Source organism: Gallinula chloropus, assembly GCF_964237585.1.
Source record: "Gallinula chloropus genome assembly, chromosome: 2".
In the NCBI taxonomy this organism is placed as follows: Eukaryota; Metazoa; Chordata; class Aves; order Gruiformes; family Rallidae; genus Gallinula; species Gallinula chloropus.
The window spans coordinates 39,119,149-39,596,867 of NC_140086.1; the positions used below are offsets into that span (position 1 = coordinate 39,119,149).

General features: G+C 39.7%; 3 protein-coding genes across 3 annotated transcripts; 2 read left to right on the forward strand and 1 right to left on the reverse strand.

The window, feature by feature from the left end:
- The first annotated feature begins 1,123 nt into the window (after positions 1–1,123).
- TTPA (alpha tocopherol transfer protein) lies at positions 1,124–17,921 on the forward strand. The gene is made up of 5 exons (XM_084280173.1): positions 1,124–1,391; positions 9,375–9,528; positions 10,786–10,979; positions 13,044–13,154; positions 15,137–17,921. The coding sequence occupies exons 1-5, from the start codon at positions 1,197–1,199 to the stop codon at positions 15,314–15,316; spliced, it is 834 nt and encodes a 277-aa protein (XP_084136299.1). The 5' UTR covers positions 1,124–1,196; the 3' UTR covers positions 15,317–17,921.
- Positions 17,922–18,147: 226 nt separating this feature from the next.
- On the forward strand, positions 18,148–32,408 carry GGH (gamma-glutamyl hydrolase; the record flags this gene model as incomplete). Its single annotated transcript, XM_084280217.1, has 9 exons — positions 18,148–18,277; positions 18,739–18,853; positions 20,164–20,214; positions 23,313–23,397; positions 26,633–26,771; positions 27,633–27,739; positions 27,844–27,934; positions 29,149–29,286; positions 32,287–32,408. The coding sequence occupies 9 exons, from the start codon at positions 18,148–18,150 to the stop codon at positions 32,406–32,408; spliced, it is 978 nt and encodes a 325-aa protein (XP_084136343.1).
- Positions 32,409–58,058: 25,650 nt separating this feature from the next.
- On the reverse strand, positions 58,059–428,081 carry NKAIN3 (sodium/potassium transporting ATPase interacting 3; the record flags this gene model as incomplete). Its single annotated transcript, XM_084279754.1, has 6 exons — positions 58,059–58,198; positions 80,460–80,520; positions 144,343–144,540; positions 236,254–236,334; positions 244,894–245,031; positions 428,028–428,081. 6 exons carry the CDS (start codon positions 428,079–428,081, stop codon positions 58,059–58,061), a joined length of 672 nt encoding a protein of 223 aa, XP_084135880.1.
- Between the last annotated feature and the right edge of the window lie 49,638 nt (positions 428,082–477,719).

Consider the following 477,719-nt stretch of genomic DNA (forward strand, 5'->3'; position numbering starts at 1 on the left):
GCAGTTCCCAGCCGTGACAAGACTACATCAGCCTGGTGATGGCTTATTTTTCCCGCAAATGCAGGCCACCACCCTCTGCGGTTCGCAGAGGGCCAGGCCGGTGGGCAGCAGGTGTGATCACAGAATCACAGAATTGTAGGGTTTGGAAGGGACCTCCAGAGATCATTGAGTCCAACCCTCCTGCCAAAGCAGGTTCCTTAGGACATATTGCACAGGTAGGTGTTCAGACAGGTCTTGAATATCTCCAGAGAAGGAGACTCCACAACCCCCCTGGGCAGCCTGTCCCAGGGCTCTGTCACCCTCACTGTGGAAAAGTTCTTCCACATGTTGGTGCGGAACTTCCTGTGCTCCAACTTGCAGCCATTGCCCCTTGTCCTGTGTCCACAGACCACTGAAAAGAGGCTGGCTATTTCCCCCTGTGTCCCGTACATGAGATATTTATAAACATTAATAAGATCCCCTCTTAGCCTTCTTTTCTCTAGGCTGAACAGCCCCAGCTCACTCAGCCTTTCCTCATAGGGGAGATGCTCCAGGCCCTTAATCATCTTTGTAGCCCTCCACTGGACTCTTTCCAGGACATCCCTGTCTTTTTTATACCAGGATTTCAGAACTGGACCCAATACTCCAGGTGGGGCCTGACCAGGGCAGAGTAGAGGGGGAGGATCACCTCCTTTGACCTGCTGGCCACACTCCTCCTGATGCACCCCAGGATCCCATTGGCTCTCTTAGCCACCAGAGCACACTGCTGGCTCATGGCCAACCTGTCGTCAGCCGGGATCCCCAGATCCTTCTCAGCAGAGCTCACCCCCACCCAGGCACCAGCGTGGGTGGGGTCCCCGTGGTGGGACCTCCCTTCTCCCCGCATGGGGTACCAGGCACGGCACCTTTTCGGAATTTCAAGCAGAAAACGAGATGGGTCTGAAACGAGATGGGTCTCCTTCCAAACGGAGGCTAAGCCCAGGGAAGTGGGAAAAACAACCCCACAGGAGTAACCGTCGCAGCCGGGGCGGCTGGAGACGCGGTACACCTGCCTCTTCCCCTTTACCTCTCCGGCCCGGGAGGGTGCTCAGGGGTTAAGCCCCGTAGGGGGCGGAGGCAGCTCGGCAAACCTCCGCAGCGGCTTGGTTTCCAATGGGACAAGCAAGGCGGCGGGGCTGAGCGCGGTTGTCGCCTCCGAGCCGGCCGTCGGCTGCGGGATGTCGCAGGGGCCTCCGGCCGCGGCGCCCCTCAATGACCTGCCCGACCACGCGCCGCGGGTGCGCAGTGCCATCACCGAGCTGCGGCGGCGGGCGGAGGCTGAGCCCGGGCAACGCTGGCCGCAGCCCCTCTCTGACACCTTCCTGGTGAGGTTCCTGCGCGCCCGAGACTTCCACCTGGACCTGGCCTGGAGGGTAAGGAGGGCCGGGAGAGCAAGTGCTGCCGGCGGCCCGCCGCGGGGCAGGGGGGCTTCCGCCGTCCGCTGAGGGTGAAGAGGGGTCGGCAGCCTCTCCCTTTGCGCTGGGGAGTCCCCGCGGCGGCTGTCATCCAGCCGGACTCGGCCCGAGGGCGTCCCAGCTGCCTGCTGGCTGGGCAGGGTCCCGCAGGCCCACCGGGCCTCGTACCCCGCGGCCGCCGGGGGCCCCGCCTGAGGGCTGGGGGGTGCCGCGGCATGAGAGCGGTGGTCAGGTTGGGGGGGCCGAGAAGCAGGTCAGGGGCTATTGCTGGGGGAGGCAGAGACAGAAGGTGTGGGTGTCAGGTGGGTGCTGTGATGCTTGGGTCGGCCAAGCCCAGGCAGGGAGTTTCAGGGTGTAACTAATTGCCTGTCAGTGTGGTGCGGTATAAACGTGTGGTATCTGGCTTTGTGCAGTCTTGGTGAGGTAACGTAAAATTACAGTATGTGTGGTACAGTTGTGTAGCATGAGGTTACAGGAAGCACGTAGGGTCACGACTCTGATCAGGAAACAGTATCTTTTAAAGGACATCCTTGTGCTCATCAGGCCCAGGCTATGTGTTACTAGCAGTGATGCTCACTTTGCATCGGGTTTATAATTACGCCAATGTAAAGCTGTGAGTAAAGACTTGTTTTCATTTGGAGTTTAGTGATTTACAACACTCCTTCAAGGCTTTGGTTAGTTTTAGTACTTCTGGCTGTTTGTCATGTAGACACTGTGCATATTTTTAAAATCCAAAGGTACAAATTGTTATTAATCATTTCTTTTTTTACAGAAAGATGACAAGTACTAACTGAACACAAAGTATTTCCAAGTCTTCCCAGGGCAAAAATATTTACTCCCTTGTGCCAACTGGAAGCTGTGTTTCAGTGGAGTTTGATGTTGATGACATAGCATTGCCCAACAGACCTCACCTTTTAGTTTCTGACTTCTTTCTACTGTACTGTCCAAGTTTAGTCACCACAAGAGAAGATTGTTTGCATATGGATATACTGCAGGATTGGGGTAGCTAAAAAGAATGTGAGAAATTAAGTCCTTAGTCATAGAATCAGGGTTGGAAGTGACTCCAAGGATCATAGAGTTCCAACCCCGCTGCCACAAGCAGGGCCAACAACCTCCAGGCCTGAATCTACACAAGGTTGCCCAGGGCCCCATCCAACCTGGCCTTGAACACCTCCAAGGACGGGGCATCCACCACCTCTCTGGGCAGCCTGTTCCAGCACCTTACCACTCTCTCTGTAAAAAACTTCCCCCTAATATCTAATCTAAACCTTCCTTCCTTTAGCTTTAATCCATTCCCCCTTTTCCTGCCATTGTCTACCCTTTTAAAAAGTTGATTCCCCTCCTGCTTATAAGCTCCCTTCAGGTACTGGAAAGCTGCAATGAGGTCCTTCTGCAGCCTTCTCTTCTCTAGGCTGAAAGGCTTTAAAAATAATATTTTACCTTCTTTTCTTTTGGCTCATGAGACTTATGTCACAGCTTTAAACCTTTCCTCCTCAGCAGAAGAACTAGTAAGTCAAGTCAGATTCCTCTGGACATTGATGGATCTTACTTTTGCTTGAAATTCCTGAGATTGTTAACGTAAAGCTCTGATATAAGCAATTGTAGGACTGCGTCTCTTTTTCTTTCACAACAAAAGCCACTTTGTTTTCCTGTGTTCTTCTGTTCCAAAAAGTAGGGCTTAACGAAGGCAATATGCACCCCTAAATATCCACTCTTAATTGCATGCATCCTGCATGATAGTGGTACGTCAAATTTGGACCACACATTTCTGCATTTTTCTATTATTCATTATGAGCTGTATTATAGGAAGGACTAATCTTTGAGAGTGTGGCATCCAGGGTAGGTTTAGAAATGGAGTCTATGAAGTAGCAAATTTTCTATATTCTTCTTGAGAGTCAACCCTCTAGCACTGGGGACCTGCTTTGGAAAAAATAAGTCCTTTCAGAATGTCTTTAGAACTTTTGTGTCTCCACAAGCTGCTAAGTTTTGAAATTTCTTGTTCGGACCCTTCTTTGAATGAATAGATTCTGATATTCAAAGCCCATCTGTGTTTAATCTTTGCATCTAGAATTTCAGGTCCCCAAATGCTGTAGCTACTTGTACTTAATGTTTCATATACCAGCTGACACTGATTTCTAGGTTACTTCTCTCACAGCATTGGAAGAAGAAAACCAGCAAAACTTCTTTCTTTTTCCTTTTTTTTCCCAAGGAATGTGTTTTTCTGCAATTGGTGTATTGAGGCCCAAGAGAATTATTGTGCAAAAGCCAGTGGTGGTCATGTGTATTTATCTAACCCAAGTCTGACCTCATGCAGAGGTTATGTTAGTACTTCATCCTAGACAGACCCCTCCTGCCATCAGTCCAGACAGCATCTGCTCCCTCCCATCCTGGTCTGTTGTTACCTCTCAGTTTGGAGTGCAGGCTGGTGCAGTCCCTCTTTGCCCACTGGGCTCCTGTGTACTACTGTGTACAGTAAAGGCATGATCAAAGTTTGTGGCTCTTGTCAGTACTGATAAACAAAGGTCATCAAGCATCTTAGTATGGGCTTATATTTAGCCTTAAATATGAATCAAGAGTCTGTTTACTGATGCATCCCCGGTTAATATTTGACCCAGTTTTATTTGATTTCAATATTTGGAAATGCTTCAGAAAAGAGCAGTCAGGTAGATTGTGGCAAGACATTCCATTTCTGAATCTTTTCTGATGACTCATTCCAACCTCAATCTTTTACATTTTTCCAATGGCAATTCCAGACTTGCTTTTAAAAGCTGGTGTATTGATACATGTCTTGCTAGAACAAGATCCACCACTGGAACAAGTAGCTGGATTTTAAGAACTTGAAGATGAGCTAGAACTGTTTGTATTTTTTAAAGCTAAGGATTATTTCATTAAGTTCAGCAATAGACTGTTCTCAAGTTAGAAGGGAAATCTGCTCCTGCATTTTTGCATCACAAGATGGATTAAACTTGGCCCAGTACCTTTTCATAGAAAATGGCTGGAGATGCATGCGTGAACCCAAAATTACTTAAGTACTGGTTCCAGAAGGAGATGGGAAGATAAGCAGCTACCTTCCACAAAAGGATTTCAAATGTATTAATGTAAGAAAGTGTTAAGGTAGTCTGCATGAAAAACTGGCAGAGATTTGTCTGTAGGAGTGAAGAGAAGGTGATCTGACACATGCTAGCAATAACTGTCAAACACAACAAACTTCAATAGGCAAATAAGAAATGTTCTTGTCCTGTGACACCTCTAGGCAGTACTTAACTACATACCAAAAATTAACACTCAGAAGCAACAGTGTTATATCATTACAGCATGTTCCATGCCTTTGTAATCCCTATTAGAGATACAGGTATGGATGAGATGCTAATGCTGAAATGCATTTCAGTCTGGATATAAACTCATACCTGAGCTGAGCATGTTGTTTGCTCATTAATTCGTGCAGATATGCCTACCTGCTATATATGCTGTAAACTGAGAGGCAAAAACAATGTATGTATCCCTTTTTTTAATGTACTAGCTATTTGTGTACCTTTGACTTCATCGTTGTGATCAAAACCACTGTCACTTGGCTTGAGTAGTGATATGTGGAACCTGGAGAACTAGCATCTCCCTTCCTCTGTATGTCTTGTCACCCGCTGCATTTTATTATGCCCTCACATTGCATCCCACAGCCCTTGTATGAGACTAATTATCAGTGACTTTGGGATACTGCCTTTTTGTACTAGTACAAAAAATAGAGTATAATCTGGGGAAAAGATGGAAAATCTTTAAATTCAGTAAAAATGCAACACTGGAACTCTATGCCAAGAGATGTTTTCATAACATACTAAGACTTTTGGAGGCATCATTTTTACAGCAGTCAAAACTGTCTTAAATATCCTGGATGTCTTCAGGAGTTCTGGTTGGTGCAAAGGTATGCAGCCAGACTTTGTGATGCTCTCTGACTTACGGGGGAATCAAGACTCCCTGATGTGCTGTACTGTGAGTAGGTTGCCCTGTTAGGGCCTCTGGGCTGACTGCTGAGGAAACACAAACCAGTCAGCCCTTCTTCCCATTGTGACAAGCCAAATGTCTCGACGCATGTGCCAGTCTTCTCCCAGCTGGCAAAGAGGTAATTCACGTGGAATTGGGGAAGTTCCATGCCTCTAAAAAAGTATTTTAAAATTCTTTGTGCATACTGTATGTTTAAATTCTGTATGCACACCCCCATATAAATATATATATACACGCAAAGATGTGTGCTTATGTGTATAATATATATATGCTTATATTCCACAGTTCGAGCTGTTGGCTTATTCAAAGATTGGCAATAGAAGACATTTTTTTTCCTTAAATATTCTATGTGTTGGTACAGCTGCTGGTACAGTAGAGACCTAATTCTGTCTAGCATCCTTGTTAATGTGAATAAAAAGTTACTAATCAAGAAAAAAATTCATGAATTTACATATACCAATACATTGTTTTTTGTAACAAGCATACCGGTTTCTGTAAAAAGCATGTTGTTTTCTAGTTCTTTTAATTCAAAGTAAAGTACTAAGTTCACCTTATTTTGTAGCACATGAATCTTGGATTAATCAGTAACTTTATAATCTCTGATCTTCAGAAATGTGGAACTATCCTCAACAGAAAAAACCCTCTTAATTAATGCTTAACTTCAGACACTGGAGTTTTTCATCCAGCTTTCCCCATTTATCAAGGTACCTTGCATCTATTTTCAGATTCTGAGAAGATGCTAAGTAGGTTATTCAGTTTGTAAACACAGATAATTATATATTGAGATGTTTTCCTTGTGTTATAAGTACATGAGCCATTTTTTATGCTCGGTAATGAATACTCCTGTTTCTCCTCATATGTGTTGCTTCATTTTCTATATCCAGACTGAGTCTTATAGGTAGTATATATGGTTTTCTTTGCTGTCTTAAATATATATATAATTAAATATTTCACATGAATTTCTTTGTTTTAACAATGTTCAACTAGAAATTTTCATAATATATTAAAACTGTAAGTACCCACTGCTAGCTTTAAGGATTACTTATGTAAGTAGCTGTGTGTGACTTCAGTATGTTCAGCTGCTGAGAAAGGAATTGTTTACATGAAAGGAATTGTTTACATAAGTAGAAATTTACAGAATATGTCCCAAAACCAGCTGTAGATGCTGTGGAAGATGATCTAATGCTAACCTTCAGCTCTAAATCACTTCAGGTAATTAGATTAGTATTTCAAAATCTGAGAACTCTTCAGCACTTTATGGCTTTCTGGCCAAGGGAAGTAGGTTAGGAGCTTACCCGTGTTACGTATCTAAAAGATGTACTGCTTGTCTGTGTCATGGAACATGGCAGAAGTATTCCAGCCATATATTTACTCCCGAATGGACTTACCAGTAAGGAAATTATGTCTTCTGTAAGGATGTTGAGCGTGTCACAAGCTGCAAAGACCATTGTCTTTCTTCCAAGGCCCAGAACTTAAATCCTTGTTGTTTACAACTTGGAAAATGTAAATATTCATGAAAACAAGAAACTGTACTGTCAAGATAGGATTTTTTAGGGTGTAGAACAAATGTATCATTTTTATTCTCATCTTGGTTATGTTTAAAATCTTTATGTACTTGTTAGTTAGGTTCATTAAGTTGTGGTACAACAGATTTTAGAAAAGAGAGAAGTGACAAAGCTACAGATGTTTTGCATAGTTGTTTTGAGGGTGTTTTTGTATTTTGCTGCTGTTTACACGTCTGGATGGGAAAGTCCAAGGAAGAGAACGTACTGTGTTGACAGGGCTGTCTGCTTGGCACAGGGCAGTTGGGATTGCTCAAACAGTGCCCTTTGTGGAGAGTCAGGCAGTAACAGTGAGATAATCAGAGTGCCTCATCAGGCCTATCCACAATCATAGTGAATTGCTGTTCCACAAGTTAACTTACTTTCTCTATTTTCTCCCCCTTCTCAACCTTTTTTCTTTCTCTGTTTTTAAGTTAGCCTAGAACTGATTTAATGGAGTCAGAGGCAAGTATAGTTCTCCTAATGTTTAAATGCTTATTTCTATAGCATATGGTTTAGGATGAGGCTTTTATCAATTTTCTCACTGCCAGATCTTTAGTGTGGCAGATTAACTTTCTCATTTTTGTTCCTAAATACATATTTATAGGTGCCGGTTCCATGAAGGAGATATATATAATTTCTGATCAGTATATCATCTATTGATAAGTAAATTCTGCTGACAAACAGTTATGCCTTATAGTTTCCTCATGACAATTTGTTTGAGACACCTTCAAAGTAATTCAAGATCTTCATCTCAGCAGAAAAGCCTTAAGCTGAAGAAAAAAAAAATCTTCTGTAAAATGATACAAGAAACCTCTAATTAGAGGGAAGGGTAAGAAACAAGACTAATTATGTAATAAAAGCACTCTATGAGCTGCAGGATGGTGAGTCTCAGGTCCCTTGCTGTATCAGTATCCACTGAGGTTCCTTCTGACCACACTTCCTGTGAAAAAGGTGAAGTAAAGGATACAAGAGATTTGTAATTTATTTAGCCTTATGTTGCATTAGTTGGAGCTGAGGGTTGTTCTAAGTTTATTGTTGTTGTGAAATACGGAGTAAATGAGAAATGAAAGCAAATTAATTTCTGGCAATACATATTAACAAATAAAAGATGGTTGATGCTTTCATTATGTTGAATACATTTAATTTGTAAAACTGTTGAGGACCAGATTAGATCGGCAATTTGAAAGGCCTGTGCATTCTACCTTTAAGATTTAAATTTCAATTGGTTATGAAACAAGGTACTGAAAAATACTGATTCTCTTAGGTCCTTTGAAGGACTTGGGTTAGAAGTCTAAACTCTAGCTGTTTTTTTAATTTTAATACAGAATCTTAATTACATGCCATAGCTCTCCCTCTACACTCCAAACTCAGCACTAGAGAACTTGGCATGGGCGACACAACAGATGCAGAATTTAGTTGATGAATTGAGAAGCAGGGTTTTAGAAGATAGTCTTGCATAGTTCCCCCTTACCTATGCAAAGTGTCTTAAATTAGTTGCTGTGCATGGCAGTTCCACCACCACCTTTTAATTAATATTAAAGAAGAAACAGTAATTAGACTTAGAAATGAGAACTATTGTATCACCAACTTCATTTTTCACGATGCATCCCTGAGATAATTGATTCCACAGTATTACCTGCAATTAATCTACATAGACGTTACCTCAGAAAGGAACACCTCTGATCAACTCTTCCTTAGAGTTAGGGCATCGCCTTTCAACACGTGGCCCTTCCTCTGCCTTAGACATAACAAGTTTACAATGCTGCCTTCCAGCCTTAGGGACCTGGGTGATCGTGTCCCAGATGAAGGACAGGAGCTATGGTTTAGAAATTGTCCAGTGCAGAATGGACCCACTGCGTTGTCACGTTCTGACATTTCGGAAGGGTAAGGGGGGGACTTTGAAAATGTTCTTTGGACGTGCTGGTGATCATACCTGTTTCAAACAGTAAACTAAAATTATTAATGACTGCGTGTACACAATCCCCTCATGCTGTGGAGGGGTGTAAAGGTGTGGGGGGGCAGAGAGGAGAATGTGTGTAAAATGTTGTATGTCTGAATTATAAAATCCCAAGTGAATCTGATGCAGTATCAAATTGAATAATCTTAAGGGTATCCTGTGGGTTTAGATCTATTTTACATATTTTTCTACGTATTGAAAGTTTATTTTTTGGCTCAAAATGACAACTGCAGTCCATTAACAATTTCACAGGGTTCTAAATTCATCAGAACTCATTCACTCACTTGATCCAGTATAGCAGCCTTCTGCTTCCAGGAGTGATTTGCTTAAAATATGTAATGAAATTATAGCTAATTTAATGAGTAAAACCCGACTGTGACCATTTCACTTTGCTCTTCATAGAATACCCGATGCTTATCTGACATCCACGTTTATTTTTTTCAGTTGTTGAAGAATTACCAAAAGTGGAGAATTGAATGCCCAGAAATAAGTGCAGATTTACAGCCCTCTTCTGTCCTTGGTCTTTTGCATGCCGGTTATCATGGAGTCCTGCGATCACGGGACCCACGTGGAAGCAAAGTTCTAATATACAGAATTGGTGAGTGGCAAAACTGCTTGAACCTCTTTCAAGCCTGGCTCTGGCACTGATGTTTTGGTGGTGTTCTGTGAGTTTTTTGGTTGCTTTGTTTTATGGGGCTTTTTGTTAATTATCACAATTGTGGTGGTAAAATAAAGGTATTTTATGGGTACAACACCAAGTGTTGATAGATAATATCAGGATGTCTTAACCAGAAGGGACACATTTATGTTCCCTTCTAGAAATACCTATACATTATTATAAAGGTGAGTTTATTGAGCTCTAACGTTTACATCATTTGACTGACTTACTAGTATGGCTAAAGCTACACCATCATTTATGAAGACCTTATTTTCTTTTTAGTAGAATTCCTGTCTGCATCAAAGTAAGTTTTAAAAGCCTAAAACTTGTGAGAATATGTGGTTCTTTGGGTCTAAGTGTCCCAATAATTATTTATTTCCATGCAGATGTTCAGAGCCTTGTGCTAGGTCTGTGGTACTGGTGCAGATGCAGCACAGATTGGGGAGAACAGAAAAAAACAAAAAGTGTCCACCTAGTTATGTACCAACATTCAGGTTAGATGTGGATGAGAAGTTCATTGGGTTTTCACCATGCACATGTAGCCAGAGAGTCCTGTCTAACAACGCTGGTTTGATACACTCCTAATAATCTTTTTAAAAAGATATGGTTAAATGATCACATGTTGCTGTATAGATTTGTACTTGTTTTAGACAGAGACGTTATTTTTGCCAACTGTCAAAGAATGTTTTATAATCAGCTAATCTACTAGAAAATTGTGCACTCTGAAGCTTTCAGCTAGGGTTAAGGCTCATCCCATGCAATTCTTTGCTCAGGCCTCAGGAAGACAAGCAGGTTTCACTGACTCCTGTCAGAGTTACTGGACTGAATAAAAATTAAGTGTATCGATTGGATTGTTGATCTGTAGTTTCTGTTGGCATGACTGTTAATGAATTAAGCCATTCCTGTCACAGTCGTGTGCTGGATGGATGCTACGGCCGTCAGTGGAACATACTCCACTAGGTGGCATCTGCAACCACCTGCCGTTAGGTGGTACCATCTACAAAACGGCTTTAACAGATGGGTGATGGAGCAGGCACACAAAATAACTTCTGCACTGCCAAATGTGTTTATTTTGGGACCTTTGATAATGCTCAATACATCTTGTTCCTGAGAAGCACGTTAGAAGCAGTAGCAAGCAAACCTACAGGTGTAGGTGGTGTCCTCATGGTAATGCAGTGCAATCTGTTTACTCCTCAGGACAATGGGATCCCAAGTTATTTACAGCATACGATGTGTTTCGTGTAAGTCTCATCACATCCGAACTCATTGTAAAGGAGATTGAGACTCAGCGGAATGGAGTCAAGGCTATCTTTGATCTTCAGGGGTGGCGATTTGCTCATGCATTTCAAATCAGTCCAGCAGTGGCCAAGAAAATTGCTGCTGTGCTCACAGTAAGTATGACATACTGCTTTATACTGCTTCATTGATATAGATCCCGTTTTCTCATCTGTTGGTAAATTTTTCAGCTATGGGAAACTTTCCTTCCTTAGACCTTAAGATTCTATGCAGCTTGCAAGAACAAAATCTTAAATCTATTAGAAGTCACGCAGCAGGCATATCTTGTACTTAATTTGATTTGAATGTGTGTTCTTGTATAGCAGTAAATGTTCAGATGTTTTATAAGAACTTCACCGGTCTGTGACACCACAAGAATTTTGTAAGGGCCCAATTTTTTTAAGGCTCTGTGTTCTTTATCCCATTTCATCTCTCTTCCATTATTTTATGTGTTAACTTTCAAAGCTTTTTATTTTTTTTTTTTTGCCTCTGAGACTCAGAGAAGATGAGAAATGGAAATGCCAGAAGTGAAAAGCAAGACAGTACTAACTTATTACCAATATGGATGATGCTACATGAGCATTCATCTGCTACTAACAGGATGTATAATCTTTATGTTCTGCTTGCATTTGTCCCTCAAGTAATATTTTGTAGAGCTCACTGCTACCTCACCTTCTATTTTTCAGAAAACTTTCAGGAACTTTATTGTCTTTAAGACTTATTCCTTTCTGTCACGTTTGGTTGGAATTTGCGAATGAATTTGAGAGGGAAAAAATAAAAGAAAAATGAAGGGTACAGAGAATTGACGGGAAAGCTACAGTGTAGTCCCAGTTTCCTTCAGAAGTTAGGTTACAAATAAGTAATAATAAAACTGTTAGCCTGTGATGTGGAAATGAGAGAGGGACATCCTCTGGTGCTCCCATTTGGTAAGGCTCATATCTGAGGTTCAAAGATTAGTCGTTGGATTAATATAATCAGAACTTTAGCTGTTCTTCCTTCTTTGTCTACTGTAAAACTGAGTGAAACCAGCAGCTATTCCCAACTTTTCACATATAGAATGAGAACTCTTGATCTTCATATGGTCCTAGACCAGATCTCATGAGAGCAGAAGATGTGAGAGTGTTTCAGTTGATTTCTGAGGTAGTAAACAAGTTGCCAGCATTTTTTTTAACCTTGAAATAGAGCAGAAAGGAGGTAGAGTAGGAGTGCTCTTACAAGTAAAGTTTTCAATCAGTTATCTTGAACTATGAAACTCTTTGGATGTGATGTTACCATCTTGACCTACTTCAAGTTTGTTGCATGGTTTTCAACCTTCTAAATGTTTATTATAGCTATTGAGAAAAGAAAAATTATTTGTGTGCTTCTAGTGTTCTTTTCTAAGAACTCATTAACTCATTTTTTTCGGATTCCTTTTATGACTTAAACTGGGTCCATATATTTCACCCTGAGATTGTCTTAGTTTTGTTCAGTATGGCTATAAGGAAAAATCAAGGAGTTTTGATATCAGCTCTGTTTTCCTTAGGAAATATGTCTTGCAAATTACTGTGCTGTATGAAGAAACAGAAGTTGAAAGTACAAATGTACTTGAATGCAAGTAGAAGTGTTTCATGTTATAAAGGCTGTATAGCAGACATAATTTTTATTTTCATTATGACAGTAATCTTGTTGGAACACTGAACTTCTGGCTCGGGCAAATTCCCTGTAATTGCAAGGCTTGTCTCTAAATTAAAAGTACAATTTAAAGTGCATGGCTAGATATCTTTTTGGTAAATTAGCAGCACAATTTGTGTTGTGAAGAATTGTACCTCTGAGGAAAGGCTGAGCTCTGTGTATGTTCAAACTTACGTTCAATTTAGTGAGGTTTTTATCGGGGGGTTTTTTGGTTTTGTTTGTTTGGTTAGGTTCTTTATTAGTCAGCCTCTCCTCATACTATTTTTTTTTTTCTTCTAGTGGAAGAAGCAAGATGTGGGGCTGTTTGGTTTTTGTTTCGTTTTGTTTTTTCTGTCAATGTTGTTAGGGCAGTGTAAATTAAGAACATTCCAAAGTGCAGGATTGGGCATGGCCGTGAGGAATAGTGTGTAGCCTGTGGAGTAGATAGTTTTCACAAGCTTGTCCCTAACAATAGAATCTTTTTAATAATAATTTATTTTTCTTATGCTGTTTTTCATGTATTTTGACAGGATTCCTTTCCACTAAAAGTTCGAGGTATCCACTTGATTAATGAGCCTTTATTCTTCCACCCAGTCTTCGCTCTAATTAAGCCTTTTCTCACTGAAAAAATAAAGCAACGGGTGAGTGCACTCAAATATTTCTTTCCACCACAAAACCCTTACATGACAATTTGTAGCACTTCCCTTAGGATCTGGTACTCCTGAGCACCAAAGAGCATAAATAATTTGTATGTAGTGCTGTACGGGCTTCCAGAATCTAATTGTAAAGCACAAGCAGTTATCAGTAACGTGAGTTGTAAGTGGTGGCTGTTATCGCAACTCCAAAGATAAAAACCACTGTGACACAGAGAGGTTAAATAATTTCCTTGAGGTCACAGAGGAGTTCTTCTGCAAAACCATGAAGAAATAGGCCTTGGATCTCCCAGCATTGCCTTTAACTGAGAGTGAAAAATTGACACTGAACAGCGATGTTATGCTCCAAGCTGTGCAGAGTTAGTAGAAGAGAACGTCTTAGTCTGAAAGACCTGCAGAGGCATTTATGCATCAAAAGTAGGTCAGGCTTATGTTGTTTCTTTCCCAAAGAGCTTCTTGAGGGTTTTAAATTGTTCTGCAGTTTTAAATCTGAAAACCCTGTTTGTATTTGGATGCAAAAGCATGCCAAGAATCCTGGTTTGTTGTGCCATAAGAGAATATTGGAGGTTTCAGCTGGCACAGAAGGAACTACTGTGAACTGTTAACAGCAGGACTGAAATACAAAATAAGCAGCCCTGCCTGTTGTATTCCCACTCTGAACCCTTTTTGTCTTAGCACATAGTTCTTGTGTATTTTCAGTAGCCCCTGCACTCCAAGACAGTAGATCAGATTTTTTTCATCACTGTTAGCTGTTATTTGCAAGTCCCCTTTTCCTGGCATGTGTGTTTTGTTACAGGATAGAGACAAGATTGTTTCTGCCAGCTTTGTGCAGTCACAAAAGATGTTAAAAAAAGGGAGTGTGTTCCAGGAGCCTGATGCTGTGACCCTTCTTCTCATACATTAATACCTGTGGGAAAAAAATGCCAAGGTCACCTGATCCATATCAGAGTATCTCAGGCTAGAATGCAAAAAGCAGAAAAGAAGGCAGGTGTAGACAGTGAAGGAAGGCCTAAAAGAAAGCAAACCAGATATCCTGGTTTATGGAATAAACTGAAGCAGTTTGGCTTGTTTCCTGACTTAAGATTACAAGTATGAACTTAAAAAAAACCCTCTCAGGGTAGTTCCCTATACCTTCATAGGAATAATTACTATTCATTCATTGTCTTCCTGATGAGAAAGTGCTAGATAAAAGGCAGCCAACTACTTTTTGAGTGCATATTCTTGTAGTCCTTGTAATAATAATTGCAGAAAATTCTTGTCGAGTGTTAGCAAGAGGCCTCTAAAAGTGTCTGACTGGAAGTAAGGAGCAAGGCTTCAAAATAGCTGCAATGAAGCAAGAAGCAAAGAACCAAACCTGTGCTATTACAAGAGTTAAAGTGGAGTAGTCCATGATCTAATTTCTGTTGGAACTGAAACATAAGGAATGACATACAGATTCTTCTGAATATCCTTCTGAACGTCCTTACATACTACATAATGTTTTTGAATGCGTGTGGCAGGGCGAGATAGTAATGGGCAGGAGCCAAACACTGTTCTTTTCTTGGAAATGACTGAAAAGCAAGTACATGTTCTCTATCATGATGAGACCAAACCCCAGTTCTTCCCATGGTTTAACTCACTTGAGCTGTTTGGATGTAGCATGTACCTTCATCAGTGTCATTAAACCAGCCTGGATCAAGCATGTATAGTTAGTTTTGGCTCTGCAGCTGTATATAGTTCTTGGGTTGTAATCCATGCTTCTTCAAGCTGCAGATACTGAGCAGGGCAGAGTTTGAGCACCCGTGGAGAATTCACTCACATGGTACTTTGTTCTTCATTTAATGAGCTCGTTATGAACAAATACGCTTGTTTAGTCAAACCGAGCTGGTGGCCTCAGGTCTTGCACTGAGTTTCTTCACTGCCTGTTTTCACTCACTGAGTGAATGTGTTGCATTCATACCCAAGTAAATGCTTTTCCTATTTCATTTTAGGTGTACTTGCATGGAAATAACTACATGCAGAGTCTCACTGAACACTTCCCGGTCAGCATTCTCCCACAGGAATATGGTGGGGAGGAAGTCTCCATTGAAGAGCTGGCCAAGGAATGGACTGACTTTATAATGTCATCTGCAGATTATCTTCAGAGCATTTCTCTGGCTGCACAGGAATAACCTTATCACAGTATCATGTCAATTCTTCAACACTGGCAGTGGAACTAAGTTTAGTACAAAATCTTTCATGTAAACTTGAAATTACTGTAAATGAAACCTGCAAGGCACTGAGTATTATATTGACTGCACTTTAGTACTAACTGGAGTCTATCAGTATGTATGTCTGAAGAAATTAATTAATTTACGTAATTACAGTACAGTCTTTAATTGATTGACTTGTATGCCAAAAAGGCAAATAGTTCATTGGATATCAGAGATTGATACTGCTCCTGGTACGTCTTTAGAGACAACTCATCTGTAATACTGCAGATCAGAATGTTACACTTAGCTCTTGTATCTTGGCTTGTCAAGACAATAGGATGCAAAAAAGAACAGACCGTGGATGGGGTAGACTAGTTTCTTGTGGAAGTATGACTACAAGCCTAAATTGCAAGGGGTGAAAAGAGACTGCTTTTTGGATTGATTCTCAGGGAAAATAGCTGTTCTGTTAGTTTGTGTCACGTTGAAAATTAGTCATCAATAGCGAGACATTTGTGTTAATCTTTGTGCTGCTTGGGCAGCTTCCCCTTTTGTGCTAATTAACACAGTATTCATCCAATTTTATAGAGGAAGACAGGGAAAACACCATGTACCTATACTTGAAAGAACAGTATGAATCAGTAGGAAGAATTGGTATGAGAGAGTCAAAACAACCTTAAAATTTTGATTTTCTTTCTTTGAAGCGATTCTGTGGGCGAGCTATAAGTAACATGATCACCTTATGAGCATTACAGAGGTCAACAGCTCTTAGATGTTTGCAGTATCTACCTGTTTTAGAGGGTGAAGTAGATGATACTTTGTGGATCTGAACTTTAGAAAAATATCTGTTTTGAGGTTTAAGGGTGCTTGTAGGTCACTTCAGACATCAGTGTAGGAGGTGCTTGGTATCTTCCATTTTCAGAAAAAAGTAAGTGGCACCTCACTAGTCTTTGTCTTCTGTTGGGCACTGTAAGAAAAGATTTTTAATTTCTGTGGAGGCCTTCTCTTTATTTTTGTAGGGGTAATGAGAAAAAAGGTATTTTTTTAAGGGACATGATTCAGATATGAACACTGCATGTATAAAAGCTATCACTCACATTACATAGCAGTATCATCCAGCAATCTCAAGTGTTTAATAATCTAAACCATCATTTTAGGTTTTATTCAGGTTTTTGTTAAAATCTGTGTGAGTACACCAACTGTTAGAGTTCAATTGCCAGGTTTTAACTCTGTTGTGTAATAAGCTGGGAGTCTTAGCTTAAGCATTATATATTGAAGCTTCCCATATGAATCTTTGTATGAATGAATTCCTAACAGATACTTTTGTTTCTCAGGTAGCTAGAAAAGCTACCTTCAGTTACTTTTGAATTTTTAGGATATTGGGATGTTATGTTAATGTATGCTTAGGGGAGAGAAACCAGACTATGCTATTAAATGAGAAATATCTTAGTTTAGGCTATCGTTAGTGCTGCACCATTGCAAAAGCCATTGGAAAGTGTTATTAGCAAGAGGACCATCTATGAAAGGGCCATAGAGTACTTGTTGGTTGTAGTTTCTTCTGCTGTCAACGCCAGCCACAAAGTGCTTTCAAAACTGACAAGGACTCCTCCTCCCTCCTCCAATTCCCTCATTTCTTCAAGTGCATTTTCATTCTTCTCTCTCAGGATCTCTTTGATACGGAACCGAAATGTGAAGAAACATTTTACAGATACATTTTCTTAGATATCTTTCTCTTTTTCTCACATTGAACTATTTTGTGATATGATCAAAGCTCCTTAAATAGAGGAGTTCAGTGAAGTGCTAATTCTTCTTTATAAGAAAATTAACTAAGTAGTCAGGCATCTGGCAATTCTTCAAGTGTGTAACTCAACTTCCAAATCATATATGAACTGGAGAGCTGAAGTCTTTGTCTTAATTTTACGCTCCTTCAATTTTAATCTTTGGATGTACCCTGCATGAAGCAATGAATTGTGTTTGAATGAATAGGAAAATTCTTAACTTCTCCTATGAAACCAGTCTTTAATTGTCGCTGGTTTATGTTTCAGAGACTTTGATTGTGTATGTATATGCACATGGACAAAATGTAGCTGATTTTTAAAAAAATCTTCATTTGGACTATACCAGCTGTATATAAAGTCCTGAATGTCCTCAGAATTAACCTGAATCTGTTATTAAATGACAGTCTGTATGCATAAGAAGTTGGAGAACTGAGTGCAGTTAATGGACTGTTAATTTTATTTAAAGTTTACAAGTTACTCAGGCAGTAGGGAGTTGCTGCTAATAATAATAATAATGACACATCGTAATTGGGAGATTTGCATAATGAATGGTATGATGGGCATGGCACCCTTGAGCTGCGGTCAACAACAGCAAAATAGAAAGATCTCCCAGGTGCGTTGTGCTTCTCTAAGCTGGCCCGGCGTGCCTCTGGAAAAAGGAGAAGGAAGCTGCTCTGAAGCGACGCAAATGCAATTTACCGCTGACCGTAAGCGCGATGTAATGCACAGTGTTTCGGGGGGTTGTTGGGGTTTTTTTTAATTTTTTACTTATTAACATCGTTATATCAATAAACCTTTTTCTAGCCGAAGCGGCCTCGCCTCTCGCTCTTGCGATCGCAGCGTCACCCACTCCCAGCACCGGGCAGCGCCCCCGCCCCCGCCGGGCAGAGGCCGCAGGCGCGGCCCAGCCGCGCCCCGCCCACGGCACTACATTTCCCGGCACGGCCCGCGGCGGGGCCGTCGGCGGGTCGGGTGTTGAGTGGGGCCGCCGGTGAACGGAGCGGTCGGTTCTGACAAGCAGTTGGAGTCGCGGCCATGGGGCGTTTCGCGGGGCTTCTTTCTCTCCTGGCCGTCGCCATCCTCGTCCTCCTGCTCCGTTGTGCTGCCGCCGCCTCTCTGGTGCCGCGGGGCCGCCAGGCTGGCAGTAACGAGAGACCCATCATCGGTAAGCGGAGTGAAGTGTGTGTGTGTGGGGGGCTGGTCCTTCATCTGCCGGAGGCCGTTCCGCGGGGGCCGCCTCGCACCCTGCCTTCCTTGCGGGGGTTGGGGGGGGGGGGGGTGCGTTACTGCCCGCGGTTTGTGTGCGGGGCGAAAGGTCTCCTCAGGCGGCGGTTTGGTTTGGGCTTTGACAAGCTGCGTTACGCTCTACGCGATTTGTTTGAATATCGTCAAATAACAGCGCACGTAAGGAGAAGCTGTAGTACGGAATAGGGAAGCCCAGCCTGCGCTAGGTGCTGCGTGTTGTTCCGTCGCCAGGCGGCGTAGCGGCTGCCCCCCAGGATGTGTTTGGGGCCGCCAGCCTCAGGCGGTAACCGGGCGCGCAGGGCGCCGGCGCTCAGTGTGTTTCTGTCAGTGTGCCGCGTTCCGGGGCTGTGCGGGGCTGACTGTCTCTCTTGGACCCTCCAGGGGTGTTGTCCCAGGAATGCCACTTCAGGAAGTTCCGCAAATTTGGGAGCTCTTACATCGCTGCTTCGTATGTGAAGTTTTTGGAATCTGCCGGTGCCCGAGTTGTGCCCATAAGGTAGATTTTAATATCCTTACAGGCGGGTAATGACCTAGGGGTGTCCTCTCAGCGGGACGGAAAGAGGTTCTGCTGCCCTCCTGCGTGTTTAGGGCTCCTCAAAGACTGTTTGGAGCTGTTGCAACGTGCAGAGTGTTCTAGAAATCAGAATAACTGCACATTGCAATGTGTCATTTTTAATGTTTATTCCTATGGTAATAACCTTTCTTTGAAAATCATAATTTCTGTTACCTTCACCTGTAAAATTGCCTCCTGTAGTTTACATCCATGGTTTTTGAAGTTAGCTGTATTCAGTCTAATGTGTAGTGCCACGTAGATGTATCTAGATACACCTATAAATGCTACTGTTTGTCATGTTCCATAGTCTTAGAACATAGTGATGGAGAAAGGCTGTTGGACTCCTTGAAGAAACCAAAGTTCAGCTCTGCTCAAACTCTGGATCACCAGTTCTGTGTGCTGTACTTTGGTTGTTGGGTAAAAAGTAGCAGAGTAATTAACAGAACTGACAGTAATACTCGGTAGCCAAGAATATGTTATAAAATAGCGAATGCACTGAAACTTGATAAAAAATCTGAAATTTGTTAAAAAGATAATGGTCAGAAGCTAAAACCAGCATCAGAGCAAGTGCAGAATGTCATAATAAGCTGTGTTGACACAGTCCCATCAGAGCACCAGTAGAGTGCCTGAATTAGGAGCTGGTGTTCCTCACGTAGCTGGTGGAGCTTTCTGAATGGTTGCTCACCAGGAGCTTCATTGATGAATGGAGCCTTCTAGTTCTGGCAGCTAAATTAGAGGCATCGGAGCTGGATGCTTTGAATATACCCAGCGTAGCAGTTCTGTCTGAGCGTAGCCATCACAGTGGCTTGCTGATGTTTTGCTGATGCTGAGGTCTTTCTCATCTTTCCACCTCACAGCTAAGTCTTTTCTGAAGAATGGGTGTGACCCACTGTTTGCAGCTCTGCCCTTCTTGGAATCAGTGGGAAACCGCAGTTGCCAGTCTGCAGGAAATAATAACTGTGCCATTTGTGTAAATGTCAGATTTGTTGGCCCCCCACAAAGGGGGCTCAGAGGACCTAGTCCTGACCTGTACCTGCTATGGTTCTGTTTTCAGTCTTGTGGAAACTCGGTCTCTACTGAGCTGTTCTGGGTCAAATGTTTCCTTCAATTTGGGACTATTTTATTCTGCTTAACTTATGCTTTATATATATTTTCTGTGTCCTGGGTTTCTGTTCAAGAACAATAATAGATATTTCTGTGGTTAAATGTGTATATTTAAAATGTGTTCTCTAACTGTTTTCTTGGTGTTTCAGATTAAATCTTTCAGATGAAGAATATGATAAACTATTCAACTCTATCAACGGGTAAGTTTTGAGCACTGACTGTCTGACTCTCTGCTGAAAGAGGTGATATTCCTCGTTTTGAGGTCTGCCATGTTCTCAAGACCGCTCCATTTCTGATCTCTTGAGAGGTTGTGCTCAGCACTGAGGACATGTAACTATGTTCTAAGACAGAGCACCCACTATTACATTGTTTCTGCCTTTCCTTCCTTGAAGAGTACATGGCAGATAATCTGTAACAATGCCAACGCTCATTTTAGCATTCCTCCTGTGCTTGTGCACTGGCAGGCAGGGGTGGCATTATAGTGGTTAAAAATTTTATAAGTGAAATAGTTCACTTCCTCTTCGTTGCTTTTTCCTTTTCCTCATTTGCACAATCACCTTAATTTTGCAATTTAATAGTACTTGCTGGGTGTCTCTTCCTCATTCCTATGCTTTCTTGTTTCTTCCAGTTCTCCCCATACCTCCTCTATCATAAAAGTTTATGATTTCCCATCTCTTTTATCCTTTTCTCCTTGTGTTTTTCCTTTCTTGCTACGTGAACGGCCCTGTCTTGCCTCTTGTGATTCTGTGGCTGAGGTCTTTGTTAGACAAACTTCCTTTGTTAGGTCAACTTTTCAGCTGACCTATGACAACTGTCTTCCCATGTGTTCTTCCTACATTTGAAGTGTTGGGTAGTGGGATCTAGGTTAATGCATATAAATGGTGGTCAAAGCAAAGCCACAACCTTTTATGTTTGCCCTGTGCTAGAAGTGCACTTTAGAAGAGTTAAATCAGCTGATGCTATGCTTCATAGGCTTGACTGTCTGTGAGCCCACAGCATGTGATTGGAATTCTTGTCATGAGATGAGCCTCTTAAACCATTAGTGTCTTTGTTATGCTTCTGCATATACTAGAATGTTATTCAACACGCATAGAGCCTGCAGATGTAGACCTGTGGCTGTCTGGGTAGAGCACTGTCCTCTTCAGCTCTGCAGCAGGCCCTGTACACTAAGGCATGCATTTATACAGTCTTGCAGTATAAGACAGTGATGCTTTCTTCCCTGTGGCTCCTAATGTTGGAGACAAAATGAATTGTTTCATCCCATTCCCATGACTGCCAGCCTCTCTGGCTGGCAGAGGGACTGTCACTGATGGAGTCTCCTGTTATTTCTATCCTACCACCTACCTCAAGGCTAAAGAGGGAGTTAGGCAAGCAGATCCATTTTCCTTAACCTTCTGTCTTTGTAGTGTCTGGCAGTTGGGTTTGGGCTATGTAGGTGGGTAAGGCTAGCTTGTTGCCCTCCACTGTTGGCTAAAGGCTTCCACGGTATAGATGTGTGTAAGTAACAAATAAGATTTCTGGAGGGAAGGACTTTCCATTCTGTGGAAATTAGAATATGAAAGATGTATATTGATCTTTCAGGTTGTAAGAGCTTACCTCCAGGTTCTTTGCAGTTGGACATTATGAATGTGGCATTTAATAATAAATAAAAACATGGAACTTAATATAGTAGTGATAGAATTTTATGAAAGTGGCAATGTAGTCTTAGGATAGCCTTTGAAATTCACAGTGAACATCATCATTTCTAACCAGTTAGAGATACTGGAATACATGTAGCTGCATTTCAGTCTCCTTATGACAATGTCAAGCCATTATCATTGCTACTTAATGGGTTACTTCATTTTTGCGTTAGCAGAAATGGCAATTGTTTTTCCTAATTAGTATTGGCCAGTTTTTGGTTTGAACAAATGGAACAAGTGAGGTGAATTTCCCACCATTTCCAGGTAAGGATCGCCTTATTTCTCTAACTAGATCTCTAGAAATCTATAATCTGGCCTCTTCTGAAAATACCTTCAGCCACATTAATTTTTTATTTTGGCACTGGAGAGTAATATGTTTTCTATTTTTGTGACTACTGCTCTACTTTTCTACCAAATATTTGGTGGCTTTTGCGTGATTCTGTGTGTCATTCACATTAAAATAGACCTGGCCATAAGGATTGAGATGCACACACGCTCTGTAAATGCTTGGCATCATTTGAGAAGTTAGTTATTTCTAGCTGCTTGTTAGTACTTCAGTGATGCAGGTTGAAGTCATCAGAGCCCAGAAACGTAGATTAAATCCTTCAGCCACTTTGGTAAAAGATCAGCACCTGATGGATGTAAATCTTGTTGGGGTTCTACTGCGGTGGGTTAGGGAGAGCTCACACATTCAGTTCTCTTGATTCTGGGGGTACTGTTACAGCCAGAAGCAGCTTCCTTTAATAATATTACTGTCTCTGATGCCACTTGGTTACTTTCCATATCATCACTTGTATGTGTGAAACTTCTGCTAGACTATACTGAGTCCTTTTCTTTTGTGGTGTTTGGGGAACCACATGGAGCCATTGCTTATTACTTCTTTTTTTGTGGTGGGAAAAGATCGTGCACTATTTCTTTGAAATTGTTTCTGAGATGGCTTTGTCTCCTTCATCTATATTAGATCCAGTGTGACCAAAGGTTACAGGCTAAAGTACTTTTATTTTCCCTTTTAATGGAAACTTTCTGATCTGTGTTGTCTGCCTGAAGAAGGTCATTCTGCTGGGGCCACAACTCTGTACTGAAATTGAATGGGATAAATTGAGGTTGCAGCCAGGATTTTTAAAGTGATAGAAAGAGCCAGCTAAGAGTCATGACAGGATTTGAAGGAGTCATGGCAGACAACCCTCTGGCATACCAGCTGAAATTCTTGTTTTGTGTGGTTTTTACTTACTCTGTTCTTCTTTACGTTACACTAGGCTACTTCAGTAGAAGAAGACTAAGATCTATGACGTGATTCAGGCTTAGACACCTAAACTTAGCTGTCTGCACGTGCACTAGCTATCTAAACTATCACAAGTGAGTGGTGGTTAGTATGGACAGTGGAGTCTACAGGGATGCTCAGCCTATTGACCTACTTTTGATCTACTTTAGAAAACATATTTGAGTCTTTGTTGACTTTTCTGACTAGTTCCCTGCTGTCCATAAGGGAAGCTTAGATGCCTGTCTAGAGATTTCTGAATCCTATCCTTAAAACCGCTACCAGACTTTTCTCTGTCTATTTTGTCCACAGTTTAGTTTGATTAACATTGCTAATCCGATTCTTGGATGTTGTCTTTCAGGGTACTTTTTCCAGGAGGTGGTGTGGATCTTAAGACATCAGGATATTCCAGGGTTGCTAAGATATTTTACCACAAGGCATTAGAGGTAATTACTAAGGAACAATCTGTTCTTGTTATTGTTGCTGTTCAGAGATCAAAATGATAGGGAAGCTTGTATTTTCATAGAATTCCATCGATATCAGTGTGTTCACTGAAAGCCTGATAATAAGTAGCTTATTGCTGGTTTCTGCATTAAAAAAATAATTTACTAGTTTAAGATTCAAACTTCTGATACTCTTTCCTGTTATAGGTTATCATGATCTTCAACTCCCAAGTTCTTTGGGTGAGAACAGTTGTTATCCATTTTAATGTGGGGCTTTGTGGTGATGTGGAACTTGCACCAAAGTAACAACACCTTCCAAAAGTGCAAGTATCTATTGGCATTAAATGTTCAAGAAAGATATGCATTAAAAGTAATCATTTCTAGAAGTCTCATGTCTAAAGTTTAGACTTGGAAGGAATTTTAGAGACTCTCAAACCAACTTAATATAACATTAAGGCCTCCCTTCACATAGATGTTACACTTAGTGAAACAGCTTTATTCTTACTTATGTATAAGTAGATTTCAACATATATGTGCAGGTCAGACGAGGTATCTACATTAGCACGTGATATTTTATCTATTTCTTTGCAGTGGTAACTGTAAATACAGCAGAATTTTAAAGTAAGCACCAGCTTAATTTATAACATGGAAAAAAGGTGGGAAGAAAACTCAAAAGCTTCTATTAGTTATTTTTAAAATATTTATATCATCACTGGCTGATGGAATTTCAAAAGATTGACTTTCTGCGTAAGCTGTTTCTTTCAAAGACCATCAGGAAGACTCTGAATCCTTAGTGAAGATTTAATTCTCTTTGAGCATAAGAGGTGGATTTTATTCAGATAGTAATCGACACCTTTTGAAGTAAAATTTGCATTATGGAAAGCAGTGGAGATTCACTGAGCTTTAAATACAATCCCTATGGTTTGTATTCAAATTGATCTTTTCTACAATTGATCTTCCGTATTCAAGTTGATAAAAATATAAATTTTCTTCCCTTTTTTTCCTCCTCACTAGCTTGAATTTTATTTTCAGCTAGCATTGATCAAAATATTCAGAGAAGTCATACTTTGGAAAGCTTTTCCCAGTTCTAGAGCCAATAGTGCTTAAACTGTTACTGTAGTAGAAGAGTTCCATGGCAGTGAGGACATCCCATTTACCCTTGCTACCAGCTTTCCAAGAGCAGGCAGGGAGAGCACAAGTCCTGGCACTCACAGGACCAGTCAGCTGCTGCAACTCAGCCATGAAGTTTCCTGCTCTCCAATCCCCTGTGTCACTGTCTTCATTCACCTTAAGTCTGTCGCCTTAAACCTGAATCTCACAAAGACCATCTCGCTTTGATATGAGACAGTTTAATCCCATCTGTCTACTTGAAACCGCTTGGTGTGTGCAGCGCAGCCTGGGTCTTGGTTTTCAGCACTGGGGCACGTGTTCCTTGTGGTTTGCAGGACTGTTATGAAATGCCACTGACGTTTCACAACTGTGTGTAATTTCACGATTGGAGAGGCAGGTCTATTAGATGGTACGTGTGCTTCAGGTGAACAAAGGGTAGAAAACAATTCTCATTTCATCGTAGTTACCCCTTATGAATAAGTTGGGGCTTTTTTCTGTGCTGTTTGTGATGATGCCATGTCTCGATTTTTATATTTTGAGACTTAAATTAGAGCTGTTAAATATTGGTAGTTTTACTAATGTAAGATAAGCTATGATAGTTAAGAGGGTATTAGTAGGTAGAGCATTGCCTCAATTTTATTATTTTTTTAAAATGTATGAGGACTCACTTTTCTCTTCGTTTTCACATGCTCACAATGAGAAGAAAGGACTTGGTCTGTCTCTACTTTCATATGAATATAGGATGTGAAATGCTTATCCCCATCCAAATCAATAGAAATTTTTCTTGCTAAGCAAAAACCTCAATTAAATACTCTTCCAGCTTCTACATTGTTTTTTAAAATGTGGTATCTTGGGTGTTTAATATATGCTTAGTCTCTGGACTAATAATTATAAAAAAAGGGTTGGGGAGGAGGAAGGGCACAAAAAGTTTATGGTTCAATTGTAATTGTCCTTAAACTGTAGTCTGTGGTTTTCTGGGGTTTGTTTGGCTTTTTTTGATTGTTCTTCTTTAGTGCCTTTATTCCTTACTTACATTGAAGACAGACAGTGGAGTTGCAAGTCCTGTGTCTCTAGCTATATGTGACAGGTGGTCATGAAAACTCTGCAGTACTGTTAGCCTTCTTTCTGTAGATCTTCCATGTTTAGCTCTGAGAAGTAGTTCTGTGGGTTTTATTAGCATACTATCAGTACTGCAGTGGGGTAACACTTGTATTCTAGGCCTGTAATTTTAGCTTCCTCAAAGATGACTTTTGAGGAGCAGCTCTTTGGGTGATGGTTGTGGCAGTGCGATATGCATAACTTAACAGGAGTTCTGGAACATTCCAGTCTACCATTTGCTTACTATCAGGAATAAACCATATAAAAATACCACATCACTGTGGTGTATGTACTGTGCTTAGTTAAGTGGTGGGAAGCGAGTAGTGTTCTCTTTACTTTCTTTTTCTCCTTTTTGCTTTCTTCTCTTGTTCTTACACCTACCTGCCAGTCTTTATTCTTTTGAAAATGACTGTCACCTTTTTCTGTTGCATAACATGTTGTTATCTTTCTGGAACACAGGTCCAAACCTGCTAGTTAAACAAGCATGTAAGGCAGTCACTTAAGACATTAGCCATGCCTGCAGTAGGGTTTACATTTTCTTGATACAGATGGTGGGCACAGGCATGTGGACATTGCAAAGGGCCCTTGTTACATATATCATCACACACTTCATACAAAACTGTGAATGGTAATGAACGGGCTTTCCCTCAAATGGGTGACAGATTGTTTTTTGTCCCTTCTTGTGATTGCCTTTTTAATAGAAATGTTGCCATTCTGGTTTCTGTGCAAGTTGCTCTCAACTTATTCGTCAAACAGAAAAATTTAGTATCAACATTAGGCTCAGTGTGCTTCTTCAATGGACACGTGTATATTCCCTAGCCTTTGTGCTTTAGGAGAAAAATGAAGTGAGCCTGTGTTCATTCCAGTTGTAATTGAACTGTTACAATTCCTCTGGTAGCAATTTGTACTACTGTAGTAGTTCTACTTCTCGCCTACACAGGAGAAAGCGAAAAGAGTAGGAAGTTCTCTTCAGTCTTCTTTCTGTAAGTCTTCAGTACTCTTCCCTTATGTTCTTGTTTTTCTTTTGAAGGCTAACGATAAAGGAGATTATTTCCCAGTATGGGGAACGTGTCTGGGACATGAAGCGCTTACCTATCTCACGAGTGGTAAAGTTTTGCTTGTTAACACCAAGACAGATGGTTTTGCACTTCCTCTGAACTTTACTTCAGGTGAAAAATCCATTATATATTGTGTCTGAGTTCTGCTGAGAGATGTCGGGGGGTGTTCACGATTAAATGCACAGGGGTATGTGTTTGGGAGGTTTCTGATTACAATCTTGTTAAATTCTCTTATTAAGTTGCCATGACTATTCTAAAAAGTCAGTGCAGCGCAATCTTTTCTAAAACAGAGATATGTGCACAAGCTGTTTGAGATCAACACTGGTCAGCAAAAAACAATTATGATTGAGTCATTTGGTGATTTGGACCTACAAAAGTAACGTGGGTTTAGGTCCCTTTTTGTTACCGAGCTGAACAAAGTTCACAGGTCCAAAACCTATCAAACTGGGACAGCAGGTGATGTAAAACTTTTTCAAATTGCATCTTTTCTAACAATGACTATTAGCATTGCTGGCCCACTCATATGCTACCGACATCAGAGGCATCCCTTAAGATAGAGGTGTGCTGCTCAGAAACCCTGGTAACATGTGGCCTCTGCTAATACTTAATCCTTTAGTTTGTGAATAATCCATATGCAGACAATGCATCATTATAAAGTTTTGTCATTGTGCTTGTTGTGAATGGAAAGCTCATTGAAATGAGTGGCAAAGAATGACCCTTATTTCAGCGAGACTTTAGGTAGCAAAGTTGGGTCCTCTGCCCTCCAGTCTTCATCCAGTGGTTACAGGATACTGAAAACATCTTGTAGTTTTTTTACTGATTTTCCTTGCAGCATGTTCTGAAATCATAAAGCTGCATTACAGAAAAAGTTTAATGTAGTATTGTTAAATTTGTTGTCTGTTCAGTATTAGTATTACCAGCTTGGGTAATGGACAATATCTTTTTTTTTTTCCACATTTTCCTTTGCAATAGCTGCAAAAAACAGTAGATTATTCAAGAATTTCCCTGATGATGTATTACATGCATTTGCTACTGAGCCGCTGACAGCAAACTTTCATATGTGGAGCCTCTCCATGGAGGTATTTAGTAATTTTATTTCCTGAACACAAAATGCATTTGTATGTTTAAAACTAGAAATAATTGAGAAAATAACACATATTCTTTTTTTCCCTCCTTATCACAGAATTTCACAAAAAATGAAAAACTTCGTAATTTCTATAACGTTCTGACCACTAACACTGCAGATGAAGTGGAGTTTATATCTACCATGGAAGGTAAGGAAATTACTTTCCTTTGTAGGCTGTGGCTGACATACTTCTTTAGAAGTGTTGTGACACTGATGTTAGTTTGCACTGCAGGCTTGCTGTTAGGATAGTGGGGTGAGCATCAGCCCTGTCTGTGCCTTGGCTTCGGGGAACATGTTCTGTTTGTAGTGGTATTTTAGCTTTTGAGTATCTGTGAGCCTAATTGCTCACTCAGACCTGCCATTCACCTTCCAGGTATGCTGTTACACTTTAGCACTGGAATGTTGAAGTGCTGTGATGTGTACAGCAATCATCCTGTAGTAGTTTGATCCCTCCACAGTGCAATGTGCCTCTGTTGCTCCTTGCTTTCTGCTTATGCTAGCATTCCTGTGGTGTTCTGTGTCCATTTGCTGCACAGAAGGAACAGCTCAGGGTACTGAGGTAACAGCAATATGCCTCATGACCTTAGCAGCAATACTGGCAGTGCCTTTCCCCCAGAAGCCTTTTTCATTATATTTCTAATGCCGTGTATGTTTTGCACCAGACTTTCTCACCTCAAGAAACAAGTTATCTCTTCAAGGAGTGGTTTATCTTGATCAGTGCACTACCAGCAGCTCAGCTGTCAGCCCGTGGGATTCCTCTGCATGGCATCCTGGCTGTCCTCCAGAAGAGAAGAATAGCAGTTTGATCAGAAAACCTGATTAGGCTAATGACAGATACCTCCTGTGCCTGCAAGCAGTTTATCACAGGGCAGCTTCAGCTGCTGTGCTGCTTTTCTGTGTAAGAGGGTTAAGGACTGACAAGAGAGCAGATGGGAGCAGCGCCTGGATTGACTGGACCTTTAGGGAAGTCTGAGGACTTGGATCTATCTCATCAAAATGCCAGGGATATCCTGTGTGGCTGTAAATATTACATACTGTATGATGCTGGCAGTGGATAGGAAGTTTTGAGACTGATACACTTGTAATGTTTTTTACTGTGTGTATATATAAATTCTGAAATGAAGAATCAGAGTGATGTACAAAAGTCTTCTTGCATGGAATAAGACCATTTACAACATCCATTTTTTACCTGCAGTCCTACTGTGACTTTAAACAGCAAGTTAAGACTCTGTTAAACTTTTGTGAAACTGTTGATAAATAAGGTATTTTTATAGCATATCCCTTGAGCTTCTTTTGCAGTAAGACTAAGCACATAATTCTTAAGGCATAGACCTTGATTACATGCTTTGTGTTTGCTTGCAGCGTACAAATACCCAATTTATGGTGTCCAGTGGCATCCAGAGAAAAATACTTTTGAGTGGAAGAATTCAACAGCCATTCCTCATTCCCCATCTGCTGTAAAAGCAACGTATTATATAGCTGACTTCTTCATCAATGAAGGTAAAAAGTTTATTTTCTATAAATATAATTTTTTTTTTTAGGCTGTAGCATTAGTGAAAAACTTTGAAGGTGACAGACCTCTTTTTCAGCTGTCAAAGTTCAGTACCTTTTCTCAAAGTTTTGAGAAGATTATTCTGCAAGCTTTATAGGCTTATAAAAAAGCAAGGGGTACTAGAAATAGAATGGCTTAGGAAAAGTGACATCAAAAGGCAAGGCATTCTACACGGTCTTTTCAACAGACTGACTCAAAAAGTGGTTTTTTGAAAGATCACCATAACACTTTTAGCCTCCCTTGCACAAAGATGATGAAAGAAAAAATAAAATCCTCCATTCATAATTCCAGAGGTTCCTTCAGTTCCAGTTCCATTGAATGACTGAGTTATAGTCATTTGATGTATTCTCATTTTTGTTTGGAAAATGTATGCACCATATAAATATTGGTTGGGCAGTACACAGATATGAGTGCCAAAGTTTTGTACTATAGGCAGCCCAAGAAGTTTTTTAATTTTACAGAGCTTTTAATTTGCTTGTTTATATCCTAACAAGCTGAAAATAAAGAAGTTTTAAAATTTTGGTAGTTTGACACTTATTTGCTGTGAAAAGGCAGGATATAAACACAGGAGTATTTGAAGGCATCAAACTTACTTTATTCCTTTATTCATGCTTGTTGTTCTGCTGCAACACCATTTTCATATTATAAATTAGCTATTTATGAAATTGTCTTACCTTTTCGACTGGAACTAGGAAGAACATAATCAATAGCCTAATTGAATTTGGTCTCTAGGTTCGTTGTCTAATTGAAAGAGTCACCTAATTAGGGAAGGCCAGACAGTGATATGAAGAAATGCAACTTGTGCTGACCTGGTCAGTGAAAAATTGTAGCAATAAAAGTTGTGCCTTGTTTTGCACAATGTAGTCCTACTCCCCTTTGTGAAAAGGCAGTAAAATCCTGTGAAATTCCTTGTCAGTATCCATAAGCTTCCTGTATTTCAAGGATTTAGATGGGGTACTTATGGGAGACTATGACAAAAACAAAGGGGAAGATAGGAGAAAGCATAGCATAAGTCTTTTTTTTGTTTTGTAGCCTAATATTAGAATGCAGCATGTATTCTGGATTTGTTTACTACCTTCTATAGTACCTGTCCACACACTGCATTACAGATCGAAGTAAGCTTGCTCAGGCAATTATCCTATTGAAGTCCTGTTGAGACACAGTGTGTGTGAGTTCATATATATACACATACATATATATATGTGTGTATATATATATGTATCCACATGTAATGAATGTGTGCATGGTACCACAAAGGTGTGTCACTAGCTTTTTTTTTTTGTTGTTGACCTTCAACTCTAGTAGAACAAACTTGTTCCAGCCAGCTGTGTCTACCTCTCCGTGTCATACCAAATCTCAAGTTCCTCTTTTACCTCCCCGGTCTGTGTACAGCTGCTTCTGCAGAGTACTTCAGAGTACGTTGCAATGAGTAATTGATGGGTTTTAGATAAAATGAGGCAGAATGTCTTCCTTGTCTTTGAAAATCAGCCATGGAGTGAAAAATGTAAACTGTTTTTGGCTGGCAAAATTCCATTCCTGTATTTAATAACTAAACCATTCTATTAGGATATGCAAATGGCATATATTATCGGCTCAGTACTGGGGCCAGTTCTGTTTAATGTCTTTTTCAGTGACGTGGATGAGGGAGCCAAGTGTGTCCTTAGTAAGTTTTCAGGTGATACCAAGACTGGTGGGCATGTTGATCTGCCAGAGGGTAGGCAGGCTCTACAGAGGGACCTGGACAGGCTGGATTGATGGGCTGCGGCCAAGTGCATGAGGTTCGACAAGGCCAAGTTCTGTGTCCTGCACTTGGGTCACAACAACCCCAAGCAAAGCTACAGGTTTTGAGAGGAGTGACTTGAGAGCTGTCTGGAGGACAGAGACCTTGGGGTGTTGATCAACAGCCAGCTGAGTATGAGCCAGCAGTGTGCCCAGGTAGCTAAGAAGGCAAATGGCATCCTGGTCTGCATCAGGAACAGTGTGGCCAGCAGTATGGAAGTGATCCTTCCCTGTACTCAGAGCTGGTGAGGCCTCACCTGGAATACTGTGTTCGGTTTTGGGTCCCTCACTACAAGAAGGATACTTGAGATGCTTGAGCGTGTCCAGAGAAGGACAACAAAGCTGGTGAAGGGTTTAGAAGACAAATCTTATGAGGAGCGGCAGAGGGTGCTGGGGTTGTTTAGCCTAGAGAAAAGGAGACTGAGGGGTGACCTCATTGCTTTCTACAACTACCTAAAAGGTGACTCTAGTGAGGTGTGGGTTGGTCTCTTCTCCCTGGTGGCTAGTGACAGGACAACGGGAAATGGTCTGAAGTTGCATCAAGGGAAGTTTAGGTTGGATATTAGGAAATACTTATTTACTGAAAGTGTTGTCAGATACTGGAACAGGCTGCCCAGGGAGGTGGTTGAGTCACCATCCCCGGAGGTGTTTAAAAGAAGAGTAGATGTTGTACTTGGTGACATGGTCTAGTATTGGACCTAGTAGGACTGGATTGATGGTTGGACTTGATGATCTTGAAGGTCTTTTCCAACCGAAACCATTCTATGATCCATTGTTAATTTTAACCTGTGTGGAGCTGCCAACCTGAGAAACCAGATGAGGATTCAGTTTTTATTGTCCTCACCAGCACAGTCCACTGTAGCACTGCGACTTTTGGTAGGCTGAACCTCTTTCAGCATAACAAGTACTTGTGTCTCTGGTAGATACTGCCTGTGACTCAGTCTCATGAGTAAATGTTTTTTGTACAGTCCTGGCTTTAATTAATAATTAAATTTATCCCTCCCTTGTAATAAAATATGCTGTAGCTGCTTGCTGAAGATGTTTCTTCACATACAAGTTGCTGTAATTCCATTTGCTGTTATGCTACCCGGAATAACTTACTTTGCCAAGAAAGATCCTGTCAGGGAGGATAACAGTAAAATGATCTGTACTTTTACAATGTTTTACAGCCCGGAAGAGCCTGCACCATTTCCCCAGTGAAGATGAGGAAAGAAAAGAATTGATTTATAATTATACTCCAGTTTATACAGGAACATTTTCTTCGTTTCAGCAAGTCTATTTTTTTGATTGAGTATCGTGTCAAAGGTGCCGTGTTGCTCTTTATAAATGGAATTATTTGCCAGCATTGTGTAATTAAGCTGAGAGAGTACACTGCACATGAGAGCAAGCAGGTACAGTCCTTTTCCTTTACAATGATTTATCTTGTGTTTCTCTGGCACTGTTGGACCATTAATGTAAAGATTTACATTTGATGACATCATAATTGTCTTGGATCACACTTTAAGGCAAGCAACAGAAAAATGCATTTTTCTTCCAGGGAAGAGTTCTTGATTATGCTTTTAAACTTGGAAATAATCACGTTTAGTACAAGGAAAAGCACTGCGGTCATACATTTTGAAATTAGGATGTTATTTGTAAAATATTTTGTATTGTGATAGCTCTAGAGGCTGATATACATGGCTTGGTAAAATCCTCTCCTTTTCAAATAATTTAACAATTGAGACTCTTGGGGTTGTCATAAATATGTGTATGTGACCAGGTTCTCAACAAGGACTGTCTTGTCATTTCAAAAATTGACCAAAATAGTAAGGAGGTGTGATAGCAAAGAGATAGTCTTGCCTAAAAAGCATATGTGTTATCCTGTGTATGAAACTGTTTCTCTTGTACATTGAGCATTGTTTGGAGTGCTTATACCTTGTGAGGTGTATATAACTGTGAGGATGCAGTGTAAGCTAGAGGTTGCAAATACCAGGTAAAAATAAGTAATTTCAGAGGCCACAGTTAAGTGTTGATTCCACTTTCAGTTCTTTTCAAATTCAGGGGTTTTATGTCCTCCGAGAATTTGTGTGAGAGTAACTGGAGTCAGCAGAAACATATGAGATGCAGACATTTGTTTCTTTATATCGAAAAGAATGTAAACATAATTTTTTCTTTAGAGTCTGAGTTTTCCTGTAGCTACTGGATAAAGAGGTAGTTTGCCATTAACTTGGAAAGACAGTAGTTTGTCTGCCATCATGAATAGTTTAATCCAGCTAGAATTTGAACAGCAAATGAATGTATATGAAAAAACAATCAGTGCTGAAATATGTGATAATAGCAGTTGCATTCAGTCATTCAACACACTGTGATACTTCCCCCCTTTGCTTTGCTGCACACTTGCTGAAAAATTTGTTCAGTGGTTTTGTGTGGTGTCCAAAAAGGAACTAAGACAATCAAATACAACTCTCCTCTATTGCACAGCTTCCAAACTCTGTTAACATCAATAGGGATTTGGAGTTTAAGAAGAATTCAGGTTTATACTTTGGCACTGTTTTGTAGTACCTTGTACTCTCAAGTACCACGTTCTGAATAAAGCTGGTACGTTTCTCAGGTTTTTCAAGTAAAAACTCTCTAACTTGTTCTTGATCATGAACCAGCTGCGTAAGAATGTGAAATGCATTAGTTAAAAAAACTGCATTAACTGTGACTACCAGAAAGACATTACCAGGTAATTATGATCTTAAACATGCAATATCAAAGATTATTTCTACATTTGTCAGTTCAACCAAATTCAGTAAATGGAACTTGAATAACCAAGTGTTTTAAAAAAAATTAAAAAATATTATGCTCTACAGTTGTATGTACATGTAGCAGCTAAGATATTTACAAACAGAGTCCAGTCTCCTACAGAGTGGTGTATTTATTATGAATTTGTATGTCTTTTCTTGAAATCTTTTATCTTGTAAAGCCTTATTTAATGGTGTCCATGGTTTTTCTATGATCCGTGAAATAAACTTTTATTCAAGCAATGAGTATTTTTGTTCTCTTTTACATACCATGCATTAACAGTCGTTGTCTTTGTATTTCCATTCGTGACAGTCACAGGTCAGGAGGCTTCTGTGACCTGTGTCCACGTGGCATGGCCATGTCAGCAAGCCAGGGTATGTGAGATCCAGGGCCTGGCATGGGCAGCACAGCTCAGGCAGGGCCCTACACCCGGGACTGGAGTCTCGGTGCTCTTAAATGCCCTGCTGAGCCAAGGGGCAGAGAGCAACTTTCAGCAAGGGGTGGAAGAACCCCTGAGGAGGTGGGAAGGGGTGGCAGGGCCGGTGGGGTGCTCTAAGCAGAGCAACTGCTGTCTGCAGGGTAGTGAAATGAGAACTCTGTTCTTTACAATACCTGACATCTTCCATCAAGTTCTACAGTCAGAAGCAAACTAGAGGAACACAGAGTTGGGTAACGCTCACCCAGTAGAGGGCTTAAAAAATTGTTTTAACAAGAGTTTCATTAGACCTCTCTGAGTGATTTACAATACAGAACTTTTAACATAGTTTTCAGGATTAATGTTGGAGAGAGAAGAAAAGGAGGCTTTGGCCATAGTCTCAGCTTCCTCAGTGGGGCTTATGTGAGCCTAATCATCTTGCTTACTGCTGATTCAACGATCAGCAAGGTGACCCTGTGTGTCTTGAAGATTATATTAAGCAGTCTTTCAGAAGAAAAACGAATAGTTTTCTTTTTGCACTGTTCCGCTTTTACCAGTAGATGGCCTACACGAACCGGTATTTGGTGCATGGGCTGGTGTCTCAAGTTTTAAGTGACATGTTGAATACTATATTTACTGTAATGTGGATTTACCTACATACTAGGGGATGTGGGAGAAGAAGGAGGGAGGAGGCAGACTGGAATTCTACTGCCGTAACTGTCAGATTAGTTCCTGCAGGAAAGAAACAGATACATGAGTATAGAATTAATTGAGCTGAGATTAAATCTTGATTCTGGTAAATAAAACATTTAAGCATTAGCTGAAGGTAACTGGAATGATGTTCCTATTTTCAGGTTGTTTGTTCTTCCCCTATAGCTACAGAATCTGTCTTGGTTCCTTTTCTGTACATCTGAAATTAGCTCATGGAAAACAGAACAGCTTGGATGAGAAAAGCCGAGAACCTGAGCTTAGAAAACCTTTGCCTGGTAGTTAAGAAAGACCATTCTGAATTCCTTCAGGCAAGGAAGAAACATCCTGAGTACAGAGTTAAAGAGTAAGAGCCTAACTCCCAGTCTTTACTTGGGGGGGTGGCGGAAATCAAACCACCACCCATGCCAGCCTGTTGACTTCAGTGCCGACAAACTTTACTTCTAGACTAACTTTCCATCTTTTTCACTTCACCATCAGTGCCACCTTGTTCAGTGCTGTGGATGTCACTCACCCAAAGGATATTGAAAACTGGACTGCACTGCACTGCTGCGCAGCTTTCCATGGACATTAGCTACCTCTCAGGGGCCGGTGGTTCTTTTCTTGGAACACTGTGGAAAGCACAGGGAGGGTTTGAACAACCAGGAAGAACAGTAACAAGTAGTTCCCCAGCTGTGTGCTAGGCTTTCATTGCCCTAATGACACAGGCATCCCAAGAGGGAAGAAATAGCTGTGTGCATGATCAGGCAGCTGAACGCTGCATGCCAATGCATACTCAAGAATGTTTGGGTTTGAGGTGGGAGGGTGTACACAAGGTTTCACAGCCATTAACTGCATTTCTTTGTTTCATTTTCTCTCTTGGGTTTTTCTCCTTACCTGGAGTTCGCTGGTATGTATCTGGTGGTGGGATCAGAAGAGCTATGGAAGTTGGCTAGCGTTCAAGTCCCATTAAGGTGTCCAAATGCCTGTTCAAATTATTTTGGTTTGAGCGATTATGTGGAAGACAGATTGACAGATACTGTGAGGTGATTGATTGCCTTCCCTTGTTAGCCTTGCGTCTTTCTCCAGGGCAGGCTTTTTTCCTAATCCAGTGCTTATTTATGGGGCAAGCAGTGAGGAACATCCTGCCTAGAGCCACCTGTTGATTAGGATACTATTCCAGCTTTCATCGCTTCCTTATATTTGTTTCATTATATAAGCAGTGTGCTTCAAGAGCCAGCTTTCTCTGTGAGTTCTTACATAATGAAAAATTTCAAAGACCCTTCCATCCAAAAAGACTGAACCATCTAAAATTAGCCGTCACTCTTTGATAGAGCTCTCAAGGCATTTTTTTTTTAACTTAAGCAAAAAAACTTCAAGTTCCCTTCTTTGTGATTCTCAAATGTAGCGAACAAACATTCCTCACAAACCAAGTTTCTGTAAATGAAAAGGGAGTAAATGCTACCAGTTGCTTCCAATCAGCAGAACAATTCGGGGTGAGTATTCTATGTACTTCCCAAGTTTCCTTTGAAGATCTAGACTGGCAGGTATTTTACTGTGTTTTTGAAATTATAGAAGTCTGAGGACTGATTTTATATGTGGAAAATCATTAAAATCACTACATGTAAAATCACTAAAATCGCTAAAAACACTTTTCCTGAAGTGTAGATTGACAGCAACAGAAAGCTTAAAATGGCAATTTTCTATCTTGGAGCTCATTAGGAAATAAGTTTCTCCCTGTGACCTTTTTGGGGCACCAGTATAATCACCTTCTTCAGACCCAGAATTCAGCTTCAGACGGGGAAGTTTAAACTTCTAGTACCTGAATCTCACTGGGATTTACTCAGCAGCTCTCACATTAGGCTAATTGCTAAGGGCCTGCTTTTTCAGAAGACAATGAGACTTATATTAATGTGATTGCATCCTTTTATTGATAATTTTTACTGCTATTACATTCTATTAATGATAATGTTAATATTGGTGTTGCAGAGGAGCTGAAAAGTACAATTAATATTTTACAGGCAATTTCTGAGGCTTTTCTGAAGAGTCTGTGACTGAATTGAAGCACTTCAAGACTCTGGCTAGACCCATTCTGACCTTAGATGGAGTTAGTCCTTGCAATCCTTCCAAGCTTCCAAATTAATCACTAACATTTATACCGTTGTATCACCGAGGGAGTTTGGAGCCAAAGCAGATCTAACTATATTGTCTTGAACTTCCTGAGGAAAAGAGAGAAACCTGAAGACCCTTATTACCTGCTTTGCTTTAATCTGAGGAGTTTTTGCTGATTATTTCTCACTAGTATTTGCAAGAATCATCGTAGTCCAACCACTCAGGAGTACCAGTATCCCTTGTTTCTATGAAATCACACCCACAACAGTTTTGCTTCTTCATGCCACTAAACTGAGTAGGGCAAAGTTATGGTACAGATGAAAATGTATCTTTATACATAAATTTTATTTTAAGATAAGCTGAATCAGGTCACATCAGTGTGAAGAATGCCAACTCAGACGTAACACCAGTTTCAATAGCAGGGCTCACTGGCTTTCTTTTGTTTCCCCAAATTTGTCACGCGTGTTTTGATAGTAGAGCTCAGGCTGTCTTATAATAAACCACCCTTCTGGCAACTGTTCCTGCAAAGGCTCAGTGTAGATGGTGAAGTTCACACTGGAGGTTTTGCGCTAAACCTAGTGATGACTCCTCCTGGGGCCTGGCCTTCCGACCGCAGAGCTGTTTGTGGGAACAATGTGAGTTACGTGGCAGATGAGGTTTGGCAAGTCAGAGTTTCACAAATCACACTAACCTGTCATGTCTTATGCTTAAACAATGTAAGAGAGTTTCACTTTCCTAAAAGCAGAACAAGTGTGAGGCTTGTGCCACGGCCTGGCCGGTGAGCAGAGATGTGTGCACCAAGTGCAACGCGTATTTGTGCTGTTTGCAAACAACATGAAGTGACACTCAGGAAAGCCATAAGGTGCCAAATATGTTCTGTCTTCTTTCATTCCTCATAAGAGATAAAATTAATGCATATGTGGCACAATGACAGGATTTATATTTAGAACTTTTATCTTCTTATCTGAATAAATGGGATTCTTTTTTTTCTCTTCTGATGCTTGGGCTGTTGATGGGCTGGCAGTGCTTCATCTCCTGCTCACCTTTGCAGTTTGCTGTCCATATCCCCGTGATCTGTAAAGGAGCCAAGAGCCAGGCTTGCAGATGTGCTATCAGCCCCTCCCAGCAGCGAATGTTCGTCCTCACTGCTGCCCTATAGCTGTGTGGTGGAGCAGGATGCTGGTGACCACAACAAACCACTCACCGGAGCTGAACGCTCACCCGTGCTGTGTCATTCTTTACAAAGCCAGTGTACATTTTGAATTCCCAGATATTAGTCTATTTGATGTGGTGACACAAAGCAGATCTCTTCTGGGATGAGTTATCCCCAGGTTGAGGAGCGGAAAAATATTTATAAGGTTCCATTAGGGGTAGGATTTACTGTGGGAAGAAAAAAATCCTGGGGGGGGGGGGGGGGGGGGAGGGGAAAGCAGCTGTTATTAGATTAGAACTTGATTGTCCTGCTCAGTGCTTTGATGGTGCTTTGATGACCTCGTATGGTAAATGAAGGGGTAACTGAACATTTTTCTTATGACTGCTGCAGCCTCTAAATCACTACAACACATCGTTTTTATTCACAGCTTATCTCCTGCTAAGCTTGCCATGAATTCGTTGCATGTTTTTTAACTCATGACTGTAATATTGAAGAATAGAATCCAGGCAGATGGATGATTAATTATATGAGAAGTAATTAAAGAGAAATATGATCTCATACTTTAATGAGTAACAGGATTTCTGGTAGTTGTCTTATTTTCTATGTCCTGTAGAACTTATTGATAAATTATAAACTAAATACCAAAACTTCAAACCAGTCAAGAAAAATTAAAGACCTTCATTTACACAATTTGAAATTAAACTGGAGCACTAAAAAATAGAGGCAATTAAAATTTGGGATGTCTCAACTGCCTGATTAAACATCCAAGAAGATGCATGACTGACACTCCTCTCCAATCTTCATTTATTTGTTCAATATTAAAAACTCCTCAGATGTATATATGCCATCTGCTGTTCTCAGATTCACTGAGCCTTGTTATATTATGCGTCTGCAAAGAATCTTCATTTGATTTCATTAACTATAGAAATTTGCTTATGAAAATTTCCAGTAGAAAAAGCTGATACGTTCTAGATATTTCTGATAATGGCCTGATCTTGTTGCCTCTTTTGTCCTCAACTGCTCTATTTGATTGTTACAGCTAGGCTGCAGACTGCTTTGGTGTGATAAATAACACCAGCTGAGTGACAGCAGCCAAACTGGGTCCTTCTCAACACATTCAGGCCACTTAACATCGTTATTTCCTCAGTGCACTGCAGAAATCTCCACCTGGAGATGGGGCCCTTGCTCAGCTGATGGACTGTGGAGCAGCCTGGAGCCTAAACTGCTGTGCGGTGAACATCGTGCTGTACCAGTGCCAGGGTGAGCAGAGATCATAACAGTGTGTGGGGACTTTCAGATGAAGGAGGAAGCTGTGTTGGCCGATACAGACATCAGGCAGCCCAGGGAGGGACTCACATGGGCAAGCATCCCAGTTGGTCCCCATGATGCCCTGCTTCACACCCTCCATCACAAGCTAAACCGTGCCTTTGCCTCCTGCCAAGGTGAGGAGAGCCTGCCGCCCTTCCTGGGTAGAAGCAGAGTTGCAAGATGACACGGGAGGAAGCCTAGCCTGGGTCAGCTTCATCAAGACCCTCCATGCAGCTTGCAGTGAGCTGTTCTCCCCTCTCTGCCTCCATTTGCCTTCCTACCTACTGTGCCTTCCGTCTGCTGAAAGCCGTTACACGTTTGTACAGTAGTAAGCGTGCTGGGATTTGCTGGGACAGCTGCTGTAATACAGCAAACATATGGGAATGAGGAGGAACACATCAGTGCCATAAAAGAAACTAGCCCTCAGGTCCTGGAGGCAAGCTGAAGCAAGACATGGCAGTTGCTGTCGGTTAACATTGTGAGTTACTTCAGGCATCGGACTTCCCGGCTGACTCTTATTTCTGTTGATTCAAACAAGTACCTGTGGCTTTCAATCATCTGCCTGCCTGCCAGCTGCAGTGTCTGAAAGATGGAAATCTTTGCAGATTATTTCTTGTCAGCCTTACGGATCGGGACAGGGGTGAAATGGCAGTGCTCAGCGCATAGCTACCATCTCACTGTCAGTGCTGATAAACTGCTTCCATCAGCGCAATGCCAGGAAAAGGCCACGCATGAAGGAATGGTCCCTAACCCTCTGCTCCTGGGAGCAAATTCTCTGGGCCTCCACAAGGCCCCTGAGGGAAAAAGTGGTGGTGGGGAGGTAATGCTCTGATGTGTGAGTCACTATTCCACTGTAGCAGGCCACGTCCCACCACAGAAATGTCTCTCTGAGAACAGGTGGTAGCTGACTCCTCTGCCTGTGGGCACTGCACAGCTTTCCCCTGCTGTGTCAGTCAACCTAGCTGGAGGGGAAGTCACTGAGGACACACAGCAAAGATTTAATTTCTCCCGGGAAAAAGGTGAGATTGAAGCAGGCAACTTCTCAGTCTGAAGCATAAAACCAATTTTCAGGTCAATCCCTGTATGACTTGGGCTGCTTTTTACTTACAGCTGCACCAATTCTTCCCATTCCTGTAGCAGGAATAGTGGGAACTTGATGTAGCAGTGTGGAATGGAGTGAGCTACACGTATCTGAAGAGGTGTGTGAGCAGTTCCAGAAGCTGGTGGATGAAAAAGAATGTCTGTGGAGACTATCAAAATGTCTTACTGGGTCCAGGTATATTTTATGAACTCGTATTTCTGTTGTGCTTTTCCCTTTTGCCATCTGTGTCTTTTACAATCCTTCCTCCTCGTTCCGTGCAGAGATGCATCAGAAGAGCACAGTGAAGTCAGCAAGCTGCCTATGTTAATGGTCACACAGCAGCCTCTCCACTTTGAATTCCCATGTTTTGCTGCACACTGAAGCATAAGCACTGCACACAGTATCACAGCCCCACTGCTGATGAAGACATCAGGAGAAAGTACGATCGGATTTGATTGGATTTGCCTCTGCTTCTAAGGACTCCTCTGTGCAGCAGCGTGAAAAAAGGAAGTGGATAAAATAGTAAATCATTATGGTCATACCTTATCCATTTAATATAGAGAATGCAGGTATTAAACAAAGGGGACTGCAAATACACAGTGCCTGGTGTATGTGCAAAGAGGCACTCCAGTTTGTGATGGTCTCTTCCTGTGCTGGACAGAGATTTAATCCACTGGAAGCAGTGGCTCGAGCTCACTGAAGGGATAGGTATGCTGAAAGGACAGGCTGCCTGTCAGTCCAGCAGGCACTAACTCAGCTCCTGCTATGACTGCTATCACTGGTAATGATCTTTATTGCTCTCACTGGGGCCAGTTTCAAAGACAGAGAACTTCCAATAGCCATCTGCAGGGTCACCCAATAAGCACATGTTGTATCGCATTAAACATGCCATGTCCAAGGTGCACATGCCCTGGGGGCACTGGGTTTAAGATTTACTGTACTAACAGTCTGTATATTCATACTGAATACAGCCAAATCAAAGATAACACTCACTAGAAGCCCCCACCCCCAAAAAATTATGAGATTACTACACATCTGAGATATACCCCAAGTCCTCAAGTGCCAATGTCAAGCATGTGTAATTTCTGGACAGGGAGAAAGGACACATCCAGGAACAATGACCACACAGTAACTGTACACAAAGAATCCTCATCATTTAAATTCTGTTATACTATACCAACCTTTGTATTCTATTTTTCTAGTACCCCTCTTCAGTGCAATTTTCAGTGATGTTTTTTGTCTGCTTTAATAAACCATTTAATAAACTTTTCTGGGTTCAGTTTGATTTTGCAAAAATAACATCAGCAAACCAATGTAGCACTGCATTTTGGTGAGGGCAATAGGCTCTTGCATGGTGTTAACCAAAGCAGGTACCAGGATTGCTGTTGCTCAGCTCCTTTTTGACTGAGTGCTAAAGTGGAAACCAAGTCTGGAAACGGTCAGACTTCTTGGCTATGTTTTTAAACTGCTTTAAGTAGCCCTTTTGACAGCATTTCTACTTGAGTCTCTTAACCTACCACATGGAGGGTTCTGTGATTTGTGGGGGTCTTTTGGGGTTTTTTTAAAACATCTCTCACTTCTCCCCCGAGGGAAAGAGAAATAGATAAAACTCAATCCTGTAAATGACGTGTTATTTTTAGTTTCTGAATTTAGTTATCTTTAATTAGTTTATCCAGCTGAAAAGAAAAAGAAAACCTCATGCCCTACAGCAGTATGCATTCATGTATAGCTCCTAATAATTTAATTTGCCTGTAAAGAACATGCATTAAAGTTGTGTGTGAAGAAAGTGGCACAATTCTTTATATTTAATCCTCATACTTAAGAAAGGACAAATACTTTCCTCTTTTTCACAGAAAGGGGCAACTTAACCTCCAAACCGCATACCCCCATGGCGTGCCTCAGAAAAAGCTACCAGAAACCTAAATGCAGTACAAAACCCTCACCCTCTCTGTTGGTTTCTTGCATAGCTGTTTATCTTCTCTTGCTTTTGCTCCTCACACAACCCATGGAGTTAATCTGACTGGCATGTTTTTCTAAATGACTTCTTTTCTCTGAATGTGGACTATTCTTTTTCTTATGTTTCCTTTGCTGATGCACCTTTCCAAATCCTTGTCTTTGGCACTGTTTTCTATGATTTGTACCATGTGCCATATCACTCCCTCCTTTGTGTCCTAACCTTGGCTTTCCTTAGCAGAGGTAGAGCTTTTATAATTCTTCAGTTACATGGCATGATTTAGAGGACAGCTTTTGCATTGTCTTCCCTATTTCTTTTCTTTGCAAATGTACCCATGCTCCGAACAGTCTTCATGACTCACCTCACATTTTTTATCCCTGCAATGTCTGTATCCATAGAAAACCCAGTGCTTAAGAGAAGGCAAGGGAGCTTTCTACCCACTCCAAGCTCAAAACTGAAGTCCTACCCTGTACAGAGATATTCTCCCTGTGTCATGTCCATCCAGACCAAAGGAAGAGGAGCCCTGAGGATGTTGTGAGCCTCTTGCCCCTGGTGTGGGATCTGCTTTTGCTCCAGGCACTGAAGCTTTGCAAAGTGATTGGTGGTTCCGCAGCCTGCTCCTATGTGTATATACATGACATAGAGCATATTTAATAAGTTGTGGAGAGCCAGTGCTGCAGTTGTGTCAGTACATAAAATAAAGTGGGTGGGCCTGTTCTCTAAATTTTTGCTGGAGGGACCCTGCACAGCTCATTCATATGCTGCTAAAACCCGAATCAGGTTGTACCCATTGATACTACTGGGAACAGTCCCTGGCCCATGCTTTCTCCCAGTCTGGGCCAGCCTTGTCAGGACTTAATCAAAGCCATGCCAAGGGGTTAGTGACAATATGACAGCAATGGTGGCTAAGGGTTGGTGCTTGCGGTCCCATCTTCTGTTTCCTTAAAATTTCTGTGGAAAAATACAGCTGGCAGAATACCTTACAGTTTCCAAGTATGATGGGAAAAGGCCTGTAGTTTCTTCTCTGTTTTCCAGTAAGGCTTGGACCTCAGAGTACCAGCTGTGTTCAAGTACCGTAAGGAAGCACATCTACAGAGGCAGCCACATTTTCATTCTTCTCTGGGAGGACAAAGACATATCTATACACCATTATTACTAATGCATTGGGCCAATCAGGTTTTCATCAGTTGTTTTAAATGTCATTACAGAGGATGTGAGTGTTTTCAGAGTTTTTGGAGTGGATATTCCAGGCAGATCCAGGAAGTCATCTGTATGTAATTTGGAAGCAGAAACTCTATTTATTAAGGAACACCCCTTTCCAACATACTGAGTAATGTTATGCAGAATTGTATGTTGCACAGAGCAGACTGAGAGTCTTAATAGTTATACTGGATGAGCAGAATGAATCTCAAAAGATAGGAAGCCAGTCTTGTAATGCATTATCATGGCTGGCCAAATTAACCCTAGAAACTGGAGATAGGGGAAGAATGCTCAATCTGTAGCTTTTTTTCACTCCCTGAAGACTCTGACTCCAATGTTGCATTTGCTCCACACATGATCTTGTTTAAGCAGTCTCCAGAAAAAGGTATTTGGATTAGTTAGATATTCCTGCATTGTAAGTTTTAAAAATGGCATAGCTACCAATAATTGTATTTTGGTTTGCTATAATAAACTATTTCTTCTCAACAGGAAATAACTTTTTTTTTCTTTTCTTTTTTTTTTGATGAGACTGGCATTTTAATTTATTTGCATTGTAAGTCATCCTTTGGGAATATGAATGTTCTGACAAGTCAGAGAAATGAGAACAATCCCTAAATGTATCAGTAATTTTGTACTTCAGATTACTGCTCCAACAAATGCATTCCCTGGATAAAAGGGAAGGAACCCACCCATAGCCCTTCTAGACATACAAACCAAAAGTATTTTACTATCATTGAACTAGACTGCATTGAAAACAGGGTGCAGCCCTTTCTTTCAAACAGCTATGGTAATAAGAGAGTCTGAATATTCAAAATACAACTCTTGCCCAACTTTCACATTCACATTTACAAAGTTAACCTACAAGTCTCCCGCTGAGAGATAAACAAAGTAATGTTACTCTATCTTCTGACATCACAGAACATTAGGAGTTGGAAGGGACCTTGAAAGATCATCTAGTCCAACCCCCCTGACAGAGCAGGATCACCTAGACTAAATCACACAGGAACGCGTCCAGGTGGGTTTTGAATGTCTCCAGAGAAGGAGACTCCACAACCTCTCTGGGCAGTCTGTTCCAGTGCTCCATCACCCTCACAGTGAAAAAGTTCCTCCTTGTATTCACATGGAACTTTCTATGCTCCAGCTTGCACCCATTGCCCCTTGTCCTATTGCTGGCCATCACCGAGAAGAGCCGGGCTCCGTCCTCCTGACTCTCACCCTTTACATGTTTATAAACATTAATAAGGTCACCCCTCAATCTCCTCTTGTCCAAGCTAAAAAGGCCCAGCTCCCTCAGCCTCTCCTCATAAGGAAGGTTTTCCACTCCCTTCATCATCTTGGTGGCCCTGCACTGGACTCTTTCAAGGAGTTCTATGTCCTTCTTGAACCAAGGGGCCAAGAACTGGACACAATATTCCAGGTGCTGTCTCACCTGTCATGGTAGACACGTAGTATTCTTTAGAACAGGAATTTTAAACTATGTGTAGTCACTTCTCATGTGTCATGGCTGGTTTATCTGGTTTATGAATCATAGAAAAATCCTCAAAGACCTAACATTCTAATCTAACCACTTCTCAACAAGGCACAAGTGTGCCCCTAATTAGTACCTGCTTTTACTTTAAATACATCCTTGCTTTATCTAGATTTCCTCAGGTACTCAGGACCTGACCACAGTCTGACCTGTCTGACGCTGAGTGTGCTTCATTGAAAGATCAGTTCTCTTCCTCACACTCCTTTGATAATGTCAGGTGACAACTCCTAAATCTAGATATTTCATGTTAAAATGCCTAAACTTAAGTGAGATTCATCTATTTCTACTCATACATGAACCATCTGAGTCTAACCCATCGGTTTTAACAAACATTTCCTCCAAAGTGATGGTAGTGGATCTGAGACTCGAGGCATCACTTAACTGGCTGTAAACTCAAGGTCTCATCGATTCGCCCAGCTTCCACTTCTATTTCCTTGTATCATTTATTCAAGTGTACAAATATAATCCAATTTTTGCTAGTATATCTTATGAACTCCTGACTCAAGTGAAAATCATAGTCTCCTGAGGTTTTGGATTTTCAAATATTTTTTTACCTTAAGACTTTTAGGTCATGGTAATATCCAGGTCTGATAGGTGTATATTATATACATCTGGGACTGAAATCACATGCTAGGTATCCAACTGTAGGTAAATAGTATTTCTTGCTACCGAAGTGAGAGAAGCAAAGAATCACAGAATCATCACAGACTCGTAGGGGTTGGCAGGGACCTCAAGAGAGATCATCAGGTTCAACCCCCCTGACAAAGCAGGGTCCCTAGGACAGGTCACACAGGTAGGTGTCCAGACAGGTCTTGAATATCTCCAGAGATGAAGACTCCACAACTCTGCTGTGCAGCCTGTCCCAGGGCTCTGTCACCCTCACTGTGAAGAAGTTCTTCTGCATCTTGGTGCGGAACTTCCTGTGCTCCAACTTGTGGCCATTGTCCCTTGTCCTGTCCCCAGAGACTATTTAAAAGGGGCTGGCCATTTCCCCCTGTGTCTCCCACATTTCAGATATTTATAAACATTAATAAGATCCCCTCTTAGTCTTCTTTTCTCAAGGCTGAGATGATACTTCCTCGAGCAGATAACACCATGTGTTTCCAGCTAACTGAAAAAATTCCAGCTACTGAAAAAATTAAACATGGGAATGTAGTGTCACAGGAGGAGTTGTTTATGGAACACTCAGATCTGGCTTACATGTCATGTTAGCAATATATTTGCAGAAAAACAGCAAAGTCATCTATTAAAAGGAAAGCTGTTTTGCAGTGCTTTGTACTTATATGTCATCCACAGATTTGATCTTATCACTCTGAAATGACTGATCCCAGTGGGACTTGTGACTTTTCAGCAGTATGTACCAATACATTTACATGTGTTACTCTTTTTCCTCCACTGTGTTTTTGAAGCAGCATATAAGTACTTCTGCTGCTAACCATGAGGTGGCAAAATATGCACAGCAGATGGGCACTCAAACCCTCCTTTTAATATTCCTTTGTACGTCATATTCCTTGGTGTATTATATGTTAATGGTGAAGGACAGACTGTAAAACTAGTCGAGCTTTTAGAAACCTTAAACTATTACAAAAGCAATGCCAATGACGTATTTGTGTGCATGTATGTTGCATTACTATCCATTCTAGCAAGTAATACTTTTGAGCACACTGCTACATGATGATGTTAAAAACAAAATCCCAATTATTTTCTTTTTGTTCATTTTTCAGTTCGCTTTCCACTGTTCATCTTGTTTTGCTTTTACTGTTCCACCTTTAGGAAATTTGATTTATTCTTTTTCTCAAGCCTCTTTTCCTTCACAGGGCTCACCTCTCCAGGCTTGATTTTCCTTTCAGATGATGGTAATGTGAAATAGATTTGATGGATGAAGAAGTTTAATTTCTTACTAACTGGGCAGATTAGAAGGAGCGTCTTTCAAATCAGATACATATTACACACCCATTAGCTATATATTTGAGTACAATACTTCCCCAAACACAGAGTTTACCTTACAAGGTGGACCCTTAATATGTATAATAGTATCATTATCAGAGTGCATGAATTTAACATTTCATCATAAAAAATGCATCAGAAACTTGTTTCTTGAGCACAGCTTTTGGTATTGGCTTGCTTGAGGAAAAAAAGGCCAAAGATTCTATAATACTAAATAAAAACCAACACAAAAAGACTTCTTGCGGATTTTAAAAACTTCTTGGCAACCCACAAATCATTAATCGGACTATATACCCTGGGTCTTGCTTCCATGGTAAACACAGTCCCTATTACAGTTGGCTCATTTTGATCCCTGCAGCAGATTATAATAAAGGGATGCAAAAGTAAATAATTTTAAACTGTCAGTGGAAGATACTTTATAGAGGAAAAATCCCAGTCTTCCCAGTCCCAGAGAGAGGAGTGTCAAGGATGGAAGAGATGTGGCCAGGACAAAGGTGTTATGTGAGCTTTTGTTAGGGGCAGTGGGAGGGGAATGCCTGGCCAGGGAAGGAGACCTCAGAGCTGCAGATGATGGCCAGACTGCCAGGACCCTGCCTGTAGTGAGGGCACCTTATTGCCCCATGCCCAAAGAGAAGAGCAGCCACCATCCGGAGATCATCAGCAAAGGTGGCTGTTACAAGGCAGGTACAAAGTGGATCTGGGAAGTGACATCAGTGTGTTGGGGCCTGGGAGGTCCCTGACCAGGCACTGACTACAGCACAGCTCAGGTTAGGACCATGGCCCAGGGCCTGTTTAAATGAACTTGAATTCTTCTCCTGAGCAAATTAGGGAGGTCCCCAGTAAGGACTCCCAGGGCTGTTTCCCTGCAGGTTGCAATGCCATTGGGTGGGAATTGGCTGTGGCAGACACTCGCTTGCTCGGCTCTGAGCTCCTATGGGTTCCTCTAGAGATGCTAGCCAGCGCTGGCACCAGAATGGTTCCTGGGGTGCTCTCATGAGCAGGCAGTGGTCTCCATGGATGTCCTAAGGAACCTGCTTTGGCAGGGGGGTTGGACCCTATGATGTCTTGAGATCCCTTCCAACCTCTACAATTCTGTGATTCTGTGATGATATTCTGGCCTCCAAACACTCCAGGGTACACTCGCTACCACAGTCTGGATAGAGCCCCTCAGCTAAAATTCAGGGCAAACAGATAAGGCCTTTAGAGACCGAAACATGAGTGTGAATATATATATATGTAAAAGTGATATAGAAGGTAACTGGTTATTACACACCTGCGGATCTGGCTGTACTCTGCAACTTGGGCAGCTTTGCTTCCAAAGGAAAACAGCATGTTGCACAGGGGATTACTAATGTCAGGCCAACGTTGTTTAAACAAGTTGTTGGCTTTCATTTGCCCTAGAACTTGTGACTACCAACTTGCCACTCTGGTTCTGGCTACACTGATAAGGCAGTAAGTACTCCCTAGTGATGTTTTATTTAATAGCTGGGCCAATATTTATTGAATAATATGGGCCAATGTCAGCAAACTGACTTACTTGCTCATGTGTGCTCAGTTCTCATTCCAAAAAAAGGTCACATGCCAGGAAGTGCTGCAACCTGGAAATGCGGTAACCCTTCCTTGTATATGATGCTCTCCTAATTGGTCAGGTCTGCAATGTTGTGGAAAAAGGGAAATTATATTACTCTTGGAATCCCATTCAGCCAATTTATAATTCAGCTTCAGCGACTCTGCTTGGCACTGACTTCCAGGAGTATTTGGAAAGCATGGTTGCATATGGCTGGTGTGAAATAAATAGGAAACTGGGACAGAAAGCTCAAAGAAGTGATATTTGGTCCTAGAGGGATAAGTAAAACATCGAGAATCTTTTTTGCCTTCCCAGTATTATTTATGCATGGCTGCTGTTGAGTGAGACTGTCTTCAGAGTCTGTTGCTGGTTTTGAGAGGCAATAGACCATGCAAGGGCAGCTATTCCACAAAGCTATCATGCCTGGGACTGTGTTGTGTGACTGACCAGCAGGTATGCATGTGGAGGCAGGAATTAAATCCAGATGTTTAATTTGTTTAAAATCAATTAAAAACATTCAAACTATCACTTGTATGAAGGAAATGGAAAGTATGGCAAGAAACCATCATTTGTCAGCAGGTGCCTATCAACCTGGGGTAAACAGGGCATCTTAATACCTAAGAAATACATACAGGCTAGATCTGTGTCCATAGCTGCTAAACAATTATTTAGGGTCCTGAAGAACCTGGTATCCCCTTACAGTGAAGCAGAGTACTGCCGGTACTCCAGGGTGATCAGGGCTTCTCTGACTTTCCATGAGCACACCGCCAGCATGCAGGTATAGCTCTAAGGGACAAACCCTGCTACAGTGATCTTGATATGAAATATCTTCTTTATGGGCCCATTTTCACAGATCTGAATTCCTCGATTGTCCATAATGCATATATTAGTTTGCTTATGGAGACTTTGCAAATTAATGAATCTTTCAGGCTGACCCCTGGTTACAGTTGCAGGGATAGTCAGCTCTCTGAAGAGACAGACCACTTCTTTGAGGCTATATTGATGAGGGCATCCTCCACCTTATGCAGCCCTAACCCACCAAACCTCTGGCCTCTGGGTCCAACTCAGCCACCCTGCTGTAAAAATGCTCTTTTGGCAGGCAACAATATGGCCCCATCACTACTACTATAGGTCTATGTCAAAGCGCTCGGCCTAGTGGGTAAGAGCTGAATTCATTTGCAAAAAATGTCCTGCTGATGTGGGAGGTATACATGGAAAGAACACTTTACCAATCCAAAAAGAAGCTTCTTCAGTGTATAAAAGAGCTCCCAGGTTGTAATTTGTTATAATTAAAGTAGATGAGGCTGATACCTGAAGGAGGCAAGCTAATTAGTTTGGGATGTCAATTTTTGTTTGCCACTGTCAAAGTCTGTTAAAGGAACTTGATAGATTGCTGGACTGGCTTTTCCAACCAGATAATCCCCCAGTGAAAGACAGGCAAGCAGCTGGGTGCAGAGAAGCACAGTGAAACTGAAGTTGAAAAAAGGCTGCACCTGCCAATGTGGCACTCGGAGGTGACAACCGTGTTGCAACCCCTGAGCTGTGGACAACTGGATGGAGATGTGAAACTCTGGATCCAAACATGAGCAGATGCCTGCCCAGCAGCTGCAAAATAAGAACGACTACACTGAAAGGTGTTGGAAAGAGACAAGTTGCCAGTTGTTTGGGCTCAAATCTACTGTTGTTTAGGCAGGACTACAGGCTTGAGTGGCCTGGCCCAATTATGTCTTCTCAGATTTTGAACAAGAAAAGTTATTCTTATTGCATGTAAACCATACCCCTAGCCTCATAGTCTATCATAATCAATTACAGTAAATACCATATTCTTAATACTGTCTTCCGCTCTACTGAAGGAAAGCAGGTGTTAAATAAACCTAGGCATAATTCCCATGGTTTTAACTGGTTGAGGTTTATTGAAAATTATATATATTTGTTAATGTCATGGCCTAGCACTAAAAAAACCCTTCATCAAATCCAGGCCAGGAATTGTTTCATTTTAGAGAGTTCCTTCAGACCATAATTAAAGTTCAAAAATTTGTTTCAAATTATTGTTTAAAAAATCTGTATGGATAAGAAAAAGCTGGGGACATCAGGCCAACCAATTAAACCTCCAGCAACACCAGAAATTGTAATATATAAGCACTTTGTGTCACTGCACCAGGCAAAAATCTGTCCATTTCTCAATATAGTTCCTGTTTTCAGGTCCTGAAGACATCATCTGCTCTTTTACAAAACCGGAGGTACCCAGTTCAGTCTGTAGTGAATGAGTAGTGACTTATTTCTGCAGTCACGTCTCCAGTTTTGCTATCAGTTAGAGTACCGTTGCAAATCTCATTCTCTGTAAAACTTGAATTAATCAGAAACTTGAGGAGAGGAAAAAAATCTAAAAGTTTGAAGGACAGATCTTCAGCTGTTCTAAGTTGTAATGGTGTGAGTTCTTAATGCTACCAGAACAGTTTATACCAACTGATAATCTACTCTGAGGTTGTAAGATTGTCATCAAATTCTGTTTTGCAGTACAAACCTAGTCATTTCCTGAAATTGCATGTTACAGTTAAGTTTAAGAAAACTGTACAAATTTATTTAGAAAGCCAACACTTACTTATTTCTTAGGTAGCTGGCTGATCTGGAACTCTCCTAACACCTTGCTGAAACTGTGTTCTGCAAAAATAGAGGAAATATTGCTCAAGGCTTCCTACAACAAGGTTAGTCAATGTGTTCTACTGTATTTGGGGACATGGCAATTAACATGCAAATCCATTTATTATTCTCAAGATTTCTTTTTCCTTCCACTGTGTACAGATTGATTTGTGCTATTTTTTGTGTCTCAATTCAGAAAAGAACGACAGTTCCCCTCAGTATTGCGGTGTGCATTTTGGCTTGATCTAATGAAGACAAATTCCTTTCAATCAAGATCGTTCTGTTCATTAAGTGAGACAGATGGCAGACTCGCTGTATTGGTAACGGTTCCGAGATTTTAAGAATATTTGGGGTATGTTAGTTTGTGTTCCCCAGTTAAAATGTGATCGATACCTCAGACGGAAGAGAAGTCAGGTTCGTTCTTTGCAGAATTTTTGTGGTGTGTACACAATTCTTCATTAGCCTGAAGGACCCACAGAAAGGCAGGGTTTAGACATGTCCAGACAGATGTGTAAAACATGGTCCGACAGATGAGTCTGCCTTGGTAGAAAGTTAGACACTTCCAAAGCTCTGCCAGAATAAAGTATGAATCTGCAACCAATGGGGATGTCCCTGTCCTCCTACTTGGTCCTGAGGGCAGCACTGGGTTGAGTTGGAGGCCTTTAATCTGCCAGCACATAATAATGAATTTCAGGAAATTAATGCTGAAATGTAAAACCAAAATGAGAACTTTGTCATAGGAATCATTGTGCTAAATGTCTGTGTCCCGGTCTCTCTCTCTACTTGAGAAAGTCAAAGCAAGGCCATTTTGGGAAACTGTTAGACAGTGAACAATGCTCAGACATTCCCACCTTCAAAGTTCTGGAGCCATCATGAACACAGAAGGCAACAGGCACTGGCTTTGGTAGACACCATCACTTTTTAAGGCATCATGTAAAGAAATAATCTGTCATAGTAAGCAGAAGTAAAATATTACAGAAGTAGATAAAAATGGTTTGACATTATTAAAATATTACAGCTATAAAACAATCCATATTGTATGTTCTTCATGATGCCTCAAAAATGATACTATTGATCTTAGTTTTGTGAAAAACTACTGCTTTTTAGTGTCAAGATGATGTCTTCAGGATGGGACAAACCTGTTACCTTGCAGTATTCTAGAATATAGGGGAAAAAACTGTGTCAAGTAACACACAAATACATGAGGACAGGTGGCATTATCTTCATACAAAGCACTCCTCTTTTTGGGCCAGTTGGCCTTCATGTACAAAGACATACCATTTGAGGTATATCCCCTAAAATACTAAGGAAAGGTTGTCATTTCTGTTGTCTTTGTCTTAAGACTTACTCCATACTCAGTTTCAATGAAGGTAAACCTATGTTCAGTTTCTGTTTTCTCTAAAGATGGTGAGGTCTTTGATTTAACTAGCTGTAAAATTGGTCAATGAACCACAGGACCCTTGTCCCCTAAAACCGATAGATTTACCTGTCTTGTATTTATTAGCATCCCCATTAGGTTTGTGTCACTAAATAACAAAAAGAGCCTATAGAAGGGAAAGAAGCAAGACAAACCTTCTAGGTCTCATCTGGTCAGATTTGAAAATACATGATTCAAGAGAAGGCTCAAATTTATGATCTAAAAGTTGTTGAACCAGAAATTACCAACAGAAACTTTTGAGGATATTTATGAAAGACCTCTAGTAGACCTCTGCTCAGCTTTTGGTGGAGAGATAGAGATACACATATTAGAAGGAACATCCTTCCTGACAGTCCCACCAAAGAAACCAGAAAAAGCATCAAAACCCTGATAATGTTTCCACCGAATGCAGAGGCTTGTAGGCCCTTTGGAGAGCTGTAACTCTCTGAGACATACAACTGTGCACAGCACTTGGTACAGGAAATTGAGAAGAAAGAAAGATAGAAAATGTTCTGTTAAAAAGACTGCCAGTTCCCCAGAGAAAATAACTTTGTGTATCACTTTATGCTAGTGGAGACAGAATAGAAAACAAAATACCACAGTTACATACATGTTCTTTGTCTAGAAGTATTTACAAATAACTTTACAAATTTTTACACACATTTTCAGGTTTGCTTGTTTACTTTTAAATTAAGAGTGAAATTAGTCCTCAGCGGCTACTAAGGCTGCGTTTGGTGCCTTGTACTGTACATTCATGCTTGGCTTCTTCCTGGGAGAAGGGAGGGAAAGAGTTTAAAGATGTGCAAATCACAGACATCTAGAGAGCCCTGGATGTAAGGGTTCCTGGAGACTGACATCCACAGAGATGTCGTCCTACCTCTCTACAAATCAGAGACAGCTACGGGCGATGGGCTCAGGGTAAAAGAGGTTAGTGAGGGAGAAGGAGCCACATATGAATTGTAATAATTAGATGAGTACATTAGTGCTGGACCATCTGGGTAAGAAGAGTCATAGGTCAATTCCTACTGCATACAGCAGTTCAAACAATGCGAGGAGTGGACATCATGAATTCTAAGTACAGCATTGAAATCGTCTCTTGTACACTGTCAGGGTTTGACTCCTGCGGAATATTTTGGAGTCAGAATTACTGCTTACTGACACAATCTTGACCAGGCACAGTATGATTCTATCAGTCAAAAAAATACTGACTTTTTTGAGAAAGATGAACCCTTCTCCTAGTTTTCACAGGTTGTTTTGTTTCCATGCGTTAACACTAAGTGTTGTAAAAATATTGAAATTAAAAAAGAAAAAATTTACAATTTACAAGTGTCCATATAAGTAAATTATTCAAAAATTCAAGATAATCTACAAGGATCTACGAAATAACAACGCTGATAATAACACTGAGCCTGTGGGAAGAACAATCCACATGCCGTGAGAAACGGATGGTGGGTCTCTTCCAGAATGATGAGTCACAAGGTTGGTCTTTTCTTCTAAAATCTGTTTCTTCATCTACAGTAGCAGAAGTCTTGGGTCCAAGTTAATTACTTACTTCGACCTAAAAAGCAGAATATATGAATTACTTATAAATTAAAGCCTATTCAGTTTGTTTATCTTCTAATTTGTGAGATGTAAATTCACACCATCTCACAGACTAGTAACTAATGAACAAGTGGTTAAAATACCTCTGGTCACTAATTTCCTCAGCTGTTAGAACTGCATATGATGAATGAGTGGCTGAGAACAAAGCTATGGCTTTGTATCATGCATACCACAAAGGCAAAAACATTTGGGAAAGAATCCCGCAGGTGGAGGAACATACCTGAAGCTCAAATAATAGATGCCTTTTCACATAATGTAGTTTAACCATGTAAAATATATTTTCACCAGGTTATAATATTCGTGCATGACCTAATTACAAACCCGTGTTTGAGCTGGACTCAACACTATTTATAGTCCCCGCCAGAACCATATGCCTGCTGAATCTGTGTGACTCCCTTTAAGTCATGTTCACTTCTGTAGCCTTGGAAAATCTATGATGGTCTTTCCTAGCATTTTTACAGTGTGTAGAGTCTCAGGAGAAGACACAACCAGGACAGGACCACACAGACCCAGCACAGAACAGTGATGTCTCTGTTGGGAGAGTTTCTCAGACACTGAATCAGTCCCACAAGCAGAAGTTAGCAATTTACCTGGAACTGCTGTGGACATCTCTGATTGAAATTAGGGATTCAGTGTCTGTCCAGACAGAGTTTCTAAAAGCTAGAGTATCACTGGATCAGATGTATTCATGCAAGCAGGAACAAAGCACATGTAAATTTTAACATCTGCAAACTATTTTAGATAATAATGAATACAATTATTTGTTTATTATTAATAATTGTTATTATATAAATAATAATAATATATCCTAATGCAAGCCAAACCCCCCTCCCCTTTCCCCCCAAATTCCCATCTTTCTCTTTTTTCTGTGTAGCGGTACTTGAAACAATTCACACTACCTAAGTGACCTGGTTGTGGGTATTGTGGATATTTGAAGAAAACACAGCATTCTTCTTTATAGTCCACATGCTTTAGTCCCATTGAGAACATGATGACTTTTTCTGCACTCCCTCTGTTGTCTCCTGCCTTACATACATCTTAACTGAAACTGTCTGTGTTCAGGGCAAAGATCCTGCTTCTCCTTGTCTGGTAGACTAATGGAGTTCGTTATAGACAGAACGAAGAGCAAACAGTCAAGCTATGATCATTCAGAGTTGCCTTAAAAATGTTCCCCAATAGAGTAAGTTCATGTTTAATCTCTTCTTAGGGGTGAAAAGGAAAACTAATCTTAGACTTGCTAATCATTAGTAATTATGGTAGCACTAAGCAGACATTATACTGAGTGTGAGTACTCAACAAAACTAGACTGTCTTCTACACAGTTCTGATGAGGTCACATAACCTTGTATTTTCAATGGGAGATGTTTAGTTAATTTATGAATGAAATAAGGAAAATAGAAGTGGTGAGAAAAAGAGAAATATAGCTAAACTTTCATCTCTAAAAAGCATCACACTAATTTTTCCCATGATTAAAGTCCTAAGGATGGCAAAAGATCTGTAATCTTTGTTAAGGCTTTGAATGTATTTAACAAGCTTTATGTGTGTTCAATTCTAAGTGAAGAGAACCAGAGTTTTTCACAGCCTGGATACCAGAAGCATTATTTCTTAGTGGTACTACAGATTCTCAGACTATATATAACTGATGCAGATAGCCATTCACTTATCAAAAGAAGTCAAGTTGACTGATGTGATGCAAACAGATAAGTGTCTGCAAATTTCTGGCACAATCCACTGACTATTCAAATTGTTTCCAGCAATTTGGCTTTTAATTCAGACCGATCAGTGATAATTTTTTCCTGCTTTGCTAAAGATACCGTTTGTATCTTTCAGTGCATAAAACCAAAACATCAATAAAGAATAGAACGTAATATAATTTGTTGTCCTGATTTTTACTTCTAGCAGCCATAAAGAGGCCAGAGAGGTTCCTTACAGCTGTCGAGAATAACCATACATGGGAAACAGGAAGATGCCATTTATTCTCCTGTACTGTAAGCTTACCAGCCACCTCAAAATCCTTTGAGCTACTTAACCAAAATCTGCCATCAAAGAAAAAAATTATCAGATTCTGTGACTTTTCTACTGCAAAACAAATGAACGTATTTATAAATCTTTGGTGAAAATGTTTTCTTTTCCTCTCTTTTTGTTATAATAAGTTTCATAACAAGGAATTCACCTAGTACTTCCAAATTAACCCAAATGCAGATTATAGAGATTAAAGTCTATTGTGGAGAGGTGTAAATGTTGTAGCAGTGGCTTTCTTCCTCTTGGATAGCAATTTCACTTCTTCAGTCTAGCAGCTTTTTCAGAATGGTCAAAACCCTATTTTGCTGTCATCTTTCCCACAGAAAATGCAGTAAAATTGGTATTTAATGAAATATTACTATAAATGCAGGTTCCAATTTAGAGGATGTACTTAATGCCATGTCAAACTGTTCATTGTTTCACTTTGTTATCTTAATGTGATATTTCTTCCTGTTCTAGCATACACTGTCACACTGAGACAGGGTTTCTCCTTTTCAAGCCTTTGTAATCCTACAATATTTAGTCACTAAATTTGAGGAAAATTTTGTCTGTGTTTTTTTCTACAAACTGAAATCTGCAGCATGAGTAATCATATATTTCAAAAACATGCAAAAAGTAATAAAGTCACAAGAAAAAAATTCAGGTGTCAGGTGTTCACTCAAAATTTTGGCTAGCAAGTTTCCACTTTAAAGTAAAACTCCCAGCACACATACACATGCATGCACCAGTAAAAAACCCTTCAAACACAGTTTAATTCTGTTAACTGATAAATAAAAGACAACAAATCATTGAATCAGTTTCAGTCAGTTAGCTGCATGTGGGCTTCGTATTACATTTAAGGTACATGGAGGGCCTGAAGGTAAATCTAACGACAGAAAGCACTGGGACAGCAACTTGAAAGCATCCAAGAAGAATTTCTGAATGAACGTCTTCTGTTTTACCACTAAGACTTCGAAATATCATCTGTTTGACGTTACTGGGCTTTTGCCAAAATGTGTGTACTAGCAATGTCTTAAATTATTCCAAATAAAATGAACAGCTTTGCACCCAAAATATTCATTAGGTAGCAGGGTAGGAAGAGTCTATGGTAAGATGTTTTCATGGAGGGAGCAAAAAAATGATGACAAAGAGATACTGAACTTCCAGTGCAAACCTACAGATAGATTTTTTTAAGCTGACTAGAAGTTTTTCTGCAATCATTTTTCTTCCAGTAGCTAGGCAAATGTTCAAGCTTCTGCTTTTCCATAAATGGGTTAATCTCATTAAGTTTTATGCAGGAGCAGCCACCATAAACCAGCTCTTTTCTTGCTAATAAGTCAGCAGGGAAGTGATTCCATCCTTCACTGAGAGCCTCTCCTTGCGTTAAGCTGAGGCATGACATGGCAGACATAGTGATTCCTACTAATCCTTGCTTTAGCAGCTATGTCATCAACGACAAAGTGTCCTTACTCCCATGTTTTATGTGGATTAATTTTTAATTAAATTCTAATTAAAGTATAATTAAATTATTAGTCACTGATGCCAAAATTATATCAGGAGAAGGTTAGCTTTCAGCCCAGATAGAAGGATTAATTGTGGTCCTTAGGACCAGAACCTTACCTACAGGCTTTACAGGCTTTAACTCAACATGTTCCTGGGGGGGCTGTCGGTAGGAGTATGTGTCAAGTCCGCCTATGAAATCAACTGAAAATACAACAGTTCCAGAAATGAACAAATGGAAATGAAAATATGTCAACTGAAAAAGAAATATGGACAAATTATGTTAAAAAAAATAGTAAGCGCGTGCACAGGTTCGCATACGAGAAATAAACGGGAAGGTAAAAATGCTGCGGAAGCTGCTTACATAAGTCTCTGGGCTCTGTCTTCCCTGGGGCCATTTAGCCCTGAGCCTGCCAAGACAGGCTAGCACTGGGCTGACCAGACATGCACACGCCAGCCAGCGTGAGTGCGGAAGGAGCGTTTGTCTATCTGCAGAGTATGTGAACAGAAAGCTCTGTGGGGTGATGTAGTTGCTGCTCTTTAGGACAATCTCGGGATGTATCTCACAATCCACCTTCAACTCCTTTGGACTTCTTTAGAAATGTAGGCAGTGGGAACAGTTCGGCTCGTGAACCTCTTTTCACCTAGGCTTTTACAAATCGATGGACTGGCAGGAACCACAGAATCACATGTAACATGACGAAGACCAAAGATATGTCCACTGAGAATACACAGGTGAGAACTGAATATGAAAAAGCAGCAGCATCCTCTCTGAATGAAACTGTGGGGACAGGAAGCCTTTACAGGATAGTTCGACTTTCAAGATTTTCATGTCAGAAGTGATACGGGGATACCTCCTCTTGAGAACTTTTTAGTTCCTTCTGCGGTCATAATGATTTAAAAATAAGCCTGAGTCATGTGTCTTGTTATTTTTGGTCTGAGTTTCAGCAGCTTCAAGAAGACACATATCCAAGCTATCCTAGAAATCTAAAAGGTTCACAGGGAAGGTATTTTTCTGTTGATTTAGATGGGATTTTCACAGACTTGTGCAGAGCTGACAGATTCACAGCACATCAGGATTCTTTGGACACATGGAAACCAAATGCTTTCACTTGTTTATATACAGGCATATATTAAAAGTCCTAAACAGAGTTTAGATCTGATGTCTAATGTAAGAAATAGTTACTGATTAATTTTTTGGAATTAATTGTGTCCATAGTGGTAGAATTTTGTGGTTATATATTTTAGTTGTCCATTCCCTGTGAAGTTTATTACTTTTTTACTTTTTTTTTTTTTTTTTACTGTGGACATGTGATAGGAGGAATTAGAAAGCAAGTTTCACCACTTCATAACATCACATGATTCCTCTTAGCAATCACAAGCATATTATATAAGTGTAAGCAGGGAGAGAATTAAAAGTAACCAGTCCTTCTACCAACAAATCTTCTGAAGAAAAAATGAAGTCAATATGCATTAATGATTGACAACATAGACATTTCTTTATCTGAGAAAAAAAAATAGATAAAATAGCACTATCCAGCAAGTTTAAAAGCACCATCCAGGAAGTTTTGATATGATCCAAGGCTTGCTCTTTTGCAATCCAAGATGTGTTAAACAGTATTAGAGTTGAAGCTTGACGTAAAATTCATGTGAAGCTAATTCCCAAGGCAAGAAGGTGCTCTCTCACACAAGACAATAGCATCTGCCATTTTTCATTATGCACTCCATTTTATGGCTGACAGCTCTTTAATGTGAAGATTCATCATCAGTTATTTGAATTATAAGTTACTTTTCATTTTAAAAATTCAGTCTGATTTTACCTGTTATTTTCACCACTTATGTCTAGTAGAGTCCAAAGAGTAAGACATCAAATGGCTATTAAGTATAGAGATTTGAATTTTTATTTTCAGTCAGTATGAAGATATTACTATGCATGTTTCACTTCAAACAGACATCATGGACATTGAGCTTTGATCAAATACTTTAAAACTCTACATTGACTAAACCTTTAAGATAGATACATCCCTCGGTTTAGTTGGTCAAAAATAAACAGCAGAAACATCTATACAGGTTTCCCAAGAGGAAAATCTTACTTAAGGATAACATCAAATACTTGATTTTGTTTATTTCTAGCCTGGTTCATGGATTATGGATAATTTCTGCCATAGATGAAAAAAAATTCTATACAGTTCTATAATTCTATGCATTAAATAATAATAAAAACCCCAATACAACAACCCAAACAACTAAAACCACAAGCAACCAACCACAACTTGTTAGCAGTAGGGATATTCAGTCACTGAACATGGAACACCCCATGGAGTCGAGTCATTAACTACAGTCACGCAGAGAGAAACTTAAAATCCTAGGGAGAGGATTTTTTAGTACCCCACAGATAATAGCAGGTTACAGCAGAAGCTAGTTATTTTATCTGCAGCTGGCTGCAAAACATGATCCATATTCCCAGGGAATTGCTCTTTCCTTGTGTCACCTCAGTTTTGTGGTCATGCTGAATGCTTAATGGCCAGTGTGAAATGTTCCTTTGGAGTTCACTACCTGCTGGGCTTGGAAGTGCAAATCTGTGCTGGCTGTCCACCGCAGGTAGTCCGTTAAAATGATGTTCATTCACTCACGGGCCATATCAGAGGAACAGTTGTCATAATCTGTCTGAGTGAGAAAACTGCAATACGCTGCTGGCTGGAGAAAGTGTATCCACTGTCATCAGTAATTTTGAGGGTTATTCTTTTCTAGACAAGATGACATTTAGGTTTGCCTTACTACTATTAATCCAGCGCATTCGCCCATGTGCCAGTTAAACTTTACTTTTCTTTGAAGTTAGTGCAGAGGAATCAGAGCCCTGAAGAGAATCTTTTCTCCTTTCCCACCCTCTCATCTGGAATTCAGCTTCTCTGGCAATATCCCACTGACCTGCTGGCAGACCCTGTGCAGACAGCTGCCAGAGCTTGTCAGCCCATGGGTATATTACTAATTTCTCCTTTCAAAGTTGGCAAATTCTCAGCCTGTCCGGAGGTGCAGGGTGTAAACAGAGCAGCAATATACAGATAGTGCAATTCCTAGTAAATTCTGCAGTCTCTTGCCCTGGAATACCTTAGATTCTATCGATGGTTTCCTCACCCTTTTTATAAATGAGAGCAAGCCCCAAACCTGATGGCTGGAAGGGCTGGCACCTCCAATTGTCCTCTTTAGAAGAGACAGGCAATGTGCCTTTTTATGTGCAGAAGTTTTTCTTAACCTATGGGGTTTCAAATACTATTTTCCATCTAATTAATTTCCTTGTGCTGAAGTTTTTTTTGAATAGCAATATATTAAAGCAATTGCATTCATTAAGAAAAGGTATGTAACTGGGGACAGTGGAACTGGGTCACCTAAGTGACAGGTAGTAAGAAAAGCAGCCAAAGTCAACAAGAAAGAGGGAGCAAAGTGAGGGATTGATGATAAGACAGTGCTAGATGCATAAAGTACAACCTTTGCACTTTCCAGTGTTTGGTCTTGTAGCTTATATATACTTCCCAGACAAACATGGGCTTTTTTCTAGGGTTGCTGCTTACTAACTTGCCTTCCATTCTCAAGAGACACACTGTTCCTAGACCCTTCACCAAACCAGCCAGACTGACCCAGCTACCTGTCTGGAGCCAATACCACCCATTTTCCCCTCTTCATAACAAGTCCGATCACCTAAGCCTCAATTCATGTAGCACAAGAATCACAAATTCCTTTGCAGGATCCCAGGAGTAGCTTCTCATTTATGTAGAGGACTAAGAAGGTGGGGGTGGGGAGTGAGGGAAAAGAATGTGTGCAAGACAATTAAGAAAGGGAGAAGAAGAGACATCATTAATCATATGTGGCACTGTGATTGATGCTCTGTCTCTATGAAGTACTAGCAGGTGGTAATCAGGTTAAAAGAGGATAAAGGGGTAGAAAATGACTAAGACACAACCTTTAACATAAACTTTTATTACTAGAAGCTAGAAAGAGGAATATGTCAGGGTTCCACAGCAATTACTAAGATTTTACACCAGATTTTCTTCTTAGTCTTCATTCAGTGAGACAGATTGCCATTGTATAAACTGCTCTGCATCACGTACACGTGAGCACCACACTTCTCTGCAGGACTGCACTGAAAGAAGCACCCTCTCACAAGTTGCCTTAAAAAGGGCATTGGTACAGAAAATTTAGGCTTCAGCAAACACCCATTTTCCATGCCATTGTGCTATCTGCAAACCCACATGCAGAATGTGGAACAGTTTTACGTTTTGGTTTAAAATATTATATCATAGTCTCTCTGAATACTTATCAGAGCTTATCTTTTTGGCAAAGCAAATCAGCCTGAGCATCAAACATCCCATACATTTCAGCAGAGTTCACATTTACATTATTCATCAGCAATTCTGTGTGAACAAGGTATTTCTGATGAAATGTTTTCTTCCTATATAGGTCACTATTTTTCTGTTCATCATTTTAATGAAAATGCTAACATTTTAATGAGAATGCTAAAATTCATTCTTAATTTTTGTCTTGATGACTGAAATACTTGTCTAATGACTAATGAATTGTTGTTTATTTATAGAAAAAAAGCATATGGAAGTAGTATTTAAAACCACTTCAGACAAAGAAAACTTGTTTCTGAGGCTTGTATTTCAAGGCGCTAGAAAAAGATTTCAAATACGGTGCAGGGGAGCCTTATTTCTGCATATGACCAAAGTAAATTACAAATTATTCCAGTTATAACCTCCACCATCAATTTTACATAGAAAGAAAGTTAGAATGTGAGAAATCCTGTCACTTGTTTTCACCGATGACTGGTTTTCACCTCTCTGGCATGCTTTCTGAGCTAATCTGTTCTGGTGCAGAATGCTCTGGGATTCCCTCTTTTTTTACATACTTCTTACCTACAAATTAAACCAGGAAAGTAAAAATAATCCATGCATAAATGATATTAAAAGCCCAGAAACTGCATCCAGTGTATGCATTCCCACCGTAACAAGAGAGAAGCAATGCCATTGAGTTTTCACAACACATACCCAGGCAACCCACTAAAATGGCAGCTCAAGTGGTAAAGAGTGGAGACTGCTGTGCAGAAGGCTGCTACAGCTTCAGTCACACATCTAAGCACAATATCTTCACAATACATGTGTCCGAGCTGGCTTCAGAAGAGACAGAACTCCGAGTCTGCTTTTTGAAGTTATGCTTTGATCTCTGATTCAGAGATACGTGTTATCTATTACTGTGCCATTATATTTCTGCTCAGTTTGATGCCATAAACTACAGAGTTCTTTTACAAGTGTTTAGTGCAGATGCTCAGACCAACGGGAATTTATTTCCTCCACTTACAGTTCATTGCTGAGTTGCAAGTTAGGTGTTTTGTTCCTTCAAGTTCTTTTTCCTACCAGTTGTGTCCCAGGGGCTCTGTTTCTGGGCTGTTCTTTGTATCCATACCGATTTCTTTTTTGCTTCAGTTTTCCATCAGTGTGATCCAATTGTGGTTTGTTTTTTAGGTTTTTTTTTTTTTTTAGGCAACATTTAAGTATCTATATCTGCCTGGTTATTATACAAAAATCTCACAACTGACGTTTCTAACCTTAACTACACCTCACAGGTGCTTTAGTATATGAAACTACTGTCCCCTTATATAACGTATGCCATGTTTAACACTATTGAATAATTAAAAGATAAACTTCCTAGAGCAGAGAATTTAAAAGATCAAATGCATGACATAAAGCTGTGCCTTTCAGAACGCTTGTGGCATTTACAGGAAACAATTTCTATGCATACAAGAAAGTTCACATCATCTATTCACAACAGAAGAATATGAATACTATGGTTTATAAAGTAAGTTATAGGACTGCAGAGACTCTTTTTATCACTGAATGGCTCTGGATTTTTGATCCCACCTTCCTAGGGATGCAAGACGGTTCCTGAACTTTGCTGCTATCATCCTCTGTGATATATTTACTACACGTGTTTGTATCTTTACTTGTTCTATAAAGAGTGAAGAGAATTGAGCTGAGTATGTTCAGGAGAGCATGTCTGTGTGCGTGGCACTGCAGAAGACACAAGCCAGGAAGGTGAGGAGCTGCTGGCCTGCTCCTCAGAGCTAAGGCTGCAGAGGGAGCAGCAAACCAGGCCTTAGTGGTGATGGAGAGAGGCACTGCTAAGGACTTGGGAGGCCAAGCAGACTGCTGCAATTCAAGAAGCCAGAGAGTTCACTGAGACTCAAATGAGAAGCATGCTTCTCCAACTGCATGGGCACGGACAATAAGGAAGGAAATGTTATATACCTCTCATTTCTAGTCTGTATGTTCTTATTACTTTGAGTCTTCCATTTAAGAAGTGTGCTAGTTTATAATCAAATTAATTCTGCCTTTTTTGAGTCTATTGTTGCAGTTTCCCTTGGGAATTCTCTATGAAAGTGAGTGTGCATATCTGCTTCAAAGCTCTGGCTGACTAAAGCTCTGTCACATTCAACCCATGCTGCAAATTTTCTGGTCTTTCCTTTCGAGCCCTATTTTCAAATATTTGCTTTAAAATCTGTTTAACATCTCTGCCCATTAGTGTCTTTTGCTGTCAGTCAGGAGAGTCACCTTCTTCCCTGCCCTTACTTCTTCATTAATAGATGACTTTACTGGGATCTGGGTGCAGAACTACCATCTTTACTTTGACAGACTTGACACCTTGAACTTGACACACATGCTAAAACATGTGCTTCCAGGTCAGGTATCAGCTTTTCCAGAAGAATATCGTTCTGGTGATATTTTCCATTTTATGGCATAAAAACACATTAACAATGTATAACATTGTTTTTAATTTCAGATGAGGAAATTTCAAATTCCACATCCTCCTCCTCATTTAATATCCTCCCTTTCCCCCCATGACCATCAGCGACATCCTGTGTACAAGTTCTGCTTCATTAGATGACATTTGCTCCTTAGTGTAGAATCATAGAATCACAGAATGGTCTGGGTTGGAAGGGACCCCAAGGATCACAGAGCTCCAACCCCCCTGCCACAGGCAGGGACACCAACCTCCAGGCCTGGATCTACACAAGGTTGCCCAGGGCCCCATCCAACCTGGCCTTGAACACCTCCAGGGACGGGGAATCCACTACCTCTCTGGGCAGCCTGTTCCAGCCCCTCACCACTCTCTCTGTAAAAAACTTCCCCCTAATATCTAATCTAAACCTTCCCTCCTTTAGCTTTAGTAGGCTTTTGTATGCATTCCCTCTTCTGCAATTCCTGCTCATAGCTGCACCATACTTTGCAGTGGTTTGCTTCAATCCTTGAGGAGACAGATTCCCATGACTCTCTGCCACAGCTTTTGAGATTTTCCAAGGTTTCAGTCTCTTTAAACTCCAAACTACCTTCTCTCCTCTGCTAAGCAGAATATGCTGCAGGCAGCACTGTTGGAGCCTTCATCTCCTTGTCCCAGCAGAAATTCCCACATTCCCCCTCTTTGAATAACCAGCAGGTAAGCCTGTGGTCCTACTGTGCCTTCTCTGAATTCAAGTCCACAGAGCAGAAACAGAAGTGGATAAACTCCTTCTGTGGTCTCTGGATTCTCAATCTTGCCCTTTTAATCTTTTATCTTTCTGGAAAAGCCCAACTCAGCAAACCCTAATGCTTTGTCCCTTCTTGCCTTTAGTTTTTCAGTATGGGGAAGCCAGAAAAAAGCCCCCTCTGTTGATCAGTGCCATTCCAGCCTTCTCTAGCCCCAGTACATGTATTATCAAGTCCTTCTATGGCACATTCATTCTGCCCCAGGATATCTGATTATCCACTATTTCAGAGCCACTGTGAATGTATCTGTGAAGTCTACTACTACCAATCGCAACAATGAGTATCCACTCATGAGTGTTTCTCTGCAAATGGGGAACCCTATTGCACCTCATTTTGTTATTTCTTTTCTCCTGTTTTATCTTCACTTTCAAATTGTCTTGGTTATTGCTCACCATTCCCAATGCCCCATCACCGGGATGGGGAGAACAATTGGAAGAAAAAGGTAAAACTCCTGGCTTGGGAGAAGGACAGTGTAATAGGTAAGCAAAGGGAGAGGAAAACAACACCACTTAGAATATATAAAGCAGGTGCAATTTGTTCACCTGACCTGATGTTCATCCTGGTCCCAAGCAGCGGACCCTCCTCTCCCACCTCAACAAACTCCTTATATGCTGAGCATGATGTCCTATGTTATGGAATATCCCTTTGGCTAGTTTGGGTCAACTGCCTTGGCTGTGTCCCTTCCCAACTTCTTGTGAAAATTAACTCCACCCTAGCTAAAACCCAGGACATACAGCTACATTCTTGGCTTTGAAAATAGAGCTTGGAATGTAGACCATTATAAAGTTGGGCTTAGAATGGCCTGTGGTCTTCTCAGATGTGATGGAGTGAAAAATTGCCACGCATGTCAGCAAATGTGATGGCCAGGAAACTGGTTGAAACTGTAAGAAAGTTGGTGTCCTTTCATATTAGGAAAAAAGATTAATGTGCAAAAGTGGAATAGGATCTGTAGCAGGATTAATACTTGCTTTGAAGCCACCAGTGAATCAGTCTGCTCATGATAAAGAAAGATAATGCAATACTGACCTCATCCATAAAAAATCCTCTCACTGAAGAAAGATGAAGAAAAAAAAAAACAGTTTTGTTGAAACCTTGTAACTCCTGAATTTCAGCTCTCCAAAATACACATTGTCAAAGTTAAGGAGAAACAGAAAACAAGTAGGAATCAATGTCCATGAATAAGAGTCATCATATAAATGGTAAGAGTCACATAGTATTACTTGGTTCTGCCGCACCTAACCTGTAATATTAAGAAAAACACAGAGTTACTGAGGCTAAATTTCTGCTAAAAACCCACAACTGTATATTTATGGATTCGAGGCAAAAGAATGTCAAACTCAGTTTAAACTGAGTCCAGCTGTGACCCAGATTGCAGAGCACTGGTGGGAGAAAGACTTGTTATGATATAGAGCTAATAAAGCACATCAGCTACACAGAGTAAGTACAATAAATATAATGTAGACTTTTTAAAAAATATTTTAGAAAGAGGTAATATATTTTATTTGCCCAGCTGGAAAATCATATCAGCTACATCACCTGATTTAGTGTAACATCTTTTGATATAAATCTAGCTTCTTTATATCCCAAAGTTGTTAGGGCTATTGAAATAGCATAACTAAAAAACTTAAAAGTACAACATACAGACCACAAATCCAGGTTTACAAATAGGAGAATTTTAGAAAGGTTATTTTATGAAGGGTTGAGGTGTGATGACATCAGAGAGACAGTTAAAAAAGTAAATAAAAGAATAAGCTATAGTAAAAGTTCAACAGGATAAAAAAGGGCTTTAGTAAAAAAAACCCTTAAATTAGTTTTAATATTTGAATATCTTCTTCTTTCACCTCTTTTGTGTGTCTGTGGTTCTTCTAAGAAATCCTTGTGGTACCTTACTTGCCTGGGTCTTTCTCTTGCTATCAATAATCAACATTGTTATCTCTTTCATTTCCAAACAAAACTGACAGCTATCCTTGGTGGAACATGCTGATTGCCTTTAGGTTTATGAGATTTAGAGCTGAAATTTTAAAAGATAGGTAAAACTAAGAGATAGTTAATTCTTATTGGAGTTGTTTCATTTTTCCACATTTCAAAAAAATATAATGATAATGATACAATGATCTCCCAAAATTACCTGACTGACCTGAAATTTATGCCATGGGTCACTGACATGTGCTGTCAGGTCTCTCTTTTTGAATTTATACAGTATTTGCTTTGCACAACAGTTGTTTGAGTAGTCTCTAAGGCTATAATCTATGATTACACATATTGGGATCTATTACATTCAATGGCACCCATATTGTATGATTTTTATCAAGAATACACACTTAGAAAAAGAAATGAGCAGCTTTAGCTTTTTCAGTGCTGTATTTCATAGTTTAGTATTGATAGACAGGAACTGTGAATAAATCTCATCTTCAGGAAAATTCGGTGGCAGTCTCTCAGCTCAACTGCTCTGCATGGATGTTCTCATTTTTTAGGCCACTGGAAAAAAGAATCATCATCATAGAATGTGTAAGGTTAGAAGAGACCTGTAGAGGTCATCTAGTCCAACTTCCCCTGCAGTAAGTGGGGACATCTTTACTAGATCAGGTCATTCAGAGCCCCATCAGTTCTGATCTTGAATATCTCCAGGGATGAGTCCTCCACTACCTTGCTGGGCAACCTGTTCCAGTGATCTACCACCCTCATATTGAAGAACTTTTTCCTAATATCCAACCTAAATCTACCCTTTTCTAGTTTAAAACCATTATTGCTTGTCCTAGTGCTATGTGCCCTTGTGAACAGTTCCTCCTCAGCTTTCTTATAGGCACCTTTCAGGTATTGGAAAGATGCTATAAGATTCCCCTGGAACCTTCTCTTCTCCAGGCTGAACAAGCCCAGCTCTCCCAGCCTGTCTTCATAGGAGAGGTGCTTGAGCCCTTTGATGATTTTTGTGGCCCTCCTCTGGACACACTCCAACTGGTCCATGTCCTTCTTGTGTTGAGGACTGCACAGCTGAACACAGTATTCCAGATGGGGTCTCACCAGAGCAGAGTAGAGGGGCAGAATCACATATCTCAACCTGCTGGACATACTTCTTCTGATGCAGCCCAGGATGTGGTTGGCACACTAATGGCTCATGTCTAGCTTTTCATCCATGAGTACCCCACAGTCCTTTTCATTTGGTCTGCTTTCTAGCACATTATCTAGCAAAAAGGTAGGACATTTCTTTTTTCTAAAATGAAACCCCACCATCAGTTTCTCAGACCAGAAACTGGCATAATTTTGTGAGGATATAATCAGGTGGATAGATGATGGTAGGGCAGTAGATGTTGTCTACCTTGACCTCAGTAGACCATTTGACACCGTCTCCCACAACATCCTCGTGGCTAAACTGAGAAAGTGTGGTCTGGGAGGTCGAGTAGTGAGGTGGATTGAGAGCTGGTTGAAGGGAAGAAGCCAGCGAGTTTTGATCAGTGGGACAGAGTCTAGCTGAAGGCCTGTATCTAGTGGAGTCCCTCAAGGGTCAGTACTGAGACTGGCTGACACACCAGAGGACTGTGCTGCCATTCAGAAAGACTCAGACAGGCTGGAGAGTTGAATGAGGAGAAGTTTAATCAGATTTGTATAGGGTCTTGCATTTGGGGAAGAACAACTCCAGGTACCAGTATAGGCTGGGGACAGCGTAGGTGAGAGAGACCTGGAGGTCCTGGTGGACAGCAGGATGACCATGAGCCAGCAATGTGTCTTTGTGGCCAAGAAGGCCAATGGCATCCTGGGGTGTATTGGGGTGTGGTTAGTAGGTCAAGAGAGGTCCTTCTCCCCCTCTGCTCTGCCCTGGTGAGACTGCACCTGGAATATTGTGTCCAGTTCTGGACCCTCAGTTCAAGAAGGACATAGAACTCCTTGAAAGAGTCCAGCGCGGGGCCACCAAGATAATTAAGGGAGTGGAATATAAGGAGGAACTTTTTCACTGTGAGGGTGATGGAGCACTGGAACAGGCTGCCCAGAGAGGCTGTGGAGTCTCCTTCTCTGGAGACATTCAAAACCCACCTGGACGTGTTCCTGTGTGATGTAGTCTAGTTGATCCTGCTCTGTCAGGGGGGTTGGACTACATGATCTTTTGAGATCCCTTCCAACTCCTAATGTTCTGTGATTCTGTGATAAAGGAAAAGGCATTGAGAGCTTTGGACAGGAAAACTACAAATTCATGAATGAGACTGTGGAATGTGTCAAACATGTTGAAGTACATATAACGGGAAGCCAGTGTAATATTTGTCTGAATTCTAAGTATTCAGCTCACTGAATCCACAGATTCCTTAGGGCCATATACATGAGACTATGGCCCACTCACTGCTGGTGCAGAGCCTGTTTGATCCTGTACCCTCCTTGGCTCAACGCACTGCCTTATCACACAGGCACACCGCTTGCTCCAGGCTTACACTTCCCACACCAAAGGCAGCAGTTATTACACGACAGAGCCCTTAGGCATGATGAGGTAACTGGGAAATTACCATTCAAGCAACAATAACAATGAAATGGATATACCTAAGCTGAGGTCAAAAAATCAGCATAACTTGTCTGCCTGAAAGTTACAATTTGGGGCATTTAAATAGAACAGTGGGAGTCTGAAAAGTTTCTTTTCAAGCTCCACAAATTAAAACAGACACAAAGCTATTGTCATTTAGAAATGAAGAAGAAGGTTGGTAGTGGAAGTGGAAAATGGATTTATAAAGAGATTTCATTCTAATGGAGAAGCTAGGTGAAAGGTAGGAACGGGAATGGGCAGCACTTAGGCCTGTATGTGATGTCAAGTGGAAAGCTCAAGAGAGGGATGCTGGATACTGGAGCAAGATTGATTTAACAATAGATGCAATTTAAGTGAAAAGCCAAAGGTGCTGGCAACTGGGGGTTGGGATAGGATCCTTTTAAAATCAGATCTAATTTAAACAGAAAGGCCATGGAGGTGGAAGGTGGAGACTAAAACAAAATCAATATTAAATTAAGTAAGTAGAAGCTTGAATCAAATCAGCTACTTAAAAGGAGGACATACTGAGTATTTGGGAGTGGGGAAGCAATGTGTGGACCAAAAAAATGTCAAGGAACTCTTAGTAAACAAGCTATCCCCTCTAATCAGAGTAATTTTCAATTTTAATAAGAATATTACTTATTACAGTTGTAAACAAAAAAATCTTAACAAAAGATTAAGATTTAAACTAAATTATAGTACTATAATTACATTTCTATTTGAGGTTGTCTTTTATGTATTTATATGTGTGAATATATATATATGGGATATGACATATAATATTCCAAATCAATGGCAGAAATGCTAAACATGAATTGTATTTGCAAACCAGAAATGTATAAGGTAGTAGCAAGATAGACTTAAAAAACTCTCCTTTTTAGTTATCAGTCTGAAAATCAATTCAAAGCTAAGGGGAGTCTGTACATTCTAGCTTTTAAATCAAAAATTTCTATATACCCACCTATATGCATATACATACACATATATGCATGTGTTTATGCAAACCAGTTAAAATTGTCAAATAGATGACATAATAGTGTTCTAACACATGGTTTTGTTCAGAGAACTTGTTAGTACTTTCTGCAAATAATGCAGTAAAAATGTTTTGCTTTCCATACACATATTTCTAAATGCTTCACCTGTAATGCTGAAGTCTCATTTAAACCAACACATATATATTTATCTGTGCATTCTACAGTCAGAATCCTTACATCTTCTGTATGAAGAGAGGCTGAGGGAGCTGGAGAAGAGGAGACTGGGGGGTGACCTCGTCAATGTCTATAAATATGTAAAGGGTGAGTGTCAGAAGGATGGAGCCAGGGTCTTCTCAATGATGTCCAATGATAGGACAGGGGCAATGGATGTAAGCTGGAAAACTTTTTCACTGTGAGGGTGACAGAGCACTGGAACAGACTGCCCAGAGAGGTTGTAGAATCTCCTTCTCTGGAAATATTCAAAACCCATCTGGACGCCTAGCTGTGTGACCTACTGTAGGTCATCCTGCTCTGTCAGGGGGGATAGACTAGATGAACTTTTGAGGTCCTTTCCACCCCCTGCCATTCTGCAATTCTGTGAATCCAAAATTGTTGATGGAAGCTAGTGATTGCAGCTCTGATACCTCTTGGTATCTAAAAGCTCACACAATTCATTGGTGTAAAAGAGACCTTAAAAACAATTATAAAATCTTACACTCCTAAAGTCTCCCTCAACTTTGTACAAAAAGAAAGGAGTGGGTGACTCCAACTTTTTCGAAATGATCAAGTATCATTTCTATGTAGAGGAGGGTATGTATCATCTGCTGAGCTATCTGCAGCACCAGGCAGCTGGCTCTGGGTACTCAGCTTTTTCTCACCCACGCATGAACATTTCAAAGCTGTACTTTGTGTTCACTGCTACTACTAATATTCTGGGGAATATCCAATAATAATTCTTCATGCTAAAGTGATTGAGGTGATTCTATCCTACTGAATTTCAGGAAAAAATTGCTGTCTTGTGCCTACAGGAGGAACTGTGGGAAGTCACTGAAGGACGCATAATTTGAGTGATTTAGCCTTTTCCTTAATGAAAAATAAATGAGTTGCTGGCTTGCATGGAAATGGCATCTTGACTATTATCTTCATATCAACTGCCAGACAAGTTAGTCTGAGTTTAAAGTCATAATTAAACTTGGTGCAGGAAGAGGAAATTAAAGGCAATGCTACAGTATGAAATGAATTGGGAGATGAAGGTAGGCTGAAATGTTTTACTCCAGTGGTATAGAAACGCAAGGAGCATATTTTCAAGTTACTAGAGTTAGTCACACCTTGTAGTAAACTATGCTCTATCAATACAAAACTGGGATTAGTTTACACATCATTTAGATGATGTGCTTGCTCATACATCCCATCTGTATAAACTTTACCTGTAGCATTGCATATTAAATGTGTGGTACTTTCCAGCAGATACCTTCTGCTACTGCTAGAAATATTATGGAGACATGACTTCCCTTTTTGTATACTGTGCACTATCTATTATTTAAAGGCAATCCCTCAGCTAGAAGATGTTCTGCAACACTCCATGCAGATCACAACTGGAAATGAAGACAATTTTGTACATTTTGCTATGGGAATGTAAAAGCAGAGGGTGTATATATGTATTTTTAGATGTATTCTTGTGATGGATTATTCATCTATGTATTTTAAGGAGAAAAAAAAAGGCAAATCATGCATCTGCTGCATTTTTTTATCACTGAATTACCTAGGGTCAAGATTATTTTTCTTAGTATTTAGTATTTATATTTATTGCTTAATTGGCTTTATTTTATACAATCTCAGAGGTTTTACCCTTGGTTATGTGCATTATATGACATGCATATATAGTAGTTTTGCCCAGCTGAGAGCCACGCACCATGCAGCCGCTCTCTCTAAGAGGGCGTGTTTGGGGAATTCTGGGGGAGAGAGGGGAGGGTAGGAAAAAGAAACTGAAAAAACCCCACAACCAGACCTTGAGGGTTGGGATAAAGAGAGTTTACCGGGACAGCAGATATATATATAACACAATAACAGGACTTTATAGCAAAATACACAGAAATGGTGATACACAATGCAGTTTCTCACTGAACCGCACAACTCAGGCCATACAGATCAGAGCTGTCCCAAAACCAGACCATCGCCAAAACTATGTGTCCTAGATCTGTGTGCTCCTCCCCCCACCAGGCTCCCTCTATGCTGAGCATGACATAATTGGCATGGAATACCCTCTTTGGCCAGTTTGGGTCACCTGCTCTCATCCTGACTCCCAAACAGGGCATTCCACTAGCTGCTGGAAACAAAATTAACTCTATCCTAGCTGAAACCAGGACAGCATGTTTCTACAAGAACAAGAACAAATGTACTGTGAAGTGGTAATTTAAATAGCTAACATCTCCGCTGTATTTCTTCCTTCATTATAAACTTCAGAATTCATTGAGTTAGTTTAGTGTAGGAGTAAGCACTCATTTTCAGTTAATTCACACAACTAAGGCTAATGATAAATAGATGGATGCCAATGGGACTGTAAGGCCATATAGTGTTGATAGAATAACAGTTTTTTCTTTTATATTTCCAGTATGGGAAAAAATGAAGTCGGGTATAAGTAGGACAGCAAACAGTTGAGTCTACATCTAATCAACAAACTCCATCTGGACAGACCATTGAAGCCTACAGAATCTGTAACTTGACTTTTGCCTCCATCAAGTGTTTGGTAGCATTGTCCTGGGCCACAGCTGAACTGAGGGAAGCCTCTAGATGCTCCTGGTGCTATTTCTGATTGTATTTTCACTTCTTCTGTAGTTCATGGTGGGCATCTGCAAGGCAATGAGAACAGCTTCTAGAAGAGAATGAGTCATTCCCTGGCACCAGCCTCCATGAAACGTGGGCAGCACCACAGTGCAAGCAGCAGGAGGAACTAGCTGTCATCAGCCAGATGTTTTATGGCATTAGCTGGGCTCCTTGGCTTTTCAGATGTCACAGACCATGTTTGAGGACAGCTATGATAGACTCTTCGTCTCTGCAAAAGTACATTTGTCTATTTTTTGAAAACTGTTCAGTTGAATGAACACTTACAGAATAGGATTTGGTTATGGGTTCATTACAGTTCTATGCCTAGTGATACCTGTAGTCTATGCCTGGCAAAAATAACAGATTCTGTTGTTTTACCAAAAACGGGATATCAAAATTCTGGGGTTCTGGGCTGCTTGTCCAGATGAACAGAAAGATGCAAATTGCTTTTCAAGCCTTCCAAAAATACTGATAGTCACTGCCATTTTACAGGAATGCCAATGCCAGAAGAATGCTGTCACCTTGGCAGCCATAGCACTGTTTCAGTGCCAGGCAGTAAAACTTAATATTTTAAAAGTCTGTGTCAAGCATATTCATTCATTGATTGGCAACAACACATTTTTTTTTCAGTATCTCAAGTCATTATCACCTAAATGTGAAGCAATGAGTGCTAAAGCCCAATGATGATATGTTGGTGCTGATGACTGTTTGGAGTTTCTTAAGTCCTCATTTTAGTGAGATTTTTGAAGACAGTCATTGTCACCTGGGGATGTTTGATTCTCGTAATGCCCAACAGAAGCGTAGTAGATCCTCTTTTTTGGTAAGCTTTTATATTAACAATTCTATGATAAAAGTTTCATTTTCTAGAAGGTTATGGTGGGTTGACCCTGGTTGGAGGCCAAGTGACCACCAAAGCTGCTTTTTTGCTTCCCCTCCCCAGCTGGCCAGGGGATAATGAAAGGCTCACAGGTTGACATAAGGACAGGGAGAGATCATTTAGCAATTAATGTCATGGGCAAAACAGACTCAACATGGAATAAAATGCATCTAATTTATTACCCAATTAAAAAAAGAGTAGGATAATGAGAAATAAAACCAAATCTTAAAATACCTTCCCCCCTTAAAACACCACCCCTCCCTTCTTCCTGGGCTCAACTTTACTCCTGAATTCTCTCCCTCCTCTCCCCAAGCTACACAAGGGGACGGGGAATTGGTCAGGTCATCCACATTGTCTCTGCTGCTCCTTCCTCCTCAGGGGGAGGACTCCTCATGCTCTTCCTCTGCTCCAGCACGGGGTCCCTGTCACGGGAGAGAGTCCTCCATGAACTTCCTCTATATGAGTTCTTCCCATGGGGGCTGCAGTTCTCCACTGTGTGGCTTCCATGGGGTACATACCTTCAAGACCAGACTTCTCCAGCACAGTTCCCCATGGGGCCACAAGTCCCGAAAGCAAACTTGATCTGGCATGGGTTCCTCCCTCCCCAGGCTGAAGACCCTGCCAGGAGCTTGTTCCAAGGTGGGCTTCCCACCAAGTCACAATGCCCTTCAGGTGTCTCCACCTACTGTAGCATGGGGTCCTCTGTAGGTTTCAGGTGGGATCTCTACTCCCCATTATCTTCTATGGGCTGCAGGGGGACAGCCTATTTCACCATTGTCTTTTCCATGGGCTGTAGGGGAATCTCTCCTCTGGTACCTTGAGCACTTCTGCCTCCTTTCTTCATGGTGTCTGCAAAGTTTCTTTCATCATTTCAGTCCTTTCTCTGATGGCAAAAAGCTGCCCCTTACATTTGTTTTTTTCCTGTTAAATATGTTACCACAGGGGCGCTACCACCATTGATGATTGTGGGGGTGTTTGTCAGTGGTAGGTCTGTCTTTGAGCTGGCTGATACTGGCTCTATCAGACCTGGGGGAAGCTTCTAGCATCTTCTTACAGAAGCCAGTCCTGCAGCCCTCCCCCAACTATCAAAACCTTGCCATGCAAACCCAAAGCAAAGGTACAAGGACTCAGTCATGTGGGAAACTGCAGTTGATGTAAAGGTATCAGTAGTGGGTTACCCAGAATGGCTTACCTAAGGAAACTTGTATATTCATGTATAAAGGTAATCACACATACAAACACATATGGATCTGTTGCTGGTTCTTCATTCCTTTTGCAAAAATATTAGCATATTTGTATGAAATTTATCTCTACTGAACCTACTGTGTAACTACAAATAGTAAATTAAATGTGAAGAAAATTCTTTTTTGACTGTTGCCAACAGATGCTCAGTGGTGTATGTAAATGTAATGCCATATGTAAAAAAAGGCAATGCAGTAGTTTTTCAATGATGGCAATAATGTATCTTGCTTTACTAAATATTTGTCTAATGATGGCATATGGAGGTTTCTATTGATATCACAGTATAGGGAAACGCTTTCTTTTTAAAAACTGATTCATCTTCTCTGTTCTGAAAGTGCAAATGAGCTCTGAATGCAACTGGCATAGGGAAGAGGCAACAAAAAAAAAACCTTTTTTGTTTATTAATTTTATTCATGTGGTTTCAGATAAGTGGTAAAGCTTCCCTTCACGGCAGATGGAAGCCCTTTCCTTTGTTTTAGCTCATGCACAAAAGAGGCTTGAGCTTCCGGATTGACCTTTTGGTGTTCCAGTCTCGTTTTGATAGCAAATGCTGACATTTGTGGCAAACCTTCCCCTCTGATTTTACTGTTTTTCCCTTATGCAATGTCCACAAAACTCAGCTTCCACTCCACAAATTCACATACGGTACAGCACTATGACTTCTGACATGTGTCAATGTCGTATTTATGAACTAGCATTTAGCAGCAATATTGCTATCAACTGTTTCTCAAAGGAAGTCCAGAAACTATTTAGAAATTTAATAATAATTTTAACAACTTATTTTGCCTAGTCTCCAGACTCTGCTTTATTAAAACCATTCACTACCTCTGACAAGGTAGCAACAAGCTTTGCAGTTCATTTTTAAGAGAAAATGATTCACAAACAGGATAGTGACAGGCTTTTATGATTACAGATTTCACATATTCTGTTCCTTCAAAAGGGCTTATATAGATTGATAGATCTACAAAGAAAGAAATGAAAAAATGAAGGGAAGAGATATAAATAGACTTTTTCATTAGGATAAATGATGGAAGGTATTAACCCCACTACAGCGGTGAGCCTTTTACATGTCTTCTTTTTCATTCCTTTTGACCCACTATCATCTTCCTCCTAAGTAAAAGTTAACTACAGTCTGAAACGTAGGTAAGGTGAGCAATAGCTGGAAATAAATGTTTCCTCAAGCATTATTACTGTTCAGAAAGTGTCCATCAGCCAAAATGTCAGGCTCAAAATCCATTTAAGCACTGCGCAGAGGCTAAACAGGCAGCTATTATTAATTTTTAAGTCTGCCTGATGGGTTTCAGACCAAGAACTGGGGTCAACTTGATGCACTGAATATTGCAGAGTATATTTAATTAAGGAGGCTTTGACCTCAGATGGCTGAGGATTTATTCTGGGCAAACTACTGCAAAAATATGATTGAATAGCTGCATCTACCTAAGAAAAGAATCTGCTGCATCATAATAAAGTGCATAAAATTGCCCTCTCATTGCGGTTTCTTGGATTTTTTATCATAATGTGATCACTGCCTACTTTTAACCTGATTGTTTTGAAGCACCACTCTATTTCTCTCTTGAATATTTTTTTCATTATGCCACAAGTTAGCAATGTGAATTTTTCCAGAGTAAGTCCTATTCTTCTTAGCTAATTACCTAACCAAACCATTTTCCCACTGTGCCTTACACAGATGTTTCTTCCTTTAAAACATATCTGTGGGATTGCTATAAACAAGTTAACATTTGTCTTCAATGTACATATCTGTGAGTGTAGAGGACTCTAAAACACAAATGGGCATTACAACACAAATTAGCACAAAGTGAGATACTAATACCCTATTTAGTTGCTTGTGATCAGATTCAGTATCATAAAAGGGGGAAAAAAAACCCAGTAACAAACCAGAAATTATTTCCCTCCACTGGTTGTAAAATCTTTGAGCTGTATCTACTCTGTTTCTTTGCTCCACTTCCAGCACATCTTTCTTGCTCTTTGACTGAGATCATCTGCTGCTAACTAAAAAAAAACATATACAAAAATCTAGAAGATTATATGTAGAGGTGCAATTAAAGATACGAAACTTGCCTGTTCCTAATGAAGGACATAATGCTAAATTATACTGTACTTTCCAAGACAAATGAGATGATTTTCACTTCTATGTAACAAAACACCAAGTTCTGGAAGACAAGCAGCAATGTAGCACAGATAAACAACTCCTTTGTGGAGAATGAGTACTGAGTGGGTTCTGCGTACTGGATCACCTTGGCACTTGGTGTGTTTTACTGGTTAGTATATATTTCATCTGTTCTCCATTCTTACTGATTTAAATTTCCATTGGTATCATACGGCACAAAACTCTCCAATGACAGTAAGGTGGTCTCACAGTCAGAGGAGGGAGGACTGGTACTTGGGTGCCAAGACAGACCTTGCCCTGACTCTTCCAACCATTTCAAAGTGAACCAGGCTGTTAACTTGACAATAACCCTCTTGTAAGGCCCTGAATATAAACTGCATAGACTCTTGAGCAGGTGACTGCACTTCCCAAGAGCATGTTGGAAAATGCTCTTTGGAGGGAGTTTTATCTTTCTTTCACACATGCTTCACACATGGATTGTGAAGCATGCTATAAAACACTAAGCAAAACCGACAACATTGTAACATACTTCTGTAAAAAGTGAAGAGACTCTCCCCAGGTACAAATATACCTGTGTTTGCCTGTGAGTGTGCATGTATACCCATCACTCCTTCAAAGGCACTCCAGTTTATGCCGTCCTTGCCAGTCCACCGGCCTCTCTAATCATTTAATGAAGCCTCCCTGTTCCAGCAATTGCATTAGCATTTGTCTCATAAACAAACTTCCCAGATATCTGTATGAAGCCCTAGCTACCATCATGACTCACCACAGCCAGATGGAAAGGACGGCTGCCTCTGGATTTCATTGACCAAAGACTCTGTTTATACATCCCGAATTATACATCTGTCTTGCTGACGAGCTATCTGCTGCTGTTAATTGGTGTTACTGGTTCCTGACTAAAGGGCAATTCCTAGCGTTGTCTGGGCTTTTCCTCCTTCTCAAGACCTACGCTTCCTGTTGCTTCTCCAAGTGCCGGTATTTCTCCTTTACATCACCAGTTTTTGTCCAGGTTCCCTGTGCCTTTTTGTAGTATATTGTGTGCACAACATGCTTATGACTCCTTCCCACTCAGCTTTATCTGAGAATCTCTTTGATTTATTTCCTTTCTATTAGAGATCTAAATGAAACTGTTAAAAAAGATTTGACACTAATGTCTTTTGCATTATGATGGAGAACTGAACATTGTACAGTTTGTAGCAAACAAAATTTGTATTTTGTTTATGGTCCTTCACACTGTTTTCAATCAAAGAGTCTGCTTTTCCATCACAGCCATGAATTACTTGAATTATGTTTTCAATCAGATTTTCCAGATATTATCAAATGCTTTCCTACAAACGGAATTAATTTTTTCTACTATATTCATTTCACTCACTAGTGCCATTCGGTGAAGAAAGAAAATAACTGTGTTAAGATTTATGAATAAAAGTTTATAAATAAATGTTTGGATGTGTATTATTTATCCTGTAGCTGTAAAATGCCATTGGCATTTGTTCCCTTTTTTTTTTTCCCTAGAGGTATCTATCTACCTAGAGGCAGATATTTTACTGCTTAACTTCCCATACATGAGAGGAAGGAACTGACACAATCACACGTTGTCTCTTTTTTAAATAGACTTCTTGTCTTTACTCCTCTTTGATCCTCCAATATTATTCCACACTCAATGCTGCTTTTAACATTCACTATGCTAGTCACATGGGTATGGTGACCTCTCAGTCTGTTTTCACAGTGTCCTACCAAAATATTCAGTACATTCAGATTATTTTTCAATGCCCACGTAATTATTTTTTTGTGAAATACTTTTTTAAAGATTTTCACATTTTCAAACTTTTTGAGAAGTATGAGTATGTACATAAGGGTCTAACTTGTAGAGACAAGTTAAGAACATAGGGTTGGCATTTAAGATGCGCAGTCTAGTTATTTGTAAGTGAGCGTCAAACAGGTCTCCATAATTATTCATCAGAGTGATACTGCATATTGCTTGATCTGATATCTCCATTAACTTTACTATTGATCTGGAAAACCAGACCAAATGTCTTCAGGAGCTTTGATTCAAATGTAAATGTACATACATGAAGACTTACATAAATATATATATATGCAGTGTGGGTTACATGATTTTCAGCAGCTCACAGATTCCTAAGAAGAAGTTGAATAAGTACACCCCTGACACCTAAATGAGATGATAGTACCTAAACAAGTCTTTGAGCAAAATGGGTTGTGTACAAGGATGCCAGAATCTGCCATTTTTCAAACTTGGTTCTTCGCCTTAGTGGTAAATCCAAGACTAAGTCTCACCCCAGGTACTGTGGCCTCAGAAGTGGAGAAGTGTGTATCAGTACTTACAGCTGTCCTCCTCCTCCATGAAAATACTGATCACGTAGCAGGCATACACAAATCCGATCAGCTGCGTGAAAGAAGAGGAAAAGCAATTGTTAGAATGCATTGAGTGCTTGCTAAGCTTTTAGTAAAATAGTCTATAAATACAGGTATCTCAGCTATATTTAGAAAAAAATTGCTTCCTTTTCCCGTATTTATATGTAAATTCCAGTGCTAGTGATCACAAACTGCTAAATTAGAGACTTTCACTCTTTTGTTCATAGCGTATTGTATTTCAAAATCTTTTCATAGCTCCTGTGAGATCAGAATTGATGAACACTACTATTGAGCTGGTGGAGAACACTTGGACCTTGATGTTCAGATGTTACTTACATTCTTTTGTTTGTTCAGTACCCCTGTCCATATGAATATGTGTCCCCTAACTACGTATTCAAAAATATTTATTGACTGCTACAGAATTAAGTCATAGTTAAGTTTGTATGGAATCCACAAGAGATATATTTTTGTGTTGCGTGAAATGTTGCAGTGAAGAAATGCTTGGCAAAAGTTTAATTTGATATGTGAAATGTCATGTAGCTAAACAGTAAAGCTGCGTTATGATCCATCAGTGTCAGGGAACACCTTATCAGATGGGCCTACCAGTAAATCGCATGGTGGATGGATCCAGGCTCTTCTCAGAGATGGACAGCAATAGGACAAGGGGCCACAGGTGCAAGCTGGGGCATAGGACGTTCCATGTGAACATGAAGAAAAACTTTTTCACTGTAAGGGTGCCAGAGCACTGGAACAGGCTGCCCAGAGAGGTTGTGGAGTCTCATTCTCTGAAGACATTCAAAACCCACCTGGATGCATTCCTGTGTGACCTAATCTAGGTGATCCTGCTCTGGCAAGGGTGTTGGACTAGATGAGCTTTTGGGGTCCCTTCCAATCCCTAACATGTTGTGATTCTGTGATTAACTATGCAAGGAATGAACAGACTCATCTCCCTGAAGGACACCACCAGCAAAATCATGTCATTATTTTAACAGTAGCTCCCACAAAAACATCCTTCTCAACCCAGCTCTGTGGCACTCATGCTACGAAGAGGAAGGGATTTAGATCTTTAGGATCAGAGAATAGAAATGCCTCTCATTTGCTTTTCATATAGACGAAATGTTTTCTTATAACCAATACTAAAGAAGAAAGATCCCACTGCGTAAGGAAACCTACTAAACTGCACTGCCCAGACATGTCCATGCTTGAGAAAATATTGTTTGTGCAGCTGTACAAAATTTGTGCTATCTGAAAGCCTTGAAAAGACTGCTCATGAGAGATTTCTAAAATAACCCGGAGATTAGTTTTAAGAAAACTCCTTTTTCTCCGGTCCATTCAAAAAAAATCTAATTAAAATAGTTCTTCTAAGGGCGTCACGGATCAACCATCTCAGAAAGAGGAAATTTAATAGTTTCTAGACAGGTATAAGCTCCTTCAGAGGCACAGAAATTATTCCAACCTGCTTTTTGGTTGGGCTGCACAAGGAGCTTTATAAGCAGCTCCAAGAGCCTCTCTGCAGACAAAAAGCTTGTCCACACAAGGGAATTCAGTGAAGTTAAGATGAATTAACTAAAGCTGTGAAATCAATGCACATAAGATAAAGTACATTAAATCCCTGTGTGGCCTTTCCCATTCAGAAATAAAGTGGCCTTGGTTCACTGTAGCTTAATCCTCCTCCAAGGGATTAATCTTCCCCATGGAGAATTAAGCTACAGTACACTAAAGCTGAGTTATTTGTGAATGAGAACTGTCTCAGCACTGCGGCACAGTCCTGTCAGAGCCTCCAACTCCTGGGCATTAGCTTATCTGGTTTTGGGAAAGTGAGTTTAGCCCAAGTTTCCTCTTGCTCTGAGCAGGCTGCAGCATCATCAGCTTCCTTGGATTTTTGGGGGGGTTCAATTTACTGGGGCAGTGTTGCCATAATCTCTACCAAGTGGACACCACATAGTTGTACTGATACTCTGGGCCAGCTAAATGCAAATCAGCTCTGGGGGATACAGTTGCTGGAGACACTTAAGACAAAGTCATGCCTGAGTTAGTTACTAAGCCCCACTGTCGCTGGTGTCATGGTGTTTGCATCTGGATGGAACCCTGAGCCTCAGTGGTACTGGCTGCCTCAGTGTGAGCCCACATTTACCAGCTGAAGGCTGTGGAGGTAGGTGAGAGTAGTTGAGCCTCCTGCTATTAATGAAAATGTGATTTTGGGGTTCTGATGCCCCACACCTCCAGGATCAGCATGGGCTTACAGACTCCTTGACGGATTAAGCACATTTTATTTCCCCATGCTTCTCAGTTTAGAGCACCTTTCAGGCATGACAACTGAAGTAGTAGGATATAAAGGTTTCCAAGGGCTCACATCTCACTCTTTCAGTAGATCCTCTCCTTGAAGCATATCTTTTCACTCCTCAGTGTTTGAAACACACTGTCTAATCTATGTCCTTCTTGCAAAATCAGTAGCCTCTCTCTACTTCTCATACTTTATATGTCTAAGCATTAGCAGATGAATATTCTTCAGTTGGATAGAAATCATTGCCACCTGCTGTGTTTATAGCATATACTTGTTTGAAATATACCATTTCTCCCCATCTGTTTAGTTATTAAGACCCACAGAAATAAATAAATCTATTCACCCTCTCTCAATTTCCTGGTCTTTTTTGGGGAAAAAGAAAGAGCAGGTCTCTAATCATGCCAGGAGGTATCATAACCCACCATATTCCAAGAATATCTTTCTGCAATTAAATAGCAGAATGCACATTTCTCAAGGAAAAAATAAAGCTACAAAGAAGAAAAAAAGCCCTTTAGCATCAATTGTCAGGTATTGCTGTTCAGAGGCTGACAGCACTGTTTGACTTGTAAGTAACATGCTAGTAATTATAGTTGGATAACTATAGTACAATTAACATAAAGTGATAAAATGGGAATATACCCTTCGACAGATGAGTCCTGTTTCCAGATCCTTAAACAGAATTACAGCCACCACAGTGTGAATATTTTTATACATGAATTAATTAAAACCTTGTATTTTGTTTTATTGATGGACACACTAATAAAATATTTATTCCAACAAATTACTTTTGCTATCTTGATTAACCCAGCTGCTGTTTAATTAATAAAGTTATGCTCACGTGAACCTATCTAACCATCATGTTAATTGCCAATTTGCAGTGAGCTGAATGATTTGTATTGCCCAGTTTCTTGATACTGGAAATGTTGGCTATTGGCCTGGCACTGAGAGACTTAAATGTGTGTTCCGTAATAACTAAAGAAGATGGGTTGCAAGTGAGCTGGAAGATACTTAAATTACTCATCTTGGATTTCAGTAATCATTGAAAAAGAGACTATTGAAGTGGTCAGAACAGGATGTCCAAAGCATCAAAGTCCACTAACACCTGAAAGCCCAATTGTAAACACCTGGCTTGATCCAGAGAGCAATTTAGATGACAAGGTGGGCTTGTCTTGATAATGTAGAGTTTCAAGGCATGGAAAACTTCTGGAATCCCTGCACTGCATGGTAAACTGCCTCTCTTGCCTTGTTTGGTCTAGTAAACTGTCTCACAAGACACTTGACAGCAGTATTCTGCGGAAAATCAAGTGCTAAACTATAGGAAGGCACTGCTGTCCCCTCCTTTTATCCAGCTACACCATGGCTGGAGTACACATCCTACTCTGGAGAGAATAAGCATACTCCTATATTTCCTGGAATCAGAGACTCAAAGACTGATTTGGGGCTGAATGGGCCTTAAAGATCATCTAGTCCAACTCCCCCTTCCATGGGAAGGGACATCTTTCAATAGATCAGATTGCTCAAAGCCCCATTCAACCTGACATTGAACACTTCAGGGGAGAGGGCATCCACAACCTCTCTGGGTAACCTGTTCCAGTGTCTCACCACCCTAACCGAAAAAATTTCTTCCTTATGTCTAATCTAAACTTACCCTATTTCAACTTAAAACCATTGCTCCTTGTGCTGTCACTGCAGACCATGGTAAGAACACTCTCCATCTTTCTTGTAAGCCCTGTTTATATTTTGAAAGGCCACAGTCTCTCTGGAGGTGAATAATCCCAACTATGTCAGCCTTTCTGGATGCAGTAATCCATGTGGGGTCTCATGAGAGCAGAGTGGAGGAGGTGAATCATCTTCCTCGACCTGTTGGCCCTTCTTGTAATGTAGCTCAGGATCACAAAATCACAAGGTTGGAAAAGACATTTAAGATCATCAAGTCCAACTGTTCCTGTCTTATGCTAAATCATATCCCTAAGTACCTCATCTACCCTTTTTTTAAACACATCCAGGGAAGGTGACTCAACCACCTCCCTGGGCAGCCTGTTCCAGGCCCTGACAACTCTTTCAGTGAAATTTTTTTTCCTAACATCTAATCTGAACTTGCCCTGGCACAGCTTCATGCCATTTCCCCTTGTCACAGTTGGCTTTCTGGGCTGCAAGAGCACATTGTTGAGTCACATCCAGTTTTTTATCTACAAGGATCCCCAAGTCCTTCTCTTCAGGGCTGCTCTCAATCCATTCATCCCCTAGTCTGTATTAATAACAATTGCCCTGACTTACGTGTAGGCCCTTGTACTTGGTCTTGTTGAACTTCATGAGGTCTGCACAGGCTCACTCCTCAGTCCTGTCAAGGTCCCTCTAGAGTGGTATCCCTTCCCTCTAGTTTATCAAGTGCACCACACAGCTTGGTGTCACTGGCAAACTTCTGAGGGTGCTCAATCCCACTCTAACATCAACAAAGGCATGAAATAACATTGGTCCCAGTGTAGACCCCTGAGGTACACTGCTTATGATTGGTTTCCATTTGGACATTCAACCATTGACTTTAACTCTTCAGACACAGACATCTAGTATTTTGGATCCACCAGTGTTGTCATATCGAAAACCTTATTTCTTCGATGACTTGCTGATATACGTTGTTCATGTTTTTCAAATCATAATGATGAGCAGACTCAGTGTGGGAAACAATTTTCACCTAGGTTAAGTTGGCAGACAATTCAGTGTAGAGTGCACAAAGGGATTTCTTATTAGTGGAATGTGGGTACCTTTATATGATCTTATTTTCAAGGCTTTTGATGCATAATTTATTTTCTGCTGATAGCCTTAGGTAGAAATGAAGTTGTAGTCTCTGTTATTTTTTCCCTGTGTCAGTAGTATATTCTCTAGAGGACTTAAATGCTTTAGTCTGACTAAAATCTCTAGGCTTAAGATATGGACATCTGCATGAAATATAAATGCCTAGTTTAATAGAAGTGAAATTAGATTATATAATTGTCCGTCATTAAACTGTAAGAAACTATGAAAAAATGTAAGAAATTAAAAAACTAATAATCTGAGCAAATATATGCTGTGCCATATTATTGCTTTAATAAATGAATATAGCTACAATATATCCTATTAAAAAGAAGAACCAAACTGAGTGTAAAATGTATATTTGCTTGCAAATTAATGTATTTTAATAGCTACTAGTTAATGTGGATTAACCTTTCCTTAGAAAAACAAGGACAAATGCAAAATAAAATTTGAAGTGATTATTCCAATCAAGGCTATTGTCTGAAAACTGAAATATTTTTGATTAAAGTGATGATTTAAATAACTTTGGTTTAAATTTTTCTGCTTGGCTTTTTCATCTTCAGCTGTCGCCTTTAAATCCCCTCTTGCAGTACGTGATTGCTTTCCTATCTGTCTGCTTCACGTAGTGCAGTTCTGCTGGTTCAAAGGAGATATGTGTACACCTGGTATTTAAGATTACGTGAAGCAGTGCCCTAAGCTATTGGGTTAATCTTCAGGATCGGGTGTACAATAGGACACTTACCACTGTTAAGTCACTATGCAGAGTGCTGTAGAGATCTCATTGCAACATAGGACTGTCCAAATAAACTAAAATAAACGCTCAGTAGTTCTGGCTACCACAGGATGAATGCAACATTATAGATAAACTAGATTTGCAACATTCCTCCAGTCAAAAAGATAAGGGAACTGTGTTTCACATCCTTCCTTATGCACGCCCAATCCACTCAGATTGTGATCTCACTGACTATGTGTTTTTTTTCTTAGCTTCTATTTTGATGATGACAGCTGAAGAACATTATTCCCCATCTATCTCTGTGGTACTTCAGAAGTGTAGCTTGGAGAACACAACTCCTGTTTTCTGCAAGGTATTTCACAATTACCCAATTTCCCACAAAGACTGAGTGAGTATGAAAGGAGAATAAACTTTTAAAATTGAACGTTTATATATAAAAAGGGTATAGGATATAAAGCTTGACAAGATGTCTTTAAATTAACCATATAAAGTGGAAACTGTGTACCAAGAGTGAATTTACTGAGTAAAAAGGTAAAAATGCATTCAATTACAAAGCATCCTGACAATTGCTATCTCCATTTCAGGAGAGCTAACAAATTCTAAGGAAAAGGTGCAATACAAGTAGTTCATCTTCTTAACAACATACTTGCAACTAACAAAAAGTAAAGGTCTTCCATCAAAGACTGGAAGAGAGTTAAATCAGAATGGAAGATGCACAAAAAACCTAGGATTTTATCCCAGAATCTGTGTGTATACATGAGTCAGGAAGACAGAAACATGACTAAGATTATCAGGTACAAAGAAATTGTAATTCAACATATTTCAAGAAAATGACAAAGGAACAGGATCAGGAGTAACAGTATTATATAGTTATAGTACAATCATAACCAATCACCATAAGTGCATGACTATATACTGTTGTATATATTTATCCAATTACATGACTGTATACAACCATGCACTATAACTTTTCATTAGAAATAAATTGTAAAACTATAAAATTATAGAGAATTTAAAAACTAAATGATTATTTTTTGAAAGTACTTAGAAACGTAAAAGCCATAAAAGCAGACAAGCAATTGGAAAAACGTCCAGAAAACATAGCAGGAGGTGGCAGCAGCAATGTCTGAAGTACACTATATTGTCTAAGCATTTTTTTTCTTTCCTTTATCTTCCTAAAAATATATTGGATTTTGACTTGAATAAAATTCAGGATTTAGGGATATTGTCTACTAATTTCATTAGCACAATGCAGAGCCAGTCTGGCCCTACTGTGCTGTTTACAGCTCTAGTGAAGAGCTCCAGAGACTACAATTCTAATAGGCCTTAAAATGTGTTAAGGACCCTAAAAGTGGGTGTCAGGAGTTTACAGGTACTTTTACTTTATACTGATCAGGGAGAAACAAGTGAGTAGAGATGTTAAAATAAATGTCTATTTTTAAAATACATAGAGGTTATTGTTTGATAACACTGCAGGAGGTAATTCCAGTTGAATGACATCTACTTGCACTGAAAGAGGAGGGCGGTGTGCTGGAAAAGGCTTTATGTGTTAGCTCCTGTGCTTTTTGAAGTCCTACCCTGTATCCAATCTTCCCAAAGCCTGGTCTCCACAGTGTCCCTTTGCCTTTAAATTAAAAATTGAATTTGATAATCCAATTTTTCCAGGCCAAGATCAGAACAGTTGCTATCTGCGGTTTGTCTGGGAATTTATTTCTCTAACAGCATAATCATATAATTACCTGTATTGCCCACTTGCCCAAAAGGACTTCACCAGTTAAGAGGGAGGAATGCCATGTTAATGTTGCCAAGGTGTGTCCCAGTTCAGTTACGGTTGAGAAAAACAGGTGATGACATTGCATGTCCTCTCCCTCTTTCTCGCTCTGTCTCTTCCACAAGTGTTTACCTTAGCTATGGATTATTCTCCCTGCTTTGTTTTTGTTGCAATACCTTTAGGAAAGATATCATATGTTCCAAGAACAGAAAGTTGAAGGATTTTTAACAAACTTTTTAATCCAGACTCCCGTATAATTCTGTAAGTCACAAAATTTCAGCTAAAATACTCCAGTAGTTCAAGGATAACATTGTCAGAGCATCCCTCACAGACTAGATTGGGGTACTCCTGTTCCACATGAGTTATGTCCACATAGGGGACATTTGTCCTTCATTCACACAAGAGAAATAAATAAGGCCCAAGCATTAACCCTATTTATTTGATTGTCTGGCATATAGGGAGGTTGTAGAGAGGTGGGTGATGATCTCTTCAGCCAGGTGACATAAGATAGAACAAGGGGAAATGGCATGAAGCTGTGCCAGGGCAGGTTTAGATTGGATATTAGAAAAAGTTTAGTATAGGATGGGAACGGTTGGACTTGATGATCTTCGAAGGTCTCTTCCAACCTTGTGATTCTGTGATTCTGTGATATGATAGACATCTAAGGTTTATATTTTGAATAAAATGAGATTCTCAATATGCAAAACCACTGTACACCAGATTTAAAAGTGTTTGGCTAAAATGCAGTGTTTTAATCTTGCAACATATTAATTGCTTGTGCATGATTTAACTGAATAGAGTGAAAGTCATTAGTGTAAAATAGAGCCAACCTCAAAACTTGAAAGTTAAAGAAGAAAATAATGGAAATGGAAAGGGATGAGGTTGATAAAACAGAAGGGGGAGAGAAGGGAGATCTATGTCTGAAGAGACTAACAAAATCACTGGATAAGAGCCAGATAAACAGGCAAGATATTCTCTACATCTGTTTTCCTCCAGTGTGCAAAGAAACTAAGAGTTTTCCTAAGCATGGGGTCAAAGTTCTTATATTTAGGTTAATGACTAATTAGCTTGTCTGCTGAACAACAGGGAGTGAGAAAACCCTTAACATATACATTTACAATAAGCAAACAAAAGATGGCCTCCCTTTATTTCTGTAAACATGACTTTGTGCTATTTGTTCTTTTATTTTCTAAAGAAGCACTTTTAAATGCTTTTACGTTAACTTGTCATTGTTAAGGATAATTTCAGAGCTACTCACAGATGATACAATATTTCACATCTTTTGTTAAAGCAAAAAAATTCAGCCTTGATTGTGTCTTGCAACCTAAAGTGTTATAAGTTATCCATCAGGTAATGGCTTCACCTCCACCAAGTTGCACTTACCACTTCGGAATCTGGTAATAAAATCAGAGGAAAGAATGAAAGAAATTTCTGCCAGTGACTAGAGCCAAAATAAATCTCTTTGTCATCTGACAAGGTATCTGGGAAAGTTACCAAATCCCAGCGAAAAAAATTACTGCTGTAGGAGTGTGCTCGTTTAGGCTGGGATAGAGTTAGTTCTCCATAGCAACTAGTATGGGGCTAAGTTTTGGAGTTGTGCTGAAACAGTGTTGATAACACAGGGATGTTTTTTGTTACTGCTGAGCAGTGCTTACACAAAGCCAAGGCCTTCTCTGCTTCTCATCCCACCCCACCAGTGAGTAGGCTGGGGGTGTACAAAGAGATGAGAGGGGACACAGCCAGGACAGCTGACTGCAACTGGCTATCCAAGAGGATCACAGAATCATAGAATCATAGAATCTTAGGGGTTGGAAGGGACCTCAAGAGATCATTAGGCCCAACCCCCCTGCCAGAGCAGCTCCCTGGCTCATATTGCACAAATAGACATCCAGACGGGTCTTGAATATCTCCAGAGAAGGAGACTCCACCATCTCCCTGGGCAGCCTGTGCCAGGGCTCTGTCACCCTCACTGTGAAAAAGTTCTTCTGCATGTTGGTGTGGAACTTCCTGTGCTCCAACTTGCAGATATCCCATACTATATAGCATCGTGCTCAGCAGATAAAGCTGGGGGAAGAAGAAAAGAGGGGATGTTGGAAGTGATGGTGTTTTTCTTCCCAAGTAAGTGCTATGTGTAATGAACCCTGGGGATGGCTGAACACCTGCCTGCCCATGGGAAGTGGGGAGTGAATTCCTTGTCCTGCTTTGCTTGAGTGTGTTGCTTTTGCTTTACCCATAAAACTGTCTTTATCTCAACCCATGAGTTTTCTCACTTTTATCCTTCTGATTCTCTCCCCCATCCCACCAGTGGGAAGTGAGCAAGTGGCAGTGTAATGCTTAGTTGCTGGCTGAGGTTAAACCACAACAAGGAGGTACCAAAGTAAACTCCTTTCAGAACAGCAGCATATTGCAAATCTTGACCATTTTTTATGCTAATACTCCTTTTAAAATTCTTCCACTGCTTATACTGCAATTATGAAAGATGTCCTTTGTTGATAGAATGCCAAAAGATATTTTTTCCTCCTTATTAGATCAGAAGGCACATAATGAGAGTATTATTTCCACTTACTTGTGGCGATAGACACAGAGAATGCATTTTAATTCAAACAATGCATTGCAATCTGTAAGAGTGACTTATTTTCTACCAAATTGTTACTTTCTCTTCATGTACCATGTAAATAACACATGCACAAAAATATTGATGCAGTACCCACTTAAAGACAGACCAACTGTGGCACAGAAATAAAAAGAAATAGTTTAAGATTTCAGGGGGGTGACAGTGAATGCAAGAATAGGATAGATACAGCCTGATCCCCATTATTCTTTAACCTCCTTTATAGATACCTCTTAAGTACCTAGGTAATAATAGCTAAGACTGAACACATTATTATTCTAACTCCTGTTAATCCGTAGATAGAGCTTGAAAATTGTATTTAAAAAAAAAAAAAAGCAAAGCTTTCACTGACAACAATTATGCCAGAACATACCTCAGGGAAAAATAGAACAACAGAAAGGAACCCACAGATAAAACCTAAGCCATCATATTAACTCATGTTAGGAAATGTTATATGATCTAATGAACTGCAAAGTAAGATTTAATCTCTACCCATACCAGGCTGCTCGTATTAGCCCTCTCTCATGGAACCCTCAGAGAGGATTTTCAGGAGTAGTAGACACAGAAATGCGCCTCAGAAGTAAGCTCCAAAGACGTAAAGACATGCACCAGCTCACACCCGGCGCTAATTAAATCACAGGGAAAAAAAAAAAAGGGCTTGAATAATAGCCAAGAGCTGGTTAAAATTCACAGTAGTGTAGAAATTCATATAAGGCAGCATGGATGAGTACAGAGTGGCTGAAAACTTTTCTTATAATCCAGTCTGCAGAGGGAGCTGGCAAAGCAGCATTCAGTATTTCTTCATAAGGATCTCAATTCTAAACTATTTTTGGACATAGAATAGTTAAATTTTCTTTTGCTATGACTATTTTGTTCATTACAGACAAGGAAAATTAAACCAAATAATTTTCATATTTTTTATTGAATGTGCAAATATATACTTGAAATTCTTAAAATTTTACTTTCCTTCAAGGACTGCAAATGGTAAGTCTGTCTATTCTTGGCAAAAAAAAAGTGTACATATGTCAATAAGAAGGTAAGAAAGGATGGAACATGGAAACATATGATGAATTTTGATTCTCAAAAATGAAAAAAATCTCTTCTACATCCACCAGAGACTTTGATATTGCTTTGCCTTTTTTTGTGTGTGTTCATTGAAATACTACAGTGATGAACAATAGTATTCAAGATAGAAGAGGTAAGGATAAGAAACTCCTTGATCATAATTCTGCTTTTCCTAATCAATTTATATCTAGCAAGATACTTAACAGATGTTCTACCACACGTGTGTTTTCACTCAGGTATGAACCTGCTGTATTCAAACTGCAGAACAAATGACTTGATTTTGAGCCACAGTTGAGCTGGTTTTACTCTTTGGAAGAAACAATACTATAATCAGAAAGACGTCTGGATTTATGTGTTTGGCAGGTAACATAGCAGCCTCTTCACTCAGCTGTAACATCTAAAATTGCACAACACAAAGAAATCTACAATAGCAATGCAAGTCATTTTACAAACCCCTTGTATGATAGTTGTTTTTCTTTTATGACTATCCTTCCCACAGTAGTTCTTACTGTGGATAATATTGTTTCATTCCTTCAAGCTGCTACCTGTGTGTGCAGATGGAGGTACATAAATGCACACACACACATAGACAAGCACGCGCATCCCTGTAATGTTCTGTGGAGCGGCCTGCTGCGATATGTGAGAAACAAGGCCACCATAAAAGCAGCAATGTTATCAGTTTGCTCAGGTATTCCCAGTTAAACTGCATGCTAAAAGGCTTTTGTGCTGGATTCCCACTGGGCAGAAAAGCTATCAAGAACTGCAATGAAGCTTTGCCTTCTATCAGTGCCTAATGAATTTCAGAAGCTGCTCCCCCAGTAATATTCCACCCAGTGTCATCTCTTATATCACCTCTCCCAGGCACAGTTTATTTGTTTGCAGTTTGTAGTCCCCGTATTTACATTGTGGCTTTGTGTCCTATTTACTCCTGTTTCTTACAGCCAGCTTTCACTTGACAGTGCATCTCACTGATCCCTTTACCTTCATCTGCGCCTGATTCTGCAGCCTGAAGCCCAGGGAGCACCCAAAAATCAGTACTTATTTTCCAAGGAGCCCAAGTTCAGCCTGTAATCAGGCAGTTTGCAAATACAGAAGCAACGCTGGAGATATTCTAGAAAGAATCCTGTCTTCCACTGTCAGCTGAAAACCAGCAGAAGCATCTATAAATGGCTGCTGAGCACGTCCCCATGTGCTGGTCATATGGGTGGCAGCAAATGTACATCCCCGGAGTCAACTGTCACGATGTCAGCAAATGGGAGGCAGATTTGGCCATAGCTTCTACCGTGAGGCTACTGCTACAAAGAACTGCAAATACAGCAAAAGTCTGCACCTGGTAAAAGCAATAGTAGAAGAAGCCAAAGCAAAATTCCTGATAATATGTTTTGACCAGAGACTGGAAGCATATCTTTGGAGCCCTTGACTCTGGCTCACCTAGACTGAGCTTTTGGCTATGGCACATAGTCTCTTTCCAGTACACAAGCTCAGATTTAAATAAATCTAGGACGTTGGTGATATTGCGTATGCTGGTATTGTCCTGACATGGAGACAGTCTATGAATTACACATTCTGAAGAAGAGGAAGTCAGTCAGAGAAAATGATAGCTCATTTCTCCTCTTCCTTCTCCTTGCATCCAGAGCTGGGACAGATCTTTGCCAAGAAATGCCCCTCCCTGTACACAGGAGAAACCAGGACCTCAGGAGTATGTCCTTAGTCCTTGGAAGAAACCTTAATATACATGGGAGAGGCTGAAGGCATCAATAAAACAGGCAGCTTTGGACATCTGGAGTATGTTTCTAGGGTTCCTCTGCTTCTGTTGGCAGCTGAAACCCAGTTCCTTTGCTTCATTTTGGGTACAAATAAATTTAAGCCTACTAAATCATACAGTGCTGCACAAATTAACTGAATATATAACTGGGAAGTTAGACTTCATGGCACTCTATCCCTTTGGGGGATAAGTGATCCAATTGATACAGAGCACTTGCACCTCCAAAATTTTGTTGACCAGATCCCTAATCACAGCTTCTCAAGAATTATATGCTGTCACGGAATAAAAGATAAAATTAGAGCTGAAATTCAATGTCAATACCTGGAAAGTAATCCACATATGGAAAAACAACCATAACTACACATAAGCAATAATAGGCTCTAAATTTGTTATTACCTTTTGGAAAACCTGTGCATAGTTCACTATAAACATCAGCTCAATGGCAGTCAGAAAGAAGAATCAAATAGTAGAATGAAAGAAAAGAAAGTAGACTACATCATTATGCCACTGCACAAATCCCCTGTGTCTCTCTCACTGCATCCTCAGTGTCACATACAGTTCTTTCTCATCTCAGAAAGGAAGTAGTTGAGTCAGAACAAGTACAGAGAAAGGTGTTAAAGATAATCAATGGTATGGGTGGCTTTAGAATAAGGAGACATTAAACAAATTCACCCTTGGAAAGCAGACAATTGATGGTAGAATTATAAAAAAAATAAAATCCAGAATGGCTTGGAAAAGATACTTGCAAAATAATTAATCCCACTTTTCACTGTATAAAACCAATGGAAAATCAAATCAAATTATCAGATCACGGAATAAGGGGTTGCCTGTCATAATAAACCAAACAAAGGACATGTTCCACACAAATAAGGACTAAATAATGCCGAAAAGGTGGGACCTATAGATGGGTCAGAAGCTGATTACGCACATTCGGGGAAAGTGTTCGTTAACAACTATGGAAGAGATTTCAGAGACAATAGATTTGTCCCTGGAAGTCCCAGGCAATATTGCAAGGAGATTGTAAGCACTCACATTTGTTGCATGAAACACGCCAACCTATTACAATTCACATTTGCTAAATTCAGCTGTAAATCACATAGCTAATTTACACAATGGGAAAGAGATTAAAATGTTAACTCTAGGTTTAATGTATGTATTATAATTTAAATCCACTATTTGTTGAATTGAAATGCATTCATTCAAGTTTGTTTGCATTCAGGTTTTGTATTTCATATGAAATGATTCAGTTATGTATGCTACCTCTTCCAGATGGAAGGGAAGTCATAACATTAGACACTTGCACAGCTGTCATGCTAGATTTCTAGGATTACTCTCAGCAGTTCATAATCCAAGACTTCCTTGCAACTTCAGTCATTGTGAGAAATACTGACTATGACCGTAGTCTGGCCAGGAAAACTTTTAACGTTTAATTCTGAGTAAATTTGCTATAACAAAGTGTCAAAATACCTTATGGATTTGGTTCTGAAGTCTTTAAAAAGTCAAAAAGTCACACTAGTCAGCCAATCTTTACTGGTAAAAAGTCATTAATACTTAAGAACTGAAACAACTGCAGTGAAAAATAAAAGCCCTCTTAGATGAACAGAAGGCTGTGTTACATTAATCGTCGCATTTCTAAAATACTATTTATCTGACTGGGGGACTCATATTCACAACCTCATTTCAAAAGTTGACATTAGTTTTCCAAGCACCAACTGCACCTATAAACCCTTTGCATTTTTTTGATTTTTGGAAAATTAGTTCATCCGTGGTGAACTTGGAAGATACGTTGAAATGAAAAGCTGCGCACAGAAGAAACTTTCCTCTGTGACTAAAGCCTGAAAGTCTGGTCAGTGTGAGAGGACTGAACTATACTAATTGGACCTGAATATTGGCCTGAGAAAACCATCCCCAAGTGAGGGGCATTTAGAAAAAAAGTTCTTTTGTTATATATCTTATTATCTTACAGACTGGCCTACAAAATTCAATGCCTCTCATTATCCATTTAGGTTCTCCAGGAAAAAAAGGTGACCTGAGGATTTAGATAAGGGAGTTCCATAAATTTACTGAAATCAAAAGATTGTATACTCTAGAGATAATCACAATTGTGTGTCTTGAACTTCCCTAGAACTCATTCTTCCTGAATGTTTCTCTGTATTTCCTTAGGGGTGTGGCTTGTTCTTTACATGTGTACAATGGGAAAACGTGTGTGTTTGCAAAAAGACAATTCTAAAAATTGCCAGAATTAAACAAAGAATATTTTTAATCTCTAAATTATATGTACATTAAATACTTAAAAATAATTATCAGCCAAAACCTTGCTGAACTTGACATTTATTTATTTTAAGGGAAAGCTTCAATGTTACTACACAAAAAGAGGAATAGAGAAATAAACCAATAGTATTTGTTAAAAATAAGGTTTAAGAGAGAAATAGCGAAAGAGCTTTAATGTGATAGAGCCAAGGGAGATCTCTGTTTGTTCTGGGAAATACCCAATACCCGAAGTACAATAGTCAAGGCAGAAATACATAAGTTGTACCTAAACTGTGACCTGTAGCTCCTTATATCTTTTGCATGCCAAAAGATAACATTGTATTGATCACTATTAGGATCTTAATCAGGAGGTATAATGGACTCTAAAGAAATAACAAATAATTTCCAGTAACATTCAATGTGATTATCTGGTAGCATATTAGCTGAATGTTGCAAGAAACTGAACTTACTGGTTCATTGACTCAATCTTAATTTAAGTCTTGTTTTAATCACATATTCCATCCTTTCTATTAGCTGATTTGTAGTAAATTATCTTAATAATAAGCTTGTTTAGGTCTCTATTTGTTTGCTAAATATTTTAATAAACTCTGTAAGAAATCTATAGAATAAATTGTCCTCTCATATTGAAACACAAGCACAGTTAATGAGGATATTTACAAGGCACACAACTCTGTGTCCAAAGTGACAGGGATATTTTAGAATGGATAAACAGTGAATTAAAGAAAATATATAACACAACCCCCAAACTAAACAAATAAATAATTTTCAGATAGTTCCTTTAAGAAAAAAAAAGAAAGCAAAAGCTTATGCATCTCTACTGATGAAGAAATTAAAACAAAGATGTTCAATGACTTGAAAATTATTTAATGTATTGGTTTAAGGTAAGAAGAAACTTCTCATAACAGCTTTTGTTAACTATAAATAATTGTGTAATAAAATGCTAAAATGTCAGTAATTTCTTTTACTGTAGGAAATATTTCTGTCAGGAAGCAGAAAATGTAAAAATCTGTACTCATTTTAATGTGAAAGTCCTGTATGTTATAACGAATAACACTTATAAGGAATAACATTGAACAGGAAAACAGTCTGTGCTACAGAACCCATGAACTATTAGAGATAATGGTTCAGGAAGAGAGCAGCAGAATGAGGACAGTAAACACCCAGGAGCCAGATTGCAGTGACCCGAGATGGAAAGCAGTTTTTAGGATCAAACACGTCTATCAGAAAAGAGGAGTTCAAGAAAGCGGTCAGACTAACTGGAAGAACACACACTGAAAGAGTACAAAGTTTTAAAAGTGGGAGCATAGCAAGTGATGGACTTGGCCCAATAATGGTGTCCTGAATGACCTATGTATAGGTGCCAGAAGTCAGAGACAAACAAAAACCAGAAGTGTATAGAGGCAAACTCAGAAGGGTCAAGGCTCAAGGTACAACTAAAAAGATAATAAAGCAGAGTAAAAATTATTCAAATGCATATTATTAATAGTCAGCTCAAGCAATGAGCTGGCACAGTCCTCAGTGATGTGACCCTGAGGGTGTAGGTGGACATGGCCGCAGTAATTATTTTCCAGCATGGGGAGGTCACTGTAGCTGTGCAGACTTTTCCAACTGACTGGAGGTGTGGGTTTGAGTAGCCAGGGATAAAGTCTGGCTGTGATAAGTAGCATTGCCTCCAAGGGAATGAATCCAGAACCATGGCCCTGAGATGGCTGAAAAATTCAATGTCTTTTCTCTTTATTCCTTTCTTCAGTAGAAAGATTAAGTGTGGTCAGTGAAGTAATGCCACTAATGAAGGATTCAGGGGAGATTAAGGAAAGATGTGTTATTGATCATTTGTATAAATTTGAAATCTAAAGATGTTCAGATATACTAGCTCTAATAAATTCCCCTTTAAGCCTGTAAAAGTCTGGCTAAAGCAACCTCAAACATGTTAGAACATACTTGTGAGAATTTGATTAAAACAGGAGAGGCTGAAGAACAGGAGGTCAGTCTGTCCCTATCTCTTTACATAAAAACAGGAAAAAAGAAGGCAAAGAGGACCCATGGAATTATATCCCTAATTTAATTTACTATAAAGTTATTGTAACAAGGAATAAAAATAAGAAGACAATGTGGTAAGTAATAGCCAATATGAATTTTTTAGAAACTGAATTGTGTAAAACAAGTCTGTTCCTTTCTAGGTGAGATAATGGGCTTTGTGGTTAGGGAAGGAGCAACAGGTGGGATATATCTTGATTTCAGTAAGCATTTTGACACCGCTTGACATTCTTATAAGCAAACAATGAAAACATTGCTTAGACTGTTGTATAGATTGAACAACTAACGTGAAAATAGCACAGAAATAGCTACTCATTGCTCACCATAAAGTTAAGAGACAGTAGTCGATGGGGCTCCATAGAATTCTACCTGGGTCTAGTACTATCCAGTAGTTTCATTAGTCACTTGGTTATCTGAAAAGATATTATGCCTTTTACACTTCCAGATAGAAGCAAGCTGGTGGTGGTTGCAAGCCCCACATTGGGCAAGACTAGAATAAAATCTGAAAGACTGTCTGGAAAAAAATACGGTATTCAGTAAGACCAAGTGCAAGTCACTATACTTAAATAGGAATAATGAAGTCCTCAAAGGCAGAATAGGGTGAACAACTGGCTATGTAGCAGTTCCACAGAATAATGAATCACACCCTGTGATATCATAGTGTTGGGAAAAAAAATCAGACAGTATACTAGGATGCAAAACTGAATTTCAGGGTCAATCAGGAGTGCCCTGTTAAGCAGCACCAGTAAGGCATTTGTTGGCAGATTGCATGTACTTTAGAGACTTCTCTTCAGTCAAGATGAGACACAATTAAAGGAGTCCAAATGAGAATTATAAGCATGATCAAAAATATAGAAAACATGACCTCTGTTGAAAGCTTATGATACTAAATTGCACACTCCTTAAAACTTCTGGATCTGGGAAACAGCATTTACACTGTATTGTTAGCACACATTGTTCATAAAAAGATTAAGTGCAAAGGGCTTCTTCACACTGGTGCCATCTTATCAAACAATTTTATTCTAGAAATAATAAGTTCCTGTCAGAGGATAAAAATCTTAACAGAGCTTTTCAAATTCAATTACAACATGAAACAACTACTACTATCAAAAGACTCAAGGGTTTTCTCATTAGTATTTTAAAGCAGCATGACAGATTATTCGGAGTGTGTCAATAATGATTCATACTTCTTGTTGAGTCCCCATTGTAAGGGGAAAATCTTAAGACTGTCTTTTTTCAGGCCAATATATGAAAAACATCGTTAATGTTGTTATGAATCTAGGCAGGGAACAACTTTGTCTGACAGCTATAATAAGTGGATGAGATGCAAAGCAGAATCTGATAACTTCAGGTTTTGTGATGGCTACTGTGTGGGCAACATTCAATTATTATGGAAGAAATATGACACACAGGAAAACTACACAAAGCTGAAAACAGAACAAGGCATTTGTGGGCATTATTCTTTGATGGTGAAGAGTTGCTGTTCAAGATGGGGTATTACCTTTCTAGTAGGCTAAAGCAATCACCACCAGGAAATAGTAAACTTCAACATTAAACAAAACGTAAGTTACTTCTGGTCCCTGGGATGTATTGAGAATAACTCTGTTATTCTTTCTAGGAAGTACCTTTGAGACATTGCCAGCCAGATATCTGAATGCCCACATCTGTCCAGAAGGTGGACAGATGCATCAAATATAATTTCTGGAATCATATAATACTCTGTCAAGTTTCCAGCTGCCCCTTCCGGAGGTCAAACCTTGCAGGTTCCACTTCACATTCACTGACCATATGCAGATGTCTTTATGCATTTAAAATAATCAGCTGGAAAAATGGGGGTTAGGTACCTACAATGACAGCAAATACTTTCACTTAGAAGGTACAAGATATCTTCTAAACTGGGGAGAATGAAAAAAAAGGGTGTTCTAGAAAATCTTTCTTCATTGTTTAAACTTTACCTCACACCGAGCCCAATGTGATCAGGTTTTGTACAGTTGAACTCCACAAAATGCTTGATGTTCCTCCCATCTACGTAATGCCACTTGATGCATAATCGTGTTCTGTGGTCAGAAAGGCACCATGTTTCTGATGAAAACTAAATGCAATGGTTGAAATCTATGTGTTGTACTAAAAGTATTGTGCAAGCCATGGAGATCAACTTCCAAGCTCTGGGAAAATACCAAATTCAGCTCAAGTGTGAAATGACAGTTTCCCCTGTCCTGCACATACCTTCAGAGACATTTAACGAATCAAGAAGGTGGAAAATCTTAATCCAGTCTAAGCATCATGAATAACTCGATTACAATATGGAATTGATAAGGTATATGATAGTAGTTATATTTTGGTTGATATTTTAAGTTTTGGAAAATGACAACAGAGTTGAGGCATATTTCTTTTTGGTCTGGACTCTCAAAGGAGTAATGGAAGACTGATTTTGCATCATTTCCTGTATCAGTTTTCTTGGGGTAATCTGCAAAAGAGAGGAAGAGGGCAGAGTGGGGGCCATCAGCTTTCCAAAGAAGGAGGTGAAGGAAGCTGAAAGGAAAGCAGAAGTGCCAGGCTGTGTGTATATCTGGTAACTTTGTTTCCAAGAACAATTTGATCTTCAGTGCTTATTGATTAGGGAATTTGGGAAGAGGAGCTGCACAGCTAAGGATCATGATTAAACTACTTGTCCCACTCTTGCATCTGAGCATACCTGGATGCCTTTTTGAAAGCATATGCAAAATTAGAAGGCTGTGCTGTCCAAGCTTAGCTGCAGAGTATAAAAGAGATAAAATCTTAAATAAGAATATGGTAGGATACAGTTCAGCTGCCTTTTAGAGAGCAGGGAAAGATGCTGAATAATAGCAATGAGGAGTACAGCAAGTGGGTAGGGACATTTAACATGTAGGTTGGACAGTTTCTTGCTCAAACTTCCTTTTTTCATCTGCGAAGCTCTGCCAAACACTACTGAATTGCAGGTCTTACTGTGAAAACGTTTATCAATAAAGTTCATATAGCTTTATTACGATTTAGTTGACTAAAATGTAGTGTGTAAACATGAGTGATTATTATGCTGAAAAAGTGGTAGCATTGTACAGAAGGAAAATATTTTATAATTGCAACATTTCAACACAGAAATTCCCAAAAGCTGTACCCATCTCAGATTTCTAAGCAGGTCAAGAGGTTACACTGGCAAAATAACTATCTTTTTTATCTTTTTTTTTTCCAGCAAAGGAAGCCCCATTTTTTGCAGTAAACAGTAGGAAATGTAATTTCCTTACTATGTTTTGATTATGTTTGTATTTTCTCTTTTCAATATATGCCTATCCTAATCATTTTGTACCTACACTATCTACACTACAGAAGGTGAATAATTCAGACTGGCAGAATTTTCTCTGCTTATTTGTCTGTACAGAACCTGGGGAAATGAGATATTTTGACTGGCATTTCTAGTCTCTTTTACTGTTAGTTGTAGTTTTATATGTCTCCCAAATACTTTCTAAAAATGTTTACTTCTTCTGAAACTTCCTTAGATGGGTTTTTCAATTATTATATCATAGTATATAAAAATGAGTCCCTACTATTGCAGAATTCATACTTTTGGAAGGCAATTAATTGAAATAAAGATTTAAAGTGTGTGAACATCATTTAAGGAACTGAGTTACTGTCAAAAACAGAAAAAAGCTGTAGATATATAAACAGGTAAACAGCTCTCCTACCATGCATTTTCTGTACTTTCAATAAAATCTTCCTAGGAAAATGTATCATTTGTCCAGATACTGATGTCATCTACCTGGACTTGTGGAAAGCTTTTGATGCTTCTGCATCCTTGTCTCCAAATTGGAGAGGTATGGATTTGATGGATGGACCATTCAGTCGATAAGGAATTGGTTGGGCAGCCACATTCAAAGACTGTCTGAATGTCCAAATGCAGACCAGTGAGAAGTGGCATTCATCAGGGGTCAATATTGGGACTGGCGCTGTTTAACATCTTTGTTGGCAACATAGACAGTGGGATCAAGTGTACAGACAACACCCAGCTGTGTGGTCCAGTTGACATGCTGAAGAGTCTGAATGCTGTCCAGAGGGACCTTGACAGGCTTGAGAGATGGGCAAACTGCCTGAAGTTCAACAAGGCCAAATGCATTGTCTTGCACATGGGTTGGGGCAATCCCAAACACAACTACAGGCTGGATGGAGAATGGGTTGAGACCAAGTCTCAGAAGAAGGACTTGGGGGTGTTGGTTGATGAAAATCTCAATGTGAAGTGACAATGTCCAAGATGAAACCTTACAGAAATAAGAGGTAAGGGGAAAGAGGAGATATTAAAAATGAATTAGAGAAAAATAACTAGGTGAACAAGAGCAAAATCCTTCATTATATTTTCTCATTGGTTGCTTGCAGGAGACCAACTAACACTACAAAGGGCTATGGAAATAGCTGTGTATAATCTACAGTTTAGCAAGGATTTCAGACTAACTGTGCTTTCTAATGGTATCACCTTGCTTATTTCCCCCTTCAAAAGAGAATCTACTGGAAAGCTTTTTATTTATATTGCAGTGGGATTATATATGTTGGATGCTGTGGTTTGTATCTCCAGCTGCAGAGCTCAAGGACACCCTCTGTCATGGTCATTAGCTGTTTTCTGTCCTCAGTTCTCATGAAGCTAACTTGTAGTAAGAGCTGCAAGTCATGATCAGAAAAAGAGGGAACCTGGGTTTTAGGATTTATATATCTAAAACATCCTGTAGTCAAAGATCAGCTAAATTCAGAGGAAAGCAAACAGAAGGCAATTTCTCTGCTTTAAAAATGTATCTCACTTTAGCATTAAATCAGGTTGGCAGGCTGTAGGAAAGGTACAACTGAGGCCACTTGGTTCCTTAGGGAACAACTGATCTCAGCTGAATCTAGCTGAACTGCCTTAGTAATTAAAGCATTAACAGAAGAATGGATGACCATAGAAACTGTTTTGAAGTGGTACAGAAAAAACTTTTCTGTATTGTTACTTTTATGTTTTAAGCAAACACTTAATAAAAATATGGCACTCTACTGTATAGAGTGGATATTTAAACCTCTGTATTGGTTCTGGCTGAAATGGAGTTAATTTTCCCCATGGCAGCCCTCATAGTGCTGTGCTGTGCATAGGTAGACAGAAGAATGTTGATAACACACTGTTGTGGCTACTACCAAGCAGTGTTGGCACAGCACCAAGGCTGTCTCTCCAACCTTCCTCCCTTGGTGAGCAAGATCTTGGGAGGGGACACAGCCAGGACAGCTGACCCTGTCTGACCAAAGGGACATCCTATACCAGGGTATCTGCTTGGCAATAAAAGCTAAGAGAAAGGAGGAGGAAGGGGGAGATTGCTTATTTAGGATGTTTGTCTTCCAGAGCAACCACTAAGTATACTGTAGTCCTGCTTCCTGGGCAGTGGCTGGACATCAGCTGATGATGGAAAATGGAGAATAAACATTTTGTTTTTCTTTGCTTCCATGAGTAGACTTTTGCTTTTTCTCTATTAAATGGCCTTTATCTTGACCCATTAATTTTTTTCATTTTATTTTCTCACCTCCATCCTGCTGAGGAGTCAAGTGACAGAGTGGCTTGGTGGGCACCTTGTGTCCAGCCAAGGTCAATCCATGACAACATGCTAAGATAAATTTTCAAAATCTCTAAAAACCTCTGGCTAGGAATTGCAGCTGAAGCAACTGAGAGAGAAATAATTTCTCCAGTGAATAAAAATTGATACTGAGCATTTACTGGATTATAAACATGGCAGCATTCAAACATGGCTTTATTGAAACATTATTTTAATTCTGTTTAAGATCAAATGATTCCAGATGGTTAATCTGGAATCCCCACAGCTAGGCCTGTCAGATATACTAAAAATTTAATCAGACTTTTAACACACCAATGGGCTTTGAACAGCCTGGATCCTCATGAAAAAAGAAATCCTTAGGAACAATCATGAAGAGATTGATGAAGATATCTGAGAAGTAGGCAGTAGCAGTTACGAACATCAAGAGAATGCTTGAGTGCACTGAATTCAGGCAGAAGGTAACAGCATATTAAGAAACTGTAGCCAAGAATAATGCACTTCTAACATAGGAAACTGCTTTTGATTTTCCCTACCTTGCTGAAGGGAACTGGCTGAAGACTTAAAATCTTGAAAATAACTGCATATATATAAAGGAAGAGCAAATATTTATTTAAATATTTTATGTAAGACTTATAGACAATGATCATACTAATAATTATGTTTATCATCTTTGTCAACCATGGCAGGGGGCTGGAACTAGATGATCTTTAAGACCCCTTCCAAACCAAACCAGTCAAAAAAAAGAGGAAAATTTAGATACTGAAGTTTAACTACTGACTGGCAGAGTAAGAGAAGCCTAAATCCTGATCCCATGTCATATGCTACCCAACAACCCAACCCTTGTGTTAACATAATCAGGACAGGCAAAATCCCCAGGGGCAAATCAGGCCTCTAACGCATCTTTATATCTGTTTTTTGTCTACAAAATACTTCTGATAGTATTTCATAGAGAATTTTTGCAAGGCTACACAGAAGACAATCTAATGTCATGACCAAAAAACACACCAGAAGTGGTGTTTCAAATTACTCTGATAAAGTGAGTAAGAAGCTGATCTGATATGAAGGAAAATTAGCTCCTTCTCCCAGATCTGCTGAATCATTCCACTGACTCCGCCGTGGCCTCTGTGTTTCATCTTCTCATTTGGGGGTTGGACCCAATGATCTCTCGAGGTCCCTTCCAACCCCCATGATTCTGTGATTCTGTGATCTATCACATGAGTAAAACCAAGTGAAAGGGTCCCGTCTTTCTTGGGGGTGTGGCATCCCAGCACTCAGGCTTTAACATCTCTCTCAGCTAGAAGTGCAGTTCTGCTAGAGGATCATTCTGGTAGAGGATGCACCACACAGGTAGCACTGGCCAGATGGACTGGATGATTGTATCCAAGGTCCTAATAACAGCATGCAGGTTCCTCATCCCCATAGAACCTCTCTTGTCCGCAGCTAATTATTTCTGCTGTGGGGCTCCCTGACCTTACAGTGTGATTAATAGCACTTTCTCTCATTACTGGAGTTTACACCTCCCATGTCAGGTCATAGCCTATTTCTCCCATCAGTTAAAACAGAGAAAAATGAGGGATCCTGTGTCATGACAATTATTGTCTCAATTAGTGACATTATTAATATGCTTTAGGAAAAGAACAACCGTGCTTTACTGCATTAACAGGTGGAAATGTTCAACTCTTAATTAACTTTATAGGACAGAAAATTATTAGACTACATCTAGAAAGGTCAAATTAAAGGGTAAGAGAAGAGCAGAACTATACTGTAATAAATTCTGTATCCAGGGAGCCCATTTCAAGTTGTAGAACTCTCTGCAAAAAGCCAAAGACCTCTTCTCACAGGGACAATTTCTGAAGGTATATGCAATGTTCTGCTAAGAAATCAATACTGCATTTGTAGAACAAATTACTGCACAAATGCTAACGTGCATATGCACTGTTGACTGCCTTTGCATTTGGAAACTCCCAAGCACAGTTCAGAATAACAGAAAAAGCCTCCCCAGTCTACTTTTTCATTGACTGCTTAGCCAGCTACGCATCAGGAATTCTCTCACCTTTCATGCCCTACGTCCTTCTATTATTTCCCTGGTTTCCAACCTCCTTACTCAATGGAAGATGATCCGAGGAATATTCACAATGCAGGTAAAAATAGCAGGTTTTATGCAGCACTTGCAAATGGTTGATTGTTGGTGAAGCTTCAAAATCAATACCAGGCAAATCCAGACTCTCCTTCAAAATTCCCAGGGTTCCAATGGCCCTAGGCACTCTGTTTTTTAACACTCTTCCCTTCCTCTTCATGAGGATTTTTTCCTAAGGATTATCTCATAGAGCATTTACAGAATTGCTGATTGGGTTTTAGGAATACTACTAAATACCGTGTTTGTGTGAAGGGATTAGTCTCGGTCTTTAAAGACTGGAGCTATTTTCCCTTATTAAACTTTGGTTTTGTATTTTCAGTTCTCACAACTTCACTGCAACAGAACTAAACAATGTGGTATTTCACATGCAAACTTGCCCATGGAAACCCAGAACAAAATCTTCAAGCTTCGTGTTTGGGGATATGGCAAGTCAAATAGTCTGAGGGGTCTCGGGGCACTTGACCAAATTATTTTGCATTGTTGTATTTCAAGATTGATTGAGTCTGGAAAATCATCTTTGTCCAGAGTTTTTGGCAGATGTCTTCAAATACTAGGAGAGCAAATAACTATTTATACATTTGAGAAGATTTATGTGTACTTTATAGAGTCTAAAGTCCTTGCAATAAACATCTCCTGTTCTGCTGAGAAGCTTCTATAGTCAATATGTTGCCAGAGCTTGCTTTCAGACTTTATGTGGCCTCGGTGAAGTTGGCCATGGTAGGAGGACTGACAGCCAAGGAACATGCACAAAAGGGAAAGAGAACACTTTGGAGTATGAGAATAACACAAGAAACTCTGTGAGATGGTGGAATTAACTTGAAAGCAAATATTCTGTAATGATTGCCAAGTTCTTGACAACAGACAGACTATTCTTGGCAACAGACAGACTAACTGAGTGAAGAGCTTCTCTCCCTTTCATTAATATTACGGTTGTTATTGCTGTTCAAATGAAATGATACCTGAAAATGGATAGGAGACTGATGTACTATTTCCTTTTCATTAGTTGCTGTTATAACTTAACCTAAACTACAGTTATCATTAAAAATCTCAGCATTTTTAATTTCTTCAATGGCATTGGAGAATACATTGTGTTTATGTGGTAAAGTCTGTACAGGGAAAAAACCTTCCTTTCTTATTTAAGCCAGTGGGAGTTTTGTGATTCATTGCACCAGGGCCAGGATTTAATCTGCACTCTTAAAATCTTTTAGATTCCTGCATCTCTATTTGCTAACAAGTGTTGTCTAGAAAAATTTCCCATTTTAGGAACTAGCTTCCTCCCCTTTCCTTGTTAACTACTTCTGTATCTCTTATCTGACAAGAGAGCAAGTGAAGTGGTTTAAAGACTTTGGCTGTTTTCATCTATATGGGTAAAAGAACAGTTTGATTTCCAGCACCCAGAATCTTTGGCAACGGAGGCTGAAGTTACCCATGCATGTCTAGCACAAGTGAGGTGGATTCCTCACGATGAGTCCCCACTTGGTGCTTCCTCTTTGTCTGTGGCATGACCTGCTGCTCCTCTCTTATCTGTGCTGCTGTAAGACTGGGGGTAGTAGTGTCCGTGGGTTTAAAAAAAAGTGAATTAAAAAAACCCAAAGCCTTAAAATAATAAACAGTGAAGAAAAAGACTTAAAGTGTGCTGGTGCAAGAATTTACAACAGTAAAGAAACAGGCAGCTGCAGCATGCTGGATCAGATCATCATTCCCAAAATTGTGTTACCTGCTCTGAAAGCAGCTTGGTGTCACTGTGCCCAGAATGGTTTATCGCCCAGGAAAGTCTTGCCCTGTGAAGGGTGAGACTCCCACTCTGCACTGCGCAGGCAGTGATTAGCCATGCAGAACACTCATCTTGAACTTTTACTTCATGCTTGTTTTCTGATTTCATGACCCTATCACTATTTCTGCAAGGGAAACATTCGCTGAACTGAAGCTTTGGGTGGGTTTCAATGTCTGACTCTTTTTCTCATTTTTCTGTGTCAAATCTGTAAGATATTTACCTATGGATTAGAACTATTTTCTCTCCCACTTCTTTTGATATTCATTATTACTCTGTTGACAAGGTAACCCATAGGATATGGAAACCCAAGTACCCTTACTTCGAATCGATAACTTGCAGAATGGACACTGAACCTCTGGAAATTCTTACGAAAAGGGTACTCTATCTCTTTAACATAAAAGAGCTTGCCCTTCAAATAAATGCCCTCGAAGAGTCTTTACCATCAGGCTTTGCCCTTTCCCTCTTTCCCTCTTCCTTTTTATTTATTAAAATTTGGATCAAAGTCACATTTTCCTGCAATGGTCTTTCATCATGATATTGAATGGGTGGGAAATTTCTCCTGGAAATATATGATTGTGTTCATTTTCCAACAGATATTCAGATAATGAACATGCTTTCATAACTCATATATTTATAGATTTGATTGAGTCTATTTTCAAGAAGAAGGAAAGACTCATATTTATTTCAGACTTCCCAAAATCGGGTATTATTTTTCCTCCATCTTCTTAAACTGTCTAATTATATGTTTTATAATGTACTTATGTCATGATACCTATTGTGACTACTTTTAATCCAGTAGATTTATGTTTTTATCTTTATTTTAATATCCCAGGTGGTGTAAGCATAGAATGAATATTGTAACTCTCTGCAAGGCTCTAGTTTTATCTACCAGATAAAAGCAGTTCAGATTTTTTTGCCAATAAAAAAAGAAAAAAAGAAAAAAAGCAGGAGACAGCTGCTTAGTTTTACTGCTCTTGTCTCTGCTAACATCCACATTTGTTCTTATGAGATGAATCATTTTCCTCCTTCCAGTCAGAATCAGTGGTCAAATAGAAAATGTGAATGGCACATAACGAAGTAAATAAGGCACAATGCAAGGGGAAATTTGGTTGGTTAGAGCAGAGGTCTAGGATATAAGGACAATAATAGAGCTCTAAAAGTGCCATATGGTGACTAAAAGACTCAATTTGTTTCACAAGCGCTGCATTACACTAGATAAAAGACCTTTTATATCAGCTTCTTTATATCTCATCTTCACAAATCGACCCTACTTTATTCCTTCATTCATTTACATATTTTTCTGTTGTTAATAGCAAATGTAAGACAGCTCAAAATTGCCCAAGTTCCATAAAAAATCAGACTTATTCTTCACAAGGTTGCAAATTTATGAACAGTTTCGGAGTTAGAAAATATAACTATCACACTTCTGCTCAAGATAAATATAGTAAAAACACTTTAGGTATAGAAATAGGAGTTATCTATAGAATTAGAATTCACTAACATATACCAGGTGATTGTGTTAATCAGCCATATCACGAAAAACTAATTTGCATATTTCACTTTTTTATTGATACAATTATCAGTTTAAGGTATACATACTAACATATATGTTATCTATATTTCAATTTTAGAGAAAATAAGGCAAATGGTTTTAAGAAAGGAAATTAGGGGTGCTAATTATATGGACCTCTGATTTGGCCAAAACAATGAGCTTTATATCTAAGCAATTCAATTGTATAGCTTTTCATTTCCGTACAAGTAATGAATAGATACATAAAGCCAACGTTTGACGTAGAGGACTTGGTTTTAATCTTGCTTAAACTGGCATAAATCAAACACTGCTCAGCTAACGGCAGTAGAAACACAGCAATGTAAAATAAGAATTAAGCCCATACTCTCCTTTTGGCATAGCTTTTTTCTTCTGAGATGCAGTATTATGTGCTCTTCGCTCAGCACCAAAGACACGATCTTTGCCAAGGGCATAAAATGTATTGCCTGGCAGACAATAAGAGAACTCATATTAATGCAGAATGACACTTTAGAATAGGGATTGCTTTGCCATATACTCCTGAAAGGCATAGTAAAGCATAATTGCTATTTTCATTAACTATCTCACTTACAGAGTTACTTGCAGTGGTTTAGAAAGCCAGTAACTTGGACTGATCCCAGAAAAGCACAGATAGCTGTCTCTTTGATACCTTGATAGCCAAAGGCAATATTCAGTCACTTCTGATAGACATGCAGTATCTTTTAATTGAATGCTAGCAATTCAGCCAAGCAAAAATCTTGGAAGTATGCAGAACAGAAATGAAAAACTGGCCAGGAAAATATTTTGAGATTGAAAAACTCCACTGCAGTCAGTGGGACAAGATATTTACAGCTGTGAAAATGCCACATAAATCTGCACTTCTGATTTCAAATTCTCCCTTTAAAAAGACCAACAAAATATAACAGACTATTATAATTCATACTCCAATAATTTCTTATTCAGTTTTATTTTCTATAATCGGTATGAGAAATGCAAGACAGTCACCATTAGCAGCTATGTATCTCAAGAACAGTTAGAGATATGTGTCAGAAGCCTGAGTGCAACAAAAGACAAAGCAGAGTGTAAGAGTACGGTGTACTCTATTTTTGAGTGTCCGATGGTTTTGGAGTAAAAGTGAGGAGTCGCTGGATAGACATTTAGCAGTGAAAGTTGGACAAAGGAAAATGGAAAGAGAAAATGAAAGAGAAGGCAAGCAGCCTGTCTCTTTGATTCCCTTTAACCTCTCTCCTTGAGGTTCATTGCTTTAACAAAGCAAAACAAAACAAAACAAAACACCAGCACCAGGAAAACTTGAATCTGGTGCTCCAGAAACATGCCCAGTGGAGAATTAGAGTGAGCTGTTATGGCTTGGGGAGTATGAGCTTCCCTACACCATAAATAAATGAGTGCATAAAGAGTGATAGAGCTATGTATTTTTCATGAGAGAGAAGATGGACACTAGAATTTAATGAGAGGCTGACATTTTATAACAAGGAGATCATATTTTCCTCATAGTTACCTAAAAAAAGGAGACAGTGAGGGCACTATATGAGAAAAAAAATAGAGCAAAAAATGTGTATAAAGAGTTTGTTGTAAGAATGCCATTCTTAATGCTTAAAAATAGATTGATTTGGACTCTTGTGTATCATAGGCATTTGTTTCTGGAAAGATCTAAATTTGACCACTAACTATTTTTTCAGAATATCATATAGAAAGACTAATTTCTGCATTGTAATTAAAAAAAAAAAAAAAAGAAACCTTGCACAAAACTCGTTCTCCTTTTGATACATCCAGCTCAGTATTTTTGATCATTGATTTTACAAAACATATTTTTGCCTAGGATTCATCGAAGTCTTGCTGCTCACATTCAAATATGGTTGCAGCTGATTTGCACCTGTTTTTTATGAGTTAACTATGCTGTACAAAACCGACATTTCCAACTTTTAATCCTTATTAATGATTAAATTATAGCTTACTTTGAAAAGACACCATTATAACAGAGTGAGTAGGCAAATACTGCAACTCATCCTTTTTGTTCTGGGGGACTTACACATAGCAATGATGTGATCGAGTGTACAAGAGCATTAGAAGAGCTGTATTTGCACTCTGTTTTCAGTGTGCATTACTCAAGTGTAAAAAGTCATCACCAGCTTACCCTGTAATTTCCTGTGATTGCTTTGTAGCTGTCTAACATCTACAACGGAGAGGCTGTAGTACCCTCTTACACTGGAAAGCTGATACAAACTTTCCTGAAATCAGTAAGTCATAGCATCTTATGCCTACTATTATGGTAAGCAGAAAGCATGGGCTGCTAGAGAGCCCATTGAGTGTTTTCAAGTGTCCATTCAAACTCTGAACTTTAGCCATTCTCTCTTCCTTCTAATCAGACAACTTAGAGTGTAATTATTTTGATATATGAAAGGAGGAGGGCTGTGCAGAAACAATTAATACTTGCAACACTTGTTTCATCTGCTAGCAGTGGACTTCACCATCCTTTACTCTCTCACAGTGTCATTTAATTCTTGTTTAAATAGCTCCTGTCTTCTTATTTCTTCAGCTGTGACCATTGGACCATTTCTCATAGTCATGGCTCTCAATATGGTAATGGCTTTGTGATTTTCAGGCACCTGTTCCAGATTTGTTTTCCTTAGGGTTTCCTCTACGAATGTTTTTCTTCTAGAGTTACTGCCTGGCATGAACAGAACAACTTGCCTAGAGTGAAAATAAAACTCATACACATCTAAGGTTAGAGAATTTTTCTGTCAATTCCTAACCCCCCTAATGTGTGATTCTACATGCTTTTTGATTTTGTTGTGCTAAAATACATTTATATTTATAGACCACATTTGAAATAAATAAGCAAAACCTTTCTGGAAAAGAAAATCAATCCTATTTCACTACTGAACATACCACTTTGTATGTAGGAGGAAAAACATATCCACAATTAAACATCTGCAAGATGATGACCACAGAAACTGAAATACCGGTACAGACAGATTTTTAACAATCATCTCCTTTAAATATGTATGTAATAAAAATGGACCACATTTTCCACAGCCACTATCAAGTCCACTATCTAGTCAACCGTATCCCAGACTGCATCAAAAATTGTGACCATCAGGTTGAGAGAGATGATTCTGCCCCTCTGCTCTGCCCTCGTGAAACCCCACCTGGAATACTCTATCCAGTTCTGGGGTCCCCAGTACAAGAAAGATATTGAGATGTTGTCTTGAGTTCAGAAAAGGGCCACAAAGATGATCTGAGAGCTGGAGCACTTTTCCTACTCCTATGAAAACAGGCTGCAAGAGTTGAGCTTGTTCATCCTGGAGAAGAGAAGGCTCTGGGGTGACTTTATCACAGCCTTCCAGTAGCTGAAGAGGCCTACAGGAAAGCTGGGGAGAGACTGTTTATAAGGGCAGGGTTAAGACCTTGAGCTGAAGAAGGTCAGGTTTAGATTAGATATTAGGAAGAAAGTCTTCCCTGGGAGGATGGTGAGGCCCTGGCATAGGCTGCCTAGAGAAAGCCAAGCTTTGGGCAACCACGGCAGGGGAGGTGTAGTTAGATGGTCTTTGAGATCCCTTCAAACCCAAATCATCTTATGATTCTGTGATTTTAATGAAAGGAAAGGGATTCAAAAGTGTCTACTAAAAAAACCCCAAATTATTTACATTTTTCTGTATCCTTATTCTATATTTGTGCTTTAACCCATTTCGCAGCTGTCCTATGCTTACCTCTGCCATCAATGTCTTATTCATATAGCAATGGTTTGCCTTGTCAAATTTATCAGGAGCGTTTAGAAGACAACAATAATTTACATTAATGGCTAAAGATTGGCATTACCATTGAGCCTGGTTAAAATATTTCTGAAGTGTAACTGGCCACTCAGAACATTATAACACTGCATTCAGTAATTTTGCATTCAGCATGTCTTCTGGTAGTCCTGAGGAACTTGGTCGTTGTGGGCTTTTCATTTAAAATCCGCAAGAAAAATGAAAGCATGATAAAAAGAATTAAAAATAACAGCACTCACATTGAATCAATTTCTGGAGTACATGATGGTCTGATCTCTCTAGACATACCGGTTAGTTTAGCTGACCAGATACAATTTTAAGCTTCATGTCTGTAACCATTATTTTGTATTTTTCCTCCCATGAACATTTCACCGGTAACTAGAGCCACATCATTCAAGCTGCTAGACCTATGAACTTATTTAAGGGCTATTTACATAAGCCAAGATTTGATTTCTAAGACTGGGTCTTCAGATGCTCAACCCCATCTCGTACGTCCCATTCTTTTTAGAGTCATCAGACTTATTTCAATAAAGCCTGAGTGTGCATTCCTAGCATGCATGCAAAGTCATGCCAAAAAGCATTTTCTTCTTTGTTTCTTTCTTTGCAGCCCTGGATTACTTGCATCCTGAAGGAGCTTTGGGATACACTTTCTGCCTAAGTATCTAAAGGCAGTTGCCACAGTGCTCTATTGCTAAAGCAAGAGAAGCTAAAATGTTATTTGTCAGAGCCAAGAAACATCCTTTCTCTGAAAATAGCCTTTAAGTCCAAACACATTCCTGAATCCAGAATTTTCAGGGCAAAGAAGATAAAAGCAGTGGTGACTCTTCCCACATACATTGTGGGGAACCAAAAAAACATCTCGCTTGTTACTTAATGACAATTCAAAACAAATAAAGAGAAGCTGTCAGGAGAAAGCGCATAGACACTTCTGGCTACAATAAAATTAATATTGTATTTCCTCTCCTTAGTGGGCACAACAAACGTCAGAGGCTGCTGCTTCATGTTTTTGTCCTATCCTTGTCAAACAGACCTTGCATACCCTGGTGCTGCAAACCTACAACTTTTCTCTATAGTTTGGTGATATGATGAATCCTTCTGGCAAAGTTCAACTATAGATAGGACATCCATTCTTTTATTTGCACCCCATTAGTCCCTTTCTCTCTTATAAGGCCATTTATTTTATTTCCTCTTAAAAATGGGTTGTCTCCATGTTCTCTGGTCCACCTTTCATCATTCCATGTGTCTCAGATCCTGCGACCTGTGACATCTGCTTCTTCCTGTTGTTTCAGTGTCTTGTTTTGCTGCCTCCTTGTTCCCCCTTTTGGTTTTCTTACAGTCTCTCCTCATTCCCAGTCCTTTCCATTTCATTTCTCAATTAGTTCCTGTAGTCTCTTGTACGCTCTGCATAGCCATGGCTCTTAAACACGTCTCTCCATCGATAGTGTGATGCCTTGCTTTGCTATTTTATGTGTGTCTGTTTTCAGGAATGTTGGTACTTCCAAAAACAAAGCCACCACCCCTCTTCTGCAGAAGCTTATTTCATATTCCTTTTTTTTCCAACCACCGTATTATTTCAGCTACTTTGATATAAAATAGTAAAGTTGGTTTTGATTAGTTTCCCTTTCCTTCTTTTTATGTTTGTGTCAGTATTCTCGTGCACAAACTAATCTTCTTACTTCTCCCCTTCTAACTGTTCTAAATTCCTCTGTTCTCCTCCACTGTTATCTGAAACTGTGATAAGGCTATGGTTTTATTTCTTCTTTGTGTTTTATCAGAACAACAAATCGTCTTCTTTAGCTTTCTTGGACTTCTTTGCTTTCAAAAATGAACATATAGATATTTATAGCAACAAAACTGGAAGGCTGTATCTGGAAGGGCAAAGCATGCTCCAATAAGATGGAAATGAGTAATCTGTCACAGGATGGACAAGAGAATAAAGCAAGGCCATGCTCATTAAAAATGCATGTTAATTCCTAAAGTAGTGTTTCTCAGAGCCTTTCTAACATAGCCTTTTACCATCAGCTGAGACTTCTCAGAAAACAGATATTAACAAAGTCTTGCAGCAGTGATGAGTAGAGACTAGTGGGTTCTTCAGCTCTCTGTGAAGAGAAAATGTCTTTTAGTGGCAGAAAATTTAACCTCTATTCTCTGTGGTCCAGAGGGAGTTTACAGTTATACAGTTAAACAAATGGCATGTGCTTCTCTTTTCTTCATTTACTCTGTTGCCAGTATCTGTGCAGGCCTTATCCTTGTGAGACTGTTAGCATTATGCCATTTAAGATTAATTGAGCAAGGTTAGGAATTAAATTAATGTGATTTCATTAATATTTGAACAGCATGTTACAACTGCCTATAAGATTATTTATAACTCTTTGTGCATCACAGTATCATTAGTATATATTGTTTAAAACAATGCATTCTATTCAAGATATGTTTTATCTTATAAATTAAAATTACATACTACAGGGCAAATGGCTGTAATAAACACATTTGTTATTAAAATAAATGCGTATGTGCATTAGCTAATTATTTTATTCATATTTCCCAACTAGCAGCAGAATGAATCCATATATCTGACACAGTTCCATAAATTAGTCACACCATAAGTAAATTGACCTTGCTTCACCTTTCTGAACAGCCAGAGAAGGTTGGAAAAGAAAAAAGGTTATTTTTGCATGGTCAGAAATTCAATTACTTAAACCACAAACCCTAGAACCTATTTATAAGAAAAATAATGTCCTAATCTTAAGTGAAGTCATAATTTTCGTTTGTCTTTTTTGGTCCAAAGAGAGGCAGTGAGTTAGAGGAAGGCTTGGAGAAGTCCCCAGCATAGCAAATACACCCTGTCCTGTCAGTGCAATGGTTAATGTTTTATTCAGAGGAAAGATCAGATGAATTTGTTCTTGGTGTAGCAAACTAGATATGTAGTTGCCCAAACACACACATAATGCTAAACTAGGAAAAGTTACAAACAGAGAAAAGCAAAGAGGAAGGAACAAGATGGCAATACAGGCAGGAACAGGAGCCTGAGGTTCAAAGTGGTGAAAAGCCGGTCAGCACGTTCTGAAAATAATAATCTAAAACATAACTTCTCTGATGGAAATATTTGGAAAGCAATAATGCTGCAAACGTCCAAGGGGAGATACAGGGTAGTAAAGTGGATATGAATCTGTGCTAGCAAACAAAGAGAGCCAGTCTAATTTTGGGCTGGATACACATAAACAGTGTGTGCTAGGACAATGGTAGCATCTTTCTGCACAGCACTGATAAAGCCACATCTAGAATCTTCCACCTCAGTATGAGAAGATGCCAATGAGGAGGAATTTTGAGGCAAAAAAAGAAATAAATGCAAATGAGAAATGGAGTTTTCACATGTGGAGACATGGAAATAATGAAAAAAATCACCCAAGACTCTAGAAATGGAATATAGCATGATTCTGTAATTCTGTAACTACATACAATTTACTCAAAATGAACTTGTTTTCAGAACAACAAGAATTTCTGCTCAGCACTTTTCAAAAGCTACTTAGAAAAGAAAGCCAAACATACTAACACAGGTTTAAATTCAGCAGATTAATCCACATTAAGTTCTTTTAGTTTTCATTTGCAGTTGTTGGTGTTTACAAATTGTTTAGGTGAAGTGCTGAAATAACACATATATATTTCAGGAGGTGCAAAACCAAGGAGAAAAAATAAGATTTTGCTGAAAGATTTAACATAAGTGAGTAAATAGTATTTAATAGAAACATAACTTTCTGCACCTCAGTGCATTTGGAGCAAATGATCGTGCTGTTCTCATCTCACAGCTGTATCAACAAGTCCTCACTTTGGAGCTTTACATCATTCTTGAGAGTTATATCAGAATCCATTACATATATACATGCTATATATGTAAGTAAATAAGCTTTAAAAATTAAAAAGATGAAAGTGTCAGAAAACAGTTGTGATAATGAGATAGATAGAATGATAATCAGATTTTTTTCCTTGTTAAGCAACAGGAAATATAACAACTCTCATTCAGAATTGGATTATGTGTTTTGAAGCAGACTTCTCTGACCCTGTCTGGATGTTGAACAGAAGAACTATTATATTTGTGTCTGTGATTTAAATGGATTGCTAATTTTTACCTTTGCTTGTAAGAAAACAGAACAATGACAGAAAATGGGCAGGAGAGCAGAGCCAACCCAGGCTCTACATCACCACTCGGGGCAAGATGCAAGGTGACAAATCACTCAAATTCACAATTTTCCATCTGAAAATCAGTGAGGTCATGCAGAGAAATTAGAGTAGCCCAGTAGTTCCTGATAGTTCCAATTTTCTCTGATCACTCATTCTCAAGGACAGTGAGCCATAGAGTTCTCTGCTTTCCCCAAGCATCTTTGCTAAAGATGAGAGATTTGCTGCAATTTATCGCCGTGCCTGGAACAAAATGTCAGATGGTTTTAACCAGCTGTTTGACTGAAGGGCATTGCCTTGGGTTCATTAGGGCAACGCAGGAGGCATTTGCAGACAGTGTTCTAGTTCTTTATTGTTGTTTCATCTTCACATTAAAGGAAATGTCAGCTAGGCAAAGTTGGCTAGTTAGAAATGGTGGCGAAAAAACCCACAACAAAACACCACCAAAGAAAACCCCCTCACTTATACAGAATTCGATCATAATGGCAAAAATTGTGCATAGTCTCAAATGCAGGTACCATATATAAATATCTCTGTGTCTCGGATAATTGCAATTAAAAAAACACTGTTCAATATCTTGAAGAAGTAAGAGGGGATTAGTGATAAAAAGAATAGGTATTTAATTTAATCCTAGACCACTTCTGGAGCTGTTGTTAGTGATAATGACTTTGAAGGCAAACTGATTGCCTGATCAGAGACCTGTCCTTAAAAAAAGCCTGAAGCAAGGGTCACTTCAAAGGTTGTGTTAAATCCAATTCTGGTAGATTTTCAAGGCCATCACATTTTGAATTTGATACTTTTGGTTGTTCTGATTCTGACAAAGATGTTCAACTGGGAAAAAGAAGTCTTGTGAGAAATACATGACTGATCTCAGAGGAAAAAACAGTTTTATGAAAATGAGAGCAGTGTTTTTGAGATCGCAGAGCTGCTCAGCACTTAGGGGTATCTTTCTGCCTGTGTTTCAGTGGTGTTTTAGTGGGTCTCTTCACAAAAAGTTCCCACAGGCCATTCCTTTGGCAGTGATTTTTAAGCAGTAGCCTTTTAAATTTCTCCACAAGGCATTGCCAAGACTCACCTACACACCCACTGAGTTGCTTTTAGAGATTTTTGTAATGAGAAACCTTTGACACTTGCCATTCTTTCCCTTTACAACCTCATGCTTAGAGTCCTTTAACTTTTGAAGGGAGCTGAACCAAGCAGGGAACAGCAGTTGCCCTTTAGAAAGGATGGCTAAAATGGAAAGTGAGCAGAGTAATATATGAGATAGCAAGACAAAGGATGAGGAAGACTGGGAGGAGATGCCAAGCAGGCAGGCAAAGCCTTGTGCAAGGAGTGGGGTGGTGAGGAGTGCTGGGGATATGCACAGCTGAACTAGGATACAGTTCCAGCCCATTTTGAATGCACTGTCAAACATCTCTCAAGATTAAGGTCAGCCTCTGGGCATCAGAATTTCCCTTGCTTTTTTTTTTGTTAGGTGAAATTAATGGGTCTTTTCAGCAAACTGACCAAAACAAGTAGCACTTTTACTTTTTCAGCACAAAAAAATGAAGCCAGAGTTTGCCAACAAAGCCAGATTATATACATAAGCAGAGCAAATATTTAAAGTGTGATTATCTGTTATTGTAGCAAAGCACAATTTGAACTGATTTTAGGATAATTCTTTTTCCCCCATTTAAATATCTTTGCACAACCCTAGAATTCCTAGGCAATTATATAAATCTGTATTTATAAGTATACATTTACAATATATACAATATGATTTTAGTATTTTATATTTTTAAATTATAATAATATGTTCACCTCTATCACCCCTCTAAGGGCTCATATCTATATAATATAACCACAAAACAAAAGCACAAACAGAAGGAAATAGAATTGTTGAGACTGTATTAACTATTCAGGTTAATATGAATTTTTTCCTTTGAACATTTTGGGAGTGGACAGTAGTGACTCGAAGGAAAAAACTGGACTAAGCAGTGAAACAAAGCCTGAATAGGGCTGGCAGTTTATAAAAGCTGCAAAAACATTCCTGCAAAAGTTTGCTTTTCTGTGGACGACATTATTAATGAACATAAAGTTCCAATGCAAGTAGATCTTATGGAAATCTTAATTTATTTACGCAGCTTCTTCTCCTCTGAAGACAAATACCAATTTGCAATTCAGATGCAGTTCTACAGTCCTATGAATATTTTGAACATAACAAAGCTAAGAGGGAGGTCAGCAAGGTGCAATATCCTTCTCGTTTTTTTTCCCCTGCTTGTAAAAGCATGTGAATCACACTTTCAGACAGAACCAGTATAATGAGATTAGTTCAAACTGGGATAATTTCCCACCCTCGTTTCAACCTGCAGGTCTTCCTCAGACACTGGTCCCACAGGTTCATTTGAAGCTCATGGGTGCTCAATTAGACTTTTTTATGATGCCTGTTAAATTATACAAGGTGGTCTATGCGCAAACCTGTGAAGCGCTCATTAGCGCGGTGTTATAATGGTGAGCAAGCTTGCTTGCAAAAGCAGAGACTGAGTAGCTTGTTCGTGTTTTCTGAATGAAACTGATTTTAATTGCCTGCCACCTTATACTCTGTGCCATTGCAGCTCCTCATCCTAACAAACAGTATCAAAGGCTCTACCAGCTGTGCCCACGCTTTCATCTTCCTTTCAGTTACCGCTTCATCAAGGGGACTTGGGACTTAGGACTGTGGTTAACCAAGGAACGATGAGCACTCCTTGGCTCAAAAAGCTCCTGCTGGAAGACAGCCAGACCCCCAGACAGTAAGATCAGTACAGCTTTGTGCTCAACTGATCATTGGCGCTGCATCCCCAACAGTATGCTTGACTCTCGTATCGGAAGTAGCCAGCTTGACTTGCTTTCCTTAATGTGCTCACAACTCCGTTGCTCTTTCAGCGGGGGCTGCTGGGGGCTGCTGGAAGTTTTCAGACAGCCTGAGAGCTGCTCTGAGCTTTTCCTTTCACTCAAAGCTTCTCTCAAGCACTTGTGTTCAGAGGGAACATCAATTACAACAAATCAGAGACTGATAGCTTGTATCAAACAAATCTGAGTCTGACGCCTCTGACTCGCATCCCACCTCTGTTCTCTATTAACATTACTGTTACTTGGCTTTTCTTTTAATTTCTACCTGTCCTGCAACTACCCATAACTCAGCAGCAAGCTGGAGAAGAGACTGATCCATGTCTGATAGTGTGAACATGGTGACAGGCTGTGTGACAAGTGTATATCTACACCAAATAGAGCGAGGTCATAGGTCTAAACCAGTTAATAACACAATAATGGCTGCACAACCCGGTGCTGGGGAAGTGATGACACCAGTAGTGCCTTGCTGGGGAAGAAAATTCCCCAAGAGACGCCTGTGGGTGAGGCCACGTCACCTCTCCACATATTTGGTGGTGTGTTCGTTGTACAAATTACTTTGTTGATGCTGATGAGCTCCCTTCCACAGCCATGTGCTGCTCAGTTGGCAAAAACAAGCCTCCCTCACAGAGACATCTCGTGAGGTAGACAAACCATGGCCAACATGCAGGGGGAACAATCTTGCTTCTAATCCGCAGTACAATTTCAGGCTACGTTAGACCCTGTGCATAACACATTTCACACAAATATTGACTAAGTTAACAGCGCTGACAGAGCTCTTACTGGCTTGCAATGGTATCTATTTCCACACTGACCTCCTTGAGAGAGAATCTATACCTTCTGCATATTTCATTTACAACAAAAGTAATTGAAAAATCGTTTTACCTCTGGCTGCTACATAGAACATGGGAAAATGCCATTTTCTAGGATTGCTACACGATGCTCCCTTCATATTAAGGAGTCTCTATATGGAGAAAGTGACTTTCAGTAGCAAAGTAATATACGAGGCAAGAGAATAGCTGTTTTCAGATCAGCTTCCAGACATAAAGAGGAATCATGTACCTGGGACGTCATTTGGTTTTACCACCTACAAACATTGGTCTGATTCCTGTATCCTGAGTTTTGTACAACCTCTGTAGAGGCCTGGGGAAGAGAGCTGCAATTGAAGTTTAGATCAGAAAGACAGAAGAGGGCCAGACTTAGGGAGGCCATGCACCGTGAGGGCACAAGCAACCCATGAAGAAAGAAGGTAATTTTATCTAGGATAAATAAATGAGGGTCATTGCTCAAATCTCTTTTATCATATAGTGAGTGGAACTTTTAAATGATGTGTGTTGGGAATTTAGCGCAAGCCTAAGGTGGGAGACATCAGCAGTTAAAGTATACCTTAGGTATCATGTTCTCTGCTGGACACCACACTGCAAGAAATGTTGGAGAGAATTCAGAGCACAATAACAATGATCACAGGCTTGGGAAGAGTGACCTAAAGTCACAACTGGACCAATTAGTACAACTAATCTGTAGAAGAAAAGCAACTGGTTGTGTGATAATAGCTTTCAAATATGTGAAAAAAAATATAGAGAGAAATGTAATCTTTTCTCTTTTTTTTCTCTTCTTCACTAAATGAAAAACATGAAGGAAAAATGCTCTTCATTTTTAGCCAAGAAAATTCAGGTTGGAAAAAATTCCTAGTTATGAGAATTGTTAATGAGAAAGACTGGAAATGCCAGCATGGTCAGACATTGCAGAACAGATTGTACAAACATCTGTAAAAGCTGGTATAGGTTTCATGATCTTGCCTCAGTGCAGAAGGTGAGACCTGATGTTCTCTTGAAATACCAGGGAACTTTTTTCAGATATTCAGTGATGCCTTAATATGCAAATATTTTGTGCATTAAAGCATTCCAAGAAGTAGTTTTTGGTGCGGTTTTGTGGGGGATTTTTTTAGCAAAGCTGTATTGCTGAACCATATTGATAAGCATTTCAGAGTAGAAAAAGGACAAACTAAAAGCAAGATTTTGTTTCCAGGACCATATGTCCAGGTGTGTTGTTTGCTTACCTCTTATCCCCAGTAAACTAACCATATTGCTACTTTCTCATAGGAAAAAGATACAAGAAGTTAATAAGTCAATGTCTATCTAATCATTGCTTTTTTCTTATATATCGCATAAATACATACTCCAAAGGTTTTCCAGAGTCCTAGGAGCTTGAGCAATGGTTTCATACATATATGAAATGCATAAAGTGTGTTAGCAAGCTAAAAGTAAAAGTGTGTGTGGTATATGGTAGCAGGCATTCCTTAGAGGCTGTAGGTTAGACAAGGCAGGTGCTAGTAACTGCTTACAGGTGCCCATGAACTACCAATGGGTTGATAGCAGTTGTGTAAAGGTTCAAAGCAAAGCAAATAATTCCCTCTGTAAGTCTGAAAGTTATATCTTAGCTGCTTTCCAAAAAAGGCAATGAAGAGCTCTGTGCAGGAAGGCAAAAGAAAACCAGGCGATGGTGGCTGGTGCTATTTACTCCAGAGCTAGTGAGGAAGAGGAAGGCAGAAAAAAATGCTGGCAGCGATATGAGGAGAATTGCATAGCAATGCTTGGCAGTGTGCTGGATGCAGGGACCACACAGGGCACTAGCAGTGTTCATTTTCATACCTGAAAACCAACATGCAGTGGATAACTTGTCTCTTAATATTTCACGCCAGCTCAGAGTCGAGTCCCTAAATACAACCACAAGACAAACCCCGCCTTTGCTACTTTGTCTTTTCTGTTGCTGTAAATGCTCTTTTTTTCCTTGAATGGTATTCTTGTCAGCACATAAAGTGCCCTCACCCTTGGCATGAAGAACAAAAAAGAACAAAAAATATATAATCCTATGTAGGGGTTGAGAAGAAAAGCACTAAAGCCATCTTGCATGCTTAGGGAGAGAGGACATCTAGGTATTAGTATATTTTTCATTACTCGTCCCGTTTTGAGCAGTAGGTAGTAGGAAGGTGAGAGAACAGAGTCTGAATGCCGAGAAGGACAGAAAGATGATTAGGATGGTGGTAATGTCAGCGTGCTCACAAATCAACACTTTAAGCCTTTCTTATAACCATATTAATATCACACTGTGCTGACTGAATACAGCCTCCTCTCATCTTTGGATCTCCAACAGATGTGTCATAGCTCCTCAAACAAGTCTTAGGTTGTACAAAGTCTCCCAGAGGCCCTATCATTTTGGTAGCACTCCTCCAACCTGCCACAAGCTAATCTGCTTTACTATGTTGCTGCTTTCCATCCCAGCTTTTCTATTCTCCCTGCAAACCTGCTAGTTGATCCTGTTGTGATCCTAAGTGACTATTTATCACTCAGAGAGACCTGCACTTCCCTTCTCTCCCAGAGAGGACTGGTATACGCAACCTCAAGGTGAGACTACCCAGAAATTTCCTCACACCCAGCAAGCTGGAGTAGCAACGGGCAACATCCAGCTGTATACCCATCTTTCATCAGGGAGGTGACATGGTGCCAGAGTGGTCTCAGAGAAAGCATGGTCAATTCATGTTATTTATTCTGTGGGAGGAAGCATCTTGGCTTGTTAACAAGACAGGAAAACCAGTAGTTTCCAAAGGACACTTGATAATGTTCATGAAGATGACATACTGAACCCAGGAACCACAATGATTTATGAAAGAAAAAGATGTTAATGAAAACCAATCCTAGTTCACACACAAGAAAATCTGAAGTTCAGACATGTTCTCATCCCCACAAGGAATTTTCCTTTATATTCCCAGAGAGAATTAAGCTTTCCAGTGCTTGATCTTAATAGTTCTCTGTTACAGTCATGTTCTATAGCTAGAAAATATGGCTTAAAACACATGGCTGAATGACCTATTTCGAGCTGATAATTATTTATAATTAGTACAGTCAAAAAACTGCAGGCAACTGACTGCCTAAAATCCATTTGTGTGGAAGATTTGTGAATAACTTTCTGTCATAGGGTCCCAAAAATCAGTCTATTCACACAAAATTCATGAATGACTGTGGGAAAAAAAAATATTTGTAATTATTTGCTGCTCGTAGTTGGCCTCACTAAATATTCTCTTCAATTTATCAGACCCAGGCAGTAACTGCACAACCACTGATATTACTGGTGGGAAGGAACCAGATAATTTTCTTGTCTAGCTGAGCAGTGTTGTCCTCTCTTTTTATGAGGGACTTCCTAAAAATAGTTGTGAGGAATTTCTACAATGTCAATGAATTCCTTTGATGCTTCGTACTTGTCCAGTCTCAAAATCTTCAGCTTTGTTTTGAGCATGTCTGCTCAGTTGAAATGTGTTAATGACAGTAGGTTTTTTACTGTTTACTGAGATTGATGCTTTCTTTGAAGGCCACTTGCGCATTTAAATCTTTGCCTGGGAGTTAAAAAGCAGTAGTACATGTCTGTGTGACAGACTTTGGTGTTCTGTCTCCTTCATCCCACATGTCTTGCTTTGGCTCATTGTAAATCAGAATTCATAGACAAGACACTACTAAGACTTGTGTGAATAAATGTTTTGAGAAACTCAAAATGTCAATTAGTAAATGAGTCAGATGAAATGTGTTCCTGCTTGTTCAGAATTGTAACTTCTAAAATAAATTTATCTCAGCATATAAACCAGCCTTTCTTTGCCACTAAATTAATCTGAAGAAGCTCTAGAAAGTCTCCAATTATCACTGACCATGTCTTGTGCCTGTAGGACAGTAGTCCAATATCAGACACACAAAGTGGTGAAAGTCGTGACCCACTCTCTCTTAAACAGATGTCTCCTTCTCAGATACATACCACTTCATAGAACCTGAGCACAGCAGCAAAGCAATTGCTCACCACAGAAAAGGACAGAGGAAAGAGTGAGGAAAACTACCCTATGACATCACATGGTGTGGTGCTTACTAGGAGTCTGACCACTGCTATACCGACCACCCTTTCTCCAGGGCTCCTTTACTTTACTCATGGGCAGATGATGGTGTTTCTGCTTATTAAGCACTGGCACTGCACTTACCTCTGTGGGCAACTACAGGCAGAATCCCTCAGCCAACAAATTTACATCAAAGAGTTTGATCTGGAAGGTGCTCAGCACCTTCTGAAACATATACAGCACTTTTTCAGAATCACACAGATGACAGAAGAGTTACCAAAGACACTACAAAGGAAAAAAAAGAATGATAAAGCTAGTGCAATTTGCCCTAGATTTAACAGTTATACGTCACCTGAGCAGCAACTAGCAGGTCTTCTGAGCCTTTGCATCTTTGTTTTCTTGAAAAGGAGTAAACAGCAATTAGTCCTAATATGAGGAAATATGAAATAGCCTGGTGTCGATTGCTGTCTACATAAACGCGTAGAAGAATTGGGATATTTCAAGATTGGTACTTAATTAGTAATGCTCTTTCACTTGAGCTCAGACATGCAAACTGTAGCTAACACTTAACCCAGAAACGTCAGGCTAGATTAGGCATGCACGGTAGTTCAGGTACTGATATGGAAAGGTGCTTAACAATAACTGTGAAGGATGGATCAAGAAACAGAGCATCTGTGCTTTCATATAGGATGTGAATGCACTGCTTAGAGTCAGCTTACATATCTTCTCTGAAGAACACACCTAACATTAGAAGCAGAGAATTTTCCCTCTCCTTCTATTGCTTAGCTATCTTCATACATTTTTTGCTTTTCTTCCTTCTCCATCGGTTCTTGCTTCCTCAGCTCCTCACATCTCATGAGCAAAGGCATGAGATCAAAAGGCTACTCTTTTCAGTCATGCCTGGAGGAGATGCTCTAAGTGAAAGGTTCACTGGACCTTTGCAGCTCCCCTATGGGGACAATGCAAGACAACTCTGAGGGCTGGAGCCCGCTCTGAATTAAGAACATCATTAGTATGACATATTTAAGAGAAGCTACTGAAACAAGACTGTACCAGATTTATGTGTGGTCTGCAAGCAATAATATTGAATGTTAGAGGACACCCCTTCATGCCATTTTCCATGCCGACTTCAAACTCCTGTCCTACAACAAGGATCTCCTCATCTTTTCTAATTGGCAGGGTGGAACACTTTCTTTTGGTCTCATTCTCAGAAAAGGCTGGGGAGCTGAGTGAGTTATATTCAGACATTACAATACAAGGGAAAACTTTACGCAGGATGTTTCAAATTTGGTAGAATTATATGCCAGTGGAAAATATTCTATAATGCTAGGTGACCTTAATGATGACGACCACCAGGGCTGTGTCTAGACTAGTGGTACAGACTGACAGGAGTTGGAATTGATGATCCTTATGAGTCTCTTCCAATGCAGTATTTTCTATGATTCTATGACAGGCACAGAACTGTACTGTCAAAGACCTGGACATGATAACCTCATATCCACACTGTGTATGTGTTGATTCTTCTGTTTTGGTTTGGTTTTAGGTTTTGGCTTGGCTATAGTCTGATCCCATCAGCTGAATGCCTGTTTGTGGCTCTCATGACTAAAATGTCCAGGGGGCTCTCCAGTTCAGTTTCACATGGAGTGAATCCAGATCCTGTGCTGAGATCCACAGCACAGGAAGATGGCGTGGCTGAGAGATGTGCTGTAAAAGTCAACTCTCATTAGAAATGGCACACTAATATAAATGCATGCTATCAGTACTAAAGATAGTATTGCAAGAACTGTAACAAGGTTATCCATCAAATATTAGCCTGTTCCCATGGATTCTGGACACTTTTATCTTCCATCTTCTTGCACAAGGGCTCACCTGGCATCTTTCCTGCTCAGAATCAGAGGTACTGACTTCAACAGAACCCGATTCAGTGTTCAGCAGATACCTGAGTTAATGACATTTGCCTATGTCTGCTCTTTGGAGTGGAACATCCATGAGTATGATTGATTATCAGCAGAGAGAAATGTTAAAACAGGAACATAAATGACTTAGCCCTCAGTTTAGAACAACTGACAAATGTAAAAAAAATATCCTAAAGTTGATAGATGAGAGAAAAGTGGGAAGGGAACAAATTTCTTGCTCTACAAAAAGAGTAGATTGCAGTCTATTTTATGACTAAAGATGAATCATGGAAGAGGTAGATGAGGGAAAGATGGAAATTGCTCTCAGCTGAAAGATATTAATATTAAATTTGAACCGAGTGTAGACTTGTTTATGTGATAATATCAGACATTGAATGAGTTACCCGCTACAGAAAAAGGGCAGCTTTGCAGATTATAAGGCTCACTGAGTTGGCAGCTGGCATTCTTAAAGCCATTACACCTGTAAAAATCCAACCAATAAAGTCTAATTTAATTCTCCTGTGATTTTTTTTTTGAGGGGGGGAGAAAGGGAGGTGTGGGTTTTTTATATTTTGTCTCCATTTCTTTTCACTAGTCTGAACTACTAATTTAAAAACTACTAATCCAGAGCCCAGCTGATGCTGCCTCAGGTCAAAGGGCAAACCTGCTCCTACCTTACATCCTCTCCAACTCCAACATCTGCTGTACGTATTGGATTTGAGAATTAAGTGGTCATAGACTAGTTCCTCCTGAATTATGCCTCCAAATAGTGTCTGTGAGCAACTGTCTAGAGAGTATGCATATGTGGTGCACAGCCATGCTGTTAGAAGTATTAAGTAGTAACGAAAACATTAAGTTTTACTTTGAACTAACATGGTGCACATTATAAAATCTCCACATGCTGGAAGAAAGAGTAAATCCTCTGTGGTTTACTCATAAATATTTATAGGATTATTCAGTCCATTGTGTAGTGAATAGCCAAATGCATTCTGATGTAAACCAGCCCAGGTCCTGTGTTTGTATAGTTTATCTGACAGAACACAATTAAAAAACACGTTTTCCTTTTTCAAATTTCTATTTGAGCTCCTTGAAGCACCTAGATTTTGAGCTTGGCAATACAGAACTGTAATTGTCAGGGGACCTGGCATCTGACAGATTAGAAGTGCATGTATTCTTCAAGGACAAAACTGTGTACTGTATAGTTTATAGTCACATAAACATATGTTGTAAGGACAAATCAATACATTACATACGTACATCTTGTGTTTTTGCTCCTGCTCAGGATTCTATCACCAAGTACAGCAAACCCACAAAAACAATTCAACTCTACAAATTCAAGAAAGGAATGCTGTATTTCCTTTTTTTTTACTCTATTTCATGTTCAAAATTAACATGGCTCAGGTGTAGCATGTGAATTTCAATTTAACATATTCATGACTGGGGCAATTGCCAAGGTCTGCTGTTTCTGACAGGTGTAAACAGTCCGACTCAGCCCTAAATTTGTCTTGTCTTTTTGTATTTATTCTGGTTATTCCCCACCATTCAGTTTATTTGCTGTTGAAAGTTCTCTTTTATCAGAAAATCGTAATCTGAGCCAGAGACTGGAGTGCTGATTTCAGCGACAAATTAGAAACTGAAAAATAAGAGATGAAAGGAATGGAAAAGTGAGTCTGTACTCTGCAGATGTACTTTCATTCTCAAGAGCCTCTGTTTCTTCAAATAAAAGGAATTCCAACAAAAAAATAAAGGGGGTTTAATTCACCATGGAAATGTGCAAAACTTTTCAAGGCAAAGTCTTTGCATATGCTAAAGGCACAGACGATGTTGCATGTAAGGCATTACTTTTATCTTTATTGTTTTGAATATGTTGGATCATAAGACTGGATGCACTCCAACTGCCACTACAAAGTTGCACAGATAATCCCACATCCCACTTGCTTTGTTTGCATTTTTAATTTTGTTCAAGTAAAAGCAGAATCAAAGCTCCTACTTTATTCTCTGCAAAACTGTACAAACTTCCTCAAAAATTCAGCTGTTCTGTGCCTAAGTTACAAAGTTCTTAACCCATTTGAGGATATTTCTATTTACTGTGTGTGTTTGCCTTATTTTACATGATAAAGTGCTTCAATTTCTCACTGGATGGAAGTCATCAATCTCTACCATGCTCAAAAATTCTTTCTCTGCAGACCAGGGGGCCCCTAATCTGTGGAGCAGGTGTTGGTCTTGAAGCAGGGAGCAGCAAGAAGAATGTAATTGTTTCTGATGCACGTGGCAGTCATTGTCACTCTGCCTGCAATGCAGGTGTTGACAAAAGCAAGGTCAGACTCCCAGCCACAGGACATTTTTGCCTGTTCTGGTCCCTGATCCTGAAAAATGGGTCTGAGAGCAAGCAGTCTGCCCCAGTTTCCTTATCGCCCAGCTGCAGGCTCTGTAGGTTGCTGTGGTGCCCGGGGTGGCTTGCCCAAAGGAGGAGAGAATTGTAATGGCACCAGCTGTAAAATTCCTTCATTCGTCGATAAAATGTTCCCAGGTGACAGGGAGCAGACATGTTTGGTGCCTCTTTATCTGCCAACTCTCTCCATTCCTTATTTGAATTTATCTCTGTTCAAGCTCTAAAGGAGACCTCAAAAGATGCAGTCCCCACCTTGACACGTACCACTGAAAGGTTGGTACCACCCCCTACTTCCCCCAACCCCGGAAAGAGGTCAAGAATATTGATTCAAGAATATTTGGAAGCAAAACAGCTGTTTTGGAGGGGTTTACAGATCATGTGCTTTTCATTGTAGTTTCTGTTCAAAATATTTCATGAAAATGAAAGTTAGAGGTGGCTTAAGTGAGTAAAGCCTTCTTCTAGATGATGTGGCTCAGACTCAGAGGGCTTGATATGTTAGAAACAAATATAAATATTTCCTGGGGACAGTCCTTTGGTCTTTCATTAAATTAGGCACCTCATACAGCAAAGGTGTGGATGCACACCTCCTAACCGATGGGAATATGACTTCCATCCCTTCTGTAAACCCCTACAAAGAAATGAGTATCTAGAAACATACTACTTATTGTAATGAGTGTCATAGGTTCAATAATGTTGCTAGGAAATATGTGAAAGTCCTGGAAACAGTAAGGTCTAGGCAATCGTCTCCTTATTCATTGTTTCCTATATAAATTCTTTATCAATGAGCACCTGGAGGCTTATTTTTCACTTGCATCAGCTTTACAACCGTATATTTCCATTTATTCACTGGAATTATTTCTGGTGAAAATAGTGGTGTGTTTTAGTGGTGTTAGTTTACAATATTTAAATAAAAATGAATGACTCCCCTATGAAAAAGAAAAATCCCTCATCAGCTATTTCCAAGCTGCACCTCTAGACAGCAACTAACAGACCAGAGGAGAAAACACCAGTGGCTATAAAATATTCTTAGCCTGGAGGTATGAGAATCTGCCAATAACATGACAAGCAAGCATCTGAGAGATTTCAGTGTTATTTATTCTTTTGTTTACAGACCCTCATGGAGTCCCATCTCCATCGTGTGGGGACAAAACCCACAAATCAGTAAAGAAAGAAAAAATTCTGAAAGGCTAAAACACAAAAGTGAACCCCTGACACTTTCACCCACTCAGTTACAAGAGTAAATTGGACACCCCTCCTGCCCCGTGTTTCGTATAGGAGCTGGAGAGTGCATTCATATGAAATAATAAACTGACATGGTACCAAGCAGTCACATTCTTGTGAAATTGAGTATATTTCCTCAGGAATTTCTGGAGGTGAAGTATGAATTCTTATTAATGTGAGGGCTGTGTCTCATAACTGACCAGTGTAGCTTCCTTGAACCAATAAAAAACAGATATACAATGTGCAAAATAGCAGAACAGGGGAAAAAAGAAAAAGAAAAAAGGAGGAAAAAAAATAATACCAAATCCTGAATTGATTTTTGTAACTGTCTGAGGCAGAAACACAAATGTCCCATTTGTAATGGTGGATCATTACAAAGCAAAGAATCTCCACAGCACTCCTACTTCCATGGGCTACACGGCAGGAGTAAATAAAACAGGCCAAGGCACAATGCTGGCCATCACAGGGTAAGTGATGTGGCTGGCACGGCTCACACCTTGGTGCTTATGTCCTTCCCATCTCTCTCTCTGCATGATCCAAACAGGATGAGTTTGCTTACCTGAGCTCCTATGCTTAGTCCCCAACCTAGGCTGTGCTCAGCAATGGTGACAAACGTGGCCACCAAAACTGTGATGCTAATGTTCACACACAATGGGAAACAGAGGGCGATGTTCAAAGTCATTTTCTTTCCCTATTGGGTTATTGGAATTCTGCAATGCACGCCAAGCGTGTGGGAAACATGAGGACATCCTGCTCATAAGTATGACCAATACAGAAAGCAAATGGTGAACTGCTTTTTATGACTTTCATACTCAACTTTAACTGTGGAAAAAATGAGCAGATTAAAAAGATACTAAAGTCTTTTGTGCTCTTTGCTTGGAATCTAATAAATCGTATCTTATTGCATTTAGATAAGACTTCTAGTAATGGTTATATTATTACTATTATTAATTATATATCATATGATAATATCAAGATAATTACACATTATACTGCATCAATATATTTTTGTATTAGTATTCCAGCTTGTATTAGAAAAGTTTTCATGGTTAGAAAAAGTATACAACCTCTGGTACAGCAAACTCTCTTTAAGGTCACCTCTTTACATCATTTATGTTGGATTTGCACAAGAAAATTAAAAAGGTAAGGCCTAAAAGAGACTTGTAATAGTAAAATTTCTCAAGACAGTCACTAAATTTGATAATAATGTTACATCTATTAAGCTTTCCAGTTGGAAGGGACTTTCCCAAGTTGTATGTTGGTAAATGATTACGCAGGGTCACTTGTTAAAGCTTGGTAGAACAAGGCAGATATGGTCCATGTTACCAGTGAACAACATGATGACACAGATAATGATACTTTTATTACTGAAGACTGAAATGTCTTTAAATTAGCCTAGGGTTTGGTTCTGCAAGTGAATTAAACATGGTTTCTAGGTTTCTCTAATAATAACAGGTGGAGCATAGAGATTTTTCTTTTTCTATTATAGTTTGATTTTGGTCAAGAAGCAGTTTAATGGTTCATTTTCTGCTCACACGGACACTAAACTCACCACCTTCTGTAATATAGTGGAACCTTCAAATATCTGCTGAATTTGGCAGCTACTCATGACTATATAGTTTATGCAGATAAATTAATTGTAGGAACTTCATTTGGTTTAGTTTTAGATAAAAGCAATAGAACAATTTAATCTATTCCAGATTGTTGTTCTTACAAGCTTTTAAGTAATAAAGTGATAAAGAAAAAGTTCTGTGCTAGTTCTAGGAAAAAGTAAAATAATTAACCCCACAAAAATATGGAGAAAACCAAAAACTTCAGTTAAAATCTTCTCTCATCACAAAAAAAAAAGGTGACAATACTGTCATCAGACATTCATAATGTTGTCCGTAGACTGTTAATATTGATGCTGGGTTGTTATTCTCCTACACAGAGGCTGTTCCTGTGTCTTGGGCTAACATAACAAAGTTAGGGGGCTGAATTAAAGATCTCTCTTGGGTCTTGTGGCTGTAAGGGACTGAGCATTAAACAGTGCCTGTACATACTGACATGTGGTTAGAAAAAGTATTTTGAACAGAAGAAGGGGGGAAGATGTTAGTAAAATCTTTGCTGATTACTGTAATATTTAAGCATGAACTGGGATTATGCATCGTATTAAAACTGGGTTATTTATCACTGTTAAATCCATCTCATTGTATATCTGTTTTAGAACTGAGTTAGCAATATAAACTGTCAAAGCATTGGTATGTAACGTATCAAGGACATAACTAGAATAAGGAGAATCCTGTATTTCCTTCCCTCTGTTTTGACAGGGAAAGAGTGAAGAGCTGAGCCTTAATGCAGTGGGTAAAGCTGCCTTCCTTGCAAGCTGCCTTCATTGAATGCATGTCATGTGATGTGCCCATGGCAAGCCCCATGACAGTGCTCCCCCCTGCCTCACCGGGCGTTGAGGGTCCAGAGGCTCTAGGGAGAGATGGGCAAGTCATTAGGGGAGATGAAACATCAACAGTCGCAGACGATGTTCTGCTTTTTGGTGGGAAAGGGATCTTTAGAGGACCTTTAAAGGGAACTGAAGTAAATTACTTCAGTAAACTTGTGTGTTACCTTCCTTTTTTTTTTTTTTTAATTGTAATCCTTTTCTGTACTAAAAAGTTTTAGTAATATCATTGAAATTGCTTTCTAAACCAAGTTAGGTGAAATGGTCTGGGGTATCTGTTATTAGTATTAAACTCTAAGTGGCACTCTTTTCAGACAAAGTGAGATAAACGGAAGCAAAAGAAGTTAGAAATGAACAGAAAAGCCAGAAAACAATGCTTCACTTTCTAGCTTGGGCACCTACATGTGAGGCAGTGACAGGAAACCTCAGTACAGCACGGCGCCCAGTAACCCACTCCGATTCCTGGTCATCTGTATCCATTACAAAATGTTAAGAAAATTGATTTTAGTTGCCTAATGGAATGACAGAGTCAGGACAGTGAGGCAAGATGCCCTTGTATATATTTAAGCCAGATCTCTTGCATACGTAGTAGAGAAAATAGGAAAACAGGAAAATAAAGCAGAGAATGAAAAGAAATTAAAAGCTTCCTGGACTTAGACAAAACTATCTCACTGGAGGCTGGTCTGGGGACAGTACCTTCAGGAAGTAAAATCTTGGTGAAATCTTGTTCCCAGGAAGAGGAAAGGTAGAAGCAGCAATAATGAAAAACTTAGTCTACATAGTAGGAATTCACCTAGGAGGTAATGGAAAGCCAAGCTAGAAAAATTCTACATCACTAGGAAAGATTTCTTGAAAAATCTTCACCTATATTATAGATTCAGACAGAGATCTAGCAGATGCCTTTCACAACACCTGATTTATCTGATTATCATTTTGATTCAGATGAACATCCAAATTATAGAGCAATGTCACTATTTATCATTTTTGTCATTCCATGTCGGCAGTTGTTTCAACTGAAGCCTTCTACATAATATACAAGGGTGAGAAGAAATTAAATTTTCTTTTCAGACTTCTACTTCAAGGTGATTTTGTGCTCTTAGAATAGCTACTGAGACCAGAAAAAACTTACAAGCTTGAAAGTAATTCACATCAGTCTCCCTTTCAAGACCACTAGCAATCTTACTTGTTCAAATCATAATCAAACCACAGCAAAGAAACGCCTCAAGCATCCATTTCACTCAATCTCTACCTATTCTGAACCTTCAGAGAACACAAAAATCATTACAATACTTATTCCTAGCCATAACCTCAACTACCGTTCTTCTCACCTGCATCCGTCAGTTTTCTTTCCATGACATGAGACACATTTCTTTTATTCTATAAAAGTGTATTAAAGGTGCTCACACCCTTAGGCAAGCCTGATAAGCACTGAAAAACAAATCCAAGCTAAAAAAACACCCCCAAAATGAAGGCAAATTCTATCACAATTATTGTTGTAATATTGTAAAGCATCAGTTCTCTTTGTCACCTAAACTTTGCTGCCTGCTAACTGTTTATTGTGGATTATACTTTACATATAGCCTCAATGCTTTTCCCTACATGCTATGTCACAGGCTTTATCCATGCCCAGCACCTTCCACAGGAGACCCAATAGCAGGTATTTGTAGATGAGGATGGAACAGCCCAGTAATGAATTTCCATACCCTATTTCCAAACCCATCACTTAGGCAGGTCTCAGGGAAACATACCTCACACCTGCAGGGATTCCCATGCTCTGCTTTGCAGAAATATAAAGGAAACAGTTAAAAGAAGTTTTACAACAGTTTCTGCAATACTAGACAGTGAACAAAGAACAGTCAAATATATGCAGATATATTACAGCATTTGGGCCAGAAGCATTACCTATAAATACTCATGAAGGCAGCATTTACAGAACAGAGGCCTTTTAAAAGCTTACTCTGCATTGTCATCTTCCTAAATCAAACTACATTTTTCCACAAAACCCTGTCTGTCTTTCTGTGAGTTGTTCTGAAAGGAGCACATATGCACGCTGACTTTCTTCCTCAGTGAAAACCAAATCATTCCCTCAAAGCTCGAGGAGTATGAGCCGTTTCACTGCTTGTTTAGTGAAATCCCTGTTCTGACTTCTCATATTTCCCTAGGACAAAACAGACAGCCTTGCAAATCATTGGGGACGGTAGTGGAGAGAAAAGAAATATTCTTTCTGCAGTCAGGTCACATTCAGGCAACATATTCTAATGGAAGAGCTAGGCTGTGAATTCAGTACATGATTAAAAGAAAAATGTCCTGTCAGTGGAAGCTTGCACGGAGGTGGGTTTTAATCAGTGAATATTTTTCCCCCTATATAAGAAAGTCTTGTCACATGGCTATCAGCTAGGATATGCAGAAGGAATTATTCTGGTGAGGAGGAGTGAGCACAGATCTATTGCTGTGAGGGTCAGCGAGACTGTTGCGTGAGGTTTGCCTGCATCCTTTACGCTCCATGTACAGATGCAAGCTAAAGAATTAGACCCTCTTAGTAAAATACCTTTTCATTATTTAAGAGCACATCTGCATGTAAAAATCAATTAGAATTGAATTTTCTGGAAATAAAAAAAACCCTCAACAAAGTCAAGCCTATTCAGCCAGAGCTGTCCATCTCCACACAAACACAGCCTAGAGAAGGAGTTCATTTCCTTGATTGGTTTATCAGCTTTCCAACTGGAGCAGACCTGATGCAGTTCATGGCTGGAGACAGAGCAGAGCTGTTTGCCCTGAACTTCAGCTTGGCAGGAAGCTACGAATTAGTTTCCAAATTCTGAGGAAACTATCACAATTGATTGCCACAGAGGTTGCTGAAAGCTTGGGAGTTTCCTAAGAGGCATGAAAACAAATATCCTTGGGAGCACCACACCTTGGCTTTCTGAATTTCCAGGACAGGAAATGATAGGCTATCAAACTAGCTTCAGACAATAAAATAAAAAATAAGTAACTTATCCTTAAAGTACAAACGAGATACTAGTTTACTTTTTCCAAATGAAAAATATTGGATTTCCTTGTTCTCTAAAAAAAAAAAATTCATTTGCTAATCTTTTGTTACCCATTTCACTTTCTCTTACAATTTCCCTATTCCTAGTGCTGCATTCAGCACTCTGCTCTGCTTTAAAGGTAGTGTGCAGGCATACAAGTTTGCCAAGGCACTTTAGAATGTCCTTACTTCTTCCACCACCTCCCCTACCTGTTTGCAGAGATGCTGCCTTGCACTGGAAACAGTGATCACTGTGTTTACTATGTGCCAACCCTCTACTGTTCCCTGCTCAGTGTCAGTTCAGGCTAACTTGCAAACACTGGATGTGGATGTGAATGAAAGTACCTGACTGAGAATTAGTTACTAACTTGCAGATACATAGTCTGTTACACTGCTCCTTCCACAAGGGAGGTAATTTTGGGCAGAAGTTGAAGGGAGGAAAAATTTGTTTTCCAAACCGCCCATTTACCAGTATTTCTGCATAATTTTTAATGAAATCTTAATAGACTCAAAAAATTAAAATAAGCAACTGACTTCTGTTTTCATTCTCAATATTTTTCATGTAAATAAAAATATTTCATAATACCTACACACAACTTCATTGAAATTTTGGTACAATATTGAAAACATGCCATAGTATTTTTCATGTAAAATGGAAAACAAATCTATATTAAGTGCTGCAAAATGTCTAGAACAATTTAGATCTTGCATCGATTAGTTGACAAGGTGAAGGCACTACTATATTGCAAGTGCTTAATGCACTACTGTATCGCAAGTCCCCTATCCCCTCATCTTCAGCCAGCTGCACTGCATAAGTTGCCTATTTTTCCCAAATCCATATCGTAACAGTTAATGAATAAATGACCATGCAAGTAACTGTAATATCCATGGCTTCAGTTCTTTTTAAATGAGCTGCTTGAAAAAAGCAGATGTCCCTGGAAAGGACAACTGAGATGAAAAAAGCACAGATTTTTCTTGATTCCGTCTCACGCAGTGGCTTTATTGACCCAGACTGGTAATTAGACAAATATACTTGTGTATTTTACTACCTACACACTACCATGCATAATGTCTAACTAAATCTAATGAGAAAGGACAAGGTCACTTCTAGAATGCAGGTGAAGACAGAGTCTCTTGCTAATTTTGTTTCTCTTGGCTATGTTTTTTTAACACTGAAGGTGGAATGTTGGCTAAGCGCTGTATCCATCCATGGTTGCATACCATGAACACTGGAGGAACTGCAGAAAACTTAGATTGCTGCAAAAATACAATAAGCCAGCTACTACAAAGAATGGAGTAGTATGTCAAAAGCCATTTACACAAGCCACCTTCTCTGCAGCCTGTTCCAGAGGCCAACTCCATAACATTGCTCCAGCTGAAAACATCCCTCTGTGTTTCAATCACCTGGTGATCACTCTAAACTTACTAATGATCTTTGAGAAGCAAACAGCTCACTTTAACTCACTATTCATGTGACCAAGAGACAAGTGTTCCTGGCTATGATGATGAAGAGGAGGAAGTATATCTTTCATCCTCTCTTTGGAGTAATGTTGAACTTCAGCTCTGCAGAAAATGGAAAGTAAAATTTCCATACCATTTCTGTAATTGTTTATTATGGAAAAGGAGACTTGTTAACTGTTTCCTGAACAAAAATGGTAAAAAAGTTGCAAGAAAAAAATCAAGGAAAGTTGTAATATTATCAGGACAACTACATTTTGCTCATGTACCATTCCTGTAGCCCTTAACACTAAATCACCTAATGTTTTTCTATCACATGCTGATGTTGATCGTCTTTCTTAACTTCTCACATGTCACTCAAGGAGATGGAAAGAGAGCCAGGAACCTGGCTGAGCACTGGTTTCAGTTTCTACAGGGATTTTCTTTGCAGACTGACGTACATGATGTGCTTCCTAGCATCCTCTTCTGCTTAATTCTAAAAATAACAAGGCCATAAGTAATAGGAAAAAAGGGGCTGCTGCAGTGCCCCAGAGGAACCATGTTATATATTGGTATCGTTAGCCCTTTTGTTACAGTAAATGAATACAAGCCAAACCACAGCTCTGGCTACCTGAAGGGAGGGACAAAAGCTGCTTTGAAATTTCTTACAGAGCAGCTCCTGGAGCTTTTCAAATGAGAAGGCAATCTTAACACTGGGGATAGAGGAAGAACCATCCAAATAATCCCTAAAAGGATTAAAATTTATGGCTCAGTAGTAAAAGTTTGGTCAATGATTTGAACTTCATTAGGTCACTGGCACCACCCTGACCTTGGTGTCTCTATAGCTCAGTAGTCACAATCTTTGCCTTGACAAATTATTTACACAGGACTCATAACTTCCATTTTAATGGCCGCTGTGCTAAATACATTTGTTAATTAAGTTCTGTTTTTTTCTGATGAAAAAAAATAATTTAAGTCTACCAAATGTCATAATTTATTTTCATATTAAACAATCAACATTTGACAGATCCTTTGAAGACAGCATGGCAGAAATAATTCACAAAGTGAGGCAATTGCATTGGGTCAGCATGAGGCACCGACTGGTGACAGACATCCAGAAATAATTTAATCAGATCATATGGTTTTTCATTTCCTTATGGAAGCGATGCTGTGTGTGTTCTGAGGAGGAGACATCAGAGACATAAGAAAAAGTGAGAGGAATTAATTCCTCAAAAATAAGATGAACTAATGATCTTTATGACAAGCATAATTGCATTATGAAACATCATTATAGCAGCAAAGTAATAGCAACAAAAATTCAAAACATTTGAATTCATCTTACCTGGATAATTAAAACAGGACAACCTGTAAATGTAAGGATGACAGGTCTAAGAATATTCATGATTAGAGTGGTATTGTAATAAAGTAATAGTCATAGGATTCCGGTTCTGGTCTCCCCAGTACAAGAAACGCATAGACATATTGGAGAAACTCCAGAAGAGGACCACAGGGATGATGAAGAGATTGAAGCATCTCTCCTGTAAGGAAAGGCTGAGAAACCTGGCACTGTTCAGCCTAGAGAACAGAAGGGTAGGGTTATCTCATCAATGTATAGAAATACCTGGAGGGAGGGTGAAAAGACAGAGCCAGGCTGTTGTCAGTGATGCTCAGTGACTGGACCAGACAACGTGCACAAACTGACACACGGGATGTTCCCTCTGAACATCAGGAATCACTTTTTCCTTGTGAGAGTGACCAAGCACTGGCACAGGGTGCCCAGGGAGATGGTGGAGTCTCCATCCTTGGAAACAGTCAAAAGCTGTCTCATCATGGTATATATGGAAAGTATACACGGAAAGTATGCACTATTTATAGCTTCAGTAACTGAAAGGTGCACTGAGAAGACCTCTGCTCAGGACATGTATTTTGTATGGTCTTGCTGTCTAATTCAAATCCTGGAAGATGGTGACCATTTACATGTGGTACTGTCAATTAAAGTTTATAGTTATCTTAAGCAGGGGATGCAGGGGGAATCAGCCAGCCCCTTTTCAGGTCTGTGGGGATAGGATAAGGGGCAATGGCTGCAAGTTGGAGCACAGGAAGTTCCGCATCAACATGCGGAAGAACTTTTTCACAGTGAGGGTGACAGAGCCCTGGGACAGGCTGCCCAGGGAGGTGGTGGAGTCTCCATTTCTGGAGATATTCAAGACCCGTCTGGACACCTATCAGAGTGATATGTCCTAGGGAGCTGCTTTGGCAGTGGGGTTGGACCCGATGATCTCTTGAGGTCCCTTCCAACCCCTTCAATTCTATGATTCTATGATTCTTTGATCTCTTGCATGCAGAGTCGTAGTTAGTCATACCTGGATATGAAGTCATCTAACCACTATGCAATGATGCAAGCTGCGTCCACATTGGCACACTGCCGTACCCACACTGAATCCGTTCCTGTACCAGAATGATTACATGCTGCAGACCAAGGCAGCTGATACAGAAGGAAGACTAACTTCTTTATCTTCAGACTCTGTAAATGGTTTTGTCCCTGATGGTCTCTAGGGTACCAGAAATAGTGTCAGACTAAAACCAGACTGAAAGCAACCTTGCTGCTTTTGCTAGCATCTTCACTTCACAATTTAACACAAAATACTTTCCTGGGGGCCAGAATGAGGCCAAATATAAATGAACTCCCACAATAAATAAAGAACATATCAAGCCTTGCAGATCTGTACCCCACATTCAAGGTGTTTTCAGTTTTCTTTTCTGTCTGCACATCAAGAGGTCATATGTTAAAGAGTGAAACAACATTCAGACACAGCACAGAAACTCAGTGCTTATTCATACAAAGCCTCATCTCCATGCCCCATTCTCCAGCTGGGAATAAGGTGGCAGAAAAATGACATGAAGCAGGTATATGTTGCTTAATGCAGGGCTGGATATGCTAACACATACCTGCATGAGGGTGGTAAAACTGCTTAAAAGGAAAGAAGGTCCCCGAATAGAAACCCACCACTGTTTCTAGTTTCATCATCAACAGAATTAACCTCAAAAGGGGATATTAACAAGAGTAACAATTCATGAGATCAGTCTAAAATGCATTGCCTGACATTAAGTACTGTCATAAATGTCACCATAACCACCAGGTATCACATGAAAATACACCTTACTCTACCATGTCAAAATGGTAGGCAATTAGTTTCTCTGGCAGAGATTAAAAAAATCCAATTATGTATAAATCATGGTCTTCTACACCCTTACAGTTAAAAAGGCCTTTTTTTGCCAGCTCCTGCTTCAGTCTGCTCTGAGGAATAAATCGTGGCTGGACATTTGCCTGGCTTCATCAATCGGAGGGATTTCCCGCATGCCTGGGAGCATTCCTGGCATCAGCTTGCCATCCCCCATCCTGCTACGTGGGCATAAGGTTGGTCTGCTGCAGCCAGCACTCTCCCTGCACACTTCCCAGGCACAGTTATGGTCAGGAGAACAATCCCAGGGATTATTCCCAGTGGGGGCTTGAACGAAGTGGAGATGATTAGTGGAGATGTGAGCTGTTCTGAGCCAGCTGGCTCCCTTGGAACGTTTATTTTGTGGGTATATATGTAGTCTGTCCACCTTGCAGGAGAACTGTTCAGATACACTGTGAACACAGTATGCAACTCCCAGTTTGGCTGCCAGGAATGCTTTTTCTTATATTGGTGATATTACAACTTTATTATATTCTGCAGAAAGTAATATATTTTTCTGGCTATGTTTTGTGCTTAGTTGTGTTACTGACAAGATATTCCCCATTGATTAGCACCTAACTTTACCTCAGGCAGGTATGTTCACTGCTTTTCACATCACTATGGAAAAGATTCAATACTCTTAATCTCTCTATATCTCATATCTTTTCCTTGCTTTATAGTGTAATGAAAACCACATGACTCTCCATAAGTGCTTTTTGGGTTTTTTTTGTGAGTGTTCCTTATCATTCTTTACTGGACCTCTGCTAAGTAAACCAGTACTTTTCTTCAAAATATCCTGCATTTGGTCAGCACCAACATGCTTAATAGTTTAAATGTTTTGTGTCTTTTCAGGTTTAGGGTTTCTTTTTTCTTTTTTTCCCTCCTCTATTCAGAGGTCTAGGTTTTAGGTATGGGTCTTCCATACAGTGGTGAGAATGAGTGGAAAATAAGGTTTCAGTAGATAATCTGCCTTGCATTTTAATCTGCCTTGCATTTTAAAATTAAAGGTGCTGTGTGGAACGATTTATTAATCAAAATAACATGTACTGTGACCTATACATAAAATGAATGTAGATTTTAAACACACAATTTAAATATAATTTCTCTTTGCTCTAAACTGCATCCCATTCTTTCTCATATTTCTCTTGATTTCCCCCAGTTTAAAGAATTGCTCAACACCTAAAACCCCCAATCACTTCAATAGCCACCCAGAACCAGAATAAGATACAAAGTTTTTGTTTCACCAATAAAAGGTACCTTTTCTTAAGAAACAACCATAAAGCAAATACAAGAAGAGCTTTACTGTGTAAGAATTAAATAAAGGACTGTTGACCCTATTCCCTGAAGCGGGATCTAATGTATTCACAGCTGCAGCATTCTGTGCGTATAAAAATTTTATACTAGTTAAAAAAAAAAAAAAAAGATTTCAATAAAAAGTCACCTTTCAAAAATGGAGAACTGCTGCTGGTAAGTTATATATCTCGACAGGTATCCAGTACTCACCCCTGGAGGGATTTCTTCTTACAGAGGCCCTAACTCCATACCAAATGGCAGTGCTCCCTTTCCCAGTCATTTGGACAAGGGTTAGCATGATAAAATGATTTGTTATGCCAATAAAGCTTTTGTTACACTGTAAAATGGTTTGTTACGCTACTACTGCGGCATAAAAATTTTATGAAAATTAAGTAGGCTGTGAGGTCCAAAAAGGAAGAGGCTACTTTTAGGACTAGCTACTAGGAAAAGAAAAAAAGAAGGATCTTCCAGTCTACTACTCTTCAGTACCGTAAAGAGACAACTTAAACAACCTTTTAACTAATGATTGAAATTGGTGCCCTAATTAGGAAAGGAGTTATGTATACAAACTGAATGGGAACTTCCTCAGTTTAACAGTACTCAGAAAATGGGAGGAAACTACAAGAAGTTTGATAATCTCAGTGGTGACTTCTGTCCTGTGTGACAGTAAGTTAGACATGCTTAAGCTACAGTTCAGAATGGAAACTGAAGTACAACGTCATGGTATGCTAATCATAATGTGTCACAGATGGGATAGCAAGATAATAAGACTGAAGGAAAACCTTGCTTTGTTTATGGGATTTTAATTTAAACATTGTTTATATCAGTCCAAAGCAGTACCTGAAATGTGCAACTATTTAATTCACAGTCAAGCCTGCAATGAGTTGTATCCAGAATTTATTTATGATTGTTCCAAGCAATCAGTCACTCCATAAGATAGGCCTGTTACATCCTATGCTTTATAATTATTGCATATTTTTTATTCTTTACCATTTTCATATTTCTTTTAGTTTGTATATATTCAATATTTCAATTCTACTACTCGAATATGAATATTTGGGTTCCCATAATTCGGTAAATTTTGACCAGAACTGTACAGCACTGATAGGTGCAGAATAAAACAGCTTTTGATTTCAACAACCAGCTGTATTTTCACTGAAAGTAAAATCTTTTTTTAATCACAAGAGCTCTAGAAAAATTTCTAACACAATACATTTTTTCTTATAGAAGTGAGGAAGTATTGGAAAAAATTGTGGGTTTCTCCATTTAATCCAAGCCTATTTCAGTTTCTTTCATACAGGCACTCTGTGGCAGAGAGAACGGCACCACATTCATGAGGGGCATTTACTGCAAATCAAGAGCTCATAGGAGAAGCGACCTGCTTGTTGTGTCAGGCCTCCACACGAGTAGGGAAGGTGCACTCAGTTGGGCTTTGCAGTTGCAGTCTGCAAGAGGCTTCCGCAAGGCCCGTCTTCACAGAGACATTCTAAGCTACATTGACATACACAGGGCTGGGCCTCAAGGGAGGTAATTTTGTCTTCTCTGGAAAAGGTCCCGCCTCAAAGTCTTTGCTGCCTGATTGAACGACAGTGAGGAGAAAACTTGTGTAGGGACTGGCGATGTCACTGGTGCTTCAGAAGCTGATAGATAAGAAGCAGACACATGGCTTATGTAGGTGCATGTGATGTCACTGGCGCACTAAGCAAGCACACTGATTCAGACCTGGATTGTCAAGTAGAAGTTCATGAATTACTGCTGACACATACAAGTTTTTCAAATTTTGATTAAAGCAGTAGCAAGGTAAAAAGCACTTGACATCTTACAAAAGGCAGAGAAACTTTTAGACTATTCCATTCTAGACACTTGGACAGGTTGAAAGACATACCCACATACACTGTCGTTGGTTTTATTTTTTTTTCTTTTAAAAGAGAAATGTCCTTATACTGAAAAAAATGTAAAAATTGAAATTTCTCCCACTGGCTGACAAGCACTAGTGGTCATAGTTAGGACCATGAGCCACCAGTACTTACATTCTCAGAACAGGTCCAGACATCAAACATATGTGCACCCTCCCACTGTGGGCTGGTTGCTATGTTCTACACACAGCCATGTAGAGAAAGAGCTGCTACTTCTAAGAGATTATATGCAGATGATGCCCAACAAGCTTTTCATCACAAGCAGAAGCAACCATCAGATAGAGGAAAGACTGTGTGCAAGACTGGAATGCTGCTCCCAGAGCACCTCATCCAGCCCCAGTAATTCCCTGTGCTGTAGGATTTTTATACCAACCTGCAGTTTTTGAATGGTATTACAACTACAAAATGTGGATCACGGAGGGAAAGTATTCTGATAGTGCTGGGTACCAGGAAAGGAAAATAACACAGTTAAATATAAATGAATACTTTTAGTTCCTAATACTCCTCTGACCTTTTTCAAGTGTTACATCCGTATCTCACTTTGGGAAGACACTTAGACACATATAATATAAAATATATTTACATTCAGGGCTGAATAAATACCATCATTGATTGTGAACTTCGGAAAGGTTTAGGTAAATTTATTTGGACAGATCTGCTCACCTTTGTTATACATTGAGAATGAATGAAAGACAAGAACCCAACGTAATTTTCTCTGTCCCAGCAAAGGCCAGAACAGGGATAAAGCCTGTACAGAGCTTTACAGGATATAAGGAAAGAGAAGAGCAGTGCTCATTTTAACAACACAAATATAATTTTCTAATTCTAAATACAATTGAAAATCTGTGCTGCTATCTATCCATCAACTACTACATCCCTCTTCCAGGAAAGACACCCAATTAACAGCAGGCTGCATGTGAGAGGGATGCTGGACTCTGAGTACAAAAAGAAATGGGAACTTACAGAGAGGAGTATTTGGATAGCGCTGTGAATAACCTCTAGGTACTGGAAATCAATTATGCAGCCTGTCACGGAGACATAGGAGTAATCTTCTAGGATGCCAGGGGCAGAAGGACGCACGACCCTTCGTATGCAGCCGGGCCCATGTTCTCGCCACCAAGAGCGGTGCATTGAGATGTTAAAGGTCATGAGATCCGTTTCCTAGGAGATAGGGAGGGAAAAATTGTGAAAATCTCTAATTTAGCATTATTTAAGGTAAAGCAAGGGAAATAAAAGAAGTTTTAAATTATTAAAAAGGAAAATGAGATAAATAAATTGCCTTCCCACTTAGCCCAATAATTTTAACATGAAAGTAGACCATTAGAAGGGAGACACAAAATTGCTAACACTTATTGTGTATTTTTTAATTGTGCATAGGAGCTTCTGCCTGGCAGAAGAACTGTCCTGCCAGGTACTGTGCAAAACACAGTGCATATCCTACATCTCCATGGACTTACAGCCTGAAAGGGAATTTCACTGTAACTTCGTTAGAATGTGACCTAAGCATTAATTTTTTAATAGGCAACAAAGACAGTTTTAACCCATGGCATCAGAGATAATCTAAACCAAACTTCTACCATATGTTTTTAAAGTAATAACTCTAATTTGTAGCTATTATTTTAAGTAGGACCACAGCCAGGCAGACTGTTGCAGCTGCCAAAGATTCAGGTTTGTCTCCCATCAAGCACCTAGCTTTCTTTTCTCCTCTCCTCCCCCACAGAGATTGCCATCACCATGGTTTAGATAAGAAACCTGCTTCTGTGAACTGATCTGGGTGTAAAAATAGATGCAATAACTCTCTTCACTCAAATCATCTTTGGCGTCAACCACAGCTTGTCTGATCAGCTTGTCTGAACCTACTGTAACAGGTACCAGCTGTATTGTAGCACACAGATACACACACACACACACACGTATATATAATGCCTCTGCATTTTAGTTAACGTCACCCCACCTCCAATTGCAGCAGAGAAAGTTGCAAACATACTAACATACTAGGGATTTTCTAGCATCTTATCTGTGAAGTACAAACAGGAAAATTCATCTGAATTAATAACAGATTTAGGTCTTGAAGTCATGCTCAAGTAAGAGACATTACAGTTGAATGGATGCAATTTAAATGAAAATAACCAAACCAACAGAACCTATCCAACCCTCCTTACTGGAGGTAAATGAGAGACAAGCTATACCAGTACCGATACTTTAAATAACTAACTCAGATTTACATTTCCATGTTTCCCCATCTGAACTCCAAGGTAGCTGTAAAAAACCTAAATGCAAAACTAGGCTCACAAAACACCTGTTTCCACACACATCAGTTTGTGAGCGCTGCCCTGACACTGATTTACCCTTTGCACCCCACTCTGAAAAAATCTGTCCTGTCACTCTCTGTAGCTGTTTACTTTCACCCTGACTGAAGGCAGATTCGGTGCAGATTCCAGTTGCAGGCGGAGTCCTCTTGTTGTTTTTCCTCTGTTAACTGCCTTTATTCTGGCTACACCTGAAAATTACTGGGTGAATCATATCCCACCAGTCTCTTTTACTGCTCGAGAGCAACAGTAAGAGATCTGCCTTTTTGATTTGCTGCTTTGCTCTATGTAACTTCTTTACCCTCAAAATGCAGGCATGCTGGAGCATTGTTTACAGTTGATGAGGCATTTGTCTTTTGACTTGGAGCGTCATTCCTTGATTGTGGTTTAGAAAACTTTCAGCTGCAATATGAAAATGGCTTGTGAAATCAGAAGTTGACAATTCATTTTAATGAAAACATAATATAAATATATAGTCATAGGAAACAGCCCAGGCTTTCTGCGTACAACAAAGCCAGAGATTTCACAGTGTTATCAAGGGCTTTTAACAATTGTCAACTGCCATTTGCCTAGCAGCACAAACGTATTCACTCTCTTCTATTTCAGTAACTGTTGAGTGGGAATACAGATTTGTCACATGGTTAGTGAGGTAACACTTCTGTTATCACAACTGTGGGAATAAATTGTGATGTCTGTGGCATTGGTGTCTCAGCTTTCCTTGCTTTCAAGGTATGGGGTTTTTTTTCTCATTTTTTGTTTGGTTTTGTTTTTTGTTTGGTTTTGGGTTTTAATAGTTGATTGTTATGCCCTGTTTCAGTGTTTGCACTTGGCTAGTTCCCAGCCAGTGATAAAGAAAAATGGGGCATAGGGAAACAGCTTGATAAATGTTGCTGACACTTTTAAAACGTAAGCATCTGGCACGTGGTCAGTGGAAACACTTCTTGTAAATAAAATCTTTCATTTCTGGAATACTGTTACATTTCATTCCTGGGGAGACTGGAAAAAAAAAAAGCTTAATTTGATGGTCATGTTTAGAGAAGCCCCACTGACCTTGTTTACTAAGAAACTGATGAACATGATGTTTTTCAGGTCTCAAGGCTGCTGGTGGGGCAGTGAGAAAGAAACTATATCCTAGTAAAAATTCTTTTATTAAAAACAAAAGAGGTATCATCACAGCATTTGCTGCTTTTAAAAAAATATTATTCAGAAGTTCTGGATAAAGGCTGGGAGAAGAACTTTTCATAATTACTTTGAAGTGCGTGTTACGTCCTGAGTCCTCAAAGCAGGTGAAAGTGGATAATGATGGCCCAGCAAAGACAGTTTTAGAAATGCAAACAAAACCACCTGGTGCATTAGCTTGACCTCTAAAAGATCACTTCACAAAATGGCAGCTGTAAGCTGTTTGGGCAGATAAATGTTAAGCTGCCAATCAATAAAAGAAAGCTTGACAAAAATCAATTTTTTTTTTAGCAGCTGAAGCATACTCCTCTCTCTTGGAGATTCTTGATCCATAAAGTGAGTGAAATGTGCCAGGCATTAAAAAATTAACCTGTATCTTTACTGTCATTTACAGAAGTATAGAAAATATAGACTCTTTGCTTAGGTGCACAGGTTTTACATACCAGCGAACTTCAGTATTTGTGAATGCAGATCTTGGAAACCCTGTGTGTGGTGGAGAAGCTTCTGTGCTTCTCTATGTTTAATGAAAGTTAGTCATTCTTTCAGAAAGTAGAAGCAGATGCTTCGTATTTTCCAATAGATCATGTAGTATTTCCCAATGTTACAAGAAGTCATTAAGGAAATGTCTATAAAAATGCTTAATTTTCAGCAGGTGATGTGATGTAAACTGTTTATTTCTGATAAAAGAATAGCAAGAGATTCAATTTCAGGGTCTGTACAAGAAGCATCAAATGGCATCTTTGATGAATCCACTTGGGTTTCATTTAACAATTTAAATTTCAATCATGGATGGAAAATTACTGTTTTGAGCTTCAGACTCACGACATATATTTTGACTTTAATTCCACACAACAGCAGGCAAACTATACTTCCCCAGCTGGTAACCTCTCAGACAGCTGCCATAAAAAAAGAGCGGTCAGAACAGATAACAGGACTTCCAGGAAAATCACGTGGGACTTAGGGTAACCACACAGGGGTGGGAAAACCTATGTCCTACTCCTTCCTTTTTCAGTAAGCATTGAAGCAGTACTCCAGTCCGTGGTAAGAAGTTTGCTCCTGAGCATAGCATCAGCCCAGTAACTACACTTCTACTGATGCGGAGTCCCACTTTGCTGTCTACGGCTTTTTAAGCTTTTAAACTACGTATAGGATTTGTGTTGGCTGTCAGCCCAAGGATTAATTTTGATCATTATTGGAAATCATTCCTATAGCAGGTACTTTCTTTTTAGGTGAGATGTAATCCCTTTAAGTCCTAATAATACTGTTTTCTAAGTGCTTGGAGATAATCTTTAATTTCATTATATCTGCTTGAATTCTACATTTGGTTTCAAGTGGAAGTTTTCAACTGGCAGGGCTTGGAGCAGCCTGGTCTAGTGAAAGATGTCCCTGTCCATGGCAGGGAGTTTGGTCTAGACACTCTTAGAAGGTCCCTTTTGATCCAAATCATTCTGTGATTTTGATTCTATTTTTAGGTTGTCAGTCTAGATAAATTTTAACAATTTATGTTAAAACTAAAGAGCAATAATGAGGATTATGTTCCTTTCATTTATTTGTGTGTACTTTATGTACAGTGCCTAAAACAGTAACAACCAAAAAGAGAAATCACCAGATGTAAAGAAAAAAAGGACACTAAAACTCCAGGAAAAAAACCCAACACACCACAAAAAAACATTATGCTGTGATGATGCATTGCAGAAATACAGTTTTCACTGTATGCTTCTGGTCTCTGACATGCTATTTCATATTTCTTTCATTCCTTGTTAGTACCTGAAAAATACACTCTTAGGAAAACTGTAAGAATAGCATTAATATGTTGAGTGGGATGGAGGAGAAGCACTTATTCTTTCACAAGAGAGTAGTCAACACTTGAAATTTCACAGAGAGATGCAAGAGCACAAAGGCATGGGAAAGCGAGTATTAGAGATCTTTAATTTATTGTTGCTTGTGTGGTGCCTAGCTCTTCATAAGATTTTTTTTTAATTTTATTGATACATACTATAATGCTTATTATAAATGAACATTAGTTAGGCTGAGGCAATAAATATTTGCATCCTGTTTCCTAAGAGTAATAAGGATACTCTAGTTTTCACTTGCTACCAAGTTTCTGTTTGTACCAGTGAGGAGAAAAGATTTTCGATCAAACACCTGGGCAATAGGTAATAAAAGATAATATGCATAATACCAGGGGGAAAAAAAAGTACATTTCCTTATAATTCGCTACACCCAATTAAGCTTGTAGTTAAGATGCAGTGGTGTTGGCATGAACAAGGGACACGCACATTCCTTAGTATCTATTTTCAAGGAGACATTAATCCTCATTAGATACAAATGATGTGTTCCAACATCAACGAAACCTGCTCTAATTGTGGAAGTACTTTGAAACATGAACATCAGCTATTAGCCAAAGACCCCTATTGGCAGCATAACCTTGCTTTTCCACCCCGTTATTTCATGAAACCACAGGCTAGCTCTGTGTGTGACCAGTTACGCTCCATCTCCTCTCACTACTGCTGAACAGATTGGTTTGAAGGCCTGGGAAGATAATACTGAAGAAGTCCATTGGCAAATAGGGAAACTTCTGTCACTAGCTTCCACGCTGTCTTGATTGGGATGATAATTTTTGAATACTATTGACTCTTTTTTTGCCTGTTTACTTTTAATTTAAAGTCGTCCTTCAGTGTTACACGGATGTCTTTTACCTGCCCCATGAGCTAGAGATCACAGGTTGCACACTCAATAATTGTGACATTCTGGCTAACACAATGGAACAATGACCCATGCTCCTTCCTGGCAAGCTCTTTAAGCTGAGGTGGCTGCTGAAAATTTAATACAGCCACTATTCCATCCTCATCCTGCACATTCTGGTGCAGAGACTGCATGAAGAGAGTTCTTAAATTGAAGCACATGGGTTGACCATCTTGGCCTATTCAGCTGTCTAAATTGGCTGATAGACTAGACCTAGCAAACTAATCTGGTAGCAAACCCAACACACACTAAACCATAGGAACCAGTTGATTCACCGAAATTACTACTAAAAGAGAAAATTCACAGTATCAAGATACTCAATCATAGATCATGAGATAATCTCAGCATCAGGGGCTGAGAGGGGTTAAGAGAGGTAAAAAAGGCAAAGTCATTTTGGGGGACAATGTTAGAAATTCATGGTTCTCATTCACTGAGATTGGAAGTTCACAGATTGAGCAAATACTGTGATCATGACATTGGACCATGATTGCAAGAAAGGATTTCCATATTAAGCAAAACTACTGTTATGAAGGTACACAGATTTATGAATCAATCCACACTAAACCACTTGTTAACCACTTGATTACATGCTATCCACTACTGACCCAAAAAAGATGTTTGAGTTAGTAGTCTTCTCCTTCTTTCATTTCTTTTACTCCTTGAGCTACAGAAAGTGTTGCCAGATTTTATTTTTCAAAGGTGAACAAAAGAAATTTGGGAATTTTATTTGAGAAGCAGGTGGATGATCTACCTAAATGATAAAAATATATCCTCTGTGTTGTTTCATTTAGCACATGCTCAGGGAACTGTTTGCTGCCTTACAAAACAGGCAATTTTAAAATTAGATTTACTGAACTTACTACCAAAGCGGAATGTCTTTAGAGATCCAGAAGACAAGAAGTCAACAAGAGAAGCATACTGCTGTCTTCTTCATGCAGCATTAACATTAGTCACAAGAACAAGTCATAAGAACCAGGGAGTGGTTGTTTACTGAAACTCGTTGACCCTAAAGATGAGCTCTGATCTTTAGCAATATTCAGGTCCAGGCTTAAATCCCAGCTCCATGGCTTATCCAATTTCCTTGGTCTACCTCTACCTCCCTTCTGTTGCAGTCTGTCTGTCTGAGAAATAGCCCAGAGAGGTAGAGGTAACACAGTTCAGCAGGAATAAGCTCCAAGCCCAAGGGAAAAAAATTATGAGACAAGGTGATTGGATTAATACAAACCTTACTCATCACTTGTCATAGTAGCTTCAACAGGACCATAAAGAAGTCAAGTCTGTCCAGAAAAACTGTTGTGCTCTGATGTAGTCCTTGACATGTGATTAAGCTGAGCACTTTGTAAAGTGCCCTCACTTATTCCCTCTGATGAGGTATGAAGCGACACAGGTCTGGAGTGATGGCAAACTGTGAGCACTGCTTTCAGTTTTGAAGACCGAGAATGGGATTCAGGTTTGTGTTAAGTCAAGAGTTTGTGTGGGTGGTTGTGTCCCTCACTGGAGTCATATCTTATTCTAATCAACACAAAGGATTAAGAGAAGACTGAAATGTAATTGCAATAGTGCAGAACCAGAAACAGCATTGCCACTGTCAGGTCAAGTATTGTCACCAGTCCTACACAAATGCTGTAGGAAAACTCAGGGCAGAGAGCCAGGAAAGGGAGAAGGTGGCTTGGAAAAGTCTCGATGTACAAAGAAATTGTAAAAAGTTCTAATTATGTGACATTAAAAAAAAAAATTGTCCAAAAGACAGTTTAAAAAGGAGTTTATAATGGTTTTTTTTTTCCTGTTGTTTTTAAACAAAAGTGCTGAGATCTCTATGGAGTAATGTATGTACACAAATTTTAAACATCACAGAATTAAAATTTGTCAGACATGCATTCCCTCACAGATAAACTGTTGCGGTATAGAAAGCTCTTCCCAGACTGATTTGTAATATATTATATTTAAGATACATTATTATATAACACTTAATGCATAATAATAATGTATAGTATGTTTATATTATATATAAAGCTGAGACGATCACAGTCATGTACCTGACCACTTCACCACTCTATAAAACCTGTACAAAGCATTCAACAAATACATTAAAGAAGAACATACATTATTGAGACAACTCTTGCAGAGTTGATGGGGAGAAGATTTCTGTGCTTAAAATGGACAGGTCTGGCCTGACTTCATCATGCTAAAGCCATCAGTTTTGTAGTTCTCTGTCTTTTGTACCACAAATACCCTAACGTGACAAAGCATGCAAAGCTGCCCCTTTCTAGGGGTGGTAGTTCTAATGTTGCTGGGAAATGTATGCAAATAGGAGACATGGTTGTGCCAAAAGCCCACATAACTCAGTATGAGGAACAGATGCAATGTAGCCTCTAGCCAAAACAGGATTCAACTTTGTTATTATCCAAATAACTGTATTTTGCGCACAGCGGTTGTGAACAAAGGCAAAGCATGGGGATAAAGGCATGATTAAGAATACAATGTTGCAATAATAGCACAATTCATTTTAATAATTTCCTTAATTTTTGGTGGGCTCTGTGTTCTGTTTCCTTGTCCCAATTATAGGAATACCATAACATTTCTTGCTATATAAGTAGATAAATGCTATGCTGGAGATAAATGCACAAGAGAGTGGGTCCTAAATTTAAGGGTCTGTACCAGAACTCCAATGACATTAAAAAGCACCATAAAAAGACTTTTGAAAACTCACTTGAATGTTAAAATTTCTGACAAGAAAAATTACTCCCTCTTTTGAGACCAACCAGAATGTTCCTACCTGCATCCAGGAACACTTTTAAAGATTAATAGGCCAGTTTAAACAACTGCTGTTGTGTTTTCTGCTTTGCTTGCTCAAAGCAATGCAATTGCTCATGATATTGCCAACTCTCGTTGTTTTATGGCAAGTCTGGTTATGTTCAGCCTTTTCGTTAAAGCCTCCATTCCCAGGGACATGAGATTACAAGAAGAAGTTTGGCTTGTTACATGAAACTGAGCTGAAGAATAAAAGCTTTAAAAAGCTTGAGCCTTACTGCTAGGTCCTTCCAGTCTGTGCCATAACTGGCATTATTTGCTACAATAATTTGCGTAAAGCTAAGCTCCTGGAATTTGGATGGGAAACATCTGTATCATCAGTTCAGGTCACTGCTATGCAAGTCACCATATGCCACAGTCCCCATCTCAGATGATCATGGATCCTTCAGGGTAAAGGTAAGGACCAACAGTTTTTTAACTGTCCGATCAAAGGGAATGACTCCAGTACACACCAAAAGCTTAAAACTCAGAGGTCATAATGAACACTCAATTTTATTGATATTTAAATCAAACTGTATGGTTTCTTGGACCTTCTGTTAGGAGAACCTGTTTTTTTTGTTTCAGACTGTGTGCAAAGGGCATCTAGAAAGGCGTGCCAATTCACTGTATCTTTTGAAGGAGCTCCTATACAGCTCATTGAATAAAACTATCTGCCACTAACAGATTGCCAAGAAGTTAGTATCTGCACGGCTGGAGCCCTCATGAAGACTCAGAATACAAAACGAGACATGAAACAATAAGCAAGTGCATTGAGCTGCTAGGAGTTTGTTTCCTTATTATTTTCATTTCAATGAAGCATATGATGCCCCTAGAAACATACACTTCCCCATGACACTTTTGTTTCTGCATTTCTTGTGTGTGATAACAGGTCATCGCATTTTTTTTTGCCAGTCCCTCAAGTTTTGTGGTGCTATTTGCCAATGACCTTGGATTTATCAGAGAAATCCTTTAATCGCAGGAGCAATGGGTCTCCAAAATTAATTTGATACACATTTTTAAAAGAGCAAAGAGAGTCCCTACAGAAACCTGAAGTTCAGATGATGAAATTTTAATTCTCCTTTTCCTAGCAGAGGAGTTGAAATACCAACAACTACAGAAAATATAATCCTCTATAGCAGAGCTCAGTTAATATAATTAATTTAATTACTAATTTCAGAATGACTGAAATTATTCTACATTTTAGGGTCCTTAAAATATTTTCTGCATTTATGTAAATCTATAAATATATGCATACTTTGTATTTTATTTATGTAGACACAGTATGTATTTATTTCTATATTTAGATAAAAGTATAAAATAACGATATGTATTTATATTTACATTTACCTTACAAATTAATGCCTCAGCAGTGTTTTCCTGAGAACAACTGCCAGCAGTGATCAAAGGCAGCATTAACAATCTCCATCAGCAATGCACTGTGCCCAGACCTTAACCAGATTAATTTAATTTGCAGCCTAATCCACCTCTAAACCTCAATAACTCTCACAAACTTTCACACAAAAAAGATTTTTCATTTGTCCTCTCCACTCATTTCCAGGTTTTCAGAAGAGTGTTTCAGAAACAAGGACCCCTTTTTCTCTGACATACTCTCTGTACAGCAGGTCTGCACTCATCATAATCAAACTTCTGAAGTTCTTTTGATGAGATTAATCAGAAGGATCTGATGATGTCCAGTAACTTGGATAATTTCATGTTTGTCATGCCAAAGGAAATCAGTGAAGCACTGAGTCTACTTATGATTTTTTTCATTCTGAAGAAGTTTCTCACGAAAGCTCCTTTAATCAATGTGGTTGAGTATGTTCCCAAGAAATGTGTTTTTAATTCAATAGGGAAGTATAAAAGGCTCTTCTTAAGAACTTCAAGTCTAGGTGGACTACTTAATGGTTCTGTTAACAGATGCCGTATAAATCTGGTCATTTGAAGAGATAAATAAAGCCACAGAGAAGCCTAATGATCCATTCACTCTTTAACAACATAGACTTGTCTGTAATCCTTCATCATTCAAATTTTAATATATCCTGCTCTACTAAATAAGAACAAAATGAGACCACAGCAAAGATATAAGAGCATATTGATATTTGAAATTACAGTTTTCATTTCCCTGTCAAATTTGAAGTAATATTAACAGACAAAGGGAAAAGCAATAATCAATTTTTAGATAGGCTGATAGCGTTGTGAATGACAGCAGGACACAGGTATTAAAGGATAAGTAATATTAACATCAGTTTACATACTAACACTGAATGCACAAAATCAAGACTACTCTTTAAAGAGCTTCCTCATCTAAAAGAATTTTTAGTTTACCTGGGATAAAAAAAAAAAAAAGAAGAAATCATTGCCAATATGAGGCCTTTTAGTACAAGCTGCAGAGTGTCTACAAAATACAATAGACTTTCGGAGTCATTAATCTTTAAAATAAATAATAGTAATTACATCTATAAGTAGTATTTTTACTTTGCTTTTCTATTTTAAAAGAACTCGCAAGAGGATGTCAGTATGTCAGTGTGACCACAGAAGGCAGCTGAAAGTCTGAGAAATCTATGAAGCTGCAGAGTTGATGATGCATACAAGCACATTGCTTAATTCCAACAAGCAGCTGACTGACACGAGGGATCTATACATATTTGCTCGATTAGGGCCAGCAAGAATGGCAATGAGAAAGTTGTGTGTGGGCAAGGATGAGAAAGATGAGAAAAAGAGTAAATTCTAGCCTAATTGTATACAGCTTGGAGATAATACTGCCTTTCTTTTCAATATAGTGTGTCCTATACAGATCAGTGCAGCACAGTGATGCAGAGGGGAAGGTTTCCTTGAACAAAACAGGTGGCATATTTTGCTGTAAGACTCTAGTTAAGTTTCTGCAAATGGTCCGTGGGTACCCACAATGAATGTTGATGTTACTCTCAGGTGCAACTGTTGCTGTTTTAAGAATGTGTTTTTTAAAAGTGAATTTCCCTTTCAGCTCCTAGGAGAGGAAGAGGAGCATGAAGAGAGTACATGTTGTTTACATTTAGTTTATTCCTTGCATTTAGGCAGCTAATGCCTGTGTGCTCACTTGCAAAGCTATAGGCAGATTCAGTGCTAAGCACATCTGGAGGGAGGTGGTGGGTAGGGTAAGGAGGGGAAATTTTGAGATGTGGAGATAATTAGTAGAATGAGAGAAAGTTTCCTGTCTTTTATTGGTTCCTGGCCTTCGTAAACTTCCCCACTGCTGTTGCCCTAGTGATCGCCTCTTCTCAGAGCCAGAGACTCAACAACAGTTTTGCTTCTTAAAGCACTGTTGAGGGCTGGCTGCATGAGAGGGGACAGGTCAGCTTTAGTTGCTTGCTGGCTGGGCACAGGCTGCATGCCTGTGAGCATCAAAGCAGCGCCAGCCCAGGCAGTGGCAGCTGTGGGGAAGAACAGAAACCAGACCTGCCTGGAAGCCTGCCTCTGTGCTGTGGGTTCGGATGGCGTCTAACAGAGCTAGGGATTGGGAAACATGATGGGAAACCTCTCAACAAATTCTCCCCTTGGTACTCCCAGGTAACATTTTTCTTCACATCTATTGCACTGCAAGTCTTAACATCTACCTGTTCATGGATTTAATTTTAAATCTAAGTTGTATAGAAGTGATACAGCCAAGCAGGGACTTCAGAAAGCTTTGAAGTAGATTCCCTAACTTTGGGACAGGGAGACACGCGCTGCTTTGGTCTAAGGTAGAGGATCTGAGATGATAGGACAGCTACAGATGGGTAGCTATAAAAGCACATCAACATGCACACCTAGAAAACCTTCACTGCACTCCACTGAACTTTCCTTTCCTGTTTGATTAGGTTTTGCCAACTTGATATTTTATTTAAAAACAACTATACAATTACTAGTGCAAACATGAGGGCTTTAAGTCCTTCATATACTGCAATCTGCTATGGCTTTGCACAGAATGCAGAATGTTGTGGGGATGGAGCACTTATTTTGCAAGTTAGAAAAGAAGATAAACATCTGTAGACATCTGAACCTGATTTCAAAAAGTGAAGTTGCTGTTTCTGAATTTTTCTCCTGCCAACAGGAAAAGCGAATATTACACAGTAAAAACTTCTGACCTGAACATGGAAAATTTAAATATCCTAATGGGGGAAAAAAAAAACCCTCAAACAAAAAAATCCCTCAATGTTCACATTCCACCTCATTTTAAATTCATTGAGAAAGATGCACTTTTTCAGCTGAAAATGCACTTCCACAGTAAGAGTACTAAAAACCAGTAATAAAAAGACCATATGTCTCAAGGTTTATCTGTAAACAAAAAATATGGCCTAGATAAAAACTCATGAAAAAGAGGATTTCTAAAGAGAGACCTGATCTGATTTCACAGCTTTAAACATAGAATATGTTGCTGCATAATTCTGCTACTGGTGTTTTTCTTGTGGAAATGTAGAAATACTACAATTATTTCACATTATTTTATAAAGTCACTATTTCAAATAGCTCCAAAATTTGAAACAAAGATTTAAAGCTTCTAGATGATCCCTTCACATACCTGACTTTATTGAACCCCTTAATCTGAAGTGGTTCAATTATAGTTTCCTTTAAAAAAAAAATCAATAAAAGCCACCTTTATTTCAAAAGATTCTAACTTCTTAGAAATGTGGATGCCACCTCCACTATATGATTTAGACTCAATTCAAGTACAATCCATCCCAAAACATTTTTCATTTTAAGGTATGTATCTCAGAAAGGCCAAGAAGGGGGAAGGGAAGGGAAGGGAAGGGAAGGGAAGGGAAGGGAAGGGAAGGGAAGGGAAGGGAAGGGAAGGGAAGGGAAGGGAAGGGAAGGGAAGGGAAGGGAAGGGAAGGGAAGGGAAGGGAAGGGAAGGGAAGGGAAGGGAAGGGAAGGGAAGGGAAGGGAAGGGAAGGGAAGGGAAGGGAAGGGAAGGGAAGGGAAGGGAAGGGAAGGGAAGGGAAGGGAAGGGAAGGGAAGGGAAGGGAAGGGAAGGGAAGGGAAGGGAGTCCTCTTACTAAAGGGAAAAAGAGAAAACAGCTCTAAACAAAGGAAGTTTGCTCCTCCTCACTTTAAATGCTGGCATAGATAATTCTTTGGAAAACCTTTAATTTCTAACAACTTCACTCATGTAGATTGTGCTGACTCATGAAAGAAAAGGAAAAAAAAAAAAACCACTGAATCTAGACAAAACAATAACCACCTATTAGCATGGCATGAGTAAATAAATCATACAGAGGTAAATCACACGGACTGCCACAGCCAAAGTCTGGTCAGAGTGGTACTATTTCAGCTAAATTGATATAATTAAATTGGCTTGACTTCTACTGCCGTAGAAACAATTATAATGTTATAAAGGCATTTTAACAGTCTTTCTTATTGTGTTACAGTATGGAGTATAAATGATGATGTTATAAGGAAACTTCGTAATATAAAGCATAATAATGACCATAGTGGTGACTATACCATTTCAATAATTTAATTAAAACTAAAATGTCACCACTAACTCTCGTAGAAGCATTGATGTTTAGCCAAAGTCTTTACTTCTTGTAAACTGTAAAATGTTCTGCACGTGTGACCAAAAGTCCACAGAGGAATTTTTTTTTGCATAATGTCCTTGTGGAGAGAAGGAGAAAGCCTTTTTAATCTGTATCTAACAGCTTCCCCAACACACCTGGATGAAGCACAGCATTTCGTGGTAACCTACTAAGTGCTGTACCAAGTTTTTGGAAATCCAAAGCAAATGACCACAGTTCATGTACAGAGCAACTCAAATTCAAACATACATTGTGCAAACTGTCCAACTTGCTGCACATCTCAGGTCAACTAGGTGTTTGCAGTACATCTCTAGTGAGAACTGTTGGATCTATCTGTCTGGAATGGCCAGTGCTCACGGGTGTAGAGTAAATCAGGTATGATTTTAGACTGATCCTATCTGGTTTTATTTTGGTTTCCTAAAGAAAGCAAGCTCGTACATCTCAGTATGTACATGTGTCTGTGTCTCAATCCCCTTAGGTCATTTTAACGCATTTCAAGATGAGGAAAGGTCTCAAGTGTATTAACTTTCCTAAAGATTTCATTAAAATAAGAAACCAGGAAGAGGAGAACAACCCTAGGGAAAGTTTGCCTTTTTCTGATATCAGAGAAAGCGTAAGGGAAACAGATGCCAACACACAAATATAAAATGAGGTGTCATTACTTCTGCTGCTCATAGAACTATTTATATTGCATATTTACTAGTGTATCAACAATGCTATGATTGAAAGTTGTCAAGCAATGAAATTATTACATTTTGGGAAGAACAACCATCAGAAATTGCGAATTATTTCCAAAGTATCAAGATAGATTATGCACCCATTAAAAGGAAAAAGAAAGGGGGAAAAAAGCTTTCCTCCCTGGACCTGAGAGGCACAAACCGACATTTTCCTTCCTGCTGCATTTAGGGGGTCAAGGGGTGCTGGACTTACAAGAAGACCCTGTAAGGACAAGTTAAATTGAAACAAAACAGCCAGCTTGCATCAGGAAAGAGGTTTAAAATCCTAGAAATTGCTATTGGTTGATCAAAGATCGTGAGAGAAATGTGTCTGCTGGCCAGCCTTGGTTGTTGTAATAGGAACAAGCAACAAAAGAGCATTTTGTCACTGAGTTATTCGTGCAAAGAAGGGTGTTTGAAGACTGGGCTGTGGAAGAGTCCCAAACAGAGTGAGAGAAGGTCTCTTGAAAAGAGACAAGGAAACTTTGTTAGTTCTTATTTCTCTTTTTGGTATCTAAAGACATGTGGGAAAAGCAAGGAAAGTGAAACCTTGTTTAGAAGGAAACACAGTTTAAAAAAACAGATGAAAGGCTGTAAATAAACCAGATACAAAAAGGTGATCTAAGAAAGAGAGAATGGGAAATTAGGAAACTCATTCTCAAACCTGTATACAGTGGTTGCTATCTTAAAGAGTATATAACTTAAATTTAAGATGAGAAAGTAAAAAACTGTCATAGTAGGAGAAAAAGAATCATAGAATCATTAAGGTTGGAAAAGACCTCTAAGATGAAGTTCAACAGTCAACCCAACACCACCATGCCCACTAAACCATGTCCCAAAGTAACATGTCTACATGGTTTTTTAACACCTCCACGGATGGTGACTCCACCACTTCCCTGGGCAGCCTGTTCCAGTGCTCGACAGCCCTTTCAGTAAAGAAATTTTTCCTGATATCCAATCTAAAACTCCCCTGGTGCAATTTGAGGCCATTTCTTCTCATCCTAAAAAAGTTGCAGGATGGGGAGGTATAAGTCAAAGTCCTATAAAATCTAAAAAGTACTCTAAAAAATTTTTGGTCTGTCACAAGCAGGAGGAGCAGACGAGTAAGAAAAGAGAGAAAGCATACAAGAAAATCGAAGTGCTTAGGGCTGATCTTGTTGAGAATTACAGCAAATACCCTCCCCAGTACTAAGCAGAGATGTCAATAGAAGACAGTTTCAGTTTAACTCTTGGAAGGGTTTTGTGTTACTCACTTTCAGTATAATTTCTTTCTCTTCCTCATCATTACTTCTACTTAAAACCAAATGCATAATCCTAAAGAAACCATGTGGGTTTTGTGTGTTGTTATATTCTTTAGATTTATGTTGTGTTCTAGCTGTTACTTCAGCAGATATGAACCATTTATTCTTTATTGTTCTATTTTCATAATTTAGTCCATTTTGTGTACTTTGATCTGTAGAGAAAACAGCTGCAAAAATTGCATGAATCACATCTGGAGGGATGTTGGTCTACTGAAACCAACATATGGTTCTCTGTTGATTCCACTGGAGCTAAAGTTTCACTCCAGCTGCAGTACTTTTGCTTCTGTCTCTGCTTGAATTTCCATATCCTATGTTGAAACTTGTCTGTCTTTTCCAGCCCCTACTCATGCCCAACTCAGCCTATCAGCATTATATTTGGTCCTTTAAATTTTCCAAAGACTGCTTTTTCTGTGCATTTTCAATGCTTAAAGAAATAAACAAGAATAAAGGAAAAGAACTAATATCTACTGCAACTCACAGACTTTTAAAGATGCTCTTCTGTAAACAAATCAGAGAATTTTTTTCTCTACCTACAATATCCAAACAAAATATATAGTCATGGGAATTACTGCTCCAGAAAGTGGCATGATGTTGTGGCGCTATGGAACTGTACATCTTTTTATAATATATGCATAGTCATCTACAACACTTGGCTTTTTTTAAGTTATGAATAGCTATGAGTCCTTCTATATTACAAAAAAAGCATCAAAGGAAGAGAAAACATAATTCAAAACTAATGCCATGCTACAGGGGGAAAAAAAGGTTGTCTCTCTAGAATATTTCCTTTCCTTCCCTACTTCCAACTTAGATTTTCTGGTAGAAAAAGTGGATAATTAAAGTTTCTGCAGCAGACACATTGTAGACACTAATGTCATTGTCATTTATAGCCATAGAGTAATTATTAAAAATCTTCTGTGACTGAGGTTTACTGTTATAAATTAGACTTACAGTTGAAAAAACACTACATCATATTTTACAACATTGTCTACTGTTGTGAATAATTTCAGGTGTCTGACTATAAAGATACAGTGTGATGCTAATATAATCTTATTAATAATTAATCCCTGTCATGTTCATAGAAGTCTGTTTTTCTTTTTGGTTTTGTTTTTCTTTTTTTTTTCCTTTCAGGATATTAAGGTGGATTTAGAGAAGTATTTTCACTAATTTACACAGGTAACATCAGTTGAAGTTATAAAATTACAGATATCACAAATATTTCTCCTGTTTCAGTATTTGATTTTATAAACTGCATAAAATACCAAAGCTGCAATCACTCTTCATTCAGAATGTTGATTAGTTAATCCAAGGTCATTGGAGCCCTCACTTGTTAAGAATTGCTTAGGTTCGGTTTTTATGTGCGTGCTGGCTGTCTAAGAAAGGAGAAAAGTAACACCAAGTCAACCTTAACATTTCTGCTAAACCTTGGTGTCAGGCTAATTCAGAGCAGTCTTTTTGCAACTCCCTATTCCATCAGCTAAAATAATCCGTCAGTGGAATCTCCTGTATGTAATGCACTTCTCAAGTATTTTTGTAGAAACTTTCGGTGTTGTAAACAGGTGAGGTACCAATTTTTTAAAGCAGGATTGTTTGGACTTTCTTTAAAGACTGTTCCAGAGAAGTACAATGAAGAGTGGTGTCTGTCCCACACTCTGTGTGTTTGTCCCTCCAGTTCTTCAGAAATGTCTAAAAGTAGCACCTGACATACCATCCGTGTTGTCAGGATCATCAGTAGGATATTGTCACAAACGAAGTGTTGGAGGCAATGCCATTTTCCTCCTCAGTTTAGTCATGTTTGTTTTTTTTTTTTTTTCCTGGAGCAGAAGATAATGCAAAATAAATTAGCAATACCTTCCAGGCAGGGAGATAGCACCAGTACCAGCAGCAATCACGTAATTACTCTTACTACATCATTTCTCAGATGACATAGGAAAAGCCTAAACTTTCAGAATGTTTGCCCATAGTCAAAAGCAAAAGATGCAATAGCATTGAGAGAGCTCTTTGATTCTCTGAAAATGGGTACAGATTTCCAAGGAAGAGTTTAAGTATACTGGAAAACATAGTGTTTGCCTCAATGCTCCTCTGCAAGCAGTTTATGCTCTCAGTCCATCATCTATGGTAGCCTTCAGTGGTGATAGTGACAGGCTGAGAAAGAGCTAACATTGAGAACCTAATTTTTTAATGATTTCTCTGGAAAATTTCCCAGATTCCACATCTGCCCTAGCACAACAACCAGCACTTCAGAAAGCAAGTCTTGTTGGAGGCACACTGAGAACAGCTACATTTACTCACAGTGGGTAGGCTGCTTTTCCTCTCTGCATTTGAAATACCCTGCCTGCTACTTATCCTTTCAAAAGATCCAGCTAGTCGGCAAGAACAATATACTTCATCAAAGCCACAGATAGGTCTCCTTCCAGATCTCAATATCCCAGTTGCAACACCAAGACTTACTGGCTGTTATTTTGTCATATTCTTAAATTAAGCAGTGTAACTTTGAAAATAGTAGAAAAGTCAGCATGAGTTTCCAATGGTCTTGCAGTCCATTCTTCCCTCTAAAACCAACTATCTTTTCCTTTTGAGGAGGCGCACTTAAATAAGATCCTAATAAGAAAGGAAAAAAATGACAGAATTGCCTGAGAAACTTGCATTTAAAAAAAAAAAAAAGTGCCTGTTTATTTCATAAAGAAATTTGTGTTTTGCAGAGGGCTCTTCACTGTGTAAGGGATGGTAAGCAAGAGACCATAACACAAATGTGAGGCTATTCTCTCTTTTTATGGCATTCTCTTTTGAAGGGCACTATACCCAGAGGACAGCCCTTCAAGTCCTTTCTCCTCCCATTTTTCTCCCCAAAATAATCCTTTGCATGGAGGTCCCAGTTCAAAACCTTAAAAAAGTTTCTAAAAAATCCCTAACCCTTTAAGTCCTCATTTGTGTTTCATGGCTATTGATCCTATGGAGGAAATAAATTCTGTGTTGATGTTGATATTGAAATTCCGTCTATTCTACAGTTCCACCAAGGCACTTGTGTACATGTTCCCCAAGGACCAGGGTACACCTCCAGGCTCAAGTGTGCTGAAAAGGTTAGTCAAGAGAGACCATATACCTCTTGTCCCAAATAAGGTTCCAGCAAAGTATGCAAACATACAGTTTGCATTCTTTCTCATATACTGGTTCTGTGCTCTCCCTGCCCCAAAAGTCAACTCTTATATCATATTTTCTATAGATTTCACTATAGTTTCCCTAACATCTTACAGAAGTCGTCTTGAATGTGACAGTAAATGCACATAATACTCATTCTTGACAGGCCAAATTGAAAAAAGAAAAAACAACACAAAGCAAGAGACAAAAAAAACGCAACCCCACCCAAACCAACAACAAGGAAAAGAAGCTGCCATTAGTTCAAAGGCAATGAAAGAGGGGAAAAAAATCAACATCTCTTAATTAAGTTGAAGGAAAAAATCCCTTAACTCAGTTGAAGGAAAACTAACTTCTGATGGTATAGACCAGGGGACTAAAAATTGTTTGATAACTGCTTAAGATTGGACTGTGATAGTGGACCCCTCTTGTTTATTAAAGCTGTTTCACTCCATTCAGAGGTAGTGTACAGACAATGAAACTGAGTTGAACACAAAGTGCTATTGGAAGCAGTGAACTGGGAATAAGGTATCCACTGTTCTTAATATGACTTGTCACCAAAGTAATCATCTGGTATAATAACTTAGCCTTTTCCAATTGGAAGGTTTCCCATGGGTACCAAATTTAGTGACAATGGGCTAGTAATATCTAGTGTTACTTTTCATCAGTCCCACTCTGAGTGAAACTTTGACTTCCCAATAACTTTATATCAAGCAAATATCCATTTTTAAAGGTCCAAATTAATAATTAAATGGAAGGATAAAGTGATGCAGGCTTCCATTATTTTTCCTTGATAACAATATTTTTCTTTAAATAGAGAGAACAGAGAAAGGTATTTGTGGAGATAATTTCTTAGTCACTTAATAGAGAGTGACAAATCCTAGGCATCTTAGAGGCAAGAGAGATAAAAAGATAATTTTGTCTCTCTTTATCAGTTAATCAGTCAAAGCTTAGCTTTAATTTTACCAAAACTTACTGCTCATTGGGAGGATCTAATTATTCCATTCCCCATTCATGGAAAGCATTTCAGTGGCACATAAAAGGAATTCTTTTGCAGGGTATCAAAAAGAGACTCTTAGCAGAAGGGAGAAATCTCACCTATCTTCAGTAGGTCTGAAGTATCTAAAAGTTAAATACCTCATTTCACCCAACTGTCTATCCTTCCTGGAAAGAGATATACCTCTAATGGGTGGTTATACCTGCAAATGGGCATTTAAAAGTAGTGTGAGAGGCCTCTGGAGGATGTCTCTCCCTCTTTCTGCTGAGGATAGAAGGAGCCCACATAATCAACCTAGACTAGTCTGAGATAATTAATCCTCAAAATTGTTTTGAAATGTAAATCAAGACTTTAAAGTCAGCAGACAGGATCTGAACAAGATGCATTTACTTAATAAATGACATTTTTTTCTCCATCATTTAGAGGTACTGATGAGGCTAAATCTATGTATATGTATAAGTTGCTTTCAGATCCTGGAAGATGGTGTATAATAAGGTGACTACTTTGTATTTCTAAATAGCACATTGAAAAGTTGATATATAGTAATTACAGAAGCAAGAAACAGCTTGGCTTTCTTTAAATACAGTAATCATACTAATAAATTATATTAATAATTATTAATATTAAGATTTTTCCTTTAATAAAACACTTAGTTCCAGATTGACATTTCTATCTTTCCATATTAGTGGTGAAAACCTAATCCAATTTCCAGCTATAAATAACACTGTTCTGGGCTCTTCAGATTTTCAAAGCTGTTGCCAAATAGCGGATAAAGTAGAAAAGAAATAAAATTATTACGGATCTGAAAAGGCTGATATATAATAAAAGATTGATAAGACTAATTAACTTTGCCAAACACAAAGTACATGGAAGATATCACAACCACCTACAGGTGTGCTCAGAAGTGTAAATACAAACAAGCTCCTGAATAACGAGACTGGTTGGAGAAGGATGAGATCCTTTCCCTCACACACGCCTCTTACAGGCCACAGATTTCCCCTAAGGCTGCACCACTGACAGGCTTAAGTGTTTTGAGTAGCGGGTACTCCAAAGCAGGACAGTATGTCCAACTGGATTCAGATACTTTTGCAAGAGCGCAATGTGGTCTCAAGAAGAGAGTCTGTGGGTGCTTGGAAATGCAGCAAAGGGCCCCTGTAGGCCCCACAAGGCTGCAAACCCTGTGGACACATTGCTCTGAACACGAACTACTGAAGACAGGATTAATTTGTTCCGAGAGGGTAAAAAAGGCTGAAAAAGCCCCATAGAAATGTAATGTTCTTCAAGTTTCCTCTGTAAGAGAATCCACCTAAACAATAATCCACCTTCACAAAGGTTAAATAAGGCTTATATGCCCTAAAATATGTGGTATTGTGGCATTGTTTTCCTTCTGTGTGGATGATCGAAAAATCTCTGATTTGCGGTTTAGATCTGGTCCGAGACTAAAATGTCTGTTGCTTTCAGATTGCTCCACTGGACTTGCCATTCTTCTTCCATAGAATCTGATGGCTGTTGCCTTACCTGTAGGCTTTACTTCTTGTGGTGTATCAGATATTTTATAATGCACAATCTCTGCTCTTCCCCACAATAATTTCTCAAAAGGTTGACTATTAATAATTGATATGCATACATATATTTGCACCACATCTAGGAAAAAAACCCCAACCCTCACATTTTTTGTGTACTAACAATTTATCAGTATCTACAAAAATAACCATTTCACAATTATTTGATTCCTTTCAAACTGCAAAACCTGGAAATAATTTGTGCTTGTAAAGTAGACTGGAGCACAAAAACCAGTGTACTTCTAGGATGACTCAGTATTTTGTAGCAAATAACTTACACTGCATCTATCAAACTGAAAAGATCCTTTCCTCAGGGGTACATAATCCTTTCTGTTCCTTGCATTATAATGAACTAGATTTATCCCTAACCTTCTTGTCTGCAAAAAATTATCAGACCTACTACATGTAGGTTTTAAACCAAATCCGCAAAGATTTTGCGTTCCAATTTTCTCCAGAAAAGCAGTCTTAATTCTTTAAGGAAGTCTCTTCCTGAAACTCCTTCTTGTTCTGCTTTCAGGCACAGCAATCACACCATTAATCTCCATAAGAGTGAAAAAAAGGACAAGTAAATCTCCACCAGACAATATTTTGTGAGTGTGTCTATTTTAATAGCTGCAGTTACTCTTCCAAGTAGACTGACTGAATTCTGCACTTAGTGCCAGTTACATAATTGTGTTAAATATGAAAGCTCAAATCCAAATAATACTATGTGTCAAAGAGCCAGCAATTTTCTCAGCAAACAGAGGGCAGTGGATAATGCTAAGGAATATCAATGGCAGTTCACTTGAAGTCTATAGAGAAATTTGACTTCAGAAGATGAATACGCGATAGAAAAAACTCAAACATTCCTTTAAAAATGGCATGAATATAATCCATTCAACAATTTGCTATTTTACTAACTTTTAATCACTTGTACCTTAAAATCTCCAAAGTCAAATTTGCAGAACGAGTAAGGAAAATAATTCAAATTTTTCTAATGGGGCATAACTATTTTCATCTGATGTAAATTGAAAGCAAATTGGGCTAGGAAATTAATTGTCCAATAGTCAAACATCAGCTCTAGTAAGTTGAGAAGTAGTCAGAAAGAAATATCAGTGAAACCATATGAAACAAAATTTACTTTTTCTCTGAACAGGATCAAGCCTGTCTCCCTGCATGGGGAAAGATATAGATATGAACCTGACAGGACTCCTGTCTTGTGGTATAAAATCACATTTTCCTAAGACAAAAAGGCCACCACCAATATTTGTGCTCATGGAAATGGTTGTCAAGGGAGAGTCAATGTTAAGAGAAATCAATTACACTAGGATAACTGAATTAATCTTTCAGAAATACACATTTCAAGAACAATCCAGAAGAAAAGTCCTCATGCGTACCTGAAGAGAAAGCTATGATGTAGGGTTATGGTTACTCCATTGAGTCCAGCTCATAGGTATGAAATTGAAATGCAATAGCTATGAAATTGCTGAGATTAAGTGACATATGGACAGAGCAATAGTGTATTTGATTTTTCTATCACATTGTAATCCAAGCTCAGGACAAAAGCAGAAATAAATGTGGTGACTTCCTCCTAGGATTTATCTTAAAAGATCCAAATTGTAACAATTTTTCCAAATAAAATTAAACCCCAAAGAATTCCTGGTTCATACTAGTGGATGTAGCATATACTCCAGCCTGGTGTACCACACCCTCTAATTTACTGTCTTTTCCAGGCAATCGTGTCTGTGTTCACCACATTGTGCTTGATGAAGAGGCTCTCATCAGCCTAGAACCCCTATGAAATAAATCTGAGGCAAAAGAGGAAAATAATATGTGCTCTTATATATTACCTCTTTTTTGACTGGCTGTAGTGAAGGAAAAAATAAAACAGGAATTCTTCCCTGAGGAAGAAGGACTGGAGTTTTTCCATTATTTTACTCAGGGTGGGAATTTGATCTTCTGGCTACATTTTTTAAAAACTCTGTTGCCTGACACAACATTTAACTTTGTACAAAATCCATAAACACTGTCTCTTGCCTTGTGGGTTCAAGCAGAAGGATGATTGTTGGCTAACTGAAAAACAAAATAACTTTTTATGAAATAACTCCTTTTGTACCAGCAGGAATTTTCAAATAAAGGAAAGAAACTCTGACATCAAACATGAACCAGTATCACCCTATAAATACCTGTGTCTCTCCTTGTGGATGACAAAACGACTGCAAGAGCACGCTACCTGTAAAGCTCTACCAGCAGACTTAGGTTCTCGGATCCCTAAACACAAAGTGATGGAGAATGTCATCTTCAAGTAATGAGGTACACTTTGAAGTTACCAGCAGCGTATTTATGCAAGCAACACTTGCAAAAATGACATTTATGTAAATTAACTCTCTAAATGGCTATTGTAATAACTAACTGCTGAATTAAATTTCAGAGGTATTATTGCTTTAATTTAAAGTACTTGGGGGAATTTTCCTTATCTTTTTTTTTCCAATGCACATACAAACATGAAAAAACTAGTTGCATGAGAAATGCTTTATACATCTTGAGGAATTAACTATTTCTGCAGAACATTTTTCAGCCATGTTTGAAATAGTCCAATTGGTTAGTGACTATTTATCATGCAACCTGCAGATCTCATGAAAATGGTGACTTTTAAAATACAGGGAAAACTTAAAAAAAAAAAAGAGGATAATTATATACCACTAAGGATACTGCATCATCAGTTTTTACGATATAATTAGGAAGATGTTACATTATTGTATGGAAAAATAAGATCTGACAGGCAGTGAGGCTGCATAATTAGGACACCACCTCAGTTGCGATGTCAGGTGTAAGGCCAAAGAGTGAACCATTTTCTCTTCCAGAAAGAGAGAGGAGGGAGTGCACTGCTGATATGGAATAGGATTTATGCGCATGAGGGAAATCAGATTCAAGAGCCATATGACTTTTAATAGTATTTCAAGCACTTAAGAACATTGGCAGGGAGAAATGTGCCAAATACTTCACAACAGAACCATACATGAACAGGGAACATGCTTGAGCTAGTTCTTAGTTTCTAGCAACCCAAACCTTATTTATGATTATTATATGAAAAAAAAAGCATTCTGAAACACTAAAAGTTTGGCTGACTGCTGAAGAAGACACGGTCTTTAAGTAATTTGAATCCCCTCTCTGCGTCTCTGATGCTCTATACAAAGTAAAAAGAGGGCATGATCAATATATTGAAAAAAATAATATTCTAAACTAACTTTCTGAATTACAAAGAGGCACTCGAAGTTCCACCCCTGCTCCTGCAAATATTCAGCGAAAAACCGTCTTAGCACATTTAGCAATTTTAGTTACAGATATTCCTTCCACAGTTGTGACCATGTGTTCCTTCAGATGAGAAAGATCACCAAGGAGAACTTCTCGAGCTGTTTTATACTGTACTCCACTTTCAACAGAACCCAGAGAGGACTTTTTAAATGTTCACAAGAGCTCTCAAGATTGCTTTTCTACAACCACAAGCAACTACGCAACAGATTTTTAGTTCAGAAAGGTCCACATGAGTATCCCCTATCTATCCATAAAACCTATCCCAGAGATTTGTAGAAAATGTAAGACCTCCAACACAAGTGACCAGAAACTGCAAAAATGTAGCTTAGTTACTCTGAATTCATCATGGAGCTGATGTGATTGAATGTATAGATCTGCTTCAAGAAATTACCTAGTTTCCAGATTCCTTTGTCTTGTGTTCTCATGGAGGAATTTTCAAATCAAAATTAGGAGTTCTGCGATGCCATGTAATGTTCTGTTCCTCTGGAAAAGGGGTTTGTGTGTTTTGAGTATTTTTAATTGTGTTATAAGAACATCTTTCATGTTGTAATAGCTGATGCAGCCAACATTTTTTACAATGCAGTCTGTTCATTTTTCTTTTCTTACACTTCACAGAATCACAGAATTGTAGGGGTTGGAAGGGACCTCGAGAGATCATCGGGTCCAACCCCCCTGCCAAAGCAGCTCCCTAGCTCATACTGCACAGATAGGCATCCAGATGGGTCTTGAATATCTCCAGAGATGGAGACTCCACCACCTCCCTGGGCAGGCTGTCCCAGGGCTCTGTCACCCCCCCTATGAAAAAGTTCTTCTGCATGTTGGTACAGAACTTCCTATGCTCCAACTTGCAGCCATTGCCCCTTGTCTTGTCTCCACAGACCACTGAAAAGGGGCTGGCCATTTTCCCTTGTATCCCATACTTAAGATATTTATAAACATCAGACTCCTCTTGATGCACCCCAGGATCCCATTGGCTCTCTTAGCCACCAGGGCACACTGCTGGTTCATGGTCAACCTATCATCTAGCAGGAACCCCAGTTCCTTCTCCACAGAGCTCTTCTCCAGCAGATCATCCCCCAGCCTGTACCGATACAAGTGGTTATTCCTTCCCAGGTGCAAGACTTTAAACTTGCTTTTATTGAACCTCATCTGGTTTCTCACTGCTCAGCTCTCCAGCCTGTCCAGGTCTCTCTGAATGGCAGCGCAGTGTTCCTGCATGTCAGCCACTCCTCCCAGCTTTGTATCATTGGCATATGCTGAGGGTGGATGCTATTCCCTCATCAAGGTCATCAATGAAGATATTAAACAGGACTAGACCCAACACTGAGCCCTGGGGAACACCGCTAGTTACAGGTCTCCAGTCAGACTCTGCTCCACTGATCACCACCCTCTGAGCTCAAGCTGACAGCCAGTTCTCAACCCACCTCACTGTCCACTCATCTATCCTGTGCTCTCTCAGCTTTGCTATCAGGATGTCATGGGAGACAGTATCGAAAGCCTTGCTGAAGTCAAGGTAGATGACATCCACTGCTCTCCTTCCAACTACCCATCCAGTGATGACATCATAGAAGGCTATGAGATTGGTTGAGCATGATCTTCCCTTGGTGAATCCATGCTGACTACTCCTCATGACCTTCTTCTCTTCCAATTGCTTGGAGATGGCATCCAGAACATGCTGTTACACCACCTTTCCAGGGACAGAAGTGAGGCTCACTGGCCTATAGTTGCTTGGATCCTCCAATTCTTTGGGGAAAACTGAGTCTGGGCTTGTACCAGCAAAGAAGGATCAAAGATATGTCCCATCTTGGAAAGAGAGCTGAGGTCTCAGTCCCAGTGTGTAGGACTCCATTGGGGGATGAAAAATTGTAAGGCCAAGAGCCATTTTATTTTATATATTTTATATATAATACAATCTTCCACCTGGCTCCTGGCAGGCTGACAGAGTAAACCTCAGCTGGAAAAGACGTGGGGCTTCTGAGCCTTATCTCATTTATGTGTGTTGATATCTGCCAAATGTCAGGGCCACTCACTTGCTGCAATGGCTCTGACACCTCCTGAAACATCACCTTTTGCTTGCTGCAACAGAAGAGGAGATCATTTTCACTTCCCTCTTGTAGCCACTCAGGTTTGCTGATGAAGTAAATCTGACATTGTACTCTACCTTATTCAGAAAACTGTGGATTTCGTCACTATTTTCCTTTGGGAACAACATGAAGCCATTCTAGCTCCCTTTCATAGGAACTGAATCAGTTAATTTGGGAGTATTACAGAGGCTTATCTCCCTGACTTTCCTGCACGTGCTACGGTCTTCTCTATATGCACCATAAAGATGGTAAACCAGACAGACATCAGTAATGTTGGATGCTGAGTATGCAGAAATGTACTTTTAATACCTCCAATTGAGAAAGCTAAAGCTGTTTTAAAAATAAAGCTAAGTGGAAAAGGGAGGAGGAAGGGGGGAAAAATGATGAAGAGGAAGAACAGAAATGCCTACTTCTATTCTCCTCACTTGTTTTCTGACAGAATGTTAGGCGTTGGAAGGCACCTTGAAAGATCCTCTAGTCCAATCCCCTAGTCAAAATTAAAAGTTTTGAGAAGAATCTTACTAAGATGTCTATTGAAATCCATTGATATTTCATTCAGTGGGTGCCTTCATTTGAAGTTAGAGGGCTTTTTTTTTTTTTTTTCTTTTTCTTTTCAGAATATGCTGTCCAGCTGTTGGTCACCCGCAGAGCTGAGATGTAATGTCAGGCTGTTCCTTATGTGTCCAGACCCAGATCAAGGAGGAACTGGGGCAACAGTGGAACTGGGTTTTCTCCATAGAGAAGCCGTTTGTGGTTCCAGAGCAGGCTGCATGCAGCAAAGACCATTTAATTTTGTTAAGATTTTTCTTGCTGTGTAGAGAGTGCAATTTCATGCTGATGAAGTCAGAGGAGGATTTACCATTTGGGAGTAACTGAAGAAGCTGCAGTCTCCTCCCAGTCCTGATGTCGTAGCAATGAAATGACAACTCCTCCAGTCTCCCTTGTAGCTGCAGATAGTTCTCACTGGAGACCTTTCATAGCATGACCTACCAGGTAATTAAACAAACCTAAATACATTCCGTAGTAAATCATCACTCTCCATCCCACTCCACACTATCCACAGTGGTAAAAATTGATAAATTAAAACAGACAATTAATTTGGTCTTCTTCCCTCCTGCTTGGTTTGTGCCTGAGCTCTCAGACTGCAGTTAGTGGCATTCCTGGCTCAGGCTGACAGCTCATCTCTCACCTGCTGGAGATGGAGGGCAGCCCTTCCCCCTCACCTCCACACCTACACACAGGGCAGAGACTCTCTGAAACATGAGGAGCCACATCAAAACCAAGGAAAGCAAGGGGACATTGTTCCACTGACCTTCTGGAACGTGGTGACAATTTCTAACAGCTTCCTTTCTGTCTTCTGTCTGCTAGAGTAGTAGTAAAAAAAAAAATGATGGAAAGAAAAAAAGGGTGCAAAGACTTAATGGTAGCGGGCTAAGTAGCTCAGCCAAAAAGAAACAGAAAATCTCCCTGGGTAGGATCAAAAGCAGGGTGAGGAAAAGGATGTTGAGTAAAAAACCTGAGAATAAGAAATTCCTCCTTGAGGAGAAAGGAGACGAGTAAAAATACCAGTCTGTTCTTTAAAATACAGATAATACTATACCAGAGACAGGAAAATGTAGAAAATAATTATTCAAAGCGAACTGTGATTGAGGAACAGAAAGTGAAGGGGTTATTTAGAAGAGTTGAAAACAAAGGCTAGATATGTAACATTTACCCAGTATGTGCAGGCTGGGAGACTGTAGTAGTGTACAGACCTTGAAAGGTTTTGCACACTAATTGGGTGTGAGAGAGAGTAAATAAAAGTAAAGCAGTGAAATGCTTTTTGCTGAAAAAGGTTTTTGCAGGTTCTTAAGGAAAAGTGAGAAACGCATTTCTTAAGATAACTATTAAAAAAAAAATAAAAAGGACAAAGCACTGTGGAGAGAATACATTTTCAAAGATTAAGATGTGCTGAGGACGTAACTGGCTTCTGGTAATGGACTTCACTCCCCGTGTAATGTTCGTGGTTCCGTACTCCTGCAATTTTGGGTGCACAGTCTATGCCGAGAAGAAGAAAAAAACCAAACACAAAAGTATTTGCATCTAGAATCGTTTGCATGTTGACATTGGGTAGGAAGGAACATATTTCATCTGCATGCACATCTACATGTAGATGGGGACTTCTGTGGTGTCACTACTAACTCATGAAGACCAGCGGGCTAAGTGTAGAGGCCACGTTGATGATCATTTACTAATTACATTATTCAGACTTTTAATTGTAATCTTTGAAATTTCATTTTGGTTTTTTTCCGTAACTGTAGCAGAAGATGACACTGCTTCCAGAGAACCAAGGATGGCAGAAGGGTACATCTGACAACAGTTTAAAGCATATGGAACCAAACACACTCAGACAAAAACTCAGAGAGAACACTGGGATTTGCTTGGACACAAATTGCTGCTTTGAACCTCACAGAAAATAATTGAAGAAAACAGATCATTATCGATAGATGAAAACCACAATTATTTCAATTTCTTCTGGCAATATTGCATCTTCAGAGGTCACAGGAGAAAATCAACAATAACAGCAACAACAATCATAATAGTAATAATATTAATAGTAATAATAATACTATGCTAGAAATTATGTTGGAAAGACAAGCTCTATTGCAGGGCTCAGTGCAGACTAACAGAAAGAATCAGTAAAAGAAAGGAGGTTGTAAATGCATTGTCCTCCACGAGGAATTGGCAGCACCACAGTGTAATTTGTGGCTGCCACAAGAACAATTGTTTCGGAGACCCAACTCTTGTTTCTTACTCAGAGAACAGAGATGAATTGGATCCAAGGGAAATAAGATTCTCTCTTAGACTAAGAGTTTCGAAGGTAATAAACTACGATTTCACACAAAATAATCTCTCTATTCTATATTTTGAGGACTGGTGTTTATGCTGTTTGTTGCAGTCTTGGTTGTGTTGGCTGCCTGTTATTTAATGAAGAGCTGGTTTAAAACGCTGCTTTGAGACTGTCATCAGCTACAGATTCACGTGTTCATCTCTAGGTAATGCTTCTCAGGCAGGACACATTTGTGTGGTAGCATGGACAACTCAATAGATGGCAGATGTTTACATATATTCTGGCAGAAAAAGTAGGTGTGGCATAGTGAGAATTTACACACTGAAAAAAGAGTATCACATTCATAAATGGTGCGATCCAACTGAATTTTCTAGCAACAGTAATAGTCCAAAAGCCTTTCACTTAGAAAATGACAATATAGTCATTTTATAAAATGATCATTTGGAATTAAGCAAGTTTAAGTAGGTATGGAAGTGCTAGTGTATTTTGGAACGAGTCAGAAATACTACTACAAAAAGGAAAGGGCAGCTGTGATCCACCAGAGGCAACTCCCACTGTTAAAGGGAGGCAAAATACTGTTGGGACCTGCCCCAAGACAGGTCACCTGTGTTCAGTTCAGACTGTCTGTTCAGAAGCTGGAATTTTATAGGGCTGCTCAGGGGAATCTGGAAATACAGAGTGAAAGGAGACCCAGAGGATTGGCACATTTAGGCCAAGCAAAATGGAGGCTAAAAGATTCAGCCACAGATCAGGGAAAAAGGGGAAGAGAGGAAAGGAAAATGTGGGTGTCGGGCTGTGGAAGGGATCAGCAGGATCCCACCCCCATCTCTGACACCAGCCCATTTTGCATAACCCTTTCATCAGCATTGGTTAGGATCAGAATTAGGATCGGAAGCCAAAATTTAGGATCTAGAGGACATGCGTAGGAAGTTCCCTGGAATACCTTCAGGCTATGGGAGCTCAGGGCCTCTGAAAAATCAGATCAGTTCCTTGGTGCCTTCCTCAAACAGCTCAACTATATGAAATCATACTTAACTCTCACAACGAATAAAATGAGGCCATACCTACCTAACACAGCTTTGAAGATCTGTAAATTATACACATTCCAGGTTGCAAAGACTATCGAAACAGTGAAAGGAAGCAGGATATTAATTATTGTTCCTAATTATTTAACTTCACATTGGCACATAATGATTTTAATAATATTTGTATTATTTAATACAAAAAATTAAAGTAATTCTGGATATATTAATCTACTGGAGGCAATAGGGCCCAGCAGCAAACATACAGGAATCTCCATGCTCTTCATTATGGGAGGAAGACTCGTGACATTTCAAATAAAGTTAAAATATATGCAATATGCAAGTACAGATTCACTGAACGCAAAAAACAAGGAGAGACTGAGACAAGTTATCTAAAGGTAAAGCACCTAGTATTTTAATTTGAAATGTCAAAGTGCTATGATTTAGAACAAAGAACTAGGAGAGGATCCATAAAACAGAAAGTATTATTGTTTTGTCCTTTCATGACCATACTTTTCACATTCCATTAAAGTACTCAGAAGCTTAAGACTTGGTCTCTAAGTTCCATCCAATAAATATGTGATACTGTCATGGATTCATCTTCGATCTCTGTTTAGGTTAGAAGGGCACTATTTATTTCTGAGTGAAAATCTCTGAGGACAGAACCTTTGTGAAATCATCTGTCTGACATGCTTAGCCTGTACAGGAACAAAAAGTACCTCTTAAATTACTTCCAAATCTATATAGTTTTTCCCCCTATGCTCTCCTTTATTAGCTTGAAAAGGGAAGGGGAAGGAAGCTCTGACTTCCCACAGTAGAGCTGTTGGTAAATATAATGCACTGGCCCAATACTTAATATTGGGCCATCTGTTAAGACAGCTCCATCCATCATAACACAGCTCCTTCCATACAGCTGTACCAACCAAATGGATGCAAAATAATGGTTGCTCTAAGCAGTGAAATGAAAGAAGAAAGTGAAAACACAACACAAAATCTCTGGACATTCTAGCACTTCTTAGAAATCATTCTCTTTCTTGCTCTGCCTCAAGTTAATTTATTTGCTATTCTTGCAATATTTGCTTCTATAGTAGAGACATTAGGGCAAACGTTGCATTGCTGGGCCTACTAAGACTTTCTCATCTGAACTGAGATTACAATAAAGAAAACAGGATTAAGCAGGACTGACAGCAAACTAAATGAATACAAGCAGGCAGATCTTGGTCTCTGGTCCAACAACTGGATGCAGTGTGTTGCATGCATAATGCATAATATTTTTTTTTTGGTGTTCAGAAGATGAAAAAGGGGGGGGGGAAAGCAAAAAATAAACAAGTTTATCCAACTCCAAATAATTTTTCTAGTTTCCTCACTTATAGGCAAGTTTATTATGCTACTTTAATACCAGAAAGAACTAGAGAACACACTCTTTTATTAAATCTGTTAAGTGTCAGAAATACCAGACTGGAACATTCTGTCCTATTAAAGATCCATTTTACAGAAAGCATTCTGAAGTTTTACAGAAGCAGGTTATACAGCCTCTATGAAGGGCCTGGAGATTTACTGAGAAGAATAGGAAAGCAACTTGTGAAGTTATGATTCGAGAGTTTATACGTTATACTGAAAGATAATTGAATAAACTTTCTCTGAAGGCTTTTAAGTGGTCTTGTTTAAAAGCTGAAGAAAGAATATATATATGTTACTATGTATACAATTAGCACATTTGCTGTAATAAAACTGTGCGTTAAAATGAAGCAACATCATGGCCAATTGAACATAAGGCTCTGACTATGTCAATGTTTCATCTGTTTTCGTTAATAGATTAAGGTAGCTCACACACAGGTAAAACAAATGAACAAAGTGGAAGGCTAACGTCTGCAGGATCTACCTTGAGGTAAAATGAAAGGTAGTAATTACAGTACTTTGACTTGTGGTAAATGTTACTCAGGGGAGGATAACCACAGTGGGATTTACTCAGTTTCAGCATTATGCTGGCATTATAGCAATATTTTCTGTTCTCAAGTTAGCTAGTTTAAAGCTTTTTCTTTCAAAGCAGAGATGCAGTTGTCGTATCAAAACCAGAACTGATACAGGGTTTAGAAGGACCAAAGATATTAGAAGCCCATTTGTTGCTCCCTATGCAGGAGAGGTCATGCAGTTTTGTTTTCTACTCTCCCCTTCCCCTTCCTCTCTCATTCCCAACCCATGACCCAACATCACCAGTATGGTTCATTCAAACTTTAATACTGAAAATACACTTGAGCTATAATTTCTGTGTAAAATAATCAGCAAATCCTGAACAGAGATCTCTTCCTGGCAAGTAATTGAGTGTTCTTCATACTGCTTAAAATGTCATGATCTTTGTTCAAAAAAACAGCAACCCTGGAAGATTAGCAGAACAGCTGTGACTTTCCCTAATGGCTTGTTACCAAAGAGAACTTAACATTTTATTGGAATAAATTATTTTACAACTTATTTAGTTATTTGTGTCTGAACCATTTAACTAGAACTTTCCAGAAATAATTCAAATTAAGATAATTCAAATATCAGGTTTAGAAATTATAATTATACATAGCTTTTAAAAAAACAACCCCAACCCCCCCTTTGATTTACAATAACTGGGTTAAAAGGACTCATATGTAATAAATCCATTTTAGTGGGACTAATAAGTTGCTTTTCCAGGCTGGACAACAGTGATCAACACCTTGGAACCAATTATCATTTCCACATTTCCATGCTGTCACGTAACTGGTATTTTCAGTCATTTAAAAAGCCTAAGCCAAATGTTAACCAATGCATTAGGTCCCTGCTGCCTTGAAGTGACATTTCCCAATCACACCCTATGGACAGGGGAGGAGTTTTTGCTCAAATGCATCTCACCATAAAAAACTTTCACTTGCTCAACTAGAAAGACTCTACCTCTATGTGATCAAACGTACTGTTAAATCTTGGTCAGAAAGCGCTAAACATCAAGTAAATTGTGTGTGATGGCTTTGGGAGAGCACTGATCCTCATATGTGTTATTCTGTCCAGCAGACCATAACACAATATCCCCTTCATATAGGGAAGCTATGCATGACTGCAAGGAACGAAATCTGTGCTGTAATGCATCATTAAGTCAAATTAACCCAATCATCCACCTGTTAAGTGAACAAAATGAAGAAAAACATCATTCTCAGCAAGTTCCTTTGCACACAATTGGTAGGGAATGGCTGCATCATGCCAACAGTTCCTTAATCTCATTAGTTGAACTCTCAGGTCTTTTATATCCAGGTAACGTACTTTGCTTCCAATGTTTTAGCGCATTTAGTATGGCCAAATACAGGTTACTTCTCAAAATAACCTGTAGCAGAAAAATTGTACTTCCTTTGAAAGCTTTTGTTTGTTTTCATGGGATGTGGGATTTGTTTCTCTGTGAAACAAGCAGACAGAAAAATAAATATCCCCAAGCAGAAATATTTCATGCATAAGAAATCACTGGTGGTTACTTTTAATTTGCTTACATTATGCCCCCACACCACCTGGGCAGGGACTTCTGCCTAAAACTACATTTTTCTTTATTTGCCCCCACCTTACAACCAGTGACATGATGGGCTGGGAAATCCCACCCTTCCTGGTCCAGGATGGGGACTAATTTGCTTTTCTTCGTTACCAACACAGCATTATGAAAACAAAAGGACTACCCCAGAGCATTTGTTTTTTCCTTGTAAAACTGGTTTGTAGCTGAACTTCAAGGGAAGGTGTATGAGATGGCAACAGGCCCCTGTGAAAATTGAATCATAGTCCAACTTCAGTTTTACAGATTGAAGCATCACACTTCCAAGTGCTGCAACAGCATTTTCATTAGTGTGCTCTGACACTGTATAACTTTATCATTCATATAAACCCTGTACCTTTTTTTTTGCTTTATTATCAATAGTAAACTGTTTCCTATCCGGTGGAAAAGTGTTTTATTTTTTAAAAATAAGGTCTTGCTTAAGGTGGGGGTAGATAGAAGAAAAATCATGATCTATTGGCTGATATAAGAAAGTTACAAGGAATTTTCCTATTATTAATTATACTAAATTAAAATAAATTATATTTGGATTTACACAAATAAAAATGAACTTTCTTGTTTATTAACTAAATTAAACAATCCTTTCAAACCCAGACTTGAAAAGTAAGAAGAAATTAGGAAGGACTGCAGCTGACCTGACTTCCATTGCACCTAGTAGGTAAAGGACTGTACTTAAAAATACTTGCATAGAATATGAATTTATTATATTTTACACTAATGAATGAAGAGAAAGGTTTTAGGTCAGACAATAATTTAGAAGCCTTGAAGATCACCAGAATATCAAATCATTGCTTGTAAGATGAAATGTTTCTTGTGATTCTATTTTTAAGCCTTGGTTTTGGTTCTTTGGGCATACGTACCTATATCAGAGGAGATTTTTTTAAAAAAAGCAGCAATAAAAGCAGTAATTTAAAATTATGTGCCAAGTTTTCTGTTTAAGATTACCATTTTCTACATCCTGGTCAGTGTATTTTGTAACTTTTATTCATGCAGTAAATTTGGAATTTTAAATGTAGGGTAACACAAATCCACAGAAAAGCTCGACCTTGCATAATTTATAACTAATAAGGATATAATGGAAAAACTATCCAGAAAACATCTACCAAACAGAAAGTGAAGAAATGTGTGAGCAATAAACATTTTATCGCTCAATTTCCTGAACAAACCAGCTTTCAGTCTAGCTTTCAGATAAAACTTCTTATAAAATAGGAAGACTTAAGTGTGAAAAATAATTAATCCAATAACATACTTATTTCAGGGATACACCAGGCTCTTTAAAAACGTTATATATTTTCCACATATAACGTTTTTGCACATACCTAGTGTACCATAGAGTGTGCGTGAAATTTACCATGGAAAAGGCTTTTGTGGTCAGTGCTATGGAAGTACAAGCTCTCTTGACAAAGAAGCAAGGTTCTTTGCCCAAGGTGAGCTGTTGTTGCACAGTACAGTAGCACAAAAACAGGGACTGAAGAATAACACAAAAACATTATCCTTAATGGCCTGAAAGTCATCATAAAAAAAACCCCCACCCCACATTAACACCACCACTCACCCCTGCCCCCCTCCCCTCCCCCCAAAAAAAAAAGAAGTGGGGGAGGCCAGAGAATACAAAACATCTGCTTTCAAAGTAACAGAACAGTAGTACTTGATGCAATCAAGGCCACCACCCTTAGCTCTGACCCTGACCTTCTTCTTCAGGAGTAACAAGTGGGGCCAGTGTTACCAGGGGCTGTGAATACATCTTGTTCAAAGCAATGTCATAACTCTTACACAGTATGGATTCTCAATTTTACCCTCAAGCTAACCTGGGAACCAGGAGTGTAAGTGAGCTTTTTACCCTCTGAGTTGTGTGCAGGGCTAGATCCAAAGGCATGACCTGGTGCTACAGATCAGTAAGGTACATACACTAATCTGCAAGAGTTCTCCTTCATGTTAGCTACTGACAAACACCAAGTTAATTTCTCCTCTTTTTGAAGAGACTGTAAGGGTGTTTCTCTACAGGTATTATTTGGTTTGCATCAAACCTTTTTCTGCAAGAGCCAAAAGGCTCATCCGCTGTTGCATGCAGTTATCTGAGATAACACAGGTTGATCTCTAAAATGAAAACACATAAGAATTCCTCTATATAAAGCAAACCACCTTTTCTTAGTTCTCTTAATGAATGAAGGAAGCTCCTGAATGTTACTGCTTTCTAGCAAATTACCGATGCAGATGAGCCACCAGCATACTTGGGAACTGTTTGTGCATCTCAAGCAGACAGTGCTGTTGAATATCCAGAAACAGAACTTGGAGAGAGGATTTTATGCAATACAATTCAATGTGGAACATAAACAAAAACCTTTGCACATGTGAAAGTTGTGCTTGATTGGTATTGGCAAAAAAAAACAAAAAATAAAAAAAATTACAGAACTACCATCAAACATGAAACACAATGGTATCTCCACCTTCCCTTTACTCTTTGCCCCCACCAAGCCCTTTTCTATGATATTCAAAGTCCTCCATAGCTAGAGGTGATGTACACTTTGAAATTATTAAACTAAGGAACAGCTTCAAAGTTTAAACTCAGGAGAAAAATTAAAAACTCTCTAAAGCAAAAGCCCAAAACTTGAATATGAGCTCAATCAAGCCTTTGCAGGGCTTTAAATTTTACATTTTTCTCTAAATACATTTTTGTGTCCATGTCTCTCTCACACGCTCGCTTACCTTTCTACCTTTATTCACTTAAGAGGTATAAGCAAGAAAAGTGTCTCTGTCACCCAAGTTACTCTCCTTTCAGCCAGATTGGTTAAAGAAAGTGCAAAGCATCTCTCCACTCATGAAATACCATGAGCTGCTCAGGTACTACATGTTTTTTATAGAACATAATAATCTAAACACACAGGATTCAAACCACTTGGATCACCATAACATGTAACACACAATCTCATATTACTGTAGGTGAGGATGCTAATCAGCACACGATATAGTTTTATATTATTAAAACATTTCAGTTGATAATTAGAATAGAAGCCAGAAGCTAGGACCCAGGATAGGGTTGAGTAATGCTGAATAATGCTGGACAATACTTAATGCTGGCAAGCAAAGGACACAAGGGGCCAGCAGTTCAGATGAAGCTCTCAAATAGCCATAGATATATCATCTCATTCAAAAGGTCACTTGCAATCTGGATCTACTCCAAACACAGCAGGCGATACTCGGTGGCAGAAAACACACCTATCTACGTACATATCTACGCAGCTGAAGCCTATAACTATGTTTTGAAGTTAGGATGTAATGCCCTGGAATATACAATGTAGAGGGAAGCTTTGATTAGTAAATGTTCTATTTCTAAATCTGGACAGCAAGAACTTTCTTTGTGCTCCTGCTTCCTGAGATATCATAGAAACTCTGATTTTGAGGTTTTTTTTGTTGCTATATTTCCTGATGATCCTCCTGCTGCACTCAGTAAGGATGAGGAACCCAGCGGGAGGGGCAGCCATCACATGAAAAGACAAAGCCATGCTAAAACAGAGGTCTCCAGACTAAGCTCCACATATGTCTACATAACTAGTATACTGTAAGAAAGCAAAACATACACGCTGTATGGTAAGCAAACATGTGAACTCATGTATGTGAATATATGTATATATGTTGCTGGGTGCTGCTGCTTCTGCTTTCAGTGGTCAAGAAGAAATTAGGAAATCCCCATGTAAAATATATCTGAGCAGGAAATAAAACCAAGGCCTCCAACTCTAACAAATAAAGAACACAGACATTTTCTGCCTCTGCTCCTAAGATTTTGTACATACTTTTCACTCCCAGATTCACAATCACTTCAGTTTTAGGATGGATGGCATGAAAGAAGCTTTTAGAAGGGATGCTGAGCTGCCCAAACATCTGCTTCGGTTGGAGATTTTTTTTTTTTAAAATATCTTCATCGTTGAGGATAAAAAGTTCCATCTCTGGGATGATTAATTCCGTTAAAAATGCAGGCTCAACTTGCAGAATCACCATGAAAATAGCGGTGCAACAATATTTCATACAACCTTCTGAAAAACATCGCTCTCTGCTCATATCAGTAAAAGCATTGGACATTATAGTGGATTGTATACACAAGTTACTAAAAAGGGAGACAATCTTTTAATTTTTCATTTTATTACTGGTTTTCTTCTATGAATAATTTTGACTTTCTGGAACGTTCTTTAAAAGAAAAACGGAACCTCTTTTATCATGCAAATGTGAATGCAAAAATGTGAACAAAAATTAAACTACAGGTTACACAAAGAAGAAAGAAACATATCAAAGTTGCTCTGAAAAGCTTGCTTCTCCCTAGGGAAATTAAACTTGCAAATGTATTCCCTTTCTTTTCAAACATTTTTCCTCCTCCCCCCCTTTTTTTCTTTTGCAGGTGCTGGTGGGAAATCAGCGAAGGTATTCAAATGTAGATTAATTTAAAAATATACATCTGATTGGATACTGTATTTGCTGTGAGCTTTTACTGACTGCAGTTCAAAGGCTCAATTAAGACAATAAGAAGAGACTAGGATGAGACTCTTCTAATAGAGGCCTTTTCTTTCATGGAGAGCAAGGAATGTTAATTTCAAAGAAAGGTCTTGTACAGCCAATCCCATCTGTGTAGCTGAGCCACAGAAATCTTTATTTTCAAACACCATTCCATAAGTGATGAATAAACAAACACACACACATAGAAACACACACACACACAGACACAGAAATAATCATCCCCATGCTGAGGGCACACATTCAACATCCAATATTTAAATCTATATATTCTGCAAACCTGGCACCAAGTGACTACAAACACTGGTGACTATCCAGAAGGATTACTTTTTTTTCTCATTGAATAAATCTGGTACTCAGAGAATGGAAGAGAGGAAGAGGAATGATACCATTTAAAATAAAACCCTGAAGCAAGTGCAAACACATGAAACAATACGGAGCAGGCAGATTTTCCCCTTCCATATGCTTTTGCTGAGCATGTCCCCCACCTTGCTGGAGTCTATGTTGGGACTATCAGGTGTGTGTGCAAGTTCTTTAGTTTTTCTACAGCATCTGTGTGCAGAAGCACTTTGCTGAACACTGGCAGACCATCAGCTGGAAAACTAATCCTCAGATAAACTGTGGGTATCTGGCAATGTGGCACCCACGTGTGGAAGTCCTCTCTCCCAAAGCTTCCTAAGTCTTCCAGTACCTAGTCTGGCGAGTCACCCGGTACCAGACCTACAGAGGTGCCCTCAGGTTCCTATCAGAGCTTGGGTTAACGAATTCACCAGTTAATTCATTTGTCCAAAGTACTGACATGGCTATAAGAGAGCAGAGGATGTCAGGGACCAGTGAGGGTATTGAAAGCCACAACATTTCCAAGGTAAAAATTTCCAAAGATAAAGACATTTTCTATTAAAAGAAGGAATAAGAGCAACTCTGCCCATTCAACATCAACTGCTTGTCTTTTCTTTGTTGCACTTCAGCAACCATCTCTATCCAAGAAATCCGCCCAAACCCAGAAGCCCCTGAAACCTACCATGCTAGACAGTGGTTGAGTGCCTGACTTTCCCTTCCAGAAATCTCAACTTTGCGCATGAGGAAAATGCTCTGGGAGCAAACATTTGAACCTTCTTTATTTGCTGCAGAGGAGCAGCGTCAAATGGATGGTGCAGGAACCCTGCAGGGTGGTGGTCACAAGTTTACTGCCCTGTACCCCATATCAAAGGATATGCTGCCTTTACAGCAAAGCTGGTCCAGCTGGAGCCACCGCTTAGTGATCTCCTGCTCTGTGAGGGAGCTAACGCAGACCTGAGCACCCTCTCACTGCCTCACTACAGGACACAACTTTATTACAAGACCTGCTCAGTCCCTCAGTGTCCCCCATACTGATGAAGAACATAGAACAAGCTAATGTAATCGAAAGTCAGGTCTTCAGAGACTCTATGTTTTATCTCCCGTGTTAAATATATTGAAGTTATTTCTTTTAATTATACTTATAGTATGAGCTCTTACATTAGAAGCTGCTTAAACTGATTTATTCTGAGAAAGGAATTATGAGAATGATGTATTTATAATTTTAATTCTGTTTTCATCAACATTTATTACTCTGATGTGTTTTGTTTGTTATTGTTCTTAAAACATTTGTTTTTATGATGTTTTTCCTACAGCGAGTTGTTTTTCTATTAGTGCCACTGTTTGTTTACAGTTATGAGATTTGCTCGATGTGCTGTTTGCCCGGGTACTAGGACAGATTAATTGAGGAGAAATGTCATTGCTCTCCATTCAGGCACAGTTGTTATGCTGCAGCTTTATTTTCTATTGAATAATATCTGACTACAATATTTTTCAACTAATTTAGATTCTTTGAACCTCAGTTCTGCAGCAGATTTAAATTAAGAACCACCGGAGGAGCACTGAAAGAAATATGCTTAGTTGGATAAACAATTTTAAACGTTTGTTCATATCATTGCTGTTACCACTAGCAAGACTGTCGAGCTTCCTTCCACAAAGTCTTCTTATCACGCCCAAGTACAGCAAAACCAGTTCATAGGGTTTGTACATATAAAGGCAGACTTTATGCAACCTAGTATAACCTGAACTGAAACGTGAGTGTCACATGTCTTAAATGCTGGGATTTGAGTGATCATCTGTAAATCCTGCCTGATCTCTTCCTCTGTAGCTGTCATCGCTGCAGCTTCCATATCTGAGCTTCTGTCAAGAGGATCTGCAATATAGCTGCTCTGTACAGTGTGAGGTATCTGAGTCAGGGTAGATAATTTTCTTTCTTCTTCTTCTTCTGTTCATAGATTCCATGACATACTCTTAAAATACCTCTATACAGTTAAAGGTATGTGTTTATATATACATGCACACAGATGTCTATCAATATATACATGCATACACATATGCCCACAGGAGCCGAAATACAGTGCTTTTATGCATATAGCCCAAATGCTATTGTAATGATGTAAAAAAATGCTGGAGCATTACAGAAAACAGGAGTATTTGCTGAAAAAGAAAATACATTAGTGGCTGTTACATGCAAAACATTTTGCATAGAGGTCTATAGTGGATATCGAAAAGACAAAGCCAGGGATGAGAATATGAACACAGAATTAAACTCACTGTCTCCTTTCTGTCTTTAAAGGTTTTGTCAGCTATCATTGATTTCTTGTTTGTTACATTATTTATGGGCTTCTGGCATTCCTGTAGAATACTCTAATTTACACCTGAATTCCTATCACTTACCATTATTTTTACTTTAGCCATTACATTTTTATGCTACATTTACTTATTCCAGATAAAAAAAAAAAATTGAATCCTAGATGCTTCTTACACAACACTCTCAATTAGTAACAACAACAAAAAAAAAAATCCATAGGTTTTATACCTTACATTCAGCCTTTAAAATTAAAAATAAATATATATATATATATATATATAATTTTGTTAGGGAATGTAGCTAGTGCACCCATCTCTATGGTGATGAATAGTTCGTGTTTTAATAGGCAGTTTACATAAAAATTATTTGGGTGTCTGTGAAGAGTAAAGCTATTCTAGAATGGCAAAACTTAGAATTATTTTAATACGTTGGTTTAATACACTTTAGCAGCACTCCTACAGCCTGTTTGCAAGTAGGGAAGAAAGACTGGGCAATTTTTAATTGCTCAGACATATTTTCAATGTAAACTGGCCATGCTCAGCTGTACTTCTTGACTCTGAGGCCTCTTACTATGGTGGAACAATAGCATGTGATAATTGCCACTTCTGCCAGAGCAGAAGGAGCGAAACAACATACTTGATAAAATTCAATGACCTCGAGGCTACACTGCCTGTGCTCTCATATATAAAACTGCCAGGGGGAATACGAGCTCATCTGGAAGAAGAAAATGACTGCTGCCAACAATATGCCTCAGCGTTAGCTATGGCTCAACTGGCAAAGCTCAGGAGGCACTTGCCAAGGTGGACAGGGTGTTAGGCATCCTCAAAGAAATGACTGTAAGTGAAGGTCATTGGTACTGATCTATCTAGAGTGGAAATATTAACCCATGGCATCAGTGACAAGAATAATCTTCACAGTACACATAGGCCATTTGGTGGTAGGTTCTGAACTCATGGATGGCACAAGCATGTTCGTGTATTTCGCGAGCAAGATTAAAAGAAATAAAACAGGGAGAGCAACAGAGTATGCTTGTTGCAATACATTACCGGTCTTACTGGTTATTGGCCAGCAAAAGTTAGTGACTACTACGTTAGCATATATGCTTCTCAGGTGAAATACTTTATCATCTTACTTGCTCACCACGTATTCAGTGCATTTCATTGCTAAGGTCATAACTCATCAAGGCATTCAAGAATAATCTGGATTTAACAGTGAGAAACTCAGAAGTCAGTTAATTGTTATTAAGAGCAGTCAGAGTCGAACAGGTACTAGGCAATGAGTTTCAGCTGAGATGACCAAAGACTTAAATACCTGGAATTTTTTTCCTCTCTACTTAATTTCTCATCAGAGTCTAAAATGGACATATACAGTAAAAATTTACTCTGCTGTGTTAGTGATCCATATAAAATACAGTATAAAATGCGTTTAAGGAATGAAAACAGCATAGAAATTTATGTTTTGCATTGAATCTTTTTTTTGTTTCTTTAAATAGACACTAATGTTAACTGAACTAACACTTTGGCAAAGAGAAGAATTAAAACCAGATTTTCTTGAAGAAATTGACATTAATGTATAAAAATAGAATAACAGACATTTCTATAATTTATTTCAGCTTAGAAAAAAGAAATGACAGTACAAGTGTAATCCAGCTGTGAGCATCTGCTGAAGGTGTGTGGTACAATCTTTGGTAACATTCACTAATAGAGAAACCAAACCCAATTACAACCACAAGCAGGCCTGGCAACTTTTCTACAAGGATTTTGAGTGTTATTCTAAGCAGCCCAGCTATTTTTCCTTTTTTAGTTTTCCACTTAAACTAGGAATGAAGTTGACTTGAACTGACACAGTTTACCTAATTTGTGAGATAAGAAAAGCTACGTGGTTCATTACTGCAGTTTAGAGGAAGTAGAGTAATGTATTAAACTCTGGCAGATGCATCACTTGGTTGACCGATTGCCGCCTTTGTCACTGGTAGGTACAAAAGATCATTTTACAAGGTCTGATTACTCACTGGTCAGTCTCAGTATCCTATCTACAAAATCTACATTTGTTATCTTAGAAAGAAAAAAGACACACAAACACACTTGTCTCATTGTTTGGCAGGGCCCAAGGGATGAATTTCCCTCTTAGTCCTGGACCTTAATTATAGATTAAGGTCTATTGTGCACTGTTATTTCAGATTTCAAAGAATGCTGTGCATCCTCATAGCAAATATACAGACAGACGATCTTCAAAACAGTTTCACAAAAGTCTTTCCAGCTTGATTTGCAACTTGTGTTAAACAAAACAAAACAAACAAAAAAAAATGGAAAAAGGAAAAGACAAACATTTCCTTAAAGAAGAGATTCCTGAAGCAGTCACTGTGTCTCACTTCGGAGGCTCCTTATCTGTTTCCAGAGAATGAAGGTGCAAATGCCATAACAAATTGAGAAAAGAAAAGCATAACTGTGGAATCCACCTCCCTAGTGAACTATGAGAGAGATGATGAATGGACACAGCCTCAGAGATATGTACAAGCTGCGATATTCATTTATGCAACCAGCTGCCGCACCAAGAGAGCACCCAACCTACATCAGAAGAATTGATGCATTTTACAGCTATCAGTGCTGCTAAAAAACAAAGTGCTCAGACAATATGTAAGGAATAAGGTGGCATTTATTAATATAAGCACAAGAGCTGCAGATGGCAAGGAATCTGCTTTAGAAGTATAACAAGGCAGAATTGCTGTCAGGGTACCTATTTTATTTCAAAAGGTGGAAGATGCAAAGGAGGCAACGAGTCTTTACTTGCATGATTGGTTTAAGAAGCAAATGCTCATTTGGGGATGTGTGCTTTGTTGCTCTTTTAGCTTTAAGTCAAAATACGGCAAGAAGAATCCTCTTGATTTCCAGAGGATATACATGGAGCAACAATAAAGCATCCATCTCTTGGACTAAAAAGCCCCCACATTATTAAGGCATCCACTGTTTCTCATAAATATAACTTGGTGGTGAGCAACAATTGGATCTGCTCTTCTGTATTGGTCAAAAAGAGATAGTCACAGGAGTAGCCTATTTAAAGTAGATGTTATTATCAATCGTGTTTGGATTTACCAGACAATATGCCTGCAGGCCTAAAGATACATAAATTAACAGAAAAAATCAAGCCTCTTAATAACTACATATTACTACAAAGTACTACGTGTTATGCAAACGTTGCTCTATCTACCCTTATGGACTATAAAACCAGTATTTCTTTCCCGTCAAGTTCATAATGGTAATGAACACATCTTTCACTCATTTCCTCACTTTTAAGGAACTATCAGAAGAAATTCCTGAAAGAATGACAGTATTTCCTTTTCTAATGCCTTCAGCATTTGAGTTCCACATGGTTCAAATTATCTTCCACACAGCGGGAATCCCTGAGGAGGCAACAAGCACCATTGTTTAACATAAAATGCTGAAATCTGCATCTTCTTTAAATAACATTAAATAACATTGCTTTTCATCTTTCAAAATCACCATCCATAAAAAGAGGTGTTAATTGTAGGAAAGACTAATATAACCAGGAAAGAGAAGGAGTACTTCAGAAAAATAAAAAGACCATCTCATTATTTTGGAGTGACCTGGCTCAGCTTGATTTGTTTGGGTGATGAGTACTAATGAAGCTGTCAACCTACAGAGGGAAAGCTCTTAAAGAAGCTAATAAGAGATTAAGATCATGCTCATTCAAGAGCCTAAACCAGTCATAGTTTTCACTACTTTGCAAAAACTCAATTCTCTAGCCTTGATAATTTTAAATGCACAAAACCACAATGTACCAATTCATCCACAAATAATGCAGCAGACAAAATTCTAATCAAGAGATTGAAGACTGTGAAAGAAGAAATAAGAAGTAAAGATTAATAAACCATGATTCATTGGCATGGGTTTGGACCTGAAAATTCATACATTTCTAGTGTGAAAAAAGCACATTTTTTCCAAACCTTATTACCAGAAAGTCACTATAATATAATCTTTATACATGCTAGAGGATGAAGAATAAAAGGTATGCTACATAGCTCCCCTTAGAAATTTTGCAATTTTTGCTTTGATTTTCATCTGAGTTAAAAACTGTCCATTCCTTTTCATGTAATACTCAAACCAAGGCTCAAAACAAGCCAGTCTAAAATTTGAGGATTAAGAAGCGCAGCTTGCCAACAGTCTCCTAATGTGTTTCACTAGAAGACTGCACACCTAAGTTAATGGTCACTTAATTTCATTACTATAAACCATAACCTTCCCTTATTGCAGCTTCAATAGACCTGTTGGCATTGCTCATCTGCTCATCTGGGAACACCTTCTCTACTGGAACAGCTCAGCAGGCAGCCCTTCTAATAGACTCTGGCAGGTACACTGAAGGCGTCCAGACCTGGATAGCTTCATCCGAATGTCAGGAACAAGAATAATGTTTGTATACCTTTAATTTCAGTGCTACACTATAGATCACTGGAGACTGAGCTATGTGGGGGGTAAAAGTATATGATGGCTGATCTGTGTCATTTCCTTGATATCTGTCTCTGTCACTGCTTCGTGAGGACAGAACATTACTGCCGAGGCAAAATGAGACTTCGATCAGTTATAATGTACCCACTCCTACAGGACTTGAATCTCCTTTTGGTTTCCCCTTCCACAGTTCTGCTTATTTAAACCCCTTCTGTAACCAATTACCATGACTTCATCAGTAGTTGCAACATTTATTATCTTATGTATATATGAATGTATTATGTTTATTTTCTTAATGTTCAAGGCTACTGTTGCAGTAGAAAAATGTTTATTTAAGAACTATACCTTGCTCAAAATGCAAGGGTTTTACCTTTGTTATTATAGAGGACATTATGAAAATACCCTAGAGATCTGAGACATCTGAAGGCAAATTAATAATATTTTTTTTTTATTTTATTTTGAAATCTCATTATATTTCTGGCCTTAATTCATTACTTTTGATTGTCTGGGTTAATGGTACTTGACCTTACCAATAATTCTGAGATAGTGCTGGACTCAATTATTTTGAAAGATATGCAAAACTCCCCCCACCCTCTAAATACGTTATTGGACTTTAAATGGGCCCTTTGCAATACAAAATGACAGCAGTATTGCCAGACTCTATTTCAAGGATGCGTGTACAGTGGTGTCACATTGCACAGCCACAGGGCTGAACTACTCAGGAATTATCTGACAAAATGATTCAGACAAAAGCTATTATCTACACAAGTGTACTGGTTTAGATAACACACAGGTTTCTTCCAATAATTTTTTGAGTTTTCTGACCATCTATATAAAAAGTCACTGTGTTGGGTGAGGTCTCAAAATTTCTATCTATTGGGCAGCACTACTATATGATACTGAAAGACCCCTGCATGAAGGAGCCCAAGCATTTCAAATTTTAGAGTGGCTTTAACATATCTTAGAGATAGGTAAACAATACTCCTAGGAGCTTGGAAGGATTGGAGTCCTGAGGGTCCTATCAGGAGCCAAGATTACCAGGGTCTCTGCATTGCCTGCTATCAGAGGATTGCTGTGAGTCCTGTGTATTTCCCAGTAGGTGCCCAATGTCCCGGGAACAGCATCTCTTTGGGCCAGGACAGACTCATCTGCAAGACTCAGTTGTCCTGAGTTAGCCTTGTTTTTTAAACATAATTAAACAAACCTGGTCACTAATTTCAAATGTATGTTTTTCTTTCAGAATGTCTTTTTGCTGACAAGTTTTGGAGTTTCTCATTTCTGTTCTGATCTCTGAGTTCTAATAGCTCATTTTCAACAACATAAGGAAAAACTTTTTCACTGTGAGGGTGACAGAGCACTGGAACTGGCTTCACAGAGAGGCTGTGGAGGCTCCTTCTCTGGAGGCATTCAAAACCCACCTAGACGTGCTCCTGTGTGATCTAGATGATCCTGCTCTGTCAGGGTAGGTTGGACTAGATGGTATTTCAAGGTCCCTTCCAAACCCTACCAGTCTGTGATTCTGTAACACCAGGTTCTGCCCCAACCCTGAGGAGCACTGAACAGCCACCACAAAAACCTGTAGGAAATATATATAGCTAAGGGAGAATGTGGTGCTAGCTTTGACTTAGTTCACTAGTGGAAATGCAGAGGGCTTTTAGCATTTTTATCTAATTATTATCTCAATTTGTGCCACAGAAATTATAAAAAATGTTTTAAAAACCTAGGTGCAGGATTGAAGCATGGACATAGATAGGTCCTGATCTACATGTCTGCTGGCTGCATCCTTTAAGACTACAGTGACAAAACAGGTGACACGACTGACCTAGTTGGATGCCATCCCTCTCCCTAGTTCTTCTGGGTGCCTGCAATGAGAGCTATCAGCAAGGAAAAGCTCCTGACCACATGTAGCCACTGTGCACAAAGTCACACGCCTCTGGTTTCACTCTTTCTGAGCCACTTTAACAAGGTCAGAGTACTGCTGCCGAGGGGAAAAGAAACATTTGGCGTGTAATAAACAGCACTGTTAATCAAGAGAGAGACTTTCCCTGGCCCTTGCCCAGATGTGCAGGGCTATAAACAAGCATATGAGGAGTTTTGCTCTTTTTTACAAGCTCTGGGCAAAGGCAAGTATTTGGGGAGAGCATCAACGGATTCTTCTATCTACTCTTGTAGTGCAAAATCCCCCCAGAGCCAACTTACAAATGAGAACCACAATTTCAGCCACAGTCCAGAGTTAAGCTGGGGTGTTGGCTAGATGAAAAGAAGCATGCATGCTGTTATCTCTTTTGGGCAGAACCACTCAGAATTAATGTGCACCAACACTCATCGCCTTATGTACAGTTTAGTTTTGAAACACTTTGAAGATGTGGAACTAATCACCAGAACAGTCAGGACCTCATCTCTTCCCCATCCCCTTAAAAAAAATAATCAACAGAATAGAACTGTGCTCTGAGACTAATTCAGTCTCATTAAACAGCAGAGTAAATATCCATGCTTTTCCCATTTAAAATGCAATTCCAAATTAATTCAGGCATTAGTAATAATACCCAGAAACACAGTGCTCCAAGCAAGTACAACTGGCGGTGTATCCGCTAATTTTGCTATAGCTTCTGTACAAACCGTTCATCTATTCACCAGCTGAGCAGAGAGGTGAGTTTATGAGAAATTACAAAATTAAACACAAAAAAAAAAAAAAGAAAAAAGGGGGGGGAAGAGCAGAAAACAAGAAACTTTATTTCTTGGTCATTAATGCTATCACTTTGTTGATTTTATTCAAGGGCTCATCTAACAAATGCTCAAGACACTTCAGATTGATTGGACAATTCTAATTGAAATTTTACAGACTGATTGCCTACCTGCCTGAAAATTTGCACCCCTATAGCTTCTGGGAAAAGAACTCCTTGTTACCCTTGTTACCTTAGAAATTCTAAAAGATCAGGACCTCACAGAAAACAATTAGTTTTTTGACAGGATTACTAAGTGTAATGAAGGAAAAATTGAGGTTTTAGGATTTGGGTGGGGTTTTTTTGGGGGGTGACAAGATTGTGGGCTTTTTGTGTTTCCAGAACCATAACTGTGCTTGTGGTTGGGAACACCAGGTTTCCAGTTGAAATAATAATGAGTTCTACAACCAGCAGTCATTTCTTACTCTTTGTCAAAGAAGTCTGTAATACGTGATTCTTTATCAGCCCCACCTGATAAATACATCCAAGAAAGAATGACACCATGTTCTCATTTTAAAGTGAACTACAGAAAAAGGCCAGCTGCCAAAGCAATAATTAAATGCACAAACATGCACATACATGTATACACAAATAAAGCATTTCAGAAAAATTCTTGTAGCACACTACGGTGTAATCCTCTGTGTCATCAACACCTACTATTATTTATTCACAGCTTTTCAAGATGGAGATGAAAGGACTGCTCTTCCAACATCCATCCTTAGCTGACTAAATTTACAGTAGCAAAATAGCGATAAAAATAAATCTTTGAGAAATGCTACAGTTTTCATTCATGATGTTCTATCATACCGAGAAATCAGGTCTCTGAATGCTAAGTCTGACCGCATAGGAATCAAACATCCATTTCTGTGTGTCTAAGTTACACCTTCATGACAGAATTCCTGTGGATTTTTTTTTTATTGTCATTATTAACTGCCAGAACTGTCTGATCTTTTCATCCTAACTCTACTGATACCGCTACTGTGTCAAGCAAAACTTTCAAAATTTGATTGCCAGGAGCTACTGCCCTGTTTACAAATTTTCCAGTGGTAATTTCATAGATAAAGGAAGATGTTGTCAGTCAGTGTAAACTACATGGGACCTCATTACCGAGTACAGACATTCCAATTAATCTTAAATACATGCAGTGCCAAGAGAGTAATTAGCAACAATAAATTGCTGTGATTTTGTAAAATAACAATCGTTGCTACAAATCTCATTAATGCTTCATAAGCCCCCAAAATATCAAAGTGTATTATTTATTAGTGCTATTTTTAGAGACAAGAGTTCTTTCTGATTTTCACTAGTGAGCAACCTAATTTACAATGTTAGCAAACTCCTCCATGGAAGTCCAAAACATGTGAATATTGCAAAATGAATCATAAATTGTTATTAAGTGCAAAAATTAAAATTACTTATGCAGTTGGTACTTGGCCCCTTTGTTCATCTTCATTTTTGAAACGTTGTGTGGTATGTTGGTGTTTTTTTCCCTTAAGAATGTATTTTTTTAATAATAAATATTTGCTTAATTATTTACTCTTCCCTTTCATATCATAATCCTAAATCTTTACTGCAAACAATCTACTTACTTGTGCTGGATGTTGCTTACAGTGGCACACTTTACATTTGCCTTCAGAAATTCCTTGGGATATGAAGAGGTATTACCACCCCCCATTTTGCAGAAGCAAGAGCAACTCCAAAAGATTAAGACCAACACCATTTGGGATATCCAGAATATTTCCTGCTTTTGATAGCGTCAGCGATAACACACACTTTGTTCATGCAAAGCAGATGTTGAATTAACATCTGCTGTGAGCGTGCAGTGTTTCTGTCACTCTGCTCCTGATCAGTAAATCAGAAGATTAAGAACATGGGACTAACGACTATTACATTTATATTAGGAAATGCCTTGTGCTGTGCCAGCAACTAAAGGGTAGAGAAAGACTATTCATCTACCTGTATATCAATAATGGATTGTCCAGCAACAGGAAAGATGTTGCAGGTGAGGTAGAGAAATGAGGTTGCCACAGAGACAGATGTTTCCCAACAGGAGCCTGTCTATTATGGACTGTCAGAGATGTGAAAGACCAGTCACACCTCCTGCAAGGAGTAAAATGAAGGGTAGGTATGGCTCTGTGTTCCCTCACACCCAGAACCAGCCTTACAACTGCAGTAGAGACCACAAAGCTCATAAAGCCAGGTGAGGACCACAGAAAAATGGTAATTCCTTGATGCACAGGCATACAAACTTCTCCCTATTTGGCCAGTCATAAAGAAGGTACAGGTAGGTCACTTTGCAGTATCACCAGAAGGAAGCATAACAGCAGCACTAGCAGCTTCGAGAAGTTAGGCAGCACTGCCTCAGTCACTACTTGGTCTCCTGATGGCAGATTGTAGTTGTTAGGATCAAGGGTTATGATATGTTGTGGGGAAGACACAAACAGCCACAAAGAGTTCTTGGCATCCAGCTGTGAAGGTGGCCCTACCTAATGTTGTGTTGTCAGAAGCAAAAAGATCTGATACCACATTACTACCAATCTTCTTTTAGCAGGAGCATTGTATTAGTTTTGCCCAAAAAGAGCTTTCGTATGATAGCTTCCTCCAGGCCTGAAGGCTGATGGCCCTGCCTATTGTAGGGGGGTTAGAACACTATGATCCTTGGAGTGCCTTCCAACCCAGACCATTCTATGATTCTATGATAGCAGTGGCTTCACTTTATCCCATATCATTTCTGCCTCTTCATTCACAGCTGATACTGTAACAGCTGAGCTCTTACAATTTTGGGAGAACTGGCCTAATGAGAGACTGGAGAACACATTTCACTCAATTGCTGAGAGTCAAACCAACCCACTAACCAAGAAATTGATTTGAAGTTTTAATCAAAAAAAATGAGAAAAGGCTTCACATAGATGTGTCTATACCACTGGGAAATGATTCTCCTATAATTTCAGATTGCTGTAAGAGAAATCGTGCAGGACTCAGCTAACTTTTTTTCTTTTTCTTTCTCCTGGGAGCATTTGGAGCCTAGCAAGAAAAGGCAAAAATCAGAGATGGACCCATTCCTCCATGATAACGAAAAAATTACACAACAGAGTCTCCAGGAAGTCGAACTAGTATCAAAAGCATTTACAGAAGGCATCCTCCTAAATGTGGTAATTAATACTGTTCTCTTACTCCAAAATACTGAAGAGGCAAGGATAATATTAAGATCCACAGAAATACAACTTCCAAAGTTTATTAATGAGACTGCAGGAAAGACATCAGATTAGTCATACGATCATAGGATACTTCAGGTCAGAAAGGATCGTATGGGTTCTCCGTTTCAACCTCCTGCTCTTGCAGGTTCAGCTATGAGATCAGATCAGGGCTTTATACTGTTGGGTCTTGAAAAAGTATGTCAAACCTTTAGAAGACTCTCATAGTCTTCTACCTCAATGAGCTCAAACTGGGACTCAGTACAGATGAATTGACATTAACCTCCAACATAGGAGTATTGTGTTTGACACATGCCTTCCATGTCTAAGATCTAAAATAAACACAAATGGATGGGAGGAAGGATATGAAGAACAACATTCAGAGTACTTTCAATATGCCAGTTCCTCGTCTTCAACCCTCACTTTCCCAGAATAAAGGCAAACCCCACCTTTATTTAAAATTAGGCTATTTGATTTGGTGACTTGCAGTAGAAGAGGTTTCAGAAACCAAGAAGTCATTTGCAGAAATCATTCTGTAGGAACTCAAGCTTTGATGTTCCTAATGGCTCCAATTTCTATAACATAAAGCTAAACTCCATCCCCAGGAAGTTAGATTTCTTTTGAAAGAGCTGCTGAGTAAGCTTAGTGTTGCAGAATACTGGCTGCACTCATCCCCATTAATACATCTTTTTGCAGCTATGAGATTCAGTGGAAAATGCCTAATCACAATAACAAAAATTCATCACTAATCCACTAATGCCTAATAGCACATTTACATCTGTGTTGGTTTGCACTAAGTAGCTCGTTGAGAAACTGGTGTTCAGGAAAACTGAGCTGAGACTTTGTGCTGGTTAATAACTCAAGCACGAGGCAAAATTGTTAAACACACAGATATGTTTGTCGTGAGAGCTAATGCACCTATTTAGCAGAAGCTTAAGGACTTCTTGGAGTACATGCCTTTTACTGAGAATTTGCTAAAAACAAGCTAGCATAGCGCACAGCCTAATGCACAGCATCATCTGTGCACAGAAGAACTCTTTGTGTGGATATCAGTTTGTGTTAAGTGAACTGAATTAATTCACATATTTTATGTGCCCACAATTTCCACCGTGGGTGTTAAGACACAGTAGCTTGTATATATTGAAATCTTAGTGTCCTTCACAGACTTTCCAGGGTAGGTAAGCTTTTAAGACAAAACTAGATACAAAACCTGTGTTAGCATAAGAACACTTTATGATGCACTTTGTAGATGCCATTCTAGATATTGTCAAAACACCTCAGAAAGAAAACAACCAGAAAGAAAAGGTTCCTTTGCCAAAATGTTCTGGAAGCTAATACAAAATAGTTGCTGCTGGTACTAAAACATGAATGCTGTACTACTATAGTGTCTTTTCCAGGGTGAACTCAGCTTTGCAGGTAATTTCCCAGGTCATTCCCCCTTGGTTGATGTGAATTAAAAACAATGTTTTAGAAAAATATTTTAATGTGGGATTAAGAGGTTGTCCAGGCTAAATTGAAAATTCCTCATTTCTCTCTTCCTTAATTCCCTCCCTCTGATAGTATTTATTGTTAATTTTTACTAATTTACAGTACAGGGTTCATTCCTTAATTTGAAGGTTGTTTGAAAGATACTATAGAAAAGAAAACAGCCATGTGGGACATCTATTTCACTACCAAGTATGGCAGGAGACTTGGACATCTGACCCTTCCATCCAGTCTCATGATAATCAGGTTTTGAACTCCAATCACAGAGTCCATGAAATGAGATCACTAGCGACCATAAGAATTACGGCTGCTGCTGTTCTCCCTCTGAACTGTTCATTTTCCCATCCATCCCTTCCCTATATCTTGGACATACTTCTTTGTCATTCATTTCTTGAACACTCTTCATGCTTGGTATGGTGTGATCAATGTCAGAGCCTGTATTCAAGAATGCAGGCAGCATGTGACACTATTAAACATGCATTAGCATCCCAGTTTTGAGGCAAGAGACATAGCACTACCCTCTTGAGGAAAGAAGACAGGTCCTTAGCAAATGTGAATGGCCATCATTCATCCAGACGCTCTCCTTGCACCATGGGAGCAGGGAAAAGGTGAGGTGGGCTCAACACTACTGCTGTGCGAACCACTCCCATGGGTTCAGGAACACTCTGTATATGCTCACTTGTGTAAATATAGATTGTACACCAGCCGTACCCACTGCACTAAGCCCCACTGCAGACCAAGAGGAATTAGAGAGGGGGGGACTCTGGGACTGCAGGGTTACCGGTTCACAAAAAATATTCACATAACTGTAGGGGTTGGAAGGGACCTCCAGGGATCAGAGTCCAACAGCCCTGACAAATCAGGTTCCCCAGAACAAGTCATACAGATAGGTAACCAGACGGGTCTTGAATATCTCCAAAGAAGGAGACTCCACAACCCACCTGGGCAGCCTGTTCCAGTGCTCTGTTACCCTCATCATGAAGGAGTTCTTCATATTGGTGCAGAATTTCCTGTTCTTAAATAATAATAATAATAATAAGCAAATAGAATAAGCAAACACTAGCTGACTTCCCTCCCCCCACATTTCCAATAGATGAACACCTGGCATGTTTAGAAGTGGTGAGCACTCTGCCACAAATACTTTTTGCTCTGTTTCAAATTGAGGTACAATGAACACTTGCTCCAAGGTGATTTGATCTCTAATTAATTGCTATTGACATCTTCATCCTGCTCTAGGTTTGCTATAGATTTCACCCTACATGTATAGGCATTCTTGAGTTCTTCCCAACTAGAGGTTAATGAAAAACGTAGCTTCTAACTCCTATCTCCTCAAGACAAATGACCCATACACTTAGGACAGTGTTAATACAGCATCCCTCTTTTGAAAACATAATAACATAATAATCTGATACAACTCATATTAACTGGGAGGGAAAGAAGCTTTTCCCAGGAGCTGTCGAAGTAGGAAAGATTATTTTGTCTTCATAAAGGAAGCAAAAGAGGTCTAGTCATAGCCATTCATTCAAAGGCAAAATTATCTTGTACCAACTTCAATCTTTTTCCTTCTGACCTCATACAGTGCCTGTTTTCTGCGGTTTTAATTCATGACTTGTAGTATCTATCCAGGAATCACACAGAGAATCTTTCTGCCTTCTCTTTTGTCTTGCTCTCCTTTTACAAATGAGGTACTAAAAGCAATTAGCATCCTTACCTATTTATGTCATGCTGAAACAATATGTAAGAGCCAGAAGAGAAGGAAGCAGTTGTTGACTCAAGCTTGAGAAAGCCTGCAAGGCATTTGACTGGTGGCACTTAATCTATAACATGAATGAAACACGCGATATTCTGCAATCTTCTCCTCTCTCTCCTATTCATGAGAGTTGAAAGATAGTGCCCTCATCCTCAGCTCCCTTAGAGACAGATCTTACTGACTGAGTAATACGCAAGAGTGTCTTCCTCTGACATACAGTGCAGGTGCGCCACAGCATAACCCACTGTTGCCAGCCCACTAAATGGCTGCTCAATGTCTAGTGTGCTTGACATCCAATATATCTTTTTCAAAGCACACTAAAGCAAGCAGTCCACTCCAGCAGCAACTCTTTTCTACAGAAATCTGTGTATGTATCTGCCCGTAGGAAGCGGCCATCTCCCTTTGAAGGTTTTTATATAGCATTCATGTGGTACAAAGCCATGGAATATTTGGTACGAGTGGGTAGAAATTCTCAGAAGTAAGAAAGCAACAACACTTTGTATTTGTATGGGTTTTTTTAAAATAGCGGTTTCTGCTTTTTCTTGATATTAATTGATGCTAAAATGTAACCCAGCAAGTAACCAGAATATCTACAGAAGGATTATTTCAGCAGTCTCTTAGGTGGGAACACAGCATTTCTTTTTAATTCCGATAAGAAATGTCTCATCATGTCGAAACGTTATGGGGGGTGAAGATAAAGGAACTGGAGTGCTCAACTTCGACACCAGCCAACTGTGCCAGAGCATCTTCAATGATTACAAATGGGCAAAACTAGACTTGTAAAAGATGGCAACTTTAGTAGTGCTGCACCTCTTGGCACCATGCCAAACACTGACTGGTCTGCGCCTGATTTACAGGAAAAAAAAATAAAACTAACTGTTTTTTCAGATAATCTGCTTTCTATTTATGCATGTCTGTTGTGCAGACAAGAAGAGACTGGTTTGATTACTGCTGCAAACAGCATCTAATTTAGGAACAAGCAAATACAAATACCTTCCCATCCTAAACAGTGCTCTTGTGTCCCAGAAATTTAGATAGCAACACCCTAACCAGAAAAATGATGTCCAAATTTGAGGCTATGCCGGTGTCCAAATGTATCAAGAGCTGTTTCAAAGTGTATTTTAAGGTAGATTTAAAGATACCTGTTGTTTTCTATTAATAACACATTATTAATTGCAACACACATTAAAAGCTATATAAATAACAAAACATAGAAACTCTGATAAGGTTCTAAAAAAATTCCTAAAAAAGAAGAGTCCGCTATTTAAAAGGAGCTCTATAGTGGCAATTTTAACCTAGAGAAAACAAATTTTTAAAACCTCTTGAAAATAATTATCTTTAATTTTGAGCAACAAAAATCATCTTACAATGGGAACAGACTAATCTTAAAATAGGAATGGTTTGAGAAAATAATTTTTGGAATGAGAACTGATACAATAGGTTAAGACTAGATCATAAGCACTTTGGATAAAGAAACTCCACCTTCATTTTGCCTAGCACCAGAAGGAGAGGGGGTCTGGGCTCCATAGTAGGGATTCTGAAGTGTTAGCATTAATAAAAAAATATTAATAAAATATTAATTGTCTAGGAAAGTTAATGACTACAGTTACAGAACAGCATGTTGTTGCGACCACTGTATGCAGGACCACATGCCTGAGCAGTGGTCCCTCACGGTATGATAGAGATAAAGTTGCTGCTCACTGTTAGAAAGCCCTAAGGTTTTAAGTAACTTTAAAAAAAAAAAAGGACCACTGTTCTTTGAGTTTACGGGGAAGCTGCTTCTCAAATTTCTTTTGGATAAAGTAAATTGTTTGTTTATCTGTCTTGCCAGTCAAAGTGAAAAAAAGAAACAGTAGTTCTGGATCATACACATATTTCACTTCAACACAGAATATTTTACTTCAGGCTCTTTACCAAAAACTAAAACATCAGAAAACAAATTAACTGGAAATAAGTGTGTTTTTCCATTTAGAGCAACCATTTTGTTAGGGCATTTGTCCAAGCTACATAAAATCCACATGGTTACCCTTTTTTGGATAAAAAGGAGGGGCTTAAATAAAGATCATTTGCCTTTTAGAAAAAGTTCCTTTAACAGCAAGCTACACATTCTTCTGGTGGACGTTTTCCTTTTTAAATCATTCTATGGAGATATTTTAGTTTGCATCAAAGGAAAGAGTGCTGGTGGGAGCTGCGGATCTACTCTTTGAGAGAAAAATATTAGAACTTAATCAAATAGACCCTGTCCTGAGCAGACCTAAACAATAAAAGAGAGCACAGAAGTGTCTGTTCAGCAGTCAAATGAAGAAATAAAAGTCTCTGTACCATCAATTCCCCTATTGCTTTGCCCAGAACCATGGCCCTATGAATTTTTTGCTCGGTCTCCCTTCAGTACCTGCTGTGAATATTAAAATCTACTCATTTTCAAATATCTCAAGGTTTGTCTTGCTGCAGACAGCCCTTGTGATTTAGGCAGATCCATCTGTGCACTAGAGTTTAGACTATTGCTCTGGGTTTACATGGTAAGGTTTTGGAGAAGATGTTAGAAGCTTTTCCCATGTCCAACAAAGCAAATACCAGCTGGCTCCAACATGGACCTGCTGCTGGCCAAGGCCACGGCCAAGGCAATCAGTGACGGTGGTATTGCCTCTGTCATAACATGTTGCAGAAGGAAAACTAAACAAAACAACCTTGTCCCAGCTTTGTGCAGACAGAGGAAAGAGAAGATGTGAGAAACTTTGCAGACACCAAGGTCAGTGAAGAAGGAGGAGGAGGAGGTGATCCAGGTGCCATAGGAGAGATTCCCCTGTGAAGAAGACTGAGGTGAAGCAGGCTGTCCACCTGCAACCCATGGAAGATGGTGTAGAGATCCCACCTGCAGCCTGTAGAAGGCCCCACAGTGGAGCAAGTGGACACACCTGAAGGAGGCTGTAACATGGTGGGAAGCCCATGCTGGAGCAAGCTGCTGGCAGGACCTGCAGCCTGTGGAGAGAGGGTCCCATGCTGTAGCAGGTTTTCTGTTGGGACTGTGCTGGAACAGTCTGTTCCTGAAGGTCTGTACCCCGTGGAAGAGACCCACGCTGGAGCAATTCCTGAAGAACTGAAGCCTGTGGGAAGGACTCACATTTGAGAAGTTCACAGAGGACTCTGTTGTGGGAGGGACCCCACATTGGAGCAAGGGAAGAGTGTGGGGAGTTCTCCCCCTGAGGAGGAAGGAGCGGCCCAGAAAACATGTGATGAACTGACCACAACTCCTGTTCCCCATGACCCTTTGCTGCTGGGGAGGAGGAGAAGAGAGAGGAACCAGTGTGCAAGGACTGCTTCTGCTTCCTCTAAAGGAGCGTCACATAGCAAAAAATGCTCCTAGAATCTTTCTCACAATCCTTCATCAAACCCCTTCTCCTCACTTAACAATTTTGACACATTGATGCTATATTAGTGTAGGGAAAGTATGTATGTCTATATGGATGACGTTGTGCATACATTTTTAACAATTTTTTTTCTAAAGTCAGCATTGGGAATGATGCCAGGTACTGCATTTGAAAAAGACCATTTTAAAACACAATTTATTAGTTTTTGGCCAGTGTTAAAAATGAATTCTTAATGGCTGGGCTCTGTTCCAGCAAATAATGATTCTCTGTACCCAGTCCCACCTCTATAAGCTCTCCCATATGGATAGGGATGCTGTCAACAGAACTAAAGTAAATAGATTGTTTACTACTTTAATTTTATCTTGTAGCTTGGATTTAATAAAGAAATGTTGAAGGCGAGAACCCTCAAATCTGGATCAAACTACAGGATTGTTCAAACATTGTTCCAATTGCTCTGTTAAAATTATTTGATTAATTCAGATGGGATTCACCTTTCCCAAGGGAGAAAAAGGGTCTTTGCCCAAGAGCTAGCAGAGATCATTGGCAGAGCCTTAATCTAGGCTTGAAGGGGGAGTGGGATAATATCAGTTTGCCTTCGACAAGCTGTGGGATGACTTGTCAAGGTTGGAGGGATGGAGTGCCAGCGAGGACCCTCAGCTTGTTGCTCAGACATGTGCAGGACACGCTGCAACACACTTGAAGTCTTACTGAGATGATTCAGGGGCTCTTGAGGTATGAATAGGGAAACACAGGTAAACAACATAGAAGGAAGCCACTCTAAGCAGTAGGTCACCCTCACTGGGGGCCCAGCTGAAATGCCACTATGAAAACAAATGTAGCATGGGGAACAAATAGGAGGAGTCAGAGATGTGGACATACCTGCAGGGTGCATACCACACCATCAGCCCCTTCCAGGCACCACCACACACCCCCCTCCCTCTCCTTGCCTCCTCAGTCTTCACAAGCAAGGGCTCTCTCTAGTCACACTGCCTGTGTCACAGAAGGCAAAGGCAGGGACTGGGAGAATGAAGAACAACACACCACAGGAAATGATCAGGTTCAGAAATGTATAAGAAACCTGAAGTCAAGTGCATGGGACTTGATGATGCATCCACAGGTCTTGATGGATGAAGATGGCTAAGCCACTCTCCAGTATATTTGGGAAGTTGTGGTGGCCACGCAGAAAATAAACTCTACTCTAGCCAAACCCAGGACACTAAGAATCAGGGGAATTAAGAAAAGTTATGTAGTTGGTGCACTTCATGCAAAGATATGGCTTGTAATTAACAGTTCTAACTCAACATTGAAAGTACTGAAAAAGGTCAATTTTTCTTGTTTGTTTTTTGGAGTTTTTTTACAGTTATCTCTAAATACAGGAAAAAAAAGAGGTTTTTTCCTTTACAACAATGTAGCGCTTTAACAGTCCTATAAAACAATATAATCACCCTGGCTTAGCTTTAACCTTATTCGATCTATATACAGTCCCACAGTGCAGTTAAATGTAAGAACAAAACAACACTAAACTGTTACAAGCACTTTTCACATGTTTATAACCAATTTCTCATCTGAAAAAGGATTCAGCTGCTTTCTCTAAGATGCTCACTTTGTCCCCTCCAGAAATAAAAATCTCAGTCTGAGAGGAGTAGTTCAAAACCACCCACACTCTTCTCCCGTACTACGGGGGTTAGTCATAGAATCATAGAATGATCTGGGTTGGAAGGGACCCCAAGGATCATAGAGCTCCAACCCTGCTGCCACAGGCAGGGCCACCAACCTCCAGGCCTGGATCTAAACAAGGTTGCCCAGGGCCCCATCCAACCTGGCCTTGAACACCTCCAGGGATGGGGCATCCACCACCTCTCTGGGCAGCCTGTCAAGATCCCTCGAGGATAGCTTCCTTTCCTTCTTTTGTGTCAACAGCATCACTCAGCTCGGTATTGTCCACAAAATTGCTGAGGGTGCACTCAATTCCATCACTGATGTCATTGATAAAGAGTCATGAATTTATAAAGCAGAGGTCTTGGGTAAGAGTGTCTGTGCAATAAGGCAGTTGCAACAATGAAGTGTAGGAAAAGAGAAAAAAAAAGACAGGGGTTTTCTTAAGATGATAAAAAATGCTTAGTATCAAGAGAAGTCTATCATGTTATTCAACAAATCCAAAATTTGCAAAGGCAAATGATTATGTGATAGGTGGATCAAATATGACATGTCAAAATAAAACAACAGTGTATTATACAGTAAAATTATAAGTAATAAATTGATTAGTTTATGAAAGAGATTATGTGACAGGTTACTCAACAGACTGCATATGGTGACTCTATCTTTTATGTCCACTTTTTTAAATTCAGACACCTATAAACACTTAGCTCAGAAAATGGAACCATCCTTAACAGGATGCATCAATGGGCACTATTTGTTCCTGGACTTTTTGGTGTTCTTTGAGATATTTGCTTCATAATGCTAGCCTAAGAAATACCAACTGGATGTGTATTTCATTGCATGGGCCACAACTAATGCATTTGCCAGATTTATCCAACAACATCATTATGTTACAATGTGCTTGAAATGGGAAAAAACCTTCAGAAAACCCCGAGGAAAGAATAATGAATCAAAACCAGAAACTGTGAAATCTGTCAAGATTTATTAAAAATGGGAAGAGCAATGCCATTGAGATGAAATTTTCAATTAGCAAAGTTACTTTGGCAGGCAACTGTGAGATATAATTAAAGTTTTCTGAGTTCTACTGTTCTGTTTAAATATACAGAAAAAATGATGTACAACAGAGAAGTAGAAATCATTAGAGATGAAACTAGTGTGCAATGTCTGCTATAGCAGCTTTAAAACAATTTAAATATCAGGTGTGAGGGAGCAGATATATTCACATCTATTTTCAGAAAATGTGAGCAAAGAATGCCAACCTATTCTTTAGTTGTTCAAGGAAAGAGTAAGTGGCTTATTTCATTAAGTGAGTTGATACATGTAATATTTATTTTTGAGTATACATGAGGTTCCAGGCTGTGAAAGATTATTCACAGATTTCACAAAAGCATTTTCTAACAGATTCCTTTATTCTGAGTAGTTTGCATAGGTGTTCAGGTTCCAACAATATTTTCTACCCCTTCCAGTTACCTTAAAATAACATAGGATCCTGGACTTTTCCCAAAGGAAGATCACAATAGCACAGAAAGAGAAAAAAAAGAAAAGGGAGGACAACATAAGCGTTTACTTTGTCTGTGCATGTGAATTATGCCTACTGCACCTGCCTAATTCCATGTCTTCCATGGGAGATCTAAAACGTGCAATAACATTCCGTGATGTGAAAACATTTTCTGACCTTAACACTACAGAAGGATCATTTACACTCCCAATAAATCCACTCCTGTTTCCTGACCTACACTTCTCATCTATTTCATGTAAATATAATTCACTCCAATAAAGATGTGTTAAAATCATAGAATCCTTTGGATTGGAAAGAACCTCAAAGATCTAGTTCCAAGCCCCCTGCATGCGCAGGGACACCTTCACTAGACCAGGTTGTCCAAAGCCCCCTCCAACCTGGCCTTAAACACCTTCAGGGATGGGGTTTCCACAACTTCTCTGTGTAACCTATGTCAGTGCCTAAAATGAATGTAAATATGAGGAGGTAACGAAAGAATATGTGACTGAATCTGTGAACTGCAAGGCCTGCGTACAGGACACAGAATAAATATCAACACAGATGGGATTTCATCATTGATTTCTAGTGATAACTTCTTCAGAATTCAACATGGAGCAAATGGATATTATTTACTTTTAACATGGTCACAACCCATTAGAAATAAAAATATGTTTTGTCTTATCATTGAAGGTGAAGGTCAAACCAGAAAATTAATTTACACCAAACAGAGCATCTTCCTCACAAAACACTTACTAAAAAGCCCCAGTATATATTTCATTGGTGTCCTTCTCCTAAGCTATGCTTTTACTTTATTTAATCTTAAAAAGAAATAAAACATCTCTTCCATTGTTCTGGAAAACCTACACAATTATCAGAGAAAACAGGAAACAAGGCAAGTTGCGTCAAAGTATTATGATACAATATTTTAAATCAAGCAAAATATTGCCAGAAGTTCAAAATAAAAAAAAAATCACCAAGGTTTTTTCCATGTAAGATGTTAATTGTAAAAAGCAGTAGGGTCAAGACGTTCAGAAAAAAACCCAAGATTTGCAGATCAGTGTTATTCTCTGAAATCTAATGCTACAATGGATAAGATGTTTATTCCTCACATCAGTATAACTATTTCAATTACAAATTTGCAAAAGGAAAACAAGCATAAATCTTAACAAGACTGCCGTTAACTGCAATAGAAAAAACCTAGGATATCCAAATCTTACCGCTTAGTCTAATTAACAGGCCAATTTCATTACCACAAGTTTTCAGATCTGTGATATTACTTAAGAAACAAAGGGAGACAAATGGCCTGGAAAGAGATGTATCTGCCTTCTGGCCTACAAATTAGCAATTGCAATCTGTGTAATCAATACCAAGAAACTCGCTGGAATTAATGCCCAACCTCAGAGCTTTCTGTGCCAGCTCCTTCATTTACCTGACCTTTCAGGTAAATGTATCTTGTGGTTCTCAAATGACTAACTGGCACCTTTCATTACTTTAATCATTGACCTGAAAAAAGTACGTAAGTGTCAGCCTTGCTAAGACCACTGCTTGATACATCCATACTTTCTATATGGATTGGTGAGTCAGTAGCTTGATGGCTGGGAAATGGTCAAGATTTATGAGTTCTGAGGGGACCAGGGAAAATTAAAATTATATTTTTCACCATCTTCCAGCCATAAGAATAGTAGGGTTATTGCTTAATATGTCCCAGAAAAACCTTTAATGTTACGTGTATGTACACACCACTTCCTGATATAAAAGACATCGGGTAGAGCTGTCTTGAACAGTAATTAATGAAAAGCTGTAATTCAAATGAAGATGTGTGGATAAGGGAAGTAAAGATCCTTTAAGCTTTTATTAAAGAAAATAATGACATATTGAATACCAACTACTGAAACTGCAAATATTTTCCTTCATCAAGATAGGGGAGTTTAAGTACTTTCAGAGAATCAACAACAAAGAAAGAAGAAACAGTCATTTTCTTTATCTCTCTGAACAGTGAAAAAGGAACAACTCTAAAACACCTCTGTAATGCCTGCTTGAATACTCAACTGTCCATGCAGATGGAGATCTGCCATACGAAGTTTATTGTAAGAAGACAAAAACAAGAAGATAACGGAGAGGTTCTTCCAATAATGTAAACCTAAAAGGTAGTCTGAATCAGCAAACTGGCTTGAATAAAATAAGAAAATCACAAGTTATCTTCTAAAACTAAATTAACTTTCTCTAACTTCAAATCACCAGAATCGAGAATGAAAATTTCCACAACAGCCACAGAGATTTACTTTAATGTTACAAAAAAATTTCTAGAACCAATATACTTTTTAAAATTAAGGTTATGAGTAAATGATCAGCTTCTTACTCTCAATTACTTATATCCACAAAGGTTTGATATAATGAACATAAGAAAGTTCAAATTAAAAAACAATTTCTCTCTATGTTTCATACATGTAGATTTAACCGTGAAGTGAATCACAGAATCACAGAATCACAGAATCACAAGGTTGGAAGAGACCTTTGAAGATCATCAAGTCCAACTTTTCCCATCCTATGCTAAACCATATCCCTAAGTACCCCATCTACCCTTTTTTTGAACACATCCAGGGAAGGTGACTCAACCACCTCCCTGGGCAGCCTGTTCTAGGCCCCAACAACTGTTTCAGTAAAAAAACTTTTTCTAATATCCAGTCTAAACCTGCCCTGGCACAGCTTCATGCCATTTCCCCTTGTCCTATCTCCTGTCACCTGGCTGAAGAGACCATCGCCCACCTCTCTACAACCTTCCTTCATGTAGTTGTAGGTGGTGATAAGGTCTCCCCTCAGCCTCCTCTTCTCCAAGCTACACAGCCCCAGCTCCCTCAGCTGTTCCTCATATGATTTGCCCTCCAGCCCCTTCACCAGCCTGGTTGCCCTTCTCTGTACTTGCTGGAGGACCTCAATGTCCTTTTTATGGTGGGGAGCCCAGAACTGCACACAATACTCCAGGTGTGGCCTCACCAATGCCGAGTACAGGGGCACAATCACCTCCCCAGACCTACTGGCCACACTGGTTTTGATACAAGCCAAGATGCGATTGGCCTTCTTGGCCGCCTGGGCACACTGCTGGCTCATATTCAGCCTGCAGTCAAACAACACCCCCAGGTCCTTCTCTGCCTGACAGCACTCCAGCCAGTCTTCCCCACGCCTGTAGTGCTGCATGGGGTTGTTATGTCCCATGTGCAGCACTCTGCACTTGGCCATGTTAAACTTCATCCTGTTGGTCTCAGCCCATCGGTCCAGTCTGTTCAGATCCCTCTGAAGAGCCTCCCTACCCTCAGTCAGATCAACACTTCCTCCTAGTTTAGTGTCGTCTGCAAACTTACTGAGGGAGCATTCAATCCCTTCATCAAGCTCATTGATAAAGATGTTGAACAAGACTGGACCAAGGACTGAGCCCTGGGGGACGCCACTCGTGACCGGCCTCCAGCTGGACTTGGTTCCATTCACCACCACCCTTTGGGCCCGTCCATCCAGCCAGTTTTTAACCCAGCTGAGGGTCTACCTGTCAAGGCCAATGGCAGACAGTTTCTCAGTCAGAATGCTGTGAGAAACTGAGTCAAAGGCTTTACTGAAGTCCAGGTAGAGCACATCCACAGCCTTCCCCTTGTCCAATAAGCGGGTCACCTTGTCATAGAAGGTGATCAGGTTATTTTGACAGGATCTACCTTTTGTAAACCCATGTTGACTAGGCCTGATTCCCTGGCCATCATGCATGTGCTGCATGATAGCTCCCAAGATGACCCTCTCCATGATCTTCCTGGGGACTGAGGTCAGACTGACAGGCCTGTAGTTCCCTGGATCCTCCTTCTGGCCGTTCTTATATATGGGTGTCACATCTGCCAGCACCCAGTCTGCCAGGATTGCTGATAGATGATGGAAAGGGGTTTGGCTAGCACATCTGACAGTTCTTTCAGCACTCTCGGGTGAAGGCACATTGTCCCATTGATACAAGTAAATCTGGCTATGGAACAAATTATCAGGGCTCTTTTTGTTTGTTTGTTCTTTAAAATTATTTTTGTTTTCCCTGTACCAATGGGAATGGTTCAAAGCTGTGTCAGGGTAGGTTCAGACATGACATTAGGAAGCACTATTTTACTGAGAGGTCAAACACTGGAATAGGCTGCCTAGAGGTGGTCAATGCCCCAAAGACAAGGTCCTTAACAACATGCTTAAAGTTTGGGTCAGCTCTGAACTGGTCAGCCAGCTGGACTGGTCAGGATTGTTCCAGGTTCTCTGCAACTGAAATATTCTATTCTACAAGTAAATATTATGTTTTTTTATAAAAAAAATTAAATACTAACCCCTCCAAATACTTGTTTATCATGCCTGTACAATACATAATTAATTAATTACTCCCTCCAAAAATGTTGAGCCTGGACAAGAACCATCAAGACATAATTTGGGATAGTTATTGGTTATGAATTTTTCTCTGATTTAGGAAGAACTCTAGAGAACAGTATCCTACAAGGTTGAGGTCATGGTCCCCTAACCCTTCACAAACCTGTTCCAGCTGAAACATACTTGATCTTTCTCTCCTTTTCATAATGCACTATGAGGCTTGATATTTATGTAGAATATGTCAATATTATTTGTTTAAATTTACTATTGAATCAGATTCATATAGAAGTGCTGACACTTGCCAAAACCAATAGTGAATTTATAGTGTTCTCCCTCTCTGGGGACATGCGCTCCTATACTGTGTACAAAGACTGCTAATGGGAGAGAATGAGCAATGGAAGTTTTGATCAAGAGAACAACAAGCTAAATTCAAACCACAACATCCTTTGTTCACCCTCATGTGGAGTGTACACAACTACTACCTCCTGCTTTTCACTCATAATATTCTCTCCTATTTTCATAGCAGTACCCATGAATTCACACAAAATGGTCAAAGGCCACACACGACAAAATTACTTAGCTAGTTCATTACAACGTATTCCATAAATTCATCTAAAACTACCCTGGTTATTTTCTGAAATATTTTTTAACCTCAAACTATTGAGATTTTAAGAATATGCTTTTTCTTCTGTTTCAGCATTTTTCCACCTTCTTTGTTCATTAAAAAGTATTTTCCCTAGTGAATTGACTCCAGGTGACTCATGCCTCTCAAAATTTTTTGATAGCTGGATGTCAAAGTAGCTTACATTTTCCAATATAAAAATTGGTGATAAAATGACAGCGCTGAAAGCACTCAGAGATTTTAAGGGAAGATGTTGCCTGACATACTCAAACAGAAATCCACAGATAGCAGAAAGTGTTTTTAAAAAAACCTGAGTTTTCAAAAAAGTCACTTGTTCTATTACTATTCTTTTTGTGGAAGCAGATAAAACAAGGTTCTGCTTACATTTCCTAAAAAAACAAAGATAAAACATGCCAAAAAGTCAGAAACTGTCAGCAACAACAGTTTATAAATGATGTGTCCCAGTACATTTTAAATCAGGACTTAGATATTCCATCGATAGAGCATACCCTGAGATGTTACTCATTTCTTAATTGCATCCAGTAATCCATGGATCTTCAAAGAAGTCACTAATTATTAAATTTTTCTCTCCTGTGATTTATTGTTGTTTCAATTACACTGTTTTGATGTGTTTTCATTTAAAATGCTAATGAAACTAAAGAACAATGCTTCACTGCAAGATTACTTTTCATTACAGACCATTTTGGAGCCAGGACTTCTAGGTTATTTTAAAAGCATACTAATTCACTCACCTTCCTCAGATCCAAACCAGATGTGGTGCATATACAAAGTGAGTAACATAAAAGAAACATCAACTGTATTCTTAGGATCTGTTCAGCCATAATGCTGCAAACAATTTTATTTTTTTTAAAGCTAAGTCTTCTAAATAAAGAGCTTTTAATCAGACTGGGTTTTAAGGCCAGGTACTTGACAAGGGGCAATAGCAATTTAAGATTTTTTCTGGCTTATTGTTCTTTTGTGGGGCTATTTGGTACTTTTAACTATCTACTTAAAGACGTTTTGTTTGTTGATGTCAGGTGGCTAAGAACAGCATAAGGCATTGCATGAGATCAGAGGGAGACCAAGAGCAAACTGACCCAGTGGTGGTCAGGGGTGGTTATTTGGAGGGACTAGCATTTGTAGAGCATCAGAGGCAACTAAAGGAGCTTGCACATCAGAACAAAGTATTTAATATTAGTTCTAAAATATGTTTACAAAAAATTATTTGGCAGCCTACATTGTTTAAATTCAACACTGGAAAGAGAGCTTGTGTATAACGGTTTAAAAGGTAGAAAGTTGCATTCAGTCACTTCTCATATGAGAAAGTTGTTTTGTTTTGGTTTGTTGTTCTTTTTTTTTAAAGAAAAGAATAAGCAAAGGAACTTTGTTCCTGCCCCATAATTCAAAGCAATGTTTCTGGGATCAGGTCAGCTCTTATGACCTTGTGAGCAACATGTAGCTCATATCTTCCATGCTTGAGGTCTGGCTGGTAAAATAATTACTACTACAGAGCTAATTTAAAGCTGCCTTTCACATTTCTGAAAAATCAAAAGCTGAAGAAAGATTTCACAGGCCACTTGGAACTAGCTTGTACTATAGTGATCTGATTCATTAAATAACTCACGTAATACCAGACTAATGGGCTAATATTAATCTGTATTCACTGACCACTTCATTTTTTAATTCCTGTGATGAAGTTCTAACATTTCTGTTCTTATCCATGGAACTTGAAAGGGGAAAGAAAACCAGTGCTTTATTAAAGAACTGTCATAGCTTTCATTTTTAAGAAAAATTGGGTGAGGGTTGGCATTCAGATAAAGCAAAGATGAAAGACTATCTTAATTTGGAGTGGGCTGATTTGAAACGCAACGAATAAAAAAAACATATTCTAGGACAGCTTTAGGCAGAGTTTATTCTTGCCTTGCTTATCCACAAAGCAGCATTGCTGAATTCCCTGGGAGACTGAAGAATTCGTATCAGCACTCAGTGAGGTGAATTCATGTACTTACACGTGAGGCAGAAGATTTCACAACAGCAGCACTATGCGTTACCATTTGCGTCATGGTCTCTGCCACTTCACATTGCCACAAGGTCTCATCATGCACAGACTTGAATAATGTTCCACCAGAGGAAAGAGAAGTACGTGGACAGTACATCTACCTCGCAGAAACTAAGAAGGGAGATTTTAATGAAGCAAGTTGGAAAAGGAGCCTTTCTGTGCGTATGCACACATACAGTTTGGGCACAGGGACTGAATTATAAATCAAAGATGCGTAAGTAAAATGTCACAGCAAGGCATTTTGCTGTGAGGTTTTGTCTTTTCCATAAAGAAGAGACTAGGGAATTTTTGCCAGTGAGAATGTGACTAAAGTGTTGGCTGGGAACAATTAGATACTAGATGCTATTTATTCAACTCTCTTTCTAGTCCAGTACAGTGAATAATCCAGGTCCCCTCTGAAGTCAGATTTTTATTTACTGAAGGATAATTCACTTCATTTTATTTTTTCCCTCTGGTTTAATGTGTATTTCGTACAAAGCTGTTGAAGCATAAAGGGAAAGAGAACTGATTTCTTCTTTACCCCTTGCCTTTTTTTGCCTCATCAAGTACTTCACAAATGCAGAATTTTCCAAAGGCAACCCTACCTGGCATGACTGAAGTAGAGGAATCCCAAGCAAGCACCCAACCCATCTGTGAATGCTAATACATGTCTACTAATACCAACAGAGTGCATACGAAACATTTAATTCACTGTTATAGTACAGCAACAATATCTATTAATTCCATATATACAAATGTGAATCCACTGCCAGCAGCTGTGTTACCTGAGACGTGTAATGGCTGAAACCTTTCACTTCCTTCAGGAGCACTAGGCAGTAGTTCTCAGAAGACCAAACCTAGTTCTCAGAAGACTGAACTGTCACCTGCCTGTGACAAGTGTAGTTTTTCTGGTGGACAAAGAGGTCCATTTTCTTTTTACTCCAAACTCTGCTAGGTTTACCACACATTTCCAATGCTTCTTGCTACCACCAGCTTGTTACACAAGTGCTTATCAGCTCTAAGGCACCCCTGGTTCACACAGCTGAACAGGACTTTCTCTGGATCTTCAACCCCAATGCATTCTTGCATATAATTCAGATCCCCGTGATCTGCATCTTTTCCTTTGTCTCTTTTATATATGATTATATCAAGCTCTTTTCCGAAGAGATTCTTCAGAACACTTTCAAGCTACAGTGCAACTCTTCATGGTCACCTTTTAAAATGTTCTTCAGTGTTTATGATCACTTTTTGCTTTAATGGTTTCCCATCTTTGAATCACACTTGTCAAACAATTTTCCACGTAAGCAGCACTGTAAGACATTCTTCATGACCATCTGCTAGAGAGGAAGAGTCCAGTGTATCAACGGGGTAATGGCAAAGGAAAGAGTTTCCTGTCAAAACCGTTAATTTCTGGTTTCATTCACTTGGATGCCATGTCCACTATATTCCAGGAAATACAATTTCAGGCTGACTGACTTTCTTCCTCTTCAGAGACTTATTGAATGTACAGTTGACTTGAGGTTTTTATGCAAAGAAGTTTTCATCTAAAATCGTTTATGCAAAATCTAGGGATACCGGATCCCTGATAAGAATTTCATTTTTCCATAACAAAGTTTTGGTTTGAAACTTTCAGTGATAATTTTGGGAAAGATTTGTTATACTTGTAGAGCATACCTTACCAGATGGGATTTAGCAAAACAAACTAAAGCTCACTTTTTCTGTTCTGGCAGTTCCTGGATGATTCATTAATTGTGATGATTTCTTTAAACCAAGGAACTACCTAAACCAATAGACTGTAAAACTGGCCAGGTTTTGAATGACTGACTACAAGAATGTAGTTTGCAACTATTTTAAGGACATAGAACATGGGCAGGAGCTATTTCCTGTTTAAAAATAAAGTTCTGGAGAACATCAGGGTATCTAAGTTAGAGCATGTCTGAGTGCGTGCTCATTTTTGAAGGTCACTAGAAAAAGACAAGGAAGGTGTCTCTTATGCTAAAACTGCTCCGATCGTGTTAAAGAGAAGGTAAAGACAGTGATGTAGCAGTAATGTAATACAGTCTTTGGGTCAAGCACTGCATGTCTACTTGTTATGGAAATATAATAGGAACTGGGTTGATAGGAAGACTTCCAGTTTAGATGATAATTTTCTTTTTAAAAAAAGTAAATCCTGATGAATACTACCTCTTCCCCCCCACCTGGCCCAATGTCATACTCTGGAATAATTCAGATCATCTTCAGAAACTACTTTGATAAATATCACTTACAGAGAGCAGACAAAAATGATGAAGCTTATGCCTATTGCTATACTGCCAGCCATCTGTAGCACTTACAGTCAGAATTTCTGACATACCTCAGAAGAAAGAAGGTATTTCGGAAATACATTGCTGTGTTTATGAGATGTAAAATGTCAACACAGCACCATACACCACTGAAGCACATGAATGTCTAAAAAGATCATGTATAATTTCTCTTCAAAGTGCCAATTTGCACACATACATACTTTAGTTGCAGTAGGAGGTCTACGTGCTCTTCTCTACCCGAGCAGAAATATAGCTCAACCTCAGTCGTAAGGAGTCCTTCAGTAAACTTTATAACCTCATTCCAAACTCCGGCTGTCAGTTAACAGCTTTTCAGAATGACAGTTTAAATCAAGAAAATGTCACATGTGTACAGTAACAGGTCTAATCTTGTCTCTCAATTGCTGCCTGTGGTTTTCAGAAACAGAGTAAATTGCTGGCGATTTACAATGAGTTTCACTGCAAGGATAACTTGACTTTTGCACATTTAAGAAAACAACCTTAAATTATTCATGCATATCATTCAGTGTCTGTGCAATATTGAGAGTCATTTATTTCAGGAACTTCTAGTCTGCTTTTTTACTAGATAAATACACACTTTGTATTTGACTTTTACTTCTTGATTCTAAGACTGCAAGCTTATCTTGGTACCAAAGACCTGTAATACATTTTAGCACTCATCAAGCATTAAGTGGACAATTTCTTTCAAATACCCAATAAATACAAACAATGCTTTGGACTATCTTTGTATAGTAGTACCTCAGGGATATTTGTATCTACAACACAAGAGATCTTGTTCTAGTGATCCTGAACACTACAGCACCTATGTTCTGTTTAAAAACACAGTGAAAGACAAGTTTTTCCTCCATGAATAAAGTATCTAAGCAATGGCTGTGTGGAAAGCAAAGGATTAAAGAAATACAGAGATGAGAGGTACACAGCTCAGGATGAAAGGCAATGGCCTGAGCTCGTGGACAGTGCTTTATGGAAAAAAGACATCACAACAAAATTTCTTCTATTCTGGTAGGTAGATGAGGTGAGATTGCAGCATTCTTCTTTCACAGATAGGAATCAGTATGATCTTTTTATGGAAAAAAGTGGAAGTCTGCACTACACAGATCATGCCTCTGGAGAGGCAGCAAGACTCACAGAGAGACAGTTTCCTTCCCAGCATTGCCACTGAGACAGAATCTTCAAAGGAGAAACTCCATCCTCTTCCATAAGAGACCTGTGTGAAGTTTGTGACCACATCCCTAAAACACATTGTCAATGTCAAGTTAGTTTTACATCACTGCCAGCCTCAGAAAAGGAAGTAAAACCTCACCTCTCCTTTAAGGTTACTTTGCACACATGTTTTCCTTTAAATAAAATGGTAATAATTTTTATATAATACTTTCTATTTATCTATTTGTAACTCATAAGCTCCTGCTTTTCCTTTAATCTACAGTACAATCTGAATTAAACAGCCACTCAACAGACTGATAGAATAATCTATTAAGGCAAATGGAATTTCAAGTAAAAGGAAGTGATAATTCTGTTAGAAATGCAGAACGCAGCACTGAGAAATATTAACTCTTACTTATTTGATACACAAGCTTACTGTTGGTGAATAAGAACAGAGCAACTGATGCCATCTACCTGGATATTTGACATTGTCCCACATGACATCTTTGTCTCTAAAGACATGGAGAGACATGGATTTGATACATGGACTTCTCAATAGATAAGGAATTTGCTGGACGGTCAACCCCAAGAGGTCCAGTCAACAGCTCAATGTCCAAGTGGAGACCAGTGTTTCTCAGGGGTGAGTATTGGTACTGGTGATGCTTAACATCTTTGTCAGAGACATGAACAGTAGAATCAAGTGCAGACTTGGCAAGTTTTCCCACAAGACCAGGCTGTGTGGTGTGATTGACACCTGGAGGGATGGGATCCAGAGGGATTCTCACAGACTTGTTAGCTGCATGAAGTTTAACAAGGGCAAGTGCAACATCTTGCCATAGGTGAGGGTAATCCCAAACATAACTACAGGCTGGGTCGAGAATGGACTGAGAGCAGCCCTGAGGGGAAAGACTTGGGGTTGTTGTTGGAGTTGACAATGTCCACTTGCAGCCCAGAAAGCCAACGTACCCTGGACTGCATCAAATACAACATGACCAGCAGGTCAGAGGAGGTGGTTCTGCCTCTCTGCTCTGCATTTATGAGACCATGCTGAGTACTACATCCAGCTCTGGTCTTCAGTTCAGGAAAGACATGAAGCTGCTGGAGTGAGTCCAGAGGAGGACCGCATAGTTGATCATAGAATCATAGAATCACAGAATCATAGAATGGTCTGGGTTGGAAGGGACCCCAAGGATCATAGAGCTCCAACCCCCCTGCCACAGGCAGGGCCACCAACCTCCAGGCCTGGATCTACACAAGGCTGCCCAGGGCCCCATCCAACCTGGCCTTGAAGACCTCCAGGGACGGGGAATCTACTACTTTCCTGGGCAGCCTGTTCCAGCACCTCACCACCCTTTCTGGAAAAAACTTCCCCCTAATATCTAATCTAAACCTTCCATCCTTTAGCTTTGATCCATTCCCCCTTGTCCTGCCACTATCTGCTCTTTTAAAAAGTTGAATCCCCTCCCACTTATAAGCTCCCTTCAGGTACTGGAAGGCTGCAATGAGGTCCCCCCGCAGCCTTCTCTTCTCCAGGCTGAACAAGCCCAGTTCCCTCAGCCTCTCTTTGTAGGGCAGGTGCTCCAGCCCTCTAATCATCCTTGTGGCCCTCCTCTGAACCCTCTCCAACAGTTCCACATCCTTCTTGTATTGGGGGCCCCAGATCTGGACACAGTACTCCAGATAGGGCCTCACGAGGGTAGAGTAGAGAGGGCTGGAGCACCTCTTCTGTGAAGACATGCTCAGAGACTTGGGATTGTAAAGCCTGGAGAAAAGAAGGTTCTGGGGAGACCTTATAGCAGCTGTCCAGTACCTGAAGGAAAGCTGAGGAGAGACTGTTTACAAGGGCATGCAGTGATAGGACAAGAGGTAATGGCCTTAAGCTGCAGGAGGGTAGGTTTAGGTTAAACATTAGGAAGAAATTCTTTACGATGAGAGTGGTGAGGCCCTGGCACAGGCTACCCAGAGAAACTGTGGCTGCCCCCTCTCTCGCTGGCAGTGTTCAAGGCCAGGTTGGATGGGGCTTTGGGCAACATGGTCTAGTGGAGGGTTTCCCTGTCCATGGCAGGGTTTTGGCACTAGGGGATCCTACAGGTCTATGATTTACTGTTGGCAGTACTCAAAACCAGGACCACATATGTATTTCCCTGCTATTAATGGCACTCAAAATTACGTACTGAATTCAAAGACTAACTCTGTCAGAGGGATTAGTTATTGTGCTATTCACAGCCTCAGTAATGTGATGTAGTAGGACAAACTGTAACGAGTGGGTCACAGATAATAAAAAGCAAGATACTGTGCAGTCTATTTTACACAAACCTAATGCTTTCTTTGGCTCTGAATCCTTTTCAGGTTCTAAGAAAGGCTTTAACTCTTAGTGCAATATATATTCTTCTTTATAAGAACTACAAGGTTTTCAAAACACCGCATGTTTCAGAGATGCACTGAAATAACAAGTGAAGGCAGACGACTGCTTAAAAACAAGAAACATTAACACAAATTTCATACATCCTTCCCTGACTTCTTCTGACTCCACTTAATTGGATTTCTCTCACATCATGTTATGCATTGGAAGAATTTACAAAGCACAAGCGCAACAGAAGAGGTGCCACAGTAATGTATACACGATCAATACAAGCAGATGCAACCTCGATGACTTGAAAATGCTGTTGAGAGATACTATTAGGCAACATCGTAACGTGCATAATATAAAACCAGAATAATGTAGATAGACTTATACATCAGCATTCGTTTAATACATTGTCTATCAAATAAATCAAACCTTTGCATTTCAAGTCTATTGCATAAGACAAGATTTTTGATCTGATGAGTAGATTGGGGTTTTTTCAGCTTTTTATATTAAAACCTCCTCCCTTTCCCAAACTTTAATATATGAGAAGTGGAGAGGTCTATGGATTGCTTCTTATTTTAATGCTGATTCTGCAAACTACTTAAATGCATAGTAAGCATGTGAGTACTTTTATTGAGTTTAATGAGACTACTCATGCATTTTAAGTTAATCGTGTCTAGCTGGACCAAAGCTGCAGATATATCCAAGTAGTGGGAATGCACAATGTAATAGGACAATAATCTGTGTAATTTCCACACAACTTTCCTTGCCTTTCTGATGGAGATGGAGAGGTTGTGCATTTTAAGAATGCAGGAAAGACTTCTCAGTGAGGGAAAATACATTTTTATGACACTGTTCTGAAGGAGTCAGAGGAAGTACTGAGCAAGTTGGGAAGAAAGGCTGGGTTGGGTTTAAGTGAGTGGCATGTAGACTTCCAGGGGTTAATGAGTTAAGGGGTGGTCCGGTTCCAGAGCTAGGGTTCTTCAAGTGAAGGAGAGAAACTGTGAAGGGATACAGAAGGGTCTCTTTCCCTTCTCCTTTCTTCTGGTTTACATTAAACTAAGGGCAGCAATTAAAAAGTTTCTAAAAGGAGGTTTCAGCAACTTTTTCTCTAGGGAGGCACTAGACCGTTTCTTCTGTCCCTTCTCCTGGCTACCTTTTCTCATTAGTAGTGGCACACATACACAAGAATTTAATTACTAAATATTCATCCTTTGTGAAAATTTCTGCAGTACAGAATTTTTTTGGCGCCAGGCAAGCACACACATGCATACACTGATTGTTTCAGCCTGCTCCTGAAGAAACCAGAATAAAAATGGAGAGAAGGTTTCAGTCACTCTAAATTAGAGGATACATAGTGAAGAAAATTAAATGGGAAAGAAAAACATGCCAGGTAGAATCCATGCTAGCAAGGTTAAAGGCAATAAGAAATTGTTCATTAAGCTCATTAGGAACAAAAGAAATCATAGAGGCCTACTAATAGATGAAGACTGGGAATTTTTTTAAGAGGCAGAAAAGGCAACATCCTTAATAAATTTATCTGTTTTTCAGTGCAGAATGAGAAGGGGAAGAAGGGCTTTTTAAACTTTTAGACCGTGAACTACTAGCTTCTAAAACGTATTCAGTCCTCAGGCCTGCAAAACTTGCAAACACACAAAAACCTTGGATGTTGAGATCTATGAATTTTAAAGAAGTTAATTTCTAACATTGGTGCCAAAGTAATTGAGGGAAAGATAACTTAAAAACAGATGCTTTGAGAGCTAACAAAAGCAGTATAATTAATGCCAGTCAATAAGATTTCGTAAGACATTAGAATCTGTTAAATAAACTCAATTTCATTACTTCAAGAGGTTAAAATTTGAGTTGATAGAAGCAGCTGCAGGAAGATAATATACTTAGACCTCTATAAGGCATTCACAAAACATTCTTAGTGAAAAAACTAGAATGGCAGTACATTTTTAATGCACTGAAAATTAAATAGATTTAAAACTAGCTAATTAACATAGTTATCAATAGAAAACCATAGCTGCATACGAGTGTTTCTAGCAGGACTCCCTTGGGATTGATGTACAGTCTGATGTTATTCAACGTTTTCATCAGTGATCTAGAAGTAAATATAAAATCACGGTTTGTAGTGGATATATTTGCAAATGACACAAGAAGAGGGAGGAGGGTAAATAATGAAAGGCAGGCAGCTGTACAGGACCATCTGGACTCCTTGGTAAGCTGGGATCAGCGAAACAAAGTCCATTAAATTGCAGGCACAAGCAAAGTGATATAGCCTGGAAGCAGGAAGTACAAGCCATGCAAGAGAACTGGAAACAGGATCCTAGAAAATAAAATGTTAATATGATCCTGGAATGTTTAAGCAAGCTGCCTAGTTACAGATGTAAAAAAATAATCTTAGACTTTTAGGAATTAAGAAATCCTAAGATACCAATGGCATTGCGAACATCTAGGAACATTTTAAAACTCTCTGACAAATTTTAAAGCCATTTGTTTTTTTCATGAATTAAAACTAGGCAAATTTGTCTCTCAAGCACATTTTCACAAATATTAGCATATTCTATCAGAGTGAAGCGAGCAGTTTCCAAAGAAAAAGATACCACAAGTTTATGCTTTTAATAGGAAATAGCAGTTTTAAAACCATTATAAAAAGTATATTTTAACTAATCATCAGAAAGTAAATTAATTAATATGTAACTCCTCCCACCAAAAATAGCTGAAAATATGAACAAATACAAATTAAAGAGTGATTAATATCTTCATTGTTTAATATCTTCATTGATGACCTTGATGAGGGAATAGAATCCACCCTCAGCAAGTACAGTGATGATACAAAGCTGGGAGGAGTGGCTGACACGCAGGAACACTATGTCCAGAGAGACCTGGACAGGCTGGAAAGCTGGGCAGGGAGAAACCAGATGAGGTTCAATAAAAGCAAGTGTAGAGTCTTGCACCTGGGAAGGAACAACCGTTTGTTTCAGTACAGGCTGGGGGATGATCTGCTGGAGAAGAGCTCTATGGAGAAGGACCTGGGGGTCCTGGTAGGTGACAGGTTGGCCATGAGCCAGCAGTGTGCCCTGGTGGCTAAGAGAGCCAATGGGATCCTGGGGTGCATCAGGAGGAGTGTGGCCAGCAGGTCAAATGAGGTGATCCTCCCCCTCTACTCTGCCCTGGTCAGGCTCCACCTGGAGTATTGTGTCCAGTTCTGGGCTCCCTGGTATAAAAAAGACAGGGATCTCCTGGAGAGAGTCCAAAGAAGGGCTACAAAGATGATTAAGGGCCTGGAGCACCTCCCCTGTGAGGAGAGGCTGAATAAGCTGGGACTGTTCAGTCTTGAGAAGAGAAGACTAAGGGGGGATCTGATTAATGTCTATAAGTATCTTAAGCATAGAATGCAGGGGGAATTAGCCAGCCCCTTTTCAGTGGTCTGTGGGGACAGGACAAGGGGCACTGGCTGCAAGTTGGAGCACAGGAAGTTCTGCACCAACATGTGGAAGAACTTTTTCACAGTGAGGGTGACAGAGCCCTGGGACAGGCTGCCCAGGGAGGTGGTGGAGTCTCCTTCTCTGGATATATTTAAGACCCGTCTGGACACCTATCTGTGCAATATGAGCTGGGGAGCTGCTTTGGCAGGGGGGTTGGACCCGATGATCTCTTGAGGTCCCTTCCAACCCCTGTGATTCTGTGATTCTGTGATTCTGTGATTCTGTGATTCTGTGATTATTAAGAAATTTATATCAATGAACTTTCCAAAATAGCTATTTTCACTGGCAGTGCTAATGTTTGCAGGGTATAGACAGTGTCTACATGCATACAACATTTAACAATAAAAATAACTACATCATGTGAAAAATAAGATGTAAGGGTGGAAGATACCCTGAAGCAAACCATAGTTGCAACTTAGGGTAGACAAGCACATGAAAGTATTCCCAAAACAGCATGAACAAATCTGAAGTTAAACAATGTACAAGTATATTTGAGATGAAGATCTAATGGAAGGCACGTTTTCTTCACAGCTGGACACATACATAGTTATTTCCTTACTGACTGTAGTGTTTTATCCAACACCCAGCTTTGAAGTGGAAAAAATACGGACTCATGAATGCCTTGGTAACAGGTAAAGAGAAAGAAACATTAATTTAGTCAAGGTGAGGAGGTACAAAAGGAAAATCACCTGCCCTGGCATACTAGCCACGAGAAAGTTGGCCAGTATTTTGGTCACTTTTGATCAAACCAAGGGAAGCTACTGAACTGAATGAAATAAAGCTGAAAAGTAAAAATATCATCCATAATTCACAGAAAATAAAGGTAACATGAATCAACCCTGTTATATGTGCTGCAGTGTTACCTGGGTTTTAGGAATAACACCTGTGCCCCTTGCAGCAGAACTAGAGAGCATTCAGCAGGCAGCTCAGAGCATTCAAACTGTCTCAGCATAAAAAAATGTCCAAGCCTTCAAACAATTTTGAGATAAACAAGGGAAAATATTCATCAAAAACTCCCAAATCAAACTTGAAACTCTTGATCTACCAAAAGAGGAAAGAAAAGAGGGGGGAAAAAAGGGAATAAAAAGGAAACAGCTGCTTCCAACTGCACAGAAACAAGACCCATGGCAGTAACACAGTAATGCCGAGCAACAATTCTCAGCAGTTGGGTAAAATATATTTTCCCCCTGTAATGGAAAACTTCTTTCAATACAACATCTTAAAGGACTTCTACATGCTATGTAAAGATATAAGCAGAGAGGAAGTTCAAGTGCAAGGAATGCAATGCTGCTATAACAGAGACAATCGAATTATTCATAAACAGCATTTGCCCTTGGAAGACAGTTTCAGCACTGTTGTCAATGCTGTGACTTCCAACATTTCTGCCTTCCCCATTTGACTGAAGAGGTCAAAAAGATCCAGCATTATTCCTGGTATAGTAAAGCCACTCTGACAATAGACCTCCTAGCAAAGCAAAGGGCAGGAGGGCAGTCAAATCCCCATTAGGATTCTCTTGTTCTTTCCCCATTAATCCAAACTGAAGAAGTGCTCAAAGGAGTGCTGATAGTCATGAATAATAAACTTGGTCACATCATCAACATAAGTGAGGAATTTCCCTGAAGGACAGCTGAACAAGGAAAAGAAAGGGATCATAATGATCTAAACAAGGAACAATCCCTCCAATTCCCTTGTGCACTGAAAAGGAGTTCTCAAACCCCATTCCCCTTATGGAAGTTAACAAATTATTATTATATGGAAACCAAATTTAGGAGATAAATTTGCTCCAAGATTCAAACTGCAAAGATTAAGAGACTACTTCCTATGACCTACAGAATCAAAAGCCGCCTTCTAATAAAGACAAATATAACATAAATGTTAAGCATTCCACAAAAGGAAAGATTGCCAAAGCACAGACATGTTGGAAATATATTTACTGCTTGTCCAAGGTATGATGTTGAATTAATTAGAGGGGTTTTGTTTGCTGAAGTCTTTAAAAGACATGAATAGTGGGTGGAAGGCACAAACACTGCCCTATAGACCCCACCATTTAACAGGATCTGTATGGAAAAATTTTCCTCTAGATGTTCTTTGGAAAACTCCAGTGAAAGAGGCTCAGGTGAACCCACCAGAGTTAAAAGGGCAAAAGGCCAACTCCAGGTCCCTGGAGCAAAGTCACTTAACGCAGATGTCAATTTAGAAAGTTTAAGGCTATGCATATCTATAGCCAAGATACTAGAAAATCCTAAATAACCAGGAAACCTCTGACTGGATACACAGGCTCTATGCAGTTACTAAAATTGCCTCATTTGTCTAATACAGACCTATGAAAAGTAAACTAAGCTTGAATCTTCCCTTGCCTTTCCCCTGAGTTAGGCAGAGTTCATAAGTCCCAAAGGATGCAAGCGCAGTCACCTGAATGATACCTAGAGATTATAAGCAATCACCTGCTGGTTGTATTTCTTTTCCAGGTCATAGATAGGTCCATGTTAACGTGTCTATCTACATAATAGCCTGAAGTCACATTATTATCAAGTTCCATAAGTAGCATCTGGCATACTTAAAATCCCAACACAATTCAGCATCATAATTTCTGGGAAAAACTTTTCAGATTCTATCACCAACAATAAATCCCCTGTACTTTCATCAAGGTCTTGGATGGTCTTGCATGTAAATTATTACAAAAGCTTATATAAATGTCTATTTTTTCCAAATGAGCATTGTATTCAAATGGAGGAAAAAAAAAAAACTAAACCAAATAACCCAAAAAAACTTTACAATCCGTACAAAACTCCCCTCAAAACAGTAAAACTGTTTCAAAACCTGACACTATTAAATGCAAATATTTACTAGAAGACAGATGAAATAACAGTCTTTCCCATAAACAGGAAGAAATCTTTCCTTGGTCTTGTAGGAACTAAAATTACAAAGGATACACAATAAAAGGAAAACACCTTACAGAAATTACCAGCAAAAAAAATCTAAATTTGACCACAACAGGCACTAAACTAACACTGAAGTAAGTCTACTGCCTCAAATAAGTGTCAAAATCTGTTCACAGACATCAATCATGTCAATATTTAGAAGCTGCTGGACAGAGCAGACATGGTTGATGCAATGTATAAACAACGACATGATTAAAGAAATAATCAAAGTATCTTTCATTGCATTTCTGTGAGAATGGCATCACATTTGGAAACACGACTTGGAGAAGTTTCCCTTCCTCACTTCATAAACAAAGTAATCAACTCAGCTTCTCCATCCTTGTGCACTGACCCTTTCCTGTGGCACAGCACTATTTATTCACCAGTCTCCTTGTGCATGAACTGGGGGGAGTGTGGGGATGGGTCGGAAGTGAAAAACTAACTCTCAACAGTACAAAATGCACAGCATGCATTGGAGATTTGGGATACCAAAATCCAAGCTCCTGTTCTAATTGAGTAATTGTAGATTGAAGCATGATTTCAACACAGTGTTCAAATCTGTTCACAAGGAGTACAAATTGACTATATCAGTGCAGGAAAAAATGTATACAAATAAGAAATAAGCATCTTTAAGAAGCTGATTAACTGCAATTGAGCTTTTATATATTGTGATGGATTCTTTGTGATTCTGAAAAATGTTTTGACTCCTTATTCTGTATGCTCTTGTTCTACATCTAAATACCCAATCCTCTCTCAAATGTTGCTATGGGCTTCAGACAGAGGTATGCTGTAAGTACTTGGGGATTTACCCGCTCTGCATGACTAGCCATCACAGCACGCACTCCTGCATCACAGGACCCATTTGAGACTGGGACTGTATCTTGCTTTCTTTTTCACAGTCAAAGGCATCTTTGAAGAGATTTTGCAAGCTACTTGAGCTACTTACCTGTCCCCTGTGTATACATCTTAGCATTCCTTTATATTTTTAGGATCCAATTTTTAAAAAAAATTCAAGATCATAAAAAGATCTGAAAGATGAAGTGTGATGTTTGTATTAATAAATCTCTCTGTGCAGCGGTTAGCTAACCATATATATCACTGTGCTGATTTTGGCTGGGGCAAAGTTAATTCACTTCATAGTAGCCAGCATGGGGCCATGCTTTGGAGTTGTGCTGAAAGCAGTGTGGGTAACACAGGGATGTTTTCGTTACTGATGAACAGTTACACAGAGCCAAGGCCTTTTCTGATTCTCATCCCACCAGTGAGCAGGCACAAGGAGTTGGGAGGGGACACAGCCTGGAAAGCTGACCCCAAATGACCAAAGGGTATCCCATACTGTATGACATCATGCTCAGCAGTAAAACTAGGGGGTTGGCCAGGGAGGTGCTGCTTAGGGATTGGCTGGCCATAGTTTTTTCATTGGTACCACTTGTCTTCCTTTATTTCTCTCTCTTTTTGTCATGTTCCTTTTCATTGATATATTATTATTATTATTATTGTTGTTGTTGTTGTTATAGTAAATTACTAAATTACTGTTATTTCAACCCATGAATCTTCTCACTTTTACTCTTCCAATTCTCTTGCCCCATGCTACTGGAGGGCAAATGAGTGAGCAGCTGTGTGTGGCGTTTAGTTGCCATTTAGGATTAAACCATGACAATCACACCCGTCATTCCCAAAATTAACTATGGATATTCAGGAGATTATTTAAAAAATAAAAATCCACATCTCAGTTATTTAAACCAATGAAGATGATGGTGGCCTGCACTCCAAATGCCAACCTTACAATTTAGCACCAAGGAGTTATATTAGGACATCAATTCTCTATGAAAAACATATTTTAATGGTGCTGATTGTATATAATGTTATGAACCACTGTAAATGTCACCTGAAAGGGTATGAAATACAATTTTTGCACCATCTGGAATGTACTTCTGATTAAGTTGTTCAGCGATGGGATCGTATCACCTAAACAAACTAATTAACATCAAGACGACACATTCTGCAGTTTTGGTGGCATTTATATCTGTGTCCCATTTGTTCCATATAATATTTTTTTTGCCAGAATGACCTTATGCTCAAATTGTACCATCAAGCTAGCTGCATTTTAATTCTCCTTCCAGGAGTAAGCGTATATTTCATTAAAACTTACAAGATGTTACAGCTTTACAGAGTAAAACAAATTACTTTGGGATATGAAATCTGGAAAGTTAAAAACCTACCACAAAATTTCTTCAGCTGAAGTAGAAGTCTTGGAGGCCAGTTCATTGTTGAAAATTTTGACCTAAGGGAATGTGCACTGATTTCTGTGTTAGAGTAGTGACAGATTAATACATTTCTGCTCTTTAATTTGCCTTTTTTTTTTTTTCTTCTTTTCTACAGGAGCAGCGAGTCATCTCCTTAAGCACTCTGCAGGTAGCATTCCTCGAGTTTTATTTTCAAATGGCAAACATGAATGTGTAGCTATTCCTTTTTTGGCTGGGAAATGTGAATTGCAAATAAAAAGATAATGCATTTTCCATAGTTTCACCATTATGAATTCACAATTTGTGACTAATCATTTTCTAACTTTTCATGGAAACATTCATTGTATTCTAAATAGAAAGTACCACATACAGTTTCTGCTCCTGCACGTACTGATGTTAGCCTAGCACAACATCAAAAAATATTGTGTGCAAATACCATTGAAAAGCTCACCAAAAATGCTGTGTGCAAATACCATTGAAAAGCATACCACCAACACGCTGAATCTATGATTAACAGAACCCAATACCACTCCAGGCCACAGCCATAATTTTGAAGCTCTGAAATGTTGTTTCTGTTTAATATTACACCACATAACTTTACAGTAAATTGGCTTCCAGGTTTATTGCCAATGCAATTAAAAATTCAAAAGGTTGCTGTTTGAACAGAACATTATGGAAAAGTATTAAATACAATTGAACCTGGAGATTATTTCTCTTTATGGCGAGAGAGCAGCAGGATGGGAGGAGCAACTTGCATAAGGAAGGTCATATTAGGAGTTCATATTTTAGCAAATACATTTCAGTGGAACCTCTGTTGTTTGAAAGGGCACAAGAATTACAAAAAGAAGCGACTGAGTTCTAAGCACTTGTTTGGTTTTATTTTTTTAAAAAACTCTATTATGTCTGAGACCACCTTCAAAGAAAGAGAGAAGAGCAAGAGAATTAACTGGATTAGATGACAAAAGAATTAAAATTTCTATTTGGCCTCTTTTTCTTTGCCTTTACATTGGCTTAATTCTATTTACTGAAATAGTGTTTAATTAGCATTCCTCCTTTTTTTCCTTGTCAGACAAGATTCTGGAACATTACTTTTGAAACAACAATGCTTTAAACCCTTTTGCAATTAAAAAATATTGTGGAAGAAGGAGGAGGCAAGAGGGTCTAAACCTCAAAGAAATGAAACAATCTTTTCATTGGGTTTAATTTCTGCAAGTTGAATTTTATTAGCACACACACTAGGAAGAGATTATATTTAACTACTGCTATAAACCTAGTAATTTGTAATGCCTAGAAATTGCAGAATGCCTACAGCTACATCCACTGCTTTAGCGTGATCCATTGCTGTGCATATCACAGCTACTAGCAGCTGATAGCATCAACTGAAGCAAATGGACATATAGTAGTGGGGAGAACAAGAAGATAATGGGTATGTAGTCTCTCAAGGCCCAAGAGAGATCCTGACCAAAAGCATCTGATATGAATCAGAGGTGTGTGGGAAGAAATTCTCAGCTGAGTTGGACATGAATGCAGGCACTATGTCCAGCAATAAAAAAATATACTGTTATCACTCTCACACTGTCCTCAGTGAGGGATGTGTTGCTGTGAAAGGCAATGATTTGTGTTCAATTAAAAATCCATCCACAGAACAGAAGCACATTAATCTTATCTGTAACAGATGCCTAATCTCTATCGAGAGTGAACAGGAAAAACACCATTGCCTCCCACTTGACATCATACAGCTGAACACTAAAATCCCACCTGCACATTCTCAGGAACTGCTGTCAGCCACCTTGGAGCCTCCACTGGTGTTCCCCATTTTCTCTGCCCCTACACTCTGATTGGGAAGAAAAGCCAGAGACATCCAAAGGAATGTTGCTCCTGCCAAAGTTACTAAGAGACTGACTTGATTGTACTCACCATTCCATTTTTTCAACACCCCTACCCTAAATTGTCCATGGACACCAACTCGGGGCATTGCCACCCAGAGGGATCTTGACAGGCTGGAAAGGTGAGCCTGGGTGAACCTAATGAGGTTAAACACTGCCAAGTGTAAGGTGTTGCACTTGGACTGGAAGAATCCCAGATATAGATAGAGACTGGGAGAAGAGCTCCTTGAGAGTAGCCTTGCTGAGAAGGACTTGGGGATTGTGGTGGATGAGAAGCTTGACATGAGCCAGCAGTGGCTCTTGCAGCTTGCACGGCCAATGGTATCCATCAGAAGAGGAGTGGCCAACAGGGACAGGGAGGTGATTGTCCCTCTCTACTCTGCCCTTATGAGGCCCCATCTGGAGTACTGTGTCCAGATCTGGGTCCCCCGGTACAAGAAAGATGTAAAACTGTTTGAGAGGGTTCAGAGGAGACCATGAAGGTTTAGATTAGATATTAGGGGGAAGGCTTTTACAGAGAGCGTGGTGAGGTGCTGGAACAGGCTGCCCAGAGAGGGGGTGGATGTCCCATCCCTGGAGGTGTTCAAGGCCAGGTTGGATGGGGCCCTGGGCAACCTTGTGTAGATCCAGGCCTGGAGGTTGGTGGCCCTGCTTGTGGCAGGGGATTGGAACTCTGTCATCCTTGGGGTCCCTTCCAACCCAGACCATTCTATGATTCAATGATTATCTTGAGAGGTTTGTTTCTATAGATTATGATTTTAGGGCTGAAGAGTTACCTAGATCACCCCACACTGACATTCCTTTTCTGCATTCTTCAAAGTATCTAGCAATGAGGATTTATAATAGCTTTAAATCCTACTCAGTGCTCTTATTATTAGAAAACTTTTCCTAACATCTAAACAAATCTTCTTTGCCACATACTCAGCAAATAATGTCTTGCCCTTTCCCCAGTGGATGTGAAAAATCTGATCACTTCCCTCCACATAAAAATCGTTTTCATTTGCATAGATATTCTAAGTCCTACCTTCAGCCTTCTGCTTAGACTAAGGAAATCCCCTCCCCTGCAGATTTTTTATATACGTTGTTTTGGGGGTTTTTTAAGTTTACCACATTTTCTTGTCCTGCTACAGATGCTGTCAATTTTGACCACAAGTTTTTTGGAGTGGCTGGGTTACACCATAGAGCTAATTATAATGATAATCATTCCTAAAATAATTGTCTCTATTTTCTCACATCAGTGCAAGTCAGAATGGGAATAATTTTTGACTCATATTGTTAGCCTAAATTCAAGCAATGCCTATGTTCTCATTTCACATTAAAAAGAAAAAAAAAGAGAAAAAAAAGACACAAATTGTATCTATTAATTACAAAATAGCATTGCTTTTGAGCTTAACTTTCTCCATCTGAGATGACTGATATAATTGTACAACAATTAAGAATTGACTGACATGCACCAGATGGAATAAATTGGATTCCAGAAGTAGCCAGGATAAAGTCCACATGATTAGCTCCTATTGTGATGTACAATGTTTTATTTAGGAAAGAGTATTAAGTTACCATTCCTGCAGCATTTTACTAAGTAATTTATTAGTCCATTTTGTCCTCAGATGGAATAGATCATTAATTTTAACAGAGTTATAATTCTGTCCTCTGATTACAGAGCCATAAAAAGTTGAATCTATAGTTCTGTCTCCAGTTAAATAAATTTGGTTGGGATCCTACATACTTTATACTGTCTTTGATAGAAGTAAATACTAGGAAAATATGTGAAAAACATTGTTTTATTAATTAAAATATGCAAAATTTCCTTTGACTTCAAGGGAAAGGCTAATGAAGATAGTGCCATCACAGAATAGTAAAATCACCAGAGAACCATAGACTGGTTTGGGTTGGAAGACCATCTAGTTCCAACACCCCTGCCATAAGCAGGGACCACGTCCACTAGACCAGGTTCCTCAAATCCTCATCCAACCTGGCCTTGAACACTGCCACGAAGAGGCCATCCACAGTCTCTCTGGGCAACCTGTGCTAGTGCCTCACCACCTCATCGTAAAGAATTTCTTCTTAACATGTAACTTAAATCTAGGCTCCTTCAGTTTAAAACTATTACCCGTTTTCCTATTGCTACACTCTGTGATAAAGAGTTCCTATTTTTCCTGTAGGCCCCCTTTAGGTATTGGAAGGCTGCAATAGGTTTCCTTTCTCCAAGCTGAACAAGTCCAACTCTCTTAGCCTGTCTTCACAGGAGATGTGCTCCAGTCCTCTGATCATCTCTGTTGCCTTCCTCTGGACTTCTTCAAATAGACCAATGTCCTTGTCATGCTGGGGACCCCAGAACTGAACACAGCACTCCAGGTGGGGTCTCATAAGAGTGGAGGGGGAGAATGACCTCCCTTGACCTGCTGGCCACATTTCTTGTGATGCAGCCCAGGATACAGTTGGCTTTTTGGGCTGCAAGTGCACACTGTTGACACTTAGTCACTTTTTCATCTACCAGTATCCTCAAGTCCTTCTCTGCAGGGTTACTCTCAGTCCACTGAGAGCTGGTATCCATCTTTGGGATTGCCCCAACACAGCACCAAGTTCTGAAGTCACAGATACAAGAATTAGTAAATGAAAAAACCCAGACATGTTTCATTTTTCATAGAGGAAGGATTTTCCATTCACATTTGCCTAAATTCAAGACCTAAGACCAGATAATAAAAGTAAGCAGCTTTAGTAGCACTTTCCTATGGAATACATAAGTGTTTGCCATGCAAATCCTTGGCCAAAAGCAATACAAGAGATGTAGTTGACATAGAGCACAATCTTGAGAGCTAAACTTGAAATAATCCAGAATTAAGTGAAGTTTATGCTCAAGAAGGATGCCATGAAAAAAACAGATACAATAAGTAGAAACATCATAGAAAAAAGAGAAGAGCTCATCAGCATTGGCCAGATCCTAAGGTAAGGGATATCAAACAACAGGAAAGGAGGATCCAGTGCTGGAGCGGTCCTATCCTAGGAGCATATTTACTAAATAAAGGCAATAATAAATGCAAAGAAATGTCACTGTAACCCAAAATAAAACAAGTAGTAGAAAAATGGTCTCAAAAGTTATCAGTTGTCACTGTGAATGACATAGAAATAAACACAGATATTTTCTGTGAAATACTGGAAATATTAACAGTGTACACTAAACAAACAAAGTCTCTTTTGTAATGTACAAAGTACATAAATTAATGCATTGCTGGGGATGGAAGGCTGGTTTATGTAAGTTAAAAGTTCTCTTGCCCGTACTTAAATAGAATCTATAAGAATCTATATAACTTCCAAATAACAGCTTCTGGTATCATAACAGGTAAGGCAATCAAACTTTATTTTCATATGTGCTATAGAGAAACTTGGTTTTGCCTCTTACTGCCTTGAGATTTGTGTTTATGTCTCTATGTTTAAGATCGTCTACCCTCCCCAATTACAACACATTTTCATTTCAAGACGTAGAATAAGATCCAAACAACTAATGAGCTCATGCATGGATGTAGCAATCTGTCATTCTGCAGTGGAGGATTAAAAGGTCATATTATAATTGCAGTTTTGTTTCTCTCATAGAGAGTGGTTAACACTAAAAATTATGCTTTCAATTTCATAGAAGTAGTAAAGGAAAAATACAGGAAAATTTCATTTTTCATACTGGCAGGTTTTTAACATTGTTAAAATTAGAAATTAAAACAATTGAAAAGTTATCACAAACAAAAAGAGTAATATCAATATATTTATTTTATTTCTGATCAAATACAATTTCTTTAGCCCTGAAAAAGCATTAAGATTTTATTTACACATCTGTAACATAAATGAAAGAGGAGCTTCACTTACACATTCTTTATAAGACAATTAGAAAGGAAACCTTTACTCATTAGCTTTCTCCTTACAACACCCAGCTGTGCAAGAGCCAGGTTTATTTCCCTTTCACAACCAAGACAACATGAATCCATATCATCCTTTTCCCAGGAGACTGCCTTAATTACTTTACTGTAGTTATTTGGATGTGCTCTCAGAGAAAGCTCTTCTAGGAAGCTTTCCCTCTTTATATAAAATAATATGATATTAATTGGAGCAGGGACTGAAACCCATGAGAATTCCTTGAAAACAAACATACAGCCATAAATAAAGCCTTTGAACTCCTCAGCATACCTTTCGACACCAGCTTCCTTCCATCAGGTTAACCAGTTTGGCCCTGCAGATTACCAGAAAGAAGTTTTGGGGAGAATTTGAGTATGGATGAAAAAGGGTCCTGTTTGACACTGGGAGGGTAGATGCAAGAAGTTTTCATCATTCTTTATCAGGAAAAGTTCAAAGATTTAAGGAGCCTGCTTTGGCAGGGGGGTTGGACCCGATGATCTCTCGAGGTCCCTTCCAACCTCTATGAGTCTATGATTCTATGGTTCTATGTGTGCTAGATCCATAAGTTTTAAACTAAATATTAAACTGCCCCTAAAAAAATCACTTTACCACAAAAATCTGAACATTATGGATTAAAATGGAAAGAAAGATGCTTCAAACTCTCACAGCAAACAGCAGGCCTAAATTACCCACATCCTTATTCTGACTCAAATTTTCCATTAAGTGTAGTGGAACTTCTTGGTAGAATTCAAACAACAAATATTCAGAGATGTTCCTTTTCTCTGCAAGAATAAGATCTGAACAAAGTTTCATCAGTGGGGAATCTCCATTAGGACATCTGAAAATTCTTTCCACATTGTATGCATACTCCATGTAAGACATTGAATTAAATTTAGCATTTAATACTTCACCAAGTTATATTTTCTGATAACTTTCATGATTGAAGACCTAATAAATTCACAAGACTCTAGGCAACACCTAACTAATTCTGGCCAGAACAAATATAAACATGACAGTGCTTAAAATCAAACAAACTCACATAAATCAGGCAGCTGCATCATCATTTTCCCTGATAGGATGTCAGAAGCAATTTTTTTTTCTTTTTTTTTAATGGAAAAATAGAACAATAGCCAAAAAAAAAGGAGGTGATTATTCCCTGCCAAGACTCAAATCCTGAGAAAATAACCATCCTTGAAAAGCTTCTGTTGGCATTTGATTTGCCAACCATACTAACATAATTTGATAACAGCTGCTTTTTAAGTTAGCATGTTGGGTAAAATGTGGATCCCAATTAAATTGGTGGCAAATATTCATCAATTTCTCTTAATGACCACAACATCTCTAACATAATTTTCAGAAACATCATTAAATGGACCCCAAATTTTATAGTTTACTGAAAAAAAATGTTGATTTTGTCATTACTATCTTGCTTCTGATACTGGTGATTTCGATGTAATGTACACAAGAGCGGCTAACTTCCATTGAGATAATTTCTTGTCTATGACCTTGCTGAGAAACCACTTTTCAAATGTTGCAGTTATAAACCAGAAGATGAAAATTCCAGACAGATTCTGAGGTCAGCCAAAGTACATACTAAAAAAGGGGATTTTTCTCAACTATTGAGTAGTGTTTGCCACCATTTCTCTGCATTGTGATTTCTCACAAAGGTTAAAAAGACCTAGAAGTGAAATATAGTGATGAAACTGAAAGTCACAAGACTTCAATTCATACTTACTGGCTTATAATCCCTTACACTAAGGATATGATCAGAATCCTCTGCTATCAGTGGAAAGACAACTCAAATTTTCACAAACTCCAGGGTCAGACTAAAGGTTTTGCGTCATTATCTAGGCATTTAGTTAAAAGCAGTAGTTATCTATAAAAATATAATAGTCTCTATAAAAACAGTAATCATCCAACTGATTGAAAAAGTACAAATTCTATGTATAATGAAAATGAACAATTAGTTTGGGCATTCATCATTTCCATGTGTTGCTCTTCTGTTCATCTAATATTTTTTTTAAGTGAGAACATACCAATATGATCATTTCTTTTGGTCGTCTATGAAGTGCACTAATTTCCTCATTGAGTTTCTAGTGAGCTAGATTATATTTGTAGAAAAAAATAAACTGTTGTAGCTTTTCATTATAGAATTTTATCACCAAAGGAAGCTATCACTGAAAGCTTTAATTTTAATGGAATTTTTACTGAGTAAATTAAATTTTATTTCTTATTAAATCGGTTTTACCAGTTTTCTGTTTGTTGTCAGCCAAAAGCTAGGAGTTTTAATGCTGAAACCAAAAAAATGTACGTATCTCACAAATGTTCCCATCTGAACTGAGTGAAGTTCACAATTCTCTGAAAGCATTGAATGAATTATCAGTGATGTAGTTCGTGGCACTAAATCTACAACCAATACTGGGGACATTTATTCAATTAGTAATACTGGCATCAGCACGTGCTATGGGCATACTTTGCCTGGAATCACTTAAGTATGATTGTGGTAAGCAAAAATCGATACCATCTATGTCCAACAGGAAGATAAAACCCAGCAAATGTTATACGGAACTCACTGTAGGCACAATGGTAAATATAACCTATGCTAACAGAAGTGCTATACAGCATGAATGCAACATGTATCTTGATACTTCCAGCAAACAGTTCTGGTCTCATTGGAGGTTTGAACAAGGAGTCAGTGACCTGATGTGTTGAGTGTTACCAAGTGTCACGTAGAAGAAAGCTTTATTCAGATGCAAAAGTCATTCTTTGCCATTTGTTCCTTTTCATAAAGAATTAACATTCTCACTGTGAGACCAACTTGCTCAAAAAGTTATTACATGAACCTTTTATGTAATTTTCTTTAGCTGCTTTCAAAGCAGACTTGGAAACTCTCATACACTTTTCATAACCACGTGAAAATTCAACCAAAATGACATTGTCTGTTTTTCAACAATCAATCAAAAAGAACCTCAGATTTTCCACTGAATAAGCTTACACCACCACCCCCTTCCCCCCCTACACACACCCCCTGCTGGTACCTCAGAAGGCAACTGTAATTCCGATTCATTGCACTTAGGTACTTCACACCCATGACTATTTACTATCAGAGACAAGTTCAAACACTGGAGTTCTCATTGGAGGGGAACTCCAGAGATCAAATTGCATGTTCAAACAAACACATTTTTTTTTCTGTGGTTCCAGCCTTTCAAAATCTTAGAGTCCTGCTGCTAAAACACCCTCCCGTAAACCTGAAGAAGGATAAGCGACCTACCTTAGAAAGTCCGCCTACTTCCAAATAGAAGCAGATAATGAAAACGTTCCAGGTGACCCACAGGGCAGTCCACACCGTGTACTAAACACAAAGCCGGATGAAAGCAAAAAGACAGAAAAATAAAATGTGAAGATGAAAGGACTTTATACTGAGCAGATCAATAATAAAAAAGGCTGATATCAATAAGCCTTGTTCTTCTGGGAACAGACAAGTGCCGAGAGTTCAGAAAAGGAGTTCTCCCTGCAGTAGCCCCCTAAGAACCATAGGAAATTACAAATCCAATATTCTTTGCTGCTCTAAATACATGCCAATAAAACAGATTTATTCTTTATAGTTTTACACTCTCCTACTGATACCAATTAGGTCCAAAATGCTGACTTAAACACTGGTTTTGGGGCAACTGAATCATTAATAAATCATAATTTAGCTCTGTTAAAGGAGGCTTCAGAGTCATACAATAATTTAAAGAAGCAAATATTATTAAGAAAATATTTAAATATTATGAAGGACGACACAAAAAAAAGACCACCACCAAATAAAACAGAAGATCTATTGATCTGATAATTAGAATTTATTTTTTAAAAACCCAACAAAGAGGTAAAGCGTAAATCTGATCTCTAACGAGTATTTCAGTAAAAGGCATTTTAATTGCATTAAACATAGCTCACTCCTTCTCCAGTACTTGTGGCCACAAATCTAATCTCACAATGCACTCTTTAACAGGTGAACACATTTGTATCTCTTCTGTGTTCTCCAGTGTCCTACCCTACTGCAAGACTGAAGTCATACTCCACCCACAGCAAGAACGGGAGACTAATTTGTCTACCTTAAATCATCTTTTGCATTTTAATTGTCAGAATAATTGGCTGGCACTATTTCCTTGTGAGTACGCTGTTTTATGACTGTAAACTATGTCCAATTAACTCTCCAAGCAGAACACTGCAGAAGCATTTCTGGCTAAGTTTATACTCCCACCTGAGAAACCAATGAGCAACACCACTGCCACTTCTCATGTCTGTGCTTATAACCTTCACAATGGACAACTGCTGCTGAGAGCCTTTGGAAGTCTAATTAGCTTTGGCCAGGTAAGGATAATATGCTATTGTTTAGCTTCAAAATACTCAGTAAAGCTTAGCACATCTATGATATGCTGGATCCCATTTCCAACACACAGATGCTGTCACCTTGGCTTTCTAGGGCACTTTTGGGTTATGTTCCCCTCTTCCTTCCCCGAAGTTTAGGTGAAGGGGGCTGATTTTTTTCCCACTTTGAATACCCCCACATGTGTACAGTTGTTTCTGTGCACCAAACAGGTTAACTGCTTTAATTGAATTTCTTATGAGTTAGATGAGGTCCTTAGGCAGTTTGGAGATGTCTGTGGCATAAGAAGTAGGTCATTAATAAACAAAATTAGAGTAACCCTCCTGGACCATTTCTTCTGTCAGTGTGGCAACTGAAGGCTAGGTTTTTATGGAACAGACAAAGCTGATGTAGTCTGTGAGGAGTATAAGGTCTGTACTACTAATAAGATTATCTTTAAAAAGGATATCACATTTTAACACATTTGCTGACTCCCTAGTAACTCATCATAAGCTCCTGATTTTCCAGTTTATGTCCTCAGAACATGAGGTGCAGCGCGTTCAAAATTAATGAACACTTATTAAAAGCCCAGATGCTCATAAAAAGCAGATTTCATCTATTCAGGAGAATTCATCTTTTTTAAGAAAGAATTTTTTATCTGTCCATGAATGAAATCTGTCATCACAACAATAGGAAACCTACTTCATCTGCCAAGCCAGGCCAAATCTGTTAATGTCCTTATTCTGTCCCATGAGCACCAATGACAACTGTGAACCATGAAGGCTAATAAACTCTCTGAACATGCTTTCCCAGACCAAGGTAGGCTGTTTTACACAGTCAGGACCTGGTCAGTGCCTTATCTGCCCTGAGGATTAGTGAAAGGAAAGTGCAGGTTCAAAGCATGTATGAACCTTGAAACCCAGCTGTTGTATAATGGAGATGCTATTCCTAACTCTTGCTGAACTGCAGGAATACAAATTTAGGCTCCATTTTCTTTACAAACATAATAATTGCATTTTCAGTAATTAGTACTACATATTTTTTAATTAACAACTACATATTTTTAAAATTTAATTAAAAGAAACTAAAATAAAAGTTTTGAGACAGCAAAATCAAGAGAGCAAAATGAGGAAATTTCAGGATTCTGGTTATATTTGCCATCTTGTGGATGGCCAATACAATGCAAACTTTATTTATATCAATGTGGATATATTGTTACTCTAAAAGACCCTACTTTACTCAATATATTTTATGAACAGCTAACTCAATATTTCATTTCTCTTTGTTGTTCACACCCTGCTCTGAGGAGAGAATATTAATTTCCTCATGAGGTTGTCTAAGATGCTCATCGCTGTAATGTGTGAGAACTGCACAAACATTAACTAGTTTATTTTATGTTATATGGAAAGGATACAGCTCTCAGAATGCAAATGATGTTCCGATACATGCAGAGATTACATTCAGAAGTATTCATACATTATAGGCATCCAACTTGAGATGCTTAAGATGTTCATCTTTCAGAACGCTTGGGGTTATGCAGCGCTCTAAGATCAGCGTTCAGCTCCCTGTGGCTGGCTGAGCATTCAGTGCTTGTGCAAATCAGACCAGAAGGTCTCGAGACAAGAGCACAGAACACAAGGGGAAAACAAAACACATGAGAAGTTTGGTTTATGTGACTTGCTTTGTGTCAAAAAATCGTTTTGGTAGTCAAGAGCAGAGATAAAACTCAGCTACCCAGAGCAGCCTTCACAACAAAAGCAATCCTTTTATTCTTTCTGTCACATGCCTCATTCTTCCCATATCTTCTGCTTTCTGAAAATCAAGGTTCTGTTCTATAGCTGTTAGTACCAGAAAACGCCCAAATGTATGTCCTTTCTATTGCAACGGAGGTGTCCCTAGGAAAAAAACTGGCATGCATCCATGCAGTTCAAAACTGCAAATATATAAAACAAGGAGACCTTTAATAACAGCTTTTCTTAATTTTTGAGTGTTTCTTCCTGAAAAATTTACAATGCTTTCTGAACAATTGTGTGTGTAAGTTGAGATGTATATGCCTTCAAGTGTAAAAAAAAAAAAATCAATATTGCATTATGTGGCATCTTACAGTATCACTTGCTTAGGTCACTACGTGGGGCTTGACTTTTAGACGACAACCTCTCCTTTGAAGCAGCAGAAGAACTGTCTGCAGTCCTGGGGTGTTGTCCTTTGCCTTAAGGGACAAGTCAGGGGAAGGAGTCATGCATGCTGGCAGACATTTGGTGTCAATGGAGGAATGGTTAGGGTTTGAAACATCATGTCCACACAGGGTTCATTTTTCTCCCAAGGCAGCTCACCTAACCTGTTTCATCACCTGACCTGCCATTCAATCGCTGCCTCTGATGTCCTGAACACCACCCTGACTGTCCTGCTATCCTTCCAATGACTGGGCATCTACAACCTTGCTGGAAAAACTGTTATACTTTGTAAGTTATGTGAAGAATGTACTCCCTAAACCTTAGAGGTTAAATGCCTATTAAATTATTGTCCAACCCAGGAAGTTCCTTTCAGATTCCTTTTCTTAATGCCAGCCTCTCCATTAGAGTGATATTTCCACTCCTTTTTTGACTCTACAGGTCATATTGAAATTGATGTGGAGATACATTTCATACACCAGTGAAATCCAACTACCATTTCTGGAGTTAAATCCTTGGTATTAGATGGACATAATGTCACAAAAAGAAAGGACTAAGGAAGAATGTGAAGGATGGTCTCTCAAATTGAATGGTAAAAGAGAAAAGGGAAATTTCTAAATTTGAATATTACAAGGATTGTGGAATAAGTTTAGTTTTAATGAATAAACTACCTCAAGTGTATATTTAATCTCAAATGCAGCACCTCCTCTGACAGTGTGTTGGCATTAGGGGAAGTGACTTTTGGCTCAGGGATACTTCAAGGGAAAGACACCAACTACTGAGTCGTCAGATCATCTTTCTGAAATACCTGGCTGTGCCTCAGAGGCATCAGCACTTACAGAGCCCTATTTAGTCATATTTGTGCAAGATGACAAGGGAAGTGGCATAAATCAACATGATGGAACAGTAACAACTCAGGACTTAGCAGGAAGGATATTCAAGGAGTAATTTTGGATGCTTAAATATTTCATAAGTGTTTTGAAATGGCAAGAATGTTTGTATAGCATTTGCTTGAATACTGCCTAAAGTATTCTGTATAGCCTTTCTTTGGCTTTTCTTTTTTTTTTTTTTTTTTTTTTAAAGAAAGTGCCTCCTGGCTTTTCAGGTGTACATATTGCCTATATATCATGCTATTTAATGGCATAAATTAAGGCAAGCAAAGCAAAGATTTCCACCTCATATTCCCCCTATTTAACTGTATTATTTTCATCTTTTGCTGTTCGTTTATACATTTAAGTTCAGCTTTGGGCCAAGTTTGTGCAATTTTAGTTATATGAGTCATCATTCAGAAGACTTTTGAAGCCCCATATCAGAAGATGGGAAAAAATCCCCAACTTTAACAGGTAACTTGTCCTCATTGTTAATCAATTTTAGCAGACTGCAAATCTTGCTGGTGACAGCAAGTTCTATGAAGCAAGAAAATGCATGCACAGAGAAATGTGATCTACAGTTGCATAACAGGTGTGTTATGATATAATTAGAACTAAAATTTAGCTGGTTTTTTTTTCTTTTCAAATGTTTGTGTAACTTTCAAATGAACTAATATGGGAAAATTAGGAATCAGCTCTGCACTTTTATGTCCCCTGGGTACTTTGCACTGATTTAATTCAGCCACAAAACATTCAGGTACTGAAAATAGAACAGCCACTGAGTGACAGGACAAACTGTTCACGAAAATCTATCTAAATTACTAATTAATACAAACTGTATTAGAAATAATTACTGTATTTAAACTAATTAGGACATTTGGTGTTAATGTTTTTGCTCCCTGTCTCTCCCTCTGTGATTCCTGGACTCTGAGGACTCAGAATTTTACCTATGAGCAAGTGAAATTTCAGATTTATTTTAGAATCATCATACTCATAGACCTGTATCTGAAGGCCCATAGATGGAGAACATGAGCCACTACCTTTACCTACTTGAAATTACTCCCCTTTATACAGTGGATCATTTTTGGTAGAAAGCTTTCAGACCAAATATGATATCAATTAACTGATGAAGCAAAACTAATTTCTTTATTCAGCCATTTAATCTACAATGGCTATGCTTATGCTGCTGCCACATAACTGCAGCTTATGTGGTCGTTAAGGACTAGTGATAAATAGCTACCCTGGGTTGAATGGCAGTGGAAGAGTTAGAAGCATCCATCTACTTCTGTATTTATCCAGCTACTATTGTGTCCCTCACTGAGCACCTTGGCTCCAGGTACCTACAAAAGCCTGATCAGTTGTGACTGCAGAACTAGTCTCATATTTCACTGCACTATAGATGTGCAAAGGGAAAGCTTTCGTGCAACTTCTTTTGTAGGGGAAAACTTCAGGCACAGACCTCATTGGACAGAAGATAAATTACTGATACTCTCTTGAGGTCAAAGGACCCTAGGGCTGGTCAGCTTAAGTCAAGATCCTTACCAGAGTATAATAGAATATTGTGGGGACAGTTTGCACCCACATGTGCCAGATCAATTTTATGCAGACAGTTTACAGAAGTAAACTCTTCTGTCTGAAATGATTCTCACTTAATTTTCTTTTTGTATTCTGATAGGATCACTTGCACTAGTAAAGCTGATTTCCAGGCTTTTATTTCTTAAAGAAATAGCAATGGGTACTAACTATACTTTTCTTGAAGCATTTGTTTACTTTTCCAGTTAAACTGGATTTAGCTTAATCAAAACCAGGGGCTTAGATGTGGCTGAAGGTGCAGCCACACTGGAAACCCTGAAACATCTCAATGGATTTGAAACCTAATTCACTATTCAGCGCCCAGGTAGGAATCTTTCAGTAACACTGAAATTCCAGACCTTATTGAAGATTTGCATTGAATCAAGTTTATGTTTGAAGCCAGCAGTAAAAGCTTACTGTTGTAACAGGTGGGCTGTGTTTTTAAAGGGTTTTAGAAGCAGGAGGCAGTCCATAGTCTTATTTGGGAGAGACGCCTTTGGATTCCTTAGTGAATATAGCCTGGGGGCTGGAACAGGTAGAGGTCTTTGCTGTCTGAGGAGAGTTGGTTGGCAAAGCCCAGCTGCAGCTGAGACAGCCCTAGGAAGTACATCTTCTGGGAAACGTGTGTTGGGTATAGCCTGGAAGATCCTCAGGCTATAGCTCAAAAAGCATGTAATGTTGGTGTAACCCTGCACTGCTGCAGAAAAACTCCATGCACTTTTCCCCTTCCTCTGGCTACTTGTACTTTTTTCATCTCTAGCACCTCTTCCCTTCTAGAACAAGAGAAACAGGCCAGAGAGCTAACATACACTTAGCACCTGAAGAGAAATCAGGGTTTTTTTCAGCAGGTTCTGCTTTGGGTTGATATTGTACCAAGTGACTGAACAGGAAGGAACAGCACAGGGACCGAAGGCAGCAGCTCAGGGAAAGGGGGATTTGTTTCTGCTGGCTTGAAGTACTTGCTGAATTCAGCCTACTCACAGAATTCAGCCTGAGGGTGAAGCTAGACATGAGGCTGAGCTGACAAGTCTGTAGATAGCAACAGGGGAAGTCTCGCATCTCCTTTTTTTCGCTCTGCCTCTTTCCTGCTTGTCATGACTGTGCAGTCCCAATCCCCTGCCTTACATTGGCCCTGGCACCTGCTGAGAACCTCACAGACTGGATCCAGCTCACCAGTCTACCAAAAAACTCCCCACCTCTTGCTATGCTGGTTTTCTGACAGCTTGGGATTGGAAATGGATTACTGAAGGATCCAATTAACTACTGCCAGAACTGGTGGAGAAGTACTCAGCCAGGGAGAACAGTGGGAACAGGGAGGCATGCAAGCCACCCTTTCCTGCTGATGTTGAGCCATGAGGCTAGTTCCACACAATTTATGAACTTTCACCCTTCAAACTTTAGGATTTGGCTCAAACTATTCCTACTTCACTAGGAACCTTATGTTAGAAACAACAGAAGCTGCTTTAAAGTCTTGATCTTCCCAAGTAGTGAGCAGTTGCACCTAAGAGCTTGAGCTCTTAAATACATGCTTATATTTAAATCATAATGTTGAGTTCAGCTAAATCTGAGGATAAGTATATTGCTGAAGTGCTTCTTTCTTTAATTATGAGTTTTCTACCTTTGCTTTAAGACAACTTTAGTATAGTCTAACATGTTCATTTACATTGTAAAAGATATAGAAACAATCAACATCTGTTGTGTTTCACCTGAAAACTAAAGCAGAGCTTCCACCACTGAACAGCAGTACTGAACATGAGGGGCAAGAGATTTTGTGCTATTGCACTTCAGACATCAATTTCTTATGCAATTTTACAGATGCTTACCTGCACTTGCTTCCCATGTCTTAAGTATAAAATGGACAACATGAAGCAGAAAGGTGAGTCATCAATATACGGATGTGTTATACACTACTGCACAGTTTTCCAACCACAGGTAATAGATAAAGTGCTATTATTTACATCAATCCATTTTCAATTACCTATAGTCTGCTTGTGAAGCTTAGCTAATGTGACTATAAAGAACCTCTTTTTGTTCACTTTTTCTTTTAAGACATGACAAAGAATTACAGGATTACAGGCTTGACTAGGAAAGATGAAGCTTTTTAAGTAGTTGTTTAATGAGTTTTCCCCAGTAGACATTTATTTCACTCTTTTGTGAGGAAAAAAATATAACCTCTTAAAATCCATTACTGACAATGCAACTGAAATGTTCTAGATACCAACACTGCCAGGTAAAGACATAGTATTCATCTATTCAGGAGAGCTTGTGGGGGAGGAAAAAGGATATATTTTGTTGGCATTTTCCTTCAGTGGTTTAAAAGTTTGGGGTTTTTCATTCCTGGCTATGTTGAGAACATGGGGAAAAATCTGTGAAGTTTCAAGCATCACAGACAATTTACAACAATTTAGGGTCAAGCCTGTAAATATAAGTCTTGGCCAAGTTATATGTGAGAAGGAGATTTCTTTGGAACTCATGGGCCACAGGACCAAAGAATTTCTACAATACTTGCTTCTCCCTGTGTAAGAGGGAGGTCTAGTTAAATATAACTTGACTGTTACAAATAATTTTTTTAATGGCCATTGATTCTGCTTTTATATTGCAAAGAGAAGAACAATTTGTATTTCTGTTCTTCATTTATGCATAGACTAATTGTAGATGTTCTCATGACCCATTTAGGTATTTCATTCTTCAAAGAATCTTACTAAGAATTTGTATTAGTCTTAATTTTGACAGCACTTTCTTTAGTTTACCCATACTTGCTACCTTCCAAAATCTCAGAAATACTACTCAGTAGTCCTAAATTTGAAAAAAGACATGGAGACCACTGAAGTTTTTACAGAGGTACCACCCGGTGTTTTGAAACCAAGACAATACTGCCTTTGTAATATGACAAGTTTAAAAACCAATTAGGAAATAAAAAGGGAAAATGAAGAAAGAGAGAGACTTACCACAACTATATATCGAGGCCTAAACTGGATGGTTCCAAACAGACCCAAAATGACAACTATTATTTGTAGGAAATTCCCAAGGATAGGAGCCCATTGGAAACCAAGGAAGTCAAAGATCTGTCTCTCTAATGCTGCCAGCTGTAAGAAAACACATAAACAGAACATCCACTTTTTAATTATGGGTGAGACAGACAATTGATATTTATTTGAACCAGACTTCACCAGAGAAAGTACAGCAAAATTCTGAAACTGTAGTTCTTGTGTGTAGTGTTTGTCAGTATTGTCAGTCCACTAGTATCTGAAGATGGCTACTGGTCAACATACAGGTCTTCTAATGAAAAAGGACTTGGAAAGAATGTTAGGAAAATATTTGTAAAATAATATATAATATAAAAATACCTCTACAAAACAAATGCAGACAAGTTTTATTTTATTCTTGTATGCTAGAAAGTCTAAGGTTTGACAATATTTGTTTAAACACAATTTTTTTCTAACAGAAGCTCACCTAGATTGTGCAAGGCCATGTGAACATCGCTTTTGTTACTAAAGTACCAACATGCTCCCTTCCTTTCCCAAGTCACAGTTGTTTTAGATTTAGTCTCACCTAGTCTTGACTGCAAGTTTCTCAATCTATTCCTAAAGCAGAGAAGATTGGGCCAAAAAGTGCAGAGGAGACTCAGAGTCCCAGGTGTGGCTATTGGGTATGTTCCTAGGAGTTCCCTAATGCAGGAATTGAAGAAAACTATTGAGACCAAAGGTGGCATATTGAAAGACCTTGGAGTAAGTTGCTTCAAAACCGACAGCCAAACGAGCTACCGGCACTCTGACAAAAGCTGCTAGGTTACTTTGGGCAACTGCAAATCAGAAAGACATGGTGGCAGCCTGATGGCTCTATTCCCACTGTTGGGGGTGGACTTAGTTGGATGTGGAAATGAAAGAAGCTAAGAAGCATCAAGCTTTGTCCCTGCAACTATATATGCTTCTTAGGTAATTATGCATTTCTGAATGTTAAGCAATAAAAAAAAAAATTAATTTTTTTCCATAAACGCAATCCAGTCTATTGTTCTTAAGATACTAAAATCAACTTGCTCAGCAGCAGGCTTTTTGAAGTTTCAGCTTGATTCAATATTTTTCCAGCCATAGCAAGACATTTTTGAGCGGCTAAACAGAGCCTGACTGAGAAACAACTGAGTTTCTGTGCTTACTAGAATTTATTACACATCTACTTGATTTTACTACATTGTTACAAACCTTAAATTTACTGAAATACCCACTTAAAATATTTATATCTGAGGCAGATGGAGTAAGCATAGTCCTATGAATACCAACCAAAGTATTATCATACGTGGGTATTTCACATAAAACATTTCATTTTACACATAATGGCCAGATTCCATCCTCACCTGCAATACAGAGCAAGGTGTCACTGAGAGCAGAATCTACCTTTTCTGTACAAAGATCATCCCCTACAGCTGTCATGAAAACCACATTCTCTATGGTGAGGTTAATATAGATGATAAATCTAAACAACTAAATGACAGAAGTTGAATCATCTACTTGGTGCAGCTCCTCTGCAATCAATGAAGTTACATGACTTTATCAGCTAAACTTCTGGCCTAGAATATATAAATAAAATTATCACACAGCAGACAATAAAATATTATCCTTTTGGACATGTAACGTGTTCCTATTTTAAAAGAAATGATCTTCTTTTCATGCTGCAGGTAAGAGAGAATCTCAGAGGGAACACAACTCCCATGTGATTGAAGCTTTTGGCTCATGTGGCGTTAGCACTCTACCTTGCTTTTGTCATGGGAGTTCGTGTCTACAGAAGTCTGGACCTCAGATGGACTTTTATTGCCTAATAGTGTGGTTGTCACCTCCTTGGAAGTATGTGGGCATCCTAACTGGTACACAGTAGCAGTGACCTTGATGTCATTCTTGTAATGTCTTCACCTTGTAGTAGACTCATGTCTACTAGTTGAATCTTCACAAGGGACACCTCAGAATCACTTGCTTTTCTACCACTCTCTAATGTACTCCTTTGGGCAATTCAGATGACTTCACATTTGGGAATACCCCTTCCTGTAGCTTCCCTAAACCACAGGATACATCACACAGTACTTTAGAAGGGTGCCCCTAATTCCATGTGTGAGATGGAAGAGTTTCAGAACTCACAGTTTATGGTATTAGCAGCAACATACCAAGAGTCCTGTCCTGTATCACATAGGAAGACATTTATGACATTCATGACCAAAGCCTGAGCCTATTTTGTTCCTACCACTACAGGTGGAGATCTTCAAGGGTCAGCAAGGCATGCAAACAATTCACAGATCACCATTTACAAAACAATGTGTCTTCCTCTTGGAGCCCTTACATTACCAAATTAGCAGAGGATGAAGACTAGGATCTGTTTATCTGCCATCTCTGCTTTGTCATTCATTGAAACTCTCATGTAATCTAGGTATTCACCTGAACTAAGAAATTGTATGTGTCCTATAATGCTCCCAGCACTGAAGAGAGCTGACTTAAGATTGCCTCCAGTAAAGTCTCCTTGGCTCTGAAACAGGACAGCTGTGTGCAAATTATGTACCTTCCTACTCAAAATGGTTACTGGGCATGGGTGAACTGTCTGGGAAGACCAATGGTCACAACGAGCCTGGTTAACATGATGGAGGAGTCTAACAGCTCACTAGCACCCACAGTGGCATGTCAACCGTGGGCATACGTGGATTTGCTGGTGTAAAAGTTTGTCTTCATGTGTACCTCCTCGATATCTGCCCAGCAGGGTCTGAGCACACCTAGCTCCCATAACACAGCCCAGTGGCCACAAGTATCTTCCCAAAGATGACTGTACATAAGTGTATATGCACTGTAGATAGAGATACACATATAAAAAATAATTACTTTTTATGAATTCCTGCGGTAAAGACACCCATGCAAACACAAACAAATAAGCTTCAATTTCCTATCCTGATGCCTACCGAGGTATCCATTCATCTCCTCCCACCTCATATCCATTAGGATACCAAGGAGGGGAGCTTCTCTTGGAGCTGTGTCACTGGCCAGGAAAAAAAAAGAAACCTATTTAGTGAGTCAAAAAGAGAGCACAAGCAGAACTGTTAGTCTACAGCCGCCTTCTTGGCATTTATCTGGGACTGGGAGAGTTGCTTGTATTTCTTGCCTGAAGGGCTTACTCTTTATTTTTATATACAGTGACAGCATGTAAACCACCAAAGGAGTCCTGGGAGCAGGATGCCAAACATACAGCACCGTTCTTTCCCCACTAACAAGTGCTTTCACCATCAGGCTACGCAGTGAGACTTTCCTGTGCAGCTAAGGCTCATTTATTTTGCTCTTGTCGCCAACACGGAGTACTTTGTCTCATCCCTAAAGCCCACAGAATACATTAGTGAGGGAAAAAAATCTAAAGAAAAGAAAGAGGTAGGAGGCATGTCTATCCTGCTCAAATCGTTACTCTCTTCTAAATTATAAAACCTTCTTGCAGACAGCGCAGATAGAAGTCAAAAACCCCCAACAAATCATGACAATGGCAGAAGAAATATAGTAAGCTCTGTTTTCTTTATAATGTAAGTCATCTGCACTAAACAGAGATAGCATGCAAGTGCTATATCTAGTATTTCACCCAACAGAGTCCCCAAGCAGAGGTGATGGTCACAGACTTTTTAGCTCTGTGCAAATGAAGAAAAGCAGTCCCTGACCCAGTCTGAGGTTCAGGTAATTCACTGCACAGAAATCATCACAATAAAGGGAGGGAAACAGCTCTGCACAATTTCAGGTTGTTTTTACACAGTAGTATCTGTGTTGGCACAGGCAAAAAAATCTCAGTAGCCACAAGTGGCCACCAGGCTAACCTAGATCACATGGTGCAATCAGAAAGGAGCAGACACTGACAGGTAGTTGCACTTGGAGTTACCTGGATGTGAAAGCTTCGAAATGTTTCACAAAAACATTTTGACGATAACAAGGCTGTTTTTCTCAATGAGAAAGTTTCCCAGGAGAACTTACACTTTCATTGTCATTTTCAGATTCTTCTGAAAAGAGACCCAAAAAATGGATCCTGAAGGCAAGGGTTCCCAAAATTAGCTGGGTCTACTTTGATTATTGCTAGAAGATGGATATTGACTTAGTAGGGCATAGGACTTTTAAAGTGGAGAAATGGTATATGCTTGATACAACTGAGGTCCTTTGGGGCTTTACTGACATAGTTTGGGAGTGTCCATCATAAATTGTTGTTTGATACTGTTGTTTAGTGATTAACATAGTGGAATGAAAACCCATACCTTTCTTGCAAATAAAAGAGGTAGGTTTCAGTTTTGGCAAATTAAATACTGGGGGGCTGTTTTTAGCAAAACCTGTGTGTAGCTGTGTGAAAAATTTTCAGAACTTATAAAAATCTAGGAAAGTTGGTAGGAAATAATGTTTTCTTACCATAACACCACCTGGAAAATGAGAAAAATATTTCTCATTACTGCTGCCAAGGGAGTGCTTTGTTATTTAGTCATCATCATCACCGACAATCTTGTAATGTAAAGTGCACAACTTGGGAGACTAGGACTAGCAGTAAAATGTTCTACTGGGACTGTATCAAATGACTTAATGAAGCTGTGCCACATTTGTCTTGTTCTTTTACCTCTTTGTTTCACCTGATAACTATCAGGTGAAACTATCAAGCCTATCAAACATTCCTCACATCTCTCTTTCTACAGCGTGCAAGGAAAAGGGACTAAGCTGCAAGACGTGGCGGTATAAAAGTCACACAACCTGAACTTTCTGCTCTGGCCATGCCCAAACCCTTCTCTGTTAATAGCAGCAAAAAATTCAGACAAACTAACCTGTTCGAATTTTGAGCTGCTCCACCTAGATGGATTAATGAGATATGCAGCACATTTGGAACATCCTGAACAGAAGAAATAGAACAGCTGTAGCCTCAATGCCCCACACACTGCGTATGTGAAGTTGTAACAGAATAAAGGGTGATGCAGCAATCAGCAATGTTGTGTGGGATCTACAGGAAGATATTACCAATACGTTCCTAGTTGATAGAGAGATCAAAAAATACTTTTGAGAGCAGGCTCTAACAAGTGTCCCCTATGGAGTAAACCCCTCCTCTAAGAGCTCAGGTCGTATTATACTTCAAAATACATATCAGAAGCTGTCTGAATTATGAGACACCACAGCAGAGTTAAGAAGTCAGCTTCTTAAAATGAATGTAAAAACTCAATTTCCTCTTCTGTCAGAAACTTTGTGGATAAGAATCAGTTTTATATTTTAATGGAAAAGCTTTTATAAAGGACACGTTAGTTTGAGATGAATAAGTAGGTCTCAATCCACAACAGAGTCACTGGATCATGAAAAAGGGGTTTCACAAGTAACAGACTGTTTTAGACAAGAAAAGACTTTAAAATGACTTGATATAAATATAAGAATATAAAAAGTCTGAATATAAAAATAAAAGGTTATGAAGATATATAGAAGTGTTTGCAAATTTGTTACCCTATAACTTACTGAGTTTAAAAATTTAGGAAAGTATTATCTACTCTGCATTTGACGTTAAAAAGCTATTTCAATTTAGCGTGTAAAACAATTATTAGAAATTATCACAGAATTAAATAATAACTATTGACCTGTAAAACTATATAGTATAGAAATATATTTAAATAAAAGCAATTATAAAATTGGGGGGGAGGTGGGGTGGGGAGAGAGATACAAATTGTTGTGACTTCCCAAATGGACCCTGTTTCCCCAGCTTTCAAAAATTAAAAGAATATACAAAAAATAGTCAATCAAAAAAAGCCAGTTCAGAGCATTTATATTCTAAGTCAGGAATTATCAGAAACATTTGAATTATGCATGTAAGACTTAGAGTTTGCTGATGCTGCTAATAATCATCACAGAAGTGCCAGGGTACAGCTCACCATACATACTAAGTACTGCTCCTAAGGATAAAGATGTTTTCTCCAAATTGTCTGTTTCACCGTATGGCCATAAATTTAACCTGTGGCTCCAGAAAGAGTTTTCAGGACATGCTCACCTTTCCATTCCACCCCACTCCACCCCATCCCATCCCGTTCATCTTCTCTTCCTCCTTCCTTCTATTTTGACTAGATCACTGCCCACCCAAAAAAAGCTACACACCAGCACAAGGAAGAGGGCAATGCCATGGCAGCAGAGGAGCTGTGCGAGCCACTTATACCACCTTGTAGACTCTGTACTTGGCTGGAATAGAGAAAACCTTGGGTCAAGGTCGTTCTTAGCACGTAAACACTTTCTTCATATTCCGGTACTCTTAGGCATATATTCCCTTTTTCTTGACAGATGTTCCACTGAGAAAATATTTTTATAAAACCTTGGGGCAAATGCACAATGTTCACATCGTATATTTATGTTATTTTTGAGAATATGCACTTTCTAATTTAAGGGAAAAAGTTACTAACATAGTCTGCATAAAACCCCAGCATTGGAGAGTAAAAGATAGACTTACCAAATGCTAAATTCACAAACCTCTAGCAGAAAACTAACAGGTGAAGCAAGAAAAAAAATAGTTTAAATAAATAGAATAATAAATAAATAAATGCAATCTTGCTTCAAAGACTAACTAGTAAAGCATAAAACACATTTTACTCAAAGTTTACACTCTGTCATAATTTTAGAATTCTACTGATAGTCTTGACTTCAGTAAGAAGGAACATAAGACTTAACATGAGAGAAATGCCAGCTTTGCAAAAGAGGGGAGAACATTTAAATCTGAGATGGAAGGGTGGTGTCAGACGATCACTCTTGGCTGAAAAACACTATTTGGGACACTGAAAGTCCCTCAGCTACAGGTTACAGCCTGTGTACCTGTGACCTATCATCTTTCAATAGCGGTTTCATAACTGAAGATGAGTGTAGTCTGTGTCACAATGAATTGGTAAAATTTGACTTAAATCACTTCTTTATACCTTCAGTGATGGTTAAAGCAATCATCTGACCACTGAGGAAACTCCCATTAGATTTTTAATGATCTGAACTCACTTGTCTAGGTGAAATACTAGCTTTCATGTGATTTTAAGATGGTAATCCCTTATAATAGCTCACTAAATACATTTGTAAGGTTATGTGGCATGAAGGTTATTGAATTTCAGGGAAGGTTCTGAGTAAATCACTCATGTTTGTAGTAACTTCAGTTTCACAGAGCAAAAGAGAAACTGCTAGTTTTTTGACAAGTAATTTTCAAAGAAAAAAAACCCAGCCCAATCATCTAATATCAAAAGTGCCTTTGCAGTGCTGGCCAAATAAGTAATTGTCTGTCAGCTGGGTAGCTGTAAGACTGGATAAAATATAATGCAAGAGAAATATATATTCTGAAAGAACTCAGTAAGAGTAGTAGCCAAGGTTAGCAAAGCCTGAGCATAGAAACAAAGAAAAGAAAGGGAGGCATGAAACAAAAACATCCTTCTGTTAAAGGTGGTATATGTTGCTATTCAAGAGTGAACATTACTCTTATCCATCAGCTCTTCAACTCATATAGAAAATATTCAGAGCTAGGTAATGGTCTTTCCACCATTCCTGTAAGCACTTTAGTGAATGAGTGACATTATATTTTGGCAAAATAATTCAAAGCTGGGTTGGTGGGGGAAGTTCAGGAAAAAAATGTCACTCATCAATGCTTTACCAGCAGTTGTTTGAGAACTGCTTAAGGAAAAAAGGTAAAAGTAGTGAGCAGTACATGTTCACTATTTCTGAAAGCCAACACACTGTACTACTGTCTCAGAACCAGCCAGAGCTAAATGACTCATCTCATCCGAGAATTCGATCCATAGTGTAATAAGGAGAGATCAGAAAAGTCAGATCTTAGAAACCTATAAATATAGTTCAAAGGTGCTGAAAGGGTTGCCTTTCTTTCTCCACATCTTAGCAAATAGAATTTATTTTTTTTAAATCTCACTATTTAACATTACCAGACAGGCACAAAACAAAGGCAATTTTTAAAGGAGAAACGTTTTCCTAATTATGTGTGCTACAAAAGCCTTGCAGCTACACCAGGGATTTGCATGAAGTTTTTAAATGATGGCCTTGATATGAGGGTACTGTGTACTTTGACTGAGCACAAGCCTCCAGTTTTGGCTGAAGCTCCCATGGAAGTCAGAAGGAGATATGACTGCATCAGTGCTGCAGGACCTGGCTCAGAACAGCAAAAGTAAATTATTTAAGAATCTCATCAGAATGGAAGGAAGAGTCAGTTAATATTTATTCTACAGGGTCGCCTGACTGCAGAGATACAAAAGGTGGCATCAAACAGTCCCACTTCCCAAAGCACCACAGTGCCAGTGTGCTATACCCGAGGCTGACTGCTACATCTGTACCGAACAGACACTGTAACAGTGCAGTTGCAGTCTGTGGGCAGCCAAGACAGGGAAGAAGCCAACTATTGTAATAAACCCCGTAGCACCAACATGTTACAGCACAGTGATTTAAGATTGAATTTCTACCCTCCAATGAAGCTGTAACTGATCCCAAAACACTGAAGTCAAGCCCCTTGGCTGGTTGACCTATACAATCCTGCAAACAGCTGGAATGAACGTGCTTATAATGACATTTAAGGCTCCCTTGGTTGTTTCATTTAAATGCCAGCACACATACAGCAAAAGACAGTGTAGGAGATGGCTATAGGTTAAAGACCTTTAAAGATTTCTATTTCATTATGAATGATAAAGTCTATGTCAAAACATACTAGAGATAAGGGGAAAGCAAATTAAAATTTGTCTTCTTTGTGAATATATACCAAGCTACGTATGTTGTGGCTTTAATCCAAAAGAAAGGTTTTATTTGCCACACCTTCGTATCCCTTCATGTCTGCAAATCCTAACTTCTCATAATTGTAAAGTGTTTGGTTATTGTGGTTTGTGTTTGGTTTTGGGTTTTTTAAAATATGTTTGCACATTTAAATACATCCAGTATAGCTATGTACCTTTACATGCTGCCTTAATTACTACCTAAGCAATGGTGGAGTAAAGCACTTACTGAATAGCTAACATTAGTAAAAAGTAAACATGTTTACCATTACTCTGAAGTCTTAGGCCATAGTAGGTAAGGCAATAAGGTAACTGGTGATGACAGCACTTGATAACAGTGATGCCAATAGCCCTAGATTCCTCCAAGATTCTCATGATTATGGTATCTGAGCAAACAAACAAACAAAAGAGAGAGAAAGAAAAGAAAAAGCTGGGAACACTTGCTGCAGGATCTATACCCAACCCATCCCCAGCATGAACAGACAGGCAAAACAGCTAAAACAGTATTTAGAGCCTATACTGGATGAATGACATGCTCCTTCTGGTCAAAGAACAACCCTCTACTCTTATGAAACACATCAAGAAGACTTTAATGCTCTATAAACCCCTTGGTTTTAATGTACGTTCTGAAAGAAGACAGAATATAAAACAGATGGAACTTTCCTTCCATGACTAAGGAAGATGTGTTCAGAATTCACAAGGAGCTGGACAAGTTGGACAGTTCATTCAAGGTTGGAGTTTAACTGAGTCATAATATTTGATATGAGCTTTGGGATAAAACATCAAATCTCACAAACTGGCTCATGTCATGTCTTGTCAAACTTAAGACTTCCCACAGGATGGTACATCTGCTGGTAGAGTTTCGTTTGCAGTTCCAAAAAGGCAGTACATCTTGAATCACCAACTCTTTTCAGGCAAAGCAAAGTATTAAACAGAGGCAGTAAAATAATAATCATGTGCTGCTTGTTAATGCTAGTTTCAGCCACAGCATAGAGCCTCTCTCCATAGCAGCAAGGAGTTCAGATGTCTGCCAGAATCAAATTTTCTATCTTTCTCAGACTTCCTTCTAGTGCCTCTCTCAAGTCCCAGCTATGCAAAAACATAGGGTTTGTTATATGCACAAGGGAAAAACAGTTTAGCGTGGGCTCAGAAGTCTGACGACACATCAAAATTGATACCTGCAATGGAGTTCATTCATTTGCTATCAAATGTAAGGTTCAAGCATGCTAGAAGCAACCTTTTATCCTTTGACTTCTTCATTGCATATGGGTTTGATGAGAAAACTCTCTGATACTGCATCATTTCGTGTTGCCACATAAAAAAGAGAAAAGCCCTTTCATGTTTACAGCACGACAGTGATTTTCCCCCGTCTCATGAGTAATTTGGCCAAAAAGAAGGACTATGTTGAGTACAGAGGATGTGCTCACTACTTCCACATGCGGAAGAGTCTTGGTTTTTTATTTGATGAAAGGAAAAGATATTTATGGAGTATCAAATCGACCTGAGTCTTCTTTACTGTTGTCATTTTTCTCCCTTCAGAGCTCTGTCTCATCCCCACAAGTAGCCCAGCTGATACTGTTCATGACATCATAATTAAGGAAGTCAATTTACACTGTTGTTAGGAGAGTAACCTGAAGTAACTGAATAAATTGAACCTGAGAGAGAAGCATTTAGGGTAGGTGTACAAGTCCATTGTTTGAAAAATAATAAATACAAAGTTGCTTTTTGTTAATTTTTCTGTATAATCAAGAAAATATAATGCTTCCAGCAGTTCTGCCTGCTCTATGCTGAAATCCTGCACACTCTCAAAACATAATGCACGATCTGGACTGACATATACCAGCTTGTGTCTCCTAATTCCTATGGATACAGGTAGCTGGCTAGATGTAAGCCACCAGTGGTTTTATGTTGAATGCCCTTTGCACTAAATCATTTTTTTTTCCTCTTTCAAGTACCATACTTTAATATCAAAAATCAGATCATGCAGCCTGGACACATATACTGCATCCCATGAGCATCTCTTACCAGCTGCTATCAACAAAAAGTAGGGCAACTGTTTTCTTCTCTTTTTCTAACCTCTGCCACTAAGGGAAAGAAAATGATGGGACTGAATAGCAGCATGACAAATTATTTTGACCTCGTGTTATCTAAAGTAATTCATCAAAAGTTTATCGTATGAATAACTTCCAATAGGGGGCTATATTTTATAAAGCTTTCTGTGTTTTTTCTCAAAGCTTATCCTGCTCTATAAAGAAAAGAATGAGAAAGAGGAGAATGAGTACTAAATTCACTGAAATATGAATTGGAAGATTATTGGAGAACTAGGAAGGGTAAGGGATGGTGTTAATGACCAAATTATTGTCAGTGGCTGATATGTTAATCCTGCTACTTTGCCACTTTAGAAATAAGAATGCTAAAGAGCACTTAAAGCGGATGTAAAAGACAGGGTTCAATGCAGTCTGGCTGTAAAGTTGTACACAGTGCACCATTCAACACATTGCATTCATAGGGCGGGGAAGTAAGTTTACTCATGTATGAACAGACTCCAATTCCCTTAAATAGGGAGTGGCACTTATATAGTATCCAGATAAGTAGACTAATAGGGCATTTCTGGCTCATTTAGACATATAAGAACATCCAGATCAAAAATAATGGCAGGCCTGAGCTTATTCTCAAACATTGAAGAACTAGTTGGAGGCAGGTGAGAAAATGGGAATATCCTGCTTTAAATTCTGCTGTCCTACATTTATTGTAAAATCTAGCCATTCTCTTGTAGAAATAACCCCCCAAATTCCCACTGATGTTGGTGATTTTGTAGCATCCTGAGTGAATGGAGAATGAAATTCCCCAAGTATCTATAACTACATATCCGGTTTATTAGAAGGTTGTCAACAGAAGCATGGAACACTACAGGCACTATCCAGAACAAGGTCCGAAACATGGCACTGCCCTGCTGTAAGGATGGCATCTTGTGCTGAATGCAGGACTCTTCACAAAGCTGATTGGTGACTCTTTCAGGACAATGCTGCAAGATTGATTGTGTTAGAACTACACGAGGCTAAAAGATGTCTTCTGGGTCATCTAAGCCAATTGCTGATAACAAAAGCAACCCCACTGTACTGGGTTCACATGGCAAGGCTTTGGTAGTGGATGTGGGGGGCAAGGATTTAAAAGTGATAAAGATGTGCAAAAGTTCTTCATATGTATTTGAAATTGTCTCAGATAATGATCGTTCAAATTGTTTAATCTTAAGACCTTAATTCACCTCTCAGTGACTGAATTCTGTTTGTCTTGTTATTTCCATTTAATCTGCCAGCTTCTTCTTTTTCTCCCTTGAATGACCTCTTGTTGACAAACAATACTGATTTACCAGCTGGCCTGCAGTGTTTCGAAAGTTTACCTAGCCTCGTCCCTGCAAACCACAGACAAAGCAATTATCTCTCTTTACCTTCACAATTCCTGCTGCTCTCCACCAGCTCCACTGCTGGTATTTCAGTATACACTACAAAAAGAAGATAGCTAGTGATATTCAGTCGAGCTCTCCATTTATCTCAGCAGTTCTCTTTATTTATCCCATCAGTCAAACTTTCTCCAGCAGCTCTTTTGTCCATTCCTAAGCTCAGTCAGCAAACAGACATACCCAAACTTGTCAATTGTCTCGCAAAAGGCTTGGAACAGAACAAACAAGTTGTGGAAAGCAGGGGGGGCAAACAGAATGTCATGAAATACACCAATGCTATTCAAAGGCTAGTGGTAATTATCCCTAGTTATCTAGAGATGCTCAGCATGACTACACAAATAGGAAGAGAGAAACTGGTCTGGTCATGAAATTTAATAAATTCCCATGGTAGAAGATTTCTCCTTTGGATTTCAGGGTACTGATCCCAAAGGTTGGCACACATTTTTCAGTGCATCACCAGAAGGAGGTGTTTGTGTTAATGCTATATATGCTATGTCCCTGTACATCTGAAACTGCCTTAATTAGTTGCAAAATGCCATGCTTTTGCACTGCACATTTCTGAGCTGGATCTACAGCCCATTTGTGCTTTATGGATAACAAAAATACCAGGGCTAGTGTGCTGTCAAAGATAAACCTCCCAATCTGTTTCAGACATGATCCTTACTGCAACAGGTGCTGTGCAAATACCTCATGGCCATCATCTGAAACTGTACAAACTGCCCCACAGGAAACACGAGGAGATTGGATGGTATTAGAGAAGACCAATGTTAAAGTTAATGCACAGGTCCTACTTGAGTGGTAGTAGAGCAAAAATTCTTCATGGAATGTTTAAGTTTTGAAGAGACGCCTGGAGGTCATCTGGAACAACCCCCATTCTCAAGCAGGACTGCCTAGAGCAGGACCATGTCTAGATGACTTTTGACTGCAAGGATTGAGGCTCCACAACTTCTCTGGGCAACAAGTGCCAGTGCTCGGTCACTCTCATAGTAAAGGTGTTTCTTTTTTCAGTGCCTTTCAGTATATGATTTCTAGTGAATTCAGCAGATGTGCTATGACAGTATCTGTGGAAAAGTGGTAACTGTGCAAATACAAGAAACTCCAAGGCATGTTTCTGTCTTCAAAACATGCTATGTTTATCGCTGTAGCAAACCTGATAGGACTAAGCCAGGATCAAATTTATCAACTTGAGCAAGTTAGCATTTCATACGGAAGACAAAAGGAGACTGTAACAACTATGAAGCTCAGACAAGTTCAGAGCAAAGACCCTGGCAAAACTGAGGGTAGTCATACCACCATCAGAACCTGAAACCCTCTTCCTCAGCAGTAATCCCAATGAAGTAGATGGGGTTGTTCAGGAACATATGACCTACAGGATGGCATGAATGAACGGTAAGTGTCCTAGATGGAAGAACTGGTAAAATTCACTCCCAGCTTTATGAGGTAAATGAAGAACTTTATAACGTGACTGCAGCATCACAGAACTAAGCAATTTCCTCTGTAAAATCATGATGTTAACTTATACAAAATGAATGTCTTATGAATAAGTTTCAGTATGACCTAATTTAATGATTCAGCAAAAAGGAAATTAATCAGAAGATTCCAAACTCTTCCTTGAGCACAAATACTATCAACAATGAGAAAATATAATCAGCAAAATTATGAATATCAAATGCATATGTTTCCTTTTTAGTATAATAATTGTCTGAAGGTTTTACTGCTGTGAAAATCATTCTTAAATGTTAGTGAAAAGAATCTTTGAAAAGACCAGGCAGGTAAGTTACTAGCCTTTCATTTTTGCTCACATTTTCTCTATCAAAAATAACCAGATTAGTACAAAATGTGAAGAGAAGCCTTTAAACCCAGGAAAAAAAACCTGCTGCAGACTTTCTGCCTCATTTAATTTTACTCTGCAAGTTCAGAAAGGGAAGACCGTGGAGAGAAGGCATAATGCCAGGTAACATTGTGAATACCAGTAACCATGTTAGGCAGTCACATGCTTATATACATCCCGTGCGTTTCTGTCACTGTAGGCTTATTTATTCCAGCTTCATCTCCCTGGTGAGAGACACCTCTTTTCAGGAGAGCTAAGCAATCAGTCTGTGACAGGGAGTTTTCAGACCCCGGGGAAGGTGTGCTGTAATCTCTGGTCTTATCACTGCTGGAATAGGCATAAAGACAAGGCGAGCCTGACTTATCTGATGCCATGGCAGGAAATGATAAGCATTCATTATCTTTCAGGACCTCCTGAAAATCCACTTTCAGAAGAGAAGCCTCTTTAATCCAGTGTTTCTGCAGACAGGAGTTCTATGGAAGAAGCTGATACAATGAAAACCTACTGTATTTCTCCACATGAAGCATGCCCCCCCTTTATCTCTGTTGTGTCATGTCCTTTGTGACTTCAGAGCTGAAGAGGCTGCAAACACTGTTTGCAGGCTGTTTATTCCTGCTTCTGCCTTCACTGGCACACCAGTTGCCACAATGCTGCCTTTGTACACTTAGAGCTGCCTAGAGTATGAGGCAAACCGTGTACCCCTTCAGCTGTTAGTGGCTTTATGTTTGTTACCAAGTTCGGACTCCAAGAATGTGCAGCAAATACATCATGTAAGTTATTTTTTGCTTTATAATACTCAACAAGATGAAAAACAGGTGATTTATTCAGAAACATGCTGCAATTTAGACACTTTCACTAGTAAATTTATCGCTTACAGACCTTTTATTCCTGGCCTTAATTAAGGGTTGACGCTTATTTGTTCTGCTCTGGGGCTACTAGAATTTTAATGACTGGCCTCTACTTTCATTAAATAACCAAAGTAAACCATGGGACCTAAGGAAGATGTAGTTCATGTTACTCTTTGTGCCATTTGCACTCTGCCATCTCTCCATCCCTTAGACCCTCCCTACATAATCAGCAGTTTCATGGTCAAGAGTCGGCTACACAGTGTGCTAGGGTGGGATAAAATATTTTTTACTGTAGTTCTTTGTTAAAATTAGTTAAACCATAATCCTTTTTGATGGTAAATGGGCAATGTATTAATGCTATCTTTTCATGAAGTCTCTGACTGTCAAAATCCTCTCAAAATCCCTGTATGTTTCTCACACTCTTTCCCTAAAGCTCTGAGCACTGTTAGAGATAGGAAAGTGGATTACGTAAGTATTTGCTCTGATCCAGTATGGCCATTCTTGTATTCATGAATGTTCTTGAACATGGAGTAATTTTTTGCAATCTATTACTGCTTCCAAGGCTATTGCATCTCAGTGAGATGAATAAAGAATCAACCTTTACCTCTGTCTTTTGACTACTTACAAAACACAGTGATAGACTGTCATTACCTTCATTCTCTGTGCTAAGCTCGTCATATTTCCCTCATTATAATGTATTTTTCACAAAAGCCAGAAAACCGCTGCTCCTGTTTATATTCCAGTGAAAATCTGGAAGGACACAAAATATTTATCCAGAAAAGAGATAACTTCTCCTACACTAAGACAATAAGGACAAAACCCAAGGTTACTTTCTCAAATGTAATTCAGCTTTCTCATGGATTATTTGCTCATAATAGACTTCCAGACCCACTCTCAAAAATACCATGCACACAAATAGCCCCAAGAGGCTTTTCATTTTCACTCTCACATACTCTCCTACCCCAACAAACCCCACCTGTCACTTCCCCCTACCACTCATAGACAATAAATACATATAACCTCTTTTTTTTATGCTGCAAAAACACAACTCTGAGGAGCTGCAACACATCTCTCACCTTTTATTTCAAGCTTACCTCAGACTTGGAAGAAAAGAAAACCACACACAACTAGAGCAGTTATGCCTTCACACACCACAGAGAGCCCAGAGGAGCCTGCTGGGCTTCATTCCTTTCTGTTTGGTAGCATGGATGTTTAACTCAAGTGGCACTGGCAGGGCCTTTTAGTAGGCTTCCTCTTTTTAAGTTTTAAATTTCTAACATAATATACATAATACAGATTATGATAACTAGTAGCTATATTTCCTATTCTGCAATGAGCACCTGTTTAACCAGATAAGATACCCATCTTCTTTCTATTTTTCTCCACAACCAAGGCAAATTAATTTCTTAAAGTGAAGAATGGGTAGGAATAATAGGACAGGGATAACATACAAGATACGTGTGTCCTCAGGTATACCTTTAATCTTATCTCCATTTTGACTCTCTAATGATCTGACTTGGGGCATATTTTCTCTAAACGTAAATTCAAGATCCTTCTTCTGAATTCACAGTATATACCCTAAAGTGCCTTGTGGTTTAAAAAATGTGCTTGTTCTGATAAGCTCTTTATATTATCCACATAAAGGAATTCAATTCAGAGCTATTAAAATTTTTCCAAACTCAACTGTACAGTAAAGCTGTCACTTAGTACTGAAAGCCTGGTGATTCTATATGGTGTCGGAACCACACAAGGAACCATCTTTCTTCTTTTTCTCTTCACATCCTATGTTTCTATCTTATTTGAAGCATTTCTTTGGGGATAAAGATCTTCCAATTTGTTTTTAGTGAGGACTCATTCCTTTTAGACAAACACAGGATTACATCAGAAGGCCAAGATTTCAATCAAAAGTCAATGAAACATGCTGACTCAGTCTACTGGGAACCCTAAATAATGAGTGTAATTTTTTACTGTTTCCAAAGTTTATATAACTAGATTATGTTGCTGCATTACACTTTTAGCCACCTTCAGCATTCATTTCCATATATCCACAGTATTAGAAATTATCACTTAACATTCCCCATCCAAAATTTGTAAGAGGTTGTACAGAAAATAGAAGGTAGTGAAATAGGAATGTATCATTTATCAGAAAATATTTCACTGAAGTCACTCAATCAAAACTTTGGAAGAGCCAGATGCATAATACAGTTCTTTGATTTCTAAATGTTGCCTTACAACACACCCCAATCTATCAAACCTTATTTCTATGATGAAGGAATAGTCTTGTGGTTAAAACAAAGGACAAACAACAGGTTTCTGCACTTCTCTCCATAAAGCTGTGCGTAGTCTGTTTGAGGTTAGCATCAGATACAAAGGCAAGTCATGTACATCCAGGCAAATATACAAGTGTGCAGGGAGCTAGTTCATAACATACATCTACATAAAATGGAAATATATACATGTGTGTATGTGTATGTAAGTATGTAGTAAATTCAATGTCCCTAACTATTTGTATAAATAAGAAATTGTATAGAACTCATTCTGAAGTCTGGGCCAATCACACACACAGTCTATCTAGATTAAAAATTGTTAATTGTTCCTTTTTCTGAATAACAGTGTGGTGGTTCAGCCCCAACCACCGGCTCAGCACCACACACCACTTGCTCACTCCTGGAGGAGAGACAGTTCACTGACAAAAGTACCGTGAAAGGGGGACAATAACAGCAATTTTCACTCACAGGCAGTGATGACAAAGTAGAGATACCAAACCAACAATAACACAGACCCAATACCCTGGCCACACAGACTGCTCTGGAGACACCCAGGAGCCCTCCAGGAGGTTAATTCTGTCCTGGCCAGAACCAAGACAAATGGAAACCCTGAAAATGCTATGAGTAAGAAAATCTTTATGGTATAATAATAAGGAAAAAATTTAACCCAAAAGTTCTTCCCCCAAGAAAACTAGTAGGTTTGACAGAGCATGTCAACCCACAGAATCCAAATCCTGGAGATAGCTGCAGCACCAGAATAGGAAAAGGTGTGGGAAGGAGGTGGAGAGCAACTGTTCTGGGAGCCCTTTCTGACTACAGGTACTTGCAACTCCAGGCAATTTCCTACACCTGAAAACAGCTCTGCTGGCAGGGGTGGCGGGTGGGTGGCCCTGTACAATATGGATATTGTAAAGTCTGAATTCTTACATAAGATAAAACTCTCCAGGTAGTTGTTGATTTTATTGCTCCATTGTATTTTCTTCTTGTGTGTTTGTTTGTACTGCACATCTACCTGTTTTCAGAAATAGTGTAAATTTGGTTATTGACACATATTTAGTAAAGTCTAACATTGCCTGCCTAAGAATTAAGCCCCTGTATTTGAAATAAGAGTGTTTTGAAATCAACGAGATTTATATGCTATCTCCCTTCTAAAGGAAAATATTATTTTTCAGTGATTAAACTAGGGTGCAGCATTAACATATCAGTAATAGGTTTTTTCAAAAAACTTAACATAGTGATTCTTCTCCATTAACTTAATTATGGTGAGAGAAAATCGGTTTCTTCAGAAAAATGATAACTTGACATAAGGAAATTACCCAAAACTACCACATAAACTTTTCCCAGATATGTTTTCTTTGACTGACCAAAAGCACTGCACGTAGCCCCATGTTACAAGATGAAGTCCACCTTGGCCAAAAGCATACCAGTCATAACATATTAGAGGTGTTTGTTGGTTTTGTTTCTTTTTTGTTTTCCCAAGATACATAGTATCATAGAATGCTTTGGGTTGGAAGGGACCTCAAAGATCATCTAGTCTCAACCCATCCCCCATGGGCAGGGACACCCTCCACCAGACCAGGTTGCCCATCTAACCTGGCCTTGAACACTGCCAGGGATGGGGTTTCCACTACCTCCCCGGGCAACCTCTCCATGATTAACACAATGAACCTATTTTAAAAGCTACTGCAGTAAAGTTTTTCTTAGTAGACATGAAAAGGTATCAGCTCAGATTCAGTCTGGTTTTTTTTTTAAAGACCTGAAAATAAAAGAACAATCCTGATATAATATTTATAGGATTCTTAATAACTGTGAGGCAGGGTGTTCATGGCTTTTGGTGATAAGAACAGTAGAATTTCAATGTTTATCTCATTCTTTACCCTACTTTCACACCCCTGCACATCTTCCAAATTATGATTTTAGGTTTTCTGTTGGCCTTTATTGAAATGTTAGCAGCACAAGACTGAAAGTATCTACAGCTGTCATGGTTTAACCTCAGTTGGCAACTGAGCAACACATAGCCTCTTGCTCACTCCCAACCTGGTGGGACTGGGGACAGAACTAGAAGAATAAAACTGAAAAAAATCAAGGATTGAGATAAGAGTAGTTTAAGAACTGAAATACAATAGTAAAAGTAAAGCAAAAGTAAAGTAAAATAATAATTAATGTAATTAAAAGGAAAATAACAAAAAGAGAGAGAAGTAAAAGCCAAGGAAAACAAGTGATGCAAATGAAAAATAATTGCTCACCACCAACTGACCAATACCTGTTCTCAAGCAGCAGCCCCCAGCTGGCTTCCCTGCAGTTAATATGCTGAGTGTGACATCATATGTCATGGAACACCCCTTTGGCCAGTTTGGATCAGCTGTCCTGACTGTGTCCCCTCACAGATTCTTGTGCATCCAGCCTCCTCACTGGTTGGGCAGTGTGAGAAGCCGAAGTCTTTGCCTTAATGTAAGCATTGCTTAACAACAACTAAAACATCAGTGTGTTATCAACATTATTCTTATCCTAAATACAAAGCACAGCACTACACAAGCTGCTAGGAAGAAAATTAACTCTATCTCAGCTGAAACCAGGATAATAACCAGTAGGAATATACCCTTTAAACATAAGATACTTAAACAGAAATCCCTGAGGAAAAGGCTATATTTTGAGAACTAGAGTTAATATATTTTTAGCCTATTTAAGGTATGCTATATAATTTTCATAACACTTTAATTTCTTGAACAAAATTTCACAAGGTGTTCAATGAAGCACATTAGTAAGCACTGAATATAATAGTAAATAATTTACTTTTCCCTCCTTCTAATCATTACGTAAGAGTAGCTTTCTTCCAGAATTTCTTTGGTGTTCCACAATATGGTGAAAAGATCAAAATCCTGATAAAATTCCTGTTCTAATTCTTTTAAAACCTGTGAATGCAAGATACAGGGACCCATTCTTTTCAAAACATCTATCATTTTAATACATAGTGCTAGAAATCCTCTTAAATTATCATAGGATCAAAAAATATTTTATCATCATTATCTTTTCAAACACCTCTATTATTTACTTCTTTGGATTTTTTTCTTACTGAAGATGGAGCATAAATATTAGGTGATCACTTTTGCAATTTCTACATTCTAAAGCAATTTTACTGTTCTAACAGTGTGCAATAGACCCACATCGTTGTTAACATCCTTTTTGCTCCAAACACATTAACGCTTATTTCGATGCCCTATTTCCATTGCCAGAGTTTTCTTCCTTGTACTCTTTTGATGATTTTAGCAATTTTTCTAACAGCTCTAGTTTCCTTTTCCTGATGCACATTCATGTTTTTTTTCTAGCATGTACATTTAAATGCTAATACTGGTTACATTAGATATAATATTTTCCTTATTAACCTAAAGCTAAGTGAAGTGGGAACTGATCTTCACTTCTCGAGTTTTAAGGGAAAGGGAAGAAAAATTCTTTCCTGCAGCCCAAGGTGTACATTCTGTGGTTTAGTCTAAATCCCAGTATGTTATATAATGTGAGCACTGTATAGCTATTTTTTTTACTCTTCTTAATACGTGGACATAAAAAGTTTCAGTCATTTCTAGGTACAAGGTCTTGTTCATTGTAGCATATCATAAGTTTAGTCCCCTAGAAATGACAAATACTTGTAGAGTTGTTAAAAACTATTCTGCTCTACAATTTAATAAAATATACCCAACAGCAATCTAGTAGAACATTACAAAGCTACTGTGCTTTGATATTTCCTCATTATTACTCAGCTGCATCTCTTGGGCTAAGCACAATACAGAAAAGATGTACTGGGGAAAAGGCTCCCCTTACATACAGCTATTGCTTCCTCTTTTCTTTTTGGTCAATTTTCTTTATTTCCATATTAACGGAATGGCTACATCAGGATACTGATCAATAATCAATTGTGAATCAGACTTTCTGTAGCTACAAACTGCTTTATGCGAGTAATAATTCTGTTCTTATACTTTATCGACATAGCCCATGGGGAACTACAACTACTACAAAATCTCTGCTGAGTATGTGTGCGCGGAAAAGGGCAGATGGGGTGAATAATAAATAGTTGCTGTTAAAAAATCATATTTAACACTATGAGATATACAACTATAGGTTTCAGAGCCATATTTTTAAATTTTACTGCTCCGCTCTTTTGCTGCTATTTCCATGGAAATGCAGTAAAATGCCAGACAGTATTTACTAAGCAAGCATCCGAAATGCAGGTTAGAGAGAGGACAAGTGAGTTGAAAGAAACACATTACAGTCAAAGACCTGCATTTCAGCCATACTATTCTTCACATGAAATAGACTATGAAAAAGTTATAGCACCTTGCATTTGGCCTAGCATCTGTAAAAATACCATACGTAAATAAAGTGGTCCTGTCACTATGTTGTAAGAAATAACAAAGACAGTGATGAAACCAAAGGTAAAACATCTAACCCAGAGACCAAGCATATTGAAAGGTTTGCTTCAGTCTCAGCTTTCCAGTCTCAGTTTATTTTCCAACAGGAAACAGCAAAGTTTCATTTTCTTTAAAGGTTAAGACAGAATGTGTTTAAGTTAGAGGAATATTTGATTTTGTTTGAATATATAAACTCCATCAATAATAAGGAATTATATTCCAGCAGGCACCGCTAGTAACTAGCTGTGCAACCACTAGATTCAGATCTGAGTCCACTGGATTTCAAAATGAATAGTTGTGGTTAAACAGATGAAACCTCTCTATCATAATGTCCTATGATGCAAATAAGCAAGTTTTGTCAACTTGGAAGAATTTTCAAGACATGATAAGACCCCAAACCAAAACCATTCTGAGATGGCAGTATCAAGCAAAATGAGCCAAGTTCACACTCCTCAAGTCTACTCCCCATTTGCCAACCCAATCCTACTCCTCTTGACAGTATTTCTCATGTGTTGAAACAAATATATGGAATGAACATGAGATGATGAAGAAGATAAAGAAAAAGGAAACTAGACACTGCCCAAGATCCCTTTGGAGACTGAAATACATTTTGTAGCAGTCGTCACTACCAAAGTGTTGGTTGTTGAAAATTCTTTTGTCCCTCCATACTTTCTCATTCTAATTTTGGCATGTCTATAATTCCCACATAAGAACACTTTTATCAATACCTTTTAATATTATTACACTCGCAGTGAGGATCTACGGCACAGGGCTCAGCATACCACTCTATTACAGCTAACTGGTGTTTAAACTTGTGGAATCACAAAGCTGGTACTGGCTGAAGAAATGAAAAGGGTGTATTCATCTGTTTCCTATAATGGCACAAATGAAGGTTGAAATGACAGGGTAAAGGACTGGTATTTTGTGGGCTCTGATTTCAGAGAACTTTTAAGTCTATGCTAATCCCGATGTGCAATTAATACGTTATAATTTGACTGTATATAGTACTAACTGGAACAGCTGTTCAGTCTGAACACATTGCGTGTCCTCTGGGGACCTGTGTTCATTTTCAAAATGTCAAGATGTGCTTGGGAGCAAGTGTGGAGCAGTCTCAGCTTCCTATAGAATGTGGAAAACGCTCTTTACAATAAAAGAGTATAAATATCACAGTTGTTATGTTTAAAATCTTTAAAAGAAAAGCAAAACAACTTGAAAATCCTCAGGGTCTATTTTGGCAAGCCATGAAAATGCCATATGTTACAAGAGGATTTTACACTGGTGCAATTGCCTTTTGCTCCAGAGCTTAACCAGAAGTTTTGGAGGTAAAGCCAAAAGAATAACTCAAGTTGAAGACTGACTGTGCTTTATCTTTCAACCTAGTCCTTAAATGTCTTACTGGGTCATGCACTCTAAAGAAATTCGTAATTGTCTCAATTACTCTTTCAGTCAATCAATAATTAACTCAAAATTAGGGCAAATGGGGGTATATATCTCCAAAAAGAAAATGCCTCTTAACTGGCACTGGAAATCTGAAAGCAAGTTACTAACCCAGTAAGTATATTTTCACGTGAAATTACAATGGGGTTTAGATCTGCCTGTAATGATTCAGGGATAATGTATCCAATTTTATGCCACAGAGAGACAAAAACTGCTACATCAAATTCTTAACATCTTTTCTTCCCATAGCCCACTGTGGAGTTCTACTTCTTTCACACAATAAAAATCACTCAGAGTTATTCATATTGAGATTGATTCTCATACATGGCAGAGGATGTTTTACACCATTATGTCATTATAACATAAACATGGTGTAAATACGTTTGATGTACTACATATGATTTAGAATCTATACTTAAGTGTTTCAGAAGTGTGAATAAGCTTCACTATCTCCATTCCACAAATGGGGGGAAGGGGAAATCAGACAGTTATGGGCTGCAGTTTTGTTTGAACTTCATATGCATGCAAGGAGATAAAAATTAAATCTTTGTATGGCTGTGGGAGATAAAGAGTCCAAATATATAGAAAGCAAGTAAGGACTTGCATGCCATGCATCAAATAAGGAGTGAGTGATATGAAAGCTTTAGCAGCTAAATGAAGCAGATGAGCGAGTGTGCATTTATGTTAGTTTTTCTGTGTTGATGTTTAGTAGCTTTACTACAGACAGAGGTAAGCAGCTGATTATTATCCCCCAAGAGCAAGAGGAAGCCGGTAAGCAATTATTCTGAATTGTGGTGTGAGGCACAATGCCTCCCAGAGCTATTTGTAGGTTGATGCAATTTACATACCATTGTTTGCTCAAGCTTGTGCTTAAAAAACATAGTTTATCCAAGGTAATACCAATGTGCACAAGCGGTCAGGTCTGAAACTGAACAAGCCTTCCTGTCTCATCATTCCTTTAGCCGCTTTTGGAGACATTCTGCAGCTTTGTTGATGAAAAGGAGGGTTGTCTCCTTCAAACTAAAATGTTAGCTGAAGGAGCAGTGTTGTTTCTGGAGTGTCAGTGGGAGATAAAAGGAAATGTACATATGTCGCTGTTATGGGAAAATAGGAAGGGAAGAAATGGACAAAGTTTTATATTCCATATGTGAGGATGGAGACGGAGAAAAAAAGAAAAGTCCAATTGCGTTTCTGAAGAACAGCTTCCAGGTTTTCTGTGTGTTTCTGTGGCTGCTTTTTTTTTTTTTCATTCTGAAACACCACAATATTCCCCTGTTCCTACCAGAATGGAAGCTCTTCTGGGTCCCAGATTCCTTCAGGACTAACTAACTAACACACAGAAAGGGGTCTGGCTGAGCAGGCAGGCACAGATGTAAGTAGGCAGCAGTTATCTCATGTTTCCAACTAAAACCTCCCAGAGTTCAGTGGGAATCTCTCCAAAGTGACACACTCTACGATTCTTTTTTATTTTTGTTTTAGCAACATCAGAAAATTTCCAACCAGCCTTCAGAAATCCAAATGTAAATGGCATCTGCTTAATAACAGGTGGCTCAACCAAAATCTCTAGTTGGAATGTGTTAATATTACTCTTTGAAATGTGTGTGATTGATATGTGAAAAACTGAGGGTAGAAGGATTGGTATATAGAGAGGTATCTGTCTATATTTAAATAGATCGATTGCTGAAAATTGTAATAAAGATGGCATATGAAGCTAACACAAAGACTTCTTTTATATACACCTTCTTTTATATGCACCTAATTTGGAAATTATTTAGATTAGAAGATTATTTATTTTTTTAATTTATTCTGCATCATTGTCCTATAAATTCTGACTTTATTATTTTCAAATTGTCATAAAAGAGCCACAAAATGCAACCATAACCAGATTATTTTCTCTGCTTAAAAAGCAGGTCTGTTTCTGTAGCCTGGTGATATGAAACATGAAATGTCCAGACTTTGCATAAACATAATGGCATGTAAATTAACTTAGACCTAGAATAGACAAGAATGCATTGCCTATAAATTATTGAAGAATTCATACTGTGAGATAAGTGGGCAGTTTAGCAAACCACATAATTTTAGACAGAAAGTTTTATAAGCAGAATTCGAATCAAGGAAACAAGCTAAAAGATATGAGAACAGGTGGTCTGGAATGTATAGAAGACCAGCCTTAAAAGGCATTCAAAGTGAATCCAGAGGTATCAGGCTCATTCGCCTCGTACTAAACTGTCACATACTGCTCATGTCTTCCTTTAAAGACAACACATATTTCTGACCTTGGAGAAGCTGAAGAGTAATTCTTCTCCTTCAACTTCCTATAGCTATTCAGAAGTGGTGTGAGGAAACAAACACCTTTCCATCATAGCAAGGAAAAGATGACCCTGATTTTTATTTAGCGCTGTAGCAAATTAGTAATAATTCCTTGAAATGCTAAGTAGTTAGCTATGCTTAAAAAATTAAATCCCAGGATACAGCTCCTTGCCTCACATAAATATCAGAGCTCTTTTAAACCAATTGTATTATGGTAATACACTATGAGTGAGTATTTGCTCTTATGTGGTGGTGTTTGATGTCGATTTTTTTCCAAATATAAATAAACTGTGTCTTATACTTTGGGGTTTGAGAGTAATTACAACTGAAAAACCTTCTAAAATAGCCAATTCTTTTACTTATCATAGAATCATGGAATCTCCTGAGTTGGAAGGGACCCATAAGGATCATCAAGTCCAACTCCTGGTCTACAGGGCCATTCAAGTCAGAGCATGTGACTGAGTGCATCATCCAGACACTTCTTGAACTCAGTCAAGCTTGGTGCTGTGACCACTTCCCTGGGGAGCCTGTTCCAGTGCCCAGCCACCCTCTCAGTAAAGAATGTCTTCCTAACATCCAGCCTAAACCTCCCCAGTCACAGCTTCATACCATTCCCTTGGGTTCTGTCACTGGTCGCCAAAGAGATAGGTGGATCAGTACCTGCCCTTTCACTCCCCCTACTTGTTTGATTTCAGACATTAGAAGCTCTAAAGGGAAGTGGACGGTAAAAGAATTAGAGAGGGAAGGAAGATTCAGAAATTATCTCTCTTCAACATTCTTTCTATTGTTCCTCATAGCTCAAACTATATTTTTCATCTGTTCAGAGGCTGAGTGTATTTTTGTAATTATTTCCTCCTGTAACAGACAATTTGAGAAAAGACCTCATTGTCTCATTCTTTGAAACATATAAAACTTCATTACTGAGGCTGCTTCCCTAAGTTTAACCTATTTAGTGAAATTAGACTGCCTACACCGGTTTCTAGTCTGCTACAAAAACATCTTTTTCGTCTTCTGAGGCTCACAATGAATTTTGTATGAACCACGCCTGAGTTAAAACCACCCTTTTTTGTTCATTCTATGTTTATTTTATTATCAGCATGTCTGATTTGCTTTAAATTCTATGGGCATTACTTGGAAATTGTTTTGACATTGCAGCTCCTCAGCACAGGCTCTGCCAAGAGACTCGCCATTGAAGCTCATTAGGATTCAAACCAAATTCAGTCACCTTCCACTTTCTCTGGGTTGTCATCTTATAGGCTGTCTTGAATGTTAAGCCCCAAGTCAAGGAAATTCTATCTGAATAATGTCCTAAAACACCTATATTGTAAATAATAAATAACTGCTTCAAGCCAGAGGGATGTTCAAAATGTTTGTTTCAATCTAAGATCAACAAAATCTGCGCAAAGCAAATCAATCATATGCGAGAGCACTGTCTATTATACAAGTACATGATTGATTGGGTTGTCTCCCTTAAAAGCCATCGGGCAATAATTATTTACTGAAGGAATCTGAAAAGTACTGCTACTCTATTATCTTAAAACATTCTACAGTTGCTGTGTGCTAGATCATGAACCTTGGCTAGATAACAAATTTAAAATTTGCTTGTAAACTCTGTTCTTCATACTCTCTTACAGAGCCAAGGTAGGAACATATACACACCTATACAAAAGATCAAAATGCTTGTCATGACCCTGCTACCCACAGCTGGACAGCAGAAGGGCCTGAAAGTGATCCTAAAAATATAGGGTTGGTGTTTCAGAGGTAGTCCATAATGATTTAATGCCTGGGGATGAATTCAATCATCCCTCAAGTGCCTTGTCACACCATCTATGAATTCCTATAGACAACTCTGAAACTTGAATTCTTGCTCATGAGACAACCTACTATAGACAGAAAGTGAAGAGTTTCCCTTGCCAATGAGTGAACTTGATGAATTTGTCCCAAAACTTACATCTTTTATTCTGCCTTGGACTAGAGTATAAAAGATCATCAGAAGTTTCTACCTTTGTGTTAAGCACTCAACAGTGCTTAATCAATGCATCATGTTTGGTTTCAGCTATTTTCAAATTGTAGTTCTTTGTGGATTCACTTCTGGAGTCCCATTCAATATATCACTTATCTATTATATTTATGGAACACTTGATCGTGCTTCATTTGTGGTCTGTGCCCTTCCCCAGGTGAAATATTCAGCTGTGGTGGTTCTGAGATATTCTTAAGGGAATTGAAATCCATTCCACTGCAAAGAGCCAGAGGGAGCAGTTTCTGCATCATTAAATTCCCATTTAACCCTTCAAAATGAGGCTTGAGTAACTACTGAGGAGACATAGAAGCTTTGTGTTCAGAGGAATGAGTTTCATTCTGCTGTGATTACATTTTAACACGTATCTGTATAACTATAACTCACTGACCAATGGAAAGATCATTTTTAGCAGAGTTTTCTGTGCTGTTATACATTCTTTTTTCTTTTTAATAATAATATGATACAAGAAATCATTGTCTTTAGGCTGTGTCTTTTTGAAAGACTCATACAACTGTAGTGAACATTGTAATTAACTATCTTCTCCAGTTACATGCATATAAAGTGCACCTTCCATATACATGCAACAAACCATTAGTATAAAAGCACTTAACTAACATTTTAGCTGAAGTCTGCTGCAACACCGTAAGTTGACTAATTCTACTTACAAGCTACAAGAAAATGTGCTATGTTATTCCATTCAAAACGCAAAACTAATTATTTTTTTTCAGGTTGAAGGAGACAAATTCTCTATATGCATCAATTTTTACTTATATTCAATTTTTAATAGCAATTGAAAGATAGAGAATGAAATGTTTACATCACAAGAAAAAAATATCAAAGAATATTGTAAAATCCATAATTCTGGCTGACTGCAAAAGGGTGCTTGCTTTTTCTTCCTCTGCTCCTTTCATATTTCTGGCATTGACACATATTTTTTTATGGCATGATTTGAAAGAAATGCTAGCCTGATGAAAGAGTCATCACCATATATTGTATGTGTCCTGTGAAACAAGCATTTTTCACAGCCATGCTAGCACAGTCTTAAAAAAAAATGGTTTTGCTTTTCAAAGATACATGCTGAAAAATTGCAGATGTCAAAACGTCAGTGTAATCAGACAGGACCAGATAGAAAGTAGGCATATATCCCAGGTACTTGTCTAAGAAGCTACAGCAGAGATCCTTATTACTATTTCAATTGTAGTTGAAATGCATTTCCATGCAGACAAATTGGGGGAGCACCTGCATGGAACTTAAGTTCTGACTTAGCATCTTAAGTGAGTCTTATTGCTAAATCCTCTCCATTTGGGTTATTTTCACCATGAATGGGACACTCTTTATATAAATCAACATTTGGCAGTACAGACATATCAAAGAGGCATAGAGTGATGAGTCTGACAAGAAAATTACTTCTAAAACTAACTTAAACATTTGAGGAAGGTACTGTGAGTTAAGAATTGCTGTTAACTATTCCAGTGGAATAAATGTCCAAGGCACACATATAGGCAGAAAATTATTAGGAATAATTCCAGTGGAGAAGAACAACAGCCATTCTTACTATTCACATGACCTGTTTGTCTTGTCAAGAATGTTTATCTTACATACAAAGCTATACCTTCTGTTCAAGTCAATTTCAAGAATGCAGATAAAGCAATATATATGCACATTGGTCAATGAGAGATTAAAAAAAAGCTATTTCAAATAAAAAGTATTTCTAATTTGATAAAAAAGTAACTAGGCATCTACACTAGAAGACATAAACAGACGCTGTTATAAGAAGAGCACATCTGTAACACTTTTGTGGTGGTTTGACTCTGGCGAGAGGCCAGATGCCCACCAAAGTTGCTCTATCACTGGATAGAGCTGGACAAGAGAGAAAATATATATTGAGAGGCTTAGGAGTCGAGATAATGAGAGATCATTCCACAATCAGCATCATGGGCAAAACAGGCTCAACACAGAATAAAGGAAGGAAAACTCTCTAATTTATTACACTACACTACACACCCAGTGAAACCAGAGTCAGACAGTGAGAAGTGCAACCAGATCTTAAAGCACCTCCTCCCCCCCTATCCCTTCTTAGCAGACTTCATTTTATTCCTGATTTCTCTCCTTTCTTCCCCCCGCAACTGTGGCACAGGGAGGGGCAGGGAATGGGGGAATGGGGGTTTCAGTCAGTTCCTCAGTTCCCAGTTTTCCCTCTTGGCTGGGGGAGACATTCCTCACATCTTCCTCTGCGGCAGCATGGGGTCCCACCCACGGGAGATGGTCCTCCACAAACTTAACCAGAAGACAAACCTGCAGAAAACCAAACTCCTCCTTCCAGAGCTCATAAAGCCCCTTGAAAAGCCTGGAGAAAGGCAAAGATCCAACTCGTGTCTCAGCAGCTGTGCAGAGGAAGGCAAGGCAGCTCAGATGGCTGGACTTGCAGCAGGCTGTGGTTACAGAGTTTGGCACATTTCTTGGTCACACACAAAATACTGATTTCTCTGAACCCAGAGTACCTGCAGCTAATGCAGGTGTGGAGGGGAAAGGATGTCCATACCAAGATCACAGTGAGCTTTGTGCACTCAAGATTCGACAAGGCTCAGGTCTTTTGAGAGATGGGTTCCACTCTCTGCATGTCTTTGAATTGAGATGGGTGGTTTTTTCAGGGTTTCATGTGTTAGGGAATGCCTCGGTTCAGCTAATGTATAGACAACATTATGGTAGCTCTTTGGAAGTGAAACCTTTCTCCTTCCCATAGGCTAAAACGTGCTCAGGGAAAAAACCTTTAACTAACTGTTAACTTTTAAAATTAGTATCACTTAGGTAGTAATTGAGTATAATAAGGTGAAAGTTCATCGTCATACATTAAGAAGTGGATTTCAAGATCCATATTTAACTTTGATAATAAGGAAAAGTGACTCTTTTCATGTGCAAAGCATAGAGAAGATACGGATATTTCATGTGCTGCCTTCAATATCTCTATTGGCTTCTATTTCATTAGAAAAAAGTGACCAGCACAGGTCACTGAAAGGACTAAAATTCCACTTTCAACATGGTCAGAGTTATACTGAATAGAAGTTGGAAAATCTGAAAAAAGACAAAGTAGCCTGTATTATATTCAGCTCTAAACCCACTAAGTGATGCATGCTGTATGTTATAATCAAAATAGGTACTGAAAAATTATCTCTGGAAGATGATTAGAGGATAATGTGTTTATGCACATATTAGCATACTGAAATATGCATATTAAAATGAAGCAGAATGTGGCAACAGCAACAAATTGGAATAGAAGGCACAACGTTTGACTTACTAATAGCTTTTGTTTAAAGTCATTTAGCATATTCTAAGTACTGTTTGCAATTTTTTTATTTATTAAATGCATATTTACTAGTAAATGGAAGGCGCTTTCTTTACGGCTGACAGAACTGTTATTAAGAGCCACATTCAGGACTTTATCACAAAATTGTTGTGTTTAGTCTGTTTGATGTTTTTCATAAAATCCTCTAAAGACAAAATTCTGTCATACACTTATTCCACAAAGTGTTACACATCAGCACAGAAAGTGGTCTAAGGCAATTCGATATAAATCATCAGAATGCTTTACACATGCATATCAGACTTCACAATAAACATAAGTTTGTTTTTATCAGACAGTACCCTTGTATTACGATCTTTAGTATTTAAAATATTGTCAAACTTGACCATGCCAAGAGCTTTTCAAGTGGGAAAAAAAAAACCCAAACAATTGCAAAATACATGAGCTGCCATTTTGCGGAGAAGAAATCAAGATGAATGGCAACTTTCATCTGCTTGTACTGGTTATGTCTAAACTAGTTATGTGTACATCTGTGAACATTTTTCAGCCTCCAGGCCCAGTGCCTGCCCTGGCTGACATCTGACCACATTGGACTGAAAGCCAGGTGTATGCTAGTCTATCCTGCCTTCCCGCTTCTCCCTGACTGCTGCCTCGAGCATGCCCATTCTCCTGGGTGACACTTGGGCCACATACCTGCCAAATGATGGACCAAGACCTTTTAGATATTAGCAAGTTGTTTACTATGAGGGTCGTGAGACACTGATACAGGTTGCCCGGAGAGGTGGTGGAGGCCCCATCCCTGGAAACATTCAAGGTCAGGCTTGATGAAGCTCTGGGGAACCTGGTCTAGTTAAAGGTGTCCCTGCTTACTGCAGAGAGGTTGGACTAGGTGACCTTTAAAGGTCCCTTCCTAACCTAATGCATTTTATGATTCTATGACCTCAGCACAGCAGCCAGCCTAGATAGAAAGAACAAGATGGACTGGAACTACATTTGAGGCTTTTTACACTGCAATGGCATTTTTAGGGAGAATTAAAACATCTGTCTGCAAACCGACTAAAAATGCTGAATGTAAATGCACTAACCCCGTAACCAGGCCAGCCTACAGAAAGTGGTTTGGGAACACTGCCAAGCACAAACTGTGGTAATGTACATAGGTAGCGCAGTACGAAGGCTCTTGATGACTGGAATACCTATGGAGTCAGTAAAGCCAAATACTATAGATAGCAGTTCTCTGAGCAAAAGGATGAAGGGGACATGGATATAGCTTGTATCCAGACTCTGTAATGCTTTGTGAAGAAACTTGTCTGATAGGTAACTCCTTGATGAACATCCTTGACTAGATCTCTCCCCCCTTTCTCTTAAACAGGGCCAGCAGATCCAAAAGATAGCAACAGGAGTGCAACTGGATAAACAAAGGACTGGGTGTGGGTTTTAAAAATGTAGGCTAGGATAAAGTTATATTATAAAACTTAGACTAAACTGTGGCTCATTTCTAGCTTTGTCACAGTCTTCCTACATTGGTTTAAGCAATGAATTAAACACTATTTATTAAGGGGCCAAACTACTTCTAAAAACTTGGCTATCAACTTATGCCTCTGTTCTCTTCATTCACCTATTGGTAAAATACAGGTGGTACCATTTCTTTTGCTCACATCTTTGTCCAACCATTGAGGGCAGTAAACTAAACCCAGATAGCATGTAGCACAAGTAATTCCTGAGGAGCTCCGTTGTTGCTGGAATAGAAATACTGAGTCAGGCAGTTGAAGAGGGAGTTGCAATATTTTTATATACATATACATATATATAGTATATATATGTACATATATATACTATATATTTTTATATATATACATGCATATAGTATATATATGTACATATATATACTATATATATACTATATATATAGTATATATATGTATATATACATAAAAACAAATTAAACAGTTTATTCTGGGGTAAAAATGCACATAGCACATAATTTGTCCCAGGTTGTGTCATTCCAAAATTGGAATGAAAGGAGAAAATACCTTTGTTAAGGACATACACCTTTTAGAAGAGCGATGTCCTTGATATATTGGGCTGTACATATCAGCCCAGTAAAGAAGAAGCTTTATGACATGTGGTGGTGTAGGATATATTTGGAGGAAGAAATGGTCTAAGAGTACTTCACTGAAATTCCCACAACAATATCTAAATGTCTGCTAAGACTACCAGAAGTGAGAAAACAATTGTGACTACCAGAGTCATTTTTCTAAGGGTATCACTTCCATGGCTGTTGGTTACCATGGCCATGTATAGGTACTGGAAAACTGTGATTCCAAACACAACCAACCACTTAGATAATTATCAGATCAAAAGACATAAAGACATATACATACAAATTATTTTGGTGTTTACCTAATTAACCATCAAAGGAAGCCAAGGCCTAGTATCCTTAAACACCAATCTAAAATGTCCAAGCCTCATGAGGGCAGATGTTACACAGTAGACTTCAACAGGTGTGAAGATGGCCATAGGTGTGAGGCTGCCAAATGAATTTGACTTGGAGGATACATTTTTGCTCAGAAATTGCTGTCCTCCTTTCTGAAAATGTGACCCTTAAAATGATCCCCTTTCCTTGAATGTATCTTCTTGTGTCTTTTCCTTCCTTAATTGTCCCCTCCTCCTCTTCATCCCTTTGCCCTTACCTTCCCACATGCTATTGAGCCAAATTTTTATAGCGTGAATCAGGTAGGAGTGGTGTACTTAGTGGGGATCAAGTTAGCAGAGAGAAGGAACCATCTTTCTTATACACTTGCTCTGTTCTTTAGAAAATTAGTACCAGAAAGGGTTGCTTGGGAGCAGGTAGCTGTATCCTATCTAAGACCTAAAGATACCTTTAAGGTCCCTTCCAACCCAAAACACTCTATGAGTAATATATTTATTATAGTTGGTATTACATATATTCTCAGTAAATCTGGCAAAGGAGCAGGATCTTTCTCACTCACCACAATGGAGATGTGTAAGGGCAGGTTTAAAGGAGGACAGGCCTTGATTTCAAGACCGGCAGAAAACTCCAAACAGAATTTGTTTTCAGAATGAGCAGTTCCACTTGGGGAAAGAAGAAAAAATTGCTGCTCATCATGGGAGCACCCTCTGTGGAGTTCTTAATGATGGCAAGGGCAAAAAGGTGAAAACAGAGCATTCTTTTTATATGAAACTCAATGAAAAAGCTAAAGCTGTTTCTAAGTTTTATAGAGAGAATGGGGGTCAAAGCATCCGTGATCCTGCTGTGAGTTTTCTAAAATTTTAATAAAAGCAATCCCACTTTGTTCATAATCTGTAACTTCAAAAATATCATCCACAGAATGCAAACTAGCTGCTATTTCTCTGCAGTTCCAATCCATACTCAGACAGTTAATAGGACCAGTCCCCCGAAATCATGATGATAAGACCTGTCATCTATGAAAATCTGTTTTAAACATTAAAAGAATCTTTCTTGCTAAATGTTTACCTCATTTAACAAAAATAACCCTCATAGTAACAGTCACCAATAGTTACCAGGCATCTCTCCAAATGTCATTTAATGTACTTTCCCCTCCTCTCTGACTCTCACCATTTATTTGTGTGTGTGTGTCTTTTCTACAAGCATGTTGCACCTTTGCAGTCATCTGCAGTGGCCTGCCTCGACTCAACATACCTGCTGTCTCACAGATCTCACCAAAAAAAGGCTTGGTATCTGCTGACACATTTGGACTATCTGTTGGAAAAACAGGAGCACTTCAGCACCACAAAGGACAAAGAAGTCACAGTTCTGCCCCTGTAAGGTCTTCTACAAGTTCTCACTCATAAAAATCAGGATAAAAGCAATTTTAGATTTGTTATTCTTCATTGAAGAAGAACATAACTTCAGTGGAACCTGTGACTTCATGTAACTTCAGGGAAATAGTGAACACAGAAAGAGGTCTATGGAAAGTTCAGCTGAAGCTGAATATATTAATATACATAAAAAAGGGCACAGGATTCCATGTAACACATTCTCCCCCTCCCCCACAAAAGCCCCAAACAAAAAAAACCACCAAAAAACAAAAGATAAAGTCTGTATCAGCACAAGGAAAGAGGAAAAGGAAAAGGAGTGCTTTCTAGAAGAGAAAGAACTTTAAGTCTACTGAGGACCAAATAAATATTTATCAACAGAGCCAAAGGGCATGTCCTTGTCCACAGGTTAATTGTGTAAGCTTGTACACTGTGAACATAAAACCTGGAAACCAGGGAGCTCCAAATGACTCCAGTTGATTCGGGATTCACTTCTCTGTGTAGCAGCATGATGTATCATCTTTGCATAAGTGAGTGCAAACTCCTTGGTGAAACCTACATCCAGCCTCTTGAGAGTCATTTGGGATTTGACATCTCATGTATGCTTCTCTAAATTAGAGATTGGCATTAACCGGAGGTCTCACACCATCTGGTTCTCTTACCCCAGGAATTTCAGGAAAGGCAGTAATGTGCAGCGCATTACTTTATTTTCTTTGAGCAACAAAGGGAGGACACCTCAAATTTTGAAGTAAAGATGGAGCTTTCAAAAAGGGACTACTAAGTGTTCACCAGGGTTTAAGGCTCTGAGAATTCCTTTAAATGCTCAAGTTTACTTACACAGACTCAGTCTCTACGTCTTAGATGGCAAGCAAGATATGTATTCTAAAACACACGTTATGTGGATTTTCTACACATTCGGTGTTGCCCGAGTGTTCAGAAAGTCAAGTAAAATAAAGAAAAAGTTCAAGTAAGTGGGGGGCAAAATGGCTTTCTTGTCCCTTTTTTTTTTCACATTTGTATCTAGATAAGTAAATGTAGAAAGAGCTAAAAGCACTGATAAGGGAATATAATTGCGGTGACTCCACCAGAAAAGCCTACAGGATCCCAGGAAAGGAGGGAACCAGAGAAGTAGAACACAGGAAGAGTAAAGTACTGGGTGAGGAGACACCACGTTTTTCATTGTCCAACAAATGCATGTACTGAGAGGTAAAGTGGCCTTAGGGTCACACAATGCGAGAATAAGCAGTGACAGAAGAATAACTACTAGTTTTCACAGCATATTCCTCATGTTTAGGGAGTTAACAAAAGCTGATGCCAAAGGTGGGGGGTTCATGGTGATTTATCCTGGTAGTCTTCACTATATTACAGAAAATTATGATCTTCATTCATAACAAGAAGAAAAAAGTTACCATATAAAAGAGTTTCCCACTCACGAGTAGCAGATGAACGACATTTACACCATGTGTTATCAGTTAAAAGACACACAAATTAAACAAATATTCCAAGACCATATCCCTGACATTAATGCTTATTGATAAAATCAAGATGATCCAATCAAAGGTCTAGATCTTGCAGGAGGCACTTAGAAACACATCACAAAACAATGATCACAGACGCAGGGAGCTTTTTCTTTTTCAGTCCCAGAACAGCACCATGGGATTTGCTGTATTAACCTTTAAAGTAGAGGTTGGATTTACTCAGATAAAAAGTGCATCCAGGAATATCACCGCAAATCTGCTACTTTGCTGTGACAGCCAGCAAGGGCAGACTCAAAGAAATCAAAATGTTCCTTCTCTTCTGTATGGTCTGTAGGCAATCTGGTCACGAAAGTATCAGCATATTGCACTACTGAGAGCAAAAGCCCAGCTAGGTAAAGAGAGGAATACATTAATGTCCAAGTTTGTGGAACAGAATATTTATTTACAGCATCCAGAGAATCAACTTCTTTTCAGAAGATGCATATAAAGGTGGAGGAAGGTTTGAATGTGAGGTGTAAAGGGGATAAAACCACTGAGCCAGAAGGTCTGAGCTATTTTACAGGACCCTTGAATAATCTGAGAGGCAAATTTATTCAGCTCACATTTTAGGGGAACATAGAGATCTCACTATGACACGACAAGTGCTCAAATCATAAAAACAATGTGCTCTGATAGTTCTCAAACAGGGGTTTGAGCACTTCTTGGGACTTCCTGAAAGTATGCTAATTTACATATTTACAATCTGTTCAATTAAGGTTATCAATTATATTTTGACAAAGCATTTGCTTCCTCCTCTAAGTAGCTTTGTCATTTAACATAATAAGCATTGTAGAGGAGGATTTGGAACATTTCTACTCTTATATCACATTTTGATAGAGAGTGACTTTCTCTGAGAGACCCCCAGATAATAAATCACTGGAGCACTAAACTATTTTGATAGCACATCTGTTTTAACAGTACGCAGTGCCACACAGTGTACTGGAGAATAAACCGTTCAGCTGGAAGAGATTCTCACATCTGTTAAAGGACCTTTGCACATGTTCACTGGAATTCAGATTTCATATGCAGCCTTTTTTTTTTCTTCCCCTGAAATTGTACCCATGCAAGAAGATTCAAAACCTTAGGAATAAGAGTGGTTGGGATAGGGTATAGCAAGTTGAAAGAGTCAAGATACAACTTCCGTTTTTCTTCTCCCTCTCAGTAGATGAAATCATGAGGACAAAAGGATTAGTATCAGGGAAAAAACAATGATGGGAGATTAAAAAGAGGGCACTGTAGAAATGACATAAAAAGAGCTAAAGAGGGAAACAGATATCTCACTAAATACAGAAAAACATATTGGTCCTACTGATCAGAAGTATGGAGAAGCTTTCCTATGAAGACAGGATGAGACAGTTAAGATGGTTCAGGCTGGAGAAGAGAAGGCTCTGGGGAGACCTTACTTCAGCCTTTCAGTACCTGCAGGGGCCTACAGAAAAGTTGGAGATGGGCTGTTTGTCAGGGACTGTAATGATACGACTTGGGGTAATGGCTTTAAGACAAAAGTGGTTGGATTTAGATTAGATGTTAAGAAGAAATTCTTCACTATGAGGGTGGTGAGGCACTGGCATAGGCTGCCCAAAGAAGCAGTGGATGCCCCATCCCTGGGAGTGTTCAAGGCCAGGTTGGATGGGGCTATGAGCAACCTGGTCTTGTTAAGGGTGTCCCTGCTCATAGCAGGGGGGCTGGGACTAGATGGTCTCTGAGGTCTCTTCCAACTCAAACCAGTCTGTGGTTCTGTATTACATTTGACCTGAATTCAAAAAACTTCTGTTTTTTTCTGAGCTCTTTGTAGCATGTCCTTTCATAACCCCAAGCATTATCATTTCACCTCAGTGTATCTCAATTGTAGACACATTACATGGGGGCCACAACCCTTTTTCAAGTACTCAACAGTAATACTGCCAGGGTAATGGCAATAGTGTCTAGATATGTCTCGACACTCAGGAGGACCCTCTCCCAAAGACACAGCCGTAGTGTAGATCTAAGCAGAAGCCACAACAAATTCTGATATACCAAAAAAATCCCTTGCTTTATTAAATCCATCTATTTCTTAACAAACATATTCCTTTGAGAAAGGCTCATTTTTTCCTACACATATTAATTACCCACCCAATGCTTTTCAATTTAGAGATATGTTTTATACTTCTTTCATAAGACTACTCTTCAGAATTTAAAAATCTCCTGAAGGTCACTCATACAAAACAGTTATTCTTGGTAGTTTTGGGCAAGAAAGCTCCAGTTTTCATGTGCAGTGAATCAACTCTCCAGAGTTCTTAGCAAACAAAAAATTTAATCCCTAGTATCCATGAAAGAGAAAAACACCACTGTATGTAAGAATGTCTTGTTACCTTCTGATTTTACACAATCACAAATCAAATGTATTCTAACTCACTGCATATTGGCAACTGAAAACATATAGAAAGGTAATAGGCAGAGCCACCAGCACTGGTCTTGTCTTGCTAATGGGTTTAAAGGAGGTTGGCCAAGAGCACTCCAGAAGGCTAGGTTTTATCCTAACTGTTTGCAGAGTCAAATGGTCTGTTGCTGTGAGTGATGTCCCATATTCCTAAATGTTGGTCTTTCTCATCACATAAATCATCGGTTATCTATCTTCCTGATGCTATCAGTCCTCTCCAAATGCCTCGACTGTGACAAGAAATAATGAGAGATTAATTAAGCTGTTAACCTCTTCCGTAGTACTAGCCATAGTAAGAGAGAGGGAAAGATAGTCCTTCATGGAGAAGGCTGTCACTACATCACACCTTGGAGAATGTGTACACAAAGTTTGCTTTCAGAGAATGCAAAAGAAGCATAATTCATGCTTCATAAGTATTTCTTAATTCATAACTATTTATTCACTCCAGTAAGAATGAATTAGATCCTAAAAAAGGAACCTGAAACTTTAGACTCCAAGATCACACACATGAGAATCCTTATTTTCATGAACACAAGTCTATGCAGATTGGCTTCAGTGGGACTATTACATGTTGCCATTTCAGCAAAGCAATTCAAAAGTGTCTTCAAAGTTACATGCAGACAATTCTATTCATGCTTTGAGTTACCTGAGCATGAAGTCCTGAAAGGCGGACCTTATAAAGCATTGCAAAATCATATCCTCATGTGTCTACATAAATTTCACACTACACCTAGCTCATGTTTCACCAGTTCATTATGCCATGACTGTCTGCAGTTGACTGGATAAACATGCCTTTCACTGTCAAAGGGGCAATGCTTGTTTGAACGGACCTTTTTGATATTCATATCTTAAGCAGAGCTGAACACTGAAAGCAAAGCATCCATCCATTAGAATAAAATGGAGGAGGAACTATGGAACCGAGTACATCACAGATTTGTAACACAGAAAAATCACTGTTTCAAAAACTTGATAGTACTAAGATTCAAATTTCACATATGTAAAAACACAATCACTTGTATTTATATTTTTCTTTATTGCTGGTGAACTGGAAATCAAAGTTTGGAATAAAAGCCCCATACAAATGCTCTTTGCTATTTGCAGAAGAGTATTTTGGCCAGGTTCTGGTATGAGGCAAGGCTGATTCATCCAAATGAACCAGCACGTGAAAAAAAGCAAAGAAACTTTCTTACTAGAATATCCACTTCTCATAGGGCAGTAAATGTCAGTAGGGAAATTACTTGGGTTTTTCCTATTTTAAAAAGACTTTGAAGCAATGCCTTCTTAATTGTGAAATGTATTAAGAGTTTTCAGAAATGACATTATTCTCTAATGCTCCTGTCCATTAATGGAGCACATTCATTGTACTTATTAAGATGGTAAAGAATCATTAGACTGGTAGGAATGAGGGAAAGAAAATTGAAACATTCCCTGCTAAAAAACTAATTTCACAAAAATGATGGGAAGTCAGTGAAACTGAAAAGCAGGAGATGTTAGAATTAGGTCTACTCATTTGAGTCACGTTTGATGGCGTCAACAAAGGCTGCTTTGAAGAAAATCATCCTGGTCCTCCTGCTCTCTGTATTTTTCCGTGGAGTACTCTCCTATTTTTAGTACTTTCGTCAGCCAGAATGGCCATGCCCCTAGTTTATCCTCTTTAATGGACCCCTTCAACAGCGGTGGAGTTCCTACTTCACTGTCTCTGATGGCTTAAAAAGGTTATAAAATCTTTTATATTCTGGATATATAAATGAATTATAATAATTTCAGTCCATCAATGCATATAAAGGGCTATTGACAGTTCAAGGCTTTGAATGCATACCCAATAAGCACAGGCAGGAGGAACATATGCAATAGGGTTAGGAGGGAAATATTTTCCCTTTTTTTTTTCCTTTTAGTTTTCAAAACTGTTCCTTATCTCTGCCAAAAGGACCTGTTGTTATCCCAGCATTCTGCAAGAATCCAGGGGTGGCAAATACTGTGCTAGTGGTTATCTAGCATCCAAGGACTTAGCCTGGGAGCTACATGTGTGCAGAAGGCATATTTGGATTTGATCTGATTCAGATTCAAGAATTAGATCTTGCTAAAGTGCATCCAAGGGAACTGTTCTAACATGGGAAAAATCAATCCCATTCATGGACCAGCACAGTAAATCTTTGGTTTAGTTCTTCAAAGTGCAAAAGATAAGCTACAAAGGGTAAGCCTAAGTTTTTAGTCTAGAGTGATGGACATCATACAGAATATTGAGATACTGATGTTTGCTTCCCTAGTCTGACTCAGAGCGTAGCACTGAACATGAGCATCCCCATATCCTGGCTGAATTTTCCAGGCTCTAGCTTTTTCTGGTATCTCGGATTTCCCTGGTTTTCTGAAGAAAAAAATCAGTTACTGGATACATTTCTCAAAATGGAAAACACAGAGGAAAGCATTTCCTACCAAACAGGAAAGCAGTTATCATAACATTGCTGACTAGCCATGCTCTGTGGTAAAACAGTAAATGAATTTCTGAAACAAAGTCAGAATCACATTTTAGTCTCAGAAAGTGGTAAGGTGGTTGATTCACTGTTTCATAAGTTTCTGCCCAAGGTTGTTACTACACAAGTGAACTCTAAGACTGACTGTGCCTATGGGACAGCCCCCCACCACAGCACAAGGGCACAACTACTAGAATGATTTTTTTTCACAGGATAAGAGATGGTGGTTGCCCAGTAGTCACCTCAAGACTTCAATTTCCAAGCTTTATTTTGTAACCTGGCACCTCAATATTGCTTTGTCCTATTTCCAGCATTAACCTGCAGGCGTCTGATCTGAATCAGAACACAGCAAACACAGAGCAAGACAACTCATTTTCCAATCATTGGTTTGCTTTTTTAAAGTCGAGTATGACCACGGCAGTAACTGCCAAGCTGGAGGTGTCGGGAACTGGCCTGGGGAGAACAGCATTAGCAGGGCTTTAGCATGCAGGCTGCTGGGAGCGGTGGATTCAGGCTGTGCGATTGAGCAGCCAGGGTGTTTGGGGAAGGGAAATCAAGCAGGTGGTGAATAGGAAAGCTGGATTGGTAAGTGGAAAAGAGCTGTCAGGGGAATCATTAGGAGCAGTTGCCTGGCCAGCTCCCATTTAGGAGCAGCAGCTGTGCCAGCCCGATGAGGGGAGGGGATGCTGCTCCACGCCAGATGTGCACAGCATGAGTGCGCTGCGCTGGCTGCCAGAGATGGGGAGGAATAAAGAGGGAAGCTGTAGGGAGGGTGGTGTGGAGAACGAAGGGAGCAGCTGCCAGGTTACTACAGGAGACAGACGCTGTGAGCAGAATAGCATGTACCAGTGCTCCAGCCCTGTGATCTCTGAGCCATTTCTGCCTAGGAGTAAGGGGTTAAGTAAACATCCAGGGAAAGAGAATTTCAGGGGCTGTAGGTGCTGATTAGGCTGATCCATACCTCTGTGACCGCTTCCTGCAATCAAGGCGAGCTGGTATTTTCTGCTTGAACTACTGCTTAATTTTATCACTGTACAATAGTTAAGAATTATTTCTTGGACTAGGCACTGGTTTGAAACTGCAGTGAAGGATATTAGATTTTGTTCTGCTGACTACCCTATAAAGTCGTCTTTTATTTCTCTGCTTCTCAGCTCAAATGTAATTCATGAATTCACTCAGAATAGACACGTTTGTCTGGCTGCTTCTGAAACCGAGCTGTGATGAACACCACAGAACACAATCAATCAAAAGTTTCAAGACAATGTTCATGCCTTGGGATGATGAACATCCATTCTGATTTCCTCTCTTGGTGCTGCATGATGCCTCTACTATGCATTCGCACGTCTTAAACCATCTTCTGAAACTCTTCTGACATATGGTAGCAATTATATTTCTGACCATACGGAGAGGTCTGAGCTCTGGCTGGAATATCACAAACCAGCAAGCATGTTCTGCCTCCTCTGCTTTATAGCAGAAGTTCCCTAACTCATCCTTCATTTTTTGCACTTTTTTCACCAAGTTCCTGTCTTGCCCCATTTTCAATTGCTGTATCTGTAGAATATTCCTTGTGTCTTTGGGGAAGACTCCAGTTTTTTAAATCATAATTTTTTTAATACATAAACCTTTCAAGGAGGATTCTGACAACCCATTTCCCTGTTGTCACTGCTGGAGTACAGCAATGGGAGCCGCTGAATTGAGCTAAGCCAAACCAGTATTTTCTGTACTTCTACTTACATTTCATTTCATCAAAGAGAACATATTTGGCTTAGGCAGATTCTTGATGCCTGTTTAGAAGTCAGAATATAAATAAATATAAATTTTTATTCCTCCCAAAAGATCTAAGCTTACTGCTGTAATATATAAAGAAAGAAGGAACATGTTTAATGCAACAGTGAATTCCATCAGAAATGTTGTAGAATGAGCAGGATGGAGCAAATAATTCATCATGATTATACTATTAGAGAAGATTAACCTGTTTTTTGTCTAAGGCACACATGCCAGGAGATTTTCATTCTTTTAAATGTGTACAGTATTCAGTGTTTATGCAGTTTTTAATGTCTAAAGAAATTGAAACAGGTGTGTGCTAATACTTCCTAGTTATTGTTTGCCAATTGCATTATATTGTAATTGATCAGAGAGGTCACATAGCACACATTTTGAAGTCTGGATAGAAGTGGCATAGAAAAACCTTTTAAAGCAAGAAAAAGATGAGTGTAAAATGCAAAACATGTTCTGATATAAAGGTACTTTTATAGATTTTCTTTTTAGACTAGTAAAATATAACATATTTACATGCTGCAAATAATAATAATAAATACTAATATTTTGTTATCCCTAATGTTATTAAAAGCATGCAGAAAAAAATCAAGCATCGGAATAAATTTTGTTAAGGTGTATTTTCATACCTTTAATAAAATTATTTATTGTTAATAATCTCATGGACTATTTGTGTTTAAGCAGTTTTTGACATTCTAATGATACACACACTTGATGTCCAGATGGAGATCTGTGACAAGTTGTGTCCCTCAGGGGTCCATACTGGATTGGTACTATTTAATATTTTCAGTGACATTGATGGTGCGGTTGAGTGCATCCTCAGCAGGTTTGCAGATGACACCAAGCTGAGTGGTGCAGTTGATACTCCAGAAAGACGGGATGTTACCCAGAGGGAACTGGAGAAGCTGAAGAAGTGGGCCCGTGTGAACCTCATGAGGTTCAACAAAGCCAAGTGCAAGGTCCTGCACCTGGGCTGGGGCAATCCTCATCATCACTATGGGCTGGGAGGCAATGTGGTAGAGAGCAGCCTTGCAGAGAAGGAGTTGGGGGTGCTGGTGGATGAGAAGCTGAACATGAGCTGACAATACATGCTTGCAACCCAGAAGGGCAACAGTGCCCTGGGCTGCATTAAAAGAATCATAGTCAGCAGGTCAATGAAGGTGATTCTGCCCCTCTTCCCCACTTTTGTGAGACCCCACCTGGATTACTGTGTCCAGTTCTGGAGTCTCCAACATAAGAAGGACATGGAACTGTTAGAATAAGGTCCAGAGGAGGGCCACGAAGATGATTGGAGGGCTGGAGCACCATTCCTATGAAGACAGACTGAGAGAGTTGGGGTTGTTCAGAGTGGAGAAGAGAGGGCTCTGGGGACACCTTATAGCAGCCTTCCAGTACCTGAAGAGGGCCTACAAGAAAACTGGGGAGGGACTTTTTAGAAAGGCATGTAGTGATAGGATGAGGGGCAGTGGTTTTAAATTGGAAGGAGGTAGATACAGATTGTATATTAGGAAGAAATTGTTCATTATGAGGGTGGTGAGGTCCTGGCACAGGCTGCCCCTTCCCTGGCAGTGTTCAAGGCCAAGTTAGATGGGACTTTGGACAATATGGTGTAGTGAGAGGTCCCTGGCCATGGAAGAAGGGTAGGAACTTGATGATCTTTAAGGTCCTTTCCAGCCTTAACCATTCTATGACTCTGTGATAAAACCAGGAATGGATATGATTCCATGCTGTATTGTGGTTGCTACTGTTGCAGTTTTTATTGTTGTTGTTATTATTATAAAATTAAACACCTCAGGAAAGTTTTGCAATTCTACTCCAAACTCAGGTCTTTAGAGATCTTTCAATTTCATTTTCAATTAAAACAAAATCAGATCTTGAGCTTGTAGCCTGAATGGCTAACATGAAATAGATAAGACCAGATTGTGGTTCCAACTCAAGACAACAGGAAAATAGTTCTTTGTGAATCTGCAGTCTGTATTAACTCCACTATTCACAAATTTCTCAATTTCACATGACTATGACCAAGCTAGTAAGAAATTATGAAGGTGGACCATGGGACATTAATCAGAATAAGTGGAGTCTGCTTTTCTAGCCAGTAGGTCATTCTTTAACTTCTTACTCTGACTTGTTAAAGCTCACACTGGAAAGTTCTCTTCTGTAGGACACCAATCAGCTCTGACCGATTTAATGTCTTCATTGGTCCTTCCTGCTCCACATACAATGTGAAGTAGGTAATTAAACATTACAAAATGCTTCGTTGAAGCTTCTGGGTGTAACACAGAAGCTGCCCTCGAAACAAGAGGACAGGTTTCCAAGGTACAGCATTAAGACAGCTTAACAGCAGCATCATTATTAATTTGTCACTTATAAGACACTTTTGGAATTCACAGTTGTGGATGACATTCAAGAAATGCATCTTATCACCAAAATGGGTATTTATATTTCTGATAACAGTTATCATATGCTTTTACAGAACTTAGCCTCTACTTATAAAAAGACATTTATCTAGTAAACATAACTATTTAAGCTGTAATCATATATTACATAGAAAGATGTCCAAAATACTTGGATGCTCTAGCCCTAGTACAGGCAAGCATCTAAATCCGATTACAGTACAAATGAACTGAAATTTTCTACTTTGCCTTTATTTAAGTATAATACTTGATCACACAGGACTCATTCTGAAATCAGTACAATGCACTTACAAGAATTTGTATTCTAAAACATTGCTTCAACTCTCCCATGTGCCACAAAAAGGGAACTGGGGGAAGAAGAGAAGCTCCTGGGCCAGAAAATGTGAAGAAAATACCTGGAAATAGTGAAAAACTCTTTCTCAAAAGAAAAAAAAAAAGCGTTAAGGATTTTTTTCTTGCATCTGGTTATTGAGATGAGATGGAAATAGCCTTCTTTCAGAGAAATTTGCATCCAATATCTTTACCAACTCATTCCAAAACTGACTTCTCACTTGAGGCTTAATACAAAAGCTAACACAATTTTTAGGAATCCCTCTTACTAGAAAGAGATTAAGACCATCACAATGCTATAATTGTCTTATGTAGTTTGTTTCAAGAATTTCATAGTGCCCTAGTGAAGTTATGGTTGACAGTATTATTCTGACGGGTTCCTCTCATAAAAATGGCAGATGTTTATCTGTTTGACCTCCGTCATACAGATAGAAACAGCTAACAGAAGAGTCTGAATGAAAGATGGAAGTCATTTCCCAATTTACACATTGCTTTTATCATGTCCTATGCAAATAAGTTAAGATAGCTGTGGAATTAACCCAGTGAAACACTTGAGTTTGATTTGTTTGAACTCAGCTTTTCTTTTGAGGTCCACTGCAAACCCTTACAAAAGAGTGGATGGGGGAAGTACCTGAAGTACAAAATCCAAAAATATTGACATCACATAAAATTTCCTCAACTTTTATTATCTATCAGACTAACATATGTACTTCAAAACCTCTTTCTGGAAGTGTCTATTTACTATTCATCCTTACATAAGAAATAGACCTTTCTTAGTCACGTCATCCTCTAACAGCCATGTAACCACAACAGCTGCACTGAAGTGATGTTGTGTCACCCCAGTTAAATGTGATGAGATGATAAATACAAACTCTATGCCTCTGTGAACTCTTAAAATCCTTTCATTGGCGAATAGGGTATACAGTGGAAGATATCATGTAAATAGGTCAGAAAATATTTAATTGGAGGGGGTGGTTTTTTTGTAAAGTATCTAAGCCAATGATAAATCTTTTGCTGTTTTCAAAATTTTCCAAATACCCAAGAGAGTGTGGTTCAGAAAAATCTTCAGTAAATGCATTTAGTTTCCATTTTTCTCCTTATTCTCACCCTTTGCCTAGGAGCTGTCTTGCTCATTTTCCTTGTTTGAATAGTAATTTATTACATATGTTTATTCCCTCTTGTGTACTTAAAACATTTTATAGTTCCTAATTTCCTAGTTATAAGATTATACCCTCTGATTTCCATGGCTCTCTGCCAAATATAACAGTTCATTCTGGATTATTGAAAACATATGCAGAAGATTGAGCGAGGCTGATCTCCCATCCGTCTTCATTTCTTACACAAACGTTCTTACTGAACACGCTGGTGTCTCAGACCTTCTAACATTTTTTTTTTTCTTTTCTTCATGGACTTGCTGCTGTCAGTAACTACTATCCCTTCCAATATTAACCACTTCAGAAGTTCATCACCAGGTATTTTGTAGTAAATGGGTCAGACACTGGGCAGAAGTAAATCATACAGATGGAGTTATATGAGCATCCAGCTTCTCTAGAGGAGTTGTGGGCTCACCTAAAGGAAGAAACTTTGGAGTCTAGCTTCCCCCAGCATGCCAAAGGCTCTGCAAATATCTATGGATTAATTTGCACACAGGGCAGACTAATGAAGCAGTTGTACCTAGCAGAAGCAGCTGCCATGGCTATGCAATGGTACTGCTTTTTCTGCAGCAAAGCTGTTTCTGTTGGGCTTTGCTTTGCTTACCACCCTTGATAACAAATTTCTATGTCTACCACAGAATCATACAATATTTTGGGTTGGAAGGGACCTTCAAAGTCATCCAGTCCAACCCCCCAGCAATAAATAGGGTCCTCTTCAATAAAATCAGGCTCCTCAGAGCCCCACCCAACTTGACCTTCAGTGTTTCTGGGCACTTAGAATCTACCATTTGTCTGGGAATCCTTTTCCAGTGTTTCACCACCCTCATTATAAAAAAAAAAATCTTCTTTGTATCTAGTCTAAATCTGCCCTCTTCTAGCTTAAAACTATTACCCCTTGTTCTATCACAACAGGCCCTACCATATCTGTCCCCATGTTCCTTACAAGCCCCTTTCAAGTATTGGAAAGCTGCAGTAAGGTCTTCCTTTCACAGGAGAGGTGCTCCATCCCTCCAATGACTTTTGTGGGCCTCCTCTGGACAAGCTCCAACAGGTCCATATCTTTCCTGTGCTGAGGACTCCAACGCTGGACACCGTACTCCAGGTGGGGTCTCACAAGACATTCTTGGTCTCTTGAGATTTGAGGGGTCTCACGACTGACTACTGGTCACACTTCTGGTTGGCTTTCTGGGCTGCAAGTGCATATTGCTAGCTCAGGTCCATCTTTTTATCTACCAACTTCCCCAAGTCCTTCTCCACAGGTCTCCTGTCATTCCTTTCATTCTCCAGCCTGTTTTGATACCAGGGGTTGCCCTGATCTGGGTGCAGGAACTTGCACTTGGCCATACTAAAGCACAATTAATTCATTAAATACTCAATGGAACAATAACACATCAACTCATTTGTACAAGTAACGCTTTAAAGCTCTCATGCAGTCCATGAAATTCCTTTCTTAAAACATTCCGACTACAATCCTACAGGGAACACTAAAAATTTTGACTCACAGGAGTGCTGAACACATCCCTCGTGCTTAGTACCCTAGCTGCTGCCTCCATCTGCATAAACAGTTCCTAGTCTGCCTTTCCATTCTGCCCTTGGAGATCTGTAATAGTTCCCTGTGATTGTTCTTACGCCTTTCCTGTGCTTCACTTCAATCAAAGCTGTCTCAGCACTGGTAGCAAAACCACATGTCATTTCATCCTTCCATCAGAGTGTTCTCCCTTGTCTCTCATATTGCTCTGTATCAGTGCAGCAATCCATTTTAAACTGTCTGCGACCCCGTTAGACTGCGACAGGGGAAAAAACCACTATATAATGTGCAATCTTAGAGAAAGATAAGGAAAAGAAAGATGAGGAGACAAAGCAAGGAGATGACTACGTTTGAGAGAGATTTTCTGCTCTGTATCTAGGGAAGCAAAGTCTGTACTGTCTGAAGAGAAAGCTTGTCAGAGGAAGGAGGCTTGCACTCCCCCCACCCCAGGCAGTCGTCCAGCTTCCCCATGCCACTCCACAGGTCACCAAGAAGGTATGGACATGCTATCAAAACCTGCTTCATACCAGAGTTAATACTGAGAAGAAAACAGAACTAAAACTGCCCTGGGAGATGTAATTTAAACAAAAGCATCTGATAGTTAGGGTTTTTTAAGTTAGATCTACTAAAGTGGCATTTTGCTATGCTGCCCTCACTTGTCCCAGCAGCTGCAAGAGGGACTCTGAAGAAACCTCAGCACTTTCACTGACCATCAGGTGATCTGCCCGCATTTCTTTCCACAGTTCCCTGCCACACTATTCCTATCTTAAATCTACCTGGCTAAAATGTTCCACAGAAAATAGTTTATTTAAATACCCAGTTAATGGACAATCAATTAATGCAGAGCTAACAACATGATTTGCACTCTCCAGAGCTCACTGTCACACAACCACTTGCTAAGGGACTGTACCTACAGCTGACCTACACCCACACCTACTCTCTAACTATAGCTGAGAAACAGTGTGGTGGTTTAGCCCTGGCTGGAGGCCAGACGCCCACCAAAATCAGTCTATTACTCCCCTTCTTAGTTGGACAGGGGAGACAATATACATTAAGAGGCTCAGGAGACAAAATGACAGGGAGAGATCATCCTGTCAGCAATGACATGGGCAAAACAGACTCAACACAAAGTGAAGAAGAGAGAAACTACCTAATTTATTACACTACGCTACAAAGAACAGTTTAAAAATGGAGTTGGGAGGGTGGCCAGATCTTAAAACAAACGTAACCAGATCTTAAAACGCTTTCTCCCCACCACTCCCTTCTTAGCAGACTTTAGTCAGGATTTTGCTCCCTTCTTCCTCCCTCCGTTTGTAGCACAGGCGGAGGCAGGGACTGGGGAAAATGGGGTTCTCAGTAGCACCTTCCCCCCACCCCTCCATTCTAAGACGATTTCCCTTTAGCCATGATCTTGCTCCCTTCTTCCCCCTGCTCACAGTACAGGGGGGCAGGGACTGGGAAAAAATGGGGTTCTCGGTTACTTCTTCATGAGCTGTTTTCCTCTTTCAGATCTTAAAACACCTCTAACCTCCCCCCCCGCCCCCCACCCCGGCTCCCTTCTTAGCAGACTTCACTCTAGTCATGATTTCACTCCCTTCTTCCCCCCGATCCCAGCACAGGGGGGCAGGGACTGGGAGACGAGGGCTTCAGTCAGTCCCTTGCAAGTTGGCTTCCTTCTCAGCCGGGGCAGGGGGGAGGGCATCCATTCCACACCCTCCCCCTGCTGCACCGTGGGGTCTCACCCACAGGAAAGAGTCCTCCACGAACTTCTCCAATGTGAATCCTTTTCCACAGGGCTTTATCTCTTTATCGGAGTGTCTCAGTCCCAGACCTCCACAGGATTCCAAGCCTCCCCACAGCAAACCTGTTCCGACACAAATCTCTCTGTCTCTCTCATCTCTGTGTCTCTGATTCTCCTCATGGCTGCAAGTCGTGGCAGGGGCTTGTTCCAACGTAGGGTCACCACATCTTGTCTATGCCTCCACCTGCTCCATCCAGTGTGGAGCTCCTCTACGGGCTGCAGGTGAAGTCTTGGCCTTTTCCATGAGTTTCTCCATGGGCTTCAGGGGCATCTTTCTCTCTAGCACCTGAGCCACCTCCTCCCCTGCCCTTTCCTGGCCTTGGTGTCTGCACAGCTCATTACATCTTCTCGCTCCCTTCTCCGGTGGCAAAATGCAGCTGCTTCCAGGTATTTTTTCTCCTATATTATATTCTCCTATATGATTATTTCTAGCTGCGACTTTGGCCTGGAATTTCCTGATGTTTACTTTTTTGGGGACCGACAGAGCATTCCAGCAGCCATTTTCTGCAGCCCCTGGTCTCTCTCTCAGCACCCAGCTATGCAAAACTGCAACAAACAGTTTCTCCACACCCAATACAAATGTGCCTCCAGGAAAGCAACACACTCTAGTCTTGTTGCAAAACATTCTTCCTACACTATGTTGATGAAGGCAAATGCTAATGAGATAACGGGGAATAAACATTAGTTGTGGTTGTTTACCATGTCTCTACTCAATTACAGGCTGAATACTCAGTTTCAGAAAAAAGTCTTCACCAAATAACTGTCAAGCACTGGGTTGGGATGCCAAGGGAACTGGTTGAATTGCCATCCCTGGAGGTATTGAAAAGACGTGTAGATGTGGTGCTTAGGGACATGGTGTAGTGGTTGGACTTGGCAGTATTAGTTTGGTGGGACTTAATAATCTTGAGGGTCTTTTCCAACAAAAATTATTTCATGATTCCATGAGGGTTTTTATTATAACTGGGTTATGTGACCAGGACAAGCTTGGTCCTCAGGCATTGTACCCACAGGTCAGGCAGCAGACACCAATACTGCCACAGGTTTCCTCTTCAGGGACCAGAGCTTCCTAGCTATCATCTCAGCTACTACGTTCAAGTCCTGCTACAGCACCAAAGATCCTCAACAACTACAACATACTTTTTAGTTAGATTGCCTTACACTTTGAAGCATAGACAGAGTGTGAATAAAAAGTATATTTGCAATATGCTATGCAGTAATTTTGTTCAGAAAAGAGTCATAAATCGAGTTGGAGTGACTAAATTGAGTGTGTCAGAAAAGACAACAGTTTGTTACCTGAAAAAATTTAACCTGTAAATACTGCTAAGTTATTTGAAACTGCTAATGCTCGTGAAATTGTTTTCCACACTGCACTGACATTCTTGACCAAATTATGAGCATTAATGTACCAGTAGCAGCTTATTTTTCTCAAAGAAGTCTGAATTACAGTGAGCAGGGAAACAATGAGGGGAAATGAATTGGAGATAATTCTTAGACAAGGTGACCAAAATTACAAGCATGCCTACAGACCCTGAGTCTTTATTTCCAGATTGATTTTAATTTCATCAAAAGCCTACAATGCCTAATCTAAATAATAATAATTAAAAAAGGTTTATATGATCAGTTTTATTGGAAAATCTATTGGTCTGTCAATCTAGTTAGCTGACACCACCGTTGCAGTACATTAAATTCTGCGTTAACAAGGCCCTTGGCATCCTCATTTGTAGATCCATGACTCCTTGAGAGACTGAACATTTGCTAAACATCAAAGTACCTGATAACAAGAATTCTGAAGTTCCAACTTCCCAGGCTCCATGTCTCTTGGTGGGTGCACATCACACCTTACCACATGTATACCATGCATCCTGCACATGGAAGGAAAAACCCAAAATGTCTAACAGTGGGAGTAACCCTCCTTTTGAAACCAAGGTACTTTGTGATTTCCTGTAACGTCAGACAATCTCACCAAACCAACATATGTCCATATGATGTAATCATCCTCTTTGGCTAAATTAACTTTGGATGTCTGTTGATTTACAGTAAGACGCAAACATTGCAAACATATCAAAGAGTCATAGAACAGTTTGGGTTGGAAGGAACCTTAAAGACCACCTTGTTCTAAAGCCTCTGCCATGGGCAGGGACATCCATCATTAGACAGGTTGCCCAAAGCCCCATCCAACCTGGCCTTGAACACAGGGAAGGGACAGCCACATCTTCTCTGGGCAACCTGTTTCAATGTCTCACCACCCCCATAGTGAAGAGTTTCTCTCGAATATCCAATCTAAACCTATCTTCCTTCAGTTTAAGGCCATTAGCCCTTTGTCTTATCACTACAATCCTAGATAAAGAGTCCCTCTCTGTCTTTCCTGTAGGCCCCCTTTTGTTACTGGAAAGCTGCAACATGACACTGTTTAAAGCAGTAACAGAAGTCTTGTCATCCTCTGTGCAACAGGTAGGACAAAATCCCTCAGGGGGATTCACTGAAAGTTCGTTGTCTTCCCTTCACACTCAAAGTGTAAGGAATGAGACTGAGGAAAGCAAAAGCAGTCTGCTACATTTGCATTTCTCAAGTCCCATGGCTATTCAAGGGATCACTAAAGGAAATTCTCTTCTGGTTACTTGGGTAGGCTTTAATGTTGCTTTGTGCCACTGAAGACTCCTAAAGTTACCTTAGGTGGTCCTAGGACCCAGAACTGGGAGCTCAGGGTTTCACAGCTCTCAAAGTACCAGCTGCTATAATATTTAAATATTTCCAGTGTATCACAATTACAATGTAAACGAGCAATAAGAATTAATTAATGTCAGAAGCTGGACAAGAGGAGCTCCTTTAAATTTTATTTGGCAGTTTGCTTCTATAAAATCCATTTGTTTTACTTTTCACCATTTTTGTTATGTTTTATAACCTTGCTAAGCTCAGGTACAGGCAGAAATGGTGAATACAACTTGCATATAAAATAAATAAGCTTTTCTAATTTTTGCTGATAAATTGAAAACTTGCACCTAAATTAGGCTGAAATACACATCTATTCTTCTGCATTTATGTTGCTTTATTTATTTTAAGTGCCTCTTTGTACTTCAGTGAACAATTACAAATCATTTTCCCAATTTCTTCAGACACTCAGGCATGCCAAGAGCTAATTAACTGGTGTGACAATTGCAAGAAGCAGCAACATAATTCAGTTTTTGAATGACTGGAAGGTATTTAATTTGAATAAAAGAGAAATTAAATAGCAGTGGTAATAAATGGTATTGACAGGCAGGGTATGCATATCAGAAAGGTCGCTACTAAAGTATTTGCAGGTACTTTCAGAAGTCTGCTTTGGAGTTGTGAAATTAGGATTAATTGGCTGGAGCTGTTTTATAGACTATTTCACACATTTAATACCTTACAATCTATTGAGGTAATCAGCCATGTGTAAAGTACAAGTTTTCAATCGATTCCCTGATTAAGTAAAATATAAGGGTCTTTGTATGCAAAATGTGGAATGCTTAATGCAAGATTCATCTGGTGCAGTGGAACACGGGTAGGAAAGGCTTTTCCACTGTTGTGAATCACTATTACACAGTGCTCGTGGCAATAAATGAATTTATCAGAATCTGAGCAACTGTTGGCACAGCTCAGAAGCAAATCCTGCTCTGTTGAAAGTAAATGACCATTCCCACCTATTACATACTTGTTCAGATGCACTCATCAGAGAGTAGTGATACCAGTGTACTGGTAAAAGGCTCTGGAACCATCAATCTGCAACTCCCTGATGTACTTTTGCTTTTCTATGTGTGGCAAGTGCAGAGGCCCACAAAGATCTAATGGTCTGAGGCTTCCCCGGGATTAGAGGCTTCAGAATACATCTGAACAATCCCCCCAACCAAAATTTAGGACATCTACACATTAGGAGGCAGATCTATCTGTTTGGCATAGAAGGTGGTTGGCAGCTGAGGTAGAACTTGGGACTCGTAACATTCTTCTCACAACCCTCTTTTACATTATGGCAAACATAAAAGCCACCTGGCCTAAGTCTGGTGTGCAGAAGAGATGTACTTCTACTCCAGAAAATATCAGGGCCCCAGAGAGAAACAGAAAAGGAAGCTGGCATGCCACATTATAACCCAAGGCAAGATGAAGATGTAGACAAGACTGAATCAGAAAGAGTTTCAAGTAGACACCTACCAAAGAAGACAGTGGGTTTTTTACAGTCTTAGCAACACATCAACCCATTCTCTATGTTGGGTAGGCAGTGTCCTGATGTGGAACACGTTCATATTAAACAGTAGTAGAATGCCCTCACTGAGCTTAAAAGCCTCATCCACCATCACTGGGGGCATTTGAAACAGTAACAAGTTCTCATAAAGCAAAGCATGACATAATCATTCTTACTTTTTCTTCACTCTCACTACCTCAGGCTTTCCTCTCATTCAAGCAGCTGAGAGCATCTCTAGCTCTCCTGCTTTTTCCAGATGCCAAGGCTAGCAGAAGAAAGACTCCCAATGGCATATTGTTTTGTGGTGGGTCATCCTGCTCAGGGCTCACCTTCACCAGTCCATCTCAAAAATTACAGAAAGAATGGGTAAATCTCAGTCCTACACAGAAAATTGTGCCCTGAAGAACTGGGCAGCTCTAGAGTGGGCGGCTGTATGCAGTAGAGTTGGATTATAACCTTTGCAGACAGTCCTAGACTCACAGACTTGCTTTTCTTTCCTCCACAGGCATGAGCCACAAATGCCTTGCTCTCTTCCAGTTTCTACTCCTAGCCTAGGTACTTCAGCCCCAAATTGCCTCAAGCAGGGGGCAATGTATGCCTAGGATGCCATCCTAGAAAACATGCTGTAATATCAGTCTGAAGCAGTGGTAAGAAGAGAACAGAGAGGAAAGTTCTACTTAGAAGATGTTTATGGACCAAGGGAGCAAGAAGCTGTGGAGAAATGGCAGCAGTACCCCGTGCATTCAAGTGGCAACTAGTATCCAGGCAGATGTGGGAGAAGCCAGTGGAAGAAGAAAAAGAGGACCAGTGTCCTGGTTTTGGTCAGGATGGAGTTAATTTCATTTGTAACTGCAGATGAATGCTGTGTTTGAGAGTAAAATGGGAGTAGTGCTGATAACACCCTGATGTTTCTAGTTGCTGTCAGACAGTCAAGGACTTTCTCAGCTCTTCATGAGAAAGGAGGGGCGAAGCCAGGACAGGTGACCGAACTGACCAAAGAGAGTATTCCACGCCAGTTACGTCCTGCCCAGGATATCGGGGGGCTGACGGGAGGAAGGCCTAGGGAGGCTCGGGGACGCGCGGTTCTTGGGGGACGGTCGGGTTCTGGGACGACTCTGGGTGGCACGGCCTGAGTTGTGTGGTTTGGTGAGAAACTGCATTGTGTATCAACTGCTTCATATATTTTGCTTTGAAGTCCTGTTAGTATTGTTACATTGTATCTTTCTGTTATCTTAGTAAACTATCCTTATCCCAACCCACGGGCCTCTTAATTTCTTGATTTTGGGGTTATTTGCCCCTTTCTCTTCCTTTTCCCTTCCCTTACTTATCACCCCCCCCCCCCCCTCCCCTTCCCTTTAACCTGCTCTCTTCCTTTAAGGAGCAGGCAGCTGCGTGGATCTTGGCCCTCAGCCGGGTGAAACCACGACAGTCTTTTTGGCGCCCAACGTGGGGCTCGAAAGGTTGGGATAACGGTAGATTTGACCCTGACTGGATTGTAATTAAGTCAAAGTTGTGATAAGTACTTTGATTTAAGCAGTCTCTGGTCACGATGCTCCGGTATGTGTATAAGATTTTGCTGCTCTGTCTATTCTTTAGACCGGTAGGGATTAACAATGGCAGCTGGTATGGTGGGAGTACAGAAAGAAATATCTATGCTGTTTTCTCTTCCTTTGGGCTAAATACAACAGCTCTGGTAACAGTTTTTGAAAATTTCCAATATCCCTGGGATGTTCAAACTAGCATTTTGCTGTTGTTATGTTTGGTGAATATGGTTCTGCTTTTGTTCAATATTAAGCGAAGGTTTATGAATACCACTCAAGAGTGTTCAGTGAGGCCAGATAATCACGAGTGGCAGGGTACGTGGCAGAGTATGGGCAACTACCTAGGCACTTTCTCACGTCCGATGTTTTGGAGTTTCACTCCCGAACAGTTACAGGACCCTGATAAAGTGGCTGCATATCTGAAAAGAAATTGCCGTAAGTTTCCCAGAGATGCACAGTTTACTGCACTGTGCTGGGCCCTGGCCACTATTTACCAAACACTGCTTGATAGCAGTCATCAGTGTCAGAGGGAAAGGAAGGAAACCTGCCCAACAGAAACTGCAGCTACTGTAACCACTGGGACTAACACTGAGGCCACTGTAACTTCTATGACTAGAACTGTGGCTACTGCAACCTGCCCAGATGATGCTGCAGCTACTGCTGCCCCTACAGCAGATACTGCCGGTAAAACAAAAAATCAACCCACATCAGTGTCTGTTGCTCCCGTACGAAAGAGGAAATACACAAAGAAAGTTGTTCCTGTAGTGAAGGATGAGGATGAGGATGAAACTGAATCAGGGCCACCCGATGAAGGTCAGGATAAAGCAGGGTCATCTGATGAATCTCAGGATAAGGCAGGGCCATCCAAACCATCTCAGGATAAGGCAAAGCCATCTCAACCATCCCGGGATAAGGTTGTTCCATCTCAACCATCTCAGGATGAGGTTGTTGTTACACGATCCCTGTCCCTGAGCGAGCTGCGTGAAATTCGAAAAGATTTCAGCCGCTGCCCAGGTGAGCACATCATCACTTGGTTGCTCCGATGCTGGGATCACGGGGCCAGTAGTCTGGAATTAGATGGCAGGGAGGCCAAGCAGTTGGCATCCCTAGCTAGAGAAGGAGGCATTGATAAGGCAATTGGGGAAAAGCCTGAAAACCTCAGCCTCTGGAGGCGACTACTGTCAAGTGTGAGGGAAAGGTATCCCATAAAGGAATACATTACACGTCAAACACCCAAGTGTAACAACCTAGAGGCAGTTATCCAGCACCTGAGAGAATTAGCTGTACGGGAGATAATTTATTATGATCTGGACAACTCACAGCTTCCCTCTGATCCTGATGACGTCCTATGCACTCCAGCTATGTGGCGTAAGGTGGTACGAAGTGCACCAGCAGGGCACACCAATTCATTGGCAACAATGGACTGGAGTGATACATATCCACCAACCGTATCTGAGGTGTCCGGCCACCTTCGGAGATATCAGGACAATGTTTCTCTCTCTGTCATCGCAGCAGTAGAGAAACTGGTCAAGCGACTTGACGAAAACGTGTCCATCTCCCAACCCATATGCAGCCATGTTGCAGCTATTGGGAGAAAGCGTCCATCATCCCAGAAGGGAGGATACAGTAGGTACACACCGCGAGAGACGCTGTGGTTTTACCTGCGTGACCATGGTGAGGACATGATGAAGTGGGGTATGCAGCCCACCTCAGCCCTTCAAACACGAGTAAATGAGCTGCGAGGTAAAAGAATCGCACGTGATTCTGCCAGGAAGAACGCTGCACCAGTGAACAGCCAACACAGTCAGCGACAATAGAGGTGCCCTGCCTCCAGCCAGGTGGAGGAGAGGGATAACCGTGTTTATTGGACTGTGTGGATCCGATGGCCTGGCATGTCAGACCCACAAGAGTACAGGGCTCTGGTGGATACTGGTGCCCAGTGTACGATAATGCCATCGAATCATGTTGGGACAGAACCTGTCAGCATTTTTGGAGTGACAGGGGGATCCCAACAATTGACTGTGTTAGAGGCTGAAATGAGCTTAACTGGGAAGGACTGGGAGAAACACCCAATTGTGACTGGCCCAGAAGCTCCGTGCATTTTAGGTATGGATTATCTCCGTAGAGGGTATTTTAAAGACCCAAAAGGATACCGATGGGCTTTTGGAATAGCTGCTTTGGAGACAGAAGAAACTGAGCAATTGCGTGCCTTGCCTGGACTCTCGGACAATCCTTCTGTTGTGGGGTTGTTGAAAGTCGAAGAACAGCAAGTGCCAATTGCTACAACAACAGTGCACAGGAGACAATACCGTACTAACCGGGATTCCCTGATCCCCATCCATAAGCTGATTCGTCAACTGGAGAGTCAAGGAGTGATCAGCCGAACCCGCTCACCCTTTAACAGTCCCATATGGCCAGTGCGGAAGTCTGATGGAGAGTGGAGGCTGACAGTGGATTATCGTGGCCTAAATGAAGTCACTCCAGGTATGAGTGCTGCTGTACCGGACATGCTGGAACTGCAGTATGAACTGGAGTCAAAGGCAGCCAAGTGGTATGCCACAATTGACATTGCAAATGCTTTCTTCTCAATACCACTGGCGCCAGAGTGCAGGCCACAGTTTGCTTTCACCTGGAGGGGCATCCAATACACATGGAATCGTCTGCCCCAGGGGTGGAAACACAGCCCCACCATCTGCCATGGACTAATTCAGACTACACTGGAAAAGGGTGAAGCCCCAGAGCACCTGCAGTATATTGATGACATCATTGTATGGGGCAATACAGCAGAGGAAGTATTTGAGAAAGGAAAAAGGATAATTCAAATCCTTTTAGAAGCTGGTTTTGCTATAAAACAAAGTAAAGTCAAGGGGCCTACGCAAGAAATCCAGTTTTTAGGAATAAAATGGCAGGATGGGCGTCGTCAGATCCCAATGGACATTATCAATAAAATAGCAGCTATGTCTCCACCAAGCAACAAAAAGGAAACACAAGCTTTCTTAGGTGTTATAGGTTTTTGGCGAATGCATGTCCCAAACTACAGTCTCATTGTGAGCCCACTCTACCACGTAACTCGGAAGAAGAATGATTTCCAGTGGGGCCCTGAGCAGCAACAAGCCTTTGAGCAGATCAAACGCGAGATAGTCCATGCAGTGGCCCTTGGGCCTGTCCGGACAGGGACAGATGTTAAAAATGTGCTTTACACTGCAGCCGGGGAGAATGGACCTACCTGGAGTCTCTGGCAGAAAGCACAAGGGGAGACTCGAGGTCGACCGCTGGGGTTTTGGAGTCGGGCCTACAAAGGCTCTGAGGCCAATTATACTCCAACAGAAAAGGAAATACTGGCCGCCTACGAAGGGGTTCGAGCCGCTTCAGAAGTGATTGGAACTGAAGCCCAGCTCCTTCTAGCACCCCGATTGCCGGTGCTGGGCTGGATGTTCAAAGGGAAAGTCCCTTCTACACATCATGCCACTGATGCTACGTGGAGCAAGTGGGTTGCACTAATTACTCAGCGGGCTCGAATAGGAAACCCTAATCGCCCAGGAATCGTGGAAGTGATCACAGACTGGCCTGAAGGCAAAGATTTTGGGATGTCACCAGAGGATGAGGAGGTGACACGGGCTGAAGAAGCCCCACCTTACAACAAACTGCCAGAGAATGAGAAGCAATATGCTCTGTTCACTGATGGCTCCTGTCGCCTTGTGGGAAAGCAACGAAGATGGAAAGCTGCTGTATGGAGTCCTACAAGACGAGTAGCAGAAGCTACTGAAGGAAAAGGTGAATCAAGCCAGTTCGCTGAGGTGAAAGCCATCCAGTTAGCTCTGGACATTGCTGAGAGAGAAAAGTGGCCAATGCTTTACCTGTATACTGATTCATGGATGGTAGCCAATGCCCTGTGGGGTTGGTTGCAGCAGTGGAAAAAGAACAACTGGCAGCGTAGAGGCAAACCGATATGGGCTGCTGACTTATGGCAAGATATTGCTGCCCGGTTAGAGAAACTTGTTGTAAAGGTACGTCATGTTGATGCACATGTGCCTAAGAGTCGAGCCATGGAGGAACATCAAAACAACCATCAAGTAGATAAGGCTGCTAGGATTGAAGTGGCTCAAGTAGATCTAGACTGGCAACGCAAAGGTGAATTATTCCTAGCTCGATGGGCTCATGATTCCTCAGGTCATCAAGGGAGAGATGCAACATATAGATGGGCTCGAGATCGAGGGGTGGACTTAACCATGGATGCTATTGCACAAGTTATCCATGAATGTGAGACGTGTGCCGCAATCAAGCAAGCGAAGCGGTTGAAGCCCCTTTGGTATGGAGGACGGTGGATGAAATATAAATATGGGGAGGCTTGGCAGATTGATTACATCACCCTCCCACGCACCCGCCATGGCAAGCGTTATGTGCTTACGATGGTGGAGGCAACCACCGGCTGGCTAGAAACATATCCCGTACCACATGCCACTGCCCGGAATACAATCCTGGGTCTTGAAAGGCAAGTCCTATGGCGACACGGCACCCCAGAAAGAATCGAGTCAGACAACGGGACTCATTTCCGAAACGCTCTCATAGACACCTGGGCAAAAGAGCATGGCATTGAGTGGGTGTACCACATTCCTTATCATGCACCAGCCTCTGGGAAAATTGAACGATATAATGGACTCTTAAAGACTACCCTGAAAGCAATGGGTGGTGGAACATTCAAACACTGGGATACACATTTAGCCAAAGCCACGTGGTTAGTTAACTCTAGAGGATCCACCAATCGAGCTGGTCCTGCCCAGTCAAAATTTCCACGTACTGTGGAAGGAGACAGAGTCCCAGTGGTGCGTATGAAGAGTATATTAGGGAAGACAGTTTGGGTCATCCCTGCTTCAGGCAAAGGTAAACCCATGTCTGGGATTGCTTTTGCTCAAGGACCTGGTTGTACTTGGTGGGTAATGCAGAAGGATGGAGAAGTTCGATGTGTACCCCAGAGGGATTTGATTTTAGGTGAGAATAGCCAATATAACTAATAAGGTGGAGATTGTATTATAATAATTGCTCTGTACATTCATTATTGCTATTATTGCTGTATGTTGTTGTATGTTGTACCAATGGAGTTACAGCCGGAGTCATACAAGTTAATGAAGGAAGAGTGCCACGATGACAGGACCAAGACCTGGTGTTCCAAGAACTTTTTCCTCCTTCCCTTTGAAAATGAACGTCTTTGATTCACAGACTATGAACATGGATCATGTCAGCTGTATCGACTGAGAGCCCGAGATACAACGATCCAGTGACGCATACTGACACCATGAGAGACTGTTACGACGAATGAAGCCTGAAGATCATCATGGACTAAATGTTCATTCGCTCAGAAGAATGGTCCATAGACTAAGGGAATAATACCTGTATGCACATGTGTGCGTATACATGTGTACATACATATATGGGTGTCTGAAACAAGAAATGGTTGGATTTGGTCATGACGTAAATGGTATGGAATAAGGGGTGGATAATGTCCTGGTTTTGGTCAGGATGGAGTTAATTTCATTTGTAACTGCAGATGAATGCTGTGTTTGAGAGTAAAATGGGAGTAGTGCTGATAACACCCTGATGTTTCTAGTTGCTGTCAGACAGTCAAGGACTTTCTCAGCTCTTCATGAGAAAGGAGGGGCGAAGCCAGGACAGGTGACCGAACTGACCAAAGAGAGTATTCCACGCCAGTTACGTCCTGCCCAGGATATCGGGGGGCTGACGGGAGGAAGGCCTAGGGAGGCTCGGGGACGCGCGGTTCTTGGGGGACGGTCGGGTTCTGGGACGACTCTGGGTGGCACGGCCTGAGTTGTGTGGTTTGGTGAGAAACTGCATTGTGTATCAACTGCTTCATATATTTTGCTTTGAAGTCCTGTTAGTATTGTTACATTGTATCTTTCTGTTATCTTAGTAAACTATCCTTATCCCAACCCACGGGCCTCTTAATTTCTTGATTTTGGGGTTATTTGCCCCTTTCTCTTCCTTTTCCCTTCCCTTACTTATCACCCCCCCCCCCCCCCTCCCCTTCCCTTTAACCTGCTCTCTTCCTTTAAGGAGCAGGCAGCTGCGTGGATCTTGGCCCTCAGCCGGGTGAAACCACGACAACCAGATATATTTGGGAACTACCACCTCCACCATCACCTACTATGCAACCCCAGGCACTCTCTAAACGTCAAGTAGTCTTGGGAAGGAATCAACAGCAGGCTGCAAAACCCAGAGACTGTTGTGCCTCTTCTCTCCTCACATATGTGGTCCAAACATTGCAAGTGAAAACTGAAACAGCTACAGCACAAAAAGTCCCAAGGAAGACTTTGTCCATGCTCATTCAGCATTTGGTAGAGTGGGACACTGACAGACCAAAGATTAGCTTTTATCTGAAGAGCCTCAGGGGGTGTCAGATCTAGGGGATCTAGGGGATGAGCCAAACTCTAGTCTAAAGTAGGGACTAGTGTCTTTTATGATTCAGGGAAAGGGGACTTGCATATTTTTATACATGTAAGAAATTGCATCAGGTAAGTACCTGAGACCATTGCAGTTTAGTCTAAACGGAGGAGTCTAGCAAGATTTTTTTCCAAGCTGCTCACTTAAAAACAGTAACAGGTTAGAAAAGGCAGATGTAAATTCATCTATAGATTAAATGAGATGAGAAGTATTCTTGTGTACTAGCTGTTTCCAGAAACAGGTGGGCTTGGTAAGTATGCTCTAGTTGGGCAAATACTTTGCACTCCAGTTCCTATGCAATGTATCAAACAATTATTTAAACTCCGTGCTGAGTGTTTAAACACGTTATAGCAGTGCTAAACCAACAACCTTTATTTTTCATTATGATACAAAATCCATGTAAATTATTAGTCAGATGAATTTTACCTTGATTGTCCTTGATCAGGACTTCTTGCAACATGATCAATATACAAAGAAGTTCCTTTCCTACTTGTGAGGTAACTCATTTACCATGAATCTCCTGCTCACCAGTCTGGCTGGAATATGCTTTGTGCCAGTCAGGTTTAGTTTCTTAAGCAAAGAAGTGATTCAGCAAGAATAAACTTGGAAATACTCCGGAGGTTGGAGTAGGAATCATGTGACTAACAGAAATATATATATGTATTTACATGGGGTTTATGAAAAAAAAAAAAAAAAAATCTGGATTGTTTGGACTATTATAAATTAGTACATACAAGTAATTAATAAAAACATTCCATGCTGCTACATACTAAAAGGTTTTATTACGAAACACTTTTCCTTTTGTGCTGATAGTATGTTCCTCACAGCTATTTCCTTGTTATCTTTTGATCTCCAGCCTACAGCTTTCTATGTTACTAACGGAAAAAAAAGTTATTTACTTCCTGCATGACTAAAACTTGAGATTTTCAGGTATCATAGTTATCCCCATTTCAGCTAAAGACCTTCCCAAGTATAGTTCATCCTACTCATTAAAAATCATGCTGTGTTTGCTTCTTCAGACCAAAAATTCACACTTCGCTGGAAAATAAAGACTTTAAAAGTAAGAGATTTTTTTTTATTTGTTAATTTAAAAAAAAATTTTCTAAAGAAAGTAAGAGCTGATTTGGTATTTTTTTTACTTCATTCTTGATTTTTCAAGAATATGTCTACAAAAGTGTAAAAGACTTGTATATCTTGAGGAAATGCCCACAGAATTAAAAGATACGGATATAGTCATCCCTGGTGGCAGTCTTCTAATGCATACTGAGTTTTGTCATGAGTGAATTTATCCCATTTTTGAGGAAACAGATTGAAAGGAGAAAAGTCTTTAAGACCCATGAGAAGTCTCTCTAAATTTGACTTTTCGTACAATCTGGAGTAGGATAAGATTACTAATCTATGAGGGACTGAACATGTATAGGAGATTGAAAAATATTTTCTTTCACTAAGACTTCCATATATGGTGCTTCACCAGCAACCAACCTTGCAAGAAGAGACTCTCAAGCACTTTGAAAACAGAACTAGCAAGGGGAAAAACCCAACACGTAAAATTTACACTGCTAAAATTCATGATGAGAATACATTTGTAGAGATAAGGAAGGCATCACAAGCTTTTGCAGATTTTCATATTCTGCCACCTTGCTTAATCTCACAAAGCTCTGTGCAACAGCATGGAAAAGCACCTGTAATTTCTCTAACAATATGATGTACACTTCACGGAATAGACAGTTGTTGACCTATTGTAGTAATTGTTTGGTTTCAAATTACACAGCTTGAAAAACATCAAGTCCTTGTGTGAGAGTATGTAAATTTTATCAGCCAAATGCACCCCTTATATTACTTCACTGTAGTCAAGCTATTCTAATGGAATTAGATCAGAGATGATTTGTCCAATGTCTTATTTATCCAGTGTATTGTTTAACAAAAGAAAATCAAAATATCAATTAGTTGTTTTGAAGAGAAACAACAAAGAACATAGCAAAGGGTACTGAGAACTTATTTTTTAACCTTTGGATGCTAGCCAAATTCCAGAGCTCTGTGAAATGTTTGCATTTTGAAGAGACATTACTGGGGAGAGGGTGTCTGGTGTGTTTAATCTGATCCTGCTTACCCACAAAGACCGTACAAAGACAAGTTTCTCTGAATTCAGTGGGCAATACTTTGCTGATGCCTTCAGCATTGTTTCATGAAGTGTTCAGTTCAAGAGATATCCTTCTAATTATTCTCTTCACATCCACAAACTTCCCCCATATCCTTTGGGACACAAATCATCTCCATGCTACTTGGTTATCCATCACTGCAGCCAAATTGGAGGAGCTGCCACAGTATTTAACAATAAAAGTAACGATGCTTGAGCTACCTTTATACTTGCTGGAGGGACAACACAGCAGGGAACAAGCAATCTAGGCTTCTGGAGTGCACTGGTGACACAAATGATCAAGAAGCATAAAAGGGGAGATACTCTGCTAGACTTTACACTTGCAAACAAGGAAGAACAGGTCAGAGATGTGAAGGCTGGGGGTGGTGTTTGCCGTAGAGGGATGGTGAAGTTCTGGATTGTGAAGGATTGATAACAAAAGCAAATGTTCAAAACCAAAATCACAACCCTCAGCTTCAGGAGGACAGTCTTTTGCTTGTTCAGGGGTGGGCTTGGAAGATTCCCATGAGAGATGACCCTGATGGGATGTGGTCAAGGACAGCTGGTTGATTTTTCACGGATTGCCAGACCAAGATTGGTCCATCCCCATGTACAAGTAAAGCAAATCCAGTAAGAGGCATGCACAGATTAAGTAGGCCCTGACTAAACTCAAATTTAAAAAGCAAGTATACAAGAAGAGGAAGAGGGGTCAAGTGACCCAAGAGTAATAGAGAGATATTGTCAGAGCATACATTATTTGGGTTAGGGAAGTCAAAGCCAGTCTGCAGCTGAATGTGGCAAGGGACTTGAAGGATAAGGGCTTTTACAGGTCCATCAGCAGCAAAAGGAACACTAGGGTTGCTAAACTAGGAAGAATGGTGCTGAATAAAGCTGGGGACCTGGTGACAAAGAACACAGGAAAGGTTAAGGTACATAATGTCACTTCAGTTTAGATGGGGAGAAATAACCCAGGCACAGGTGTAGAGTGGAGTAAAACTGCTTGGATCTGGAAAGCACTTTAATGAGAAAGGCCTGGAGTTCCTTGTGGACACCAGGTTGAACATGAGACAACAGTGTGCCCTTGTAGTAATGAAACCCAACAGTCTCCTGGGCTGCATTAGGCAGAGCATTGCCAGCAATTAAAGTAAAGAAGATGAAGCCAAATTCTTCTCAGTGGTGTCCAGTGGAAGGACAACATGCCATGGGCACAAATTAAAAAATAAGAAATTCTATCTGAACTCAAAACACTTTCCTACTGTGAGGGTGGTCAAACACTGGAACAGACTTCCTAGAGAAATTGTGAACTCTCCATCATTGGAGATATTCAAAACCTGACTAGACTGTGTCCCAAGAAATCTGCTGTAGTTGATCCTGCTTTGAGTAGGGGGCAAAAGGTGGGTAGACTAGAAAATCTGCAGAAGTCCCCTCCAACCTCAAATATTGTATGATTCTATGATTTAGGTTTTTTTCTGAATTACTTGTTTATATTCATAATCAACACGTTATGAATATTCTTTAGCTTCTCCTCTTAGCTACACCATGCTTAAAGTTGTAGTCCCTGGCTTTAAGAAACATCTTTCTTCATTACATTAGCCTTGCTTATGACTCTTCTCTGTTGCTTACCCTTCTCTTCATGAATTCTCCATAATGTTCCACCCCCATTTTCATGCCTTCTCCCCACATACAGATAACTACATTCCAGCTCCAGAGAAAGTCTTGGGTCCTTAATATATGTCTGATTTTTATGAAATTATTAGGAAAAATACTCTGGAGCAACATTTTTCTTCTTCATTTCTCTGTCTGCTATTATATCCTTATCTGCCACCCTTGCTAACAAAAAGTAATAATTTCTTTCAAAAATAATACCACAAAACCTGAGTAGATATCCTTCAGCAGTAGAGCACTGCACAATAATACATTTTAATACCAGAAAACATCACAAAGATTTTTATTTTGGAATTTTAAAAAATAATAATTTATTTTAAAATTTAGAAATAGTCAACAAAGTAATTTGATCACTTTATATCATCAATGACAAGATGCAGCAATATATAGCACTGTTTCTATATTGCCTCTTGTTGTTTAGCCATTCCAGTATGCTTTCAAGCAGTCATGTAGTTCTTGGGTTTTTTTCAGTAAAGAGCAAAACAACCAGACTTGTTATTGCAGGTGGACTGTTCTCATTCTGACCACTCATCATATTCCTACTAGTAGGAGTTTTTTCTGATATTTCTAAGATGTAGATTTAGCCTACAACATTCAGAGACATCCTCATCTCACTTTAAATCCTGATGAAACTTCTTTTATGGTTTTGTAGAACACTTTTTTATCGTCATCCTTCAGAGTAAGTATACTTTCTTATTGTGGGAACAGTAAAAATTACTACTAAGAGAGTGAAGAACTGTTAAGCACGATTGGGCTAATAGAATCAGTGAGCATTTGGTGAAATTGAAAAAAGAAAATTAACAAGGAAAGAAGAAAAAATCCCCCGCCCCCCCCCAAAAAAAACCCTGAAAATAAGATATTTAGGGGACCTTCTTTTATTTTGTAATTAAGTACTGTGAAGAAGGGAAGTTTTTATCTGTTCTATCAGGGCATTCCTTTTCAGCAGTCAGTTATGAAAGTGGGAAATCCAAACAAAGGGGACAGAAAATCACTACATGAACAAAAGTGGAAGTATTGCAGTTACTCAGGTGATTTCTGGACAGTTTTCTAACATACAAAAATAACAAGATACTAGTGCTTGCTATGTAGATGATTAAAGGGCAAATTTTGATGCTAATAACAACACAAAGAAACTTGAAATATAAGGTAATCTACTAGGTTTTAAATATTTCTTTTCCTTAAGTAAATAAACTCTTATTCCTTGGTGAAAAGAAGTACTCGTGATTCTATATACAGATCTCATCTTTAGCCAAAAAATGGATCTTTGAAGTATGAATATTAGTAAGATAATAGGGAGCCTGCTTTGGCAGGGGGGTTGGACCCGATGATCTCTTGAGGTCCCTTCCAACCCCTACAATTCTATGATTCTATGATAATTCAATGTTTAGTCACATAGCCATATCATCCCAAATGTTGCAGGATCCAAACTATTTCAATGAATAGTAAATTTTCTTGATTCATTTTTCAGGAGGAATAACTGCAAATCATGATGTGCTGGCAAATACATCTTCTTAACAATCTACTGGCATAATAACACTGAGTTCTGTCTTAATGACTCACTCTACTATTATTTTGGGTCAGATTGAATTCCTTTTCTCACACAAAATAGTATCTTAGTAATTTCAATAGGGTAAGTGATTCATCTGAATGGGGCTACTTTTCAGAAGCACACAACTCAGTGTGACTAACATGGCAGAATTTGTTTCTAAATGATTATCATAGAGGTCTCTTGATTATATGATGCTGAGATACGAAGGCATGTAACTAGGCATGTGGTATCCCATACTCATATATATAAGTCTAAAGATAATGACAGTTAAATTATATGATCAAAAAATATCTCCTTTTCATATTTGAAAACCAGGCCAAGAAATGTTGTAAAGTTAATAAACTGTCTTGCTCATTCTTCTTCTATGCCATTTGAAAGAAGCTCAAAGGAAAAATTCTGTTCAAGAATAAATACAATTCAGCAGGACAGAAAAATAAAAGCAAAAAAGCTTCATCAGAAAAGTGTCGAAGCATCCTTTTCTTTTATTTAAATATTCAGGTGTTTCTGTGCCAGAGATTAAAACCCAGTTCATATTATCACAAAAAATGCAGAAGAAAACAGCAGCTTTCTCCTCCTTTTCTGCTTGAATTGCAGTATTCAACAGAGCGAATGAATGATTTTAAAAGAAGTTCTCAAGTAAACACAATATGCTTTGATTTGTACTTTCTGGACTATCACTGAAGTCAATTAACTCAACTGAGGGTTTGACTTTTACCTGAAATGGATAAAAATATGAGATTCAAATGATTATGTCATGAAAGAGGGGTATCTACTCAGAACAAGGCTGGCGAAAATGAAGGATTGCTCTTTCACAAAACGTTTATGTTTCTTCAGAATTTGTTTTCAATCCAAAATGAACTTTTTTTTTTTTCCCCAAAAAATGTTCCCTTGAACTATAAACTCTGAGAACAGTTTTTTTAAGAAACAAAAGTACTGACTGTGGCTGCCTTCCTTTCAGTTCTAATGTTTGATCAGTCTGTATCTCCTCAGGTAGTGACAAAATCAGAACACAGTACAGTATTTCAAGTAGGAAGGGACAAGATGCTAGGAATAGTCATCCCTAACCACCACCACACAAGAATAAATACTAATTTTATCAAGAAATAAAAGATTTTTAATCTTAATTTAATTTCACATCAAATTATTCCACTGTTGATAGTGGTATCTCTCAATGTAGTCAAGACATAAAATCCATCCTCATTTCAGGCAGGTCAGCAACCCAGCACTAGACCAAGGCTTCTGTGGAAACTTCCCATACCCTTAGTTAAAATATATGTTAAAGGAACATGAGAATACATCAGGTTACACCTGTAACAGAGCAGGTTTCTTTGTGGGACTGAAAGGAGTCAAAATACATTGCAGTACAGTGGAGAAATGCTAATTCTGAAGCTTTGGGACATCTATGAGTACTGCTGTAGCACTTTCAAGCTCTCTGCATCAATGGACTGAACATGCCAGCTGAAGCCTGTAGGTCTATCAGCCCTCTGCCTGCACACGTATGGATGTTAAGGATTCAAAAACCCGTTGTTCTACCTCCACAATACGACTGGAGCAATATGGATTTACACCAGTTGACAGTTTAACCTAGCAGCTGAACCCTCTGTGAAAAGGGTGGAAGAAACACAAACCATGCAAACTCTTGGACAACATACTTTCAGCACACTGCACATGTGCAATCCAGCAGCTACAGCTGTGCTGAGAGGCTGCCTGGACCCATTTCTAGTCAGAAACAAGCCAAAACTTCCACTGTGAACCCAGGGGGGAATTCTGTCAGGTCAAATATTTATCCTTTGACCTTTTCCATCAAATAGGGAAATTAAAAAACAGCAACAAAAACCCGAGTACATATGTCCCCACAGTAGCTTCAGTTTCATTAGAAATATACAGAATTACCTAGGAAATCCAGTGCCAACTGGCACCACAGTTATTAAGAAAAAACTCCCAATGGCTGCAAAGGGGCTTCTTTATTAAGACTACTTTCTATAACAGAAAGCCTTCCTTCAAGCACAGCATTATTAGTAATGACACAGGACATATATTTTGATTAATTTATTGAATCCCTTGCTCTTCTGACTTATTAATAGGGGACTTCCCCAGGTTAGTGGGGCTTATTACAATCCTGTTTAATTCTTCTTCATTTATTAGGTTCCTGTGCACTTTACACCACTGCTTTTTTCTGCTTTCTGAACTCCAGGCGACTTAGCCCAAAGATACAGCACAGGAAGAGACGGCAGATAGGGAAAATAAAAAGCTACCAAATTCTAAATACGCTTTAACTGGACAGTGGGTGGGGGAAGCTTATAATACATTTTGATTCAAATATTCTCTACTCCTTCCCCAGGGACAACGATACTCTTTTTATTCTGCAATTTATATACACAGCCTCCCACACGTTTCTTTTAGTAAAGCTTTCAGGCTTAGCGGATGACAGGTGGCAGTCCTGGTGTGAGAGGACCACATGCTGTGGACATTAATGAGTTTCCTTCAGGCCCAAACGGAAGTTTTATAACCTTAGGTTGACTTACTCTCCTCTTCAGTTAAACAAAAATATTTCAGCTCATACAAACAGCTCAGCGAGAACCTGAAACAGCAAGAGTCAAATGAGTGGAGGGATTTAGAGCTTTTCCAAGGTTTACTTCCAGTTCAATCATTTTAAGTCACTCATTAGGCAATGCAGTAAATCCCTTACTCTCTTTTGGAATCCAACATGCATTATCCAGAAGCAAGTGAGAAAGGAAGACTGGGCACGTAAAGGATATACTGAAGTTTGTTTTTACTCACTTGATGGACTTCAGTGATTAACTTACTCAACGGACTTGAGTGAAATACAACAATACAGCAGTTCTGGCTATAGCTAACAAGCTGCAAATGTTGCCCTAAAAGGCTTGATGTAATGCCACACATGTGGAATAGATAATTTTGATTTTTGCAGGGCCTTATAGGCTTTAACTATTTTATGCCTTTCTCATTTGTTGATGTTTCCAGACTAACCCAGAAAGAAATCAGAATACAGCAAGTTGACTAAAGCAGCAGATCATGGGGACAGAAACATTCTTAGCCAAACACACGGTTTTGTTGCGGATTAAGAGAACAAGCTTTGGCCGTCTTTCATTCAGCTGGACTTTTAGGAAGCTTCAAAGCCACAAATTCAAGCCTTAATTGGCAGAAAAGAAACATGATACCTGCCTATAACAATCTTCTTTATACCGTGCCTGAGAAAGGAAAAATGTGTGTGTGACAAAGCATTTGGCTCTAAATGACCTGCGGTAAGTACTGGATATACGTTTTCTCTCATGGTGCTAAATAATTCACATTTATGGATGACCTCTGGCCTCACAGTGATGGTGATAAAGATTATGATGCAGAAATTGGGACATAAAAAAGGCTGGAGAAACAGAATGTGTATCAGAGAGGTAGGATTGTGATACTCAAAGAGCTTTATCTTACTGCAGAACATCAGAAAACAACAAAATGTCTATTCACTTGCTCATCTTCCTGTTCTAGGTACGTCATGCTGGTTTTTATGATCAGGGTATAAAGATCTCCATAAGTCTTCAGGTGATAGCAACTGGGACAGGGATTTCAATGAAGGACTTTGAGGTGAAGGATCCTGTTCTTCATTACCAACCATGAATTGTAACTCACTTACCCTGCCCTCAGAATAAGCCACATTTCCAAGTGTGCCTTGACATCTCTTCTCTATTCCTTCAGTTATGACAAATGGAAAAAAATGTATTATTATTCTGACTGACAAGCTTATACAACTTCTTCCTTTATGTCTTTGTGGTTTACATTCAATATTTTAAATTCTTTAAATTGCATATAGATGTATTGAATTCCATTAGGATTCCTGAGTCTGTCAGAATAATGATATATTTGAGTTTTTGAACTTCATGCATACTTCATTTCATTTACAATGGTTATGGTAAAAAGTCTATTTTCTTATCCTTTTAAACCAGGTACAGAATAAATTCTATTCATTATCCCATGAGTCTTTCAGAGAGGGCTGCAATATACATACTTTAAAAAAATGCTTACCTATTCAAAGGTCTTCCAACAACCTCCTAGTTTCCAGTTCACATTCTTAGATTCATAGAATCTCCTGAGTTGGAAGGGACCCATAAGGATCATCAAGTCTAACTCCTGGCTCCACACAGGGCCAGACAAGTCAGAGCATGGGACTGAGTGCATTGACCAGATGCTTCTTGAACTCAGCCAAGCTTGGTGCTGTGACCACTTCCCTGGGGAGCCTGTGCCAATGCCCAACCACCCTCTCAGTAAAGAACGTCTTCCTAACATCCAGTCTAAACCTTCCCTGTCACAGGTTCAAACCATTCTTTTGTGTTCTATCACTGGTCACCAAAGAGAAGGGATCAGCACTTGCCCCTTCTCTCCCCCTCATCAGGAAGCCATAGGCCACAATGAGGTCTCCCCTCAGCGTCCTCTTTTTCAGGCTGTACAAGCCAAGGGACTTCAGCCTCTCCTCAACAGACTTCCCCTCCAGACCCTTCACCACCTTCGTTTCCCTCCTCTGCACACTTTCCAATAGTTTCATGTCCCTCTTAACTTTATAAACCTAGATGCCATTCAGATGGTCCCTTCAATAAAGCCATTAGGAGACTCCCTACTGCCAGAGGATAGGACTATGGAGAAACGAGAAATCAAAATTATAGAGTAATCCTTGATAATCTGAGTATCAATAGTAGAATATTGTTTTGCTCACAATGTTAAATAGAGCTAGGTACTCTAGCAAATGGTGAAGCAGGCCATTCAGCCAATTTCCAGCCATTACCTGGTGGTTTTGTAGCAAATACTTAGTAGGCTATTTAAAACTTTCAGGGTCATACACTACAATCAGTCTGAGTGCTGAACTTTCATGCACTAAATGTCAGAATGTTCCAGATGCTTTTAGTCAGGAGCTGGAAACAGTATATCCTCATCATACAGACAGATGCACACATGCCATGAACAGCATTTACACAGGCTTTGAGAGAAAGGGCTTTTCATAATAGGCATAATATATGGACATAATATATAGATTTAATAGGCACCAAGAGTAGATTAGAAATTAAAACTGTTATAAATCTGAATCCTTATCAGTAAGGAATGGAATACCTGAATTATGCATAATGCAGGAAAGAAGAAAACACAGTAGTGCACATGCACACACTAAATTACAGGATGAATATCAGAGCCCGTCATATTTCATCCTCCACCTCCCCTTCACTAATAAACCCTGCCAATAAAATAAACCTCAACAAGTTTTTATCTTGCTGCCAGTTCCTCTTGTTCATTGCACCTTGCATGTCATCCTGATTTACTGGTCTTTTCATACTCTCTCTCTCCTGAAGAGTAATTTTACCATGATGCCCCAAAGAAGCCAATAGCACATATTAAATTCCAAGACAAATCCTTCCTCAGCCTTTGCAGTACATCCTGCCTCACTGTGTCTTCATTTGGATTTTGAATAACTCAGGTTAAGGATTTCATTTGTCTACTGGTACAGAGCAAACACATACAGTGACATTTAGGAAAGACTCAAACATCATGATAATTAGCTCCTTAAGTTAGCATCCAGAAGCTACCGCTGAGGTCACAGTATATTACATGACATCCATAAGCTCATGCAGAAAATTCACATACGAGCTCATTAGAAGACAAGACCAGTCTTAAAGAGTTTACTGAGTAAAAAGGAAAGGCAGGGGTTTGACTGCACAGAGACGAAACTCAGTCTTTGCTGTGGCAAAGTAGGTTCAGGGCACCTTGGGCACAGCCCCAGGGCAGGCAGAAGGTGAGCCCTCTCCACAAATGCAGACACAGTTACCACACAAGTAACCTTCCTCTCTGACACTTTTGGCCAAACACTTGCAAAAATCATTCTCATGAAGGTGAAGGGAAAAAGGTAGGAGAGACTGGGGCCAGGGGGAGGGAATACCTCTTGCTACAGGAGGCCTGGATTTCCAAGGGGACAGAAACATGAAATTCCTAATTTTGCCTTCTACCTTCCACACCCACTCGAAATATGGAATGGATCATGAAGTCAGGAAAAGTATTTTCCACAGCTTAAGTAGCTGCCATGCTCTGTCTGTGCATCTCCTCATTACTCTCACAGATCCCCTTTCTGCTACACGTCACCTGTAGGCACAATATGCCCAGGCAAAGTAGATATGACCTCCAGCCACTCACTGCGTGGTACAGTATCTATCACCGATGGCTGGTTTATGCTTATCCCTTTATGCTCATCCCTTTATGCTCAAATGTTTACAGTGTTAAAATAAACCTGCTTTGATTTTGAACACATACACTGGGCCTTAAATACAGAACTGGTAGGTAGGTTTTGATCATATGGGTAAGTGATTGGGCATTATTACAACTATCTCCCAGTTAAAAGAGACTTTTGTGTATAAGTTTCTTTTTTTACCCTAGCTTTTTGCCTGTCCTCAGGGATTTTGTCATTATTGATTAGATGCAAAATTAGATCATAACCTGACTACATAAAATTTCCTTTCATATGACAGTTCTTTGGTGTCTGCTTCCTGTGTCACTCTATTACTCATTGTGCAAATTATATTAAAAATTTAATTTTCCTTTTCATGTAAAAAGAAAAATCAAGATATCAGACTGCACCCAATTTACATCTATCATTCATAATGATAGAACAAAAATAAACCTGTCTTCACATAACAAATGAGCATTGCTTCACAGCTTTGATTATAAACTCAATATCATCTCTTGCATAAAAAAAACCTCTAAAATGCATTCTCTCGTTTCTCTAAGCTCCTCTCCAAGCCTACTCATCACTACTTGGAAATTCCTGCTGTTTAAAAGGAAGTTGTACATTGTTGCCATGAAGAACCTTGTCCTGGAATAGGACAGGGTTAGACATCTTGACTGCACCGTCACCACAGTATCTGACTTTGCACATGGTTAGTAAAATAAAGTACCACATTCTTGCAGAAACAGATTTTCACCTCATACAGCTCTGGACTGTATCACTTTTTATCCTTGTCTATTGTGCTGACTGAATATTGAATACTGAAAAACTCTCCTATGGTACAAACACTGCACCCGATGCTTGGCAAAGACCGACAACGTAGAGAACTTCTGGTCAAATATTCAGTGATCTATTTGACTTGTAACAATTTGCTATGAACAAAGCATCTTGAAGCCAGCTGTTACCAGGACAGCAAAGTCATGTTTAGCTACTCCGGAAAAAGGAGGAGCAAACTAAGAGAACCTGAAAATGTTTTTAATTAAAATTCTGAAGTTCAACTTCAGGTGAAATTCCCCACACGATACTGTTGCACACAGCCATACAAGCTCTCCCTCCAGGCATCTGAGCACTGCAAAATCCTGTGCCTCTTCTGGGACAGAGTTTTGGGGGGAAGACCCAAACAAATCAGAAGATAATTTGACCTCTGTTCTGGTCAAAGTCAATTTGAGAGCAGAGTTGGATATTAGTTATGAGCATGTCTACCGGAGTGCATATTTCTAAAGTGTAGTTTGTGGGGTTTTGTCTATTTTGTTCATAACAGAATTGTTAAGCAACTACAAACCATACATTTCTTCACCAAACCCACCTGAAAGCCCAACAGCAGCTAAGCTACAGAGGGATGAATGTTCTTATTTCTATGTGACAGTGAAACCTGGAGAAACAACAAAATAAAGTTAAAGCTTTAAGAAAAAGCTGAAGCAAAACATGATGAAGGAAGCAGAGAAATAACAGAATTATAAACAGAGAATGAGAAACCACTCCAAGTAGTATGCCATCCTGAGTCTACAATGTAAGTCATACTTGAAAGTAGGAAATTATTATACCTTTTGTACAGAAAAAGAAGAGTCTATTCACTTCTAAAAATCCCATGACCAGAACATGATGTCACAACAGAAGGAATTCAGATATTTCTGTGCTTCCTTTTCAGTTTTAATAGATCCTGTATCCCCATGAAACAGGAGAGGAAAAGGGTCAGCTGAGCTAAGCTGCATGAGGGAAAGAGTACCTAATGGAGGAAGAAGGTGAGAACTGACGGGGATACGTATGCATTGTAAAGACAATGCACTGGGAACAGAGAAACCTACTTTTTACTTCTCATGTCTGGCCGATTGTACAAATATCAGCAAGCCACTGAGTCACTCCGTACATCTGGAGAAGGGCCATGGTCCTAAGGAACTGCACAGAGCAAAGGTGCAGAGGCAAAACAGAGCAGCTCCCCCAGCTTTTCCGTAACAAGGCTTCTGGCATTACCAGCAAATAGTCCCAGCAGAAAATACTTTTTACTGTTGGGGCTGAATTATTCATTTTGCAGATGCACGTAAAAGCCACCGTTGGGGCTTGCTTAGCCCTCACTATAAAACAAAACATATGTATCAAGGAAAGGTAATCACTGCCCCTAGAAGATGGCAATCCACCTGCAATGTGGGGAGTAACAGATGGAGGCCTCCAAAATCCCGTGGGGCAGCACAAGATGAAGGTGAAGCAATTATAGTTAGTGTCACTGGCTGGGGTCACATCTCACCACTCACTAAACCTTTGCAGAGTGCTTCTCAGTCAAAAACACATTTATTATTACTAAGTTATCTACAAACTCCACAGGAGATATAACTCTCTCTCCATTGCCTGGGGAGATCAGTATAAAACCCAGCCTTCTTCCCAGGCCCATTTCAGTTCCTACAGAATTTGTGCCAATACATATCCAGTGCTTACTTTCAGAAAGATTTTCAGGAAGACATTTTTCCAGAAAGAATCCCATTTGATAAAAATTAAACTCTCTCCAAAAACATGAATTCACTTTTGTTAAGGGTTATTTTCCCAGCCATGTAAACAGCAGGGTTAGAGACAAAAATGTACCCATGCAGCCATTATGATCAACACTAAAATTACTCCTCCTGAACATGAAAATTTGCCTAATAAAGGCTACAAACTGTCCAAATAGTTATCAAGGGCCAAGGGTTCGCATTCAGGTTATAGTATTGTGTGTGGGATGACCTGTTCCACCTTGTATAACTAATGAATTATTTGCTGGGGTAGGAATGTGAACCTGATGTACACACATGCCTTGTGTGTAATACTCCCTGTACCATGGTTCTGGTCTCACATTTTTTAAGAGTAAATTTAAAATGTTCCAGCAAAAGACAGCAAGCAAGTGAGGTCCTACTGTCTATGGGATGTGGAGGATCCCTGTTCTGCTTTCTTACTTTAGTCTTTAATTATTGATACAAAACCAGATAAGGGACCTTTAACCTTTAATTATTATTGTTTTTTTACAATCTTTTTCAAGTTTGGGATTAGTAAAGATTATTAAAAAGTAAACTTTATTCACTAAATTAAACTGGGATTAATTTGTTTCTGTTTATAAAGGGCATAGATAATTTTACAACTTTTTCCTAAAACAAAACAGTTCACTGTATTCTTTATATGAAATTATTAGAGATGTTTATATTGTATTATTACATTTACATCTCACTCTTTTCAATGCTCTTCACATTTGCTATTTGTGCTTTTGTACTACTCATTAAATAATAGTATTGTGTCTTCTGACATGATGACTAATTGTACTTCTTACATGTTCTAGCAGGGACACATTACTGGACAGGAAAATTAGTATTCACATATAAACGAGTGCCTCTTCATTTATGAAAGGTTCTCCATACTTTCACGATAACTTAGTCAATGTTCATAAATATTTTAATAAATTCAAATGATTCTTCATCCATTCAAAAATTTATGAGCATTGACCGAGCGTGGGATTTAGAAACTCATCAAATGGATTTTGGTGTTTCTATTTATAAAAATGTTCATAGATAATGTCCTGGATGTAGTTACCATCTTCTGTTCTCACTGGGTAAAGGTAGGATCTGAAAAGACATGCTTGTGGCAACATTTGTAAGCATGGATGAAAGTTAGGCTCCATTTCAGTCTGCTGCAATGGTAGCACTTAGAGGCATAAAGCAAATGAGGATCTTGGCACCAAAGGATTTACCACCCTGGAAAAGCCTACAGACAAAAGGAAGGGGAAACATGAAAACAGAAGAATCACAAGGATGATTCTAGGGAGTTAAATGTGCTTTTCTTGTAGCTAATTATTTGCAGGTATACAATGAAGATTGTTGTTATCCTGTACAAAGATAGAAGTTGAAGACAGAAGATGAAGTTATCTAACATGCGTCCGGGCGTGTTTCAACACACAGCAATATTAGCAGTGACATCAGTATCAGGAAACTTACTGATAAAAATGACAAGGCTTACACAACTTGGCACAGAAGAACAGTGTCTCACCCACACCATTTGTTTGCTCTTGGCACTCTCATCCTCTTGCCTTTTAAGAAGCCTGAGAAGCCCGCCAGCTCTCCATTTTACCACCACTTTGTTCCAATAATCCCAGAAATAGTGTCTGAAAATTCTAAACAAATTTAATCAAAACCAATGGTAGCCTTTCCATTAATTTAAGTAAGAACTGGTCAGTCCTTTTGACTGGGAGATGCTTGAGGCAAGAACTTTGCATTTCTTCATGTACTAATTCAATAATAATTAATAAAAGTAAATTAGATCAAATACAATTTAGAGAAAAACACTCTCCTGAATTATGATTGTTGAAACATAGCCAGAGGAGCACTTTCAGGAGCCTGCTCATCTGTTTAATGCTGATTTAATTATGATGTTTAGACACGGTCTACTACTGAGATACCTGGTGTAACTTCCTAGCTACACTAGATAGATGAATTCATCCATTAATAGTCAGAAAGACAAAAGTACAATGTACTAATATGTGAATTAATATGGCTTATTTTGTAGAGGTTTGTGTAAACTGTCCCTTTAGTTTGGACCCACAAAAATTCAAACCCACAACAAAATCTGAAATCTAGATTTTACAGAAATTTTGTGAAAAGTCTTTTTTATGCAGTTTTTCTGCATTAAAATGTGACAGTACACAATTCCGCAGATTCAGAGAGATTTCGACATAAAAATCCATCAGTCCATCTAGCTCATCAAGTACTAGAGACTTTCATCCCAAAGTTTCTTCTATCTTACAACTCTGGAGATACAGCAAATGGATGTAAAATCAACTGATCCAAGATCAGTGTAACGATCTCATAACTTTAAAGAAAGTTGTCCTGGTTTTGGTCAGGATGGAGTTAATTTCATTTGTAACAGCGGATGGAATGCTGTGTTTGGGAGTAAGATGGAAGTAGTGCTGATAACATCCTGATGTTTCTAGTTGTTGTCAGACAGTCAAGGACTTTCTCAGCTCTTCATGAGAAAGGAGGGGCGAAGCCAGGACAGGTGACCTAACTGACCAAAGAGAGTATTCCACGCCAGTTACGTCCTGCCCAGGATATCGGGGGCTGATGGGAGGAAGGCCTGGGGCAGCTCCGGGACGCGCGGTTCTTGGGGGACGGTCGGGTTCTGGGACGGCTCTGGGTGGCACAGCCTCAGGTGTGTGGTTTGGTGAGAAACTGCATTGTGTATCAACAGCTTCATATGTTTTTGCTCTGAACTCCTGTTAGCATTGTTACATTGTATCTTTCTGTTATCTTAGTAAACTATCCTTATCCCAACCCATGGGCCTCTTAATTTCTTGATTTTGGGGTTATTTGCCCCTTCCTCTTCCTTTTCCCTTCCCTTACTTCTCACCCCCCCACCCCCCCCCACCCCCCCCGCCTCTTCCCTTTAGCCTGCTCTTTTCCTTTAAGGAGCAGGCAACTGCGTGGATCTTGGCCCTCAGCCGGGGTGAAACCACGACAAAAGTAAATAAAGACCATGCACAGAAACAAAATCAACTAAGTACTAATTTTAATCTACGTTATACACTTTTCTGGCCCAGGAAATTTAATCCAAAAAACAAACCAAATTTTCTTTCCCATAAGGGATCAGGTGTTTTCTTTTTTATTTTTTTAAATTGGCTAATGAAAACAGGCAATCCTGTATTTTGTTTCATAGTGCTTCCCTAAGGGCAAAGATAAACTAGTCTTATCTGTTCTTCTCTTGTTCCTAGAATGATAGCTCTGTTCATTATATTGTTTGATGTTGCCATCTCAGCTTTCCAGTGCCTGATTTGTTCACTTAATTCTCTAAGTTGTTAGGCTCTTCATTCCAAAAATAAGATGCTTTTCTCATTTAAAAAACAATGTCATCTTTATGTATTATGGATTTACAGTTCACAATGTTAATGGATCATGGAAATGGTGACATGGAAGGTTAAATTAGGAAAATGTATTTTACTTGCATAAACAGGGAACAAGTGATAGTGCCATATAAGTGAATATGGATAATTAGTGCACAAAGATCACAATCTCAAGGCACCTGTAAGGCATCTAGGCCACAACCTTCACAAGTAAACTGAATGCTTAGAAACAAAATCTGAACTTGCGAATTATGAGATAGAGGGTGCTGGCCATACACCACTTTGCCGGTGTGCATCCATCCAGCTGCACACTGAATTTACCTCCAAGGTGGAAGTGATGAAGACTCATCTCACCTACTCCTGCTGTGCATATGGATCCTGGGCTGTAGACACAACAGGAGCTGCAACCATTCCACCTTTCCCACCAGTGACTCAACTAGTACCCTCCTTGTGTCCAGCTGGCGCCGCAGGTCAACGTTAAAAAAAACCCCTATCTACTGAAATGGTTTTTCTCCAGGATAGTACAGGAGGGAGGAAAGCAACCCAAATACATTTCTTTTAATGGGTCCAGATCATCCCTCTATCTTTACGCAGGATACACAACAAGAAAAGCTTCCAGTGCATTATGTACTTTGAATATCTTCCCAGAAGTTGGCTGTATTGGGTCTCTAGCACTGTTACATGCCCCAGATGTTATCTGACCAGGCTTTTTCCTATTACTAAATTATGTTGCCAGTTTTTACTTCAAACACTGGTTTCTCAGTAAAAATCCATGCTGTTAACTTTGTTCACAATGCTATAACATAGCTTATGCTTCAAACTGGAAGACCTACATAATCTAAATAATTAAAAACCTCTTTCTAGCATGTTAGGTGACCAGTCCTTTCCACACACAAATCTCATATGGTTTAAACACAACAGCTTTTTTTTGAAGTATTCTACATGTCCCAAACCAGCATTTTTCAGGAGGACTTTATATGTGACAACTGAGTAAAAATATGGTGACTCAGTTGTATTTTGACTTTAAATTTCAAAACTGGGGATAGTGTAAATTTTCATCTAGAAAACACTCTCCTAGACACCCTCTGAAGTGGTAAAAATAAAGAAAAATCCGTAAATTATTTTGTAAGAACTTTTTTCAAAAAAAGTATAAAAAAGAATGGCCGATAAAATAAATAAAGCTAACATTCCCAAAATAAAATCTTTAATATGCTCTTATCTGTTAACGTAATGGTTTCACTCTGTGTCTTTTAGTAATGAATAGCAGAAATAAGAAGCAATGTTGGGGCTGACCTACACAATGTCTTTTAGCTAAACAGTAATTTCATATGAAATATCATACCAGGCAATAGCCTGACATACTGCCACCTAACTTTGTCTTTTTAAATGTCCACCACAAATCCTACTAGATCATAAGTTCTCAAAGCCTAAGGCATTGGTAAAGATTAGAGATTGATATCCATGTTGTCTTCACGGTAAGGGAGCTTAGCCGCTGCATGTGGGACTTGTTGCAGCAACTAATCATCTTTCTTTGGACTATGTGCACATGGTGTGCGAGCCTGTTGCATCTTTGTGCAGATACAATCAGTAGAAAAAGAATGCCAGCACATAGTTTTACAACACTTTGAATGCCAAAGGGTCAGTATCAAAATGTTCTCCAAGACACCACCTTGAGTCTTCCTTCCACTTGAATATTGTACACAACTGCTGAAAGCTGCTGATGCACAACTAATCCCACAAACGTCACAACTGTGAGTATGGGCTTATCATGTAGGACTAGCTTTTGGCTGTGTGCAGATATCTAGGCCACACTAAATTCTTTTCTTGTGTTCTACCTGATACTGCTCTGACATAGTGTGAGCCCGGCCAGTCCAGTGAGCTGGCTTCAAACTAAGGTTTTATTCATTATGTGGAGTTAATTTTATTCCTTATCAGTGAGCAGACTTGGTTTACTGCTGGATGATGGAACTACCAGCATAAGGGGAAAAAAAGAAAAAAGAAAAAGGAAAAAAGAAAAAAAAAGAAAAAAGTAAAAAGAAAAAGGAAAGGAGGACTGGCTCAAGCACATAAAGTTCACAGAGGCTTCCAGATGAGAAGTAAAATTCTGTGTTGCTCATACTAAAAATCGATAGATTCTGTTCACCTTTATTTACCTCATCCATCTTGTAGGTCTACAGTATATAAGTAGAAAGACAGAAACCTATTCATAAATGTGGGCAGAGGTAGGAAACTAAAGACAGCAATTGCAAATTGAGTTGGAGTCCCGTTGAAGTGAATGATACTTGAAAGTCTCAATTTGGAACAATGTGATAAATGCTTTTAAAAGGAAAACTCACAAGCAACCAGCACCCTTCTTATCTGTGTCTCCCTTTAAACTTCACTTTAGACTTCAGGAACAAGTCAGTCATATGGATTTGACACTCATCCACATTTAGAATTAGCCATTCAGTAAAAACAGAAACAGGAAGTATGCATTTTTACAGAAATAAAAGCAATTTTGTCTAGGTTTGCAACATGCATGCTGCACAATTGCATTTCCTTTAAGGGTGCTATTCCCAGCCATGAACTCTGCCCTCCAGAAAGGATCAGAGACAGCATGAAAAATATAAAGTCTAAAACTAGTATGACAAGGGATCAAGTATCATGTTAATATGCAATGTCTGTCACAGATTAATTTTAATGCACAAGCCCTTGGGTCACATCAACATCACAGGGTTTTCTGGTTCACCAAATTAAAAGGCATTGTATCATCTTCTTTTGACACAGAAGCAGTTCATTAAAAATATTTGTAGAGATATAGGAAAGTAATCTTGGTCAAACATATGCTTTGAAAATTCTTCCAGTTCAGCTGGCTTGAGTAGAGACTCATACAGAGACAGGGTCTTCTGGGAAGAAAAGTCAAACTTGAAAATTAAACTAGATAAAAGTTCTCAGATGGACTTTGTTCTCAGAGAAGCAAACTATATTCTTTTTGAATGTCTAAGTTCCTGATGTATCACGTACAGACAATAAATGCTCATGTTTCGATGGGTTTCTGAATCTCCTGTACTTCTGATTTATCATGAGAACAATGTCTGTGGTCTTTTCAGAATGATTAGATTTTCCCTCTGAACAGCATTCTATTCCAAGTGTCTATTTTTATGAATAGCCTGTCAAGCCAAGATACAGTCAAAGAGTTGAAAGAAATCTATCATCACATGGTGCCTGTCATTAAGAAAATCATTTGTACTTTCTTGAGCATTGAACTCATCTTCTTCTATTTGTTACTCCAGCTACACGAAAGTATTGGACTTACTTGTATTATCTAAGTAAATTACTTGTCAGCTGTAATTGGAAAGGTTATATTTTGCAGGAAAAGTTAATTCACTCTTTTTTATTAAAGTTGTTTCAAATATTTCTTCAATCTCTAAAAAACAAGATAATTAGAGTTCTAAGCCACTGTTACTGTCAATCTACACAGTAATCACCAACAACAGTTAGAAGAAAATAAATGAGATTCTAGTGTCAAGTTACCTGAATACATAAAATATTATGGCTGATAGAAAAATCGGGAAAAGCTAATCAATATAACACAAGCAAATAGTGGTTTCAAAAACAAGACAAGAATAAACACAGACAGACATCAGATACCTCCCAAAACCATTAATGTACCTGAAGAAAGAATGTGTATTTGTACATTTAGATGTTGGATTCTTGCCCCTTACACAGAAGCAAATCCAAACTCATGAACTCCAGTACAGTGTGTGTGGTGTGCCATGGTGAGAACTCTTGGGTTAATCAGAGTTTATACAGAAAGTTGCTCTGAATGTGCCTGACACATCAAAACAAATAAGGTGATGACAGAAAAGAAATGATGTTATCAAAGTGTTTATTTAGTTATGATGGTTTTGCCATTCTGTTTTACTTCTCTACATTCTTTCTTTGTTCCTTAAAATAAAAAAATGAACAATTAAATATACTGGCCCATCGCATTTTCATTTTATATGTTTTTAAAATATGAAAAAGACTGTAGGCACATCAGAAACTAGAACTGGATACTTGAGAAAATTAAATTGCCTTCATTATCCATTCTTTGAGAGAGGTTGACACCGCATCTGAAGGACACAACTATTCCCCAGAAAGGCATTAAGTTGATGTAAGTCATGTTGCCAATACCTTCAGATATAAAGACACAAGGTAAGAGACATTGTCCATTCTTCTTGCAATCATTCTGTTGCTGCTTTCTTTGACATCTCTATTCTTAAGAAGAATCCTTATACCATGGAAGTTTGCACATGCACTTCATTTTATGTGAGCTAAGTAATCCTCAAAGTCCTTGCTCGTTCTTTGATAAATATTCCCTATATTATTCTTATGATTAAGCTGCAAACACTTGCAGTGCTTTTGTTCAAGTAGCTTCCTTGATCTTCCCATAGCTGACATCTACGCAGCTAAGAAAACATGATAGTCTAGCACTCGTTTAGATGGGCCTCATGAATTTTGCTGATGATAAACTGCAGGATATCCACAGCATATTTGTAGAACATCACTTAATCAGTGATATGCATGAGATCCCAAGGGCTCAGGCATTTTCCTACATTCTTCACAGCTCTTCTCTAGCTAATGGTTGTCCTTCTGTCTCCCAAACAAGAAATCTGTGTTATGAGATGCAGAAATAGACCACACACCTTCAGAGAGAACACTACTATCCTCAGCATTTCTCACATGACAGGTTACTACAGGGTGGAATAGCCTGTTTACTGCAGGGTAGCATTGAAAGATATTGCAGTCTCCATGCAATGCTACTGAATAACACAGCCCCTTAAATCACCTTTTGAAAACCATAAAAAAAAAACCCAGAGTAAAATTCTCTTACAAACAGTTAATTAACAAACTACTAGAGTCAGGTTTGAATCAGAATCTTAAGAAGCTTTTAGAGAGATGTAAAAATTATTGTTTAAAGCAATCAATTTTTTCATTTACCTCCCAGAGCTTTCCTTTCTGAACCATTCAGTTAAAAAGCTTAAGGGATACTCAGGCAGTTGGATCCAATCCTCAGCCATGATCTTCATCCCATGAATCACTTTTGCTGAGTGAGAACCATCTCCAAATGAATTTATAGGCATATACCCATTGCAGTAATGCTTTCAGGAAGACTGACCACGACTCAGGACTATGATAATTAATTACATCACCAAGTTTTCATACTCCTCTTCCAAGACTTTTAGTTGACTTCTACCTCACTCTAGAAACACAAATGTCCCTTGGGCATGGATAGGTAGAGCTACCTCCTGGCTAGGTCACAGACAGAACATGCTAAAGACTTCACCAGTGCTTAATTTCACTAATAAACAAAGCATTCGGGTAACTGCTTGATAGGACAATATTCAGATCTCAGCACACAACTTTTACATACTGAGGATGATCTCCTACCAGCTTACAAGTTTAAAGGGATAAATATTCAAAATGTTCTTACTAGCTGTGCAGAGACAATCTTAACTATAGTAATACCCAAAGTTTGAGGTAATAATGATCCTAGAACAACTGGTGTACTGAAAAAATACTTCTGACACAATACTGGATCCAAAGGAAGAGAAATATGCAGGGGAAAAATTAGGAAATTAATCAAGGTTCTGCCAAACCATGAATGAAAATATGCAAGTATGAACTTGTATTAGAAATTGGTTGTGCTAGTTAGTTACGCCACACTATGTCTCTGCACCCATATAAATTCCTGTCTTCATCATCTTTTATACCTAGGAGCAGGGGTAGTAACTAAAGTTGTGAAAATAGCATTCATAATGATTTTTGCTTGACGTATTTGAGGCCAGCATCTGTAAATCTGGTCTTCGTAATCCAGCTGATATTTCCAACAAGGTTAGAGCAATAAAGATAAAATTATTTTGAAGCTAAAATGATTTGTGTTTGCTATTAATATGACAAATAGTGACATTGTCACAAACAGTAACATTGAGATACAAAAGAATTAATTCTTTTTACAAAGAGCCAGCTCAAGGCTTCTGAGACTTATAACACGAGCTTTTCCATGAAAGAAGATGCCTGATGACTTGGGTAGGGACTGGGCCACTCCTTTCAAGTAAATCTTTGAATGGAAAAAGAAGAGGAAGAAGCAGAAGGCAGTCACAAGAATATAAAGGATAAATGAAGCAACCTCTGTGAGGAACTCTCCCCCTACTTCAGCAGAACATAACACCTCATTCATCCATTACTTGAAAGTAATGGTTGTACTAGCTGACAATCTGACTTTTCAGGGATCCTGATTAGATAAAGTGGTCTGTCTGCTTTCTTCCACCATAAGCACTGTGCCTAATTTGCCTCTACTTAGAGCCAGGTCTGTCCTTTATCATCTGATTTCCAGGACTGCACCATTGTCATATGGCAGAGGCTTTGAATCTGCCAGCCAGAAATGATGCTCTACTCAAATGTAATTTGTGCAAACATGTAGGAACAGGATGAAGCTTTGTCATTAAGCAGTCCTATCAGCACCACGTGGCACCATCCAGTCATGCGCCTGGAAATGGAATAATAACTCCAGTATTACCTTGTGCATTGGAAATGCTGGATAAGTTGGGGAGAGTTCATTGCTGACAAGAGTCAAAAATACTTCATACGGATCTAAATGCTCCATCAAAATGTGTTTTATGTATCCAGAGACATGCAGAGCGAGGCAAGGTTGAAAGAAAATAATAGAAACCCCCTGCCTCTACAACTTCTCTGCACAAATCTGTGCCAGCATTTGACCACCCTTAAAATAAAAGTGCTTTCTTGAGTTCAAATGGGATCTATGACTTTTTAAGTTTGTGTCCATTATATATTGTTGTGTCAGTGGACTCTACTAAGCAGAAGGTATGCTCTATTAGGTCATGACATAAATACCTTCAAATATTTAACATGCTTCAGGATGGATTTAAGTAGTTAGCTTTAGGTTCCCAAGTTTGGGAAGTTAGCTCCCCAGTTAGCTCTGGCTAAGAGCTCGCACTTTTTCCACAGACATATAATTACAGCCTAAATATTTTTTTAGATAACTTCCTCCCTAAATGAGAAACCATTGCAATTTTAATTGATAATTTGAAACCTAATAGTGAATTGTGCTCTACAAGTGCACTGCGTAGTCTGCCAGACAGTGTCTTGAGAAAAAATGTGGAGGAGAAGGGGATGTAGGAAAGAAAACAAAAAAAGAAGCAAGACTACTGTTTTCCTGTGCATGCTTAGTTCTCCAAAGGTGAATAAATAGAAAATCAAACTGCCATAGAGACATTCCTTTCTTTTAAAATCAACAAAAAAGCATTCTTCCCTCCTTTAAGTACCTGGTCTGTTGTTAGCTCTTCTGTCACCATGGAGACTACCACTGCTGTTGCTGCTGATGACAGTGATGATTTTCTCTATCTGGTCAGGACATATTTGTACCATCACCTAATATCAACCTGAGTCACCAGTAGAGATGTTCGTATTTATTCTCAATGAATGATGGTGTAGCAAAGGAAATCATTTGGTTTTGTTGCACTGATTTTTATATTTCTGCTATTTTCTATCATATACAAATTCCAATGAATTTACTTCTCTTATTCTCACTCCAACACAAATTCCAGGTCTGATACAAGTATAATTAAGGGTCTGATGCTCTCATTGCAGGTGATCCCACCTGTTTTTATTCTTATCTTCCACTTCTTAAATAGGATAGACAAATTACAATGACTTGGTGCAGTCAGCTGACAGCATGATGTCTGAATCCCTTCCCCAGAGCAGTACTGACCAGATATGAAATCTCATTGAACCTGCATTCAGTTTCTTCTTGATAAGATTGGAGAATGACATTAAGAATAAAATATGATGCTTTTGACCAAACACTGTCCAATGTATCTAGCTATATTTAAACAACTGAAACATCTATTTATTTTCAGGTATCTAACAATATATAAAAACGTAAGCATTATTTATATAGTTATTTTTAAATTACTAACATAATTTCAGAAGTAGGCTTCCAACAATAGCACCATGAGAGTTTCTGCTTGTCTTTTGTAACAACCTCAGCATAGATAACACTGGCTTTATTCAAATTCTGTGATGTATTTTGGATAGTACATTCAGAAACATAAAATAACTTGGGGAGCTTTTCTCTTCATTGCAGTACCGGCTTCTTCACTAGAGGAGTAAAACTACAGAATGTTTCTGAAGTGATATTGAGAGCATAACACATTTGAAAGCAGAGAAAATAAAGTTTCAAATTTCCTTGCTCAGAGTGTACCAAACAAGACTGCTATGGTCATGAGAAAGAGAAGACATAATACAGCTTTCGGCCACCCTGACCTTCTTTTATTCACTCCTCTTTGGGGTTTTTTCTGAAACTAACTTCCCCTATAGCAATAAATAATGTTTTTCACGTTTCCTAGAAATGCAGGATTTGCCACTGTAACATGGATGACTCTTCACCTAATTGATGTTGCTTATACCTTCATCATATCTTGGTTGGGTCATGGTAATGGGACACGGATGGACATGCATACCCACGCAGAACGCTTAGAAATTGCCAGCTAGTAACAATCACTACAACAAATCTCCTCTGCAGAGTACAATACTATGAGCTAATAAATCCCTTTCCTTTTTGACTGTTACAGAAATCCATGAAATTTCAAATCAGGTGTAACACCTTCCCCTTTAAGAACTTGTAACGCTGTAAGATGACAATTGGGCATAATGACAGCATCAGCTATGGCACAACAGAAGGCTGAGGAGAAAAAAAACTCATCTAGACTGGATACGTGTCAGGGAATTTGGTTATGAACTTTCTGAATAGTTATGAAAAGTGTCGTCCTAGAGCAGAAGACACAGCTTTGACATCACCTTGTCTGGCACATACACAATGTGTACATTTTAAGGAACCTAATTAAAAATAAAACTTTAACAAGTTTCAGTCACCATGGAGAGTGAAATGACTGAAAGATACAGCTGACCCCTTGCTTCATTGGGTAATGATAAAGAAACCACTGGAAAAATATGAGACAAACATTAGCCATGTTGGCTACTGAAAAGAGCTCAGGTGTTGGTGTGGAGCAAAAGCTACACAGTGTTGACCGCTCAACCAAACTCAAAGGAAAATGCTGTTTCCCCATTGAGAAAGCACAGAACAAAATACCATTTTAACATAGTGCAAAAACTTAACATTTTAACAGTGGAAAAACTGTATGAGATAGTTTAGCCAGGACTTTGAATAAGGAACTGCCTTTTATTGTCTCTAGAATGTAAAAACTTTTTCAGGAACAGCAGCCAGGAGATTCTACAAATAATGAGCTAACCCTGCAGCTTCTTAGGCCAGCAATATCGTGTTGTGCAGACTAAAAGAAATTGCTCTGATCAAGGCTGTGAAAACATCATCCCTCTCTCCAGGCTGTTTCTGCCTTCAGCCTCAGTACACACATACTCTGGGTCTACAAGTCCAAATTGCTCTCCTCCTGAGTACACATCACAGATTCATTTCAGATCAAATGACAGATTACTTGCTGCACAGTTGTGCAGCTTAAATAGAAGAAGGGTATTCCTCAGTCTTCCTCCTGTATCCCTTCAAAAGACCATTAGCAGAAGGGTTAGTATCTGTCTAAATAACACCCCAGAACCCGTACTGCTTACTCATCTGAAATGTGATCAAAACCCAGCCTGCTAGGGTCTGTATCTCACACACATTTGTACCTTGGACACTTCACCTAGCTCTGCTTGATCAAAACCAGGAACAGAAACCTGATGAATGAATAACACAAGCAGAACTTTGTTCTTTTACAAAATTTTGGTGTGGAATTCCAGGTGTAAGATACCCTGAAGACCTACTTATCATCTAAGTTTTGCTAGTAAAACTCTGCAGCTGGCTAAAGCTCTGTTCTGGGACAAATGTGCTTCAGTATGTTGTCAGCATTGAGCAGCCTGTCATGACCTGTACATAAAGGTACTTTCTTACATACAACCCCACTCCAGTCCTGCTCAAAATAATGAGGTTCCTTAAGGCACATAGTGCTTAACCACACTCTAGAGAACCTTCACTGGGTCCTGCTCTCAGAAATATACCAGTGGACATGATTTGCTTCAAATTAGTATCCATATCAGGAAAAGCTGTTTAATTCACAAGCAGTACTGTCAAACCACCTTCTGCCCACAAGGCTTCTTGTTTCCCCAAGAGTACTCTAATCAGTAGGCAAGGAACTGTGCCACAGTGAAACAGTAATAGTTCCTTATATGTAAAAGTGATATTTAGTATTGAGAACAAGCTGAACAACCCAGCTCAAGTCAATACATAATTAAATGAGCATCCCTGACTAGATAAATTTGTTGGTTTTGCTCTAGATAATGTCTCTCACACATTAATTTGGCAACTATAGCATCCAAAAACTACAGTTTTGAAATCACTGACTTATTCTGTTAAGCAGTATTTCCATTACATAAGCTTAAGCACTCTTAAAACACAGTCTACCACCTTAAAAATGCATGGATCTCTCAGACAGATAGTGTCAGCAACTCCTCACAGTCAGTGTTTATTCTTGGATTTACCATTCTCACCTTGATACTTTTTATCGGGCTCTTTGTCTGAGGAGGAAGGAAGCATATCTATTTATTATGTCAATATTTTAGCAAAGTATCAATAAACTTCTCAGAAATTTCAAAATTTAGTTGAAGATGTACCCTAGATTAGAAACTAAATAGGTTGGATTTTAATAGTCATATTCAGAAATCTACTGTGCTAGATGTGACATCTCAGCCTATAAAAAAGTCAACTTGAAGGATATTTCTGTCACTTGGTGTGCATTTTTTTGTATTTGTGAGTGATTTCATAAGAGTAATTGTTCATTATGCAGTAATGGAGTAACTATATATAAGTAAACAATGCAGACAAATGCTGCCCTCAAAGGAGATGAAATTCTATATTTACAGCTGCAGGTGAACTGTATAAATCCATAATCTGAGATAGTACATGCCAATTCAGACCTTTGAAGTAAGATTTAGTCAGTTCATTAATTATATTAAGGTTATCAACAAATATGCACCTATGTTTTGGTAGGATCGAGCTTTTCCTTTTCTGGAGGTGGAGTCTTCAACTATATCAGAAACAAAATCATCATTGCAGTGAAGGAAAGGTAATTTTTTTCACCATTGCCATCAATGGAATAACCTTACATTCTACCATAAGTCTTAAACCTATGCTTCGAGCTGAAAAAGTTAACAGTTCAAATTATCTCAAGTGTTGATGTCTCTAGACTAAGAGCAAACATTACGTTGGTTTGTGGCTGCAGATAAACACAGTCTGTAGATATAAGTCTTCTAGACCAAAGACATGTAATTGAGACCTTATTACACTTTTTACTTTATCAGTAAACATGTAAATAAAAAGAGATTTTTATAAACCAATGAGAATACTCCTTGCAAGTCTTTAGACACAGTAAAATGACTGTTATAAGGATATCAGCTACTGCAGCATCAGTCTAATGACCAAGAGTCTTTCAACTCAGCTTCCTTTTATGCAAGTATTTCATGAAAATAGTTGCAAAGGTTGGAACATATGCCAAACATGGGTTTAGACTTACATATTGGAAAAAGATCTGTTTTCTACAATCTTCAGCACAATCAATAGTGCTATGTCTAGTTGAACTCCCTCCCCAACATTCAAATTAAAGATTAATATCACATTCTCTTCTCAACATCCCAAATCAAGTAAATAACCCGTAGCAGCTAGCTTATAATCATATTTAAAAGTCTTCCTCCCTGCACTAATCTTATTTTGAAATATTAAACTCTATGGTTTTAATCTAATTTACTTCTCATGGCATACTACATATTTACTTTTACACTTTGCTGCCTGAATCAAGATTTGAGCAATATGAGTATAAAGTTGTTAAGGCATTTAGGTGACCCAACTGACTGACTGAACTTTTTTTTTTTCTCTTTTGCATCACTCTTGGTCCTTTTTCTAGTTTGGAAAGACTGAAGAACCAACATTCTAATGAGAAAATATTGTCACAAATGCCACACACATTTGCTACTCTCTTTCAAGTTATGTGAGCATAACTAATCAATGCGTTAAGATCAGAGATAACCCTGGAACTGATTTCATTCTCTACAGGTATTTCTGAACGTAGCAAGTGAAATCATTGAGTGCAGGAAGACACTTGCAACTCAGAGCTCGGGAATAAAAGAGGTTCTATCCAACAGGTCTTCATAAACCTTGTTGCTGGCAAACTTAATTGCTTCTGTCAAAGTTGATCACTGAAAAGACAATGAAGGCTTCATTTTAAAAAAAACAAAACAATGGAGAACATCAGAAAAAACGTGGGAAAGAGAGTAACAGAGGATCTCCCTAACTACTGTATGAGAAGTTTAAAGTCTTCCTTGCTCGCATCTGAAACAAGCAAAACCTACTGGCTGAGTGCTGAGCTCATCCTGACCGTCTTTCACCCACTTCATATCCAGTCACTATAGGTGAGTATGGTGTACCACAATGGTTCCACATGAGACCAGGAAGCCTTTATCCCATCCCTGGTGCCTGCTTCATCAGTTAGAATGTAGGCACAGAAAACTGAGGTGCCTTTTCTCTCAGGAATACATCTGCATATTACATGAAATTCAACACGGTCACCTTGAAAGTGGAAGCCTGACGCTACTCACACACAGTGGATAAGTAATTATATATGTTTTATACTTCTCAGTCCCACAACTTACAGAGCAAGGAGATTTTATAAAATCTGGGTTTATGATACGGCAGCACATCAACTCCACTCACTTGAGGGCTGGATCCCAGAATGACCGTCCCACCATAACTGGCATTTCAGAGAGCGAGGTCAATCAATGTTTCCTCCAGAACAGAACAGAGACCATTCTTATCAAAGATCTCATCTGAAATCAATGAAGAGTCTCCTTCATGCTCTTCATAATCCCACAAACTGTGCAATAAAGTTTTGAGCAACACATGAAGAAAATACGTATCACAATTAATATCTTTGAAAAATTCAGAGAGCTTCTAGCACAGTCTCCCTCCAGATCCCACCTGAGCACTTTGAGGATGTTTCTACAGTCCAGAGCTGTCCTTCTCAATACACTAACATTTTAAATTTCCACACAGAGGGTTAATTAAAATACTTATTCAGGCAACTATAAGTGACAGTTCAGTAACAGCTACACATGACAGTCAGGCTGAGAAAATCTAAACATGAAATCTGAACATGGAAAAAAAGCCTGAACACAGATGCATAATTTCAATAGGCTAATTCTACATCTTGCTTCACATTCCTGCTATCTTATACATGCAGCATGTCACTCAGATGAAGGGAACTGGAGGAGAAACTAATAACTCATTCAGACAAAAAACACAGTTAGAGGGGGCTGGGAGGAGTACAAGAAAGAAACCTGTCATGTCTTTCATTCACAGGTCTTCAGTATTTCATCTTTTCTGTTAGATTTTATAGCAGAGTAAATTTTTCCATCATTCTTTTGTTTTTCTCTTTGCATATTGTACATCATTACATCAAAGGGACGCAGGGAAAAAAAACTGGGCCGAATTTCATATTCAGGCCAAACATATCTTTACAAGGTTAGCAAACTTGAATAGGAATTAAATTGACCTGTCCTTATTAATCTCAATGTATTTCATATAAACAGCAACACTGCACAGTAAAATTAATTTGAAGCATTACTTTATTAATTGTTGGCTTTGAATATTCCGCAGTGGATTCAGCCCATTTTATATTTTCATTGTAGTTGAGATGAAGAGTGATTGGACTAGATTCAATCTATGTGTAATTGAAATTAATGAATTTGGTTAATGAAATATTTATAGGCGACCTTTCCCTGAGTTGATGGAAAAAGCCTGTTTTGTTTAAAATATCTTTGATATTTACAATCTGAGGTTAGATTTAAATTATTCCTTTACATAAGTAAGCTAAACAGACATCTGTTACTCCCGTAAATTGGCAAAAAATCAGCCATATTGCAGTTTTCTCCTGCCAGACACATTCAGTGCTTCTTGTCAGGTACACAAGTGCCATTCCCAAAAGTTAAAAGTCTTACAGAAAATCATTAATGCACTTGTTTGTATGTGAATAATTTATTCTCTTCTTGGTCCACCCACCAATTCTACTGACATTTAAATGTGATCTACTCTCAGGCATGTTGTCATTAATATTAAAGCAATGTGAAACTAGGACACGGGCCCGTGCTGCATTAATGAAATTCTTATCAAATTGAAGTATGCTACCATTGTCAGAATTAGCAATGCAGAAATGCTAATGCGATTCTCCATGGATTACAGTTGCATATTCCACTTTGTTAGAGCTCTGGTGTTATGATGACTATTATGAAACCCTGGCTGCAAAATACTGACCTAGCAACTTTGTAAACTTTGAAATAGCCAGCATACTTATCTCTACTTAGCCAGATGTGAAACTATATTAAATTAAAATCAGATAGAAAAATGCATTAAAACTCCCCCAATGTATTTTAAAATGTTGAGATGACATAAAATGATAGCATTTATTGAAGTCAGAATCCTCCGTGTCTTACTCATGCGATTAGCCCAGTGCTGCCTGACGGATCGTTCGTCTAAAAAAGGTGAAAGACATTTGGCTTTTAAAAACTCCCGTTTCCCTTCTGCTGCCAAATTCCACATCGCCTGGAACATATAGAAGAGGAATAGCAGCTGCGAGATACACAAAGTGAGTCAATCTCCTGCTCACCTGTACCTGGGTAAAACCTAGTCTGTGGCACTGCACAGTTTTCACCACAGTACTTCAGAAAGATGTAAACCTACCAAAAGGTATTAAGAAGCAAAGAGCAAGAATTAGCAGATCTACAAAATTTGATCGAAAGATCGAGAAAAAGCAGGACTCAGCTTAGATTGAAAGGGAAGCAGGGTAAGAGTCTTCAAATAAATAAAGGGTAGTTGTAAAAAGAAAGGCAATGTTTTAATCTGCCTCTCCACTCTGAGCATGGTAAGAGAAGTAATGGCTTTAAAAGCAGCAGGGGACAATCAGAAAAGACTTGAGGGGAAAATAGAACTTTCTAGTGGCAAGGACAGTCAGATAATGAGGCAGACTGCATGAAAACATTGCAGAATTACCAGCCTTGGATGTTTCCACAGCACGCTCAGCAAATACCTATCAAGAACAGAGAAAGCCTGTTTGGTCCTGTATCATACCCAAGAGACAGAGTGGGAGAAGCCTTGCAATCCCTTCTTGTCCTATTTATGATTCCATAAACTCGTGTGGGGTTCTTCTCAAATCCCAAGTATCTATATAACGGTCGTTTCAAAGACAAGCAGTTTGCTTTCCCACAAAATAGAAGAGACTAACAGTGATGCTGTGTCCAACGCATGCACATCCCGGTTCACAGGAGGACACACATAACATCCAGGATTAGGTCATTCAATAATATTTGATACTCCGAGGTTTTACTGGGGGAAAAAAAATAAATCCTGTACCATTAGCTTTATATCAGTTAAATTCCAGAGAATGTAAGACAGAAAGGCAAATATAGAGGTGACAGCTTTGTGTACAGAATCAAAAAGAAATAAAGTCTTTGTCCTGCCAAAAATGCTTTCTAAGGACTTAATGTTTACTAGTTTAGGAGGCTTGGTCAGAGGGTTAGATGGATTTAACTCTTGGCAAAACATTCTGCAACAACCATTTTGCTAGCTGTAAGTTATAAACTGCTAAGAAATATGAATATGAAAGCAAGAAGGGCCATTCTAAAGCCTTAAGTATCCATTTATATACCTCCTGCAGTGTTTATCTCTTAATTTTCCTCTTTTATGACTTTAATGTGTAGATAATCACTGGTCCAAATATCTCTAAATAAAGTACACTTTAAAACTGCACATTATATTTATAATAGAGGATTTAAGATAAACAATTCTTGGTTGGTCTCTAGAGATACATAGAGAGCTCACTGTAAAAGAGTGAAATCTAAAGTTACAGAAGCAATAGAACAAAGAAAACATCAGGGTCAACATTTAGATTTACAGTAACAAAAGTTACACATTGCAGAGTGACAAGCGTACCCTTGAATGAATAAATATAATAAGGAAAAGGAAAGGTCACCACATGTTCTGGAGTGACAGGTTCTCCTGACACTTTATGGCTGGGGCTTGCATTGTTCTTCAGCACAGGGAAACTCCAAATCCAAAGTCTGCAAATGGGAACTTCTATCCTACTTGTCCATTTCCCTGTTTTATTTCTCTTTAGAGCTACATTTTACTGTGATATGGGAGTACCCCACTTACAAAGGTGAAGCTAGCAGTCTCCTCATTTCCTCCCTGCTCTCTCTTTCCCTCAGAGCAGACAGTGCAGAATGCAGAACAAAGAAACCTGGCTTAGAGAAAAATGGAAAATCTACATGCAGAACCATGACAGAATCTATTCTAACACAAAACAGAAACTAGAATTTTTAAACTTGTTGAAGGAGGAAAAAATACCATTTATTCTAATCAAACCTTGGTATCTAGATAGCTGGGAAGATCAACAGGTTTTGCAGCACCCAGGTTCAACAAGTGGGAACCCAGTATGTCTGGAACCATGACCCCAGGCAGGAGTAAGGATTAATAAAGGTCCTTAAATCCTCCACATACAAAGCTGCACCATTAGTAACCTGGGAGCCCAAGGATCCCTGTCAGGGAGAGAATGTGGAGCTCCCAGCTCCAAAGTCAGACCTGAATCTACAAAAGCCCTCCCAGGAGCTCAGACTCACTCAAATGCCCCCTCACAGGGAGCAGGCTGGAAGTCTTGAACTCACTAAAAGGCAATACATCTAGCACAGCTTCCTGGAAATTAGAAAACTCAGGAGGTTCTCATGCTTGCATTTTGCTGAAAGTTTATAAAAGCATGTAAATATTTGGGCTTCAATAAACTGGTGCCTTTGAAGACCAAGACTTTGACAAGAAGTTCCTGCCCATGTCTAAACACAGTTAACCTTCACAGTGGGAACTAAGTGAACACTTGAAGACTTGGTTACTTGCTCAGTATCAAAATACAAAGGAAACCACAAATGTCACACTTTTCCAATATTACTTTCCTTAGCTGCCCAGCCACACTGCAGCAGTCACAGGACAGATAGAATAGCAACCAGAAAGAAAATTAGGATATGGCAGAGAGTTACATCCCTACTGCTTTGACTTTACTTCTAGCTTTCCGCTGTAAATCACATTAGTTTTTAGAGCATCATTATTATGCTGAGACAATACAATAATAACTTTATTAAGAAGCATTCTATCTGTATTCCTTGTATTTGAACAGATATTGACAGCCTGAATAATGCCTAACAGTCCTCTCTTTCCCTTTCCTTTGTGAGCCCATTGCTTGGAAATTCTGCATCCATCAGTGTTGCCATGGTGACGGCCCCGTGAGACCATCCACGACCTCCCAAGACACTTGGCACCTACCCATAATTCTGCACAATCCACATCAAAGGGAACTAAACCTAATTACCATATGGATTTGTAATTATTATTTTAGCAATTAAATACATATTGGAACATATATGTGGTCTAAGGGATTAAGCATAGACAAGAAGGTGAAGAGATCTGAATTCTATCCTCGGGTTGGATGACTACTTGGACAAGTTTGTGTTTCAGAGGTCCTGAGCCCTTGCAACTCAGCATGAATTCAAGTAGAACTCTAAATGCTTTACACTTCTAAAACTTGGGTCTTTAACCTCTCTGTCCTTAATTTACCATTTTGCAAAACACATTAACTTTTGCAAATAATTTTGTGGTTTCTATTCAAATTGAACTACACAATTGCACAGTATTATTTTTAACCTTAATAAAACACAGATTGTATAGCAATATAATCCATGTTTATTATTTTTCAGGGTAGTATAATGTTCTCAATCAGAAAATTATTTTATTTCTTTAGCAATTCTGAATCTGTAAAAAGAAAATGAGAAAGCTTGGAAACTCCCTTTGCAAGGCACAGATAATTCTCTTCCTAAATACCTTACCTCTTCCTAATGAACACTTACTTCATTAAGTCTATTCTGGGGGTAATGCATACCTGAAAGGACCAGCTCTGATAGATTTTTGTTCCCATGCATATTACGTTGGATTTCAGCTGAGTTAAATGATAGTGATAGCATTGTACCTTCCTAGGTGGTTTATGGAGGAAGAAAACAGAAATGGGACATACATGAAAACATGCCTGAGAATAAACAGCACAATCATTCAGACAGGTTGTAGGCAAACTCTTAGTAAGCCTTTTCTGAGCACCTTAAAATTCACTAAGGAACATTAACATAAGCATCTTTAACATAGAGATTGTATGTATATACATACGTATGTGCATGAAGCAGCTGGATAATGAATACTAAATATTGATTAAGGGACACATTCATCATTACCAAAGTCCATGCCAAGTGCTTTACAAAAGCAGGTTTACTGCTTTGCTTAAAAATATCATCCCATCAAGATTACCTGAACCAAGGCAACTCCAAGCCTCACTGATATCTTCCCATTTCCTCAGAAGTTAAATACTTTGGCGAATGAAAAGAGTGAATTTCCCAAAACAATGTCAGTCTTCTTTCTCCTGCATGGATGCAGGGTTTTAGAATGGACCTGCATCAAGGTGGCACACCCTGCCACGCAAAAAGTAAGGCCAGGTACAGCTCTGCAGGCTCAAAGCACCACACAGCCGTTCCTCTCACAGAGGAACTGTAAAAGACTTTTTCTGCAGTTACAAAAACTATCTAGGGCAAAGGGAAGACTTTAGGACTTGTGCTTCAAGAAAAGCCTCTCCAACTCCTACCAGCAGTGTAATGTGGCATCCTGGGTTCAAGGATTAATTTGAATAGATTCCTAAGAATTATAGTGAAAAATGCACAGCATGGGCAAAATACTATTTTACAGGATCTGAATCCAATGACTTCCTTTGATAAAGACAGACTTGTGAGCTATTTCTACCACTGACTTTTTAACATCATGGGGTTAATTAGGTCAAGCCAATAATCAATGCATCACTATCTACCCTGTTAACACCAACACTCTGTGGTTTGTTATAGGAGGCAATATACATGATTTAAAATTAAAGCAGTTTGCTGCACCAGAAAGGAATACTGTGGTGTAGTGCAGGTGTCTTCAGAGAAGGCTCCAACATGACTTATGTTAGTACTAACCACATCCGTAAACTTGCCTGGCATCCTTAACTAGTTTCCAGACAGTGCTACTGCTGTTGCTCAAACAGATCATGCAGTTAGTGTGAGCTGTCTGGACTTGAAACTTACACGGCTCAAGGAAATTCCTTTTAAATTTAAGTGAGAGGTTAAAGGATTTAAGGTCAAAATCCATATTCAGTTCTCAATTATGCTAGAGTAAATCCACAATACCACCATCAGGAAAGTTATTTCAGACTCATACTTGCTTAACTGCGATGAGAATCCAGTCTAGTCATTTGAATTCAGTTAAATTCTGACATGGAGCTGTGTGCCTTTTTTTGTTACTGTAGGATTAAACTATGTCAGGCTTTTTACAATTTAGTGCCTGTTTCAGATTGCCGGCTTAGAAGATGATATAAAAATATTCTGTGTCTATCCAGTGCTCTTTCATTTTAATTCAAAATATATGTATTATTCATACCAATAGTTTAAGTGAAATCCCCAGAATGCAAAAGAGATATGGAAAGTTACTGACATCACGCATGTAAGGCTTAGGCACAACAAGGTATAACAGAAATAGGAAAGCTGTCTACTGTCGTAAATGGGAAAGGTGAATGAGATAGGACTCCAAATACTTACTAATAAGGATTAGGATCTGCAGCAAAGTATAATCGTTTCACTGTGGGCCCAGCCTGCTCCCCGCTGTGCTGCAGATGTTCCATTAGCGTTTCACCAGGAGCGGTGGCCACTGGGATTCAGTAGTGCAGTGTGGTGTAATCTAATAGATGTAGCTCTCATTTATTAAGCGGCAAACGGGTTAAAAGTTCTGCATACCCAGGAACTCAACCATTCTCAGAAAAAAAAGAAAATAAAACAAAAAACCCCAAAAAACTAAGTAAGCAGGAACCCACCACATCTTCCTGCCTGATGCTTCATATTTCTAATCTGCCAGAGTATCAGTCTATTCAAATAGCACTGGGCACTGAGTCACAGCACTGCATTTTGTTCATTTCCAATAAGTACAGCACACATTCAACTGATTCCTTTTCTTCTTTTGTAAGCTCTTTTCAGCTCTACAACCTCTTCTGCAGCTTTCAAGGTAGCAAACCTACATCAAACATCTGTGTAGGTCTTTAATGCAAATGTAAGTTACTTATCATGCCTTACCTGTTAGCTCAAGAAACTAACACCACTGAAAAGGGGATCAATTTCTTAGAAGTTAACTAGCAATAAAGTCCACAGTACATTCTTACATAGTAGTTATATATTTCCCATTTAATTCTATTCTAACACTTTAAAGATGCCAAGCGCACATGGATAATAAAGTCCAAATAAGAAGACCACTATAAAAAAAATTGGGCTATACCATTCGCCTTGACAAACAAATGCAACATTTTGACAGCTACTCACTCTGGGCTTACTCCTCTGCATCCACCCAAGTTTCCTGCTGACCTATTAATTTTAATCACTTGCTGGACTCCCATTTAATGGTTCAATGAAGACAATAATACACTGGTGTTTTTCTTTGCATAATCAAGAGGTTCAGTAGGCAAAATAACTTTTTAAACTTCATATATCAAGAGGTTTCAGTAAACATTGTAAAGATTTCAAATTTTTATTAGCAAAACCTTACCTAAATTATTTTTACCTTAAGCCTTATGCCTTTCAACTGACCTGTGAATATATTAACTGCTCCTGACCATGCTATATATGAATTCACATTCGCTCTTCAAGACGTATATCCTTAATAAGAACTCGGAGCCTAATCCTGTGAGATACTGAGTCTTTGTTTTTTAAGAGAAGATAAAACCATTCTTTTACAATCTCTTACCAGCACACTCAAATTGCACTCTCTCTTTTCAGGAGACATTAATTCTTTTCAAGTATCAGGTGCTGTTTCCTGAAAGTCTTCTGGTGGTTTTAGGACTATAATTAAACCTGCAGTACTTCAAGGATTAAAATCTACATTGCCTGTGACTCCGCCTGAAAAGAAAAAATCATTTGCTTCAGCCAAACAATTTTGTGGCCTTCTAGAAGAAAGTGTTTAAATGCATATTCTTAATTAATACTTTCTGTATTCAGACAGCTCATACACATTTTTCTTCCACCTGAACAACTACAATTCCTCTGCATTATCCTCCCTTAGCTGAAAGTCAGAGAGAAATTAAAAACTCAAAGCAGAAACTAAACCATTGCCACACTTATTACAGCCAAGATAGAGTAAAATGAACTGATCTTTACCATTAAAACCATGACAAAAAAGGCCATTCCTTGGCCATTTTACAACTAGTTCAGCAGCCAACGAATAAGCAATTACATTAGAGCTGCTCAAAGGCTAGAATTCCATTTTGTAAGAAATTCTGACATTTCAAAGACTATTTCATTCTTGTTAAGCTCAAAGGGGAGATTTCCATTTTTTCTCTAACAGAAAAAAGATCCAGATCCTCAGGTTCACAACATGAACACTACAAATCCAGAAATTATGACTCAAATCTAGTTGATCAAGCCCTTCCCCTTTGTTAAGGTGGCCAAGCCTCTTTGAAAGCTGCCCAGGTTTCCATGGTCTTGAATTCATGATAGACAATCTGGAAAATACTAAAAACATCAATTCAAGTAGAGATTTTTGTGTCTCCAGCCTCCCTGTTGTGGAGCTTTGATTAAAGTGGAATTTTGCTAAGAGCCAGGAGCCAAGATCCATCCAATGCATGAAAATCCAGCTTTGCCTTGGAAGCCTGAAGTCCCTCATCTCACAGTAGCAGCTCCCAGGAAAGGGACCACAAACTGAACACGTGCCAGTAGCAGCTCCATGAGGCAGACCTTAGGATCTTAGACAGTGAACAAAACCCCCGGAGCTGCAGGAACAAAGTGAAACCTGACATTCGGAGATATCATCCATAATTACCAAAAGGTAATAAACATTAGAGATTTGAAAAATTTATTATTAAGTTATCTGTTCTTCAGATCATAGAAGTGCCTTGACTGAAAGCCTTGAAAACCAAAATGCTCCTCTCAGTCACAGAGTGGACACAGGACAGAAACGCAGATGGGAGTTGATGCAAGCAGCATCACTGACTTATTTCCACGTATGTCACAGCCAGACTCCAGATTTGGTAGAAATTGGATGAAGACTCCTTTAATTCTAGCTGATGTGGGTGTTCATCCACTGGACTTGGGCTGTCTCAGCTACTGAGCAGCCATGAGATGATAACATGTTTTAATGACTTTTACAGCAGTTGGAGAGGAGCCAGCAATCTACAGATAAAGGGCTACAAGTAACTTAACGTACATATTAAATATGTCCTATTGTTAGTGGTACGAAGATTAATGAGTAAAATGAAAGTGAAAAGATAACACTACTAGGTGACAGTTTTACTTAATCAAAGCGCCTCTGGAGCCTGTAGAAGTATGTCAGGGTCACAGGGATTTATTTTCTTCCTCATTTATTTAGACAGGTCTGTTTTGCAATGCTGGTATAAAGACTCCTTATATTTACACTATACAAAAGGTGTATTAGTAGACAAGGGCAAAGGTCTCATACTAATAGCTCTAGTCCATGACTGGCTGTCAGTCTGCTCCTCACAGTCTTCCTGCTGGCTTTGGATTACTGGCAATTCAGGTAATAAACTCTACTAAATCTAAAAGAGAACAGTAGTCTTCCTGTGCAATCAATGGCAATAGTATATAATATTACATTATACATATATATACACAGATATATATGACAGTATATAACATTACATTGAATTTGTATTTAGACACCTCACACCTTAAATGTAATGAATTGCACTGTATAGAGTTTTCTAATTATCCACTGACTGAAGGGTAAGATTATGCTTTTCTCACTGAAGTGCTTCCTCTAGGTTAGACTGGATGAAAATTTAGGATATGGCTCAGTGGAGTACCAAGCAGAGCGGGGAACTCCAGTCCCAGACCAATATAAATCCATTAGCCGAGTCTCATACTTCACAGTCTGTGAAGTGGGGGTAACAATACTTCCTTATTTCACAGTGCTATTAAACTATACATTAAAAATTACTCCAATACTCAGTCGGTGAACATAAGGAACTTCAAGTCAGTATGTATTGTGAAAAAATGTTACTGCAAATACTCAGAAGTACCCAAAAGAAAATACATTACTGGAAGTAACTTCACCTAAATTTTTCAAGGCAACCACTTAAACTTACACTTCCCGTGTTTGGTACTTGGGTGAGAGAGTCCCAGGATCTAATTCTTTTAAATAAGATATATTCTATAGAAGGAAATATCTACCCTGCGGAGGGGTAAGGGAATAAATGAATGAGTTACTTAAAAAACAACTCCTAATAAAGTTTTGTGAGTAGAAATAAGTTAATATTTGTGAGGCACTGATTATACAGAGAAGTGCTCTTCAGTATTTCCATGAGGAAATTAATAACCATATATTGAAAAGAACTGAGCACCACTTGCATAAGGGCTTTATTAGCATGTTGCCCTCCATTACAAAGCTGTTGACTATCAGCACATTTAGTGGATTCTTTGTGTCTTGGCTAAATTTAATCAGACATGAAGGACATGAGACCATAGTATGGGTCACTGCCTGAAATCCCCTAAGCAACAAAGTGAAGAAAACTATTGAAAGTCAGGGCAGCCGATGTTACTTCCTGCTATAGAAAGGATAAGACACTACAGAAACAGGGGTCAAGTTCTGAGTCTTAACAAAAAAACATTCACAGGGAACTCAAAAATCCCTTACAAAGCAAACTCAAAAATTCCCTACAAAGGAAACATTTTTTTTCTTGGCATTCAAGCATACATAATTTGGTTTAACTAACAAACCAGAATGGTTCCTTTGCCAGGATTATTGTATATACCGTGACAGATTAAAAGCACTTATGATGATTCCAGAAGCAGTAAGGAGATTGCTCAAATTGCTACAACAAAAAACACGAAGATGATGATATTCAAATTTACAAGAAAGAGCTTAGCAAGTGCCCCCTTTTCCCTTTCTCTAAGACAGCACAGGAAGAAAAGGAAATTTCTGGTGTGTTTTCCAAAGGGCAACTAGTATTTAAAGTATCTGGCTTTTGTTGAATGATAAAGCATTCACAGGGAATGTAGAAGATTCCCTTACTAATTTGGAAAAATCATATTATGCTCTAGCTCTACATTCTGAAGGCATTTTTAAGTCATTCTGGGAGCTAGTAGTTGAAGAGTACAGAATGAAGCTTCATAACTCAAGCATGTTACACCTGGGAGAAGTTCCTTGATGAGTAGAGCTAGCTGTTAAATGGGGAAAAAAATCACATTGATTATGGTCATGAGTCCAAGACAAGCTTAATTAAAATCAATGGAGAATTTTCAAGTGAAAGAAAAAAAAAAATGAGAGCACCAAAGTGTTATCTCTTAATTATGTTATGGAAATTTTCCCTAATTGATACCCATCCCATGTCACTGTAACTAAAACAACCTACAGATCTCAGCTTATAAATATTATTTCACACTATCAACTCTGGCACTTAAGAGATGATCCTTTCTCCCTTCTCTACTCCCTCCACAGGTTTTTAGTGGGATTGACAGCCCTGTTCAAATCTTTTAGGGTTATTTTTTGGTTTTTTTTTCCCCCAAAAAATACAGGTGCTCTTCTAAGACAAGACATAAAGCAGTACAGCAGCTCTACCTGTGACTGATTTACTCCACTGACTTACACGATCTGTCTGGGTATGTCACTTCTACATTTGTTTCCCAGTATTCAAGTGTGTATAATTATTCTTTAAATCTTCAAGACATTACTCAGAGACTGTAGCCAGTCCAAATCTATATATTTTTACATAAATTATATCCAGCTGGTTTCAACTAGAGTTAAAGAAAGAGTAAGGTCTTACATTTAGTATTTAATCTCTATTTTTTTCCCCACAGGCTGCAGTGGGTCTCAACTGTTGAGCAAGGCAGTGTGACCACAAAGCTCTCCAGCAGTTCTTGGAGAATTGCAAAGTACTGGAGGCAAATGCCAAATCCATAAGAAGGAAAAGGACTACTAAACAGATACTATCTGCTTCTTAGTGCTCATGTATTGTGACTGACTTGCATACTCTCATGACATAATCTTTCAATACAAGAGTCTTTGGACATTGATATGTCTACATACAGCAACTGTCTTCCACAAAGAGGTCCTACAGTCACAACTACTGCTACTGAAACCCATTTGTCAATTCTCTTGAGACATTTATCAAGTCTCCTTCTCTGCTTTTTGTCCAGGTTTTGACATTAGCTAGACAGAAAGAGGCTAGTGCTGATGTCTCTGGTGAGATGTAAAAATGCACCTGTACAAAAGTTGACTAAAGTTAGTGACTAGGATCCAAAGCCTGTTAGGGTTCCTTGTCCAGGGTCTAGCACAATCTGGATGCTGAGGAACATAACCTATTTTTTTAATAAGAATTTTTAATAAGTTAGCACAGCTATTTTCTAAAGAAGAATTAGCTGTTAGGCAACAACAGAATAACTCCTGTGATTCCACTGAACAGCAAAACCCCACTATTCTTATAACAGCTTCTCTGTTCTTACTTTCTGGACATAACCTATCACTCACACATGCTGGCAGTGATGCTGTGGTCAGGCTGGTGCTAATAGGTTGGCAGCCATGCCTTATACAATACTGCTCATCAGATGGTGCTTTTTACAGATTCCCACCGGTGTTACAAAAAGCTCTAAATGGCAATAAAGACAGTGCTTCATCCTGTTAAAAAGAGTTTGCTTGAAGCTTCACACACCTCTGAGTCCATGCTACCTACAGCCATGGAAAGTAGCAGAGGCAATTTACGTCTGTTAACATCTTATTTTCCTGGTTTGATTTCTTGTTGTGGAAAACTGCACATAATAAACACAAGAGCTAATGAAGAAAGTTTGGAAGCTCTCTTCTAAATAACAGTGAATGTAACCAAAGCATATGCCTCCCACTAGAACATTAGGAAAAAGGATATAATAACTTAACACCACTGCTCTGTTGGAATTAAAAAAGCCCAAATCTTAAGCTGATTTCAGAGAAATGTTTGGCCCAACATACACAATAGCAGCTAGGTTAAGACTCTTTCCATGCAGGCTCATTACATGTATCGTAACAAACCACTAATTAGAATAGCAAGTCATGCATAGCTACATTTATTACACTGTCATATTCACGAAAGAGGGGTGAAATTTCTACATAGCCTTTTCTTCACTTCCCCTGTCAGGCTCTCTAAACTTGAATACTCCAAGAAGCGAATGGAACAAAGATTAGATAAGTGTTAGACAATTTGCTAATCTTATTGCAAATAGCAACAATAGCAATAATAATGGCAGCTGAGCTACCTGAAAGGATGTAGTAACTTTTCACCCCAAAACTGCTCTGGCTGAACCTGCAGAAGGGCTGTGGATGTGCAGATGATTTACAGTTCAGAAGAAGGTTAAGGGAGGGACTCATACTTTTTCATTTGACCAAACCCTTTCTGGCCCACTTGCATGCCGAAGTGAAAAGGCAGAGAATGGAGCATCCTCAGCTTCCTCCAGGAAGGTCCCTGGAGGGGCAATAGAGGCTATAGAGAGTAGAGAAGGGTAAATCAGCAAAATTATGTAAATATATAAGCAACTTCTCTTCCATATTGGAAATATATATAGCAGCCAACATTAGAAAAGCAGGCAGAGAAACATCAAGAAATAGTCTGTAAGGGTTGAAGGGCAAGAAAGTTCTGGAAGAATTAAGCCACTTAGATTTTGTAGAGCACGACACTTCATTTGAGCTTAAACACTTAAAATTTCATGTTAAGTAACTCAAAAAAGCTACATTTCCAAGAAATATTCATAATGTTGTGCTACTCAATGCCAAGGAAAGTCTGAATGGGTTTTTTACAAAGTCAGTTATAAAACACTGTGTGGGATGGAATACCTTTTAATATGAAAATAAGTTCTCAGTTAGCACTTTACAAATGCTGTGTTGTTTTAACATCTAATAAAATAGAGTTTCTACTTTACATGGTGAATTATGTTTGAATATATCCACAGTGCTTTCTTTTATATCATTACCTTTTCTTAAGAACAGAAGAGTAAAGTGAATAGAGTCAAAGATACTCCTCATCTCTTTTCACTCTCCTTATTTTGAACAATCTGTATTTTAGTTATTCCTGAATGAAGCTGAGATTACAAAAAATATCCTCAAAGAACAGCATTCTCAATCCTTAAATTCCAGTGTACACAAACGGTACAAGAGGAAAATGTCAGGGTCTAGCAGTACATCCAAATCCAATGGTATTTTCATTTAAATCTTCTGTAGTGTATTATTTACTCTGAAGGGTAGATTAAATCCTTGGACTTGTTCCTTGTCTAGCAAATAGAAATTGCACCTAACACAACAGCCAATTAAAAAAAAATGTGTTTCATTAAAAACGGTCTTTAACCAAAATCAAAATGCTTCATGGAATTATCTGATCAATAAGATTTCAGTGGCAACCCTGGTTGTCCTGGAGGCTCTTGTGAATTCCAAGTCTTCATGCATAGAGCCAGAAGATTGAAGCCTGAAAGTTGAATAGCTGTTTCTGAGTGGTCTCCCTGCAGGAGTCTGTGCAAAGCCAGACCATGCTGAGGACTTGGAAGTGTACCTGGAGGCAAGTCCTTCTGTGAGGTTCTTCATCATGGGAACCAAAAGCCTTCAGCTCTGTAGGTCTCTGACTTTGTGAAACTCCTCCCATGTGTTAGGAAGCCCATAAAATCAGTGGGACTAGCCTGGAGGCCGAGAAATGGCATCACATTTGACTCACAGTAGTTTTCATTCTCTACCTTCATCATGCAAGGGTATAAAATGGGCAAAAGCACAGAAAAGACTGGAAGATCAGATAAAACATTCAAAGATCTCTTCAACTCAGACATCTCTGTAACATCAGTCATCAGCAAGAGATTAGCTCACATACCCAGACAGCAGCCTGTGTTCAACCACTGCAGAACTATATATCTTACTGTTTTTTAAAAATCAAAATATTTGTACTTTTCTTAAAAAAAACACCCTGTCAATGACCTTCCAACTTTTGAATGAATTTGAAGGCCATTAGAAAATTAAGTCAAATGAAAAGTTTTATTTATTGTTATACTTGTAAAAAACTGCAATAAGAAGCATCTTTTAGAAAGCCTGTATTTACAGGAAAGCCTGTATTTACAGGACTCCCAGATAAGTTTTCAGTCTAAAAATAGAAAATAAAAAAAAAAGAAAAGAAAAAAAAAATTCAACATGCTGTCTGAATTAAAGAACTGATAGATTTATTTATTTTTTCAGACCCTTTCTCAAGACTGTTCTACAAAGAAATAAGGAGGAGTTAGGTACACTTTGGAGTTCCATGTGCTACCTTTCTGACCCAGCAAAATTATTGCCAAAAGCCACTCATTCGTAGACTGGAAGGTGACACAGAAACAGTCATATCTTAAAGGCAATTCTGACATCCTCAATGGGCCTCCTATGCAATGTTCTTATTTATCCAGCTACAATATGAAATCAAAACTAAAGGTAAGCTATAATAAATGCAACAAAAATGTTGAACTCTTCAGGACTCCCACTGACACAAAACTTAATATCAGAGAAAATTCAAATTAAATGTTTAACAGCCAAATGATTTAACTCAATTACATATTCTAATGGTGTAATATCAACAATGATTTTTAAAAAATATAGCATGAAATTACCAGAGATTGCAAGGGAAAGTAAGAGTCCTTAATACAAAGAAAACAGGAAATAGAAAGAGAGCTGTAGGAATCTTTGAGAGAGAAAATAGATCTGCATTTGAAACAATCTTTTGAATGGAAAGTGAAGAAGATAGTAAGTGCAAATACATCCCCCGAAGGTCTTGAAAGCAAAGAAATACCAGGCTCTGAAAATGGCTATATTTTTTATGTTAAAAGATGAAAAATAATTTAATTAGTTAGCAAAATGCGATTTTATTCCATTTGGAGTCATTTTCCAAAACATTAACTTTCTCATTAGAATTCAGCTTTGTTTTGCTAAACAAAAGGAACCACTTCAACCCCTGTGGCATGAGGAATCATCTAGAAGATGAGTTGTGCCCCAAATTACTGCAAATAATTTAATGCAAGTACTACACTGTAACACCAAACAGAAGCACTTGGTGAGACCAGACCAGCCTGACTGAGGAGGCAGCCAGCATAATTAGCAGCATCATTCATGTGTTCAAATAGATAGATAGATAGATAGATAGATAGATAGATAGATAGATGGATAGATGGATAGATAGATAAAGTGACATTTGGAAGTAATGACTGAGTAGTAGAAAGGAAGATCAAATAGCCACTACATTTTTACTCCAGTCCCTAGTTTCCCTCCTTTTCCATATTCTCCCTCACACTTGCTCATTCTCAGTGATGTTATGGGATGAGATTAAGTGCAACGCTGTTCTTCTAATTAATTTTTTCAATTTGAGATACTTTGCTCTATCAGTGCAAAGAGTCATCTACCTACTTAGCTTAAGCATATATAAATGAAGCTATTTCAGTTCTATCTGCCTCTAATTGAAATGGCTACCCTAACAATCATAATGCCCTATGCAGGGTTTTGCACAGATTGCTTAGGTGCCAGTTTATGATACACTAAGTGCGGTCACCAGAGTTTGATGCGGTTCCCGTTCAAATCACGGGAATGTCAGGACAGGGGCTGTCTCTGTACAGCTCCACTCAGCTTCTAATACAACTGGACTATGACTTGTTGAAGCATTGTGGTACCATGGGAACAGAAATATATTCAACAGACAAGTCATGATGAAAAATAGGGACAGCTAGGCTAATGTTAATCTGTGTCAATAGGAGAGGCAAAAAGGGGGGTTAATTACTGATGTGGCTGTTCTAAACCTCACGATGTTTGCTCTTGTCAGCTAAGCAGCCAGTATCAGCCAGGAGAAGCTGTAATTTATTCAGCCACAGACATTTTGAAAACTATTCTCCCTCTTCTTTGCCCATAAAGAAATACCAAAACCTCATTCACAAAATCTGTTTGCTGGCTCCAGAGACCACAGAAGTAATTGACTGAGTTGCTATATTGCTGATCAGTTATTGTGAACTCTTATCAATCTCAGCACACTGCTCAGAGGAAGAGGACTTTGTGCTTTTAAGGCACTACCTCTGAACTTGAGTTTTTATAGTGATGTTGAGTTCTCACCTACAAAGAAAAAAATCAAAGGAAAATAACTGATATAATTAAACCTAAAACAAAAAGAAAGGCACTGGGGGGATGGGGCGGGGGGCAGCTTGGAAATACCAGCTCCACTTCGAAGCCAAAACCCTGAAGCTACTGAAGCTAAATACAATTTGGGAACAATTGCTCCGAGTTTAACTTAATTATGTTAATCATTTAGATAACTGATTGCAAGAAGAGTATGGCTGGCATGTGTGAAGCAGAACAAATCTAGCAAGGAGACAGATGAAAAGCTTGTTTGTCCCTGTGGGACAGGAAGAAAAGAAAGAGGCAATTACCGACTGCAACACAGGACCGCCTCAGCTGGGAGAAGGGCACAGGGAAATTTGTATGTGCCAAACCCAATGTTTCTACGAAGTCCATAAATTTTAGGCTTGTCTTTTGAAGGTGTTTTACAGGTTTCCTGGCAAATGGGACTTAAGCTGTCTGCCAGTAAGGTAGCTATGTATTATTTAACTGACTCCAAAAGTAATACACTAATCATCTGTTTATTGAGATAGCTGCTACTCCTTGTTCCATAACAACCTGTGAGGATCTGATGAATGTGGACACAGTGCAATCCTCTGATTTTTCAGCTTGGCCTTTATTATGACAAGATGCTTGATAAAAAGAAATCGTAAGAAAAAGAAAAATCAGAACTCGTTCCAAGGGTCTATTCAAAACCAAGTCCACTGGATATATTCTGAGAAATGTCATCAACTTTAGTCTGCCATTAACTGTCCCATCCTTTTGACTCTTAGGTGTTCAGTTCTTATGCAATTCCACAGTTTTGTTCAGATAAAGAGGGAAGAACATCTTATTAAGAACTTCTGCACTATGGCTGTGATTCATTGTTTAATATTTTTATTATTACTATCCTGCAGTATTGAAGTAACACAAGGGAGCTCTTCAATATATTGCCCTAGCACTACATCCTTTCCTCTAGGTCTCTCTGTTCCTTCAATGCCCTTGATGAAATAAAGGACTGGTATTCACAGAACCGCAGAACCACAGAGTGGTTTGGGTTGGAAGGGACCTCAAAGCCCATCTAGTTCAAATTCCCTGCCACCCCCCACTAGACCAGGTTGTCAAAGCCCCATCCAATCTGGCCTTGAACACTGCCAAGGAGGGGGCAGCTACCACTTCTATAGGCAGCCTGTGCCAGGGCCTCACCATGCTCATTGTAAAGATTTTCTTCCTAATGTCTAGCCTAAACCTACCCTCTTTATGTTTAAAGTGCTTTTACCTTGTCCTGCCACTACAGGCATTGGTGAAAAGCCTCTCTCCACCTACCCTACAGAAACTCCTCTGGCCAAAGAAAATCACCTTGTAACATCTCTGTGCATTTACACTTCTGTTCATGATCCACCCTCTACTGCACTTTACAGTGCATGTCTCTTTATTGTTTGGCTATTGTACTTTATAAAGCAATGTTAAATACTTAGGGCATAGCATGCTTCTAGAGCTATTCTGTTCTAATTTACTTTTTAAAAATAGATGAAAATATCATATTTTTTTCAACACTGAAAAACCTTCAACCACCTCTGAAATAGTTTCCCTCAGTACTACATAGCACCTTCCTGAATGAGATTTACATGATTCAAGGCATATTCTAATTCTTTTTTCTTCTGTTTTTTTCTGCTCTGGATTGTAACCACTCAAAAATGCAGAAAATGAAAGATTCCTATAAAAATTAATTCTCTGCCACATCTGAGTACAGAAGACAATGCCAAAAAAACCCCTTTATTTGTCCTTTAGGACTTGTGTGATGTCTGAGATCAATCATACCACAGGAACTCTGAATACATTAGCATTCAGGTATTTGTATATATACACATACACAACACAGTGGAGAACGTTTGCATATCTTTCAAAAGTTCACCCTAATTCTTCAACTTGTAACTTTGCATCATTCTCTTGTTCCTTCTAACTGGCACTGCAGGGCTGTCTGCACCTTCTGTGACTTATACCTCACAACTTTTTCTTTTCTATCCAGAGATCACTAATCTTTGTGCTTAGAATCAAAAGGCTTTGAGAAAGACAGAATTCAAATATGTGGACTATAATCACAAACTGTGACAGTGAATATTGTGGTGTGCTGTTCAGATACTTCCAGGGGTCAACAGGTGCCACCATCATCAAGAGGAACACAATCCTGAAAAGGCTTTTCCTATCTTAGTGTTCCAGTCCAGCCAAACCAAACCAAACAAAAATCCAAAAACCCCTAAAAAATCCAACAAATAAAACCCCAACAGCAACTCAAAACCCACTCAAACCTGAAAAAATAACAGGCTGCCTGAAATTAAGTATTTTTGAAATTATAACAATTTATAATCTCTACGTATATACATATGTACAACTCTAAAACCTCTATGCATCTAAAGATATTTATTTGGAGTATAAAATCAGGCAAATTCATTTGAAATTAATGCTCTGGTTCTACAAAACATTAACTATTTAAGTTCTGAATTCTTCTCTCTTAACTATTCCCTTTCAATCTGAAAGGAATTTTCTTTCCCATATGTTTTAGGAAGTTTAAAGACTTCCCTGTTGCTCTAATGACATTCTCTCCTGAGACCCACACCACCACATAGGGCATCCCCTCATTCCTAAAGGAACTTCAATAACCTCTGCATCCATTCTTGCCTGTTCCCACCCATATTCAGACCCCTGGATAAGAAAGCCTTTTAACCTGGAACTTGGCTTTAGCAGGTACACCAACAGCGTATTCAGTATTTGCAGGTGAAATCTCATCCCATACAGTCAGAACTAGGCCAGCTCTGAAGGCAGCACACAGCAATTAAACCACAGTGAGTAGGCAGGAACTATTCATTTAAGCTGATAGAAGCATCTTTTAGAGGCCATTTAGCAAGATTCTGGCTACATCAGTGTCCTAATTCCCACAACTTTGCTGTTAAAGCTGCAGTGGAATATATGTAAGCCTGTATCCCTTTACAGTGTGTCAGTAGCCTGCGTTTTATGGGTCAAAGTGCAAAATGACATCAGGAACTTTCAGAAAGCAGCAGGTTCTGCCCACTTTTTCCTTTGACAGCAGCGATATTCTATGGGTTTGACCCTTGAGACTCCTCCAGAGGTGCAGAATAATGTAACGGTGCTGTGGAGCCTGAGTGTGCCTTTCACTTCAGCTGTCAGTTCAGGGAGATGGGAGCAGTGTGACACAGCTAGAGCTAATTAATTAGATTCAGACTTTTGGAAGGCTCTCACCTTGGATATAACACTGTATTAGAGGTGATTTTCAGGGATGTTATTTGCCTTTAAGGGTTCATCTTATAGCAACGCTTCTTCAAAAGCTGATAACAATACCCTGTATTTTCAAATTTTAAATAAGAGATTCAGCCTTCAGGGCTATCTTGACAATGCATACCTTAGCACTGCACTGAAAATATACTTTGTAAGCAAACCCTTCATGATGCCGAGGATGAGAACATGGTGACTGATTTGAGTACACATTAGAATTCCACCCTGCATAGGATGGGGAAATCTGTATGTTCTGTAACATTGTTGTCAATGTTATTTAGAGGACATCGCTGTTTTCCTTTGTCACAAAGCATACTGTGTGATCTAAATAAATACCTGTGCATGCTTAGTCTGTTAACGATGCAGAAGTGGTGCAGTCAATTGTATTTTCTCCCATGAATACTATGTGGGTGTTTTGTGGACTCTATAGAAGAGGTTATACATAATAGTCTAGCGAGTAGGTTTGACAGACAGACGGCTTCTGGCATGTGGTTTTCTTACAAACTCACACATTACAGCTGTTGTGCCACATCATTGATCAGCTAAACTGCAAGGACTGGAGAGAAAGTGTTATTTAAATAATCAGCAAGGGGAAAAAAATATCTTCTCAACGTCTTCTAGGAGCAGAGAGGATAAAATCAAACCCAGTATTTTGGAGTGAAGATAAACAGCAAAGAAAATAAGAGGCCAACTATAAAGGAAACAAAATTTCAGAGGCAATGTCAAAACCAAGGTAGCCTAAAGGTGTCTTTAAAACAAGCCAAGAGGTTGGGCAGATTAAGGAAGAGAGAGAATGCTCCAGTTCAAAAAGGTTAAAAGAAAGTAGAATTTTTAAAACCCTAACAGGTAAGAGCAAACTAATGTTCCTGCTACAAAGGCTACTCTTTCCTCTAATTCTGTAGCATCACAAATCACTTCTAGAGGAGATGCAGCAATAATAGAAGCATCCAATACTGCTATCATCTGCTTTTCATGACAGGACATCTCAAACCCCAACTCAGGATTCCCCAAAGCCAGACCTATCACATGGCAGAGTAAGACACAGGTAACTAACCATCCGACTCCTGCAACAACTACCAAAATCTGCTTTTCTAAATTCTGTTTTCAAATAAAAACTCTAATGAGTAAAGTCAAATTACAGTGAAAAATAATTCATTCTAATCCCATACATGAGAAAAAATGTTTAAAAGGAGAAAACTAAACATAAAAAGGGCAAATAACTCCCTTTATACTTCCTAAAACTCTTTCAGGGCTCTATTAGATGTGGCTGTGGATGAGGAGGGGGAAGGAGAAGGAAGAACAAATTCCACAAAGTCCTAAAGAAACTGGAAAGTGAAGAAAGGACAGATAAGAAAAGTCATGAGGAAACCCAGGTAAAAGAAGTGAAGAAAGAACAAATTAGTATGAGAGAAATAGCATGTATCTTTCCAAAACCCATTGCAAGTAATGGAATGATCATCGACAAAGCCGCTTCATTCACAGTAGTTCAGCGTGTACCTGGCAGTCCTTAGAAGTACCATCTCTTTATCCCCAGCAGATATCAGAAGGATACAGTAGAAAAGAGAAGGGAAACCGTAAAGACTTATGCTAGGGTCAGAGGCTGGAGGAGTACAATATATTGTGTCTCTGCAGGTGAGGGATGCCAAGGAAACACTGTGGTGTAAGAAGCTGCATTTTTTTCTGATCTCCTCCAGATGGAGAGGAAATTGAAAATGAGGTATTAGCCGTGCTCAGGCACCTGCCTAAAATTTCATCTGAAAGCAATTCCACAGGGAAGGCTTAATCAAAAGCTCCACTGTCCCCCATGACTTAGGCATGATTCAAGTGATCCACTGGAGAGACATCTGTGACATTCCTGTTCTGGACCTACCCCCATGCCTTGCTGTGCTCCTGCCTCGCCAATAGCCATTCTGATGCACAAACCTTTTTTTGAAGCCTTTCCCTTATTGCGGAAAATCCTGAAGGAAGCCTCCTTCTTCATTTCAGGGACCAGGGCAATGCCCCTGCATGCTCCTGACAGCCTCCCTGCCCAGTCAGCAACATAGGGTACCAACAAACACCTCCCCACCCCCAGTATCTGTGGGCTGCAGCTTTGAAGCTGAGCTCCCATTTATCACAATGTGGTTTTACAAACAGCAGCAGCCTGGGGACAGTGGCCTGGTCAAAAGAGATGAGCTCTAAACATGGCCCATGATTTCACTCGCTGGAGCTGAAGCACAAAGGGGAGACACTGAGTGGCTTTACAGCAAAACAAACCATTTTGCTTTGGGGGTACTAGAGCGCAGTGGCAGGAGACTGTAAAAGCCCAGTGTACCTTCTACCTGGTAGCTGTTTGATGATCTGATACTGATGTAACAATGCTGGCTTCATTCCTGAGAATGAAAGAAAATCTAACCACACATGGCAGCCCTGCTGGAAATCCCATTGGAGAAAGGGCAGAGGTCAAAACTGTGGTTTCCCTTTCTCTTTCTGCAATCAGCACTAGGAAGTAGTGATGTGCAGGGAAAGCATATATGCACTGAGAAAAAAACACACATGTCCTCATACACTGAGGAGTCACCATCCCTGGATGTGTTCATAAAACATGTAGATGTGGCACTCAGGACTGTTTAGTTGACATGGTGGTGTTAGACAGATGGTTGGACTGGATGATCTTATTGGTCTTTTCCAGCCTTAAAGATCTTTTGGAGCACAGGCAGTTTCACACCAACATGCAGAAGAACTTTTTCACAGTGAGGGTGACAGAGCCCTGGGACAGGCTGCCCAGGGAGGTGGTGGAGTCTCCATCTCTGGAGATATTCAAGACCCGTCTGGACGCCTATCTGAGTGATATGTCCTAGGGAGCTGCTTTGGCAGAGGGGTTGGACCCGATGATCTCTCGAGGTCCCTTCCAACCCCTACAATTCTATGATTCTATGATTCTATGATCTATGTGGCATCAAAAATTCAGTCTCAATTATTTCAGTTCCTTCTACAATCTGAACTATACAAACAGAAAAAAATCCTACTTTTACACCAGAAGTTCAGCTGGCAAAAACTGGCTGAGCTCCATTTAAAGGGAAAAGATGTTGCCAGCTTACATTAGCTACCTGTCTACATTTTATCAACACCCTCTGTGAACATCTTTGGTTTTGTCTCACTCAGATAAGATACTTTCAACACACTTAAGATATATTCAATTTTATCTGCCTTAGTTAAGACAGGAGCATTCTACTGAAAGCCATTCAGACATAAAAACAAACAAAATGCTGGTCTGATGGGCTAAAATATGCCCACATCATTATTATTAATTACATGTCCAGCATATTCAGTGGCATACAGTTATAAACAGGAGTAAGACCACAGCAGGGGGAGACTGGAAGTACATAAATAATAGTTCTAGAGAGCAGTAGGACATGATACATATGTGTGGGAAACATGAAAAGATGGAATTAAATGTGAAGTCTTATCCCATTAAAATCTGACCAAAAATTACATCTATTTAAGGAGAAGAAAAAGTATTTTCAAAAATATCTATGACACTGGGAGGGGGAGATTAAGGATCACAGAATCATAGAATGGTTTGTGTTGGAAGTGGCCTTAAAGATCATTAAGTTCCATCCCCCCTGCCATGGGCAGGGACACCTCTCAATAGACGAGGCTGCTCAAGGCCCCAAGATTTATTTCACCTACCACTGTTTCATCCTTCCTTAAGGACAGTAAATAGTTCTGTATGTAGGCCACTCACCCAAGATGGGGAAGACTAAAGTACAAACTTCCCCTCCGGTTAACTCCAATCTTGATCTTTGACAGGATCTCCCACATCCCAAGTGAGCATCTTTATCACCTGATTAATTCTGCCTGTACAGATATATCAGCCTCTTATTTGCAAGAAACTGCAGCTTGTGTTTGCTAAAAAAAACATAATATTAGCACTGCAATCCTCTTCTTTCAAAACAGCCATATTGTGAAATTCCTAACTAGCTTGAACTATTTACCCAAAGTAACAAAAACTGAAGAAAAGCTGCATACAAAGTGATGAAGGTCTCTTGGATTAGGCCCCAGCAAGGATAGATTTTCCAGTCAGGGAGTAACCCTGGCCTAAACAATTACTAAAGTAGCAACGACTTCATGTGTTGTGAGTAAAATTCCTCCTGATGATAAATAATAATCTTAGATCTAATGTCATAAAATGATTAGTAGCAAAAGCCAGACTTCTTCTGTTCAAGTACTTGTTGATCTTAAAAACTCAATATCAAAATTACCTTTAGTACATAAAATACTAAATAAGCTGAAGCATGTCTGAGCTGTGCTTTGGTTCTAAAGCAGCTCCATGCACTGGGGAATGCGAAAAGATAATTCTGGGTTACCCAGGCCTAGATTTTCTTTGCAAAACTGTATTTCAGATGCCAATGCCAAAGAGCAAGTAAGGATCAGAAGGGTCAACCGCAGACACAGAAAGAAGATTCATGCCTCTTCCCACCTCTGGGCCAAGACTCACAGGTTTCCTATTGCATCAGCAAGCTTTAAGATCATCCGTGGCTCGGGACTTTGCAGGTAGGTGCATTTTATCCATCAGATTCTGATTCAGATGCAGTAAAGGAATTACATAACTTGGGACTGTTCTGTACTTCGGTTCCTCACAGTACATACTGATAATGCAACAACATATAAAATCCACTTAGTGGTATCCTTACCAAATACAGTTTGATCTTTTTCATGTAAGGTAACACAGTACAGCTACCTGCTGCTTCTACTTGGAGTTAGTTCAGATGTTATGTTTTCTATAGTGGTAAGGAACAAAATTGTCACGTGCCTGGCAATAGTTAAGTATATTTCAATAGACACTGCTGTTTCCATTCATAATTTTGTAAAGATGACGTTTTAATTATTCCTACTATTTATAGAGCAGGTTTCTTAAGACTTCAGCCCTGTACACCCTGCACAGATATATAGGATCCAAGGCTGCATAGCTGACAGCTATCAAACAAATCCTCCTCTTCCTGTCTCTTTCCACATTCTGATACTTCAAACCCTGTGTTGTGTGCTTTCTTTTTTTCTTCATAGTAGCCATCATGAGGCTAAGCTTTGGAGTGGTGCTGAAAGCAGTTTTCATAACACAGAGATGTCTTCATTACTGCTGGGCTGTGCTTACACAGAGCCAAGGTTGCCTCTACTCCTCACCCCACCGCACCAGCAAGTAGGTTGGGGGTGCACAAAGAGCTGGGAGGGGACACAAAGGTATGACCATATGACATCATGCTCGGCACATAAAGCTGGAGGGAGAGGAAGGAGAGGTGAGGCATTGGGAGTGATGGCATTTGTCTTCCCAACTCACGGTTATGCATGACAGAGCCCTGCTTTCCTGGAGATGGCTGAACACCTGCCTGCCCTCAGGAAGTGGGAAATTAATTCTTTCTCTTGCTTTCCTTGTGCATGTGACTTTTGCTTTACCTCTGAAACTCCCTTTGTATCGACCCATGAGTTTTCTCATGGAGGAGTGAGCAAGCAGCTACATGGTGCTCAGTTGCCAGCTGGGGTTAAACTACGTCACCCTGCCTTCACAGTTTAGCTAAAGTCAGAGCAGAAGGAAATTCAAGCTACAGCACTTACTGAATGCAATTCAGTCTGATTTATCAGACAAGAATTTTGAAACACCTCTTGGAAGACAGCAGCTCTTGGCTCAGTCCTCACGTATTTTACAGGAATATCAGTAAAACAAATTGACTTACTGAGTTTCCTGATATGACAACTCATTCAATCAAATCCTTCAGACAAAGACATCTGCCAAGAGAAGCACACTACGTCAAACAGTACATTCCACAAACCACATACAATAATGTTTGCAAAGAAGTGTACAAGCATGCAACTCTACAGTAAGGAAGATGCCAAAACATACCAGATATTAAAAAAAATACATAATCAGAGCCAGTGTGCTGCACTGCAAACCTTCCTGGTCAGGCAGATTTCCTGTACAGGTTGAAGAGGTATAGTAACCATACATTATTGGCTGCAAGGCTTATGATCAGGAAGCATTTTGCTTGTCAGTCTAGGTAATACATTTTTAATTCACAACCTTGTTTACAAAGGAAAGGCAACATGTCAGAAGGTGGAAAAATGATTATCAGTATCAAAAGAAATCTATCAGGTTTGTAACAGACTCTTTGCACAGCTGTTCCTTTAAACACACACACACACCCCATTTAAACCAGTATACCTACACACAATTGTCACCACTATATCTTAGCTTTCTCCCTTCACTGAAGCTTGGACAAAAGCAGTGTCAGTAAGTGCCACTCATTTCTAAGTCTAGTAAGACACAAATTAAAGTTTATTGTTGATTTACTTTCAATTTGCTGGGCTCATTTGTACATGATCTATTTAGGTTTTAAGCTTCTTCAAGTAGAGGCTGTTTCTTTATCTTTCTGTATAACTTCCAGCACATTTTGGAGCTGTGCCTGCAATAAACACTAACATTAAATGGACAAGATATTAGCAAAGGTTTTGGCTGATTCATTTCTCTGTACATCCATTACACAGTAAATATTTGGTTAAAATTATTCTGTACAAGGGAAAGAAGTTACTGTTTTTAAGTTAAGTGCACTCTTAATCAGGCAGGCTGTCTTTAGCACTTGAATTTATTTATAAAGAACAAAATCTTCATGGAACACCAGAAGCCTGTATTGGAACAAGAACAACGCAGAAGTTTGGATAAAAACTTGCGTGCATGCTGGTATAAAGAACATATATAGGAACAAAGGACTTTATACATATAGATGAACAAAGCACCCCAGAACAAAGCACTTTTCTTTACAAACTCTCAAATGCATTTTTGAGAAACATGCTGTGATTTAGAGAAACCTACTGGACTTAGAAAAAGGAATTGAATCACAGAAATATCTTGGCTTCTGTATGCAGAACGTTTTGTGGCTAGGACATCACAACAACACTAAAAACTCTGAGTCTCTGGGAAAACAAACAATCAAGTCTATTGAAAAAACCCACCGCTGTCTCAGGAACAGTTTCTTCTGGGATCATACTAGGTAGCACAGGGGTCAAGATAAAACTTAATTCTCTTCCTAGTAATTTTCCTAAGTGGACTTTGGTGAATCTTCTCCTTAGGTCTGGAAGAGTCACAGACGGGCAAGGGATGACCAGACACCATGTACAGGGCCTGAGTCAGTACCTTGGGAATGTGCCCAAGCAACGCATTGTCTTCCACTTTCAAAGACAACTGTGCTCACACACAGAGTTAAGATGGCAAATTTTACGGTCACGTTACAGAAGATACTAAGTCACCTTCATATTTAAGAAATCAGACTTTATACCTGTCCAAAAGATAGTTAGAATCCTATCAGTGTATTCCATCTGCATGCTTGGTATGTTGTATACATTGTTAGACATAAACTGCCAGACTGTTCAGATTACATTTAATTCAAACTCCCAAGAAGCATTTTTCTTTGGAATTGTGGTATGAGTTATATTTAAAATAAAATTGCCAATGCATAAATAAGGCAGGCATCGCTGGTGGTGTGTCTTCAGGCTTGCTAGGTGGATTGTCAGCCCTTTGACACCTCACAGACACCGAGCAATGAGTGATGGTGAGTGCCTGTACTTCCCTCCCCATCCCAGACACCGAAGGCAAGAGGTTGCCTGTCGTGGTTCCTGGGAGAGCTGGCATCTTACCACCCATGCCATGTGCATCTCTGGATTTGGGGCGCTCAGGCTGGAGTCAGAAATGTCTCTGTCCATAGCACAAGACAAGGAAAAGGAGGTCATTTCTAGTTCCCAAAGACGAGAGGTAAGTCTTGCTCCCAGTGACAGTCCACTCCTCTGAGCCTACCCTCCTGGAGCCCTCTTCCCTGCGTAAGCTTTTTCAGCCTTGGTGAGGATGGCAGCAAATTAGGCCTTCATAAAGCAGTAATGAAGGAAAAGATCTTTAAGGCATCTGTAAGAAAATGTACTTGTCATGGTTGTTTGTCTGTATGTTCTGATAATGACTGGAAGACCAGGAAGAACTTTCTGTTTCTTTTTTTATTTTTTTTTTAATTTTCTTTTTGATTAAATACTCTCACATTTCACCTTTAAGGCATTATTGCAAATTTTATCTTCTTAATTGACTGCTCATATGGTAATCACTTTACACCACATTAAGTAATGTTCTAATTTGTTTTAATGCTCTCACTTAATGGGAACAAAATGCAGCATATACAGGAATTATTAACTCGCTTACACATTTGGTATAAATGCTTGTCACCTGTTTTTAGGTAAGGTGGGTATGTATACATGGGAGAGAAATACAGAAGTCAAATATGTGCAGAAGTGAGTGAGAAAAGCAGCACAATAAACTGTCAAGCTGAGAAGAATGAAGTTGAGACACCAATCCAGCCAGCATCAATTCCACATTGTTATGTACATCACCAAATGCTTTCTGCTGCTTCAGTTGGGCTGAAAAACAGCAAGATAGAAGAACCTGATTAAACACATGACTGAATATACCAGGGATGACAGATTCAATGAATGTGTTTCTCTCTGTTTAGACAGGGGAATCATCTTTAGTTTGTTTGTGTGAGTGGTAAAGAATCAGGAGTGGTGGAAAAGAAACTGTCAGACCTGCATCCCTGTGCTGCACAGTGACTTCCTCCGTGGCCCCAAGCCACCTCTGAAATCTACGTGGCACTGGAGCAGAGGATATTCTCTCCCTGACAAACTACTTCTGCTTTTGTAGGCATCTGACTCCGTGCTCGGCTCCATTATTGTTCATTAAACCCTAAGTTAAGAATAAAAAAGCAGTAAAGCAGCCACATCAGGAAAATTCAAAGTTACCTGTGAAACCTCAGAAACTTGGCACACTTTTGTACACATTTTCAAAGAAACATCAGCTCAGGCCTTTATATATAACATTCCCATATAAACACCATAATAACAGGAATATTTGTCCTTATATGTCCTATTCATGTACACTACAACATGTTAATGACTGGAAATTGAATGGCATAAATTGAACTCCCAGCTGTTTGCATTCTTGTCGGTGGTGCTCAATATTCCCAGAGCTACCATTTGGAAACTATTACTTTTCTGTCACTCGCTACTCCCTTACAGAAAGTCTAATGAACTGCGTAGGTCAACTTTCTGTCTTTGTCTTAGAAAGAAGAGCTAACATCTTTTCATGACCCGATCTGACTTTTATTGCTGTACCAACATAGTTACACACTTCATGATACTAGATTTTGAGAGACTTGTATACTTCACTGAGGAGACAAAAATGCTGTGGAAGGACTAAGATAAGCTATAGAGATTAAAAAGTTCAATGGAATTCATTCTTTTTTTCCCTATGTCTTCAGATTTAAATGTGTAGATATGGCAATTAATCATTTTGCAAAAAATAGTACTGGTTGATAGCACCGGAATATTCCTACAATTATTTTCCCTATTAATCCAACATTTGGATTATTATACATTGATCTCCCTGGTTATCTTTAGCAAATATCACTGCATGACTGTGATCTTAAAACCTTTAAATCAGACAACTAACACCAAATTCCCATGATTATTTTAAACCAGATACATTGAATAATATACTGGCCAAAATTCAAAAGACTTGTAGGTACTGCCAATTTCTATTGGGCTCTCTGTACATATGACTTAGTACCAGCATAACTGGACATGTCAAATACTGTTTCATCCCTTACTGACCTATAACACATAGAATTCTTACTTTTGATTTAAAGTTTTACAGTTGAAATGTCAATATTTATTGACAGATATAAACAGGTATGTGAATACATAGATACACATTCATAAGCACTGCCAAACTTCTGCAGTGCTTGCACAAGCTATTTCGACACTAGCCAGTGAGTGCAGCTGCTCCTAAAAGTTATTTAGCAAATAATTTCAACAACAAAAAACTTTTCTGAAAAATCACAGATAAGGATTTCTTTTTTCTCTCCATGAACTGTAAATTATTCAATGCAAATCTAAGCACAGTATTCTAGGATGACCAGTAAGTCAAGTAAAAAATATTATTTGAGAAAAAAAAAAAAAAAACGGATGCATGAAGCTGAAAAAACTAAAAAATATCAGAAAACCATGAAGGGGGAAAAAAAGAAGAAAAAGCTACAACCTCCAGAACACCTCTGTGGTCTTCCCCTTCATTGCAGATACAAACGGGAATAGAGGCAAAAGCTTTTAAAAAACATAAAAATATAGAACAACAACAAAAAAAAAAACCCAAACAGAAGTCTTCCATTTCAAGAGGGAAAAAAAAATCTATTTGTAAGTATGTTTATTGCTTTTGATAAAAGTTATTGTGGTAGGTATACAACAGCAGAACTGAAATCTGGAACCTGTATGGCATTGACCTGACACTCCGTGCTGGTTTCACACAAGATACCAAGCTCTCAAACCAATACCAACCTTCAGCTCCTGAAGACAAACCCTTTCTGTTCCCAGTGGGTAGAGTTTTCCTCTTTCCATGCACAACCACATGGACCTCACATCCTGTTCCACCACCAATATTTTTGGATAACAAACAATTTCTCCCCACTACCTTTATAGTTACTGACCATCATGTTCCTACCAATAACTTGACCGTAGCTGCATAACAACAGAAAGGTTAGCATGAAAAAATGATCAGTCTTGGCAAAAGAAGGGATTGGCTTAGCTTCATTTCACTGAATTCCACCCAAGATGGTTGTCACTTGCTTCCTCATTACAAACCCTTTCTTTATTCAACCACGATGCGTATGCAGCTCTAGTCACAATGTACTAGTGCAAAAAATGCCATCATGTAAAGGAGTAGAAAACACTATTCGATTTCCACTTGTTTCATATTCATCTTCATTCTGGGACTATACATTCTCATTTGTCCTATGCAGAGAAAGAGGAGAACAACTTGCTTCTTTCATGAGACACTCAACAATACATGTGAGGGTTTTTTTACTGCACTAACAGTTAAACCTGGTTAAGGAAGTTAACTGTTAGTCTTCTGAGCATCGTAAAAGCATGATGCTGAACAATGCACACCTGTAGGAGCATAAAAGATAACACAGTCTAGAAACTTCACCCTGAATAAGCAAATCATGTGCTTATGCTGTAGGTCCAAATACTTAACTTTTCTGTTAAGTACCCTCTACAAGTGTAAAAGGTACTCAAACCAAGACCAGAATTTTTTCATTGCCTTTGCCTCATACTTGTCACTAGCCTGTAAGAGCTTCTTTTGGAGCACAGGAAGTTCTGCACCAACATGCGGAAAAACTTTTTCACAGTGAGGGTGACAGAGCCCTGGGACAGGCTGCCCAGGGAGGTGGTGGAGTCTCCTTCTCTGGAGATATTCAAGACCCATCTGGACGCCTATCTGCGTGATATGAGCTAGGGAGCTGCTCTGGCAGGGAGGTTGGACCCGATGATCTCTCGAGGTCCCTTCCAACCCCTAGAATTCTATGATTCTATGATTCTCTGCATTACATGCACCAAAAAGGCTCTAGGAGGAATGTATCCTGCTATACAGTCTATGCATGTCTTGTTTCCCTAGTGAGTGGAGGTTCCTGTGCAGTGACTGAAATTAAAAACCTACCCAAAGGAGATATTCTTCTAAACACTATAAAATTTGACACTGGAAGCAATTCTTCTCTTCCCCTGTATCAGGATATCCCAGGGGCTGGAGGTGTCTGTCTCCCCAGAAAACTGCTGTTTTTAGAACAAGTCAGCATCAGTTTTCATTCCTCCTCAACAATGGCAAAAACACCACTGTAACAAATGAGGATTCATTATGCTTTTCCCTTTCCATAGTGACTTGCCACATAGTCCTTCAGACAAATATGTAAGTTCTTAAAAAATAAAAATTAAAAGATATAGAAATATAAAAATATAAAAATCTTTTCTTGACATTTTCCAAAATGCCAGGCTATTCTTACTGCTTTCACTTTTAAGGTTTTCCTTGCTTGAGATGATGAAAAGGTTTCATTTCCAGGGGACAATTTTCCAAAACTTCAAAAACTCCTTGCTGTTCTGAAATTTTTGTTGCTATATTTTAAAATTTCTACAACTTTGTTTCTATTCTCACTGCAGAGTGTGTCCATCCTATACCTTCTGTTTGACAGAAGATTGTATCAGAGCTCTTCTTGACATGCAGCTCAGGCAGAGCTGAATACTTTTTGGCAGCAGATGAAGATGGAACAGAAAGTAGGCAGCAGAAGATAAAGGTATCTCAACTTAAACCCATGAAAATTAAGAGACTGAGCTTTCTGCAAAGCTATTTGACACGGTGTAGCCTTGCCAAAAATCACCTTTCTTTTTCACCCTAGCACAAAGTATAAAATGAGAATTCATTCCTGAAAAGCATAACATACCTAGTCACGAGGAGATGTCACTGTCAGCAGTAATCGATTGCTTATTGTTGTAGCATTGTATGAAGGGTTTCACTTTCTTTTAACTGAAGCAGAAAAATGTAAATCTACTTATGCCTACAGAATTGAGGCATAATGGAAAAGAGCCTCTCTGTCTGGCTTACAAAGCACTTTGCACCTTATCAGCTACCATTAAAATGCATTAAATAGCTCAAATAATGATGCACACTTGACCTGCATGGCGCCTTAGCATCTCTAATGATCTCCAATTTTTGTCAAAATATGAAACAGTCTAATTATCAAAATACTAACTTCAGATCTTTGGAGTATTAAGAAACCCAGCATATTAATTAGTTCCAACAATATGCTTTACGAACCTCAGAAAGTTCAGAGTGATATTAACATTAGAGTATGTGTTACGGTTTGTGTAAGCGTGAAAGTTTTTTCACACTATAATCTTCCATTTAGACTAATCAGGAATGGCTGTTCTTCCCATTGTGCCACCACCCAGTTTTGTTATAGCCTCTTCATATGTTTCTCTTCCGTTGCATCCACACAAGTCTCTAATTTTCCAAAACAAACATAATCTGTTTTGGCAGAAAAACTAACAGCAAACCTCAGCACAACAGCTGCTAATTATGGAGCTTCTATTATTATTGCAGTAGTTTTTGGTGCATCTTGCCTCAGCCTTTGGAATTTCCATCAGATTTCCATAAGCCCTCTCCTGTTAATGCCTTTACACATAAGAAGTGAGTGTCACCATCATTTTTAGACTGCTGTTGAGCAGCACGAGCCAAGCACAGTGTGTTCCTGATGGACACAAGCAACAGCTCAGCAGTGACAGAGCCTGGAGGCTTTTGGAGCTTTGCAAGGCAGCAATAGCAGTGCCTTGAAGGGACCACAGGAGAAATGCTGCAGCCCATCAGGGTGGTTCCGCTACTATCTCCAGCATTTCCACAACTTAGCAAATCACTTCACTTCCTTGTAGACCAAAAGCATGAAAAAAGTAACCCCATTTGATGTTCCCCTATTTCAGCATCCCATTGACTCTCTCCAGCTGGAAGTTCTGCACTTCAGCATAAAACAAGCTCCAACGATGGTTATTTTGCAGCTCTTATGTGATGACGTCATGCACAGGGCTTTTGCTCATTAGAATCACAATAAAGATGCCATACAGAAGATGCAAAACCAGATGAGCAAGCCCAGATCTGAAAAACAACAGTGAATTAAACAAATGCTTGTATCGCCAAAAGCAAGACAGCAGTTTTGAAATGGGAATGTTTCCACATCTACCTTCCAAAACAACTTCTTCCAAATTCGAGCACTTGTTTCAATGTAAAATAAAAATGTAAATAAAAGAAGAAAATGTAAACAAAATATTCCCTTTCAACTGCCTTGCACCTTCCAGTTATTTTCCCCAGTTACATGGCAACTTAACCTGCCTTGTTCTTGTGGTTGTTCCTCGGGCAAACCTTTATAAAAAAATATTCCTATGACCACTTTCCAGTGTGAATGAGTGATAAAAAATAAAGCAGTTCCTTTTTCTTGACATATTTTGTACTGGCCATAAGGCTGGAACAAAATTACCCTCTCTAACAAATCAACTAATGAAGCTTACATTAAGACATCTATTATTTTAGAACAGCCTCTAAGCTGCCCTTGGCTTTGGGAGGGGAACACTGCAGAATAAAGATGAAAAATTAGCCACATGACTTTTCTTGTATTTGTAAATCAAGTAAACCATGTCTATCCTAAACTGACTGGCCTGTCTGCGTTTGGAAGTGCGGGTGGCAAAAAGCTAGAAAGAGTTGACAAAATCACTAGCTTTCTCAAATAAAGTATTTAAATACCACTTCAACATGCAGGCAGAAAGGAAAACAAGGTAAGCTGCAGAAAAGAGTACATTTATAGCAGAAAGAGTCTCATCTGGGAGTGTGAATTACATTTACTTCTTGAATGCAATGGAATGGTTCGTGATTGGGGGAGTGAGTGAAGGTGGCAGTGAAAGGACAGGAATTTAGTAAACTTCATAGATAGATGCATAAATGCCACCTTACTGAACACTCAGCAGTTCACACTCAGAGCTTTGGAGTAGACACAGATAAGCAAATGGGACAGATAAAACTTACTGATCGTACAGATAGCACCATGAAGTCTAATTAATGAATTTATCACATGTGCCAACCAGAGAGTACACAGGAGTTACCTCAACAGTCCTGGGAAAAGCCCTGGTGCTCCAGCAATTAATCAAATAACAAAGAGACGTGACCATACTCACCATTCACAAATGGCTCTGCATATGCAAATACAAACATAAATACTTTGTGCTCACATGAGAGAAGAATGCTGACTACAGCATCTACCCAACAGCCAGGAACTGTTTTATATGTCTCCCTCATGACCAAAGAGGTTTTTCAAATCTAGGGTTATGGGAATAGCTCCGTCCCAAATGGTACGAAGCACCTCCTTGTGCTGAGCATCTAAAAATTAGCTGATTCCACCAAAAATCTATGACAGTTGATAATGAGGTCTGTAAAACTTGAGTTTCCTTGGTATAGCCAAGATGACACCCACAAGCTGGGGGATCAATGCTGTCTTCTGCAAAAAATTCATCAGCATCCCACTCCTGTTCTTCAGCTATTGCTCTAAGGAAATGGAGGACTGATTATTTCTTCTTATTTTTCTTAAAAATAAGAAAATGGAATAAATGTATCATCATCAAAGGCAGAAGCCTATCCTTTTATATTTATATAATAAATTTATACTTTTATAATATTTGCTTTAATGGAAAATAAATAGACAAGTTGTCCTTGATCTGTTGGTAGATTGTTTATTAAAAAGAAAAACTCTACATAAAACTGCCCATAACAAATAATTCAGCCCTTTCCTGGATTAATATAATTTTTTGATTCCCATCACCAAGGTTGCACTGAAATAATATGGGTCAAACTCCTGCCAAGTTTCTGATATTGAAAACTGTTTTCTAATTCAGCCAACATAGATTTACAGTGATTGCTAGACAGTTTGTCACCATTTTTTTTAAAAAAGTCACCTTGAATGTCACAGATAAGCCATTTTGATTTTCTTGATTCACCTATAGTTCCCAGTGGCATTAACAGTATAGAAATTAAAGATGGAAAAAAATACCAGAGACCAAGAGTTGCAAGAATTCAAAGTGGAAAACAAAAAAAAGCCACTGAGAGGATCCTCATCCTTTTAAAATCTATTCTGTCATTTTACCAGGCTGAGATAGCTATTTAAGGTCTTCAAAAGATGTATCTTCTGATTTTGGATGTCCTCCAGCACTGGACTGCATTGAAATTCTGTGTAAATTCCAGAAGGATTTTCTTACTTATGTAAAAATCAGAATGATTCAGAGAGGACCACATCTAAATATTTCTAATATTAAGCGACACTGCTCTTGACAGACCACAGAAAAGGTATGTGCTCTTACAACCTCATCTGTTGATATTTCAACTAAAAGTAACAGCAAATTAATCTGGACTGCAAACTCAAAACTTATCCACATAGATGATATTTGCCTTTCTTTTAGGGGAGAACAGTAACTTTATACCTTCAAATCAGCTTAGGTGATTGAGGAAAAGGTAATTGCATTAGTAATACCCGTCAAACTGTCAGTAATGTTAAATTGAGATTGGGTACTCAAAGACCTGCTTTCTCTATACTTGTAAAGCATGCTTGTAAATCTCATTTGGTCATTTATAAGTCCCACAGGAGTAAATTCATAACAAGCCCAGGAAGGTTCATGCTAAGACCTCCGATATTAATGGGCTTGTCGAACACTTTCATGGGAATTATTACTGGGAAAGCAGATGCCAGTAAAAAGTGACAGGACTGGAAACAATTGCAGAAGTAAAAATAACAGAGAATTTTAAAAATATTAAATACTCTTGGACAGGTGTAACCTTTTTGCAATGACACATTATCTAAGGGTATATTTATTTGCTTTTTCAGAAAGGCACAGATCAAGCTCTGTCATCTCATTCCATTCAGACTCTCCAGCTTTAAGTCTCTCCAAACAGGCTACTGTAGACTGACTGACAGCCCAAGACAACTTTTGACTCCAATAAGACATTCCTTTCAGGCTCTGTGACAAAGGATGTGGCCATCCAGTGCCATGTGGGCTGCAGCTGTTGGGATAACCCTTCTTTCATCCAGCTCATCAATGAAAGCGGAGTCGAGTAACACTGTGACACTGGATCCCCTGCTCCAGCACCAGCAAGGAGCCATGAGCCCACCCCTGTGCGAGAGAGAGAGAGGGGCATTCAAACTGCTCCCATGAGTGGGGAGTGCAAAAGAACGAAAAACTCTACTACAGAGGAAGAACATCAGGACCACGTGGATAGTTTATGCTCAGGAGAGGTTTTTGTCCCCTCATCAATGGATTTTACTGACTGCATAGTATGTCAGCCCTTAGCAACAGAATCCCATTGCGTGGCTGCCTCCATCAGACCAGCAAGAACTAACCAATACAGCTAATACTATATTTACAAATAAAAATCCTCATATTCCCAAAGATAATTGTTTTCTTCTCGATGGCACTGAGAATAAGATGGGCCATCATCTCTTTCTGAAGGTAAAAATCCAAACCTAACCAAGCATTTCATTGCTTATGTGCCCAGCAAACACGAAAGGAGTTACTCAACTGGAGAGGAACCATTTTTACTTATCTCCTGCCAACTGGGAGCTTTTGCTTGCTTATTCAGTGGACAAAATGAGGTTGGTCATTCTGTATTTGTTTAACTGAAGGAGAAGGGGTGCGAAGGCATCAGTGTTGCTTTGCACCCTCCAGGAGGCAAAGTGTTCTCCAATGTGACTGCCAGCTGAATTTCATAAGTAGAAATGGAACAATAGGAATTGGAGAAGATTTGGTGATTTGGTAGACTGGGGTTTGTTTAACTTTCTTCAAACTTATCCAAATTCCTAGCCAAAGGCGATCATCAGCAATCTAAGTCAAGAATATCTGAGATCATGTGTTTGCATTTACTCAACTTAGAAATTAAAGCAATTGTTCTTGCTTCTCAGCAAAGACATGAGACGGTCCCTCTGTGGTGGGGATTTTCCTGACTCTCCAAAATGAAATACCTTTCAATCCACAGACAGAAATCATCTTTTTAACCACGTAATTCCACAAAAAACTAGGTGAGTAGTTCTCATTTACACTGGTATTGGTTTATGTTTCTAGAAGGACTCTTCCAACTAATTTTATTCTGATTTATTCAGAAATAGGGGCAGTGCATTGCTGCTTCCACAGATGTCTGAAGATAAAACTACCTTCACAGGACAGAACAGTTTGCTGTTTGTTTTGTTTATGACTGTTCTAAACATTTAAGCTTCTTTAGAAAGAAAGGAAAACAATGTCTCAGAAGATATTAAACTCTCCCACCTGTCATTTGGCTTGAGAATACTATGGAAGCAAGATGTAACTCAAAAAACTCCATTAGTATAACAATAGGTTTGCCTACTGGCTCTGTTTCCCAGCTACAGTGCATTAAATGTCATTTAACTTTTTACAATAAATTCAGGCTCATGGGTGCAATTGGTACGCAGAAGAATGGAATAAACTGGTTTAATAGATAGATCAATAGACAATACAAAGATGTAATGAGCAGTTAATGTGTTGAGGATTGAACCAGTATAAAAAATCATTATTAAGTTAATTGTTTTGAAATTTTAGCATTCAAAAAATGATCCTCCGAATTAACAATTAATTTATTGTATGCTGCTACAAGCCTCCTGTTAAATTTCAAATGAGCTACTGCTAGAACTTATTTGGCAAGAGGAACACAACGTTTGCAAACACAGACGAAGTCGCTCCTGTGTCAGATGTAAACTTTTAACAAGATCATTAGCTCTGTGCTTTAAAGACAAACTGAATATTTCCTGGGATTTTCTGGTTCCCTCGAAAGAACAGAGCACAGCAAGAAATTGCTTTGTGTACCATCAATGCAGATACAGCTGGGAGAGTTTAGCAGGAGATTTATATTTTTCACAGCTCACTTGCCTACAAATAAATATTTCCAAATGAAATGTTTTCCATGGTTGTAGTCCAATTTGTTTTCAGAATAGCTAAGCCTGTTAAAAGAAGAATTACCTTCAGTTGTGGTGCCTGTAGGCAAACTCAGCACACAAACACCAGCCAACACACCTACGGCTGCAGCCACCTTTGCTGGTTGGTACAGCCAACAGCAGTGTATGTCATGACACCTTCGCCAGCAGCGTGCCGTCATGTATCACACTGTTCATCTTCAAAGCTCCTGCCACAGAGTGAACAGGCACTGCACGATATTTTTAAACCTCTTCTGCTACACCACTGCCTAGTCTGGGATTTTAAGCCTCCTTACGGATTCACTGGCACGGTAAGGATTACCTGCCATTATTTAGAAGAGAACAAAATCAAACCCTAGAGATATTTATTAGAAGTCAAATAAAACATCCAACTAGCTCCATGAGATCAGGGAACAGAGCTCTTGACTGCAGAGACACTGCTCTTGAGGAAGATACTCAGAAATCAAACCATACTCCCCACTAAAGGTAGGTAACCGTATACATGGACTTGCTGAGAACCCAGTCCGTTTATTTCTACTTGATTTCTGAAAGATGGTACAGCAAGAAAAGAGATCAGAATGATAAGAAACTGGAAGTGAACATGAGTACTCAAGTACCAAGTCCTTAGGCTTGGATTGCAGAGGAACACCTAACTGGGCAGCACTGCCTGCTTCCTACAGTTGATGCAAGGTGGTGGTGTTACATCTTCCACCATCTCCCACAATGGGACAACATTTCTGTGTCCTGAAAATCAATGTGCAAGGGGTTTCTTATGTCCAACAGTGACAACCATAAAGCCAAAGCTTTGCCTATTTCCCACCTTTTTTTCAGCTCTCATGCACCTGTGTGGATTGGGAAAGCAGCCACGCTGCAGAGGATGCTCTGCTTACATGAACTGGCCTACAACTTGCCCAGCTAAAGGGCTGTGCTCACGTTGCTTTTTCTGATCATGCTGTCTTCATTGTGAGTGAAGGAATCACTACAGACATAAAAAATCCTTTCCACATACCTTTCTTTTTACAGAATCACAGAGCAATAGGTGTTGGAAAGGACCTCTGAAGATCATCTATTCCAACCTCTCTGCTAAAGCATAGGATCATGTCCAGTCGGGTTTTGAATATCTCCAGAGGAGAATCCACAACCTCTCTGGGCAGTCTGTTCCAGTGCTCTGTCACCCTCAGATTAAAGAATTTTTCCTCACGTTCAGATGTGAACTGTGTTCCAGTTTGTGCCCACTGCCCCTTGTCCTGTCTCTGGGCACCACTGAGAAGAGTCTGGCCCCATCTTCTTGACATCCACCCTTTAGATACCTACAAATATTTATGAGATCCCCCCCATAGTCACCTCCAGGCAGCTCTCTCCACCTTTTCTCATACAAGAGATGCTCCAGTCCCCTCATCACTCTCATAGCCCTTCGCTGGACTCCCTCTAGTTTGTCTTTCTTGATCTAGGGAGCTCAGAACTGGACTTCAGCCCCTCACAAACCACACTTTTAATATTCTGTTGGAAATTTGCAAGACAGAATTGAATTTTGCTCCCAAAAGAAAATTAATGCAAAAACATTGGAAAATTTGTGCATTTCAAAAATAGGGAAGACAATCTAGACAAAGCACCACAACGATGTTAATTTTTTTTTTTTCTTCAATGAGAAATCAGCTGCTCATTCATTTCCTGGACCTCTCATTATTTAAGCTGTAAACCCCTTAAAGGAGGAGTCAATCTCTTCACTATTTACATACAAAGTGTTTATCAAAGTGGGAACTTGATTTATATATGCTCCTAAATATCACTACAAAAAATAAAAATAATACCACTAGTAATAATACATATTCTCAGTGACATAAGCTTTTGTTCTTAACTCTTCCCTTTAGGGAATCTACAGTAGGAAAATGATAAGAGAAGTGGCCTGGTGTCTCCATTATGACTAAGTACTTTTCTCAGTCAGAACCGTAATCTGTGAACTAGGCAATTATTTCAGGAAGGGGTTTTTTCCCTACACATTTGTTCAGTGAGTGAACAACGTTGAAATAAGTAAGTTTGAGATTAATTATTTTTCTCAGGAGCCTCAGCAGGATTCAGTGGGAGGTCTGTTGCACTGATTTTATTAATTGCTTTAAGGATTTGTGATCTGAATTTACTATTCAGGGTTACCAAAACTGTGCAATATAGGCGACCTTCCACCAGTTTTCACAAAAGAAATGGAGCATATGCATATTTGCCATAAAGGAAGGGAATGACATGCAATGGCAGAGAAGTGTTTTTCTGGATTTTTCTTTTGTGGAGGCAGAGGGAAATGAAGTGCCCTCTCTCTGACATCCTCACAGTTGCTACCTACATTGATCTGTTTTCTCGAGTGTTTCTCTTTGCGCTTTCCAAAGCGGGAAGAGAAAGTTAAATGTGGAAACATCATGGAAACAGCAGGCACATATGGGTAGCTTCATTCCTATTATCCAGTGTAAGCATGTCAGCAGGTACGGCTTCTCTTGTCTACCGGTGGGCACATACACTGCCTGTGTAGCCCTTCTCATAAACGTTAGCATATGAAACACCTAATAATGTTCAAAACATAACCAGATGCACTGAGTGTCCTGATCTTTGAGGTAAACTTGATTGCCATTTCTTCCAGGTATGGTTTGACCAGTTCTGTAACACCAGGTTTGGATCCTGCTTCTGCTACATTTCTTTCACCAGCCTTTTGAAAAACCGCCTTCTGCGTTAAGAAAAAATACTGAAAGCAGCAAAGCGGCAGCTACCAGCATTATGTAAGTTAATTCAGCATTGTGATAGCAATTGCCTCAGCCTCTTCTGTCCAACTGGAATATACTCTCCATTCGATGTGTTACCCCTCCCTTGAAGCATCATCCCTGCACCTTAACATGTTGCTCCACCTTTCCGTTCTTCGAACAGAAGGATGAAAATGAACAATGGAAAAATCAATTAACAACTGATAAAGTGAGTCTACTGCTTGTAAATACCAGCTAAAGAACAGGTTGGTACTCAACCCACATGAGTCATGCTAGAAATGCATCTGAGAGCATGAGCAAAGAGACAACAATGAATGACAATAAAATAAGGTGGAATTATATAAAAGCCTAATTCACCATAAAGGGAATGTTTACAAAGTTTCACCAGGCATTGAGTGTCCTCTATAAAACACAAGTTCACCTCTATTATTGAATTCTGCCAGGCATTTACATTTATCTTAGGACGTGCACGCTTTTGTGTTACTGAGGACCAACAATGCATCAGATGTCTTTTTACATAAATCACATGAAGCAATCTTGCCTTAACTCTTCATTCAGAAATAACATCTAAAATTCAGGTTCCATCATGGTGTGCATTTCTACACTATCTTCAAAAGCTAAGACCTATAAACATTTCCGAAGCTACTGAATGATTTTGTGCTCTCCCATAAGTCTTTCAAACACACTGACAGTGGCCAAAGCTTTTGACAAAGATGACTGGTCAAAAAAGGCTGTATTTCACATACTGCTGTAATCTATTAGCAACAGTTGTGGGGTTTTTATTTGCGGGAATATAGGCAGAAAGCATCTCTGGGTTTTGTGAATACAGCTTTTCCCACCTATGAGATTCCCACTGGTGAGATCTAATTTTTCACCCTTGAGCTGCTAATAATTAGTAATAAGTCTCATTAAATTTCTGATATATGCCCTTGTACTTACGTTCCTAAGTAGAAACCCTTGTCTTACAACAATTATGAATAAACCCACCACAACACTTTTGAAACATGTTTCAACAATACAGGTGAACAATTTTTTCTGAAATATCACAAGACATGTAAAGCTCACTATTAAATAAAAAAATATTCTCTATTCTCCAATTTCACTTCAACAAAGTGACATCTAGAGTTATTTATTATATCACTCACACAACTAAAACCGTGTTCAGAAAGCAAAAGTTGATTAATGATTTATTTTACAAAAAAAATGTCTCATCAGCATCCTATACAGACATTGGTAGACCTCGGGATGCTTGTTCACGTTTCTACTGAAGGGTTGAGGTACTCTACATTTCAAATTAAATACATGCAGTAGATATTTAATCATTAGTTGAAGCACTTGGTCACGCAAAAGGTTCCTTGCTAATTTCTGATGGAATAGCCCACACTCTCAAAAACATACTGAATCCAATTAAAGGGATCTTCTTAAAACAGTAACAGCTGTATAGGCTGCTTTGAGTAGTGAAACAACTTGAACTGCCATTCAATGGGCTGGACCAAGGGTAGAATGTCTTGATGTACAGTTATCTTCTACATATGGTTGATTGTTACTTAAAGTGCATTAAAAGCAAAACTGTGCACTTTTCCTAGGAAAACTACAAATTCCACTAAACAACAGAAAAGATATGCTTATGTACCAGGTTTTTCCCTGACAAGAATGTGTGAAGAAAAACTGTTATGCAGCAAAACAGAAGTAGAGGATTCTACTTTATTAAATACCAACAGCTTCAAGAAAGCTGCAAATTGCTTAAAGCTGACAACACAAAGATGACCACTGCGTGCATAATTATACAGATACTATTGTGTTCTTGGCTATTTAAAGTGAACAGATGTACAACTGCATCCTTTAGAGTGTGTAATGCCAGAATAATCCTTTGATAATGATAAAAAACTACTAATGATGCAAAAAACTAATTTCCGAAGCATATCACAACCTATAAATGGTAAACATGAAGAAACCAGAATAATAAGGTCTTTTTTAGACCACATTGAAAAATATTGTTTATAGCTGATTAATAAAAAAGGGTTATACGGTACACATTACAGTCAAAATTAGCAGTGAAGTGAAAATGCATCCATTTTTACAGATATATCTAAGGGAGTTATTCCCAGATAGACACAAAATTCAAAGAGAACAAGCAGTGTAGAGCTGCAAAGCCTTTGGGAGGTGTGAGGAAGCTCATTCACCCTCGCTATTTGCCTGATACAAGAAGGCTCCGGTTCGTTGTCCCACCTGAATCTACAGTAAATCTGCTTTCAGTAGAATTTCTTGCTATGTTACACAGGTAGATGACTGATCCTTGACCTAATGTTTAGCTAAGTGAAGAGAACAAGAGGAACTCTGCAGATGACATGAGAAATTGCTGGAAAGTAACAAATACCAGAATGAGAAGCTGACAGAAGTTATGGACCATGCCAGAAAGGATGGTTGGACTGCATGGTTAGTTAAGGAGAAGTTATGTGAGAAATGGTAAAACTTTGCTGAGAAGTGGAGAGGAATACAAGGACCTTTGAAGAGAAGAGTCTTGCAAGGCCAAGAGTACCTAGATGGCCATATTAGTGACATCCCATAATGCTGAACGAGGTAGCACAGTTAGTAATATCAAATTTGGGTATGGGTATAGTGAAACTGTGAACAGCAGGGGGAAAATGATCAGGAGCAGGTTGTTTCTTTGGGAAGGAAGCAAGGGTAGAGACTGGGAGAGATAGAAGTGGGTGAGGGTTAAGAACAAGCATGGAAAAATGGAGAGATGGGGAGGTAAAAGGGCCCAGACATGTGTAAGAAAGCTGCTGGTCATTATAGCTATTGGGCCAAGCCCAGTGCCTGATCACCAGTCTACCCAATATTACTGAACTCTACATCTTTTTTCTCTGTAACCTTGCTTAATTGTGCTTTCTATTCCATCTGTGAGTGAGATGTTAGCAAACTTCATGCTGGACTAGTCAACAAGCAGGGTAAAAAGTCTGGGAGACAGCTACCAGAAAAAGCGTGGCCATGACAGCCTGAGAGTGGGCTGTCCTTAGGAACCACCGGCCTGGGGACATCTGTGTCCTGTGTATGCACATGTTTTCACATATCAGTGAGTGAGTGTGAGATGTACTAGCATGCTTGGAGTCTGATTAGCTAGATGCAAAGAATAGGATCAGCACATTCGTCTTGTTCATGTTGTGTGAACATACATCTACCCATGAAGTGTCATACCCAGCACTGTCCTCCTGTGCAGGTGACTTCACTGGTGGCTAGCTGTGTATGTGCATCGGGAATACAGGCTCAGCCTTTCTACTCCTGGGACCAGGGGTCCCAGAAGCACAACAACCTGGCTGGGACCAGGAATTACAGGACCACTACAGTCTGGATTTAGCGGACTGAACTGGAAAAATCCAACAACTGCTGAAGTCCATCAGATTGAGCTTCCCTCAACAGCTCTGAGTCACAGCAGAAACATTATTTCAAAGATTATTCTGTAGTGAATTAGTGCAGGGTGTCTTACTAAATAAATTGTGCTTAAACATTTTTCATGCTATGTTTACTCTTAGCCAAGAATAGGATGGGACGTATTTTGTGATATATGGCTGAACAGCAGAGGTGTGTTATATCTTTTGCTTACTGGAATTTCAAAAAGAAAACTAAATACAATAGCCAAAGATGAGATATATCTTTCTTTAGGGACTAAACATGCAGGGAAATGGTGGCTTGTAGGACTGCCACTTTAACACATCTCAGTTTAGCACCATTCATTTTTTATTTTCCTTCTACCTCTGTACCATCAGCTTTAAACACATCAGAAATGCCTTAGCCAAATACATAACTTACTCTGTGAGGGAAGATGCATCTCCCATTTTTTAGCCTGTCCACATCTGACCCTAAAGGAAAAAAAACTTCTATTGTTTTCAAAAAACATATCCCTGTAATGTAAAACTTCTTGCTGACCTTCTCTGACCACTCAGTTCTCACACTCACACACCCACTCTTCTCAAGGTGATCCACTCACTCCTTATGGTGTCCCTGCATTCTTCCCCACTTGGGCAGGTCGTGATTGTGCTTTCTCTCCCTCCTTTGTCTGTATCTCAATCCTCTCCTCCCCTTTCAGCCACAAAAGCAATTTATCTCCATAAATCACACCTTAATAGGCTTTTTTAGGCTCTGCTGTTTAGAAGTCACTTCCTTCTGAATCATTTTGTGATACTCTGTATGAACACTATATGATATAAACCATCTTGTGTTTCATTTGCCAGAGTTCTAAAATAATTTAAGAGTTTCAAGTAATCACACAAATATGTGTATCATTAAATGTTTCCCTTTTAAAAAATCATTTAATAAGAATATTCTCTTCTTCAGAACTGCAATGTTGAATGCACAACTGTAACTGAGACAGAATAAAAAATTAAACTATTTCAATCAATACAGAAACATAGACACTAAGCTGCAGGCAACAGGGTATCCTATCACATTCTATCTAGTACTCCAAAGTTGGATGGTTTTGGTTGTTTGTTTTTTTTTCTTTTTATGTAACTTTCCCTGAAGCTTGATGTCTTTCAATTAGAGGCTGCAGAGTCTTCTCCAAAGCAGCCATAATGTTGTACGCACATTTTCTAGCATGTAAGTATCTGAAGGGAAATTAATGAATCATTTGAATATTATCACCTGATATTTCTCTTTTTTGGAAACACTGAATTAAGCAAGACCAACAAATTAAAGTCTTCATATTCTGTCACACACTACATGTTAATGCTAGGGGGTTTTTTAAACACTGCATTTATAAGAATAGACATTATATAGACATCAGGTACCCAAGACATCAAGTATCCAAGAAATGTTTCCGTATTCACACTTCTAACAGTTGAATTTCAGCTGATTTCTCCCCATTCAGTCAGACTGCCTTTGACTTGACAGTATCTCCTGGTTTCTGTCATCAAATGTCATGAGTGCTACTTCTTGTGTGAGGACATCACTGGTTGCAAACCCAGTCTTCCAGACACTGGACGGGTATCCCTGCTCTAGATCAGCAATTCCACACTCAAAAAAAGCTGCCACCCCATCTTTTGGTAGTTCCTGCTAAACTCATAGCACTTAGGCTAACCAATGTGATCTACATTTTAAAAAACCCAAACCAAACAAAACAACATTCCTTATGCAAAATATTTCGTATTTTAATTGTAGCGTGATTTCTTCTTTTATTTAAGAGTATCCCTCTGGAAACACCAAAAAAACCCACCCCAAAAAAACAAAACAAAAAAACCCAAAAAAACCCCAAAACCAACCAACCAAACAAACAAAAAACCCCACCCAAACCCACAGCTCTTGTATTAATTATTGCTTATTCAACGTTGTGAATATCCAAGCCTGGAGAAGCACAATGTACACACAGAGATTATATCCCCATAATCTGAAGTAGAATTCAGGCTTGAAAACTGGGGAAAAAAAGGTTATACTTTATGATTTTTCTCAAACTAACAAGGGTGATGTAGAAATAGGTAATGGGTTTAAACTAAAAGATGGTGGATTTAGATTAGATGTTAGGAAGAAATTCTTCCCTGTGAGAGGGGTGAGGCCCTGGCACAGGCTGCCCAGAGAAGCTGTGGCTGCCCCCTCCCTGGCAGTGTTTAAGGCCAGGTTGGATGGGGCTTTGGGCAGCCTGGTCTAGTGAGGGGTGTCCCTGCTCATGGAGCTAGATGGTCTTCCAACCCAAACCATTCTATGGTTCTGTGATTCTGTGATTAAATAATGAAGTGTTCAGCACAGACACCGGTTAGTGAAGACATTGTAGGTGTTAAATCACCTGCCTTCACCATGCATGTGGAATATGTAGAACACAAAACAACATCACATTTGTTTAGTTCCCATCCAAAGTAGAGAGCATTAGTAATGCATAAGAGTGAAAGGTCAGTCACCTGCAGTCATCCATTCGGTTTTACTCAGGGAAGGATCCATTCACATCAAACACATAAAACTACAAATCCTGAAAAAGAGCCACAGTTTTGCAGCAGTATTATCTGCAATTAAATAGCACGATCCCTGTAGCAAAAGGCTCACTTGGGTATTTTGAGTTCCTTCCAAATACCTAATTTATTTTTTGCACAAAACATATTAAAAAAACATGAAGTAGGGGCTGAGTTGGCTGGAAATTAGACCTGTGCAAATAGGTTGTATTTCAAGACTCTTGTGATAACCCTGGCAAATTAGAAGGGAAAAGAGCTACTCACACCAGCAAGTATGTCCAGTTTTATTGTGCTGAGGCAGAGATAATTCAGCACTTTTACACATTTCATTTTAATTGTCACAGAATTAGTCACTGAAGACTACACTGCTTTCAAAGGAAATGTTAAATGAACAACTGGAAAAAAATGTATTTGAATACATTTTCCCAACAAATAGTAATTCATTTTTATTATGAAACTTTAGCCTGCAGCATCCTTAAAATGCATCAAAATATGACCACGTAGAAATTAATCTACTTGAAGTCCTGATTCCCAGTTTACAACCACATTAGAATTGTTTCCCATACATACTTGCTGTCTTTCTTCTGTCCCTTAAAGAACCGTCAGCAATTGATCGATCCTGTCCTCATAGCACAACCTTGTCCTAGTAGCACAACTGAGACCACCAGCCTAGGTCTATTGATGTTCTAGTGACTGTAGTTCACTAAAGACTGGAGGAAGGAAAAGTTCAAGAAGAAAGTGTGAGACTGCTACAGAAAAGCAGGGCTCTGACTGCAACAAAAAGCCAGAGAAAGGAGTGTGGTCTGTGGAAGACACTGACCAGCCCCAAACAGGCTGTCAGGAAGTCAAATGAGGAAGATTTTGTGGGTAGACACCAATCATTTTTCAGTACCTATTGTGCCACATGTATAATAGAGTGTATCTGGCTTACACTGTCATAAGACCCTTCCAAGGTGAAATAGTAATGCAGCACATCCATGAGCGCAGAGCTCTGGAGGGGTATCCATATAAAGAGAAAACAATTTCTAACCATTGAACTTTGGTTGCACGGCAACCAGCCTCAGAAGTCCACACCACTGGCAAGCTCAGTATCCCATAGTCCAGACATAAGAACAGTTTCCAAATAGTCCTCAGATTCAGTCATCTTAAAAATCATGGGCCCCATTAAACCAGCCAAGAACAAGAAGGGACATGGCGGTAACAAAGATTTTGCAATGGTCTTCTGTAAATAACCTGATTTCAAGTATTTCATGTATGCTCACAGTTCTCTGTGAAAGTCAAAGGCAGTGTAAGATTGACAGATGGCAATGTACTGTCAAAGAGGGAAGCACTACCCAGCACCAGAGTGGAAACCACAATTACAAGTAAGACTACAAGGCACAACACACGCACAAGAAGAATAAAAGCAGCCTGGCATATCCATCACCCTTTTACTTTATAGGTTCCTGTCTTGACAGACATTGAGTATGCTGTCCCTCTGAATGAAGTCCATAAATAATCTCTGACCCTCTTCATGTATACATGAAAAGCTCCATTAACTTGAAAATAACCTCAAAGCATAAATTCAACTCATCTATGCTTCCTTGTTGAATGGCACCACCCCAGGAACAGTAAATCTGGAATGGAATGGAATGGAATGGAATGGAATGGAATGGAATGGAATGGAATGGAATGGAATGGAATGGAAGTGAAATGAAATTTCACTTGGAATTGATCCACGTAATCACCTAGTCCAAATGCCTGACCAATTCATGGCTGACCAAAAATTAAAGCATGTTGTTAAGGACATTGTCCAAATGCCTCTTAAACACTGACAAGTTTGGGAAATCAACCACCCCTCTATGAAGCCTGTTTCAGTGTTTTACCACCCTCTTGGTAAAGAAATGCTTCCTAATGTCCAGTCTGAACCTCACCTGGCACAGCTTTGAACCACTCCCACACATCCTCCCACTGAAGGGAGAAATGTTCAGCATCTCCCTCTCCCCTTTCCCTCTTCAGGAATCTGTAGAGAGCAACAAGGTCACCCCTCAACCTCATTTTCTCCAAAACAGGCAAGCCCAAAGTTCTTAGCTGCTTCTCATAAGACATTTTTTCCAGTTCTTTCACCAACCTTATTGTCCTTCTCTGAATGCATTCAAGGACTTTCACATTCTTCTTAAATTGTAGGGCCCTGCACTGTGCACAGTACTCAAGGTGAGGCTGCACCAAGGCTGAACACAGCATGATAGTCACCTCTTTTGACCAGCTGGTTATGCTGTGTTTGATGCAACTCAGGATACAGGTTGCCCTCTGGGCTACCAGGGCACACTGCTGGCTAATACTGAGCTGCTGTCAACTAGCACCTCCAGGTCCCTTTCTAGAGGGCTGCTCTCCAGCCACTCCTCTCCCAATTTAGTAGTGCCCAGCACTACTCCTCCCTTGGTGCAGAATCCAGCATTTCAACTTGTTAAGTTTCAGCCTGCTAATCATGGCTCAGTGCTTGAATTTATCTAGAACCCTCTGCAAAGCCTCTTGTCCCTCAAGAGTCATCAGCACCTCACAGTTTGCTGTCATCAGCAACCTCACTGATGATACACTGATAAATACATTGAACAGAACTGGTTCTAGAATTTAATCCAGAGGAACACAACCAGTGACCAGTCCCAGACAGATGTAGCCCATTTGCTACAACCTTTTGAGCTCTACCTCTCAGCTAGTTCTTCACCCAGTGCATTGTGAACCCGCTCATCACATAGTTGTACAACTTGTCCAGAAGGATGCTTCAGAGACAGTACCAAAACCCTTACTAAAATGCAGAAAAACTACATCAACAGCCTCCCCTTCCTCCACCTGCCAGGAGACCTTATCATAGAAGGACACCAAATTAGTTACACAAGGTTTTCTTCCCCCCATTGCCAATCCATGTTGACTGTGCCTGATTATTGCCTTCTATAAATGCTGTTCAACAGCACCCAGTATGATCTTCTCCATAATTATTCCAGGAACTGGTGTTAGACTAGCAGGTTTGTAGTTCCCTGGGTCTTCTCTCACACCCTTTTTTAGACTGGAACAACGTTGGCTAGCATAACATCTGCTAGCTTCTTCAGAACTATGGAATGAATCCCATCAGGCCCCATGGACTTGAATCATAGAAAAATCATACCACTAAAAAATCATTGAAAACTCATATCAAGGAGTGGATTGCTAAATCTGTTTCATCAGTTTGGGCTTCTACACATGCATAAATGCTGGCAGCTTTCAAATCCCTGCAGGTAGTTGTCATTGATGCAACAGGGCAGGTACAGGAGGAGGTAGTGAAATACTATGGTCCTGCCATGAGTGCTCGTTCCATTCTCCTGGCCCACACATGGCTGGATCTGAAACTGCGATACAGAAATCAGATGTACAATGAAAATCTCTTCAATAACACGGGCATCCATGTGGACAGTGCTGAGCTCCAGAGCAGTACACTTAGGCAGGCAAAGGGAATAAATATATAATGAGGTGACCATAAACTGTAAATGGAGGATGTTCCAGGTCATGTTTGTCAGTTGACCCCATATCCTTATTAAAATTAGATTTTATTATTAATCTTAGTTTGTAAAAGCTCCTAGTCCTTTTGAAAAGAATGCAAGTGAAAATTTGAAATAAACTTATTAGAAAAAAATGTCCCAGTTGTACCACAGTATTTTACCTGATTTTCACAGTCCCAGTGTAAGTAGCAAATAGCAGACACAGCTCTATGCATCCAGCGTGCTTGCTAAACTTCTCCCAAACAAACTTTTCTCTGAGCTGCCAACCTAACAAAAATATCTCTTTCTTGTCTCCACAGACTCTGCCACACCTTTTTACACATATTTCATCTGATGGGCAAATAAAGGTATATATACAATGACAGATTAAATGTGAAGCTACTGCAAAACCATGTAATTTATTTTTCTGCTTATTAGAATGACTGATTACACTTCACAAACCACCACCTCCCTATGGTTTTCCACACAATCTTTGCCAATATCAGAATCAAGAGGACATTTGCAGTAGTTTTTCCTGCTGCAGGTGACTTAGGAACCTTCTAGACACACTTAAGAGCCAGAACTCTGTCTAACATTCTTCCGTGCTCTGGATGTAGACAGCTAAGAGTAAGAATAGGTAGCTACAAGGTTGACTAGCTGACAAAAGCAACACTTCTCAGTGGAGAGTGAAGATCCAATGGACCGGATGGATGGACGGAAAAGAGCCATTTAGGACTTTTAAAACACCATTGGCAGACTAAGTCATTAAGAAAAAGCCTTAAGATGGAGAGTTTGAGTAGGCAAGTGTAAAAGTTACTCAGAATTACTATATATACCTTTGTTATGTACTCTTATTACAAACTGAAAGCCCAGGAAGGATACTTCATGCGGTGTTGTACAAGTGATCTGTATATTTGTGTTCATTCAGGACCACATGGCAGGGAGAAGCTATATGGCTCATCACTAGCAGACAGCACAAGAAGAGCTGACTTCTCAGCCTGAGCTTCACAAACACTATTCTGCTACTTGTTAATTTGAATCTTTTTCCAAAGTATTAACAGAGGGCATTTTCACAGCTCCTTTTTTTTTTTTTTTTTTCCTCCAGTATAGGAATTCTGTCCAAGACAAACTCTTTCTGCAGAAAGCTGTGCTTGGATAGGTGGGACTGGAAAACCTATTTTTTTTTCAGCAGAAATATTTTCCCAGAAAACATCTCACCATTGCTGACATTACTACCATGTTACATTTGACTACAGTCTCACAAAGAAATAGCAAACAGGGAGAGTTACTTAGGAGGAACTGGGCCTCACAATGCTAGTGCTGTTGTCCCTCCTTGGGTTACTCACTCCATGTGTAGGATGGGAAAACAATCTATACCAGCTTTGACACAGAGGATTTATTGAGCTTTCTTCCTTTCTGTACTGACAAGGTACTAGTTCCCTCAGGATACGCTAAGGAGAGTCACATCCCTTTTTTGCAACATAAAACCAAAAGATGTCTATATTTCCTTGCACCCAGTGGACATGCCTAAAGATTAGTTACAATCAAATGCTATATCTCACATTGCACAGCTCACAGTAGTAAGTTTCCGCTTAATTTATTTCAGACAGCATACCAGAGCACACTCGTGGTTTGTCTAGCTGTGCTCTTAACATTAATTACAAGCCCAAGCTTTAGTTATTACACACATTGTAATGATATGGTATAAAAGATGCAATAGTAGCATTGAGGTTTAAATATTGCCTCATGAGTCAGGGATACAAGGTTTTCTAAAATAAAATCTATAGTAAACCTATAACAGATTACACTATATTTCACCATTTTACCATGAATAAACTCATACAGGAATGATGATCTTTTTTGCTTGTTAGAGCATGCTGAGGTAACAAGAGTAACCTACCGTGGGAAAAACTACTCTTAGGTGGCATGATGCCGAATTGGTGGCTATGTCAAATAGGACATGAGATTTCAGTTCTGAGTATGCTGCTGCTGGGTCTTTCAGAAAAAAAAATCCCTACAAAAGCAAAAAAAACCCCCAAGCCTATTTTAGATAGGAACTGGTTATAAAGTTAGAATAAATCTGGTTAGTTTTAGAAATGAGAAAGTCATCACCGTGAGCTTAGCTTTTAATTTTTAAAGTAATTCCTGGGATTCCCTTGATGGAGGGCGGGGACGGGGAGGAGTGTGGAGGAGGCAGAAGAAAATTACTCAACAGAAGGCTGTAAAACTCCATTTTATACAATTTTAACTAAGGGAATACTTCAGGTCATCAGCCCTGAACTCCTTTACTCCTTTCCAGTAGTACAAAACTTAGTGATTAAGGTAAACTGACTGATTTTTTTTTCAATGGTTTTGATTTATTGTTGCCTAAACTGAAAACCAGAAATTCTAAGAACAGCTAGGTAAATGAATCTTGCTTAGATCAAAGTACATGGCTGTGCCAATTAGTGACTGAGTAAACAGCAGCATGAAAAATGGTAACCCTTAATTACAGCCTCAAGTGCAGCGATGGGTATTTCATATCGTCTGTTTATCCAAAATGAACAGTAAGTAGCTTGCAACATGTTTCTCATGTCTCTGAGGACTAATTATAACTGGCCATCCCTGTTCCCAGCCACCTGAGTACCGATTAGATGTCCCTGCGCAAATATTGCTTCCAGCCTTCATCCACTGATGCTTTCGCTGTGACCCTCTGCTGCTCTTGTGTAATAGCTCACTACTAATTTTCCCTACTAATCATTTGAACGGTGCTGAACTGCAGCCATCCCATCTGCCTCAGTGAAGTGGTAACTTACCTATGCAACTGAGCTGCTGGTGTTAAGAGAATGAGTCTTGTTGATGATAGCTCCTAAGGTTCCAGTAGCTGGCTCAGCGTGCCTTTGCCTTTGGCCACTGCTGCTGACGGCACACTTGGCACACTGTGCAAGAACCACAGGCTCCAAAAAGTTTCCTGAAGCGTCATGCCTCCAATTTGACCTCCCAAATAATCCTGCTGAAGAAACGTCGCCTCTGAGAGAAGCTGGCGTGAGAGAAGCTACCTCATTAGTAAGAAACCACAAGGGTATTAGTACCCTTAGTAATTACTGCTAACTACCATGAGAGTACTTGTTCTAGAAAGCAGAGGCACAGAGTCTCCTTGAGACTTAAAAAAAAGAAAAAAAAAAAGAACAAACCAGGTTGTTAGAACTATCTAATTGTGTGGACACAAAGAATTTGGATCCAAGGCATCTCAAATTATTCCTTCCACTGAGCATTTCTTTGCATGTATTTATAATGAATCTCTCAGGCTTTTATGACACTGAGTTCTGTTCATTCATCCCCAAATCTAAATTAAGAAGCCTAAGTGATTTGCTATTTGCAGATGTGCTTATGATTGCTCTTCTTTCTGTTCTATCAGCCTACTGGCAAAAGTTTTAGCAGCATCTCATAAAAAGAAGGAATCCCCTGCTACCATTTCATTGTATTAAAGGTCTTTCAGATGCCACACAGCAATTCTTTGCATCCCTAATCTTGTAGATTAGACAAATATTATTACTAGTGACTATTTCCTCCTGATTTTAATGCTATTAAGCAAAAAAAGGGCATTTAAGGCATAAAATATTTTAACAATCACAGATTAAAGCAAAAAATAAATAAGTCCCATCAATTTAAATTTCTTGTAGAAATGTATGAATATAACACGTAGCAAAGAAAAAAACCGTCCATGATAAAGATGCAGCCAGTATCTACTAGCACTGGGTAAGGAGGTATTTTTCTTTGAGGGACACAAAATCTGGACCATTGTGGAAGTCTGTACAGCAGAAGACAAAATATTACAGGTAGCATTGGAAGGCTTTTCTTCCCACTGTGCTAGCATGCAGGGCTGGGAATTTCTCCTTCCAAGACAGTAACCAGTCCCCTTAGTTTCCCTAACACGGCCGTCAGCTCTTGCATGCAAGTGTTCATGGATGCTTTTCCTACGGACCTTTGTGACGTAAGTTTAAGTAAGTTAGGACACGTTTCATAACCTGTGGAGATATTTTCCTATGTACGACTTGCGAAGGAAAACAGCAAAACAAATGTTTGACCATTGTGGATTCACATAAAGAAAGACCTTCACATCATACCAAGAAATCTGGCAATTGGGAGTAGGCATCTTCTTGGAAGGGGCCAGCATAGAGCCACGAATAATAAAATAACTGCTGCCCTGAAGGCAAATCCTCCTCTATTTCAGCAGTGGAAACTTACGGAGAATTGTAGCTAGACAGTCTAACTTTGAAAGCAATACCATATTTTTATGAGAATGAAAGGTTTGATGAAGGCTCTGCTTAGAAATGAAGTTTCTTCTCCTTCTGTGGAGACAGTTGATAGGAAATGATGCACTCAAAATGCTGAGATAAGAAAGACTTCACTGTGAGGCATTTTACTGAGGATTCCACACAGAAAACAAAAGACAGAATGGGAAAAAAAAAAAAAGAGTATGCCACATTAACAGAATAGTTTTATATGGTCATCTTCAACGAACAGCATCCCATACACCAGGCAATATGGTTTTCTTACTTGATTTGTAAAATGTATCACTTACAAACTATTGTACCATTTACACATATTTAGATACAAAGACAATCATATGAAAAAACATGAGCTTTGCAATTAAATCACTTCAACACATGATGTTGGGTTCCTGTAAAATGCTGCAAGGTTATTGTTCTTCGGTGTATCATTACAATAAAAGAGCCCACAGTTAATGTACCACAAATTAGCAGTATCAAACAGCTCTCCTGCATAAAAGATGCAGATTTATCAGAAGACAGCCAGCAATATCACTGGGATATTAAAACTTGCCAGAAGTAAGCAAGTTCATAGAAATACCAATATCTGCCTAGAAAAGAAGCAAGGGTTTGAGGTCAAGGCAACCTTATTTGTGAGGAGTAATGATAAAATAAAGTTCATTTGTCTTGAACTATATTAGAAAGGACAATTATGCAGAGGATTAGGTTTCCAGATCTGAATTCATGCCTTGAAGAGCACTGTATGTTGACAGCATCCCAATCAGTCTCCCTGGGATGCTGACCTATTTGCACGGTGGCAGAAGAACTGAGCTCCTGTCATCTAAGCCTGGCGTTAATCCATCAGGAACCCATTTGCTGTGAAACAGAGTGTTTGACAGCTCCTCAGCTTCATTGCCCCATCACAATACAAACCTCTGCTTGACAGAAACACTCAGTCAATTAAGGGAGATGGCCGCTAAGACCTGAAATATGGCGGGGTTTTTCTTCTAACAATTCTCTACTGGGTCTAAATAAAGGAACTAAAAACGTGCCAGAGAAGGCAACAGTGCTTGCACAGTCTTTCCCAACAGCCCCTTACAGCAGCAATTGCCAACATTTTTGTTTGTAAAAGGTAATTGCACTTCTAGACCATTTAGGAAACAAGCCCGGCTCTCAGCTTCAAAACTACAGACAAGTTTGTGTTTAATTGCAATTGGACATTAAATGCCTTTTCTTGAATACTGAAGAAAAAGAAAAACTAGCCGGGGCCTACATTAAGATTCATATACAATGGTATTTTATAAAGTATTAATTTTGACCTTATTTTGAAAATATAATGTATGTAAAGATAAATTATTTATCACTAGACCCACTGAAATTCCGTAATATATTTTGAAATATTAACCAGGACTATGCTTAATTTGGTTTCATATAAATTAAGAGACAGTAAGTTTGAATTTCAGAGAATTCACAGCAAGAGAAGTAATAAGAAATACCCTGATTTTTTTTTGGGGGGGGGGGGGGGGGGGGGTGGTATACATAAATTATTCACGTGATGCTCCAACCTTCTTGCTTACATTCTCTACAAATATTTGTGAGATCAGGTTTTATGACCCTGAGTGGTCACCTGAAAGGAGAATTTCCAATGTATCTGTAGAAACAGTATTTTAATTTAACCTGACCACATATTAACAGTACAAGTGTGTAGTCTCTCCATTCAGTTACATATTAAGTAGAATATTCTCCAATTTACTTGTTGTATTAAGTATTTACAATACATAATATTGAACTTGCTTTTATATTTTTCTTAAAAGCCAAATGGAAATAAAATGAGAAATAAATATCGTCTACTTAAAAGACTTTAAAATTTAATGTAATCTAATGCTCAAATACATTCAATTTTAGCTGTTGAATACTGCTCTGAAACATTAGGAAATCTGAGACCCGTGCTCACCTGAGCAATCTTAATTTTATCAAATTGCATGTAGGCGTTATCCCTCAGCATTGTTGATATTTTTGTTGAATCGTAGCTTATTATTACTTAGATGCTGTACCACAGTGACATTCTTTAAAAACAGTTCACTGGATCTAGTTTCCTAGATCCTCAACTGACTGTAAACTGTTTTTCAGAAGTGTTGAGCACCCAATGGCTGACTTACACTGAGACAGATCTCCCTCACACTTGCATGCTTTCACCTGTAGATTCTCTAAAGCGGGATACTTTTGGTTGTACCACTGTGTTCCTTGCATGCTTTTAAAATAGGACCTAGATCAGAGACTCTTGATTTTGTAAGAAAACAAAACACTGTGTACCTGTACAGGGGCCTACAGGAAAGCTGTGGAGGGACTGTTTGTAAGGGCATATAGAGATAGGCCGAGGGGCAGTGGTTTTAAACTAGAGCAGGGTAGGTTTACATTAGACATTAGGAAGAAGGTCTTTGCTGTGAAGGTGGTGAGACACTGGCACAGGTTGCCCAGAGAGGTGATGGAGGCTCCATCCTTGAAGGCATTCAAGGTCAGGTTTGATGAAGCTCTGAGCAACCTGATCTAGTGAAGATGTCGCTGCTTACTGCAAGGGGGTTGGACTAGATGACCTTAAGGTCCCTTCTAACCTAACACATTCTATGATGCTATGATTTGGGGCTACATAGTCCAGTCCAGGCTTCTGAAAGTCTTAACAATCATCTTTTCAAAAGATGAGTGTTCATATCACATTTTAATATCAGAAAATGGTGGCTGAACCAAAGTGAACCCCAAGGATGCTATATTGTTCCTGGTTGCAATTTGTTTGGTTTTAAAATATTGTTAAAACAAACAGCCCGCTCATAACCCTGAAAAAGTCCTCCATCTTATATAAATTGTGTGAATTCAGTAACACCAGTTTTGCCTCTGCCTCAGTTTAGCTTAATTTAAGCTATTTGATATAAATATATTTAATAAACTTCGAATGACTTATGATTACTCTGGATATCTTTTACCTTCCAATTCTGATATATTTCAACCAGGGTTTTCAACATGAAATAAGAGTCTAGTTAATTTCTTGATGCTTCAGAAAACTAAGTACTGCCTTTTCAAATGGTTACATCCTATGTACAGAATACATTCTTCCAACATGAAACACTAATTCTCTTCATGTATTTCAAAGCCTGACATGTTATCCTCTGTAAATTTAAGAAGAAATGTCTATTCACTGATACTGTTCAGGTCATAAAATGCCTATCAGCTTTCTACAAAGCTAGAAAAAAATGAAAAGAGCTTATTTAATAGTTTCAAAACTGCAAAATGAAAATGGGAAAAGTTGAACTCTTTTCTTTTGAGGCTTCTTCTATATTCCAAGCGTCAATTTATGCTTGTAACAGGAAGAAGTAAACTTTTGGTAAAAAAAAAATAAAAATATCAGCTGGACTCTTTCTAACCTAACTGTTGTCTCCCAAGGGGATAAACACATTTTGTGACTTAGATTTACTCTCTATGCATTTCAAATACAGAGATCAAAAGACAGAGATATGGAAAACAAAGCTCTTAAGCTGTGCCCCAAAGCTGCAAATGTGTTAATATTCTCATCTTTCATGTTTTCAAGATAATTACAGCAAAGAGCCCTTTACTGAAGATTTCAAGATGGAACTTAACCTCTGACAATGGTCGACTTTAAAACAAGAGACAGTATTGCCTTTATTGCAGAAGAACTTTATAGATATTTTCTGGTTCAAAAATGTAATCTCAGTATCTACTGTACTTACAAATAAATTGCAGTCTTTTATGCTCAGAAAACCCAAAGCATGTACTGTTATTTTACCTTGTTACTTTTGCATAACGTAGAGATGAATAATACTAAAGCTTCGAGTAATGAATACTCTCACCTAAACGAACACCACACTGTTCTTAAACAAATTTTTATAAATTCAGATTCATAATACAAATATCATCCCTAATAAATTTACTTCCCCCCACGCCCCTTCCTCTATTTCTGAATTTATTATTCTATTTGTAGTACTTAAAGGAGTTGTGATGACAAATGGGCAAAAATATTTCTTTGTCTTGCTGACAGTTCAAATAAATACATACATGCATTATTATTGCAGATCAATATAAAACCAGATTTGCTCCATATTTTTAAGGAATGAAAAAAATCCAGTTTCCTCTTTGGTCATTTCTAACTGTTAATAAAAGCAAAGACAATTTGCAAACACAAAGTTGGATTAAGTGGCTTTACATACCATTCACAGAGGGCATCAGTTAATAACATCTGTGCTGGTTTAGGCTGGGATAGAGATAATGATGCTTTTCATAGTAGCTAGTATGTGGTTGGGTTTTGGAGTAGTGCTGAAAGAGATATTGGTAACACAGGGATGTTTTTGTTACTGCTGAGCAGTTACACAGAGCCAAGGCCTTTGCTGCTTCTCACCCCCCCCCACCAGCCAGCAGACTGGGGTTGTACAAGGAGTTGGGAAGGAACACAAAACAGTTGATCCCAACTAACAAAGGGTTGTTCCATATCATGCTCAGCAGTGGTAAAAAGAAGGAAGGGAGGGACCTTTTGAGATTCTGAGTAACCGTTACATGTGATGGAGCGCTGCTTTCCTGGGGATGGCTGAACACCTGCCTGAACACAGGAAGTGGTGAACAAATTCCTTGTGCTGCTTTGCTTGCACGTGCAGCTTTTGCTTTCTTTACTTATAAATCTCTATTTCAACCCATGAGTTTTCTCATTTTTACCCTTCCTATTCTCTTCCCCATTGCATCCAGGGCTAGAAAGCATGGTTAAAACATGACAGGCCATTTTGGAAACCAACATGGAGCTCAAAGGGTTCAAGACACCAATTGGAACGTGCTAAATCAAATGTATTGCGGTTATAGCTGTTTAGCTTTTAATTGGCAGGCTCCTGTGCTTGCCATGGGGCTTGCTGGCCTTACTGCAGACTGTAGTGCTCATTAGTGGCTGCTCTTTGCTTTCACAGCTCACTGCAGTGCTGTACTGCCGATCACTGTCCTGTGCAGTGCCTGGGAACGTTATGGTAACAGCAGTGGCAGTGTGCCTGGGCTGGCAGATGGCCAGGGCATCACTGCCATTTCTGAGCTGCTGTCCTGGAAAGGCTGGAACTCCTGCATGAACTTAAGTCAAAGGGACTGTAACCTGTGGATGAGTCCACATGGGATAAGTGAGTGACTGTGGATAAGCCCACACCAGAGTAGTGTCCTGGTTTTGGTCAGGATGGAGTTAACTTCATCTGTAGCAGCGGATGGAATGCTGTGTTTGAGATTTTAAAAGGGAGTAGTGCTGATAACACCCTGATGTTGTTAATTGCCGTCAGACAGTCATGGACTTTCTCAACTCTTCATGAGAAAGGAGGGGCGAAGCCAGGACAGGTGACCCAACTGGCCAAAGAGAGTATTCCACGCCAATTACGTCCTGCCCAGGATATCGGGGGGCTGACGGGAGGAAGAACAGGGGCCGCTCCGGGACGCGCGGTTCTTGGGGGACAGTCGGGTTCTGGGATGGCTCTGGGTGACACAGCCTGAGGTGTGTGGTTTGGTGAGAAACTGCATTGTGTATCAACAGCTTCATATATTTTTGCTCTGAAGTCCTGTTAGCATTGTTACATTGTATCTTTCTGTTATCTTAGTAAACTATCCTTATCCCAACCCATGGGCCTCTTATTTCTTGGTTTTGGGGTTATTTGCCCTTTCCTTTTCCCTTCCCTTACCTATCACCCCCCCCTCCTTCCCTTTTCCCTGCTCTTTTCCTTTAAGGAGCAGGCAGCTGCGTGGATCTCGGCTCTCAGCCGGGGTGAAACCAGGACAAGGAGATATACCTCAAAAGTGTCTGTTGCCATGGTTATGTCAGCACGGCAGTGGGTACCTTTAAAGGGCTGTGGACCAGGGACATGTCCATGCTGGAGAAGATGCACCTTGAAACACCTGTGGCTGTGAATAAGTCCATGCTGCAGCAGGTGCACCTTGAAGCATCAGCGGCTGTGTATGAGGTTATGCTGGAGCACCTCAAAGTGTGTGGCCATAGATGAGCCCATGACAGGGCAGGTTTATTTCTGAAGGGACTTGAGAGACCGTGACTGTGAGTAAGGTCATGCTGGTACATCTCCAAAGGCATTGTTGCCCATGAAGAAGGTCACACTGAAACAGGTGTACCTTGAAGCAACTGTGCCTGTGGATAAGTCTCTGCCACAGCACATATACCCCTGGAGAGACTGACTCATGGACAAGGCTTGACATGGAGCAGATACACTCTGCAGGGACTGCAGCCTGTGGATAAGTCCAAGCTGGAGCCAGGATAAGTGGAGGACTTAATTGTAAACCAAATGGTCTGGTCCAAGTAGGCCGGGGTGGCGAGTGTAATGGAAATCTTAAAATTGTTATGACCCAGGAACTAAGTTGCGTGTTAGGGAATTACTATAACAGGTACCCCTTGTTGCTAGTCAGGTTAGGACCAAGGGAAGGAGTTCAGGGCAACATTAAACCCTAAAACCTGACCCAAGGAGACCAGGGGTGAAGATTTAAAGGAAATGCCTTTAAATTGTTGTAACCCATGATTTGAGCCACGTTATACAAATTACTGTAGCAGAAACCATATGAACTAATGAAGGAAAAGCCTTACAAGAAGCAGGGCAAGTGCAGCAGTGACCTAACCTGAGCTGCTCTTTGTGCCTAGTAATTTCACACAATACACCACCATGCTAGATGGAGCCCAAAGTAATGAGCTAAATACTCGATGGACATTTTGTGGACACTTTATAGATATTCTAGAAGGGTGATCCATAGACTGAGGGAATGAAATCTGCATATTGTCATCTCTAAGGATGAGAAAGTGGGAGACAGTGGTGTTTAATGAGGATGTATGGACACTGTGGAAGCTGAGCATGACGTATATGGTATGGAATAAGGGGTGGAGAATGTGCTGGTTTGGCTGGGATAGAATTAATTTTGTAATTTTATTCATAGTAGCTAGTAATAGGCTATGCTTTGGATTTGTGCTGAATACAGTACTGATAAAATAAAGAAGACTTTGTTATTGCTGAGCAGGCCTTACACAGAGCCAAGGCCTTTTCTGCTTCTCACCCCACCGACGAGTAGGCTGGTTGGGAAAGAAGACAGCTGGGACAGCCAACCCCAACTGACCAAAGGAATATTCCATACTGTATGACACCATGCTCAGCATATAAATCTGGGGTGGGCGGATGTTGGGAGTGATGACATTTATCTTCCCAAGTAAGAATTATGCTTGATGGAGCCCTGCTTCCTGGAGACAGCTGAACACCTGCGTGCCCCTGGGAAATGGTGACTGAATTCCCTGTCTTGCTTTTGCCTGCGTGAGTGGCTTTTGCTTTCTTTATCTGTGAAACTGTCTTTGGTTCAACCCACGAGTTTTCTCACTTTCACTCTTCTGGTCCTCTCCCTGGTCCTGCTGAGGGGAAGTGAGTAAGCAGCCCGGCAGTACTTAGCTGCCAGCTGGAGTTAAACCACCACGTCTCATGTACTACAGCTTAATAATTAGGACGCTAAATGAGCCTGCAGAAAACTTGCCTAGAAAAGTTCACTTGGTCAGGGACGGAGCTCTCACACGCAAACAGGCTTTTACAAGGCGCACTTCTAAACCATTTATCACAATGTTGTAGTCTTTACGGGCCACTAACACTGATGTACAGTTTTTCAGTCACTGAAAACTTATCATGTTTTATTAATTAAGTGCTACATGACCTATTTTATTTTTAAATTTTTATATTTTTCAGATTAAACTACCCTGTTAATTTGACCAAGCCTATGCATAGCCTACCCATGCTTAAAAATACATATACCTGGCTCAGGCTGCAAGAATCATTTCATTAAAGATTATAAACTGCTGCAAATATTTAAAATGCATCTTAAGATCTAAAGGACACAACATTTGAAGCCAATGTCATTGGGCAAAATTGCCTTCTAAATTATTTGAGTGTATTCTATCACACTCGGTTTCAGCAGCCAGTATTAAGCTTTTGGATTCTTGTATTAGTGACTTCCTAAATCTGAGGGGAAAAAAAGCAAAAACCAGGGCTTGTTTAACTGTGCTGTCTTTGTTATAACTATTTAACAGGAGACTTGTTCTTCTCTTTTACATGTTCTGGTTCTGCTTTTGCTTTGAGGTCCTTAATAGCTTCTTCAGATTTCCTTCTTCTCTTTTTGCTTTTGCATTTTTTAAGTATATCTTGAATAATTAAAAGCCCAGCAACATGCATTTCAGCTCAATGAAAAGCTGTTTATCAAAAAAGTGCAGTGTCCATGTCACCTCTAATCCTCTCATGGCTCTTCAGAGATCAAACAGATGACAATTCATCTAAATAGAAGTCACGTCTCAAAACGTTACAGGCACCTGTGCCAGAAAGTCAGTAATGATTCCCTGAGAGCACCTTAATAATCAATAAACCTTTGTCTTGAAAAACGTCAGTAGTATACTACAGATAAACCACGTGAATTAAGCTAGACAATAATACACACTGAGTCAACTCAAGTTTACACACTAGTTATTTAAAAAAGTGTGAAGAAAATATTTCTTAATTCCTTTCATTTTTTCTTAAATTATCTATAATGTATGTATATCCATGTGTAAACATGCTAAATCATATAGCAAAGAAGAAAATTTCTTATGCCTAGCCCAGATGTACATTCTTACCTGATGGCATGTATGGACCACACAGCTGTCATGACTGATAAAGAAGATCTGGTTTTGTGGTGCAGATCTTGGACTATTTAATTCTGGTTTGATGTAAATCTGCTTTGATTTTTAGGGGGTTTTTTTCATCCAACTGATAACTGTATTAAGTTTATGACAGGATACACAGCTGTAAATGAGCAAAGAAGTGTTCAACTTGCTCTCTGAAACCACTCTGGTATGCAAGCAACTTGACATGGAATTTGCTTTTGTAAATAAAGCATAGAAGTAATTGCATAATTAAGTATACCATGGAACTCAATAAAGTAATTTACATGGTATTTTAAAGATCAAGAACTAAGTAATGGACATGTTGTACAAGGATGGCTAAGAAAGGAAGGAAAAGACAATTCCTCTGCTCCTTACACCAGGTACATATACATATCCTTGTGAGTAGGAAGTAAGCTATGGCTTATACTGGGTTTCATTAAGCCAAGGTGAGTTTTTTGATGGGTTGGTGGAAGGTTGTTAGAAGTTACGAAAGAGCACTTCAGACATGACAGGAGAATCATGGGGAAAAAGCATAAAGATATTAGAGGCAGAAGTTCAAAATACTGGAGAGGGCCTCAGGATCATTTTGGACAGACAGAGAAGCAAAACAACCCACAGTTCTTCCCTCAGATTCCAAACTACATTTCCTTTCAGTCAGCCTTGTACAGTCTTTTCACTGCTTCTGCTACATTTCTGTTGGCGTTTTATTCCCGTGACCACTGTGGAAATATTTAATGCCCAAAATTATTTCCATACACTAATTTCATTAACTGAGTGTAAGTCCTAATATAGGACCTGTGATCCTATGTTCTCCTAAAGATCCACTACCTTCAAGAGAAACATGTTAAGAATATGAAATCACTTGGATCAGCAGTTCTAAGATTATGGACCAGAAGTGCTCTGGCAATTTTGATGTCTAACTCTGAACCTGATAAACTCTGCATACTCATCAATTATTCCCAACATCAGTGTCAGTTACAGATTCTTCCTTAGATCTCCCTCAGCACTTTAAAACATAATTTTCTATTTTATGCCAAATTTTCTTAAAGAGGGAAGAAATGTTAGACACCTAATCCATGCCTTAATCAATTTGAATCCAGAAACTAAGGCCATCTGAAATATCCTAGTTTGGGCACCTCAGATATTCACTTTGGAGCTTTCACACTTTTTAGGGTGAGTTTTTCAGAGCAGCATCCATTACTAGCTTTTAAAATAATCATTCTGGGGAGTTCTCTGCTTCTTGTCCAGAGCAGTGAGAGCACTTGCCTAAGTTGTGGGAGACAAATTCAATTCCTTCTTCTTCAGAATCCAAAAAAATCAAGCCAATGACTCTAAAAAACAGGTTGTCATCTAGTCTGACTCTGACAGTGAGCATATATATGAATGGAGAAGAAAAGAAGGATTACAAGAGGATAAGGAAGCAGGGGTATATGTTCCTTTCAGTTTGCTGGGGACAGAGAAGAACATAAATCAGTATTTTAGAGCTTGTCAGACCATCTGTAGCTCTTCTCCAGGCTGACTGCTATATTTTCGGCAATTACTGAGATGTATAAGCAGCCCTGAAAACACATCCAGAACCCTTTCCAGTGTGAACAGCCTCATTCACAAGTGACAGGATAATGCACTTTCATGCAACTCCTGGTACCCCTCCAGTGCAGTGAATGCCTCTGTGCAACGTGACCAGGTGCAAGCAGGTGCAAGAATCACCTCCCAAAAGATCTAGCAATGCTGTCTGAGCTGTGGCCATCCATTGCCTCAGGAAATTGGAAAGGTCAAACAGTGGCTGACAGGAGAAGGAAAGGACAATGTTACCCTTACCACATTGCTTTATCACTGTTGCATGCCCAGTAAGGTTTGATCATCCAGTTGGGAAACAGAGATAATTCTATGTAATTTAGGCAACTGATATCTTGAAGAGCAACCGTGAGTGCTTTCCAAACATTCAAGAGCATGGAATACATTCACATGAGATGTTTAATCACTTATCCTGAAAAATGCATAGACATGTAAAAACTGAGATCTCTGTGCAGAATTTGCATTCATCCACTGGCAGAATATATGTCTAACGAGTAATATCATGAGCTCTACTCCAAACAGCAGGCATCTTCCATGCTGCTTACATTAATCTCCCAGTGAAGTAAATGACATAACTTCTGCTTTAAGTTTGCAGTCCTCCATTGCAACAGAAAAAAGATCAAAACCTTGCCATTAATCACAACTTTGCTCTTAAGCAGCACCACACCATTACTTCAAGATAGGTTTTCAGTAAGTAATAAAGTACTAACAGGATAATGGCAGTGGAATAGCAAATGAAATCCGTTCTTGCTCACATTTGTTCCACTTCACTGCACTGATAGTAAAAATACATAAAATGGGACACTGAAGATATCCATATGCAGCGTGTTAAAATGAAGAGGAAAAAACCTACACCCTAGTGGATACCATTTTCTCTCACGCATCATCAACTACTTTCTCTCTAAGTCATACCAAGCTGCTACGAAGCAATAAAAAGCTGTAATTGGAGAACTACAAAAGATTCAGGGCATGTAAACATACAATAGCCTGAAAAATAACAGTTGTCATCCATAGAGACATTCCTCCTATCCACGTGTTCCATATCTTGGACATGCTCTTGACTAAGAATCTATGTACATGTGGTTTCAGTCAATGGTTGGATGTTCACCCTGAAACATTTCTAACTTCAGCAACCTGTGAGTCCTGCAATACTCGTAACAGCTACAGAGTCTAAAGGTTAGGATGCCAGTCTACAATATATTGTATTTCCAAAAGTTTTCCAGCAGACCAATGTGAAGGATGTATATACCCTATGCTCAGTGTGCATCCCCATATCCACATCCGTCTATCTAGTTCAGTTTTAGAGGAGAGACCAGTTCAAGAGAAGTGGCCAATTCTCCATTAGTACAATGTGATGAGACCATTTGTGTCATGCAGAATAATGGGGGCCTATACTCATGTAGGCTTTACAAATATCTCTGTCCAGGGCACTCAAATCTTCAAATAACCATCACTTTGCAGAATGTGTGTCTCACTTTGCAAACATGTTAAATCTCACAGACCCTTCACCATTTCATGGAAAAATATAGGCATGTCTCAAGAGGAAAAGCAAGGGAACGTGGCATTTATCATGCAAATAAATAAATAAATTATTAAAAAACCCACTCTCATGCATCTTTAAAAACCAAAGAAAGTGGCCCCTGGATCTTTGAACTTGATAGTTCTTGCACAGACAGATCGTATCCAAACGAAACCAAAACAAATCCCAAAAAAACCCCAACGCAAAAGCCAACCAAAAAGTCCAGCATTCAGCTGTTAATTGAAATATGTACTGTCAAGTGTGATGCTGACAACCCTGAGATCTCCAACTTGTGTTCCTGAAGACAATAAGTATTACTACAAGTTGTTTCTGGATGTGACCCTCTGATCTTGGTTCAGACACAGATATTAACACCCTTTCAAAATACACTGTCTGTCAAAAATCATGGCATTTAGAGGAACACACTAACATTCTGTATTGCCCACATCTTCCCAAACAGTTCAACACTGCTGCAGGAGCAAAACAACAGGAAATTCTGAACACGCTAGCTAATAACAACATGAGAACAAGTAATGGTATGAGCTAGAAGGTAAATAAATACATACACATAGACTTTTATGTGTATTTGTGTGTATATATTTGACAGAAAATAAAAACATAAATAGAAAAATGACTATTCACTTGATTAAAAGCAACTTCAATAAGAAATACAACTAAAATTGCTATTACTCATGAAAAATGTGTTCATGAAGTCATTTATATTACGTCATGTCATTTCCATAAAGATACAGTACTTCTGCTCAGAGAACTCCAGTGTGATACTAAAATGATAGCCAACTGCTTAGGTTCCTGCTTTCAGTTCAAACAGTTAGAAAATATAGAAAATAATCTTTTGTTTTTAAATTTTGTATATATCTCAAATAAAACTTACAGCAAAAGCAAGCACATGAGCTCCTTCTTAGCACTACCTGGACTGTACACGTAGCTTCAAATTCCCAAGAAATTGTCTTGAAGCACCTCATTCCAACAGTGGAACAGAAATGTAATAATCAGTATCAGGTGCATATTAATGAAATTAGTGGGAAAACATAACTCTTGTCACCTAGAAGACTATTCTTTTCAATTCTTTTGCAAGTGAGCAGAATTTGGCAACAGTTGGATCTTCACATACACAGATGTAGCAACGGTCCCTTGACACAGCTGTAGAAGGGATTTAACACTAGTGAAGACCGAATTCACATGCTGAAAGACATTACAAGACTTAAGAACAACCTCCATCTCTTTTCATATGTTCCAATGTTTAACTGCTATGGTGAACCTATTCCTGTTAGATCCAATTATCATGAATCCTTCTGGCTGTAATACAGAGAAGCTGATTATCAAAGTACAACATAAAACCTGATTTGTCTTTTCTACTAGCCATGTAACTTGGCTGCTGGTCTTCAATAAGACTGTACTAAACAAGCAATACAGAAACCATCAGAGTAGTCACAGATAAACCTGTTTTACTACCAAAAAAAAAAATCATTAATGGAAATTCCTCCAGTTTTACACCTACCATAAATCCTCCCTGAAATAGTTTATAAAACCATAGAATGGTTTGGGATAGAAGGGACCTCAATGATCTCAGAAAGAATACATAGTCCTGTGATTAAAGAAAAAAGTAGGGAAGCCCTGGACTACCTGTCAAGGTGATGGGAAGAAAAGCTAGAGAAGGTTTGGTCAGGTTGGATTTTAAGGAAAGAAGGGGGAAGCCAGTGTCAACATGCATCTCAAAACAGCACCTTACTAGTAAGCACAGATGTTTCACTCATGATGAAATAACTACTGGTCCTATACTCAGAAGGCAAAAAACTACAGATAAATGATAAATCATCTCCATCTCTGTCAGAATGAACATTACCTGGAGCCAACTGATCCCTGAAAATATTTTCACATGTTTCTGCCACATTTAAAACATACTGAACACTTACAGGGCAAGGTTTAGCACAAATTTCATAGTTAGTGAAACACAGTGGAGAGAACAGACAAGTCAAAGGTTTATGAAGGGAAAAAAAAGCTATCTATTTTAGCATCTAGCTGTCATGAGTTATTTTATGGGATACATGAAACCTAGTAAATCACATTTGCATCAAAAAGAAACTACAGCAAACACGGACTAAAATACATCCCCTTAGCATTGCTGCAACCTGGGAGTCTGACCTTCATTCAATTACATTCAATAGGAGACAGAAAGAATGAGCACCACATATAGTAGAGAATAATCTATGAAACCTCTTAAAAATAAATATCATAAGTCTTAAAGAAAGCATTAAGAAATGAGGTGTATGAAAAATTGTTTATGAGCTTAAACAGACAAAAATGTCTTTTTTCATATGCTTATATATTAATCCCTTTACAGAAAGAAAAAAGGACTAGGTGAGCATATATCAAACAACACAGAACTCCAACAATTACTTATTTTTTATTTCCATCTATAAATTTGAAAATGCAGTTGCCAGCTTTTTTGGTGCTTACTGTAATTTTCCTGCAGACTACAGAGTCTCCAGACAATTTATGATAAGATTGATACATTAAGTATGAAGTGGTTTCACTATTTAGCCTTTATGCCAAATCTACTATTTGCTTATCAATCCCTTTCAAGGGAAAAAAACAGTTTTACACTGAAAAAAAGCAACCACGACCCAATAAAACTGGGAAGGCACAATTATTCATAGCTTAATGCCCAGTCTTAGATACAGTCATGCACCCATTTAACTTCAGCTGCATGTATCTATTGAATTTTGTGCCTGCAAAATGACAAATACTGGTTTGGTTTTCAGTATGGGAGTCTTTATCCTATACATTTATTTCGAATGCTGAAGGTACCCAGGTTTAATAGCAATCTATCCACTGACAGCTGAAATTCACATTTGAACTTTGCATTCATTATCAAAGATACCACTCCCAGGCTTGTGCTTAAGCATACGCTGATTTTTAAGGAAGTATTGAGAGCTGCAGCAATGCAGGCTAAATGTTGCTCAGGAATATAAACTGATCAAAAAACCTTACAGAGGAAGACTTTTTATCCAAAAACATTGATTCAACAGTAAGAAAACTATTCCATGAAAATCCATTAGCTGTTAAAATCCTATCAGAAACAAAGCAGGTGGTCTTCCTACAAGCCCAGACCCCCCAGTTCCTCATGCTGTTGCTTTTCTGGATTGACTGAACAATCCTTCAAGGAGCAATTCCTTCAAAAGAATCAACCACATGGGAAGGCAGGTAGCAGAAAGCAACCAAAAAAAAAAAAAATGTTTACACACAAACACACAGAGTAACTTATTCAGCTTTAGTGACTTTCTTCTAAAATACTTGTAGTTTCCTGTTTCACATGTGTATGGGCTCATTATTTTTAAAGAGGTAGTTGAAGTTTCTCTTCAATAACTGTTAGGCCACAGACTTTTGGATAAATTCCAATTATTGGATTAGGTGAAAATTTGAATTTTCCATTTAAAATGTTCTGCTTAAAATTCAACAGACTGAATTTGACAGTACTCTGTAATGCTTCTTGGCAATTTTTGTGCAGCTTTGTCTTCTTTCTTCTAGGTGTTCTTCACCTGTACTGTATCTGTCGTGATGTGTTAAGACTAGAGATTTCAGAGGAAAGTATGTCACTTTACACAAAGCAGCAGTCATCTAGACATCCACAAAGAAGACTGAAGGTACATCAGGAGGTGCCAGTTCTTAGAGAGGCACCACAACAGAATTTCTGAATAAAGGTAATGTTCTCTGCCAAAAATTTCTTACTGAAGGTAATTTTGCCTATAAAAAAAGAAGCTTTTTCTTTTGTTTCCTTACTAGTTCTAATTTTTTCAAGTAAAAAAATACCATCGTATAGTAGAGGAATATGTAATGTTTTGCTCTGTATGGCAACAGCATCAAGGATTTTAGTTTGCATTAAAAAGATTATAAAGAAAAATCCTGACAGATCTGTTACTGGTAGTTACTAAAATTCCTGCTCATTTTCTGTCTGTTAAAGCATCTGGCTGAGCAAGGAAGTGTATGTAATTCCTAGAGAACCTTGTAGTTCCAAGCGTATTCAACCTGGTGCTTGTGGTGGTCCTTGAAACAGCATCACTGGTTTGTAGGTCCACATGGAGCAGATGATGGGTGACATGTTGACATTAACAAGCTGCTGGTCTTTTTTATGTGTTTGTACAGAACAAAGCACAAGGTGAAAATAAAGAAACAATGATAAGTAAAAATAAGCACTTACTGAAACTCCAGTAAACTTTGAGCCTTCAAAGAACCCCAACTGGTAGATGCAGGAAAAATCCTAGAGGCCCCTGAAGATTGCCATAATGAAGATACAATACAATTTAAAAACAGAATAAATTGAATAAACTGTGTGACACAACTTCTCAAAAATTAGGATGAGTCCTCAAGGAAAAAACCACCTATGATTTGGGAACCATATCTCAAGAACACTGTGAACCAATTGGTAAAAAGCCAGCGTAGGACAATGGAAGCAATCAGGAACCAAGAAGCATTAACCAAAGTGGAATTCAACTTGTTCAGTCTGAAAAAGAACTGTGCAGAGATATTTATAATAACCAAAACTGTCAAAGACTGCTGGAGACAAGAAAGTTGCACATGAACATGGAAAAGAAGTGGAAATAATTGTCTTAAACTGTAGCAAAATACTTTTACCATACATCAGGACTGGACCTAACAGCAGTGTGAGGAACAGCATAGCCATGCCAGGTGTCCAAGTGCTTCTAATGAGAAAAGGGGATACTTGTCCTACCATTCCCACACAAATCTGTGTCTGGGCAAGGCACTGGAACTCGTTTTCTAGATGTAAAGAAACTTAAGCAGTAGAATGACAAGAATTCCATAACAAGATGCTTTTATTAATAGGTTAGACAATGATAAGCTAATATTGCCCTGGAGTCTCAGCAACGGCTTGAGTCTTTATAGTTCCTCTATCTTGAGTTTTGATAGAATCACAGAATCATGTAGGTTGAAGAAGAACTTTAAGATCATCAAATACAACCATAAACCTAACACTGACAAGTCCACCACTAAACTACATCTTTAAGGGCCACATCTACACATTTGTTATATACCTTCACGGCTGCTGACTCAACTACTTCCCTGACCAGTCTATTCCAATGCCCTTGACACGGACATGGTAGTATCAGTACATCAGAGCCACCTTAGCTAAGCTTATACATGTAAAGGGGCGGCATAGCAGCCTGCAGAATCCATTGGTGTAGGTCACATCTAGACTAAAAGGTTCTTGTAATGAACATATGACAGTATTGCTAAGACAGCAGCCTGTAATTTAGGCAAAAACCTAAGCAATATATATCAGTACAGTAACTGCCTGTTCCAGGATCTTTATTATATCATCATTATATCCACCATAATATTCATAGTCCTTATGAGTTTCTGTTCAGCTTGTACACACTTCCTTTTGCCCATTTCTGAAATAAGGGTCAGAAACTGCCACAAGACAAAATCAACAGCACAAACACCACGTTCTTAAGCATCCCTGTAGCAGAACCCCTGAGAAATGTATTGTTTTCATGAAAAGGTAAAGAGATGAAACAGGGTTTAACCCATATAAAAGATATATTTTGCAAGCAAAAATTATCTGAATGAGGCAGGAAAGGGTAAAACGTGGTCCATCCAAACCAGAATCATAACCCTTTTTCCATGAAAATTCACTGAGAATATTCTCCTATTTATCATAGTTTCTACCAGTGTTTTAGCATGATGCTGTGGAATGCCTGGGTTCCAGTCCTGAGCTGCAGGCTTGGCTCACAGTTCTTCCTTTCTCCTTAAAGGTGAGGAGTGCATAAACAACGTGCCTTTCCTAACACCTCTGGAAAGGTCTTCAGTCAATGACTCCAGACAAAAGTTTTTACCCTATCAAGTAAGAGCACTAAACACAAAGAATTCTGTTAATGCCATGTTCTGGTTGAGGTTTTCAATAAACTACAGTCAGGGAAGCCTAAATTTTGCCTCTCGCAGCATTTCTAATAAAGTGCATTTAAGTGTCTGAACCAAAGAAAAACACAAAAAGCACTGCAGAAAACTTGAAGTGGTTGACTGCAAAACCTAAAATCAGTCAGATCCGTTCCACTGATTTCAAACAGGTTTTGGGTCAGAACATTAAGGGGGTTTAAGTGAGTGTTTTATTGTTGTTGGGATTTTTTCCTGGAATATGAGAAAATGGCAACTTCCCCCTCCCAAGTCCCTGTAGGTTCCCTTCATGAATCCATGGGTTTTCTACCAAAACTTGACTATTAGAATGCAACTGTCATATCCTGCATAGCTTCTCTGTTCTTTCCATAATAAAAAAACCATGTAATAAAGACAAAAATTACAATAGAAAGGTCAAAGTAGGGGCATCCATAATTGCAGACTTGTAGTCATGACAAAAATCAGTGCTACAGCTTGTCCCTAAACTTGGCTAATCATATTCAAACACACCTCGCTCCCAATGGTACATAAATCCTTAACGGTATATAAGAGCAACTCTATTCAAAAAGTCTGCATGACTCTGTTACTCTGGTCTCAAGTCCACCCCATGTCTCTTGATCCTATGTAACAGCCAAGAACCACCAATGAGTATTGCCTTCAAAGGTGTACAATGTCATCTGAACAACAGATCCACTTGTCCAGAAGCAGAATCATTAAACATCGCTGCTTCTCACACACTCTCACACACACACAAAGGGAAATGATGGTCAACATACCTGTTTTTCCTGGCCATACCTTCAACTCCTTTATCATCATCCCTCCATGTCTCTTCCAAAGGAGGCATAAAACCATGTTCTGGAAAGGTCAGAAGTTACATGACTCTTTTGACTCTTCTCTGTACAACAGACTTCTGCTAAAAAGTGTCAGGGTCCTGCTGCATTTAGGACTCTTACACTTTCAAAAACAGGACAAGGATAAAGGAGGCTGAGTGGACAGAGAGACAAACTCTCTAATGAAAATAGTGCTATGAGAAACTGCAAAAATATACGTATTTCAAACCAGGAAAAACTTTCCACCTTGGCAGCTTTTGCATGGGAGCTATTGTTGGACATTTACCAGTGTTGAAGGTGGAAATTGGTAGACCCAGAATGTGATGTAAGGTATCATTAGGACCATTAAGTGACACCATTATAATCTCAAAACCTATTAAGCATTTTATTAAAATCTGGAGATAAGAAATATTTGAAAATATATTCATTGTGAAAGTAATATTTTTTTCAAATATGTGAAAGACATTTACCATCAAGTATTCAGCTGTGATCTCTTAAAGCTGATTTTCAACAAATATAAATGACCCTAACTCCACTGACATCAATGGATTTAAAAAGGTTAGAGAGCCAGGGAAAGTGAGTTTTGAATGATCTAATAGCAGTAAAAGCAAGTGAGAATGATCTCAGTTGTATCATCGCCACACACCTTGTCACTCAAACAGATGGGCGTGACATGACCAAACTTTCCCAAGGTAAAAAAAAAAATAAATCTATCTTTGTGCAATGAAAAAGCATGAACTCTTCAACTTTAAGGCCAAGTTTTCTGAGAATGTGAAAGCACCAGACCAGAAAGGCTTATAAAAGACAAATGGTGATCTTGTGCTTAAGACATGAGCCTAGGAGTCACGAGTCTGGGCTTTTTCTGCCTGACTTTGTCCCAACTTTCCTATGGCATCAAGGAAGGTCTGCTAGCAGCAATGGCAGTAAGAGGCCATACATCCACTTTTGAGCATAGCTGTGGGAAATAGTTCAGAGTTCACAAAAGATTAAAAATATCCTGCAAAGAGGACAGAAAAAAATAGATCAACTAAGCAGGAAGCATGACTGGTGAAATTCAACATCTGTGTCAGGCTTATGACTGGTAAGGTAAGAATGGATCTAGGAATTAACAGAGAAGAAGTGGTGCCCTTAAATTAGGCCTATGTCAGCTAAATAATAAGGGGAAGGTTTATTCTAACAACAGGTCCTATGTAGAGTTTTAGAAAACAAAACTCCAGATATCAAAATTGCCAGAGATTTGCAGGGGAACTCAGGAAAGCATGATGAAATTTCTGACCTGGTCCTGAGAATCTGCCCCTCTCCACTGAGTTTCAACCACTGGGCAACAAAAGCAAAACTATTTCACACAAACCCAGCAGTAGGGTATTAATGCAACACTCCTCAGATTGTGCTGGTGCTCTTCTCTGTCAGGTTACTCCTCTTCATTCTTACCTTTCACCTTATCCTGAAACCACATTACAATAGCATTATGGATTAAAAAGGCCCATTCCATTCTGCTGCCCAAGAATAACCAACTGGAGAGAGAAAACTGACTGGAATGAACAAATCAGGCTCTCAGAGAAATCAACTGCATTTCAACAAAGCTGTTGTCCACTCTTCCAACGTATCCTTTTGCAATAGCTGCCTCACATCCTGAGCATGTCAAAACCTGTGTTTCTTCACATTTTGCTAACTCTCCTCTTTTTATGTCATCTGGCCTCAAACAGGGTAAGTAACTATTAATACTATTACTTTGATCAGTGAAAAAAAAAAAAAAAAAACCACACTAAATTAAGCTGGTTGACAGGTCACTGCCCCAGCACCCACATCCAGGAGAATATCCTGACTATACCCCATACTCACACACAAAGGCCCTGTTACCTTCTCCCCACAAGAAAGGAACAAAGCATGCAGCCCAGAAAGGGACCTGTGGTGCATGTACACCAGCTGCATCCCTGTCTGTGGCCCCAGCCTACACTACAGAATCTGACCCTAGTGTTGACTTCATCTGAGAAAACTGAGTCAGGTTTCTTTGCTCACAGGAAGTTTACAGCATGTTCAGATAACTACATCCAATGTACACATTTAGTTTCCATATACTTAGAATTTCTGTTGGTTTTTTTTTCTCTTGCTCTTTTTTATTTTCTTTCTGTGTGCTAATCAATTTGGCTGGTTTAATCATCCTGATTGGTGATCTAACAGATGGAAATCATTAGACTCCAAACTTTGTTTAATGTTGTTCAGGGACAACATCATCTCAACACCTTTGGCTCCCTGGTAGATATTCCAGAATCAGAATGAAAACCAAAAACCCCCATGTCAGCAGCTGAGAAACCCAGATAACAATATCTCTTTAGAGAGCAAGTATCTATCTAACAATATTAATCTCACTTGAACATCTCTTTTCCAGAGTGGGTCTGACTGCTTTGCCTATACTCCATCCTGTCCAGATACAGACCAGCTTCTGTCTGGAAGCCTTGTGGATGCATTAGCACTGTATTGCCTACGGGCTCCTACACCAAGGCACCACACACACCCCAGTAACTCCACAGTTCCCAGATACAAACTGGCTTTTCTCTGGCTGTTTCAAAGCAGAATGAATGTGCAACTGTCTCCATCAATTCACGTAAGCAAACACAATGTTGCTTCTCTAACTTAAGAGTTCTTTGAATTCTGTACATGTGCCAAGGAATAACAGGAGGAAGACTCACCGTACCCCAGAGTATTTCTAATGCAAAACTGTAATTGCATATAGATACACACTCAAATAGGAAAAGGGGGAAATATTTTATAAAAACTGTGTATGAGGCTTAAAGACATCGTTATATAATAAAATGGCCTCAAAATTGGAGATATTTTCTTGCTTATCCAGAAATCAGCATATATTAGCTTCTGACATTTGAAAAGCCTTTGTTCCCAACTAATAAAACGAGAGCAGAGCAGACCTTGAAAGCATCTTAAAGTAATGGAGGATTTAATAAGAAAATGGATAATAAGATACTTTTAGCCTAGCAAAAAATGCGAGCACATTAATAATAGATGACCAGCACCACTCAGCATGATGTAGGTATCTGTGAAACGTTACAAGGCTAAGTCCTGTGCTACTGAAATGCTGGCTGGTAACACTGACAGACAGTATGTGTGAAAGAAATCTTCCCTTGAGGATGTCCAATGGGTATATTCTCAACAGCACCACTTTTCAGATTAGAAGAGGGTACTCATTTTTGCAGGTTTCCTAATGGTTCAATTACTTCATCTAATGGCACCCTCTAATAGTGCCTGCACTTACTGAGTCCAGTCAGTGGCACAGCTGCCTCAGTTACAGCTCAAACCCTCTGGGTAGTGATGCCTGAGTGGAAGGGCACTCCCGCTGTTCTCGATGGGAGATGAGGTTACTCACTGCCATAGAGGAGGTGCTCAACACTTAGCACAGTCAGACTGGTATACTTCTGATAGTTTATGTTCTTTAAAGCTATGGAGATTACCCTTTAAACACCAGCATAATTTATAGCTTTGTTTTTAGAGGAAGAGAATTGAATGTGAACGGGCTGCCTTGGAAATTACTCTTCTGCCTGGATAGTTGGGATTCACTGTCAGATGTGCTTTCGTCATTCAGAGAAAAAGCTATGTGCAAAAACGAAGGTCTGCCTCCCAAGAGATTAGGATATCTTCTTCCTATTGCAGTGAATATGCTGTAATTTCTTAGCCAATTCCAGTTACCAAAAACTAAACAAATGGGTCAGCAAAAGTAACACTGCAGTAGAAAACCATGAACTCACAGTTCTTCTAGTGCAAATTAAGCAGCGCTTCTATCTACCAGCAGAAAGAAAACAAAACTCTTTCCTGACTCAAAATTGAGCCTTCCCTGTACACAGATGGTCAGTTCCAACTTTTGGAGCTCTTGTTTGTTTTCCTGTTCTGCAGAACATCCTTAAGAGACTGACTCCTGTCTTTGTCCAAGAGCCTGTCTTCAGAGGTGACAACACGAGGGGGAATCCTCAACTAAGTATGCAGGCAGTGTAGGTGTAGATATTTGCAAGTCTCATTCTGCATGAGAGCTAATTATGTCCAGATCAGCTCAAATCTGTCAACACCTGAAAATAATCTTTCCAAAAGAGAATCCATAGTTACCATATTCCTCCTTAAACAGAAGGAGATTTTTGTCTTTACAATGAGTTTTATCACCACTAAACCCCTTTGCAAACAGGACACAATTCAAAAGATATGAGTTCTGCAATTTATGAGCCCACCCAAATACAGAGAACTTGCCTACTGTAGTGTTAATGTGCTCATAGTCACCTGTGGCCAGTGTAAAAAAGGAATTATAGTAGATATGCAAAAGAATGAAGAAGCAACAAGTAGAAAAAGAGCCTGAAATTGGACTCTACTTTCTGTAGGGCCTAAAGCAAAACATTTGCATGCTTTCTTTCCCAACTCTACTACCTGTTTTGGTTTGTAAGTACTTAAGGCAAGGTGTACCTCAGATGCACAACCTAGTCCAGAGCCAAACTCAGCTACAAATGTGTTTCAAATAATCATTAAAAGTGCCAACCCAGTACCAGATTTGGGGCATTATTTACTTCAGCTTCTCAACAAATGAATAAGCAGAGGGAAGCCCCAGCAGTACTGGAGCACTCCAGCATATCTGGTGTGTGCACTAACCACAGCTCAGCCTAGAAATCTCACAGAAAACTAAGAGATTCCCCTGGCTAAGGACTTCACAGGTCAGATAGGCCAAAGGAACAAAATACCCAAGAAAACTAAGTAGCAAATAATCAAATTATTACCTGTGCGAGGAAAAAGAATCTGTTGCTCAGTGAGATCTCAGATTAACCTTCACGCTCTTCTGGACACAAAGCTCTGCAGAAACAGTTTTTCGGCTTCTAGTGTAAAATGTTATCATACATCAGCTGAACACTAAAACCTGGAACCCTTTGTGGATACAAAGGTGCAATGAAACTATCATCAGTTTCTCCTACAGTCTTTCTAGACGATCCAAGCTTGTTAAATGTGACCAAAAGAGGTTACAGGTAGCATCGCTCTTTAGCCATCGTGCAACATGCTTCTCTTAAAAATACAGGGAATGTAGAAAATTTCTGCAAATTAGGGTGGATGCAGGTTTAGTACCTGCCCCACAATGGAACAAGCAGCAAGGTGCGTGGACCTACATGATGGAACTCAGAAACATCCTGGTGTGGCTGCTCCACGTTGCAATTAAGGACAAGGCTTCTGGCATCCCACATTACTGCTCTGCAAGGCAGCACACTGCATCTCCACTGCACAGGCTACATTTTGAGAATCAGTGCATGCAACAGATTACAGTTGTACAGATTAACAGATGTAACTGGTTACAGTTAAAATCTAAACCACATAACTTCATTATCCCAGGTTAACTCATGAAAAAAATACATATTAGAGAAATTAAGGCCTTCATCACTTAAACCAAGTTAAATAAAGTTTGGCACTTTGTGGTTATTTCTGGCACAACTCAGTCAGCTTTGGCTTTCATCAAACCACTATGACTAAATTATACATCAGTAATACAATTTAAAGCCACTCATGGTCTCTAATATACTTAAATTCATTTGTGACATTTGAATGAAGCTTAGATTTTGGCTACTGTCATTCACTCATTCATCTAATTTGTCATTGTAGATTCAGACTGAGAGGTACTTTTTTCATTCCATTCCAACACTCCTGCTGCAAGTACTCTGACAATAGTGTTACGGTAAATCACACTACTAGTTCATTTATCAGGTATCACTTGCTCACATTGCCCTCTTTTCTAACTAACCAGAACTGTTTGAAATGCTGTGCAACCAACATGACGTGAAGAACCACAAATCACTGTGGCTTTGACGAGATCTTACTTTGCATAGACACACATCAAGTAACAACCACCGACTTGACTTTCCTACAAGCAGAGAGAAATGGACCACGGTACCATAAATGCATTTCTGCATGCATTTATGCATTTTTCTTAATAATGCTGGAAGAGAAGTTAGAGATATACACATGCAGATCATTAAGACTGGAGATTCATCCTTGGTTTTGAAAGTGCTCTGCTAAACAGCTTTAATTACTGTCTCTGTTTCAACTAAGGAATTCTATCTGTCATTTGTAACTACATTTCTTCCATTTCTCTAGAATCATAGAATGATGCAGCATTTTTAACCACAGGTTAGGGGAGAACTTAACCACATAAATTAAGGATAATTTTAGGATTGGGAGGACCTTAAACTCAGTGTTCGCTGGGCCCATTTACTGCCACAAGTAAATCTTGACAATATTGACTTGTTAGGGGTTGGAGGAACAGGGTCTGAATCCTACTTTGATAACACAGATGAAGATCAGAACTTTGAACTTGTTCTGCAGTAGGAAGAAGGAGAGCTGGGGACAAATCATCTGGGTCAAGAAAAAAAGAGAAACAGGAAAATGGAAAGAGTGTATCATTTCACAGCCAGGCATTGGAGCCAAGAGTCTCCTTTTGATGAGAACAGAAATGGTTTATCAAAAGAAGGGTGAGCACCAATCCACTACTTTCACCAGCATAAGAATTAACTGGAAGCAGTGGGGAACTGGCAAAAATATTTTTCCAAATCTGGTTATTTTTAAGGCTTCCTGAATGCATATGTGAGCGAGTACACTAAAACAGGCACCTTAAAAATGTATAGATGGCTGACTATAGACTGATTAAAGAATCTTCAGTAACTCAGGGTATCTCCAGGACAAGACCATCTCTCTCCAATTTTCCGAGTAGCTTCATCTGCATTAGAGGGTAGAGATGTTTGTGAGGTTTCTGTGATGTAAATCATTCAATCGGTAGTAGCAACAAGGTTTCTGTTCCAGTTAAAATCTAAACACATTTACCTTGATGATGACTACTTAATTAATGAAAAAAAAAGATACTAGAGAAATGAAACACTGCTCACTCCACAGTAGAAATATACAGCGAGGTTTCAGCAGGAAGAAATAAGGACCTCACAAGCAGTGGTAGAACCATATATTTTTGTGATGTTATTCCTGCATTATAATGCACTACAGTTTCCAGCTTTAGAATTCTTTAGCTTTTTATTCACTGTGGAGATTTTTCTCCTTGCAGTCCATTTTAAGAGAATCCCATTTCCAAAATGTGTGTAGACATACTATGAGTTCTTTTCATTCTATCTAAAATCTGACTTTAATCACGGTTTGTTTTCTTTTTTTTCCTTTTGTAGGTATCCATAAAGCTGATAAGGATTTTCATGTTTACTCACTTCCACTGTGGCTTGTGCTGAGCTTCAGCTGCACACTCATAAGCTCCAGAAGCACTTTGCTCACACGAGGTTCCGGGAACTGCCGACAGGGCCATGCAGCTGCAGCATTCCCAGAACGGCACAGAGCATTCAAGGCTCAACCAAAGGTAAAAAATAAAGTTGGATGAGAAATACTGCCATTCATTGCCACCTCCCTAGAGAAATAACATCATAATATGGTTTTGCTTCCTTGGCTCTTTTTATGCAAAAGGTCTGATGCTAACGTAGTAAATTTACAATAGAACAATGAGAACCTGGCTTAGCAGCAGCAGCATGTTTGAAAAGATAGATATTTTTTTTCTTAAGATCTTGTTTTCAGTGAAACCTTAGACAGGAATTCCTCCCACACACAGAGCTAACTTTCATCTGTTTGTTGAAGAGGGCTTCCATGTCCCACTTTCTTTTCAGGCAGCTAAATGCACCTTTCTGTACGTTACATCCCATGCTCCCACATAATCTCCCTCACTATAAAAGCATTTTAGGATTTTTCCGCTCATGGTTCATCTCCTAATTATTATTCTTGCTTTGCTTTATCTGTAGCTTCTTTAGTGTGTGTCAAAACGCTCCTTAGGGAAGTTCCATTTGGCTCATTGTCAAACATATGCTCTTTATATGTATTTATACTTAATCTGAGCCAAAACTTCTGTACTGATGAAGTGAAAAAAAGACTTTCTCTCAACCCCCTTTAGAGAGATCTGTGCAAGAATTAACTGTGATTATTCAAGAGAGTCACTGTCAACAAATAACTGTTTTATAATTATCTTCCTTTTTCATTTAATGAAATTTTTGGTGTTGCTACTTTGTGGTGTTGCTTTACATAAGAGAGTTTTATGTAGCAGGAGCTGGTTGTTGTATAAAGTAGAAAACTTTTCTTTTGCCTTTCCTTTTACTGTAATGCCAGCACTCACTAAGTGAAAGGGGCTCACTGCTGCTTTTGCTTCAACCCATCATTATAAAGAGCCTAAATGTAAAAGAATGACTTTCAGCAACTTTAATGAGAGCTGGAGGGCATTCAGCAACTCGTAAGAACAAGTCCCAAATCACCCCAGCATTAAAAAAATCCATCTGAACTGAGATTACACGCAAGGTATGGCTCTGTTTGAAGAAAGACAAGATGATAAGGAAGTATAGTAAAAAGTAAAAAGACTAAAATAAAATCTTTTACTACCTTTTTATTACCAGGGTCTTAAGCACTCTGTATGTTCCAGAGATCAGAGAACAGTGATTAAATCCAGGTTACCACTGTCTTTTACAGACCTGCCAAAGGCACAGATTCATAGTGAGATTACAAAGATTTCACTAGTCACACATGGAGAAAAAACAAAACAAAGCCCAACAAAACCAAACCTAAAACCTGTCGTAGTACTTCTGGCACTGCATTGTTAAGAAATTGCCAGTCTCACTAAGCATAGCCATGTATGATCCAGAACCTGCTGGAATACACTTCAGGGAGGTATGCATTAACTGCTCTGATAGAGAAGGAGAAAATAGTTTCATCTTCTGCTTTAAAATTCAAGGCAAGACATTTTCATATTGCCCAAATTGTATTTTCAAGGCAAAATGTAGTAAATAAAAAAGAAGTAAGAAACATTCTTCTTTCTGACCAATGAAAATGAAGACATTTACACAAAATCAATATAATTAAATCAAAATGAAGAATAATGTTAATGTGACTCATACAGCTGACAAATGTATCCCTATGCTGACATCCCTGGCAAAGACACCATGCCCAGTATGAACAAAGGCAATGCTGTCCTGCTAGTACCACTGAAAAGACACTGGCAAAAAGATCACTGGCCTTCACAGTACAGTGGTCATCAACCTTGACCCTCCTAGTATAACATAAAAGGTGGAAATTAGGACTAATATGGAGATTATATTTTTATATTGACACTATAGCAAGACCGCTAACATTTCATACAAACCATAACGACATTTGCCCTAATCTAACTTGCAGTGAATTTCAAAATGTGACCTAGAGGTGAGAAACTGTATCATATTATCTCTTGAACCACACAGTCACTTATTACTGCTCCTGTATATTACTCTTCTAGAACCAAAAATGTGCAGTTCACTTCCCCGTACAGACAGAAATAACCATCTCTTTGCCCCAAAATGACTGCACAGCAATTAATCACTGGACTGAATGAATAAAATACATTTTACTTCAATAGTTTCAAGTTCAACAGATCTGGCATACTACATTGTGTCACTGAATTATTATTTGTGAAATAATAAATGACAAGGCCATCACAGGTACTTCTCATTTAATTGAGCACTGAAGAGCGATACCAAGAGATATGACTGAACACCAGGATTGCTATTTCCATTTCAAGCCTATTTCCATAGTATTATGCCCACAACAAATTAAGAAACTACTTCGGGCAAAACAACTCATATTACTGTGTATTTTAATACCCGTCCTCATAAAGAATTTAAGACCCTTGTTCCTTATGCTCTGGTAAGATCACATAGAATCACAGAATGGCATGGGTTGGAAGGGACCCCAAGGATCATAGAGCTCCAACCCCCCTGCCACAGGCAGGGACACCAACCTCCAGCCTGGATCTACACAAGGTTGCCCAGGGCCACATCCAACCTGGCCTTGAACACCTCCAGGGATGGGGCATCCACCACCTCTCTGGGCAGCCTGTTCCAGCACCTCACCACTCTCTCTGTAAAAACCTTCCTTCCTTTAGTTTTAATCCATTCCCCTTGTCCTTCCATTATCTACCCTTTTAAAAAGTTGATTCCCCTCCTGTTTGTATCACAGGATAACCTGAGTTGAAAGGAATCTCTGGTCAGCAGGGCCAAATTCAACATCAGATACACTTTAGTTATATCAGGTTTTTTCAGAGCTATGTTCAGCTGGGATTTGAATTTATTCAAGGATGGAATTTCCACAAATTCTCTGAAAAGCATGACCCAATGGAATCATAGAATCACAGAATCATAGAATGGCATGAGTTGGAAGGGACCGCAAGGATCATAGAGCTCCAACCCCCCTGCCACAGGCAGGGACACCAGCCTCATGCCTGGATCTACACAAGGTTGCCCAGGGCCACATCCAACCTGGCCTTGAACACTTCCAGGGATGAGACATCCACTACTTCTCTGGGCAACCTGTTCTAGAACCTCACCACTCTCTCTGTAAAAAACTTCCCCCTAATATCTAATCTAAACCTTCCTTCCTTTAGTTTTAATCCATGCCCCCTTGTCCTGCCATTGTCTATCCTTTTAAAAAGTTGAATGTCCTCCTGCTTTTAAGCTCCCTTCAGGTACTGGAAGGCTGTAATGAAGTCCCGCCCCAATGGAAGACTGCTCTCATGGTAATTTCTTTTTTTTTCCTAATATTTAATCAGAATTTCCCCCTTGTCACACCATGGGTCCACTGCCTCTTGTCTTTTCACTGAGAACATCCAAGAAGAGACCACCTTACCAATATCTACACTGTATGTGTGAATTCATTCCAGTCCTATTCAAGCAAAGTACAAAACCTCCACTCACTTTTCTTGTGCAATACGAAGGCTAATGATCTCTGTGACTAGATTGATTCTCTCTTTGTTCACCTGATCAAATTAATTTGTGTGGAAAAGCAATTTGGATATCACAGAGGAGCCAAACACAACACTTTTACCTGAAAGATTAAATAATTGTGATTTTATTACTTATTTGTTGATCTACCAGATTGGTCCCAAAACTCAAAGCATGTAAGATACATATGGATTGAAAACATGAGCTAAAGTTACCCAGTCTACAAAGCTTTTACTTCAGATCCAAACCTCACAAAATCAGGAAGGTTTAAACACCACCTCCTCAAACGCAAGTGCAGTAGATCCCGTATGATCTCTAAACATAAACCTGTTCTGTGTTCAAGCTCTGCAAATCCTACCCCAAGTCCATTTGGATCCAACAATTTCAATCATTTCCAAAACCGCAGTCTTTGTTTCCTAGTCCCAAGAACTGTCTTGGCAGAACATGGCAGATCTTGAAACAGAAGCAGATCAGCAGCATGTTCTAACACTCTTAAAGTAATTATCTCTAAAACTGACTGATATTATAGACAAGATATGATTCCCAGTTTTCAGTGACTGAATTGCCATTATCATCAATCTGAACTCTTTCACTTCATCACTGTAAAAATATTAATTAAATGTTTATATAATAATATGGCAGCAAGGAATTGTAGAAAAATAGCCTGCTCTGGAGAACAGAGCCTAGAAGCCATGCAGCTCTTGCAGAGTTAAGAAGTTTAGCCAGTTCAGAAGGTTCCAAGAGCTCTGATAGTTTAAGCTTCCTCAAATTCTGAATTGGATCACTGAACTGGAAGAAATATTGTGTGCAGCTTTAGCAGGAGGGGATTTCACTACTGAGGCTGAACTTCTGGTGCATGGAGTGGTTAAACACTACAGTCCTGAGACACTGGGAACGTGTGTTTTACTAGCAGGTGTCTCCCAACAATTTTGTAAAATAAACCGAAACCACAAGATGAAAGACGCTTATTGCTAGTTGTTACTCTTTTGTCCCTGATGGGAGAGATCCTAAAAATTATATAGTCTCATACATTTTTTGGGTTGTAAAGATTTAACTCAAGTAGTTCTACCACATGCAGTGTATAACTTCCAATCGTAATGTTAAATGCAATTATACACCCGTACAACACACCTATCAGCCTCTTAGGCACAGCCACCAGCAACAGAGAGATGTTTTGGGGATGGCCCTTGAGTTACTGGAGCAAATCACCATTCCCACATCAGCTGCCTTAACAGAAAGGGAAACATTCTGCAACCAGCACATTGTTTGGGGCTAAAATCCCAAGCCTCCTCCACCCCTACTAGTACAATAGGCACCCCCTCGTACTTCCTCCTCCTTTATCAGTGGACAGATGCTTCATCTCCAGATCAATGGGCCAGTGATTCTTTTACCAACATAAAAAGATGCAGCAATTTACCGGTTCAGAGATCTTACTTTCTCAAATTTATCAAATCCCTTGAATCCCTGAGCTGTTAACTAAGTAACTGTTATCTGTCAGTTCTAACATACAAGCACAGAGAACCAAAAAATCATAAGTTACGAGTTTCCAGCTTTATAAAGCATTTTAAAATGAGATGAAAATCTATGCACAGCATATATCACTTCCCCACGTAGCTGCTGAAATTCCACCATGTACAGTAACAAACGATGAAGAGTTATCGTTCGGTCTAATGGATATAGTCTCATCTCCAAGCGTAAAGATTTACATACATCAGTATAATTAATGTTAATGGCAATCACAAACGTAAATCTTTTGAATATTGAGAAAAATTAGTCTGTTAAAATGACCGACTGCACTCCCCAAACATCCACAAGTCAAAACATTAATAGGCAGAAGCTGTGTTTCCACTGGAATCATTTCCCAGTGTGGGCTGCTGACTCATAAATTCTTCAGAAAGTAAAAGGTTAAGTAGGGACCAGCCTATTTCACATTAATTATCCTAGATAAAAACATACACTTCCAAATTGAGACCTACACAATGAACCCAGTGCAGGAAAGTCTAAGGATAAGCACATGAAATAAGAGTGTCAAAGCAACAAAGTGTTGTCCCCATCGATATCAGAAGGGGACTTAGTCATGCACTTTCTATTAATCTTCCCTTCACAGCCTTGAAAATCTCATTCATTATCTCCATTATTTAGATCTCTTTATGCTTGTGTATCTGTACACTTCTAGGTACCAAAGACTTCCACTTGTTGTAAATGTTGAAACAAAATTATCCTGCGATGGTAGTTTCTCAGAAACACATTTTCAAAGCAGCGTGAAGGTTTCCACTGTGTGACACATATTAACATCAATTGGATTCACACAGCTAAATCTCTTTGCAATTCGTTGACAATTTACCCCTTCCAGAATTTAATATTTTTTGCATTTGTTTTATTTTCCAAACATTTTCATGTTGCAGTGTCTTATGGTGTGGTGGCTACACTAGCAGAGGCACCATCTCTGGCAGCTGCTTTAATTTTCCAGTACAGACAAGGCCAACATCTGAGACTTCCAGCTGCACCAGTAAGAATTATGGCTGCAATCCAAAGGATTCATATATCCTTATGATATATTTTCCTGATGTATACATAGTTCCTAATAGTCTTAATGACAGCTTAATGCACAAAAAGATACATTCATCCTTCTGACTACTTAGCTTGAAAGCTTTGGAAATGGCAGGTGACAATGCCTCAGTCAGAAAGAGCAAAACAGTGAAAAAAATACCGTTTTGTTTTGTTTGTTTGCTTGGTTTTTTGTTTTGTTTTGTTTGGGGGGGGGGGGGGCGGGGGGAGGAAGCATGATATGTTTCTCTTTAAGCAAAATTCCCTTGGCTTTTGGAAGTAGAATCTACCTGCAGTGGCTCAAGAAAACCATACAGCCAACAGCTTTTCCTGAACTGACCAGTCCCACCTCGCCTCCCATCTCAGTGATTACTTCCAGAATCCTGTATTACACGTAATGATATGGATTCACATCAAGGAATGAGGTTATCAGTAAATAATAGAAGACCGACTACAGACTGTCCTTGGGATTATTGAACTGAACATTAAAATGTGTTTATTATAAAATGTAAAAGCTGTCAGCCAGAAAATAAACATTTTCATGGATCAAAACATAAACTGAAAACGGGTATTACTGTCATTTTTATGTCAAAATCCTCCAGCTGATAAACAGCATTGAAAATTACAAACAAATCTTCTTAAAGTTAATACACCTAATGCATTGTCATTAGAGAAAGGGTGTTTTATTGACTGTCATGCAATAACAGTTTTCCTCTTCACCTTGCAATTCTTTACCTCAGCATCATATGAACGCGCAGACGAGGCAAAAGTTACTGAAGATGATGGTTTTAAGGAATCAAGAAACTGTGCTTTAAGACCAGTAAACATCACATCTTTCTCTAGAACAAGAACCAAAGCTTTGGTATGAACATGCTTCCAGGAATTTGGCTTTTTTACTTCGCATCATCATACATGAGAGAATCTACATAGTACAAACACACTACAAGAGGTATTGCCGGCTGTGTTTGAGGAGGTCTCTCTTCCTCAGGTGACAAGCCTCAAGGTTAAGCCTAAAGTTAAGCCTGAATTATTCCCAGGCCCTTTTCTGACATGACCAGAATATGAGTAAGGCGAGCAACTTTCTTTTTTAAAGGAGGTGCCCATCTCTCTCCTTTTCTGAAGTTTTTCCTGAGGTCTCTGAAGTGCTACAAATTAGCACTACAAGTGCTTTGGGTTTTGTAACATTTGATCTAAATGTTGTCCACAGTCAGTAATAACTCTTTCACCTCTCCATAAATGGATAGAAGGTAAAATAAATCTGTCTTAATGACAGCAATGTCCAGGGATACAGTTTTGTTGCGTGTGCTTTATACTTGTGACCCGTGAGATCTTAGAAAAAGATCTAAAACCGCCTGTGGTGACAACTTCTACAGACATAAACTGAACACTACCACCACTGAGATCACAAAAAGTACCTGGGCTTTAAGTTCACACCCACTAGATTACTTCTTGGATCTAAATCTCTCTTATTTTTAAATCAAAATAAATTAAAATGCAAGCATCTTACCTACAGACTTTATCAGTGCCCAAAAGATACGTATATGACAGTAGAACGTTGCTATAAAATGGGTAAGTACAGTAGAAAAAAAAACTAGACATTAAAGCCATTTTTTAAAGTTGTTCTATCATCTGATAGGTCTTTCATAAAATACAAATCTTTTTTCTGAAAGATTTTATATGCATTTCTCCGCAGATTATGGTGGCTATTCACACTTTACTTCAATTTTTATAGCCTCCAAGTAATTCCACAGAATAGTAAATACAGTTATTATAACCTTCATAACCAGCAGAGAGATATATTTGAAGAAAAAGGGTTTGTTTCCCCTCCTGCATGCACTGAAGTAAATCAGGAGTGACTCTGCTGCAGTCAACAGGACAGTGTCTGCAAAACTGATGCAAAGCAAGAAAAAAGGGGCCAGAAACATACAACAAAAGCTTTCCTCAAACTAGAAGTACAAATTGCACATCCTCTCTGTTTTTTGGCAAGGTTGTGTCATTGAAGTACTTATAACACACTTAGCTTCATCACGCTAAAGCAACATCTGAGCATGGTCCAGACTCACACTGGAAACAATGGAGGTACACCAGTTTGCACAGGCTGAGAATCTGGCATAAAGCCTTGAAAATGAATGAGGATCTTTAGATGGTTGCATTTAAGTGTATCGCCCATGAAACAGAAGCCATTTCAAAGTGCTGCAAAAGAAAACTGTAAAGATTAGCAAAGGATTAGGGAAAGAAGAAAAAAAACCACACAACCAACCACCCAAACACAAAAACCCCGCTAAATGCATCCCACTTTTCTTCTTTACAGACACACACACAAGGAACAGCACTCATCTTAAGAACTATCATGTGTCAAAATGATGACTCTGAGTCACTAGAAAAGAAATCTTTTAAGATACTCTTGGGACCTGGGACTAGTGTTATAGGAAGAGCATTATTCCATCGCCCGGCTAATGAGCCAGAGGAAGGGTTATTGCTGTTTGGCGTGTTTTGTCTCGACAACTCTGTTCTCTGAAACAAATATGCGAACTTCAGTAAACAAAGAGAGGGAGATGCGCCCTTCCGCTCTTCCAATTGCACGCCGAGGAGTGTTTAATCGGAGGGAGGAATCCCAAGAAAAAGTCACAGGAGAGGGACAGCAGATTCCGCTTTTACGAAGGCTAAGAAAAACGGGGGGTGGGGGGGGAAAGAAAGAGGCGGCGATGACGGCGTCCCTCCCGCATCCGTCCCCACCGCGCTGACTCGGGAGGTGGGCGGCCCGCGGCGGCGGCGCCCAGCAGCGCCCGACCCGGGCCCCGCCGCGGCAGCCCCGAGCCGCCGCCCGCTCCCCGGGCACCGGCGGCCGGACGAGCGGGGACACCGTCCTCCTCTTTCGTCTCCCCAGCGCCGACTTTCAGCAGACTGGGGGAAGCCCCTGCCTGGCACCCGCGGGGAAGCGAGACTGCCTCGGAGCGGGGGAGTCTCCCTCAGGCAGGGAGCGCTGACAGCCGCCCGGGCTGAGGGCGCCGCGGCACCCGCACCGGTCGGCCGCTTCCCCCCTCCGCAGCCACGGGGCCGCTCTCGCCCCACGCAGCGTCCTCGTCTCCTCGCACTGAAAAACTTACGAGCCGGGGCCCGTCGGGGCGGCGGGAGCGGGGCTTGACCGACTGCACTCGCACACAGCGCGGACAGCTCCTCTGCCGGGGCAGCGGCGTACCGTGCCCCCGGCGGCCGCGCCCGGGATGGGGTGAGAAGGAGAGCGCCCGTCCCTTCCCGCTCCCCCCCCCCGCCCTGCGAAGCCGAAGCGTGCCCAGGAGCGGGCGGCCGGGCACTCACCAGCTGCAGCGAGCAGAGGAAGATCAGCGTGCAGCGCCCCGTACAGCAGCCCATGGTGGCAGCTGGCCGCGCCGCGCCGCCGGAGAGCTGCCGCTTCTCGGCTTCTTCCCTCCCGTGCTGACGCGGCCGCGGAGGCGAAGCGGGGAGCTCACCGCATCCGGACGGAGCGGCCGGGCGTGTGTCTATGTCCCCCGCCTTTCGCTGCTCCCCCTCCTTTGTTGAGGGGGGTTTACTCCTCGGCGGTGGAAAGAACGGGTCAGAACGGCCCCGGGGAGATAAAGCGGCGGCGGCCGCAGCAGCTGCTGGGGGCTCTGCCCGGCGTGGGTCTGGCTCTGGGGAAGGGGCAAGGGACGGGGGTGGGCGTGTGCGGACCGGGGCGGGCAGAGGGAACGCGTGCGGGGAGGCGGGGGTCTGGCGGGTGGGATGGAGGGGTGCCGCGGGTGGGCGTGCTGCTGAGGGCGGGCGGGGTGCTGTGGTGGGTGTAAAGGGGGGGGAGAGGAGCGGGGGCGGCGGGCTCTCCTCGGAGCGCCGTGCGCATGAAGGGGCGCGGAAGGTCCCTGGACGGGTGGCTTGCGGGGATTTTGGAGGCTCCCGAAAGCGGGCGGTGCTTGAAGGGGACTCGGCGAGAGGGGCAGAGACCGGTGCGGGCGGCGGCGACAGAAGCAGCCCGGCGCGGGCCGCTTGTTGCGAGCGGCCGGGGAAAGTTCAAGGGACTTGGGCGGCTGAGGCGGGGAGGGGCGGGGGAGCGACGGCCGCCGAGCGGCGGGGCGGGGCCGGGCCGGCCCCGGAGCTGCCCGCCCGTGCGGCGGCCGGGGAAGCCCGGGGGCGGGAGGCGGGCTATTGTTCGCGGCTTGCCCTGTGCCGGGGCGGGGAGGGGGGAGTCCCAGGGTGGGCGGGAGGCGGCTGGCCAGGCTGGCGGGCCCCGGCAGCACCTAGGCGGAGGCTGGGTGCCCACTCCGAGGGAGGGCGGCAAGCGGGTGACGGGAGGTAGCTCCGGGAACCCGCTTCCCTCCCTCTCGCCCTTGCGCGGCGCCAGAGCGCAGGCAGAGCGAGCTGGCTGCTCCGCGGCCGGTGAGGGGCCGGGGTGTCCGAGGCCGGCGCTGGGGCTGTTTAATCCCCTTCTCTGCCGCTGACAGGCCGCTCCGCGGGAGGGTCTTCCCTCCCTGGCAACGCCATTGTGCCAAGAGGGCCCGCCGACTCCTGTTGTCCCTTTGCTGGTGCGAACTGGGAAGGGCCCCCAGGGAGACGGACCTGGCCCCGGCAGTAATCGCTCTTGGCAAAGGTAAATGGACTCAGAGTTGCAAAGAATAATTCCTGCCTGCAAAGAGGGGGATGAATAACCGCGGCTCTCCAGGCGCCTCCCCCTGCGCCCTTAACTCACTGTTGTGAGGAAGAGGATCAGTGAGACACTGCGGTCCCTACATTTGTACACGCACTTTGGTCACAGACAGCTAATGGTTTGAGGAGGAAAGATACATATATGCATGCTCTCTTTTAAAAGTGTTTCTACACGTGTGGTGGTTCAGCCTCGAACAGTGGCTGAGCACCACACACACCACTCACAGCCAAAGGAGAAAGGGCCTCCCTGGGTTAGGATACGGACAGTTTACTGACAAAATCACTATGGAAGTAGAACAATAATGGCCAATTACACTCACACCCAGGGATAACAGAGATTACCTTACTGACCCAATGATTACAGTGTGCTGCACAATACAAGGACCACCACAGCCACACTCAAACTATTCCGGATGCACCCAGGAGTGGCCCCTCCCCAACCAGCCCCTTCCATGGTAGTGATGTCCGGTGGTGTGGGCAAAAGCCCAGGCTAACTCAGCTCACCTGGGCTGGCTGCTCAGGAAGGTTGACTCTGGCCTGGCCAAAACCAGAACATTATCCAACCTTTTGTTCATGCCATCTACATCATGCCTAGATCATACGTTATCAGAGTATTTAGGAGGTTTGAGTACCCATGGTGAAGGAGCTGCAGCCTCTGAGGTCTGAGCAACTACAGTGCCTGTTGTAAGGGTTCCTTCTGGCTCAGCTGCAGTATCAGTTTCTGAGGTTTGGCTAAATAGCCACAGTACCTTTTTTCTTGTCTAGGTATTTGCTCATGCCCTCCTAAACACCATGTCACCCCCTGACCCTTCAGCCCCAAGGAAGATCTCTTAGCAATATTTATGAGACAGTTGTTGGTAACATGTAAGACTAAAAAGACATTCAGGAGAGTGAGCAAGAGCCATATACTAGTATGAACAACCCAGGGATAGTCAAAGTTCTCAACAGATGCTATAACAGCCTAAAGGAAAAGGGGGATGAGAAAGCACACACCCTTCATCTTCCCCATAAATTGCATATGATTGGTAAATAATGCTATGTTGCCCAATAGATGGAAGTGAAAGAAATGCTACATAGAAATACCCCAAGGCTCACAAACACAGATAATATCTCATCATAAGTCAATATCATACAGTATAACAGAATTAGAAGCCTGACCGCCCTCCCCAAGATGATAAACAATATATCAGGGATTGCACAACTGAGGTGTGGGTTCATATACCAGAGCCAAGTGATGAAACAAAACATCAGTCACTATCACCTCCTTGAACAACAGTGATAAGCATTGATCTTAGCTTTTTAACACAACTGGGTTAGATCTACCATTATCCCAACCTTTCAAACCTCACACTGGGTGCCCAAAAGGACTGTGGTAGTTCAGCCCAAAGCAGTAGCTGAGTACCACACACCACTTACTCCCTCCCAAAGTAGAAAGAGACAGAGCTTCTCTGGGTTGGACTAAAGACAGTTTACTGACAAAAATATCATGAAAGTAGAACAACAATGGCCAATTACACTCACACCCAGGGATAACAGAGAGTACCTTACCAACCTGACAGTTCCCAAGTGCTGCAGGACAAAAGGACCAAACTGACACTGCAGCTACACTCAAACTGTTCTGGATACATCCAGGAGTAACCCACCCCAACCAGCCCATTTTATGGGGGAATGATGTCAGGTGGTGTGGGAAACAGCCCAGGCTAACTCAGCTCACCTGTGCTGGCTGCTTGGGGAGGTTGACTCTGGCCTGGACAGAACCAGGACAACGTGGATGAAGTGTTAACTTTTGTTTGAAGTTTTTTCCTCTCAAACAAGGTATGGATAAATCAGATTGCTTTTGACAGATATTAAGGCAAAAGTGCCATGTTCTGCTCACCACAGTGCTTTCCTACAGCCTGTTACCAGCTGGATTTCCATCATTTGCCGACTTCTGCCAAAAAATACTGAAGCCTGCCTTGAGGAAAAAGACCAAAAAACTACCTTCTGCAAAGCATTTTAGCAAGGTATCTGCTTCTATGAAATACACTGTATTGTATTTCATCAGTCAGCGAGGCAGCAAGAAGTGGCAACTGTGATCACTGAGGTAAGCCCAGGGGCTGAGCAAGAGATCGGGCTGTACAGAGGGGTTCCCAAGATCTCCCTCGACCCACGTCGAAAACCAGGAAGCTCGCCCAAGCTCACGCTCCCCCTGACGTCATGTGGCCCCCACCCCCATCTCCCCCTAGCCTTAAAAGGGGTCCAGGAGCTGCAGACTAGTCACTGCCCACCCACATGGTGCAGGCAGGCAGGCGGGCGAGCGAGCGAGCTCAGACCAGCCAGCCCACTCCCTGGGCAGAGGAAGGAAATGAGCTCAGCCAGCTGACGGGTGAGTTTGGCTGGTGAGGGTCACTAATCTCTGGTAAGGAATTGAGTGATGGTGTCTACCCGACGCAGGGCCATGACCCCAACACCCCAACACCTTCCAATGTAGAAACAGGAACCTAGTTCAAGCAACCACAGAAGCATGTAGCTGTGCAGGGAATCTCACAGCATGCTCGTAGCAGGAGACAGCTCTGATGAAGGCTGTGTGAACAGATCAGGGATCTCCTCAGCCAAGTGGCATACCTGCAAGATGAGGTGGATGTGCTCAAAGACAAACTAGATAGACTCGTGAGCATTAGGGAGGCTGAGATGGAGATAGATCAGTGGAGCCAAGCTCTGTCCTCCCAGCAACAGAAATGTGAGCACCCAGTAAGTAGCATCCAGGATCAGAGTGACCCTGTACCCTCCCCCAGACAGGAAAGACTAAATGAAAGGGATGAATGAAAGCTGGTACATGGCAAGGGCAGTAGGAGAGTGCCTTCCATGCCTGTCCTTCCTCCCTAAATTCCCCTGAGTAATAGATATGAGGCCCTACTAGAAGGGGACCAGCGATAAGGAGATGGCTGATAGGGTTCCTGAGGTAGTGTTTGCTAGGACAACACCCCCTAAGCAAACCATCAAAACAGCCTCTGTTAAGAAGAAAAGACAGATCATTGTCTTAGGCGACTCCCTTCTGGAGGGAACTGAGGGTCTGATCTGTAGGCCAGACCATTACATAGGGAAGTCTGCTGCCTTAAGGGAGCTTCAGTTAGGGACTTAACAAAATTACTTCCAACCTTGGTCAGGACCACAGATTATTATCCACTTTTGGTTTTCCAAATAAGTAGTAATGAAATTTATAAAAGAAAATTGAGGACCATTTAACAGGATTTAAGGGCCCTGGGGCGCATGGTATGCGAATCTGGAGTACAGGTAGTGTTTTCCTCCATCATTCCTACTCCATGGAATGAGAAGGGATGGAATGAGAAGAGCCAGGAAAATAATACCTGTCTCTGAACATGGTGTGAGAAACAGAACTTTGGGTTCTTCAACAATGGGCTGGCTTGAGCATCACCAGCCTAGCTGTCTAGGGATGGGGAGCACTTATCCCCAAGGGGCAGAAGGATACTCTCAAAGAAGCTTGCAGGTCTTGTTAATAGAGCTTTAAACTAGATGAGAAAGGGGACAGGGCCAGGCTAGATGGAAAAGAGCCTGGGAATGGTGGTCCAGTTACTGAGGGTTGGTGTGCTGGCAATGATCTCTGGTCAGCCACCCCAGTAAACCAGGGGGATAGTGCATTAAGTCAGAGTAGAGATGTAATTATTACTGGTGGTAACTTACCAGCTGTCACTTGGGAAGCAAGGCTTCCCTTAAGAGTGTGTAACAAGATCAATAGATCAGCTGAAGTGCATCTACACCAATGCACATAGCATGGGCAACAAACAGGAGGAATTAGAAGTCCTTGTAAGGCAAGGACACTATGATGTGATTGCCATCACTGAAACGTGGTGGGATAATTCATATGACTGGAGGGCTGCTATGGCTGGTTATAAATTATACAGGCGTGACAAGCTGGGTAGGAGAGGAGGTGGGGTAGCTCTGTATGTCAGAGAATGCTTTCACAGCCTGGAGCTGGATCATGGTGATGACAGGGTTGAGTTTCTCTGGGTAAAAATCAGAGGAACACGAGATCAGGGAGGAGGTATAGTGATGGGACTCTGCTACAGACCACCTGGCCAGGATGAGGAAGCCGATGAGTTGTTTAAAAAACAACTGGGAGAAGTCTCATGATCACCAGCCCTCGTCCTTATTGGGGACTTCAACTTACTCAGGATCCACCCGAGGGTGCTGAGAGAACTGTCAGATGTGCTAGCCAAACCCCTTTCCATCATCTATCAGCAATCCTGGCAGACTGGGGAACTTCCACTCGATCGGAGGCTGGCAGATGTGACACCCATATATAAGAACGGCCGGAAGGAGGATCCGGGGAACTACAGGCCTGTCGGTCTGACCTCAGTCCCCAGGAAGATCATGGAGAGGGTCATCTTGGGTATTTGAACATGAATCAGCAGTGTGCCCAGGTGGCCAGGAAGGCCAGTTGCATCCTGGCTTATATCAAAAACAGTGTGGCCAGTAGGTCTAGGGAAGTGATTGTGCCCCTGTACTCAGCATTGGTGAGGCTGCACCTCAACTACTGTGTCCAGTTCTGGGCTCCTCACCCTAAGAAGGACATTGAGGTCCTTGAATGAATTCAGAGAAGGGCAACCAGGCTGGTGAAGGGGCTGGAGGGCAAATCCTATGAGGCAGCTGAGGGAGCTGGGGATGTTTAGCCTGGAGAAGAGAAGGCTGAGGGGAGACCTTATTGCTCTCCTGCAACTACTTGAAGGGAGGTTGTAGAGAGGTGGGTGATGGTCTCTTCAGTCAAGTGACAGGAGATAGGACAAGGGGAAATGGCACAAAGCTGTGCCAGGGCAGGTTCAGATTATATGTTAAGAAAAAATTTTTCACTGAAAACAGGTTGCCCAGGAAGGTGGATGAGTCACCATCCCTGGATGTGTTTAAAAAAAGGGCAAATGAGGTACTTAGGGATATGGTTTAGCGTAGGATGGGAACGGTACGGTTGCACTTGATGATCTTAAAGGTCTTTTCCAGCCTTGTGATTCTGTATCCCCAAACTACATGCAACTTTGAATTCATGCATTAGACAGTCATGACATTAGTCAAATAATTACAAAACTGCTCCTAACCAATATTGTGTCATATTAGATTTGGAAAAAGGGGGAGGGGGTGCATTTCTGCCACTTCTCTTTTGAGTAGGAAAGCATTAAGATAGTTTTATATGCCAAACCAAAGGAACAAAAGAAAATCTGTTAAGAAGCAAATTTTGCTTATCCAGGATATGTATTTGACTAGGTACGTATGTGAGGAGGGCAAAATATGTCCCACCATAAAATACTTCAATAAAACATCCTGAGATCTATATTTCTGTGTATGGCTTGTAAGATAGAATTTTAACTGGGGCTAAATTTTACTGAAGTTACATGTTACGGGAACATATTTATTTTGAAGGATGAATACTTGATGATTGGGAATTGAAAAGGTGATAGTTGCCAAAAATCCATTGTGCCAGTCTGAACTGGTAAATTTTATGGATAATTGGTTTTCTATACAGCAGGCTTAGAGCAGACATCATCTCCCTGGACTTCACTGAAGTATTTAAAACACTATGAGATCTCTTTTAGTTAAACCAAACAATACAGAGATTAGTAATAAGAATTGCAGGGTGTGTAAGGAACCAGACAAACCAAATGACAAGAGCCAGTGCTGAATAGGTTTTACTTGTACTCACCATACTCAGCCCCTGCTTATATGTCAGTGGGTTGAGGTCCATATCTCTTCTCCCTCTATCTCTCCCTAGGGATAGTGCTCTTCTAAGAAGTAGCTAGATCCTTACCTTTCCTTCTCACAAGAAAGCAGATACTTCCCAGTACAAGGGTGGTAGCTGATGTTTCTAAGCTTATGTTGGTGGTAGCTTATGTTTCTAAGGCAGAATTATCTGAAGACCTGAATAAGATGCAAAAGGCACTTTTCACCTGTCCAAGACATTGTTTCAGCACCCTGGAGAACCAAGTGGGTGTTGCTGTTTCAGAGACAAGCATCACTCAAGCTGTCTTCCAGACTATGAGGTAGAACATTCCTTTTGAAAAAAGGAATTTTCCTCAGGAAAAAAGAGAAAGCCAATAGTGGTTATTTCTGTATGGAGACTTTAACTTGCCCATCGTCACAAATTCTAATCAGTGTGTTACTGAACTTGAATTCCTGAGCCGTAATCTTCAGAGCATAAAAGTAAGTCTCACAAAATACATTGAAAAAGCAAACACAATACCACCACCCCCCCCCAAAAAAAAAAAAAACCCACCATTTTTCCAAAACACCTGCATCCTTGCCTATCCTTAGAAATGATGGAAATCTCCATCTTCACCAAGACAAGTTTCATAGAGCTCTATGAATCTCTAAAATTTTGCTGTTTGCTTTCTCATGTTCCTGAAGTCTTTTGCAATTTTCTGCCCTCAAGCTAGCCACAACTGATCCCAAAATGAAAAGGACAGTTGTGTAATGCAAATTTATTCCCGAGTATAAGGTTCCACAAAAGAAAAACTGTTACCTGGTCAAGCAAACAGGAAAAAAAACGTTAATTAACAAGAGAATGCCATAGAACATGACTTCCACAGGAGCACAAGAAAGTAAGCTGTTAGGATGCAGTTGCCATATAGCTGAAAGCACTGGGCATAGGAGAGATGTAGGAGAGGTCAGGAGGTGGTTAAAAATTAAGTACGGTTACGAGAAGGCTTAACGTTTCTAGAACACAACAGAGAATGCAATATATGAATAATACAGTGTACAAAGCAAAGAGCAAGGACTGTGTTTTATAGATTTCTCTATCCATGAATTGGATAGAGAAGCTGATAGTCAAATAACCGTAGAAACTAATTTCCAACTTCATAATGAAGACAGCCCTAATATAGCACTGTGCATGCCAAGTAGGTAAAAAAATGGTGTAAGCACTAAAACGCCCTGTGGACCAGCTTAATGCCTATCAAGATGTGCTGCTGTATGGATGCAAATTCAGTGCACTTGAAAAGGAAGCATGTACTCAAAAGCTTTATGCTGTGTTCATGTAGACATGGCCATACCCTGAGCAGCTGTATGATTCCCTGCACTGAAGCTGTAATTGTTGGACTTCAGAGCCTGTGCTTTTAATCTCACTGTATTCAAAGTGGAAAACCAAGGTTGTATGTGTTGATAGAAAATTGGCATTGCAAATACCTATACAACTTTCCTATAGGTTTATTCCTCGGTGGGTCATACTCTTCAGAATCAAAGATAATGATAATTTTAAATTTTGAGAGCTCAAATCATGAGTAAAAAACCTCATCAAGAGGACAAAATGAAATTTGTAATATTTGGCTGTCTTTGTAGTGTGATAACTGTGTATGCCATTCATCTAATTTGATGATTTAATTTTGGTTTTGTTCACTTGTCCACCTGAGCTGGAGTTTTCCTCAACCTGCATCAAATTTTTCTGGTCATGGGCCTGGGGTTAAGGAGGTGTGTTTTGTTAACTGTGACAATTGGAATGCAGTAATAATCAGAGATGATATCAGAAACACTTCCTTCATCGCCTGACTTTGCCGTCTTTGATCAAGAATATTATTCATAGGAAATGACTGATAAAAAATGAGTAGGAGTGTCAGAGGATGACCCTAATCCTGAACAGATTTGTGTATTTACTTAATTTCAAACACAAAGAGCAGCCCTAGGTATCGTGCAGAGATTAGGTAAGTACATTCAGGCTCTGTAGAATCAACTTGAGAGCAGATTCCTGTGGCCTCAGATTTCACCTTTACATGTGGCATTTAATGCAGAAAGACTGGGAATCAGAAGATTTTAATTACTTTTTAAGCCTTCCCAGAATGAGGGAGGATACAGGGATCAAAATACACCTCCATATAGCTATCACAGGTCACACTTTAGGCAGACAGGCAGTTGTAATAGCTTATAAAAACATTCCACTGTGTATTCCCCAAACAGTCTTGAAATACCTCAAGCAAACTAGAAACCCCATGAAATTAAATATGCCTTTAAAGACAAATGAGGATTTCAAGATATTATCAGTGTTTTTAGTAAATCTTCTTTTCAATTTATCCTTCTGAAAGCAGGTACACATCTAATTTTTCATTTCAATTTTAACACCTGCTGCTAGGAACCTGTATTCTTCATTAAAATGTAAGTACTTTATGGAATGGAAATACATGCTCATTGTGTATGGTGTGGTTTTATTTTTAAAAGAGTGTTTTAAGTGACCAGGCCCAATGTGTTGAACTAGGGTCAGGCACAGCCCCTTGATGGCCAGGCAGGCCCATGGCAATGGGAACAGGTCAGTGCCCAGACAGGACATCAGCCCACAGGTTGGGCTCATGACTGGGTTGGGCAGAGCTATGGGTAGCTTGAGACTGGCCCTGCTGGGGCTTGGACTGGGACTAACAGCCCTTGGGGGGCTGAAGTAAGGTCCTGAGGCACATGTGGGGAGAGTGCTGGGGGTGGGAAGGGACAGACTGGGCTGGTGGTGCCTTCGAGGCCCTGACAACATGAAAACAGTTTTGAAAACATGAGTGCCTTAAGTACACAGATTGACACCCTATAGCTCGTTCTGGTTTGTCAGCAGCAAACTCTGGGTATGGTATTTCTGTCTTTGCTCTGGGTTTGGTATTGCTGCCTTTACCCTTTCTTTTCTTTTGGGTTTTTTGGGCTTGGGTTTTGTTGTTTTGGTTTGGGTTTTGGTATAAGGTATGCTACCATGTCACTATAGCCAGGAACAGCCAGACTAGAATAAAGCAAAAGATCTTTGAAACTGTCTCTCGTATTAACTACAGGAACAAAAAGCTGACAAATAATAAGGTGCTCTTCTTGCTTGCAGGTCAGCAAGGGACTCATTTTGAACCATTCAGTGCAAATAAAGATTGCTACAATCCTCAGTTTTAGCATGGAAAAACTTGAGTACAGTGTAATGGAGGCACAGTGTGGTTTACAAGAATGGTGTTTACAACAAAGCTTGTAAACAACCATTGAAAGATGGATAAAGGGTGTTTTCTTGCCTCAGAATATTTCTCTGAAATAAAAGAAAGATAGTTTTTGATGAAGCTTTTCTTTAGATGGATACAGATACACTGAGAGTATTTTTACTGATACCTTCTTGATGAGAATAAACACAAAGGAGAACGTGCTTTTTTCTTTCCTACTGAAATCATTGATGTCTTCACAGAGAGGGTTGTTAGGCGTTGGAGCAGGCTGTCCAGGGAGGTGGTAGAGTCGCCATCTCTGGAGGGATTTCAAAGACAGGTAGATGCAGTGCTTAGGGACATGGGTTAGTGGTGGTTTTGGCAGGTTAGGTCAATGGTTGGACTTGATGATCTGAAAGGTCCCTTCCAACCAAGACAGTTGTATGGAAGAATGATGAACATCTTATCTATCTGGTGTCCAGCTGCAGCTGTGTGGTGACAAAGCATTTTCAGTGATCCATTCATCATTGTTTAAAAATTTCTGCTCTCTTGCCATGTACATGTTTACATAGAGAAGTCCTTCAAAACACAAAGCTGAATTTATATAATCTGGAGTACGGAATAGATTGTTTTCCTTTGCTGGCTGAGGCTCTTGCTTCAGGATTTTAAAAGATGGTGCTGTTATGAGCTGTGTTACTCACAAGCAAAGGGTTCTGGATATTAGGATGGTCTGAAATATTCCCTTGACGCTTGCTGCGCTCATGCTCTGCTCAGCTTTTGTGACCTGGCAGATGAGATTGTGGATCTGGGCATTAGTGATAAACCATCACAGGTCACCGTGGCACAGGTTTTGCCACAGCAGGAAATGTGGGGAGTATCACCTATCCGGAGCTCCCCCTGAAATCAATGGGAGTTTGGAAAGCAACGCACGCATTGCTAATGTCTGAATAGGGCTTGTAGGCTGAGATGACAGGTTGTTCCACACAATTGTTTTAAAGTTTCTATTGTCGGCTTTAGTAGAGGCAATATTTTTCTCTGAGTAATTCACACTCATTTTCCAGCTATTTTCAGGCATTAAATGTCAGCTTTTCATAAGAAAGGCAAAACTGACTTGTCCGCTTGATACCAAATAACAAAATTGACCTAAATTACAGTTATTATATTTGTAATTTAAAAAACCTTCTTTTGTTATGTCTACGAAGCTGAAATATTTTAACTCAAGTTTTCTTTCTCCGTAGCCCTTAAGGTTGCCATTTGGATACAGCCTATGAACAGCATCCATCCAAGGAGATGCACTGGGGGAATTTTGGTTCAGGGAAACTGTACAGTGTCTGACTGAAATTTTAAGTCTCTGGACCCAGCTGTATCCCTCAAAAGAAGGGTTAAGGAACACCTAGTTCTGCACCTGATGCAAATGACCCTAGCTCCATTAATATCAGAGTGGAGTGTTTGACTACATAAAGCTGCCTTACTGTTACACATGGTAAACATCTCGTGCCTTTTTGTATGAAGCCATCAGGCTAGATTCTGGGAGCAATGAATTCCCACTTATATGATTTAATTGGTGTTTTCTTTTTTTATGAAAGTATTTTTTGCCATGTTCATTTTTTTCCTTTCAGTGAGCTCATAGTACAAACAATAACTTTCTAGGAAGTAATTGTCTCTCCTTTCAGTTTTTCATCAGAACAAATTTCTGTTTGCTAAATCAACCTGATTTACTAATTAACATCTGGATCTTGTGTGCACGCTATGCACACACACAATAATTCCACAATTATATTATATTAGCTATTTAAGGGCTCATCTAATTTTACTCTATACATAATCCTTGAAAATGAGATTTGCATAAAGTAATTTAAAATAGACAGGGCAAACTAGAAGTATATAATTATGTGTCGCTCTGAAATAAATACATTTTCAGTTTTCAATTTTCATAACTGAGTTCACTGGAACATAATTTAGCCTCTGAATTAATAATAAAATTACAGTATTACACTGTCATATATGTACTTACATGGAATATACAGACAGGGTCTCCTTTGTCACACTTACTGAACTACCCGTGGGGCGAGTAAACTTTAGTAACATTGAAATGATCCTTTCTATGGGAGCTGGGGGAAAGGAGGAAGGAGAGAGGCATTTGCTGCTGCAGCTATTAAACAACTAGAGAGGCTTTTCCCCATCAAGATTTCTACCACTTCCAACGTGGGGAACTTAAGGCTCCAAGCCTTGGTTCTCTGAAGTGCATTGAAATCTGATGCTTGTACTAGTCTCCAGCACAAGTATCCCCCTAACCTCCAAAGTGAACCTCTTTTTCAGACTCTGTTTGTGTGAGACCAGCCTTGACCTGATTTTCAGAGTTTTTAACAATTCTTCACAGAAAGTTCAGAGTTAATGAGTTTGCATGATAACAATCCATGCACAGTGAGGTAAGTACACTCCTTTCTTTTCTCCACCAATTTCCTACACATGGTAGATACCATTCTGTGACCTGTTAATTCTCTTGTAGACTTTGAATTGCCAGTAGATGCTTGTGAGATGCTTGTACATACTGGCAACACATGTGACCAAGTATGATGTCGTGTTTGCTAATGCTTGGTAGTTCTGTCAAACCAATTCCAGGAGTGAAGTGATGGCCCAGGAAACTTAGTTTGCATAAAGAAAAGGAAATTGACACTCTTCCATGACAAAGTAGAACTGTTCCATGTGTAAGGATAACAGTAATACATCAGTTGAATGGAAGCTGAATCAGTTCCAGAATCACATAGCACACACTCTGACTGTTAAACATAATCATGTCCGCTGTATACTTACTGACCATGAAGGTAGCAATGATGAATTTTTAGCTTGGATGACCAATACTGTCTGAAAAGTTGGCTACTAGTTGATTATTTTAATACAGATAATGTAGTCATACAGTTTTGCATTCAGTTGACATTCCTGAAAGTTATAGTGTCACATTAAATACGTTGTTGGAATTTTTCATTGCTGCATCAAGCTTTGTGCTTCCTTTAAAAGGGCTCAGAAAGGGAAAATAAAAGCCTCAGTCCCAAGATTCAGAGATAAATGTCACAGGCAGTATTTTGGTGATGACTTTATGCTGGGAATTAGGAGGACTCCAGCCAACAAAGGAATGAGACTCCAGAACACCTTTCCCAAGGCTATTGGGAGAAACAAATTAAGCCAATTAAATTTGAGATGGAGTTGACAAATTAATGAAGGGAAGTGGATGACAAAGACAGCATGAAGAGTGAAGGGAAGGAGATGTGCCAGAGACAGAAAGCCATTGTGTTTCCCAGGATACTTTCGCAAAGACTATGGACAGTGTAGATGTTTCTAGGCTACAGGTCCTGTCCTAAGTTAGGCAGTGCTCCAGGATGCTCAGAAGCAAATCAAAGCAACACAAGGAAATGTATTTGAATGTTCTCCTGAACAAACAGCAAATTATGACTGGCTCATACTTGAGAAAAATGGCCAGAGTGAGCAATTCAGGAGCAGTGCATAAACTCTAATACAGCTGCATAAAGAACTCACTGAATGAGTCTGAATAATAGGCCAGCACATAAAAATCAGACTGTTTGCAGATAAATTTCAATAGGAAAAAAAGCAAAAAAATAAAAGACTACATTCTCTGCATAAATGCTTTACTGCAAACAATTTTCCCAGCTTTAATGAAAATAGTTTGCTCTAGCAGCAGACAGAATAGGGCTGGGATGAGATGAAATCTTGGTCATTTAAAGCTATAGGAACACTCATTTCAATACCTGCTTTTTGCCTGTGGCTAAATGACAATGTCATCCCTAAGTCACTTAAGATCACATGAAGCAGAAAGTCCAAACAGTCAGGTCAAGCAGACCTCATATCAACATTTGGGGAAGACGGGACCAGAGCAACAGCTAAAAGGGCATCCTCTTTAGTCCCAGGTAGCAGTGTGTGAGCCCCCCTCTCCCTGCCCCCATCGCTGCTGCAGCTGCAGCTCAGTCTAAGCCCTTAAGTGTAATTCCAGTTTGACAGCTTGCATGGGTGTGAATACATTTAAGTAAAAGAGAAACCCTGCCAACCTTAGATGAATTAAACAACTGTGACACACGCTGGGCCAGATTCTTGAATGCACCACAACAAATTTACAGTGCTGTGACTGTTAACTGGAGTCCCAGTTCATTTTTAATACTATACTTAACCAAGCTGAATGCAGATGCAGTGATTGCTATAGATGTTAAAATGTTTAAGTGCCTTTGTCCAAGATGATTGTCTTTTGTGGTGGGATTTCACCTAATGTTTTAAAACTGGTAATCTGAAATGAGGGCCATGTTTGCATGCACATGTCTAGTATCAGAGTCTGCTATTTAGCCTTCATAAAGTTTTCTGATATGTCGATATCACAGAATCCCAGAATCTCTTCCAGGCATAGACGGTGTTCCATAAGCTAATTCCTGTTTGGCTATTAATTAATGTCTCAAAGAATGCTACCATGGTAAGTATAAAAAAATAGCCTTTGAGAAAAAGTTTTGGTGATTTTGTTGTAAGCAGCTTACAATATTGCTTTTTATCCACTTCCCTGTGCAAAGGGGAAAAAAAGGGTTAAAACTTGGGACCAAATAACCATTTGTATAATATTTCTGCAAAAGCAAATGAAACCAGAAATATCTGTGTCTGTCACTTGTTTGCTGAATCAAATATTTCAGAAGAAATGTGATATGTTAGTTTTATATTTTCAAATGTCACTATTCAATAGAAAATGTCATCTTTTCAGCAGGAACACAGAACTTAACAATATCATAATAAAACTGCACTGAACTTCTGGATATGAATTTGACCTACCTGTGGTTTATTCTTCATGCCTGTGAAGGGTTTTGTTAGCCCCAAGGAAGAGAAAGGTAATTTCAGCCAGGCTGGGGACACACAGGGACTCATCACATGCTGTTCCACTGGGATTTTTTTGGCTGTGAGGGAACACTTGTGCTTCAAATGTTACAGTAAATATTGAAATCTGAAATAAATCTATAATTTAAGATGAAATGTTTGCTGTTACATAAACATGTTATCTGGTTTGATGAACTCTTTTCTAGCAGCAGAAGAATTATTAAGAAAGTGGTATGAGAGAAGCAGCTGTGTAAAAGATGGCACCTCTTCATTCAACAAGTTCTGCTCCTCTGGCTGAGGGTTTGTGTTCATTGGTCCTTCTTTTGGAATAGGATTTGAAGCGAAGTACCTGAAATCTGGGTGGTAGAATTGTGCAGCTTTTTTTCCATGTCTGTATATCCACCTTCTTCCTGACTCCAGTAACACCATTCTCTTTTTGACCGAGTGCATCTCTAGGAGCCAAAACCAGAGCAGTCTGGTTTTGGTAAGTAGGAACTTCCCAGGAATCAAGTATCACTGTGCATGCAAACACGTTCTGTCCATATGTAAAAGGAGCTTTCTCTACATTTATTGCTCTGAAAAGACAGTCCCATGAAAAGTTGTTTCCTGTGTTACATGTTGTCAGTAAACATTTCAGCTGTTGAATGTCAATATGATCAAACTGGGAGGAGTACAGCTCTGTACTCTGGCTTCAACTTCAGATGACAAGGGCCAATAAAAACACTTTTTAATGAATGCTTTTAAGACCTCAAGTGAGGATTGAGAGATGAGGAATGGGAAGAACAGAATAATAGTGTCATTTTAAGGGCATCTGAGAACAGGATCACATTTATACCACATCTCTATGAGAAGTGTAAGCCAAGAATAGCAGTCTTGACCTTCATCTGCCTCTAAATACAAACTGACGCCCTCCCAGTTGCCCTCTTCTCTAGGCTGACAAAGGCATTCTCATTGCTGAAGAGCAAACCAGTTTGAATTAATCTGGATTAAAATTAATCATTACTATTTTTTCTTTCAAGTTAACTTTTAAGTGGAGGCATCCCCCCTGTTCAGTTTGTTGCTTGGCGATGCAGATACACTGGCAGCAGGCAGGGAGCAACAGAGGGATAAGGGGAAACATTTGGGAACAGGGAGAAGGCAGGGCTGTTCTTTTTGGCAGCAGAATCACAATGTTAAGGCATCCCACCCCGACTGTGTTAGGTTATTTCTGCTGATGCTAACAGAACCAAAGCAGATAAAGTCACACTGAATGGGAGGCTTGGACAAGGCAATCAAAACCCGCACTGTTACGGTGGCTGGAGTGCTCACTGGTAATGAGGTCTCGAGTAGTAAATAGACAGTTTAAAAGCCAATAGTGGTGCAATCAGTAGGGCAGCTTTTGTGAAGAGATGTGGAGACCAAATCCAGATCTGTGTTGCAGCTGGTTAGCACTGTGCTGCCGACACAAAGCAGCTCTAAAGCCAGGGTAGCCAATTAATGCAGAGAACTGGCATAGCATGTGTTATGCCATTGCTCTCCTGGCAGCTGGTATTTGTCTGCCTGGAAAGGGAGTGTAGTCAGATCGTCCCTGATCTGTGACTGCCTTAACTGTCCCAGGGGCCCTTATCTGTTGGTACAACCCTGAGTCTGTGTATCTCATTTAAACTTGCCGTAAGAACAGGACAGGAGTGAGTGCATACACCTCCGGGCTGCTTCTGTTCTGCGCGAGCTGTGTGCCCTTTGGCTGCAGGATTTACCTGGTTTCACAAATCCGCCCACCAACAAAGAAAACTAAGAAAATAAATACTTTTCAGCAACAGAAAAATCATTCTCTTTATTGTTTATGTATACTGGAGCACTTGCTAAGTGATAGCTTAAAACATGAAATGAAAAAATGCTTGTGATTTGGAATATACAAAGTGCTTGGCTGCTATTTGCTAATGCTACAGTGCACAGAAAGTTCACTTGCTGGGGCTCTTTGGGCAGGACAAGCCACACAGTTTGCCATGGAGGCATGTAAAGCACATAACAACCCCATCCCTTTCCATGAGCATGAAGTACCTTTCACATGATCAGAAGTCACCCCTGTACGTGACAGATGCTGTTTCAATCAGGAGTGCCAGAATTGCATGACTGATGGTCCCTTGTGTGGTCAATGGTGGGATGGGATGGGATGGGATGGGATGGGATGGGATGGGATGGGATGGGATGGGATGGGATGGGGTGGGATGGGATGGGATGGGATGGGATGGGATGGGATGGGATGGGATGGGATGGGATGGGATGGGATGGGATGGGATGGGATGTGTGTCCACCAGTGGCAGTGCCCTATCAAGAAGCCCACCGCATTGATGAGAGTAACACCTCTGTGGTGGCATGAGGGAAGGGTCACAGGGCTGCAGGAGGATTCACCAGGGGACTCCCTTGGTGGTGGCTGGCCTGTAGCCTGCTCACACCACTCTGTTTTCAGGAAAGAGGGCACAGGAGAGAAGACAGGTAAACTGTTCTCACTCCTCCTGTGGAGCTCCATGGAAAAGTGAACATTCATAATGCCAGATCAACCTATTGACTTAATTACCATCACGTGGTGTTACAAGGATATTTCTTGGAGGCAGCTAAACACTGTGACCTGCAGAACATAAGGATGTGGCGTGTTACCAAGCCACAGGGCTGAGCAGCATTCTTTACACTTGTAAAATCATATTACTGAACTGTCAAATTTGGCCAAAAGAATGTACAGACAAGAACTGATGAAGAGATGTTTTCTCTATGTGTTTGCACACACCGACAGTGATTCTGGGCTCATGAAATTCTCAGAAAGTTCAAGGTGCTCTTGCTGTAATCAACATGCTGCAGGGAACAATGAACCTGAAAAGAATCTGCTCATCCCCTGTTCCAGCCTCAGAACCCAGTTCTGCACTCGGAAAGAAAAATGAACCATTTCCTTTGTTCATACAGATTTTAGTCATATCCGTGCACGTGAGAGGTGTTTGACACTATTCTGAACTTCTCCCTCTTGATTTCCTCACATCTGCGTTTGCAGAAAAGGCTTTTTTAAGGCTATGGACCCATGTTTCAACAAAAACTCTTGATATTTAAAATTTACCAACAGGTTTATATGGCATCCCTTTTACATGTTTCGAGTCCTTCAGCTTTCCCACTCGTCTGTCACAAGCAATTAAATCACTGGATTTTTCATTGTTTGAAATAACTGATTGCATTACCATCTGGAAACAATACATTTTAAGTGCGTAATTACGGATGTTTGAAATCCCAGGAACCCAACTTTATATGCAGAGGACTAGGAGGCAGTGTGCTCAGAAACGTACCGTCAGCTGCCTGATGAACAGTTAAGAGGGAAAGAGGAGCAATTTTCAGCCGCTTCTCCGCTGCCTTCCTGCCACCAGCCTGAGAAAGCCCAGCTCAGACCTGACGGCAGAGCAGATGAGAACATTTCAGTCTGCTCTTACTTGCACTGAATTTTAATGACTGTGGTGGCACGGGGGGACCCTAGTCGAGCTGTGGCCTGTACTCACCTTTCTTAGGGCTCACTCCTTGAGCAAGGCTGGAAAAACAACTTTGCCTGAGTTTCCAGGAAGTAGAAAGAAAAGAAGCACTCTACGCCACAGGGCTGGTGAGGAGAGCGGTGTGCACAGAACTTCACAGTGGAAACTCTCTTGAGGTTCCAAAACAGAAGCTTCAATACAGAATATTGCATTTCTACAAAATCAGCACATCTGGCAAATACCACAGTCAAAACTTGGCTAAAACATTAACTATTAGCATAACTTCAACTAGTCTGAAGGGCTGACTCCATCCCCTTCTTTACCCTTCCTTTCCTTACCTATAGCATGTTTCATAGTGCATTCATTTGCCACAATACATTCCAACTGAAAAGCATCAGACAGGCCCTCCAGCTTCACTGATGACAGCTGAAGGTCAACATCAGCCTCAGAAATCACATCACAGCATGTCCTTTATATGGCCAACAGAGGTATCAAGCAACTAAAACCAGGACAGAATCCACTATATACAGGCCCAAACATACCATCAGATATGAACTTTACGTAGCTTTGATTTCTTAGTGCCTGTATTCCCTTTCCCCCACTATCTTTCCGATTATTTCTTTCCTAGGATCACTTTCTACAGAAAGACATTCCATTCCTAGTTCTTTGAATTCACAGTGTGCCATGACACCCACCAGACAGTTCCCCTTCTTCTCACATGTTCCATATTAAGACAAGGTGGGAGTGGGTAATTTTTGGCCACACGCATGATGGAGATGTCAGGAGTTTGGTCTTGGTACCTGCCAACTGCCAAAGCTTTTCTCCTCAGTGAGCCAATGGCACGATGGACTACAATTCAAACTTATAACTAATGATTAGAAAGTAACAAATAACTCTTAGAGAACTCATTAGTAACAAACACTATGCTGGATTTGTGGCCTCTATAGAAGACTAGTCAATTCGGAAGCGTGGGAAGAAAAGAACCACAAGAAGCAACCTGGATACTGCATTAAGTGGTGGATGTTAAAACTTGGAGGGAGGAGGGAAGTTTCTTACTGGAAAGCAGACTTCATGTACCTGCAGCCATGGGGGAGAAAACCCCATCTGGATGTTCAGGCTGACCCGACCATGTGGTCTGTGTCCCATTTAAGAGGTATTGGGGGCAGGGGGGGGAAGGTTGTTATTTTTTATCTGCATTACAGTCACGTATTACAAAACTCCCAGACAATTTTGAGACCCAGTGTCAGTAGGTATCACACATACATCTAAAAATGTTTGTTGCCTCAAAAATTTGTTTGAGAAACACAGTAACATCTGTAAACTTAGCTTGCTCACCTCTTGTTACCAGGTGGCAATTTTCTGGAGGCATCATAAAAAAACTACTCTTAGGTGTCTCTAATGGCAAGTAACAAAATGGCCTAATGGGTTTTAACTGGAGCAGACTCCCACTGGTTCCCCACACAGGCAAGAAGAAATGTGATTAAATGGGGAAAGAGGTATTTGGTCGGTTAAATTCCAAATGCTCAGAATATAAATTTCAAAGATTCCACATCCTCTTTGTTTGTCTTGGGAGGGACAATAAAGATGAATGATCAGGTGTTACCAGCTTTATGAGCCCCATTTAAGCTCTGAAGAGTCTTTTTCCCTTACTATTCAGGGTTGACATACAATTACCTTTCTGTTCCTACATATGAAAAGAAAGAATTTGAACCTTGATGGATGTATCCTACTGTCAAACTTGGTAATGGATTCAGTACCAGTTGGCTGAGGAGGAAAGCTCAAACCTCTGACCTGCACACCGGTAAATGCCTGCTTGATTATAGAATCATAGAACATGTTAGGTTGGAAGGGTCATGTAGAGGTCACCTAGTCCAACCCCAATGCAGTAAGCAGGGATATCTTCATTACATCAGGTTGCTCAGAGCCCCATCAAGCCTGACCTTGAATATCTCCAGGGACGGGGCCTCCACTACATCTCTGGGCAACTTGTTCCAGTGATCTACCACCCTCATATTAAAGAACTTTTTCGTAATATCCAACCTATATCTCCCCTTTTCTAGTCTAAAACCATTACCCCTCGTCCTATTGCCACACACCCTCATGGACAGTTCTTCCCCAGCTTTCTTACAGGCACCTTTCAGGTATCAGAAGGCCACTATAAGGTCCCCCCAGAGCCTTCTCTTCTCCAGGCTGAAATTAAAACACAGATTCAAAGTGCTTTTCCTAAATCAACCAGTTAAAATCCACACAACCATGCTGACCTCTATGAAATTTATTTCTCCATTTTAAAATCAGTTCATTTGGGGACAATAAATCATCTCTCTTCTGTGCATTCTTGTAACACAGGTATCATTTTTATTTAAATTACTGCATGAAATGTACGTGCAAAAATCAATACATCAAATTTCCTAAAAGGCAGCCATGGAATAGCATTTCATGCCAGTTATTCCTCCCCTACCTGATTCTACATTACCAACAGCCTTGCACAGACACATACAGGTATGGAAGCTGAGGTCAATCTATTGCAAAACAGCACAAGACACGTCATCAGAGAGCCCTGACAGCTAACGGAAAGGCACTGATGCATAGCCTTAAAAAAAGACTATGACCATTGTTAAACAACAATAAAAAGAAGCCCCTATTCCAACCAAAAAGGAGACAAAACCAGCCCAAGTGTCTGTTGGAAGGAATAAGTAGCTACACGCTGTCGGGCACTGGGGAAGAACGTGTTGAACTCCCTGGGACGCTGTATGCTTTACCCTATGAAGACAGGTGCCCCACACCACCCTGAGCCTAGTTAAGATCCTGTTAAAAGTTGTATACGATGCCAGATGGGTTTGAACACTTTTTTTAAAGTATTATTTATACATTTTCTTAACTAAAGGAATTTCAAAGAAACTCAAGTGATTCTGGAGGGGGAGAAACCGTCAAACAGAATAAACACGTTCCTTTTTCCTCTTTTGAATAAAATAAATGGCATTTATTGGCTCATGATATACTGACTGAGACACACAGAGGAAAGAATGTGATTAAATAGCTTTTCACTTTGTGCATTGTTTATGTATTCAGCCCTGATGATAATGTTCCCAAAGACAATCAATCATTGATTTTAATTTACTTTATTGTGCTAAAGAAAAGAGTGAATTAAATGTAGAATTTGTTTAGCCTTTCTCTTGCTCTCTGTAATAATCCAGATGGACCATATACATTCTCTATTTAGTAACACAAGCATGATCAAGCATTAAGACTTAATGAGCACTACAGTTCTTTTAGGGTTCATTAATAAAAGTTAGAGATAGAAATGATCTATTGGCCATCAAGTTTATCTCTTTATTGTGTTTGTGGGTTTACTGCATGGTCAATAAGGACGTATTATTATTACTCGTTTATATAGAATTACTTTCGTGAGAGGCACCTTAGCTGAGGAAGCTTAACTAACTTCAAACTAAGTAAGATCTTTCTACCCCTAAACAGCTCAAAATCTAAGATGTGTAACTCCCTGCGCAAGACACAGACTGGATCTGATGCAGGTGGGTGAAGAGAGATGACGGCTGAGAAGCACAAGGCAGGAATAATTCAGGAGAAAGAGGTCTGGCAGCAGGACGACAAGTATACATGAAAGAAGCAAAAGATAATGCTGCAGCGAGAAATGGGAGGCTGACTTTGAAACAAAGTGCTATACAGCAGAAGGTGCTCAGAGAAGTGAAGGGTCTGGGGAAGGAATTTTAGTGACTCAACCAGGTTATTAATTTGTTTCAGTGCGAGGATGATAAATTACACCAAGCTTCAGACCTGAACATTGTCTAGTTGAAACCAGGCAAAGGATACATTGCCATGGTAGCATAGGTACACACATCTTCTGGGAGTGCATTTTGAAATGAAAAAAAACAAAATGTATCCAACCAAAACATTACAGGGGCAGCAGCTTTAAACTAGAAAAGGGGAGATTTAGGTTGGATATTAGAATAAAATTCTTCAGTAAGTGGGTGGTAGATCACTGGAACAGGTTGCCCAGAGATTAGTGGGGATATTCAAGGCCAGGCTTGATGTGTCTCTGAGAAACTTGATCTAGTGAAGATGTCACTGCTTATTGCAGGGGGGTTGGACTAGATAATTTCTAAAGGTCCCTTCCGACCTTACATATTCTGATTCTGTGATTCTAAAACCCAACCCCCTGAACGTAACGGGTGGTTTATGTCCCTTAAAACTTCTTCTCAACACAGTGGAGCATCCTATGAGTAAGGGAGATATTCCAGAAAAGCTCACAGACATAATCTGATTTTAAAGGGAAGAACATTAGGTATATAGCTACTCCAGGTCTCTACTTCTCTCCTTGAGCCAGAAAAAGTCATAACCAGTGTCACGTCCCAGTCCAAATGAAGGGACAGGAGACAGATTTGCCAATTCCGTGTTGGAACTGAAGTGAGACAACACTTAAGGTGGGTACACAAATGTCAACCTGAGCAGGAACACAGAGAATGAGCATACTGTTAACGCTGGCACCCTCACAATGAGATCTGTGTGAGCTGTGCGGCTTTATGGGGAGCCAAGGTGAGCTTTGCCTTACTTAGCAGCTTTGAGGAAGGAGAGAGAGATCACCAGTCCTGGATTCCCCATCAGCCCTGCCAACAGGGGTGTTTGGTGTGAAGTGCCCCTCACAAGCCCATGCCTAGTTCTTTTATGCTCATTCCTCCTTTCTTCATTTGCATAAGCTCCAGCTCTCATCTGCTTATGTAAATTAACACACGTGCTCAAAAAAAGGAAGTTTTGAGTTGGGTTTCCCGAGCCGGTGGACTATGGGGTGGAGGCTGTGGGCTCCCCCAGGACGCCTTTATGCTTCACCCAGTTATTGTGGGGTTTGCTGAGTCAGTGCTTAGGCAATCCCTCGTCTTGTGGTTTGCAGATGTTTGAGACATGCTTAGTTCACTTTGGGGATCTTTGTCTCTGAAGCGCGACTAAGTTCCCCTTTTAGCTTCCACATATTCCAAATAGTTCTTGTGAGGGTGGCAAAAAGGATGGAAGGGGGATGGGGGGCGGGGTCCAAACCACCTTAAAGCTCTAGTTGGTCTCCTACAACCAGAAACATCACGTAGTAATAGTATAGTGAATGGCAAGACCAGCCAGATGAGCAGCAGCAAGGAAGGGCTGTAAATTACACCTCAGCCATAATTTCTAATGACATGTTTCCATTTTTAACAATTAAACAGATTCACATTGTCCATTTTCATCTATCTCCATATTTAGCTGTTAACACACATGCTCTCATACCTCTAAAGTGTCCCTTGTAACTTGGTAAGATTCCTGTCCTGTCTGAGGGAGATGATGTGTAACAATGATGGTATCAGACTTTACAGCAATGAAAACAGAGTATGTAAATTAGAAAGGGATTTTTATATCCCACACAACTTTGCAAGTACTCTCTGCTTGACATATTTCAACGAGCTTGGTCCTACTGCCTCCCCTGGAATATAAATCAGTACATTCAGTTCTACAGGTGCTGTTCTGTGCAGTGCTTCCCCAGTACCCTTACTAGGGGTATCTGTATTTGCAGTGGTTTGTCTCTGGTCACTACACCAGGAAACAAAGCCACACACAAGCTGGGAGCCCTAAGACAGCAATGATGAGGATGTGGGGCAGCAACTGCACTGTTTCCAGGGGTTTGCTTCCCATGTGAACAACTTGTGCCAGACTCCAAGTGTCCAAACTGCATGCAATTGTTACCTTCTTTTCCTGTTCAGGAAGGAGTCGGATCACTGGTCCCCAGCCAGACTTGAACCTCCACCTCCTTCAAACCATACCTAGAGTTGTGTTTGTAATAAAAAACCCCACACTACAATGTCTGCAATCAGTTCTCAGTTGCCTCATCATCATCAGATGGTAAATTGGCCGTTTGGGATTTGTAAGGGCAGCAGAACTCTGGCGAGTCACAGACCCCTCTTGCCCAGCCATGGGTACCACAGGAGTGCCCCAGGCTGCTCACAGCTCCCTGCAGAAGGACAGCTGCAGGGATGCTTTCTGTGAAAGGGGCCCTGGAGCTCCCCACCCAGCTCTACCAGGGACAAGCAGCAACACCTTCTGCCTCAATGACTGCAGCCTTGCCAAAAGTTTCATCTGATCTGGTTACATGCTGCAGCATCCTAATCCTTTTCAGATTGCACTGGGAGCCACTAAAGAACCCCCTGCTGCTGGGCCCTGTAAGAAGAACAACAGGGAGCCCAGATTTCAAGCCTAGAGATGCTGCACCGGGTGGCACAGGCCTCGGTGGCTCTGGGAGTTGTTACACTGTATCTCCTGAAATCATTAAACCCTGCCAAATATGTCGGTGTTTATTATGGTGGTACCAAGGGGCCCCAGTGGTGTATCGGAGGCCCATTACGAGAGCTGATACACAAACACTTTTAATTAAAAGTTGTCAAGACTTGTACGGCCAAACGAGGGGGAATTCTCCTGCTCACAGCTGTGCAAATTTGCCAAGCCACATTCCCACAGAAACTGAGTCAGCGTGAGGGTGCAACTGAGAACCAAAATCTATTTCCTGACAAAAACAGGTGGTTCCTCACCATGAGACAGGAAAGCAAGTCTATATTGATTAAATCAGTGCAGTGGCCTGTCTCACATGAATTTAAAAATTCAAAGCACGTTCGATTGGTCCATGAAAAGTCATCTTTACGTAGTTTATTAGTGGATTAACAAATTGAACCTGTGCATAATTAGTTTCTTCTCCCCACTGTGAGACATTTTTAGTTCCAGGAAAATGATTTTCCATACAGTATTCTCAGTTCTTTATTTTCCTGTTTTCAACAGCTTCCTTAAAAGCCAGTTATTTACTTATGCAATTTCCTTTCCCTTTTGCACATGCAGCATCTTGAGTAATGACTCACCATTTTCTCTTGGGCAGGTAACAAAATCCTTCTATAGATTATGGGAGCAATGAAAATCATGACAAGCTGCAGTAACTGCGAGGTAGTTATTGTTCCACATTTGATGGTAGAATTTCAGTGTGTATGGGCTCTGAAGCTGGCAACCGATGGGAAAATTCTTCCCATTTAGGTAAATGTACCAGTATTTAACGAGCAAAAAACTCTGTTGACAGGGGACTCTGTTCTCAAAAAGTAAGGAGGATCATTTCTCACTCCTATCCCCTGCTACCTATCGGGAAAATAAGCAGGTGCAGGAAAGAAAAACCAAACCCTGGTATACTTTGGCATGCAGAAGCATTCTGGGACTGTAGAAGTCTTCAGGAGACAAGAACATAGCGTTGGTTTATTAGCATCACCACTGCCAATTTAGAGAACTAGTAAAATTTGCTGTACGTAATCCTTCGGTACCTTACAAGGTGACTTGAAAGATGAGTGAAGGAGAGAAATGCTCCAGCCAGTGGCAAGGCAGCTGTGATGAGAGGGTGCAGCGTACTCTCACTTACTACCCTTAGCTCCCAAGCAAGCCTTCAAACTTACTGTTCTCTGCAGTTACTTGCAGTTACAAGCGGGGGAAATTATACAAGCCATTGTGAACACCCCCCCCCTCCCGCTACAGTTCCTGCTACAATCAATTCTTTATATCATTATTTAGCCTACAACTGTACCCAACAATATCAGCCATGCACCAGGAGCCTCTCTGCTAGCTGCTGTACGTACACAGAGTAAAAGCAAATCCCTCTCCCAATGCCTTAGCACCTGAGGTAAAATAGCAAATGCTCGCTGCTGTGTTGCTTCCTGCAAGCCAGATATTCACTTAGAGCAGTGTCTAGAAAGAGGAGTTGGCTTTCATCTCATTTGGCCAGCTTTCAGGTGTGAAGCAGGCACGTAAATAACTGCATGTCTGCAGCACGGATTCTGTCTTCACTGGGAAACCAAAGGAGCAGCTCAGACACCTGGTGTCGCCTGGCAGACTGTCCCAGCGCTGCAGGACACAACTGCCCTAGTGAAAACCAGACATTGCACCACCTGTCCAAAGGGGTCTTTGCGTCATTTCCTTTCATATCCAGAAGTCCTGGGCATTTCCCAGGCTGTCATCATCTCATCCACTGGATCCTAAGCCGAATACCGTAAATGGCACCATCTACACATTATTCATTCATCATGATGAGGGCTAGACCCTAAGTACATACTCAGAAAGTACAGCATTATTTTTTCCCTCTTTGATACAAATCTGACAACAACATTCACAATGTTGCTTAACAATGCTACAAAGCCAGTTCTGCATCCTCAAAGCTGTAAGTATGAAGAGATACCACAAATCCCCCTTCAGCATCTACTGAAAACCTCCCTTCCTCATCTCCTGATCCAGGAAAGACTAGTGGAATTAAGCGTTTCACCAAGGAAGCCTGTTAGATTAAGATGGCTTTCTTTAAAAGAACTGACATTATTTCCAGACAAGGAAAATAACAAATTTTCTCCAGTAAAATGTAGAAAATGTATAAGGGAAGACAATAAAAGTCTGAGGAACAGTTCACAAAAAGCTTTAAAACTACTAAGAAATCTTGTTCAAAATACACAAGAGGAAGCTGACCAGATAATCCATAAGGCAAATAGGTGATGACAGTGTAACAGAGCACATGAGGTAAGGCTGCACAGAAAAGCTGAACGAAGATTTCACACCCGTCTTTGGCACGTAGGACTCTGCAAAAAGCCAGAGCTCAGGCAGAGCCCAACACAGAAACACAACAGCAGATGCACCCCAGAAACACAAGAGCAGATGTACCCCAGCGCTGCCTCAGATTGAAGTGTGAGGAGAAAAAGGTTTTGGTCTGAGTGATGTAAGGGATTGTAAGAAAACTTCAGGACCGCTGCTAAAGGAACTCAATTATGAAACAGCTGAAATAAGCATTGCAGGGTGTAACCTCGCACTTAAAATTGCCTCAGTGTCAGCAAACGTGCTGTGCTTCCAAGGAGGTATCAGGGGAGCACCAGAGGAATAATGCCGCACTGCGCGAAGCCTCGTAACGGCGAACAGAATTAGTGGGGACCTGGACACACCCCAAAGGACTTGCAGTAGCACCCAGTAACTCTGCTCAGAGACCACGACCCCATTATGCCAGGTACTGCAAAAAGCCCAGAGCAGATGGCTTCTAGCCCGAACAAGCAGCAGGGAAAGTACATGAAGACTGCTCAAGGGGAGCCAGTGAGACAGGCAGACCCCCGCAGACCTTTCAGTTGGATTTCTGGATGCCTGTAGTACGGCTCATAAGCGTTTAACACAGACACAGGAACCAGAAATGTCAGGGGAAGAAGAATCAAAGGAGACAGGCATTGCCAAGAACAGCAGCTAACTACATGACATTGCATCCACCTGCCTTATTTGTATTAAAATAGTCTTACACCCGTGAGGAGATGCCCCAGGCAGGATTCCTCTGGCCCTGGCTCTCATGGAGGCACCTGTCTGCAGATGTGACAGCCTCGTTTCTTTGCAACTTACCTTTGATTCTTGAATAATATTTAGCACTCACCATGTTAGGGTTCCTTAAATTTTAAAACATGTTAAAAAATTAATATTAAGATTTCTTCCCATCTGTTATGTTTGAAAACAATGCATTATTTATACAGTATCATGATATTATCGTTCCATCATTTTCAGCCCATTTTTTTTGGAGTGCTTTGGTACCCAGGGCCTGGTTCATTCCGTATGGTTGGGAATCAACACTATGACATGTTTATGAAGAGCTGATATTACTTTAATGAAGGGAAGCAATGCTTCACAAATCTCTTCCAGCTCTGCAAAGGAGTCAAGGAGAGGTACATGAATCTGATGGATGTGATGACTTACATCTCCAGAAGACACTCATAAGGATCCTGTTGAAGAGCTCCTAGTGAAATAAGCTGCCTTGGGATACAAGGAAAGGTCTTCATATAGCTGACTGACTGGCTAAAGGGGAGAGCAAATGGTTAATTTTCACAAGAGAAGAGTCACCACTGGAGTCCCAATAGGAGACATATAATGAGGCTTACATGATTTGGCATATTCATAAATAGTCATGAGCTTCAAAGTGACAATGTTTAAATCATTTGCAGAAGTGAAAATGAAGGCTGACTAAGAGGAGCTGCAGAAGGACCTCACAATCCAATGCAATGCAATGCCAAATGAAATTCAATGAAGACAAATGTGAAGTCATGCCAGGGAAAAAATGAACAATTCTAACTTTATAAAGTGAATGAGAAGCTCTCAGCTAGATATTGCCGCTCGGGAATGGAATCCCAGACACGCAGTAAATAGTTCTATAAAAATGTCAACTCAGTGCCTCACAGTGGCAAAACCAAAACCAAGCAAAACTGACCAATTGTTTGGAAAAAAAAAGCTGGACACCACGCAGCGGCTTGTTCTTTAAGAGGGAATGGAGCAGGTGAATTGAAGGAGGGAGAAAGGGAGGGAGAAGAAAACCTAAGGAACCAAAACCTTGCAGGTTGGGATAAAGATAGTTTACTGGAATAGCAGAAAGAAAGATATAATAGTAACAACAGGACTTTATAGCAAAATATATTAAACTGGTGATACACAATGCAGTTTCTCACCAAACCTCACAAACTCAGGCCATACAGCTCAGAGCTGTCCCGAAACCAGACTGTCCCCAAAACCACACATCCTGGAGCTGCTTGCTGCTCCCCCCACCAGCCCCCCTTTATGCTGAGAATGACATAATTGGCATGGAATACCCTCTTTGGCCACTTTGGGTCACCTGTCCGGGCTGTGTTCCCGCTCTTCTCATTAGCAGGGAAATCTGAACAACTGGAAAGTCCCTGACTGCTTGGCAACTACTAGAAACATCACTATGTTATCAGCACTGCTAACTCCCAAACACAGCATTCCATCCACTGCTAGAAAGAAATTAAGTCTACCCTAGCCAAACCAGGACACAGGATCATTCAAAGTGAAAACAAGGCAGACATCAGTGTATTGTGTGTAAACATATGTACTCAGACAACCGGCTAAGAGCTGGATGTGCAGTCTGTTTTGGCTTCACCCGTGACAGCACCCATTGCTCCAGTACTAGACACAGAGCTATACCTAATTAAGCAGCTGAAAGAGGAAAAACTGCGCTGTGGCAGTCTGTTAGCAGGCAATCGCAAAGACACTGTGAGTAAACTAGAGCTGGTCCCTCCAGCAGTTGAACATTTCATCCACTACGAGAATACATCTTTATGCTGCACCCATGAGCCAAATAAACACAGAATTTCAGTCTTCAAACTAAACTCATGCATGTGAATGCTCCAGCTCAGAAGGGGGATATCTCTCAATGGCTTTTAAAGCATAGAGCAGAACAAAGATGCACATACTGGAATGGGCTGAGAAAGGGGCTTATAGTCCTTTAGAAAGCCAAGTGTCCGCAGAAGCATCGGTTCAATGCAGGCCTATGAAGGAGGTGGTTTTTAGCAAGAGATGGTAAAATGGTTCTGTGGGACAGAGAAGAATTCTCCAGGCTGGCGCAGTGCTTCTGCATGGCTGTGCAGTCAGCCCCATGCTGACGGAAGCAACGTGTTCTAACCGGTACCACAGAAGAAGACGTGCACTGTGCCGGCTTTGCCGTGCTACCTTAAAGGGGGTCTGGGTGCTCCCAGAGGAGGGTCATCCAAGGGGCCTGAAAGGGCACAGCAGAGGGTTCTGTGAAGACCAGGTAGCCCTCTGGCTTTCTTCTGGCACTCCAAATACATCAGTGTGTAGCAAGGACAGAAAAGGCAGCCTCAAGACGGCGAGGTAGGTGTGCTTACAGGGCGGTCCAGGCACAGCCATTCATGATGCGCTCAAAAGATATATTCTGGAATGCCATCACCTTCAAAACCTTTCTCCTCTTTTCTTTCAGAAGTATCATTAGTGTAAGATTACAACGACACATAACACCAAGTCGTGGCTCTCTTTAAAATGCCTTTTGTCGCTTATGCAACAGAATTGGTTGATGGGAAGTCTTGCCACAGAAGAACTGGACACAAAAATGTGTTGAGGCGTCTGCAGTTTCCTACTGAGTACGTGGAGAAGTGGCATCTGGAAGCCTCCGAGATGTCAGGCTTCAAGGTCAACGCAGCAGAACAACTACACACCACGTACAGCGCCAGCACAGAAACACCAGCATGCCAACCAGTAAGTAACGGGTACAGACATGACCAGCATACGTCCTGAGCATCCTAGGCGAAGGTAATGGAAGCATCTGTGGAAAAATTATAACCAGAGAAAAATCAACTCCAAGAAGCAAAATGTTGCCTTTTAAGCAAATAACTCTCACATCAAAGTCAGGCAGTGCCAAAACGATCAGTCAGAGGAGATGAGTGGGGGCAGGAGGTGGAAGCTTGCCATCCGGCTGTAGGGTTACATAAAAGCGCTGCTCTGTGCTTTGGGTTTTCGACAAGGTTTTTATGGGTACTTATATGCCTAATTAAAAAAGATTGTGAAAGGCACCAAAATGGGAACACTCTTCTAGGCACACTTAAGTAGGAGAAGAGAAATAATAAAAAAAAATTCAAAATAAAAATGAAAAGGAGATTGCAGTTGATGTCTTCTTAGGCCACAATCCTGGGACTCTAAAATGGATGCAATCTGTCCTCTTGTTTCTACACTTGCTTTTCATTGATGGCAATTCTGCCAAATCACAGGAGAAAGTTAATGGCAAAAAAGATCATCTGTTTCTTCCAACTGGTTTGTTGAGCACTTTAAAAATTGGCAGCCTGGAAACATTTCCAGCCAGAAGGGAAAATATTCATGTACCCACACATCAAAGTGTTTCTGAAGACTGAGCACACTTAGTTCTGAACATTTCTCAGGTGATCAAAACAGAAATGCATTTCTAAGATGCTGCTTACAATATAATAGGCAGTAGGTCAGGGACCACAAAACTGGTTGATCAAACTGAAGCACTGACTTTACAGCTAAATAAGAAGCAATAAGGATTTTCTGGGGGACAGAGAACAGAAGGAAATGTTAGGTGGGGAAATTACTGGTACTATAAGCAGCAGAAAGAGAGACTTCTGCTAAATAGGCAAGTTATAAGAAGAACAGAGCTATACAGATAATAAAAAAAAAGAGGGGAAAAAGAGATAGGGAGGATTAAATAGCAACCTGCAAGAGATATTTTTTATTGTTGTTTTAAACTCAAGGCATTGCAAAGTATCTGCAGATGGAATGGCATGATCTTTTCTCAAAGATGTTCACATAAGGGTGTTTTGCCCTGCCTTTTGCCCTTGCATTCCAGTCAGAAAATTAAGCCCCAAATGAATTTTAACGTTTAATTTTAAGTCAGGGTTATAAACCTGCTAACTATCAAATGTTCATGTGTTTGGAATACTGTCCCTGGTCCGTCTTGCACATGCTGCTTGCTGTGCTCTGCGCTTGGGGGAATCCCATCCAAAGGTGAGATTTCCTCAGGGAGAGACCAGTCGGTTTCAGAGTTACCAGTCAATTACAGCTCCCTGACCCCTCCTTTCTCTAGCTTTCGTTCCCATCACAAAGCTGTAAGTTACAGTCCCAGCAGTATCCAGCGTCCCGTACATACAGATGTCCTTTGGGAGATGTCCCTTTGCTGGAGTCTGGGTGTCAGCGTGTAAAACCACCACACAGTCTTCAGGACTTGACAGACATGTAAGAGAATGTGAAACAGGTGGAACAATGAGGACATGCAACTTTGCCTGGCTGTCCTGTGCTTGGCAGTGCAGACCAGCCTGTAGTGAAACCATACAGAATTCTGAGAGGCAATAATTAGAGGTCCATCCTGTGCAGCCACCCAAAGAAACATGCGTGATAGAATCGTATTTATTCTCAGATTATTCCCTTCTCTTTGTATAGTGGAAGTAGCCTGGGAGCATGCTGGAGGACAGAAGCCTGATTAACTCAGTCTCCTGTATGAGAGCCACGTGGCTGATGTGCATAGGACCTCAGCCACCAAAAGCATAACCGAGCCTGGAACTGTGCCGGTGGGTTAAGACACTCGTGGAGAAACCAAGCTGAGATCTGCTGAGAGTCACATGAGAGCATTCCATGTTTAGCTTTCATTACCCACTGCAATGATAGTCTGCAATGATGGTTTTCAGAACCAAGAGCTGCTCCCAGACTCTGCTCCTTCGATAACATTTAATTTTTCTTTTTAAAATAAGGAGAAATTAACACCACAGAAAACAGTCAAAAGCCAGGATGGATCAGCAGCAAGAAGCTGACCTGCTCAGCTTGGGTTTCCACTCCACACTGGTTGCAGTAATGATGCTCAGAGTATCATGCCATCTCTTAGACCTTTTGTACTGGCACGAGTAGGTACCAGAAGCAACACAAGGAAAATATTGCAGCTAATGCACTACTAATGAAGAAGAAGGGCTCCAGAGTAAAATACAGAAATGGATCCAAGCCAAACATTTTGAATCCAAATTGCTCCAAATGCTGTAGGGTTTTTGTTCAGACTCAGTGGTTTGAGAAACGTTTGACCCTAGATGGCTGCTAGAAGGAAACACAGTCATCGAGGAGAAACTGCTCTGTGATTAATTTTGTGCAGCTGCTCAGGGTATGACAATGCTCACACATAGCAAAGAAATAGCAGAAAGGAAGCAAGGTCTTGGACATACACATAGCAGAGATGAGAACACACCTGACATATCCTAAAGCATATTATGGTCTGTACATTTATTGAAACTGCAGAGCTAAATCCAAACCAGTCTTAGGTGCACGATATGATTATGTGCTTTTATATTTTTGTTCTTCATTCAGACCAGAAAATAGCATATTGCACAAGAGATAGCAGGCATGAGACATCCCACCTCACATCCTGCCTTGGCAACTCCATCACAGTCTTCTCCAGCTGAACCATGGTGTCAAACATACAGGTGACCCATAGAATTTCCGTCCTCACCTACCAAGGGTAGTGTGATCTGTTGAGGAGAAAAAAAAACACATGATTTTTCCTGTTTCCCATGTCATGGTTGATGAGTCTGCACTGGGCAAAAAAAGAAAACCAAACAACCCTCATGCCCAACCCAACGGCACTGAGAAAAATATGCAATGACACCAACAGCAACAGTGTCAGCACTCATGCTGCCGTTCATCTCTCCCAGGGCCATCTTCTCCTTCCTCCCTCACTTCAGGCTACAGAGAGGCTCTATGCAGCTTCCTCAGTTTCTCCTACATGACCCAAACCAAAGTATGTCGAACATGCTGCAGTTTATGTCATCGCATTACTCGCAAGTGTGCAAATAAGCCTGAGGCACACACTGTGATGTCTTGCATGGAGAACTGGTCAGTGAAAGTTTTCTTTTTGCTTTAATATTTGTGAGACACTGACTCTCACTCTTAAGCATTATCTTTCAACATATGGATGAGGAGCTTTGCAGAGCAGTGGTCTGTCTAGGTCTGATTCAGTGTAGGCAAAGTGGCAGAATACCCAATACATGGAGAGACGCTCCAGAGCACCACCAGCCTGACCATTTCTGCACAGCATTATCTTTTTATGGTACAGACAACCAAGGTTTGGTCTAATGGGCATAACAGCGAGCTTTGATCCCAGAACACAAGGCCTTCCACCACGTTGTACATGCTACCAGGAGGACTTTGCTCTGTAGAACTTGATCTAATCTGCAAGCACAATTCACAGGCCAAGTTCACACCTAGAGTCGAGTGAGACAAGCATCAAGAGTTTCAAGTGTCTTTAACCCAACACTGAACATTTTTCACCATCAATAGCTCTTTCATTTTATGGGTGGTACAAGACACAGAAAATATGTATCAGGGCCCCACGATACTCACAGACCTATGAGATCCGTCTCCTCTTGTTGCCTGTCTTCCCTTAGGAGGAGGAATCTGGGATAAAGGCCCATCTTTCCCATCATTGTTCATACCATCGAGACAGACAGTGATGGGAGAAAAACTAGAGCAGACTTTCCTTTGCAATGCTTAAAATCACAAAATTCAGGATGAAGCAGGTGCATGGAATGGAAAAGTTATTGTCCACTGCCTCATATGCCTCCTGCATTATCTGGCCCACATGTGCACAGCTGACATCAGGGCTTTCTGAGGTGACAGGAATGTCCACACTGGTACACTATCCCTGCTGTGAGGCAGAAAAAAACCCAGTCTCTGGAGTTGTCAGATCCTGCTTCCTCTGCAGCATTTTAAATGAAACAATTTTTCACTCTCTTGAAGTCCTTGTAAACAAGTTTTCTATTGCTTTCAGCTTGAGTCTATCATAAGTTGCTGGAGAACTACAAGTGTCTAGGATTCAAAACCTCTTAGAGCATCAGGCTGGAGGAATGAATAATGGACATCTCTAGCAGCTTTCCAAACCTTCAAAAGCAAAGTTCTTGCATTTATCAGAATGAGCTGACATAAGACATGTGATGAACAAATTGCTCACTCAAATGAGAAAAGCTCAAAAAATGCAGTTTTAAAGTTCTCTGTTGCATCCATCTTTCCACCTCCATCCATGGTTCATAACTGCAAACACTTTAGGCACAGAACTCTGTTCACATCCACAGTGAATGCATAATCCACAGTGCACCACTATCAAGGCTTCTGTACTTCAACAAGCTTCAGATGAGGGGTATATGGAGAAGCTTCCAGCAAAATATTTGGAAGCTTTGACTCTCCAAACTTTGCACAGTTATTGGACGATAATGCTTTCTGCTACACCAAGGCTAGTTCCTCCACCTCTCTCGCTGCCCTCCTGTGCATGTAGGTGCCATGGAAGAGTCCCCATGAAACTCACTGCAAAGGAAAGAGGTCGTGGCTGTGGGTTCACAAGTTTGAGGGCTCAGCATAAAGGACAGAATAATGCATATTCTCCATCCAGCATCCAGGAATCAACTTGTTGACTTTGCATTTTAAAGCATGGAAATCTGCACATGATGTGTCCTGATGGATGTTGTTTTGAGAACTCCTTGTTTCTATTTTTATTTATGGAGCTACTGTATTGGAAAACCTAGCAAACTCCATATCCAAACGTTTGTAAAAATCTGGGCAATATTTGAAGGCAAATGCTATTTCTCTTAGTTAGCTCCTCGTACACTGAAGAAGGACACCAAGTGCAAGTGGCTGCCAAACTGGCACCCTGTGTCAGTGTCTTGTAATTCTACAAGGAGTCAATGAAGGTAAGCATCAAGAGCACAAACTCAGCTGCACCAAAATCAGTGCAATATTTCCTACTGACTTCGAGCATTTGGACTGAGAAGGACGTTCTTGTAAGAGCGCTTTCTCATTTACTGGTAAAGGTTTGGGTTTTTCTCGTTTTCAGAACCAGAAACATTCTTAGTGTGACACCTAGTGTCAGCAACAAATACCTCACAGACCCATCAAACGCAGCAGACCAAGAGAATGAAGTCAACCGTACTGAAAACTCAACCAACAAAACATTTAAAATATGAACTAACATCTAAACTACAGAAAATTCAGCGGGGGAGGAGATTTTTTTTTCAATATAAATAAATCCATTAAAATACATACTGTACATCCTCTCTGCTCAAACCCAATGCTGACCTGATTATTCCTCTGGTCACCTCAGTGTATCTAGTTTTCTGGACTCTCTTTACACAGTCCAGTTTTCTGGAATATTTCAGGTGTTGTTGAAGAATGCAAACCCATTCCCGCTGGTTTGAGAGGGCACAAAAGAAACCACAGTGCAGCAGACTCCAGAGCCAACACACCAACTTGAGCTACTGCTATGTTTGTATAGTTTTAGCTCCCTGTGAAGTTCAAAAAAGGAGTACATCTAATACCAGGATTATGACAAAATGTAAAGAAATACAGAAAATATCAGGATTATGAGAAAATGTTAAAAAAAAAAGTTAAATTCTCTTCAAAATCAAGTTAGCAGCACCTCAAGAAAGGTGTGGGGAAAATGCCTCTAGATCATATTTCAAGTCAGCAATTCAGGAAGGCCATTAATTCTAAACAGTTAATTACAATTGATTATTAATCAAGGTCTAGCACTTTTAGGCCTAGATCCCATAAATATTACTTGTTACCACCATTATACTGACAGGTTACAGTTTTACTTTATTCTCTGCTTTAAGATCCAAAGCTTTACTGATGCCCAGCCTCATGGGCTAACACTGTCTGAAAGTGGACTTCATCCCTGCTGGTGTCTTGTGACCAATTTCTGTTAAATGCAGGCCAAATCTGAAGGGAAGTAGGGGTTGTGTGCCAAATTTTTGCAAACTGAAGGTTAATTACAGAATTATAGGGGTTGGAAGGGACCTCCAGAGATCATCGAATCCAACCCCCTGTCAAAGCAGCTTCCCTAGGACAGTAGGAGTCCAGACGGGTCTTGAATATCTCCACAGAAGGAGACTCCACCACCTCCCTGGGCAGCCTGTTCCAGGCACCCTCACTGTGAAAAAGTTGTTCCCCATGTTGGTGAGGAACTTCCTGTGCTCTAGCTTGAGGCCCTTGTCTCTTGTTCTGTCCCCACAAGACCATTGCAAAGAAGCTGGCCCTTTCCTCCTGTGTCCCACACTTCAGATATTTATAAACATTAATAAGATCCCAAATCTGGAAGTCAGGCTTCTGAAGCTGACTGACAGCTGGATTTGCTGACTTAAATTGCAAACATTTATTCTAAAGGAGCAAACTTCTAACTTTTTCTGCAGAAAGGAAAACTGCCATCCCCTGGAAATGCCTCCGAGGTCCTCACCTAGAGGTATTCAGAGCACTGTCAATGACTTAGCAAAGTGTTAGAACCACAGGGGAATCACTGATCTGCTGTCAGCTCTCTCACAGAGCCAGAACTTCCGTACAAAACAGGGATTTTCGCGAAGTTTTCATTTTTATAGAATAAACCTTCATATAAAAGATGACTGCAATGACAAGTCCCTGTGTACTTACACATATCAGCTCAATTGCTGAACAAGTACAGAAAGCTCCTACGGCAGCAAACTTAATCCCATTAATAAAAGTTCTATTGATAAAGGTACCTGTACACAAGCTCACTGCTGTGATTATATTGATCTGACCATTTCACTTTATTAACAAATGTAGTTAGAATGCAGCAAAAGCAGTGACCCTTACAACATTGTTACAGGCAATATCATATAAAAGGAAAGAAGATAAAGATACGGTCAACTTTTAAGTTACATACATTAAATACATTTATGTGTGTGTGTGTGTGTGTGTGTATGTAAACACACATATACACATAAATATATATATAAATTCTGAAAGTGAATATTTTATTTTTAGCTGCCGTATTGTCAGGTCATTATTTCCTGATGAGCTGAGTAAGCTCTTGGGGTCATGATTAAAAAAAGTCCCGGAGGAGTAAGTTCAAGGAAGCTACTCCAGACACAAAAGTCAAGGCTGTTATTAAAATATGCCAGCACAAAGGAGCCTGTGGACATAAAATCTATCTGCCCAATATTTGAGGGTGCCAATACTAAAAACCTCTTGTCCTGGAGTTGCATGGAGCTCACCTCTCTTGCAGCAAGTTAAACAGATACCACATGTGGTCATGGTGCCCTTCTTGCCAGGGTCCTTCACCAAACAACACACATGGCTCCTCCTCACGGATCTGGTTTCCTACAGCAAAGAAGAACAAACTAAAATCAGGACCAAAACCGCCCACAGTCACTACTGCTAACAGTTTGCGAGGAGTCAACCAAAATAATAAAGCAGTCCCAGAATCTATGGCTTTTCATCATACCATGGCATGAAATTGTGCTTTCCCTCTGCAGGAACCGCATGATTTAGGCAAGCGATGCTGGCAGTGTGATCCAGGAGTCTTATTTCCAGGAGCTGGGGAGAACACCAAGTGGTGGGAGGGGTGCTGGGCACCCTCATAAATAATGAAGATCCCTCAATACTGACACACCTTTCCATTGCCATGTCAATGTGTGGGCATGAGAACTTTTGCCTCCTTCATTGTCCTCATTGCTTCAGTGTTAAACAGGTCAGGAAATCTGTAAAGCAGCGGCATAAGGAGATTTATTTTTTTACTGGTTGTTCCTAATGGGTCTTTCAGGAGGCTGTGATTCCAGCCCAAACCTTTTATTTAGCTGTAAGAGAAATACACATAATCAGTTGTGGAAATTGATTTTTTTTTTTCAAGGCTATTTTAATTGAAAGCAAATTTGAAAAAACCAGGATAAGTCCACAGCCAAAAAAGTACTTTGAAAATGTTAACAACAGAAGCTGCAATTTCTAATGAACTCTAAAAATATTTTTACTAGGTTTAAACTTACATCTGTATGCGCAGTCCTCAGCAGAAATTAATTATCTCAAGTATTTGGGAACTGCTGGTAATCAATAAGGTGTCTGCTTCCTCTGTGTAACATGTTTAATGCCCAGTGGATGGGCAGCGTGGAGCACATTTGCTCTTTAATTATGGTTACAACAGATCTATTCTGCTGCAACATGGAGTAATCTGTCATCTGCTACCTTCATGAATTTGAAAGATTTCTTTGGCTGGTAATGAAATCACAGACCAGGAAAATGAGATCACAAAAAGGTTTTGTATTTTCTCTATAAGTTTGTTATGGAGACTGTGAAAGGTAAATTAATTCTGACTTGAAAGTTTTCTCTCTCTTAACTCTTTCCACAGGTGTCTTCTAACAGAAAGCACAGCTGATGAAGTGTTTCAATGCTTGGGTGCAAACCCAGAACCCGAACAAACATTTCAAATTTCACTTGAAAATCTACTTCACAATAGGTAGATAGCATTTTAACACAGATCATTTAAGAGGGCTTCATCTTGGGTAAAATAAGGAGATCCCCAAAATAAAGGATTCAGTCATAGAAATACCATGCCAGTGATGTGAAGGAAGAAGTTATTTAGAAAACATACATGCACTTGTAGTGAGTAACCACTTAAACCACTTAGTATATACAATGACGCACATCAAAGCCTTTACTCATGAACTCGGTCTACCACAGGCTGAAATCTTCTGTTAATTTTTTAGACCCACTAAAAACTCATTAAAACTCATTAAAAGACTCATTAAAACCAGTGGCAAAGCTCTAACCGAGTCAAGATACCACGACAGTTCCCCAAAACATATGCTTAGCTGTAACAGTATGTTTAAATCTCATTAAGTGTCCTTTAGAACTCACACTGTCGGCAGTTCAGATCAGTGACTGAAATACAAATAAATACTCCTGATGTTATTCCAAACATAAATGTTGTTGGGAAGAATGGAATATATATGTATTACTTTTCCATATAGGAATTTAAGAAAAGGGTTTATGCAAAAATCACCATTTTGAGAAATGGTCTAAAACTTCTGTACCTTTCAAAATTAAACTTCTCAACTTTTCTAATACTTTTCCAGGTATTCCTTTCCCTAAATGTGACACTATTCATGAATGATTTTTTCCCCTCACAAATGTCATTTCTCAGTCAATTTAATGTTAAATTAAAACAGTTAACCAGTTCTACTGGTGTTCTAAACCAGCACCGGTTTGGCTTTTCAAAATGCAGAGGGTGCTTTTAACAAAGCTTAGTGCACAGCTTTCAGGAGCAGAAACCTATAAAGCAGAGCCAAGAACTGAAACTTTGTCTAGATCACTGTAGGAAACTTGGTATAGGGGTGACTGCACATCACAAGCTCATGTGTATGTTTATTAATAAGAAGCTCTAGTGGATTTGATAGAATTAAGTTACTTTAGTACCTCTATGATGTGTTCGTACTTCCTGCTTATAATCCTGGGACACCGTCACCATCCAGGATCCAACAAAATTTTGCTCCGAAGGGTGGAATTTTACATTTGTGAAATGTACCTCTGTTTGCATCACTTCCTTCTTTCCTCAGTGCCCAAAAAATCCTTTCCTAGAAACTCCGTGAAGCCCCAGGACTAGAAGGATCAGCCTTAATGTAAAGGAGCAAGAATATTAGCATTCTTTATTTTCTTGCTTTCTCAAACACGTGGAGCTATATTGACTACCACTTTCCCACCTGCAGTTGAGCAGTAGTTCAAGAGGAAAACCTCAAAGGACTTCCGACCGTTGCATTTCATATAGGGGTCCTTGTTGCAGGATGTTCCAGTACACCTGGGTTGACATCACTGCAGTTCTGTATCAATAGGATTTTAGACTGTCACTGTTTGATGAATCAAATGCTGTTTCTTTTTGCACTGGTGAAAACTATTAAATCACCCAAGAATTACATTATATCCAAGATGGATCAGAAACTGCTCATCTGCCTTATTGGTTAACACTTTGGTTGTGCTTTTGAGAACAAGGTCCTTTAAAAAAAAAAATCACTTAGATGTAGATGCCAATTTTTGATCTGGGCAAGGATTCAGTCAGAGCTATCCTGCTCCAGTATTAGTCCCAGGATAGTGTGCCTGATACATCTGCATTACTCTCCAGGCAAGTAGTCTTTGCTCTGCTCACCAAAATGCCATCCAAACTTTGCTGCATGGCCTGTCAAGGAATGCTTTGCAGCCCTTTAGCCTTTCCATCTTTCCCACAGCTTCTTTCTTTGAGGCAAGGACAAACAAGTAATTTTTGAGCTTTCAGAGAAGGTCATGCAAGAGCCACAGAGCAGCAACTCTTTACATGTTAACAGATCCATGAAAGGACTATCTACAGTTTAGCCCACAATAACTTATTATTGATTACTTGGGATTTTCAAGTTATTATTCAATATACTAATTTGCCTCACATTCATATAGCAGGAATATGCAAAACACCTTTAATCCTACACTGGAAGATTAATTGGGGAAGGAGCATCCCCCTTCAGAATTGTGTCAAGGCTAGAGACAGCCACCTGTCCTTCACAGAAACAATTATTCAGGAAAGAAATATTAAATGGATGTTGATTGAGAGTTCGCTTAATCTAATGGGGCGATCAGATATTAGTGTGACTAATGGTAATGGGCCCTCTGGATGATTTATTTGGTAATAGTGCTCCAGCTGCTTTGACTTTGCAGAAACCAGTCAGATGGCTGAGCATCACTTTTCTTGTCTTTCTACAATTAATCTCTGTGGAAATAAATAACAAATGAAAATTATGAGCAGTTTTGAAACTGGAATGTCTGGGGGGGGGTAATTACTATGCCTTTCTTAGGCATTAAAGTATGCTTATGATCACCTTGGATGTTTAACATTCAAATAATCACCAGCATCTCAAGACTTACACTAAACACTGCACTCACTTGAAACAACGGCCAGATATGGCAATCCTCACTCAGCAAAAGGCCATTGCCACATACAAGTTGTATTAGAGAACCTGACAACTAAATTGTTACTATGCCTCAAGCACCTTTGCAGCTATGTAGAGGTTACAAATAAAACCAGTAAGGCTATTAAATGACAGTGTGATGATATTGTATTTCTAGTATGCTCCAGATTATTTTCTAACAAAGGATTTTGAACCAAAACTGCCCATTGCTTTTCATTGCCTCATACTTCTGGCCAGTGTATGGGGTTCTAAACACCCCCAAAGTTTCCTTTTCAAAAAGCCATTGTCCCCAGATCCCCAAGAAAAGATTCCAGGACTGGAACTTCTTTTCAGAGATTTGGAGAACAAAGAAAATTGGTCTAAGTCTAAAGTATGATCACTCAGTAACTGCACACTGAAAGATGCTAATGGAACGGATCCGCAAGACCAATACTCTGCTTCAGAGAAAACGTGTGTCTAAACAAAACTTCTCAGGGCTGCAGTATAGATGACTGACAAGCAATGGTGTGAAGTCAGTATCTTTTGAAATAAAAATACTGATATTTTAACAAATTACTGAAATAGTGGAACGAATTCCACTGCCTCTTGGCAAAAGCATCTTATTCTCCGATATGCTCTTACTAAGCATAAACCTGAGTACAGTCTGGTTACGTATACAAGGTAAACGCTACTTTCATGCTCAGTAGAGGGGTTTTGAAAAGAAAGAGTTCATGTAATGACCATTTTACTCTCCATCAGGAAGTATTTTTTTTTTTTTAATCTTGACTCCTTTCCTTCCTTCAAACAAATGTAAAAGTGACAATGGAATAAGGACAGGTGTGGGCAGGTTTTTAGAAATATAACTGGAGACAGAAACAATACTTGCTAAACCTATAATGACTAAGAAAACTTCACGTTGAAGTGCTCATTTTCCCTGTAAGTTAGGCAGAATGTGGTGCTAAAAATATGCAAATATTAATGCAAAAATGTAGAAAGGGAAAAAAAAAAAGTTCAATGGTCGTTTATTCAGGTATCTTATCTCACCATAGACAGTTACATGATAATGCAAATAGGAACATACCTGGTTTCTGGTTTCCTCCTGTTCCTGTTCTGTATGCCTCTGGGTTGGGCCGTATGCTGTGAAATTGCTTGGGAAAAACTAACCTGTCACTGCTGCAGAGGGTTTTCAGACCAGGATTTTCAGCTCGTTGGATATATCATTTTGCACAGATAAAAGTGCCAGCAAAACACAAGACAAAAACAAGTTAGGTTTGCAACCCACTTCCTGCATCAGACCAAAGTCTCACAACAATGCCATTACCCACCTGAAAGGAAGAAAGAGAGAGAGAAGGAAACACAGAATACATGGCAACAGAAGAGGTTTCATTTTTCACTGTCTCTGAATACATGTTATGATTGTATTACATACAGTAGAAAATGAAAGACTTTTATTCTACCCATTTTGCTTGGGGAAGGGGATCTCTGCTTCACCAGAAGCACATACAGCCACTTCCCACCTTTGAGGCCCATTTATTCTATTTAGCTGTCTCCCTGCTAGGATGCTTCCACGACTAAACTTCTTCTTGAGCTACCTTCCACTGAACAGGACCCACTCCAGCATCCTAATGCACACAGACACTCCCCGCGATTCTTTTGAAAATGCAAATGACACTGGCTTACTTCACGGACATTTACCACCTCACTTTAAAAAGTCTGATGTCCCTTGATCTCCTGGGAAGATGGCAAACAGCATATGCTAACGGATTTCCTCGTACTTCAATATAAACAGTCAACTGCCCTGACCATCAAAGCAGGACCCAGTTTCAAGTGCCCAATTTCTTTAGGCATTTTACATACCATGTTAAATACATTCCCAAAATTAAAAATGACAATAAGGTAGCCTGTTAATGTCACTCTTGAGATTACCACAATGCCAGCTAAATAGCTTGGAAAAGACAGTGGATAAGACGGGTATACCTATCCCTGGTACTGACTGAAGGAATATTCTCTTTTTAGAGGTAATTCTAACTTCCGGAAAAAGCCATCAGGAAGCATTTGGTTTCAATAGGAAGGAGCCCAGCTCCTTGTCAATCTGAGAGATGAAGATAACGAGGATCAGTTTTTCTTACAGGTACCCTTTCTATCTGCACCTCAAAACTTTTTGAAAACTAAAATGAGGCCCTGAACGTTCATGAGAGAGGGGCACATGTTTGTGCTGGCTGACTGTAATTTTTATTCTTTGTTCAATAGCAGAGGCCTCTGGGAACGTTTCATACTTATGAGGAACCACCTTGGCAGCATCTCACAGTAGCCCAAGTGCTGAAAAACTGTTTTTTGAAAAACTGTCTCAGGCGACATTCAGAAAGCACCAGAATGTAGTAAATGCTTCTATTGATTTTGCATTATTAAATACTGAAAAATAACCCAGGTTTGCATGATATCCAATTTACTTGATTTAGTATGTTAATAATTCTGTTCCTAAGACTGGAATGAAAACCACAGCGATTCTTCACTCTGAAATTAGATGTCTGCAGAAGAATCAATTTTTTTTTTCAGATTATGTGAATTATTCAAGAATGTTAAAAGGCACTGGTTTTAAACTGCTAAGCTACTTCACCTTTTCCACTGATATGAACTGTTAGTGTCTTGGGGCCTACTGTTTTAGGGTCCTGACAGAATGTTGGTAAGAGACAGGCGGAGTCTCACCTGTGGTGAGGTGTGGACTGGGGCCTTGGAGGAGACCGCTCGTAATGATGTATATTGAAACTGGAAGATCAGATGTGCATTTGGGACACTGATGAGCAAACAAGCACTATAGTGCATGCAATTGCACATTTGGCATCAACATTAAAATAAAACCAAGGTCATCAAATCTGAAACTTTTAGACTGTTCCCACCCTACCCCTGTAGCTCAGATTTGTAAGAAGTGAAGATGACAGACGCACACCCTGGCCTTAAGGCAGTAGTGTGACTCTCTCTTATGCAGTGAGTTTATCTCTGTTGGGAGGCCTACTGAGATAATTATTACACTTTTAATTTATAATTTACAACAGTTGGGTTTGCCTGCAAAATCATCTAGCTTGCATTCAAGTGACAAATACTCTAATATAACACTAAAGAAAAATAAATATTACGAAGGAATTAATGACTTTTATACCGAATGTTCAGAAACTATATTCCCCACGCATTTTAACATGAAATCTCTTTTATGAGAACATATTTAAATTCCACATCTGGAAACCACTCCTCCCCCCCAATACAGTAAAATAACTTTAAAACAAAAGAGCAAAGAGTTCTTATGATTGCTCAACTCTTCCTTTCGTCGTGCTTCACTAGTGACCTCTAATGAGCAGTAAGCATATTGCCCAAATTCCTTACCCCTTTACAGAGAGGAAATGTGATACTAACTGAAGTTCTTCCTCACACGGGTTTTATCTTTTCAGAAAAAGCAGGAACATTTGCAAGAGTTGCTGGGTTAGATTCCTCCTTCGTTCTTCCTGAGAAGCTGCTTTCTGGAGGAGCATATTATACAACAGGGAAATGGTAATTTTGAACTACTGTGAACCAGTAAAATTTCAAAGATACTACCAGGTTAAAGCCAAATCTACGAAAACAGGACATGACACTTGAGGTCCCAAGTGCTCCTAGAATCAGGGTCTCAAACCTCATGTGAATACAGTGAAACCTGAGTGTTTGTAAGAGGCAGCTTTGTAATATATTGCAAAAATAGCACACTGTTGAAATAGTCTCGCATCTCTGCCTTGGAATGTGCTTGACTGGTCAGCAATTTTGCTCCTGAGGAATACTGTATACTGTTTCAAGCACATGACATTGACAAACCATACTACACTTTCAAAGTATTACATAGGCTTCAGGTGGTTAATGTATTTTCAGCTTTAATGTTTATTTTAAATGCATGTCAATTGTATTAATGTTTTAGCTGTTTATCCTTCACCCTAGTTCACAGCATTACATATTACATACTTTTGATGTTGTATAATCTGTCAGTCTTGTAAAAATGTTGAGGTTAGCAGCTCTTACAACTAGTTCTTCCACCTTCAAACAATCTATTAAGTTTTTCATAATTTTGTACTATGCAAGTATCTTTGCATGGCATTGAAAGAACCTTCATTCAAGGTTCTTTCCAGAATAAAGCAGAAATGATTCAACATCCCAAACAACTTAAAATACCCATTGATTGACAGTGTTCTCTATCTGTGGGCATTTCTCCAAGGACTCCCACATCCTTTCATCCAGGAGCCAGGAGAATTTCACTGGCTCTAGTCCTTTGTAGAGTTAGTCTAATACAAAATTTCTAGTTCTGGTGACTGAGCGATTTAGTCCCCGGGAAGAATAAATTATATCAGAAAATAACTACAAAGTATTTCCAAAACTGCTGTCTGTCTGTGTGACAATAAAGACATTCACAGGGTTAAAAAAAAAAAAAAGAAAAAAGTTAACAGTTTCAACTGTCATCAAAACAATCAAAGGAGGACATAGTATTTCCCAAAATAGACTGGTAATAATTAGTAGAACAAGATGTTTTTAAGAAGGGATGGGGGAATACCAGCATGAGTGAATGACAGGGTCAGTTGGGTGTTACAAACTTCCAAAGAAAATATTGTGAAATGAGGACAAAGCTGCACCCCTCCCAGAGGCTTGTGGCCTCAGACCCTCTGGACCACCAACATGCTGTGGGCTTGACCAAAACCAGATGCTGCATTAAAAGCCATTTCGCAACAGCAAGTGCAGAGCAGCGCTGCCTGCCCTTTTCTGGAGTAACCAAACACTGAAGCAGGGAAGGTATCTGTGTTCTGGAGTAAGCAATCCTAACCTGGTTAACCCAGACTTGCTATTGAGTCTTAATTCCACTGTGTCACTGCATAGTAATTACCCCTACTGAGGCCACCACTGGCAGTTTTGAATTTACACATAGACTGAGGAGGGGTAAAAGTCATGGAAGCAGCAGCATGCTACGTGTACCACTGGAAAAAGGACAAACACTGCTACAAAAAGACATATATTAATGAGTCCTCTGCCTACATAGTGCTGAGGGCAGACCCTGGAAAAAGCTGACTCATTCTGCAGAGGCCTGGAGAACTTGTCCTTGCTGCTGCCTGTTTAGGAGAGGCAGGAAGACCTGGGTGGAGAATTTTGTCAGTATTATCACTGAAATTACTGCTTTCCCATGAATGCTTCAGCACTGCATTACGCTACTGTTACAGACACAGCGTGACAGTCTCTGCACTTAACAGAAAGGCACCTCCGAACTTCGCTCAGTGTTTGCTTCCACCCCAAGGAGGTGGGAGGCTCTTACCCACCCACTGAACCTGGGCAGGATCTGAGACATGGTTAAGCTTCTGGAGCCAGCTTTGGGAGCTACCAAGTCTGCAGCCTGGCTGCACTCAGCAGGAGCTTAAACTGTCGAAGAGGGAATCACACCTTCCCTCAAACTTAAACTGAATGTTATTGTTAGGTGAAGCAGAGAAACTTCAGGAAGTTTTCTAACCCCTACTACAGTTTGGATAGAAACCAAATGAGTGGGTTTATGGAGGCATAAGTTGCAAATATGAAACATTTAAAATTTGAATTGTTTCTTTTCCTTAGAGACAAAAAAAAATTAATAGCAGAAAGCCAGCATAATTAATTTCAAAATCTTCATATTCAAGTAACTAGTATAAACTAAAAAATTAACATAACAGTTGTGTTGGATGTGAGCAACATGTCTAATTATTAGTATACAAAGAGGATAATAACTTCTAATATATTTTTGAAAATAACAGAAAATTATTCTGCCCTTACTATAGACAGCAGCTCTGTATGGAGGAAGATGTAACTCATATCACAGTGTTTTCACTTTTTTCTAAATAGATGGTGAAAAACAAAACAGTTAATCCCGCTCTTGTTTTTGGATACTGTTTAAGAGCAACATAATGTTTTTATGTATTTCTCTAAAGCCCTGCCTTTCATCATCAGTAAAGGTGAATGTTAACCAATCCTAAAGGAATTCATCTTAATATATCAACAAAGTTCTTGATCAGTAGTCTCAAGGAAGATACTCTTCTTTTTCCAAAATAAATAACATTTTGATCCTACTCTTATTAAAAAAGTAAGCAGCGCCACGTAGGTGTCCTAAAATGTAAACACACGCCCAGCTAGAATAAATAGACCTTATTTGTTGCCATAGAGTCAAAAGATAGGCTAATTCACTGGGCAGTGACTCAGGTCTCAGTGAGATGCTTGAGATTAGATGAGATGTTAAAATTCCTCAGAGAGGGCAAAGAAAGGTGATAAAGACTTTTATATTCAATGCAGATTTTTATTGTGGAATGCCAGAGAATGCACCTGGGAATGCAAATGGAACTTAGGGATTTTAGTGCCTGGCCCATGAAGAGTATGTGCCATCTGTTAAAGCTCTGAGTTACATGTGTCAGATCTAAGATCAAACCAACTCATTCTACTAGTTTTGGGAACCACAACCAGTAATCACATAAAGGAGAGTTTCAACCCAGGAGAGAGTTATATACCTGAGCCACCTCCTTTATAGCGGGGTAGTCTATCAGTCCCTAAAGAGGCTGCTGCAAAATCCCCTCTGCTCTCAGCCTGTAACAGATGATACAAGTCTGTTCCATTTCTAAGGTCGGAAAGCTAGCCTTTTAGTTCACACTTTTCAATCTAGTAGTCCTCAGCACAGATCCTAAAGCAGTGGCCAAAAGGACTGCCATTATACTAACAGAAATAAATCTGGAGACAGTGCCTTAGGAAGAGGTGAGCTAATGTTCAATGAACTACAGTGACAGAACATTCTTAGGATCACTTGGAAATGTAAGGCATCCTCTAACTTTGAGGATCAAAAGCGGTCATGCAGACTGACAAATACTTTCCACTAGCAGAGCCCTCCCATTGCCAGTCCATGGAGGCAGGCAGCTCCACTCATCACCGTCTCTGACAAACCCTTCCGCCTTCTGACAAGAGTCTTTCGCTGATCTCTGTCTGTAAGCAGCCCAGATCACCAAAGTCAGGCAAAATGAATCCAAGCCTCTTCCTTTTTCTAGTTCCCAGGAAGGCCAAGAATATTTTTGATGTTTCTTAAGAGAACCACAGAGATCATTCTTAAGCCGAAACCTGAACTTACTGGCATAACATCTTTAGAAATAACAGTGTTCACGACTCTGCTGTGGGTCAGTTTGTGCCCACTGGGACCTGGCCAACTGAGCATTAAGGTCCTGAGACCCAGACAAGGCATAACTTGGCCACTCCTAGCAAAGAAGCCACTGTCATAATCTGGACTGAAGCAAAATGAAAGTCCTTCATTTGCCCAATCAGGACTTCCTTCTCTTGAAAAAGCATTACTAACAGCCACAACTGGAAAGAAGAAAGCCCTTCTAACACCAATGGTTTGGTACCTGAAAATTTATTCATCCTATCTTTTTATTTTGTCTCCCTTAATGTGGTGTTATAGCATAAGGCTAATTTCCTGACGGGTGAATTACATAAACATTGATTTTTAAAATTTCATTTCTGTCATTAAATTGCACTTATCCAATTACCCATTAAAGCGGCTTGTAATGCGAATGCACATTTCTCACATGGCATTCCAAAGCAATGAACTGGAAAATGATACCCTGCCAAAAAAGGCACATTCACACGTCTGATAATAGAGTTGAAAGACCATAAAAAACCCCCAAAACTAAATAAACCAAAACCCAAACCAACACCCAGACAAATTCCTGTAGTTTACACCAGCTTTTGTTACTGATTCAGAACCCAGTGAAGTGTCTTCAACTCAACTTTCTCTAGAACGAAGCAATTTTATTCTTTACCTAATGCTGGCAAATCACAAGCCTGAAGAACTCACCACTTTTGTCCAACCTAGTGATTCTGTAGTAGGGTGAAAAGTTACTAGAGGAGCTCTAACGAGAAGAAAGCGGCCTCCCAAATCACACTGTGTGACTGTCCTGAAGGTGGGTGAGGGGCCAGCATGCTACGTAGAAACCTAAGAACGATGACCCAGCTCCAGGCCAGGGAACACCAAAGCTGCATTAGTGCGGCTCTGTG

What these genes read in the sequence shown, in the direction of transcription:
- TTPA (XM_084280173.1), top strand. Translation starts at nt 1,197, where the DNA reads ATGTCGCAGGGGCCTCCGGCCGCGGCGCCCCTCAATGACCTGCCCGAC. An exon ending in ACCTGGACCTGGCCTGGAGG is followed by an intron (nt 1,392 to 9,374) that starts GTAAGGAGGGCC and finishes TATTTTTTTCAG; the next exon opens with TTGTTGAAGAATTACCAAAA. An exon ending in CTGAAAAAATAAAGCAACGG is followed by an intron (nt 13,155 to 15,136) that starts GTGAGTGCACTC and finishes ATTTCATTTTAG; the next exon opens with GTGTACTTGCATGGAAATAA.